Source organism: Pseudophryne corroboree, chromosome 2 (genome assembly GCF_028390025.1).
Source record: "Pseudophryne corroboree isolate aPseCor3 chromosome 2, aPseCor3.hap2, whole genome shotgun sequence".
NCBI classification, from domain to species: Eukaryota; Metazoa; Chordata; class Amphibia; order Anura; family Myobatrachidae; genus Pseudophryne; species Pseudophryne corroboree.
The window spans coordinates 919,987,585-920,486,856 of NC_086445.1; the positions used below are offsets into that span (position 1 = coordinate 919,987,585).

General features: G+C 48.2%; 1 protein-coding gene and 1 non-coding gene across 2 annotated transcripts; one reads left to right on the plus strand and one right to left on the minus strand.

Annotated features, from left to right (window-relative positions):
- Window positions 1-119,838: 119,838 nt before the first annotated feature.
- On the minus strand, window positions 119,839-423,731 carry BAZ1B (bromodomain adjacent to zinc finger domain 1B). Its single transcript, XM_063956151.1, has 19 exons — window positions 423,378-423,731; window positions 377,775-377,891; window positions 345,390-345,534; window positions 344,926-345,127; window positions 344,095-344,213; window positions 343,686-343,883; window positions 263,008-264,682; window positions 256,371-256,509; window positions 245,322-245,437; window positions 232,278-232,389; window positions 216,661-216,759; window positions 176,492-176,669; window positions 176,211-176,396; window positions 141,972-142,119; window positions 141,604-141,751; window positions 141,298-141,416; window positions 136,619-136,758; window positions 122,611-122,714; window positions 119,839-121,204 (listed from the first exon to the last, which is right to left on the minus strand). Exons 1-19 carry the CDS (start codon window positions 423,494-423,496, stop codon window positions 120,874-120,876), a joined length of 4,395 nt encoding a protein of 1,464 aa, XP_063812221.1. The 5' UTR covers window positions 423,497-423,731; the 3' UTR covers window positions 119,839-120,873.
- On the plus strand, window positions 333,195-333,313 carry LOC135052344 (5S ribosomal RNA). Its single transcript, XR_010242225.1, has one exon. It is a non-coding gene; the product is annotated as a 5S ribosomal RNA (ribosomal RNA).
- Window positions 423,732-499,272: the final 75,541 nt, after the last annotated feature.

Here is a 499,272-nt window from a genome sequence, read left to right on the forward strand (position 1 = left end):
ATGTAGTGTTACGCTTTCTACAGTCCTCCTGGTTTGAACCTCTGACGACAACAGAAGATAAGTACCTCACGTGGAAAACAGTGATGTTACTGGCCCTGGCTTCTGCTAAGTGTGTCTCAGAATTGGGGGCCTTGTCGTGCAAAAGTTTGTACTTGGGCCCTCATTCCGAGTTGATCGCTCGCTAGCAGTTTTTAGCAGCCGTGCAAACGCTATGCTACATCCCACTGGGAATGTATTTTAGCTTAGCAGAAGTGCGAACGGTTGTATTGCAGAGCGCGTGCAAAAAAATTTTGTGTAGTTTCAGTGTTGCTCAAAACCTACTCAGCGCTTGCAATCACTTCAGACTATTCAGTTCCGGATTTGACGTCAGAAACCCGCCCAGCCACGCCTGCGTTTTCCCTGGCACGCCTGCGTGTTTCCGCACACTCCCTGAAAACGGTCAATTGACACCCAGAAACGCCCACTTCATGTCAATCACTCTGCGGCAACCAGTGAGACTGAAATGTATCGCTAGACCCTGTGCAAAAGACATCGTTCGTTGTGCCCGTACTTTGCGCGTGCGCATTGCGCCACATACGCATGTGCAGAACTGCCGTTTTTTAGCCTGATCACTATGCTGCAAACAAAATCAGCTAGCGATCAACTAGGAATGACCCCCTTGGTCTTTTACAAGAACAGAGCGGAGCTCAGGACTAGACAGCAGTTCCTGCTGAAGGTGGTCTCTGTGTTTCACTTGAATCAACCTATTGTGATTCCGTCCAGTTCTGACGCTTCTGCTCCTCCGGAGGCATTGGATGCGGTGTGAGCCTTGAAAATCTATGTCAAGAGGACGGCTCGGATCAGAAAGACGTATTCCTTGTTCATGCTGTATGATGCGCAAAAAAAGGATTGCCCTGCTTCAAAGCAGTCCATTGTTCGTTGGATTAGGCTTACTATCCAACAGGCCTATGCGTCGGCAGCCTTACCTGTTCCACAGTCTCTGAAGGCCCACTCTACCAGATCGGTGGGCTCTTCCTGGGCGGCTGCCCATGGAGTCTCGGCCCTACAACTATGCCGAGCTGCTACCTGGGCGGGGAAGAACACCTTTGTGAAGTTCTGCAAGTTTGATACCCCGGCCAAAGAGGATACCCAGTTTGGGCAGGTGGTGCTGCAGATGTCTCTGCACGTTCCCGCCCATTCTGGTAGCTTTGGGACGTCCCCATCGTACTAATTCTGTCCCCAATATCCCTTATGGATGCTAGAGAAAATAGGGTTTTAAATACCTACCGATAAATCCTTTTCTCGTAGTCCATAAGGGATATTGGGCGCCCGCCTCTGTGCGGTGACTTTCTGCAGGTTCTCTGTTATGTGTTCCTGTTCAGCTGTTGCTGTTAATGTTGCCAGGCGTTGCTGGCTAGGTTATATATTGGTGTGCTGGTGTATAAATCTCACCACACTTTTTGTTGTTATGTTCCTTCTCTCAAGTAAGTAATTCTCCTTCGGGCACTGTTTTACTATAACTGATCTGTAGGAGGAGGAATAGAGGGGAGGAGCCAGCACACCCAGTTGAAGAAATTTAAAGTGCACTGGCTCCTTTGGACTCATCTATACCCCATCGTACTAATTCTGTACCCAATATCCCTTATGGACTACGAGAAAAGGATTTACCGGTAGGTATTTAAAATCCTATTTTTCCTTTATTTATATGGCGCCACATGGGATCCGCAGCGCCCAGTTACAGAGTACATAAACAAATAGGCAAAACAAGAAAACAGTGACTTACAGTTCAAGACGATATAGGACAAGTACAGGGTATATAAACATAGCTGCATCAGCAAATGACACTAAACTATCAGGGTGACAGAAAACTGGGGGATTTGGTGCTGTTGAAGGGAATATTGAAAGGAAGATAGGTTAAGCCAGATATGAAAAAGCACATGAGGGAAGAGGGCCCTGCTCGTGAAAGCTTACATTTACAGGGGAGGGGCACACAAACAGGGGTGACACAGATGGGGTCGAAAGTGAGTGTGGGACAGAAGGCTTAGGATGAGAGACAGTTGGGTTTAGTGAGGAAGTGGATTTTGAGAGCCCATTTGAAGTTTTGTAGAGAGGTGTAGAGTCTGAGGGGGAGAGGTAGAGAATTTCAGAAAAAGGGAGCAGCATGTGCAAAATCTTGGAGGTAGGCATGGGAGGAGGTAATCAGTACGCAGGAGTGGTGACGTACATTAGCGGAATGAAGAGGACGGGCAGGAGTATAAAGGGAGATAAGGTCAGAGATGTGAGTGGGTGAGGGCTTTGTAGGTGAGTGTGAGAAGCTTGAAATGGATTCTGAAGGGGAGCCAGTGAAGGGCTTGTAAGAGAGGGGAGGTGCATGCAGTATGTTTGGTGAGGAAGATGAGCCAGACAGCAGCATTGAGGATAGATTGGAGTGGAGAGAGGCATTTATCAGGGATGCCAGATGGGTGAGAAAGCGTCGGATCCTACAAATATTTTTGAGATGATAAAGACAGGTTTGAGAGAGGTGCTGAATGTGTGGTTTAAAGGAGAGGGAGGAGTCAAGGATTACTCCAAGACAGCACACTTGGGGGCTAGAGGAGTTAGTAGTGCCATCAATAGAGAATTAAATTGTGGGAGTTTAGGTAGTCCGAGAGGGTGGGAAGATGATCAGCTCAGCCTTAGACATGTTAAGTTTAAGAAAGCTCTGGGACATCCAGGAAGAGAGAGACATTTGGATACACAAGTGAGGAGAGCAGGGTAGAGGTCAGGGGAGAAAAGGTAGAATTGAGTATCATCAGCATAGAGATGATATTGAAAGTCAAAAGCGCTAATGAGCTCACTTAAAGAGGCCATATCTATAAAGAAAAGAAGCAAACCAAGAACACACCCTTGGGGGACACCTAGAGTTAGTGGAAGTGGGAGGAGGTTGAGTCATGAGAGGAGGCAGAGAAGGAACATTCAGAGAGTTAGGAGGATAGCCAGGAGAGGGCACTATCATGCAGACCAAGGGAGTGAAGGATTTGCAGAAGGAGCAAGTGGTCCACAGTGTCAAAAGCAGCAGAGAGGTCAAGGAGAAGAAGCAGAGAGTAGTGGCCCTTGGATTTAGCAAAAAGGAGGTCATTGCAGAGGGCAGTTTCAGTGGAGTGGAGCGGACGGAAACCAGACTGGAATGGGTCAATCAGTGAGTGGGAAGAAAGAAAGGCAGTAAGGAGGTTGTAGACAAGGAGTTTGGAGGCAAAAGGGAGGAGAGAGATAGGTCTATAGCGGGAGAGAGTGTGTGGATCAAGGGTAGGTTTTCTACGAATAGGGGAGATGAGTGCATGCTTGAAGGCAGAGGGGACAGATGAGAGGGAGAGAGTGAGGAGGTGGGCAAGATGGGAATAGGCAGAAAGAGAGAGGTAGCGGATGAGGCGGGAGGGGATTGGGTCAAGTGGGGAGGTAGAGGGGCATGGCGGATAAGGGCCATGACTTTCTCATGAGATACATGGGAGAAATATGTCAGAGTTGGTAAGAGGGATGGGGAGGGGTGATACGGGAGAGGAGGTGGCTTGTTGCTGATGGTTGGGTTGGATGTGATGTTCTGATGTATGAAGTCAATTTTGGAAGTGATGTAAGGGGCAAAGTCAAGAGTACAGAGTTAGGAGGGAAGACGAGGTGGGGGTGGGCAGAAGAGGGAGTTGAGGGTGACAAAGAGGTGGCGGGGGTTGGCAGACTGGGAGGAGATGAGGTTCTTGAAGTATGACTGTTTAGCGAGGGGAAGTGCAGCACTGAAGAATAGAGCATAGGTTTGAACTGGAGGAAGTCTCCCTTATAGCGTGACTTCCTCCACTGTTGCTCAGCAGTACGTGAGCATTTTCGCAGATATCTGGTGCATTTGGTGTGCCATGGTTGAGGTGTTGATCTGCGAGGGCGAATAATGGGCAGTGGAGCGACAGAGTCAAGAAGGGAAGCATTGTATGGGGAAGTGGCTTGTTCAGGGCATGAGAGAGACAGTATAGGAGAGAGAAACGAGTCGAGCAGGGAGGATAGGTTAGTGGTGTCAATAGCTTCAATGTAACGTTTAGTAATGATAACCATAGGAGGCAAAGATGGAGTAGCAGAGAGAGATACGTTAAAGGAGAGCAGGTGGTGGTCAAAGAGGGGAAATGGGGAGTTGGAGAAATCAGAAATAACACAGCGGTGAGTGAAGACCAGATCCAGGGAGCTCCCATTCACATGAAGTCCACTGGGAGGGACCGAGCAAAGATGTTAGATTAAGGAGTTTAGAGACAGGGGATTTTGTGGGATATCAATTGGGATGTTGAAATCACCTAAGATAATGGAGGGAATGTCAGAAGAGAGGAAGCCAGGAAGCAAAGTTGGAATTTGGAGGCAATGCCAGGGGGACGGTAAATGACAGCTACTCTAACATGGACAGTTGGAAAAGGTGGACAGCATGAACCTCAAATGTAGAGAATGTAAGTCACAGTTCTGGGGGTATGAGTTGGTAGGAGTAACTAGAGGGTAGTAGGACCCCAACACCACCACTGTGGTGACCCCTGGGTCGGGGTAAATGTGAGAATGTGAGGCCCCCAGCAGAGAGAGCAGCAGGAGAAGTGGTGTCAGAGGGGAAAATCCAGGTTTCTGTAACGGCAATGGCTGTCATTTTTCATCTCATCCATGAGTATCCCACCACAGAGACAGTCCAGCCTGTGCTGACCAAAGTGGATAGGGTGCATGCCATTGTCGGAATAGGTGATCAGAGCAGTGAGGCGACTGGGCAGGAACATGGGCAGTAAGTCAGCTGTCTGACCAATCCTCTACTCCAGCGCAGTCCCAAAGGGGGCGTCAGAAGAGGCAATGAGACGTTGGCTGTGATGGTGGTGAGGAAGGCAAGCATGCAGCAAGATGGTGGCCGTGACCTGGTCCCGGTACTCACCCCCCTTCCCCGTCTGGTCCCCACTCGCCTCTTGAGTGGAAGTGGCGGAGGCCCCTGTGGGTGCGAGGAGTCAGTGAAGGGTTCGGGGTTCCTCCGCAGTGTGGTCTCTGCAGATAGCACGGCCAGCATCTCAGGGTTGTCCAGACACCCATATCGGGGGGGAATCTGAGGGTGGCAGCAGGCCGAGACAGTACTCTGGCATGGAACACAGTGCAGCGGTTGTCGGGCAGCAGTGCTCCGGAATTGGAGACATGCAGGGCAGCTGCAGGCGGTGATGCTGTGGCTTTTTCCCCATCAGCGGCGATGGGGAAATGCACTTGATCTTGAATTGTGAAGCCGGGGATGGGTGATCTGTGAGCGTCTGACGATCCCCGGCCACCACCGAAAGACAAGTCCATCTGACTTTCTGAGCAACCATATGAGGGTTCCAAAGAAGTTCGATGGTGTGGCAATGGCTAACTGGTGGTGTGACTTATTGCGCTCTACAGCAGCAGCTGGTGGGTGTCTCAGAAGGAAGCCCATCCACTGCAGCATTAGCATAACTTTGCAGTAAATGCTTCGGACCAGCCGAGTTTTGACTGCATCCCATTGGTGGCTAATAGCGAGAGCAGCTTTTCACTGCATCATAAATTGATAAAGACACAGACCTCATTGTGCACAATGGTGGTGGCGCCAGGATCATTCCGACTTGATCACTCACTAGCAACTTTTTGCAGCGCTGCAATCAGATAGTCGCCGCCTATGGGGGAGTGTATTTTAGCTTTGCAAGTGTGCTAATGCTTTTGCAGCTGATGGAACAAAAAAGTTTTTTGCAGTTTCTGAGTAGCTCTGGACTTACTCAGCCGCTGCGATCACTTCAGTCTTTTTGGTGCCGGAATTGACATCAGACACCCGCCCTGCAAACGCTTGGACATGACTGCGTTTTTCCAAACACTCCCAGAAAACGGTCAGTTGACACCCACAAATGCCCTCTTTCTGTCAATCACCTTGCGATCGGCTGTGTGAATGGATTCTTCATTAAATCCATCGCCCAGCACCGATCCTCTTTGTACCCGTACGACGCGCCTACGCATTGTGGTGCATACGCAGTTTTGACGAGATTTAACCTGATCGCAGCGCTGCAAAAAGTTGCGAGCGATCAACTCGGAATGACCTCCATTGTGTGTTTAAGCGGCACAGCTACTGTGGTTATTGTGTATGTAAAGGACACTAATATGTGGAGCAATGTGAATAAGATTGTGCTACTGGAAGGCATTATTTTGAATTGAGGGTACTATTGTGTGGCCACACCCCTTCCTAGTGAGGCCACACGGGTGATGAGTTCCCCCACCACCCCATGACCACTTTAAGCCCTGTGTATATAACCATGTATTGTTGTATGTTTTATTTGCCATTGGATAGGACTGCTGTGCTCTCAGGGGGTTATTCTGAGTTGATCGCTCGCTCGCTAGCTACTTTGAGCAGCCGAACAAATGCATAGTCGCCGCCCACGGGGGAGTGTATCTTTGCTTTGCAAGTGTGTGAACGCGTGTGCAGCTGAGCGGGGCGAAAAAGTTTTTTGTAGTTTCTGAGTAGCTCTGGACTTACTCAGCCGCTGCGATCACTTCAGTCTTTTTGGTCCCGGAATTTACGTCAGACACTCGCCCTGCAAACGCTTGGACTCGCCTGCGTTTTTGCAAACACTCACAGAAAACGGTCAATTGACACTCACAAACACCCTCTTCCTGTCAATCTCCTTGCACTCGGCTGTGCGAATGGTTTCTTTGTTAAATCCATCGCCCAGTAACGATACGCTTTGTACCCGTACGACGCGCGTGTGCATTGCGGTGCATGTGCATGTGCAGTAGTACTCTGTTCCCTGTGCTATGAAAAACGTCAGCGAGCGATCAACTCGGAATGACCCCTTCAGTCTCTACACAGTATATAGCAGTATCCAGGGAACAGCTTGTGTCTTATCTAATGGCAGTAACTCTTGTCTGATAATACAGTACACAGGCTTAAACAGAAGGATACCAAGATATAGAAATTTTTACGATAATAAATCAATGTCCACTGATGCTGAAAAATACCTCTCTGCCCCATACACTACAATGATAATGCCCAATTTCGGCCATTTGGGACGATATATCGGATGAAATCGGGCATATCGGATGTGTTTTACATCCGATCCATGGTCCCGTGAGCATTGGATCGGATCCCCTAGATTGACTGTGCTGAACTAGTGATATGTCAGACCCCGCAGGCATGGCTGGGATCGCATAAGATACATCGTAAGCAAAAGGACCGCATACGATGTATCTTATGCAATCATGCCGTTCGGGAGGCTGCCGGGCGGTTCAAGGGTGATCGCCTGCGACGTGAGGGTCCGACGTGTCGCAGTGGTGTATGGGGCCCTTAACAGTTACATTGGGAAATTTGATTCTCGGCTCTGTGCTGCTGCGACCCGTCACCCTATATTACAGTAGCCAAACTGCCAATTTCCCTGTATACCTCTGAGAAGTGCATTCCAGGAGACACTCCGTGGCCATTGCTCAGAGTTGAAACACGTCTTCAGGCCCTAAAAAGTAGATTGTTGCCAAGCTGTCTTAAGAAAAAAAAAATTCTAATCAGAAAGGATTATTGTTACTTTTATAATATGTACTGTAGGACTAACTCATAGGGAAATAACCATATTTATTGGATAAAAATTATTTTGTATTGTGGCATTAACTTAACCACACCTAGATTTTACTTATTATAATAGCTGAAAAATAAAGATTTTAGAACGTTATAAGCAGAGAGTGCAATAATCCTCCAGGCATGGGCATAACACATACTGGGGCAGATGTATTAAGCGTGCAGAAGGGATAAAGAAGTGATAAACCAGTGATGAGCACAAGGTGATAACGCACCAGCCAATCAGCTCCTAACTGTCATTTTTCAAAACCGTAATGATTGGCTGTTGCATTATCATGTCGCATTTATCACTGGTTTATCGCTTTTTATCCCTTCTTAAGGTTAATATATCTGCCCCACTGGTACATCCCGATTTGCCTGGACAGTCTCAGTTTTATGGGACTGTCCCATCGTCCAGTGATTATGTCCTGTCCCCCCCCCCCCCCTACTTTGTGAGGGATGCTGGGAGGTATGCAACTACTGTACACTGTGCTAGCACGTTCTTCAACAGATGTGACTTAATAATTAGAAACTGACATGGTGATGCTTCCATCCCAATTAGCAAGCCCTCATTATTGAAGGACAAGCCAAACATGCGAACACCAGACTTCATAGGGATATATTGGACAGGCCTATCAATGCCCATTTATCTTCTCTGGACCCCCATCCCCCACCATTCTAGAACAGAAAGCTTTATACAAGGCTTAATTGCGCATCCACTGCCCCCAGACAACCCCCCCCCCCCCCACACACACACACACACACACACACTTTCCCAATGTAGGCTTAAAAAAGAGAGTGAGGGGTCCCCAGCAAAGTTGTAGACCACTATCTTGGAGTAAGGTTATGCTGCCGGGTGCTCCTGGTCTCCAGAGCAGATTGATTATCATCCCCAGGCTGTATAGCAGCTCAATTGGCTGTTCCTATGGTAGTTAAGCTACTGACTACAGACAAGAGTTAAATAGTCCCTAAAGTGTGTGTGTGCTTTGTCACATTATCAATATAGACATGAGTGACTTCCTCTTAAATAGACTTACATGTATATAAGGTCATACCACTCTACGCAGAACAGCTGCTGTTTGTCTAATAAATCCAGCAGTATTCTCAGGGATAACGGCTGGCTCAGTGAAATCTGCTTCTGTCTCCTCTCCTGGAGTTTATTCAGAAAATTCTTCTGGCAGTGTGCCCAAGCAAACTAAAATGTGGGAGCATTAACAAATGACCAAAAATAATTAAAGAAAAATAAAATCATCCTGCGGAATGGGTCATGTCATCCAGCGCTCATCTCAACATAAATATTCTCACTAAACCAGTGTAGTACGTTTGTAGCAGGAACTCTCGGTTACAGCAGGAGACCATGACTGCATCTTTATGGCCGGGTTCTGCTGCCTCCCGGTAGATCTAGCCTAGTATGCGCACAATGTTCAAATGCAGCAAGAGACTAAATCATGTGAGTGATAGAAATTCTAGTCTAAGCATATGTCTCAGACTGTTTATAGACTGCATAGCACAATGCATGTACTTCCTATTGGCTCCAAATACTGTTGACGTGACATTTTTTTTCCCTAAACTGTTTATTGAAAACATCAGAATCTTAACAACAGTATTATAGTGGTTTTTGGAACCAAAAGCCTTTAAAATAATAAATTGTAATCAAACAGAAAAAGTTAGCAATAGTAACAATGATAACCATGTTTAAGCTTGGGCCTAAACCCACAAGGATAATTTTTACACATGGTAGATTGTTAGGAAACAGAGAAGGAATAAGATAAGTGTAGCAGTGGTGGAGGGTACGGGGGTGGAAGTTTGGGTTGGAACCATGCCGGTGAGTGTTAGGAAACAGATGAGGGATAAGATAAGACAGAGTAGCAGTGGTGGAGGGGTACAGGGGTGGAAGTTTGGGTTGGAACCATGCCGCGAGGCGGTGCACTTGCAGGGGTGCCCTGGGTTGGTGGTCCAGGATCAATTCAAATTATTTATGGTCCATGTGATATGCACAATCAGTGGTTGTGGCTTCCAGTCATAAAATATGTAGACAAACTGAAGTGAATCCTGTCCCTCACCACATAACTCAACCTAAGGATGACATATAAACACAATTTGCTTTTTAATATTTTTTTTCAGAATTTTTCAATAAGAAACTTTTGGCCTAGGGGTGCCGTGAAAAAATTCTGTTACTCCCTGGTGCTGTGACTCAAAAAAGTTTGGGAACCACTGGCTTAGAGGACTGGTGTTCTAGAAGCACTGAGACAGGTTCTAATCTACAGATCGAGCAGAGGTTGATTGTGTAAGGAGGTTCAAGGAGCCCATAGTGTGTGAAATGGCACAGAGGAGTTTCTTAGAATGCTAGTAATACTTTGCAATTGCACACTGCTGGAGTGGTGAAAGGATGAGGATTGTATCAGTAAAGTTGTGCCTGAGAGGTTTACAGAGGCGTTTGAAGAATTCTGGAGTTGGATAAGAGAGCAAAATGTATTTATCATTAAACCAGTAAAATTGGAAGCGAGGGCAACTACTTCATCAAAAAATGGTTTAATGTCATGTCCACGAATTCTCCAACAGGCATTGGTTCTGCCTGTAAAGATGCTACAGAGCTTTAATTGAATGTATACAAAAAACCGTAAGTAGGGGGGTTCGAGTGGTGCCGTCATACAGGGCACATGGTCCTGTGGGATGGCACAGTTGCTGCCCAACATCACCTGCATGTGGCTTGCAAGGTGTCTGGAACGGCACCCTGCTGCAGCGTTACTGCAAAGCTGCCTGGAGCATCCAAGGGACACTCTAGGCAGAGGTCTACTTTTCAGAGCCCCTTCCCCATCATGAGGTTATGAGGGGGGTTCGACACAGGGCGCACTAACACCATTTTATAGTACTGTATGATACCTTCTCTGGTAGGGTTGTTAGTAAACATCCTTCTTGATGTGTACATTAATAGAGGATTACCCAACTCGCTTGTACATGCCAATCCTCTGGATCCAAGAGCTTGCCAAGATCAGATACCAACTTTAGCAGATGAAGATCTTTCTCACCATTTGACATAGGTGGAAGGGCATTGTAGAGCAGGCCTGGCCAACCTGTGGCTCTCCAGATGTTGTGAAACTACACATCCCAGAATGCCCTGCCAGAGTTTTAGCATTCCCTAATAGAAAAACTGTGGCAAAGCATGATGGGACTTGTAGTTTTACAACAGCTGGAGAGCCACAGGTTGGCCAGGCCTGTTGTAGAGCATCAACGTAAGGCTCTTACAGGAGTGGTTATGGAAGTAAAGGTTTTAAACCATAGAGAGCAGTGCACTGGGGAGCTGGTTTACTTGGGTTAAAAAAAATGTATAACCCAAATAAACCAGCGCCCTGTGTCGACCCCACCTCATAACCTCATGATGGGGAAGGGGCCATCAGCTCTAAAAAGTAGAGATCTGCCTGGAGTGTCCCTTGGATGCTCCAGGCAGCTTTGCAGTAGCGCTGCAGCAGGGTGCCATTCCAGACACCTTGCAAGCCGCTTGCAGGTGATGTTGGGCATTTTAGGTGAATCAATGATGGTAACTTGGATGAAGACTTTGCCATGGTTGGACCAGGGGAAAGGCTGGGCTTCAACACTACAAATTTTGCGGCAAGACCGAGTAAAAAAAATAATTAAAAAAATGTGATTGCGTGAGTAAACACCATGGGAATGGGGTTAGGAGGAACAGACGTACTGCTGTGACAAATATATGTGGGCAAACCAGAAATATTAATTATGTGTATTAATGCCACCTTGGAAACGTCATACCCTATATATGTCCCTGCATCCTATTAAAGAGGCTGCTTTCATAGAATTTGATAGAGTTGGGTTTATTTTAAAGTGAATCTAAATCCAAACATGGTCCTGTGCAGTTACTTGTTATCTGCGTGTGCGCGTGCCGGCCAACGTGATCGCATCGATGCAAAAGCCTCTTCTTGATTGATAGGCATAGATGTTCGCGGAGTGGTGACGTGGCGTTGCGGGGGTGGGATGGCTACAACAAGGGGCGGGTTTGCTCCAATTTTGGGCTAAGCACAGGGCAAAGCTGCACAGCATGCTAATGGCAGCCAGCGATGCAGTTGCAATTCAATTGCAATTGCATTGCTGAATAAGTGAAGCCTCCTGTATCCGAAGGCATTAGGGCCACCGCCATTTTCCACTTCGCAACGGGCGCATGTGACATCTTGTAGCAGCCCTGAAAATGGCACCACCCACCTCTGTTTCAGCCATTCCACGAATGAATAGGGCGCTGTGTTCATTATAGTCTAACTACTTCTGCTTACTTGCCAAATGTTACTCCTGCTCCATTTGTGTCATGCACCTAAAATGATGTCATTGCTACTTTTCCTTCCAACGCACCCTGACAAGTGAGTTACAGAAACTTCACAGGCCAAAACTAATATTCTAATTATTATTTTAAAGATTTCTCACATAATGCACTATTATAAACTGCCTCTGACCAATCACATAGTAACATCTCTATTGTTACTTAGCAGTTTCAACATAAAAAAGAAGGTGAATACTGACATTTTACATTTGAGCAATCAGACATTAACATGTCAAAAAGTAATCCATAAAGGAGCGTGTCCCATTACCCCTTCCAAAGAGAGCTCCATAAATATAGTGTGGGCTTTCACCGTTCCGGATGCAGACATGGGGCGCACTTGACTCATGGGCCTGGTAAACCCTGCATCCATAATGGATAAGCCACTATTCCATGGATGTTCGTCCACAGTGATCGCAGGTAGCAAATGTTTAAAGAATTCTCCATGCAATCCCTGCAGTACCAGTGTGAACAGATCAGCCATGCAGTTTTGACCATGCAGACAGCTTTAAGTCCAATATATTGCTTATATAGTTTACATGGACATGTACACCACTGTATGTCGGTATGTTGCAATCATCTTAAAGGTCAGAAGTAGGAGGTCTACTCAATACTTACCATAAAACACTTGTGTGACTCCAATTTCAGGAACATTTCGAAATTACTCTGGGAACAAGCAGTACCCTTAGTGCCATAGTAACATACTGTATCCACATAACACTGTCTGTAGCAGAGACATACATTAGCTGTACCCTCATAGGTTTGACCCTCATAAACAAGAGCAGCCACCATTGTGACAGGCCAAATTATTTTTTTCCCAGGAATGTGCATTTGATTATTGGCACTAGAATAGCTTCCTAAGCACCTGTAAAAAAATAGGATTTTGATAACCTACCGGTAAATCCTTTTCTCCTAGTCCGTAGAGGATGCTGGGGGCGACATCAAGACCATGAGGTATAGACGGGATCCGCAGGAGACATGGGCACTCTAAAGACTTTTCATTGGGTGTGAACTGGCTCCTCCCTCTATGCCCCTCCTCCAGACCTCAGTTGTAGGAACTGTGCCCAGGGAGACTGACATTTCGAGGAAAGGAATTACTTAACTAGTGGTGAGATATCTACCAACTCACACCCTCAACCATGTCGCACACATGGCATTCAACATAACACACGCCAACAAGCATGAACTAATTGCAGCAACATGCTGAAACCAAGATAACACAACTTGTGTAACTGTAATAACTAAACTGCAGGTAAAGTACGCACTGGGACGGACGCCCAGCATCCTCTACGGACTAGGAGAAAAGGATTTACAGGTAGGTTATCAAAATCCTATTTTCTCATACGTCCTAGAGGATGCTGGGGATGACATCAAGATCATGGGGTCTATACTAAAGCTCCAGTACGGGCGGGAGAGTGCGGATGACCCTGCAGCACCGATTGACCAAACTTTAGGTCCTTATCGCCAAGGTGTCAAACTTGTAGAACTTAGCAAATGTGTTTGATCCTGACCATGTAGCTGCTCGGCAAAGTTGTAATGCCGAGACCCCCCGGGCAGCCGCCCAGGATGAGCCCACCTTCCTAGTGGAGTGGGCCTTTACCGACGTCGGTAACGGTAATCCAGCCGTAGTATGAGTTTGCTGAATCGTATTTCTAATCCAACGTGCAATAGTCTGCTTGGAAGCAGGACAGCCAATCTTGTTGTGATCATAGAGGACAAACAGAGCCTCTGTTTCCCGTATACGAGCTGTTCTAGCAACATAGATTTTCAAAGCTCTAACCACATCTAGAGACTTTGAATCAGTGAATGTGTCAGTAACTACTGGCACCACAATAGGTTGGTTTATGTGAAAAGCAGAAACCACCTTTGGAAGAAAATGTTGGCGAGTTCGCAACTCTGCCCTATCTTCATGGAAACTCAGGTAAGGGCTCTTGTGAGACAAGGCCCCCAATTGCGACACCCACCTTACGGATGCCAATGCCAAAAGCATCACCACTTTCCAAGTGAGAAACTTCAACTCTATCTTTTGTAGAGGCTCAAACCAATCCGATTGAAGGAACTGCAACACCATGTTAAGGTTCCATGGTGCCACTGGAGGCACGAATGGAGGCTGGATGTGCAGAACCCCTTTCACAAAGGTCTGAACCTCTGGAAGAGAGGCCAATTGTTTTTGGAAGAACACTGACAAGGACGAAATCTGGACCTTGATTGATCCCAATCGTAGGCCCGTCTCCACACCATCCTGCAAAAAATGGAGAAAACGTCCTAAGTGAAACTCTTCCGTAGGAGCTTTCTTGGATTCACACCAAGACACATATTTTCTCCAAATACGGTGGTAATGTTTTGACATTACTCCCTTTCTGGCCTGAATAAGGGTGGGGATGACCTCCTTAGGAATACCCTTCCTGGCTAGGATACGGTGCTCAACTGCCATGCCGTCAAACGTAGCCGCGGTAAGTCTTGGTACACACAGGGCCCCTGCTGCAGCAGGTCCTCCCGAGGAGGAAGAGGCCGAGGATCTCCTATGAGTAACTGCTGAAGATCTGGGTACCAAGCCCTTCTTGGCCAGTCTGGGGCAATGAAGATTGCTCGAACCCTTGTCTTTCTTAATGATCCTGAGTACTTATGGGATCAGCGGAAGTGGAGGGAAAACATACACTGACGGAAACACCCACTGGGTCACCAGTGCATCCACTGCTACTGCTTGAGGGTCTCTCGACCTGGAACAGTATCTCTGAAGCTTCTTGTTGAGACGCCATCATGTCTATTTGAGGAACTCCCCAAAGACTTGTCACCTCTGCGAAGACTTCTTGGTGGAGGCCCCACTCTCCTGGATGGAGATCGTGTCTGCTGAGGAAGTCTGCTTCCCAGTTGTCTACTCCCAGAATGAATATTGCCGACAGAGCTTGTAGATGTTTTTCTACCCAGCGGAGGATTTTTGTTGCCTCTGCCATTGCCGCTCTGCTTCTCGTTCCGCCGTGCCTGTTTATGTATGCGACTGCTGTTACATTGTCCGCCTGGATCTGCACGGGACGGTCTTGAAGAAGATGTACCGCTTGTTGAAGGCCGTTGTAAGTGGCTCTTAGCTCCAGAACGTTTATGTGAAGGCAGGCTTCCTGTTGTGACCAACGTCCCTGGAAGTTTTCTCCCTGGAGAGACTGCTCCCCAGCCTCGGAGACTTGAATCCGTGGTTACTAGGACCCAGTCCTGAATCCCGCACCTGCGTCCCTCTAGCAGGTGAGAGCTGTGCAAACACCACAGGAGCGAAATCCTGTTTTTTGACGACAGGATTATCTTTCTGTGCATGTGTAGGTGTGACCCCGACCACTTGTCCAACAGGTTCCACTGGAATACTCTGGCATGTAACCTGCCAAACTGTATGGTCTTGTAGGCCGCCACCATTTTCCCCAACAACCGAATGCACTGATGGATCGACACACTTGATGGTTTCAATATCTGTTTTACCATTTTCTGGATTTCCAGAGCCTTTTCCAGTGGAAGAAATACTCTCTGAACTTCTGTGTCCAGAATCATCCCGAGGAAAGACAACCTTGTCGTCGGTTCCAACTGTGACTTTGGGTAATTTATGATCCACCCGTGTTGTTGGAGTATTGACAGGGAGAGGGATATGTTTTGTAATAACTGCTCCCTGGATCTCGCCTTTATCAGGAGGTCGTCCAGATAAGACGAAGGAGGACCATCATTTCTGCCATGAGCTTGGTGAATACCCTCGGCGCCGTGGAGAGACTGAAAGGTAACGTCTGGAATTGGTAATGGCAATCCTGAATCGCGAATTTCAGATAAGCCTGGTGAGGAGGATAAATGGGAACATGCAGGTAAGCATCCTTTATGTCCACCGACACTATGTAGTCCCCCTCCTCCAGACTGGCAATCACCGCCCGAAGTGATTCCATCTTGAACTTGAACCTTTTCAGGAAGAAATTCAGATCTTTTAGATTTAGGATCGGTCTGACCGAGCCGTCCGGCTTCGGAACAACAAAGAGGCTTGAATAAAAACCCCGCGCTTGTTGTGACAATGGTACCAAGACTATAACCTGGTCTTGACATAATTTTTGGATTGCCGCTGTTACTGCTTCTCTCTCTGACGGAGAAGCTGGCAAGGTCGATTTGAAAAATCGGCATGGGGGAACGTCTTCAAACTCTAGTTTGTATCCCTGGGATGCTATTTGCAACACCCAGGGATCCAGGCCAGACAGAATCCAATCCTGGCTGAAGAGTTTGAGACGTGCCCCCACCCGAGCGGCCTCCTGCAAGGGAGTTCCACTGGCATGCTGGGGATTTGGCAGAATTAGGGCTAGACTTCTGCTCTTGGGAACCTGGAGCCGGTGTGGGCTTCTTTCCTCTTCCCCTACCTACAAAGAAGGGGGAACCTCTCGCCTTTTTGTATTTATTGGGCCGAAAGGACTGCATTTGCGGGTGATAGGTCTTTTTTGCCGGTGCAGGCACAGAGGGCAAAAATGTTGACTTACCTGTGGTAGCCGCCGAGACGAACGCATCCAGGCCATCGCCAAATAAGGCCTCACCTTTATATGGGAGAGCCTCCATGTTTCTTTTGGGATCTGCATCCGCGTTCCACTGGCGAATCCATAACGCCCACCTAGCCGATACTGCCATGGTAGCGGCTTGTGAACTCAAGAGTCCAATATCCTTCATTATTTCCAGCATGTAGGCGGCAGCGTCCTTGATATTCCTCAACTTAAGGAGTATCTCATCTTTATCAGTCGTGTCAATATCTGATGACACGCTTTCTGACCATTTTTCAATAGCGTAACTCACCCATGCACAGGCAATAGTGGGCCTGAGCAGTGTACCATTGGTAACATAAATGGATTTCAATGTCGTTTCCATTTTGCGGTCTGCCGGCTCTTTAAGAGAAGCCGTGCCAGGAGCAGGGAGAATTACCTTCTTTGTCAACCTGGAAGGTGCACTGTCTAACACAGGGGGTGACTCCCATTTTTTCCTGTCTTCAACCGGGAAAGGATAAACTATGTGAATCCTTTTGGGAATACAATTTTTTTTATCAGGATTCACCCACATCCCTTCAAACAGAGCATTAAGTTCGTGTGAAGGAGGGAACGTGACTTTGGATTTTTTTCCTTACATAAATAAGCTTTCTCCTGAGGTACAGGAGTGCTTTCTGTAACCTCTAACACGTCCCTTATAGCCACAATCATATATTGTATACTTTTTGCCAATTTATGATCTATCTCTCTGGATTCACTATTGTCGACACAAGAATCAGAATCCGTGTCGGTATCAGTGTTTACAACATTTGCAAATGGTCTCTTATGTGACCCAGAGGGGTCGCCCGCATAAGGAATAACAGCATCCTGAAAAATCACATCTTCCACATATTTTCTCCAGCATACATCCTTAGATTCAGACTTATCTAATCTATGGTTAATCAGATGCATACTGTCACGTAGCTCTTTCACCCATGCAGGCTCTTGGTGTGCCGGTAGCGCCACCACATTACAAGTCTGTGTCCCTAAAATTGCTTCCTCCTTGGAGGAACTCCCTGCCTTAGACATGTCTCACATGTGTACACCACGCTCACAGACACACTGGGACTTATTTTGGGGACAGACCCACAGTAAAATCTGTCAGAGGGACACAGGATAGGAGCAGCCAGTTCACAAACCCAGCGCCAGTATTGCCTGTGAACACAGTATGTCCACAGCCCAAAAGCACTTTTAAATTCAATAGTTTTTATTTGAGTTTTCAAAATTTACATCAACACTTCACACAGAAAACAAACGTAAAACTTCATACATACACAGAATGCATAGAAACAGCTGTACATAGATAAGGCACATAGTATATCCAGCGGGGATAATGTCTCGTAAGTCACGTAGTCACAGAGTAATAGCGTCTGAGAGTAACACACCTCAAACATATCCCTTCCAGTATAAGCATAAGTATAGCAGATCAAGCACAGTACATCTCAATACAACCCAGCAAGGCCGGCCGCGAGGGTATCCACCCCCAAAAATCCAAGAATAAAACAAAGTGAGAGATACAACTCTAGACTTTATTTCTCCTTGAAATATTTAGAATCCATCCACCTGCCCCATATCGTAAACAATTTCCTCTCCACCTTCCTCGCCAGGAACACAAATTTTTCGTGTGCGACAGTTTTGTTGACCAGGGATATCCAAGCCTTAAGTGTCGGGGCCTCACCCGCCAGCCACAGCCGGGCTATACAGACCCTAGCCAGGGCACATAGATTAATAACATATCGCCTGCAAGGTGGATCTAAAGCCTCCTCGTCCACAATCAGCAGTGTACACAGTGCAGGCGTACATATGGAAGAGGGAACACCCGTATCACACACGGTGCGTATAACAGCCGTCCAGAACCGAGACACGCCAGGGCATAACCAAAGTAGATGCCAGAAGTCGGCACCCGCAGCTCCACACTTGGGGCACCGTGAGCTATGGGTCCCCCCAATATGTACTAACCTCACCGGGGTCATATACACTCTATGCAGAATGTATAATTGTATTTGCTGGTACCTAACAGAGGAAGTGGAGATCCGATGGGCTCCCACAGCAGTATTCCATGCATCGTCTGATAACATACCCACGTCTGACTCCCACATACCCCGAAGAGCAGTTAGAGGGTCTGTATGATGCATCTGGAGAATACGACCATATATTTTAGAAACTAGGTGTCTCGAGTCCAGCGTCTGCAACATTAATTTGACCGGGGAATCAACGAGGACCGGAGGGCCATTTGGAAACTGGGCAGCCAAAGCGTGTCTCAACTGAAGGAATCGGAAAAAAAAACCTGAGGGGACATTATGTGCCTGTTGAAGTTGTTGGAATGAGGTAAGGGTCCCATCCCTATATAAGTGTCCTAAAGAGTACACTCCCCAGTTACCCCAAACCTCCCGGACCTGAAGTTGACACAGTTCCGGCAGCCCGTAAGCGTTATCCAGTGGGGTATCAGGATCAACACCGTGACCTCGCATCACAGTGTGCACCAGTTTCCATATCAGGATGGACTGTTTAATCAGTGGCAATGTGGACATTTTGACACTACCACAAAGGAGTAGCTGTAACGGGGAGCCCCCAGGGTAATCATGGTGCAGCATCAGCGAGTGCAAAGCCAGGGCATCGAGGTCGGTAACCCACTCCCAGACATGCGTCAACTGCGCCGCGTAATAGTAAAAACGGAAGTTGGGGAGAGCCAAACCCCCCATTTCCCGTGACCTGGTCAGGGTATCCAGTTTCAACCGTGCCCGCTTACTAGCCCACACCAGGGAGGAAAGCAACCCATTTATTTGTTTAAAAGTCTTCTGCGGAATATAAACGGGAGAGTGCTGCAGGACATATAGAAGTTTGGGCTGGAAGACCATTTTTACCATATTAACCCTTCCCGAGACCGTTAAAGGTAGTTTTCCCCATGCCTTCACCCGACTACGGAGATACGTTATTTGTGGGGTAATATTTAGGGAGGGGAATTTTTGAGGATCATTAGACACCCAAATACCCAGATATTTGAAGGAGTCCACCCACCGCAACGGGAGAGCTACCAACGGGGAATTAGGAACCTCGCCCTGAAGTGGGATAATAAAGGATTTCTCCCAATTAATCAGGAGCCCAGAGTATCGCCCGAACCCAACAATAATTTCTAAAATCCTAGGCATAGACTCAGCATAGCGATCCACAAACAGCAAAACATCATCGGCGTATAAGGCCACCCTGTCCTCACGGGCACCCACCTTAAAGCCAGAGATCCCTGCATCCGCCCTCAGGAGGCACGCAAGGGGTTCAATGGCCATAGCAAACAGGGTAGGGGACAATGGGCAGCCCTGTCGTGTACCTCTAGATAAGGGAAAAGAATGAGATACGAATCCATTAACCGCCACCCTCGCTGAAGGAGAGGAATACATCAATCGAACATATTTAATGAAGTTCGGGCCTATACCGAATCTACGCATAACTTCCCACAGGTAAGCCCACTCCACAGAATCGAAAGCCTTAGCGGAAACAACTATGGAGGAGGTGGGGTCCCTACGGGGGATTTGTAGATGGGTAAACAGTCGTCTAAGGTTAATGGAGGTCGATTTATTGGGCATAAATCCCGTCTGATCTGGGTGTATAATTTGGGAAATTACTGTATTTAATCTGCTATCCAGCACCTTAGCCAAAATTTTTATATCAGTGGGTAGGAGGGATATAGGGCGATAGGACTCAACTCTCCTGAGATCCTTGTCAGGTTTAGGGATAACCACAATCACTGCCTCCGCCATAGACTGGGGGAGAGACTCCTGCGCAAAGATTTGGCCATACAACTCGAGTAGACGGGGGACAAAGAAATCCAGGTGATGCCCATAGATCTCAGAAGGTATACCATCCAAGCCCGAGGCTTTACCACTAGGGGAGGCCTTAATAGCAGCCATAATTTCATCGGATGAGATAGGTGCCTCCAACAGGTCACAAGCCTCGCTGGACAGTATGGGGAAACAAACATTGTCTAAATAATCGCTTAGATGTGACTGAGTACACTCCAGTTTAGATTCATACAGGCGGCTATAATAGGATACAAATTCAGCCGCCAATTGTGGAGTCTGAGTCAGAGATATGCCATCAGAGTTCACAATCTCAACCACCACACTAGTAGGCCTATCACCCCGGGCCAAAGATGCCAGGTACGACCCCGGCCTATCACCAGTAGCGTAAAAAGTATGGGATGAAAAAAGGAGTCTATGCTGAGTCTTCTCCATTAGGTACTCCCTCCATTCCCTCTGAGCCGATAACCAGGCTACCCTAGAGCTATCTAAAGAATCTTGTAGGTATTGCAATTCTGCAGCAACACTCTGGGCCTCCAGCATCGCCTCCCGTCGCTTGTAGAAGGACTTCAAGCTAGATACCCGCTTAATCAAACTCCCCCGCAGAAAGGCCTTAAACGTGTCCCATAGAGTAGAAATAGCCGTGTCGGTACTGTTTAATTCAAAGAATTCCTGCCATGCGGCCACCAGGTCAGAGCCGTCCCCCATGTGAACAAGCCAAAATGGATTAAATTTCCATACAGCTTGGCCCCTAGAGCAGTTAAAGTCTAAAGTAAAGGTCAAAGGGGAGTGATCTGATATACCCCTAGTCTCATATCTAATACTACCAACCCGGGGGACCATGTCGCTCGAGAGGAGGGCCAGGTCAATCCTGGAGAACGAAGAATGGGAGTGAGAGAAACAGGAGTATTGTTTAAGAGACGGGTGTCTCAATCTCCAAGGATCGACCAGGCCCAATCCCGACACCACATTTGCAAAAGTGGACTTCCCAGGACATGCAGCAGACGGAGACATAGAGAGCCTGTCCATCGCCGCATCTAGTACGTTATTGAAATCCCCGAGGCAGATAACTGAAATCCCGGGGGAGGAGGCCATGAACCCAGCAGCCTTCTTAAGAACATCAGGGGAGTAGGGAGGGGGCACATAAACAGCCATAAGGAGGACAGGGACATAGAATAGTCTACATTTCAAAAACACATATCTCCCCCATGGGTCCGTCTGCATAGACTCCAGCACAAAGGGGACGGTCCGCCTAATAAGGACTGAAACTCCACGGGAGGCAGAAGTATGCATGGAGTGGTACGCCCGTCCCACCCATGGCCTTTTCAATGAAAGAATCTTACTCCCCACCAAGTGCGTTTCCATAAGGCAGACAACATCAGCGGCATAATTTTTGAGCTGTCGGAGTACCAGGGACCTCTTAACTTTATCGTTAAGCCCTCGCACATTCCACGTTAACACTCTAATCCCAGCCATATTGCATCAAAAGTAAAATAAATGCAACACCTCGCGGCCAGCCAGTTCCGCCATGCATAAATTCAGTTACCAGACACCAATATTTAAATAGTACAGCAACAAACCATGTCCATTCACAACATACCCTTCCACACAAAAGGTAAATACAACCCAAAACCTTCCCCCACCCCCCTCCCTGTATACCACCCCCAACATGCAGCATACTTGGATCCCAAAACTAAATGCAAGTACCTAAAAAGTCAAATAACAAAACTTCGTAGCACCATTAACCAGTGCAAACACACCGTAGTCGGGGCCAAGAATATAATGACTCTCGGGAAAAATAGAGGTAGTCTCCAGCCACCAACCACCACCCCCCGAAAAAATGGGGGGGAAATCATAGAGATCCACCCCCTAGGTCTATTCATACCCAGAATAAAACATACACGAATATCAAAAGGCCAAACATAGCAAGCCAAAAGTATAACCCCCCTCCCCCGCCCCCCCAAAAATAAAATATAAAAACAGGAGGTAAGGAAGTTCGAAAGCATACCAGAGATATCAGAGTAGGCTGGCGAGTAATCATATACCATGTCTAAACCTTGGGAACAGAACAGCGGAAACAAGTGGACATCGACAGCCATCGACCATCCCCGCATCTTATCGCTTCACAATAAATAGCTGACATATGCTAAGCAATTATAATAAATTCCAAGAAGGTAATAAAATAAAATGAAAAAAAAAAAAAACACAGGAGAAAGTCAGCATCAGGGCTAGGCCGGAGATTCACGGATTTGCAAGGGCACGCCTCGCCGGGAATCGTCTGTCCAGCCATACCATGGCCTCACGAGGAGTTGTGAAAAACTTTGTTTCCCCATCGGCCACCACTCGCAGCTTGGACGGGAAAAGCATGGCATATGGCAGGTCAAGTTCAGGGAGCCTCCTCTTAACCGGCAGGAACTGAGCCCTATCCTTCTGCACATCCACCGCGAAATCCGGGAATACTGATATAGGCGACCCATTCCACTTTAACGGGCCTTTGGTACGAGCCAACCTCAGAACTGTGTCCCGATCACGGAAGTGGAGGAACTTAGCAATAAAGGTGCGGGGTGGAGCCCCTGGAGGCAGCGGGCGCATCGGAACTCTATGGGCCCGTTCAACAGTGAAGTAAGGTGAAAACTCCTCAGATCCAAAGGCATCCTGGAGCCATTTTACGAGAAACTCTTCGGGAGCTGAGCCCTCTTCCTTCTCGGGCAGACCAATGAAACGGACGTTATTGCGCCGCAGACGTCCCTCCATGTCTGTCAGCTTTTTGCGCACATCTGTCATCTGAGATTCCAAAGCGTCAGTGTGACGACCCAGCGGGCCGATAGAATCTTCGACATTGGATATACGGGTCTCAGCCTCCCCCACTCTCTCTCTCACCCTCTGAAGGTCTTGATGAATAATGGAGAGATCAGATTGTACTTGCCCGATTTTATCAGCCAGACGCGCCTCGCTGGCAGTGACCGCATCCAGAACTCTCTGTAGTGCGGCATCCGGAGGATCAGAAGAGGCGGAACTGTACGCAGGGGATGGGGGTGATGCCTCAGGTCTTACATTTTCCCCCCTCCGTTGCTGCGGGCCAGGGTCACGAACAAACTTATCCATTGCTCCCGCAGTCGCGCCAGTCTGGCGACCCTTCACCATTTTGGACAGCACGGTGACAGTCCCTCCAGTTAGCAGGGTATATCAAAGCAAATACAGGCGAAGAGGGGGGCCCACACCACCACCCTATACTCCGACCAGTGGGTGCGAGAGTGTATATATATATATGTATAGATAGACAACAGGGATAATGCAGAGATAATGCAAAGTGTCTGCCTGAGCAGGGATGGAGAGACCGCCACCCCCAGACAACTCTGTAGGACGTATAGGATCAGTCCCCCGGCAACAGGCTCCAGACACAGCAGGGAAGCTCGTGCCGCAATTGACTCGGGCCGGGTTGGCGGGCCAGAGGAGGGAAACAGGCGGAGGGAGGGAAGGGTGTATTCAGCCCAGTGAACTCCCAGTCAGCACAGCCGCGGCTGCAGGAGCTATTCTTCCCCACCCTAAGTAATGTGCTTCCTGTGTACCTGGTTCCAGCGTGGACGGGGACACACAGCAGCAGGGGGTCCAGAGGAAGGTTGCTGGGGCAGGCAGCTAGCAGTGTGCTCCCCTCCGGACTTCACCCACGGCTAGGAGGCAGTACAGTCCCGCGGTCCGTGCACGGGTGTCTCGGCCGGCTGCAGCGGGCGGCGGCGGATAGCGGGAGCCGCACTTCCGGTTCCCCGTATGGCGCGAGTCCGCGGCGACAGAGCGTTGCAGGGAGCCCCACACAGGACTCCCCCGGACACTGCAGGAGATCGACGGAGCGGCAGAGGAGAGCCCGGCGCCCTCTTCATCCAGGTAATCTGCTAGTCGCAGCGAGCGGTGGCGGGGAGGAGAAGCCGGACCTCCGGTTATAGCACGAGGCGGCAGTCCCAGCATATGTCAGGGCCAACCGGCACACAAGGCTCCAGGACCTCCGCAGACAGTGGCAGCAGGCTCAAACCCGTTCCAGGGGGGGCAGGAGATATTCACTCAACGATGGTATCAGACCCAGGGGGGGAATGCAGGATGTATATTCAGGATGAAATGGCTGGAGAGCTGCACAGTGCAAGTGCTACTCCATGCCCGTCCAGGCCACGCCCCCCAAAAGCACTTTTAAATAGTAATATACACTATCAAATGCACCACAATCGCTTTGTGCCCCCCCCCTTTATAGCACCCTGTACTTGTCAGAAGTGGAGGAGAGGACCAGCATGTTCTCTGCAGCCTGAGGAGAGAAAATGGTGCTGAGTAGTGTGCTGGCTGCCTGAGGAAGAAGCTCCGCCCCTCAGTATCCATGACAATATTTATACTGGTGGGGGTAGGGCTGTGCCAGCAGCATCTTATGCCCCCTTTTAGCCAGTTTGAGGTATTTTTCTTGCTGCCCAGGGCGTATACAATGACTAGCAACAGCGAAACTGATAAAAACTTAATTTCTCACTAGATTCCAAAGTGTTGTTTAATTACAGTACATCATCACCGTATCGTTATTAGCAGCAAATGTTACTTAGAGGAGTAGGGGGTGACCATAAGCAGTTCCATTAAACATTACTGGGGGACCATGGGCTCACAGCCGGGGTTTCATACGAGCGTGCTTTTAAAAAATCCAACAGCTCCAGAGTTATTCCCAAATGGAGGGGGTGAGGGCATCAGTATCATTTTCTTAGGTCTCAGATAATTATTTTTAATTCTGATTTTACTTTTTGTAACTTATGCCTAAAACACTTGTGTTTCATCACATTTGTCGATGGGGATGGGTCATTAGGTCGACCACACTTAGGTTGACCACTACTGGTCGACATGGTCAATAGGTCAACATGTACTATGTAGACATAGAAAAGGTCGACATGACTTTTTGACTGTTTTTGGTGGCGTTTTCTTCGTAAAGGGACGGGGAACCCCAATTAGTGCACAGTGTTCCCTCGCATGGTGAGCGAAAAGGTGCCTCGCTCCGCTACCGCTGCGCAAGGCACAGGTTACCATTCCCAATTGTTGTCCATGTGGATCGTAAAGTATGAAAAAGTAAAAAAAATGAAAAAATTTGAAAAACTCATGTCAACCTAGCACATATCGATCATGTCGACCTAATGCATGTCGACCTAATGACCGTATCCCTTTGTCAATGTGGCCAATAACCACCCCCACATACCAGGTAATCTTTAGCATACTTCCTGCCATAGCCAGATTGAGGGGGGGATGCAGCGCATACTGTACCCCGGGGCCGCCCACTGTCAGGGGGCCCCCTGGCCAGAGCACACTGACATCATTAGCTTTTCCTCTTATGCAGCAGCAGCACCAGGCAGTAAGAATGTGAGCAGGACAGTATGCAGTGCAGGCAGAGACACAGGAGTATCAGATTTCATGAACTATCCATGGAGCGTCCCAACCAGAGGAGAGATAGAAGGGTGTCACTTACAGCTCTCTCCACACCTGGGTGGGAGCCCTGTGTAACTTGTTATCTAATGAAGGTCGAGAGAGAGAGAGAGAGAGAGAGAGAGAGACACACACACACACACACACACACAGAAAGAGTCCTCCTGAGTCCTGTCCCTGTGTGTAAGTAGTACAGAGGCTGCTGCTATTTTTGCATGTGACAAGAGAAATTATATATTTTATTTTTCTATGTGTATTTTAAGGTTGTTTAAGATGTCTTTGTTCCACAACAAGAACATTTGATAAAATAGTTGTCTTCAATCAGGTGGAGCCCAGGCACCCCCAAGGCTTAATCCGGCCCTGCTTTTCATGGGTCCATTAATATATCTCACTGGGGTGTGGGCATTCATATAGAGAATGTTCAAGGTACACCATGGGACTACCACATTTTAGCCATGTGTCATTTTAGCCATGTGTGATCCTTGGCCAACCCAATCACATACCAGCATTGCATGAACAAATACGCACTGTGATAATGTAGATAGTAAAGAGCAAGTTCACATACATAGGAGCTGGGAGAAGTTTAATGGACTGACAAGTGCAGCAATATATCCATTATCGCTAATGGAACGTGGACCCTCCATTCTATGGTGAGGTTATCATGCATAAATTGGCAACGTAGGAAAGGAAGATTGCTTTGTGGTTACATAACAAAGGATGTAAGGGATTATTACAATCAACTTGGGACACGGTCTGTGCGACCACCTGGGCATAATGTTGAGCCTGTACATAAGACCGACCACAGGGCCTAACCATATTATGTTTTTGCTGCATTTGCAGAAATAGAGTATTTTCTTCCCTAATTTTATGTAATAGCTTCCGAACAGACCTGCATTTCTCCATGTGGTGAAGGGTAAGCTGCCATCCAGTACTGAGAGTTCAGTCATGTTTTTTTATTATTTATAAAAATAGGGAGGCATATGGGTTTTATTACAATTTAAGACTCAGCAAATGCCATAATTTCCATCAGCAAAATTATGCCCAGAACATGTGTAGGAACTTTATGGTCATGTAGAAACACAAATATGTTTCAGTTAGGAACATTCCTTCCAAAAGAGAACGCCATATATAGTTTCGCCATAAATCCAATCCTTATATCAATGCAGTTGGGCCTCTGACTTGGCCATATGCAGTGACATTGGACAGATTAATTCCGCCATAAGATTTTGGCTGCTGGCGTTTGACAATAATAAATAAACCATGTATGTATATATTTATATAAATTCAAACAGTTACAAAGCATAAAAATACAGACTAGCACATTGGCCTAGTTAATTTCTTGGTGCGCAATCACATCACTGCTCTGAAACTGCCCCTAAAAATTGATCTGTGTTTACAAATTAAATTGTGCATGGAAGAAACAGTATAACATGTCAATATCCAACCTACTACTAGTTTGCTATACTCCTGGCTTAGCTTTAAGTCTTAAATAAGCCATGAGAGAAAGGGCGGTTTCTAATTTGGCCCAAAAATTTAGCAACAGTGAAAAACAGGTTTTTCGCGATTTTTGGAACCTTTTCATTATTTTTTTTATGCTCTGGGAAAAGGTGAAGACATATTTTCACGGCCACGATCACTGAAATAAAATCTCACTTATTGCGGATTTCAAGCAGGCAAAGTTAAATGCACGATAAGCGCTGGCATAGGGGGATAAGCACCGGCTATCAAGGCTAATTGAGTAGTTCCCGGCTAATCCATTATCCACTGTAAATTACCGCAGATAATTGGATATCCTCCTAAAGGTGCATACACACAGTGCGATTTGAACTACCGAGATGGACTTTATAGTCCATAGCGGTAGATAACCTAGTACATATCGCACCGTGTGTATACAGCTTGCGATACTGATGCACGCTTCTGCTGGGTCGGTATCGCTAGTAAAAATGGACTGGGCAAGCAGGTCAATTTTGACTACAAAATGTACAATCTAATTTCTAGCATATACAATTTTGACTATACTAGAAATCCTATATTGAAACCATATGGCAAGGCTGATACCTGTACCTTTAGTGAAGCCAATCTCAATCAGAGATCTAGTCCTGCTTGATGGAAAGCCAGGGTCCTTAACACCCTAAAAGTGAGAGGGTCATAGTTTCTAGGAAATAGTTTCTATTGGAAATAGGTGCACCACACTCTGTAGTAAATCCGTGCTGAAGCTAGTTTTCTTGCTGTAAGTATTGTTTGTACTACTTGGCAAGAGAACCCCTTGGCTCTCAAGAGATGTCTCAAGAGCCACGCTGACAAAGACAGGCGAGCTAAGTCCAAATGTAGGCAGGGACCTTCAGACAGCAGATCTGGCCACAGAGGAAGTGGCAGAGGGTCAGCCATAGAGAGACTGAGGAGGTCCGTGTACCAATGCCGTCTGGGCCAGGCTGGAGCTATCAGTATTACCATGCCCCTTTCCTGTTTGAATTTGCAAATTACTATAAGAGCATAAGAGTATAAGAGCAACTGGCGGGAACACTAGACTGAACTGTGAGAGCTGTACATTGGAAGTTTGTTGGTGTGACGGGAGGCCATGCTGTCCATCTATGGAAGGCCCCACTGTCTACCAGTAGTTGGAATATCTGCAGATGTAGAGCCCTCTCTCCAGAACTAACGTCGTTGCAGCTGAGAAAATTTGCCTCCCAATTTAGGACTCCTGGGATGAATACGGCTGAGATTGCTGGGAGATGGCGCTTTGCCCACCTTAAGATTTATGCTGCCTCCTGCATCGCCATCTGGCTGCGGGTTCCTCCTTGATAGTTCACGTAGGCTACTGCTGTGGCGTTGTCGGACTGAACCTGTACCGTTTTGCTCTGAAGAGTACTTTTTGCCTCCTTGATGGCCCTGAGGATTGCCTGCAGCTCCAAGACATTGATTGGTAATAGACTATCTGAGTGGGTCCACTGTCCTTGGAAGGAGTTGTGACCTATTACCGCCCCCCAGCCTCTGAGGCTTGCGTCTGTCATCAAGAGTATCCAGTCTGATATCCAGAACGGACGCCCATTGTCCAGGAGGGCCTTCTGCAGCCACCAGGTTAGGGAGTTGCTCTGACTGAGGAAATTCTGCTTTAACCACCTTAGAACGCTTAAATACCGATGCTTTCATTATTTTTTTTTTTTTTCAAGAATTAGTTTTTATTGCAATACACCGAATGAGCAAATACAAACAGATATTTAATTATTTTTCCAAAACAGAGAATACATGGGCCGATGCTCAGGAACGATATGACAAATTATACATATCATGCACAAGACATTCAATGCAATTTTTGTATATAAACCTTATTAGGTAAAAACTCGGAACAAAACATCAGACAAATAAAAGAGAAGAAGAAATAATGATGAAGAAAGAAGAAGGGAAAGAGAAAAAGATAAAAATAGTAATTTAATACCTACCGGTAATTCCTTTTCTCGTAGTCCATAGGGGATACTGGGATGGTCTAGTATCATGGGGGTATAGATGGGGTCCATTGGAGCATTGGCACTTTAAATTTCTTCAGTGTGCTGGCTCCTCCCCTCTAAGCCCCTCCCACAGACCCAGTCTAGGAATACTGTGCCCGAAGAGACGGACATACTTTGAGAGGAGGAAAATAAACAAAAAAGTGGTGCGAAACGAACCAGCACACAACACAACACAACAGCAACGATAGACACAACTTGAGAAGAGGGACAGCAACAGCAGACCCAAACAAGAACAACACTTGCAGAAATGAAGCACAGAGGTGGGTGCCCAGTATCCCCTACGGACTACGAGAAAAAGAATAAGGCATTAAATTCCTATTCTCTCTAAAATCCTAGGGGATAGTGGGGTATCATGGGGAAGTCCCAAAGCTCCTAGACTGGGTGGGAGAGTGCTGAGACCCCTGCAAAATTTATTGCCCAAACTGAAGGTCCTTTGCAGTCAAAGTATCAAACCTGTAAAATTTAACAAACGTGTTCGAACCTGACCAAGAAGCAGCTCGGCATAACCGTAAGGCCGAGACACCCCGGGCAGCCGCCCAGGCAGAACTCCCCACCTGCATGGAGTGGGCCTGAACAGACCTCGGCAGCGGCAAAGCTGCCGAAGAGTAAGCCTGTTGGATTATAAGTCTGATCCAACATGCAATTGACTGCTTCGAAGCAGGACGCCAATCTTGGTAGCGTCATAGAGAACAAAAAGTGAATCAGATTTTCTGTGACGAGTAGTCCCCTTGATATAAACCTTCGAAGCCCGAACCATGTCCAGGGACTTTGGCGTAAAAGACGTGTCAGACACCACAGGAACCACTATCGGTTGATTGATGTGAAACACCGACACCACCTTAAGAAAAAATTGCAGCCGAGTCCTGAGCTCCCCCTTATCCTACCGTCCACTAGATAAGGGCTCTTACAAGACAGGGCCCCTAACTCCGAAACACGCCTCGCAGAGGCCAAGGCCAACAGCATGACAATCTTCCACGTCAAATACTTAATGTCCACCCTGTGCAAAGGTTCGAACCAATCAGATTGGAGAAACATCAGAATCAAATTGAGATCCCATGGTGCCGCGGGAGGCACAAAGGGAGGTTGAATGCGAAGGACGCCTTTCAAAAATGTCTGGACTTCCGGGATAATGGCCAACTGTCTCTGGAAAAAAATAGACAAGGCTGATATCTGAACTTTAATGGAGCCTAAGCGTAGGCCCATATCTACACCTGCCTGCAGGAAGAGTGAAAACCGTCCCAGATGAAAGGCCACAGTAGAATACTGCTGAACCTCACACCAAGAGACATACTTCTACCATATGCGGTGGTAATATTTTGACGTGACCATCTTCCTGGCCTGGACCATAGACGAGATAACTTTTACGGGAAGACCTTTTCTGGCTAAAATCTCCCTCTCCCACTTCCATGCCATCAAACGTAGCTACGGTAAGTCTTGATAGACGAATGGCCCCTGCAGTAGAAGATCTTCCTAAAGTGGCAGAGGCCAGGGCTCTTCGAGGGACATGGCCAAGAGGTCCACATACCAGGCCCTGCGAAGCCAATCTGGGGCAAACAGAATTGCCTAAATGTCTTCCCTTTTCAGTCTTTTTAGAACTTGGAGGGAACAAGTAAACCAACTGGCAAACCCACAACGTAGTCAGAGCATCCACCGCTGCGGCCAGCGGATCCCTCGTTCTGGAACAGTAACATTGAGCCAACAAGCCATCATGTCAATCAGCAGGCAGCCCCACCAATGAATCAACAGCTGAAACACCTGCGGGCGAAGGCCCCATTCCCCTGGGTGCAGATTGCATCTGCTGAGGAAGTCTGCTTCCCAATTGTCCACTCCTTGAATGAATAAGGCAGACATGGTCCTGGCATTGCGTTTCGCCCAGAGAAGTATCTTGGACACATCTCGCATTGCAGCCCGGCTTTTGGTTCCTTCTTGACGATTTATGTACGCCACCGCCGTGGCATTGTCCAACTGGACCTGTATGACCTGATGTTGAACGAGAGAAGAGGCTTGGAGTTCCAGAATATTTATCAGAAGAGAAGCCTCCTGAGGCGACCACTGTCCTTGGAACTCAGCCTCCTGGGTCACCGCACACCAACCGCAGAGTCTCGCGTCCGTAGTCAACAGAATCCAAGCTTCAAAACCGAAGTGTTGACCATCCACAGGGAGATCTGCAAGCACCACAAGAGGGAAATCCTTGCTTTTGGTGAATGGCATATCCTCTGGTGCATGTGCGTGTTTTATCCCGACAACTTGTCCAGCAGATCCAGATGGAACGGACGAGCATGGGATCTCCATATCGAACTGCCAAGTAGGAGGCCACAATCTTTTCCAGCAGGCGTATGCACAGATACTTTGGTCGGTTTCAGAATGGAGCAAACCATTGACTAAATTGTCAGAGCTTTGTCCATAGGAAGGAACACCTTGGGCCAAATGTAATAGAGTGAGAGTTTCAAAAAGTGAGAGATTTGGTAAGGTTTTGCAGTTTTTTTTTAAAGTGGCAATCATTTACACAGCAAGATCAACCTGGTTTTGCAGTGTAAATGATTGCCACTTAAAAAAACCCTGAAAAACCTTACCAAATCTCTCACTTTCTGAAACTCTCACTCTATTACATTTGGCCCCTTCTGAGACACCATGTCCAGTATCATCCCCAGGAACTGAAGTTTCTGCGAAGGTACCAATTGGGATTTTTGCAGCTTTAGGATCCACCCGTGATTCCTGAGGAGCCGCGTAGTAAGGGCAATGTTCTCCACCAAACGTGTTCTGGACACTGCTTTTATGTGGAGATCGTCCAAGTACGGAACAATGTTTACTCCCATCACCCGGAGTTGGAGCATCATCTCCGCCATCTCCTTCGTGAAAACCTGCGTTGCTGTGGAGAGACCAAAAGGTCAAGCCCGGAACTGGAAGTGATTGTCTTGCAGGGCAAATCTGAGGTACACCTGATGAGGTGGCCATATAGGGATGTGAAGGTACGTATCCTTGATATATAGGGGTACCAGGAATTCTCCTCCTTCAGGGCAAAAATCACCGCTCTTAGAGACTCCATCTTGAACTTGAACAACCGCAAGTATGAGTTCAGAGATTTGAGGTTCAAGAACGGCTGAACTGAACCGTCCGGTTTCGGTACCACGAACAGGCTGGAATAAAAGCCTTTGTTTTTGAGTAGAGGTGGACCTGGAACAATGACCTGTATTCGCTGCAGGTTTTGAATGGCTGTTTGCAAGGTGACTCTTGACACATGTGAAGCTGGCAAGCTTGACTTGAGAATCTAACCAGAGGGGCCGCCGACGGCAGATAGGTGGACTCACCTGCCATTGCTTGTGAATCCACTTTGGTTCTTCACCAAATAAAGCCTCCCCAGTAAAGGGAAGATTCTCAACACTCCTTTTGGAATCAGCATCCACAGTCCACTGCCGCAGCCATAATGCCCTACGCGCTGACACAGCCATAGCCGTAGAGCGTGCGTTTATCAGGCTAATCTCCTTGATTGCCCCTGAACATGCTGCAGGAGTGTGATAAGCTCATCCTGGGGCATAGTGTCAATACCTTCAATTATATTACCTGTAATCCAACCACAAGTAATTGTGGGTCTCTGAGCCACTCCCACTGCTGTATAAATAGATTTGAGTGTAGTCTCAATTTTACAATCAGCAGGGTCTTTTAAGGAGATAGTTTCTGGTACTGGCAGCATGAGTTTACGCAACAGCCTGGACACTGAAGTATCCACTATAGGAGTGTTTCCCCATACCTTTCTATCCTCAGGGGTAAAGGGAAACGATGTCAGCAACCTTAGGGATCTGCAATTTCTTATCAGGATTAACCCATGATTCCCTAAAAAGCGTGTTTAATTCCTTTGAGACCGGAAATATAGCAGTAGATTTTGGTTTTACATAAAAAAACGGCTCTTCCACTATTTCCGTCTCTTTATCAAGGATATTCAGTATGTCCCGAATAGAATATATAAGGGCTTCCACTCCCTGAGAGAGGGTACCGTCACCCTTGTCGGCTTCCACCTTCCCCTCCTCCAGGTCTAGCATATTGTCATCCGAGTCAGACTGGAGAACATGGGGCAGTGTGCGTTTCTGTGAAATAAACATAGGAGGCTGAGAAGCTGGCCTATGGTCAGAATTTTGCAACATAAAATCAGTCATAGATTTTTTTTAAAATCTTGCCTCTCCTGCCTGGCAGTAGCCAGTTTAGATGATATATCTGTAATCATCCCTTTAATTGAGTCCAGCCACACTGGCTCCTGAGTGCTGCTTCCTTGAGAAGGGGGGCTGCACTGTGCACACAACAGAGATTCCTCCCCGTCCCCCCCCCCCCATCCCCTGGGGAAGGGGAAAACTTTGTGCTGCAGGATTGACATATTACTTTTTTGCATGACGCCATGACATTCTGAACAGCAGAATATATATATACACACACACACACACACACACACACACACACACACACACACACACACACGAACAGGTGAAAACACAGTAATCCAGATAGTCTGTTACGGTGTCTTGCAAAAGTATTCACCGCCCTTGGCTTTTTTCTTATTTTATTTTTTATTTTTTGAAAATAAGTTTTATTGGTTTTTGTATGAAGAATAAAAAAGAAACAGATGCATAAACTTTAGACAACATTTGTGGATCAACATAGGAGGTGCATAAAATTGAGGCAATAGAAAGACATACTAACAGCACAGGTCGTAGTGATCCTATTCATCAAATAACAAAGAAAGGTAATTGAAACTACAATACAGCTACAGAAAGAGCAAATCGTGAAAGGAGGAAAGAGGAAGTAAAAGCAAGAAATAAGAAAGAGGGGAGGGAGGGTGGGTGCGTCAGCCAGACAAAGTTGGTCACCAGATCGAATTCTGCCATCTAATTAGAGAGCGGATCAGATGGTTGTCAATGGCGATTCAGCATTAAAGTGCGTTGTCCATGGCGTCCAAGTGCGTATAAAAGTGACTGATGTGTCATGAAGGGCAGCGGTGATGCGTTCCAGCTTGTATGTGGACCAAATAGCATTAATAGTGGCGGGAAGAGTAGGGGGAGAGGTGGATTTCCAATTTGTTGCTTTTTGGCATTTGGCCGTATTTAAAATGTGCTTAATAAGTTTTTTTTTTTTTTTTTTAATATTACATTTTTTTATTGAGTTTTCAAACACATTACAATTACAAATAAATTGGCAAATGTAATCCAAAAAGGGGGGAGAAGACATGTACATAACAGAACTAATAAAGACAAGGGGAAGGAAAGGTAGGTATCAGGGAGATCATAATACAGCAATGATATCATATTGTAATGAAGGGCAGAAGGTCTGCATCGCGTAACAAGTTAGTGTCCAATATGGACCGGGGAGTGAAGCGCAGAGAGGTCAGGTATGTCGGCTGGTGCACCAGAGATACTGATTTGGCCCGATCTCTCCCTATATAGGGACCATTTATGCCATTTCTTACTAATAGAGGTAGTCTCCGAACAGTGGGTGCCCTCGGCTGTTTCGAAGATATAATGTTGATGTACCCTTTGCACTATCATTGATAAAGTGGGGACGACTGCCGACTTCCATTTGGAGGCTATAGCGGCCTTGGACGCTATGAGAATGTGTCCTAAAAGATACCTATCATGACTAGACATTTCACCGTAATAATAGTGAAAGAGTGCCAACAGGGGGTCAGGTGTAAGGGTTACTCCCAGTATGTGGGAAATGAAAAGGAATACCTCCCTCCAGAGCGACCGAATTGCTGGACATAACCAAAATATATGAAGGATATCTCCCACCATCCCACAGTTCCTCCAACAGCCAGCGGAGACATCTGGCCAAATCTTCTGTAACCTCTCCGGTGTAAAATATACCTTATGGACCAATTTATAATACATTTCACAGTGATTTACACATTTGGAGATTTTGAAGCAAGATTTAAAGATCGCTTTCCATATATCTTCGGTGAAGACCATAGGGAGGTCTTTCTCCCACTTAATCTGAGAGGGGAAAGTCCCATAACGGGATTCAGTCACCAGATGTTGGTACCATCTGGAGATTCCCCCCCTGTTACCGCTAGGCAATAAAAGGGAGATCAGCAATTTAGAGAGACCGATATAGCGGGCTCGGTTGGGAGAGCAGCTTTGGAGCCAATGTCTCAGTTGCAGATACTTATGAAAATCTTGTTTAGGCACCTGAAATTGTTCCTGGAGTAGGGAAAAGGGGACTAAAACACCATCTCGTAGGACATCCTGTAGGGTGGATAGACCCGTGTCCCTCCAACGGTGTAAGTGCAAATCTGGGATCAATAGGGCTATAGTGTGGAGAGATAATTGAGGGGAGGGCAGAGTGCCAGCAGGGAGAGATTTAAGTACCGTTCTCCATATCAACATCGTTGCTTGGACCACGGAGCATTCAGCTACTCCAGCAGGGATTGAGATGGTAGGCAACCAGAACAAGTCTGGCAATGTGAAGGGGGATACAGCATTCTGTTCTAAGGATACCCATGGTTTAGGATTGCTCTGGGAGAACCAATCACTGGCCTGGGCGAGTAAACACGCACTATGGCAGGGGTGGCCAGACTTTTGGAGTCGGTGATCTACTGTGAAAGCTAAAAAGCTTTTGTGATCTACCTAGGAGGAATAATAGCGCGCGCCGCAGGCGCGCGCGCAAAAAAAGGGGCGTGGCATAACAAAAAGTGGGCGTGCTATAACTAAAAATGGGCGTGGTATAACAAAAAAAAAGGGACGTAGCCTTGCTGCGCAGAGTGTAATGACTACCTCACGCAAAATAACACATTGGCCCCCACAGGTAAAAACCTCAAACACATATGCCCCCAGTGCCAGATACACATGCCCCCACAGTGCCAGATATGCCCCCACAGTGCCAGATACACATGCCCCCACAGTGCCATGTGCCCACAGTGCCAGATATGCCCCCACAGTGCCATGTGCCCGCAGAGCCAGATATGCCCAGTGCCACATATGACCCCACAGTGCCAGATATGCCCCCACACTGCCAGATACAGATATGCCCCCACAGTGCCATGTGCCCACAGAGCCAGATATGCCCAGTGCCACATATGACCCCACAGTGCCAGATACAGATATGCCCCCACAGCGCCAGATTACAGATATGCCCCCACAGTGCCAGATATGCCCCCACAGTGCCATGTGCCCGCAGTGCCAGATATTCCCCCAGTGCCACACATGACCCCACAGTGCCAGACATGCCCCCACAGTGTCATGTGCCCGCAGAGACAGATATGCCCCCAGTGCCACACACGACCCCAAAGTGCCAGACATGCCCCCACAGTGCCAGATATGCCCCCAGTGCCAGATATGCCCCCACAGTGCCATGTGCCCGCAGAGCCAGATATTCCCCCAGTGCCACACATGACCCCACAGTGCCAGACATGCCCCCACAGTACCAGATATGCCCCCACAGTGCCATGTGCCCGCAGAGCCAGATATGCCCCCAGTGCCACACATGACCCCACAGTGCCAGACATGCCCCACAGTGCCAGATATGCCCCCAGTGCCAGATATGCCCCCACAGTGCCATGTGCCCGCAGAGCCAGATATTCCCCCAGTGCCACACATGACCCCACAGTGCCAGACATGCCCCCACAGTGCCATGTGCCCGCAGAGCCAGATATGCCCCCAGTGCCACACATGACCCCACAGTGCCAGACATGCCCCACAGTGCCAGATATGCCCCCAGTGCCAGATATGCCCCCACAGTGCCATGTGCCCGCAGAGCCAGATATTCCCCCAGTGCCACACATGACCCCACAGTGCCAGACATGCCCCCACAGTGCCATGTGCCCGCAGAGCCAGATATGCCCCCAGTGCCACACATGACCCCACAGTGCCAGACATGCCCCACAGTGCCAGATATGCCCCCAGTGCCATATATGCCCCCACAGTGCCATGTGCCCGCAGAGCCAGATATTCCCCCAGTGCCACACATGACCCCACAGTGCCACACATGCCCCCACAGTGCCATGTGCCCGCAGAGCCGGATATGCCCCCAGTGCCAAACATGACCCCACAGTGCCAGACATGCCCCACAGTGCCAGATATGCCCCACAGTGCCAGATATGCCCCCACAGTGCCATGTGCCCGCAGAGACAGATATTCCCCCAGTGCCACACATGACCCCACAGTGCCAGACATGCCCCCACAGTGCCATGTGCCCACAGAGCCAGATATGCCCCCAGTGCCACACATGACCCCGCAGTGCCAGACATGCCCCAGTGCCAGATATGCCCCCAGTGCCAGATATGCCCCCACAGTGCTATGTGCCCGCAGAGCCAGATATTCCCCCAGTGCCACACATGACCCCACAGTGCCAGACATGCCCCACAGTGCCAGATATGCCCCCAGTGCCAGATATGCCCCCACAGTGCCATGTGCCCGCAGAGCCAGATATGCCCCCAGTGCCACACATGACCCCACAGTGCCAGACATGCCCCACAGTGCCAGATATGCCCCAACAGTACCAGATATGCCCCCACAGTGCCATGTGTCTGCAGAGCCAGATATTCCCCCAGTGCCAGACATGTATAGATTATAGAACAGCTCACCGTTGGTGTGTGGTGAGCGCAGCGCGCGCCTCTCCTGCCTGCTGCTCCCGTTCTGCCTCCTCAGTCTGACGGCAGCGTGTATGGCTCAAATCAGGTGCCGGTCCGCGAGCTCTCATTGGCTAACGAACCGGCACCTGATTTGAGCTATACACTCGGCCGTCAGACTGTGAGGAGACAGAGCGGGAGCGGAGGGCAGGAGAGGCGCGGCTTCGGGTGGCTGGGCGGCGGATCGCGATCGACTGGTCGCATGTCCGCGATCGACCAGTCGATCGCGATCGACTGTTTGGCCACCACTGCACTATGGTATCTTTCTAAATCTGGGTATGCAACTCCACCGGCACATTTTGGCGCAATTAAAGTGGATTTCGCTATTCTCGGCTTTGAGCCTCCCCAGACGTAGTTGGTTATCAGTCGGTTAAACTTATTGCAAATATCTTTAGGGAGCGTTCTGGGGATGGTTCGGAAAAGATACATCAATTTAGGTAGGAGGACCATCTTTGCGGCTGCCACTCGTCCAACCCAGGAAACCTCCTGCATCATCCAGTCTTTGATAAATAGCTCAAATGCCCGAAAGAGAGGGTCGTAGTAACACCCTATTAAATCCCGCCCCCTAGATATATGAACGCCTAAATATTTAAGTGATCTGAGTTGCCACGTGTACTTGTAATCGTTTTTTAGACGTCTAAGAGTGTTATCAGGCACATTCAGAGGGAGGGCCTCAGTCTTAGAAGTATTCAGCTTGTAGTAGGAGACAGCTGCGTAAGAGTTTAAGAGGGAATGTAAATGTGGCAGTGACGATTCAGGCTCTCTAAGGCATACTAAAATATCGTCGGCAAAGAGACAGATTTTGTGGGGCATTCCCCCTATCACTGGACCAACAATGGAGTCTAACATCCTGATCCGCTCCGCCAGAGGCTCGACAGCCAGCACAAAAATGAGGGGGTGACAGGGGGCAACCCTGACGAGTCCCATTAGTTATATTAAATGTAGAGGAGGTGCAACCATTAGTGAAAACTGAAGCCGAGGGTGAGGAATACAGAGCCAGTATGGAGTCGAGTATTTTGCCCGCAAATCCAAAACAGCCCAGGGTGGCCTTTAGATAGTCCCAGTGGAGTCTATCGAATGCCTTCTCTGCATCCAGAGAAAGGAGCAAGAGAGGTTCGTCTCGGGCCTGGCAGCGTTCAATCAAATTAATTACTCTGCGTGTGTTATCTGACGCTTGCCGGCCCATTACAAAGCCCACCTGGTCTGGGTTTATCAAGCCGGGCAAAAGAGGGGATATCCTATTTGCAACCATCTTAGCAAATAATTTAAGGTCGGTGTTCAGCAGTGCTATCGGACGATAATTCTGGACCGCTGTAGATTTACCCGGTTTAGGGATGGTAACTATTCGGGCTTTCAACATGTCCTTCGGGAAATATGTGGAGTCAGAGGCTTCATTGAAACAGACACTAAAAGCGGGGCAAGAGTTGTTTTATATGTTTTGTAAAAGTTAGATGGGTATTCATCTGGACCGGGGGCCTTATTTACTGGACAGGAATCTATGACTGCTTCGACTTCCTCGAGTACCCAGGGTGAGCTAATGGACTCGCGAGTCTGAGAATCAATAGTGGGGAGCGACAACCCATCTAAGAACCCAGCTATGTCTGCCAAAGTGGGCTGAGGGGTACAAGGGTCTTTTCTAAGGTTATACAGCTGCGAATAATATTCAGCAAACGCATTGGCTATCTCACCCGGATCAGTTACTTTCACTCCCGAGGATGTATGGATTGCATGTATGCATTCTTTTGCTCTGCGTCCCCTCAGTTTACGCGCCAGCAGACGTCCCGCTCTGTTACCAAGCCTATAGTGTTGTTGGTTGAGCCGCTGCAAATTGCGGTGAACTTCCGCTAAGGCAAATGTATTTACCTTTTCGCGGGCGGCAAGTAGTTGCTTAAAGAGGGCTTTATTATCGGGGTTAATTTTATGCGCAGATTCCAGATGGGCAGCCTCCCTATCGGCCGAGGCGTGTCTGTTTCTATATTCACGTTTAAGTCTAGATGCTATCTGGATTGCGGAGCCTCTAACCACGGCTTTCAGAGAACACCAATGGGTGAAAACGGATGTATCCTTGGGGCAATTTGTCTCCAAATGTAGATCTAGGGATTACTGGATGGCCTGGCGAGCCTCAGGGTGGGCAAGAAGGTATGAACCCAGTCTCCAGGGTCCATGTGGGACCACCCTCTTACTGATATCCCAAACTACAACAAGTGGTGAATGGTCTGACCAAGCCATAGGTAATATATCCACTTTACTTATGGCCGCTAGGGTCCATTTATCCGCTAAGGCTAGGTCTATTCTAGAGTATGAACTGTGTACGTGGGAATAAAAAGTGTAATCTCGTTCTGCAGGGTGTTTGGCTCTCCAAATATCATACAACTCATACTCAGCTAGGAGTTGACCAAATCTGCCTGAGGGATCCTGGGATGGACTGCTACGCAAGGTTCGGGTTGGACGGGAACGGTCTATAATGGGATCCAGCACCATGTTGAAGTCTCCAAGGATCAATAGGGCTCCCCTAGTATGCTCCTGGAGCACTCTACAAAAGGTTCTAAGAAATGAGATTTGTTTGGTGTTAGGGGCGTAGCAAGAGACCAGAGTGGTCTCTACATTTTCTAGTTGACCCACTAAGATTAGATATCTCCCGTTAGGGTCTTCATATTTAGAGGACAGAACGAATGGACAGTGTTGTGCTATAAGAAGAGCCACTCCAGCTCTCTTAGTGGGTCCGTTTGCAGTATAGCAAAGGGGGTATCGTGAATTAGTGAAGAGGGGGGGGGGGGGTTGGCTCTGGAAATGTGTTTCCTGTACCGCAACCACCTGTGCCTTAAGCTTCTGAAAATAATTCAAGGCCACTCTTCGCTTTTGGGGAGAATTAAGGCCTTTGGCATTAATGGAAACTATCTTAACCATATTCAGCTTCTGATAGGGCTGGTGATTTTGTTAACTCATTTCTGCGTTTAAGCTGATCTACCTGAGAAGGGGGGGGGGGGGGGGGGGGCAACGTAATAGAAGACATGAGGGAAAACATAATAAAAAAAAAAACTAAATTGATCTCTCTTGAGATCACATCCAGTCGCCATACTGTGGCAGCTGTGTAGGCTAAAGGGGGGGTTAGTGGCACAACTCCCACCTGCCGCCATACTTTTATATAGTAACCTAAAAAACTTACGAACATCTCGATAATATAAGAGCAAATTAATGCACAAATGTGCAATCACAATCTTCAAAGCAAATAAAGCAGAACAGCAACATTCTAACAAGGGAACAGAACATATAAATCTAACATTAGACTCAGTCCAGCGACTCTTTCTGTATATCAAGCACTAAAGCTATACCTACAGGCCCACAATAAAAAATAAAATAAAGAAAAAACTGCTATGTCAGGGTAGGCGTCAGACACTATGCCCATAACGGGAGAGTCACTGGAGTCATAACAGTAGGAACACAGTAGCTATGGAAACAGTCCGACCCAGAGCGGGCATCCTCACTTCACCGAGGACCAGTCCTGCTGAAGTCGACGGGGGGAGGAGTCCGCAGTGGGATCCGCAACGTTCCATGACCTCAGCAATTTCGTTCCTTCATCTATGGAAGAAATAGAGACAGTGGAGCCATCTTGGGAGACCAGCAACTTGGTAGGGAAACCCCAACGATATGGGATGTCTGCCTTCCTGAGGGCCGTAGTGATCGGGTGAAATGACCGCCTTTTGAAGAGGGTGGCAGCAGATAGGTCACCGAAGAGTTGGAGTCCTTGAAGGGCTGAGGATGTGTCAGACGACGGTCTAGACGCTTTCAATAAAGCCTCTTTAATGTGGAAGTAGTGCAGTTTCATTAGGACATCTCTAGGGGCCTCCCCTGGGGCCGCTCTGGCCTTCGGCAACCGATGTATCCGATCAATAAGGAAGTCTGCAGATGGGGACTTAGGTAAGAGAGCTTTAAATAGGGCCACGGCATAATCGTGCAGACTGCTGTGTGACACCGATTCGGGGACTCCACGTAATTTAAGATTGCTGCGACGCGACCTGTCCTCCAAATCCATGACTTTGTCTCGCAAAAGCTTCACCTCCGCCTCCAATGCTACATGAGAGTCCAATAGGCCGTTATGAGACCCCACAACTTCCTCCATTTTAGTTTCCAAATGGTCTGTGCGGCCGCCTAGGTCGTCAATAGATTGTTGACAATTGCCGTTAATGTGGTACGGAACTCAGCCGCCACCTCCTCCTTAAATCGGGATAGAAGTAGCTTCATAGTACCGACCGTAAGGGCCTCTCCATCTCCCACATTGTCCAGACCCGCAGCAGCTCCGGCTGTAGGAAGGGGCACCTCCAATTGGGGAGAATTCTGAGGGACTGCTCCCTTTGTAGAGGTCCCGACGACTTTGGAGCCAGGCATTTTCGGAGACGACTTGAAAAATGACAGCTGTTGCGCAGGTTTTGACGGTTTGTTACGTCTTGTAGGCATATTAAGGCCCCGAGGAGGAAAGGTCAGCGGTTTCAAACACAGGACATGAAAAGATCAGAAGGCTCCACTGTCTCAGGGACTATTGAGACATCACGTAGATAATGGCAGGGGTGGGAGAGTCCTCTTGTATTACATTGGCATAAGCAGGGCTGTCATATCTGTTAATCTAGCCATTCTTTTTGCACACAGAGGAGATACTGGAGAGAGCTCCAGTCTTCACCTTTCAAACGCTCCAGGGAGACTCAGGTTAGGACCACCGATTCTATAGGATCTGGGTCCTCCAGGGGTTATTATAACTTAAGGGGGAATAATTTCCGATATAATCAGGCGTTGGTATAAGGGTGCAGCCTTTCCCCAGGGGAAGGATCCAGATAGAGAGGGGGGTGCGTTGGTAGTGCCGGGGTCCGGGTCCACTGAATTAGCCCCTGCGGCCTTATAATAGTGGGCTTCTACCTTCAGCCTCGGTGTTTAACTCGTCTTGGCAAAAGGTCTCAGGAAGCCGTGCCGGCTTCTCTGTCTGCCCTCGCGTGGCACCCACAGCCGTGGGTGGACTCGTGGGGGGGGGGGGGGGGCGGGGTGTTACAGGCCCTCCAAGTGACCCAGGGCGAGTCGAGAGGGGGGTGGGGATGGGGGTCTACGTTATCTCCTCGGGCCGCTCTCACCTCAGGGCACGGGAGCACGCAGATGATGAGTCCCTGGAGTACTGGAGCGTACCTGCAGGAGTGGATGTAGGTCTTCTGGCTGACAGGGGGGAGGTCGCGGGCGGGTCAGCGGTCCGTTCGTCACTATGCCAGACGGGTGTTCAGGAGGGACCCTCTGGCGGTAGTTAGTGCGATCCTCTCTCCGGGCCAGGGCCGCCAGCCGCGTCCACCCGGGGGCCGCCGGCCGCCTCCTTCGTGCCGCTGCTGTATCTCCTCTCGTCCCCAGCAATCAAGATGGCCGCTGCCCAGGCTCCGGCGCGCGAGGTCCGGCTACACTCCGGTCCCGGAGTAACTCTGTCGGGCGGGAAGGAGCCTCGGGTGTTGTTGACTGCTGTAGCAGCAGTGGCAGGGTTCCGGTGGGCACCGCAGGCATCCCCGGGAGGAAGTTCACACGGCCGGGGATGGTCCGAGAAATTGAGGCCCCGGCTTCAGGGCAAGGAGCAGGCCGCAGTCCGCAGGAGCCAGAAAACCGGCTCCCCGACTCCGCAGCACTGACTCCCCGCTTGCACTACCAGGGTAAAGCTATGAACTGATCTCCCAGATCAAATAATAGCGTATGGAGGTTCTTTTGAAGCAATTAAGTCCCAGATCCCTGGGAGCTCATATACAATGCAGCCTATTCAGTCAGCCTCCAGGCCACGCCCCGTGCTTAATAAGTTTTAATAGATGGCTCGACGTGTCTAGGACTGGGCGCAAAAGTAGAGAGTAAAATGGTGTGTCCGAATTCACCACAGCGGTGATTTCTAATATTAGTTTATGAATTTGACGCCAGTAGCGGCGGGCAATCCCACAGGACCACCAAACATGCAGCATGGTTCCCTTCTGTCCACAAAGTCTCCAACATCTATCAGAACAGGAAGGGTAAATAGCCTGAAGTCTAGACGGCACAAGGTACCATCGGTAATAAATTTTATAAGAATTTTCTTTGATATGAACAGACAAGGAGCTCTTAGCAATTTCCTGTCTGATGACAGCCCACTCTTCGATAGTCAACGTCTCCCTTATATCTCGTTCCCACGCTATTTCATGAGACTCTTTCGCAGGGGAATTGTGTGAGAGCAAGATTTGGTAAATGGCGGACAACAAACCTTTTGCAGAGCGTTGACCACAACCTAAAGATTCAAACGCAGTTTTGGATATAGGGTGGGCAGTTTTATATAGAGTAGAATAAAAGTGACGAATTTGCAGGAATTGATAGAAAGTTGAGTGGGGAAGAGAGAAGCGTGATTGCAGGTCCGCAAACAAGGGAAATGAAGAAAGGGGTGCCAGATCAATCAGGAAAAGGACGTTGTGAGAGGTCCAGTGACTAAAAGCAAGGTGGTTAGTACCTGGGGGGAACATTGTATTGTTCCAGAGAGGAGTCCGCAGCGGGTTGTAGGAGCGAAGACGATAATAGCGGGTGCATTGATCCCAAACCGAAACGCATCGTCGGCAACAAGAGAGACGAGGCCGAGCGGGAGCGAGGCGCGCACCATAACGGGGTTGAAGGAGAATATACATTTATTACATGAGCTTCCAAAAGCGTCCATAATCTCTGTTCAGGAGGTGAGTGCCAGAGAGCACAGGAGGCCAAGTGCGTAGCACGATAATAGTTAATCAAATCCGGCATACCGAGGCTCCCTGAGTTACGATGTTGCTGGAGTAATCGAATCTTGACTCTGGGTTTCTTTCCAGCCCAGATGAAGATAGATAGATCCCTTTGCAGATTCTTCAAGATTTTAGTCGGTATATGGATAGGGAGGGTCTGCCAAAGATATAGCAATCGCGGAAGTATGTTCATTTTGATAGCAGCCATGCGCCCAAGCCAAGATCGGTACGTATAGACGCGGGAAGTTGGCCGTGTATAGTGACGCGTGCGACTTAGTCAGGTAGATACCTAGATACTTAAGTTTAGTGTGTTGCCATTTAAATGGGTAAGAAGACTGTAGGAGGCGTAGATCCCGGGGAGTCACGTGTATATCCAGGATTTCTGTTTTATCAGTGTTGAGTTTGTAATTAGACAGACGACTATAAGTTTGAATCTCCTCAAACAGATGTTGTAAAGATATGAGTGGGTCAGTTAAAGTGAGAATGACGTCATCTGCGTACAACGCTATCTTGAAGTCGTGGTTCCCCACCGCAATGCCCGAGATGTTAGTATTCAGTCTGATTTTGGCCGCCAAAGGCTCCATCACCAGAGTAAATAGCAGTGGGGAAAGTGGGCAGCACTGCCGGGTGCCGTTTCTAATAGAAAGTGACGGGGAAGCCAGACCGTTGACGAGAATGGAAGCAGAGGGATTGTGGTAAAGTGAGGTGACGGCATTATAAAAGGCACCATGCATGCCCATGTTTTGCAAGGTTTGTTGAATAAAGGGCCATGCTACCCTATCAAAGGCTTTTTCTGCATCCAAAGCCACCACCAGGGTCGGAAGAGACTCCCGCTGAGAGAGGTGAATAAGGTTGATAAGTCGGCGAGTATTGTCCGCTGCTTGTCGATTAGGAATAAAACCGACTTGATCCGGATGTACTAAGATCGGCAGGAATGGGGCTAATCTATTCGCAAGAATTTTAGCGAACAATTTAAGGTCTGTATTTAACAATGAAATGGGTCTATAATTTTTCATGTCAAGCGGGTCACGGTCGGGTTTGGGTATAACGATAATGTTAGCCCTGGTGGTGGCTGCATCCAGGGAGCCTAGTTCCAGTAAAGAGTTGAATGAGTGAAGCACGGGGAGAAGAGATTGCGCAATTTTTTTGTAATAGATGGCAGTATAGCCATCGGGACCTGGGGCGGACGAGCGGCGTAACGGAGTTATTGTGACCAGAATTTCCTCGTTGGAGATAGGGGCGTTAAGAGTTTCTAGGTCTGAAGCATAAAGGTTTGGTAAGCGACAGGTGGTGAGGTAGTGTTGAATGTTGGGAAGAATCAATATTAGCAGGCGGAGGTAAGTTGTAGAGTGATTCATAATAATCATGAAATTGCGAAGCCATAATTTTGGAGTCACAAGTCACGGATCCGTCAGAGCATTTCAAGGCGAGTATGCAATTTTGTGTCCTTTTAGCCCGGAGGCGACGAGCTAACAAAGGGTCAGCCCGATCTGATTTTTCATAAAATTTCTGGCGGATCCATAAAAGTGAGTTAACCGTTTTTTTTTGTGAAGATTTGTGACAACTGTCCCTTAAGTGAGAGGATCTTAGTATAAAGTCGCTTTTTCGGGAAACGCTGGTGAAGAAGGGTTAGGGAAGTTAGTTCTGTTTCCAAGTCACGTATACGTTTAGTCTCTATCCAATGTTAGAGGGTTTAAGAAGAAGAGACTCCTGTAGACGCCATGTCCGAGGGGTCGAAAGTGTATGAGGGACAGTAATGTCCAAGATAAGGGCGTAGTGGTCTGACCAAGTAGTGGGGATTATTTGTGCCCCGCGGAGGCTCTGAGTGGAGTCACGGTCAACAAAGATGTAGTCGATGCGGGTGTAAAGGTCGTGCGGGGGTGAATAGTGCGTGAAGCCTCTGGCGGAAGGATACAAAGTCCTCCAGCTATTATACAAGTTGTGAGAAGAGATACAGTTCCGTAGAAGCTTAGACAACTTTGTGTGAGCGGACCTCCCCATAACTGGATGAAACCTATCAAAGTGAGGGTCAAGAGCAACGTTGCAATCCCCCGCAATTATAAGTTTGGAGTTCGGGAATTTAGCAAGCTGGTCAGAGAAGGTCCCAAAAAAAGAACCCTGCTGCATGTTTGGGGCATATACGGACGCCAAAGTGATAGGCTGCTGGTTGAGGGTACCCGAGAGAATTACAAATCTACCATTGTCATCGTGATAAGAATCATGAATGACTATAGGAAGATCCCTGTGAAGCAGTATAGCAGTACCCCTGCGCTTGGCTGACATAGTAGAGTGAAAGGTGTGGGGGTGTTTTTTTTACGGTTTAGGGAAGGGTGGGGGAACTTAAAATGCGTCTCTTGAAGAAAGACTATATCTGGCTTGTGTCTGGCAAAAAAATGGAACGCCATGGAACGCTTTGTCAGGGAGTTAAGGCCATTGACATTCATAGATAATAATTTCAAGGTCATGGAGGGTAATAATCACCCATGTGCAATATAGTGAACAACCATTGATGTGGCCAACCGTAGGGCAAGTGAAGGGACAGAGAAGAATAGAAAAGAAGAGGAGCAAGAAGGAACTCAAAGAACAGGCCCATGCCTAGGAGCGGGTAGGGCCTACAAGAAGAAGGGGTAGTGCCACACAGGCAGCCCCTTCAGTGTGGGGGGGTAACGACAATATAAGAGAATAATAATAAGAAAACCAGAACGTGTATAACAAGAACTAAGACATCCTGCGGTCAAGCGCGAGGGCTTAGAAATAAACAGGTCATAACCTAAAGCGAGCAAATTGACCTCCTGACTTAATTAGGCAAACACATAACTAAATGGTTACAGCGACAGCAACTAGTTGCGGAGCGGGGAGGGGGGAAAAAAAGAAAAAAAGGGGGGGGGGGAAACATTTTTGGGAGAGCAAACAGTCACATAATAACATTTAGTGAATGACAGTAGCGCGTAACAACGGGAAGCGGGTTAGGAGTAGCAATAAGTACAGATATAAAGCCTGGGTCGACCCCATGGTATTGAGTTCAATTTTAGCCTTACCAGTTCAAGGCACGGTAGACATTTTCCCAATGTGTCCAGGCAAGACCAATACCCATACGTCCCCTATATCTAACAGTCCGTAAAACAACATGAGCAATGTGCGTAAGGTGAAATATAAAAGAAAAGGGAGGGGGGGAGGGGAAGCGGGGGGGGTGGCGGTGGAGGGGGGGCAACTGTCCCGTAATCAGCAAAACATAGTTACGTATCTGCAAGCATCAGAGTGCCGTGTTATTTAGTAGACCAATCAGGAGTCGGTGCCGCAGGCCTTGATGGAGATGTGGGAGTAAGTTGATTCCTAAGCTCGTCAGGTAGAGTATCAAAAATGCCAAGAGTCTTGAGGAGGTCGTAGCCTTGAGCAGGGGTTTTAATGGAGTGATGGGATCCATCTTTGGTTACGTGGAGTTGAAAAGGCAATCCCCATTTATATTTAATAGAATTAGTACGGAGGACTCTAGTAATTACAGCAAGGTCTCGACGTTTTTTAAGCATAGAGGGAGCTAGGTCTTGATAAATTTGGAGTTGAGTGCCTGAGTAATCGACAGATTGGAGTTCCCGTGCGGCCGACATGATCTTTTCGTTAGACTTAAAATAATTGAATCGGAGGATAACATCTCGGGGTGGTTGTGACGGAGGAGGCCGAGGGCGGAGCGCTCTATGCGCTCTATCTAGAAGGAACAGGTCTTTCGGAGAACCGGGGAGTAAATTCAGAAACAGGCCTTCCAAAAAACCTGGGAGGGCTTCCAGGGTAACGCTCTCAGGGATGTTACGGATCCTGATATTATTTCTCCTGTTCCGGTTGTCCAAATCCTCCAGGTGGTCCTCATGCACGTCGACATCAGTGCGGAGGTCAATTAACTCCTGTTCAAGCACGGCCTGGTACTGGCACACCTCATCCATCTTACATTCCAACGAATCTGTACGGGTGCTCAGGTCGGTCAGATCCTTTCTAAATTCTGCAAGCGCTGACCTCATTTCGGTTTGAATAGTTTTGGTCACAATAGAGACGATGTCTTGGGTGGTGAGGTGAGCTCTTGGCGATGAAGCATCCTCCGAATCGGACATGCGTTCTGCAGCGGATGAGTTATGAGAAGTAGATCCGGCTTTCTCCCATGCACGGAGAATGCTGGGTTTATTAGCAGCATTTGATTTGCGGGTTTTTTGCGACATAATAGAGCGGGAAAGGCACGAAAGTAGGTATCCAAAGAATCAACTCCGCGTAGGAAATCTCAGAAGTATCCGGAAAATAATTTCAAGAGAGGCCTCGGCTAGGACATTAGCTGACCCTCTAGCGCCAGGTGACCGCAGGATAGGCTAGACTAGGGCAGGCATCAGTGGCGCCATGAAGCGCTCCGCAGAGCACGGGCCACCATCAGTAGAGAATCACGGTGGGGTGGAGTGAGGCGCCTCAGTGTCTCGGGCCGACAAGGAGCCCATGGCAATTGTAAAATGGCCGCAGGGAGACGCCAATGGAGGCAAACGCAGGCCAGTCAAAGGACCACAGCAGTGGCGGGGTGCCACGTGCAGGGACAAGCCGCGTCTCGTTCGTGCACCCTCGCGGGTGTAAGACAGCAGGCAGGTGGGGAGGGTATTTCTTACCTCCTGCGCCCCCACTGCGGTAAATCGGGTACAAGGCGGGGGCCTGAGCACTCACTATCACCCTATGAGGGGGGGGGTCATATAGCTAATACTGCTTTGGGATCACAGCACTTCGGACCCTGGGGACAAGGGGGGTCACAGATGCCGCGACTGTGCCCTGGTATGAGGGAGAGCTACAAGGAAGCCAGAGTGCTGCAATATGGAGCGGCAGCGCAGCACAGGTGTAATCCCCCAGCTCCAGGACTAACAGCCAGCCCCCGGCCCGTCTTACCAATGACCCGCCGCGGGTGCTCCAACAGCCGGAAGCCACGGCCGCGTGGGAGAGCGCACCGGCGTCTGGCGCTGAAAGCCGCTGACAGGCGCTCCGGGCCGCTCGTCTCAGGCCCCAGGGAGAGCCGTGGCAAGATGGCGGCTGCACCAGTGCTGATCCTCGCTGTCCAGGGCTCCGGACGCCGACGTCCCGGGTTGCCGGGTGTTCACTGTTCACAAGGGCAGTCAGACGGAGGTGGGGATCTAGCAAACCCTGCACAGGGCTACGGGAGCGTTGGAGAGCAGCTCAAAGTGTCGGCGCGGCTCCGGGAGTTCACGTCAGGACCCGCGACTACTCCAGGCCCCGGCTTCAATCTGGGGAGAGGGCCGCAACCCGCAGGAGCGCTGAAAAGCACTCCCCGATTCCGCGGTGCTCCCCCAGGGTGATCTAAGCCAACTGGAGGGCAGTGGGGGAGATGATAGGGTGTGGATGGGTGACCACAGGTGTCATATAAAGGGCTTTTTGTAGGGTAATGTGCAGGAGCTCCTGAGCTGCACGTCTGTCTCCTTCAGTAGTCAAGCCACGCCCCCTTTTTCTTATTTTATTACATTACAACCTGTAATTTAATTTTTTTTTTATCTGAATTTTATGTGATGGATCTGCACAAAATAGGTGAAGTGAAATGAGAAAAATTCATATTAAAAAATTATTTTTATAAATAAAAATTTGGAAATTGACATGTGCATATGTATTCACCCCCTTTGCTGTGAAACCCCTCAAAAGTTCTGGCGCAGAGTTCCACAGCAGAGACTGGTGTATCTGTAGATGTGACCACAATAAGCCGTACACTCCATAGAACTGGGCTTTATGGAAGAGTGGCCAGAAAAAAGCCATTATTTAGTCTTAAAAATAAGAAGGCACGTTTTGCGTTTGCCAAAAGGCATGTGGACAACTCCACAAATGTATGGAGGAAGGTGCTCTGGTCAGATGAGACTAAAATTTTACTTTTCGGCCGCTAAGGAATACGCTATGTCTGGCGCAAACCCAACACATCCCATCACCCCAAGAACACCATCCTCACAGTGAAACATGGTGGTGGCAGCATCATGCTCTGGGGATGTTTTTCAGCAGCAGGGACTGGTAAACTGTTTCGAGTCGAGGTTAAGATGGATGGTGCTAAATACAGGGATATTCTTGTGCAAAACCTGTTTGAGTCTGCCTGTGATTTGAGACTGGGACGGAGGTTCACCTTCCAGCAGGACAATTACCCGAAGCATACTGCTAAAGCAACACTCAAATGGTTTAAGGGGAAACCTTTAAATGTGTTGGAATGACCTAGTCAAAGCCCAGATCTCAATCCAATTGAGAATCTGTGGTAAGACTTGAAGATTGCTGTTCACAAGCGGAAACCATCCAACATGAAGGCGCTAGAGCAGTTTTGCCTTGATGAATGAAAAATCCAAGTGGCAAGATGTGGCAAGCCCATAGAGACTTATGCAAAGCGACTTGCAGTTGTAATTGCCGCAAAAGGTGGCTCTACAAAGTACTGACTTTAGGGGATGAATAATTATGCACGTTGAAGTTTTCAGTTATTTTGTCCTATTTGTTATTTGCTTCACAATTAAAAGAAAAAAAAAATCTTCAAAGTTGTAGGCAAAAATCTTCAAAGTGAATGAAATGATGCAAACCTTCAAACAATCCATTTTAATTCCAGGTTGTGAGGCAACATAACATGAAAAATGCAAAGGGGGGTGAATACAAGGCACTGTAGGTTGAGAGTACACCTTGTTTTCACAGCTAAAGCAGTACTTTCCCGGGCAGTAACTAGGAGCCTTATATAAGGGACCTAGAATATTATAAATACATATACTGTACAGTATATCGCTCCACCCCACCACAAAGCCCTTTGGTACCAAACACGTTGCTTCTGAGGGTCCCTAGGAGGAGCAGCTTGGTCTGTGATGCAGGAGGAAATGGAGCTCTGAGCCGCTGGTTCCACTCTCCAGGAAGCCCTGCCCCCTTAATGGCATGTGGTGTTCCCGCATAGATTATACTAGATTCAGAGGGACAACAGCAGCCCCTCAAACTATGGACCCCGAGGAAGAAAAATAAAATGTTATTGAATAAAGCTACATTATTGCCACATAATAGCTGAGGTTTTAATTTCTTCACACCAAGCAGACAGTGCTATGCAATAATATTACACGAGGTGTGCTTATATGCTATTGTGTAAGTTACTATATATAAGTGGATGCGTTGGAAGCAGGAAAAATGGGCAAGAATTAGGATCTGAGCTGCTCTGACAAAGGCCAGATTGTAATGGCTAGATGACTGGGTCAGAGAATCTCCAATACGACAGGTCTTGTGGAGTATTTCCAGTGTGCAGTGGTAGTACCTATCAAAAGTGGTCAAAGAAAGGACAACTGGTGAACGGGTGACAAGGTCATGGGCACCCACTGCTTACTGATGGGGATGATGAGTGATGCTCATGTGGAGCAAACACTAGTCCATCTGGTCCTATCACAAAGAGCTATAGTAGCACAAACTGCTAAAAAGTTAATGATGGCTAAAGGGCCCCATACACTAGAGCGATAATGCCTGATTTCGGCCCGATATATCAGCTGAAAACGGGCATTTTAGAGGTGTTCCCGAACCGATGCGCATTCCCGTGAGCATTGGATCAGATCCTCCAGATTGAATGTGCTGCACATTCAATCTGGTCCGACCTGGGGGCATGGCTTGGGATCGCCGAGATATATCGTATGCAAATGGGCAGCATACAATGTATCTTGGCCGATCCTGACCCCCGGGGGGCTGCCGGGGTAATTGCCTGCAATCACCTCAGACATGAGATCGTTGTAGTGTATGGGGCACTTAAGATAGAAAGGTGTTAGAACACAGTGCATCGTAGCTTGATGTATGGGGCTGCATTGCTGCAGAATAGTCAGAGTTCCCATGCCGACCCCTGTCTACACCAAAAGTGCCTACAATGGTCACAAGAACATCAGAACTAGACCATGAAACAGTGAAACAGTGGAAGATGGCCTGGTCTGATGAAACTAATTTTTATTTTTTTACATCATGTGTATGGGCAGGTGCATTGTGTTGTTTACCTGGGAAAGAGATGGCACTGGGATGCACTCTGGAAAGAAGGCAAGCTGACAGAGGCAGTGTGATGCTCTGGGCAATGTCCTGCTAGGAAACCTTGAGTTCTGGCATTTATGTATATGTTACTTTGACATATACCACCTACCTAAACATAGTGGCAAACCAAGTATACCCCTTCATGGCAATATTATCCCCCGATTGCATTGGCCACTTTCAGCAGCGTAATGCGCTCTGCCACTGCACAATTTGATCAGAAATGGTTTGAGGAACATGACAAAGAGTTCAACATGTTGACTTGGGCTCCAAAATCCCCAGATCTGAATCCTGCTTCTGGCCTGCATTCCAGATGAGTGTCAACTGACGCGTTTCTCCCCCCTATGACACAGCTGTTTCCTCAGAGGTCAGAAGTGACTGAACAGAGTTCTGCAAGGTATAGCAGAACATGGCAGGCCCACTAGATCCACTTTCCAGCATCTGTAGCAGTGAGGGCAACTCTGCTCTGTGTATAACAGTGTGGCTTCAGGAGAAGCAGGGACGCGTCCTAAGCTTGGAGTACCCATACTATACACCAAGACTGAATCCTTTGCTGTACAGGATGTATCCAGGGATATGAACCGCCAATTAACTACTGAGGAGGCAAGGTGTCCCATATTACAGAAGTGACTACAGCAGGCCTGGCCAACCTGTGGCTCTCCAGATGTTGTGAAACTACACATACCAGCATGCCCTGCCACAGCTTTAGCATTCCCTAATAGCAAAACTGTGGCAAGGCATGATGGGACTTGTAGTTTTACAACAGCTGGAGAGCCACAGGTTGGCCAGGCCTGGACTACAGTATATATCTAAACACTTTCTATGCTTTAATCCCCTTTTGCTGACTGAATACTCTTGCTTTGCGCTCCTGCTTACTAACAATCATTGGTATGCATCCTGCATTTACTGATCAAATTTGCATCAGACTGAACTTGTGCTTTTTTTTTTTATACTGTGACTACAGGATGTGTGATTCAGATTGTGTTTGTCTAAGTTCTTAATAATTATCTATATATTAATAAAGTAGTATATATTTACAAACCAGCAGCTAGACCAGAGTGCCTTTATTATTTTTTTTTATTTGTATATACACTTTTTTTTTCACATGGAAAGTAGATCTGATTTGTCCCATTCAATAAAACTAGCAATTTCAATAATCTCTCAAAGAGGAGGCTGCACCATACACACTACTTTATGGTCTCAGACAGTTCAAAAACATCCTAGCATGGGTAGATTATAAATCAAGTCATGATTCATAATGTAATCTGGATGAGGGGTGTAGATATTTATGATGACATAAGGGCTTAGATGGCGTGGAAACCATGAATAAAAGTTATTTGTAAAAAAATAAAATGCTGGTACAATTTAAGAGAGAAGTGTAGAATTCTTATCTGTACTTTCTTCCCACTTCTAACTTCCTATAGTGCTGGAGCATTCAATACTATCTCTGCATTGCCCCTACCATCCTCGAGTAGACACAATTATGCTGGAAGAAGCTGTGAGCCATTAAGACTAGAGATATTGCATGGTGCCCCTTCCTCTCCCATTACTATGAGATACGCCTAACACAGGCAGCAATTGTTGTAGCTCCCCGATCGGTTTCAGACAAGATTGCTTTTATGGGATTTGGGCAGACGGAGCCCTTTTGTCACTGTAGCTGTGATTCGAAGTTGTTCTGCAGAAGGTTGTGTGAGTTTCGTGCCCCAGATTTCTCCACTGGTATCACATTTACACACAAAGAGCAATCAGCTGAGCTGTGAGACTTGGAGGAGACAGCACACATATCACATACATCTCAGCACTTCAGGTGCCCAGAAAAACAGGACACATGATATGAAGGCAGACAGGTCGATTGGTCAGAGTGTATGCAATTACCTACAAAGTTCTTACAACATTGGGCCTAATTCAGAGTTGATCGCAGCAGCAAATTTGTTAGCAGTTGGGCAAAACCATGTGCACTGCAGGGGGGGGGGGGGGGAGGCAGCAGATATAACATGTGCAGAGTGTTAGATTTGGGTGGGGTGTGTTCAAACTGAAATCTAAATTGCAGTGTAAACATAAAGCAGCCACTATTTACCCTGCAAAGCAACAATATAACCCTCAACCAAATCTAACTCTCTCTGCACGTTATATCTGCCACAGCTGCAGTGCACATGGTTTTGCCCAACTGCTAACAAATTTGCTGCTGCGATCAACTCTGAATTACCCCCATAGTTATTAAAATATCATTAGCCATTTATCACAAGCTGATGAAACAGAATCCCAGTTCAATACAATTTAATGCATCAGTGAAACAGAAATAAGTGTTTGCATCAGTAGGAAAAATAAGATTTTACTTACCGATAAATCTATTTCTCGGAGTCCGTAGTGGATGCTGGGGTTCCTGAAAGGACCATGGGGAATAGCGGCTCCGCAGGAGACAGGGCACAAAAAGTAAAGCTTTCCCAGATCAGGTGGTGTGCACTGGCTCCTCCCCCTATGACCCTCCTCCAGACTCCAGTTAGGTACTGTGCCCGGACGAGCGTACACAATAAGGGAGGATTTTGAATCCCGGGTAAGACTCATACCAGCCACACCAATCACACCGTACAACTTGTGATCTAAACCCAGTTAACAGTATGATAACAGCGGAGCCTCTGAAAGATGGCTTCCTTCAACAATAACCCGAATTAGTTAACAATAACTATGTACAATTATTGCAGATAATCCGCACTTGGGATGGGCGCCCAGCATCCACTACGGACTCCGAGAAATAGATTTATCGGTAAGTAAAATCTTATTTTCTCCATCGTCCTAGTGGATGCTGGGGTTCCTGAAAGGACCATGGGGATTATACCAAAGCTCCCAAACGGGCGGGAGAGTGCGGATGACTCTGCAGCACCGAATGAGAGAACTCCAGGTCCTCCTTAGCCAGAGTATCAAATTTGTAAAATTTTACAAACGTGTTCTCCCCTGACCACGTAGCTGCTCGGCAAAGTTGTAATGCCGAGACCCCTCGGGCAGCCGCCCAAGATGAGCCCACCTTCCTTGTGGAGTGGGCCTTCACAGATTTAGGCTGTGGCAGGCCTGCCACAGAATGTGCAAGTTGGATTGTGCTACAGATCCAACGAGCAATCGTCTGCTTAGACGCAGGAGCACCCATCTTGTTGGGTGCATACAATATAAACAACGAGTCAGATTTTCTGACTCCAGCTGTCCTTGCAATATATATTTTTAATGCTCTGACAACGTCCAGTAACTTGGAGTCCTCCAAGTCACTTGTAGCCGCAGGCACTACAATAGGCTGGTTCAGATGAAATGCTGACACCACCTTAGGGAGAAAATGCGGACGAGTCCGCAGTTCTGCCCTGTCCGAATGGAAAATCAGATATGGGCTTTTGTAAGATAAAGCTGCCAGTTCTGACACTCTCCTGGCCGAAGCCAGGGCTAGAAGCATGGTCACTTTCCATGTGAGATATTTCAAATCCACCTTCTTTAGTGGTTCAAACCAATGAGATTTTAGAAAGTCCAAAACCACATTGAGATCCCACGGTGCCACTGGAGGCTGTATATGTAGCACTCCCTTAACAAAGGTCTGGACTTCAGGGACTGAAGCCAATTCTTTTTGAAAGAAAATCGACAGGGCCGAAATTTGAACCTTAATAGATCCCAATTTGAGACCCATAGACAATCCTGATTGCAGGAAATGTAGGAATCGACCCAGTTGAAATTCCTCCGTCGGAGCACTCCGATCTTCGCACCACGCAACATATTTTCGCCAAATTCGGTGATAATGTTGCACGGTTACTTCCTTCCTTGCTTTAATCAAAGTAGGAATGACTTCTTCCGGCATGCCTTTTTCCTTTAGGATCCGGCGTTCAACCGCCATGCCGTCAAACGCAGCCGCGGTAAGTCTTGAAACAGACAGGGACCCTGCTGAAGCAAGTCCCTCCTTAGAGGTAGAGGCCACGGATCTTCCGTGATCATCTCTTGAAGTTCCGGGTACCAAGTCCTTCTTGGCCAATCCGGAACCACTAGTATCGTTCTTACGCCTCTTTGCCGTATAATTCTCAATACTTTTGGTATGAGAGGCAGAGGAGGAAACACATACACCGACTGGTACACCCAAGGCGTTACCAGCGCGTCCACAGCTATTGCCTGCGGATCTCTTGACCTGGCGCAATACCTGTCCAGTTTTTTGTTGAGGCGAGACGCCATCATGTCCACCATTGGTCTTTCCCAACGGGTTACCAGCATGTGGAAGACTTCTGGATGAAGTCCCCACTCTCCCGGGTGAAGATCGTGTCTGCTGAGGAAGTCTGCTTCCCAGTTGTCCACTCCCGGGATGAACACTGCTGACAGTGCTATCACATGATTCTCTGCCCAGCGAAGAATCCTTGCAGCTTCTGCCATTGCACTCCTGCTTCTTGTGCCGCCCTGTCTGTTCACATGGGCGACTGCCGTGATGTTGTCCGACTGGATCAACACCGGTTTTCCCTGAAGCAGAGGTTCTGCCTGGCTTAGAGCATTGTATATTGCTCTTAGTTCCAGAATGTTTATGTGAAGAGACGTTTCCAGGCTCGTCCATACTCCCTGGAAGTTTCTTCCTTGTGTGACTGCTCCCCAGCCTCTCAGGCTGGCGTCCGTGGTCACCAGGATCCAATCCTGTATGCCGAATCTGCGGCCCTCCAATAGATGAGCACTCTGCAACCACCACAGAAGAGACACCCTTGTCCTTGGAGACAGGGTTATCCGCAGGTGCATCTGAAGATGCGACCCTGACCATTTGTCCAACAGATCCCTTTGGAAAATTCTTGCGTGGAATCTGCCGAATGGAATTGCTTCGTAAGAAGCCACCATTTTTCCCAGGACTCTTGTGCATTGATGTACAGACACCTTTCCTGGTTTTAGGAGGTTCCTGACAAGCTCGGATAACTCCTTGGCTTTTTCCTCCGGGAGAAAAACCTTTTTCTGAACCGTGTCCAGAATCATCCCTAGGAACAGCAGACGAGTTGTCGGCATTAACTGGGATTTTGGAATATTCAGAATCCACCCGTGCTGTTTTAGCACTTCTTGAGACAGTGCTAATCCCATCTCTAGCTGTTCTCTGGACCTTGCCCTTATTAGGAGATCGTCCAAGTATGGGATAATTAATATGCCTTTTCTTCGAAGAAGAATCATCATCTCGGCCATTACCTTTGTAAAGACCCGAGGTGCCGTGGACAATCCGAACGGCAGCGTCTGAAACTGATAGTGACAGTTTTGTACAACGAACCTGAGGTACCCCTGGTGTGAGGGGTAAATTGGAACGTGGAGATACGCATCCTTGATGTCCAAGGATACCATAAAGTCCCCCTCTTCCAGGTTCGCTATCACTGCTCTGAGTGACTCCATCTTGAACTTGAACTTCTTTATGTACAGGTTCAAGGACTTCAGATTTAGAATAGGCCTTACCGAGCCATCCGGCTTCGGTACCACAAAAAGAGTGGAATAATACCCCTTCCCTTGTTGTAGAAGAGGTACCTTGACTATCACCTGCTGAGAGTACAGCTTGTGAATGGCTTCCAAAACCGTCTCCCTTTCGGAGGGGGACGTTGGTAAAGCAGACTTCAGGAAACGGCGAGGTGGATCTGTCTCTAATTCCAACCTGTACCCCTGAGATATTATCTGCAGGATCCAGGGATCTACCTGCGAGTGAGCCCACTGCGCGCTGTAATTTTTGAGACGACCACCCACCGTCCCCGAGTCCGCTTGAGAAGCCCCAGCGTCATGCTGAGGCTTTTGTAGAAGCCGGGGAGGGCTTCTGTTCCTGGGAAGGAGCTGCCTGTTGCTGTCTCTTCCCTCGACCTCTGCCTCGTGGCAGATATGAATAGCCCTTTGCTCTCTTATTTTTAAAGGAACGAAAGGGCTGCGGTTGAAAAGTCGGTGCCTTTTTCTGTTGGGGAGTGACTTGAGGTAGAAAGGTGGATTTCCCGGCTGTAGCCGTGGCCACCAAATCTGATAGACCGACTCCAAATAACTCCTCCCCTTTATACGGCAAAACTTCCATATGCCGTTTTGAATCCGCATCGCCTGTCCACTGTCGCGTCCATAAAGCTCTTCTGGCCGAAATGGACATAGCACTTACCCGTGATGCCAGTGTGCAGATATCCCTCTGTGCATCACGCATATAAAGAAATGCATCCTTTATTTGTTCTAACGACAGTAAAATATTGTCCCTGTCCAGGGTATCAATATTTTCAATCAGGGACTCTGACCAAACTACCCCAGCACTGCACATCCAGGCAGTCGCTATAGCTGGTCGTAGTATAACACCTGCATGTGTGTATATACTTTTTTGGATATTTTCCATCCTTCTATCTGATGGATCTTTAAGTGCGGCCGTCTCAGGAGAGGGTAACGCCACTTGTTTAGATAAGCGTGTTAGCGCCTTGTCCACCCTAGGAGGTGTTTCCCAGCGCTCCCTAACCTCTGGCGGGAAAGGGTATAATGCCAATAATTTCTTTGAAATTATCAGCTTTTTATCAGGGGCAACCCACGCTTCATTACACACATCATTTAATTCTTCTGATTCAGGAAAAACTATAGGTAGTTTTTTCACACCCCACATAATACCCTGTTTAGTGGTACCTGTAGTATCAGCTAAATGTAACGCCTCCTTCATTGCCAAAATCATATAACGTGTGGCCCTACTGGAAAATACGGTTGATTCGTCACCGTCACCACTGGAGTCAGTGCCTGTGTCTGGGTCTGTGTCGACCGACTGAGGCAAAGGGCGTTTCACAGCCCCTGACGGTGTTTGAGTCGTCTGGACAGGCACTAATTGATTGTCCGGCCGTCTCATGTCGTCAAACGACTGCTTTAGCGTGTTGACACTATCCCGTAGTTCCATAAATAAAGGCATCCATTCTGGTGTCGACTCCCTAGGGGGTGACATCCTCATATTTGGCAATTGCTCCGCCTCCACACCAATATCGTCCTCATACATGTCGACACACACGTACCGACACACAGCAGACACACAGGGAATGCTCCTAACGAAGACAGGACCCACTAGCCCTTTGGGGAGACAGAGGGAGAGTTTGCCAGCACACACCAAAAGCGCTATATATAACAGGGATAGCCTAATAAGTGCTCCCTTATAGCTGCTTTATATATATCAAAATATCGCCATAAATTTGCCCCCCCTCTCTGTTTTACCCTGTTTCTGTAGTGCAGTGCAGGGGAGAGACCTGGGAGCCGTCCTGACCAGCGGAGCTGTGAGAGGAAATGGCGCCGTGTGCTGAGGAGATAGGCCCCGCCCCTTTTTTGGCGGGCTCGTCTCCCGCTATTTAGTGAATCCAGGCAGGGGTTAAATATCTCCATATAGCCTCTGGGGGCTATATGTGAGGTATTTTTAGCCTTTATATAGGTTACATTTGCCTCCCAGGGCGCCCCCCCCCAGCGCCCTGCACCCTCAGTGACTGCGTGTGAAGTGTGCTGAGAGGAAAATGGCGCACAGCTGCAGTGCTGTGCGCTACCTTTAGAAGACTGCAGGAGTCTTCAGCCGCCGATTCTGGACCTCTTCTGACTTCAGCATCTGCAAGGGGGCCGGCGGCGCGGCTCCGGTGACCATCCAGGCTGTACCTGTGATCGTCCCTCTGGAGCTGATGTCCAGTAGCCAAGAAGCCAATCCATCCTGCACGCAGGTGAGTTCACTTCTTCTCCCCTCAGTCCCTCGTTGCAGTGATCCTGTTGCCAGCAGGACTCACTGTAAAATAAAAAACCTAAGCTAAACTTTTTCTAAGCAGCTCTTTAGGAGAGCCACCTAGATTGCACCCTTCTCGGCCGGGCACAAAAATCTAACTGGAGTCTGGAGGAGGGTCATAGGGGGAGGAGCCAGTGCACACCACCTGATCTGGAAAAGCTTTACTTTTTGTGCCCTGTCTCCTGCGGAGCCGCTATTCCCCATGGTCCTTTCAGGAACCCCAGCATCCACTAGGACGATAGAGAAATACATTATTGGACTGTCTTGCGTACATAGCTAGAACCCCAACTCATCATCTTGATGATTGTGGAGATATTACTATGCATTTCAATAACATGTCAGTAAATGTTTACCATGTCAGTTAAAATATATCAAACCTCTCAAAGCTGTAAGCTTGCATTGGACAGAGTGGTTCAGTTGTTTAGAATCCAGGCAAATTACTATAAAGGTGAAACTCAGAAAATTAGAATATCGTGCAAAAGTTAATTTATTTCAGTAATTCAACTTAAAAGGTGAAACTATTATATAGACTCATTACATGGAAAGTGAGATATTGCAAGCCTTTATTTGTCATAATTTTGATGATTGTGGTTTACAGCTTAAGAAAACCCCAAATCCAGAATCTCAAAAGATTACACGTTACTTAAAATCAATAAAAAATAAATAAAAAAAAAGATTTTAAATACAGAAATGTTGGCCCTCTGAAATGTATAATCATGCATATGTACTCAGTACTTGGTTTGGGCCCCTTTTGCATGAATTACTGCCTCAGTGTGGCGTGGCATGGATTCTGTCAGCCTGTGGCACTGCTGAGGTGTTATGGAAGATCAGGATGCTTCAATGGCGGCCTTCAGTTCTTCTGCATTGTTCGGTCTCATGTCTCATCTTTCTCTTGGCAATGCCCCATAGATTCTCTTTGGGGTTCAGGTCAGGTGAATTTGCCATCCAATCCAGCACAGTAATACCACACTCATTGAACCAGGTTTTGGTACTTTTGGGAGTGTGGGCAGGTGGCAAGTCCTGCTGGAAAATGAAGTCAGCATCTCCATAATATTTTATAATATAATTATAACTATATAAGAGAGCGCAAGGTGCTGAATGGATAAATACAATTTATTAAAATGTTTAAAATTAATACAATCAATAAACAAGATGTTAGCTATTTATGGAGCATAAGATCAGCTGACCATCCCTAGTGATTAATACGAATGTCCCATCTTTTGTGAAGCATGGAGTATCCAATTGATATTAGTGGAAATAATAAAGTTATATTATATCATTATAATTATATTATAAAATACACTGTTTTTAGGTGTTGCAGACACCTTATATGGGAGCTGCAGTTTACGTACTATTTTATTAGTGTGAACACATTTATTGTTTCTAATTCATTATAGCGCCTGTATTGATTTTGCTTCAATAGTAACATCAATTTTAGTTGTTATAGCATCTCCATAAAGCTGGTCTGCTGAAGGAAGCATGAAGTGTTCTAAAATGTCCTGGTAGACGGCTGCGTTGACTCTGGACTTAATAAAGCGCAGTGGACCAAAACCAGCAGATGACATGGCTTCCCAAATCAACACAGACTGGAAACTTCACACTGGACTTCAAGCATCTTGGATTGTGTGCATCTCCATTCTTCCTCCATACTCTGGGACCTTGGTTTCCAAATGAGATGCAAAATTTGCTTTCATCAGAAAATAGGATTTTGGTACTTACCAGATAAAACCTTTTCTTTGAATCCACAGGGGGCACTGGAGTACTCATGGGGATATGGACAGGCGTTAGCAGGGATATGCACATTTAAATATTTAAATTAGTAACCCTCCATACTCCCAAGATGCTTCAGTGTTTTTGAACGCAGGTCCATCATATTTCCGTTTAGGAACTTGTGCAGGCAATGGAAGGAAAACAGATTTCCCCCCCAGTGGCCCGAGAATCCATTTGTCTAATTCAGGACCAAACAAGTGTAAGGCAATGCTTCTATTCCTTGTTTGGACTCTGCCTGCCAAGAATGCAGCCAAAGTGCACGTCGTGCCGCAACTAGTGAAGCTGAAAGGCGAGAACTAACCTGGCCGACATCCATAGAAGCCGTACCTAGATACTCAGCAGATTCACAGATGTAATCAGCCAGTAGTATAAGCTGGTCGACGGACACATCCTGTTGTAGATCCAACTTGAGCTGTGTTGCCCATGCAACTACAGCCTTGTTAACCCCAACTCCAACCAAAGCAGGTCTAATCAACACCCCTACTGCTGTATACATTGACTTTAGCACAGCTTACACTCTGACGGATCTTTAAGCGTGGTAGCAGCTGGTACTGGAATGGTTAACTTCTTAGAAAGTTTTAACACTGAGGAATCCACAGCCGGTGGATTTTCCCATTTGTCCGTCATAGACTCTGGGAGCGGGTAGCTAGATAGAAACGCAGAGACATAGAAAACCATTTATCCGGATTCTTCCATGCTTCTGTTAACTGCTTATTAAGAGAATCTTTTAGCAAACAACACCTCATCATTTGAAAAAGGTTCTTCAGTTTCTGTAAAATTTAGAACCTGGCGTACTGCCCTGATGAGATCATCAACGGCCGGGCTATCAGTAACCTCTCTATCTGACTCCTGGACCACTTCACCTTCCTCATGTTCTTGAGAAATCAGGTCTGGCATTGAATCGTCAGAATGCAACATAGCTGAAACTGGCAAATTATAAGAGAAATGATAACTATTTTTAGGAACTGAGCTAGACTTGGATTTTTCCAAAGTCCTAGACTTGTCCTGAGCCCCTTCTGGTATCTCAGGAGGTATTACCGTCACCTCAGATCTAGGCGCCTCACGCGCCTTTCGTGCAGCAGCCAATTCCGATTGTAAACTGGTCAATACATCCGCCAGCATCGCCCAAGGAGGATCAGGCTGAGGATTCGTATCTGTAGTCGTATTAGCAAGACACACTGTGCATGTGGTAGTTCCATCAGGTAACACACTCTCACAGACCTTGCAGCTAAGCTGCTTTTTTGCTTTCGCATTTGCCTTGCTCATTATGTCACAGACAAAGACAGACAAGTCCCACAACTCAGTAAAATATAACTAAAGTATGTATAAGCCCGAAGTGCAGTACACGTGGGACACAGTACAATCAGTGAAACCTGTGCTGTACATAATTCCTACTAACACCCCTGCGCCACCGGTGGCAGAGTGTAGTAGTACCGGGAACACACTTCCTGCAAGAAAAACCAGGAAGGTTAAAATGGCGTCCAGCCATGTGCCTGTCTATAAAGTATATTCAAGATGACTTATTACAGGACTAACCGATATATATATATATATATATATACACACACACACACACATATATACATACACACCCACAGACATATATAACATGCAACGCAGGCTTAAGAGTCTGATTGTGTAGTTGCCCAGCAGACATTAAAGCTAAGACCCCCTTACACAGGCTTAATAGCCCAACAAGATATAACAAATGAGCGGCGGCAGTGTGAGCTGCCTCACAGCTCATTACCTGCAATCAATGGATGCTATGACGGGGCTTCTCTCTATTAAGCTCTGTCCAGCTCCTTCTGCAGCTCCAGGCTGCAATCAGCTCTCTGCTGATTGTGGTCTATGGCAGTGCTCCTCTCTTAAGCGCCGACAAGCCACCTGCTGCAGCAGCAGCAGCACCAACAATCCCAGACCCAAGCTTCTTTATAAGCTGGGAAGGGATGAAGTGTAAAAACAAAAAATTCTTCAACACAAAAGTAAAAAAATAGAAGTAACTGTGGAGAGCTCTCCACGTGTGCTCTATCCCGACTGAGCACAGAAACACTGGAGCATGGAGGGGGTGGAGGGTTACTAATTTAAATATTTAAATGTGCCTATCCCTGCTAACGCCCATCCATATCCCCAAGAGTACTCCAGTGACCCCTAGTGGATGAAAAAGAAAAGAGGACTTTGGACCGCTGACCAACAAGACCAGTTCTTTTTTTTTCTCGTCAGGAAAAGGCCATTCAAAAGTGTGGGGGAGCTTCACAAGGAGTGGACTGAGCCTGGAGTTAGTGCATCAAGAGCCACCACACACAGACGGATCCTGGACATGGGCTTCAAATGTCGTATTCCTCTTGTCAAGCCGCTCCTGAACAAACGTCAGAAGTGTCTTACCTGGGCTAAAGAAAAAAAAGAATCTAAGGGGCATTGCCAAGAGAAAGATGAGAGAAATGAGCCCGAACAATGCAGAAGAGATGAAGGCCACTATTGAAGCATCCTGGTCTTCCATAACACCTCAGCAGTGCCACAGGCTGATAGAATCGATGCCACGCCGCATTGACACAGTAATTCATGCAAAAGGGGCCCAAACCAAGTACTGAGTACATATGCATGATTATACGTTTCAGAGGGACGACATTTCTGTATTTTTATTGATTTTATGTAAGTTTCTAATTTTCTGAGATTTTGGAGTTGGGGTTTTCTTAAACTGTAAGCCATAATCATAAAAATTATAACAGATAAAGGCTTGAAATAGCTCACTTTGCATGTAATGCGTCTATATAATATATCAGTTTCACTTTTAAGTTGAATTACTGAAATATATACGTTATGGTAAGAACTTACCGTTGATAACGGTATTTCTCCTAAGTCCACAGGATAACAATGGGATATGATGAAGCGACAGCGGATTTACACCAATCGGTCAAACCTTTCCGGCCTCCCAGCATGCAACAGGCCCGTACATATAACCCCCGCCTCCTTGCTCAGGCAAATCATTTGTATTCCAAAACTCAAGGCAGGAGCATCATAGATAGCCCTAATCAGGCGATAAGAACACACATGCATACCCTTCCGTACAAGGAAGAGGTTAGTGAGTAAAAGGATCCTCAAATCAGGTGCATCAGGGTGGGAGTCCTGTGGACTTATGGTAAGAACTTGCCGTTGTTAACGGTATTTCTCCTAACGTATATATTTCTCCAGCAGGGTCCACAGGTTATCCAAAGGATAACAACGGGATTTCCTAAAGCAATTTAGTGGTGGGGACTCTCCTGACTGGGACAGGAGAATCCTTTCCCCGAATTCAGCGTCATGAGAGGCAAAGGTATCCCAGGTATAATGTCTAATGAATGTGTTAATGGAAGACCATGTGGCTGCCTTACATATCTGTTCTGCTGAAGCACCATGTTGTGCTGCTCAAGATGGACCTACCTTACGAGTAGAATGAGCAGAGACATTAGCCTGTACAGGGAGATCAGCCTGAGAATATACTTCTGAAATGATCATCCAAAGCCACCTTGCCAGCGTCTGCTTATCAGCAGACCATCCTCTCTAGTGAAATCTGTAGAGAATGAAGAGAGAATCTGTCTTTCTGATGGCACTGGTACGATCCACATAGATCCTTAATGCACGAACCACGTCCAGAGATGCATCTCCCGCAGAAAGGCCCGGTACCTGGAAAGCCGGGACTACAATTTCTTCATTAAGGTGGATTTAGACACCACCTTCGGAAGATACCCAGATCTAGTTCTGAGAACTGCTTTATCTGGAAAAAAAAATAAAAATCAGAAATGGGGAATGACATGATAATGCCCCTAAATCTGATACTCTTCTAGCTGACACCATAGTCAGTAGAACTTTAGCCGTCAACCATTTAAGAACCACTTTATTAAGTGGTTGAAACGGGTCAACCTGAAGGGCTATCAAGACTAAATTTAAGTCCCAAGGCACTGTAGGAGGAACAAAAGGAGGTGGAATGCGCAGCATTCCCTGGAAAAAAGTACGCACATCCTGTAAATTGGCAATTTTCTTTTGGAACCATACAGTCAATGCCGACACTTGCACTCTCAAGGAAGCCACCTTCAAACCTTTATCCATTCCTGCCTGAAGGAATGCTAAGAACCTGGAAACTCTGAAAGATTTAGGGTCCATTTTCCGTTCACTGCATCATTGAATATAGGTTTGCCATATTCGGTGATAAATGCGAGCTGAGGAAGGTTTTCTTGCTCTGAGCATAGTTTGAATTACCTGTTGTGAAAATCCTCTTGCCTTCAGGATAGAGGTTTCAAGAGTCACGCCGTCAAAGACAGTCGATCCAGATGTCTGTGATAACAAGGACCCTGCATCAGTAGATCTGGACGTTGAGGGAACAGACGTGGAGCATCCATCGACATTCTCTGCAGATCTGTGTACCAATGCCTTCAGGGCCAAGCCGGAGCTATTAGTATCACGGCACCTTTCCTTTGCTTTATCTTTTTCACCATCCTAGGTAATAGGGTGATTGGAGGAAACACAACCAGATAAAAGTCCCATCTCACCAACAGGGCATCCACAAAGATCGTTCTGGGACCCATATGCAAGAACTTTGTTGTTCAGACGGGACACCATGAGATCTCTCTCTGGCAACCCCCACTTGTCTATTAGAGTCTGGGTGTAGAGCCCATTCGCTTGCCTGAATGACATGTCGACTGAGAAAGTCCGCTTCCCAGTTTAGGACTCCCGGAACAAACACTGCAGTCAAGGCTGGATGATGAAGTTCTGCCCACTTTAGTATGTGACTTACCTCCATCATCGCTTTTCGGCTGCGAGTTCCTCCCTAATGGTTGAGGTACACTACTGCTGTTGCATTGTCCGAGCGGATCTGGACTGGTTTTCCCAAAGGAATGTCCTTTGCCTGAATTAGTGCCATGTATATGGCCAGAAGTTCCAATATATTTATTGGCAGGCAACCTTCTTCCTTGGTCCATTGCCCCTGGAAACACAACCTTCCTGACACTGCTTCCCAGCCCTGGAGACTGGCATCTGTCATCAGAATTTCCCAATCCGATATCCAAAAGGGTCTCCCCTTGTCCAGGGGATGTCTGTAGCCACCAGGCTAATGACCTTCTTACTTCTATCGTAAGAACCATAGTCCGTTTTTATCGTCTGATGCAACCCATTCCATTTGGCAAGAATCAGACGCTGCAGAGGCCTCGAGTGGAAATGTGCATACTCCACCATGTCGAATGTTGACACCATCAAACCTAACACACACATTGCTGCGTGAATGGATACCTTTTGACTGTGTAGCAGGTCTTGAATCCTCGACTGAACCTTGGATATCTTGTTCAGAGGTAACATTACTCTGAAAACTTAAATCCAGTACAGCCCCCAAATGAGTCATCCGCTGTGACGAAACCAGAGACGATTTTGCCCAATTTATGAGCCATCCGTGCTTCTGCAGACACGTTATTGTCTGTTGCAGATGACAGAGCAATTCCTGAGACTGTGTCAGGATTAAAAGATCGTCAAGGTATGGAAAAATTCCAATCCCCTGCTGGCGGAGATAAACTGCCATTACCACCATAATCTTGGTAAATACTCTGGGAGCTGTGGCTAACCCAAAAGGTAGGGCCTGGAACTGAAAATGCTATTGGAGGATAGCGAAAACGAGATAGCACTGATGGGACAGTGCTATAGGAACATGTAGGTAAGCATCCTGTATATCCAGGGATACCATTTAATCCCCTGGCTCCATGGCCAAAATGATGGAACAAAGTCTCCATGTGAAACCGAGGTACCCAAATGTATTTGTTCAGCACTTTGAGATTGAGCCGAAATGACTCATATGGCTTCTGAACTAAAAACAGGTTGGAGTAAAAACCCTGTCCTCGTTGTACATGAGGAAATGGAATGACTACTCCTGACTAAAGCAATTTCTGAACTGCCTCTTGCAAAGCCCCGCCCTTCGTCTCTACCCATGACAGGATGGTAAAAAAAAAAACCTTGGAGGAGGGTGCTTCTTGAAGGCAAAAGCAACCTAGAGAAACCGCTTCCTGCACCCAGGCATCTGTTGTAGACTGCTGCCAGATCTGTGCAAACTGAAGTCTGCGCCCCACCCTGGGGTCCCCCAGGTGGAGGCCCGCACCATCAGGCTGATGGCTTATCTGTTTTACCAACTGGTCCTCTGGTAGCCCAATGCTTTTTAGTCCTACCAGACTTGTTGTATTGGGACTGCCTGCTATCACCTTTACCTTTTCCTTGAGACAAACTTTAGGTTAGAAATTGTGGACGGAAACTTTACTTTCTTGGAGTCTGCTTCTGACTCCAAAATATCTGTCAATTCTTTACCAAAAAGAATATCTCCAAAAAAGGGCAAAGATTCCAAAACCTTCTTAGATTCTGAATTAGCTTTCCACATACGTAGTCAAACTGGTCTGCGAGCAGCTATTGTTGAAGCTGATGCCCTGGAGGCAATAGTACCCATATCCAATGCTGCTTCTTCCAAGAACATTGCATCCTGTTTTATATGAGCTATATGGGATTTTTGCTCTCTAGATGCTATAGAAAAATCCCCCTCCAATGCATCAGCCCAGGCATCTACTGCCTTTGCCATCCAAGCTGAAGCCATGGCTGGACTTATGACTGCCCCAGACAGGGAAAAAAAATGTTTTTTAGAAAACCATTCACTCTAATATCCGTGACATAATTTAACGATGTTGAAGGCAAAGGTAATGTAGATTTTTTTGCACTAATCGAATCATATGCGTATCTACTTTAGGAGCCACCTCCCCTTTTAAACAATCCCCAGCTGGAAGAGGATAACTGGAATTCCATTTCTTAGGAATTCTAAACTTATTAGGCATAGCCCAAGCCTCTTCCATGATTTCCGTAAGCTGATCTGACTCTGGAAACTCAGTCTTAACTGTTTTGGGACGTTTAAATACAGGTGCCTTGGTTTTTAACACACGCTCTGCTGAATCCTCTAAGGATAGAATAGCTTTCATTGTTTTAATTAACTCCGCTATATCCACTGAGCTGAGACCTTACTCCTCCGTTTGCCGAAGTAGAATTTATTGAGCTTTCATCTTCTGGTGAAACATCATTTGAATCATGTGTAGCCTGTGAGGATGAAGATTTACTAACCACCGGCTTATCAGACTGTTTCATTTGAGAGGCAGCTGCTGGAAGTGATACTCCACAGGTGGGAAGCTGCATGTAAGGATTAATCGGGTAACCTATCCCCGCTTGGAGGAATTATCCGTTCAGCTATTCTGGATAAAGTCTGTGCAAACATAGCCCAAGGTGGATGAACCTGCACCTGAATCTGCCTTGTATTTTTCAAGAACCCCTTGTGAAAGCTAAAAACGAGATTTATGGTAAGAACTCACCGTTGTTAAATATTTCTGCGAGGTACACTGGGCTCCACAGGGAATGATATTGGAGTGTAGAGTAGGATCTTGATCCGAGGCACCAACAGGCTAAAAGCTTTGACTGTTCCCAGAATGCATAGCGCCGCCTCCTCTATAACCCCGCCTCCGTGCACAGGAGCTCAGTTTTTGTTAACCAGTCCAATGCAGTAGCAGGTAAGAGATGACAACCATTAGTAGCCACACACACCATATTCTCCCGACAGGAGAAAGTGTCAGTGGGTAATGCCATACCAACCCAAAGAAGCTAAGTGTGTCAGGGTGGGCGCCCTGTGGAGCCCAGTGAACCTCGCAGAAAGATTTAACAACGGTAAGTTCTTACCGTAAATCTCGTTTTCTGCTGCAGGGTACACTGGGCTCCACAGGGAATGACATTGGGGATGTCCTAAAGCAGTTCCTCATGGGAGGGGACGCACTGTAGCGGGCACAAGAACCCGGCGTCCAAAGGAAGCATCCTGGGAGGCGAAAGTATCGAAGGCATAGAACCTTATGAACATGTTCACTGAGGACCACGTAGCCGCCTTGCACAATTGTTCAAGGGTCGCACCACGGTGGGCCGCCCAAGAAGGTCCAACAGACCGAATAGAATGGGCCTTGATGGTAGCAGGAGCTGGCCAGCCTGTACATAAGCATGTGCAATCACCATTCTAATCCATCTGGCCAAGGTCTGCTTGTGAGCAGGCCAGCCACGTTTGTGAAAACCAAACAGTACAAAGAGACTCAGACTTCCTAAGGGATGCAGATCTCTTCACATAGATACAGATAGCCCGTACCACATCCAGACCGATCTTTGGAAGACAAGTCAGGAGTGGCAAAGGCCGGAACCATGATCTACTGCTTAAGGTGGAAAGAAGACACCACCTTAGGTAAATACCCGGGACATGCTCTAAGAACCGCCCGGTCACGGTGAAAAATCAGATATGGGGACCTACAAGACAAGGCACCAAGATACTACACCAGCCTAGCAGAGGCAATAGCCAGAAGAAACAATACCTTAAGAGAAAGCCACTTAAGGTCTGCAGATTCAAGAGGCTCAAACGGAGACTCTTGCAACACCTCCAGAACCACAGACAAGTCCCAAGGAGCCAAAGGCGGGACATAAGGAGGTTGAATTCGCAACACACCCTGAGTGAACGTATGAACATCAGGTAAAGTCGCAATTTTTCTCTGGAACCAAAGTGACAAGGCAGAAATATGAACCTTGGAGGCCAGACGAAGGCCCAAGTCCAGGCCCTGTTGTAGAAAGGCCAAAAGTTTGGCCGAACTAAACTTGTAAGCGTCATAATTGTTAGTGGGGCACCAAGCAAAGTAAGAATTCCAGACCCTATGATAAATCCGAGCAGAAGCCGTTTTCCGGGCCTTAAACATAGCTTGAATGACCGCCTCAGAAAATCCTTTGGCCCTCAAGACGGAAGCTTCAAGAGCCACGCCGTCAAAGCCAGCCGGGGCAGATCCTGGTAGACACAAGGGCCCTGAACGAGGAGGTCTGGTCGTTGTGGAAGCAGAAGAGGACGCTCTAACATTAGACCCTGAAGGCCTGAGAACCAGTGCCGTCTGGGCCCCGCTGGGAGCGATCAGAAGTAGGATTCCTTCTTCTTGCTTGAATTTCCTTAATATTTTGGGCAAGAGTGACACCAGAGAGAACACGTAGGGCAGCCGAAAGTTCCATGGAATTGCCAGTGCATCCACGAACGCTGCTTGAGGATCCCTTCTCCTTGCTCCGAGGACCGGAACCTTGTGATTGTGTCGAGACGCCATCAGGTCCACATCTGGGAGACCCCACTTATCCACTAGGAGTTGAAATACTTCTGTATGGAGGCTCCACTCTCCGGCGTGTACGTCCTGACGACCGAGGAAGTCCGCTTCCCAGTTTAGGACCTCCGGGATGAACACTGCCGATATCGCTGGCAGATGGCGTTCTGCCCACTGAAGAATTCTTGAAACGTCCCTCATTGCCATGCAGCTGCGAGTGCCACCTTAATGATTTATGCACGCCACCGTGGTGGCGTTGTCGGATTGTACTTGAACAGGTCTGTTCTGTATTAAATGCTGGGCCAAGTTCAGAGCATTGAACGCCGCCCGCAGTTCCAGAATGTTTATCGAGAGGAGAGACTCCTCGGTCCACTGACCCTGAAGGGAGTGTTGCTCCAACACAGCGCCCCAACCTCTCAGACTGGCATCCGTCGTCAGAAGGACCCAGTTGGAGATGCAGAAAGGACGACCCCTGCTCAATCGTTGGTCCTGAAGCCTCCAGCTCAGTGACAAACGGACCTCCGGAGACTAGGAGATCATGTGAGACCTGACCGAGTGAGGCAGGCCGTCCCACTTGGCAAGAATCAATATCTGTAGAGGGCAGGAATGGAACTGAGCGTACTCCATGTCAAAAGCAGACACCATGAGACCTAGCACTTGCATCGCCGAATGTATCGACACTTGCGGACGAGATAGGCAGCATCGAATCCTGTCCTGAAGTTTCAGGACTTTCTCCTGAGACAAGAACAACCGATGGTTGTGTCTAACAACGCCCCCAGGTGCACTATGCTCTGAGTAGGGACCAGGGAAGATTTCTTTCAGTTGATGAGCCACCCGTGCAGTAACTGGAGCGTCAGATCCAGATGGGATAGGAGAATTTCTGGGGAATTCGCCAGGATCGACAAGTCGTCCGGATACGGCAGGGTCCTGACCCCTTGACGGTGGCGTACAGTCATCATCACTGCCATGACCCTGGTGAAGACTCGCGGAGCCGTGGTCAAACCAAAAGGTAACGCTCGAAACTGGTCATGGAGGTTGCCAACCGCAAATCTCAGGTACTGCTGAGGCGACATTGCAATGGGAATATGCAGGTAAGCATCCTGTATGTCCAGGGAGACCATATAATCCCCAGGTTCCAAGGCCAGAACAATAGAGTGAAGAGTTTCCATACGAAACTTGGAGACCCTCACAAATTTGTTCAAGGACTTGAGGTTGAGAATTGGCTGAGAGGACCCATTCGGTTTCGGGACTAGGAACAGCGGTGAATAGTACCCCTTGCCTCTTTGAGCCAGGGGCACCTGTACTACCCACTCCTATGTCCAGGAGGGACTGTACCACCGAATTTACAGTTTTTGCCTTCACCTGATCCGAAGGGAAGTCTGTCAGGCAAAATCGATGAGGGGGGACGATTCTTGAAGAATACGGCGTAACCTCGAGTGACGACTTCCCGTACCCAGCCATCAGAGGGAGGCCGCCCCGTCATGCAGCAGGCTTGTCAGTTTTGGAAGCAGGCTGACGGGCAGCCCAGGCCCGTTTAAGTTTGGGCTTATTGGCTTTGGAAGTGTGAGCCTGTTTCGGGTACGCCTGACCCTTTGCTTTCCCTGAAGGACGAAAGAAGCGAAAGGAAGTACTCTTAGCCTTCGGTACCGAAGGAGCAGTACTAAGTAGACCAGCTGTTTTAGCAGAGGCTAAGTCAGCCACTATCTTGTTAAAGGTCTTCTCCGAAAAGAATGTGTCCCTTAAAAGGGAGTACCTCCAGGGTTTTCTTAGAGTCCAGATCTACAGACCAGGACCGCAACCTGAGAATCCGGCGAGCCAAAATGGACATCATAGAAGCCTTGGCCGCCAGAATACTGGCATCAGAAGCCGCCTCCTTAATGTAATGAGAAGCTGTGACAATATACGAAAGACATCGTCTAGCATGATCAGAAGCGTTGGAAGGCAGCTCAGCTTCCAACTCCTGAGCCCAAGCTTCAATAGCCTCTGCAGCCCAAGTCGCTGCAATGGTGGGCCGATGCGCAGCACCTGCTTGAGGTGTAAATCACCTTTAAACAACCCTCCACACGCTTATCCATCGGTTCTTTCAGAGATGTGACGGTAGTTACAGGCAGAGCAGAGGATACCACCAGCCGCGCCACTTGCAAATCCACTGGCGGGGGTGTCTCCCAATTTTTACTTAGCTCCGCCGCAAGGGGACAGCAAGCCAATATCTTCTTGTGAGGCGTGAATTTCTTTCCTGGATTTTCCCAGGATTCCTGACGTATGTCAACTAAATGGTCAGAGTGAGGTAAAACTTGTTTAACCACTTTCTGACATTTAAATCTGTCCGGTTTCTTAGGGCCAGTATCAGGCTCTGGGACATCAGTAATCTGAAGAATTATCCTGAGAGCTTCCAACAAGTCAGGAACATCCACCTGAACATCTGTTAAAGATTCCCCATCAGAATTATCAGTATCAGTGTCTGTGGGGTCAGTATACACGCCATCCTCATCAGACGAGGTGTCTGGGACGTTGGTGGATTGTGAGGAAGTAATAGCTCGCTTAGAGGACCCCTTGTTCTTAGGCGGGCGAGATTTCTGTTTAGTCAGTGACTGGTTCAATTGCTGTAACTGAGTGGACAGATCTGCCCATGGCGGATTAACCGTAGGGACCATAAGCGGTTGCACCGGCACAGGAGGTCCAATAGGGGGCATAAGTCTAGTTACCAGCATATTCAATAACGTGGAGAAAGTAGCCCAAGGTGGGTCATTATGTACCCCCGTTGCTACGGTCCCATTGGGGGTAGGGAACCCCCAAACCTGAACCCTCTGCTGCAATGTTTTCCTCAAATGTGTCTGCAGCTTCACCACCATGCAATGTGGGAGCAGCCCCAGCTCCGTCGCCTCTTGTAGCTGACATGTCAGAAAGCTCAATTCAAGGCAACCCAGTACAATATCAGCAGCACAACACCTGACAAAAGCCCCTGTGTAGTACAGAGTTCCAAAGGTATATGGTGACTAAAAATCACAGAGAAAAATACACAAAAAGTATATCTTGTGAAACACCTATATTAAGTAATAATCCTGACACACTTAGCCCCCTCAGGTTACAGAATATAAGGATAGCAATCTGAGTGAGATACACGAAATGGAGGTCACACAGCAGCTATATGCACACACACAGTCACACTGTACAATGCAGAAATTATGACATGCAATAAAACTGCACTGGACTAAATACAAAGTAGTACTAAGAATAGCTATACACAATAGATCTAACAATGCACAGTAAAGACTGGATGTATATTGCAGGGTACTTGTACTATATAACCCTGACTAAATGCACTCAACTAACACGGTCAGCAGACATGTAGAATACTTAAGTGTCCTGTAAAATGCACAGCGCTGACATGCAGGCGGCTTTACAGAGGAGAATTTGCCCAAACAGTCCCAGGATCAGCTCTGCTTGTTATAATGGCGACCAAACGCTGACAGGGAGTGAGGGAAAGAGAGATGCAGCTCCAGGGCGGGAACATTTACTCTAAATGGCGCCCTGGGGCTGGGGGAGGGGCTACAGCTCAAAGCCTTATCCCCCTGCTGGACTTCACCACCGGGTACTATGGGCTACATAATAAAGTTGTTTTTTTTATAAAAACCGACCTGTGCCCTTGCCCTGGTCTAGTGGGGTCCCTAGACTGCCAGTGTCAGCGCCAGCGCGTGGCCCGCCTCCCACCAGCCGCGTCGGATCACGGTTTACAGCGGGTCCCGCCTGTGGGATCCACTTACGTCCTCCCTGAATGCGGCCACGCGATCATGGAGAACTGCAGTGGTGTGTGTGCCTGACAGAAGAAAACCGGAGCCTCCGCTGTAAGTACCCGGCAACCAGGGCGCCGGAGTATACAGCACCGCTGGGGGAGGTGATGGAGCTGCAGCAGATGTCTGACTGACATCTAACACTCAGAGTGTCTCTGCTGCAGCCACTGAAGTCTTCATTTTTCACTTTAAAAAGCTCTTCTCAGGGCTGCTGGTGCAGCCGTCCTGTTGTATGCCTGCACTGCATGGCACAGACTACAAAACTGAGCTCCTGTGCACGGAGGCAGGGTTATAGAGGAGGCGGCGCTATGCATTATGGGAACAGTCAAAGCTTTTAGCCTGTTGGTACCTCGGATCAAGATCCTACTCTACACCCCAATGTCATTCCCTGTGGAGCCCAGTGTACCCCGCAGCAGAAACAATCTCCTGAGAGGATAACACAGCTTTGCAAGACAAACATGATGAGTGTTGGTGTTGCCGTGAGTGTATCTTATTCACCGTTGCCGCTCTTAGACATGATAATCAACACTTCCACAGTATACTACACAATTTGTGACTGTAATCACTTAACTTTTTAAAGCGACATACAACCCGACCCTACCCATGCACCAGCATTGAGGATTGGAATAGAACAAAACTGACAAAATAAAGTCAGCAATCACACTAGCAGTCAGTCACGTTATACATTAGTATAATAAGCAATATGAGCACATCATCAACTACATTTTAAGTATGTAGAACATACAGTGGGGCAAAAAAGTATTTAGACAGCCACCGATTGTGCAAGTTGACCCACTTAAAAAGATTAGAGAGGTCTGTAATTTCCATCATAGGTACACTTCAACTGTGACAGAATCTGCTAAAAAACAGGAAATCACATTGTATGATTTTTAAACAATTTATTTGTATATTATTGTGGAAAATAAATATTTGGACAATCAAAACATTTAACTCAATACTTTGTAATATAACCTCGGTTGGCAATTACAGAGGTCAAACGTTTCCTGTAGTTCTTGACCAGGTTTGCACACACTGTAGCAGGTATTTTGGCCCACTCTTCCATGCAGATCTTCTCTAGATCTGTCATGTTTTGGGGCTGTCGCCGGGCACCACGAACTTTCAACTCCCTCCACAGATTTTCTATTGGGTTGAGGTCTGGAGACTGGCTAGGCCACTCCAGGACCTTGAAATGCTTCTTATGGAGCCACTCCTTAGTTGCCCGGGTGGTGTGTTTGGGGTCATTGTCATGCCGGAAGACTCAGCCACATTCCAACTTCAATGCTCTTACTGAGGGAAGGAGGTTTTTTGCCCAAAATCTCATGAAACATGGCCCCATTCATCCTCTCCTTAATACGTCCTCTCCCCTTTGCAGAAAAGCAACCCCAAAGCATGTTTCCACCCCCATGCTTCACAGTGGGTATGGTGTTCTTGGGATGCCATTTATCATTCTTTTCCCTTCAAACACAGCAAGTGGAGTTTATACCAAAAAGTTTGATTTTGTTCTCATCTGTCCACATTACATTCTCCCAATCCTCCTCTGGATTATCCAGATGGTCACTGGCAAACTTTAGATGGGCCTGTACATGTACTGGTTTAAGCAGGGGGACCTTTTCGGGCACTGCAGGATTTCAATCCATGACGACTAATGGTAACCTTTGTGACTGTGGTCCCAGCTCTCTTGAGGTCATTGACCAGGTGCCCCGTGTAGTTCTGGGCTGATTCCTCACCATTCTCAAAGTTCATTGATATCCCACGAGGGGAGATTTTACATGGAGCCCAAGGTCGAGGGAGATGGTCAGTGTTCTTGTATTTCTTCCATTTTTTAATAATTGCGCCAACAGTTGATCTCTTCTCACCAAGCTGCCTATTGTCGAGTAGCTCATCCCAGCCTTGTGAAGCTCTACAATTTTGTCCCTGGTGTCCGTAGACAGCTCTCTGGTCTTGGCCATGGTGGAGAGGTAGCAGTCGTACTTTTTTGGGTGTGGACAGGTGTCTTTTATACAGATAACCAGTTCAAACAGGTGCCATTAATACAGGTAATGCGTGAAGGATAGAAGAGCTTCTTAGGGCCATATGCAATTGCGGTCGAATTGCCGCAAATGTCGAAAAACGGGGGATTTGACAAAAAAAATATTCGATAATGCAATACAATACTTTAACAAAAAAACGGCAGTTTCAAATTCAACTTTTTGCAATTCGACAGTTGTCAAATTCGACATGTCTGCAATGGTCAAAATGCGGCTTTTCGACAAAAGTATATTCAATTGAAGAATGTCGATTCGACAACAGTGCTTTTCGACAGTCATTTCGTCAATTTCAGTCCGCTTCATTTTGCTGGCGGGATCTAATAAAAATTTTGAAAAACATGTTTTTTTTGTGTTTTTTTTATTGCTAATAGCATATCTATTTATATTAGAAGGGATTATCTACTTGGTTTGTCCATTAGGAGCCACAAGTATTATTTTATATATTTTTTAAAAGAATATATATATATTTTTTTTTTACTGACTAAAATAATATGGAGAGATCAGAGCATATCAAGAAAAAAAAATGCGTGGGGTCCCCCCTCCTAAGCATAACCAGCCTCGGGCTCTTTGAGCCGGTCCTGGTTGTAAAAATATGGGGAAAGAAATGACAGGGGATCCCCCATATTTTTAACAACCAGCACCGGGCTCTGCGTCCGTTGCTGGTTGTTAAAATATGGGGGTCATTTCCCCCCCCCCCCCCCCGTATTTTTACAACCAGGATCGACTCAAAGAGCCCGAGGCTGGTTATGCTTAGGAGGGGGGGACCCCACGCATTTTATTTCCCAGGGTTTTTTAAACAATTTTGTGCCGTCCATGAAGTCGAATCCAGCCCGCACACTATCCGTCAATTGGTCCGTTTTTCGACAGCGGGACTGTCGAATCCGTTTTTTATTGAATGTCGAATTCGGGTCCTGGCGGGAGGGTGTCTGTCGAATTGTGTCAAATTAACCCCATAAAGTAGTAGTAGTAGTAACAGGTCTGCGAGAGCCAGAAATCTTGCTGCTTGGTAGGTGTCCAAATATTTATTTTCCACAAGAATACACAAGTAAATTGTTTAAAAATCATACAAAGTGATTTCCCGTTTTGTTTTTTTCAAATTCTGTCTCTCACAGTCGAAGTGTACCTATGATGGAAATTACAGACCTCTAATCTTTTTAAGTGGGTCAACACTTGCACAATCGGTGGCTGTCCAAATACTTTTTTTGGCCCACTGTATTACTGAATCATGTTTAAACAGATCTATCGTATTTAGACGCATTGCGAAAGAAACAGTAAATATATACATACTCATATGCAATAGGCACTTCTCTAACTAGTCATACTCAAAAAGGTAGTGACTTAGTGTTGTATTACCCGTACTCAGAGTGGGACACAGGGAGACTCACCTCGCTTCCAAAACCGATCAATACGTTAGCGAACGCCGAGTGGATCCAGATGCTACGAGTATACACTGTCGCTCCATGAACCTATAGTGAACACAGACGCTCAGTGAACACAGACGCACCAGTCACACAGCCGCCTATCCTGTGACTGGGTCCCCTTCGTGTACAGCGTCTGAGACGGAAGCAGGAAACAATTCATGGCAGGAGACTCGGAAGAAACTGGTCATGAACCGGGGGGAGGGGCGACCAGGAGAGCATCTGACTCCACACTGCTGACATCAACCCTAGGGATCGCGGCCTCATACTACTCCTGGAGCCTGTGATCCCTAAGGCCTAGCGCTGGTGCACCCGAGGTGACAGCCACATCAGCGACTGTTTGGTAGTCTCCACCCAAAACAGTGCGGCTGTGTCCGTACTCCCCTTCTAAGCGGAACCGATTCCTTACCTTCTCCCCGTGCTCCGTCCACAGCCTGGTAACGTCTGCTGGACCTGCTAGTATATCCGACAGACACCCGCCGAAACATAAACTGTACTCGTGGGTAAGCGTTGTCGCGACCCGGCGGAGAGTTGTTGGAGTGACTCTTTCTAAGGTATAAGACACTGTTTAGAAAGATTGCTCAGAAAAAATAGTAAGACTATAAAAATAAAATAAGAAAGCTTAGGGCTGCTAACCAGCAGCCCTCTGACTATGGTCCAGCTCCTGCCCCACCAAACTAAAAACTGATTTGCCTAAGCCAGGAGGCGGGGATATATGGAAGGGCCCGTTGCATGCTGGGAGGCCGGTAAGCTTTGACAGATTGACGCAAATCCGCTGTCGCTTCATCACATCCCATTGTTATCCTGAGGATAACCTGTGGACCCTGCCGGAGAAATACTTTTCTCTGACGTCCTAGTGGATGCTGGGAACTCCGTAAGGACCATGGTGAATAGACGGGCTCCGCAGGAGACTGGGCACTCTTAAAGAAAGATTAGGTACTATCTGGTGTGCACTGGCTCCTCCCTCTATGCCCCTCCTCCAGACCTCAGTTAGAATCTGTGCCCGGCCAGAGCTGGGTGCTCCTAGTGGGCTCTCCTGAGCTTGCTAGAAAGATCAGGATTTTGGTACTTACCGATAAAACCCTTTCTCCGATTCCACAGGGGCCACTGGAGCGTAGTTACAATGGGGAAATGGGAGCTGGCACTTTAAAATTCTCACACTGTGGCTAGCTCCTCCCCTACTATCTCCGCTCCAAGCCAGTCTACGTAAAACTGTGCCCGAGGAGAGCTGGAATAAACAAACCTTAAGGTAGAGGAGGTTAATAACGCCCTGTAAACCAGGATAACACAAACTAAACCTGGAACAGAACCTAACAAACAGGCTAGCCCGAACTCAACAAGCAGTCACATGGTGATCTGCAAACCGTTAAGCAAAAAACAAGGAGGAACAGCGCTGGGCGGGCGTCCAGTGGCCCCTGTGGAATCGGAGAAAGGGATTTATCGGTAAGTACCAAAATCCTGATTTCTCCTTCATCCACTAGGGGCCACTGGAGCGTAGTTACAATGGGGACGTCCCAGAGCTCCCAAAACGGGTGGGAGAGCGCTGAGTCTTGTAAAACCGCTCGGCCAAACTGTGATGCAGAGGCCGCTAAAGTGTCAAACTTGTAGAATTCGACAAAACGAATGTCGGTCCGACCAAGTAGCCGCCCGACAAAGTATTCCTGGAGACCCCACGGGCAGCCGCCCACGAAGGTCCCACAACGCGCGTAGAGTGCGCTAATATGGAAAACGGAGGCTCCCGAGCAACCGCCAAGAAGACTCTCTGATGTCAGATGTATCCAACGGCCCAGTGTATGCTGGGACCCCAGCTATTTCGTACAGGAGCATCGTACAGAACAAAGAAAAACACTTTGTCGAATAGCCTAAGACCTCTGTAGAGAGAGTCGGCGAGTCCTGACAACATCCAAAGAGGGCCGAAAACACTAGTGTCAGACATATATGAAAAACGGACATCCCCTCTGGAAGAAAAGACCGCTGAGTCTGAAGCTCAGCCGGGGGAGTTGTCAATAGAGTACTCCCTGAAAGAGAGCCCGAACTTACGGCCGCCAGGCTAATCTCTTTTGGAAGAAAACCGAAAGGGCAGAGACCTAAAATTCAGGTCAATATAGGTTGAAGCGCAGCCGAGCGAAACCTCCCAGAGAAACCAAAGATGACGGCTGAATGGTAACTGAAAGAAAGGGAAAACCCCTGTTATCCTCACTATGCCCCATAAAGGTTTCCAAAAGTGGCAAAAGCGAGAAGAGGTACCAGACTTCTGAAATCGGGGCCCAGTAGGCATAACCGAACTAGGGAACTCCTCCCCTCTGAGGTCTCGTGAACAGTCACGCGGTTAAACGAAACCAGTGTAAGATTGAACAAAGAAAAGGACCCTGTTGAAGCAGACAGTCTAGTCTAGGTAGGAGCCAAGGCTCCCCTACTGACAACAGGTGCAGGCTGGATCTTTAAGTCATGCGTGGCCCAACCGGAGCCACCGAGAGGACTAGCGCGCATTCTCCCCTCCTGTGTTACCGAAAGTGAGGTAGAAATAGAGAAGGAGGCAGGATAGACTAACCAGAAACTCCAAGGAGCCCTGAGGGCATTCTCGGCTACTGCCGCCAGAGCTCACGTCCGAGAGTAGTAAAGGGTTAAAGAGTCAGTCAGAACGCCCGGAGGTCGATCCGAAATCTCTGTCAACAGCGGACCAGCTGACAAAACACCGGGGAATGTCCTCTCACCCGGGAGTTTGACCTGGCGGCTTGACCTGGAAAGAAGATTGTTGTCCTCTGCTCAGAGGGGAATGTAGGCGACCACTCATTGCGTCGCAACTTGACTGAAGAAATAGAGTACCTGGTGCCGAGGAAGGAAAAATCCTCTGACGGACCATGTTGAGAAACGTCTACGAGGAGCATAAATTGAATCCGTGTCGACCCAGAAACTCCTGGATCCTCCGGATATTCAGAAGCCACCTAATCTGCAGAGTGAGATACTACAGTAGATTGTCCAATTAGGGAACAAACGTCACTTCCTGCCCTTGAAAAAGAGTTATTCTGAGATCTTCCTGAACACTGTGGGAGCGGAAGAGAAACCGAATGGAAAGGACTGACAGTGAAAATGAGTATCCTGTAATGCGAATCTGAGAAAAGCCCGATGAGGAAAAAAAAAAACCAACGGAAATGAGTAAACAGGCATCCCTGAAGACAAGGGACGCGTAAAACCCCCTTTCTTCTTCAAACTAGCAATCACAGACTGAAAGGATTCTAAGGCCAGAATAGGCGTGGCCGAGCCATCTGGCTTCGGCACGAGAAAAGAAAACAAAGGCCTGAGAACTGTCCCGATTCAAATGATATGTGAAAACAGGGATCAACACCCTTTGCGGTTAGAAGCATATGGAGCAACGCCTGCAGTATGACACTTGTCATCGTAAACCAGCCGACCCATGCCGAGGGACCCCTGAGACGGTTGTACTCCAAAATCTAGTCTGTAACAGCCCAAGCCTTCTCAGTCCTCCCAGTAGGACCACCGACCTGCGCCTACCCTGGGACCCTCCAGGTGGTAGGAAGGTCTGACCTGTAGTGGATGTGTAGGATGACCTAAAATCAGACTGGACCGAGGATGCTGAAACTCTGCTTCAGCCTGTTACCCTGAGATCCCCTGGCGACGGAGATACCGCCCGTGTGGAGTCGAAAGCCTGAAAAGGCACGGAAAGATCTAAAGGAAAGACCAGTAAAGGTCCGTCTTGGAGCTGGGGCAGCAGTAGGGGAAAGAAAAATGGACTTACCCCCAATGGTTCGAGAAATCATGCAGGAAGTTCCTTCCCCTGAACCAGCTGCCCCTTAGGATTTCATGTTCAGCTTTCACTGGTGCAGCCCCAGAGGTCGTCGGGTTAAGATAGCCCAAGCGAAAATGCAGGTTCCGAGTATACAGACGTGGGGACCTCAAAAGAATATAAAGCAGAATCGTGCTAAAGTTGTGTTTGATGGAATTCAATCTGTGTTCAGATGTCCCCGCTATAAGCGTACCGAGTCACAGCGGCTATTTGGCTGATACCACACAAATTCCCCCAAATTACACACAGTATTATCATCAAGTGAAACAAAGGAGTAATAAAGGGGTGACAACACCCGTGTATGTAGTGTATTGCTAATTCAGTAAGCTCTGCTGGTTGCCCAAAATGGCGGGCAGCCTGTGAGTAAAGCCGGGGGAAAAATCAATATGGCAGGGTGAAGATATGTGGGACGTGAACCCAGGTCTGTGTTATTATAATAAATGTCGGTGGAGCTTGTAGTTCTATCTTATTGTAAATATTCAGTGAGCCCAACTGTGCCCTGATAAAGAGCAGTAGTGAGCTGACTCCATATACCATAAAACAGGGGACTCCGTGTTGAATTAGCGGCACTAGCCCCCCTGACAAAGGGGCACTGCTATGGCGCCTAACTTTAAAATCAACTGCGCTAGTTGATTCTATATGCATATATAGATATAATCCGATATAACACTATATATAAAACAAACTATATAAAATATAATATACATACAAGATATATATATATATATATATATATATATATATATATATATATACACACACACACATACATACCCAGCACAACCATATACCTCCATTGATCATATATATATATATATATATATATATATATATATATATATATATATATATATATATATATATATATATATATATATGTGTGCCACAGGAGGAACACATTAAGAAAAGACTACTCACTGCAGTGACAAGAAGATCCTGACACCGACAGCCAGCAGTGGAGTCCTGGTATAAGTTTCCCCTGCAGAGAGGAAATGGCCGCCAGTCCTAACCAAGCCGCAGGTGGCCTCTCCAAGACGGGAGGAAGCCCCGCCCCCCGTTATGTGCACTGCAACCCGGGTGCTTCGTGAGACACAGAAGCCTAGCAATCTCCTTCTTAAGACAGCGGGAAGCGTTCTGCCTCCCCCGCTGATCACACGCGCCGCTGCCGGGGAGCTGAGCCCGCCGAGCAGAGCGGGAGAAAGCTCCGCCCCCTTTTTACTAACTGTGCTCTGTCTGAAGCTCCCGCGCAAACTTAGCGGGGAGCACCTCTCTGACGGTCCTGTGAGCCGCGGCCGGGGACGCTTTGCCCGCCGGGTCGAGCGGGATTAAGCTCCGCCCCCCCTGGTAATGGCGCCTAAATATAAAGGTGCCCTGTAAAATAAAAATCTTTTTTTTTTTTTTAATAATGCAATACACAGCCCCTATATGTAGTGGAGGGGGGGTTAGACCAGGGACCCTGAGTGTGGCCCCCATGTATGGGAGCGTGAATATAAAAGACACAGCACACCTCATCACAGCTTCAGTGTCTGTACTCACCGCTGTTGCAGGATTCCTGATGGAGTGGCCCCAACACGCGCCGCACGCAGCGGTGTCCGACCACTTATACTCACCGCTGCCATGCTGCCGGAATCTTCTGCTGGTGGAGCGGCCCCGACACGCATCGGTGTCCGGCCAACTCAGGAGAGCTCAGTGTCTCCCTCAGCCGGGATCCATACCGAGCCGCACGCAGCTGCGATGGGACCCCGCCGGCAGCTCCCGCGGTGCAGACTGGCAGTGGCAGAGCTGCCAGTCTGTGTGTGTGTGAAAGAAAAATAAAATAATAAAGAAAAAATTCTTCAGCTAAACCCAAGTGAACCAGCTCACCTCGGGCACTAAACTAAGACTGGCTTGGAGGGGAGATAGTAGGGGAGGAGCTAGCCACAGTGAGAGAATTTTAAAGTGCCAGCTCCCAATTACTGCCTACTATTTCCCCATTGTAACTACGCTCCAGTGGCCCCTAGTGGATGAAGGAGAAAGTATTTGTTAGGTTTTTTATTTTCAGTGAGATCTGCTGGCAACAGACTCACTGCTACGTGGGACTGAGGGGAGAGAAGCAAACCTACCTGCTTGCAGCTAGCTTGTGCTTCTTAGGCTACTGGACACCATTAGCTCCAGAGGTTTCGAACACAGGGCCTGACCTTGATCGTCCGTTCCCGGAGCCGCGCCGCCGTCCCCCTTGCAGAGCCAGAAGACAAGTGATGAAATCGGCGGCAGAAGACTCCTGTCTTCATTAAGGTAGCGCACAGCACCGCAGCTGTGCGCCATTGCTCCCACAGCACACCACACACTCCGGTCACTGTAGGGTGCAGGGCGCTGGGGGGCGCCCTGGGCAGCAATAAAAAAACCTTTGGCATAAAAATACACATAATACAGTCTGTGACTGTATGTGTGTAAAACCCCCGCCATTTTTAGTCAGAAACAGGACAGAAGCCCGCCGCTGAGGGGGTGGGGCCTTCTTCCTCAGCACACCAGCACCATTTTCTCTTCACAGCTCCGCTGGAAGGAAGCTCCCCAGGCTCTCCCCTGCAGTATCCTGGTACACAAAGGGTGAAAAGAGAGGGGGGGCACAAATTTAGGCGCAAAAATTGTATATACAGCAGCTACTGGGTAAACACTGAGTTGTAGTGTAATCCCTGGGTTATATAGCGCTGGGGTGTGTGCTGGCATACTCTCTCTCTGTCTCTCCAAAGGGCCTTGTGGGGGAACGGTCTTCAAATAGAGCATCCCCTGTGTGTGTGGTGTGTCGGTACGCGTGTGTCGACATGTCTGAGATAAAATGCTCCTCTAAGGAGGTGATAGAGCGGATGTGTGTGTGAGAGGGTGTCTGTCGACAACGCCGACACCTGTTTGGATATGTGTAAGTGCTAAGGTGAATTTATGGCACAAATGGTTAGGGAACAGACAGGAAATCTACCCATGTCTGTCCCTGTCACAGAGACCTTCAGAGTCTCACAATGCTCACTATCCAAAATAAACACTGGTATCGACACGGAGTTTGACTCCACTGTCGACTACGATAATGCAAAGTTACAGCCAAGATGGCTAGAAGGTATTCAATATATGATATTGAAATAAAAGATGATTTGCATATCACTGATGACTCATCTGTCCCTGACACGAGAGTACACATGTTTAAGGGGAAGAATGCTGAGGTAAATTTCCCTCCTCTCATGAGGAAAAAGAGTGGGAATCTCCAGACAAGAGACGGCAGCTTCCCACAAGAGAATTCTCAGGCTGTATCCTTTCCCCACTAGGGCCAGGATGTGTTGAGAATCTTCCCCTAGGGTGTCCTGTTTGCACAGACGGTAGCACTTGCTATTCTCAGGGATCCTGCAGATAGCGTGCACATTCTAGTATACTACCCAGACCGGCGATTGTGTCGGCATGGGTTTATAGCGCTGTGCCAGCGTGGACAGGTACCTTATCAGCAGAGATTGAGACCCTAACAAATATATTAAAGATGCTGTCTTAAGTGATAGATATATAGTTATAAAGCATGCCCAAAGAGACATGAGTATACTGGGTCATAGAGTCAAAGCTATTTCGATCTCTGCTTGACGTGTCCTGTAGAATATGCATTGGACAGATGATGCAGACTTAAGAGGCATATGGAAGGCTGAGGATTGTGTGGAGAAGGGTTCTCGGGCCTGGTCTCCACAGCTATAGCTGGTAATTCTGCTAGTTTGCCTTATATTCCTGCACAGCCTTAGAAAGCACAACATTATTAAATGCAGCCATTCGAATAAAGAAACAAGAAAGTCTGAGGTGCGTCCTTTCTTGTCAGAGCCGGGATCAACACAGCTAGTTCCCAGGAACAGAAGTCCTCCCCGGCCCCTACAAAAATCCACCTATGCCGCTGGGGCTCCACAGGCGGAGCTAGGCCCGGTGGGGACACGCCTTCGTAAGTTCAGCCACAAGTGGGTTCACTCCCTGTTAGGTCCCTGGGCAATAGATATTGTGTCTCAGGGATACAAGCTGGACTGTGAGAAGATGCCCCCTCACCGACGGCCCTGCGGGCTTCCCCCCAAAAGGGGGAGCCAGTGTTAACTGCAATTCACAAATTGTATCTTTAACAGGTGGTGGTCAAGGGTCCCCTACTTCAACAAGAGGGTGTTATTATTCGACCATGTTGTAATCCCGAAACCAGACGGTTCGGTCAGACCCATATTGAATTAAATATCCCTGAACATATACCTGAGAGTGTTCAAGTTCAAGATGGAATCGCTATGAGCGGTCAGGGCAAGCCTAAAAAGAGGGAGAATTTATCGTGAATCGGGTCATAAGGGATGCATACCTTCATGTCCCCATTTATCCACCTCATTAGGCGTACCTCAGAATTGCGGTACGGGATTGTCATAACCAAGGTAATGGCGGATATGATTGTGCTCCTGCGGAAGCAAGGTGTCACTATTATCACGTACTTGGACGATCTCCTCATACAAGCGAGATCAAGAGAGCAGTTGCTGAACAGCGTATCACTTTCTCTGGAAGTGTAACGGCAACACGGCTGGATTCTATATATTCGAATGTCGCAGTTGGTTCCTACAGCTCATCTGCCTCTCCTAGGCACGATCCTAGACACAGACCAGAAAAGGGTTTATCTCCCGATAGAGAGAGCTCAGGAGCTCATGACACTGGTCAGGAATCTAATAAAACCAAAACAGGTGTCAGTGCATCACTACACTCGAGTCCTGGGAAGGATGGTGGCATCATACGAGGCCATCCCCTTTGGAAGGTCCTCGCATGGAACCTGCCTATGGGACTAACTGGACAAGTGGTCCGGATCACCTCTTCAGATGCATCGGTTAATCACCCTATCCCCCAGAGCCAGGGCGTCTCTCCTGTGGTGGCTGCAGAGTGCTCACCTTCTCGAGGGCCGCAGATTCGGCATTCAGGACTGGATCCTGGTGACCACGGATGCAAGCCTCCGAGGGTGGGGGGCAGTTACACAGGGAAGAAATTTCCAAGGTCTGTGGTCAAGTCAACAGACTAGCCTTCACATCAATATCCTGGAACTAAGGGCCATATACAACGCCCTAAGTCAAGCAGAGATCCTGCTTCGCGACCAACCGGTTCTGATCCAGTCAGACCGCAGTGGTTCGTGTAAACTGCCAAGGCGGCACAAAGAGCAGGGTGGCGAGGGTAGAAGCCACCAGAATTCTTCGCTGGGCGGAGAATCAAGTAAGCGCACTGTCAGCAGTGTTCATTCCGGGAGTGGACAACTGGGAAGCAGACTCCCTCAGCAGGCACGACCTCCACCCGGGAAGGTGGGGACTTCATCAGGAAGTCTTCACGCAGTTTGCAAATTGATGGGAACTGCCTCAGGTGGACTAGATGTTGTCCCACCTCAATAAAAAGCTAAAAAAGGTTTTAAGCCGGGTCAAGGGACCCTCAGGTGATAGCTGTGGTCGCACTAGTAACATCGTGGGTGTTCCAGTCGGTCTATGTATTCCCTCCTCTTCCTCTCATACCCAAGGGCTGAGAATTGTAATAAAAGGAGTGAGACTCGTCCCCAATTTCTCCCTAGGGTGGTATCATCATTTCATTTGAACCAGCCTATTGTGGTGCCTGCGGCTACTAGGGACTTGGAGGATTCCAAGTTGCTGGACGTAGTCCGGGCTTTGAAAATGTATGTTTCCAGAACGGCGGGAGTCAGAAAGTCTGACTCGCTGTTTATTCTGTATGCAGCCAACAAGGTTGGCGCTCCTGCTTCGAAGCAGACTATTGCTCGCTGGATCTATAGCACGATTCAGCGGGTTCACTCTGCGGCTGGATTGCCACATCCAAAATCGGTGAAAGCCCATTCCACAAGGAAGGTGGGCTCTTCTTGGGCGGCTGCCCGAGGGGTCTCAGCTTTACAGCTTTGCCGAGCTGCTACTTGGTCGGGGTCAAACAAGTTTGCTAAGTTCTACAAGTTTGATACCCTGGCAGAGGAGGACCTTGAGTTTGCTCATTCGGTGCTGCAGAGTCATCCGCACTCTCCCGCCCGTTTGGGAGCTTTGGTATAATCCCCATGGTCCTTACGGAGTTCCCAACATCCACTAGGACGTCAGAGAAAATAAGATTTTACTCACCGGTAAATCTATTTCTCGTAGTCCGTAGTGGATGCTGGGAACTCCGTAAGGACCATGGGGAATAGCGGCTCCGCAGGAGACTGGGCACAACTAAAAGAAAGCTTTTAGACTACCTGGTGTGCACTGGCTCCTCCCACTATGAACCTCCTCCAAGCCTCAGTTAGGATACTGTGCCCGGAAGAGCCGACACAATAAGGAAGGATTTTGAATCCCGTGTAAGACTCATACCAGCCACACCAATCACACCGTATAACTTGTGATACTATACCCAGTTAACAGTATGAAATATAACTGAGCCTCTCAACAGATGGCTCAACAATAACCCTTAGGTAGGCAATAACTACATACAAGTATTGCAGACAATCCGCACTTGGGATGGGCGCCCAGCATCCACTACGGACTACGAGAAATAGATTTACCGGTGAGTAAAATCTTATTTTCTCTGACGTCCTAGTGGATGCTGGGAACTCCGTAAGGACCATGGGGATTATACCAAAGCTCCCAAACGGGCGGGAGAGTGCGGATGACTCTGCAGCACCGAATGAGAGAACTCAAGGTCCTCCTCAGCCAGGCTATCAAATTTGTAGAATTTTGCAAACGTGTTTGCCCCTGACCAAGTTGCAGCTCGGCAAAGTTGTAAAGCCGAGACCCCTCGGGCAGCCGCCCAAGATGAGCCCACTTTCCTCGTGGAATGGGCTTTTACTGATTTAGGATGCGGCAATCCAGCCGCAGAATGCTCCAGCTGAATTGTGCTACAAATTCAGCGAGCAATAGTCTGCTTAGAAGCAGGAGCACCTATTTTGTTGGGTGCCTACAGGATAAAAAGCGAGTCAGTTTTCCTGACTCCAGCCGTCCTGGAAATATAAATTTTTCAAGGCCCTGACTACGTCCAGTAACTTGGAATCTTCCAAGTCCCTAGTAGCCGCAGGCACTACAATAGGTTGGTTCAAGTGAAAAGCTGATATCACCTTAGGGAGAAACTGGGGACGAGTCCTCAATTCTGCCCTATCCATATGGAAAATCAGATAAGGGCTTTTACATGACAAAGCCGCCAATTCTGACACGCGCCTGGCCGAAGCCAAGGCCAATAACATGACCACTTTCCACGTGAGATATTTCAAATCCACAGTTTTAAGTGGCTCAAACCAATGTGATTTTAGGAAACTCAACACCACGTTGAGATCCCAAGGTGCCACAGGAGGCACAAAAGAGGGCTGAATATGTAGCACTCCCTTTACAAATGTCTGAACTTCAGGCAGTGAAGCCAGTTCTTTCTGGAAGAAAATCGACAGAGCCGAAATCTGGACCTTAATGGAACCCAAGTTTAGGCCCTAAGTCACTCCTGACTGTAGGAAGTGCAGAAAACGACCCAGCTGAAATTCCTCTGTTGGGGCCTTCCTGGCCTCACACCACGCAACATATTTTCGCCAAATACGGTGATAATGGTTTGCAGTTACTTCTTTCCTGGCTTTTATCAGCGTAGGAATGACTTCCTCCGGAATGCCCTTTTCCTTTAGGAACCGGAATTCAACCGCCATGCCGTCAAACGCAGCCGCGGTAAGTCTTGGAACAGACAGGGCCCCTGCTGTAGCAGATCCTGTCTGAGCGGTAGAGGCCATGGGTCCTCAGATATCATTTCTTGAAGTTCTGGGTACCAAGCTCTTCTTGGCCCATCCTGAACCACGAGTATCGTTCTTACTCCTCGTTTGCTTATTATTCTCAGTACCTTTGGTATGAGAGGCAGAGGAGGGAATACATAAACCGACTGGTACACCCACGGTGTCACTAGAGCGTCCACAGCTATTGCCTGAGGGTCCCTTGACCTGGCGCAATATCTAGTTTTTTGTTTAGGCGGGACGCCATCATGTCCACCTGTGGCCTTTCCCAACGGTTTACCAACAGTTGGAAGACTTCTGGATGAAGTCCCCACTCTCCCGGGTGTAGGTCGTGTCTGCTGAGGAAGTCTGCTTCCCAGTTGTCCACTCCCGGAATGAACACTGCTGACAGTGCTAAGACGTGATTTTCCGCCCATCGGAGAATCCTTGTGGCTTCTGCCATCGCCATCCTGCTTCTTGTGCCGCCCTGTCGATTTACATGGGCGACCGCCGTGATGTTGTCTGATCGGATCAGTACCGGCTGGTTTTGAAGCAGAGGCCTTGCCAGACTTAGGGCATTGTAAATGGCCCTCAGTTCCAGAACATTTATGTGTAGGGACGACTCCTGACTTGACCAAAGTCCTTGGAAATTTCTTCCCTGTGTGACTGCCCCCCAGCCTCGAAGGCTGGCATCCGTGGTTACCAGGACCCAGTCCTGTATGCCGAATCTGCGGCCCTCTTGAAGATGAGCACTCTGCAGCCACCACAGTAGAGATACCCTGGTCCTTGGAGACAGGGTTATCAGCCGATACATCTGAAGATGCGATCCCGACCATTTGTCCAAGAGGTCCCACTGAAAGGTTCTTGCATGGAACCTGCCGAATGGAATTCTGCTTCGTAAGAAGCTATCATTTTTCCCAGGACTCGTGTGCAGTGATGCACCGATACCTGTTTTGGTTTCAGGAGGTCTCTGACTAGAGATGACAGCTCCTTGGCTTTCTCCTGCGGGAGAAATACTTTTTTCTGTTCTGTGTCCAGAACCATCCCCAGGAACCGTAGGCGTGTGGTAGGAACCAGCTGTGACTTTGAAAAGTATAGAATCCATCCGTGCTGTTGTAGCACTTCCCGAGATAGTGCTACTCTGACCAACAACTGCTCCTTGGACCTCGCCTTTATAAGGAGATCGTCCAAGTACGGGATAATTAAAACTCCCTTTTTTCAAAGGAGTATCATCATTTCTGCCATTACATTGGTAAAGACCCTCGGTGCCGTGGACAGTCCAAACGGCAGTGTTTGGAATTGGTAATGGCAATCCTGTACCACAAATCTGAGGTACTCCTGGTGAAGATGGTAAATGGGGACATGTAGGTAAGCATCCTTGATGTCCAGGGATACCATGTAATCCCCCTCCTCCAGGCTTGCAATAACCGCCCTGAGCGATTCCATCTTGAACTTGAATTTTTTTATATATGTGTTCAAGGATTTCAAATTTAACATGGGTCTCACCGAACCGTCCGGTTTCGGTACCACCAACAGTGTGGAATAGTAACCCCGTCCTTGTTGAAGTAGGGGCACCTTGACTATCACCTGCTGGGAATACAGCTTGTGAATTGCCTCTAGCACAGTCTCCCTGCCTGAGGGAGTTGTCGGCAAGGCAGATTTGAGGAAACGGCGGGGGGGAGACGCCTCGAATTCCAGCTTGTACCCCTGAGATACTACATGAAGGATCCAGGGATCCACCTGTGAGCGAGCCCACTGATCGCTGAAATTTTTGAGGCGGCCCCCCACCGTAACTGGCTACGCCTGTGGAGCCCCCGCGTCATGCGGTGGACTCAGAGGAAGCGGGGGAAGAATTTTGATTCTGGGAACTGGCTGACTGGTGCAGCTTTTTCCCTCTTCCCTCGTCTCTGTGCAGAAAAGTAGCGCCTTTGACCCGCTTGCTTTTCTGAAGCCGAAAGGACTGTACCTGATAATACAGTGCTTTCTTAGGCTGTGAGGAAACCTGAGGTAAAAAATTTTCTTCCCAGCTGTTGCTGTGGATACGAGGTCCCAGAGACCATCCCCAAACAATTCCTCACCCTTATAAGGCTCTGTGTGCCTTTTAAAGTCAGCATCACCTGTCCAGTGTCGGGTCTCTAATACCCTCCTGACAGAATGGACATTGCATTAATTCTGGATGCCAGCCGGCAAAATATCCCTCTGTGCATCCCTCATATATAAGACGACGTCTTTAATATATTCGCAAAATAGTATCCCTGTTTGACAGGGTCACAGACCACGCTGCAGCAGCACTATCTGCAGGTCTCAGTCTAGTACCTGAGTGTGTAAATACAGACTTCAGGATAGCCTCCTGCTTTTTATCAGCAGGTACCTTCAAAGTGGCCGTATCCTAAGACGGCAGTGCCACCTTTTTTGACAAACGTGTGAGCGCCTTATCCCCCCTAGGGGATATCTCCCAGCGTAACTTATCCTCTGACGGGAAAGTGTACGCCATCAGTAACTTTTTAGAAATTACAATTTTCTTATCGGGGGAACCCACGCTTTTTCACACTTCATTCACTCATTTGATGGGGGAACAATACACTGCCTGCTTTTTCTCCCCACACATAAAACCCTTTTTTAGTGGTACTTGGGTTAATGTCAGAAATGTGTAACACATTTTTTTATTGCCGGGATCATGTAACGGATGTTCCTAGTGGATTGTGTATATGTCTCAACTTCGTCGACACTGGAGTCAGACTCCGTGTCGACATCCGTGTCTGCCATCTGAGGGAGCGGGCGTTTTTGAGCCCCTGATGGCCTTTGAGACGCCTGGGCAGGCGCGGCTGAGCAGCCGGCTGTCCCATAGCCGTTACGTCATCCAGCCTTTTATGTAAGGAGTTGACACTGTCGTTTATACCTTCCACCTATCCATCCACTCTGGTGTCGGCCCCACAGGGGGCGACATCACATTTATCGGCATCTGCTCTGCCACCACATAAGCCTCAGCATCAAATGTGTCGACACAGCCGTACCGACACACCGCGCACACACAGGGAATGCTCTGACTGAGGACAGGACCCTACACAGCCCTTTGGGGAGACAGAGAGAGTATGCCAGCACACACCAGAGCGCTATATAATTTAGGGATTAACACTATATTGAGTGAATTTTTCCCAATAGCTGCTTGTATATACAATATTGCGCCTAAATTTAGTGCCCCCCCCTCTCTTTTTAACCCTTTGAGCCTGCAAACTACAGGGGAGAGCCTGGGGAGCTGTCTTCCAGCTGTACTGTGAAGAGAAAATGGCGCCAGTGTGCTGAGAGAGATGGCTCCGCCCCTTTTTCGCGGACTTTTCTCCCGCTTTTTTATGGATTCTGGCAGGGGTATTTATCACATATATAGCCTCTGGGGCTATATATTGTGATATATTTGCCAGCCAAGGTGTTTTTATTGCTGCTCAGAGCGCCCCCCCCCAGCGCCCTGCACCCTCAGTGACCGGAGTGTGAAGTGTGTATGAGGAGCAATGGAGCACAGCTGCAGTGCTGTGCGCTACCTTGGTGAAGACTGATGTCTTCTGCCGCCGATTTTCCGGACCTCTTCTTGCTTCTGGCTCTGTAAGGGGGACGGCGGCGCGGCTCCGGGAACGAACACCAAGGCCAGTTCCATGCGGTCGTTCCCTCTGGAGCTAATGGTGTCCAGTAGCCTAAGAAGCCCAAGCTAGCTGCAAGCAGGTAGGTTCGCTTCTTCTCCCCTTAGTCCCTCGATGCAGTGAGCCTGTTGCCAGCAGGTCTCACTGTAAAATAAAAAACCTAAAATAAACTTTCTTTCTAGGAGCTCAGGAGAGCCCCTAGTGTGCATCCAGCTCGGCCGGGCACAGAAATCTAACTGAGGCTTGGAGGAGGGTCATAGTGGGAGGAGCCAGTGCACACCAGGTAGTCTAAAAGCTTTCTTTTAGTTATGCCCAGTCTCCTGCGGAGCCGCTATTCCCCATGGTCCTTACGGAGTTCCCAGCATCCACTAGGACGTCAGAGAAAATAAGATTTTACTCACCAGTAAATCTATTTCTCGTAGTCCGTAGTGGATGCTGGGACTCCGTAAGGACCATGGGGAATAGCGGCTCCGCAGGAGACTGGGCACAACTAAAGAAAGCTTTAGGACTACCTGGTGTGCACTGGCTCCTCCCACTAAGACCCCCCTCCAGACCTCAGTTAGGATACTGTGCCCGGAAGAGCTGACACAATAAGGGAGGATTTTGAATCCCGGGTAAGACTCATACCAGCCACACCAATCACACCGTATAACTCGTGATACTATACCCAGTTAACAGTATGAAATATAACTGAGCCTCTCAACAGATGGCTCAACAATAACCCTTTAGTTAGGCAATAACTATAAACAAGTATTGCAGACAATCCGCACTTGGGATGGGCGCCCAGCATCCACTACGGACTACGAGAAATAGATTTACCGGTGAGTAAAATCTTATTTTCTCTGACGTCCTAAGTGGATGCTGGGACTCCGTAAGGACCATGGGGATTATACCAAAGCTCCCAAACGGGCGGGAGAGTGCGGATGACTCTGCAGCACCGAATGAGCAAACTCTAGGTCCTCCTCAGCCAGGGTACCAAACTTGTAGACTCTTACAAAAATGTTTTAACCCGACCAAGTAACAGCTCGGCAAAGTTGTAAAGCCGAGACTCCTCGGGCAGCCGCCCAAGAAGAGCCCACTTTCCTCGTGGAATGGGCTTTTACAGATTTAGGGTGCGGCAGCCCAGCCGCAGAATGTGCAAGTTGAATCGTGCTACAGATCCAGCGAGCAATAGTCTGCTTGTTGGGTGCATACAGGAGAAATAGCGAGTCAGTTTTCCTGACTCCAGCTGTCCTGGAAACATACTGGACGTAGTCAGGGCCCTGAAAAGTAACTTGGAATCCTCCAAGTCCCAAGTAGCCGCAGGCACCACAATAGGTTGGTTCACATGAAAAACTGATACCACCTTAGGAAGGAATTGGGAACGAGTCCTCAATTCCGCCTTAACCATATAAAAATAAGAATTTACTTACCGATAATTCTATTTCTCGGAGTCCGTAGTGGATGCTGGGGTTCCTGAAAGGACCATGGGGAATAGCGGCTCCGCAGGAGACAGGGCACAAAAGTAAAGCTTTTCCGATCAGGTGGTGTGCACTGGCTCCTCCCCCTATGACCCTCCTCCAGACTCCAGTTAGGTACTGTGCCCGGACGAGCGTACACAATAAGGGAGGAATTTTGAATCCCGGGTAAGACTCATACCAGCCACACCAATCACACCGTACAACTTGTGATCTAAACCCAGTTAACAGTATGATAACAAAAAGAGCCTCTGAAAGACGGCTTCCTACAACAATAACCCGATTTTTGTAACAATAACTATGTACAAGTATTGCAGAATAATCCGCACTTGGGATGGGCGCCCAGCATCCACTACGGACTCCGAGAAATAGAATTATCGGTAAGTAAATTCTTATTTTCTCTATCGTCCTAGTGGATGCTGGGGTTCCTGAAAGGACCATGGGGATTATACCAAAGCTCCCAAACGGGCGGGAGAGTGCGGATGACTCTGCAGCACCGAATGAGAGAACTCCAGGTCCTCTTTTTGCCAGGGTATCAAATTTGTAGAATTTTACAAACGTGTTCTCCCCCGACCACGTAGCTGCTCGGCAGAGTTGTAATGCCGAGACCCCTCGGGCAGCCGCCCAAGATGAGCCCACCTTCCTTGTGGAATGGGCATTTACATATTTTTTGCTGTGGCAAGCCTGCCACAGAATGTGCAAGCTGAATTGTACTACAAATCCAACGAGCAATAGTCTGCTTAGAAGCAGGAGCACCCAGCTTGTTGGGTGCATACAGGATAAACAGCAAGTCAGATTTCCTGACTCCAGCCGACCTGGAAACTATATTTTCAGGGCCCTGACAACATCCAGCAACTTGGAGTCCTCCAAGTCCCTAGTAGCCGCAGGCACCACAATAAGCTGGTTCAGGTGAAACGCTGACACCACCTTAGGGAGAAACTGGGGACGAGTCCACAGCTTTGCTCTGTCCGAATGGACAATCAGATATGGCTTTGTGAGATAAAGCCGCCAATTCTGACACTCGCCTGGCCGAGGCCAGGACCAACAGCATGGTCGCTTTCCATGTGAGATATATCAAATCCACAGATTTGAGTTGTTTAAACCAATGTGATTTTAGGAATCCCAAACTACGTTGAGATCGCCCAGTGCCACTGGAGACATCAAAAGGGGGTTGTATATGCAGTACTCCCTTAACAACTTCTGGACTTCAGGAACTGAAGCCAATTTCTTTCTGGAAGAAAATCGACCGGTCGAAATTTGAACCTTAATGGACCCCAATTTGAGACCCATATACACTCCTGTTTGCAGGAAATGTAGGAATTAACCTAGTTGAAATTCTTCCGTGGAGCCTTCCTGGCCTCACACCATGGAACACATTTTCACCTAAGCTGTGATAATGTTGTGCGGTCACCTCCTTCCTGGCTCTGACCAGGGTAGGGATGACCTCTTCCGGAATGCCTTTTTCCCTTAGGATCCGGCGTTCACCCGTCAACGCGGCTGCGGTAAGTCATGGAACAGACATGATTCTTGCTGAATCAAGATCCTTTCTAGTATCTCTTGAAGTTCCGGGTACCAAGTTCTTCTTGGCCAAACCGGAGCCACGAGTATAGTTCTTACTCCTCTCCTTCCTATCATTCTCCATACACTGGGTATGAAAGGCAGAGGAGGGAACACATACACCGACTGGTACACCCACGGTGTTACCAGAGCGTCCCAGCTATTGCCTGAGGGTCTCTAGACCTGGCGCTTCATGTGGGACGCCATCATAACCACCTTTGGTCTTTCCCAACGGTTTACAAACATGTGGAAACTTCCAGATGAAGTTCCCACTTTTTCGGGTGGAATTCATTCATGCTGAGGAAATCTTCCTAGTTGTCCACTCCCGGAATGAACACTGCTGACAGTGTTATCACATGATTTTTCGCCCAGCGAAGAATCCTTGCCGTCATTGCCCTCCTGCTTCTTGTGCCGCCCCGTCTGTTTACGTGGGCGACTGCCATGATGATGTCCTACTGGATCAGCACCGGTTGACTTTGAAGCAGAGGTCTTCCTAGGCTCAGAGCATCGTAAATTGCCCTTAGCTCCAGTATATTCATGTGGAGAGAAATCTCCAGACTTGACCACACTTCCTTGTAAATTTCTTCCCTGTGTGACTGTTCCCCAGCCTCTCAGGCTGGCATCCGTGGTCACCAGAACACAGTCCTGTATGCTGAATGTGCTGCCCTCTAGAAGATGAGCACTCTGCAGCCCCCACAGAAGAGACACCCTTGTCCTTGGAGACAGGGTTATCCGCTGATGCATCTGAAGATGCGATCCGGACCATTCGTCCAGCAAATCCCCCTGAAAAGTTTTTGCGTGAGATCTGCCGAATGGAATCGCTTCGTAAGAAGCCACCATTTTTCCCAGGACTCCTGTGCATTGATGCACTGATACTTGGCCTGGTTTTAGGAGGTTTCTGACTAGGTCGGATAACTCCCTGGCTTTCCCCTCCAGGAGAAATACCTCTTTCTGGACTATGCCCAGAATCATTCCTAGGAACAGCAGACGTATCATCGGAAAACAGCTGCGATTTTTGGAATATTTAGAATCCACTCGTGCTGTCGTAGAACTACTTTAGATAGTTCTTTTCCGACCTCCAACTGTTCTCTGGAAACTTGCCCCTTTCAGGATATCGTCCAAGTAAGGGATAATTAAGATGCCTTTCTTCTTTTAAGAATCATCTTTTCGGCCATTACCTTGGTAAAGGCCCGGGGTGCCGTGGATAATTCAACGGCAGCGTCTGAAACTGATATTGACAGTTCTGTATCACGAACCAGAGGTACCCTTGTTGAGAAGGGCAAATTTGGACATGGAGGTAATCCTTGATGTCCAGGGACACCATATAGTCCCCTTTTTTCCGGTTCTCTATCACTGCTCTGAGTGACTCCATCTTGATTTGAACCTTTTTATGTAAGTGTTCAAAGATTTCAGATTTAGACTATGTCTCACCAAGCCGTCTGGCTTCAGTACCACAATATAGTGTGGAAGACTAATACCCTTTTCCTTGTTGTAGGAGGGGTACTTTGATTATCACCTGCTGGAAATACAGCTTGTGAATTTTTTCCCAATACTGCCTCCCTGTCGGAGGGAGCCGTTGGTAAAGCAGGCTTCAGGAACCTGCGAGGAAAAAATGTCTCGACTCTCCAATCTGTACCCCTGGGATAATACTTGTACGATCTAGGGGTCAACTTGCGAGTGATCCCACTGCGCGCTGAGACTCTTGAGACTACCCCCCCACCTCACCTGAGTCCGCTTGCACGGCCCCAGCGTCACGCTGAGGACTTGGCAGACGCGGTGGAGGGCTTCTTTTCCTGGGAAGGGGCTGCCTGCTGCAGTCTACTTCCCTTTCCTCTATGTCTGGGCAGATATGACTGGCCTTTTGCCCGCTTGCCCACATGGGAAACGGAAGGATTGAGGCTGAAAAGACAGTGTCTTTTTCTGCTGAGATGTAACTTGGGGTAAAAAGGTTGGATTTCCCAGCTGTAGCCGTGGCCCCCAGGTCCGATGGACCGACCCCAAATAACTCCTTCCCTTTATACGGCAATACTTCCATGTGCCGTATGGGATCTGTATCACCTGACCACTGTCGTGTCCATGACATCTTCTGGGAGATATGGACAACGCACTTATCTTGATGCCAGAGTGCAAATATCCCTCTGTGCATCTCGCATACATATATATAGAATGCATCCTATTAAATGCTCTATATCAATAAAATATTTTTAGTCAGGGAATTCGACCAAGCCAACCCAGCACTGCATCTCCAGGCTGATGGCGATCGCTGGTCGCAGTATAACCACCGTATGTGTGTATATACTTTTTAGGATATTTTTCCAGCTGCCTATCAGCTGGCTCCTTGAGGGCGGCCGTATCTGGAGACGGTAACGCCACTTGATAAGCGTGTGAGCGCCTTATCCACCCTAAGGGGTGTTTCCCAACGCGCCCTAACTTCTGGCGGGAAAGGGTATAACGCCAATATTTGCTATCGGGGTAAACCCACGCATCATCACACACTTCATTTTATTTTATCTGATTCAGGAAAAACTACAGGTAGTTTTTTCACTCCCACATAATACCCTTTTTTGTGGTACTTGTAGTATCAGAAATATGTAACACCTCCTTCATTGCCCTTAACGTGTGGCCCTAATGAGGAATACGTTTGTTTATTCACCGTCGACACTGGATTCAGTGTCCGTGTCTGTGTCGACCGACTGAGGTAAATGTTTTTAAAAACCCCTGACGGTGTTTCTGAGACGCCTGGTACTAATTGTTTGTCGGCCGTCTCATGTCGTCAACCGACCTTGCAGCGTGTTGACATTCTCACGTAATTCCCTAAATAAGCCATCCATTCCGGTGTCGACTCCCTAGAGAGTGACATCACCATTACAGGCAATTTCTCCGCCTCCTCCAACATCGTCCTCATACATGTCGACACACACGTACCGACACACAGCACACACACCTGGAATGCTCTGACAGAGGACAGGACCCCTCTAGCCCTTTGGAGAGACAGAGGGAGAGTTTGCCAGCACACACCAAAAAACGCTATAATTACATAGGGACAACCTTATATAAGTGTTTCTCCCTAATAGCATCTTTATATATATATTTATATCGCCAATTAGTGCCCCCCTCTCTGTTTAAACCCTGTTTCTGTAGTGCAGTGCAGGGGAGAGCCTGGGAGCCTTCTCTCCAGCCTTTCTGTGAGAGAAAAAATGGCGCTGTGTGCTGAGGAGATAGGCCCCGCCCCTTTTCCGGCGGGCTCGTCTCCCGCTCTTTAGTGAAGTTTGGCAGGGGTTAAATATCTCCATATAGCCTCTGGGGGCTATATGTGAGGTATTTTTAGCCAGTATATAGGTTTACATTTGCCTCCCAGGGCGCCCCCCCCCCAGCGCCCTGCACCCTCAGTGACAGCGTGTGAAGTGTGCTGAGAGGAAAATGGCGCACAGCTGCAGTGCTGTGCGCTACCTTTAGAAGACTGTCAGAGTCTTCAGCCGCCGATTCTGGACCTCTTCTAACTTCAGCATCTGCAAGGGGGCCGGCGGCGCGGCTCCGGTGACCATCCAGGCTGTACCTGTGATCGTCCCTCTGGAGCTGATGTCCAGTAGCCAAGAAGCCAATCCATCCTGCACGCAGGTGAGTTCACTTCTTCTCCCCTCAGTCCCTCGTTGCAGTGATCCTGTTGCCAGCAGGACTCACTGTAAAATAAAAAACCTAAGCTAAACTTTCTCTAAGCAGCTCTTTAGGAGAGCCACCTAGAATTGCACCCTTCTCGGCCGGGCACAAAAATCTAACTGGAGTCTGGAGGAGGGTCATAGGGGGAGGAGCCAGTGCACACCACCTGATAGGAAAAGCTTTACTTTTGTGCCCTGTCTCCTGCGGAGCCGCTATTCCCCATGGTCCTTTCAGGAACCCCAGCATCCACTAGGACGATAGAGAAATACAGATAAGGGCTTTTGTATGACAAAGCCGCCAATTCTGATACACGCCTGGCCGACGCCAAGGCCCACAGAAAGACCACTTTCCACGTGAGGTATTATAGCTCAGCGGATTTAAGTGGCTCAACCCAGTGCGACTTCAGGAAATCCAACACCACGTTGAGATCCCACGGTGCCACTGGAGGCACAAACGGGGGCTGACTATGCAGCACTCCCTTAACAAAAGTCTGACTTCAGGCAGTGAAGCCAGTTCAATTTTGGAAGAAAATCGATAGAGCCGAAATCTGGACCTTAATGGAACCCAATTTTAGGCCCATAGTCACCTCTGACTGTAGGAAGTGCAGAAATCGACCTAGCTGAAATTTCTCCTTTGGGGCCTTCCTGGCCTCACAGTACGCAACATATTTCCGCCATATGCGGTGATAATGGTTTGCGTTCACTTCTTTCCTAGCTTTAAATAGCGTAGGGATAACTTCCTCCGGAATTCCCTTTTCCTTCAGGATCCGGCGTTCAACCGCCATGCCGTCAAACGCAGCCGCGGTACGTCTTGGAACAGACAGGCCTCCTGCTGCAGCAGGTCCTGTCTGAGCGGCAGAGGCCATGGGTCCTCTGAGATCATTTCCTGGAGTTCTGGTTACCAAGCTCTTCTTGGCCAACCCGGAACAATGAGTATAGTTCTTACTCCTCTCCTTCTTATTATTCTCATTACCCTGGGTAAGAGAGGCAGAGAAGGGAACACATACACCGACTGGTACACCCACGGTGTTACCAGAGCGTCCACAGCTATCGCCTGAGGGTCCTTGACCTGGCGCAATATCTTTGTAACTTTTAGTTGAGGCGGGACGCCATCATGTCCACCTGTGGCCTTTCGCAACGGTGTACAATCATTTGGAAGACTTCTGGATGAAGTCCCCACTCTCCCGGGTGGAGGTCGTGTCTTCTGAGAAAGTCTGCTTCTCAGTTGTCCACTCCGGGAATGAACACTGCTGACAGTGCTAACACATGATTTTCCGCCCATCGGAGAATCCTTGTGGCTTCTGCCATCGCCATCCTGCTTCTTGTGCCGCCCTGTCGGTTTACATGAGCGACTGCCGTGATGTTGTCTGACTGGATCAGCACCTGCCGGTGTTGAAGCAGGGGTCTAGCCTGACTTAGGGCATTGTACATGGCCCTTAGTTCCAGAATATTTATGTGTAGGGAAGTCTCCTGACTTTTCCATAGCCTTGGAAGTTTCTTCCCTGTGTGACTGCCCCCCAGCCTCGAAGGCTGGCATCCGTGGTCACCAGGACCCAGTCCTGTATGCCGAATCTGCGGCCCCCTAGAAGATGAGCACTCTGCAGCCACCACAACAGCGACACCCTGGCCCTTGGAGACAGGGTTATCCGCCGATGCATCTGAAGATGCGACCCGGACCGCTTGTCCAACAGATCCCACTGGAAAATCCTTGCATGGGACCTGGCGAATGGAATTTCTTCGTAAGAAGCTACCATCTTTCCCAGGGTTCGCGTGCATTGATGCACCGACACCTGTATACGTATTAGGAGGTCTCTGTCTAGAGACGACAACTCCTTGGACTTCTCCTCCGGGAGAAACCCTTTTTATCCTGTTCTGTGTCCAGAACCATACCCAGGAACAGTAGACGCGTCGTAGGAACCAGCTGCGACTTTGGAATATTCAGAATCCAGCCGTGCTGTTGTAGCACTTCCCGAGATAGTGCTACTCCGACGAACAACTGCTCCCTGGACCTCGCCTTTATAAGGAGATCGTCCAAGTACGGGATAATTATTTCGGCCATTACCTTGGTAAATACCTCGGTGCCGGGGACAGACCAACGGCAACGTCTGGAATTGGTAATGACAATCCTGTACCACAATTTTGAGGTACTCCTGGTGAAGAGGGTAAATAGGGACATGCAGGTAAGCATCCTTGATGTCCAGTGATACCATGAAATTCTCCAGGCTTGCAATAATCGCCCTGAGCGATTCCATTTTGAACTTGAACCTTCGTATATAAGTGTTCAAGGCTTTCCATTTTAGAATGGGTCTCACCGAACCGTCTGGTTTCGGTACCACAACATTTTGGAATAGTAACCCCGGCCTTGTTGAAGGAGGGGTACCTTGATTTCACCTGCTGGAAGTACAGCTCGTGAATTGCCGCCAGTACTACCTTTCTCCGAGGGCAGCAGGCAAGGCTGATGTGAGGTAACGGCGAGGGGGAGTCGCCTCGAACTCCAGCCTGTATCCCTGTGATACTATTTGCAGAACCTAGGGATCCACCTGTGGGCAAGCCCACTGGTCCCTGAAGTTCCCGAGACGCGCCCCTACCGCACCTGTCTCCACCTGTGGAGCCCCAGCGTCATGCGGTGGACTCAGAGGAAGCGGGGGAAGATTTTTGATCCTGGGAACTGGCTGCTGGTGCAGCTTTTTCCTTCTTCCCTTGTCTCTGTGCAGAAAGGAAGCGCCTTTGACCCGCTTGCTTTTCTGAAGCCGAAAGGACTGTACCTGAAAATACGGTACTTTCTGAGGCTGTGAGGAAACCTGAGGTAAAAAAATTTCTTCCCAGCTGTTGCTGTGGATACGAGGTCCCAGAGACCATCCCCAAACAATTCCTCACCCTTATAAGGCAGAATCTCCATGTGCCTTTTACAGGCAGCATCACCTGTCCACTGCCGGGTTTCTAATACCCTCCTGGCAGAATGGACATTGCATTAATTCTGGATGCCAGCCGGCAAATATCCCTCTGTGCATCCTTTATATATAAGACAACGTCTTTAATATGCTCTATGTTAGCAAAATATTATCCCTGTCTTAGAGTATTAATATTATCTGACAGGTATCAGACCACGCTGCAGCAGCACTATTTATGCTGAGGCAATTGCAGGTCTCAGTATATAACCTGAGTGTGTATATACAGACTAGAGGATAGCCTCCTGCTTTTTATCAGCAGGCTCCTTCAAGGTGGCCGTATCCTAAGACGGCAGTGCCACCTTTTTTGACAAATGTGTGAGCGCCTTATCCACCCTAAGGGATATCTCCCAACGTGACCTATCCTCTGGCGGGAAAGGGTACGTCATCAGTAACTTTTTAGAAATTACCAGTTTCTTATCGGGGGAACCCACGCTACTTTACACACTTCATTCATTCATCTGATGGGGGAACAAAACACTGGCTGCTTTTTCTCCCCAAAAATAAAACCCCTTTTATGTGGTACTTGGGTTCATGTCAGAAATGCGTAACACATTTTTCATTGCCGAGATCATGTAACGGATGTTCCTAGTGGATTGTGTATATGTCTCAACCTCGCTGACACTGGAGTCAGACTCCGTGTCGACATCTGTGTCTGCCATCTGAGGTAACGGGCGTTTTTTGAGCACCTGATGGCCTTTGAGACGCCTGGGCAGGCGCGGGCTGAGAAGCCGGCTGTCCCACAGCTGTTACGTCATCCAGCCTTTTATGTAAGGAGTTGACATTGTCGGTTAATACCTTCCACCTATCCATCCACTCTGGTGTCGGCCCCACAGGGGGCGACATCCCATTTATCGGCCTCTGCTCCGTCTCCACGTAACCTTCCTCATCCAACATGTCGACACAGCCGTACCGACACACCGCACACACACAGGGAATGCTCTGACTGAGGACAGGACCCCACAAAGTCCTTTGGGGAGACAGAGAGAGAGTATGCCAGCACACACCAGAGCGCTATATAATGCAGGGATTAACACTATAACTGAGTTATTTTTCCCCCAATAGCTGCTTGTATACATATATTGCGCCTAAATTTAGTGCCCCCCCTCTCTTTTTAACCCTTTGAGCCTGAAAACTACAGGGGAGAGCCTGGGTAGCTGTCTTCCAGCTGCACTGTGAAGAAAAAATGGCGCCAGTGTGCTGAGGGAGATAGCCCCGCCCCTTTTTCGGCGGACTTCTCCCGCTTTTTTATGGATCTCTGGCAGGGGTATTTTACACATATATAGCCTATATGACTATATATTGTGTAGATTTGCCAGCCAAGGTGTTTTCTCTTCTCCCGCTTTTTTATGGATTCTGGCAGGGATAATTTATCACATATATAGCCCTGGGACTATATATTGTGATGATTTGCCAGCCAAGGTGTCTTATATTGCCCTCAGGGCGCCCCCCCCCCCAGCGCCCTGCACCCATCAGTGACCGGAGTGTGAGGTGTACATGAGGAGCAATGGCGCACAGCTGCAGTGCTGTGCGCTACCTTGGTGAAGACCGAAGTCTTCTGCCGCCGATTTTCCGGACTCTTCATGCTTCTGGCTCTGTAAGGGGGACGGCGGCGCGGCTCCGGGAACGAACCCCAAGGTCAGGTCCTGCGGTCAATCCCTCTGGAGCTAATGGTGTCCAGTAGCCTAAGAAGCCCAAACTACCACCTGTTAGGTAGGTTCGCTTCTTCTCCCCTTAGTCCCTCGCTGCAGTGAGTCTGTTGCCAGCAGATCTCACTGTAAAATAAAAAACCTAAATATACTTTCTTTCTAGGAGCTCAGGAGAGCCCCTAGTGTGCATCTAGCCCAGCCGGGCACAAGAATCTAACTGAGGTCTGGAGGAGGGTCTTAGTGGGAGGAGCCAGTGCACACCAGGTAGTCCTAAAGCTTTCTTTAGTTGTGCCCAGTCTCCTGCGGAGCCGCTAATCCCCATGGTCCTTACGGAGTCCCAGCATCCACTTAGGACGTCAGAGAAAATAAATTTACTCACCGGTAATTCTATTTCTCGTAGTCCGTAGTGGATGCTGGGCGCCCATCCCAAGTGCGGACTCTCTGCAATACATGTATATAGTTATTGCTTAACTAAAGGGTTATTGTTATGAGCCATCCGTTAAATGAGGCTCAGTTGTTGTTCATACTGTTAACTGGGTATGGTTATCACAAGTTGTACAGTGTGATTGGTGTGGCTGGTATGAGTCTTACCTGGATTCCAAATCCTTTCCTTGTTGTGTCAGCTCTTCCGGGCACAGTTTCCCTAACTGAGGTCTGGAGGAAGGGCATAGAGGGAGGAGCCAGTGCACACCAGATAGTACCTAGCCCGTCTATTCCCCATGGTCCTTACAGAGTTTCCAGCATCCACTACGGACTACGAGAAATAGAATTACCGGTGAGTAAATTCTTATTTTTTTGGCTTTTTTTCCTTACGGCCAAAAAGAAACACTAATCTGTAGCTATTATGAAAGTGTGCGAATCAGACTTAAATAAAAAGTGGCACAAACAAAACTCCAAACAATGGCTGATGCAGATAGCTACAAGTGCGAAAGGTCTGATGTCTGTAGCGGCAGCAGGACATGAAAGACTTAACTGATACTATTTCAGTGGTACTCTATTAGGGTGGCCTTGTTGTCAATCCCATCAAATAGCCTTAAGTTTGTCCCATATAATTAGTATTCCTTAACTGTAGAAGTCCCTCATGTTCCCTGGATCAGATTATATAAATTATTCCTTATTTTACCTTTTCACACTATATTAGAAATGCCACTACCAGATACATGTTAAATGCTTTATGAGAAACAGTACATTGAACTTAACAGTTGTCTTATGCCTCATAAGAGTTTTCTGAGAAATGAAGGAATATTCATGCAAGATGGGGCGCCATGCCATACGACAAAAGTGGCATTAATGCGCAGGTGGTATTAGAGCTTTGTAGAAACAGCACCATATTTTTAACTGGCCTGAAAAAAGTTCCGACATGAATCCAATTGAAAACATTTGGAAGTAAATGAAAGATGCAATCAGTTAAATAGTTTTAAACAAGCGACGGCTGATGCAGGTGTTTGGCATCATGATGAGTTAGCTAAGGAACACATTGGGCATATCATTTGAATACCACCCAATAGCCTTTCTAAAGTGATCCCTGTTATCGTGCATATTATGCCCATAGTAATCACTTTTAGCTGCCTAAAGGATTGGGCACCTAGCAACTACAGGTGTAGCGAGCTGAAATGCAAATATAACGCCCGTCTGCAGAAACTGAACGGGTGTGGAAGGAGGCGGAAAGAGTTGAATACCGCCCCTTTGAGTAAAAACCGTTATCAAAGTCAAGAGTGGCCCAACCAAGTACTAGCAGAGGTACATATTAACCTAAAGCATACAAAAGCTGCTAAAAAAAATAAGTCTATATAACGTACCAAACCCAACGCACGCGCATATATACACATACACAAAATGTGGCGAAACACTTGGGGATAACTGTTTCTGCATTCATACGCAGCGATATATTTCCACTGCAATATGGCTAAACGCTCATTCTGTCCTATTCAGCATCAATAGAGTAAATCATATCCACTTTATGTAAGAGGGAAAAAAAAAAGCAAATATTTAAGGAGGTTATTTAAAAATTAATTTTTCTAAGCAAAGCATAAATGACAGTGACCCCACTCTATGTAAAGGTACTTGCATACATAGTTTCCACATTGTGTATTGCAGCCTCTCAAATTACAGAACGCAACATGAGCAAATGTATTTATCATAACCCATACAAATGAAAACTAATTACCATGCTGGAAAATTTCTGTGTATATTTCTTGCCATTATGCAGGACACTACAGATGTCAGTGGTAAGCAATATTGCGAGGAGTTTGTATGTTCTCCCAATGTTTGCAAGTACTAAATAACGGATAAATATTGGGGGGGGGGGGGGTCTACCAATCCTCAACACTGTGATGAAGTATCCGTATATAGAAAAATGCACTGATGACAAAGTTGGAGTGTAGTCAAAAGACTGACATCCAATATTTGTGCATGTACAATGGGTAAAAACCAAAATAGGATTTTAATACCTACCGGTAAATCCTTCTCGTAGTCCATAAGGGACATCGGGGGAAACTAGTACAATGGGGTATAGACTGGGTCCAAAGGAGCCAGTGCACTTTAAATTTCTTCAACTGGGTGTGATGGCTCCTCCCCTCTATGCCTCCTCCCGCAGGCAGTTATAGGTAAATACGTGCCCGAAAGAGAAAGGACATATACGAGAGAAGGAATAATACAACAAAGGGTGGTGAGATTTACACACCACTAATATAACCAGCAACGGCTGACAACAACAACAACAACAACAGCTGAACAGGTAACTATAGAACAAGAACCTGCAGAAAAAAGTCAATGCACAGAGGAGGGCGCCCAATATCCCTTATGGACTACGAGAAAAAGGATTTACCGTTAGGTATTAAAATCCTATTTTCTCTAGCATCCATAAGGGATATTGTAGGAATCTAATACGATGGAGACGTCTCAAAGCTTCCAGAATGGGCGGGAACGTGCGGGTATCCTCTTTGGCCAGGGTATCAAACTTTATAATTTCAAAAAAGTGTTCTTCCCCGACCAGGTAGCAGCTCGGCATAGTTGCAAGGCCGAGAATCCACGGGCAGCCGCCCAGGAAGAGCCCACTGATCTAGTACAGTTTGCCTTTAGAGACTTAGGAACAGGTAATGCTGCTGACACATAAGCCTGTTGGATAGTAAGCCTAATCCAACAAGCAGGGCAACCCTTCTGTGCATCAGAACACAAACAAGGAATCCTTTTTTCTGATCAGAGCTGTACGCTTGACATAGATCTTTAAGACATGCACAGCATCCAATGCCTCCGGAGGAGCAGAAACATTAGAACTGGACGGAACCACGATAGGTTGATTCAGATGAAACGCAGAGACAACCTTCAGCAGTAACTGCTGTTTAGTCTGGAGCTCCGCTCTCTCTTAGTAAAAGACCAAGTATGGACTTTTACACGATAAAGCCCCTAATTCTGAAACACGTCAAGCAGAAGCCAGGGCCAGTAACATCACAGTCTTCCACGTGAGGTACTTATCTTCTACCGTCAGAGGTTCAAACCAGGATGACTGTTGAAAATTCAACACTACATCCAAATCCCAGGGTGCTGTAGGTGGCACAAAAGGAGGTTATATGTGGAGTACCCCTTGCAAGAAGGTCTGAACTTCTGGCAACACCGCCAGTTTCTTCTGAAAGAAAATGGAGAGCTGTAATCTGGACCTTAATGGAACACAGACGTAAGCCTTTACCCACACCAGCCTGCAGAAAACATAGGAAACGTCCCAAGTGAAACTCTGCAGGCGGATACAAGTGTTCCTCGCACCGAGACATAGATCCTCCAGATATGATAGTGTTTTGACGTCACAGGTTTCCTGGCCTGAACTGTGGTTGCAATAACCTTCTTGGAAAGGCCCTTTTGAGCTAGGATGTTCCGCTCAACATCCATGCCATCAAACGAAGACGCCGTAAGTCTGGGTAGACGAACAGTCCTTGTTGGAGAAGATCTCTTCTGAGTGGTGAAGGCCAAAGGTCTTTGACGGGTATGTCCAGAAGATCCGCATACCACACCCTCAAAGGTCAATCTGGGGCAATTAGTATTGCCTGGACACCTTGATTCCTGACCTGCTTTAGTACCCTTGGGAGCAATAGGATCGGAGGAAACCGGTATACTAGCCGTTACGGCCAAGGCGACGTCAGTGCGTCCACTGCCCTTGCCTGAGGGTCACTTGTCCGTGAGCAATACCAGGGAAGTTTGTTGAGACGAGAAGTCATCTCGTCTATTTGTGGGCAACCCAACAGGTTGATGATCTGCTGGAACACCAGATGGCGAAGTCCCCAATTCCCCGGGTGGAGATCATGACGACTCAGGAAGTCCGCCTCCCAATTGTCCACACCCGGAATGAAGATTAACGACATGGCTCTTGCATTTCTTTCCGCTCAGAGGAGTATCTGACACCTCTCGCATGCAGGCTCTGCTTTTTGTCCCTCCTTGTCGATTGATATACCTCACCGCCGTGGCGTTGTCCGACTGTACCTGGATCGCTTGAACCTTGAGCAGAGGAGATGCCGGAAGTTACAGAAAATTGATTGGAAGGAGGCTTTCGTGGGATGACCACCTGCCCTGGAACTGCGCCCTTTGGGTGACAGCGCCCCATCCTCGCATCCGTCGTGAGGAGGATCCAATCCTGAATCCCAGAAATCCTGCCCTCCAGGAGATTGGACGACTGAAGCCACCACAGGAGGGAAATCCTGGCCTGAGGTGACAGCCGAATCATCCGGAGATGTGATTCGGACCACTTGCTCAGGAGATCCAACTGAAACGTTCTGGCATGGTACCTCCCATACTGGATTGCCTCGTAGGAGGCAACCATCTTCCCCCACAACCTTATGCAGAGATGTACGGACATCAGAGTAGGGTGGAGCACCATGCGGACCATCTCCTGAAGAGTTTTCGCCTTGTCCTCTGGTAGAAAACACCTTCTGTGCCCAAGCATCCAGCAACATCCCCAGGAACAAGAGCCTCTGAGTTGGCTCCAGGTGGGACTACTGTAAGGTGAGGATTCACCCATGGTCGGACAGAAGACTGATGGTGCGGTCTATATGGAACAAAAGTTCCCTGGATCTTGCCTTTATCAGAAGATTATCTAGATAACGCACCACATTGATCCCTTGGATCCGGAGCTGAAGCATCATTTCTGCCATCACCTTCGTAAATACCCTCGGGGCTGTTGACAGGTCGAAGGGTAGTGCCTGGAATTGGAAGTGATCGTCCAGCAGGGCAAACTGCAGGTACGCCTGATGAGGAGGCCAAATCGGAATATAGAGATAGGCGTCCTTGATATCCAAGGACACCATAAATTCCTGTTCCTCCAGGCCCGCAATCACTGCACGCAGGGACGCCATCTTGAACACCTTTAAAGAAGGATTCAAAGATTTCAGATTCTGAATGGGTCTGACTGAACCATCTGGCTTCGGCACCAAAAACACGTTTGAGTAAAACCCCTTGCAGCATTGTGGTAGAAGTACCGGAACAATGACATGGGACTGGACCAATTTCCAGATAGCCTGTAACGTAACTTGCATATCTTCCAAAGCTGGAAAGCTTGATTTGAAAAATTGTTGATGGGGAGTACTGTCAAACTCCAGCTTGTAGCTTTGAGAAACGAGCTCCTTGACCCAGGTATCCTGGCAGGAGGATTCCCAGTCGCGGCTGAAATGAAGCAGTCGAGCTCCCACCTCGAGATCCCCTCGGGATGGGTGGGCACCGTCATGCTGAGGCTATAGTGGAAGCAGAACTGGTGGACTGTTCCCGATTACTGGCACTGGCAGGTTTTCTGGACTTACCTCTGGTACCTATAGTCGCAATGGAGGCACCTCCGGCCTTAGATCGAAATGTGAGAGACCGAAAGGACTGGACAGACGGTCCCGGATAGGAACGTCTCGCCGGCGGGGCCCCAGAGGGGAGAAACGTGGATTTCCCGGAAGTAACCTTGGAAATCCAGGCATCCAACTCAACCCCATAAAGCCATTCCCTAGAAAATGGGAGGAACTCCACATTACGTTTGGAGTCTGCGTCCGCAATCCACTGACGAAACCACAAGGCCCTGCGCGCCGACACCGCCTTGGCAGACGTCCGAGCATTTATGTTCCCCACAGAGGATACGGGTAGTGTCCTGAATGTGTTTCAGGAGGGTAAACATTGTAACTAAGGGCATATCCCCCAAGAGGTCCCCATGAATTTGCATGGTCTAAGAATGAATGACCGGTCTTTGCGAAAGGCCTACTGCAGTGTATATAGATTTTTGAGTAGTCTATCTTTCTATCCCCAGTATCCTTCATAGTAAAAGAACCTGGGGTAAGCAGCACCGCCTTCTTAGATAGGCGAGAAACAGACATCCACCCCAGGGGGTTCCTCCCAAAATGTTCTACCTTGAGGAGCAAACGGGAAAGTGCGCAAAAACTTTGTACAATTGGAATTTTTTGTCTGGATTTTTCCAGGCCTGTTTGAATAAGTCATCTAACTGGAGATTCAGGGGAAGTGACATTGGGCTTGTTTTGTACAAAGAAAAAACTACTGCTGTGAAGAAGCGTCCTCTAGAAGGAGCTGTAACATCCCTTATATCCAAAATGAGGGGTTCAATACCCTAAGTAGAATCGGGATCCCCACTAACTAGGTCTGGGTCATCCCCATCATCTTGGACATCTGTATTAGAGACAGGGCCGTCTTTTCGTATGGGCTCAATGGGCTCTTGCCCAAGGGCCCCATGAGTATAAGGGCCCTAGGTTGATAGCTGAGGGTCCCCTCTTTCCAGGGGTACCAGATTTTTGAAAATCGGCCCTCGGGAACCGGAGATATCTGACTTGAAAGCAGTGGTCCCCATCCAAGCCTGTTAATTGCTCTTCCCAGCCAGATATCTCAGGTTCTGTCTGACCTAGAGTTTTTCTGCAGGTATAAACCTAAAGCTGGGACTCTCCCCTTTCAGTGGACACTGGCAGCTTGTCTCTACTATGCCCAGAACCACAGATATCAGCCTTCCAGCAGCTGGTCCCTGCTCCAGCTCCACACGCCCAATATGCAGTTTTAGATTTTCGTTGGTGAATTGCTCTGGATCCTTAACTCTGATCCCCAAATCCCCAACACCTTCTGCAAGGTGGGACTCTAGTTTTTTTTATCCCATTCAAAGCTAAGAAATATATTTTCAGGAACTTGAGATATCTGCAGTCAAGCTAACTGCCCTCCCACCGGAAAATGATAAATATTAAGCCCACTCCACTATCCACCCCTCCTTTACGTATTAAACACCCCCTACCACCCTGGACGTCATGTACCAGGACTTCTTCATTCAGCCTAATGCCCCCTCCACAGTTTAGCCCCATCTGTGCAGTAAAGTAGTAATTAGCAGAAATTACTGCTCCAGGTCCTACATACTGAGCGGAAGATAAAACACCCCCTACCGCCCGCAGGACATCAAAGCTGCCACTGAGAGCACCCCCCACCCCTACCGCCGGAGGATGGGTAGGGGGCCCAGTGCATTGCTGTGCCCAGGGGCCTACACTGCTGTTAAGACGGCCCTGATTAGAGAGCAGAGCAGGTAAACCACGCTTCTGGGAACCTGTATGACTGGGGAAGAGGTAGGGGGGAGAGAACAGCTTGTTGCAGAGATGAGTCTCCTGCACATTAGCAGTGAGCTGGGATGACATATCTGACATCATAGTTTTAAAAGACCCTAACCAGTGGGGCTCTGGACCCTCTTCCCCAGCTTCTTCAGTAATTTGTGAAGATTGACTACATTGCTCACAGGGAACAGTCATTAGACAACGGAGATAATCTGGTGTGATAGATACTGCACAGATTGTGCTTACCCATATTTCACAGCAAGTACAAACACAGACCGTTATAATGCAAGCTTGCTTGCTTTTCCTACTGTATGAGAGAGGAGACACGCAGAGGGAGAAATACCAGCACACCCGGAGCTGCACAGCCCCAGTGAGACCGTCAGCTCTAATCACAATAACACTAATAAATGCAGTCCTAAGTAGGCTCAGAATAGTATACACAGGGGGTAATTCCAAGTTGATCGCAGCAGGAAATTTTTTAGCAGTTGGGCAATACCATGTGCACTGCAGGTGTGGCAGATATAACATTTGCAGAGAGAGTTAGATTTGGGTGGGTTATTTTTTCTCTAACGTCCTAAGTGGATGCTGGGGACTCCGTCAGGACCATGGGGAATAGCGGCTCCGCAGGAGACAGGGCACAAAAATAAAGCTTTAGGATTAGGTGGTGTGTACTGGCTCCTCCCCCTATGACCCTCCTCCAAGCCTCAGTTAGGTTTTTGTGCCCGTCCGAGCAGGGTGCAATCTAGGTGGCTCTCTTAAAGAGCTGCTTAGAAAAAGTTTTTTAGGTTTTTTATTTTCAGTGAGTCCTGCTGGCAACAGGCTCACTGCATCGAGGGACTTAGGGGAGAGAATTTCAACTCACCTGCGTGCAGGATGGATTGGATTCTTAGGCTACTGGACACCATTAGCTCCAGAGGGAGTCGGAACACAGGTCTCACCCTGGGGTTCGTCCCGGAGCCGCGCCGCCGACCCCCCTTACAGATGCTGAAGATTGAAGGTCCGGAAACAGGCGGCAGAAGGCTCTTCAGTCTTCATGAAGGTAGCGCACAGCACTGCAGCTGTGCGCCATTGTTGTCACACACTTCACACCAAGTGGTCACGGAGGGTGCAGGGCGCTGCTGGGGGCGCCCTGGGCAGCAATATTTTAATACCTTATGGCAAAAGAATACATCACATATAGCCATTAAGGCTATATGTATGTATTTAACCCATGCCAGTTATCTAAAACTACGGGAGGAAAGCCCGCCGAAATAGGGGGCGGGGCTTATTCTCCTCAGCACACAGCGCCATTTTCCTGCTCAGCTCCGCTGTGATGAAGGCTCCCAGGACTCTCCCCTGCACTGCACTACAGAAACAGGGTAAAACAGAGAGGGGGGGCATTTTTTGGCGATATATTGGATATATTTAAGCTGCTATAAGGAACAACACTTATATAAGGTTGTTCCCATATATATTATAGCGCTTGGGTGTGTGCTGGCAAACTCTCCCTCTGTCTCCCCAAAGGGCTAGTGGGGTCCTGTCTTCGATAAGAGCATTCCCTGTGTGTCTGCTGTGTGTCGGTACGTGTGTGTCGACATGTATGAGGACGATGTTGGCGTGGAGGCAGAGCAATTGCCGATAATGGTGATGTCACCCCCCAGGGAGTCGACACCGGAATGGATGGCTTTGTTTATGGAATTACGTGATAATGTCAGCACATTACAAAAATCAGTTGACGACATGAGACGGCCGGCAAACCAGTTAGTACCTGCCCAGGCGTCTCAGACACCGTCAGGGGCTGTAAAGCGCCCTTTACCTCAGTCGGTCGACACAGACCCAGACACTGAATCTAGTGTCGACGGTGATGAAACAAACGTATTTTCAAGTAGGGCCACACGTTATATGATCACGGCAATGAAGGAGGCTTTGCATATCTCTGATGCTGCAAGTACCACAAAAAGGGGTATTATGTGGGGGGTGAAAAAACTACCTGTAGTTTTTCCTGAATCAGAGGAATTAAATGATGTATGTGATGAAGCGTGGGTTAACCCAGATAGAAAAATGCTAATTTCAAAAAAGTTATTAGCATTATACCCTTTCCCGCCAGAGGTTAGGGCGCGCTGGGAAACACCCCCTAGGGTGGATAAGGCGCTCACACGCTTATCAAAACAAGTGGCGTTACCGTCTCCTGATACGGCCGCCCTCAGGGATCCAGCGGATAGGAGACTGGAAACTACCCTAAAAAGTATATACACACATACTGGTGTTATACTGCGACCAGCCATCGCCTCAGCCTGGATGTGCAGTGCTGGGGTCGTCTGGTTGGATTCCCTGACTGAAAATATTGATACCCTGGATAGGGACAGTATTTTATTGACTATAGAGCAATTAAAGGATGCTTTCCTTTATATGCGAGATGCGCAGAGAGATATTTGCACTCTGGCATCGAGAGTAAATGCGATGTCCATATCTGCCAGAAGGAGTTTATGGACGCGACAGTGGTCAGGTGATGCGGATTCCAAACGACATATGGAAGTATTGCCGTATAAAGGGGAGGAATTATTTGGCGTCGGTCTATCGGATCTGGTGGCCACGGCAACTGCCGGAAAATCCACTTTTTTACCTCAGACCCCCTCCCAACAGAAAAAGACACCGTCTTTTCAGCCGCAGTCCTTTCGGTCCTATAAGAACAAGCGGACAAAAGGACAGTCATATCTGCCTCGGGGCAGAGGAAGGGGTAAGAGAGGGCAGCAAGCAGCCCCTGCCCAGGAACAGAAGCCCTCCCAGGGTTCTGCAAAGCCCTCAGCATGAGGCTGGGGCCTTACAAGCGGACTCAGGAGCGGTGGGGGGGTCGACTCAAGAATTTCAGCGCACAGTGGGCTTGCTCACAGGTGGACCCCTGGATTCTGCAGGTAGTATCTCAGGGTTACAGGTTGGAATTCGAGAAGTCTCCCCCTCGCCGGTTCCTAAAGTCTGCTTTGCCAACGTCTCCCTCAGACAGGGCGACGGTATTGGAAGCCATTCACAAGCTGTTTTCTCAGCAGGTGATAGTCAAGGTACCCCTCCTACAACAGGGAAAGGGGTATTACTCCACGCTATTTGTGGTACCGAAGCCGGACGGCTCGGTAAGACCTATTCTAAATCTGAAATCTTTGAACCTGTACATACAAAAATTCAAGTTCAAGATGGAGTCACTCAGAGCAGTGATAGCGAATCTGGAAGAAGGGGACTTTATGGTGTCCCTGGACATAAAGGATGCTTACCTGTATGTCCCAATTTGCCCTTCACATCAAGGGTACCTCAGGTTCGTGGTGCAAAACTGTCATTATCAGTTTCAGACGCTGCCGTTTGGATTGTCCACGGCACCTCGGGTCTTTACCAAGGTAATGGCCGAAATGATGATCCTTCTACGAAGAAGAGGCGTATTAATTATCCCTTACTTGGACGATCTCCTGATAAGGGCAAGGTCCAGAGAACAGTTGGAAGACGGAGTAGCACTAACCCAACTAGTGCTGCAACAACACGGGTGGATTCTGAATTTTCCAAAATCTCAGTTGACCCCGACGACACGTCTGCTGTTCCTGGGAATGATTCTGGACACGGTTCAGAAAAAGGTGTTTCTTCCGGAGGAGAAAGCCAGGGAGTTATCCGAACTTGTCAGGAACCTCCTAAAACCAGGGACAGTGTCTGTGCATCAATGCACAAGAGTCCTGGGAAAGATGGTGGCTTCTTACGAAGCGATTCCATTCGGCAGATTCCACGCACGAACTTTTCAGTGGGATCTGCTGGACAAATGGTCCGGATCGCATCTGCAGATGCATCAGCGAATAACCTTATCGCCACGGACAAGGGTGTCTCTTCTGTGGTGGTTGCAGAGTGCTCATCTGTTAGAGGGCCGCAGATTCGGCATACAGGACTGGGTCCTGGTGACCACGGATGCCAGTCTGAGAGGCTGGGGAGCGGTCACACAAGGAAGAAACTTCCAGGGAGTATGGTCAAGCCTGGAGATGTCTCTTCACATAAATATACTGGAGCTAAGAGCGATTTACAATGCTCTAAGTCTGGCAAAACCCCTGCTTCAGGGTCAGCCGGTGTTGATCCAGTCGGACAACATCACGGCAGTCACCCACGTAAACAGACAGGGCGGCACAAGAAGCAGGACAGCAATGGCAGAAGCTGCAAGGATTCTTCGCTGGGCGGAAGATCATGTGATAGCACTGTCAGCAGTATTCATTCCGGGAGTGGACAACTGGGAAGCAGACTTCCTCAGCAGACACGATCTACACCCGGGAGAGTGGGGACTTCATCCAGAAGTTTTCCACATGATTGTGAACTGTTGGGAAAAACCAATGGTGGATATGATGGCGTCCCGCCTCAACAAAAAACTGGACAGGTATTGCGCCAGGTCAAGAGATCCTCAGGCAATAGCTGTGGACGCTCTGGTAACACCGTGGGTGTTCCAGTCAGTGTATGTGTTCCCTCCTCTGCCTCTCATACCAAAAGTACTGAGAATTATACGGCAAAAGGGAGTAAGAACGATACTAGTGGCTCCGGATTGGCCAAGAAGAACTTGGTACCCGGAACTTCAAGAGATGCTCACGGAGGATCCGTGGCCTCTACCTCTAAGACGGGACCTGCTTCAGCAGGGACCGTGTCTATTCCAAGACTTACCGCGGCTGCGTTTGACGGCATGGCGGTTGAACGCCGAATTCTAAGGGAAAAAGGCATTCCGGAAGAGGTCATTCCTACACTGGTAAAAGCCAGGAAGGAGGTGACTGCACAACATTATCACCGCATTTGGAGAAAATATGTTGCGTGGTGTGAGGCCAGGAAGGCCCCCACAGAGGAATTTCAACTGGGTCGATTCCTACATTTCCTGCAAACAGGATTGTCTATGGGCCTCAAATTGGGGTCCATTAAGGTTCAAATTTCGGCCCTGTCGATTTTCTTCCAGAAAGAATTGGCTTCAGTTCCTGAAGTCCAGACTTTTGTAAAAGGAGTACTACATATACAGCCCCCGGTTGTGCCCCCAGTGGCACCGTGGGATCTTAATGTAATGTAGTCTTGGATTTTCTCAAATCCCATTGGTTTGAGCCGCTCAAATCGGTGGAGTTGAAGTATCTTACATGGAAAGTAACCATGCTACTGGCCCTGGCTTCAGCCAGGAGAGTATCAGAATTGGCGGCCTTATCATATAAGAGCCCATATCTGATTTTCCATACGGACAGGGCAGAACTGCGAACGCGTCCTCATTTTCTGCCTAAGGTGGTGTCAGCGTTTCACCTGAACCAGCCTATTGTGGTGCCTGCGGCTACTAACGAGTTGGAGGATTCCAAGTTGTTGGACGTGGTCCGGGCATTGAAAATATATATTTCAAGAACGGCGGGAGTCAGAAAGTCTGACTCACTGTTTATATTGTATGCACCCAACAAGATGGGTGCTCCTGCTTCTAAGCAGACGATTGCTCGTTGGATTTGTAGCACAATTCAACTTGCACATTCTGTGGCAGGCTTGCCACAACCTAAATCTGTCAAGGCCCATTCCACAAGGAAAGTGGGCTCATCCTGGGCGGCTGCCCGGGGAGTCTCGGCATTACAACTCTGCCGAGCTGCTACTTGGTCAGGGGCAAACACGTTTGCAAAATTCTACAAATTTGATACCCTGGCTGAGGAGGACCTTGAGTTCTCTCATTCGGTGCTGCAGAGTCATCCGCACTCTCCCGCCCGTTTGGGAGCTTTGGTATAATCCCCATGGTCCTGACGGAGTCCCCAGCATCCACTTAGGACGTTAGAGAAAATAAGAATTTACTTACCGATAATTCTATTTCTCGTAGTCCGTAGTGGATGCTGGGCGCCCATCCCAAGTGCGGATTGTCTGCAATACTTGTACATAGTTATTGTTACAAAAAAATCGGGTTGTTATTTGTTGTGAGCCGTCTGTTCAGAGGCTCCTACGTTTGTCATACTGTTAACTGGGTTCAGATCACAAGTTATACGGTGTGATTGGTGTGGCTGGTATGAGTCTTACCCGGGGTTCATAAATCCTTCCTTATTGTGTACGCTCGTCCGGGCACAGTATCCTAACTGAGGCTTGGAGGAGGGTCATAGGGGGAGGAGCCAGTACACACCACCTAATCCTAAAGCTTTATTTTTGTGCCCCGTCTCCTGCGGAGCCGCTATTCCCCATGGTCCTGACGGAGTCCCCAGCATCCACTACGGACTACGAGAAATAGAATTATCGGTAAGTAAATTCTTATTATTTCTGTGCAGGGTAAAAACTGGCTGCTTTATTTTTACCCTGCAAATTATATTGCAGATTGAACACACCACACCCAAATCTAACTCTCTCTGCACATGTTATAGCTGCCTCCCCTGAGTGCACATGGTTTTGCCCAATTGCTAACCGAATTCCTGCTGCGATCAACTTGGAATTACCCCCACAAGCAGCTGTCCCCCCCCCCCCCCCCTTAGCTACACCCTGTACCAGTTTCCAGTGTGTCTGAGGCAGGAAGCGCTGAGTGTGTGCTGCCGATGGCTGCTGTAAGCAGAAAAAGGGACCAAAACGTCGCTGGTCACGCTCTGAGGAAGCTCCGCCCCCTCCAATAGCGCCGGAGCTATACATATTATTTATACTGGCAGAGTCTCCAATAAGCTTAAAACCTCACATAAGTGCCTAGTTAAGCATACTGAGCAGGACCCCCAAGGGAGGGTCCAGTACATCGCGGCAGTGATTTGCCGCACTTTGAACTGGGTGTGTACCCGCCACCGATGTCCCATTCAGGCAGCGTTAGGGGTGTGCGGCGTGCTGCGACAGCCAAGGCACAGCGCCCAGCTGAACAAACAGCCCCTCAAGACGGTGGTCCTGCAGCGGGGAAGCGGCTCTGCACCTCGCAAGGCCAGAGACCCCCCCCCCAAACTCCCACGGCGCAGGTATGCTGTTGCCCAGAGAGCATACCAAAAAAAATAAAGGATTTAAATAAAATTGAAGAAAACTCTGGAGCTGCAGAGATGTGCATCCTCTCCTGAGGGCACATTTTTCTAAACTGCCTGTGGGAGGGGGCATAGAGGGGAGGAGCCAGCACACCCAGTTAATTTTTTTTAAAGTGCACTGGCTCCTTTGGACCCCGTCTATACCCCATCGTACTAGTTTCCCCCAATATCCCTTATGGATACTAGAGAAAACAACACCTTAAATGTCTTATGTTGTGGTGCCTTCCCGATTACTGGAGAAAATTAACTGCTTGAGGACAGCTGGAAAGGCAAGTCATGACCATATTAAACATACCCCAAGGCATTCGGGACAGTTAGTCCTAAACTATAGTAAGACCTATATTTTGGATTTCTACCAAAGAAACTCTTCAAAAGTTATGAAGTGTATTCACACTGAAGTGAACCAATGGAATAGAGGACAGTATTTAAAAAAAAAATTGTAAAAAAATACTAGCGTGTATCCATGAATAAGCAAAAACTACAATGGGGAAAAATGAGAAATCAGACAGACAACAGGTGTATGTGGTTCCTTCTGTTTTAATATTAATAAAGGCAAACACTTGTTTTCATATAAACTGTACTGTACATGTGCCAAACCCAGACAAAGTCTCCCTTTATACAAGATCACAAGCAAACATTGAATACCTAGAAAAGGGAAAAGTCAGTACAAAAAAAAAAAAAAAAAAAAATGCACAAAAAAAATTATTGACTTTTCGGTTTGACCGTCAGATACCTGTGTCGGCAGAAAGGAAGATTTAAAAAAAAAAAAAAAAGAATCCTTCCAAGAGGAAGGGGACCACAAGGTACTCTTCCAATCTATCAGTCCGTGCTGGTAGCGTTTTAAATAGAGGGAGGCAGGCAAAGTTGGGGTGCTGGTGAGTTTCTTTTTAGGGTTTTATCCAGCTTCAGATACTCCTATCTGTGTGTATCTAGGGAACATTTACAAGGAGCAGTTGGCATATAATCTCTAAATACAGAAGGTGTGGGGAGAGCTCAGACGACCCTTTATAAAGTCAACACAAATACAATGCGGTATCCTGCTGCCGAGTGACAATTATAAACTCTGCCAGTGATGTAGCTGTTTAAGATCAATGATTTACAGAACCCAACGCTACTAAAATTACTTCATGTCGTTCTCTGGCTGGACACACCAATAAGTGCCTTCGATAGAAGTGTGCACAGCTTTCACACCAGCAATATATATATATATAAAGGTATGTGGCAGCTCTACCCAAGACCTATGTGACTTAGGACACAAACATTGTTAGGAGACACCGGATTTGAGCAAGAAGACAGATTCTCTTCAACACTACTAGGTGATTGAGCTTCACTTGACTGCAGCACACATCCAAGGGGGGGGGGGGGGGGGGGGTTTAAGGGGGAAAACAAAACCACACCGCCAAATCTTTACTGAGCCTCCCAGACATGATATCATCTCAACAAAACATGTTTGGTCTCTAAAATTGGGGCAAACTTCCAGTTCAGTCCCCACAGCCTCCAATCTACCTCTCTCAAACCCTTTACTTCCACCCAACTCCCTTTACATTCATACACTTATTTCTTCCGTTTACGCCCAGGGCCGTGGTTATCTGGTGACTGCTCCAGGGCCTGGTGCTTACGGTGCTTCCTCTGGTAAGTGTGTCCGGGAAGGTGTTTGCTGAGGAGGTCTCTAACACACTGCTCCGTTTTCTCTAAGCAGGAAATTTGCTGGGCTCCTGGTTCATAGTACTGCTCAGCATTTCCAAATACCAGTTTCAGGTCATTGAGGAATTCTTGCACCGTCTGATAGTTGCCACATGAGCACTTGCTCTGCATGGTCTGGAAGTCCATAGGGGTGGTCACTACTTTCAGATAGCTCTCATCGTCCTCTGTGTTCACTGGCTCCCTGAGTGGCACAATTAAAACTATTCAGTCATTGAACACAACATCTGGTGACGGACAGTGGGATAAACATGACATACATATAACCTCTGCATACATGTTAGATGAAACAATCCTCACGAGGGACCTTATAGATAACCTAGTGAAATTGAATGAATTGTATGTATGTATGTATGTATGTATGTATGTATGTATGTATGTATGTATGTATGTATGTATGTATGTCTGTCTATTAAGTTCCACATGGTTAAAAACAAGATTTAATGTGATTACATCTTCTAGATAGGCATAATGCAGACCTAGAGAGAACTGGCTTACAAATTAAATTTTTTCACGTTCAGATTTTTTGGTGCCGGACAAACTCATTCAGAAGCAAATGTCCATGTCAATGGTCAGACTGCACACAATTTAGCGAAATGGGGGTTTTGTGCTACCGTTATACCCTTTTCCCATAGGCCAATGGAAGGCATTGTACATTTTAGGGGTAGGGTAATGTGTAGGAGCATGGGCACTTTCAGATAAGCCTCCAAATGCACTAGCCCCTCCTCTCCATAGCGCAGAAGTTCAAGTACCAGGAGTATGGGACAAGGTGAACAATTATACTCTAAAAAGAACAGGAGAAAAATACAGAGCAAAATGAAGAGCATCACGTGGCCTCACACTTAACTCAAAGGGAAATACAAAAATCCCATTCCCTCTTTCATCCTATTGGGGATAATTCAATTACCCCTGTAAACATTTTTGCGCACTAAAAACATGACTATCGCAATTCACTGTGGATAAATGAATTCCTCCCTGTGTGGGAGACTAGACATACTGTACCAGAGATGTCTAAATACCCAATGGCAGTGTACTGAATGAAACCCTGGCACTATACTTCTAGGAGCCAAATAAAACAGTGGAGATCCAATTATCGATAGTATTTGGATTGATGAGGGGCAAAATGCTGACTACCAGTTTCCTCATCCTAGGATACATAAAACAGGGTTTTAATTACCTACCGGTAAATCCTTCTCTCTTAGTACATAAGGTATATTGGGGAGACTTCGTACAATGGGGTATAGACAGGGTCCAAAGGAGCCAGTGCACTTTAAATTTCTTCACTAGGTGTGCTGGCTCCTCCCCTCTATGCCCCCCTCCCACAGGCAGTTCTAGGTAAAAGATGTCCTCTCCTGAGGGCACTTTTTTCTAAAACTGCCAGTGGGAGGGCACAGAGGGGAGGAGCTAGCACACCCAGTGAAGAAATTTAAAGTGCACCAGCTCCTTTGGACCCCCTGTCTACACTCCATCGTACTAAGTCTCCCCAATATCCCTAATGGATGCTAGAGAAATTATTCAAAATAAAAACAGTAAGAACAAAGTTCTCCAAAAAAGAAAAGAAAAGGGGGTGGGGGGAGGAGATGGTAGTACCTGAATGGCCAGCTGAAGCGGTACTTTATGAGTTTGCATAAAATGTCTTCGCACTTCTGCAGCTCATGGTTCTGGCGTCGGGGGGCTGGCTTGCTCTGACGTATCTGGAAGGGAAGGAAAACAAAAGTGAACACATCCATGTAGTTTTAGCTACTTCATGCCCCTTCATGACCAAGGCAATTCTAGATTTTCTGTGGTGTGTCAGTTCTGAGAACAGCAATTAACTGCGCTGCCAAATATAGATGTATCACAAGCGTGAACTTAAGTAGGTCTGCTCTAGGGGACAGCCCAATATTGGACTTCCATTGGAAGCACTAAAAAAAAGATTCAGAAAAAAAATCGTAGCCGAGGGCTACACTAAATGTGCAGAGTATGCACTGCTGTGGGGGTTTAAAGGTAAATGCAATGAGACCACAGTGACGGTTAGCCTATTGAAGAAAACCATATCATACCTGCAATGTACGTTCAGCCCCATGAATAACAGAACTAATAAAGCAAAACGGTCTGCTAAACAGTGTATGTTTCCTATTTAGCTAGCTCACATTTATTGCAGACACATAAAAATATGGAAGTTGTCTCTTTTATACAATGGTGAAGCATTAATAATGCCAACTACCCACGTTTATGATAATTCATCAATAGGATTAATAATGGGGAAATCAGGATTTTGGTACTTAACAATAAATCCCTTTCTCCGATTCCACAGGGGCCACTGGAGTGCAGATACAATGGGATATAGTAGGCAGTAACTGGGAGCTGGCACTTTAAATTTATAAACCATGTTACTAGCTCCTCCCCTACTATGTCCCCCCTCCAAGCCAGTCTAGGTAAAACTGTGCCCGAGGAGAGCTGGGAAAGACCAACGTTAAAGTAGAGGAGGTAGCTTAACCCTTTAAAAACAGGATAACACCAAGGAAACCTGGAAACATTAAAAGGGTAACATGAACAAAACGAGCAGTCACACAGTGACCTGCAAACAGATAAGTGAAGTAGGAGGAAAACAGCGCAGGGTGGGCGTCCAGTGGCCTCTGTGGACTCTGAGAAAGGGATTTATAGGCAAGTACCAAAATCCCGATTTCTCCTTCATCCACTAGGGGCCACTGGAGTGCAGATACAATAGGGAGTTCCCAGAGCTCCAAAGATGGGAGGGAGAGCGCTGCAAAACAGCCCGGCCAATCTGACACAGAGGCCGCAAAAGTGTCAAAACCTGTAAGACATGACAAACATATGATGGCCCGACCAAGAGGCATCGCAACAAAGTAGTCACAGAAACCACGCGGGCGGCCGCCCACGAAGGTCCCACAGAGCACGTAGAGTGCGCCGAAATGGAAGACGAAGGCTCTCGAGCAACTGCCAAATAAGCCTGTCTGATGGTCAGACGTATCCAATGGGCCACCGTCTGCTTTGAAACCAGCCATCCAGGACGGGAGCATCGTACAGAATAAGAAATCAGACTTCCGAATAGCCGAAGTCCTCTCCACAGAGTCGAAGCACCCTGACCACATCCAAAGATCTCGAATTCGGTGAATCCGCCGAGAGGGCCGGAACCACAAGTGGCTGATTTATGTGAATTGCGGACACCACCTTCGAGAGAAACGCCATTGGAGCATGAAGCTCAGCCGTAACCTCATGGAATATCAGGGAAGGAGGCAGACACGAGAGAGAGAGAACCCCAAGTTCAGACACCGACTGGCCAGAGCCAGGAGGAAAAAAAAAAACAAAAAAAAAACGCCCAGATATTTCATCTCCACTGACTCCAGAAATTCAAATAACGGAGACTGACAAAAAGTGAGAACCAGTTTGAGGTCCCCTGGTGCCGTTAGAGGGCGAAAGGGAGGATGCATTCAGAGAACTCCCTGCAAGAAAGTCCAAACTTCCGGCAGAAAGGCTAATTTCCTTTGGAAGAAAACCGAAAGAGCAGAGACCTGAACCTCAGGTGAACCTAGTCGAAGCTCTGCCGAGAAAACCACCTGGAGAAAACGAAGGTGGTGGCTTAAAGAAAAACCGAAGGGGAAACCTCTTGTTCACACCAGGCCACATAAAGTCTCCAAAAGTGGTAAAAGTGAGACGAGGTGACTGACTTCCGAGCTCAGACCATAGTAGGTATCCCCGAATGAGGGAACTCCTTCCTTCTTAGGTCTTAACAGCCACGCCGTCAAACGAAGCCTGTGTAAGGCTGTACAAAGAAAAGGACCCTGTTGAAGTAGTTCGACCCAGAGAGGCAGGAGCCAAGGCTCCTCTACTGACAACAGGTGTAGGGCGGAGTTCCAAGTCCTGCGCGGCCAATCCGGAGTCACCAGGACTAGCGCGTATTCTCCCTTTACGCGTTGCAGAAACCGAGGTAGTAACAAGAAAGGAGGAAAGATAAACTACAGAAGTTCCAAGGAGCCGTGAGGGCATCCACGGCTACTGCCGCCAGGGCTCTCGTCCGAGAGCAGTAAAGAGGCAGTTGAAGAGTCAGTCAGAACGCCCTGAGGTCGATCTGAGGACTCCCCCCATCGGCGGACCAGCTGACGAAACACTGGGGATTGAGAAACCACTCACCCGGGTGCCCGACCTCGCGGCTGAGATCGGATACCCGCTTGACCATTCCTGGAAAGAAGAACATTTTCCACTGCCCAGAGGACGTTGTTTGTGACCTCTCACAGCACCGCACTGGTCTGAAGAGAGGAGCTCGTCCTGAGGAAGGAAAAATCCAGACGGACCGTGTTGAGAATCATCCCCAAGAAAAGAAACGTTGCGAGGGGCATAAATGAGACCTGTGCCGAATCAAAAGATCCTGGGTTATCCAGATATTCTGAAGCAACAGGTCTGCAGAGTGGGTCTCCAGCAGTAGATTGTCCAGCTAGGGGGACAATCGTCACTCCCTGCCGTTGAGGTAGGGCCATCCTGACTGCCAGGACCTTCGTGAACACTCTGGGAGCGAAAGAGACCGAACGGAAGGGTCTGAAAGTGGAAATGAGCATCCTGTATCGAGAAAAGCCTGATGAGGAAGCCAAATGGGAACCTGTAAGCAGGCCTCCTTGATGTCTCAGGACGTCGAAACTCGTTTTGCTCCAAACTGGCAATAACAGACTGAAGGGATTCCTCAAAAACGGAATGAGATCCTAAGTTCAAAATAGGCCTGGCCGAGCCGTTCGGCTTCAGTACGGGAAAAGAAAGGCCTGAGAAATAGCCCTGTTTCAGATGATGTGAGGAAACGGGGATCAGCACCCTTGCTGATAGAAGCTTCTGTAACTCCACCTGCTGGACGACCCTCTTGTCGTCGGAAACCGGCAAACCCGTGTTGAAGAAACACTGAGACGGTTGCATTCTAAAATCGAGCATGTAACCTAAGTGGTGAGAAACCTAAGCATACCCAGGCCTCCCTGAAAATCCACAGACAAGCGCCCACCCTGGGGTCCCCCAGGTGGGAGGGAGGCCCGTCATGCGGTGGGTGTGGTGGAGGACCTACCATCAGACTGGGCGGAGGTTGTTGAACCTCGGCCTCTTACTGCGAGATCTCTGGGTGACTGAGGTACCCGCCCCTGGCATGGCCTCAAAACCTGGAAGGGGCAAGAAAGGAAGGACCGGTATAGGTCCGTCGTGGAGCTGGAGCAGTAGTGGAAAGATAAGTGGGCTCACCACCAGTGGCCTGAGAAATCCAGGCAGGAAGATCCTTCCCAACCATGCCCATAAAAGGGCAACGCCTCTGCTGCCCCCTAGGATTCCGTATCCGCCTGCCACTGTCGCAGCCAGAGAGCTCTTCGGGTCAAGATAGCCAAAGCGGAAATTCAGGCTCAGAGGATCCAGACGTCCTTAGAGACCCTAAAAGGATATAAAGCAGATTCGTGAATATTATCTGCCAAAGGTATCAGTTGATCCTGATGCAAACCGCCCTGTAACCCTGAGGACAACTGTTCCCCAACAACCTACCTGCACCGGGCAAAGTAGAGCCCCCACTGCTGCATATTTCTCGCAGACGGCTCAGTCAGCAAGGTTACAGCAGGAACTGGCAGCTTCTTGGACCGATGATACACCGAGGGGTATACCATTGGAGGGGTCTCCTATCGTTTCCCGCTATCTGCGGGGAAGGGATAGGAAGACAAAAATTGTTTGATACCTGAAATTGTGCATCCAGATGTTTCCAGGTCACCGTCAGGAGCACATCCAGCTCATCCGAAACTGGAAAAGTTGAAGTGCCGAACCACGAGGGACGTGAAGTGTCCAATTCTGACTCTTTCACCTGCAGCACCAGATGAACTGCTGCAATAAGCTCCTCGATAATCTGAGACACTGGTTCAGATTCTACAGAAAACCGACGTCATCAGTATGCTGGACTTCTATCGCCTCCTCCAAGAGAGGCCTCTCATCAGCAGTGTCGTGTAACATTGTGGCTAGCAACCTCTGTTTTGAAACCTGGGGAGGAGAAATGACGGACGGGGTCTCTGGTTAATAGCGAGACATTACCTGCGTAAGCTGAGCTGTTCAAACAGGAGCGTCCTGCAGCTACGTTGAGGGCCGAGTAGATGGCTCCGCCGCACAATCCTCACATAACAGGGAATTCTCAGAGTGTCCCGAGTGAACCTCGCAGAACATTTCTGACATGTGAAAACCTTTTGTGCTGCTTTGGAACCTTTTCCAGACATACCAGCATCTTTCACACAGACCCCCACACACACTGCGTTAGTTAAACTAAAAGAAAAAGGGGGGTTAAAGTGTAGCCCTATGTACTCCCTGCACTATAAACATGCAGTGACAGGCACGTTTCACTGTCTGATGCCACACACATTCCCCAAATTACAAACTGTATTAATACCACTGGCGTTGCCAATAGACTGATCTTAGCCCACTACAATAAAAAAAAAGTGTGAAATCGAGGAATCAAAAGGAGGACAGTACCCGCCCTGTATGTAGTGTACTGCTAAATTAGTAAAACTGGTGCAATGCCTGTTCTTGTAAACCCTGCTGGTTGCATAAAATGGCGGCCATGGCTGTGTGAAAAGCCGGGGAAAAACTAGTTTTATGGTAAGAACTTACCTTTGTTAAAACTCTTTCTGCGAGGTACACTGGGCTCCACAAGGAAAGACATAGGGGTGTAGAGTAGGATCTTGATCCGAGGCACCAACAGGCTCAAAAGCTTTGACTGTTCCCAGAATGCACAGCGCCGCATCCTCTATAACCCCGCCTCCCTGCACAGCAGCTCAGTTTTTAGTTAACCAGCCCAATGCAGTAGCAGGAAAAGAGACGACAACGGTTAGTAGCCACATACACCACACTCTCACGACAGGAGAAGTGTCAGCGGCTAATGCCATACCAACCCAAAGAAGCTAAGTGCGTCAGGGTGGGCGCCTTGTGGAGCCCAGTGTACCTCGCAGAAAGAGTTTTAACAAAGGTAAGTTCTTACCATAAAAACTCGTTTTCTGCTGCGGGGTACACTGGGCTCCACAAGGAAAGACATAGGGGATGTCCTAAAGCAGTTCCTTATGGGAGGGGATGCACTGTAGCGGGCACTAGAACCCGGCGTCCAAAGGAAGCATCCTGGGAAGCGGCAGTATCGAAGGCATAGAACCTTATGAACAAGTTCACTGAGGACCACATAGCCGCCTTGCACAATTGTTCAAGGGTCGCACCACGGCGGCCCGCCCAAGGTGGTCCTACAGACAGTAGAATGGGCCGTAATGTTAGCAGGAGCTGACAGACCAGCCCTCACATAAGCATGTGCAATCACCATTCTAATCCATTTGGCCAAAGTTTACTTGTGAGCAGGCCAGCCCCGTTTGTGAAATCCAAACACAAAGAGAGAATCAGATTTCCTAATAGAAGCAGTTCTCTTCACATAGATGCGGAGAGCCCGTACCACATCCAAAGACCGCTCTTTGGGAGACAGATCAGGAGAGACAAGGGCCAGAACCACAATCTCCTGATTAAGGTGGAACGAAGAAACCACCTTAGGCAAATAACCGGGACGAGTCCTAAGAACCGCCCGGTCACGGTGAAATATCAGATATGGTGAACTACAAGACAAGGCACCCAAATCCGACACTCTTCTAGTTGAAGCAATAGCCAGCAGAAACACCACCTTAAGGGAAAGCCACTTAAGATCAGCTGAACCAAGAGGTTCAAACGGAGACTCTGTAACGCCTCCAAAACCACCGACAAGTCCCAAGGAGCCACAGGCGGGACATAGGGAGGTTGGATACGTAACACACCCTGAGTGAAAGTATGCACATCAGGTAAGGTCGCAATCTTTCTCTGAAACCACACCGACGAGGCAGATACTTGAACCTTGAGGGAGGCCAGACGCAGGCCTAAATCCAGGCCCTGCTGAAGAAAGGCCAACAACTTGGCTATACTAAACTTGGAAGCGTCATAATCGTTCGATGCGCACCAAAGTAAGAATGCCAGACCCTATAGTAAATCCGAGCCGAAGCCGGTTTCTGGGCCCGCAAAATAGTTTGAATGACCGCCTCAGAAAACCCTTTAGCCCTCTAGACGGAAGCTTCAAGAGCCACGCCGTCAAAGACAGCCAGGCTAGGTCCTGGTAGACACAGGGGCCATGAACGAGGAGGTCTGGGCGTTGTGTAAGTAGAAATGGACGCTCCGACGAAAGGCCCTGCAGGTCTGAGAACCAGCACCGTCTGGGCCACGCTGGAGCTATGAGAAGCAGAATTCCTCTTTCTTGCTTGAACTTCCAAATTACCCTGGGCAGGAGTGACACCGGAGGGAACACGTACGGCAGCCGAAACCTCCACGGCACCACCAGCGCATCCACGAATGCTGCTTGAGGATCCCTAGTCCTTGCTCCGAAGACCGGAACCTTGTAATTGTGTCGAGACGCCATCAGATCTACGTCTGGAAGGCCCCACTTTTCCACTAGGAGTTGAAACTTCTGTATGGAGGCCCCACTCGCCGGCATGTACGTCTTGACGACTGAGAAAGTCCGCTTCCCAATTCAGGACTCCCGGAATGAATATTGCCGATATGGCCGGTAGATGGCGTTCCGCCCAATGTAGAATCCGTGAGACTTCCTTTATTGCCAAACGGCTTCGAGTGCCGCCTTGATGATTTATGTAAGCCACTGTGGTGGCGTTGTCCTACTGTACTTGAACAGGACGGTTCTGAATTAAATGCTGGGCCAGGTTCAACGCATTGAAGACCACCCGCAATTCCAGAATGTTGATCGAGAGGAGAGATTCCTCCTTGGTCCACCGACCCTGAAGGGAGTGTTGCTCCAGCACCGCTCCCCAACCTCCGAGACTGGCATCTGTCGTCAACAGGACCCAGTCGGATATCCAGAAGGGACGGCCCCTGCACAATCGTTGGTCCTGGAGCCACCAGTGCAGCGACAGACGGACCTCCGGAGTCCATGAGCTCATGTGAGACCTGATCCGGTGAGGCAGGCCATCCCACTTGGCTAGAATCAGCCTCTGGAGGGGGCGAGAAAGAAATTGAGCATACTCCACCATGTTGAATGCTGATACCATGAGGCCCAGCACCTGCATTGCCGAATGTATCGACACTTGCGGACGAGAAAGGAAGCAACAAATCCTGTCCTGAAGCTTCAAGACTTTCTCCTGAGACAAGAACAACCGCTGGTTGTGAGTGTCCAATAGCGCTCCCAGGTGCACCATGCTCTGAGCAGGGACGATTTCTTCCAGTTGATGAGCCACCCGTGGGCTTGTAGAAACCGGACCGTCATATCCAGATGACGCAGGAGAATTTCTGGGGAATTTTATAACAAGTCGTCCACATACGGCAGTATCCTGACCCCATGACGGCGGAGTACCACCGTCATCACCACCATGACTTTGGTGAAGACTCACGGAGCCGTAGTTAAACCAAAAGATAACGCCCGAAACTGGTAATGGAGGTTGCCAATCGCAAACCTCAGGTATTGCTGATGTGACACTGCTATAGGAATATGCAGGTAAGCATCCTGTATGTCCAGGGAGACCATGTAGTCCCCAGGTTCCAAGGCCAGAACTATAGAGCGAAGGGTTTCCATATGGAACTTGGAAACGTTCACAAACCTGTTCAATGCCTTGAGGTTGAGAATGGGACGGGATGACCCATTCGGTTTCGGGACCAGAAACAACGGAGAATAGTACCCCCAGCCCCTCTGAGCAAGAGGCACCCGTACTACGACTCCTGTATCCAGGAGGGACTGTACCGCCGAATGTAGAGTGTTTGCCTTTGCCTGGTCCAACAGGACGTCTGTCCGGCAAAATCGATGAGGGGGTCGGTTTTTGAAGGTTATGGCGTAACCTCGAGTGACGACTTCCCGCACCCAGGCATCTAAAGTGGTCTTCAACCATTCCTGGGTATACCCTAGAAGCCGGCCCCCCACCCTGTGATCCCCCAGGGGGAGGCCCGCCCCGTCATGCGTCAGTCTTATCGATCTTGGAAGCTGGCTGACGGGCAGCCCAGGCTCTTTTGGGCTTCGGCTTACCAGGTTTGGAAGTGCGGGCCTGCTTGCTGTACGCCTGACCTTTTGCTTTACCTGAAGGACGAAAGGGGCGAAAGGAAGTACCTTTAGCCTTCGACACAGAAGGAGCGGTACTTGGCAGACAGGCAGTTTTGGCAGTAGCCAAGTCAGCCACTATCTTATTTAAGTCCTCCCCAAACAGAGTATCTCCCTTGAAAGGGAGTACCTCCAGGGTATTTCTAGAGTCCAGATCCACAGACCAGGATCTCAGCCACAATATCCGGCGAGCCAGGACGGATGTAGTAGAGGCCTTGGCTGCCAGGATACCGGCATCAAAAGCCACCTCTTTGATATAGTGAGAAGCTGTGACAATATATGACAAGCATTGTCTAGCATGGTCAGAAGAGATTTAAACTTCTAACTCTAGGGCCCATGCTTCAATAGCCTCTGCAGCCCATGTCGCTGCAATAGTGGGCCTTTGTGCAGCACCCGTGAGGGTGTAAATAGCTTTTAGACAACCCTCCACACGTTTATCCGTATGCTCTTTCAAAGACGTGACGGTAGTGACAGGTAGAGCTGAGGAAACCACCAACCTAGCCACATGCAAGTCCACTGGAGGAGGCGTTTCCCAATTTTTAGACAGCTCTGGCGCAATGGGATAGCGAGCCAGCATCTTCTTTTGAGGCACAAACTTCTTACCCGGGTTTCCCCAGGGTTCCTGACGCATATCCACTAGGTGGTCAGAGTGAGGTAAAACATGTTTAACCACCTTGTGACGCTTGAACCTATCTGGTTTCTTAGGAGGGTCGGATGGCTCGGGATCATCTGTAATCTGTAAAATTAACTTAGTAGCCTCCAAAAGATCAGGAACATCCACATGTGAACTACCCTCCCCATCAGCAGTATCTGTGTCAGAATCTGTGGGGTCAGTGTAAGCGCCATCTTCATCAGACGAGGTGTCAGTGACAGCAGTGGATTGTGAGGAGATAAGAGCTCGCTTAGAGGACCCCTTGGTCTTAGGCGAGCGTCAGACTTTTTATTAGTCAAGGGACTGGTTCAACTTCTTCAATTGAGCAGATAAAGTATCCGCCCAAGGCGGGTTAGCTGCGGGGACCACATACGGTTGCACCGGCATAGGAGGTCCCTTAGGGGGTGTTAGTTTAGTAACTAGCGTATGTAGAAGCGTGGAGAAAGTAACCCATGGTGGGTCATTATGTACCCCCATTGCTACAGTCCCACTGGGGGGCTAGGAGCCCCCAGAACCAGAGCCCACAGCTGCTGTAGTCTCCTCATAGTGATCTGTTGCGTCAGAAACACCGGCAGTGTGTTCCGCCCCAGGACCATTACCGTCAGAAGCAGACATGATATAACTTGCAGTATCAGGTAACAGTACAATTGGCAGCAGCACAATACCTCTTACCCAAACCCCTGCGCAGTGTAGTCAGCACAAGCAGAGATACAGGAGAGATATGGTGACTAAAATCACAGAGAAAAATACGTATTAAGAGTATATCTTGTGAAAATCCTATATAATTATAAAACCTGACGCACCAAGCCCCCTCAGGTTACAGAATATAGGGATAGCAAGTTGAGTGAGACAAGAAATGGAAACAACTCAGCAAGCTAATGCACACACACAGTCACAGTTATACAATGCAGAGGTTATGACTAATAATAATACTGCACTGGACCAGCTTATATAGCTATGTAGTCAATAGATATAACACTGCACAGTAAGAACTGGATGTATATCACAGGGTACTTGTACCAGAGAACCCTGACTAAATGCACACTTTAACAAACACTGTCTAATTGACATGTAGAATACTTAAGTGTCATGTAAAGTCACAGCGCTGACAACCAGGCGGCTTTACACAGGGAGGATTTGCCCAAGCAGTCCCAGGAACAGTGTAGCCGAGAGAAATGGCGCCCAGACACTGACAGGGAGTGAAGTAGAGACAGATATGCAGCTCCAGGGCGGGAACATTTGCTGGAAATAACGCCCTGGGGCTGGGGGAGGGGCTCCAGGTCTAAGTCTTATCCCCCTGCTGGCAAAACCACCGGGTACTGTGGGCTACTAGTAAAACGATTTTAAGGGAAAACCTGACCTGCACCCATGCCCTGGTGATCTAGTGGGATCGCCTGTACTTCCACAGTGTCCACCGCCAGCGCACGCGGCCCGCCTCCCACTGACTGCACCGGATCGCGATAAAGTACGGGTCCCGCGAGCGGGACCCACTCACCACCTCCCGAAGCGCGACCATGCGATCCCGGAGAGCCCCCGGCGTGTGTGCCTGACGTTAGAAGAAAACCAGAGCCTCCTGCTGTAGTTACCCGGCAACCAGGGCTCGGGAGTGTACAGCGCCGCTGGGGAGAGATGGCGCTTCAGCAGTGAATGTCACTAGACATGTACACACTGCTACAGCCCTTGAAGTTTTCACTTTTCTTCTCAAAAAGCTCTTCTTAGGGCTGCCCAGAGCAGCCCCTCTGTAATGTGCCTGCTATCTGCGGCACCAACTACAAAACTGAGCTCCTGTGCAGGGAGGCGGGGTTATAGAGGAGGCAGCGCTGTGCATTCTGGGAACAGTCAAAGGTTTTGAGCCTGTTGGTGCCTCGGATCAAGATCCTACTCTACACCCCTATGTCTTTCCTTGTGGAGCCCAGTGGAGCCCGCAGCAGAAAATTTTATGTGGCAAGGTGAAGATATGCGGGACTTGAAACTAGGTCAGTACCTGGATGTCCCTGTTATTAGAATAAATTGCGGCAGAAGTGGTGGGGTGCTGGTTTGTAGCTCTAACCACTACTTACTTACCTACCACTGCCGGTATTCTGCTGAGAGTGTGGCCCCGACACGCGCCGCACGCAGCGGTGTCCGCCCATCTCCAGAGAGCCAGCGTCACCTTCAGCCGGGGAACCATCCCAAGTCGCACGCAGCTGCGATAGGACCCCGCCGGCAGCTCCCAAGGTGCAGACTGGCAGAGGCAGAGCTGCCAGTCTGTGAGAGTAAAGAAAAGAATAAATAAAAATCTTCAGAAGAAGTCCCAAGAGTGACCAGCTCCCTTGGGCACAAATTAAAGACTGGCTTGAAGGGGGGACATAGTAGGGGAGGAGCAAGTCACATGGCTATAAATTTAAAGTGCCAGCTCCCAGTTACTGCCTACTATATCCCATTGTATCTGCACTCCAGTGGCCCCTAGTTGATAAAGGAGAAAAAACACATGGAAGAGGCAGACTGAACTGTTTGGCATTGCTATGCTGATAAGAGAAAGGGCTGCAGCTTTCTCTGCTCGAACTGGCAGGGTCACCTCTAACAATGACTGGCACAGATTGGGAACAAGCTGAACAAGCATTATGAAGTCAAAGTAGTTAAGATGATAAGTCATCCATGTACTAAAAGTTACTCCCTGAAATCAGATGCTACAACATATTTGGAATTTCCACATCTACAAAGTCTTCTCATCCAAACATAATGTAACCACTGTGCTATTTTGTAAAGGGTCACTTTCATTTTTTCATTTATTTTTTTAATACATCTTCCATTTAAGAGGCAGCCAGGGATTCAAACTATACAGCTTCTTACAATGAATGACATATGGTCGCAATAGTTTTAACATTTTGTCCATTCAAATGACTTATACCTCCAGTAACTTACAGAAAATACTGTTTCAGCAACATGTATTGGCACAGAAATGTGTGATACATACAAGATGCAGTGCTCTTTGCATCGGATACAAGGGGGTGGTATATTTTGTCAATGTTCATTCGATCATGTAAATGTCAATAAGGTTGTAAATGTGTTGTGTGCTTCTGCCCCTTATGCTGGGTACACACTAGACCAGACCAGGCCAAACCTGTGGCTCTCCAGTTGTTGGGGAACAACTGTCCCAACATGCCCTGCCACAGTTTAGCATTCTCAAATAGCAAAACTGTGGCAGAGCATGCTGGTACTTGTAGTTTCACAACAGCTGGAGAGCCACAGGTTGGACAGGCCTACACTAGACCATATATTGTGTAGAGATGAACAAGGACATCATCCCGATCATTTTTTAGTGTGTACACATATTCCAAAGAAGTCTGCTACAGATATATTGCATCAGCCATGCTGTACAGCAGATGCAATATAATTGGAAGACACATACAGATGTAGCCACGCTCATCTAGAGTGGCTATATTGCAGGCGTACACTTTTGTCGCGGCTAAGCAATTCGCGTGAATAGGGTGGCCCTGTACACTGGCGCAGCTAGGCGCGCCAGTGTACAGGGCCACCCTATTCACGCGAATGGTGTGCATGCGCTTCTATAACACGCGCGAGCAGCTACGGCACCCACCCCGCAGATAAGCGTGGCTACATCTGTAGTTAATGATGTGTATACAATGTAAGAAAACTACATCTCCCATTGTGAAGTGTGTAGGAGACGGCTCTAGGCAGTGAAGTGAGGCAGCTTTGAAGAAAGATCTCAACTGAGATCTGCTCTGCTGGCTGCGGCCAGGAGGAATGGCTGTGCTGCGGTGCAGAGTGTACCCAGGACCTGGACCAGTGGTGAGCATGGCAGGAGAAATGGCTGTAGCTGTGCTGCAGTGCAGAGTGGCTCTGGACCAGTGGTGTGCAGGAGTCTGGATGGGACTTGTCCTGCAGTGGTTGTGAGTGCCCTGCAGTGGTTGTGAGTGAGCAGTATCTTCAGCAGCTTGTGGTTGTGCAGAGACGCCATCATGTCGATGTCCGGCAAGCTCCAGGGGCTGAAAGGCGTCTGGTTGTGTAAGGCCCACTGACCCAGTGGCTTAAAAGCCCACCTCCCAATTTTGGACGCCTAGTATGCAGACTGAGCAGGAAGATGCTGCTGCTGTAGCGTCGGACTGTACCCGGATTGATGTCGGAGTGACAGAGTTAGGAAAGAGCTCTGTACACCACTCAGTGCATCAGAATATTGATTGGTAGCCTGCTCCCTTGAACAGTCTACCAACTTTTAAATGTCTGGTGATTAGTCAACGCTGCTCATCCGAAGGCTTGCATCGGTGGGGAGCAGGACCTAGGACTGGTTCCAAAAGGGGTGGCCCTAAGCCAGGTGGCACTGGCAGAGTCACAAGAGGGAGTGCTGTACTTCGAAAAAGAGTGATAGTTTGTGACCTGAGCAGCAGATAGGACTTGTTCTAGCAGGTACGAATCTTCATCTGCAGGACAGGTGTAGCATACAACACCATGTTGAAGTTCGAGACTAGAGCGCAAAGGCTCTGCATGCAAGAGTGTACTGATACTTGACAGTGACCTAAAAATGAGCGAATTTTGGTCTGTAATGACTGAAGTCTGTCCAAGGGAAGGAATCCTGTAAGGCTACCAAATGTGGCATCCTGAGAGTGTCAAGGTGAATTTTTGTCAGTTGATGTTCCACCCATGAGACTGAAATATGTCCACAGCGAAAAGAGGTGCTGCAGTAGCTTTACCAACACCCAGAATTGGCTACAGATGTTGGTGAATGAGCCTCCTGATGTTAGAGGCTACTAACCTACAACTCCCAGTTGGCACACAGTCAGAGCATGTTTGGTGAGGTTTTGTTTTTTTCTGATCTGATAAAACTTACAGAAATTGAATAAGAAACTACTCACCACCTCCTCTACTTCAGCTCCATTTTCTGGCAGTGCACGCTGTCTGGAGGACCGCTGATTGTTCTTAGCTTTCTGGCGCCCACGTGGACTTGAACTTTTAGGTTTGCTAGCTTTACCCTTAGGTGCTTTGCGAGACCTCACTAAAAGGGAAGGGGGGGGGGGAGAGAGGAGAGAGACTGGTAAGAGAGAGAAAGTTATACAGCCCTCATACCCATAATAGCCTGAGGGAAACTAGAGTTCACATCAGAGAGGTTAATGAAATGTCACAAAGAATTAAAAACAGGAAGGAACATGACATGGTTATCCTTTGTCATCCCTGATCTTTGCTTCTGCAATAGAACCTTTAGCTGCCAGCATCCCTAAATCCTTAAATATTACCGGGGTTCAGGTTGGTTTGAGGAAATTCAAAATATTTTCGCTGACGTCGTCCTGCTCACTCTGTCCTCTATCGCTTTCCAATTTGTTTGATCGCCTTGCATATTTCAATACAGGTTGAGTATCCCTTATCCAAAATGCTTGGGACCAGAGGTATTTTGGATATGGGATTTTTCCATATTTTGGAATAATTGCATACCATAATGAGATATCATGGTGATGGGACCTAAATCTAAGCACAGAATGTATTTATGTTACATATACACCTTATACACAGCCTGAAGGTAATTGTAGCTAATATTTTTTTATAACTTTGGGCATTAAACAAAGTGTGTCTACATTCACACAATTCATTTATGTTTCATATACACCTAATACACACAGCCTGAAGGTCATTTAATACAATATTTTTAATAACTGTGTATTAAACATAGTTTGTGTACATTGAGCCATCAAAAAACAAAGGTTTCACTATCTCACTCACACAAAAAAGTCCGTAATTCGGAATATTCCGTATTTCGGAATATTTGGATATGGGATACTCAACCTGTACTATGTCTGGAAACAAGATCAATAATTCAAATACGTAGAATCTTTCCTTTTAAATGCCTCGTTCTCAACTGGACCTTCTGAAATCTTCATATAACTTCACTTGGAGGACTAATAAAATAAAATCTGGGAGTCTATCACTTGCACTTAAAGTTCGGTCTATAATGCCAACTACCCTAGGATCCTCTCCTCTATTAAGGTGAACCAGTTCAGATGGCAGTTTTATTTTTATCTCCTGGTCTGGTAGAATAGCCGCTATCAAAAGAACTTCTATCACGGCTTCTCTATTACAGACACTGCCAACTGGTGTACCGAACAATGTTCTCGCCTAGCTCCATAAACAGATTCCCAGAACTAGTTTTTTAAATTTACAGGGAGAGACTTCCAAAGGTGGTAGAGGGTTCCCAGACATTTAAGTACAGTTGGTTATACATCTCAGTCAGGCCGTGGCATGGTTTGCTCCTCCTACTGCTCTGAGATGGGTGGAATCAAAAACTACTGCTTGCAAGCTTATTACTCTTCCCTCAATTCTAAGGATCTCCTCGACTGTCTGCTTCCTCTCATTATATAGCCACCTTCACTTGCACTATATGGGATCAATGTACACTAGGTTTAAACTTCTCTTCACTCCACCTCTCAGGCAACCAGTTTACACCTGGTCTCCTTGCGCCTTGGATTGCTAGAGGTATCAGATTTGATGCGGACGTTGTGGAAGGCGAAACTGTACGAGTCTGGGTGACTTGCATAGTAAATTTTCTTTCCCAGATGTGAATGTTTGTACTTGTGTCCAGCTGAAATACTTTGCTCGCATCCCCATACAGTTCAGTAGTTCCTCACCTCATTACAAAAGCTATGTCTGAATAACTCTTGAAAGGATTGATTTAATCACTACATAATATTAGCTGCAATGGGTAAAATCGATCTTGGAGCTCTCCCAGAGGAGGACTCTTGGTACAGAGGGGCAGATGTATTAACCTGGAGAAGGCATAAGGAAGTGATAAACCAGTGATATGTGCAAGGTGATAAAGGCACCAGCCAATCAGATTCTGTTAATTTACATATTGGAGCTGATTGGCTGGTGCCTTTATCACCTTGCACATATCACTGGTTTATCACTTCCTTATGCCTTCTCCAGGTTAATACATCTGCCTCAGAATTTGAGAAAGCGACTCCAAATCAATGAAAATGCCTATAAGGCTTATTTTCATTGGTATATGGTACCCTCCAGATTGAATAAGATATTCTAGTCTGCATCTCTGCCCTGTTGGAGGTGTTGTGGAGAGACCGGCACTATTATTCATATCTTGGGGTCATGCCTAAAGATTGTAGCTTTCTGGGATGTAGTTGGAAGCCCTAGTGAGTAAGGTGACCAATTCCAAGATTGTTACGCATCCATGGTCCTTCCTTCTGGGGCTTCGTATAGTATCTCTGGATACACTAGTCTCCCAGATCTTTAATGAAGCTTGTTGCCTTATAGCTTCTTATTGGAAGAATCTTTACCCTCCCCTCCATTCAAACGGTCATTAATAAGATTTGACATGTAGCCCTATGGAAAAGATTACAGCCTATCTACATAATAAATTACCCAAATTTATTCAACTATGGAGTCCTTAGTTTACCTTAGTCAGCCCCACTCTGCCAGTACTGCTCCTGGGAACATTGAAGATATTTTTTATACACACTCTTCCTTTATACCCCACACTGCCAACTTTACTCCTACACCGTTTCTTTTACTCTTCTTTTTGACTCTGGCAAGTTTCCAACCTTTCCCTTACCCCTTTCTTTTTCTATTTTCTTATATATACACATTCTTTGCATGTTCAATTCTTCGTAGAATATCTAATTACCCGCGGGGCTATGCTATTAGCCACGGTAAGCCAGTACAAGCCACGGTTTTTCATGGATTGCCTTATCTGCCTCAGCACCGGGCATAGGCTCCAGTTCCACCATCACATGACCCCTGCCTTCCCAGGGCACTTGGGGAAGGGGAAGAAAGGTGGCAGTGGGTTAAGTGCCGGCTCCAGGATGCCCTGCATGCAATTCCAGACTGCTGCTGCGGCGGGCGTGAGGCACTGGCTGGAGGGGTCGCTGTGGCAATCAAGGGATTTCATTTCACCTACCTCAGGCAGGCAAAACAAAATCCCCGATAAGTGACGGCTTTTCAGGTCTGCGGCAGAGAAAACACACAGGTTTCACTGAACCTGACTGCGTGTTCACGCACCAGAAAGTTTTTTTGTTTTGTTTTTTATGGCCGATCTAATCGAATACCCCATAAAATTTTGGTGAAACATCAGGAAAAATTGCTAAACTCTCCAGTATTCCTCTCCTGATGTTTCATCGCACCTAACTGGATAACCCCCTTAGTATTTTACATGATTAGTACTATCCTTGCTTTTAGAAGTATTTTGCCTTTGCATTTGTTTTTCTTTGTTTATATTTCTCTATTTGTTAAACTGGAAATTGAAAAACTAAAAATACATCTTTAAAAAAAAAATTCAGGAGAGAACATTAAGTTGAAATCATTTTAAAAATGTATATGGAGTGGGTGAAGCACCTAAATAAAAAAAAATAACCCCGCCCCCAAAAAAAACATAAGGTAAAGAAAGCCTGAAGGGCACATTCAGTGTCGTAAATTGGGAGATGCAAAGCTCCCATAGAATTACAACTGATCGCTGTAGACAACTGCAAAGAAAAAACACAAAAACCATTTGTTCCCACTTCAGCCCCCTCCTGACTTAATGGCTGTGATACAGCTGCTGCCGGTGAGAGATGAGTGGAGTGGAAAACAAAAAGAGGGCCACACAGCAGGATCTCGCAGTTGCTAAGTTAATCAGTGGGAACTTAACCGACACAGGGTAGGAGGCAAACACGTGTCATGTTACTACCACAAGGGCTAAACTTTGAACTTTAACGCCTGCTGCCTCCCTGTAACTGCATTCTCCAGTAAGGCGGCTGTCACTGGCACAGAAATGCTGATCCTGTTCGATCCCCATGCTTTAATCTTTATGTCCCACACTCACACACAAACGTGCCTCTTGTAAATGAAACGACGGCCGACAGCATGCCAAGCTGGCGGTTCCTGTGTGTAAGGGCCAACAATTCCCAATTCTATGAAATCCCATAGGATTGTAAAAGCATAGCACTAGTGTTAACTCCTTGGAACCGGGAAGACCACCACAGTCCCAAGGTAACATTGCATTGGACTGCATGCCTGTCACTCTGTTGAATAAGGAATGGTGCATTCTATAGAAACAGCATGTCTAAGAACTTTTAATTCAAACCTAAAATAAAAATTTTCACAAAAAAACAAGTATGCAGAATTTTAAAACAAACCACCATTCCTATTTAATGCTCTACACCAGAGATCTAGACCAGGCATTCCCAACCACGGTCCTCAAGGCACACCAACAGTGCAGGTTTTAGTGATATCCAGGCTGCAGCACAGAATTTAGATTTCTGAAGAGGAAAATAAAACCTGGCTAAACCTTTAAGTTATTTCATGCAGAAGATGCAACTGTCCCATCCATATTTCTGGAGCTAGGGAATGGTCACATTGCTGAATCAAGTACATTCGTAACGTTTATATCCAACGGACTCTTGGTTTATTTACAGGAGACCTTTCATCTCCACTACTTTGGATGAAAACACTAGCAGCATGTGTACGCGCCACCAAGACTGGAAGGAAACCCTACAGGAGAAAAGTTTGTCAAAAAACATAAAAAATAAATAAATTAAAAAAAAAAATTTTAACTTACATCTGAGCCTTAAATCCTGATCTTCACCGTCTGTGTCCTCATCATACTCCTCATCCTCTTCATCGTCAACATCCTCCTCCTCCTCCTCCTCATCGTTAGAGGATTCTTCAGCATAGTTCCTGCAGGAAACAGGAAGGTATGGCTTATGGCATGAAAGTATCACATTTTGAGATGCCAATTCCCAACAAAATATTAACTAGCTGAGCTGCAATAGAAAGTCTAGAAACTGAAAACATGCCTGTTCACAACAGAAACACATAGAAAAGAGCTCAATATACAGTCTACCTAGAAATGATGTAGCCTTACCTGCCCCGGGAGCTACGCCTGAGTGTTGCTGGTTGACAGGCAGGGCACTGCCATTCCCGATCTGGTATCATTAAGAGAACTGGTCGCAGACAGAAGAGGTGGAATGCCTTGTTACACTCGTCACATAGGATCAACTTGTCATCCTCACCTGAGAGGGGAATATGAAAGTCATAAGTGCTTCCTGCAGCACATGTACATTTCTAGACTTTATTTTACAATTCTTTGAGTCCAGTGTTCTATAGAAACAACTACAAACACATTGTTGTTACGTATTCCCAGTTTACTAAAAACACCTGCATAAACACATCCACACAAACACTGACAAACTGAACATGCTGGAAACAGCCAAAGCCTTTGCTGAATTCTACCTTTCTTCCGACACACTTTGCAGCGGGCATTTTCAGAGGACATGTCCCACTTGATGCAGGCATCCAACATCCCCAGCAGCACATGTACACGTGAAAATGTTTGGGCCTCAAGGATGGCAGTCTTCCATTTCTCCACAGCTGATGCCACCTATAATACAGATGCAAACTTAGGTAAGCCACCCACATGAGGTTCATCAACCATTAGCCTTCCTTCAGGAGCAGTGTTTCAGGCAAAATTACTGGACATTCAATGTGTGATGGCTGATCATATATGGGGAGATGTATCAACCCTTAGAGAAAGTGGAAAAGTTGCCCAGACACATGTCCGCTTCTAAACATTTATCTAGGACAGACTACGATACTAAGTAGTTGGCTAGGGTCTAAGGACAACTTTTCCACTTTATCTCTAAAGTTGGGTACACACTAGACCCCCAGGGAGAGATCATTACTCCATTAGAACAGATAAGCAGGGCAAAAAAAAATAAGAATTTACTTACCGATAATTCTATTTCTCATAGTCCGTAGTGGATGCTGGGAACTCCGTAAGGACCATGGGGAATAGCGGCTCCGCAGGAGACTGGGCACAAATAGAAAGCTTTAGTACTACTTGGTGTGCACTGGCTCCTCCCCCTATGACCCTCCTCCAAGCCTCAGTTAGGATACTGTGCCCAGACGAGCGTACACAATAAGGAAGGATTTTGAATCCCGGGTAAGACTCATACCAGCCACACCAATCACACCGTATAACTTGTGATCTGAACCCAGTTTACAGTATGATAAACAGAGGAGCCTCTAGAAAAGATGGCTCACTACAACAATAACCCGATTTAGTTAACAATAACTATGTACAAGTATTGCAGACAATCCGCACTTGGGATGGGCGCCCAGCATCCACTACGGACTATGAGAAATAGAATTATCAGTAAGTAAATTCTTTTTTTCTCTGACGTCCTAGTGGATGCTGGGAACTCCATAAGGACCATGGGGATTATACCAAAGCTCCCAAACGGGCGGGAGAGTGCGGATGACTCTGCAGCACCGCATGAGAGAACTCCACGTCCTCCTCAGCCAGGGTATCAAATTTGTAGAATTTAGCAAACGTGTTTGCCCCTGACCAAGTAGCTGCTCGGCAAAGTTGTAAAGCCGAGACCCCTCGGGCGGCCGCCCAAGATGAGCCTACTTTCCGTGTGGAATGGGCTTTTACAGATTTTGGCTGTGGCAAGCCTGCCACAGAATGTGCAAGCTGAATTGTACTACAAATCCAACGAGCAATAGTCTGCTTAGAAGCAGGAGCACCCAGCTTGTTGGGTGCATACAGGATAAACAGCGAGTCAGATTGTCTGACTCCAGCCGTCCTGGAAACGTATATTTTCAGGGCCCTGACTACGTCCAGCAACTTGGAGTCCTCCAAGTCCCTAGTAGCCGCAGGTACCACAATAGGCTGATTCAGGTGAAACGCTGAAACTACCTTAGGGAGAAATTGAGGACGAGTCCTCAATTCTGCCCTATCCGTATGAAAAATTAGGTAAGGGCTTTTATAGGATAAAGCCGCCAATTCTGACACGCGCCTGGCTGAAGCCAGGCCAATAGCATTACCACTTTCCATGTGAGATATTATAAGTCCACAGTGGTGAGTGGTTCAAACCAATGTGATTTTAGGAACCCCAAAACCACATTGAGATCCCAAGGTGCCACTGGAGGCACAAAAGGAGGCTGTATATGCAGCATCCCTTTGACAAACGTCTGAACTTCAGGAACTGAAGCCAGTTCTTTTTGGAAGAAGATCGACAGGGCCGAAATTTGAACCTTAATGGACCCTAATTTTAGGCCCATAGACAGTCCTGTTTGCAGGAAATGCAGGAAACGAACCAGTTGAAATTCCTCTGTAGGGGCCTTCCTGGCCTCGCACCACGCAACATATTTACGCCAAATACGGTGATAATGTTGCACGGTTACATCCTTCCTGGCTTTGATCAGGGTAGGGATGACTTCATCCGGAATGCCTTTTTCCTTCAGGATCCGGTGTTCAACCGCCATGCCGTCAAACGCAGCCGCGGTAAGTCTTGGAACAGACAGGGTCCCTGCTGGAGCAGGTCCCTTCGTAGAGGTAGAGGCCACGGGTCCTCCGTGAGCATCTCTTGAAGTTCCGGGTACCAAGTCCTTCTTGGCCAATCCGGAGCCACGAGTATAGTCCTTACTCCTCTCCTTCTTATGATTCTCAGTACCTTGGTTATGAGAGGCAGAGGAGGGAACACATACACTGACTGGTACACCCACGGTGTTACCAGAGCGTCCACAGCTATTGCCTGAGGGTCCCGTGACCTGGCGCAATACCGGTCTAGTTTTTTGTTGAGGCGTGACGCCATCATGTCCACCTTTGGTTTTTCCCAACGGTTCACAATCATGTGGAAGACTTCTGGGTGAAGTCTCCACTCTCCCGGGTGGAGGTCGTGCCTGCTGAGGAAGTCTGCTTCCCAGTTGTCCACTCCCGGAATGAACACTGCTGACAGTGCTATCACATGATTTTCCGCCCAGCGAAGAATCCTTGAAACTTCTGCCATTGCCCTCCTGCTTCTTGTGCCGCCCTGTCTATTTACGTGGGCGACTGCCGTGATGTTGTCTGACTGAATCAGCACCGGCTGACCTTGAAGCAGAGGTCGTGCTAGGCTTAGAGCATTGTAGATGGCCCTTAGCTCCAGGATATTTATGTGAAGTGATGTCTCCAGGCTTGACCACAAGCCCTGGAAATTTCTTCCTTGTGTGACTGCTCCCCAGCCTCTCAGGCTGGCATCCGTGGTCACCAGGACCCAGTCCTGAATGCAGAATCTGCGGCCCTCTAGAAGATGAGCACTCTGCAACCACCACAGAAGAGACACCCTTGTCCTTGGGGACAGGGTTATCCGTTGATGCATCTGAAGATGCGATCCGGACCATTTGTCCAGCAGATCCCACTGGAACGTTCTTGCGTGGAATCTGCCGAATGGAATCGCTTCGTAGGAAGCTACCATCTTTCCCAAGACTCTTGTGCATTGATGCACTGAGACTTGCCCTGGTTTCAGGAGGTTTCTGACCAGTTCGGATAACTCCCTGGCTTTCTCCTCCGGAAGGAACACCTTTTTCTGGACTGTGTCCAGAATCATCCCTAGGAACAGAAGACGTGTTGTCGGAATCAGCTGCGATTTTGGGATATTTAGAATCCAGCCGTGCTGCCGTAGCACTACTTGAGATAGGGCTACTCCGACTACTAACTGTTCTCTGGATCTTGCTCTTATCAGGAGATCGTCCAAGGAAGGGATAATTAAAACGCCTTTTCTTCGAAGAAGAATCATTTCGGCCATTACCTTGGTAAAGACCCGAGGTGCCGTGGATAATCCAAACGGCAGCGTCTGAAACTGATAGTGACAGTTTTGTACCACAAACCTGAGGTACCCTTGATGAGAAGGGTAAATGGGGACATGGAGGTAGGCATCTTTGATGTCCAGAGACACCATATAGTCCCCCTCTTCCAGGTTCGCGATCACTGCCCTGAGTGACTCCATCTTGAATTTGAACCTCTGTATGTAAGTGTTCAAAGACTTCAGATTTAAAATTGGTCTCACCGAGCCGTCCGGCTTCGGTACCACAAACAGCGTGGAATAATACCCCTTCCCTTGTTGCAGGAGGGGTACCTTGATTATCACCTGCTGGGAATACAGCTTGTGAACTGCCTCCAATACTGCCTCCCTGTCGGAGGGAGACGTTGGTACAGCAGACTTCAGGAACCGGCGAGGGGGAGACGTCTCGAACTCCAATTTGTACCCCTGAGATACTACTTGCAGGATCCAGGGGTTCACTTGCGCGTGAGCCCACTGCGCGCTGAAATTCTTGAGACGGGCCCCCACCGTGCCTGAGTCCGCTTGTAAGGCCCCAGCGTCATGCTGAGGACTTGGCAGAAGCGGGGGAGGGCTTTTGTTCCTGGGAAGTGGCTATCTGTTGCAGTCTTTTTCCCCTTCCTCTGCCCCAGGGCAGAAAAGAGGAACCTTTTGCCCGCTTGCCCTTATGGGGACGAAAGGACTGAGCCGGATAAGACGGCGTCTTTTTTGTTGAGAGGCTACCTGGGGTAAAAATGTGGATTTCCCAGCAGTTGCCGTGGCCACCAGGTCCGATAGACCGACCCCAAATAACTCCTCCCCTTTATAAGGCAATATTTCCATATGCCGTTTAGAGTCCGCATCACCTGACCACTGTCGCGTCCATAATCCTCTTCTGGCGGAAATGGACAGCGCACTCACTCTTGAAGCCAGAGTGGAAATATCCCTCTGTGCATCTCGCATATATAGAAATGCATCTTTTAAATGCTCTATAGTCAACAATATACTGTCCCTATCCAGGGTATCAATATTTTCAGTCAGGGAATCCGACCAAGCCACCCCAGCGCTGCACATCCAGGCTGAGGCGATTGCTGGTCGCAGTATAACACCAGTATGTGTGTATATACTTTTAAGGATATTCTCCAGTTTTCTGTCACCTGGTTCCTTGAGGGCGGCCGTATCAGGAGACGGTAACGCCACTTGTTTTGATAAGCGTGTGAGCGCTTTATCCACTCTAGGGGGTGTTTCCCAACGCGCCCTAACCTCTGGCGGGAAAGGGTATAATGCCAATAACTTTAGAAATTATCAGTTTTTTATCGGGGGAAACCCACGCTTCATCACACACCTCATTTAATTCGTCTGATTCAGGAAAAACTACAGGTAGTTTTCACACCCCACATAATACCCTTTTTAGTGGTACTTGCAGTATCAGAAATGTTTAACACCTCTCTCATTGCCGTGATCATGTAACGTGTGGCCCTACTGGAAGTCACGTTTGTCTCCTCACCGTCGACACTGGAGTCAGTATCCGTGTCGACGTCAGTATCCACCACCTGAGGTAACAGCCTTTTTAGAGACCCTGATGGTTTTTGAGACGCCTGGACAGGGACTAGCTGATTAGTCGGCTGTCTCATGTCATCAACCGTCTTTTGTAAGGAGCTGACACTGTCACGTAAATCCTTCCATAAAGCCATCCACTCAGGTGTCGACTCCTTAGGGGGTGACATCTCTATTATAGGCAATTGCCCCGCCTCCACATCATTTTCCTCCTCATACATGTCGACACAAACGTACCGACACACAGCACACGCACAGGGAATGCTCTGATAGAGGACAGGACCCCACTAGCCCTTTGGGGAGACAGAGGGAGAGTATGCCAGCACACACCAGAGCGCTATATATAGATATAGGGACAACCTTATATAAGTGTTTCTCCCTTATAGCTGCTGTATTGTTAATAACCCGCCAATTAGTGCCCCCCTCTCTTTTTTACCCTTTTTCTGTAGTGCAGGACTGCAGGGGAGAGTCAGGGAGACGTCCTTCCAGCGGAGCTGTGAGGGAAAATGGCGCCTGTGTGCTGAAGAGATAGGCTCCGCCCCCTTCTCGGCGGCCTTTCTCCCGCTTTTTGTGAAAATCTGGCAGGGGTTAAAATTCATCCATATAGCCCAGGAGCTATATGTGATGTATTTTTAGCCAGCCAAGGTGTTTCTATTGCTGCTCAGGGCACCCCCCCCTAGCGCCCTGCACCCTCAGTGACCGGAGTGTGAAGTGTGCTGAGAAGCAATGGCGCACAGCTGCAGTGCTGTGCGCTACCTTGTGGAAGACCGGATGTCTTCTGCCGCCGATTTGCCGGACTCTTCTAGCTTCTGGCTCTGTAAGGGGGCCGGCGGCGCGGCTCTGGGACAGAGCTCCAAGGCTGGGCCTGTGAGCGGTCCCTCTGGAGCTAATGGTGTCCAGTAGCCAAGAAGCCCAATCCACTCTGCACGCAGGTGAGTTCGCTTCTTCACCCCTTAGTCCCTCGATGCAGTGAGCCTGTTGCCAGCAGGTCTCACTGAAAATAAAAAATCTAAACTAAAACTTTCACTAAGAAGCTCAGGAGAGCCCCTAGTGTGCACCCTTCTCGTTCGGGCACAAAAATCTAACTAACTGAGGCTTGGAGGAGGGTCATAGGGGGAGGAGCCAGTGCACAACAGGTAGTACTAAAGCTTTCTATTTGTGCCCAGTCTCCTGCGGAGCCGCTATTCCCCATGGTCCTTACGGAGTTCCCAGCATCCACTAGGACGTCAGAGAAATAAGATTTTACACACCGGTAAATCTATTTCTCGTAGTCCGTAGTGGATGCTGGGAACTCCGTAAGGACCATGGGGAATAGCGGCTCCGCAGGAGACTGGGCACAACTAAAGAAAGCTTTAGGACTACCTGGTGTGCACTGGCTCCTCCCACTATGACCCTCCTCCAGACCTCAGTTAGGATACTGTGCCCGGAAGAGCTGACACAATAGGAAAAGGATTTTGAATCCCGGGTAAGACTCATACCAGCCACACCAATCACACCGTATAACTCGTGATATTATACCCAGTTAACAGTATGAAATAAAACTAAGCCTCACTACAGATGGCTCATAACAATAACCCTTTAGTTAGGCAATAACTATATACAAGTATTGCAGACAATCCGCACTTGGGACGGGCGCCCAGCATCCACTACGGACTACGAGAAATAGATTTACCGGTGAGTAAAATCTTATTTTCTCTGGCGTCCTAGTGGATGCTGGGAACTCCGTAAGGACCATGGGGATTATACCAAAGCTCCCAAACGGGCGGGAGAGTGCGGATGAGTCTGCAGTACCGAATGAGCAAACTCAAGGTCCTCCTCAGCCAGGGTATCAAACTTGTAGACTCTTGCAAAAGTGTTTGAACCCGAACAAGTAGCAGCTCGGCAAAGTTGTAAAGCCGAGACCCCTCGGGCAGCCGCCCTCGTGGAATGGGCTTTTACAGATTTAGGGTGCGGCAGTCCAGCCGCAGAATGTGCAAGTTGAATCGTGCTACAGATCCAGCGAGCAATAGTCTGCTTAGAAGCAGGAGCACCGAACTGGTCTGGTGCATACAGGATAATTAGCGAGTCAGTTTTCCTGACTTCAGCCGTCCTGGAAACATATTTTCAGGGCCCTGACTACGTCCAGTAACTTTGAGCCCTCCAAGTCGCAAGTAGCCGCCGGCACCACAATAGGTTGGCTCACATGAAAAGCTGATACCACCTTAGGAAGGAATTGGGAATGAGTCCTCAATTCCGCCCTATCCATATGAAAATTCAGATAAGGGCTTTTGCATGACAAAGCCGCCAATTCTGATACACGCCTGGCCGACGCCAAGGCCAACAGCATGACCACTTTCCACGTGAGGTATTTTAGCTCTACGGATTTAAGTGGCTCAAACCAATGCGACTTCAGGGAATCCAACACCACGTTGAGATCCCACGGTGCCACTGGAGGCACAAACGGGGCTGAATATGCAGCACTCCCTTAACAAAAGTCTGAACTTCAGGCAGAGAAGCCAGTTCTTTTTGGAAGAAAATGTACAGAGCCGAGATCTGTACCTGATAATACGGTGCTTTCTTAGGTTGTGAGGAAACCCAAGGTAAAACATTTTCTTCACAGCTGTTGCTGTGGATACGAGGTCCCAGAGACCATCCCCAACAATTCCTCACCCTTATAAGGCAGAATCTCCATGTGCCTTTTAAAATCATCACCTGTCCACTGCCGGGTCTCTAATACCCTCCTGGCCGAATGGACATTGCGTTAATTCTGGATGCCAGCCGGCAAATATCCCCCTGTGCATCCATCCATCCATCTATCTATATCTATATCTATATCTATATCTATATCTATATATATATATATATATATATATATATATATATATATATATAGATAAAGACGACGTCTTTAATATGCTCTATGGTTATTTCTCTGACGTCCTAGTGGATGCTTGGAACTCCGTAAGGACCATGGGGATTATACCAAAGCTCCCAAACGGGCGGGAGAGTGCGGATGACTCTGCAGCACCGAATGACCAAAGGCAAGGTCCTCCTCAGCCAGGTTATCAAACTTGTAGAACTTAGCAAATGTGTTTGAACCCGACCAAGTAGCAGCTCGGCAAAGCTGTAAAGCCGATACCCCTCGGGCAGCCGCCCAAGAGCCCACCTTCCTTGTGGAATGGGCTTTTACTGATTTAGGATGCGGTAACCCTGCCGCAGAATGAGCTTGCTGAATCGTGTTACAGATCCAGCGCGCAATAGTTTGCTTTGAAGCCGGAGCACCCAGTTTGTTGGGTGCATGCAGGATAAACAGCGAGTCAGTTTTCCTGACTCCAGCCGTCCTGGCTACATAGATTTTCAAAGCCCTGACTACGTCCAGCAACTTGGAAGCCTCCAAGTCCCGAGTAGCCGCAGGCACCACAATAGGTTGGTTCAAATGAAACGCTGATACCACCTTTGGGAGAAATTGGGGACGAGTCCTCAATTCTGCCCTGTCCATATGGAAGATCAGATACGGGCTTTTACATGACAAAGCCGCCAATTCTGACACACGCCTAGCTGAAGCCAAGGCCAACAGCATGACCACCTTCCACGTGAGATACTTAAGCTCCACGGTCTTAAGTGGCTCAAACCAGTGTGATTTCAGGAAATCCAACACAACGTTAAGATCCCAAGGTGCCACTGGAGGCACAAAAGGGGGCTGAATATGCAGCACTCCCTTAACAAACGTCTGAACTTCAGGCAATGAAGCCAGTTCTTTTTGTAAGAAAATAGATAGGGCCGAAATCTGGACCTTTATGGATCCCAATTTTAGGCCCATAGTCACTCCTGATAGTAGGAAGTGCAGGAATCGACCCAGCTGGAATTCCTCTGTAGGGGCCTTCCTGGCCTCACACCAAGCAACATATTTTCGCCATATACGGTGATAATGTTTTGCTGTCACGTCTTTCCTAGCCTTTATCAGCGTAGGAGTAACTTCATCCGGAATGCCCTTTTCCGCTAGGATCCGGCGTTCAACAGCCATGCCGTCAAACGCAGCCGCGGTAAGTCTTGGAACAGACAGGGCCCCTGCTGTAACAGGTCCTGTCTGAGAGGCAGAGGCCATGGGTCCTCTGAGATCATTTCTTGTAGTTCTGGGTACCAAGTTCTTCTTGGCCAATCCGGAACGATGAGTATAGTTCTTACTCCTCTTTCTTACTATCCTCAGTACCTTGGGTATGAGAGGAAGAGGAGGGAACACATAAACCGACTGGTACACCCACGGTGTCACTAGTGCGTCCACAGCTATCGCCTGAGGGTCCCTTGACCTGGCGCAATATTATTTTTTTTTTAGCTTTTTGTTGAGGCGGGACGCCATCATGTCCACCTGTGGCAGTTCCCAACGATTTACAATCTGTGTGAAGACTTCTTGATGAAGTCCCCACTCTCCCGGGTGGAGGTCGCGCCTGCTGAGGAAGTCTGCTTCCCTGTTGTCCACTCCCGGAATGAACACAGCTGACAGTGCTAGCATGTGATTCTCCGCCCATCGAAGAATCCTTGTGGCTTCTGCCATTCTGCTTCTTGTGCCGCCCTGGCGGTTTACATGGGCGACCGCCGTGATGTTGTCTGACTGAATCAGTACAGATTGGTTTTGAAGCAGGGGCTCTGCTTGACTCAGGGCGTTGTAGATGGCCCTTAGTTCCAATATATTTATGTGTAGCGAAGTCTCCAGACTTGACCACTATCCTTGGAAGTTTCTTCCCTGAGTGACTGCCCCCCATCCTCGGAGGCTTGCATCCGTGGTCACCAGGATCCAGTCCTGTATGCCGAACCGGCTTCCCTCGAGAAGATGAGCACTATACAGCCACCACAGCAGACACACCCTGGCCCTTGGGGACAGGGTGATCAACAGATGCATCTGAAGATGCGATCCAGACCATTTGTCCAAAAGATCCCACTGAAAGATCCTTGCATGGAACCTGCCGAAGGGAATTGCTTCGTAAGAAGCCACCATCTTTCCCAGGACTCGCGTACAGTGATGCACAGACACCTGTTTTGGTTTCAGGAGGTCCCTGACCAGAGATGACAATTCCTGGGCCTTCTCCTCCGGGAGAAACACCTTCTTCTGTTCTGTGTCCAGAATCATTCCCAGGAAAAGCAGACGCGTCGTAGGGATCAGCTGCGACTTTGGGATATTCAGAATACAGCCGTGCTGTTGCAACACTTCCTGAGAGAGTGCTACAATGACCAACAACTGCTCTTTGGACCTCGCCTTTATGAGGAGATCGTCCAAGTACGGGATAATTATAACTCCCTTTCTTCGTAGGAGTATCATTTCGGCCATTACCTTCGTAAATATTCTCGGAGCTGTGGAGAGACCAAACGGCAACGTCTGGAATTGGTAATGACAATTCTGTACCACAAACCTGAGGTACTCCTGGTGAGGTGGGAAAATGGGGACATGCAAGTAAGCATCCTTGATGTCCAGCGACACCATAAAATCCCCCTCTTCCAGGCTTGCAATAACCGCCCTGAGCGATTCCATTTTGAACTTCAACTTCTTTATATAAGTGTTCAAGGACTTTAAATTCAGGATGGGTCTCACCGAACCGTCCGGTTTCGGTACCACAAACATTGTGGAATAGTAACCCCTGCCCTGTTGAAGGAGGGGGACCTTGATTATCACCTGCTGGAGGTACAGCTTGTGAATTGCCACCAGTACTACCTCCCTTTCCCTGGGAGCAGCTGGCAAGGCTGATTTGAGGTAACGGCGAGGGGGAGTCGCCTCGAACTCCAGCTTGTATCCCTGAGATACAATTTGTACAGCCCATAGATCCACTTGTGAGCGAACCCACTGGTTGCTGAAGTTTCGGAGACGCGCCCCCACTACACCTGGCTCCGCCTGTGGAGCCCCAACGTCATGCGCTGGACTTAGTGGAAGCAGGGGAGGATTTTTGTTCCTGAGAACTGGCTGCCTGGTGCAGCTTCTTTCCTCTACCCTTGCCTCTGGCCAGAAAGGATGCTCCTCTGACCCGCTTGCCTTTCTGAGGCAGAAAGGACTGCATTTGATAATACGGTGCTTTCTTAGGCTGTGAGGGAACCTGAGGCAAAAAAGTCGACTTCCCAGCAGTTGCTGTGGATAAGAGGTCCGAGAGACCGTCCCCAAATAGTTCCTCACCCTTATAAGGCAAAACCTCCATGTGTTTTTTAGAATCAGTATCACCTGTCCACTGCCGAGTCCATAATACTCTCCTGGCAGAAATGGACATTGCATTAATTCTAGATGCCAGCAGGCAAATGTCCCTCTGTGCATCCCGCATATATAAGACGACGTCTTTTATATGTTCGATGGTTAGCAAAATAGTAACCCTGTCGAGGGAATCAATGTTGTCTGACAGGGTATCAGTCCATGCTGCTGCAGCACTACACATCCAGGCTGAAGCAATAGCAGGTCTCAGTAGAGTACCAGAGTGTGTATACACAGACTTCAGGATAGCTTCCTGCTTTCTATCCGCAGGATCCTTTAGGGCGGCCGTATCCTGAGACGGCAGTGCCACCCTTTTAGATAAGCGTGTTAGCGCCTTGTCCACTCTAGGGGATGTTTCCCAACGTAACATATCCGTTGGCGGGAAAGGGTACGCCATCAGTAACCTCTTAGAAATCACTAGTTTCTTATCAGGGGAACTCCACGCTTCTTCACACAAATCATTTAATTCATCAGATGGGGGAAAAGTCACTGGCTGCTTTTTCTCCCCAAACATAATACCCCTTTTGGTGGTAACCGGGTTAATATCAGAAATGTGCAATACATCTTTCATTGCAGTAATCATGCATCGGATGGCTTTTGTAGACTGTACATTTGTCTCATCCTCATCTACACTGGAATCAGACTCCGTGACGACATCTGTGTCTACCATCAGAGCTAGCGGGCGTTTATGAGCCCCTGACTGCTTCTGAGTCGCCTGGGCAGGCGCGGGCTGAGACCCCGGCTGTCCCAAGGCTGCTGCGTCATCAAACCTTTTATGTAAGGAGTTGACACTGTCTGTTAAGACCTTCCACATATCCATCCAATCAGGTGTCGGCCCCGTCGGGGGCGACACCACATGTATCTGCCCCTGCTCCGCCTCCACGTAACCCTCATCAAACATGTTGACAGCCGTACCGACACCGCGCACACACACAGGGAATGCTCAGACTGAGGACAGGACCCCACAAAGTCCTTTGGGGAGACAGAGTATGCCAGCACACACCACAGCGCTATATAACACAGGGATTTACACTGCTAATAAGTGATTTTCCCAATAGCTGCTTGTTTGTATCGATTTGCGCCTAAATTTATGTGCCCCCCCTCTCTTTTAACCCGTCTTGTACCTGGATACTGCAGGGGAGAGCCTGGGGAGCGTGCTTCCAGCGGAGCTGTGAAGGGAAAATGGCGCTGGTGTGCTGAGGAAGAAGGCCCCGCCCCCTCAGCCGCGGGCTTCTGTCCCGCGTTTTCTTTAAGTTAATGGCGGGGGTTTTTACACATATACAGTTAACTGACTGTATTATGTGTATATTTAGCCAAAAGGGAATATAATTGCTGCCCAGGGCGCGCCCCCCAGCGCCCTGCACCCTACAGTGACCGGAGTGTGTGGTGTGCTGTGGGAGCAATGGCGCACAGCTGCAGTGCTGTGCGCTACCTTAATGAAGGCCGGAGTCTTCTGCCGCCGACTTCATCTCTTCTTCTGTCTTCTGGCTCTGCAAGGGGGACGGCGGCGCGGCTCCGGGAATGGACGATCGAGGTCAGGCCCCGTGTTCGAACCCTCTGGAGCTAATGGTGTCCAGTAGCCTAAGAAGCACAAGCTAGCTGCACGCAGGTAGGTTTGCTTCTCTCCCCTCAGTCCCACGTAGCAGTGAGTCTGTTGCCAGCAGATCTCACTGAAAATAAAAAACCTAACAAACACTTTCTTTCTAGCAAGCTCAGGAGAGCCCACTAGGAGCACCCAGCTCTGGCCGGGCACAGATTCTAACTGAGGTCTGGAGGAGGGGCATAGAGGGAGGAGCCAGTGCACACCAGATAGTACCTAATCTTTCTTTTGAAGTGCCCAGTCTCCTGCGGAGCCCGTCTATTCCCCATGGTCCTTACGGAGTTCCCAGCATGGTCCTTACGGAGTTCCCAGCATCCACTAGGACGTCAGAGAAACGTGGATTTCCCAGCAGTGACTTTGGAAATACATGTATCCAACTCAACCTTAAAGAGCCATTCCCCTGAAAAAGGAAGGGATTCCACACTGCGCTTTGATTCTGCGTCCGCTATCCACCGACACAACCACAAAGCCCTGTGCACCGACGCTGCCATGGTAGAAGTCCTAGCATTAATATACCCCATCTTCTTGAGCGAATCACACAGGACGCGTGTAGTGTCCTGAATGTGCCTTAGGAGGGTCACCGTAGTGACAAGAGGCATAGCCCCGGAGAGGTCCTCCTGAATTTGAGTGGCCCATGAATGAATAGCAACACGCTATGACCGGCCTTTGTGAGACAGCTGCTGCCATGTACACAGATTTGAGAGTAGCCTCTATTTTTCTGTCCCCAGGATCTTTTATAGTAAAGAAGCCCGGAGCAGGCAGCACCACCTTTTTGTACAGTCGAGAGACTGATACATCAACCCGTGGGTGTTCTTACCAGAATTTCCTACCTTCAAGGGAAAGTGCGCAAAAACTTTGACACTTGAATTTTTCCAGGCTAATTTGAATAAGTCACCTAACTCTGCAGAATCAGGAAAAGTGATATTAGGCTTATTTTGAGTAAAGAAAAACGACTGCTGTGACGCAGCGTCCTCTAGAGGGAGCTTTAACACGTACTGTATAGCCAGTATGAGGGATTCAATACCCTGAGCAAAAATCGGAATCCCCACTGAAAAAGGATCCAAGTCCTCCTCATTCTCCTGTATATCCTCATCTGCATCAGAGAGTGGAGCAGGGAAACCACGCTTCTGTGGTGCTACATTTTTGGCTGTGCCCTAGCAGCTAAATCTGCAACAGCATGTTGTACAGAAAACTCAGCTACTACATTTGCAGTTAACTGGGATGAGATATCAGACATCAGTTTTAATTGAGACCCTAGCCAGGAGGGCTCTGGACCCCCTTCCCCAATCCCTTCACTGATCAGTGAATATTGGCTGCATTGTTCACAAGAAACAGAATCGGATGATACTGGAAAGAATCTAGTGTGACATACACTGCACAGCTTTTATTTACCCATGTTTCACAGTAAACACAATAAAATACACAGAGACAGCAATATTTTTCAAGCCTGCCCTTACTGTGAGAGGAGAGAGAGAGAGAGAGAGCGCGAGACACCAGCACACCCCTAGTTGCACTGCACCAGTGAGGCTAACAGCTAATTATATCACAGTAACACTAATAAATTTCTGTCCTGTAGAGGACCCAGATAGTGTACAATTTCTCCCCCTTTGCTGCACCCTATACCCCAGGAGGGTCTCGTATGCCGCGCCCAGCCGCACCTTGAACCGGGGGACCTCTGTGCGCATTTCTTGCAGTTCCGGGTACCAAGTCCTTCTTGGCCAGTCCGGAACAATGAGTATTGTTCTTATTCCTCGCTTTCTTACTATTCTCAGTACTTTTGGTATGAGAGGAAGAGGAGGAAACACATATACCGACTGGTACACCCACAGTGTCACTAGGGCGTCCACAGCTATCGCCTGAGGGTCCCTTGACCTGGCGCAATATCTTTTTAGCTTTTTGTTTAGGCGGGACGCCATCATGTCCACCTGTGGCAGTTCCCATCGGTTTACAATCAGTTGGAAGACTTCTTGATGAAGTTCCCATTCTCCCGGGTGGAGGTCGTGTCTGCTGAGGAAGTCTGCTTCCCAGTTGTCCACTCCCGGAATGAACACTGCTGACAGTGCTTGCACGTGATTCTCCGCCCATCGCAGAATCTTTGTGGCTTCCGCCATTGCCATCCTGCTTCTTGTGCCGCCCTGGCGGTTTACATGAGCGAGTGCCGTGATGTTGTCTGACTGAATCAGCACTGGCCGGTTTTGAAGCAGGGGCTCTGCTTGACTCAGGGCGTTGTAAATGGCCCTTAATTCCAGTATATTCATGTGTAGAGAAGTCTCCAGACTTGACCACAGCCCTTGGAAGTTTCTTCCCCGAGTGACTGCCCCCCATCCTCGAAGGCTTGCATCCGTGGTCACCAGGACCCAGTCCTGAATGCCGAACCTGCGGCCCTCGAGAAGGTGAGCACTCTGCAGCCACCACAGAAGAAACACCCTGGCCCTAGGGGACAGGGTGATCAGCCGATGCATCTGAAGATGCGATCCGGACCACTTGTCCAACAGATCCCACTGAAAAATCCTCGCATGGAACCTGCCGAAGGGAATGGCTTCGTATGAAGCCACCATTTTTCCCAGGACTCGCGTGCAGTGATGCACCGATACCTGTTTTGGTTTCAGGAGGTCCCTGACCAGAGATGCTAATTCCTGGGCTTTCTCCACCGGGAGAAACACCTTCTTCTGTTCTGTGTCCAGAATCATGCCCAGGAAAAGCAGACGCGTCGTAGGAATCAGCTGTGACTTTGGAACATTCAGAATCCAGCCGTGCTGTAGTAACACTTCCTGAGAGAGTGCTACGCTGATCAACAACTGCTCCCTGGACCTCGCCTTTATAAGGAGATCGTCCAAGTACGGGATAATTATAACTCCCTTCTGCCGAAGGAGTATCATCATTTCGGCCATTACCTTGGTAAATATTCTCGGTGCCGTGGACAGGCCAAACGGCAACATCTGGAATTGGTAATGACAGTCCTGTACCACAAATCTGAGGTACTCCTGGTGAGGTGGGTAAATGGGGACATGCAAGTAAGCATCTTTGATGTCCAGCGATACCATAAAATCCCCCTCTTCCAGGCTTGCAATAACCGCTCTGAGCGATTCCATTTTGAACTTGAATTTCTTTATATAAGTGTTCAAGGACTTTAAATTCAGAATGGGTCTCACCGAACCGTCCGGTTTCGGTACCACAAACATTGTGGAATAGTAACCCCATTCCTGTTGAAGGAGGGGGACCCTGACAATAACTTGCTGGAGGTACAGCTTGTGAATTGCCGCCAGCACTACCTCCCTTTCCATGGGGGAAGCTGGCAAGGCTGATTTGAGGTAACGGCGGGGGGGGGGGGGGGGGGGGGAGTCGCCTCGAATTCTAGCTTGTATCCCTGAGATACAATTTGTATAGCCCAGGGATCCACCTGTGAGCGAACCCACTGGCTGCAGAAGTTTCGGAGACGGGCCCCCACCGCACCTGGCTCCGCCTGTGGAGCCCCAACGTCATGCGGTGGACTTAGTGGAAGCAGGGTAGGACTTTTGTTCCTGGGAACTGGCTGCATGGTGCAGCTTCTTACCTCTACCCCTGCCTCTGGCAAGAAAGGATGCGCCCCTGACCCTTTTGCCTTTCTGAGAACGAAAGGACTGCATTTGATAATACGGTGCTTTCTTAGGCTGTGAGGAAACCTGAGGCAAGAAAGACGACTTTCCAGCTGTCGCTGTGGACACGAGGTCTGACAGACCGTCCCCAAACAATTCCTCACCCTTATAAGGCAAAACCTCCATGTGTTTATTAGAATCAGCATCTCCTGTCCATTGCAGAGTCCATAAGACCCTCCTGGCAGAAATGGACATAGCATTAATTCTAGAGCCCAGCAGGCAAATGTCCCTCTGAGCATCCCGCATATATAAGACGACGTCTTTGATATGGCCCAGGGTTAGCAAAACAGTATCCCTGTCGAGGGAATCTATGTCGTCTAACAGAGTATCTGTCCACGCTGCTACAGCACTACACATCCAGGCTGAAGCAATAGCAGGTCTTAGTAGAGTACCAGAGTGTGTATACACTGACTTCAGGATAGCTTCCTGCTTTCTATCAGCAGGCTCCTTAAGGGCGGCCGTATCCTGAGACGGCAGGGCCACCTTTTTAGATAAGCGTGTCAGCGCCATATCCACCCTAGGGGATGTTTCCCAACATAACCTGTCCGTTGGCGGGAAAGGGTACGCCATCAGTAACCTCTTAGAAATCACTAATTTCTTATTAGGGGAACTCCACGCTTCTTCACACAATTCATTTAATTCATCAGATGGGGGAAAAGTCACTGGTTGCTTTTTCTCCCCAAACATATAAACCCTCTTGGTATTAACAGGGTTACTCTCAGAAATGTGTAATACATCTTTCATTGCAATAATCATGTATCGGATGGCCTTGGTCATTTTAGACTGTAAATGTGCCGACACGGAGTCGGACTCCGTGTCGGCATCTGTGTCAACCATCTGAGATAGAGGGCGTTTATGAGCCCCTGACGGTTTCTGAGTCGCCTGGGCAGGCGCGTGCCGAGACCCCGGCTGTCCCAAGGCTGCAGCGTCATCAAACCTTTTATGTAAGGAGTTTACATTGTCATTTAAGACCTTCCACATATCCATCCAATCAGGTGTCGGCCCCGACACCACACTTATCTGCCCTTGCTCCGCCTCCACGTAACCTTCCTCATCAAACATGTCGACACAGCCGTACCGACACACACAGGGAATGCTCAGACTGAGGACAGGACCCCACAAAGTCCTTTGGGGAGACAGAGAGAGAGTATGCCAGCACACACCACAGCGCTATATAACACAGGGATTTTCACTGCTAATAAGTGATTTACCCAATAGCTGCTTTTTTTGTATTATTTGCGCCTAAATTTATGTGCCCCCCCTCTCTTTTTAACCCGTCTTGTACCTGGATACTGCAGGGGAGAGCCTGGGGAGCTGCTTCCAGAGGAGCTGTGAGGAGAAAATGGCGCTGGTGTGCTGAGGAAGAAGGCCCCGCCCCCTCAGTGGCGGGCTTCTGTCCCGCTTTCCATGTAAAAAAAATGGCGGGGTTTTTTACATATATACAGTGCTAGACTGTATATATGTATTTTTTTATGCTAAAGGTACTTCAATTGCAGCCCAGGGCGGGCGGGCGCGCCCCCCCCACCCAACGCCCTGCACCCTGCAGTGACCGGAGTGTGTAAGTGTGCTGGGAGCAATGGCGCACAGCTGCGGTGCTGTGCGCTACCTTAATGAAGACAGGAGTCTTCAGCCGCCGATTTCGTCGTCTTCAAGCTTCTGTTCTTCTGGCTCTGCAAGGGGGACGGCGGCACGGCTCCGGGAACGGACGATCGAGGACAGGTGCCTGTGTTCGAACCCTCTGGAGCTAATGCTGTCCAGTAGCCTAAGAAGCACAAACTAGCTGCAAGCAGGTAGGTTTGCTTTTCTCCCCTTAGTCCCACGTAGCAGTGAGTCTGTTGCCAGCAGAAGCTCACTGAAAATAAAAAACCTAATAAATACTTTCTTTACTATTAAGCTCAGGAGAGCCCACTAGGAGCACCCAGCTCTGGCCGGGCACAGATCCTAACTGAGGTCTGGAGGAGGGGCAGAGGGAGGAGCCAGTGCACACCAGATAGTACCTAATCTTTTCTTTAGAGTGCACAGTCTCCTGCGGAGCCCGTCTATTCACCATGGTCCTTACGGAGTTCCCAGCATCCACTAGGACGTCAGAGAAACAGGTATAATACACATACAACACAGCCTGAAATACAATACAAGCCTGCCCTATTGCATGTGAGAGGAAACACAGGAGAGGACACCAGCGACCCCAACACTGCACAGCCCCAGTGAGGCTGTCAGCGTTTTACATATACAGAACTAACAGTGAGACTGATATTTGTGCGCAATATAGCAGCTCTCCCCCTCTACATGGAGGAGCTGTGTGAGGCTGGTGCTGCTTATGCAGAGGAAGGCGCCAAAATGCCGCTGAGCCCGTTCTTATGTAGCTCAGCACCCCATAATGGCGCCGGAGCTACTGTGTTAATATTTGTACTGGCCATGTCTCTAAGTGTTTGTAGCCTCACATAAATGCTTGGTACAAGTATTTTGCCAGTCTCATGCAGGGGCTACAGCGGGTTCCCCCCTGGAGACACCCATATGCCTCACCTGTGCTTCTGCGGCACAGTGAAACGGGGGACCTCCCTAGTGGGGTCCCCGATGTGTACTCACCGCCGATGATCACCTTCAGGCAGCATTAGGGGTGTGGGGCATGCTGCGACAGCCAAGGCGCCATGCCCTGAACAAACCGCCCCTCAGGACGGTGGTCCTGCAGCGGGGAAGCGGCTCTGCACCTGCCCCCCCTAACTCCCACGTTGCAGGTATGCTGTTGCCCAAACAGCATACCAAAAGAAAATAAGAATTTACTCACCGGTAATTCTATTTCTCGTAGTCCGTAGTGGATGCTGGGAACTCCGTAAGGACCATGGGGAATAGCGAGCTCCGAAGGAGGCTGGGCACTCTAGAAAGATTTCAGACTACCTGGTGTGCACTGGCTCCTCCCACTATGACCCTCCTCCAAGCCTCAGTTAGGATACTGTGCCCGGACGAGCGTACACAATAAGGAAGGATTTTGAATCCCGGGTAAGACTCATACCAGCCACACCAATCACACCGTACAACTCGTGATACTATATCCAGTTTGACAGTATGAAAACAACTGAGCCTCTCAACAGATGGCTCAACAATAACCCGATTTAGTTAACAATAACTATGTACAAGTATTGCAGATAAACCGCACTTGGGATGGGCGCCCAGCATCCACTACGGACTACGAGAAATAGAATTACCGGTGAGTAAATTCTTATTTTCTCTGACGTCCTAGTGGATGCTGGGAACTCCGTAAGGACCATGGGGATTATACCAAAGCTCCCAAACGGGCGGGAGAGTGCGGATGACTCTGCAACACCGAATTAGAGAACTCCAGGTCCTCCTCAGCCAGGGTATCAAATTTATAGAATTTTGCAAACGTGTTTGCCCCTGACCAAGTAGCAGCTCGGCAAAGTTGTAAAGCCGAGACCCCTCGGGCAGCCGCCCAAGATGAGCCCACCTTCCTTGTGGAATGGGCATTGACAGATTTTGGCTGTGGCAGGCCTGCCACAGAATGTGCAAGTTGAATTGTACTACAAATCCAACGAGCAATAGTCTGCTTAGAAGCAGGAGCACCCAGCTTGTTGGGTGCATATAGGATAAACAGCGAGTCAGATTTTCTGACTCCAGCCGTCCTGGAAACATATTTTCAGGGCCCTGACCACGTCGAACAACTTGGAGTCCTCCAAGTCCCTAGTGGCCGCAGGCACCACAATAGGCTGGTTCAAATGAAACGCTGACACCACCTTAGGGAGAAACTGGGGACGAGTCCTCAATTCTGCCCTATCCATATGGAAAATCAGATAAGGGCTTTTATAAGACAAAGCCGCCAATTCTGATACTCGCCTGGCAGAAGCCAAGGCCAATAACATGACAACCTTCCACGTGAGATATTTCAGATCCACGGTTTTTAGTGGTTCAAACCAATGTGATTTTAAGAAACTCAACACCACATTGAGATCCCAAGGTGCCACAGGAGGCACATATGGGGGCTGAATATGCAGCACTCCCTTTACAAATGTCTGAACTTCAGGTACTGAAGCTAGTTCTTTCTGAAAGAAAATCGATAGAGCCGAGATCTGTACCTTAATGGAACCCAGTTTTAGGCCCATATTCACTCCTGCTTACAGGAAATGCAGAAATCGACCTAGTTGAAATTCCTCAGTTGGGGCCTTTTCGGCCTCACACCATGCAACATATTTCCGCCATATGCGGTGATAATGATTTGCTGTAACCTCTTTCCTGGCTTTAATAAGCGTAGGAATGACTTCCTCCGGAATGCCCTTTTCTTTCAGGATCCGGCGTTCAACCGCCATGCCGTCAAACACAGCCGCGGTAAGTCTTGGAACAGACAGGGCCCCTGCTGTAGCAGGTCTTGTCTTAGCGGCAGAGGCCACGGGTCCTCTGAGATCATCTCTTGAAGTTCCGGGTACCATGTTCTTCTTGGCCAATCCGGAACCACGAGAATTGTGTTAACTCCTCCCTTTCTTATTATTCTCAATACCTTTGCTATGAGAGGCAGCGGAGGGAACACATAAACTGACTGGTACACCCACGGTGTCACCAGAGCGTCCACAGCTATCGCTTGAGGGTCTCTTGACCTGGCGCAATACCTCTAGTTTTTTGTTTAGGCGGGACGCCATCCTGTCCACCTGTGGACGACCCCACTGATGTACAATCATTTGGAAGACTTCTGGATGAAGTCCCCACTCTCCCGGGTGGAGGTCGTGTCTGCTGAGGAAGTCTGCTTCCCAGTTGTCCACTCCCGGAATGAACACTGCTGACAGTGCTAGTACATGATTTTCCGCCCATCGGAGAATTCTTGTGGCTTCTGTCATTGCCATCCTGCTTCTTGTGCCGCCCTGTCGATTCACATGGGCGACTGCCGTGATGTTGTCTGACTGGATCAGCACCGGCTGGTGTAGGAGCAGGGATTTTGCTTGACTTAGGGTATTGTAGATGGCCCTTAGTTCCAGAATATTTATGTGAAGGGAAGTCTCCTGACTAGTCCATAGTCCTTGGAAGTTTCTTCCCTTTGTGACTGCCCCCCAGCCTCGCAGGCTGGCATCCGTGGTCACCAGGACCCAGTCCTGAATGCCGAATCTGCGACCCTCCAGAAGATGAGCACTCTGCAGCCACCACAGAAGAGACACCCTGGTTCTTGCAGACAGGGTTATCAAGCGATGCATCTGAAGATGCGATCCGGACCACTTGTCCAACAGGTCCCACTGAAAGATTCTGGCATGGAACCTGCCGAATGGAATTGCTTCGTAAGAAGCTACCATCTTTCCCAGGACCCGCGTGCAGTGATGCACCGATACCTGTTTTGGTTTCAGGTGGTCTCTGACTAGAGAAGACAACTCCCTGGCTTTCTCCTCCGGGAGAAACACTTTTTTCTGGTTTGTGTCCAGAATCATCCCCAGGAACAGTAGACGTGTCGTCGGGACCAGCTGTGACTTTGGGATATTCAGAATCCAGCCGTGCTGGTTCAGCACTTCCTGAGATAGTGCTACTCCCACCAACAACTGTTCTTTGGACCGTGCCTTTATTAGGAGATCGTCCAAGTACGGGATAATTAAAACTCCCTTTCTTCGAAGGAGTATCATCATTTCCGCCATAACCTTGGTAAATACCCTTGGTGCCGTGGAGAGTCCAAACGGCAGCGTCTGGAATTGGTAATGGCAATCCTGTACCACAAATCTGAGGTACTCCTGGTGAGTATGGTAAATGGGGACATGTAGGTAAGCATCCTTGATGTCCAGGGAAACCATGTAATCCCCCTCGTCCAGGCTTGCAATAACCGCCCTGAGCGATTCCATCTTGAACTTGAATTTTTTTATGTACATGTTCAAGGACTTCAAATTTAAAATGGGTCTCACCGAACCGTCCGGCTTCGGTACCACAAATAGTGTGGAATAGTAACCCCGGCCTTGTTGAAGTAGGGGTACCTTGATTATCACCTGCTGAGAATACAGCTTGTGAATTGCCGCTAGCACCGCCTCCCTGTCTGAGGGAGCAATCGGCAAGGCAGATTTTAGGAACCGGTGGGGTGGAGCCGCCTCGAATTCCAGCATGTATCCCTGAGATACTACTTGAAGGATCCAGGGATCCACCTGTGAGCGAGCCCACTGATCGCTGAAATTTCTGAGGCGGGCCCCCACCGTACCTGGCTCCACCTGTGGAGCCCCACCGTCATGCGGCGGACTTGGAAGGGGAAGCGGGGGAGGACTTTTGTTCCTGGGAACCTGCTGTCTGTTGCAGCCTTTTTCCCCTACCTCTGCCTCTAGACAGAAAAGTCCCTCCTTTTCCACGCTTGCTTTTCTGGGTCCGAAAGGACTGAACCTGATAAAATGGCGCCTTCTTAGGCTGTGAGGGAACATGGGGTAAAAATGCTGACTTCCCAGACGTTGCTGTGGAAACTAGGTCGGAGAGACCATCCCCAAATAATTCCTCCCCTTTATAAGGCAAAACTTCCATGTGCCTCTTGGAATCTGCATCTCCCGTCCACTGACGAGTCCATAAGCATCTCCTAGCAGAGATAGACAATGCACTTACTTAAGATGCCAGCCGGCAAATTTCCCTCTGTGCATCTCTCATATATAAGACTGAATCTTTTATATGGTCAATCGTTAGCAGAATAGTGTCTCTGTCTAGTGTGTCAATATTTTCTGACAGTTTATCTGACCATGCAGCGGCAGCACTGCACATCCAAGCTGACGCAATAGCTGGTCTAAGTATAATGCCTGAGTGTGTGTATACAGACTTCAGGATTGCCTCCTGCTTTCTATCAGCAGGCTCCTTAAGGGCGGCCGTATCCTGAGAGGGTAGTGCCACCTTTTTTGACAAACGTGTGAGTGCTTTATCCACCCTAGGTGGTGTTTCCCAACGTGACCTATCCTCTGGCGGGAAAGGGAACGCCATTAGTACCTTCTTAGGAATTACAAATGTTTTATCAGGGAAAAGCCACGCTTCTTCACACACTTCATTTAGTTCATCTGATGGGGGAAAAACTACGGGTAGTTTTTTCTCCCCAAACATAATACCCTTTTTTGTGGTACCTGGATGTAAATCAGAAATGTTTAACACCTCTTTCATTGCCTCAATCATGCAGTGAATGGCCCTGACAGGCATTAGGTTTGACTCATCGTCGTCGACACTGTTATCAGTATCCGTGTCGACATCCGGGTCTGCAAACTGAGGTAGCGGGCGTTTTAGAGCCCCTGACGACCCCTGAGGCACCTGGACAGGCACGAGCTGAGATCCCGGCTGTCCCACATTTGGCATGTCGTCAAATTTCTTATGTAAAGAATCTATACGTGCACTCATTTCTTTCCATAAGTTCATCCACTCGGGTGTCTGCCCCGCAGGGGGTGACGTCCCATCAAAATGCATCTGCTCCGCCTCCACCTCATTATCCTCATCAAACATGTCGACACAGCCGTACCGACACACCCCACACACACAGGGAATGCTCAACAGAGGACAGGACCCACAAAAAGCCCTTTGGGGGGACAGAGTGAGAGTATGCCAGCACACACCAGAGCGCTATATATATACAGGGACTAACTGAGTTATGTCCCTAATAGCTGCTTTTCATATAATATATATGTATATATACTGCCAAATTTAATGCCCCTCCTCTCTTTTCCCTCTTACTGTTACTGTATATTGCAGGGAAGAGCCAGGGAGCTTCCTTCCAGCCGAGCTGTGAGGGAAAAATGGCGCCAGTGTACTGAGGAGATAGGCTCCGTCCCTTTTTCGCGGCCTATTCTCCCGCTTTTTATGGAATTCTGGCAGGGGTATTTACCTCATATATAGCCTCTGGGGCTATATATTGAGGTATTTTAGCCAGCCAAGGTGTTATTATTGCTGCCTCAGGGCGCCCCCCCCCCCAGCGCCCTGCACCCTCAGTGACCGGAGTGTGAAGTGTGAGAGGAGCAATGGTGCACAGCTGCAGTGCTGTGCGCTACCTTGGTGAAGACAGAGTCTTCATGCCGCCGATTTTCCGGACCATCTTCTTGCTTCTGGCTCTGTAAGGGGGACGGCGGCGCGGCTCCGGGACCGAACACCAAGGACTGGGCCTGCGGTCGATCCCTCTGGAGCTAATGGTGTCCAGTAGCCTAAGAAGCCCAATCCGGCTGCAAGCAGGCGAGTTCGCTTCTTCTCCCCTTAGTCCCTCGCTGCAGTGAGCCTGTTGCCAGCAGGTCTCACTGAAAATAAAAAACCTAAGTCTATTCTTTCTAAGAGCTCAGGAGAGCCCCTAGTGTGCATCCAACCTCGGCCGGGCACGAATTCTAACTGAGGCTTGGAGGAGGGTCATAGTGGGAGGAGCCAGTGCACACCAGGTAGTCTGAAATCTTTCTAGAGTGCCCAGCCTCCTTCGGAGCCCGCTATTCCCCATGGTCCTTACGGAGTTCCCAGCATCCACTAGGATGTCAGAGAAATACGTTTAAAAAAAATTGAAGAAAAACTCTGGAGCTTGCAGAGTGTGCATCCTCTCCGGAGGGCACTTTTTTCTAAAACTGACCTGTACGAGGAGGCATATAGGGGAGGAGCCAGCACACCCAGTTGAAGATATTTAAAGTGACCTTTGGACCAGTCTATACCCCATCGTATTAATCTGTCCCCAATAACCCTAATGGATGCTGGAGAAAACTCCCTGGAGCTGCAGAGATGTGCATCCTCTCCTGAGGGCACTTTTTTCTAAACTGCCTGTGGGAGTGGGCATAGAGGGGAGGAGCCAGCACACCCAGTGAAGAATTTAAAATGCACCGGCTCCTTTGGAACCCATCTATAAACCATCGTACTAAATCTCCCCAATATCCCTTATGGATGCTAGAGAAAAATCGAAACACTTTAGAGTGACAGTTTAGTTGCATAATATTCTATGTATAGGTACAGAATGCACTGAAGTTATCAGCATTTAAATCTAGCAGTTATTGACAATTTGGACAGTTTTACATGCTCTTGAAGCAACCCTTTCTCCCTGCCTGGTGGGGTAATACAGTGCACTTTAAACTTTACATAGAGTTCACTGGATGGCACCACTTGTTATTCTACATCCCCACTCTAAAGATTTTAAAATACTTTTGCAGAAAGAAAACTTGCACAAAACCACATCGTAGCATTGCCCATTTATATTGCTGTAGGTTGTACATAGCCTGAAACAAAGCACTTCGTAGTCAAGTGCAAACACTGATGTAAAGTACCATTTCCCCTTAGCCATCAAAAAACACAATTTCAGTTTAATCCAGCTTTTTACTTATCAGCTTCTATTGACAAAAAATGACTGGAACGCTACAGTGGTTAAGGTGAAATGCTCAGACTCTAGATTTATCTTGTCACATTCAGTCTAGTTCAACCATGCAAGCAATGCACATGGACACTGTACTAAGAAAACAGATACTAACGGTGGAAATCACTGTCCCATTGCTTAAATCTTCTGCTGCAGAACGGTAGCACTTTAATGCCAGCTCATTAAAAATCTTGATTCTGCACTTCACAATGTATAACACCCACATGTGACTACCCCTATTTACTAAATGCATATTATCCTAGAAACATAGAATTTGATGGCAGATAAGAACCACTTGGCCCATCTAGTCCCCCTAGTGAAAGATTAAAGTCTAACAATGCAATGGTAGCCATACATTATTATTTTTTATGAAATACCTGTACACCCTCACCCACCGAACAGAAAGTTACAGCAATAATACATTTCACCTTGTAGTACAAGAAGCATCATCAAGACTGATTTATCGGTTTGCTGCCACCATGTGGACATTAAAGGTATGCACATTACATGAGAAATATGTATGCCTCGGACTGCAGCAGGGATAGCCATAAAAGGGGAGCACTCATCCAAACATAAACAATGTTATTTTCACCTTCACAAGGATACTGATGTAAGAATGAAAAAATGTTTGGAACATAATCAAAGGCCTCCTAAAAGTACCATATGCAAGTGGGAGAAAAATCTAATCTGTGCAGGGATAGATGTGACAAGGGGCATTGTGACAAAGACACACCACCTGGTAGCTTTGTAATGACATCATACACATTCAGTACTAGTGATTAAATTTACAGACTGGCAAGTCACTTGAAATAAAAATTACACTGATCGTTTTCTAGATTAAAATATATATATATATATATATATATATATATATATATATATACACACACATATATATATATATATACACACACATATATATATATATATATATATATATATATATATACACACACACATATATATATATATATATATATATATATACACACACACACATATATATATATATATATATATATATACACACACACACATATATATATATATATATATATATATATATATATATATATACACACATATATATACATACAGGTTGAGTATCCCTTATCCAAAATGCTTGGGACCAGAGGAATTTTGGATATGGGATTTTTCCGTATTTTGGAATAATTGCATACCATAATGAGATATTATGGTGATGGGACCTAAATCTAAGCACAGAATGCATTTATGTCACATATACACCTTATACACACAGCCTGAAGGTCATTTTAGCCAATATTTTTTATAACTTTGTGCATTAAACAAAGTGTTTGTACATTCACACAAATCATTTATGTTTCATATACACCTTATATACGCAGCCTGAAGGTCATTTAATACAATATTTTTAATAACTGAGTATTAAACAAAGTTTGTGTACATTGAGCCATCAAAAAACAAAAGTTTCACTATCTCAGTCTCACTCAAAAAAGTCCGTATTTCGGAATATTCCGTATTTCGGAATATTGGGATACTCAACCTGTATGTATATATATATACATATATACATACAATGGGGATAGTTGGCACTCCAAAATAATAAAGCATAGACCGGGGTGCCCTCCTTGAAATAATGCACAGTGTGAGTGTTTGCAGTGTAAAAGCCAAAGCAGTCCAAAAGGCCTTACATCCACAGAAACAGGCGGCACTCCACGGATTTGATATGAAAACAAATTTTTTTATGAAGTGAACAACATGACGAGTCCAACGTTTCAACACCGCGGCGGGTGTTTTTGTCAAGGACTTTTGTTTTCACCATGTGTCCTTGACAAAAACACCCGCCGCGGTGTTGAAACGTTGGCCTCGTCATGTTGTTCACTTCATAAAAAAATTTGTTTTCATATCAAATCCGTGGAGTGCCGCCTGTTTCTGTGGATGTAAGGCCTTTTGGACTGCTTTGGCTTTTACACTGCAAACACTCACACTGTACATATATATACATAGATATATATATATATATACACACACATATACACATAAAATAAGATTTTACTTACCGATAAATCTATTTCTCGGAGTCCGTAGTGGATGCTGGGGTTCCTGAAAGGACCATGGGGAATAGCGGCTCCGCAGGAGACAGGGCACAAAAAGTAAAGCTTTTCCGATCAGGTGGTGTGCACTGGCTCCTCCCCCTATGACCCTCCTCCAGACTCCAGTTAGGTACTGTGCCCGGACGAGCGTACACAATAAGGGAGGATTTTGAATCCCGGGTAAGACTCATACCAGCCACACCAATCACACCGTACAACTTGTGATCTAAACCCAGTTAACAGTATGATAACAGCGGAGCCTCTGAAAGATGGCTTCCTTTAACAATAACCCGAATTAGTTAACAATAACTATGTACAACTCATGCAGATAATCCGCACTTGGGATGGGCGCCCAGCATCCACTACGGACTCCGAGAAATAGATTTATCGGTAAGTAAAATCTTATTTTCTCTATCGTCCTAGTGGATGCTGGGGTTCCTGAAAGGACCATGGGGATTATACCAAAGCTCCCAAACGGGCGGGAGAGTGCGGATGACTCTGCAGCACCGAATGAGAGAACTCCAGGTCCTCCTTAGCCAGAGTATCAAATTTGTAAAATTTTACAAACGTGTTCTCCCCTGACCACGTAGCTGCTCGGCAAAGTTGTAATGCCGAGACCCCTCGGGCAGCCGCCCAAGATGAGCCCACCTTCCTTGTGGAGTGGGCCTTTACAGATTTAGGCTGTGGCAAGCCTGCCACAGAATGTGCAAGTTGGATTGAGCTACAGATCCAACGAGCAATCGTCTGCTTAGACGCAGGAGCACCCATCTTGTTGGGTGCATACAATATAAACAACGAGTCAGATTTTCTGACTCCAGCTGTCCTTGCAATATATATTTTTAATGCTCTGACAACGTCCAGTAACTTGGAGTCCTCCAAGTCACTTGTAGCCGCAGGCACTACAATAGGCTGGTTCAGATGAAATGCTGACACCACCTTAGGGAGAAAATGCGGACGAGTTCGCAGTTCTGCCCTGTCCGAATGGAAAATCAGATATGGGCTTTTGTAAGATAAAGCTGCCAATTCTGACACTCTCCTGGCAGAAGCCAGGGCTAGAAGCATGGTCACTTTCCATGTGAGATATTTCAAATCCACCTTTTTTAGTGGTTCAAACCAATGAGATTTTAGGAAGTCCAAAACCACATTTAGATCCCACGGTGCCACTGGAGGCACCACAGGAGGCTGTATATGCAGCACTCCCTTAACAAAGGTCTGGACTTCAGGGACTGAAGCCAATTCTTTTTGAAAGAAAATCGACAGGGCCGAAATTTGAACCTTAATAGATCCCAATTTGAGACCCATTGACAATCCTGATTGCAGGAAATGTAGGAATCGACCCAGTTGAAATTCCTCCGTCGGAGCACTCCGATCTTCGCACCACGCAACATATTTTCGCCAAATTCGGTGATAATGTTGCACGGTTACTTCCTTCCTTGCTTTAATCAAAGTAGGAATGACTTCTTCCGGCATGCCTCTTTCCTTTAGGATCCGGCGTTCAACCGCCATGCCGTCAAACGCAGCCGCGGTAAGTCTTGAAACAGACAGGGACCCTGCTGAAGCAAGTCCCTCCTTAGAGGTAGAGGCCACGGATCTTCCGTGATCATCTCTTGAAGTTCCGGGTACCAAGTCCTCCTTGGCCAATCCGGAACCACTAGTATCGTTCTTACGCCTCTTTGCCGTATAATTCTCAATACTTTTGGTATGAGAGGCAGAGGAGGAAACACATACACCGACTGGTACACCCAAGGCGTTACCAGCGCGTCCACAGCTATTGCCTGCGGATCTCTTGACCTGGCGCAATACCTGTCCAGTTTTTTGTTGAGGCGAGACGCCATCATGTCCACCATTGGTCTTTCCCAACGGGTTACCAGCATGTGGAAGACTTCTGGATGAAGTCCCCACTCTCCCGGGTGAAGATCGTGTCTGCTGAGGAAGTCTGCTTCCCAGTTGTCCACTCCCGGGATGAACACTGCTGACAGTGCTATCACATGATTCTCTGCCCAGCGAAGAATCCTTGCAGCTTCTGCCATTGCCCTCCTGCTTCTTGTGCCGCCCTGTCTGTTCACATGGGCGACTGCCGTGATGTTGTCCGACTGGATCAATACCGGTTTTCCCTGAAGCAGAGGTTCTGCCTGGTTTAGAGCATTGTATATTGCTCTTAGTTCCAGAATGTTTATGTGAAGAGACGTTTCCAGGCTCGTCCATACTCCCTGGAAGTTTCTTCCTTGTGTGACTGCTCCCCAGCCTCTCAGGCTGGCGTCCGTGGTCACCAGGATCCAATCCTGTATGCCGAATCTGCGGCCCTCCAATAGATGAGCACTCTGCAACCACCACAGAAGAGACACCCTTGTCCTTGGAGACAGGGTTATCCGTAGGTGCATCTGAAGATGCGACCCTGACCATTTGTCCAACAGATCCCTTTGGAAAATTTTTGCGTGGAATCTGCCGAATGGAATCGCTTCGTAAGAAGCCACCATTTTTCCCAGGACTCTTGTGCATTGATGTACAGACACCTTTCCTGGTTTTAGGAGGTTCCTGACAAGCTCGGATAACTCCTTGGCTTTTTCCTCCGGGAGAAAAACCTTTTTCTGAACCGTGTCCAGAATCATCCCTAGGAACAGCAGACGAGTTGTCGGCATTAACTGGGATTTTGGAATATTCAGAATCCACCCGTGCTGTTTTAGCACTTCTTGAGACAGTGCTAATCCCATCTCTAGCTGTTCTCTGGACCTCGCCCTTATTAGGAGATCGTCCAAGTATGGGATAATTAATACGCCTTTTCTTCGAAGAAGAATCATCATCTCGGCCATTACCTTTGTAAAGATCCGAGGTGCCGTGGACAATCCGAACGGCAGCGTCTGAAACTGATAGTGACAGTTTTGTACAACGAACCTGAGGTACCCCTGGTGTGAGGGGTAAATTGGAACGTGGAGATACGCATCCTTGATGTCCAAGGATACCATAAAGTTCCCCTCTTCCAGGTTCGCTATCACTGCTCTGAGTGACTCCATTTTGAACTTGAACTTCTTTATGTACAGGTTCAAGGACTTCAGATTTAGAATAGGCCTTACCGAGCCATCCGGCTTCGGTACCACAAAAAGAGTGGAATAATACCCCTTCCCTTGTTGCAGAAGAGGTACCTTGACTATCACCTGCTGAGAGTACAGCTTGTGAATGGCTTCCAACACCGTCTCCCTTTCGGAGGGGGACGTTGGTAAAGCAGACCTCAGGAAACGGCGAGGTGGATCTGTCTCTAATTCCAACCTGTATCCCTGAGATATTATCTGCAGGATCCAGGGATCTACTTGCGAGTGAGCCCACTGCGCGCTGTAATTTTTGAGACGACCGCCCACCGTCCCCGAGTCCACTTGAGAAGCCCCAGCGTCATGCTGAGGCTTTTGTAGAAGCCGGGGAGGGCTTCTGATCCTGGGAAGGAGCTGCGTGTTGCTGTCTCTTCCCTCGACCTTTGCCTCGTGGCAAATATGAATAGCCCTTTGCTCTCTTATTTTTAAAGGAACGAAAGGGCTGCGGTTGAAAAGTCGGTGCCTTTTTCTGTTGGGGAGTGACTTGAGGTAGAAAGGTGGATTTCCCGGCTGTAGCCGTGGCCACCAAATCTGATAGACCGACTCCAAATAACTCCTCCCCCTTATACGGCAAAACTTCCATATGCCGTTTTGAATCCGCATCGCCTGTCCACTGTCGCGTCCATAAAGCTCTTCTGGCCGAAATGGACATAGCACTTACCCGTGATGCCAGTGTGCATATATCCCTCTGTGCATCACGCATATAAAGAAATGCATCCTTTATTTGTTCTAACGACAGTAGAATATTGTCCCTGTCCAGGGTATCAATATTTTCAATCAGGGATTCTGACCAAACTACCCCCGCACTGCCCATCCAGGCAGTTGCTACAGCTGGTCGTAGTATAACACCTGCATGTGTGTATATACTTTTTTGGATATTTTCCATCCTCCTATCTGATGGATCTTTAAGTGCGGCCGTCTCAGGAGAGGGTAACGCCACTTGTTTAGATAAGCGTGTTAGCGCCTTGTCCACCCTAGGAGGTGTTTCCCAGCGCTCCCTAACCTCTGGCGGGAAAGGGTATAATGCCAATAATTTCTTTGAAATTATCAGCTTTTTATCAGGGGCAACCCACGCTTCATTACACACGTCATTTAGTTCTTCTGATTCAGGAAAAACTATAGGTAGTTTTTTCATACCCCACATAATACCCTGTTTAGTGGTACCTGTAGTATCAGCTAAATGTAACGCCTCCTTCATTGCCAAAATCATATAACGTGTGGCCCTACTGGAAAATACGGTTGATTCGTCACCGTCACCACTGGAGTCATCGCCTGTGTCTGGGTCTGTGTCGACCGACTGAGGCAAAGGGCGTTTCACAGCCCCTGACGGTGTTTGAGTCGCCTGGACAGGCACTAATTGATTGTCCGGCCGTCTCATGTCGTCAAACGACTGCTTTAGCGTGTTGACACTATCCCGTAGTTCCATAAATAAAGGCATCCATTCTGGTGTCGACCCCCTAGGAGGTGACATCCCCATATTTGGCAATTGCTCCGCCTCCACACCAATATCGTCCTCATACATGTCGACACACACGTACCGACACACAGCAGACACACAGGGAATGCTCCTAATGAAGACAGGACCCACTAGCCCTTTGGGGAGACAGAGGGAGAGTTTGCCAGCACACACCAAAAGCGCTATATATATATATCAGGGATAGCCTTATAATAAGTGCTCCCCTATAGCTGCTTTGTTATATAAAAATATCGCCATAAATTTGCCCCCCCTCTCTGTTTTACCCTGTTTCTGTAGTGCAGTGCAGGGGAGAGACCTGGGAGCCGTCCTGACCAGCGGAGCTGTGAGAGGAAATGGCGCCGTGTGCTGAGGAGATAGGCCCCGCCCCTTTTCCGGCGGGCTCGTCTCCCGCTATTTTGAGAAATCAGGCAGGGGTTAAATATCTCCATATAGCCTCTAGGGCTATATGTGAGGTATTTTTAGCCTTTATAGGTACTCATTTTGCCTCCCAGGGCGCCCCCCTCCCAGCGCCCTGCACCCTCAGTGACTGCCGTGTGAAGTGTGCTGAGAGGAAAATGGCGCACAGCTGCAGTGCTGTGCGCTACCTTTAGAAGACTGCAGGAGTCTTCAGCCGCCGATTCTGGACCTCTTCTGTCTTCAGCATCTGCAAGGGGGCCGGCGGCGCGGCTCCGGTGACCATCCAGGCTGTACCTGTGATCGTCCCTCTGGAGCTTGATGTCCAGTAGCCAAGAAGCCAATCCATCCTGCACGCAGGTGAGTTGACTCCTTCTCCCCTCAGTCCCTCGCTGCAGTGATCCTGTTGCCAGCAGGAATCACTGTAACATAAAAAACCTAGCTAAACTTTCTCTAAGCAGCTCTTTAGGAGAGCCACCTAGATTGCACCCTTCTCGGCCGGGCACAAAAATCTAACTGGAGTCTGGAGGAGGGTCATAGGGGGAGGAGCCAGTGCACACCACCTGATCGGAAAAGCTTTACTTTTTGTGCCCTGTCTCCTGCGGAGCCGCTATTCCCCATGGTCCTTTCAGGAACCCCAGCATCCACTAGGACGATAGAGAAATATATATATACATACATACATATACACACATATATATATACATACATATATACACATATATATACATACATATATACATATATATATACATATATATATATACATATATATACACATACATACACATATATATACATATATACATACATACACATATATATATACATACACATATATATACATATACATATATATACATATACACATATATACATATATACATACATATATATATATATATATATATATATACATACACATATATACATACATATATATATATATATATATATACACACACATACATACACATATATATACATACACACACACACACACACACATATTATATATATATATACATACACACACACACACATACATACATATCCATACATATATACATGCATATACACACAGCCAAATAAAGATTCTCTTGTGACCATGAGTACAGTCTCCTGTTTGCATCTCACTAAACTGCAATTAGTCAGAGCAACAATAGCACTGGACAGCTGAAGGTGCGGGGACGAAAACACAAGCAGCAGCATCGGGAACCAGCCGGCAGGACGCGATCCACACGGAGAACTGAAGTCTGTCACATGACTCAAGGTAGTCAGCGTTAGGGAGAGACAGTTAGGTTTCCCCGCTGCAGCCTCAGTACGGACCGCAGCTCCGGCAATTGCAAAGAAACCCACGTACAGGACTTTCACATCAGCACAAAAGTGCTGTAAACATTATTTATTAACTTTTCCTTTTTTTCACAGGTGTTTGCAATTTTATACATATTTATTTTAGCGCTCCCTTCCCTTTGTTTTCATTATTATTTTTTAAAGGGGCAGCTTCATCATTTCTTTCAAGCGCGGGTTATTTATCATACTCATAGCTGAAGGTGAGTGTCATACCTTTGCTTCCTCCGCAATTTTCTTTTCCTCATCCTGTTCCTCTGCTTTGGCTGCTGCCTCCTCCGATTGGGGTTTACGCTTTTTCTGTTTTGGAGCCATAAAACCCTGTAAGAACTTCTTGATGACAGCCGCTTGCAGAAAGATGATACATTCCCCAAAATCCTTTAGATTCTCCAGAGAACGCACCTGTCATAAGATACCAAGAGTGAGCTCTGCCACTAGTCATTCAAGTACTGATATGGTTATGGACAATTGCAAAGAATATACAGCTTTGATTTTACCTTAGCTTCAAATTCTGACGTGTCATCCAGATATCCTAGGCCGCCCTTCTGAAGCCTTGTTGCCACTTCTATTACATCACTGCGCAGAAAGTTCAGCAGCTCCTGGGAACCATCACATGTCTTCAAGCCTAGATTGGACTTGCGAGCAAGGTGAATGGAATGCAAAATGTCCTGATACCTGCGTACACAATGGGCAAACAAAAATCATACATAGGTCTCCTATAACAGAGCACACATAAAACAGTTTCCAGGAGACTGGATACAGGACTTTCCATCACATCATTTTTGCTATACCCATTAGACACTGTGCAGTAGACAAATTAAACAGAGGTAATGATGCAAGTGTCAGATGCTAGATTTCCATAAAATAAGGAGCGTTATGTTAAACTTACCTTTACTAACTTTCTTTAACATCCATAGGGTTTACAGGGGATACAATGGGGTGTAGGCTGTGTATATTACCGGGGACTAAACAGGTAAAGCTTTAACAGATGCCAGGATGCTCCGGTACTTCCCCCACTATACCCCGCAGACAGCCCAGGCTATTCAGTTTTGTCAAGCCCAAGGCAGGAGCAGGATAGGAGAGAGAGGACTCACTCACGCAACAGGGAAGGGAACCGGTGACCAAAAGGAAAAACACAGAAGCAAGATGCGTCATGGTGGGCACCCCGTGGACCCTACGTACTTCGAAGAGTGTGTTAAAAGGTAAATCTACTATAAATCCTTTTCTTCTTCAGGTTCAATAGGGCTCCACAGTGGAGAAAACAGGGATGTCCCAACAAAGCAGTTGTTCAAGGGAGGGGATGCTCCTGTACAGAGAGGGGAATCTGGCGTGCAAATGAAGCATCCAGAGAGGCAAATGTATCAAAAGCATAGAACCTAAGAAAGACAGGGACTAAATACCACATGTAGTGCGCCTTATACAGTTGTTCCCACGGGGGGCTGCCCACAAAAGACCCACAGAGCAAACAGAATGAGGAGAGACTATCTGGCAAAGGGAGGTCAGCCTGTGTGTAAGCCTGATAGCTTGTCATGCAAAGCCATCTGGCAAGAGTCTGTTTGTCAGCTGGCCTGCTCCTCTAAGGGAATATGTAGACGATAAAGAGGGAATTTGATTTTCGGATGGAACTGGTACAATCCACGCAGATCAGAAGGGCACGTACCACATCTATGGAGGCCTCCCCCGCCGAGAGGTCTGGGAATTGGAAAGTCGGTACCACTATTTCTTTGTTAAGGTGGAAACTGGACACCAGCTTGTGAAAGTAGCGACGAATTCAAAGAACAACCACTGTTCTGTCTTTCGGGCCAATGTAATATCCAGAAGACAAAAAAAAAAAAAAAAAAGAAAGCTTTGTCGCTGGCCATTTGAGGTCCATAGATTCCAGGGGTTCAAACAAAAGCTCCTGAAGTGCCTGGAGTATCACTGACAAATCCCGCAGTGCCACTGGAGGTACAAAGGGAGGTTGAACACAGAGGACAAACTGAGGAAAGGTGCAAACATCCGGCAGTGGAGCAATTCTGTGCTGGAACCAGATTGAAAGAGCAGAGATGTGCACTTAAAAGGCTAGGCAGAGTCCGAAATCCAATCCAGCTTGAAGAAATGCAAGGATTCAGGAAACTCTAAAGCCCAGAGAGTCACAGCGTCTAGCAGCGCACCATTTGAAATACGTATGCCGGTAAGATACGGATGAAGGCGGCTTCTGCGCTCTGAGCATGGTCCGGACCAGAGCGAGAGGAAAAAAAATAAGAATTTACTCACCGGTAATTCTATTTCTCATAGTCCGTAGTGGATGCTGGGGACTCCGTAAGGACCATGGGGATTAGCGGCTCCGCAGGAGACTGGGCACAACTACAAAGAAAGCTTTTAGACTACTGGTGTGCACTGGCTCCTCCCACTAAGACCCTCCTCCAGACCTCAGTTAGGATACTGTGCCCGGAAGAGCTGACACAATTAGGAAGGATATTGAATCCCGAGTAAGACTCATACCAGCCACACCAATCACACCGTATAACTCGTGATACAATACCCAGTTAACAGCATAACAACTGAGCCTCTCAACAGATAGCTCAACAATAACCCTTTAGTTAAGCAATAACTATATACAAGTATTGCAGACAATCCGCACTTGGGATGGGCGCCCAGCATCCACTACGGACTATGAGAAATAGAATTACCGGTGAGTAAATTCTTATTTTCTCTAACGTCCGAAGTGGATGCTGGGGACTCCGTAAGGACCATGGGGATTATACCAAAGCTCCCAAACGGGCGGGAGAGTGCAGTTGACTCTGCAGCACCGAATGAGAGAACTCAAGGTCCTCCTCAGCCAGGGTATCAAATTTGTAGAATTTAGCAAACGTGTTTGCCCCTGACCAAGTAGCAGCTCGGCAAAGTTGAAGAGCAGAGACCCCTCGGGCAGCCGCCCAAGAAGAGCCCACTTTCCTTGTGGAATGGGCTTTTACCGATTTAGGATGCGGCAGTCCAGCCGCAGAATGTGCAAGCTGAATCGTACTACAGATCCAGCGAGCAATAGTCTGCTTAGAAGCAGGTGCACCCAACTTGTTGGGCGCATACAGGATAAAAAGCGAGTCAGTCTTCCTGACTCCAGCTGTCCTGGAAACATAAATTTTTAGGGCCCTGACTACATCCAACAACTTGGAAGCCTCCAAGTCATTCGTAGCCGCAGGCACCACGATAGGTTGGTTCAGATGAAAAGCTGATACCACTTTGGGGAGAAACTGGGGACGAGTCCTCAATTCTGCCCTATCCATATGGAAAATCAAATAAGGGCTTTTACATGACAAAGCCGCCAATTCTGAAACCCGCCTGGCCGAAGCCAAGGCCAACAACATGACCACTTTCCACGCGAGATATTTTAAATCCACGGTTTTCAGTGGCTAAAACCAATGTGACTTTAGGAAATCCAACACCACGTTGAGATCCCAAGGTGCCACTGGAGGCACAAAAGGGGGCTGAATATGCAGCACTCCCTTAACAAAAGTCTGAACTTCAGGTAGTGAAGCCAATTCTCTCTGGAAGAAAATCGATAGAGCCGAAATCTGGACCTTAATGGAACCCAATTTAAGGCCCATAGTCACCTCTGACTGTAGGAAGTGCAGGAACCGGCCCAGCTGAAATTCTTCCGTTGGGGCCTTCCTGGCCTCACACCATGCAACATATTTTCGCCATATGCGGTGATAATGTTTCGCGGTTACTTCTTTCCTAGCTTTTATCAGCGTAGGAATGACTTCCTCCGGAATGCCCTTTTCCTTCAGGATCCGGTGTTCAACCGCCATGCCGTCAAACGCAGCCACGGTAAGTCTTGGAACAGACAGGGCCCCTGCTGCAGCAGGTCCTGTCTGAGCGGTAGAGGCCATGGGTCCTCTGACATCATTTCTTGAAGTTACGGATACCACGCTCTTCTTGGCCAATCCGGAACAATGAGTATAGTTCTTACTCCTCTTCTCCTTATTATCCTCAGTACCTTTGGTATGAGAGGAAGAGGAGGGAACACATAAACCGATCGGTACACCCACGGTGTTACCAGAGCGTCCACAGCTATCGCCTGCGGGTCTCTTGACCTGGCGCAATATTTTTCTAGCTTTTTGTTTAGGCGGGAAGCCATCATGTCCACCTGTGGTTTTTCCCACTGGTTTACAATCATTTGAAAGACTTCTGGATGAAGTCCCCACTCTCCCGGGTGGAGGTCGTGCCTGCTGAGGAAGTCTGCTTCCCAGTTGTCCACTCCCGGAATGAACACTGCTGACAGTGCTAACACGTGATTTTCCGCCCATCGGAGAATCCTTGTGGCTTCTGCCATCGCCGTCCTGCTTCTCGTGCCGCCCTGTCGATTTACATGGGCAACTGCCGTGATGTTGTCTGACTGGATCAGTACCGGCTGGTTTTGAAGCAGGGGTTTTGCCTGACTTAGGGCATTGTAAATGGCCCTTAGTTCCAGAATATTTATGTGCAGGGAAGTCTCCTGACTTGACCATAGTCCTTGGAAGTTTCTTCCCTGTGTGACTGCTCCCCAGCCTCGAAGGCTGGCATCCGTGGTCACCAGGACCCAGTCCTGTATGCCGAATCTGCGGCCCTCTTGAAGATGAGCACTCTGCAGCCACCACAGCAGAGACACCCTTGTCCTTGGAGACAGGGTTATCCGATGATGCATCTGAAGATGCGATCCGGACCACTTGTCCAACAGGTCCCACTGAAAGGTTCTTGCATGAAACCTGCCGAATAGAATCGCTTCATAGGAAGCTACCATTTTTCACAGGATCCGCGTGCAGTGATGCACCGACACCTGTTTTGGTTTTAGGAGGCCTCTGACTAGAGATGACAGCTCCTTGGCCTTCTCCTCCGGGAGAAACACTTTTCTCTGTTCTGTGTCCAGAACCATCCCTAGGAACAGCAGGCGTGTCGTAGGGACCAGCTGTGACTTTGGAATGTTTAGAATCCAGCCGTGCTGTTGTAGCACTTCCCAAGATAGTGCTACCCCTACCAACAACTGCTCTCTGGACCTCGCCTTTATCAGGAGATCGTCCAAGTACGGGATAATTAAAACTCCCTTCCTTCGAAGGAGTATCATCATTTCCGCCATTACCTTGGTAAAGACCCTCGGAGCCGTGGAGAGACCGAACGGCAACGTCTGGAATTGGTAATGACAATCTTGTACCACAAACCTGAGGTACTCCTGGTGAGGATGGTAAATGGGGACATGTAGGTAAGCATCCTTGATGTCCAGCGATACCATGTAATCTCCCTCGTCCAGGCTCGCAATAACCGCCCTGAGCGATTCCATCTTGAACTTGAATTTTTTGATATATGCGTTCAAGGATTTCAAATTTAAAATGTGTCTCACCGAACCGTCCGGTTTCGGTACCACAAACATTGTGGAATAGTAACCCCTTCCTTGTTGAAGTAGGGGCACCTTTACTATCACTTGTTGTGAATACAGCTTTTGAATTGCCTGTAACACTGCCTCCCTGCCTGAGGTAGTGGTTGGCAAGGCAGATTTGAGGAAACGGCGGGGGGGAGACGTCTCGAATTCCAGATTGTACCCCTGAGATACTATTTGAAGGATCCAGGGATCCACCCATGAGCGAGCCCACTGCTTGCTGAAATGCTTGAGACGGGCCCCCACCGTACCTGGCTCTGCCTGTGGAGCCCCAGCGTCATGCTGTGGACTTTGAGGAAGCGGGGGAGGACTTTTGCTCCTGGGAACTGGCTGTATGCTGCAGCTTTTTCCCTCTACCTCTGCCTCTGGGCAGAAAGGACGCGCCTTTAACCCGCTTGCCCCTATTGGGCCGAAAGGACTGTACCTGATAATACGGTGCTTTCTTTGGTTGTGAGGGAACATGGGGCAAAAATGTAGACTTCCCAGCTGTTGCTGTGGAAACGAGGTCCGAGAGACCATCCCCGAACAATTCCTCACCCTTATAAGGCAGAACTTCCATGTGTCGTTTGGAATCTGCATCACCTGTCCACTGCCGAGTCCATAACCCTCTCCTGGCAGAAATGGACATTGCATTAATTTTTGGATGCCAGCCGGCAAATATCCCTCTGTGCATCCCTCATGTATAAAAGTGCGTCTTTTATATGCTCTACGTTCAGCAAAATAGTGTCCCTGTCTAGGGTATCTATATTTTCTGACAGGGAATCTGACCACGCAGCAGCAGCGCTGCACATCCAGGCTGAAGCTATAGCCGGTCTCAGTATCACACCTGTGTGTGTATATATAGATTTCAGGATAGCCTCCTGCTTTCTATCAGCAGATTCCTTCAGGGCGGCCGTATCCGGAGACGGTAGTGCCACCTTCTTCGACAAGCGTGTGAGCGCTTTATCCACCCTAGGGGATGTTTCCCAGCGTGACCTATCCTCTGGCGGGAAAGGGTACGCCATTAGTAACCTCTTAGAAATTACCATCTTTTTATCAGGGGAAGCCCACGCTTCTTCACACACTTCATTTAACTCTTCAGATGGAGGAAAAGCTACTGGTAGTTTTTTCTCTCCAAACATTATACCCTTTTTTGTGGTACCGGGGGTAACATCAGAAATGTGCAACACATTTTTCATTGCCTCAATCATGTAACGTGTGGCCCTACTGGAAGTTACATTAGTCTCTTCGTCGTCGACACTGGAGTCAGTATCCGTGTCGACATCTGTGTCAACCATCTGAGGTAGCGGGCGTTTTAGAGCCCCTGATGGTTTTTGAGACGCCTGGGCAGGCACAGGCTGAGAAGCCGGCTGTCCCACATTAGGTATGTCGTCAAACCTTTTATGTAAGGAGTCGATACTATCACGTAATTCCTTCCACAGCACCATCCACTCAGGTGTCGACCCCGCAGGGGGTGACATCACATTTACAGGCATCTGCTCCGCCTCCACATAAGCCTCCTCATCAAACATGTCGACACAGCCGTACCGACACACCGCAAACACACAGGGAATGCTCTGACAGAGGACAGGACCCCACAAAGCCCTTTGGGGAGAAAGAGAGAGAGTATGCCAGCACACACCAGAGCGCTATATAACACTGGGATCCCACTATCAATGAGTGTTTTCCCTATAGCTGCTTTTTTATATATATTACATATATATATATATCTATACTGCGCCTAAATTTAGTGCCCCCCCTCTCTTTTTTACCCTTCTGTAGTTTTCTCAGACTGCAGGGGAGAGCCAGGGAGCTTCCTTCCAGCGGAACTGTGAGGGGAAAATGGCGCCAGTGTGCTGAGGGAGAAGCCCCGCCCCCTTTTCGGCTGACTTTCTCACGCTTTTTCTGTGATACTGGCAGGGGTAATTTTACATCTATATAGCCTCTGGGACTATATATGATGTATATTTTGCCAGCCAAGGTGTTATCTATTGCCCTCAGGGCGCCCCCCCCCCAGCGCCCTGCACCCATCAGTGACCGAAGTATGAGGTGTACATGAGGAGCAATGGCGCACAGCTGCAGTGCTGTGCGCTACCTTGGTGAAGTCTTCTGCCGCAGATTTTCCGGACCTTCTTCGTGCTTCTAGCTCTGTAAGGGGGACGGCGGCGCGGCTCCGGGAACGAACACCAAGGTCGGGTCCTGCGGTCGATCCCTCTGGAGCTAATGGTGTCCAGTAGCCTAAGAAGCCCAAACTACCACCTGTTAGGCAGGTTCGCTTCTTCTCCCCTTAGTCCCTCGCTGCAGTGAGTCTGTTGCCAGCAGATCTCACTGAAAATAAAAAACCTAAATATACTTTCTTTCTGGGTGCTCAGGAGAGCCCCTAGTGTGCATCCAGCTCGGCCGGGCACAAGAATCTAACTGAGGTCTGGAGGAGGGTCTTAGTGGGAGGAGCCAGTGCACACCAGTAGTCTAAAAGCTTTCTTTGTAGTTGTGCCCAGTCTCCTGCGGAGCCGCTAATCCCCATGGTCCTTACGGAGTCCCCAGCATCCACTTCGGACGTTAGAGAAATAGAAATTAAAAAATTAACCTTAGACTGGATGACTCAAGAGCTAAGCTGTCAAAAGAAGCAAACAGCGCCGAAAGAAAAATGACAAAGCAGAAACCTGCACCTTTAGAGTCACTAACCGTAGTCCTCCATCTAATTCAGTCTGTAAAAAGAGGATTTTGGTACTTACCGATAAATCCATCTCTCTGAATCCTCTAGGGGACACTGGAGTCCTATACAGTAGGGGTGTGAAGCTTGCAACCGGAGGTGTGGCACAATCTAAAATTAGCATTGTCTGCACAGCCGGTTCCTCCCCCTTCACAGCCCTCCTCCCTCAGTTTGGAAAATTTGACTGAGAGAATAGGACATGACACTTGAGCACATGGCGAGGAACCGAACAACCTATTCAAACAGCACCCAATAACTTCTAACTTGAAAATCAACGCTGTTTGGACAAACTTTGTAAAATCCATATTAGGCACAGAGCCACAATGTGATTTGATCCTGTGACCTTGTTTGTCAAAGTCCAGGGACTAACTACGTGAGTCACAAGAGTCCTTTGAACAGGAAATGTGAACCCAGCAGACGGACAGCACCAAGGCGGGCGTCCAGTGTCCCCTGGAGGATTCAGAGAAATGGATTTATCGGTAAGTACCAAAATCCTCTTTTCTCTTTCATCCACTAGGGGACACTGTAGTCCTATACAGTAGGGGACGTCCCAAAGTTTTCCCCCAGGGAGGGAGTGCTGTATGTGGCCTGCAAAACCAAACGTCCGAACTTAGAATCTTCGGACGCAAAGGTATCAAACTTGTAAACTTTCGTGAACGTGTGGGCTGAGGACCACGTCGCCGCTCTGCAAGGTTAAGTAGTGGAAAAACCTCTGGCAGCCGCCCCGGAGGCACCCACCGATCGGGTAGTATGAACACCCATTTGAACCGGAACCTGTTTACCACAGGAAATCTAAGCTTGCCGAATGGCAAGTCTAATTCCTCGAGACAGAGACTGCTTAGAAGCCGGCCAAACCTTCTTTGGCCCATATAAAGGACAAACAAATGTCCGACTTCCTGAAAGATGACGTACCGTGTACGTACACCCGCAAAGCTCGAACATGATCAAAGGACACGTCCCATCCGCGAGACAATGGAAAGATGGGACCACAATTTACTGGTTTACATGAAACCCTGAAACAACCTTAGGAAGGAAATCCGCCCTTGTACGGACTTCCGCTCGATCCTCATGAAAAATAATTAAATACAAAGGACTCTTACACGATAAGGCTCCTAACTTAGAAACCCGCCCAGCCGAAGCCAAGGCCAGCAACAACGTTACCTTCCAAGAGAGATATTTCAGGTCTGTTCTCGCTAACTGCTCAAACAGTGGCGATTTCAAAAAAACATTTTTATGTTTTAACACCAAAGTTAGATCCCATGGTGCAGTGGGAGGACGAAAAGGGGGCTTTATCCTTAGAACCCCCTATAAAAAGGGTTGAACCTCTGGCAAGAATGCCAACCGCTGTTGAAAAAGGATGGAAAGAGTCGACACTTGAACCTTCAGAGATCCCAGCCGCAGACCTAACTCTAGGACGGCCTGAAGGAAAAGTAAAAGCCTGGATAAGTGGAAGTTCGTCGAATTCCACCCACGTTCTTGACACCAGTCCAAGTACCTCTTCCAAATCCTGTAGTAGTGTATGGCTTTGACCGGTTTCCTAGCGGCAATCATCGTATGAATGGCCATTCTTGGTGTCCCTCTGTTTTCTAAGATCCGGGTTTCAACAGCCACGTCGTTAAACGCAGCCCGTCCAGGTCTGGGTGTTGAAACGGTCCCTGAGATAGCAGGTTCTCTCCCTGAGGTAACCGTCAAGGATCTTCCGCTAGTAACCCTCGCAGGTCTGAGCACCACTCCTGCGGGGGCCAATCTGGTGCGATTATAATCGCCCACACTCGTTCTCGTTTAACCCTTTTCAGAACCCTGGGTATGAGTTGGAAAAGTGGGAAAATGTAAACCTTCCTGTAACACCAAGGAAGAGTTAATGCGTTCACTCCTTCTGCTGCTGGATCACTTATCCTGGACACACATCTGGGCAGCTGATGTTATTGCCGAGATGCTATTAGGTCGACTTGAGGTAGACCCCATTTCTTCACCACCATGTCGAAAATCCGTGGATGGAGGCACCACTCTCCCGGATGAATGTCCTGGTGATTGAGATAATCTGCTTCCCAGTTCTCCACACCTGGAATGAACACTGCCTAGAGGATGATGTTTCGCCTTTCTGCCCACAAGATGTTTGTGGCTTCCTTTAACGCCATCCCGTTCCTTGTTCCTCTTTGACGGTTTATGTATGCCGTCGTCGTGACATTGTCCGACTGCCTTGTTGACCCATGACTTGGTCTTTGGTTAAGGAAAGCGCATTGTAAACTGCTCTTAGTTCGCAAATGTATATGGGTAGGCTGCTCTCCAGTAGCTTCCATCTGCTCTGAAACTGATGCTCCTATGAGACGGTACCCCAACCTCTGAGACTGGCATCTGTTATCAGGATCCTCTAATCCCAAATGCCGAATCCCTTGCCTGTTGCGAGATTCATGTGCAACGACCACCAAAGTAAGAAGGTGCGTATGCGTGGTGGAAGTCGGATTCTTCGATGTAGAAACCAGTGTGACCCTGCTCACTGAGCAATGAGGTCCATCTGTAATGGTCGGGAATGAAGTCTGCCGTACTGGAGAGCTTCGAAAAACGCCGTCTTCCCGAGAAATGACACACAGGTGTAGAAAAACCGTTTGTGAGCTCAGTACCTAAGCCACTAATCTCTGTAGGTTCTGCACCTTGTTCTCTGGTAGGAATACTCTCAATTGTACCGTGTCCAAGATGAGACCGAGGAACTGAATCCGTTGAGTTGGCATGAGGTTGGATCTTTGGAAATTCACAATCCACCCATGTTGAATGAGAAATGGATGAGATGTCTGAACATCCCTGATCAACTGTTCTCGAGAGGATGCCTTGATTAGCATGTCGTCTAGATAAGGTCTAATCGTGACCCTCAACAGTCCCGATTCTGCAACCATGACTGCCATGATCTTCGGTAAAGATTCTTGGGGCCGATGAGAGACAGAACGGCAATGGCCCTGAATTGGGAGTGATCCGTCAGCAGTGCGAACCACAAGTAAGTCTGGTGAGGGGCCCAGATTGGGATATGCATGTTCTAAGCCTGCAATGATTGACTGGATTGATTCCAGCTAGAATATGTAGACCCTTATAAACCGGTTTAAAACTTTTAAATTGAGTATCGGCCTGACCGTCCCGACTGGTCTTGGCACGACAAAAAGATTGGATTAGAAAACCGTTCCTCTCTGAGAGGCGGGAACCGGAATAATGACCTCTGACCGTAGCAATATTTCAGTTGCTGGCAGTAACGCCTTTGCTTTCTGAGGGCACCGAGGCAATCCCCTTGTAAAAAAACTGACTCTGAGTCTCTGTGGTAAATCCAGTCTGTACCCTAGAGAGATTAGGTCGTTTATCCAAAGTTCTGGTGAGGTGTAGACCCAGATTTCCCGAAAACCTCCCAGACTTTCGCCCATCAAGGGGGATCCCAGGTGAGCCGGGAGACCGCCCTGCCATGGTCTTGTCAGCAGTTTTATCCCGCTTTCTGGCTGCTGCCCGAGAGCGGCCTCTACCTCCGCCCCCACGCACTTGTGTACCGAAACTTCTTCCTCGGGCTCGCAAGGACTGCGATCTAAAGGAATTACACGCTGGTCTCAAATAACCTCTCCTAACTTGTGGAGTGGCTCTAGTATAAGGAGTAGACAGAAAAGTGGACGTCCCTGCTGTAGCTTGCGAAATCCACTTGTTCAACTCTGGACCGAAAAGCATCTCACCCTCCAAGGGAAAGGATTCTACCGCCCCTTGGTGCCAGAGTCTCCACGCCATTCTCTGTCCGTCTAGTCGATATGGCTGATGCAGAGACACGCGATGCTATCCTGCGAATATCTTGAATATGCTCCGCCCATTGGATAATTTCTTCCAAGCCATTTTCCCCCTCAATAGCCTGTACTATACGTTCAGACCATGCTCCCATAGTCTTGTTAACCGAAGCGCAGACAACCGTAGGTTTCTGTGCTGCACCTGCTACAAAAATTGACTTTAAAGCTGTGTCAACCTCTTAAAGTCGTTACATTAGGTAATGGTAAGATTATCCTTTTCGGCAACCGTCCTAGGAAAACATCCACTACCGGCGGAGTCTCCCACTTATCCATTACACCCTTAGGTAGAGGATAAGTTACTGGAAACCCTATTGGGAAAATGTAAAGAGTTTGTCAGGTTGCTTCCAAGCCTCCTCCATTTGAGATTGGAGGGATTTAGGAATGGGAAACGCTGCTGAACGCGGCTTTTGGGATTCGAGCCATTTGAATCTTCTGGCTCCTTTACTTATTCTACCTTACCATGTAGGATCTCCGTCACTGTTTCGATTAAAAAAATCAAGACCTGAGATTGCCGTGTCCTCTTTTGGAAAATCGGCGTCTAGGTTAAATTCAATTAACTCACCTTGCTTTGTATCAATGAGAAGACCATCTTCCACTCCTGCTTACGGTACAAGAGGAAGAGGCCCTTAAACCGCCCTGCACACCTTGGTTACTGCTTGTGCGGTAGGCGTTAACCTGATGAGAAATTCTTCCATCGTTTTTGAGAATCCCACAGCGCTAATTGTTACGTGTGGGATTCCTCATCTCATTGGAGATTCCATCTGCAGGGTTATCTTTCCCTGACCTAGACGGAGCACTGCTCCCAGGTGGAGCGAATCGCACACCCTGGAGCTGCCATTCGCGTGCTCTTTTCGTTACATGCAAACCTAATGGGTTTTTGGAGGTCTTGGTTGGTGTATTAGACATGTTGACTAAAACCCCTTACCAGACTGTGTCGCAGCGCTTTCAGCCTTTAAACTAGGTAGAGAGACTGTGATAGATGGAGGAAACAAAAGATTTATTTCTTTTGTCTTTACACCAGCCGACTTGTAACCGCCACACACCCAACTATAAGTCAGCTACGGTGTTAGAGTTGGCTTCACTTGCCTTTTAGTATTTCTGTAGGCTCTTTGTAATAGAGTACCTTTGAAAATAAATCATAATCCTATTTATATATTTCAGGATCCGCATTATAACATTTCACCAGTAGAGGGCGTTGTCTTACTATTAATGTATAACAGGAGAGAGGTTCACTCCATGCTCCACAGTTTTTCTGGCGCCTGCATCTGAATTTTAAGATGGCCGCCAATTAAAAATTCTGGACACTTCATTTATGAGGGGGAACTACCTCCGGTGAGCCCCCCTGTCTACACTCTTTTTGTCCCTCAATGCAGAAAGGAGCCTTACTTGCCGTAGTGGTCGCCCTGTCTGCGCGCTATGGAGCCCCGTCCCGCGGCTGAGGGAATCACCTCAGCCGCTTCTCACTGCAGCGTCTCTCTGTCTCTCCCCTCCTCCGGCGGCTGAGTCTGCTCAGGCGCGCGGTTACGATCTCCTGCTGGCCAGCGCGCCGGGACTGCTCTCATTGGGTCCCGTAGCGGCGCCTCTCTCTGTCTGGACTGACAGGGAGGGCTGCGCTGCTGAAGGGATCCCGGCCCGCCTCACACTGCGACCGCTGCCTGGACGCCGCTGTGGGGAGCTAATCTTTCTATCCACATTACAGGGGATCAGTCCTCTACACAATGAGGATCTAATAAAGCCCCCTAGGTAAATTAAATAAAGAAATAAGAAAGAAAACATAAAAACCTAATGCTACTTCAACTCCTGCGGGGCCATTTTAAAACAACCAGTACTCACGGTTGGTGCTTTTAAAGAGATGCAGACCCCTTCAGCAGGAATCATGGTCTCCAATCCTGAACTTTGTCCCCCTTTTATTAGGGGGACTCAGCCTTTTCGCCTGGTAAAGCCTGCACCCCCTTTCATTTAGGTGGGATCGGGCATTTACCATCTTTACGTTTAAAACCTGCACCCTCCCTTTAGTTAGGAGGGATTGGGTCAGTATAAAAGAGAAAAAATCAATAAAAATAAACAAATAAATCTTCATGGGAACAAGAGCTCCCTTCTTGTGCTTGTACCTCCTTGGCACAATTTTCCAAACTGAGGGAGGAGGGCTCTGAAGGGGGAGGAACCGGCTGTGCAGACAATGCTAATTTTAGATTGTGCCACACCTCCGGTTGCAAGCTTCACACCCCTAGTCTATAGGATTCCAGTGTCCCCTAGTGGATTAAAGAGAAAATAGCTAAAGATGGAATAACGTAAAAGATGTCGAAACTTGCAAGCTTCACACCAGCCAATATAAGCTCACCCAATGCTGTGATAACGAGCTGCTATAACATGCTTTCTAGCACGTAACATGGTTGGTAGAACAGACTGTGGCATTCCCTCTCGTCAGAAGAGAGCGGTTTCAACAGCCACCCTGTCAAACGCAGTCACGCGAAATCGGGGTAAAGATACAGACCCTGTTGAAAAAAATCTGGGTGTCTCGGAAGCATCCTTGGATCATCTGCGAGTAGACAATGGAGATATGAGAACCACGCTCTCTGAGGCCAATGAGACGCCACTAGGATGACGGTCATGGACTCTCTTGATCAGTTATAGCAACCGACGAAACCGTGAACATGGTGTTAATAGATACACAAGACTGTACAGCCCCGCTATAGTGAGAGCATTCACTGCCACCGCCTTTGGATCTCTTGTTGTGAACACATACTTGCGTGTCTGATGATTTTGGCGAGATGCCAGTATATCCACGTATTGGTAACCACACCGCTGGACTTACATCTGGAATACTTTAGAATGTAAAGTCCACTCCTGTGGATGAACATCCTGACGACTGAGAAAATCTGCTTTACAGTTGTCCTCCCAGAATGGACCCCTGCCCATAATATCACCTGGTGATGCTCGGCCCAATTTAGGAAACAAGCAACTTTTCGCATGGCCATGCGCCCTCGAGTCCTTGTTTTGTTGAGGTATGCGTCTGCCGTCGCGTTGTGTGACCGAACTTGAACAGTCAGACTGTAAGATGTGAACTGCCTGTGGAGAGAGTGTTGTAACGTGGCCTGAGTTCCAGGACATATATTGGACAGAAATCTTACCTGGTCTGAACACAGACCCCGACGCCAACAATGTAGGATACTGCTCCCCCAACAGCCGAGACTTGCGTCCGTGGTTAGAATTCCAGACTCCGAACCCTTTTATCCCCCGCAGTGAGGTTTTGTATTTGGAGCCACTAGATTAGATACTCTGGCTTTTGGAGCCAACCGCACTATCTGATGAATTTGTAGATGAGAGCCCGACTACTCTGCAAGCAATCTAGTTGAAAAGGACGCGAGTGAAATATTCCGACTGGAGTGCTTGGCAAGACGGCACACTTTGTACTAACAGGCGAACCAGGTACGACTTTGCCCAATTTATGAGCCAACCGTGTCTCTGCAAACAGCTGTCTGCCGCAGATGACACTCAAGCAATTCCTGAGATTGTGATAGGATTAGTAAGTCGTCGAGGTATGGAAAAATAGTTATCCCCTGCTGACGGAGATAAGATGCCATTACCACCATAACTTTTGGTGAACTCTCTGGGAGCTGTGTCCAGTCCAAATGGTAGGGCCTGAAACTGAAAATGTTGCTGGAGGATAGCAAACCTGAGATAGCGCTGATGGGACAGTGCTATAGGAACATGAAAGCAAGCATCCTGGATACCCAGGGATACCATCAAATCCTCCACCTCCATGGCCAAAATAATGGAACGTAAAGTCTACATATGAAACAGAGGGACTTGTTCAGCACTTTGAGATGGAGTATGGGATGGAACGACCCATTTGGCTTCTTGGCTTCTGGACAACAAACAGGTAGGAATAAAAACCGTGTCCTCATTGTGCAGGAGGAAATGGAATCATCACTCCTGACTGAAGCAACTTCTGAACTGCCTCTTGCAAGCCCTGGCTTTCATTTCAAATGAAGACAGGCTGGTACAAAAAAAAACCTTTGAGGGGGGTGTTTCTTGAAAGCAAACGCTTGACCATGAAATACTGCTTCTTGAGCCCAGGCATCTGTGGCAGACTGCTGCCAGATCTGTGCAAACTGAACAAGTCAGCCTCCCACCCTGGGGCCCCCTAGGTGGTGGAGGCCCGCACCATCAGCCTGATGGTTTATCTTATGATTTGGAAGCCAGCCCTCTAGTAGCTCAATGCTTTAAGTTTTACCAGACTTGTCAGATTGAGACTCTTTGCCATAACCCTTTCCTTTTGCTTTTTCTAGAGTGCGAAAGGACAGAAAAAGCTGGAAATCTAGGCTTGGATTTGTGTGTAGAAGGAAACTTCACTTTCTTGGAGTCTGCTTCCGACTCCAAAAATAAGAATTTACTTACCGATAATTCTATTTCTCGTAGTCCGTAGTGGATGCTGGGAACTCCGTAAGGACCATGGGGAATAGCGGCTCCGCAGGAGACAGGGCACATCTAAAGAAAGCTTTAGGATCACCTGGTGTGCACTGGCTCCTCCCCCTATGACCCTCCTCCAAGCCTCAGTTAGGATACTGTGCCCGGACGAGCGTACACAATAAGGAAGGATTTTGAATCCCGGGTAAGACTCATACCAGCCACACCAATCACACTGTACAACTTGTGATCTGAACCCAGTTAACAGCATGATAATAGAGAAGCCTCTCGAAAAGATGGCTCACTACAACAATAACCCGAATTTTTTGGTAACAATAATTATGTACCAGTATTGCAGACAATCCGCACTTGGGATGGGCGCCCAGCATCCACTACGGACTACGAGAAATAGAATTATCGGTAAGTAAATTCTTATTTTCTCTGACGTCCTAGTGGATGCTGGGAACTCCGTAAGGACCATGGGGATTATACCAAAGCTCCCAAACGGGGGGGAGAGTGCGGATGACTCTGCAGCCCCCAATGAGAGAACTCCCGGTCCTCCTCAGCCAGGGTGTCAAATTTGTAGAATTTTACAAACGTATTTGCTCCTGACCAAGTAACTGCTCGGCAAAGTTGTAAAGCCGAGACCCCTCGGGCAGCTGCCCAAGATGAGCCCACCTTCCTTGTGGAGTGGGCATTTACAGATTTTTGGCTGTGGCAGGCCTGCCACAGAATGTGCAAGCTGAATTGTACTACAAATCCAACGAGCAATAGTCTGCTTAGAAGCAGGAGCACCCAGCTAGTTGGGTGCATAGAGGATAAACAGCGAGTCAGATTTTCTGACTCCAGCCGTCCTGGAAACATATATTTTCCGGGTCCTGACAACGTCTAGCAACTTGGAGTCCTCCAAGTCCCTAGTAGCCGCAGGCACCACAATAGGTTTGGTTCAGGTGAACGCTGAAACCACCTTAGGGAGAAACTGAGGACGAGTCCTCAATTCCGCCCTGTCCGAATGGAAAATCAGATAAGGGCTTTTACAGGATAAAGCCACCAATTCTGACACGCGCCTGGCCCAGGCCAGAGCCAACAGCATGACCACTTTTTCTGTGAGATATTTTAACTCCACAGATTTAAGTGTGTCAAACCAATGTGACTTTTGGAACCCAAAAACCACCTGGAGATCCCAAAAGTGCCACTAAAGGCACAAAAGGAGGCTGTATATGCAGTACCCCTTTAACAAATGTCTGAACTTCAGGGACTGAAGCTAGTTCTTTTTTGGAAGAAAATTGACAGAGCCGAAATTTGAACCTTAATGGACCCCAATTTCAGGCCCATAGATACTCCTGTTTGCAGGAAATGTAGGAATCGACCCAGTTGAATTTCCTCCGTCGAGCCTTACTGGCCTCGCACCACGCAACATATTTTCGCCAAATGCGGTGATAATGTTTTGCGGTTACATCCTTCCTGGCTTTGATCAGGATAGGGATGACTTCATCCGGAATGCCTTTTTCCTTCAGGATCCGGCGTTCAACCGCCATGCCGTCAACGCAGCCGCGGTAAGTCTTGGAACAGACAAGGTCCTTGCTGGAGCAGGTCCCTTCTTAGAGGTAGAGGCTACGGATCCTCCGTGAGCATCTCTTGAAGTTCCGGTTACCAATTCCTTCTTGGCCAATCCGGAGCCACTAATATAGTGCTTACTCCTCTCCATCTTATCAATCTCAGTACCTTGGGTATGAGAGGCAGAGGAGGGAACCCATACACTGATTGGTACACCCACGGTGTTACCAGAGCATCTACAGCTATTGCCTGAGGGTCCCTTGACGTGGCGCAATACCTGTCGAGTTTTTCCCAACGGTTTATAATCATGTGGAAGACTTCTGGGTGAAGTCCTTACTCTCCCGGGTGGAGGTCGTGCTGAGGAAAACTGCTTCCCAGTTGTCCACTCCCGGAATGAAAACTGCTGACAGTGCTATCACATGGTTTTTCGCCCCGCGAAGAATCCTTGCAGCTTCTGCCATTGCCCTCCTGCTTCTTGTGGCACCCTGTCTGTTTACGTTGGTGACTGCCGTAATGTTGTCCGACTGGATCAACACCGGCTGACCTTGAAGCAGAGGTCTTGCTAAGCTTAGAGCATTGTAAATGGCCCTTAGCTTCAGGACATTTATGTGAAGTGATGTCTCCAGGCTTGACCATAAGCCCTGGATATTCCTTCCCTGTGTGACTGCTCCCCAGCCTCGCAGGCTGGCATCCGTGGCCACCAGGACCCAGTCCCGCATGCCGAATCTGCGGCCCTCTAGAAGATGAGCACTCTGCAACCACCACAGGAGGGATACCCTTGTCCCTGGTGACAGGGTTATCCGCTGAAGCATCTGAAGATGCGACCCGGACCATTTGTCCAGTAGGTTCCACTGGAAAGTCTTGCGTGGAATCTGCCGAATGGGATTGCTTCGTAGGAAGCCACCATTTTTACCCAGAACCCTTGTGCATTGATGCACTGAGACTTGGTTCGGTTTTAGGAGGTTCCTGACTAGCTCGGATAACTCCCTGGCTTTCTCCTCCGGGAGAAACACCTTCTTTCTGGACTGTGTCCAGGATCATCCCTAGGAACAGAAGACAAGTCGTCGGAACCAGCTGCGATTTTGGAATATTGAGAATCCAATCGTGCTGCCGCAACACTACCTGAGGTAGTGCTACACCGATCTCCAACTGTTCCCTGGATCTCACCCTTATCAGGGAATCGTCCAAGTAAAGGATAACTAAAATTCCCTTCCTTCGAAGGATCATCATCATTACGGTCATTACTTCAGTAAAGACCCGGGGTGCCGTGGACCATCCCTACGGCAGCGTCTGAACTGATAGTGACAGTTCTGTACCATAACCTGAGATACCCTTGGTGAGAAGGGTAAATTTTGACATGAAGGTAAGCATCCTTGATGTCCCGAGACATCATGTAGTCCCCTTCTTCCAGGTTTGCAATCACTGCTCTGAGTGACTCAATTTTGAATTTGAACCTCTGTATGTAAGTGTTCAAAGATTTTAGATTTTAAAATCGGTCTCACCGAGCCGTCTGGCTTCGGTACCACAATAGTGTGGAATAATACCCCGTTCCCTGTTGCAGGAGGGGTACCTTAATTATCACCTGCTGGGAATACAGCTTGTGAATGGCTTCCAAAACTGCCTCCCTGTCAGCGGGAGACGTCGGTAAAACAGACTTTTGGAAACGGCGAGGGGAATACGTCTCGAATTCCAATTTGTACCCCTGAAATATTACCTGAAGGATCCAGGGGTCTACTTGCGAGTGAGCCCACTGCGCACTGAAATTCATTGAGAACGGGCCCCCACCGTGCCTGAACTTGTAAAGCCCTAGCGTCATACTGAGAGCTTGGCAGAGGCGGAAAAGGGTTTCTGTTCCTGGGAACTGGCTGATCTCTGCAGCCATTTTCCTCTCCCTCTGTCACGAGCAGAAAAGAGGAACCCTTTTGTCCGCTTGCCAACCAGGACTGCGCCTGATAATACGGCGTCTTATTTTGAGAGGCGACCTGGGGTACATCCCCTTTTTTTTTTTTTTTTAAGGCAATACTTCCAAATGCCGTTTGGAATCCGCATCACCTGACCACTTTACTGGTATAATTGGACAACGCACTTATACTTGATGCCAGTCGGCAAATATTCCGCTGTGCATCATGCATATATAGAAATGCATCTTTTAATTGCTCTATAGGCAATAATATACTGTCCTTATCTAGGATATCAAATTTCCAGTCAGGGAATCCGACCACGCCAACCCAGCACTGCACCTCCAGGCTGAGGCGATTGCTGGTCGCAGTATAACACCAGTATGTGTGTAAATACATTTTAGGATACCCTCCTGCTTTCTATCAGCAGGATCCCTAAGGGCGGCCATCTCCAGAGAGGGTAGAGCCCTTGTTCTTACAAGCGTGTGAGCGCCTTATCCCCCCTAGGGGGTGTTTCCCAACGCACCCTAACCTCTGGCGGGAAAAGGTATACTGCCAATAACTTTTTAGAAATTATCAATTGTTATCGGGGGGAAACCCACGCATCATCACACACCTCATTTTATTTCTCAGATTCAGGAAAACTACAGGAAGTTTTTCCTCACCAAACATAATACCCCTTTTTTTTTTGGTGGTATTTATATTATCAGAAGAGTGTAAACTTTTTCCATTGCCTCAATCATGCAATGTGTGGCCCTATTGGAAATCACGGTTGTCTCTTCACCGTCGACACAGGAGTCAGTATCCGTGTCGGCGTCTGTATCTGAGGTAACGGGCGCTTTAGAGCCCCTGTATGAGACGTCTGGACATGCACAAGCTGAGTAGCCGGCTGTCTCATGTCAACCACTGTCTTTTATACAAAGCTGACACTGTCACGCAATTTCAACAGTACATCCACTCAGGTGTCGACCCCCCAGGGGGTGACAACACTATTACAGACACTCTACTCCGTCTCCTCATCATTTTTCTCCTCATACATGTCGACACAAACGTACCGACACACAGCACACACACAGGGAATGCTCTGATAGAGGACAGGACCCCACTAGCCCTTTGGGGAGACAGAGGGAGAGTTTGCCAGCACACACCAGAGCGCTATATATATACAGGGATAACCTTATATAAGTGTTTTTCCCTTTATAGCTGCTGTATTGTTTATACTGCGCCTAATTTGTGCCCCCCTCTCTTTTTTAACCCCTTTCTGTAGTGTAGTGACTGCAGGGGAGAGCCAGGGAGCTTCCCTCCAACTGAGCTGTGAGGGAAAATGGCGCCAGTGTGCTGAGGAGATAAGGACGCCGAGAAAGGGGCGGAGCCTATCATCCGTTTTCTTGTATGTTTTGGCAGGGGTTAAATGCATCCATATAGCCCAGGAGTTATATGTGATGCATTTATTTTAGCCATAAAAGGTTTTCTATCGATTTATTGCGTCTCAGGGCGCTGCCCCCCCAGCGCCCTGCACCCTCAGTGACCGGAGTGTGAAGTGTGCTGAGAGCAATGGCGCACAGCTGCGGTGCTGTGCGCCTACCTTTATCTGAAGACAGGAAAGTCTTCTGCCGCCGATTTTTCCGGACCTCTTCGCTCTTCTGGCTCTGTAAGGGGGCCGGCGGCGCGGCTCCGGTGACCCATCCAGGCTGAACCTGTGATCGTCCCTCTGGAGCTAATGTCCAGTAGCCTAAGAAGCCCAATCCATTCTGCACGCAGGTGAGTTCGCTTCTTCTCCCCTTAGTCCCTCGATGCAGTGAGCCTGTTGCCAGCAGGTCTCACTGAAAATAATAAACCTAAACTAAAACTTTCACAAAGAGCTCAGGAGAGCCCCTAGTGTGCACCCTTCTCGTCGGGCACAGAAAATCTAACTGAGGCTTGGAGGAGGGTCATAGGGGGAGGAGCCAGTGCACACCAGGTGATCCTAAAGCTTTAGATGTGCCCTGTCTCCTGCGGAGCCGCTATTCCCCATGGTCCTTACGGAGTTCCCAGCATCCACTAGGACGTCAGAGAAATACGGTTTAATTGTTTACTGAAAAGAATATCTCCAGTAAAAGGCAAAGATTCCAGAACCTTAGATTATGAGTCAGCTTTCCATGTACGTAGCCAAACTGCTCTGCAAGCTGCTACTGCTGAGGCCTGAGAGGCAATTGTACCCATATCCAAGGCTGCTCCTTCTATAAAAATAGCTGCCTGTTTGATATGTGCAATATGGGATTTTTGCTCTCTAGATGCCATTGAAAGGTCATCCTCCAAGCCTAAGCCATGGCTGGTCTTATGATTACCCCAGACAAGGAGAAATGGTTGTAAGAAAACCATCTATTTTCCTATCGTGACATTTAATGTTGAAGACAGAGGTAATGTAGATTTCTCTGGCAGGGTCCACAGGTTATCCACAGGATAACAATGGGATATGATGGAACGACAGCGGACTGGCAACAAACGATCACAAGCGTTCAGTCCTCCCAGGATGCAAGAGGCTCGTCCATATATCCCCGCCCACTGGCTTAGGCAAATCAGTTTTTTATTTGGTGCGGCAGAAGCCGGACCATGGTCAGCGGACTGCTGTTTTTGGCAGCTCTAAGCTTTATTATTTAATTTTTATAGTCTTACTATGTTTTTGAGCAATCTTTCTTAACAGCGTCTTATACACATATTGGAAAGAGTCGCTCCAACAATTCTCCGCCTGGACGCAGCAACGCTTACCCATGCGTACAATGATGTCTCAACGGGCGTCTGTGTCGGATATACTAGCAGGTACAGCAGACGTTACCAGGCTGTGGCCGGAGCACGGGGAAAAGGTAAGGCATCGGTTCCACGTAGTCCGGGAATACGGACACAGCCGCACTGTATTGGGAGGAGACTACCAAACAGTAGCTGACGCGCCACCACCACGGGTGCTCCAGCGCTAGGTCTTAGGGATCATAAGGCACCAGGATTAGTTTGAGGCTGCGATCCCTAGGGTTGATGTCAGCGGTGGGGAGTCAGGCGCTCTCCTGGACACCCCTCCATCCAGTTTATGATCAGTTTCCGCGAGTCTCCCACCATGAACTGTTGCCTCACTTCCGTCTCAGACGCTACCACGAGGGGTCTCGGTCGCAGCATAGGCCGCTGCGTCTGTGTTCACTAAGAGCTACCGCGAGGAGAACCGGTCGCAGTACAGGCGTCTGTATGACCGGTGCGTCTGTGTCCACTTAAAGAGTTCCTGGAGCGGCAGTGTACACTAGTAGCGTCTGGATCCACTCAGCATTCACGGACGTATTGATCGATCTTGGAAGTGAGGAGAGTCTCCCTGTATCCCACTCTAGTGATTACAGGTTATATAGTACTAAATTTCTATCTACTTTGTCAGAATGAATAGATCAATTTAAGTGCCTTGCATATGAGTGTGTACATTACTGTGGTTTTCTTTGCATTGCGTCTGAATACTTCTAAGATCTGTATAAAACAGAATTCAGTAATAAGTACTCCCACATACTTTAAAAATGTGTTTGTAGTTGATTATGTGCTCATATGACTAATATATAACATGTGACTGACTGCTAGTGTGATTGCCGACTTTAATATATGTGTTTGTCAGTTGTTTATTCTGGTCCTCAATGCTAGTGCATGGGTAGGGTCAGATTGATATCACTTTAGAAGGTTAAAGTAATTAGTCACAAATTGTGTAGTACAGTGTGAAAGTGCTGATTATTTATCATGTCCAAGAGCGGCAAAGGTGATGAGGGTACACTCACAGTAACACTAACACTCATATCATGTTTGTCTTGCAAAACTATTATCCTCTCAGGATCTGGTACAAAATGGTTTATGAGCAAATTGTTTTGCGTTTCAGCAGATTACAAGGCAGATCCCTGTTCAACGTCAGGTACAGATAGATCCACCTTGGGCGATGTTTGCACAGACCTTGTCCAGTATAGCTGAACAGGTAATTCCTACAGCTTCACTACCAGGAATGGGGTAAACTAATAACCCATACATGCAGCTCCCTACTTACGGTATATCATTTCCCTCACCAGTTTCTCCTAAAAGACAAGCTGATAAACCAAGTGTAAGTAAACTGTCAACTTCACAGGCTACACAGGATGATTCATCGGACGATAAAAGCTCTATATACTCTACTTCGGCATACGAAGAACAAGTAGAAGGTCTCAGCTCAGTGGATATAGCTGAGCTAATTAGAGAAATAAAGGCTATTCTATCCTTAGAGGATTCAGCAGAGCCTGTGTTAAAAACCAAGGCACCTGTATTTAAATGGCCCAAAGCAGGTAAGACTGAGTTTCCAGGGTCAGACCAGCTTACGGAAATCATGGAAGAGGCTTGGGCTACACCCAGTAAAAAAAATATAAAAAATGGGATTCCAATTATCCTTTTCCAGCTGGGGACTGTTTAAAATGGGAAATGACTCCCAAAGTAGATACGCATGTCATTCGATTAGTGCGAAAATCTATATTGCCTTTGCCATCAACGTCATTGGATGATGTCACGTATAGGAGTGTGGATGGTTTTCTGAAAACCATATTCTCTCTGTCTGGGGCAGTCATAAGGCCAGCCATGGCTTCAGTTTGGATGGCAAAAGCAGTTGCTGCCTGGATAGAGGTACTGGAAGACTGTCTTTCAGCACGTTCAAGGGAGCAAGAATCCTATATAGCTCACATAAAACAGGCTGCAATTGTCTTGGAAGAAGCAGCATTAGATATGGCGCCTATCGCCTCCAGGGCATCAGCTTCAACAATAGCTGCTTGCAGAGCACTTTGTTTACGTACGTGGAAAGCTGATTCAGAATCTAAGGTGGTTCTGGAATCTTTGCCTTTTACTGGAAGCATTCTGTTTGGTAATGAATTGACAGAAATTCTGGAGTCAGAAGCAGACTCCAAAAAGGTAAAATTTCCTTCCACATATAACCCCAAACGTAGGGTTCCCGCTTTTTGGCCCTTTGGGTCACAGGGAAAAGCAAAAGGAAAAAGTGACCATATGCAGCCACAATACAATAAATTTGGTAAGGCAAAAAAGCAATGGGCTACCAGAACGCCAGCCTCAAAACCAGAGAATAAGCCATGGGGGATCCCATGGTAGGAGGCAGACTTCTTGCACAGATATGGCAGCAGTCTACAACAGATGCCTGGGTGCAAGAAGTGGTATCTCTGGGATATGTTTTTCCCTTCAAGAAGCATCCTCCTCGAAGGTTCTTCTGCACCAGCCCATCTCGGGTAGAGACGAAGGCCAGGGCTTTGCAAGAAGCAGTTCAGAAATTGCTTCAGGAGTAATCATTCCAGTACCCCTTGCACAACGGGGACAGGGGTTTTACTCCATCCTGTTTTTGGTTCAGAAGCCAAATGGGTCATTCCGGCCAATTCTCAATCTCAAAATGCTGAACAAATACATTTGGGTACCTCAGTTTCACATGGAGACGTTATGCTCCATAGTTTTGGCCATGGAACCAGGGGATTATATAGTATCCCTGGATATACAGGATGCTTACCTACATGTTTCTATAGCACTGTCCCATCAGTGCTATCACAGGTTCGCTATCCTCCAGCAGCATTTTTCAGTTTTAGGCATTACCTTTTGGGTAAGCAACGGCACCCAGAGTGTTTACCAAAATCATGGTGGTTATGGCAGCTTATCTTCGCAAGCAGGGGATAAGAATTTTTCCATACCTCGATGACCTGTTAATTCTAGCACAATCACAGGAAATACTCCTGGACCATCTCCAACAGGCAACATGTCTGCAGAGGCACGGATGGCTCATAAATTGGGCAAAATCGTCTCTATTTCCGTCACAACGGATGACTCACTTGGGGGCTGTACTGGATTCAAGTCTGCAGAAAATATTTTTACCTCTGGACAAGATAGCCAAGGTACAGTCAAGGACTCAGGAGTTGTTATACAGTCAAAGAATATCAATCCATGCAGCGATGCGACTGATGGGTTTGAAGGTGTCAACATTCGACATGGTGGAGTATGCACAATTCCACTCAAGACCTCTGCAGCGTCTGATTCAGGCCAGATGGAATGGAATACATCCAACAATAAAGAAACAGACTATGGTACTTTCACACAAGGTAAGAACGTCATTAGCCTGGTGGCTACAAACATCCCATCTAAACAAAAGGGAGACCCTTCTGGATATCAGATTCGGAGATCCTGACAACCGATGCAAGTCTTCAGGGCTGGGGAGCAGTGTCCGGAAGATTATGGTTCCAGGGACAATGGACCGCAGAAGAAAGTTGCCTGCCAATAAATCTGTTAGAACTTTGGGTCATATACATGGCTAGTGTTCACTCTAGGATTTTTTTAGGGCAGGGTGCTGACTTTGAGGGCGGCACATTTTTGATTCGGGAGGGCACATTTTTGATTCGGGAGGGTATATTTTAATTTAGAAGGTCAAAATGATGTACATACTGTAATATGTATGCAGGTGTCTTAAACTGGCAGCACATTGTATCTTATAAACCATCCTGGGACACCTTCGCTTCAATCTGACAGCACATTTTAAGTTTAAATGTGCCGTCAGATTGAAGCGAAGGTGTCCCAGAATGGTTTATATATCATTAATGTGCTGCCAGTTTATTTCTGAAGTGTCTCAATGGGGTTTATATAGTTTATTAAACTATATAAATCCTATTGAGACACTTCAGAAAAAAACTGGCAGCACGTGTTGCTATATAAACCCTATTGAGACACTTCAGAAAAAACCTGCAGCACATATTGCTATATAAACCCTATTGAGACACTTCAGAATTAAACTGGCAGCACGTGTTGCTATATAAACCCTATTGAGACACTTCAGAAAAAACCTGCAGCACATATTGCTATATAAACCCTATTGAGACACTTCAGAATTAAACTGGCAGCACGTGTTGCTATATAAACCTGATTGAGACACTTCAGAAATAAACTGGCAGCACATCGTATTTTAAATGTGCTGTCAGATTGAAGAGAAGGTGTCCCAGGTTGGTTTATATAACATTCATGTGCTGCCAGTTTATTTCTGAAGTGTCTCAATAGGGTTTATATAGTTCATTAAACTATAAGATTAGTTGAATGCTGCCAGATTAAAACTAAAGGGGCACCAGGCGCCCTATATACAGTAGGATAAATAGCTTAGTGTGGCAGCACTAGTCTTAGATGATGTTTGTGTGTCAATTCAACTTACTGGGGGCTGATGCTGCAGGAGTGATTGCGCTGGTCCCCCCCCCCCCCCACACACACACCGCGGAGCTGGAAGAAATTGCCCGCCACACTGATCCTACCCGGCATCCTCTTTTATTGGGTCATGTACACAGAGGGGGGCTGGGTTTGCCTCGGCGGGAGAGGCAAACCCAGCCCTCCTCATCTCACCAGCAGCCTACACTATTGCCGAGACTCGAGAGCTGTGAGCGCATTAGCGCGACAAGCCTGAGGCAGCGGCAGGGAGGCGTGGCAGCACGGCGGGAGCAGTGGCAACGTAGCGGGGAGGAGTGACAGCGCTGCGAGAGGAGTGGCAGTGCGGCGGGAGGAGTTTCAGTGCGGCCCGGCGCGGCAGTCCTGTCCTTTAGTAATCAGCAGGGCCGGCACAAACGGACAGGGCGCATTCTGACACTCAGAAAAGGGGCAGGGCGCAGCGCCCCGCGAAAGAAGGCTAGAGTGAACACTACATGGCACCGATTCAGGCAAAGGACACTCTTCAAGGAAGACCAGTCCAGATCCGCTCGGACAATGTAACGGCGGTAGCGTACCTCAACCATCGGGGAGGAACGCGCAGTCACATACTAAAATGGGCAGAATGCCATCTTCCAGCATTGTCTGCAGTATTCGTTCCGGGAAGCAGATTTTCTCAGTCGACACGCCATTCAAGCAAGTGAATAGGCTCTACATCCGGAAGTCTTTCAGACTCTAGTAGACAAGTGGGGTTTGCCAGAGATAGATCTCATGGCGTCCCGTCTGAACAACAAAGTACCCGTGTACGGGTCAAGAAGAGCGATCTTTGTGGACGCTCTGTCAGTGGAATGGGATTTTCATCTGGCATATCCGTTTCCGCCGATCATCCTGCTAGCCAGGGTCGTGAGGCAGATAAAAGAAGCAAAGGGTGCAGTGATTCTAATAGTACCGGATTGGCCCAGAAGGCATTGGTACACAGATCTGCAGATAATGTCGATGGATGCTCCAATTCTGCTCCCTCAACGTCCAGATCTACTAATGCAGGGTCCTTGTTACCACAGGCATCTGGATCGATTATCGTTGACAGCGTGGCTCTTGAAACCTCTATCCTGAAGTCAAGAGGATTCTCACAACAGGTAGTTCAAACAATGTTCAGATCAAGGAAACCCTCCTCAGCTCGCATTTATCACTGAATATGGCAGGCCTATATTCATTGGTGCAGTGAAAGAAATGTGGACCCGAAATCTTTTCAAATTTCTAGGGTCTTAGATTTCCTTCAGGCAGGAATGGATAAAGGTTTGAAGGTGGCTTCCTTGAGAGTACAAGTATCAGCATTGACTGTATGGTTCCAAGAGAAAATTGCCAATTTACATGATGTGCGTACTTTCTTCCAGGGAATGCTGCGCATTCAACCTCCCTTTGTTCCTCCTACAGTGCCTTGGGACTTAAATTTAGTCCTGAAAGCCCTTCAAGTTGCTCCATTTGAACCACTTAATAATGGATCTTAAAATGGTTGACAGCTAAAGTTCTCTTTCTACTGACTATGGCATCAGCTAGAAGAGTATCAGACTTAGGAGCGCTGTCTTGTCGTTCTCCTTTTCTGACTTTATCCAGATAAAGCAGTTCTAAGAACTGTATCTGGGTATCTTCCAAAAGGTGGTGTCTAAATTCCGCCTTAATGAACAAATTGTAGTCCCGGCTTTACAGGTATTGGGACTTTCTGCAGGAGATGCGTCACTGGACGTAGTCCGGGCATTAAGGATCTACGTGGATCGTACCAGTGTCATCAGAAAGACAGATTCTCTCTTCATTCTCTACGGATTTCACAAGAGGGGATGGCCTGCTACTAAATCAGGATTTTGGTACTTACCGATAAATCCCTTTCTCCGATTCCACAGGGGACACTGGAGCGCAGTTACAATGGGGAAATAGTAGGCAGTAACTGGGAGCTGGCACTTTAAAACTCAAACACTGTGGCTAGCTCCTCCCCTACTATGTCCCCCCTCCAAGCCAGTCTGCGTAAAACTGTGCCAGAGGAGAGCTGGAATAAACTAACGTTAAAGTAGAGGAGGTTAACGCTGCCATGTAAACCAGGATAACACGAAACCAACTTGGAACCCAACAAAAGGTTAACCTGAAACAAACAAGCAGTCACACAGTGATCTGCGAACAGTTAAGCGAACAAGGAGGAGACCGCACTGGGTGGGCGTCCAGTGTCCCCTGTGGAATCGGAGAAAGGGATTTATCGGTAAGTACCAAAATCCTGATTTCTCCTTCATCCACTAGGGGACACTGGAGCGCAGTTACAATGGGGACATCCCAGAGCTCCCAAAACGGGCGGGAGAGCGCTGAGATTCCTGTAAAACTTCTCTGCCAAACTGTGACGCAGAGGCCGCAAAAGTGTCAAACCTGTAAAATTTGACAAACGTATGTCGGCCCGACCAAGTAGCCGCCCGACATAAGGAAGTCATGGAGACCCCACGGGCAGCCGCCCACGAAGGTCCCACAGAACGCGTAGAGTGCGCTGAAATTGAATCCGGAGGTTCCCGAGAAGCTGCCAAATAAGCCTGTCTGATGGTCAGCCGAATCCATCGTGACAAATTCTGCTTAGAAGCCGGCCAACCACAGCGGGTGGCATCGTATAAAACAAATAAGGAATCGGACTTCCGAATAGCCTTAGTCCTATCCACATAGATCTTGAGCGCTCTGACTACGTCCAATGATCTTGAATCCGGAGAGTCTACCGAGAACGCCAGAACCACAAGTGGCTGATTGATGTGAAAATCGGACACCACCTTAGGTAGAAAAGACATACGAGTATGGAGCTCGGCCCTATCAGCATGAAACACCAGGTAAGGGGGACGACAAGAAAGAGCCCCAAGTTCCGACACCCGTCTAGCCGAAGCGAGAGCCAGGAGAAGAACCACCTTCCAGGTGAGATATTTCATCTCCACTGACTCTAGAGGCTCAAACAACGAGGATTGCAGAAAAGCGAGAACCAGAGTGAGGTCCCATGGTGCTGTTGGGGGGCGAAAGGGAGGCTGTATACATAAAACCCCCTGAAAGAAAGTCTGAACTTCTGGCAGCAAGGCCAACTTATTCTGGGAAAAAAAACGAAAGAGCCGAGAGACCTGCACCTTCAGTGAACCCAGTCTTAAGCCTGCCGAAAAACCCGCCAGCAAAAAACTGAGAAGGCGGGCCAAGCGAAAAACTGAAGGAGAAAACTGTCGACATTCACACCAGGCTACATAAGCCTTCCAAATACGGTAGTAGTGAGACGATGTCACTGACTTTCTAGCCCGAAGCATAGTAGGTATAACTACGAGGAATCCCCTTCTTTTTCAAGATGGCCTTCTCAACAGCCACGCCGTCAAACGTAGCCTGCGTAAGTCTGGATAAAGAAAAAGGACCCTGTTGCAGAAGATTGTCCCGTAGTGGCAGGGGCCAAGGCTCGGCTACTGACAACAGGCGGAGGGTGGAGTACCAAGTTCTGCGCGGCCAATCTGGAGCCACCAGGAGGACCAGAGCGTTTTCTCTCTTGATGTGTTGTAGAACCCGAGGCAAAAGCGGGAAGGGAGGAAAGAGGTAAACGTACCGGAATTCCAAGGAGCCGTGAGGGCATCCATGCCCGCCGCCGGGTCTCTCGTTCGAGCGTAATAAAGAGGCAGCTGATGGTTCAGGCGGGACGCCATGAGATCGATCTGTGGTCTTCCCCACCGGCGGACAAGCTGACAAAACACCTGGGGATGGAGTGACCACTCTCCCGGGTGCATGTCCTGTCGGCTGAGGTAATCGGCTTCCCAATTTTCCACTCCTGGAATGAATATCGCCGAGAAGGACAGCGCATACTCCTCTGCCCAGAGAAGTATGTTGGTGACCTTCCTCATCGCCGCATGGCTGCGAGTGCTGCTGTGACGGTTGATGTACGCTACCGTTGTGGCGTCGTCGGATTGAACCCTGACCGCTCAGCAGGTGATGTGCCTGAAGTAGGGCGTTGTATACCGCCCGTAGTTCGAGAATGTTTATCGGGAGAGCGGATTCGTGAATCGACCAGCGTCCCTGGAACCGATGTTCGAGGGTCACTGCCCCCCAGCCTCGCAGACTTGCGTCCGTGGTGAGAAGAGTCCAATCCCACACTCCGAACCTCCTTCCTTCCAACAGATGTGCCGACTGAAGCCACCAGAGAAGCGACGACCGTGCCTTTGGAGATAGCGTCACCTGCTGATGAAGGAACAGATGAGATCCTGACCACTGATGTAGAAGACACAGCTGAAACGGTCGAGAGTGAAAGCGACCGTATGGAAGAGCTTCGAACGCCGCTACCATCTTTCCCAGAAGGTGAATGCACAGATACACCGACACCCGACGGTGCCGAAGGACAAACCTTACCAGCGTCTGTAAAGACAGGATCTTGTCCTGAGGAAGGAAAACCTTCTGACGGACCGTGTCGAGAATCATTCCCAAAAACAGTAACCGTTGTGAGGGGCATAAGTGAGACTTCTGGAAGTTCAGGATCCACCCGTGCCGAACCAGAAGGTCCTGCGTTATCCGGATATTATGAAGTAAAAGCTCCGCCGAGCGCGCCTTTATGAGCAGATCGTCCAGATAGGGAACAATCGTCACACCCTGCTCCCGAAGTAGGGCCATCATGACCGCCATGACTTTTGTGAACACTCTGGGAGCAGAAGAGAGACCGAACGGAAGGGCCTGGAACTGGAAATGAGCCTCCTGTATCGCGAACCGGAGAAAAGCCTGATGAGGCCAGATGGGAACATGTAAGTATGCATCCTTGATGTCTAAGGACGCCAGAAACTCGTTTTGTTCCAAACCCGCAATAACCGACTGGAGGGACTCCATCTTGAACTTGAATACCCTCAAATACTGATTGAGATCCTTCAAGTTCAGGATTGGCCTGACCGAGCCGTCCGGCTTCAGTACGAGAAACAGGCTTGAGTAATATCCCTGTTTCCGATACTGAGAGGGAACAGGGATCAGTACCCTTGCGGCTAGAAGCTTCTGGACCGCTGCCTGCAAGGCAACTCATTTGTCGGAAACTGGTAAACCCGTGGTGAAAAACCGACGGGGCGGAAGGGTCTGAAAATCGAGCTTGTAACCGCAAGTGATGAGATCCCTGACCCAAGCATCTGGGCAGGACTGTATCCAGACTTCCTTGAAGTCCCACAGACGAGCTCCCACCCTGTGGTCCCCCAGGTGGGAGGGGAGCTCATCATGCGGTGGTAGTGGCGGCGGATTTAACCTCTGACTGGGTTGAGGCTGTGGAACATCTGCCTCTACCCCTGTGGCCACGGGAGGTGGAAGCCCCCCCCCCTGGCCTGGAAACCTGGAAGGAGCCCGAAAGGATCGAAAGGAGGGACCCCTATAGGGCCTGCGATAGGCTGGAGCAGCAGAAGGAAGATAAGTCGACTTACCTCCGGTGGCCTGAGAAATCCAGGCATCCAGACCCTTACCGAACAGGACCTCTCCCGTAAAGGGCAACGCTTCTGCTGCCCGCTTGGACTCCTTATCTGCTTGCCACTGCCAGAGAGCTCTGCGAGCCGAAATTGCTAAAGCGGAAATCCTAGCACCGATGATGCAGATGTCCTTTGAAGCCTCGCAAAGATAGAGGGCTGACTCACGGATGTGTTCCGCCAACTGTATCAGTTGATCCGCGGGCAAATCGTCCCGAATTCCAGAGGACAATTGATCTGCCCAAGCCTCCATCGCCTTGTTGACCCAACAACCTACCTGCGCTGGGCGATGTAATAACCCCGCAGCCGAGTAAATAGTCTTCAAGGTGGATTCCAATTTCCTATCTGATGCCTCTTTAAGCGAAGTTGCTCCCGGAACCGGCAGAACAGTCTTCTTTGACAGATGAGACACCGAAGGATCCACAATCGGAGAGGTCTCATAACGCGTCCTGCTATCTGCGGGAAAAGGATAGGAAGACATTTTTCTTGATACCTGAAACTTCGCGTCTGGATGTTTCCAGGCTGCCGTGATGAGCGCATCTAGCTCCTCCGAAACTGGAAAAGTCACCGGCAAGCATTGGTCGGTGCCAAACCTTGAAGGGCGTAAGGCGTCCTGCTCCGTCTCCTCCACCTGTAACATTGAGCGAATAGCAGTAACAAGAGCCTCAATACCTTGAGCTACTGGTTCAGAGTTCTCGTACACCTGATCGTCATCAGTATCCTGTACATCTACCACTGCCTCATCTAATTGAGGCATATCATCGTCAGAATCCTGCAACAGAGAGGCTAGCAATCTTTTTTGTAGCCTGTGTGAGGGGACTAAAGGACAGGGCTTGGGTAGGGATTACCGCCCTAGAGAGCCCTTCAACTGATTTTGCAAGGGAAATAGCCCATGCTGGTTCAGGCTCCTGCTCCGGGACCGGCTGTCGGACTCGGGCCGCCTCTCTGTCTTCTCTAGAGGCCTTCAGTTCCCTAGTCAGCAGGGACATAACCTCTGTGAGCTGTGATGTCCATGCAGGGGTGCTCTGGGGTTCTGATGAGGGCTGGGTAAATTTTGACCCCCCCATCTCACATAAATGAAGACCTGCTTCTGAGTTGCCTTGGAGCCTTTGCCTGCCATGGCAGGACCAAGCAGTCAAACCCCACACATACACACACAAAGCAATAAGCAAATAGGCAGAAGGGGAGGGAGGGGGTAGAGCAGGGAGCAGCGCAGCCACAGCAGCCCTAAATATCCTGCACTGTACTGTGCAGTGTAAGCAGGCCTAATAAACAAGTACATGTGCCCCCAGTGCCCCCTTTTTGTGCCCACTGTAACCAGCTCACTGCGTGTCCCGTTGGTGTCCGCGCTGCAGCCTCGGGAAATGGCCGCCAGCGCGTGCTAAGCCCGGCGGAGTAGAGCAGTGCTAAGCTCCACCCCCGCCGCAAAGGCGCCAAATTTAAACACTCTGCGATCCAGCGCGATCCCCGTGCCGGCTCTGAGCCGCGATCCGGCTGAAGGAGTGGGGGAAGAGCGAGCCGGGACCCGCGTACAGCGGGGGGGAGGAGAGCGAGCCGGGACCCGCGTACAGCGGGGGGGAGGAGAGCGAGCCGGGACCCGCGTACAGCGGGGGGGAGGAGAGCGAGCCGGGACCCGCGTACAGCGGGGGGGAGGAGAGCGAGCCGGGACCCGCGTACAGCGGGGGGGAGGAGAGCGAGCCGGGACCCGCGTACAGCGGGGGGGAGGAGAGCGAGCCGGGACCCGCGTACAGCGGGGGGGAGGAGAGCGAGCCGGGACCCGCGTACAGCGGGGGGGAGGAGAGCGAGCCGGGACCCGCGTACAGCGGGGGGGAGGAGAGCGAGCCGGGACCCGCGTACAGCGGGGGGGAGGAGAGCGAGCCGGGACCCGCGTACAGCGGGGGGGAGGAGAGCGAGCCGGGACCCGCGTACAGCGGGGGGGAGGAGAGCGAGCCGGGACCCGCGTACAGCGGGGGGGAGGAGAGCGAGCCGGGACCCGCGTACAGCGGGGGGGAGGAGAGCGAGCCGGGACCCGCGTACAGCGGGGGGGGAGGAGAGCGAGCCGGGACCCGCGTACAGCGGGGGGGGAGGAGAGCGAGCCGGGACCCGCGTACAGCGGGGGGGGGAGGAGAGCGAGCCGGGACCCGCGTACAGCGGGGGGGGGAGGAGAGCGAGCCGGGACCCGCGTACAGCGGGGGGGAGGAGAGCGAGCCGGGACCCGCGTACAGCGGGGGGGAGGAGAGCGAGCCGGGACCCGCGTACAGCGGGGGGAGGAGAGCGAGCCGGGACCCGCGCACAGCGGGGGGAGGAGAGCGAGCCGCGGCCGGGACCAGCGCCAAGAGTGGCGGTGGGGGGGGGGGGGGGGGGGAAATCGGCGTGTGTAGGAGCTGCGGCGCCGGGAGCAGTAAAATAAATAATCACAGTTTACACATACAAATAAAAGTGTGCATTCAACACTGCTTTCACTCACCCCTTGGTGAAAAAGCCCCGACACGCGCCGCACGCAGCGGTGTCCGGCCGCACATACTTACCGCTGCCGGAATCTTCTGCCGAAGAAGCGGCCCCGACACGTGCCGCACGCAGCGGTGTCGGGCCGGCTCCGGATAAGCTCCGTGTCTCCTTCAGCCGGGGCCCATCCCAAGCCGCACGCAGCTGCGATGGAACCCCGCCGGCAGCTCCCGCGGTGCAGACTGGCAGTGGCAAAGCTGCCAGTCTGAGTGTAAGGAAAAAAAAATTCTTCAGAGAAACCCAAAGAGTGACCAGCTCCCTCTGAGCACAAAACAAAGACTGGCTTGGAGGGGGGACATAGTAGGGGAGGAGCTAGCCACAGTGTTTGAGTTTTAAAGTGCCAGCTCCCAGTTAATGCCTACTATTTCCCCATTGTAACTGCGCTCCAGTGTCCCCTAGTGGATGAAGGAGAAATAGACGCTGGCAAGATGGCTTCGAATGACTATTTCAGAAGCATATTCTCGAGCTGATCTCCCTGTTCCTGCTAATGTCTCTGCTCACTCTACTCATAAGGTAAGTCCTTCATAGGCAGCACAAAATGGTGCTTCAGCAGAACAAATATTTAAGGCAGCCACATGCTCTTCCATTAACACATTCATTAGACTTTATTCCTTGGATACTTTTGCTTCTCATGACGCAGATTTCGGGCAAAAGGTTCTCCTGTCTAATCAGGAGCGTCCCCACCACTAAATTGCTTTGGGAAATCCCATTGTTATCCTGTGGATAACCTATGGACCCTGGCGAAGAAATATACATTATGGTAAGAACTTACCATTGATAACGGTATTTCTCCTAAGTCCACAGGTTCCACAGGGATCCCACCCTGACGCACCTGATTTGGGGATCTTTCTACTCACTAAACCTCTTCCTTCTTGTACGGAAGGGTGTGCATGCGTGTTCTTCTCGCCTGATTAGGGCTCTACACGATGCTCCTGCCTAAATGCTTTGGAATACAACTGATTTGCCTGAGCCAGTGGGCGGTGATATATGGACGAGTCTGTTGCATCCTGGGAGGACTGAAAGCTTGTGATCGTTTGGTGCCAATCCGCTGTCGCTCCATCATATCCCATTGCTATCATGTGGACTTAGGAGAAAAAAAAACGTTATCAACAGTAAGTTCTTACCATAACGTACATTTTCGCACCAATTGGATGACATGCATATCTACTTTGGGAGCCATCTCTTTTTAAACAGTCCCCAGCCGGAAGAGGATAATTGGAATTCCATTTCTTGGGAATTCTAAACTTCTTACTTTGGGAGCCATCTCTTTTTAAACAGTCCCCAGCCGGATGAGGATAATTGGAATTCCATTTCTTGGGAATTCTAAACTTCTTACTGGGTGTAACCCAAGCCTCTTGCATAATTTCCGTCAGCTGTTCTGGCCCAGGAAACTCAGTCCTAACTATTTTGGGACGTTTAAGGCTAGAATCGCTTTCATAGCACTTATTCGCTCAGCAATGTCCACTGAGCTGAGGCCTTCCTCCTCATCTCTGTATGTAGACCCGGAGTGCGATGAGTGCTCATTCTGACGAGTCCTCATCTGAAACATGTGTAGACTGAAGATGTTGTTTCAGGTCTATGTGATTTACTTACCACCGGCCTTTCAGCCTATTTCTGTTAAAGCCACTGATTCCTGTACTGGATGTGGTAACCCCCAGGTGAAATGTTGCATGTAAGGAGTTAATAGGGTAACTTATCCCTGGTATATGAGCAGGCATTATCCGCTCAGCCACAATGGATTATGTCTGTGCAAAAGTGGCTCATGTGGAGGGGGGGTTTTGGGTTTCAACCTGAACCTGCCTTGGATTATTCAAGAGGCTTTGGTGAAAGCTAAAACAATTTGCACATAATCCATTTTGAACCAGATCCTGGGAGCTTAGACCCAGCTTTGCAAGACAAACATGACATAAGTGTTGGTGCTGCTGTGGAGAGTGTACCCTTGCCTCTCAAACATGATAAATCAATCACACCCCTTTACGGTGTTAACTACACAATTTGTGACTGCAATCACTTTAAAATTTGTTAAAGTGACATACAATTGGATCCCGCCCTGCTTTGCACCAGCATTGAAGATCGGAATACACAGAAACTGACAGAAAAAAAAGTCAGCAATCACACTAGCAATCAGTCACAGGTCATACATTAGTATAATAAGCAATATGAGTACATAATCAACTACAGAAACATTTCAGGTATGTAGGAGAAACATATTACTGCATTACCTTATATAGGAGTTTAAACGTATTCAGTCACACAGTGAAAGAAAAGCGTAGCAATAGTTTACAGACTTGTATGCATCAGGTACTTATCCAACTATTCGTACCAAAAGGTAGAGACTTAGTGCTGTATCACCCGGCTCAGGAGAGTGGGATACAGGGAGACTTCACCCTGCTTCCAGGATCGATAAATACGTTAGTGAACGCTGAGTGGATCAAGACGCTATTAGTGTACACAAACGCCCCGTGAACCTACAGTGAACACAAACGCCCAAGTGAACACCAACGCACCAGTCATACATCTGCCTATGCTGCGACTGGATCCTTTTAGATACAGAATCTCAGACGGAAGCAGGAACTCCGTTCATGGCGGGACACTAAGGAAACTGGTCATGTACCAGGGGGAGGGTTGGCCAAGGGAGTGTCTTACTCCCCCACTGCTGACATCAACCCTAGGGATCGCGACATCATACTACTCCCCCTGGAGCCTATGATCCCCTGAGGCCTAGCGCTGAGCGACTGTTCGAAACAGTGCGGCTGTGTCTCGCGTTTCCCCTAAGCGGAACAGATGCCTTACCTTCTCCCTGTGCTCTTGCCACAGCCTAGTAACGTCTGCTGGACTTTTTAGTACAACCTAAACAGAGCAGTTGGAGCGACTCTAAGGTACGTATAAGACGCTTTTTAGAAAGATCGCTCAAAAACATATAGTAAGACAATAAAAAAAATTAAAAAAAAAAAAGGTTACGGCTGCTAAAAACCAGCAGTCCATTGGCCATGGTTCGGCTCCTGTCGCACCAAATAAAAAAACTGAATTGCCTTAGCCAGGGATATAGAGAGGGGCCCGTTGCATTCTGGGAGGCCGAAAGCTTTGATCGTTTGGTGCCAATCCGCGGTCGCTACCTCATATCCCAATGTTATCCTGTGGATAACCTGTGGACCCCAAGGGGAGAAATGCAGAAGCTGATGAAATGAGTGATCAAATGGAAAGACTTGTTCCAATCTGAAATTAACTCCATTTGGAACCATCAACTGGGAGAGAGCAATTTGATGCACCTCATTAATAAGACTCATTAAAATGACTTAAGCTGGATACACCATTAAAAAATTCTGTCCAACCTTTCTGGTTGGAACGAAAATCTGGTAATGTATGGGCGCAAATGACAATTGCCCATTTGCTCCCAAACATTAAAAACAGCCAAAAATGGTTGTCAATTGTTTAAAGCCATTTGATTTAACCAACTTACCCAAACAACCATTTTGCCCATTTTCCAGGTTCTGGGAGCAAATGGTTGATTGTTATTTGCTCCCATACATCAAGCAATTTTCAATCCAACAGAAAGATTGGACAGAATGTTATAGTGTGTATCCAGCTTTACACTGAAGCAGAAGCAGTGTAGGGAACCAAACAAAACCCTGCCTTAATCTCACCAGGCATCTAGCATAAACTGGTTTGCCCTGTGAAGCTGATCAGGGCACAAGATCCATTTGTCTGGCTCATCCATGTGAACGAGTTTAATTTGATGAACATTGTACATAAGCTCAATAACCTGTTCTTATTTTCAGGTATGTGCGGTTAGCGGAGAGTTGTCAGCTATGACCAGAACACTGGCAGGACTCCCCAGCATATGCAGCAGAAAATCCATCTCAAGCTGCCCTAAAGGTGATCTGGGGTACCAGGGTAAATATCTTACATCATTGTGCCAGCCATCACTCTGGAAGAAGTGCCATTATCGGACATGATAGACAGGGAAGCTACAGAACAAAGTCTAAAACACACTATGATTTGTTTTCACATTTCACAGAAGTTTGTAGTAGAGATCTTCACCTTATACTGTGAAAGGATGACTGGCAAATATTTGTGAATAGCCATTCTAGCCTGACATGTGTCCACATCATAGAAACAGAATATAAAATCCTGATGAGGAAGTATAGACATCCTTCGCCTCTCCGCAAGATATACTTTATACTGGCACTTCTTGGTATTGCAATGGGACACCTGGTACCTTTTTACATATATGGTGGGAGTGCCTTGTAATCTCTGCATTTTTACCATCCAGATTTAGCACTTCACAAAAATAAATCCTTTTTATAGTACAGGTTGAGTATCCCTTATCCAAAATGCTTGGGATCAGAAGTATTTTGGATATCGGAATTTTCCGTATTTTAGAATAATTGCATACCATAATGAGATATCATGGCGATGGGACCTAAGTCTAAGCACAGAATGCATTTATGTTTCATATACACCTTATATACACAGCCTGAAGGTAATTTTAGCCAATATTTTTAATAACTTTGTGCATTAAACAAAGTGTGTGTACATACACATAATTCATTTATGTTTCACATACACCTTATACACACAGCCTGAAGGTCATTAAAAACAATATTTTTAATAACTTTGTGTATTAAACAAAGTTTGTGTACATTGAGCCATCAGAAAACAAAGGTTTCACTATCTCACTTTCACTAAAAAAATTCCGTATATCGGAATATTCCATATTTCGGAATATTTGGATATGGGATACTCAACCTGTATTGCAGCCAAGGCATCTTCATTAAAACTGAAGATCTTCATACCTTCCTACCCTTAACGATTGGTACTATAGAATGGACTACTACAATGCCATGGAAGATTCGTCTTTATGGTGCACCAGTTGGAGCAATTTAATTGTTCCAGGCAAGCATTATTATGCCCAATTCGACTGGGTTTAGCCACATATCTGCTAAACACGTGGTCAGGGCGCCCATACCACAGAGTTTCCTCACATTACTTCTCGTAACCTCAGGAGGCTGCGAGCAGAAAACAGTGATTAGCGTGGTAACACTTTGTAGACACTTACTGCATGTGTCATCATAATTGTACTTAAAATGTTAAAGAAGTGTTTTCCCTATGATGAAAATACATGAGCCCTACGCTGACTTTTAAACAACTTTTTAGGTCCTGATCAGTACATAATAAACCCCAATATGTATTGAAAATCATGCATTACACCAGTGGTTTCCAAACTTTTTTGAATCACGGCGCCCTAGAGTATCAGAATTTTTTTCACAGCACCCCTAGGCCAAAAATTATTTATTGAGAAATTTAGAAAAATATTAAATTAAGTAGATTGTTTATATGTCATCCTTAGGCTCAATTGTGTGGTGAGGGACAATATTTGCTTCTGTTTGTCCCCATATTTTATGACTGACCGCTACTAACACTAGTTTTGCCTTATATATTGACCATAAATAATTTGAATTGGCCCTGGACCACCAATTGCAAGTGTCCCGAGGCACCCCAGGGAGCCACGGCACACAGTTTGGGAACCACTGCATTACACTAAAGCAGAATAAGTAAATGGAGATGTGGCGCCACCTACTGGCAAAAATATTTATTGTATCATTCCTGTACAGCATATTTTGGCCTGTGGAAAGCAAAGAACGTCTAGCCATCAACTCACTGCTGACCCCACCGCAGCTGATGATCAGAGCTGGCATTAAACATCCGTGCTAAATAGATAAACACTAGTCAGCCTGTGCTCTATCATTTACCTTTTCTGCAGACGCTCTTTTAGCTGGCTCTCTCTAATACCCTGTGAATGGAGACAATCCAGCAGCTCATCCAACTCCTTCTGGGTATCACAAAGGAACCTAAGTAAAAATAAACACACAGATCTAGTAGGCAACACCTCAATTTTCAGTTTAGGTCATAAACAATTAACAGTGTTTACGGACATGCCAAATGAAACTTGCGCTTCATTCATGTGACACTATAAAAGGAGATTAAACTAAACAAATAATACATTTCAGCAGTCCGCATTTAATGACAAGTGAGAGGCCAGCGTGACCCAATAATAAAGGCTGTGTTTAGAAGCCTTCTTTCATATATTTCAATGTCCGATATTCAACCCCCATAATGTAAGCTTTTGACATACAAGTATAGAATTTCTGTGCTTGCATTAAATCAAAATCCACTAAAAGTAACAGGCACCATGGGATATTGAGACAGGAACTTGGGCACTTTCAGAAAGTAAAAAATAAAAAAAAAATAAGAATTTACTTACCGATAATTCTATTTCTCGGAGTCCGTAGTGGATGCTGGGGTTCCTGAAAGGACCATGGGGAATAGCGGCTCCGCAGGAGACAGGGCACAAAAAGTAAAGCTTTATGATCAGGTGGTGTGTACTGGCTCCTCCCCCTATGACCCTCCTCCAAGCCTCAGTTAGGATACTGTGCCCGGACGAGCGTACACAATAAGGAAGGATTTATGAATCCCGGGTAAGACTCATACCAGCCACACCAATCACACCGTACAACCTGTGATCTAAACCCAGTTAACAGTATGATAACAGAGGAGCCTCTGAAAGATGGCTCCCTACAACAATAACCCGATTTAGGCAACAATAACTATGTACAATTATTGCAGATAATCCGCACTTGGGATGGGCGCCCAGCATCCACTACGGACTCAGAGAAATAGAATTATCGGTAAGTAAATTCTTATTTTGTCTATCGTCCTAGTGGATGCTGGGGTTCCTGAAAGGACCATGGGGATTATACCAAAGCTCCCAAACTGGCGGGAGAGTGCGGATGACTCTGCAGCACCGAATGAGAGAACTCCAGGTCCTCCTTAGCCAGGGTATCAAATTTGTAGAATTTTACAAACGTGTTCTCCCCCGACCACGTAGCCGCTCGGCAGAGTTGTAATGCCGAGACCCCTCGGGCAGCCGCCCAAGAAGAACCCACCTTCCTTGTGGAGTGGGCATTTACCGATTTTGGCTGTGGCAGGCCTGCCACAGAATGTGCAAGCTGAATCGTACTACAAATCCAGCGCGCAATAGTCTGCTTAGACGCAGGAGCGCCCAACTTGTTGGGAGCATATAGTATAAACAGTGAGTCAGATTTCCTGACTCCAGCTGTCCTTGAAATGTATATTTTTAAAGCTCTGACAACGTCCAACAACTTGGAGTCCTCCAAGTCGCTTGTAGCCGCAGGCACTACAATAGGCTGGTTCAGATGAAATGCTGACACCACCTTAGGGAGAAAATGCGGACGAGTCCGCAGTTCTGCCCTGTCCGAATGGAAAATCAGATATGGGCTTTTGTAAGATAAAGCTGCCAGTTCTGACACTCTCCTGGCCGAAGCCAGGGCTAGTAGCATGGTCACTTTCCATGTGAGATATTTCAAATCCACATTTTTTAGTGGTTCAAACCAATGAGATTTGAGAAAGTCCAAAACAACATTGAGATCCCACGGTGCCACTGGAGGCACCACAGGGGGCTGTATATGCAGTACTCCCTTAACAAAGGTCTGGACTTTAGGAACTGAAGCCAATTCTTTCTGGAAGAAAATCGACAGGGCCGAAATTTGAACCTTAATAGATCCCAATTTGAGACCCATAGACAATCCTGATTGCAGGAAATGTAGGAATCGACCCAGTTGAAATTCCTCCGTCGGAGCACTCCGATCCTCGCACCACGCAACATATTTTCGCCAAATGCGGTGATAATGTTGCGCGGTTACTTCCTTCCTTGCTTTAATCAAGGTAGGAATGACTTCTTCCGGAATGCCTTTTCCCTTTAGGATCCGGCGTTCAACCGCCATGCCGTCAAACGCAGCCGCGGTAAGTCTTGAAACAGACAGGGACCCTGCTGAAGCAGGTCCCTTCTCAGAGGTAGAGGCCACGGATCCTCCGTGATCATCTCTTGAAGTTCCGGGTACCAAGTCCTTCTTGGCCAATCCGGAGCCACTAGTATCGTTCTTACGCCTCTTTGCCGTATAATTCTCAATACTTTTGGTATGAGAGGCAGAGGAGGAAACACATACACCGACTGGTACACCCAAGGCGTTACCAGCGCGTCCACAGCTATTGCCTGCGGATCTCTTGACCTGGCGCAATACCTGTCCAGTTTTTTGTTGAGGCGAGACGCCATCATGTCCACCATTGGTCTTTCCCAACGGGTTACAAGCATGTGGAAAACTTCTGGATGAAGTCCCCACTCTCCCGGGTGAAGGTCGTGTCTGCTGAGGAAGTCTGCTTCCCAGTTGTCCACTCCCGGGATAAACACTGCTGACAGTGCTATCACATGATTCTCCGCCCAGCGAAGAATCCTTGCAGCTTCTGCCATTGCACTCCTGCTTCTTGTGCCGCCCTGTCTGTTTACATGGGCGACTGCCGTGATGTTGTCCGACTGGATCAACACCGGTTTTCCTTGAAGCAGAGGTTCTGCCTGGCTTAGAGCATTGTAGATTGCTCTTAGTTCCAGAATGTTTATGTGAAGAGACGTTTCCAGGCTCGACCACACGTCCTGGAAGTTTCTTCCTTGTGTGACTGCTCCCCAGCCTCTCAGGCTGGCGTCCGTGGTCACCAGGATCCAATCCTGTATGCCGAATCTGCGGCCCTCCAATAGATGAGCACTCTGCAACCACCACAGAAGAGATACCCTTGTCCTTGGAGACAGGGTTATCCGCTGGTGCATCTGAAGATGCGACCCTGACCATTTGTCCAGCAGATCCCTCTGGAAAACTCTTGCGTGGAATCTGCCGAATGGAATTGCTTCGTAAGAAGCCACCATTTTTCCCAGGACTCTTGTGCATTGATGTACAGACACCTTTCCTGGTTTTAGGAGGTTCCTGACAAGTTCGGATAACTCCTTGGCTTTTTCCTCCGGGAGAAAAACCTTTTTCTGAACCGTGTCCAGAATCATCCCTAAGAACAGCAGACGTGTTGTCGGAATTAACTGGGATTTTGGAATATTCAGAATCCACCCGTGCTGCTTTAGCACTTCTTGAGACAGTGCTAGTCCCATCTCTAGCTGTTCTCTGGACCTTGCCCTTATTAGGAGATCGTCCAAGTATGGGATAATTAATACGCCTTTTCTTCGAAGAAGAATCATCATCTCGGCCATTACCTTGGTAAAGACCCGAGGTGCCGTGGACAATCCAAACGGCAGCGTCTGAAACGGATAGTGACAGTTCTGTACGACGAACCTGAGGTACCCCTGGTGTGAGGGGTAAATTGGAACGTGGAGATACGCATCCTTGATGTCCAAGGATACCATAAAGTCCCCTTCTTCCAGGTTCGCTATCACCGCTCTGAGTGACTCCATCTTGAACTTGAACTTTTTTATGTACAGGTTCAAGGATTTCAGATTTAGAATAGGTCTTACCGAGCCATCCGGCTTCGGTACCACAAATAGAGTGGAATAATACCCCTTTCCTTGTTGTAAAAGGGGTACCTTGACTATCACCTGCTGAGAGTACAGCTTGTGAATGGCTTCCAAGACCGTCACCCTGTCGGAGGGGGACGTTGGTAAAGCAGACTTCAGGAAACGGCGAGGTGGAGACGTCTCTAGTTCCAACCTGTAACCCTGAGATATTATCTGCAGGATCCAGGGATCCACCTGCGAGTGAGCCCACTGCGCGCTGAAATTCTTGAGACGACCCCCCACCGCCCCCGAGTCCGCTTGAGAAGCCCCAGCGTCATGCTGAGGCTTTTGTAGAAGCGGGGGAGGGCTTCTGTTCCTGGGAAGGAGCTGCCTGTTGCAGTCTCTTCCCCTTTCCTCTGCCTCGTGGCAGATATGAATATCCCTTTGCTCTCTTGTTATTAAAGGAACGAAAGGGCTGCGGCTGAAAAGTCGGTGTCTTTTTCTGTTGGGGAGTGACTTGAGGTAAAAAGGTGGATTTCCCGGCTGTAGCCGTGGCCACCAAATCCGATAGACCAACACCAAATAACTCCTCCCCTTTATACGGCAAAACTTCCATATGCCGTTTTGAGTCCGCATCACCTGACCACTGTCGCGTCCATAAACTTCTTCTGGCCGAAATGGACATAGCACTTACCCGTGATGCCAGTGTGCAAATATCCCTCTGTGCATCACGCATATAAAGAAACGCATCCTTTATTTGCTCTAAAGACAGTAAAACATTGTCCCTATCCAGGGTATCAATATTTTCAATCAGGGACTCTGACCAAGCTACCCCAGCACTGCACATCCAGGCTGTCGCTATAGCTGGTCGTAGTATAACACCTGTATGTGTGTATATACTTTTTTGGATATTTTCCATCCTCCTATCTGCTGGATCTTTAAGTGCGGCCGTCTCAGGAGAGGGTAACGCCACTTGTTTTGATAAGCGTGTGAGCGCCTTGTCCACCCTAGGAGGTGTTTCCCAGCGCGCCCTAACCTCTGGCGGGAAAGGGTATAAAGCCAATAACTTCTTTGAAATTAGCAGTTTTTTATCGGGGGCAACCCACGCTTCATCACACACCTCATTTAATTCATCTGATTCAGGAAAAACTATAGGTAGTTTTTTCACACCCCACATAATACCCTGTTTTGTGGTACCTGTAGTATCAGCAATATGTAACGCCTCCTTCATTGCCAAAATCATATAACGTGTGGCCCTACTGGAAAATACGGTTGATTCGTCACCGTCGCCACTGGAATCAGTGCCTGTGTCTGGGTCCGTGTCGACCGACTGAGGTAACGGGCGTTTTACAGCCCCTGACGGTGTTTGAGGCGCCTGGACAGGTGCTGATTGATTGTCCGGCCGTCTCATGTCGTCAAACGACTGCTTTAGCGTGTTGACACTATCCCGTAATTCCATAAATAAAGCCATCCATTCTGGTGTCGACTCCCTAGGGGGTGACATCCCCATATTTGGCAATTGCTCCGCCTCCACACCAATATCGTCCTCATACATGTCGACACACACGTACCGACACACAGCAGACACACAGGGAATGCTCTTAAGGAAGACAGGACCCCACTAGCCCTTTGGGGAGACAGAGGGAGAGTTTGCCAGCACACACCAAAAGCGCTATATATGACAGGGATAGCCTTATAATAAGTGCTCCCTATATAGCTGCTTTAATATATATATAATTTTGCCACAATTTTGCCCCCCCTCTCTTGTTTTACCCTGTTTCTGTAGTGCAGTGCAGGGGAGAGCCTGGGAGCCTTCCTGACCAGCGGAGCTGTGTGAGGAAAATGGCGCTGTGTGCTGAGGAGATAGGCCCCGCCCCTTTTTCGGCGGGCTCGTCTCCCGCTCTTTAACGGATTCTGGCAGGGGTTAAATATCTCCATATAGCCCCCAGAGGCTATATGTGAGGTATTTTATGCCAAAAAATAGGTTTACATTGCTTCCCAGGGCGCCCCCCCCCAGCGCACTGCACCCTCAGTGACTGCCGTGTGAAGTGTGCTGAGAGCAATGGCGCACAGCTGCAGTGCTGTGCGCTACCTTAAGAAGACTGAGGAGTCTTCTGCCGCCGATTCTGGACCTTCTTCTCTTTTCAGCATCTGCAAGGGGGCCGGCGGCGAGGCTCCAGTGACCATCCAGGCTGTACCTGTGATCGTCCCTCTGGAGCGAATGTCCAGTAGCCAAAGAAGCCAATCCATCCTGCACGCAGGTGAGTTCACTTCTTCTCCCCTAAGTCCCTCGTTGCAGTGATCCTGTTGCCAGCAGGACTCACTGTAAAATAAAAAACCTAAGCTAAACTTTTCTAAGCAGCTCTTTAGGAGAGCCACCTAGATTGCACCCTTCTCGGACGGGCACAAAAACCTAACTGAGGCTTGGAGGAGGGTCATAGGGGGAGGAGCCAGTACACACCACCTGATCATAAAGCTTTACTTTTTGTGCCCTGTCTCCTGCGGAGCCGCTATTCCCCATGGTCCTTTCAGGAACCCCAGCATCCACTAGGACGATAGAGAAATAAGAATTTACTTACCGATAATTCTATTTCTCATAGTCCGTAGTGGATGCTGGGGACTCCGAAAGGACCATGGGGAATAGCGGCTCCGCAGGAGACTGGGCACAAAGTAAAAGCTTTAGGACTAGCTGGTGTGCACTGGCTCCTCCCCCTATGACCCTCCTCCAAGCCTCAGTTAGGATACTGTGCCCGGACGAGCGTACACAATAAGGAAGGATTTTGAATCCCGGGTAAGACTCATACCAGCCACACCAATCACACCGTACAACTTGTGATCTGAACCCAGTTAACAGCATGATAACAGAAGGAGCCTCTGAAAAGATGGCTCACAACAACAATAACCCGATTTTTGTAACAATAACTATGTACAAGTAATGCAGACAATCCGCACTTGGGATGGGCGCCCAGCATCCACTACGGACTATGAGAAATAGAATTATCGGTAAGTAAATTCTTATTTTCTCTAACGTCCTAGTGGATGCTGGGGACTCCGAAAGGACCATGGGGATTATACCAAAGCTCCCAAACGGGCGGGAGAGTGCGGATGACTCTGCAGCACCGAATGAGAGAACTCCAGGTCCTCCTCAGCCAGGGTATCAAATTTGTAGAATTTAGCAAACGTGTTTGCCCCTGACCAAGTAGCTGCTCGGCAAAGTTGTAAAGCTGAGACCCCTCGGGCAGCCGCCCAAGATGAGCCCACTTTCCGTGTGGAATGGGCTTTTACAGATTTTGGCTGTGGCAGGCCTGCCACAGAATGTGCAAGCTGAATTGTACTACAAATCCAACGAGCAATCGTCTGCTTAGAAGCAGGAGCACCCAGCTTGCTGGGTGCATACAGGATAAACAGCGAATCAGATTTTCTGGAAGCCAGGGCTAACAGCATTACCACTTTCCATGTGAGATATTTTAAGTCCACAGTGGTGAGTGGTTCAAACCAATGTGATTTTAGGAATCCCAAAACTACATTGAGATCCCAAGGTGCCACTGGAGGCACAAAAGGAGGCTGTATATGCAGTACTCCCTTGACAAACGTCTGAACTTCAGGAACAGAAGCCAGTTCTTTTTGGAAGAATATTGACAGGGCCGAAATTTGAACCTTAATGGACCCTAATTTGAGGCCCATAGACAGTCCTGTTTGCAGGAAATGCAGGAAACGACCCAGTTGAAATTCCTCTGTAGGGGCCTTCCTGGCCTCGCACCACGCAACATATTTATGCCAAATACGGTGATAATGTTGTATGGTTACATCCTTCCTGGCTTTGATCAGGGTAGGGATGACTTCATCCGGAATGCCTTTTTCCTTCAGGATCCGGCGTTCAACCGCCATGCCGTCAAACGCAGCCGCGGTAAGTCTTGGAACAGACATGGTCCCTGCTGGAGCAGGTCCTTTCTTAGAGGTAGAGGCCACGGGTCTTCCGTGAGCATCTCTTGAATTTCCGGGTACCAAGTCCTTCTTGGCCAATCCGGAGCCACGAGTATAGTCTTTACTCCTCTCCTTATGATTCTCAGTACTTTTGCTATGAGAGGAAGAGGAGGGAACACATACACTGACTGGTACACCCACGGTGTTACCAGAGCGTCCACAGCTATTGCCTGAGGGTCCCTTGACCTGGCGCAATATCTGTCCAGTTTTTTGTTGAGGCGGGACGCCATCATGTCCACCATTGGTTTTTCCCAATGGTTCACAATCATGTGGAAGACTTCTGGGTGAAGTCCCCACTCCCCCGGGTGAAGATCGTGTCTGCTGAGGAAGTCTGCTTCCCAGTTGTCCACTCCCGGAATGAACACTGCTGACAGTGCTATCACATGATTCTCCGCCCAGCGAAGAATCCTTGCCACTTCCATCATTGCCCTCCTGCTTCTTGTGCCGCCCTGTCTGTTTACGTGGGCGACTGCCGTGATGTTGTCCGACTGGATCAACACCGGCTGACCCTGAAGCAGAGGTCTTGCCTGACTTAGGGCATTGTAAATGGCCCTTAGTTCCAGGATATTAATGTGAAGTGACGTTTCCATGCTTGACCACAAGCCCTGGAAATTTCTTCCCTGTGTGACTGCTCCCCAGCCTCTCAGGCTGGCATCCGTGGTCACCAGGACCCAATCCTGAATGCCGAATCTGCGGCCCTCTAGGAGATGAGCACTCTGTAACCACCACAGGAGAGACACCCTTGTCCTTGGAGACAGGGTTATCCGCTGATGCATTTGAAGATGCGATCCGGACCATTTGTCCAGCAGATCCCACTGAAAAGTTCTTGCGTGGAATCTGCCGAATGGAATCGCTTCGTAAGAAGCCACCATCTTTCCCAGGACCCTTGTGCATTGATGTACTGACACTTGGCCTGGTCTTAGGAGGTTCCTGACTAGGTCGGATAACTCCTTGGCTTTCTCCTCCGGGAGAAACACCTTTTTCTGTACTGTGTCCAGAATCATCCCTAGGAACAGCAGACGTGTCGTCGGAATCAGCTGCGATTTTGGAATATTTAGAATCCATCCGTGCTGTCGTAGTACTACTTGAGATAGTGCTACTCCGACCTCTAACTGTTCTCTGGACCTTGCCCTTATCAGGAGATCGTCCAAGTAAGGGATAATTAAGACGCCTTTTCTTCGAAGAAGAATCATCATTTCGGCCATTACCTTGGTAAAGACCCGGGGTGCCGTGGACAATCCAAACGGCAGCGTCTGAAACGGATAGTGACAGTTCTGTACCACAAACCTGAGGTACCCTTGGTGAGAAGGGCAAATTGGGACATGGAGGTAAGCATCCTTGATGTCCAGAGACACCATATAGTCCCCTTCTTCCAGGTTCGCTATCACTGCTCTGAGTGACTCCATCTTGAACTTAAACCTTTTTATGTAAGTGTTCAAGGATTTCAGATTTAAAATGGGTCTCACCGAGCCGTCCGGCTTCGGTACCACAAACAGCGTGGAATAATACCCCTTTCCCTGTTGTAGGAGGGGTACCTTGATTATCACCTGCTGGGAATACAGCTTGTGAATGGCTTCCAATACCGCCTCCCTGTCGGGGGGAGACGTCGGTAAAGCAGACTTCAGGAACCGGCGAGGGGGAGACGTCTCGAATTCCAATTTGTACCCCTGAGATACTACCTGCAGGATCCAGGGGTCCACTTGAAATTCTTGAGACGGGCCCCCACCTTGCCTGAGTCCGCTTGTAAGGCCCCAGCGTCATGCTGAGGACTTGGCAGAAGCGGGGGAGGGCTTCTGTTCGTGGGAAGAGGCTGTTTGCTGCAGTCTTATTCCCCTTCCTCTGCCCCGGGGCAGATATGAGTGGCCTTTTGCCCGCTTGCCCTTATGGGGACGAAAGGACTGAGCCTGAAAAGACGGTATCTTTTTCTGCTGCGAGGTGACTTGGGGTAAAAAGGTGGATTTTCCAGCCGTTGCCACCAGGTCCGATAGACCGACCCCAAATAACTCCTCCCCTTCATACGGCAATATTTCCATATGCCGTTTGGAATCCGCATCCCCTGACCACTGTCGCGTCCATAATCCTCTTCTGGCAGAAATGGACATCGCACTTACTCTTGATGCCAGAGTGCAAATATCCCTCTGTGCATCTCGCATATATAGAAATGCATCCTTTAAATGCTCTATAGTCAATAATATATTGTCCCTGTCCAGGGTATCAATATTTTCAGTCAGGGAATCCGACCAAGCCACCCCAGCACTGCACATCCAGGCTGAGGCGATTGCTGGTCGCAGTATAATACCAGTATGTGTGTATATACTTTTAAGGATATTTTCCAGCTTCCTATCAGCTGGTTCCTTGAGGGCGGCCGTATCAGGGGACGGTAACGCCACTTGTTTTGATAAGCGTGTGAGCGCCTTATCTACGCTAGGGGGTGTTTCCCAACGCGCCCTAACCTCTGGCGGGAAAGGGTATAATGCCAATAATTTTTTAGAAATTAGCAGTTTTTTATCGGGGGAAACCCACGCTTCATCACACACCTCATTTAATTCATCTGATTCAGGAAAAACTACGGGTAGTTTTTTCACACCCCACATAATACCCTTTTTTGTGGTACTTGTAGTATCAGAAATGTTCAAAACCTCCTTCATTGCAGTGATCATGTAACGTGTGGCCCTACTGGAAAATACGTTTGTTTCCTCACCGTCGACACTGGAGTCAGTGTCCGTGTCAGTGTCTGTATCGACCTGAGGTAACGGGCGTTTTATAGCCCCTGACGGTGTTTGAGACGCCTGTACAGGTATCAACTGATTTGCCGGCTGTCTCATGTCGTCAACAGTCTTTTGTAAAGTGCCGACACTATCACGTAATTCTTTCCATAAGACCATCCAGTCAGGTGTCGACTCCCTAGGGGGTGACATCACTAACACAGGCAATTGCTCCGCCTCCACACCATTTTCCTCCTCATACATGTCGACACAGCGTACCGACACACAGCACACACACAGGGAATGCTCTGATAGAGGACAGGACCCCACTAGCCCTTTGGGGAGACAGAGGGAGAGTTTGCCAGAACACACCAGAGTCGCTAGTAGCCGCAGGTACCACAATAAGCTGGTTCAGGTGAAACGCTGACACCACCTTAGGGAGAAACTGGGGACGAGTCCGCAGCTCTGCCCCGTCCGAATGGACAATCAGATATGGGCTTTTGTGAGACAAAGCCGCCAATTCTGACACTCGCCTGGCCGAGGCCAGGGCCAACATCATGGTCACTTTCCATGTGAGATATTTCAAATCCACAGATTTGAGCGGTTTAAACCAATGTGATTTGAGGAATCCCAGAACTACGTTGAGATCCCACAGTGCCACTGGAGGCACAAAAGGGGGTTGTATATGCAGTACTCCCTTGACAAACTTCTGGACTTCAGGAACTGAAGCCAATTCTTTCTGGAAGAAAATTGACAGGGCCGAAATCTGAGGCCCATAGACACTCCTGTTTGCAGGAAATGCAGGAATCGACCGAGTTGAAATTTCTTCGTGGAGCCTTCCTGGCCTCACACCACGCAACATATTTTCGCCACATGTGGTGATAATGTTGTGCGGTCACATCCTTCCTGGCTTTGACCAGGTTAGGAATGACCTCTTCCGGAATGCCTTTTTCCCTTAGGATCCGGCGTTCAACCGCCATGCCGTCAAACGCAGCCGCGGTAAGTCTTGGAACAGACATGGTACGTGCTGAAGCAAGTCCCTTCTTAGCGGCAGAGGTCATGAGTCCTCTGAGTATCTCTTGAAGTTCCGGGTACCAAGTCCTTCTTGGCCAATCCGGAGCCACGAGTATAGTTCTTACTACTCTACGTCTTATAATTCTCAATACCTTGGGTATGAGAAGCAGAGGAGGGAACACATACACCGACTGGTACGCCCACGGTGTTACCAGAACGTCCACAGCTATTGCCTGAAAGTCTCTTGACCTGGCGCAATACCGGTCCAGTTTTTTGTTCAGGCGGGACGCCATCATGTACACCTTTGGTCTTTCCCAACGGTTCACAATCATGTGGAAAACTTCCCGATGAAGTCCCCACTCTCCCGGGTGGAGGTCGTGCCTGCTGAGGAAGTCTGCTTCCCAGTTGTCCACTCCCGGAATGAATACTGCTGACAGTGCTATCACATGATTTTCCGCCCAGCGAAGAATCCTTGCAGTTTTTGCCATTGCCCTCCTGCTTCTTGTGCCGCCCTGTCTGTTTACGTGGGCGACTGCCGTGATGTTGTCCCACTGGATCAATACCGGCTGACCTTGAAGCAGAGGTCTTGCTAAGCTTAGAGCATTATAAATTGCCCTTAGCTCCAGTATATTTATGTGGAGAAAAGTCTCCAGACTTAATCACACTCCCTGGAAATTTTTTCCCTGTGTGACTGCTCCCCAGCCTCTCAGGCTGGCCTCCGTGGTCACCAGCATCCAATCCTGAATGCCGAATCTGCAGCCCTCTAGAAGATGAGCACTCTGTAACCACCACAGGAGAGACACCCTTGTCCTTGGAGATAGGGTTATCCGCTGATGCATCTGAAGATGCGATCCGGACCATTTGTCCAGCAGATCCCACTGAAAAGTTCTTGGGTGGAATCTGCCGAATGGAATCGCTTCGTAATAAGCCACCATTTTTCCCAGGACTCTTGTGCAATGATGCACTGACACTTTTCCTGGTTTTAGGAGGTTCCTGACTAGCTCGGATAACTCCCTGGCTTTCTCCTCCGGGAGAAACACCTTTTTCTGGACTGTGTCCAGTCCCTAGGAACAGCAGACGTGTCGTCGGAAACAACTGCGGTTTTGGAATATTTAGAATCCACCCGTGCTGTCGTAGAACTACTTGAGATAGTGCTACTCCGACCTCCAACTGTTCTCTGGACCTTGCTCTTATTAGGAGGTCGTCCATTTTCTTCGAAGAAGAATCATTTCGGGCATTACCTTGGTAAAGACCCGGAGTGCCGTGGACAATCCAAACGGCAGCGTCTGAAACTGATAGTGACAGTTCTGTACCACGAACCTGAGATACCCTTGGTGAGAAGGGCAAATTGGGACATGGAGGTAAGCATCCCTGATGTCCCGGGACACCATATAGTCCCCTTCTTCCTGGTTCGCTATCACTGCTCTGAGTGACTCCATCTTGATTTGAACCTTTGTAAGTGTTCAAATATTTCAGATTTAGAATAGGTCTCACCGAGCCTTCTGGTATCAGTACCACAATATAGTGTGGAATAATACCCCTTTCCTTGTTGTAGGAGGGGTGCTTTGATTATCACCTGCTGGGAATACAGCTTGTGAATTGTTTCCAATACTGCCTCCCTGTCGGAGGGAGACGTTGGTAAAGCAGACTTCAGGAACCTGCGAGGGGAAACGTCTCGACTTTCCAATCTGTACCCCTGGGATACTATTTGTAGGATCCAGGGGTCCTGTACGGCCCCAGCGTCATGCTGAGAACTTGGCAGAAGCGGTGGAAGGCTTCTGTTCCTGGGAATGGGCTGCCTGCTGCAGTCTTCTTCCCTTTCCTCTATCCCTGGGCAGATATGCTTATGGGGACGAAAGGACTGAGGCTGAAAAGACGGTGTCTTTTTCTGCATAGATGTGACTTAGGGTAAAAACGGTGGATTTCCCAGCAGTTGCCGTGGCCACCAGGTCCGATGGACCGACCCCCAAATAACTCCTCCCCTTTATACGGCAATACATCTTTGTGCCGTTTGGAATCTGCATCACCTGACCACTGTCGTGTCCATAAACATCTTTTGGCAGATATGGACATCGCACTTACTCTTGATGCCAGAGTGCAAATATCCCTCTGTGCATCTCGCATATATAGAAATGCATTCTTTAAATGCTCTATAGTAAATAAAATACTGTCCCTGTCAAGGGTATCAATATTTTCAGTCAGGGAATCCGACCAAGCCACCCCCGCGCTGCACATCCAGGCTGAGGCGATCGCTGGTCGCAGTATAACACCAGTATGTGTGTATATACTTTTTAGGATATTTTCCAGCCTCCTATCAGCTGGCTCCTTGAGGGCGGCCGTATCTGGAGACGGTACCGCCACTTGTTTTGATAAGCGTGTGAGCGCCTTATCGACCCTAAGGGGTGTTTCCCAACGCGCCCTAACTTCTGGCGGGAAAGGGTATACCGCCAATAATTTTCTATCGGGGGAACCCCGCGCCTCATCACACACTTCATTTAATTTATCTGATTCAGGAAAAACTATAGGTAGTTTTTCCACACCCCACATAATACCCTTTTTTGTGGTACTTGTAGTATCAGAAATATGTAACACCTCCTTCATTGCCCTTAACAAGTAACGTGTGGCCCTAAAGGAAAATACGTTTGTTTCTTCACCGTCGACACTTGAGTCAGTGTCCGTGTCTGTGTCGACCGACTGAGGTAAAATGGGCATTATAACGTCCCTGACGGTGTTTTAGACGCCTGGACAGATACTAATATGTTTGCCGGCCGTCTCATGTCGTCAACCGACTTGCAGCGTGTTGACATTATCACGTAATTCCTTAAATAAGCCATCTATTCCGGTGTCGACTCCCTAGAGAGTGACATCACCATTACAGGCAATTTGCTCCGCCTCCCAACATCGTCCTCATACATGTCGACACACACGTACCGACACACAGCACACACACAGGGAATGCTCTGATAGAGGACAGGACCTACTAGCCCTTTGGGGAGACAGAGGGAGAGTTTGCCAGCACACACCAAAAACGCTATAATTATACAGGGACAACCTTTATATAAGTGCTTTTCCCTTATAGCATTTTAATATATGTAGTCATATCGCCAAATCAGTGCCCCCCCTCTCTGTTTTAACCCTGTTTCTGTAGTGCAGTGCAGGGGAGAGCCTGGGAGCCTTCCCACCAGCATTTCTGTGAGGGAAAATGGCGCTGTATGCTGAGGAGAATAGGCCCCGCCCCCTTTTTGGCGGGCTTCTTCTCCCGTTTTTCTGAGACCTGGCAGGGGTTAAATACATCCATATAGCCCCCAGGGGCTATATGATGTATTTTTAGCCAGAATAAGGTACTATCATTGCTGCCCAGGGCGCCCCCCCCAGCACCCTGCACCCTCAGTGACCGCTGTTATGAAGTGTGCTGACAACAATGGCGCACAGCTGCAGTGCTGTGCGCTACCTTATGAAGACTGAAAAGTCTTCTGCCGCCGGTTTCTGGACCTCTTCACTTTTCGGCATCTGCAAGGGGGTCGGCGGCGCGGCTCCGGGACGAACCCCAGGGTGAGACCTGTGTTCCGACTCCCTCTGGAGCTAATGGTGTCCAGTAGCCTAAGAAGCCAATCCATCCTGCACGCAGGTGAGTTCACTTCTCTCCCCTAAGTCCCTCGATGCAGTGAGCCTGTTGCCAGCAGGACTCACTGAAAATAAAAAACCTAACAAAACTTTTACTCTAAGCAGCTCTTTAGGAGAGCCACCTAGATTGCACCCTTCTCGGCCGGGCACAAAAATCTAACTGAGGCTTGGAGGAGGGTCATAGGGGGAGGAGCCAGTGCACACCACCTGATCCTAAAGCTTTTACTTTTGTGCCCTGTCTCCTGCGGAGCCGCTATTCCCCATGGTCCTGACGGAGTCCCCAGCATCCACTAGGACGTTAGAGAAATAGGCATTTGGTACTCACCGATAATTCCCTTTCTCAGAGGCCATATGGCAGGCCTGGCCAACCTGTGGCTCTCCAGCTGTGAAACTACATGTCCCAGCATGCCCTGTAACAGTTTAGCTATTAGGGAATGCAAGAACTGTGGCAGAGCATGCTGGGATGTGTAGTTTTACAACAGCTGGAGAACTACAGGTTGGCCAGGCCTGCCATAGGGGACACTGAATGAAGACTTCAGGGTCCCCTATGGGCTGCAGGAGAAAATTGAAAAAGAAACCCTCCAAAATCGTCCCTCGGGGTTTTTTCTTAATTGCCAAGCTTCTGCCTCTCTATACTTCATGATTGTCCCACAATGTGTGAGAAAATAAAAAAAAACACAAAGGAGTGACTCACCAAAGGTTCTGCCCCTGTTTAGGTACTGTGCTCTCCACAGGTCTCTCTTCCTTTTGTGGGGAATCCTCCGGTGCACCCACACTACTCTCAGCATCGTCACTCTCCATGGTAGCTGAGTAAGCAGGAGGTAAGAAGTTGCAGTCATTGCTTGGCAGTGAAGGATCATGCAATTACTCTTTCATAAAGAAAATATTTTTAAATGGTTTATATGGAGAGAAAAAAAAATTAAAAGGGTGGTTGGGAGGCAGAGTCACGGGTTCCCTCTTTGCATGACCAGATTAGGGTATGTGTATTTAAAGAACAATACAGTCTTCTGCACGGACAAGTGCAGTGTGTTAGGGGGTGTCTTTAATGAGTTGTAAGTACCTGATCAATAAGAACTGAACACAATTCTAACTGCAGCCATAGTATAGTGGGTGATACTAACTTCAGAGATAGGATGGCTGTCATAAGGTCAGCATGAGTTAGGTCGACATGATCACCAGGTCGACATGCAAAAAGGTCGACATGAGATTGTTTTTTTAATTTCATTTTTCGAGCTTTTTCATACTTAACGATCCACGTGGACTACAATTGGGAACGGTAACCTGTGCCAAGTGCAGCGGTAGCGGAGCAAGGCACCGTGCCTGAAGCATGGCGAGCGAAACGAGCCACGTGAGGGGTCACGGTGCACTAATTGGGTTCCCTGACACTATTCGATGAAAATGACACCAAAGGGGGGGGGGGGGGGGGGGAGAGAGAAAAACACGTCAACCTTTTCCATGTCGACCAAACGTGGTCAACCCAATATATGTTGACCTAATGAACCACACCATCAGACATAACTATAGTTTTACTTATTATGGAATGTCCTGGCTCTTGTCCGCATCAGACTCCAGATAATTTGTTCTATAAATTCATTTGCACGCAAGGGCACACTGTTTAATAGGGGGTTAAACCAAAAATAGGGATTTTTGTTACTTACCATAAAATCTCTTTCTCTGATTCCATCTGGGGGACGCTGCGCTTTTACTTGTGGGTTAGAGTGTGTGGATGGGAGTTTGGCACAGAACCTATCAAAACTAACTCCTCCCCCCTCTAACCCCTCCCATCTCCAGCCTACCACTAGATCACCTCAGTTAACGTTTAGCAAAGCCGGAGGAGATGAGATAGAACCTGACCAAGGAAACCAGACAAAATACGGGAGGGATCGCAGCGTCCCCCAGATGGAATCAGAGAAAGATTTTACGGTAAGTAACAAAAATCCCTATTTCTCTTTCATCCATCTGGGGGACGCTGCGCTGTTACTTGTGGCATTTCCCAAAGCAAGCTAATTAGAGAAGGGAGACATGGACGGCATATCCGTCCGTAAAATCTGACGCCCAACAGAGGCAAACTCCAAACAAAAAGTATGAAAACGGTAAAACTTTGTGAAGGTATGCACGGAAGACCAGGTTGCCGCTCGACATAACTGCTCGACGGAAACTCCACCGCGCACAGCCCAAGAGGCCCCACCAGCTCTAGTCGAATGAGCCCTCAAAGAATCAGGAATAGGTAACGCTGAAGAAACATAAGCCTGTCTAATAGCAGAGGTAACCCAGCGCGCCACTTTATTTTTAGAGGCCGGCCAGCCACGCTTGGGCGCAGCAAACAAAATCAATAAGGTATCCGTACGTCGAATACATTCTGTACGGGACAAATATGTGCGTAAAGCTCTAACAACATCCAATGAGGCCAAATGGCAATCCCCTCCAGAAGATTCTGGAACTAACGCCGGAAGAACAATGTCCTGATTCATATGGAAAGCAGACACAACTTTAGGCAGAAAAGGCTTTGTACGTAAAACCACTCGATTGTCGTGAAAAACCAACAAAGGCGGCCTGCAAAAAGGGCTGCCAACTCAGAAACACGCCTAACGGAGGCAATGGCCAAGAGAAAAACCACTTTAAGAGTAAGAAAGCGTAACTCAACAGAATTTAATGTTTCAAACGGAGGCTTCTGGAGAGCCTGAAGAACCAGATTTAAATCCCACGGTGGAACCGGAGGTACAAAGGGAGACTGAATCCTGAGTACACCCTGAAAGAAGGTCTGAACTTCCGGAATGACAGCCAATCTTTTTTGAAAAAGTACCGACAGTGCTGAAACCTGTCCCTTAAGTGAAGACAAACGAAGTCCCTTAGTCAGACCCTCCTGGAGAAAAGAGAGCAGACGAGGTAATTGGAAGAGGTGCGGGGACAACCCACGCCTTTCACACCAAGCAATGTAAATACGCCATACCCTGTGATAAATACGAGAAGTGATAGGCTTCCTAGCCTGAAGCATAGTTTTTACCACTGGACGAGATAACCCTTTAGCTCTTAAAATGTTGGATTCAAGAACCAAGCCGTCAAAGCCAGACGATCTAAACCCTGATGGTGACAAGGACCTTGTAAGAGGAGATCGGGTCGTAGAGGAAGACGGAATGGTTCTCCGACCACCATGCTGCGAAGAAGAGTGTACCACTGACGTCGAGGCCAGTCCGGTGCTACAAGAATGACTGGTAGACCTTCTCTGCGGATGCGTTGAAGACGCGGTGTCAAGGGAATTGGAGGGAACACATATCAGAGACGAAATTGCCACGGGGCTGTCAATGCATCGATTAGCATTGCTTGAGGGTCTTGAGTGCGAGAGCCGTACTGAAGTAACTTTCGGTTTAGGCGGGATGCCATGAGATCGATGTCAGGTGTTCCCCACTGAGACACCAGGGTCAGAAAGACTTCTTGATGAAGTTCCCATTCCCCCGGATGCATCGTGTGGCGGCTTAAGAAATCTGCTTCCCAGTTGTCTACCCCTGGAATGTGAATTGCGAATATGGTCGGAATCCACTTCTCCGCCCACTGTAGAATGTGTGACTTTCTTCATGGCTCTCCAACTGCGAGTTCCTCCCTGCTTGTTTATGTAAGCTACTGCTGTTGCGTTGTCTGATTGGATGCGTACTAGGTGACCCCTGACACAGTCCTGTATCTGAACCAGAGAGTACCGAATTGCTCTTAACTCTAAAATGTTGATTGGTAGCCTTGATTCCTGAACGCTCCAGAGCCCCTGGAGATGCGGAGACTGAAATACCGCCCCCCAACCGGTGAGGCTGGCGTCCGTGGTGACCATCATCCAATCCCATACCGTGAACGGTGCTCCTTTGGTTAGATTTGGACTGTGAAGCCACCAAAGTAGAGAGACTGTCGAGTCTGAACCGACAGTCGGCATAATTGCAAATCCAGATGCGGACCCATCTGATTCCAAGAGCCCAGAATCTGCGACTGAAGGGCACGAGCATGAATTCTGGCATATGGTACCACCTCGAACGTTGCTACCATTTTGCCCAACACCTGCATACATCTGAGAACAGACCCTCGGCAATTGCAACAGAGAGAATCCTGGACCTGAGATCCTGAATCTTGTCCTGAGGTAGAAAAACCCTCTGCCTCCTTGTGTCGAACAGTAGACCTAGAAACACTATCTCCTGAGAGGGAGTCAGGGAAGATTTTTGGAAATTCACAATCCATCCGAAGGACTGCAGAGTGGTCGTGGTGCGCTGTAAGTGCAGTTGAAGTTCCGGCGAGGAAGCTTTTAGAAGTAGATCGTCCAGGTAAGGAGTAATGTTGATCTCCTGGCCTCTGATGACCGTCACCACGTGACCTAATATTTTTGTAAATACTCGAGGGGCCGTGGAAAGACCGAAGGGAAGAGCCTGAAACTGGAAGTGCCAGGGCCCTAGTGCGAACCTCAACAGACATCGATGACCCGACCAAATTGGAACGTGGAGATAAGCGTCCTTTATGTCGATAGATGCCAAATACTCCTCTGGTTCCATGGCTGCGATAATTGAACGAATCCATTCCATTTTGAACTTCTGGACAGAAAGGTAAGGATTCAGGCACTTTAAATTTAATATGGGTCGAAACGAACCGTCCGGCTTGTTTACTAGAAAAAGACTTGAGTAAAACCCTTGACCGCGTTGAGCTCTGGGAACTGAACGAATTACTCCTTGTTTCAAGAGCGTGGAAGTAGCCTGAGTTATTGCTTGTCGTCTGGAGGGATCCCCAGGAAGAGGAGTGATGAAGAAACGGTTTGGAACAGGTTCTTAGAGATCTAAAATGTAACCTCGGGTTATGACTCCAGACACCCACTGATCCGGATGCGACAGGAGCCACACCTCTTTGAACTGTAGTAACCGCGCTCCCACTACCAAGTATCCCTCCACGGGAGTCCTTGCGTCATGCTGCAGGTTTGTCGGCAGGTTTGACTGCCGCTCTGCGAGGTGCTTGTACGCCCCTACCACGGTACACGCCTCTACGTGGAAATCTTGAAAAGGCCCGAAAGGACTGGAACCCACCTCTACTCTGAGTACGGTAGGACCGAAACCTAGTCGCTCTTGACTTCTGAGGGGCAACTGGAAGAAACGGACTCTTACCACCTGTAGTATCAGAGATAATCTTTTTAAGCTCTGAACCAAAGAGGAACTCTCCTTCAAATGGAACCACTGTCAATGTTTGTTTTGAATCAGAGTCAGCGTTCCAAACACGAAGCCATAGCGCATGCCTTGCTGTAACCACCTGAGCAGATACCCGCGACTGTAGTGAAACAGTCTAGTAATGCCTCACCAACAAAGGTGACAGCCTCGGAGATCTGCTCAGACAGCTGAATAGCCTGATGGGTCATCCGACTGCATGCCAGATACCACCTGGGCCAACCATTCATCAATGGCTTTAAGGACCCAGGCACTAGCAAGTAATGGGCGCAGAGAAATACCTGATAAAGCAAAAATGGATTTAAGAATAGCTTCAAGCTTCCGATCTGTTGGATCCTTTAATGTCACTGAATGTACTGAAGGAATTACCGTAGCCTTCGCCAAATGAGAAATGGGAGCATCCACTTTCGGAGCAGTTTCCCAGAATTTTGTGTCTTCATCTGCAAAAGGATACAAAATTTTTAATTTCTTAGGAGCCTGAAATCGTGAATCTGGCCTAAGCCAAGGTTCCTTCAAAATGTCTGCAAAATGAGTATAAGACGGAAAGACTATTACTCGTCTTTTCTGACGCTTGAAGAAACCTGACGAAGCCTCCGCCGAATCCTGAATATTAAGAGTCTGACGGATGGCCTCAATCAATAATCTGACACCTGAACTTGTAGATCATTCCTCCTCTTCCCAGGCGGAAGTATCCTCCCACTCAGACTCCAGTTCACCCTCCTCCAGAGGAGCAGATACCGGATCCAAGTCCTCTCCTGGGAAGGTGACACCGGCCAACGGATGCTGTCGTTTAGCGGCCGCCGAACTGGAAGCAGACAGCATCTTGTTAATAGACTGTGCCAAGTCTGCAATACTTTTTTCCCATATTCCTTGCCCAAGGTGGCTCCATAGCCGACTGACCAGAATCCACCCCTGACTGTGATTGACGTAAATCAGCAATAGCGTCGGCCATGTTCCTGGCCCATAGAGGGACTGACTGATCTGCTGATAAACTAGGCTGCTCTACTGTAGGTGTCACGGAGAATGCCGTGCAGAGCGAACCAAGATCTGTGCTACCCTTTGACAGCTTTGAACCACACTGAGAACAGGCAAAATATACAGCTGAGCCTGTCTTCCCTTTAGTAGGTTTGTCTGGCTTACTGGCCATTGTTATTTTCTATCAGTGACTTATTAAATAAGGAAAATTCTATATAAGGCTTCCACCCTATACAATATGCTGAAAAATTGTGTACCCCTCCTGTAAATCTCACAGTGTGAGTACTAAAACAACTGTAAAGTAATGTAAAGAGAGCATGTGGGAAACCTTGCCGAGCTATGCAGGATACTTCTTACAATATTAAAAAAAAAAAAAAAAATAAGAATTTATTCACCGGTAATTCTATTTCTCGTAGTCCGTAGTGGATGCTGGGAACTCCGTAAGGACCATGGGGAATAGCGGGCTCCGAAGGAGGCTGGGCACTCTAGAAAGATTTATGACTACCTGGTGTGCACTGGCTCCTCCCACTATGACCCTCCTCCAAGCCTCAGTTAGGACACTGTGCCCGGACGAGCTGACATAATAAGGAAGGATTTTGAATCCCGGGTAAGACTCATACCAGCCACACCAATCACACCGTACAACTCGTGATATTATATCCAGTTTGACAGTATGAAAACAACTGAGCCTCTCAACAGATGGCTCAACAATAACCCTTTAGTTAGCAATAACTATTTACAAGTATTGCAGACAATCCGCACTTGGGATGGGCGCCCAGCATCCACTACGGACTACGAGAAATATAATTACCGGTGAGTAAATTCTTATTTTCTCTGACGTCCTAGTGGATGCTGGGAACTCCGTAAGGACCATGGGGATTATACCAAAGCTCCCAAACGGGCGGGAGAGTGCGGATGACACTGCAGCACCGAATGAGAGAACTCTAGGTCCTCCTCAGCCACGGTATCAAATTTGTAGAATTTTGCAAACGTGTTTGCCCCTGACCAAGTAGCTGCTCGGCAAAGTTGTAAAGCAGAGACCCCTCGGGCAGCCGCCCAAGATGAGCCCACCTTCCTTGTGGAATGGGCATTTACAGATTTTGGCTGTGGCAGGCCTGCCACAGAATGTGCAAGCTGAATTGTACTACAAATCCAGCGAGCAATAGTCTGCTTAGAAGCAGGAGCACCCAGCTTGTTGGGTGCATACAAGATAAACAGCGAGTCAGATTTTCTGACTCCAGCCGTCCTGGAAACATATTTTCAGGGCCCTGACAACGTCTAGCAACTTGGAGTCCTCCAAATCCCTAGTAGCCGCAGGCACCACAATAGGCTGGTTCAGGTGAAACGCTGACACCACCTTAGGGAGAAACTGGGGACGAGTCATCAATTCTGCCCTATCCATATGGAAAATCAGATAAGGGCTTTTACATGATAAAGCCGCCAATTCTGACACTCGCCTGGCTGAAGCCAAGGCCAATAACATGACCACTTTCCACGTGAGATATTTTAGATCCACGGTTTTTAGTGGCTCAAACCAATGTGATTTTAAGAAACTCAACACCACGTTGAGATCCCAAGGTGCCACAGGAGGCACAAACAGGGGCTGAATATGCAGCACTCCTTTCACAAATGTCTGAACTTCAGGTACTGAAGCTAGTTCTTTTTGAAAGAAAATCGACAGAGCCGAGATCTGTACTTTAATGGAGCCTAGTTTTAGGCCCATATTCACTCCTGCTTGCAGGAAATGCAGAAATCGACCCAGCTGAAATTCCTCTGTTGGGGCCTTTTTTGCCTCGCACCATGCAACATATTTCCGCCATATGCGGTGATAATGCTTTGCCGTAACATCTTTCCTGGCTTTAATAAGCGTAGGAATGACTTCTTCCGGAATACCCTTTTCCTTCAGGATCCGGCGTTCAACCGCCATGCCGTCAAACGCAGCCGCGGTAAGTCTTGGAACAGACAGGGCCCCTGCTGTAGCAGGTCCTGTCTGAGCGGTAGAGGCCACGGGTCCTCTGAGAGCATCTCTTGAAGTTCCGGGTACCACGCTCGTCTTGGCCAATCCGGAACCACGAGAATTGTGTTTACTCCTCGCTTTCTTATTATTCTCAATACCTTTGGTATGAGAGGAAGAGGAGGGAACACATAAACCGACTGGTACACCCACGGTGTCACTAGAGCGTCCACAGCTATCGCCTGAGGGTCCCTTGACCTGGCGCAATATCTTTTTAACTTTTTGTTGAGGCGGGACGCCATCATGTCCACCTGTGGTTTTTCCCAACGGTTTACCAGCATCTGGAAAACTTCTGGATGAAGTCCCCACTCTCCCGGGTGGAGGTCGTGTCTGCTGAGGAAGTCTGCTTCTCAGTTGTCCACTCCCGGAATGAACACTGCTGACAGTGCTAGAACATGATTCTCCGCCCATCGGAGAATTCTTGTGGCTTCTGCCATCGCCATCCTGCTTCTTGTGCCTCCCTGTCGATTTACATGGGCGACTGCCGTGATGTTGTCTGACTGGATCAGCACCGGCTGGTGTAGGAGCAGGGATTTTGCTTGACTTAGGGCATTGTAAATGGCCCTTAGTTCCAGAATATTTATGTGAAGGGAAGTCTCCTGACTCGACCATAGTCCTTGGAAGTTTCTTCCCTGTGTGACTGCCCCCCAGCCTCGAAGGCTGGCATCCGTGGTCACCAGGACCCAGTCCTGTATGCCGAACCTGCGGCCCTCTAGAAGATGGGCACTCTGCAGCCACCACAGTAGAGACACCCTGGTTCTTGGAGACAGGGTTATTAAGCGATGCATCTGAAGATGCGATCCGGACCATTGGTCCAACAGGTCCCACTGAAAGATTCTGGCATGGAACCTGCAGAAGGAAATTGCTTCGTAAGAAGCTACCATCTTTCCCAGGACCCGCGTGCAGTGATGCACTGATACCTGTTTTGGTTTCAGGAGGTCTCTGACTAGAGATGACAACTCCCTGGCTTTCTCCTCCGGGAGAAACACTTTTTTCTGGACTGTATCCAGAATCATACCCAGGAACAGTAGCCGTGTCGTCGGAACCAGCTGTGACTTTGGGATATTCAGAATCCAGCCGTGCTGGTGCAGCACTTCCTGAGATAGTGCTACTCCCACCAACAACTGTTCCTTGGACCTCGCCTTTATTAGGAGATCGTCCAAGTACGGGATAATTAAAACTCCCTTTTTTCGAAGGAGTATCATCATTTTCGCCATAACCTTGGTAAATACCCTCAGTGCCGTGGACAGTCCAAACGGCTGCGTCTGGAATTGGTAATGGCAATCCTGTACCACAAATCTGAGGTACTCCTGGTGAGGATGGTAAATGGGGACATGCAAGTAAGCATCCTTGATGTCCAGGGATACCATGTAATCCCCCTCGTCCAGGCTTGCAATAACCGCCCTGAGCGATTCCATCTTGAACTTGAATTTTTTTATGTATGTGTTCAAGGATTTCAAATTTAAAATGGGTCTCACCGAACCGTCCGGTTTCGGCACCACAAATAGTGTGGAATAGTAACCCCGGCCTTGTTGAAGTAGGGGTACCTTGATTATCACCTGCTGGGAATACAGCTTGTGAATTGCCGCTAGCACCGCCTCCCTGTCTGAGGGAGCAATCGGCAAGGCAGATTTTAGGAACCGGTGGGGTGGAGACGCCTCGAATTCCAGTTTGTACCCCTGAGATACTATTTGAAGGATCCAGGGATCCACCTGTGAGCGAGCCCACTGATCGCTGAAATTCTTGAGGCTGCCCCCCACCGTACCTGGCTCCGCCTGTGGAGCCCCACCGTCATGCGGCGGACTTGGAAGAAGAAGTGGGGGAGGACTTTTGCTCCTGGGAACCTGCTGTTTGTTGCAGCCTTTCCCCTACCTCTGCCTCTGGACAGAAAAGACCCGCCTTTTCCACGCTTGTTTTTCTGGGTCCGAAAGGACTGAACCTGATAAAACGGCGCCTTCTTAGGCTGTGAGGGGACATGGGGTAAAAATGCTGACTTCCCAGACGTTGCTGTGGAAACTAGGTCCGAGAGACCATCCCCAAATAATTCCTCACCCTTATATGGCAAAACTTCCATGTGCCTTTTAGAATCTGCATCTCCTGTCCACTGGCGAGTCCATAAGCCTCACCTAGCAGAAATGGACAATGCACTTACTTTAGATGCCAGCCGGCAGATTTCCCTCTGTGCATCTCTCATATACAAGACTGAGTCTTTGATATGGTCTATGGTTAGCAGGATCGTGTCTCTGTCTAATGTGTCAATATTTTCTGACAGGGAATCTGACCACGTAGCGGCAGCACTGCACATCCATGCTGACGCAATAGCTGGCCTAAGTATAATGCCTGAGTGTGTGTATACAGACTTCAGGATCGCCTCCTGCTTTCTATCAGCAGGTTCCTTGAGGGCGGCCGTATCCGGAGACGGTAGTGCCACCTTTTTAGACAAACGTGTGAGCGCTTTATCCACCCTAGGAGGTGTTTCCCAACGTGACCTATCCTCTGGCGGGAAAGGGAACGCCATTAGTACCTTCTTAGGAATTACCAATTTTTTATCAGGGAAAGCCCACGCTTCTTCACACACTTAATTAAATTCATCTGATGGGGGAAAAACTACGGGTAGTTTTTTCTCCCCAAATATAATACCCTTTTTAGTGGTACCTGTATTTATATCAGAAATGTGTAACACCTCTTTCATTGCCTCAATCATGCAGTGAATGGCCTTAGTGGGCATCAGGTTAGACTCATCGTCGTCGACACTGGTGTCAGTATCAGTGTCGACATCTGGGTCTGCGGTCTGAGGTAGCGGGCGTTTTAGAGCCCCTGATTACCTGTGAGATGCCTGGACAGGCACGAGCTGAGAAGTCGGCTGTCCCACATTTGGCATGTCGTCAAATTTCTTATGTAAGGAGTCTATACGTGCACTAATTTCTTTCCATAAGCTCAACCACTCAGGTGTCTGCCCCGCAGGGGGTGACATCCCTTCTAAAGGCATCTGCTCCGTCTCCACATCATTATCCTCATCAAACATGTCGACACAGCCGTACCGACACACCGCACACACACACAGGTAATGCTCCAACAGAGGACAGGACCCACAAAAGCCCTTTGGGGGGACAGAGTGAGAGTATGCCAGCACACACCAGAGCGCTATATAATGCAGGGACTAACTGAGTTATGTCCCCTATAGCTGCTTTTTCTATATAATTGTATACTGCGCCTAAATTTAGTGCCCCCCCCTCTCTTTTTTACCCTTTTCTGTAGTGTAGACTGCAGGGGAGAGCCAGGGAGCTTCCTTCCAGCGGAGCTGTGAGGGAAAATGGCGCCAGTGTGCTGAGGGAGATAGCTTCGCCCCTTTTCCGCGGACTATTCTCCCGCTTTTTTCTATATTCTGGCAGGGGTATTTTCCACATATATAGCCTCTGGGGCTATATATTGTGGTATTTTTGCCAGCCAAGGTGTTATTATTGCTTCTCAGGGCGCCCCCCCCCAGCGCCCTGCACCCTCAGTGACCGGAGTGTGAAGTGTGTGTGAGGAGCAATGGCGCACAGCTGCAGTGCTGTGCGCTACCTTGGTGAAGACTGATGTCTTCTGCCGCCGATTTTCCGGACCTCTTCTTGCTTCTGGCTCTGTAAGGGGGACGGCGGCGCGGCTCCGGGACCGAACACCAAGGCTGGGCCTGCGGTCAATCCCTCTGGAGCTAATGGTGTCCAGTAACCTAAGAAGCCCAAGCTGGCTGCAAGCAGGCAGGTTCGCTTCTTCTCCCCTTAGTCCCTCGCTGCAGTGAGCCTGTTGCCAGCAGGTCTCACTGAAAATAAAAAACCTAATTTCTATACTTTCTTTCTAAAGGCTCAGGAGAGCCCCTAGTGTGCATCCAACCTCGGCCGCGCACAAAATCTAACTGAGGCTTGGAGGAGGGTCATAGTGGGAGGAGCCAGTGCACACCAGGTAGTCATAAATCTTTCTAGAGTGCCCAGCCTCCTTCGGAGCCCGCTATTCCCCATGGTCCTTACGGAGTTCCCAGCATCCACTAGGACGTCAGAGAAACTAGCAATACTTGCTATTATGCTGCTCCCGGTCTGTGAGATATACAGGGTGAGATGCTGTCCGTGTTGTGTGTGTGTGGCGTCAGCGCAGTGTCCCCCGCTTCCACTCTGGCAGCAAGCAATAAGATGGCGCCTGAAGCTGGGACCCGCCCCCACAGAGTGAGGACGGCGGACGCTGCATGGCAGGAGTGCAATGCGGAAAGAAGTCATCTCCCCCTGCGTCCCGCCGCAGTTACCACTCCCCTTCAGTGACCGTAGCGTCATACGTTCCCTTCCCTGAAGGGACCTTCTCTGCGCTGTTACACTAGCGGCGGTGATCTGAGAGATCCCGTGCGCTAGTGCTGCCTGCACCGCGCTATACGTCCCCTTCTGTGAAGGGACCTTAGCGCTCTGTTCAGTGAAACTAGCGGCGGTGATGTGAGTGATCCCGTCCGCTAGAGCGTCTGTGAACACAGTCCCGTCCCCCCCCCTCCCATACATACATATTAGAGGAACAGGGGGGGAGGGGGGAGTAGGATTTCGTCTTACCGTGACAGATCTGTTGCCTCCTCGGATCTGAGTCTGGAATGAGCAAGCCCCAGTGACCTCAGTATGGTGACTCCCCAGAGGCGCAAAAAGGAGTGAGTAAATGCATACTGACTAACCCCACTCCTGTTATACTTGTCACCTGTGGACAGGGACTAAGTATAATTTAAGAAATCTAAAGAAAATAAAACCTAACTAAAATCTATAGATAAGGAAATCTGTGCCTGTACTCCTCAGGCACAAAACTAAAACTGAGGTAATCTAGTGGTAGGCTGGAGATGGGAGGGGTTAGAGGGGGGAGGAGTTAGTTTTGATTGGTTCTGTGCCAAACTCCCATCCACACACTCTAACCCACAAGTAACAGCGCAGCGTCCCCCAGATGGATGAAAGAGAAATACCATTTATCCCACAGTGCAGGGAAGAGTATCAGGCACAGTATTATTAATGTATTGTTTGTGACAGAGATCCTAATGCAGTGGTTCCTAAACTTTTTGAATCACGGCACCCTAGAGTAAAATAATTTTTTCACGCCACCCCTAGGCCAAAAGTTTCTTACTCAGAAATTCCGAAAAAATTAATATACGTAAATTGTGTTTGTCATCGTTAGGTGACAGGATTCACTTCTGTGTCTCCACATATTTTATGATTGGAAACCACCAGCACTAGTTTTGTCTATTACATTGACCGTAAATAATTTGAATTGGTCCTGGACCACTAACCCAGGGCACCCATGCAAGTTACCAGAGGCACCCCAGGGTGAAACAGCAGTTTGATAACCACTGACCTAATGAATACATTTCAAAAAGCTTAATTTTTTTATCAAAATATTCACACAACCATCCGTGTGACACACTGTGCTCAGAGGTTATTACTCATGAATATTAAGTGTTGTACATGAAGTCTCATAATAACTTAAGAGAAAATACTCAAATTCACAAAAGTTAAGAGACTTTACACCATGCCAAGAATACAAGCAGGAAAAACGTCAAAAACCAAATGCTTACTTTCTGCGTCTGGATCTTCATCTTCTTCAGGAAGACTGAAGCTGTAATTAATACTGTCATGCACCCAGCCCTTCTCAATAAACAGCCCAGGAGCACTTTCTGAGAACAGCCAATATCTGCAAAAAGTTTTTCAGGTGAACATTAGAATTTGGGCACATTAGTCTCAAAATACACAGAAATATAATTGTCCCAAGGTTATTAAAACTCATCACATCCTAATCATAAGAGAGCAAAAGTGCTACTGTACAAGACATTTCTTGCAATAGCAGATATACTGAAATGGTAATAGTACACCGATACAATCAATGCAGCCTAGTATCTATAACAAAATCTATCCAGCAAAAATAGGATTTTGGTACTTACCAGGTAAATCCTTTTCTTTGAATCCATAGGGGGCACTGGAGTACTCTTGGGATATGGACGGCTTCCACAGGAACAGGGCACTGAATATTAAAATTTAGAACACTCCACCCCTCCATATCCCAGAGTACCTCAGTGTTTTTTACCGAGCCGAAAAGGAGCTAGAGAGAGGTTGACAATGGAGAATTAGATATAACATAACGGACAACAATGAAGTTGACACATAACGTTACTGACAACTAAACAGTTGACACCATAACCGATAGAACTTAATAATTTGAACCAGTCGGTGAGAGTGTGTTACCATAAGATCCCCTGAACTTACCACAAACCAGGTAAAACTGCTCTGGGAGGGCGTCCAGTGCCCCCTATGGATTCAAAGAAAAGGAAGTACCAAAATCCTATTTTCTTTTTCATCCACTAGGGGTCACTGGAGTACTCTTGGGACGTACCAAAGCTTCCCCCTTGGGCGGGAGAGCTGTTTGGCACCTGTAACACTAGGCGGCCAAAGATAGATGCTGATGCCGCAAACGTATCAAACTTGTAAAAGCGCACAAAAGTGTGCACTGATGACCATGTAGCCGCACGGCAAAGCTGCGTCGTAGAAGCTCCACGACCAGCTGCCCATGAAGTTCCCACAGAACGTGTGGAATGAGCGGTTACTGATGTAGGCGGCTGTAACCTAGCATGAAGGTAAGCCTGACGTATAGTCAGTTTTATCCATCTGGATAAGGTCTGCTTAGACGCTGGCCAACCCATCTTGGCAGCATCATAGAGAACAAACAACGTATCAGTCTTACGAACTGTAGACGTTCGGGATACATAAACGAGTAATGCGCGTACCACATCCAGAGTTCCAGAATGTCCTGTTAACACAGGAACTACTATTGGTTGATTGATGTGAAAAGATGACACTACCTTTGGTAAGAAAGCGGGCTTCGTCCGAAGTTCCGCTCTGTCATCATGAAACACCAAATACAGTGGCTTGCATGACAAGGCACCCAAATCTGAAACACGCCTTGCCGAAGCTAAGGCTAGAAGAAAAATAGTTTTCCAAGTGAGAAACTTTATATCCACTTGCTGTAAGGGTTCAAAATATGAAGACTGTAAGAAATCTAAAACCAGATTCAAGTCCCATGGCGCTGTAGGTGGAATGAATGGAGGCTGTACTCTGAGGACACTTTGCAGAAAAGTGTGTACCGACGGCAATAGAGCCAATCGTCTTTGAAAATAAATGGACAACGCAGATACCTGCACCTTTAGTGTAGATAAACGCAGTCCTCCATCTAACCCCATCTGTAGAAATAACAAAAGATGGGATAACTTGAAAGATGTCGGAAACTTCCGAGCTTCACACCAACCTATCTAGGCACACCAAATTCTGTAATAATGCGCTGCCGTAACTGGCTTCCTAGCTCGTAACATGGTTGGTATAACGGATTCTGGAATGCCCTCTCTTAAGAGTGCGGTCTCAATAGCCACCCCGTCAAACGCAGCCGCACTAAATCGGGGTAAAGGAACGGACCCTGTTGTAACAAGTCCGGACATAGTGGGAGCGGCCAAGGATAGTCTGCGAGTAGTCCGCGGAGATCCGAGAATCAAGCTCTCCGAGGCCAATGAGGCGCCACTAGTATGACTGTGACAGACTCTCTTTTGATCCGTTTTAGCAACAGAGGGCGCAGTGGAAACGGTGGAAACAGATACACTAGGCTGTACGGCCAAGCGATTGTGAGCGCATCCACCGACACTGCCTTTGGATCTCTCGTTATGGACACATACTGGGGCGTTTGGCGATTGTGGCGAGACGCCATCAGGTCCACTTGAGGGTAACCCCACCTCTGGACCAACATGTGAAACACTTCTGGATTTAATGCCCATTCTCCTGGATGAAAATCCAGACGGCTGAGATAATCCGCCTCCCAGTGGTCCACTCCCGGAATAAACACTGCCGACAATATCACCTGGTGGTATTCGGCCCAATTGAGGATTCAAGCTACTTCCCGCATTGCCATGCGGCTTCTCGTTCCTCCTTGTTTGTTGATGTACGCGACTGCCGTTGCGTTGTCTGACTGCACCTTAACAGTCCGAGACATAAGCATGTGTACTGCTTGTCGTAGCGCATTGTAAATTGCGCGGAGTTCCAGGACATTTATAGACCGCAATCTTTCGTGATCCGGCCAGAGACCCTGGAGCTAATAATTTTGAACTACAGCTCCCTAAACTCTGAGACTCGCGTCCGTCGTTAGAATTATCCAATTCCAGCCGCCGAACAGTTTCCCTGCGGTTAAATTGTGTACTTTGAGCCACCAGAGTAGAGATACCCTTGCCCGTGGCGACAACCTCACCCTGTGGTGAATCTGCAGATGCGAGCCCGACCACTGTGCGAGCACATCCAGTTGAAATGGACGTGAGTGAAATCTTCCTAACTGAAGCGCTTCGAAAGCCTCCACCATTGTTCCTAAGAGGCGAATGCACAAATGTACCGAGACTGTGCGTGGCTTGAGCACTAATTGTACCAGATGGCGAATAATCTGTACTTTCTGTTGTGGTAGGTAAATTCTTTGATTTACCATATCAAGAATCATACCTAGGAATTGAAGTCGTTGAGACGGAATTAGATGTGATTTCTTGAAGTTGACAAACCAACCGTGGTGAACCAGTACATTGTACGTTACCAGCGCATGTTGGAGTAGCATCTGTTGAGACGGGGCTTTGATGAGCAGATCGACTAAGTACGGAACTATTAGCTCATCTCAGATCCATGGGAGTGACATCATCACAGACATCCCTTTGGTGAATACCCGAGGCGCTGACGAAAGGCCAAACGGTAGAGCCTGAAACTGGTAATGGTTCTGGCGCATTGCAAAACGCAAGAACCTCTGAGGAGGTTGCCAAATCGGAATGTGTAAGTACGCATCCTTGAGATCTAGTGCAATCATGAATTCCTTTGGCTCTAAACCTGCAATTACTGACCGCAGAGATTCCATCTTGAATCTGTAGTAAGTGATGTACTGATCGAGACCCTTTAAGTTCAATATTGGCCTGACTGAGCCATCCGGCTTCGGTACCACAAACAGACTGGAATAATAACCCTGACCTTGTTGTACCGTGACCTGAATCAAAACTGCTGAATCCAGTAGGGACTGAATGGCAATTTGCAGAACCGCCCTCTTGTCGTCCGAGAGAGGTAGTCCTGTCTTGAAAAACCGCAGTGGCGGAAGACAGTCGAACTCTATTTTGTAACCTCTTAACACTAAATTGCGGATCCACTCATCTGTGGATGTCTGGAACCACGCCAAATGGAACGTCTGAAGGCATGCTCCCACAATTGGAGATCCGAGATGGGCTGGGAGCCCGTCATGCCGCTGGCTTGTCGGTGACCTTAGCGTCTTGACGACTTGTGTTGGTTTGTTGGAAACCACGTCCTCGACCCCGGCTCGTGTTTCTACTAACATCTTAAGAGAATCCGAAACAGGAAAACACATTGGAAATCTGTCGTTTAGTAAATACGACTTCATCATTTGTCAGAGATCCTCCGTTTCTGTAAACTTCAGAGACTGACGCACCGCTCTGATGAGATTATCAATGCCTGGGCTGTTAAAATCATCACTATCTGACTCCACTTCGCCCTCCTCACCCTCATCTCGTGCCGTGAGGTCTGGCATGTAATCGTCAGAATGCAACATAGCCGAAACAGGTAAATCATAAGACATATGAAATTTATCCCATCTACCCAAAATGGATTTGGACCTTTCGCAAGGCTGAGACGCCTCCGGTAGTTCTGGCGGTCTCACCCTAGACTCAGATCTTGCCGCTTCCCGCTCTTGACAAGCGGCGGTCAATTCCGATTGCAACCCAGCCAGTACATTGGCTAGCATTTCCCATGGAGGGTCCGGGGAGGAAACTGGCTTTAAAACCGGAGCAGAAATTGTATTCTTAACTGAATCCACAAAACATACTTTACATGTGGTAGATCCATCCGGTAACACACTGCTACAGGCCTTGTAGTGAAACTGCTTTTTAGTTTTTGCTGGTGCCTTACTCATTATGGAGACAGACAATACAATATACAAAAACATACAATTGCACGTAAAATAGTACTAAGGTGTGTGTGATATATATATCTGGCCAAGTGCAGTACACGTGGCCAGTCCTATGAAATGTGATCCCAAATTCCCACTAACACCCCTGCGCCTCCGGTGGAGTAGAGATGTAGTACTGGAACGTTCTGGAATCACAACAGGAAGACACAGGAAGCATGGTTAAAATGGCCCCCATGCCATGCTTACAGTATAATCACCGTACAGGTCAATCTTTTAAACAGATATATAACCTTAGATAGTGTATCAAAAATCCTATGTATATTATCCATGCAGTCTAGCCTACTGCTGCTGCTTGTCCCCCCTCGTGCAGCTGCTTGCTACTTATAATGGTGCTGGGATCCCCCCCCCCGTATGCTCCGTAGCAATGAGCATGTAAAAGGGCCGGGGCGCGGGTAGAGGCAACCAATGGACGGCCAGCGAGCGGTAGTGTGGGGCGGCCAGCGGGAGCCGGGTAGCGGGACGCGCCGGAGAACAGACTGCGGGTCCCTCGAAGCGGCTTTGAGCAGCGGCGGCGGTGGGCGGGCGCCTGTATGCTTTAAGAAACAGTGTCCCCACACAGCGGGGCGGCAGCGTGAGCTGACCGCCCCGTCCCCCAACATACCTGGACTCCTGTGGTGAGGCTCAGACGGGGCTTCTCTGTAAGCACCGGCCAGCCTTTCTGCAGGATGTCTGCTGTGGCTGTGAGGGTGCTCTTTTGGTGAGGACCGACACGCCACAGCTGCTTGTAGCAGCTTCCACTATCCCTGACCCTGGCCTTTTGGAAGGGGGAAAGGTATGTGGTATGAAAAAAGAAAAAATATTAACAAAAAATAAAAATATTCAAAATAATTGTGGACTAAGCCACACAAGCCTGTTGCTACTTGAGCACAGAAAAAACACTGAGGTACTCTGGGATATGGAGGGGTGGAGTGTTCTAAATTTAAATATTCAGTGCCCTGTTCCTGTGGAAGCCGTCCATATCCCAAGAGTACTTCAGTGACCCCTAGTGGATGAAAAAGAAAATAAGAATTTACTTACCGATAATTCTATTTCTCGTAGTCCGTAGTGGATGCTGGGGACTCCGTCAGGACCATGGGGATTAGCGGCTCCGCAGGAGACAGGGCACAAAAGTAAAAGCTTTAGGATCAGGTGGTGTGCACTGGCTCCTCCCCCTATGACCCTCCTCCAAGCCTCAGTTAGGATACTGTGCCCGGACGAGTGTACACAATAAGGAAGGATTTTGAATCCCGGGTAAGACTCATACCAGCCACACCAATCACACCGTACAACCTGTGATCTGAACCCAGTTAACAGCATGATAACAGCGGAGCCTCTGAAAAGATGGCTCACAACAACAATAACCCGATTTTTGAACAATAACTATGTACAAGTATTGCAGACAATCCGCACTTGGGATGGGCGCCCAGCATCCACTACGGACTACGAGAAATAGAGTTATCGGTAAGTAAACTCTTATTTTCTCTGACGTCCTAAGTGGATGCTGGGGACTCCGTCAGGACCATGGGGATTATACCGAAGCTCCCAAACGGGCGGGAGAGTGCGGATGACTCTGCAGTACCGAGTGAGAGAACTCCAGGTCCTCCTCAGCCAGGGTGTGCCCCTGACCAAGTAGCAGCTCGGCAAAGTTGTAAAGCCGAGACCCCTCGGGCAGCCGCCCAAGATGAGCCCACCTTCCTTGTGGAATGGGCATTTACATATTTTGGCTGTGGCAGGCCTGCCACAGAATGTGCAAGCTGAATTGTACTACACATCCAACTAGCAATCGTCTGCTTAGAAGCAAGAGCACCCAGTTTGTTGGGTGCATACAGGATAACAGCAAGTCAGTTTTCCTGACTCCAGCCGTCCTGGAAACCTATATTTTCAGGGCCCTGACAACATCTAGCAACTTGGAGTCCTCCAAGTCCCTAGTAGCCGCAGGTACCACAATAAGCTGGTTCAGGTGAAACGCTGACACCACCTTAGGGAGAAACTGGGGACGAGTCCGCAGCTCTGCCCTGTCCGAATGGACAATCAGATATGGGCTTTTGTGAGACAAAGCCGCCAAATCTGACACTCGCCTGGCCGAGGCCAGGGCCAACATCATGGTCACTTTCCATGTGAGATATTTCAAATCCACAGATTTGAGCGGTTTAAACCAATGTGATTTGAGGAATCCCAGAACCACGTTGAGATCCCACAGTGCCACTGGAGGCACAAAAGGGGGTTGTATATTTGAACCTTAATGGACCCCAATTTGAGGCCCATAGACACTCCTGTTTGCAGGAAATGCAGGAATCAACAGAGTTGAAATTTCTTCGTGGGGCCTTCCTGGCCTCCCACCACGCAACCAATTTTCGCCACATGTGGTGATAATGTTGTGCGGTCACCTCCTTCCTGGCTTTGACCAGGGTAGGAGTGACCTCTTCCGGAATGCCTTTTTCCCTTAGGATCCGGCGTTCAACCGCCATGCCGTCAAACGCAGCCGCGGTAAGTCTTGGAACAGACATGGTACTTGCTGAAGCAAGTCCCTTCTTAGCGGCAGAGGCCATGAGTCCTCTGTGAGTATCTCTTGAAGTTCCGGGTACCAAGTCCTTCTTGGCCAATCCGGAGCCACGAGTATAGTTCTTACTCCTCTACGTCTTATAATTCTCAGTACCTTAGGTATGAGAAGCAGAGGAGGGAACACATACACCGACTGGTACACCCACGGTGTTACCAGAACGTCCACAGCTATTTGCCTGAGGGTCTCTTGACCTGGCGCAATACCTGTCCAGTTTTTTGTTCAGGCGGGACGCCATCATGTCCACCTTTGGTCTTTCCCAACGGTTCACAATCATGTGGAAGACTTCCCGATGAAGTCCCCACTCTCCCGGGTGGAGGTCGTGCTGAGGAAGTTTGCTTCCCAGTTTTCCACTCCCGGAATGAACACTGCTGACAGTGCCAACACATGATTTTCCGCCCAGCGAAGAATCCTTGCAGTTTCTGCCATTGCCCTCCTGCTTCTTGTGCCGCCCAGTCTGTTTATGTGGGCGACTGCCGTGATGTTGTCCCACTGGATCAATACCGGCTGACCTTGAAGCAGAGGTCTTGCTAAGCTTAGAGCATTGTAATTGCTCTTAGCTCCAGTATATTTATGTGGAGAGAAGTCTCCAGACTTGATCACACTCCCTGGAAATTTTTTCCTTGTGTGACTGGTCCCCAGCCTTCCAGGCTGGCATCCGTGGTCACCAGGACCCAGTCCTGAATGCCGAATCTGTGGCCCTTTAGTAGATGAGCACTCTGCAGCCACCACAGAAGAGACACCCTTGTCCTTGGAGACAGGGTTATCCGCTGATGCATCTGAAGATGCGATCCGGACCCTTTTTCGAGCAGATCCCACTGAAAAGTTCTTGCGTGAAATCTGCCGAATGGAATCGCTTCGTAAGAAGCCACCATTTTTCCCAGGACCCTTGTGCAATGATGCACTGACACTTTTCCTGGTTTTAGGAGGTTCCTGACTAGCTCGGATAACTCCCTGGCTTTCTCCTCCGGGAGAAACACCTTTTTCTGGACTGTGTCCAGAATCATCCCTAGGAACAGCAGACGTGTCGTCGGAGACAGCTGCGATTTTGGAATATTTAGAATCTACCCGTGCTGTCGTAGAACTACTTGAGATAGTGCTACTCCGACCTCCAACTGTTCTCTGGACCTTGCCCTTATCAGGAGATCGTCCAAGTAAGGGATAATTAAGACGCCTTTTCTTTGAAGAAGAATCATCATTTCGGCCATTACCTTGGTAAAGACCCGGGGTGCCGTGGACAATCCAAACGGCAGCGTCTGAAACTGATAGTGACAGTTTGTACCACGAACCTGAGGTACCCTTGGTGAGAAGGGCAAATTGGGACATGGAGGCAAGCATCCTTGATGTCCAGGGACACCATATAGTCCCCTTCTTCCTGGTTCGCTATCACTGCTCTGAGTGACTCCATCTTGATTTGAACCTTTGTATGTAAGTGTTCAAATATTTCAGATTTAGAATAGGTCTCACCGAGCCGTCTGGCTTCAGTACCACAATATTGTGTGGAATAATACCCCTTTCCTTATTGTAGGAGGGGTACTTTGATTATCCCCTGCTGGGAATACAGCTTGTGAATTGTTTCCAATACTGCCTCCCTGTCGGAGGGAGACGTTGGTAAAGCAGACTTCAGGAACCTGCGAGGGGGAGACGTCTCGAATCTCCAATCTGTACCCCTGGGATACTACTTGTAGGATCCAGGGGTCCACTTGCGAGTGAGCCCACTGCGCGCTGAAACTCTTGAGACGACCCCCCACCGCAGCTGAGTCCGCTTGTACGGCCCCAGCGTCATGCTGAGGACTTGGCCAAAGCGGTGGAGGGCTTTTGTTCCTGGGAATGGGCTGCCTGCTGCAGTCTTCTTCCCTTTCCTCTATCCCTGGGCAGATATGACTGGCCTTTTGCCTACTTGCCCTTATGGGGACGAAAGGACAGGCTGAAAAGACGGTGTCTTTTTCTGCTGAGATGTGACTTGGGGTAAAAAAGGTGGATTTTCCAGCTGTTGTCGTGGCCACCAGGTCCGATGGACCGACCCCAAATAACTCCTCCCCTTTATACGGCAATACTTCCATGTGCCGTTTGGAATCTGCATCACCTGACCACTGTCGTGTCCATAAACATCTTCTGGCAGATATGGACATCGCACTTACTCTTGATGCCAGAGTGCAAATATCCCTCTGTGCATCTCGCATATATAGAAATGCATCCTTTAAATGCTCTATAGTCAATAAAATACTGTCCCTGTCAAGGGTATCAATATTTTCAGTCAGGGAATCCGACCAAGCCACCCCAGCGCTGCACATCCAGGCTGAGGCGATCGCTGGTCGCAGTATAACACCAGTATGTGTGTATATACTTTTTAGGATATTTTCCAGCCTCCTATCAGCTGGCTCCTTGAGGGCGGCCGTATCTGGAGACGGTAACGCCACTTGTTTTGACAAGCGTGTGAGCGCCTTATCCACCCTAAGGGGTGTTTCCCAACGCGCCCTAACTTCTGGCGGGAAAGGGTATAACGCCAATAATTTTCTATCGGGGAAAACCCACGCATCATCACACACTTCATTTAATTTATCTGATTCAGGAAAAACTACAGGTAGTTTTTTCACACCCCACATAATACCCTCTTTTGTGGTACTTGTAGTATCAGAAATATGTAACACCTCCTTCATTGCCCTTAACATGTAACGTGTGGCCCAAATGGAAAATACGTTTGTTTCTTCACCGTCGACACTGGAGTCAGTGTCTGTGTCGACCGACTGAGGTAAATGGGCGTTTTAAAGCCCCTGACGGTGTTTGAGACGCCTGGACAGGTACTAATTTGGTTTGCCGGCCGTCTCATGTCGTCAACCGACCTTGCAGCGTGTTGACATTATCACGTAATTCCCTAAATAAGCCATCCATTCCGGTGTCGACTCCCTAGAGAGTGACATCACCATTACAGGCAATTGCTCCGCCTCCTGACCAACATCGTCCTCATACATGTCGACACACACGTACCGACACACAGCACACACACAGGGAATGCTCTGATAGAGGACAGGACCCCACTAGCCCTTTGGGGAGACAGAGGGAGAGTTTGCCAGCACACACCAAAACGCTATAATTATACAGGGACAACCTTTATATAAGTGTTTTTCCCTTATAGCATCTTAATAAATATAATCATATCGCCAAATAAGTGCCCCCCCTCTCTGTTTTAACCCTGTTTCTGTAGTGCAGTGCAGGGGAGAGCTTGGGAGCCTTCCCACCAGCATTTCTGTGAGGGAAAATGGCGCTGTGTGCTGAGGAGAATAGGCCCCGCCCCCTTTTCGGCGGGCTTCTTCTCCCGTTTTTCTGAGACCTGGCAGGGGTTAAATACATCCATATAGCCCCAGGGGCTATATGTGATGTATCTTTTAGCTAGTATAGGTATTTCATTGCTGCCCAGGGCGCCCCCCCCCAGCGCCCTGCACCCTCAGTGACCGCTGGTGTGAAGTGTGCTGACAACAATGGCGCACAGCTGCAGTGCTGTGCGCTACCTCATGAAGACTGAAAAGTCTTCTGCCGCCGGTTTCTGGACCTCTTCACTCTTCGGCATCTGCAAGGGGGTCGGCGGCGCGGCTCTGGGACCGGACTCCATGGCTGGGCCTGTGTTCGATCCCTCTGGAGCTAATGGTCTCCAGTAGCCTAAGAAGCCAATCCATCCTGCACGCAGGCGAGTTCACTTCTTCTCCCCTAAGTCTCTCGTAGCAGTGAGCCTGTTGCCAGCAGGACTCACTGAAAATAAAAAACCTAACAAAACTTTTACTCTAAGCAGCTCTTTAGGAGAGCCACCTAGATTGCACCCTTCTCGGCCGGGCACAAAAATCTAACTGAGGCTTGGAGGAGGGTCATAGGGGGAGGAGCCAGTGCACACCACCTGATCCTAAAGCTTTTACTTTTGTGCCCTGTCTCCTGCGGAGCCGCTAATCCCCATGGTCCTGACGGAGTCCCCAGCATCCACTTAGGACGTCAGAGAAATTATAATTTCTATCAACATTTTGGAACATTCACCTTCATGTCAGACCAATTTATTACCTGTTGTGGTTGCGGTCTGTACCAATTGGATATCTTCTCAATACTTGCTTGGCTTTGGCAATACCTTCATGAAAAGCTTTCTCTGCAGAGGCCTTTTGCTTGCGCAGTCGGTCCTCTTCTGCCTCTTTCTGAAACCTTTCTGCAATGGAAGGAAGGAAAGGTAACAAAACCATTGCCAAACAGGTTCTCAAAGCATACATAACATTGAAGTAAATTCCATGACCTTCTGTATGTTAGACTGTTGGTCCAAACTTACAGCTCCAACAGCTAATTGTACCTTCAAATGAATTCCCTTGTATAAGTGAACGCATTAACGCCTATGCAGCAACCAGGTAGCAAGTAGTTAAGAGGGGCTGAAGCAAAGCCAAGTTGGTTCGCCAGCCATATCTAGCATCATTCCACAATGTACATACTGTGGTGTCAAATACACTCTGCTACAGGCGATAGTCATAAATCCATGTTCACGTATAAGCAAAGTTCAGAGCGTCAACTAAGTTGTGTGTACGCAGAAGTATGCCTTATTTCAGACCGATATACTGCACCCATTATAGGGCTGATGGAAGAGTGAGCAAAAACGCAAAATGTGAACATTTAATTCCACACACTACCAATTTGTGGATAGTTTGCCTTTGAGGAAGTATACTTTGGACAAACAAATCTGAATGATCGCTTTAGGATAGGTCGATACTACAACTTAAGTCTGTGGCTCATTAACTAGCTGTATTGTAGCAATATTACAGAAGGCTACTTGAAGTGTAATGTTGAGGCCTGCATGCAAAACTACTCATTAAATGATATATACAAAATTAGGTCCCCAACTTTTGTGCACAAAATGTTCCTAAAACGGTAATTGAGTGGACATCTTGAAATGATAAATACCCCCAGAAAAAATAAGAATTTACTCACCGGTAATTCTATTTCTCGTAGTCCGTAGTGGATGCTGGGAACTCCGTAAGGACCATGGGGAATAGACGGGCTCCGCAGGAGACTGGGCACTCTTAAAAGAAAGATTAGGTACTATATCTGGTGTGCACTGGCTCCTCCCTCTATGCCCCTCCTCCAGACCTCAGTTAGGGAAACTGTGCCCGGAAGAGCTGACACTACAAGGAAAGGATTTGGAATCCCGGGTAAGACTCATACCAGCCACACCAATCACACCGTACAACTCGTGATAACTATGCCCAATTAACAGTATGAATAACAACTGAGCCTCACTGAACAGATAGCTCAGAACAATAACCCTTTAGTTAAGCAATAACTATATACAAGTATTGCAGACAATCCGCACTTGGGACGGGCGCCCAGCATCCACTACGGACTACGAGAAATAGAATTACCGGTGAGTAAATACTTATTTTCTCTGACGTCCTAGTGGATGCTGGGAACTCCGTAAGGACCATGGGGATTATACCAAAGCTCCCAAACGGGCGGGAGAGTGCGGATGACTCTGCAGCACCGAATGAGCAAACTCAAGGTACTCCTCAGCCAGGGTATCAAACTTGTAGAATTTTGCAAAGGTGTTTGATCCCGAACAGGTAGCAGCTCGGCAAAGTTGTAAAGCCGAGAACCCTCGGGCAGCCGCCCAAGAAGAGCCCACCTTCCTCGTGGAATGGGCTTTTACTGATTTAGGATGTGGCAGTCCAGCCGCAGAATGTGCAAGTTGAATTGTGGAGCAGATCCAGCGAGCAATAGTCTGCTTAGAAGCAGGAGCACCCAGCTTGTTGGGTGCATGCAGGATAAACAGCGAGTCAGTCTTTCTGACTCTAGCCATCCTGGAAACATAGATTTTCAGGGCCCGGACTACGTCTAGCAACTTGGAAGCCTCCAAGTCCCGAGTAGCCGCAGGCACCACAATAGGTTGGTTCAAATGAAACGCTGAGACCACCTTAGGGAGAAATTGGGGACGAGTCCTCAATTCTGCTCTGTCCATATGGAAGATCAGATAGGGGCTTTTACAGGACAAAGCCGCCAATTCTGACACCCGCCTAGCCGAAGCCAAGGCCAAAAGCATGACCACTTTCCACGTGAGATATTTTAATTCCACGGTCTGAAGTGGCTCAAACCAATGTGATTTTAGGAAATCCAACACAACGTTGAGATCCCAAGATGCCACTGGGGGCACAAAAGGGGGCTGAACGTGCAGCACTCCCTTAACAAACGTCTGAACTTCAGGCAGTGAAGCCAGTTCTTTTTGAAAGAAAATAGACAGGGCCGAAATCTGGACTTTAATGGATCCCAATTTTAGGCCCATAGTCACTCCTGACTGTAGGAAGTGCAGAAATCGACCCAGCTGAAATTCTTCTGTGGGGGCCTTCATAGCCTCACACCAAGCAACATATTTTCACCATATGCGGTGATAATGTTTTGCTGTCACATCCTTCCTAGCTTTTATCAGCGTAGGAATGACTTCAACCGGAATGCCCTTTTCCATCAAGATCCGGCGTTCAACCGCCATGCCGTCAAACGCAGCCGCGGTAAGTCTTGGAACAGACAGGGCCCCTGCTGTAGCAGGTCCTGTCTGAGAGGCAGAGGCCAAGGGTCCACTGAGATCATTTCTTGTAGTTCTGGGTACCAAGTTCTTCTTGGCCAATCCGGAACGATGAGTATAGTTCTTACTCCTCTCTTTCTTATTATCCTCAGTACCTTTGGTATGAGAGGAAGAGGAGGGAACACAAACCGACTGGTACACCCACGGTGTCACTAGAGCGTCCACAGCTATCGCCTGAGGGTCCATTGACCTGGCGCAATATCTTTTTAGCTTTTTGTTGAGGCGGGACGCCATCATGTCCACCTGTGGCCTTTCCCAACGATTTACAATCAGCTGGAAGACTTCTGGATGAAGTCCCCACTCTCCCGGGTGGAGGTCGTGCCTGCTGAGGAAGTCTGCTTCCCAGTTGTCCACTCCCGGCATAAACACTGCTGACAGTGCTATCACGTTATTTTCCGCCCATCGGAGAATCCTTGTGGCTTCTGCCATCGCCATCCTGCTTCTTGTGCCGCCCTGTCGGTTTACATGGGCGACCGCCGTGATGTTGTCTGACTGAATCAGCACCGGCTGGTTTTGAAGCAGGGGTCTTGCCTGACTTAGGGCATTGTAAATGGCCCTTAGTTCCAGAATATTTATGTGTAGGGAAGCCTCCTGACTCGACCATTGTCCTTGGAAGTTTCTTCCCTGAGTGACTGGCCCCCCAACCTCGGAGGCTTGCATCCGTGGTCACCAGGACCCAGTCCTGTATGCCGAATCTGCAGCCCTCGAGAAGATGAGCACTCTGCAGCCACCACAGCAGAGACACCCTGGCCCTCGGGGACAGGGTGATCAGCCGATGCATCCGAAGATGCGATCCGGACCACTTGTCTAACAGATCCCACTGAAAGATCATTGCATGGAACCTGCCGAATGGAATTGCCTCGTACAAAGCTACCATCTTTCCCAGGACTCGCGTGCAGTGATGCATCGACACCTGTTTTGGTTTCAGGAGGTCTCTGACCAGAGATGACAACTCCTTGGCCTTCTCCTTCGGGAGAAACACCTTCTTCTGTTCTGTGTCCAGAATCATACCCAGGAACAGCAGACGCGTCGTAGGAACCAGCTGCGACTTTGGAATATTCAGGATCCAGCTGTGCTGTTGTAGCACTTCCTGAGATAGTGCTACTCCGACCAACTGCTCCCTGGACCTCGCCTTTATAAGGAGATCGTCCAAGTACGGGATAATTATAACTCCCTTCTTTCGAAGGAGTATCATCATTTCGGCCATTACTTTGGTAAATACCCTCGGTGCCGTGGACAGACCAAACGGCAACGTCTGGAATTGGTAATGGCAGTCCTGTACCACAAAACGGAGGTACACCTGGTGAGGTGGGTAAATGGGGACATGTAGGTAAGCATCCTTGATGTCCAGTGACACCATAACATCCCCCTCTTTCAGGCTTGCAATAACCGCCCTGAGCGATTCCATTTTGAACTTGAACTTCATTATATAAGTGTTCAAGGATTTCAAATTTAGAATGGGTCTCACCGAACCGTCTGGTTTTGGTACCACAAACATTGTGGAATAGTAACCCCGTCCCTGTTGAAGGAGGGGAACTTTTATTATCACCTGCTGGAGGTACAGCTTGTGAATTGCCGCCAGCACTACCTCCCTGTCCTGGGGAGTAGCTGGCAAGGCTGATTTGAGGTAACGGCGAGGGGGAGACGTCTCGAATTCCAGCTTGTATCCCTGAGATACCACTTGTAGAACCCAGGGATCCACCTGTGAGCAAACCCACCGGTCGCTGAAGTTCCAGAGACGGGCCCCCACCGCACCTGGCTCCACCAGGGGAGCCCCAGCGTCATGCGGTGGATTTAGTGGAAGCAGGGGAGGATTTCTGTTCTTGGGAACTGGCTGTATGGTGCAGCTTTTTCCCTCTACCCCTGCCTCTGGGCAGAAAGGACGCGCCTTTAACCCGCTTGCCTTTCTGGGGCCGAAAGGACTGTACCTGATAATACGGTGCTTTCTTAGGCTGTGAGGGAACCTGAGGTAAAAATATCGACTTCCCAGCTGTTGCTGTGGACACGAGGTCCGAGAGACCATCCCCAAACAATTCCTCACCCTTGTAAGGCAAAACCTCCATGTGCCTTTTAGAATCCGCATCACTTGTCCACTGCCCAGTCCATAATACTCTTCTGGCAGAAATGGACATTGCATTAATTCTAGATGCCAGCCGGCAAATATCCCTCTGTGCATCTCTCATATATAAGACTACGTCTTTAATATGCTCCATGGTTAGCAATATAGTGTCCCTGTCAAGGGAATCAATGTTATCAGACAGGGAATCAGACCACGCTGCTGCAGCACTGCACATCCATGCTGAAGCAATAGCAGGTCTCAGTATAGTACCTGAGTGTGTATATACAGACTTCAGGATAGCCTCCTGCTTTCTATCCGCAGGCTCCTTTAAGGCGGCCGTATCCTGAGACGGCAGTGCCACCTTTTTTGACAAGCGTGTGAGCGCTTTATCCACCCTCGGGGATGTCTCCCAACGTAACCTGTCCTCTGGCGGGAAAGGGTACGCCATCAGTAACTTTTTAGAAATCACTAGTTTCTTATCGGGGGAAGCCCACGCTTCTTCACACACTTCATTCAACTCATCTGATGGGGGAAAAACCACTGGTTGCTTTTTCTCCCCAAACATAATACCCTTTTTAGTGGTACCTGGGTTAATGTCAGAAATGTGCAACACATTTTTCATTGCCGTAATCATGCAACGGATGGCCCTAGTGGAATGCACATTAGTCTCGTCCTCGTCGACACTGGAGTCAGACTCCGTGTCGACATCTGTGTCTGCCATCTGAGGTAGCGGGCGTTTTTGAGCCCCTGATGGCCTTTGAGACGCCTGGGCAGGCACTGGCTGAGAAGCCGGCTGTCCCACAGCTGTTATGTCATCGAACCTTTTATGTAAGGAGTTGACACTGTCGTGTAAAACCTTCCACATATCCATCCACTCTAGTGTCGACCCCGCAGGGGGTGACATCACATTTATCGGCACCTGCTCCGCCTCCACATAAGCCTCCTCATCAAACATGTCGACACAGCCGTACCGACACCACACACACACACACACACGGAATGCTCTGACTGAGGACAGGACCCCACAAAGTCCTTTGGGGAGACAGAGAGAGAGAGTATGCCAGCACACACCACAGCGCTATATAGACAGGGATTTACACTAACAAAAAGTGATTTTCCCTATAGCAGCTATACAAATACAGTTTGCGCCTAAATTTTGTGCCCCCCTCTCTTTTTTACCCTTTGAGCCTGGAAACTGCAGGGGAGAGCCTGGGGAGCGGTCTACCAGCAGAGCTGTGAAAAGGAAATGGCGCCAGTGTGCTGAGGGAGATAGCCCCGTTCCTTTTTCGGCGGGCTTCTCCCGCTCTTATATTAATATTATGGCAGGGGATTTTTGCACATATATAGTTTATTAGACTATATTATGTGCTTTTTGCCAATGTAAGGTACTCTAATTGCAGCCCAGGACGCCGCCGCCCCCCCCCCCAGCGCCCTGCACCCATCAGTGACCGGAATATGTGGTGTGCATAGGGAGCAATGGTGCACAGCTGCAGTGCTGTGCGCTACCTTAATGAAGACCGGAGTCTTCAGCCGCCGATTTCCAGGACGTTCTTCTTGCTTCTGGCTCTGCAAGGGGGACGGCGGCGCGGCTCTGGGACCGGACGACCGAGGCTGGGCCTGTGTTCGATCCCTCTGGAGCTAATGGTGTCCAGTAGCCTAGAAGCCCAAGCTAGCTGCAAGCAGGTAGGTTCGCTTCTCTCCCCTAAGTCCCTCGTAGCAGTGAGTCTGTTGCCAGCAGATCTCACTGAAAATAAAAAACCTAATAAATACTTTCTTTTCTAGAAGCTCAGGAGAGCCCCTAGTGTGCAACCAGCTCGAGCCGGGCACAGATTCTAACTAAGGTCTGGAGGGGGGGCATAGAGGGAAGGAGCCAGTGCACACCAGTAGTCCTAATTCTTTCTTAGAGTGCCCAGTCTCCTGCGGAGCCCATCTATTCCCCATGGTTCTTACGGAGTTCCCAGCATCCACTAGGACGTCAGAGAAATAAAATTGCATGCTGTTGAAGACTAAACATATCAGCGCTCACTCACCTTTTGTAAGTTTGTCGTTTTCCTCCTTCTCTTTTTTGGCTTGAATTGCCTGCAGCCTCCTGCTCTTAACGGCACTGATCATGTCCTCTGGTTCCTGCTCTGCTGGCGGTTGCTCTGTTTTGCTCACTTTGTCCACTTTCTTAGGAGGTGGTTTGGGTTGTGTGCTTTCCTCTTTACCCTTGGCTCCAAGCTCCTTTCTCTTCAGTTTTTCTGCTCGTTTCTTATCATTTTCCTCTTTCAGCATAGCTAACCTCTCCTTCCAGAGCTCACCGGATTGGTGCTGCTTGCCATCCACATGGTCCTGAACAGAATAAGTCATCAGGATACGGTGACAAAGAGCTACAAGGATATGAAGCTTTTCTGCTGTAGTTAGCTCAAAAAACTCAGTAGTTTCCAGCTTCTCCACGAATTCATCTTCCACCTCATCGTCCTGGAACACAGCAGATCCCTCGCTCTCTTCATCCCCTTTATCTGAACAATTGCTTTCCCCAGCTGGCAAGTCAGACTTGCGGAGGCACAGGCGAACCAGCTCTGAGGCAGAGTGCAGGGTAAGTGGTATCTCAGACAGCTTCATGCCTAGTTCCCCATAATCCTCAGCAATTTCATCTTGCAGGAGCGTCTGCAGTAACACGACAAGCACTCTGTTAAGATACAAAAAGCCGCCTTTTTCAGCAGAAAGCGCTTCCATTAGTGAAACAGCAGTCACTGGGTACTGACCATCTGGAAGCAGCAGGTCAGCATAGCAACTGAGAAACTCTACCACCATAGCTACATCACCAAACAATGTATTTGGGAGCCCCTCAGGAGTATCTACTAACTTAAATGCTGGCAAGCTCTTGCCAGTCAACTCTTGATCCTCAAACCTTTTCTGTTTCTCCAGTCGTTGCTGTTTCTCTTTCTCTTTGCGCTCCCGAGCCTTTTCTTTAATGCGAGCTTTTAGCGCTGCCCGCTTCTGCCGCATGTGCTCTTCTTTCTGCTCTTCAGTCATCATAGCCCAGCGCCTGCGTTCCTCAAGCATCTCATAACGTTTCTGCACCAATTCTTTCAGCTCATCGGGCAATCGACCACGGTCTTCATCAGAAAGAAGCCTTGCGACTTTGGAGATCAGGGCAGAGAGGGCGCTTTTACGATCTTCCCGATTCTTGTTCTCACGATAGTAAGAAATCAGATGTAGAGCTGCAGGAGGAAGTCTCTTATGTGGTTTACTAGCAGACTTGGTGGTGGTAGAAGTTTTAGGTGTTCGTGCCACTTTGGTGGTGCTCTTACCCATATCCAATAGTGTCATCTGCTTCAGTTTGGAGTTTTTCAAGCCTTTTTTAGGTGAACTAGACTTACCAGAAACTTTCTGTCCATTAATTACATGGGCCTTCCCACTTTTCTTCCCTGCAGCAGAGCCTTTCTTGAGGCTGGCATGAAGTTTAGAAGGACTCACAATTTTCATTAACTGTGCAAGCTGCTCCTCTGAATATTTCCCTTCAAGCTCTTTTAGCTTTGAAGGGGAACCATGAACTATTTTCTTCAGGTTTACTTGACACCATAAGGTTGGACTAAGGGGGGACTTCTTGCCTTTTAGAGCATTTTTATCTCCATCTGTTTTGGATTTTTTGGACGGCTTCTGGTCAGGTGATCCTAGGCTTTTTCGCTTGGCTGCTGGTGTTGGATTTAAGGACATGTACTAAGTAACAGAAAAAAGAAAAAAAGAAGAAAAGAAGAAAAAAAAAAATCAGGATTTAGGAACACAAGCAAAACAATTCATAACCACAGCAGATTTTTTTGTTTACAAAATACACAAGGGAGGAACAAAAAGTTATCATTTCTACAAGTAAAATCATGACATGATTATTTATAGGGCAGCACAATGTGTAGTGTGATAAGCCAACACATAAGCAAACTAAACAGGCAGAGTGTTAGTGTTGGGGGAAGTAGAGCTACAGCAACTAACTATGGCTTGCAGAATTAGCAATGATAGGTCACAGGTGAAGATTGGGAAGCAAAACAGCAGTGAAGTCTGGGCAACCAGACAAGACCAGAGTAGTCAGTGGGTAAACAGGTGTCAGAGCACATAAGGGCATACAATCTAAGAAAAAGCCGAATTGGGAGTAGGCAGATAAATAAAAAATACTGAGTAAGACCCCTTTTTCTACTGCCGCAATAACCTAAGATATTGCCGGGACTACCCGTGTTACAGATCAGTGGAAGAGGGTCATTGGAAAAACCTGGGTCCAGTGACCTGGGAATTTTACAAAAGTAGCAAACCAGAGTCAGACGTGGGTAACGGTGCAGTCTAAACTGAATACCCGGGTCCCATTAAAAGCGTAAGTAGACCTGGCTCACCGGCATTTGGAAAGGAAGTCAAAAAGGTGCTCCCCCAAAAAAAACAAAAAAAAACAATTTGTTACATTAACAGTCCATTGATCATGGTTCGGCTCCTGCCGCACCAAATAAAAAAACCGAATTGCCTGAGCCAGGAGGAGAGGATATAGTGACGGGCCCGTTGCATTCTGGGAGGCCGAAAGCTTTGATCGTTTGGTGCCAATCTGCTGTCGCTACCTCATATCCCAATGTTATCCTGTAGATAACCTGTGGACCCTGAGGGGAGAAATGCAGAATCTGATGAAATGAGTGATCAAATGGAAAGACTTGTTCCAATCTGAAATTAACTCCACTTGGAACCATCAACTGGGAGAGCACAATTTGATGCACCTCAGCAATAAGACGCCACATGACTTAAGCTGGATACACCATTATAAGATTCTGTCCAATCTTTCTGGTTGGAACGAAAATCTGGTAATGTATGGGAGCAAATGACAATTGTCCATTTGCTCCCAAACACTAAAAACAGACAAAAATGGTTGTCAATTGTTTAAAGCCATTTGATTTAACCAATTTGCGCGTCGCCAACCGCCCGCACACATGCTGCGGCAGGCGGCGGCAATTGACAGCTGAACTAGGCGGGCGTGTGTACACGCCCGCCCAGTTCATTACGTCAGTCCCCGATGGATCGGGCAGTGTGTATGCTCAACACACTGCCCGATCCGTCCATAGATATATCTGCCGACCAATTGATCGGCAGATCTATCTACCAGTGTGTACCCACCTTTAGACCGTTTCATAAACCAAGGTCATACACCATGGCAAGACTGAGTACAGCAACACAAGGTAGTTACACCGCATCAGCAAGGTCTCTCTCAGGCAAAGATTTCAAAGCAGACTGGATTTTCAAGATGTGCTGTTCAAGCTCTTTTGAAGAAGCACATAGAAACGGGACAACGTTTAGGACCGTAGGGCATAGTGGTCAGCCAAGGAAACAGTGCATCAGATGAAAGACACAACACATTCTTACTTCCCTTCAAAATCAGAAGATGTCCAGCAGTGCCATCAGCTCAGAACTAGCTGAGCCAGTGGCACCCAGGTACATACATCGGACAACTCTGACCAGAAGTGATCTCATGGAAGAATTGTGGCCAAAAAGCCATACGTTCGATGTGAAAACAAGGTCTAGCAACTCAACTATGCACGAAGACATAGGAACTGGGGCGCAGAAAAATGTCAGCAGGTGCTCTGGACTGATAAAGCAAAATATTTCAAATTTTGATTCAACAGAAGGCAGTACATTCGCAGAATGGCTGGAGAGCGGTATAGTAATGTGTCTGCAGGCAACTGTGAAGCAAGATGGAGTTTCCTTGCAAGGTTGGGGTTGCATTTCAGCAAGTGGCTAAGGGATTTGGGCAGAATTAATGGCATCCTTAATGCTGAGAAATACAGGCAGATACTTATCCATCATGCAATACCATACTATCTATATGCACACTTTGGGGTCGATTCAATTCCGACAGTTGAATAGCGCCGGGAATTAGCTCCTGGTGCTATTCAGTACAGTGCCAAGTGATACTCAATTGTCGGGAATTCTTCTCTCACCCTCGGGGGATGCAAGAGGAAATCAACAAAAGTGCCACCGCGAGGCTGATTCTGACGGGAATCAGCATCGCGGCGGAGAGCTAAGTCGGAGAATGCCTGTTCTCACGACAAATCAACCTGTTAAGTCCGGGTGAACGGGCATTAGCCAACTTAACTTGAGCTAAATAGCGACGGCAGATAATTCCCGGCGCTATTCAATTGTCGGAGAATTTAATCGACCCCTTTATTCTTTTAATGGGATTTTAAAAAGTTTTAAATTTAGCAAATGAATGTCAGGCTACAAGAATTTTAGAACATCGTTTCTCCTTTGTTTTTCAGGCTGCTTATTATTTCTAATAATTTTAGTGTTCGGCACTACCATGACAACCATTCATATAACGTAATGAGCAGAAAAACTTTTGAATTATAACATCCCATCCCTCCTTTCCCCAATCTGCCGCCACTTATCAAGGTGACTGGCTGTTTTCCAGGCAAAGATTTTGAAAGGGGAAAGGATTTGTAGGAGAAGGGCTTATAGACTGCAATACAAGATAAAAAAAAGTAGTCTTCTTGGGAAAAAAACCCACCCTACTTCAACAGATATTCTAATGTGGGGGTAGAATAAAGACAGATTAGGGAAATGATGCACACCAACAATATCTTGCATAAACATTTACCAATCTGCCACACAATTGGAGGGATTCAAAATGGTTTTCCACACGGCTGTCAGTACATGGAGCAAAAACTGAACAAATCAACCGTGGGCACTCGTTAACCGTGGTAGACATTTCTCGCAGCCAGCTAAGGTGGTGTGCGAAGTCTGGAGTTTAAATGGGTTTCCGAGCTATATGCTGCAAAACCCCATCCATTTGGGAGAATGAAAAGTGATTTGACACCAAATTGGAGCAATGATTGAACTTCTCCCGAATAGGTCTGTTCATAAGATTACATTTAAAATATTCCCTCCAAGATTTAATGACATTTTCAAAGATACCTGCGTCCAACATGCTGTGCGACCACACAATAGGTGGACAACACATCTGCACAATAAATCACATCCATTGTGTAAAATAGTCGATGTGATAAGTTGTTCAATGATGTGTTGTGTGTAGACACAGATGGGCAGGACAATATATCGCCTATCAGTTACCTAGTGTGTCCAACATCAGGGCTTTAAAATACGGAGAGTGCAAATGAATACAGATATTACATCTAAGAAAGTGTAGATGTACAACATTTGTGACCCATGTTCCTAGACCCATCAAAGATTAAACCGAATACCTATACAAAGAATTGCAACCACGTATAAGGAAAGTACCAGAAGAAACAAAAACATCTCTGCCATCCAGAAGCCTCTTGCGTACACGAGGCTAGAAATTGAGACGTCCAATCATTACGGAGACAAAATTTTTGGCTGAAGACTGAAGTTGGAATTTTGAAACAAAAAACCAGGAGAGAAGCAGAAAACGGGATTTTGGTACTTATCGGTAAATCCATTTCTCAAGATTCCACAGGGGACACTGGAGGATCTGTATGGTGGTGGTCAAGTGGAGCTGGGGCACTTTAAATTCTTTAGAATTGTGACTGGCTCCTCCCCTCTATGTCCCCCTACAGACCAGTTTGAAAACTGAGTCAGAGAGGAGACTGTTCAAAACAAGCGACAGGAGAACAAAAAACAAACATTGAACAATAAAACATAACAGTCATTGTCACCAGTCAACCTAACAGGTAAATAACCTTACTGAAAAAACTCCTAACCTGGAGAAGGAAACAAAAAGACGCCCAGCGCTGGGAGGGCATCCAGTGTCCTCTGTGGAATTGGAGAAATGGATTTACCGGTAAGTACAAAATCCCGTTTTCTCCTTCAACCACTAGGGATCACTAGAGGATCTGTATGGTGGGGGCGTCCCAGAACTCTCATCACAGGCGGGAAAGCGCTGACAGTCCTGTAGCACCGCTCAGCCCAACTGAGAAACAGAAGCTGCAAAAGTATCAAAATTTGTAGAATTTGATAAACATGTTTCCCAGACCAAGTTGCTGCTCTACACAACTGTGTCAAAGAAACTCCTCTAGCAACCGCCCAGGAAGAGCCAGCCGAACGAGTTGAATGGGCTGAAACAGAAATCGGTGGAGGAAGAGAGGCTGCGAGATAAGCTTGTCTAATTGTAAATCTGATCCAACGAGCCAAAGTCTGTTTTGAGGCTGGCTCCCCAGGCTTGGCAGAATCAAAGAACAAAAAGAGCAGCAGCTTTGCTTAATACAGCAGTTCTCTCCACATAAATACGCAGGGCCCGCACAACATCCAGGGATTTCGAGGAAGGAGAGTCACCTGAGAGAAACGGGACAATAGGTTGCTTAATGTGGAACGTTGAAACAACCTTAGGTAAGAAAGACCTGTGAGTACAAAGCTCCGCCCTGAAATATTAAATATGGAGGACGGCATGAAAGAGCTCCTTATTCGGAAACCCTTCAAGCCAAAGCCAGGGCCAGTCGTAAAACTACATTCCACGTAAGAAATTTTAGCTCCACCGATTCCAGAGGTTCAAATAGAGAGGATTGTAAAAAGATCAGAACCGTATCCAGATCCCAAGGAGCTGTAGGAAGGACAAACGGTGGCTTAAGGCGTATAAACTCCCTGAACGAAAGTCTGTACTTCAGGCAGCAAAGCAAATTTTCTCTGGAAAAACATCGAAAGGGCAGAGACTTGAACTTTTAGAGACCACAGGCTTAAACTTGCCGAAAAGCCAGCTTGGAGAAAAAGCAGAAGCCAACCTAACTTAAAAGTGATAAAGCTAGATATTTATCTTATATAAAACCCTTTATGAGGTCTAAGAACACTGTACGCTATTTACGTATGGAGTACCGTAAGGGTACGCACGTTGCGTAGCAATCGCTTAGCCGTAGTCGAGACGCTCAAGCGCCACGTTCGCTCACGGCCAAGAGATCACAGGCAGGCACACTATTGGCTGCCGTCTAACGTAATGATTCGCTATAGCGTAGCGGACGCTCGGGACCACGAGGAGATCACCAGCGGAGCGGACGCTCACAATGTTAAACCTTTATATCTAAACCATAAACAATGTAATATGCTGTAAAGCCTTAGTGTAGAGATAGGGTGTAGATGCAACCTAGTGTAACCTTATTAACTTAAAAGCTGTTTGAGCGTCACCGACGCTCTGTGAATACTTAACACTACAAGAAATACACAGATACCTGGGCTTAGGGTCCAACGCCTAATATATATATATTATGAATGATATACTTGCAAAAGAATTAATACAATACAAGTCATACACTACAATATAACATAGACTACCTAACCAGATAACTACACAGGAAATACAATACAATACAATTACGTTTTAAGGGAAAATTAGAGAAAGAGGAGAAGAGAGAGAGAGAGAGAAATGGCTCACAATAACAGTAAGAACAATATGGTTGCGGAGAAACACTTACGCACAAGGGGAACGATCGCATGCGCCTCTGGACATCCAGCTCCCGATTTTCAGCAATGATAACCGTTGAAGAGTGAGCTGGATGTGATCGGCTTGTCTATTTATGCGCCCCACACAATACAATTCAATGGTCCCTACAATCTCATTGTTCATTGGACACAGGAATTCGGCTTCGCATTATAACAAAAGGTCATAGGTTGATTCATACAGGTGGGCTGTGACGATTTCCAACAGCTCAGGTGGGTGGGATACTGGATTTCCCGCCGCATGGCTAAGTAAGAGCAAATAATAGTAAATGGACATAAACTTCTTATGTCCATAACTATTCGCACGAGCGATTAATCCGCTCCAAACCAACACCGGAATATTGCTAATTAAATACTCTTCCGATGGGTACTAAACACCACTGTATGACTCCTGTTAGACCCTTCGTACAATACAAAGAGGGATCCCTCTGTCCAGGAACATGCTATATTAACTAAACTTTCAGAATCTATCAAAGGGACCATGATCTACAAAATACATTATATAGTTAAAATATGTAACGATTGAGTCGCACGCTACGATCACATAAACTCTACCGTAAATACGCATACCGTGCGCCTGCGGGTGCCCGCGACTGTGAGTATGCGCACGCACGGGAGAGCGTACGCATGCGCAGCGCGGACGTGTATGAGGTGCAAATATGGTAGTGTGTATAGAGATATTTTTCTGACTGACAGTCCACCCTTTGGCAGTCAACAATAACTGCCACCTTCTAAAACATTTCAAAAAGAGAAAAATATATGTTCAGGGGTTAATACATTTCCATGGTTGGGTAAGGGAGGAGAGTGGAGAAGGTGTGAAGAGGGTATGACCTAGTGAGATAGTAGAAGCATGTGTGTATGAATCCATGTTTGGGGGGGTCATGTATCATCGTGCCGTACGTGTTGTACATCAAGCTTCGAGGCATTGCGAAGTATACATTTGAATTCCTTCTTATCCCGTGGTACGGGTCTGTGGATGGGCTGTCAAACTTTACCGAGCTCTTTTCGGCTTTTGGTTGTAACAAAATGGGGGAGCACATTTTAGTTGATACATGAATGGGGGAATATGTGATTGCTGATATCTGTGCCTGTATTCCCTATACTATGTGTGTAATTACCTGAAGGTTGTAGAGATGAAGAAAATTACGGTAAATGCAGTGGTATTCTATGTCAGGTAAATGAACATTTGTCGGTTGAAGTCTTGTTCGGTGTCTGTTGAATGCAGTCTTCTTTGTGCTTTTGCCCATAAGGTGCGAGCAAAAGCTTTGTCAATGTCCATAGATTTACAAAAGTGTTGGGCTAGCGTAATTTTAAAATTTCTAGGGAAACTGGGGATCTATGGCAAAGTTCATCAAAAATCTGTGTATCAGGTTGTCAAAGCTTCTTCTTTAATCCATCTGTTGTCTGTATATCGGCTCATCAAATTCCTCGTCCAAGTGGGTCTTTTTACCTTGGAGGAAACGGAAAAACAGGTGAAAGAAACGGACCGTAGAAATCGCATTTTCATCACATCATTGTTTCTACATTTGGGTCATAAATCAAATCCATTGGAATTACAGTTTCCTCACTTCTCAGACTCATTACCCTAGTACGACGATTGCACTTCATTAAAGCCTGACCGCATCTAAATATCAAACCAATTGATATGACAACACCTAAGATACATAGAAGAAACTTCCCAACATCCATTATGACTCCTTGAGCCCAGTCTCCTAAACCAGAGAACCAATTTCGTGGGTTCAACCATGACACCCAACCAGTCAGCTCATTACCTACAGCAGCGAGAGTGAGATTGTGTCTCCTGCGAAATTCCCACTTCAGTTGGAGAATATCGTCCATCTTTTGGTCTATGACCTCGACCGGGTCCTCGGTGCTATTCGTAATATATGTGCAACATTTCACGCCGTATTGTGTTGCCAGTGTGACACAATATCCGCCTGTCACTGCTGTGAGATAATTAAGAACCATTCTATGCTGGACCAGTTCTGTTTTATAAGCTTGAAGTTCTCTTCCAGTATACCTAAACGTGTCATCATACATTTCTGTGATATTGTCTAACAAATTTGCAAGCGCAGATATGTATTTATAATTCAACACTCCTCTGGTGGTGCGAGTGATGTCTAACGCGATTAGAATCTGAATCCCGGTGGATTCATGGATCATGTCAGAGGCCGGATGCTCTGTTCTTTCTATCAGGTGCCGTTTAACTACGTGCTCGTAATGGGTGTGAGTATAAGGAGTTTGGGCAACACGGTGTATGTCTTTCATTTTGTCATGTGATACAGTCATTACTTCAGGCAGTACTTTTCCAATATAACACAATCCTTCAGAGTTTGGGGCAAGCCACTTATACGCCTTTCTCCCGCATATGAAATATGCATCATCGGGGAGAACATATGGGACGGAGTAGGACATAACCATATTACACACCTTCCATGTGAAATCTCCTAACCCTAATTCTTCCATCTGCTTAGTACACGTATCAGGTTGTACGATATGTGCACAGTATCCTGGTGATACCTCTCCAATTCTCGTAATCCTACTTCCTAGGGTATACCTATATCGGAAAGATTTTTCTCTACTGGCTATGTGGCGTATAAGCTCCGTATCTGTCGGCATTCTATCTGCTCTATATGAAAAGGTCATGGTTTGGTTACTCCATGACACTTCCCAATTTCCCGGCTTTCGGGGATTGGAGATGTTAAAACATATTAGGGATCTATCCACATGATATTGGTGGAGCTTCAAACTAGGAGGACTGGAGATATTAAACCTCCTGTCCACCGGTCTCCCACCCTTTAGCTCAAGTACCTCCCCTATCGTTAAAGGAAATGGTACTAGCCCTGATTTGCTATGACCTTGAGGTACTTGAGAGCATACCCAACAATCTGTTTTATTTAACACACTACCCACTAAGGAGTGATAGTCACTCAATGGATGCCGGTCCATATGGATATTAAAACTGGATTGGCATTTCTTAATGCACCCATCCTCCACTACGTTGTCACAGAGCCTACAGATACAGTTTTCTTCAGCTAACAATCCTTCACAATTCCTTCTATTGTCAATGCTATCGGATCGTTTTCTGATACTCGCCTTTACTTGTTGGTTAAGTTGTTCTTGGAAAACTACGCCTCCATCTTTATCATCAGAACTCATTCCAGAACCTCTCTCGACCTCCATGGTACTCTCGCCGGAACAGACTGCTCTGGTCAACAGCATGGTCAACAGGAAAATCCGGATCACAGTCTCTTGGGGCAAGTCCATCTTGTAGGAGGAAACGGAGAAGAATGAGAAGGGGGAAAAAATAATTTGAGGGAGAGGGGATGGGAAGTTGGAGAAAAACAATAAAAGGGAACAGGGGATCGACAACTGCTTTTGGTCTTGTGATTTTCAATGCTCAGGTGCCGCCTCAATCCTCCTGGAACAGACACTCCAGTGATACAACCTCTACCGTCTGTTCCTTATCACGGGACCTCTCTGGATCAGCAACCTTCTTACAGTGGGACGAATGAACCCAAGTCTCTCTCTCAGCAACCTTCAATGCTGTAGTGCTAGTCAATAAGACCTGGTATGGTCCTTCCCATCTGTCAATAAGGCAACCTGAGCGTAGAAAATTCCGTATCATTACATAATCCCCAGGTTCAATGTCATGACAATTACTATCTGGTAAATCAGGAATCACTAACTTCAGATTATCATTTTGATTCCTTAACTGTTTACTCATGTTAATCAAGTATTTTACAGTCACTTCATTGTTACACTTCAAATCATCCTGAGGGTTAATCATAACATGCGGTTGTCGACCAAACAAGATTTCAAAGGGAGACAGATTAGGAGGGGACCTGGGAGTGGTTCTGATGCTGTAGAGTACAATGGGTAAAGCTTCTGGCCATGTCAATCCTGTCTCTGCCATCACTTTACTCAGTTTATTTTTAATAGTGCTGTTCACTCTTTCCACTTTCGCACTCGCCTGTGGACGGTATGGAGTGTGCAGCTTGCTATCAATTCCCATCAACTTACACATTCCTTGAAAGACATCACCTGTAAAATGGGTACCCCTATCACTTTCGATAATTCTAGGGATACCATATCTACATACAAATTCCTGCACAATTTTCTTAGCAGTAAACATAGCGGTATTTGTGGCCGCCGGAAATGCTTCGACCCAATTTGAGAAAACATCTATACAAACAAGTACATATTTCAAATTTCGACAAGGGGGTAATTGTATAAAGTCAATCTGTATTACCTGGAAAGGGCCGCCTGCAGGTGGGATATGAGATGGTTCTGTTGGTATTGCCTTTCCGATGTTCTTTCTCAAACAGGTAAGGCATGACATTGCTCTTTTACTCGCATGAGATGAAAATCCTGGGGCACACCAATATGCTCTTACCAACTTGCACATCCCTTCCTTGCCCAGATGAGTCAGCCCGTGAGCTGCCTCAGCTAAACATGGAAGGTATGCTCTGGGGGCCACTGGTTTACCGTGTCCATCCGTCCAGAGTCCTGAGGACTCCTGGCCATATCCTTTTGCCTTCCAGACTGCCTTTTCCTGTGTGGAACACAAATTTTGCATCTCACACAACTTCTGTGTGTTGATGGTATTAAATACCATCAGTTGTGTGGTGTCTGTCTGTCTGGGGGTACCAGCTGCTAACTTAGCAGCTTCGTCTGCTCGGCTGTTACCAAGTGATACTGGGTCTTGGCTATATGTGTGTGCTTTACATTTGATAACAGCCACTCTGTCGGTTTCCTGTATCGCTGTTAGAAGCCTTTTTATGTGAGCTGCATGCGCTACCGGTGTACCAGCTGCTGTCATGAAGTTTCTGAGGCGCCATAGGGCTCCGAAATCATGGACTACCCCGAATGCGTATCTAGAATCGGTGTAGATATTGGCTGATTTGCCCTTAGCCAATTCACATGCTCTGGTTAGGGCGACCAGTTCAGCAACCTGGGCTGAGTGAGGTGGGCCTAGCGGTTCCGCTTCTATGGTGCCTTGGTCATCTACGACTGCGTATCCAGTACACAAGTCTCCCGAGTCTGACTGTCTATGACAACTACCGTCCGTGTAGAAAGTTAGATCTACATCTTCCAGTGGGTTGTCACTGATGTCAGGCCTTGCGGTAAAATTTTGGGTCAAATATTCCATACAATCATGTGTGTCTTCCTTTGTATTAAATCCTCCTTCCCCACCACTCTCATCCTCCACCCTTTGTGCCTGTCCAGGCACACCTGGGAGATATGTTGCAGGATTTAATGCACTGCATCTCCTTATGGTGATGTTTACGGGGGCCATTAGTGCCAATTCCCATCTTGTAAACCGCGCTGATGAGACGTGCCTGGTTTGGGCAGAATTCAGCAAGGCTGACACTGCATGTGGTGTATGAATTGTGAGGTTGTGACCTAGCACGACATCTTCGCTTTTCGTTACTAGCAATGCTATCGCAGCAACGCTTCGCAAGCATGTGGGGAGGGATCGCGCTACCGTGTCTAGCTGAGCGCTGTAATATGCTACTGGCCTGCTGGCATCACCGTGCTTTTGGGTTAGTACGCCTGCCGCGCAACCAGCACTTTCTGTTCCGTACAGCTCAAAGGGTTTCCCATAGTCTGGCATACCTAATGCTGGTGCCTGCGTTAGGCACTGTTTAAGTCTCTCAAATGCCGTCTCAGACTCGTCTGTATGCGAAATCCGATCAGGTTTGTTTGAGGAGACCATCCACTGCAAAGGTAACGCTAGAATGGAAAATCCTGGGATCCAGTTACGGCAATACCCACACATTCCTAAAAACGTTCTGATCTGTTGCTGGGTTTGTGGCAGAGTCATGTCTCTAATTGCTTGAATTCTATCAGCGGTCAGGTGTCTCAGTCCTTGTGTTAGACAGTGTCCCAAATATTTTACCTTAGTTTGGCATAATTGCAACTTGTCTTTGGAAACCTTGTGTCCTGTGTCTGAAAGATGAAACAGGAGCTGTTTCGTATCCTTCAGGGATGCTTCCAATGAATCAGAACACAGTAGTAGATCATCCACGTACTGTATTAATACTGATCCACTCTCTGGTTGGAAAGACTGTAAACAATCATGCAAAGCCTGGGAAAATATACTTGGACTATCTATGAATCCTTGTGGTAATCGAGTCCATGTGTATTGGACTCCTCTGTATGTGAATGCAAACAAATATTGACTGTCAGGGTGCAGAGGTACCGAAAAGAAAGCGGAGCAGAGGTCAATAACAGTGAAAAATTTCGCAGTGGGAGGGATTTGCATTAGGATGACAGCTGGATTTGGCACTACGGGGAACTGACTCAACTATTTTGTTAATCCCCCTTAGATCCTGCACTAGCCGGTAACCCCTCCCCCCACTCTTTTTCACAGGGAAGATGGGACTATTGGCAGTGCTGGACATTCTTACCAGAATGCCCTGTTGCAGCAAGCGCTCTATTACTGGGTAAACTCCTAACTCCACCTCTGGCTTCAGAGGGTACTGTGGGATTTTTGGAGCTATCCTACCATCTTTTACTTGTACAACTACCGGAGCTACGTTTGCCATTAATCCAGTGTCCTGTCCATCTTTAGTCCAAAGTGACTCTGGTATCTGAGATGTCATTTCTTCTACTTGGGAGGGAGTCCTATTTGTCATAATGGTATGTGACATTAATTTTGATGGGGAGTCTAACATGTCTCGCACTTCCTGAGCGTGATTCTCAGGTATGTCCAAGAATACACCTTCAGGAGTACAATAAATGACGCACCCCATTTTACACAGTAAGTCTCTTCCCAGGAGATTAGTCGGTGCCGATGCAGCCAGCAAAAAGGAATGCTTGGTATGTAAAGGCCCTATTGTAATCTCGGCTGGTTTGCTAACAGGGTAATGCTGGACTACTCCTGTTACTCCCATGGCTGGAATTTTCCTACCAGTGGTTCTCATGCCCACTGTCGAATTTATCACTGATTTGGCCGCCCCCGTATCTACAAGAAAATAAGATTTTACTTACCGATAAATCTATTTCTCGGAGTCCGTAGTGGATGCTGGGGTTCCTGAAAGGACCATGGGGAATAGCGGCTCCGCAGGAGACAGGGCACAAAAAGTAAAGCTTTTCCGATCAGGTGGTGTGCACTGGCTCCTCCCCCTATGACCCTCCTCCAGACTCCAGTTAGGTACTGTGCCCGGACGAGCGTACACAATAAGGGAGGATTTTGAATCCCGGGTAAGACTCATACCAGCCACACCAATCACACCGTACAACTTGTGATCTAAACCCAGTTAACAGTATGATAACAGCGGAGCCTCTGAAAGATGGCTTCCTTCAACAATAACCCGAATTAGTTAACAATAACTATGTACAATTTATGCAGATAATCCGCACTTGGGATGGGCGCCCAGCATCCACTACGGACTCCGAGAAATAGATTTATCGGTAAGTAAAATCTTATTTTCTCTATCGTCCTAGTGGATGCTGGGGTTCCTGAAAGGACCATGGGGATTATACCAAAGCTCCCAAACGGGCGGGAGAGTGCGGATGACTCTGCAGCACCGAATGAGAGAACTCCAGGTCCTCCTTAGCCAGAGTATCAAATTTGTAAAATTTTACAAACGTGTTCTCCCCTGACCACGTAGCTGCTCGGCAAAGTTGTAATGCCGAGACCCCTCGGGCAGCCGCCCAAGATGAGCCCACCTTCCTTGTGGAGCGGGCCTTTACAGATTTAGGCTGTGGCAAGCCTGCCACAGAATGTGCAAGTTGGATTGTGCTACAGATCCAACGAGCAATCGTCTGCTTAGACGCAGGAGCACCCATCTTGTTGGGCGCATACAATATAAACAACGAGTCAGATTTTCTGACTCCAGCTGTCCTTGCAATATATATTTTTAATGCTCTGACAACGTCCAGTAACTTGGAGTCCTCCAAGTCACTTGTAGCCGCAGGCACTACAATAGGCTGGTTCAGATGAAATGCTGACACCACCTTAGGGAGAAAATGCGGACGAGTCCGCAGTTCTGCCCTGTCCGAATGGAAAATCAGATATGGGCTTTTGTAAGATAAAGCTGCCAATTCTGACACTCTCCTGGCAGAAGCCAGGGCTAGAAGCATGGTCACTTTCCATGTGAGATATTTCAAATCCACCTTTTTTAGTGGTTCAAACCAATGAGATTTTAGGAAGTCCAAAACCACATTTAGATCCCACGGTGCCACTGGAGGCACCACAGGAGGCTGTATATGCAGCACTCCCTTAACAAAGGTCTGGACTTCAGGGACTGAAGCCAATTCTTTTTGAAAGAAAATCGACAGGGCCGAAATTTGAACCTTAATAGATCCCAATTTGAGACCCATTGACAATCCTGATTGCAGGAAATGTAGGAATCGACCCAGTTGAAATTCCTCCGTCGGAGCACTCCGATCTTCGCACCACGCAACATATTTTCGCCAAATTCGGTGATAATGTTGCACGGTTACTTCCTTCCTTGCTTTAATCAAAGTAGGAATGACTTCTTCCGGCATGCCTCTTTCCTTTAGGATCCGGCGTTCAACCGCCATGCCGTCAAACGCAGCCGCGGTAAGTCTTGAAACAGACAGGGACCCTGCTGAAGCAAGTCCCTCCTTAGAGGTAGAGGCCACGGATCTTCCGTGATCATCTCTTGAAGTTCCGGGTACCAAGTCCTCCTTGGCCAATCCGGAACCACTAGTATCGTTCTTACGCCTCTTTGCCGTATAATTCTCAATACTTTTGGTATGAGAGGCAGAGGAGGAAACACATACACCGACTGGTACACCCAAGGCGTTACCAGCGCGTCCACAGCTATTGCCTGCGGATCTCTTGACCTGGCGCAATACCTGTCCAGCTTTTTGTTGAGGCGAGACGCCATCATGTCCACCATTGGTCTTTCCCAACGGGTTACCAGCATGTGGAAGACTTCTGGATGAAGTCCCCACTCTCCCGGGTGAAGATCGTGTCTGCTGAGGAAGTCTGCTTCCCAGTTGTCCACTCCCGGGATGAACACTGCTGACAGTGCTATCACATGATTCTCTGCCCAGCGAAGAATCCTTGCAGCTTCTGCCATTGCCCTCCTGCTTCTTGTGCCGCCCTGTCTGTTCACATGGGCGACTGCCGTGATGTTGTCCGACTGGATCAATACCGGTTTTCCCTGAAGCAGAGGTTCTGCCTGGTTTAGAGCATTGTATATTGCTCTTAGTTCCAGAATGTTTATGTGAAGAGACGTTTCCAGGCTCGTCCATACTCCCTGGAAGTTTCTTCCTTGTGTGACTGCTCCCCAGCCTCTCAGGCTGGCGTCCGTGGTCACCAGGATCCAATCCTGTATGCCGAATCTGCGGCCCTCCAATAGATGAGCACTCTGCAACCACCACAGAAGAGACACCCTTGTCCTTGGAGACAGGGTTATCCGTAGGTGCATCTGAAGATGCGACCCTGACCATTTGTCCAACAGATCCCTTTGGAAAATTCTTGCGTGGAATCTGCCGAATGGAATCGCTTCGTAAGAAGCCACCATTTTTCCCAGGACTCTTGTGCATTGATGTACAGACACCTTTCCTGGTTTTAGGAGGTTCCTGACAAGCTCGGATAACTCCTTGGCTTTTTCCTCCGGGAGAAAAACCTTTTTCTGAACCGTGTCCAGAATCATCCCTAGGAACAGCAGACGAGTTGTCGGCATTAACTGGGATTTTGGAATATTCAGAATCCACCCGTGCTGTTTTAGCACTTCTTGAGACAGTGCTAATCCCATCTCTAGCTGTTCTCTGGACCTCGCCCTTATTAGGAGATCGTCCAAGTATGGGATAATTAATACGCCTTTTCTTCGAAGAAGAATCATCATCTCGGCCATTACCTTTGTAAAGATCCGAGGTGCCGTGGACAATCCGAACGGCAGCGTCTGAAACTGATAATGACAGTTTTGTACAACGAACCTGAGGTACCCCTGGTGTGAGGGGTAAATTGGAACGTGGAGATACGCATCCTTGATGTCCAAGGATACCATAAAGTCCCCCTCTTCCAGGTTCGCTATCACTGCTCTGAGTGACTCCATTTTGAACTTGAACTTCTTTATGTACAGGTTCAAGGACTTCAGATTTAGAATAGGCCTTACCGAGCCATCCGGCTTCGGTACCACAAAAAGAGTGGAATAATACCCCTTCCCTTGTTGCAGAAGAGGTACCTTGACTATCACCTGCTGAGAGTACAGCTTGTGAATGGCTTCCAACACCGTCTCCCTTTCGGAGGGGGACGTTGGTAAAGCAGACCTCAGGAAACGGCGAGGTGGATCTGTCTCTAATTCCAACCTGTATCCCTGAGATATTATCTGCAGGATCCAGGGATCTACTTGCGAGTGAGCCCACTGCGCGCTGTAATTTTTGAGACGACCGCCCACCGTCCCCGAGTCCGCTTGAGAAGCCCCAGCGTCATGCTGAGGCTTTTGTAGAAGCCGGGGAGGGCTTCTGATCCTGGGAAGGAGCTGCGTGTTGCTGTCTCTTCCCTCGACCTTTGCCTCGTGGCAAATATGAATAGCCCTTTGCTCTCTTATTTTTAAAGGAACGAAAGGGCTGCGGTTGAAAAGTCGGTGCCTTTTTCTGTTGGGGAGTGACTTGAGGTAGAAAGGTGGATTTCCCGGCTGTAGCCGTGGCCACCAAATCTGATAGACCGACTCCAAATAACTCCTCCCCCTTATACGGCAAAACTTCCATATGCCGTTTTGAATCCGCATCGCCTGTCCACTGTCGCGTCCATAAAGCTCTTCTGGCCGAAATGGACATAGCACTTACCCGTGATGCCAGTGTGCATATATCCCTCTGTGCATCACGCATATAAAGAAATGCATCCTTTATTTGTTCTAACGACAGTAAAATATTGTCCCTGTCCAGGGTATCAATATTTTCAATCAGGGATTCTGACCAAACTACCCCCGCACTGCCCATCCAGGCAGTTGCTACAGCTGGTCGTAGTATAACACCTGCATGTGTGTATATACTTTTTTGGATATTTTCCATCCTCCTATCTGATGGATCTTTAAGTGCGGCCGTCTCAGGAGAGGGTAACGCCACTTGTTTAGATAAGCGTGTTAGCGCCTTGTCCACCCTAGGAGGTGTTTCCCAGCGCTCCCTAACCTCTGGCGGGAAAGGGTATAATGCCAATAATTTCTTTGAAATTATCAGCTTTTTATCAGGGGCAACCCACGCTTCATTACACACGTCATTTAGTTCTTCTGATTCAGGAAAAACTATAGGTAGTTTTTTCATACCCCACATAATACCCTGTTTAGTGGTACCTGTAGTATCAGCTAAATGTAACGCCTCCTTCATTGCCAAAATCATATAACGTGTGGCCCTACTGGAAAATACGGTTGATTCGTCACCGTCACCACTGGAGTCATCGCCTGTGTCTGGGTCTGTGTCGACCGACTGAGGCAAAGGGCGTTTCACAGCCCCTGACGGTGTTTGAGTCGCCTGGACAGGCACTAATTGATTGTCCGGCCGTCTCATGTCGTCAAACGACTGCTTTAGCGTGTTGACACTATCCCGTAGTTCCATAAATAAAGGCATCCATTCTGGTGTCGACCCCCTAGGAGGTGACATCCCCATATTTGGCAATTGCTCCGCCTCCACACCAATATCGTCCTCATACATGTCGACACACACGTACCGACACACAGCAGACACACAGGGAATGCTCCTAATGAAGACAGGACCCACTAGCCCTTTGGGGAGACAGAGGGAGAGTTTGCCAGCACACACCAAAAGCGCTATATATATATCAGGGATAGCCTTATAATAAGTGCTCCCCTATAGCTGCTTTGTTATATAAAAATATCGCCATAAATTTGCCCCCCCTCTCTGTTTTACCCTGTTTCTGTAGTGCAGTGCAGGGGAGAGACCTGGGAGCCGTCCTGACCAGCGGAGCTGTGAGAGGAAATGGCGCCGTGTGCTGAGGAGATAGGCCCCGCCCCTTTTCCGGCGGGCTCGTCTCCCGCTATTTTGAGAAATCAGGCAGGGGTTAAATATCTCCATATAGCCTCTAGGGCTATATGTGAGGTATTTTTAGCCTTTATAGGTACTCATTTGCCTCCCAGGGCGCCCCCCTCCCAGCGCCCTGCACCCTCAGTGACTGCCGTGTGAAGTGTGCTGAGAGGAAAATGGCGCACAGCTGCAGTGCTGTGCGCTACCTTTAGAAGACTGCAGGAGTCTTCAGCCGCCGATTCTGGACCTCTTCTGTCTTCAGCATCTGCAAGGGGGCCGGCGGCGCGGCTCCGGTGACCATCCAGGCTGTACCTGTGATCGTCCCTCTGGAGCTTGATGTCCAGTAGCCAAGAAGCCAATCCATCCTGCACGCAGGTGAGTTGACTCCTTCTCCCCTCAGTCCCTCGCTGCAGTGATCCTGTTGCCAGCAGGAATCACTGTAACATAAAAAAACCTAGCTAAACTTTCTCTAAGCAGCTCTTTAGGAGAGCCACCTAGATTGCACCCTTCTCGGCCGGGCACAAAAATCTAACTGGAGTCTGGAGGAGGGTCATAGGGGGAGGAGCCAGTGCACACCACCTGATCGGAAAAGCTTTACTTTTTGTGCCCTGTCTCCTGCGGAGCCGCTATTCCCCATGGTCCTTTCAGGAACCCCAGCATCCACTAGGACGATAGAGAAAGTTTAATGATTTACCAGCTACATTAATTGCAACTTCGGGTTCACTTCCAAGGCTTGCAATCAATTTTACTGGCTGCAGATTACAGGTATGGCCACACCGCTATTGGGTATGGTGACCTCCCTGAATCCCGCTGGCAGCAACTACTTGTGATGGAGTTAATTGGGAGCTACCAGAGGCTTGCCAGTCTCTGTTCGGGGGATATCTTTTTGTTTCCCCTGCATGTGGCTCATAACTCCGTTTCTGCGGACCCTGATCCCAATGTCGTATGTCGTGTCGTTGTCTAGGGGGTTGATAAGATTTTTGTATATTTCTCGATCTACAGTCTCGTGCAAAGTGTCCCTGTTTGTGACAAGAATAACATGTTACCACATTTGACTTACCCACAGGGTTTGGTGATATTAACACAGGCTGTTTTGTGGTCAAGGCCTATATACTTACTGCCATTAACTTATCACCTTGTTGTTCCCTGTGTCTGGTGATATTCCGGTCGTGATCAATAGCAGCCTCTCTCAAAGTAGCCACAGACAGACCTCGCCAACATGGTTGTGTGGTCTGTACCCTAGTCTTTAATGACTCTTTTAAACCATCCATCAGTACCGATACTGCTACTTCTCGATGGTTTATGTTTGTTTTAATGTCCTCTATGCCTGTGTATTTTGCCATCTCTGATAATGCTCTGTGAAAATACTCTGCAGCTGTTTCTGACTCCTTTTGTTTAATGGAGAATATCTTGTTCCATTTAACTACCGCTGGGAAATACTCCTTTAACTGTAAGCTTATTCTTTTTACATTGTCTTTGTTGTACACTTCTGTAAGAGGTACATCCTGATCTAATCCACAGTCAGCTAAAAAATAAGATTTTACTTACCGATAAATCTATTTCTCGGAGTCCGTAGTGGATGCTGGGGTTCCTGAAAGGACCATGGGGAATAGCGGCTCCGCAGGAGACAGGGCACAAAAAGTAAAGCTTTTTCCGATCAGGTGGTGTGCACTGGCTCCTCCCCCTATGACCCTCCTCCAGACTCCAGTTAGGTACTGTGCCCGGACGAGCGTACACAATAAGGGAGGATTTTGAATCCCGGGTAAGACTCATACCAGCCACACCAATCACACCGTACAACTTGTGATCTAAACCCAGTTAACAGTATGATAACAGCGGAGCCTCTGAAAGATGGCTTCCTTCAACAATAACCCGAATTAGTTAACAATAACTATGTACAATTTATGCAGATAATCCGCACTTGGGATGGGCGCCCAGCATCCACTACGGACTCCGAGAAATAGATTTATCGGTAAGTAAAATCTTATTTTCTCTATCGTCCTAGTGGATGCTGGGGTTCCTGAAAGGACCATGGGGATTATACCAAAGCTCCCAAACGGGCGGGAGAGTGCGGATGACTCTGCAGCACCGAATGAGAGAACTCCAGGTCCTCCTTAGCCAGAGTATCAAATTTGTAAAATTTTACAAACGTGTTCTCCCCTGACCACGTAGCTGCTCGGCAAAGTTGTAATGCCGAGACCCCTCGGGCAGCCGCCCAAGATGAGCCCACCTTCCTTGTGGAGTGGGCCTTTACAGATTTAGGCTGTGGCAGGCCTGCCACAGAATGTGCAAGTTGGATTGTGCTACAGATCCAACGAGCAATCGTCTGCTTAGACGCAGGAGCACCCATCTTGTTGGGTGCATACAATATAAACAACGAGTCAGATTTTCTGACTCCAGCTGTTCTTGCAATATATATTTTTAATGCTCTGACAACGTCCAGTAACTTGGAGTCCTCCAAGTCACTTGTAGCCGCAGGCACTACAATAGGCTGGTTCAGATGAAATGCTGACACCACCTTAGGGAGAAAATGCGGACGAGTCCGCAGTTCTGCCCTGTCCGAATGGAAAATCAGATATGGGCTTTTGTAAGATAAAGCTGCCAATTCTGACACTCTCCTGGCAGAAGCCAGGGCTAGAAGCATGGTCACTTTCCAAGTGAGATACTTCAAATCCACCTTATTTAGTGGTTCAAACCAATGAGATTTTAGAAAATCCAAAACTACATTGAGATCCCACGGTGCCACTGGAGGCACCACAGGGGGCTGTATATGCAGCACACCCTTAACAAAGGTCTGGACTTCAGGGACTGAAGCCAATTCTTTTTGAAAGAAAATCGACAGGGCCGAAATTTGAACCTTAATAGATCCCAATTTGAGACCCATAGACAATCCTGATTGCAGGAAATGTAGGAATCGACCCAGTTGAAATTCCTCCGTCGGAGCACTCCGATCTTCGCACCACGCAACATATTTTCGCCAAATTCGGTGATAATGTTGCACGGTTACTTCTTTCCTTGCTTTAATCAAAGTAGGAATGACTTCTTCCGGCATGCCTTTTTCCATTAGGATCCGGCGTTCAACCGCCATGCCGTCAAACGCAGCCGCGGTAAGTCTTGAAACAGACAGGGACCCTGCTGAAGCAAGTCCCTCCTTAGAGGTAGAGGCCACGGATCTTCCGTGATCATCTCTTGAAGTTCCGGGTACCAAGTCCTTCTTGGCCAATCCGGAACCACTAGTATCGTTCTTACGCCTCTTTGCCGTATAATTCTCAATACTTTTGGTATGAGAGGCAGAGGAGGAAACACATACACCGACTGGTACACCCAAGGCGTTACCAGCGCGTCCACAGCTATTGCCTGCGGATCTCTTGTCCAGTTTTTTGTTGAGGCGAGACGACATCATGTCCACCATTGGTCTTTCCCAACGGGTTACCAGCATGTGGAAGACTTCTGGATGAAGTCCCCACTCTCCCGGGTGAAGATCGTGTCTGCTGAGGAAGTCTGCTTCCCAGTTGTCCACTCCCGGGATGAACACTGCTGACAGTGCTATCACATGATTCTCTGCCCAGCGAAGAATCCTTGCAGCTTCTGCCATTGCACTCCTGCTTCTTGTGCCGCCCTGTCTGTTCACATGGGCGACTGCCGTGATGTTGTCCGACTGGATCAACACCGGTTTTCCCTGAAGCAGAGGTTCTGCCTGGCTTAGAGCATTGTATATTGCTCTTAGTTCCAGAATGTTTATGTGAAGAGACGTTTCCAGGCTTGTCCATACTCCCTGGAAGTTTCTTCCTTGTGTGACTGCTCCCCAGCCTCTTAGGCTGGCGTCCGTGGTCACCAGGATCCAATCCTGTATGCCGAATCTGCGGCCCTCCAATAGATGAGGACTCTGCAACCACCACAGAAGAGACACCCTTGTCCTTGGAGACAGGGTTATCCGTAGGTGCATCTGAAGATGCGACCCTGACCATTTGTCCAACAGATCCCTTTGGAAAATTCTTGCGTGGAATCTGCCGAATGGAATTGCTTCGTAAGAAGCCACCATTTTTCCCAGGACTCTTGTGCATTGATGTACAGACACCTTTCCTGGTTTTAGGAGGTTCCTGACAAGCTCGGATAACTCCTTGGCTTTTTCCTCCGGGAGAAAAACCTTTTTCTGAACCGTGTCCAGAATCATCCCTAGGAACAGCAGACGAGTTGTCGGTATTAACTGGGATTTTGGAATATTCAGAATCCACCCGTGCTGTTTTAGCACCTCTTGAGACAGTGCTAATCCCATCTCTAGCTGTTCTCTGGACCTCGCCCTTATTAGGAGATCGTCCAAGTATGGGATAATTAATACGCCTTTTCTTCGAAGAAGAATCATCATCTCGGCCATTACCTTTGTAAAGATCCGAGGTGCCGTGGACAATCCGAACGGCAGCGTCTGAAACTGATAGTGACAGTTTTGTACAACGAACCTGAGGTACCCCTGGTGTGAGGGGTAAATTGGAACGTGGAGATACGCATCCTTGATGTCCAAGGATACCATAAAGTCCCCCTCTTCCAGGTTCGCTATCACTGCTCTGAGTGACTCCATTTTGAACTTGAACTTCTTTATGTACAGGTTCAAGGACTTCAGATTTAGAATAGGCCTTACCGAGCCATCCGGCTTCGGTACCACAAAAAGAGTGGAATAATACCCCTTCCCTTGTTGTAGAAGAGGTACCTTGACTATCACCTGCTGAGAGTACAGCTTGTGAATGGCTTCCAAAACCGTCTCCCTTTCGGAGGGGGACGTTGGTAACGCAGACTTCAGGAAACGGCGAGGTGGATCTGTCTCTAATTCCAACCTGTACCCTTGAGATATTATCTGCAGGATCCAGGGATCTACCTGCGAGTGAGCCCACTGCGCGCTGTAATTTTTGAGACGACCGCCCACCGTCCCCGAGTCCGCTTGAGAAGCCCCAGCGTCATGCTGAGGCTTTTGTAGAAGCCGGGGAGGGCTTCTGTTCCTGGGAAGGAGCTGCGTGTTGCTGTCTCTTCCCTCTACCTTTGCCTCGTGGCAGATATGAATAGCCCTTTGCTCTCTTATTTTTAAAGGAACGAAAGGGCTGCGGTTGAAAAGTCGGTGCCTTTTTCTGTTGGGGAGTGACTTGAGGTAGAAAGGTGGATTTCCCGGCTGTAGCCGTGGCCACCAAATCTGATAGACCGACTCCAAATAACTCCTCCCCTTTATACGGCAAAACTTCCATATGCCGTTTTGAATCCGCATCGCCTGTCCACTGTCGCGTCCATAAAGCTCTTCTGGCCGAAATGGACATAGCACTTACCCGTGATGCCAGTGTGCAGATATCCCTCTGTGCATCACGCATATAAAGAAATGCATCCTTTATTTGTTCTAACGACAGTAAAATATTGTCCCTGTCCAGGGTATCAATATTTTCAATCAGGGACTCCGACCAAACTACCCCAGCACTGCCCATCCAGGCAGTCGCTACAGCTGGTCGTAGTATAACACCTGCATGTGTGTATATACTTTTCTGGATATTTTCCATCCTCCTATCTGATGGATCTTTAAGTGCGGCCGTCTCAGGAGAGGGTAACGCCACTTGTTTAGATAAGCGTGTTAGCGCCTTGTCCACCCTAGGAGGTGTTTCCCAGCGCTCCCTAACCTCTGGCGGGAAAGGGTATAATGCCAATAATTTCTTTGAAATTATCAGCTTTTTATCAGGGGCAACCCACGCTTCATTACACACGTCATTTAATTCTTCTGATTCAGGAAAAACTATAGGTAGTTTTTTCATACCCCACATAATACCCTGTTTAGTGGTACCTGTAGTATCAGCTAAATGTAACGCCTCCTTCATTGCCAAAATCATATAACGTGTGGCCCTACTGGAAAATACGGTTGATTCGTCACCGTCACCACTGGAGTCATCGCCTGTGTCTGGGTCTGTGTCGACCGACTGAGGCAAAGGGCGTTTCACAGCCCCTGACGGTGTTTGAGTCGCCTGGACAGGCACTAATTGATTGTCCGGCCGCCTCATGTCGTCAAACGACTGCTTTAGCGTGTTGACACTATCCCGTAGTTCCATAAATAAAGGCATCCATTCTGGTGTCGACTCCCTAGGGGGTGACATCCTCATATTTGGCAATTGCTCCGCCTCCACACCAATATCGTCCTCATACATGTCGACACACACGTACCGACACACAGCAGACACACAGGGAATGCTCCTAACGAAGACAGGACCCACTAGCCCTTTGGGGAGACAGAGGGAGAGTTTGCCAGCACACACCAAAAGCGCTATATATATATCAGGGATAGCCTTATAATAAGTGCTCCCTTATAGCTGCTTTGTTATATCAAATATCGCCATAAATGTGCCCCCCCCTCTCTGTTTTACCCTGTTTCTGTAGTGCAGTGCAGGGGAGAGACTTGGGAGCCGTCCTGACCAGCGGAGCTGTGAGAGGAAATGGCGCCGTGTGCTGAGGAGATAGGCCCCGCCCCTTTTCTGGCGGGCTCGTCTCCCGCTATTTAGAAACATTAGGCAGGGGTTAAATATCTCCATATAGCCTCTAGGGCTATATGTGAGGTATTTTTAGCCATTATAGGTAATCATTTGCCTCCCAGGGCGCCCCCCTCCCAGCGCCCTGCACCCTCAGTGACTGCCGTGTGAAGTGTGCTGAGAGGAAAATGGCGCACAGCTGCAGTGCTGTGCGCTACCTTTAGAAGACTGCAGGAGTCTTCAGCCGCCGATTCTGGACCTCTTCTGATTTCAGCATCTGCAAGGGGGCCGGCGGCGTGGCTCCGGTGACCATCCAGGCTGTACCTGTGATCGTCCCTCTGGAGCTTGATGTCCAGTAGCCAAGAAGCCAATCCATCCTGCACGCAGGTGAGTTGACTCCTTCTCCCCTCAGTCCCTCGCTGCAGTGATCCTGTTGCCAGCAGGCATCACTGTAAAATAAAAAACCTAGCTAAACTTTTTCTAAGCAGCTCTTTAGGAGAGCCACCTAGATTGCACCCTTCTCGGCCGGGCACAAAAATCTAACTAACTGGAGTCTGGAGGAGGGTCATAGGGGGAGGAGCCAGTGCACACCACCTGATCGGAAAAAGCTTTACTTTTTGTGCCCTGTCTCCTGCGGAGCCGCTATTCCCCATGGTCCTTTCAGGAACCCCAGCATCCACTAGGACGATAGAGAAATTGAGTTGCGTCAACATTGGAGGGTAAACATGCTCTCAGCAATATCTGCCAGTCTTTGTTGTTGGGCTCTAACGTGTTACCTAGGTCTCTGATGTATTTTTGGCTGGCAACTAAGTCTTTTCTAGGGTCAGGGAATTCAGACACTATGGTCCTTAATTCCATTCGGGAAAATGGGCTATACATGGCAATGTTCCTAACAGGAGTGACTCCTGAAGTGTCTGTTTTCCCATTTGGAACTACTATTACCTTAACAGGATTAACTCTAACAACCTCATTCTGTGTAGATTCTACAAGCTGTGGTGAAATAGTTTCAGCATAGTGTATGGTGCCGTACTTACCCGTTGATACGACCTCACCCATCCCTCCGCTAGGGGCCTTTGTTACTAATCTCGGGGGTGGAGCTGTGCCTACTGTGGTCTCTGCTATGGTGGCTGCTAGAGAGAGCGCTGAAAATGTTGCCGATTCGTCCTCTTAATCACACTCCTGAGGAAAGTTCAAAACGGGGTACAACTTGCACGGGTTAATACTTGCATTGGTTAATTGGTTAACATTATCTTTAACATTTACACAGTTGCTAAGTGTTTGTGTGTTACACCTTAGTGCGTCATTCTCCGCAACCAATTTCTCTCCCGATATGTATGGTGGCGGTGGGGCCGTGGCTATCAGTTTCCTGATCGAGCCAGATCCCGCCGCCTGAGCCAATCCTCTCTGTATGTCACCCTCCTGTTGCCACAACTGCAAATAATCATAATGCTTGATTCGTCTCTTTGCTGATTTAATGAGACATATCCTTCTCCTTAAATTCGTTAACACTTTTGTGCTGAAGCTACCTACTCTTGGGAATTTCTCCCCGTCATGTACTGTCATTCTCTCCCATTCATCACATAAAGCTTGTGTGTGACTTCCGTACTTTTCACACATTACGTACCTTGCCGACCCGACTGGTCGGTTTATGGAATCAACCCGAACCGAGGTTGATCGCCCCCTTCCTGAACAACTGGCCCCCATAATTTGCAGGTGTTACGGACCCTTACAAAAAACCAAGATATTCACGATAGGTTGACGGTAAGGTTTACCGAGCACCTTACTCACTCTGCCCACGCCGACCAATACGACCTGATCACACCGATATGGTGCTGGCGTACTCGACCCAGGGCACCTATTTAACCTTTGTTTACTGGAACATGCGAGGGATATCCGCAGAACACTTACTCTTTCCAGTAAAGGTGAGGTTGTTGGATAATTCCTGAGTGACCAGCGAACTTCCCTTTGTAAAAATAAAAAATTACACAAATCACGTCAGAATGTACAAATAGCGTTTATGACCTTCGTACACAAATAGTACCGGTCAGGTTTACTAATGCACACAATTACGTGCGGTACAATCGTTCAGCACATAAGCAACTAATCTTATGTACGGAGCGACCAGCGGAATCGAAAATTGCGGCTGCGAATTCCTTCAGCAAGAGCTTGTATGGCCTATATGGGTGTTGCACCAACCCTTTTAGGTGTTGTGCCTGTGGACTGTATAGCGGACTTCCTTGTCTGCTGTACCTGAACCTCCTGGTCTGTTATGACCTCCTGGTCTGCTACAGTATGACCTCCTGGTCTGCTATACTCTAATGCTCAAATTTTATGTTTAACCAAGGATGCCTCCCTAGCCACCGTGCATGTCACTTACACGTATGTACCTCACGAGAACTCGATGATTTCTTTTGGTTCAACCTCAAAATTGTATGTAAAAACACTCACTCACCACATGTACACTTTTGTTTCTATTTCTATTTCTGCGCAGAAATTTCTCTTTAGACCAGATGTGTTACAAATTAGGAGAAGGATCTGTTAATTTAAATTTCGAATTTAAAATAGATTTGCGCTACTTATAGCCTGTTGCGCTATTTATCGCCTGTTGCGTTACTTAAAAATCAACACTATCGTGTGACTTGAGTTATGTGGGCGTACCCAGACGCTCCGTTGCGTAATTTACGCTGCATGCGTCGGCCCTTTGCGTACGCGAGTCTCTCCCTTTGTTAGAGACACGTGTACACCAGTCTTTGTCCACCGTAACACAACTAACACGTTTTATCAATGTAGATGATCCTCGATCATCTACCGCACACCACACCAATCTCTCCTTTTACCTTTAGGTAGAGCTGTGTGTATTTCTATACCTTAACTGTATTACCTTTACTCTTTAACTATGAAATAGCGGCAAATCTCTCTTAGTACGTTTATCAATTATACAATGGCAAACAGGAGAGTGATATATGAAAATACACGAATGAAAAGAAATGCAGATATGCGTGCGTGTGTACGCAAGACAGAAATAAACAGTTTTAAAAAGACACTATCGTTTTGTTCTTACCTCCGGTCCCGGATTCCTTCAGCACCCTTTACTAAGTGAAGCAGACGCTTATCCAAACAGCACTACGAGGAATATGACCTCCCGCCTTTTGCTGCTGGATAATGTCTGCTGAAATTACCTAGTGCAGATATGTGAAGGACGGGCGAGCCGCCAATTGATAAAGCTAGATATTTATCTTATATAAAACCCTTTATGAGGTCTAAGAACACTGTACGCTATTTACGTATGGAGTACCGTAAGGGTACGCACGTTGCGTAGCAATCGCTTAGCCGTAGTCGAGACGCTCAAGCGTCACGTTCGCTCACGGCCAAGAGATCACAGGCAGGCACACTATTGGCTGCCGTCTAACGTAATGATTCGCTATAGCATAGCGGACGCTCGGGACCACGAGGAGATCACCAGCGGCGCTGACGCTCACAATGTTAAACCTTTATATCTAAACCATAAACAATGTAATATGCTGTAAAGCCTTAGTGTAGAGATAGGGTGTAGATGCAACCTAGTGTAACCTTATTAACTTAAAAGCTGTTTGAGCGTCACCGACGCTCTGTGAATACTTAACACTACAAGAAATACACAGATACCTGGGCTTAGGGTCCAACGCCTAATATATATATATTATGAATGATATACTTGCAAAAGAATACAATACAAGTCATACACTACAATATAACATAGACTACCTAACCAGATAACTACACAGGAAATACAATACAATACAATTACGTTTTAAGGGAAAATAAGAGAGAAAGAGGAGAAGAGAGAGAGAGAGAGAAATGGCTCACAATAACAGTAAGAACAATATGGTTGCGGAGAAACACGCACAAGGGGAACGATCGCATGCGCCTCTGGACATCCAGCTCCCGATTTTCAGCAATGATAACCGTTGAAGAGTGAGCTGGATGTGATCGGCTTGTCTATTTATGCCCCACACACAATACAATTCAATGGTCCCTACAATCTCATTGTTCATTGGACACAGGAATTCGGCTTCGCATTATAACAAAAGGTCATAGGTTGATTCATACAGGTGGGCTGTGACGATTTCCAACAGCTCAGGTGGGTGGGATACTGGGTTTCCCGCCGCATGGCTAAGTAAGAGCAAATAATAGTAAATGGACATAAACTTCTTATGTCCATAACTATTCGCACGAGCAATTAATCCGCTCCAAACCAACACCGGAATATTGCTAATTAAATACTCTTCCGATGGGTACTAAACACCACTGTATGACTCCTGTTAGACCCTTCGTACAATACAAAGAGGGATCCCTCTGTCCAGGAACATGCTATATTAACTAAACTTTCAGAATCTATCAAAGGGACCATGATCTACAAAATACATTATATAGTTAAAATATGTAACGATTGAGTCGCACGCTACGATCACATAAACTCTACCGTAAATACGCATACCGTGCGCCTGCGGGTGCCCGCGACTGCGAGTATGCGCACGCACGGGAGAGCGTACGCATGCGCAGCGCGGACGTGTATGAGGTGCAAATATGGCAGTGTGTATAGAGATATTTTTCTGACTTTGACAAAAGAAATAGAAAACTGACGCTGCTCACATCATGAGATGTATGCTTTCCAGATGCGGTAATAGTGCTTAAAAATTACCTCTAAGCACTCAGCATGGTAGGAATAACTGGTGATGGAATGCCCTTTTGTCTTAAAATTTCCTTTTCAACAGCCACGCTGTCAAACTTAGCCGCTCTGAGTTTTGATAAACAAAAAGGACCTTGTTACAACAAATCTAGCCTCAGAGGTAGAGGCCACAGATCGTCTGAGTAACTGATATAGGTTGCTGTACCACATCCTTAGAGGCCAGTCTGGAGCTACGAGTAGAACCTTAACGGCCTCTCGTTTGATTCTCTTGAGGAGATGCGGTAACTGGGGGAACGGAGGACACAGGTACACGAAGTGGAAGTTCCAAGGACCATCAAGGCATCCACCACTTCCACCTCAGGATCCCTGGTGCGAGAGCAATACCAAGGAAGCTTGTGGTTTCGTCTGGATGCCATGAGATCTGTGGGAGTCCCCATCAACGCACCAGTTGCTGGAACACTTGAGTATGCAGTTCCCATTCGCCTGGATGCATATAATCGGCCTCCCAGTTCTCCACTCCCGGTATAAAAACACTGCTGAAATTGCAGCAGCATACCTTTCAGCCCATTGTAGGATCTTGTGACGTCCCTCACAGCTGCTCTGCTGTGGGTTCCTCCTTGCCTGTTTATGTATGCCACTGCAGTGGCATTGTCCAACTACACACATATTGCCCGTGTAAGAGAGGACTCACTAATAGTAGTGTTGTAAACTACCCGAAGTTCCAGTATATTGATAGGCAGAGTTCATTCTTGTGGAGTCCAGAGGCCCTGGAGATGACAATCTAGAGTCACTGCTCCCCATCCGCAAAGGCTGGCATCCATCGTGAGAAGCACCAAATCCATGAAAACAAAAGTTCCTGCCTTTGGACAGGTTTGCTGTGTTCAGCCACCAAAGCAATGACAGATGCGTCTTGGGGTGTAGCTGAACTATTCTGCCATATTGTAGCGCTGCAAAGGCAGCTACCCTCTTCCCCAGAAGTCGTATGCACAGATGAATCGAGACTGCGATGTTGCAAGACCAGACGGACCAACTCCTGAATGGACTGAATCTTGTCCGGAGGGAAAAATATTTTCTGAGGTACAGTGTCCATGATCATTCCTAAGAAATGAATTCGCTGTGTCAGTTGTAACGGATACTTCTGGACATTTATGATCCATCAGTGTCTTATGAGAAAAGCTTGGGCTACTACCATATTGTTATACTAACTTTTCCTTCGACTGGGCCTTTAAGAGCAGATCGTCCAAGTAGGGAACAATATTCACTCCTTGAGAACGCAATTGTTCCATCATCACTGCCATTACCTTTGTAAAAACATGCGGTGCCGACGAAAGAGCGAAAGGTAAGGCTTGGAACTGAAAATGTTAATCTGACCACGAACCGGAGAAAACTCTGATGAGGCCAGATTAGTATCTGGAGGTAAGCATCCTTGATGTCAATTGACACCATAAAGTCTTGAATTTGAATATTCTCAAAAACGGATTGAGATTATTCAAATTCAGAATGGGCCTTACCTAGCCGACCGGCTTCGGCACCACGAATAAGCTGGGATAAAATCCCTGTTTTTGTTGGTGGTGAGGTACTGGAACTATGACGCCTATCTCCAGGAGTCTTTGTATTGTCTGGAGAAAGGATTTTTGACAGTCTGAAGAAACTGGCAAACCTGTTGTAAAAAATCTTGGAGGAGGTTTGAGCTGAAAATAGTTTGTAACCCTGGGTAATGAGGTCTCTTACCCAGGCGTCGGTGCACGTTTCTGCCCAAACTTGTTTGAAATTCAGCAAACGCGCTCCCACCCTGGGATTCACCAAGAGGGAGGGAAGCTCCTCATGCGGTGGGTTTAGGGTCCAGCTGCAAGGTTGTTGTGGTTGCAGCGCGACCACATCCTCGGTTACCTCTGAAAGAGGTGGATGCTCCTCTGGCAAGTCCTCTGAACTTTGACGGAACTTGAAAGGACTGGAAATACGGGCCAGAGACAGTCTTCCTGGAAGCTGGAGCTGCGGAAGGAAGATACGTTGACTTACCTCCCATGGCGTTGGATTTCCGAGTATCCAGTTCTTGACCGAACAGGAACTCGCCGTTAAACAGTATGGCCTCTACCGCTTTCTTGGATTCTGCATCTGCTTGCCATTGTCTGACCCAGAGCGCTCTGCGTGCAGAAATAGACAACGCTGATATCCTGGATCCAATGGTTCCTGCATCCTTGACGCTTACCTAAGTACACCGCAGATTCTCTGGTATGTTCTGCCAGAGTAATCACTTGATCTGTAGAGAACCGACTGTAAACCTGCCACCAATTGTTCTGCCCAGGCCTCTATAGCCTTATTTACCCAAAGACCCACCAAGGTAGGGCGAAGATGAACCCTTGGCGCTGAATAGATGGGACTTCAACGTATTTTCTAACCTGCGATCTGCCTGCTCCTTTAAAGGAAGTAACACTAGCTACCGGCAGGATTGTCTTTTTCGACAATTTAGAAAGCGAAGGGTCTACCAGTGGATGGTTCTTCCACTTAACTATTTTCTTCCGGAAACAGATAATTAAAAGTCTGCATGTAACCTGAAATTTTCTATCAAATTGTTTCCACGCTAATGCAAAATTATTATCTATTTCCACAGAAACTGGGAAAGAAATAGCATTCCTTTGTTTCTTTGCAAAAAAGGAAGGCTGAGGTGGAGTCAGATCAGGATCTGTAACCTGTAAAACCTGATGCACTACAGTATAAGTGCGTCTAAACCCTCTGATTCAATTTCTGTCATTCTGAATCAATTCAGCGTCTGAGTCTAGGACAACCTCTTCCTCCTCTAAACGAGGCATATCTTTAGTGTCTGAATCATCAGACAGTAAAATGGCAGGTAATTCTCTTTCTTGAGACTGAGTAAAAAACGAGGTGAGGGACTTCGTCACACCCATAGTTCTCCGTAACCTCTACTAACTTGACTAAACTGAGCAAACTCTGGTTCATGCAGAGAAGGCTGGGGGACCTGGATGCTTCTCTATTCTTACAAGAAGGAGCCAGTTTCGCTGATAAATCAGACATGACCCCAGACAGTTGAACCAACCAAGTAGGTGTGGAATCCTGTAGAACTGCAGGATTGTTCTCATTCTGTTGTGTAAACTTTGCCGAGTACTTCTTATATGCATAAAGCTTCTGTGAAGCTTTAGAAGAAGTGCCTCTGCTGGTGTAAACACACCACACACAAAATAGTAGAGATCACATGGAATAACAGTAGAATTAGAGAAGGGAAAGTATAGATGAGAAGATCAGTCACTGATGCCCTATCAAAACAGGTACAGCACAAACATAAACAAATGGAGTGACTATACACTTCCCTTCTCTATACTCCAAGTATTGTACAATACCAGCCCACCGCTGTCTTTCAAGTCCGCTGCCACGTGAGATAAGCCGCTAGCAGCCTAGTGTAATGGCTCCCCTGCCAGCCGGGAAAGGAGGAGAAGCCGCCCAGAGTGAAGCTTCACCTCCAGTGTCTGGCGCCTAGCGCATTGCCAGCAGTTTTAAAAGTGCTTCACAGAAAACTCCCCGATCAGCGACGGCGTCGTAGTTAAGACGGCTGTATACTTACTGTTCCATAAGGAAAAGGAGGCAATGACTGCTGCGGATCCCTATGTAGACACTGGAGCTCATAGTATAATGTTCCCAGCAGGAATCTGCATGACCCGGAGCTCTGCTAGTCAGAGCTCCGGGCTATACGCACCCCCTGCCGTGCTGACCGGTGTGGGCACAGGCTGTGGGGACGCCATCAGAATCTGCACGCAGCTCTGTAGGGATAAATCCGGGACTGATGTGCCTGTAGCCTGGGACAATGGCTACAGTTTGAAGAAACAGTGATCGCGCTGAGCAAAAAAAAAAAAAATTGTGGGTCCCAGGGACCCCTAACTTTACTGAATTGGGGTCCGACTCCGCTGTTTCTAGGTCCCATCACATATTATGGAGATATATATATATATATATATATATACATACACACACACACACATACCTCTCGCGATAGAGAGCTATGCAAGTTTGGTATTTATTGTATTATGATGCATTTTATACATTTATTGATATTTGTATACGTCGTTTGCTCAGATGGTTATATGTGCATTTCTAGTCATGTTTATTATTTATGTTTTTTCAGGTTCCCCTGGTATGCATATGCCGCTGCATTACCATGGAAACCTGTGCAGCACCGACACTGTGACCTGGCAGGCATCACTTCCTGTATCATGTCACACCAGGGACAGGAAGTGAGCAACAGATGCCAGAGACATATGCTGGGAGGCTGCTAGAGGGTCAGAAGACCTGTAAGTAAAGGTTTATAAGCACTGTTTTTGGTGTGTACTGATGACCGGGGGGGGGGGGGGGGGGGGGGTTTGCACCCCGAAACGTTGACGTAAGGCATGGATTTGTTTCACTAAAGACGGAGTCCGGGAGTGCCTCCTCTGTTAGGGTAGGTAGGCATGTATGTAGCCGGCTGCACAGAATGCTCCCCCAGTAAGAAACACGTGACGTGTCTGAAAGTCACGCCATGCTGACGGCAGTGTAGCACATCTTTTGGATGCGTCACTGTCCTGAGAGTGGGCTGAATTCAATTCTTTTTACCGCGGCCGCCACTAGAGGGCGCCCAACGGTAGCAATTAAATTCTCCTGCAGTTTGGGTGCCCCGGAGGGCACTTTTTTTTTTTGCAACCTCCTGAGGTACGAGTACAAATGTATCCAAACCCGAGGGGGGGAGACTATGGGGGGGGTCACAGGGTATAGCAAGTTGAGGGAGGGGTGATGTGTGCACAGGGTAGGGTGAGGTGGGCACAGAGTAGGATGAGGGGGGTCATAGAGTGGAGGTGGTCAGAGGGGGGTCATAGGGTGGAGGTGGTCAGAGATGGGTGAGGTGGGCACGGGTAATGATGCGTTCAGGGGGCATGGGGAGGGGCGAGGTGTGCACAAGGTAGGGTGAGGGGACATAAGGAGGGGTGAGGTGGGAACAGGGTAGGATGAGGGGGTAATAGTGTCAAAGTCAGAAAAATGTCTCAATGCACGTTGCCATATTTACACCGCACACTGGTCCGCGCTGCGCGTGCGTACGCTCTCCCGTGGAGGCGCATACCCGCAATAGCGTGCACTCGCAGGCGCGGTATGCGTATTTACGGTAGAGTTTATGTAGTCGTAGCGTGCGACTCATTCGTTACAAATGTTCACAATTAATGTAGTTTGTAGATCATGGTCCCCTTGATAGATTCTGAAAGTTTGGTTAAAATAGAAGGTCCCTGGTTAAAGGAATCCCTCTTTGTATTGTACGAAGGGTCTGACAGGAATCATACAGCAGTGTTTGGTACCCATCGGAAGAGTATTTAATTAGTAATATTCCGGTGTTGGTTTGGAGCGTATTAATCGCTCGTGCGAATAGTTATGGACATAAGAAGTTTATGTCCATTTCTATTATTTACACATACTCAGGTATGCGGCGGGAAACCCAGTTTCCCACCCACCTGAGCTGTTGGAAATCGTCACAGCCCACCTGTATGAATCACCCTATGACCTTTTGTTATGATGCAGGGCCGAATTCCTTCGGCCAATGGACAATGGGATTGTAGGACCATGAGATTGCATTGTGTGTGGGGCATAAATAGGCAGGCCGACCACATCCAGCTCTCACTCTCTCATCAACGGTTATCTGCTGATAGCCGGGAGCTGGATATCGAGGCGCAGGCGATCATACCCTTTGTGCGTAAGTTTCTCTCCGTAATCATTGTCTTTCTGTGAGCCAATTTCTCTCCATCTCTCTCTCTCTCTCTCCTCTTTTCTCTTATATCTCCCATAGTATTATAGTATTGTATTGTATTTCATTTAGGTCAGAGTAGTATTGTCTTTTTGTATTTTAGTTCTGTGGTTAGGAAGTCTCTGTTATATTGTAGTGTATCATTTGTACTGTTATCCCCTTTTACAAGTATATTAGATATAATACAGTTAATAGGCCTTGGAACCTAAACCAGTATCTGTGTATTTTCTATAGTGTTAAGTGTTCACTTGAGCGTCAGTGAAGCTCAAACAGCTTTGTAGTTAGTCAGGTTACACAAGGTTGCATTTACACCCTGTACTCACATTAAGGTATTCAGTGTATTTCATTGGTATAAGGTTGTAACATAAAGGTATAGTGTTGTGAGCGTCTGCATCGCTGGTGACCTCCTCGTGGTCTCGAGCGTACGCCACGCTACAGCGAATCATTCCCCTAGACATAACCAATAACGTGTCCTGTGATCACTGGGCCGTGAGCGAACGTGACGCTTGAGCGTCTCGCCTACGGCTGAGCGATCGCTACGCCAATAGCGTACCATTACGGTACTTCTTAAGCAAACAGCGTACAGTGTTCTTAGCTTCATAAAGGGTTGTTATACGACAAAGGAATTTAGCATTGTCAATTGGGGACTCGTCCTATCCTTCTCATATCTGCACTAGGTAGATCAGCAGACATTATCCCTCCAGCAAAGGGTGGGAGGTTGTCTCACAGTGCTGACGGGATAAGCGTCTGCTTCGCTTAGATAAAGAGTGCTGAAGGAATCCGGGAACCGGAAGTAAGAACAAAACGCTTGTGTCTTTTAAAACTGTTTTATTTCTCTTCTGTCTTGTGCGTATACACGCACGCATACATATATCTGCATTTTCTGTTTCATTTTCGTATATCACTATTCCTGTTTGCCAAATTTTATAGTTGATAGAAAGTGCTAAAAAGAGATTTGCTGTTATTTCATAGTAGAGGTGATAGTTAAAGTATAGAACAAACACACGGTTTGTCTGAGATACAAGGCAGTCAGTGTGGATTGCGGTAGATGATCAGGGATCATTTACATTGATAAAAATAGAAATTGTGTTACGGTGGATCTTTATATTGCGTACACGTGTCGCTAACAAAGACTAGCGTACGCAATCCAAAGGCAGACGCACGCAGCGTTCATTACGCAACGTAGCGTCCGGTTACGCCCACGTAGCTCAAGCTGTGATAAAGTGAAGTAACGCAAAAGCGATAATTAACGCACAGCGGTAGATAACGCGACGCGGTAAATAACGCAAATCTATTTTTGGAAAAATCTGAAATTTAGTTTAACAGATCCTGCTCCTAATTGGTAACACTTTTGGCCTAAAGACAATTTCTGCGCAGAAATAGATATAGAAACAAAAGTGTACATGTGTTGAGTGAGTGTGTTTTGTATACAAAAGTTTATATAACTTTAAGGTGGAACCAAAAGGAAAGCCGGGTACTCGTCAAGGGACATACGTGTAAGTGACATATACGGTGGCTAGGGAGGCATCCCTGGTTAAATAATATTTGAGCATTAGAGTATAGCGGACCATAAGGTAACAAGACCAGGAGGTCATAAGGTAACAAGACCAGGAGGTCATAAGGTAACAGACCAGGAGGTCATAAGGTAACAGGTAAAATAGACAAAGAGGTCCGCTATAAAAGCCCAGTGGCACAACGCCTGGGGTGTTGGTGCAGAACCCATATAGGCCATACAAGCTCTTGCTGAAGGAATCGCGGCCGGAAACATCGATTCCATTGATCTTTCAGTACATGACAAGTAGTGCTCGTGTACTGAACGATTGGACCGCACGTAATTGTGTGCAGTAGTTAGTAATCTGACCTAATACCATTAGAGTAAAGTGGTCACAAACGCTATTTGTACATTCTGACGTGATTTGTGTAATTTTTTATTTTTGGAAGGGAAGTTCGCTGGTCACTCAGGAACTATCCAACAACCGATACTTGCTGGGGAACGCGCCCCAGTAAATAAAGGTTCACAGGGGCCCTAGGTTGGGTACAGCAGCTCTGGTTACAGTGATTGCAGTACTGGCCAACGTGGGCGAGAAGTAAGTGGGGTACTTGATAAACCACCACCGCCGGCCTGCCCAAGGACATCTTGGTTTGTTTGTAAGGGTTCGCTGAAAACCTTGAGATAAAGATCCAAGGAGGAATAAGCAACGCCTGCAGATTATGGGGGCCATTTGTTCAGGTAGGGGGCGATCAACCTCGGTTCGGGTTGATTCAGAGAACCGACCAGTTGGGTCGGCACGATATGTAATGTGTGAAAAATACGGTAGTCACACAGAGGTTTTATGTGATGAATGGGAGAGAATGACTGTACAAGACAGGGACAAATTCCCAAGAATAGGTAGCTCCAGTCCAGAAGTGTTACAAAATTTAAGGAGGAGGATATGTCTCGTAAAATCAACAAAGAGACGAATTCAACATCATGATTGTTTACAGTTATGGCACCAGGAAGGTGAGATACAGAGAGGGTTGGCTCTGGCGGCGGGATCTGGGGCAGTCAGGAAGTTGATTGCCACAGCTCCTCCTCCACCATACATTGCAGGAGAGAAGTTGATTGCGGAGAGAAACGCACTGGGTTGTAAAACACAAACTCTTAGTAACACTGTAAATGTTAATGATGTTAACCAAATAACTCATGCAAGTATTAACCCGTGCAAGTTGTACCCTGTTTTGAACCTTCCTCAGGAGTGTGATCAAGAAGAAGATTCGGCAACAATTTCAGCTCTCTCTCTTGCGGCCACCATAGCAGAGACCACAGTAGGCACAGCGACACCCACGAGATTAGTGAAGGCCCCTAGCGGAGGGATAGGGGAGGTCGTGTCAACGGGTAAGTACGGCACCATGCACTACACTGAAACCATTGTACCACAAGTTGTAGAATCTACACAGGAAGAGGCTGTTAGAATTGCTCCTGTAAGGGTAATAGCAGTTCCCAATGGAAAAACAGATGTGTCTGGAGCCACTCCCATAAGGAACATTGCCATGTACACTCCATTTTCCCGAATGGAATTAAGAACAATAGTGTCCGAATTTCCTGACCCCAGGAAGGATTTAGTTGCTAGCCAAAAATACATCAGGGATTTAGGTAACACTGTAGAACCCAACAACAAGGATTGGCAGATACTGCTAAGAGCTTGTTTACCTTCCAATGTTGACGCAACTCAATTTTTAGCTGACTGTGCATTGGATAAAGATGTACCGCTTACAGACGTGTACAACAAGGATAATGTAAAAAGGATAAATTTACAGCTAAAAGAGTATTTCCCAGCCGTTGTTAAATGGAATAAAATATTTTCCATTAAGCAAAAGGAGTCCGAAACGGCAATAGAATATTTTCACCGGGCACTATTAGAAATGGCAAAGTACACTGGTATAGAAGACATTAAGACCAACCCAAACCATCGAGAAGTAGCAGTATCTGTACTGATGGATGGTTTAAAGGAAACATTAAAGACTAGGGTTCAGACCACGCAACCATGCTGGCGAGGTCTGTCAGTGTCCGGCTTGAGAGAGGCTGCTATTGATCACGACAGAAACATCACTAGGCACAGAGAGTCGCAAAGTGATAAGTTGATGTCCGTAAGTATACAGGCGCTGACCACAAGGCAGCCTGCGTATGTACCACCGAATCCTGTGGGTAAGGCAAGTGTAATAACATGTTTTTCTTGTAACAGACCGGGACACTATGCACGAGAATGTAGAACAAAGAAGGTACAAAGATCTTTTCAACCCCCTAGACAACAACACAACACACGACATTGGGAGCATGGTCCACAGAGGCGGAGTTTTGAGCCACATACAGGGGAAACAAAAAGATATCCCCCGAACAGAGATTGGCATGCCTCTGGTAGTTCCCAGCTAACTCCCCCACAAGTAGTTGCTGCCAATGGGATTCAGGGAGGTCAGCATACCCAATAGGGGTGTGGCCATACCTGTAATCTGCAGCCAGTTAAGTTGATTGCCAGTCTTGGAAGCGAACCAGAGATTGCAATCAATGTGGCTGGTAAAACTTTAAACTTTCTTGTAGACACAGGGGCGGCCAAGTCAGTGATAAATTCGACAGTGGGCATGAGAACCACTGGTAGGACAATTCCAGCCATGGGAATAACAGGAGTAGTCCAGCACTACCCTGTTAGCAAACCAGCCGAGATTACAATAGGGCCTTTGCATACCAAGCATTCCTTTTTGCTGGCTGCATCTGCACCAACTAATCTCCTGGGAAGAGACTTACTATGTAAAATGGGTTGCGTCATTTATTGTACTCCTGAAGGTGTATTCTTGGACATTCCTGAGAATCACGCTCAGGAAGTACGAGACATGCTAGACTCCCCATCAAAATTAATGTCACATTCCATTATGACAAATAGGAATCCATCCCAAGTAGAAGAGATGACATCTCAGATACCAGAGTCGCTTTGGACAAAAGATGGACAGGACACTGGATTAATGGCAAACGTAGCTCCAGTAGTTGTGCAAGTAAAAGATGGTAGGATAGCTCCAAAAATCCCACAGTATCCTCTGAAGCCAGAGGTGGAGCTAGGAGTTTTTCCCGTAATAGAGCGCTTGCTACAACAGGGCATTCTAGTAAGAACGTCCAGCACAGCAAATAGTCCCATCTTCCCTGTTAAAAAGAGTGGGGGGAGGGGTTACAGGCTAGTGCAGGATCTAAGGGGGATTAACAAAATAGTTGAGAGTCAGTTCCCCGTAGTGCCTAATCCAGCTGTCATCCTAATGCAAATTCCTCCCACTGCCAAATTTTTCACTGTTATTGACCTCTGCTCCGCTTTCTTTTCGGTACCTCTGCACCCTGACAGCCAATATTTGTTTGCATTCACATACAGAGGAGTCCAATACACGTGGACTCGGTTACCCCAAGGTTTCATAGATAGTCCAAGTATATTTTCTCAGGCTTTGCATGATTGTTTACAGTCTTTCCAACCAGACAGTGGATCAGTATTGATACAGTATGTGGACGATTTATTACTGTGTTCAGATTCACTGGAAGCATCTCTGAAGGATACGAAACAGCTCCTGTTTCATCTTTCAGACACAGGTCACAAGGTTTCCAAAGACAAGCTGCAATTATGCCAAGCTAAGGTAAAATATTTGGGACACTGTCTAACACAAGGACTGAGACACCTGACCGCTGATAGAATCCAAGCCATTAGAGACATGACACTGCCACAAACCCAACAACAGATCAGGACGTTTCTAGGAATGTGTGGGTATTGCCGTAATTGGATCCCAGGGTTTTCCATATTGGCGCTACCTTTGCAGGAAATGGTCTCTTCAAACAAACCTGATCGGATTTCGCATACAGACGAATCTGAAACAGCATTTGAGAGACTCAAACAGTGCCTAACGCAGGCACCAGCACTAGGTATGCCAGACTATGGGAAACCCTTTGAACTATACGGAACAGAAAGTGCTGGGTGCGCAGCAGGTGTACTAACACAAAAACACGGTGACGCCAGCAGGCCAATTGCATACTACAGCGCCCAGCTAGACACGGTAGCGCGATCCCTCCCCACATGCTTGCGTAGCGTTGCGGCGATAGCATTGCTAGTGACAAAAAGCGAAGATGTTGTGCTAGGCCACAACCTCACAATCCATACACCGCATGCGGTATCTGCCTTATTGAATTCTGCCCAAACCAGACACGTCTCATCAGCAAGGTTTACGAGATGGGAATTGGCATTAATGGCCCCAGTAAACATCACCATAAGAAGATGCAGTGCATTAAACCCTGCAACATTTCTCCCAGGTGTGCCTGGTCAGACACAAAGGGTGGAAGGTGAGAGTGATGGGGAAGGAGGATTTAATGCAAAGGAAGATACACATGATTGTATGGAATATTTGACCCAAAATTTTATCGCAAGGCCTGACATCAGTGACAATCCACTGGAAGATGCAGAACTCACGTTCTACACGGACGGTAGTTGTCACAGACAGTCAGACTCGGGAGACTTGTGTACTGGATACGCAGTCGTGGATGACCAAGACACCATAGAAGCGGAACCGCTAGGCCCACCTCACTCAGCCCAGGTTGCTGAACTGGTCGCCCTAACCAGAGCATGTGAATTGGCTAAGGGTAAGTCTGCCAATATCTACACCGATTCTAGATACGCGTTCGGGGTAGTACATGATTTCGGAGCGCTATGGCGTCTCAGAAATTTCATGACGGCAGCTGGTACACCGATAGCGCATGCAGCTCACATAAAAAGGCTTCTAACAGCGATACAGGAACCCGACAGAGTGGCTGTTATCAAATGTAAAGCACATACATATAGCCAAGACCCAGTATCCCTTGGTAACAGCCGAGCAGACGAAGCCGCAAAGCTTGCAGCTGCTACCCCCACACGGACAGACACCACACAGTTGATGGTATTTAATACCATCAACACACAGAAGTTGTGTGAGATGCAGAATGTGTTCCACACAGGAAAGAGCAGTCTGGAAGGCAAAGGGATATGGCCAGGAGTCCTCAGGGCTCTGGACGGATGGACATGGTAAACCAGTGGCCCCCAGGGCATACCTTCCATGTCTGGCTGAAGCAGCTCACGGGCTGACTCATCTAGGCAAGGAGGGGATGTGCAAATTGGTAAGAGCATACTGGTGCGCCCCAGGATTCTCCTCTCATGCGGGTAAAAGAGCAATGTCATGCCTTACCTGTCTGAGAAAGAATATTGGAAAAGCAATACCTACAGAACCATCCCATATCCCACCTGCCGGCGGCCCTTTCCAGGTAATACAAATTGACTTCATTCAATTACCCCCATGTCGAAATTTGAAATATGTACTGGTCTGTATAGATGTTTTCTCGAATTGGGTCGAAGCTTTTCCAGCAGCTACAAATACCGCTATGTTTACAGCTAAGAAAATTGTGCAGGAATTTGTATGTAGATATGGTATCCCTAGAATCATTGAAAGTGATAGGGGTACCCATTTTACCGGTGATGTCTTTCAAGGAATGTGTAAGTTGATGGGAATTGATAGTAAACTGCACACTCCGTACCGTCCACAGGCGAGTGCGAAGGTCGAAAGAGTGAACAGCACTATTAAAAATAAATTGAGTAAAGTAATGACAGAGACAGGATTGACGTGGCCAGACGCTTTACCCATTGTTTTGTATAGCATCAGAACCACTCCCAGGTCCCCCCTTAATCTGTCTCCTTTTGAAATCTTGTTTGGTCGACAACCGCATGTCATGATTAACCCTCAGGATGATTTGAAATGTAACAATGAAGTAACTGTAAAGTACTTGATTAACATGAGTAAGCAGTTGAGGAGTCAAAATGATAATCTGAAGTTGGTGATTCCTGATTTACCAGATAGTAATTGTCATGACATTGAACCTGGGGATTATGTAATGATACAAAATTTTCTACGCTCAGGTTGTCTTATTGATAGATGGGAAGGACCATACCAGGTCTTATTGACTAGCACCACAGCATTGAAGGTTGCTGAGAGAGAGACTTGGGTCCATTCGTCCCACTGCAAAAAGGTTGCTGATCCAGAGAAGTCCCGTGATAAGGAACAGACGGTAGAGGTTGTATCACTGGAGTGTCTGTTCCAGGAGGACTGAGGCGGCACCTGAGCCTTGAAGACAGAAAGCAGTTGTCGACTCCCCTCTCCCTTTTATTGTTTTTCTCCACTTCCCATCCCCTCTTCCTTGAAATTTCTTTTTCCCCCTTCTCATTCTTCTCTATTTTTTCCTCAAAGATGGACTTGCCCCAAGAGACTGTGATCCGGATTTTGATGTTAACCATGATGTTGACCAGAGCAGTCTGTTCCGGCGAGAGTACCATAGAGGTCGAGAGAGGTTCTGGAATGGGTTCCGATTATGATGATGGAGGCGTAGTTTTCCAAGATCAACCAAACCAACAAGCAAAGGCGAGTATCAGAAAACGATCCGATAGAAGAAATTGTGATGGATTGTTAGCTGAAGAAAAATAGGATTTTGGTACTTACCAGGTAAATCCTTTTCTTTGAATCCATAGGGGGCACTGGAGTACTCTTGGGATATGGACGGCTTCCACCGGAAGAAGGCACTGAATAAATTAATTTTGAGACTACTCCTCCCCTCCATATCCTGCAGCACTTCAGTGTTTTTTACTGAGCCGAACAGGATCGATAGAGAGATTGACAAAAGGAGAATTACATATAGTCTCACAGACAACAATAAAGTTGACACAACGTAACAGACAACTAAACAGTTGACACCATAACTGATTAACCCTTGTTAAATTTAAACCAGTCGTGAAAGTGTGTTACCATAAGAACCACTGGACTCCTAAAACAGGTAAACTGCTCTGGGTGGGCGTCCAGTGCCCCCTATGGATTCAAAGAAAAGGATTTACCTGGTAAGTACCAAAATCCTATTTTCTTTTTCATCCACTAGGGGTCACTGGAGTACTCTTGGGATGTACCAAAGTCTCCTCCGTGGCGGGAGAGCTGTTTGGCACTTGTAACACTAAACGGCCAAAGCTAGATGCTGATGCCGCGAACGTATCAAACTTGTAAAAGCGCACAAACGTGTGCACTGACGACCAAGTAGCCGCACGGCAAAGCTGTGTCGTAGAAGCCCCACGACTCGCTGCCCATGACGTCCCCACAGAACGTGTGGAATGAGCTGTTACTGAAGTAGGTGGCTGTAACTTAGCATAAAGGTAAGCCTGACGTATAGTCAGTTTGATCCATCTGGATAAGGTCTGCTTAGAGGCTGGCCAACCCCTCTTAGCTGCGTCATAGAGAACAAACAACGTATCTGTCTTACGCACAGTAGACGTTCGGGAAACATAGATGCGCAATGCGCGAACCACATCCAACGTTCCAGAATCTCCTGTTAACACAGGAACTACTATTGGTTGATTGATGTGAAAAGACGACACTACCTTTGGTAGAAAAACGGGATTCGTCCGAAGTTCCGCTCTGTCATCATGAAAAATTAAATACGGTGACTTGCATGACAAGGCACCCAAATCTGAAACACGCTTAGCCGAAGCTAAGGCTAAAAGAAAAATCGTTTTCCAAGTGAGAAATTTAATATCCACTTGTTGTAAGGGTTCAAAGTAATCGGACTGTAAGAAATCTAAAACCAGATTCAAGTCCCATGGTGCTGTAGGTGGAATGAAAGGAGGCTGTATCCTCTTTACACCCTGTAGAAACGTATGTATTGACTGCAACGAGGCCAATTTCTTTTGAAAATAAATTGACAACGCAGATACCTGCACCTTTAGTGTGGAAAGACGTAGTCCTCCATCTAACCCCATTTGTAAAAATAACAAAAGACGGGATAATTTAAAAGACGATGTCGGAAATTTCCGAGCTTCACACCAACCTATATAAGTACGCCAAATTCTATAATAATGAGCTGCCGTAACCGGCTTCCTAGCTCGTACCATGGTTGGTATAACAGACTCAGGAATGCCCTCTTTCCTTAAGATGGCCTTTTCAACAGCCACCCCGTCAAACGCAGCCGCGCTAAATCGGGGTAAAGGAACGGACCCTGTTGTAACAGGTCCGGACGTAGTGGGAGTGGCCACGGATCGTCTGCGAGTAACCCGAGGAGATCCGAGAACCAAGCCCTCCGAGGCCAATGAGGCGCTATTAGAATGACTGTGACGAACCCTCTCTTGATCCGTTTTAGCACCAACGGGAGCAGCGGAAACGGTGGAAACAGATACACAAGGCTGTATGGCCACGTGGCTGTGAGAGCATCCACCGCCACTGCCCCTGGATCTCTTGTTCTGGACACATATCTTGACACCTGATGATTGTGGCGGGATGCCATTAGATCCACCTGAGGGTAACCCCACTTCTGGATCAACATCTGAAATACTTCTGGATTTAATGCCCACTCTCCTGGATGAAAATCCCGACGACTGAGAAAATCTGCCTCCCAGTTGTCCACTCCAGGAATGAACACTGCCGATAATATCACCTGGTGATATTCGGCCCATCTGAGGATCCGAGCTACTTCCCGCATAGCCATGCGGCTTCTCGTTCCTCCTTGTTTGTTTATGTATGCGACTGCCGTCGCGTTGTCTGACTGCACCTGAACAGTCTGAAAACGAAACATGTACACCGCTTGTCTTAGAGCATTGTAAATCGCCCTGAGTTCCAGAACATTTATGGATAGCGATCTTTCGTGATCCGCCCAGAGGCCCTGGAGCCGATAACTCTGAACTACAGCTCCCCAACCTCTGAGACTTGCGTCTGTTGTCAGAATTATCCAATTCGCAACGCCGAATCGTCTCCCTGCAGATAGATTGTGTATTTTTAACCACCAGAGAAGAGACACCCTGACTTGTGGTGACAACCTCACCCTGTGGTGCAGCTGCAGATGTGATCCCGACCACTGTGCTAACACCTCCAGTTGAAACGGACGTGAGTGAAATCTTCCGAACTGAAGTGCTTCGAAAGCCGCCACCATTGTGCCTAAAAGGCGAATGCACAAATGTACTGAGACTGTGCGTGGCTTGAGCACTAATTGCACCAGATGACGAATGCCCTGTACTTTCTGTTGTGGCAGGAAAACCCTTTGTTTTACTGTATCGAGAATCATCCCTAGGAATTGAAGTCGTTGACACGGAATTAGATGTGATTTCTTTAAACTGACTATCCAACCGTGCTGAACTAGTACATTGTACGTTAGTAAGGCATGTTGGAGAAGCAATTGTTGAGACGGAGCCTTTATGAGTAGATCGTCTAAATACGGAACAATTATTACCCCTAGGGACCTGAGATGAGCTGTCATCACGGACATTACCTTGGTGAATACCCGAGGCGCTGATGAGAGGCCAAACGGTAGAGCCTGAAATTGGTAATGGTCTCGCCTTATCGCAAACCTTAAGAAACTCTGGTGAGGTGGCCAGATCGGAATGTGCAAATACGCATCCTTGAGATCTAGTGCAATCATGAATTCCTGTGGCTCTAACCCTGCAATTACTGACCTGAGAGATTCCATCTTGAATCTGTGGTAAGTGACGTAATGATTGAGACCTTTTAGGTTCAATATTGGCCTGACTGAGCCATCTGGTTTTGGTACCAGAAACAGACTGGAATAATAACCCTGCCCCTGTTCCTGCACAGGGACCGGAATTATCACTGCAGCATTCAGCAGAGACTGAATGGCAACCTGCAGAACTGCTTTCTTGTCGTCCGACACAGGCAGTCCTGTCGTGAAAAATCTTCCTGTCGGAAGATAATCGAACTCTATTTTGTAACCCTCTAATACTAAATTGCGGATCCACCCATCTGTGGACGTCTGCAGCCACGCCCCCTGAAAGCTCTGAAGGCGTGCTCCTACAATTGGAGATCCGAGATGGGCTGGGAGCCCGTCATGCCACTGGTTTGTTAGTGGTCTTGGTGTCTTGACGACGTGCATTGGATTGTCGGGCACTACGTCCCCGACCTCTTCTGCCCGGCGTGACTGCTCCTCCCTGCCCACGAAAGGGCTGAGTTCTAAAGGATTTGAACGCCGGACCAGAATATTTCCGTTTAGGTATAGTTGTAGGCGATGGAAGAAAAACAGACTTCCCTCCAGTAGCCTCAGAAATCCATTTGTCCAATTCAGGACCAAAAAGTTTCTCGCCATCATAAGGCAATGCCTCTATACCTTTTTTAACCTCCGTCTCCGCCTGCCACGAACGCAGCCAAAGTGCTCGTCGTACTGTGACTAGCGATGAGGACAGGCGAGAAGTAAGCTGACAGACGTCAGTAGAAGCTGTACATAGATATTCAGCAGCTTCCCAGATTTGATCCGCGAGAAGTATAAGATGATCCTCTTGCAGAGCCGATTTGAGCTCTTTTATCCATACCATTAAAGCTTTAGTAACCCAAATGCCAACCAACCCAGGTCTTAACAGCACTCCAGTTGCTGTATACATGGACCTTAGTATAGCCTCTATTTTACGATCTGCAGGGTCTTTAAGCGTAGTAGCAGTTGGTACTGGTATGGTTAACTTCCTCGTAAGTTTAGATACGGATGAATCCACCAATGGTGGGTTCTCCCATGTAGCTGTTATGGCCTCTGGAAACGGGTAACTCGATTTAAATCTACGAGGAATAGAAAACCGTTTGTCCGGATTTTTCCGTGACTCCAGTAACATTTTATTAAGAGATTCCGAGATAGGGAAACACATCGGAGATCTCTGTCGTTTAGTAAAGACTACTTCATCATTCGTCAGTGGCTCCTCAGTTTCCGTAAACTCCAGCGACTGACGAACTGCTCTGATGAGATTGTCAATACCTGGGCTGTCAAAGTCGTCACCTTCTGACTGTTGTTCTATTTCGCCCTCCTCATACTCCTGTTCAGTGAGATCTAGTATCCCAGAGACAGGAAAATTAGTAGGAAAAGGAAACTTATCTTTTCCACTCAAGGTGGACTTATGACCAGTTTGAGACTCCCCAGGTAACTCAAATGGTCTCATCTTAAACTCAGATCTTGCCGCCTCTCTTTCTTCACGAGAGGCGGCCAGCTCTGATTGTAAACCAACTAATACATCTGCAAGTAAAGCCCATGGAGGGTCCTGAGATGCTGGCTTTACTTCTGGAATGGAAATCGTATTTATGGCTGTATTAACAACACATGCTGTACATGTGGTGGATGACATGACAAATGTTTCTTAGATTTTGCTGGTGTCTTACTCATTATGAAGACAGACAATACAAACTCCACACAGACAGACTGCACGACTCAGTAATAACACCAAAGTTCCTGGTATATATCTAGGCAAGTGCAGTGCCTGCCAGCAATACGAAAACTGACCCCAAAATTCCCCTAGTACCACTCTTAGCCGAGATGTAAAATAGGAAACCTGGAACAGACAGGAGAACATTAAACATACTAAGCACCAAGTCTTTCCTAAAAGCTTGACACTGCCAAATACTGTTAAAGTCTCCCCCCACTCCCACGACCTCCGTGTACAGCACCGGGTCTGGGCCTGTGGAAGTTTTGCAAAGGGCCGTGTGAGCGGCCTGTCCTGTAGACCCCGGACAACGGAACTCCTCGGCTGCTGCGGGCGGATGGCGGAAGCAGAGAGCGTGCTGCATAGAGCCGTGGAGCGGCCTATGCACACGTGCTCCCGCCCGCCACACACAGCATAGCGGCGTGTCTGTGTAGCCAAGCAGCGCTGCTGCTGCGCAGGGAACAGCGGTCTCTTAGGATGCTGGGAGCCGGAGAGTGAGAGCGCGCCGCATGGACCGTGAAGCGGCCCATGTACACGCGCTCCGGGCAGCGGTGAGTACCCAACAATCCCCAACAGTGGAGTGGCAGCAAGCGCTGACCGCCCCAACCCAACATACCTGGACCGTGACAAAAGTCTATGACGGGGCTTTCATCCAAGCTCCGTCCAGCTTTCCTGCAGGCAGCCTGCAAGTGGAGTGAGGGAGCTCTTTACAGAGAGGTCCGACACTCACGGCTACTCAGCCGCTTCCACTGTCCCTGACCCACGCCTGTTAGAAGGGGGGAAAGGACGTGGAAATTGAAGAAAAAAAAAAACTTAGAAAAAATTCCAATACTTTGTGGACGAGCTCCACTATGCCTTCTAACTGTGTCGAGCACAGAAAAAACACTGAAGTGCTGCAGGATATGGAGGGGAGGAGTAGTCTCAAAATTAATTTATTCAGTGCCTTCTTCCGGTGGAAGCCGTCCATATCCCAAGAGTACTCCAGTGACCCCTAGTGGATGAAAAAGAAATTGTATCTGTAGGCTCTGTGATAATCTGGTTGAAGATGGATGCATAAAGAAATGCCAATCTAGTTTTAATATCCATATGGACCGGCATCCATTGAGTGACTATCACTCTCTAGTGGGTAATGTGTTAAACAAGACCGATTGTTGGGTATGCTCTCAAGTACCTCAGGGTCACAGTAAATCAGGGCTAGTACCATTTCCTTTAACGTTAGGGGAGGTACTTGAGCTAAGTGGTGGGAGACCGGTGGACCGGAGGTTTAACATCTCCAGCCCTCCTAGTTTGAAGCTCCACCAATACCATGTGGATAGGTCCCTCTTATGTTTTAACATCTCCAATCCCAGAAAACCGGGAAATTGGGAAGTGTCATGGAGCAACCTTACCATGACCTTTTCACACAGAGCAGATAGAATGCCTACAGATACAGAGCTCGTACGCCACATAGCCAGTAGAGGAAAATCTTTCCGGTATCGATATACCTTAGGAAATAGGATTACTAGAGTTGGAGAGGTATCACCAGGATACTGTGCACATATCGTACAAACCGATACGTGCATTAGGCAGATGGAAGAATTAGGGTCAGGAGATTTCACCTGGAAGGTTTGTAACATGGTCATGTCCTTCTCCGTCCCATATGTTCTCCCCGATGATGCATATTTCATATGCGGGAGAAAGGCGTACAAGTGGCTTGCCCCAAACTCTGAAGGATTGTGTTATATTGGAAAAGTATTGCCTGAAGTGATGACTGTTACACATGACAAAATGAAGGACATACACCGTGGTGCCCAAGCTCCTTATACTCACACTCATTACGAGCACCGAGTTAAAAGACAACTGTCAGAAAGGTTAGAGCATCCGGCCTCTGATCTTATCCATGAATCCACCGGGATTCAGGTTCTGGTAGCGTTAGATTTCACTCGTACCGCTCGGGGAGTGATGAATTATAAATACATTTCCGCACTCGCCAATTTGTTAGATAATATCACTGAAATGTATGATGACACGTTTAGATACACTGGAAGAGAACTTCAAGCTTACAAAACAGAACTAGTTCAGCATAGGATGGTTCTTAATTATCTTACAGCAGTAACAGGCGGATATTGTGTTACATTGGCAACACAGTACGGCATAAAGTGTTGCACGTATATCACAAATAGCACCGAGGATCCGGTAGAGGTCATAGACCAAAAGATGGATGATATTCTCCAATTGAAGTGGGAATTTCGTCGAAAACACAATCTCACCCTTGCTGCTGTAGGTAATGAGCTGACTAGTTGGGTGTCATGGTTGAACCCGCGAAATTGGTTCTCCGGTTTAGGAGACTGGGCTCAAGGAGTCATAATGGATGTTGGAAAGTTTCTACTATGTATCTTGGGTGTCGTTATATCGATTGGATTGATATTTAGATGCGGGCAGGCTTTAATGAGGTGCAAGCAAAGTACAAAAGTGATGAGCTTGAGGAGCGAGGAAACTGTAATTAACCTGGATTTGATTTATGACCCAATGATAGAAACCAGAATGTGATGAAAATGCGATTATACGGTCCGTTTCTTTCACCTGTTTTTCTGCTTTTCTCCAAGATACAAAGACCCCCTTGGACGAGGAAGTTGACGAGACGCTATACAGACAACAGACAAGCACCAAAGAAGAAGATTTGACAACTTTAAATATGGACACTTGATGAACTTTGCCATGGATCCCCAGTTTCCCTAGTATCTTTAAACTCACGCTAGCCCAACATTTTTGTAAATCTGATGGCACTGACAAAGCTTGTTGCTCATGCCTAAGGAGCAAAACAGCGCAAAGAAGACGACTCTCAACAGATACCGAACACAACTTCAACAACAGATGTACATTTCCCTGACATAGAATATCATTGCATTTTTCGTAAGTGTTCTTTATCTTCATCTCTACAACCCTCAGGTAACGACACACATAGACGATAGGGAATACAGGCACAGATATCAGCAACCACATACCTCCCCCATTCATGTATCATCAACTAAAATGTGCATCCCCATTTTGTTACAACCACAGCCGAAATGAGCTCGGTAGAGTTTGACAGCCCATCCACAGACCTGTACCACAGGATAAGAAGGAATTCAAATGTATACTTCGCAATACCTCGAAGCTAGATTTACCACACGTACGGCACGATGATACATGACCCTCCAAACATGGACTCATACACACATGCTTCTACTTTCTCACTAGGTCATACCCTCTTCACACCTACTCCACTCTTCTCCCCTACCCAACCATGGAAATCAATTAACCCCTGACTTACATTTTTCTCCTTAAATGTTTTGTGGCAGTTATTATTGACTGCCAAAGGGTGGACTGTCAAAGTCAGAAAAATGTCTCAATGCACGTTGCCATATTTACACCGCACACTGGTCCGCGCAGCGCGTGCGTACGCTCTCCCGTGGAGGCGCATACCCGCAATAGCGTGCACTCGCAGGCGCGGTATGCGTATTTACGGTAGAGTTTATGTAGTCGTAGCGTGCGACTCATTCGTTACAAATGTTCACAATTAATGTAGTTTGTAGATCATGGTCCCCTTGATAGATTCTGAAAGTTTGGTTAAAATAGAAGGTCCCTGGTTAAAGGAATCCCTCTTTGTATTGTACGAAGGGTCTGACAGGAATCATACAGCAGTGTTTGGTACCCATCGGAAGAGTATTTAATTAGTAATATTCCGGTGTTGGTTTGGAGCGTATTAATCGCTCGTGCGAATAGTTATGGACATAAGAAGTTTATGTCCATTTCTATTATTTACACATACTCAGGTATGCGGCGGGAAACCCAGTTTCCCACCCACCTGAGCTGTTGGAAATCGTCACAGCCCACCTGTATGAATCACCCTATGACCTTTTGTTATGATGCAGGGCCGAATTCCTTCGGCCAATGGACAATGGGATTGTAGGACCATGAGATTGCATTGTGTGTGGGGCATAAATAGGCAGGCCGACCACATCCAGCTCTCACTCTCTCATCAACGGTTATCTGCTGATAGCCGGGAGCTGGATATCGAGGCGCAGGCGATCATACCCTTTGTGCGTAAGTTTCTCTCCGTAATCATTGTCTTTCTGTGAGCCAATTTCTCTCCATCTCTCTCTCTCTCTCTCTCTCTCCTCTTTTCTCTTATATCTCCCATAGTATTATAGTATTGTATTGTATTTCATTTAGGTCAGAGTAGTATTGTCTTTTTGTATTTTAGTTCTGTGGTTAGGAAGTCTCTGTTATATTGTAGTGTATCATTTGTACTGTTATCCCCTTTTACAAGTATATTAGATATAATACAGTTAATAGGCCTTGGAACCTAAACCAGTATCTGTGTATTTTCTATAGTGTTAAGTGTTCACTTGAGCGTCAGTGACGCTCAAACAGCTTTGTAGTTAGTCAGGTTACACAAGGTTGCATTTACACCCTGTACTCACATTAAGGTATTCAGTGTATTTCATTGGTATAAGGTTGTAACATAAAGGTATAGTGTTGTGAGCGTCTGCATCGCTGGTGACCTCCTCGTGGTCTCGAGCGTACGCCACGCTACAGCGAATCATTCCCCTAGACATAACCAATAACGTGTCCTGTGATCACTGGGCCGTGAGCGAACGTGACGCTTGAGCGTCTCGCCTACGGCTGAGCGATCGCTACGCCAATAGCGTACCATTACGGTACTTCTTAAGCAAACAGCGTACAGTGTTCTTAGCTTCATAAAGGGTTGTTATACGACAAAGGAATTTAGCATTGTCAATAGGGTGGAGGTAGTCACAAGGAGGAGTGAGGTGGGCACAGAAAGGGATGAGTGGGGGGTACACGGAAGGGGTGAAGGGGTCACAGGGAGTGGTATGGTTGGTTATCTGTCAGGTGACCCTGGTGGCCGATGCTCATCAATGTGAATACTGGGAGCCCCCAGGATTAGAGAACACACCCCTTGCCCAGCAATGTACAACAGCATCACTTAACGGTACTCGCCGCTGTGCAGGGCGCAGCCCCGGCGGCGCGGGAGAGAACAGCAGCCGGGACCCCTGGACGCACTATTGTCATACTGCTCCCCCCTCCCATACCCCGTTACCTCTGGGCCCTGACCCTTCCCAGCTGCCTGCAGGATCTCCCTCCTCAGCCCCGTGTACTCGATCAGCTCCTGAGCCAGACTCCGCTTGCAGTGCTGCCCATGCACACCGAACTTCTGCAGCACCTTTTCCAGCTCCCACTCCACAGTCACACACTGCTCCATGTCCGCGGGTGGCAGGGCTTGGGAGTCCAGCTGCCTTCTCTTCGTCAGACGGGAGCAGAAGCAGCTCCTCAGCTGGGGCCAATCCCTCCCCCACCAATATAATTAATCTGTGCACTCCCCAGGTGCCGTTGCCCGCCAGCACTGACACAGCTACTGCAATCGGCTGTACAGGGGTGCCGCTGCTGCACCACTCTGTGGGCAGGGTTAGCTCGATGCTGCTCAAACTGGCATTGGAGCAGCGCGCTGGCAAACGGGAGGTCCTGGGAGGCACCTGGATGGGGATTGGCTGAGGTGAAACTCGGAGCATAGCGCGTCCTGCAGGACCAGCTCATTTTTTAAAAATGAGTCCCATGCTGCGCATACGCGTATTTAGCAATCACTGAAGAAACTGTGCCAGAGTCCCACCAGTAGGCTCCCTCGTTGCAGACAGGGGCAGTAAGCTGCCTGTCTGTCCTCAGCTTGAAATGTAGAAGAATCTCTGGGAGAAGCCCAGAGAGAGGACCGGCTCACTCGCGCACATTTTTCAAACTGGTCTGTAGGGGGGTGGGGGCATAGAGGGGAGGAGACAGTCACAATTCAAAAGAATTTAAAGTGCCCCGGCTCCACTTGACCACCATCTATACCCCACCGTACAGATCCTCCAGTGTCCCCTAGTGGATGAAGGAGAAATTCTCACTGACCAAATACAAAGCCACCAAGTAGTCCAGTGAATAAAACAATGTAGCACAAATAAATTGAGAACCTTATTCTAACTGGCTGAGAAGTTTAAAGCTTTTATATGCCAATCCCAATAATGTTTATTCACTGGCTGATTCCCTAACAAAATTGGACTACCCAATTTAACGGCATATACAAAACGTGCAAAGCAACTCCCATTTACCCAATCACTAGTTATGTTTACACATGACGACCATTAAACTCATTGAAATTGTAAACGTTAAAACTTCCCAGCATCTTTGTAGCATGTCAGACCTTTCAATAATTTTTGCTTTCCTAAAAAGAGGATTTTGGTACTTACCGATAAATCCATTTCTCTGAATCCTCTAGGGAACACTGGAGTTCCTTATACATTAGGGGTGTGAAGCTTGCAACCGGAGGTGTGGCACAATCTAAAATTAGTATTGTCTGCACAGCCGGTTCCTCCCCCTTCACATCACTCCTCCCTCAGTTTTGAAAATGTGACTGAGAGAATAGGACACGAGACTACCGCACCTGGCGAGGAACCGAACTGTACAACAGAAGAAACAGTATCCAAGAACTTCTTTAACCGAAACTAACACGTTTGAATGAACTGTGAACAATAACCCAAACACAGCAGGCTGACAGCACCGAGGTGGGCGTCCAGTGTCCCCTAGAGGATTCAGAGAAATGGATTTATCGGTAAGTACCAAAATCCTCTTCTCTTTCATCCACTAGAGTTCCTTATACATTAGGGGACGTCCCAAAGTTATCCCCCAGGGAGGGAGTGCTGTCTGTTGCCTGTAAAACCAAACGTCCGAACTTTGAATCCTCGGACGCAAAGGTATCAAACTTGTAAAATTTCGCGAACGTGTGGGCCGCTCTGCAAAGTTGAGTCGTGGAAACATCTCCGGCAGCCGCCCAGGAGGCACCCACCGACCGGGTAGTATGAGCACCCGTCTGAACCAGATCCTGTTTACCACAGGAAACAAGCTTGCCGAATGGCAAGTCCGATCCATCTAGACAGACTGCTTAGAAACCGGCCAACCCTTCTTTGGCCCATCATACAGGACAAGTAAATGGTCCGACTTCCAAAAGGATGACGCAATCCAAGGATACATCCCCATCTGCCAGACACTGGAAAGATGGGACCACAATCGGCTGGTTTACATGAAACCCCGAAACAACTTTAGGAAGGAAATCCGCTTTTGTACGGAGTTCCGCCCGATCCTCATGAAAAATCTTACACGATAAGGCTCCTAACTCAGAAACCCGCTTAGCCGATGCCAAGGCAAGCCACAATGTTACCTTCCAAGAGAGATGTTTCAGGTCTGTTCTAGGTAACGGCTCAAAGAGTGTCGATTTCAAAAAAATCTAATACCAAATTGAGATCCCACGGTGCAGTGGGAGGACGAAACGGGGGCTGTATTCTCAGAACCCCCTGCAAAAAGGTCTGAACTTCCGGTAAGGATGCAAACCACTGTTGAAAAAGGATGGAAAGAGCCGACACTTGAACCTTTAGAGATCCCAGGCGCAGACCTAAGTCTAGGCCGGCCTGAAGGAAAAGTAAAAGTCTGGATAAGTGGAAGATTGTCGAATTCCATCCACGTTCCTGACACCAGTCGATGTATTTCTTCCAATTTCTGTAGTAATGTATGGCAGTGAGCGGTTTTCGAGCCGTAGGAATATCTGTTCTAGGTATCCCTCTGTTTCTTAAGATCCTGGTTTCAATAACCACGGCGTTAAACGCAGCCTGTTCAGGTCCGGATGAGGAAACGGGCCTTGAGATAGCAGATCCACTCTGAGGTAACCGCCACGGTTCGTCCGCCAACAACCCTTGTAGATCTGAGTACCAACTCCTGCGTGGCCAATCTGGTGCGATTAGAATCGCCCACACCCGCTCTCGTTTCAACCTCTTCAGAACCCTGGGAAGGAGAGGGAACGGCGGAGATATGTAAACCTTTTCGTAACCCCAAGGAAGTGTCAATGCGTTCACTCCTTCTGCTGCTGAATACCTGGACACATATCTTGGCAGCTGGTGGTTCTGCCGAGACGCCATTAGGTCCACTTGAGGAAGACCCCATCTCCTCACCACCATGTCGAAAATCCGTGGATGCAGGCACCACTCTCCCGGGTGCATGTCCTGTCGACTGAGATATTCTGCTTCCCAGTTCTCCACACCTGGAATGAATACTGCCGAGAGGATGACGTTTCGCCTTTCCGCCCACAACAATATCTTTGTGGCTTCTCTTAATGCCATTCTGCTCCTCAATCCTCCCTGACGGTCTATGTAAGCCGTCGTTGTGACATTGTCCTATTGTACCCTCACGTACTGATTCATGACTAAGTCTTCAGCGAGGAGAAGTGCATTGTAAACTGCTTAGTTCGAGAATGTTGATGGGTAATCTGCTCTCCTGTAACATTCATCGTCCCTGAAACTGATGGTCCTTGAAGACGGCCCCCCAACCTCAGAGGCTGGCGGCCGTTGTCAGGATCCTCCAATTCCGTATCCCGAATCTCTTCCCTGCTGCGAGATTCTTGTGCAACGACCACCAAATCAAGGAGACTCTTACGTGTGGTTGCAGTCGGATCCGTCGATGAAGAAGCCAGTGTGAACCAGCTCCCTGAGCCAGGAGGTTCATCTTGGTCGGGAATGAAGTCTGCCGTACTGGAGAGCTTCGAACGACGCCACCATTTTTCCCGAGAAGTTGTACACAGAGTCGCAGAGACACTGAAGGTGTCTCTAGTACTTGCTCTACCAACTTCTGTATGTCCTTGATCTTGGATTCTGGCAGAAAAATCTTTAACTGCACCGTGTCCAAGATGAGACCCAGGAATTTAATTCGTTGAGTCGGAGTGAGGTTGAATTTCTGGAAGTTCACAATCCATCTGTGTTGAATGAGAAATTGGTGAGACGTCTGAACATCTTTGATCAGCTTCTCTTGAGAGGAGGCCTTGATCAGAAGATCGTCTAGATAGGGTATTATCGTGACTCCCAACATTCTCAACCTCGCAACCATAATTGCCATTATCTTCGTGAAGATCCTTGGGGCTGATGATAGGCCGAATGGTAGAGCTCTGAATTGGTAATGATCCCTCACCAATGCAAACCTTAGGTAAGCTTGGTGGGGAGCCCAAATTGGAATATGCAGGTATGCATCCTTTATGTCCATGGACACCATGAATTCGCCCTGTTCCAAACCTGCAATGACCGACTGGACTGATACCATTTTGAATTTGTATATCTTTAGAAACTGGTTTAAAACTTTTAAATTGAGTATCGGCCTGACCGTTCCGTCTGGCTTTGGCACGACAAAAAGACTGGAATAAAAACCTGTTCCCCTCTGAGAGGCGGGAACTGTAGTAAAGACCTCTGACCGTAATAATTTCTGAATGGCTGTCAGTAGTGCTTCTGCCTTCTGAGGGCATTGAGGCAGACCCATTGTAAAAAAAAAAAAAAAAAAAAAACTGACTGAGGGCTCTGTTGAAAATCCAGTCTGTACCCCTGGGAGATTATGCCGTTGATACAAAGATCTGGACAGGTGACGATCCATATGTCCCGAAAACCTTCCAGACGGGCGCCCACCAAAGGAGATCCCAGGTGAGCCCCCAAGGTTTTGTCAACAGTTTTATCCTGTTGTCTGGCTGCTGCCTGTGCGCGGCCTCTACCTCTGCCTCCACGGACTTGTGTACAAAAACCTCGGCCTCGAAAGGACAGCGATCTAAATGAATTAAACGCCGGTCCTGAATATCTCCTTCTAGCCTGTGGAACGGCTCTCGAATATGGAGTAGGCAGTAAGGTAGATTTCCCTGCTGTAGCCTGCGAAAGACACTTATCCAACTCGGCACCGAAAAGCATCTCCCCCCCCCCCCCAAAGGGGATGGATGCAACTGCCGTCTTCGTGTCAGTCGCCTTGCCATTCTCTGAGCCATAAAATCCGTCTAGCTGATATAGCCGAAGCGGAGATGCACGAAGCTATTCTGCTAGGATATTGGGAGGCCTGACACAAGTATGAAGCAGATTTTCGAATGTGGTCTGCCAGTTGGGTAATCTCTTCTAAGCTACTTTCCTCCTCAATAGCTTGTACAATACGCTCAGACCACGTGCCCATGGCCTTGTTGACCCAAGCACATACGATCGCAGGTCTCTGTGCTGCACCTGCTGCCATGAATATTGATTTCAAAGTGGTGTCCACTTTCCGATCTGACGCATCCTTTAAAGTCGTCACATTAGGTATCGGCAATATGGTCTTCTTCGATAACCTCCCTAGGGAAGCATCCACTACAGGTGGAATCTCCCACTTATCCATAACACCCTTGGGTAGGGGATGAGTCGCTTGAAACTTCTTTGGAAATTGAAAACGTTTGTCCGGCTGTTTCCAAGCCTCCTCCATCTGAGATTGGAGGGATTTAGGAATGGAAAATACAGCAGAACGCGACTTTTGTGATTCGAATAAATCGAATTCTTCTGGTTCTTTTGACGTCTTCCGCCTTGAAGTCTAGGATCTCTTTTACCGCCTCAATCAAAGACTCAATACCCGAGATTGCCGTGTCTACTTCTGGAAAATCAGTGTCCAGGGAAGATTCAATTAACTTACCTTCCTCCGTATCAATGAGGGGATCTCCTTCCTCGTCTGTCTCCGTTATGATAGGAAGAGGTCTTTTAACTGCCTTGTGCACATTTGTTTCTGCATGTGCTCGCGGCGTTAACTTGATGAGAAATTCCTCCATCGTCTTAGTGAATCCCGCAGCCCATTCCGATTGCTGTCTGCGGGATTCCGCCATCTCCCATGAGATTCTATGTGCCAGGTTGTCCCATGACCTAGGCGGAGCACTGCTCCCAGGTGGAGTGTCCTTGTCTAAGCAGGAGTCGCACACCCCGGAGCTGCCAACCCCTGTACTCTTCTTGTTACATTTCTTACAAACATAGCAGGTCTTAGAAGTCTTGGTTGATGCTTTAGACATGCTAATTAAACCCTGTACTAGGGTATTACGCAGCACTTTTACCCCTTAAATTAGGAAGGGAAAGTCGGAGGGATGACGAAAGCGAAGGTATTGGAACCGGCTGGACAAACTTATCCCTTCATATGGAAAAAAGGGGAAATTGACAACTTCCAAAAACAAAAAAAACATTAAATAAAAATGTCACCAGCCGGTTTGCAATCCTCACAGCCCGAACTGTAAATCAGCTTGGATGGTGAGGTTGTCCATGTGCTTCCCAGTATTTTCTTCAGGATCTTTTGTATAGAATTCCTTAGAAAATATAATTCGTAAATAAGTATTATACTTCAGGAGATCCTCCTATAAATCTTTTTACCAGCAGAGGGAGCTAATCCTATATCAATGCTTCACAGAAATACGTATAAGAGAGGGAGGGCTAATCCCTGCCCCTCAGATTGGCGCCTATATGGGAAAAATAAGATGGCCGCCATTGAAAATGCTTCATCACTTCTTTTATATTAAAGTAATGTACCACTGAAGCAACTTCTGCAGCCGTACACGCGGCTGGGGATCTACTCAGCCGCGCCGAATACTAACTCACTTTGACCTTCAGCACGCGCGCTGCGGGACCGCTCTTACCCGTCTTCAGCAGCGCCTCCCCTCCTCAGTGCAGCCGCGTCACTGTCTCCCCGCCGGAGCGCACGCACTACGGGGCCCCTCGCCTGGTCTCACAACGGAGCGTCTATCGCCGAGATAAGAAGTCGCGGGGAGAGCGGGGGAGGGGGGGCAGCAGAGCTACTATCTTCAAAAGGGATCTTTGTCTCCTGAAACACCGCTGGCTTTGTCTCCCTTTTCATAGGGAGTCGCTTCCATTATTAAACAGTTTTCTGTTTCTTCCTGTCGAGAGATGCAGGTCCCTTCAATAGGGATCTTTGTCTCTCACAAATCCGTGGCTTTTGTCTCCCTTTTCATTAGGGTGATGCAGCCCATATCAAGAGGAAAAAAAAAATGAAAAAAAAAAATGTTTTGGTACTTACCGATAAATCCTTTTCTCCTAGTCCGTAGAGGATGCTGGGGACTCCAAAAGGACCATGGGGTATAGACGGGTTCTGCAGGAGCTTGGGCACCCTGAAAAGACTTAATCTGGGTGTGAACTGGCTCCTCCCTCTATGCCCCTCCTCCAGACCTCCATTATAGGAACTGTGCCCAGGAGAGACGGACATTTCGAGGAAAGATTTTTGTTTAAACTAAGGGCTACCAACATACCAGCCCACACCACAAACATACCGTACAACCAGAGTAACATTAAACCAGATAACAGTATGAATTAACAACAGCAACAAGCTGAAACAAGAAATACACAACCCGTGTATAAAATAATTTAACTAGCAAGAAAACACTGCAAGTAACAGTCCACACTGGGATGGGCGCCCAGCATCCTCTACGGACTAGGAGAAAAGGATTTATCGGTAAGTACCAAAATCCTATTTTCTCTTACGTCCTAGAGGATGCTGGGGACTCCAAAAAGGACCATGGGGTTTATACCAAAGGTCCAGAACGGGCGGGAGAGTGCGGACGACTCTGCAGCACCGACTGAGCAAACGCAAGGTCCTCATCAGCCAGGGTATCAAACTTATAGAACTTAGCAAAAAAGTGTTTGAACCCGACCAAGTAGCCGCTCGGCAAAGCTGTAACGCCGAGACGCCTCGGGCAGCCGCCCAAGATGAGCCCACTTTTCTGGTAGAATGGGCTTTTACCGACTTCGGCACCGGTAGTCCGGCCGAAGAATGAGCCTGCTGAATCGTACTACAAATCCAGCGTGCAATAGTCTGTTTTGACGCAGGATGACCAATTTTGTTGGAAGCATACAAGACAAAAAGCGCCTCAGTTTTTCTGGCAACAGCTGTCCTAGTGACGTAGATCTTCAACGCTCTTACAACATCCAGAGATTTTGGAATCGCCACAGCCTCTGTAGCCACCGGGACCACAATAGGTTGGTTAATGTGAAATGAAGAAGCCACCTTCGGTAGAAATTGTTGACGAGTCATTAATTCCGCCCCATCCAAATGAAAAATCAAGTACGGGCTCTTATGAGATAAGGCCGCCAACTCTGACACCCGCCTGGCAGACGCCAGCGCCAACAGCATAACTACCTTCCAAGAGAGAAATTTCAATTCAACCTTACGCAAAGGTTCAAACCAGGAAGACATGAGAAACCGTAAGACCACATCCAGCTTCCATGGAGCTACAGGAGGCAAACGGAGGATTTATATGCATTACTCCTTTCACAAAAGTCTGAACCTCTGGGAGGACAGCTAATTCTTTATGAAAGAAAATAGAAAAAGCAGAAATCTGCACTTTGATGGAACCTAATTTCAGGCCTGCGTCTACACCCGCCTGTAAAAAGTGGAGAAAGCGCCCCAAGTGAAAATCTTCCGCAGGAGCCATTTTAGACTCACACCAGGAAACATACTTTCTCCAAATACAGTGATAATGTTTCGCCGTAACCTCCTTCCTAGCCTTAATGAGAGTTGGAATGACCTCCCTGGGAATACCCTTACGAGCTAAGATCTGGCGCTCAACCTCCATGCCGTCAAACGCAGCCGCGGTAAGTCTGGAAACACGCATGGACCCTGCAACAACAGGCCCTCTTTTAGAGGAAGCGGCCAAGGATCTTCCACCAGTAATTCCTGAAGATCCGGGTACCAGGCCAATCTGGAACGACGAGAATCGCCTGAACCCTTGCTCGTCGAATGATACCCAACACCTTTAGAATGAGAGGAAGTGGAGGGAACACATACACCGACTGGAACACCCACGGAGACACCAGGGCGTCCATTGCACTGGCTTGGGGGTCCCTTGACCTGGAATACCACCTCGGGAGCTTCTTGTTGAGACGAGACGCCATCATGTCGATCAACGGAATTCCCCAACGTTTTGTCACCTCTACAAATACCTCTTGGTGAAGAGCCCACTCTCCAGGATGGAGATCGTGTCTGCTGAGGAAACATGCTTCCCAGTTGTCCACTCCCGGTAGGAAGACTGCTGACAGGGCGCTCACGTGTTGTTCCGCCCAGCGAAGGATTCTTATGGCCTCCGCCATTGCCGCTCTGCTCCTTGTTCCGCCTTGACGGTTTATATGTGCCACCGCTGTGATGTTGTCTGACTGTACCAGGACAGGTCGACCCTGAAGAAGGCTTCTTGCTTGCAGCAGGCCGTTGTAAATGGCTCTTAACTCGAGAACATTTATGTGGAGACAAGCTTCCTGGAGCGACCATTTCCCCTGGAAGTTCCTTCCTTGGGTGACTGCGCCCCAGCCCCGGAGACTTGCATCTGTTGTCAGAAGTACCCAATCCTGGATACCGAACCGGCGTCCCCCTAGGAGGTGAGGACTTTGTAGCCACCACAGGAGAGAAATTCTGGCTCTGGGAGATAGACTTATCTTCCGGTGCATGTGCAGGTGAGACCCAGACCATTTGCTCAGCAAGTCCCACTGAAACACCCGGGCATGAAACCTGCCAAATGGAATGGCTTCGTACGCCGCAACCATTTTCCCCAGAACCCGAGTACAGTGATGGATCGACACACTCGTCGGCCTCAGAAGTTCCCCGACCATCGTCTGCAGTTCCACAGCTTTTTCTTCTGGAATAAATACTTTCTGTAAATCCATGTCCAGAATCATGCCCAGAAAAGGCAGCCAAGTGGTCGGAATCAACTGAGATTTTGGCAAATTGAGTACCCAACCGTGCTGTCGCAGAACCGACAGTGACAAATTTTCTCAGCAACAGTTCCTTGGACCTCGCATTTATCAGGAGATCGTCCAAGTACGGGATAATTGGAACCCCTTGTTTGCGAAGGAGAACCATCATTTCCGCCATGACTTTGGCGAAAATCCTCGGAGCCGTGGAAAGCCCAAACGGCAACGTCTGAAATTGGTAATGAGAATCCTGTATCGCAAACCTGAGGAAGGCCTGATGTGAAGGACATATCGGGACATGTAAGTAGGCATCCTTTATGTCGACTGACGCCATAAAATCCCCCCCTTCCAGGCTGGCAATTACCGCTCGAAGAGATTCCATCTTGAACTTGAAAACTTTCAAGTATGGATTGAGGGATTTTAGAGTTAGAATTGGTCTGACCGAACCGTCCGGTTTCGGCACAACAAAAAGGCTCGAGTAGAACCCCTCCCCCCTTTGGGACGAGGGAACGGGAACAATGACCCTCTGTAGACACAATTTTTGTATCGCTGCCAGCACCACTTCCCTGTCCGGAAGAGCTACTGGTAACGCCGAAATGAAGAACCGGTGAGGGGGTATCTCCCGAAACTCCAGCTTGTATCCCTGAGACACAATCTCTAGGACCCAAGGATCCAGGTCTGATTGAATCCAGACCTGACTGAATATTTGTAGACGGCCCCCCACCGGTCCGGACTCCCCCAGGGAAGCCCCAGCGTCATGCGGTGGACTTGGTGGAAGCAGGGGAGGACTTTTGGTCCTGGGCGCCTGACACTGCAGGTGGTTTCCTTCCCCTTCCTCTACCTTTAGAAGCGAGGAAGGGCGAACCTTTTCCACGCCTGTATTTATTGTGACGAAAGGACTGCATCTGCTGATGTGGTGCCTTTTTCTGTTGTGTAGGAACATAAGGAAGAAAAGAGGACTTACCCGCAGTCGTGGTCGAGACCAGGTCAGCCAAGCCGTCCCCAAACAAGACAGTACCTTTGAAGGGTAACGCTTCCATAGCCCTCTTGGGAGTCGGCATCAGCATTCCATTGATGGATCCACAACGCCCTCCTGGCTGATATTGACATGGCATTGGCTCTTGATCCCAAGAGACAGACATCCATCGCCGCATCCTTCAGGTAATCTGCAGCGTCCTTGATATAACCAAGAGTCAAAAGAACATTATCTTTATCAAGGGTATCCATATCATTAGCTAAATTCTCAGCCCATTTAGCAATAGCACTACTCACCCATACCGACGCCACAGCAGGTCTGAGCAATGCACCCGAATTAGCGAAAATGGACTTCAGAGACTTTCCAGCATGCGTACCGCCGGATCTTTGAGAGCTGCCGTGTCAGGAGACAGAAGCGCTACTTTCTTAGACAAGCGAGATAGGGCTTTGTCAACATTTGGAGACGCCTCCCATTTTTCCCTGTCATCAGAGGGGAACGGATATGCCATGTAAATCCTCTTGGGAATCCTGCCACCTCTTATCCGGCGACTCCCAAGCCTTTTCACAAAGTATTCATTTCATGGGAGGGGGAAACTTCACCTCAGGTTTTTTTCCTTTAAACAAGCAAATCCTTGTTTCCTGTACCGCAGGTTCATCAGAAATGTGTAAAACATCTTTTATAGCCACAATCATGTACTGAATACTCTTAACTAATCGTGGATGTAAAGCAGCCTCAGTGAAATCGACCTCGGAATCAGAGTCCGTGTCGGTATCCGTATCTACCACTTGAGTAAATGGCCGCTTTTGCGACCCAGATGGGGTCTGTACCGGAGACAGCCTCTCCCATGGACTTTTTCCACACCTGTGTCTGACTCAGACTTATCCAACCTCTTCGATAAAGAAGTACAGAAGAATAGAATGGAGAGCGCTGTCAATAGCCGCTGGTGCAGGGGGTGGTAATCCCCAATAAGTGGAAACACAAAAAAACAAAAAACACCTGCGCTCTATTGCTATTAAAAGGGGTATATCCCCCTAGTAGATTAAATAAAAAATTAACTAATAATCAATATGAAGGACGGTAGGTTTAAGTTGAATATATAATCAATTTAATTAGAATAATGTCTAAAAACATAAGATGTCTTTCACATAAAATCACCTCAATAAATGAATTCATAGATCAAAGAACATTCACCAAACCCCTTAGGAGAAATATATCATACCCCAGGCTAGGATTCCCTCCAGAACATAGTCCACACTGACTGATATAATTGCAAGTGAGTGGTAGAGTTCAATAAGTCCCTTTTAAGCACAAAGTGCAAGCTTTTCCATGCAGGTAGGGATGTCTCTAATCTCACCGTAGGTGGTAGTGTCCAGAGGAGAGAGTCCAATTGGTGCCGTCCAGGTAAAATTTAAATGAAGATTCTCCAGTTCCAAATAGGGGATGATTGTGAAATGTCCAGCAATATCGTCTCAACGCGTTTCGCTGGTGTTGACAGCCAGCTTCCTCAGGAGTGAATCACTCCTGAGGAAGCTGGCTGTCAACACCAGCGAAACGCGTTGAGACGATATTGCTGGACATTTCACAATCATCCCCTATTTGGAACTGGAGAATCTTCATTTAAATTTTACCCGGACGGCACCAATTGGACTCTCTCCTCTGGACACTACCACCTACGGTGAGATTAGAGACATCCCTACCTGCATGGAAAAGCTTGCACTTTGTGCTTAAAAGGGACTTATTGAACTCTACCACTCACTTGCAATTATATCAGTCAGTGTGGACTATGTTCTGGAGGGAATCCTAGCCTGGGGTATGATATATTTCTCCTAAGGGGTTTGGTGAATGTTCTTTGATCTAGGAATTCATTTATTGAGGTGATTTTATGTGAAAGACAGCTTATGTTTTTTGACATTATTCTAATTAAATTGATTATATATTAATTCAACTTAAACCTACCGTCCTTCATATTGATTATTAATTAATTTTTTATTTAATCTACTAGGGGGATATACCCTTTTTAATAGCAACAGAGCGCAGGTGTTTTTTGTTCTCTTTGATAAAGAAGCTACATTCGAATTTATCGTACTGAGCAATGCGAGTAAATCAGGTGTCGGCTGCGTCGACAGTCTCAAATCTAGCCCCGCATCCGCTCCCCCAATAACCTCCTCTGGTGAATAACATTCAGCCTCAGACATGCCGACACGTAGTACCGACACAGATACACACAGAACGTCCCAGCTAGGTGACAGGCCCACAATGAAGCCCAGATAGAGGACACAGAGGGAGTATGCCAGCTCACACCCCAGCGCCCATATATCCCGACAAAAAATATATGTACCCAGCGCTGCTTAATTTATAATAAGAAGCACCACACTGCGGCCCACCCTTCTGAATATCTCCCCGTTACTTGAGAGAGGAATGTGGAGGTCCCGGCAGCGTCTCCTTCAGCCGCGTGTTGAAGGAGAAGATGGCGCCTGTGAGCCGCAGGACGAAGCTCGGCCCCCTTCCCGGCGCGCTTCGGCCCGCCAAATTTGAAAATGAAAAAGATGCCGGCGGGGGTTTAAGAAACGGTGCCGAGGCACCGAAAGCCTTCTGCCGGTCCCCGACCTCAATAACATGCTGCCCAGGGCTCCCCCTCCCCCCTGTAACTACCGTTGGTGATGTGTGTGGGAGCATGGAGCACAGCGTCACCGCTGTGCTGTACCTTCCGTTACTGAAGTCTTCTGCCGTCCTGAAGTCTTCTGATCTTCTCATACTCACCCGACTTCTTTCTTCTGGCTTCTGTGAGGGGGTGACAGCGTGGCACCGGGAACAAGCAGCTAGGCGCACCAAGTGATCGAACCCTCTGGAGCTAATGGTGTCCAGTAGCCGAGAAGCAGAGCCCTTAACTAAGAAAAAGTAGGTCTGCTTCTCTCCCCTCACTCCCACGCTGCAGGGAGCCTGTAGCCAGCAGGTCTCCCTGAAAATAAAAAACCTAACAAAAAGTCTTTTCCAGGGAAACTCAGGAGAGCTCCCCTGTGAGTGTCCAGTCAGTCCTGGGCACAAAGTCTAACTGAGGTCTGGAGGAGGGGCATAGAGGGAGGAGCCAGTTCACACCCAGATTAAGTCTTTTCAGTGTGCCCAATCTCCTGCGGATCCAGTCTATACCCCATGGTCCTTTTGGAGTCCCCAGCATCCTCTAGTACGTAAGAGAAATTTTTTTAGTCAGGAGCTCAAAGCTCCATGTGCTACCTCCTAGCACAATTTTCAAAACTGAGGGAGGAGGGATGTGAAGGGGGAGGAACCGGCTGTGCAGACAATACTTATTTTAGATTGTGCCACACCTCCGGTTGCAAGCTTCACACCCCTAATGTATAAGGAACTCCAGTGTCCCCTAGTGGATGAGAGAGAAAATAAGAATTTACTCACCGGTAATTCTATTTCTCGTAGTCCGTAGTGGATGCTGGGAACTCCGTAAGGACCATGGGGAATAGACGGGCTCCGCAGGAGACTGGGCACTCTAAAGAAAAGATTAGGTACTATCTGGTGTGCACTGGCTCCTCCCTCTATGCCCCTCCTCCAGAACTCAGTTAGGGAAACTGTGCCCGGAAGAGCTGACATTACAAGGAAAGGATTTTTGGAATCCAGGGTAAGACTCATACCAGCCACACCAATCACACCGTACAACTTGTGATAAACTTACCCAGTTAACAGTATGAACAACTGAGCCTCACTCAACGGACGGCTCATAACAATAACCCTTATTTAAGCAATAACTATATACACGTATTGCAGAAAGTCCGCACTTGGGACGGGCGACCAGCATCCACTACGGACTACGAGAAATAGAATTACCGGTGAGTAAATTCTTATTTCTCCTTCATCCACTAGGGGCCACTGGAGTGTAGTTACAATGGGGAGATAGTAGGTGGTATTGGTAGCTGGCACTTTAAAAATTCTCACACTGTGGCTAGCTCCTCCCCTACTATCTCCCCTCCAAGCCAGTCTTAGTTAAGTGCCCGAGGTAGCTGGTTCACTTGGGTTTAGCTGAAGAATTTTCTTCTTTTTTCTTTATTATTTTATTTTTCTTACACTCACAGACTGGCAGCTCTGCCACTGCCAGTCTGCACCGTGGGAGCTGCCGGCGGGGTCCCATCGCAGCTGCGTGCGGCTAGGGATGGGCCCCGGCTGAGGGAGACACTGAGCTCTCCTGAGTTGGCGGACACCGCTGCGTGCGGCGCGTGTCGCGGCCACTCCATCCAGCAGAAGATTCCGGCAGCATGGCAGCGGTGAGTATCAAAAAATGGTCGGACACCGCTGCGTGCGGCTTGTGTCGGGACCACCCCACCACAGAAGATTCCGGCTGGACGCCGCTGCGTGCGGCGTGTGTCGGGGCCGATCCACCAAGAACACAGTGGTGAGTGAAGTATACTTTATTTGTGGTGGCTATGTATGTTTTTAGAGCAATGCACTGTTTATTGTTGTACAACCCACTCCAGAAGGGCTCTCTGGGGCTGTAATGTACTTTATTGTATCCTTACCTGTCCTCCTCATGGAGAAACAGACAGGATGATTGGGGGAGGCTGAGTATGTGTTTATACAACCCTGACTGAAAAACGGGTGTGTGTCATTCTGATAACCCTCTGCTCCCCCAGCTCCCCGCACCCCCCGCACAGATCCCCACTCAGCGCGACTCACAGAGCCGGCACAGGGATCCCGCTCGAGCGCAAAGCAATGTTTAAATTTGGCGCCTTGTACGGAGGGGGCGGAGCTAAGTCCCGCTCTGTAGAGCGAGCTCAGCGCTCCCTGCTCCCAGGCGGCGACTCGCGCTCTGTTCAGCGCAACACTCCCCGGCGGCGGCTAGCAGATACAGGGCTCTACTAGCGCTGTATAGCGGGCTCAGCGCTCCCCGGCGGTGACTCGCAGGCCCAGCGGAGGGTACAGCTCGCTTCCCGCTTAGTTTTGCAATAAGGCGCCATAGCCGGGGGGCGGAGCTAACTCCTGCTCTGTACAGCGGGCTCAGCATTCTCCGCTCCCCGGCCACTGTTATAGTGTAATAGGCATTTATGTGAGTTTAATGCACATGGTGCTGAGGAGAATGTGATATAGTCAGAGTGGCTCAGCACTAATCCAGTTACCCACTATATAGATTTTATCGCATAGCCCAGAGGAGTTTCACTCTGGCGGCCATTTCCTCCCTGCACAGACCTGGCTTCATATTTGCAGTGTCTCCTATAGCCCAGTGGGCTAATCTTGCATACTCAGAGACAAATACAAATAAAGTCCCAGGTATATTAACAGTTAACCTGCTTTACTCAGCGGGCTCCCAGGTCTCCCCGTCGCTAGGCAACAGCTCTGGGATTTGTAACTTTTCGATACTTCAGGCTGCTGAAATATAGATACATTCCTCCTGCAGTAGAGTCCTCTACCCAGCATTTTCCTACTTGCAAATCAGGGAACCTGCTCTATTACAGTAGCTGGGACTCAGCTCAATAATAATTAAAAGGATCTACTGTGCAGTATTTATTTACCTACGGTGTGTGTGTATATATACATATATAGTTATGTTTGTGCATGTATATATATAGATATATATATTTAAGTGCGTGTAGGTATGTATATAGATAAATCCATAAAATACCAGATATAGGGGATAAAAGCCTACGGCCACACCACCCTGAACACGCCCGATCTCGTCTGATCTCGGAAACTAAGCAGGGTCAGGCCCGGTTAGTACTTGGATGGGAGACCGCCTGGGAATACCAGGTGCTGTAGGCTACTTCCGCAATGTTTTCTAATAACAACATCTTGCACATAACATTTTCCCCCATCTTTCTCACAGGCTGGTCACCATTTTGAAAAGCCAGCGGAACCTCAGAGAAACATCTGGTGCACCTTAATTAGCGGTACACTAAATACAGGGCGGGGTGTTGCCTTCCCTTTATTATTCCTTGTTGTCACTAGTTACTAATGCTATTTGTAATTGTGGAATGCGTGTAAGGCATCAGACAAATAGCGCTGCGGCTCAGTACGCTAGTAGCGGGTATCTGAACAGGGGTTTGAATCCAAACAAAACTTTAAGGAGAACTCCTATAGCCTAGGGCTAAGACTCCTGTCCCACAGCGCAGCGTTGCTGGTTCAGGTCTCCGCTGCTCCAGAAAGTTTATTTTAATCGTATCGGTCACTACACATTATAGTGCACACCTTACGTAGGGCTCTGTTTATTTAACCCACCTTTTCTCCTTTCGTTTGTCTCTCCTGGGATAGTCGAAGAATTCCCTCTTAGGTGTGAAGTATGCGGCGGAGCCATCTGCTTCGCCCTCCACGCACCTGCACACCCCTGTTTGATCAATGATGCAGGTAATGTCACTATTAACCAGACAATAACTCATCAGGTAAGCCCTTGGACTTTGGTTTCCAAGGTCACAGGATCAAATCACAGCGGGACCAAACACACCTTTCCAAAAAGAAACTTTGCTAACATTCCATGCATTACTGATGTCTGTTTTCTGTGGATCTGAACCAGTGTCTCAGAATATACAGGTACATAATACAGCAGTTCATCTGATACTGCAGGTAAAGGAGGAGGACACGTCAAGTCCATCAGGGTTCCACGCCATTGACGAAAATGACAGCGACTGGTTCAGTTTCGGATGAGCTGGGCAGGCTCCGGTAGGCGGCCGACAGACACCCGAATACACAATATCAGGTATCAAACAAGGTTTGTTTTCCTATCTTTTCCCCGCAGATGGCAGGAGATGGTATCAGAACCTCTCTAGGGTATACACCTCGGTGTATCGCCGGTCCATCAAGCCGCCGTTTTCCTGAGGCAACCTTGCTCAGGGATCCATCGACATATGCGGCAGCATGGTTCTACCGTATCCGGAGCAGGTAGGTTGGGGAACAATTGTCCTCTAGGTTACAGGATGCTTCGCATCAGGATCAATTGATACTTTGATACAGGTCAGAATCACGATTCTGCTTTATGTTCCTTGGAGGTCTCCATGTCTACAGACTCGGACCCTGCATCTTCGCTTGGGCTGTCTTAACCCGACGACCTCTGGGGCTGCGACAGTGACAAGTAAACATGAAATCCTACGGGGCAGATGGTTCTGGGGAAGGAACTTTCTGCAGGATTTCTTGAACCAATGGAGGTAGGTCCACTTTGATTTCTCCTACTACTGCCCCAGCTCCAAGACAGACCTTTACTGGTCTTCCCTTTAGATTTTTTCGTGCCCTTTCAGGTTTTTGACTCCACACGGGTGATATCTTCGTCGCCAGGGGTTCTCAGGGTAAAAAGGCTGAAGCAGAGGTTCAACATCCTCAGTCCAGTCTGATTTTATGTCATCCTATACACCCATTACACCTGCAGGGTCCCAGGGTAGGCGCAGGTCGATGGGAGAAGGCTTGAGCGGTTACAACCGTCTCAGGAGTCCCTCGGCATAGGTCGGCTGATTTACGTTGACAAGAGAGTCATACTGCAGGCTGCGCTCCATAGGTTTCTAACCGCAAAGGGTGTTGATCCCTGTTTTTCACATATCATTTGAATTAGGACAGTTCTCAGGCCTTTGTTTTCTTTTCACGTTCCGAAGCCAAGTGGCTCGGACAGGCCTATTCTGGCCTTACAATCCTTTTAGTCTGTGATTGCTAGTTTAAACAAGAAAGGGAGTTTTATGTGTCCCTTGTCTTCAGAGATGCCTGTTTACTGATTTCCGTTGGACAGGCTTTTCTCAGATTCCCCCTTAACAGGATTCTCATTTTCACTGTAAGTCCTTTACTCTTCTCTCTTCCGCTCCCACAGAGTTTAGGAAGATAACAGAATAACTCTTTTTCAAGGGCAGTGGGTGACGTTGGTTCCCTAATGGGACAATTTACTGCTACTATCCCACTCTGTACATTAGGTGGCTTCTGAATATCCGGAGGATCCACGAGCTTCTGATTCGACACAGATCCAATTTATGCTCCGCATAGACGTTTCTCAACACGGTCCGTCAGAGGTTTTTTTCATTCCTCGGCACCTGAGACTCTATTTCTTCAGTCAAGTTGCGACGTAATGAGTGGTCGCCTCCATTCCTCTCGGAACGGGGGACAACAATCTTGTTTCCAGATCAAGCCACCAGGTCAGACTCCTGGGTGAGGGAACATGCCCCGGAGTTTTGTCAGCTGGTCCGCTGTGGGCGGAGATTTCGGATCGACCTCAGGGCGTTCTGACTGACTCTTTAACCCTTTATTACTCTCGGACGGCAGTAGCCGTGGAGGCCCTCAGGGCTCCGGGGAGTTTTCTGGTTATTCTATCCTGCCTCCTTTTCTATTTCTACTTCATGTTCAGTAACACAGGAGGGGATTATGCGTGCTAGTCCTCTCGGTGGCGCTGGTTGGGCCACGCATGACTTGAAGATACAGATACGCCTGTTGTCAGTAGAGGAGCCTTGGCTCCTACCTCGACTGGACTGTCTACTTCAACAGGCTCCTTTTTTCTCCTTGTTCAATTTTACACTGGTTTCGGTTACCCGTGTGACTGTTCACGAGACCTCAGAAGGGAGGAGTTCCCTAGTTCGGTTAGGCCTACTGGGCTCCGATTTCAGAAGTCTATTACCTCTTCTCGCTTTTGCCACTTTGGGAAAACTTTATGGAACATAATGAAGATAAAAGGGGTTTTTTCCCCCTTCTTCCAGTTACCATTCATCTTTGGTTTCTCTGGGAGGTTTTTTGCTCCGCTGCGCTTCAAACCACACTGACCGGAATTTTAGGTCTCTGCCTTTTTCGCTTTTCTTCCAAATGAGATTAGCCTAGCGGCCGTAAGTTCGGCCTCTTGTTCAGGGAGTACTCTATTGGCAACTCCCCGGGCTGTGCTTCGGCCTCAGCGGTCGTTTCTTCCAGAGGGGAGGTCCATTTTTCATATAAATCTGACACTAGTGGTTTTCAATCCTCTCTGAATGTTGTCAGGGCTCGTCAACTCTCTCTACAGAGGTCTCAGGCTATTCGATGAAGTGTTTTTTCTTCTTTGCTCTGGACGATGCTCCCGTACTAAATAGCCGGGGCCCCAGCATATGCTGGACAGTTGGATACATCTGATCATCAGACAGTCTTCTTGGCGGTTACTAGGGAACCTCCGTTTTCCATTTCAGCGCGCTTTACGCGCATTGTAAGACCTTCGTGGGCAGCCGCCCGCGGGGTCTCCATGAATATTTTGTCGGGCGGCTACTTGGTCAAACCGACATTCGTTTTGTCAAATTCTACAAGTTTGACACTTTTACGGCCTCTGCATCACTGTTTGGCCGAGCAGTTTTTACAGGACTCTCAGCGCTTTCCCACCCGTTTTTTGGGAGCTCTGGGACGTCCCCATTGTAACTACACTCCAGTGGCCCCTAGTGGATGAAGGAGAAATCAGGATTTTGGTACTTACCGATAAATCCCTTTCTCCGATTCCACAGGGGCCACTGGACGCCCGCCCAGCGCTGTTTCTCCTGATTTTTGTTTGATTAACGATTGCAGATCACCATATGACTGCTTGTTGGGTTCAGGCTAGCCTGGTTTTTTGTCAGGTTCTGTTCCAGGTTTAGTTTGTGTTCGCCTGGTTTACAGGGCGTCGTTAACCTCCTCTACCTTACGGTTTGTTTATTACAGCTCTCCTCGGGCACAGTTTAACGTAGACTGGCTTGGAGGGGAGATAGTAGGGGAGGAGCTAGCCACAGTGTGAGAATTTTTAAAGTGCCAGCTACCAATACCACCTACTATCTCCCCATTGTAACTACACTCCAGTGGCCCCTGTGGAATCGGAGAAAGGGATTTATCGGTAAGTACCAAAATCCTGATTTTCTCTGACGTCCTAGTGGATGCTGGGAACTCCGTAAGGACCATGGGGATTATACCAAAGCTCCCAAACGGGCGGGAGAGTGCAGATGACTCTGCAGCACCGAATGAGCAAACACAAGGTCCTCCTCAGCCAGGGTATCAAAATTGTAGAACTTTGCAAAGGTGTTTTTGAACCCGACCAAGTAGCCGCTCGGCAAAGCTGTAAAGCCGAGACCCCCTCAGGCAGCCGCCCAAGAAGAGCCCACCTTCCTTTAGGAATGGGCTTTTACTGATTTTGGATGCGGCAATCCAGCCGCAGAATGAGCCAGCTGAATCGTGCTACAAATCCAGCGAGCAATAATTTGCTTTGAAGCAGGAGCACCCAGCTTGTTGGGTGCATGCAGGATAAACAGCGAGTCAGTCTTCCTGACTCCAGCCGTTCTGGAAACATATTTTCAAAGCCCTGACTACGTCCAGCAACTTGGAGTCCTCCAAGTCCCGAGTAGCCGCAGGCACCACAATAGGTTGGTTCAAATGAAACGATACCACCTTTGGGAGAAATTGGGGACGAGTCCTCAATTCTGCCCTGTCCACATGGAAGATCAGATATGGGCTTTTACATGACAAAGCCGTCAATTCTGACACACGCCTAGCCGATGCTAAGGCCAACAGCATGACCATTTTCCACGTGAGATACTTTAGTTCCACGGTCTTAAGTGGCTCGAACCAGTGGGATTTCAGGAAATCCAACACAACGTTAAGATCCCAGGGTGCCACTGGGGGCACAAAAGGGGGCTGAATATGCAGCACTCCCTTAACAAACGTCTGAACCTCAGGCAGTGAAGCCAGTTCTTTTTGAAAGAAAATGGATAGGGCCGAAATCTGGACCTTTATGGACCCCAATTAGGAAGTGCAGGAATCGACCCAGCTGGAATTCCTCTGTAGGGGCCGTCCTGGCCTCACACCAAGCAACATATTTTCGCCATATACGGTGATAATGCTTTGCTGTCACGTCCTTCCTAGCCTTTATCAGCGTAGGAATAACGTCATCCGGAATGCCTTTTTCCGCTAGGATCCGGCGTTCAACCGCTATGCCGTCAAACGCAGCCGCGGTAAGTCTTGGAACAGACAGGGCCCTTGTTGCAGCAGGTCCTGTCTGAGAGGCAGAGGCCATGGGTCCTCTGTGCGCATTTCTTGCAGTTCCGGGTACCAAGTCCTTCTTGGCCAATCCGGAACAATGAGTATTGTTCTTATTCCTCTCTTTCTTACTATTCTCAGTACCTTGGGTATGAGAGGAAGAGGAGGAAACACATATACCGACTGGTACACCCACGGTGTCACTAGGGCGTCCACAGCTATCGCCTGAGGGTCCCTTGACCTGGCGCAATATCTTTTTAGCTTTTTGTTGAGGCGGGACGCCATCATGTCCACCTGTGACAGTTCCCATCGCTTTGCAATCTGTGTGAAGACTTCTTGATGAAGTCCCCACTCTCCCGGGTGGAGGTCGTGTCAGCTGAGGAAGTCTGCTTCCCAGTTGTCCACTCCCGGAATGAACACTGCCGACAGTGCTTGCACGTGATTCTCCGCCCACCGAAGAATCTTTGTGGCTTCCGCCATTGCCATCCTGCTTCTTGTGCCGCCCTGGCGGTTTACATGGGCGACCGCCGTCATGTTGTCTGACTGAATCAGCACTGGCCGGTTTCGAAGCAGGGGCTCTGCTTGACTCAGGGCGTTGTAAATGGCCCTTAGTTCCAGTATATTTATGTGTAGAGAAGTCTCCAGACTTGACCACAGCCCTTGGAAGTTTCTTCCCTGAGTGACTGCCCCCCATCCTCGGAGGCTTGCATCCGTGGTCACCAGGACCCAGTCCTGTATGCCGAATCTGAGGCCCTCGAGAAGGTGAGCACTCTGCAGCCACCACAGAAGAGACCCCCTGGCCCTTGGGGACAGGCTGATCAGCCGATGCATCTGAAGATGCGATCCGGACCACTTGTCCAACAGATCCCACTGAAAGATCCTTGCATGGAACCTGCCGAAGGGAATGGCTTCGTATGAAGCCACCATCTTTCCCAGGACTCGCGTGCAGTGATGCACCGATACCTGTTTTGGTTTCAGGAGGTCCCTGACCAGAGATGCTAATTCCTGGGCCTTCTCCACCGGGAGAAACACCTTCTTCTGTTCTGTGTCCAGAATCATGCCCAGGAAAAGCAGACGCGTCGTAGGAATCAGCTGCGACTTTGGAACATTCAGAAACCAGCCGTGCTGTTGCAACACTTCCTGAGAGAGTGCTACGCTGATCAACAACTGCTCTCTGGATCTCGCCTTTATGAGGAGATCGTCCAAGTACGGGATAACTATAACTCCCTTCTTCCGAAGGAGTATCATCATTTCGGCCATTACCTTGGTAAATATCCTCGGTGCCGTGGACAGGCCAAACGGCAACGTCTGGAACTGGTAATGACAGTCCTGTACCACAAACCTGAGGTACTCCTGGTGAAGTGGGTAAATGGGGACATGCAAGTAAGCATCCTTGATGTCCAGCGACACCATAAAATCCCCCTCCTCCAGGCTTGCAATAACCGCTCTGAGCGATTCCATTTTGAACTTGAATTTCTTTATGTAAGTGTTCAAGGATTTTAAATTCAGAATGGGTCTCACCGAACCGTCCGGTTTCGGTACCACAAACATTGTGGAATAGTAACCCCTTCCCTATTGAAGGAGGGGGACCCTGATAATCACTTGCTGGAGGTACAGCTTGTGAATTGCCGCCAGTACTACCTCCCTTTCCATAGGAGAAGCTGGCAAGGCTGATTTGAGGTAACGGCGGGGGGGAGTCGCTTCGAATTCCAGCTTGTATCACTGAGATACAATTTGTGCAGCCCAGAGATCCACCTGTGAGCGAACCCATTGGTTGCTGAAGTTTCGGAGACTCGCCCCCACCGCACCTGGCTCCGCCTGTGGAGCCCCAACGTCATGCGGTGGACTTAGTGGAAGCAGGGGAGGACTTTAGTTCCTAGGAACTGGCTGCATGGTGCAGCTTATTACCTGTACCCCTGCCTCTGGCAAGAAAGGATTCGCTCCTGACCCTCTTGCCTTTCTGAGAACCAAAGGACTGCATTTGATAATACGGTGCTTTCTTAGGCTGTGAGGAAACCTGAGGCAAGAAAGTCGACTTTCCAGCTGTCGCTGTGGACACGAGGTCCGATAGACCGTCCCCAAATAATTCCTCACCCTTATAAGGCAAAACCTCCATGTGTTTTTTAGAATCAGCATCTCCTGTCCATTGCAGAGTCCATAAGACCCTCCTGGCAGAAATGGACATAGCATTAATTCTAGAGCCCAGCAGGCAAATGTCCCTCTGAGCATCCCGCATATATAAGACGACGTCTTTGATATGGCCAAGGGTTAGCAAAACAGTATCCCTGTCGAGGGAATCTATGTCGTCTGACAGAGTATCTGTCCATGCTGCTACAGCACTACACATCCAGGCTGAAGCAATAGCAGGTCTCAGTAGAGTACCAGAGTGTGTATACACTGACTTCAGGATCGCTTCCTGCTTTCTATCCGCAGGCTCCTTTAGGGCGGCCGTATCCTGAGACGGCAGGGCCACCTTTTTAGATAAGCGTGTCAGCGCCTTGTCCACCCTAGGGGATGTTTCCCAACGTAACCTTTCGCGGGAAAGGGTACGCCATCAGTAACCTTTTAGAAATCACTAGTTTCTTATCAGGGGAACTCCACGCTTCTTCACATAATTCATTTAATTCATCAGATGGGGGAAAAGTCACTGGCTGCTTTTTCTCCCCATACATATAAACCCTCTTGGTATTAACAGGGTTCATCTCAGAAATGTGTAATACATCTTTCATTGCAATAATCATGTATCGGATGGCCTTGGTCATTTTAGACTGTAAATGTGCCTCATCATCGTCGACACTTGAGTCGGACTCCGTGTCGACATCTGTGTCAACCATCTGAGATAGAGGGCGTTTATGAGCCCCTGACGGTTTCTGATTCGCCTGGGCAGGCGCGGGCTGAGACCCCGGCTGTCCCAAGGCTGCAGCGTCATCAAACCTTTTATGTAAGGAGCTTACATTGTCGTTTAAGACCTTCCACATATCCATCCAATCAGGTGTCGGCCCCGACGCCACACTTATCTGCCCTTGCTCCGCCTCCACGTAACCCTCCTCATCAAACATGTCGACACAGCCGTACCGACAGACCGCACACACACAGGGAATGCTCAGACTGAGGACAGGACCCCACAAAGTCCTTTGGGGAGACAGAGAGAGAGTATGCCAGCACACACCACAGCGCTATATAACACAGGAATTTTCACATATAATAAGTGATTACCCAATAGCTGCCTTATATGTTTTATTTGCGCCTAAATTTATGTGCCCCCCCCCCCTCTCCTTTTTACCCTTCTTGTACCTGGATACTGCAGGGGAGAGCTGCTTCCAGCGGAGCTGTGAAGAGAAAATGGCGCTGGTGTGCTGAGGAAGAAGGCCCCGCCCCCTCAGTGGCGGGCTTCTGTCCCGCCTGTTGTGTAAAAAAATGGCGGGTGTTTTTACATATATACAGTGCCAGCCTGTATATATGTATCTTTATTGCCAAAAGGTACTTCAATTGCTGCCCAGGGCGTTTCTCTCTCCTCCTCCTCCTCCCCCCCCCAGCGCCCTGCACCCTACAGTGACCGGAGTGTGTAAGTGTGCTGGGAGCAATGGCGCACAGCTGCGGTGCTGTGCGCTACCTTAAATGAAGACAGGAGTCTTCTGCCGCCAATTTCGCCGTCTTCAAGCTTCTGTTCTTCTGGCTCTGCGAGGGGGACGGCAGCGCGGCTCCGGGAACGGACGATCGAGGACAGGTGCCTGTGTTCGAACCCTCTGGAGCTAATGGTGTCCAGTAGCCTAAAAAGCACAAGCTAGCTGCAAGCAGGTAGGTTTGCTTCTCTCCCCTTAGTCCCACGTAGCAGTAAGTCTGTTGCCAGCAGATCTCACTGAAAATAAAAAACCTAACAAATACTTTCTTTACTAGTAAGCTCAGGAGAGCCCACTAGGAGCACCCAGCTCTGGCCGGGCACAGATTCTAACTGAGGTCTGGAGGAGGGGCATAGAGGGAGGAGCCAGTGCACACCAGATAGTACCTAATCTTTTCTTTAGAGTGCCCAGTCTCCTGCGGAGCCAGTCTATTCCCCATGGTCCTTACTGAGTTCCCAGCATCCACTAGGACGTCAGAGAAAACATTGTAATTATTATGTTTTTGAACAGTGAAAAACTGATTTATAGGGCAGCATAAGAAAGAGCTAATGACTTCACATACTCCCCGCTGTCAGGATTTCAAATATCATGGTTACGGCGTCTGTGTCATGACCATTGGCATCCCGTCCGCAGGGAGATCATACTGATCCCATGGATAGATTAAAAATGGAGTACCTTATAGATTGCAAATTTACTAACTACATTATCACCTAACAGTGCCCACTACTGAGGGCACCAAACAAACGGATCTGCCTGGACCAGAGTGAAGAAGAAAAAAGTTAACTGTTTGGTGCCCAGACTCCTACTCACAGAAGTAACAAAAGGACCTTTAATATACATATCTTGTAGATTTGTTTCTGCACTAAAAAAGGTTAGCAGTTTAAACTAAAAGAGTAATACATACAAAACAGTCTTCACATAAAGTGTTACACTGCATACCAGGACATAAGCCAGGCCAACCTCTGGCTGTTGTGAAACTACACATCCCAGCATGCAGTGTCACAGTTTTAGCATTCTCTAATAGCTAAACGGTGCCAGAGCTTGCTGGGACTTGTAGTTTCACAGTAGCTGGAGAGCCACAGGATGGTCAGGCCTGGGATAAGCAATAAAGTTTGAGGACTAAACACACTGCTACATTTGCCACAGAGATAACAGCGTATACAATTCACTCATGTCAAGTGACATGTATATGAAGTATGAAAGAACACCTGCAAGGTAAGTTTCCCTACATTAACACATGATTTAACATATGCTTATGTTGTATACCTCAGTAGGTCATGGAATGTGAAACAATGGTTTGTGTGTGTAACCACCATGTTGAACCATTGAAAAACAAAAAATTAACCATTTTCTTATCAAAGCAAAAAGGGACAAATAAAAGTTCACCATCTGTATAAAGCATCATTGTGAAGCCAGGCTCAGTAAGCAATTTTCCTTGAATAGCACAGGACTGTTTAATGCCACTTTGGCTTCTGTATCAAAGTGATAGAGGAGTAGAGTCTTCCATTATTACAATATACAGGATGCAAAATATCACAACAAGCTTTCAGTACTCTCCACTACAGAGTGTAATACTGGAGTTTTTCATGTTTACTTACTTTATGTGGATCCAGTAAAAAGTCACTGAACTTGCTAGGTAGAGAGTACTTTTTAACCAGATCATCCTCAACTACCCAAGGAGCATTCTCTCCTGTACCAATCCGCAAAGCGTTATGGCGAATGAAATAACGCATGATCTCCTTATTGGGAGGACGTTCTGAGCGATACAGACTTTCCACTGGAACCATGCTTATTATCTGAAGGTGGAAACATAGTAAGATTAGCAAGGTACTAGTTAGGTATGGTTTATACTCATTACAAGTAACAGCACTTATGCATGGTCTAAAAAAGCCAACAATTTTATAAAAAATAAAATAAAAAAAATAAAAAATACACAGAGAACCTTTAGTTGTTTGGAGCACCTGTAACGCTTACAAATTCTATGGGTTGGGGGCACATATTGCTCACCTTATCTTCATTCAGCAATTTTACATCATATTTGTGTGGCAGAAATGTAGGTGGAACCCATTTTTTCTCTTTTTTCAGGCTTTCAGGGAGCTTACGTGGAGAACGTCTTGCTCTGTCACCTAAGGGAAAGATGGAATTATTTTCTTATTCCAGATTATAGGTGCTTGATTATGTCTTTGAAATAAAAATCAAACTGTATTAATCACATTCATCTATTCACAGATGGCTAAACGGATAATTTGTCACTATACGGAACTATCCATAAACATTCAAGTCTGAATTCTTGTGCAGGGAACATATCACTTAAAATATGATCATGCAGATAGTACTGTGGTGAGGCACAATATGACACCCATGACATGATGAAAAGGGAAGGAGAAACAGCCTCAGCAGCATGAGAGATGGAAAAGGGGGGGGGGGGGGGGGGGGGTTCAAGCAGAGGTCCTTGACATTTTGTTGGGGTTATACAGTGGAGAAGCCTGAGCAGATGCATTTAATTAAAAAGTGGCCACTCATGAACCCAATTGGAATTGTAAGAAAAAACAGTTAAAAGCCATTAAAAAGAGCCGAAGTCGCCACTATTGCTAAATCCGAAACACTGTTCGCTACACAAAAATCACCACATCCAGTATAGAGCTTCACACAGGGTTGTTAACCAGGCCATAAATGCAGGTAAAACAGGATGTACATATGTATAGTGGCTGTCCAGGGAATCACAATTTACTGGACTGTAGTAAGTTTATGCATGCCAGACAGGTCTTGCTACAAAGAAGCTTCACATGCTTACACAGATTGTGCCATATCAAAGAATGCAAATACTGGAAAGCTTACTTTCTCTTAGTGCACTCAGGGTGTCTCGTCTGCTGCTCTCTTCCTTCAGCTGGATGTCCTGGACTACTTGACTCGAGTTCTCCTTGTCACTGGATGGAGAGTCACATGATCCATCAGGCTTCTTCTCAGCACCAGCCTGCTCTTCTTTCTCCAGGGGATGAATCTGAACTATCTTGGCACGCAAATATTTCTCTGGTCCCACCTGAGACAAGAAACACAAACAAGCAATTGTTAAAAAATATAGTATTTCAAGAAACTTGCTATAGGTGCTAAACTGGGATAATGGTCTTGTCTACAGCAGCAAGTGCATAATATCCACACTAACTTTTTCACTCCACATTACTTCGGTACTAATTAAATTAGGCTACTTTCGTAGGAGCCCTACCCATGCTCTTGCACATTATTATTTCATGTATTACTACTTCATTCTGGTGTCTAAAAATGTAGACCTGTAAAAAGCTTACCTCAAAGTCACACTCTTCACCAACAGAATACTTGGTCATTATCTCCATCCATGATTGGTCCACCAGTTTGTCTAAGGAAATTGTGTTATGGTGTACCATCTCCAACACCTGCTTCTCGTACCATACTGGGAACTCCTCTTTCAACCTGCAACAAAATGATCATATGAAATTATTCAAGATACCAGACCCCTGTTAGCCTTTAAATTCAAGACGAGTGTAAAAATGAGCAGCCTGCTGATTGAACAGGTCGCAAATTTATGTGGGACTGTGCATAAGAATGAGTACACCACACCTAAACACGTTAAATCTTCATCCATTATTTACGGGTAAACACAACTATTAATACATATACATATTTGCCCTCACACAGCGCAAGATGCCTGGCGTGAGTGAGCTGCGAGGTCCCGTGCAACTCTGCTAACATTGGGCATAATTTTATGCCAAAAAAGGAGGATATCTATGTTCTTAGCCGATAAATCCTTTTCTTCGAGATCTATAGGGGACAAAGGCTTAACCATGGGATATAGGTTGACCGGAGGATAGGGCACCAAACCGTTAATTTATAACTCCCAGAAGCCTACATTCCTTCACTCCTATACCCCATCCTCTGGGGGGGGGGGGGGGGGAGAGAGAGAGAGAGAGAGAGAGAGAGAGAGAGAGAGAGAGAGAGAGAGAGAGAGAGAGAGAGAGAGAGAGACAGAGACACACAGACGTTAGGTTTGTCAGGGTGGCCACCATGTATCCTATGATTATCAAAGAAAAGGATCATCAGGTTAGAACATAAATCTACTTTTCTCCATCGTCCCATAGGGGGGACAGTCTTAACCATGGGATTTCCCAAAGCAAATTCCCTAAAGGAGGGGACGTTCGTGAGTTGCAGAGAGAACCTGTCCCCTAAAAGCTGCATCGGCTGAAGCGAGGGTGTCAAAGGAATAAAAGTGAAGAAATGTATGAGCAGAAGACCACTTAACCGCCTTACAAAGCTGCTCTGCCGAGGCACCCTGGCGAGCAGACCAAGAAGTCATCACAGACCTGGTGGAATGAGCAGTTACGAGACAGGGCTGGAAGGTTCACCGTTAACTAAGCGTGGCAATGGTCAAACGGAGCCACCAAGCCAAAGCTTGCTTAGCAGCTGGCCAGCCCTATTTGTAAAAGTCATACAAGATAGACTCCATTTTACGGAGGTCTCTCGTCTTCTCAATATAAATCTGGAGGGCCCGCACCACGTCCAAAGAGGACTTGGCTGCTGCTGTAAAAGCTGGAACTGCTGCCTCCTGGTTAATATGAAAGCGAGAAACCGCCTTGGGAAGGTTGCCGAGACGAGTCCAGAGAACAGACTGGTCCAAGTGAAAAACAAAAAGGGAAGAGCGACTGGACAACTCGCTCAAATCAGACACATGCCAGGCCGATGCCATGACAAGCAGGAAGACCTCCTTCCACATAAGCCAGCGAATGTCCACAGAGTGCAAGGGCTCATAATAGGGTGATTGAAGTGTTTGAATGACCAAAACACAAGCTTCAAGGAGCCACCAAAGGAACAAACGGAGGCTGAACAAGACAGACACCCTGTCAAAGTACGAACCTCAGACATTGGCGCAATCTGTCTCCGAAAGATAACAGAATGGGTGGACACTTGCACTTTCAGGGAAGATAGGCAGAGGCCCAAACTGAAACTCTCCTGCAGAAAGAGGACCAGTGAGAGACTAAACGAGCTGGGGTTAAAACAGGGACGGGGAACCTTCGGCCCTCCAACTGTTGAACTACACATACCAGCATGCCTTGCTACAATTTTGCCATGCTAAAACTGTTGCAAGGCATGCTGGAATGTGTATATTCAACAGCTGGAGGGCCAAAGGTTTCCCATCCCTAGGTTAAAACCTCAAGGGGAACACCAGGAAAAATATGTTCACCAGACTAAATGGTAAATCCTGGCCGAAGGTGGTTTACAGCTCGGAGTTCAAGGATATTGATTGGAAGACTACTCTCCTAAGCTGTCCATAAACCCTGAAAAGACTGACAAGTCACCACCCACGAAAGCTTGTATTGATGGCGAGATGGACCCAACCCTAAAACCAAAAGGGGTGCCCCTTGTGCAGGTGAGACTTCTGGAGCCACGGTTTTCCCAAGGGAAAATGATTGTCTGAGACTTGATGTGCGGATGGGATTTGTTCCATTTAGCCGACACTTCCAGCTGAAGGGGTCAGGAGTGAAACTGGGCATACTCCAACATGTCGAAGGTGGAGACAAGAGAGCCTAGGATCCGCATGCAGTAGTGTATGGAAACTATGGTGATGCAAAAACTTGTTAATCCTTCCCTGTAGGTCTCAAATTTGTCCACAAGGAGGAAACTTTGCTGAAGTATGGAGTCCAGCAACGTCCCTAGATGGGCAGGACAGAGTCAAGGAAGATTTTCACAAATTGATAATCCCCCCATGAGAGTGGAGAAGATCTATGGTGAGACCAAGATAGTTCTGGAGGATATCCAGCGACTGAGCTCGAAGAAGCAGGTTTTCCAGGTAGGGGAAAATCCTTATTCCCCAGTGCTATAGATGAGCTGCCATGACTTTCATGAAGACCCAAGGAGCCGTGGAAAGACCAAAACACAACGCCTGAAATTGGAAATAGCAGTCCCGTATCGGAGGAAGCGCTAGTGATTGAGAGAGACCGGAACATCCAAATAGATGTCCTGAAAGTCCAAGGAAGTCAAAAAGTACCCCATCACCAGGGCAGAAAAGAGAGCACAGAGACTCCATATGAAATCCAGGGACCCGCAACTATCTGCTGAGTGTCTTCAGTTCCTAGTCTGCCAATTCTGAACCCATTCAGCTTCTGAAACAGGTTGACATAAAAACCAGTGCCTCTGTGAGCGAAGGGGCCAGGACAATAACCCCGAGGGTTAGAAGGGAGAGAATGGACTCAACAAGGCTTGTACTTTTTCCAGACCTGTGGGGAAAAAAAAAAAAAAAACTGGACCGGAATGCATACTCAAAAGGTTAGAGCGTAATCCTGGGATCCCGCTCTGCTTACAGGAGTTTGTTGTTGTAGCCATCCAGGTCTCAGGAAAAAACAGAAGCAGGTCTCCCACTTAGGGTACCCCAGGCAGAATGGAATTTGTATTGAAAAAAAAAAAAAAAAAAAGAATTTACTCACCGGTAATTCTATTTCTCGTAGTCCGTAGTGGATGCTGGGAACTCCGTAAGGACCATGGGGAATAGCGGGCTCCGAAGGAGGCTGGGCACTCTAGAAAGATCTTAGACTACCTGGTGTGCACTGGCTCCTCCCACTATGACCCTCCTCCAAGCCTCCGTTAGGATACTGTGCCCGGACGAGCGTACACAATAAGGAAGGATTTTGAATCCCGGGTAAGACTCATACCAGCCACACCAATCACACCGTACAACTCGTGATATGAAACCCAGTTAACAGTATGAAACAATAGAGCCTCTCAACAGATGGCTCAACAATAACCCGATTTAGTTAACAATAACTATGTACAAGTATTGCAGATAAACCGCACTTGGGATGGGCGCCCAGCATCCACTACGGACTACGAGAAATAGAATTACCGGTGAGTAAATTCTTATTTTCTCTGACGTCCTAGTGGATGCTGGGAACTCCGTAAGGACCATGGGGATTATACCAAAGCTCCCAAACGGCCGGGAGAGTGCGGATGACTCTGCAACACCGAATGAGAGAACTCCAGGTCCTCCTCAGCCAGGGTATCAAATTTATATAATTTTGCAAACGTGTTTGCCCCTGACCAAGTAGCAGCTCGGCAAGTCGTAAAGCCGAGACCCCTCGGGCAGCCGCCCAAGATGAGCCCACCTTCCTTGTGGAATGGGCATTGACAGATTTTGGCTGTGGCAGACCTGCCACAGAATGTGCAAGCTGAATTGTACTACAAATCCAACGAGCAATAATCTGCGTAGAAGCAGGAGCACCCAGCTTGTTGGGTGCATATAGGATAAACAGCGAGTCAGATTTTCTGACTCCAGCCGTTCTGGAAACATTTTCAGGGCCCTGACCACGTCTAACAACTTGGAGTCCTCCAAGTCCCTAGTAGCCGTAGGCACCACCATAGGCTGGTTCAGGTGAAACGCTGACACCACCTTAGGGAGAACTGGGGACGAGTCCTCAATTCTGCCCTATCCATATGGAAAATCAGATAAGGGCTTTTACATGATAAAGCCGCCAATTCTGATACTTGCCTGGCCGAAGCCAAGGCCAATAACATGACCACCTTCCACGTGAGATATTTCAGATCCACGGTTTTTAGTGGCTCAAACCAATGTGATTTTAAGAAACTCAACACCACGTTGAGATCCCAAGGTGCCACAGGAGGCACAAACGGGGGCTGACTATGCAGCACTCCTTTTATAAATGTCTGAACTTCAGGTACTGAAGCTAGTTCTTTTTGAAAGAAAATCGACAGAGCCGAGATCTGTACCTTAATGGAACCCAATTTAAGGCCCATAGTCACTCCTGCTTGCAGGAAATGCAGAAATCGACCTAGTTGAAATTCTTCTGTTGGGGCCCTTTCGGCCTCACACCATGCAACATATTTTCGCCATATGCGGTGATAATGAGTTGCTGTAACCTCTTTCCTGGCTTTAGTAAGCGTAGGAATGACTTCCTCCGGAATGCCCTTTTCCTTCAGGATCCGGCGTTCAACCGCCATGCCGTCAAACGCAGCCGCGGTAAGTCTTGGAACAGACAGGGCCCCTGCTGCCGCAGGTCCTGTCTGAGTGGCAGAGGCCATGGGTCCTCTGATATAAATTCTTGAAGTTCTGGGTACCAAGCTCTTCTTGGCCATCCACGAGTATCGTTCTTACTCCTCGCCTTCTTATTATTCTCAGTACCTTTGGTATGAGAGGCAGAGGGGAGAACACATAAACCGACTGGTACACCCACGGTGTTACCAGAGCGTCCACAGCTATCGCCTGAGGGTCCCTTGACCTGGTGCAATATCTTTTATAGCTTTTTGTTTGAGGCGGGACGCCATCATGTCCAACTGTGGCCTTTCCCAATGGTGTACAATCCTATTGGAAGACTTCTGGAGGAAGTCCCCATTCTCCCGGGTGGAGGTCGTGTCTGTTGAGAAGATCTGCTTCCCAGTTGTCCACTCCGGGAATGAACACTGCTGACAGTGCTAACACATGATTTTCCGCCTATCGGAGAATCCTTGTGGCTTCTGCCATCGCCATCCTGCTTCTTGTGCCGCCCTGTTGGTTTACATGGGCGACTGCCGTGATGTTGTCTGATTGGATCAGTACCGGCTGGTTTTGAAGCAGAGGCCTTGCCGGCCTTAGGGCATTGTAAATGGCCCTCAGGTCCAGAATATTTATGTGTAGGGAAATAATCTGACTTGACCAAAGTCCCTGGAAGTTTCTTCCCTGTGTGACTGCCCCCCAGCCTCAAAGGCTGGAATCCATGGTCACTAGGACCTAGTCCTGTGTGCCGAACCTGCGGCCCTCTTGAAGATGGGCACTCTGCAGCCACCACAGTAGAGATACCCTGGTCCTTGGAGACAGGGTTATCAGCCTATGCATCGGAAGATGCGATCCGGACCACTTGTCCAACAGGTCCCTCTGAAAAGTTCTTGTATGGAACCTGCCTAATAGGATTGCTTCGTAGGAAGCTACCATTTTTCCCAGGACTCGCGTGCAATGATGCACCGCTACCTATTTTGGCTTCAGGAGGTCTCTGACTAGAGATGACAACTCCTTGGCTTTCTCCTCCGGGAGAAACACTATTTCTGGTTTATGTCCAGAACCATCCCCAGGAACAGTAGACGTGTCATAGGAACCAGCTGTGACTTTGGACTGTTTAGAATCCAACCATGCTGTTGTAGCACTTTCCAAAATAGTGCTACCCCGACTACCAACTGCTCCTTGGACCTCGCCCTTATAACGAGATTGTCCAAGTACGGGATAATTACAACTCCCTTTTTTCGAAGGAGTATCATCATTTCGGCCATTACCTTGATAAAACACCCTCGGTGCCATGTACAGTCCAAACGGCAGTGTCTGGACTTGGTAATGGTAATCCTGTACCACAAATCTGAGGTACTCCTGGCGAGGATGGTAAATGGGGACATGCAGGTAAGCATCCTTGATGTCCCGGAATACCATGTAATCCCCCTCGTCCAGGCTTGCAATAACCGCCCTGAGCGATTCCATCTTGAACTTGATTTTTTTTTTTTTTTTATGTATGTGTTCAAGGATTTTAAATATAAAATGGGTCACACCGAACCATGCGGTTTCGGTACCCCAACCCTTGTGGAATAGTAACCCCGTCCTTGTTGAAGTAGGGGCACCTTGAGTATTACCTGCTGGGAATACCGCTTATTAATTGCCTCTAGCACAGCCTCCCTGCCCGAGGGAGTTGTCAGCAAGGCATATTTTAGGAAACGGCTGGGGGAAGACATTTCGAATTCCAGCTTGTACCCCTGAAATACTACTTGAAAGAAACAGGGATCCACCTGTGAGCGAGCCCACTAATTGCTGACATTTTTTGAGACGGCCCCCCACCGTACCTGGCTACACCTGTGGAGCACCCGCGTCATGGTGTGGACTCACAGGAGGCGGGGGAAGAATCTTGATTCTGGGAACAGGCTGACTGAAGCTAAACGGAGGCGGGCTGGGTCAGTACCTAGACGGGTGACTACTAGGGAATACCCGGTGAAGTAGGAAGATCTACCTAGGGCAAGAACGCCAACAGCAGTATCACTACTTTACTGATTCCAACTATTTTCCTAATAAGTTCACCAATTTAAGACAGTGGGTAACTACTAGATATCAGCATATAGTGTGTGGGCTCTCTCATTCACTAACCCTACCCTATCCAGGGTTGCATTAATACAAACCAAGTTTGTACAGATCCTTGGCAGACGGAGGTTGCTTGTGATGTAGCCACCCTCCATTATGCAATTATCCAGGCATAATTAAGGATCTGAACATTCCACACATTATCTTGTATACATTCAGTGGTGTTCCTTCCTGATATCATTTTCATACATGGTGATACGTGCAGTATATATTTAGTCTTTAGTTTTCTAATGAGGTGTAGAGTACAAGCTTAAGATGTCATTATCATTTCTCATATGATCATAATTTAAAAGAAAACAATAATAAGAGTGCGCCCAAACTAGTGTCATACTTTTTCTCTTTGTAGATACAGATGTAACAGGCTGACTGGTGCAGCTTTTTCCCTCTACCCTTGTCTCTGTACAGAAAGGAAGCGCCATTTGACCCGCTTGCTTTTCTGAAGCCGAAAGGACTGTACCTTTGCCTGTGAGGAAACCTGAGGTAAAATTATTTCTTCCCAGCAGTTGCTGTGGATACGAGGTCCCAGAGACCATCCCCAAATAATTCCTCACCCTTATAAAGCTCTCTATGCGCTTTTTAAGTCAGCATCACCTGTCCAGTGACAGGTCTCCAATACTCTCCTGACAGAATGGACATTACATTTATTTTGGATGCCAGCCGGCAAAATATCCCTCTGTGCATCCCCCATATATAAAACGACGTCTTTAATATGTTTTTATGTTTGCCAACTAGTATCCCTGTTTGACAGGGTCACCGACCACGCTGCAGCAGCACTATCTGCAGGTCTCAGTCTAGTACCTGAGTGTGTAAATACAGACTTCAGGATAGCCTCCTGTTTTTTATCAACAGGTACCTATTAAAGTGGCCGTATCCTAAGACGGCAGTGCCACCTTTTTTGACAAACGTGAGAGCGCCTTATCCACCCTAGGGGATATCTCCCAGCGTAACTTATCCTCCTGGCGGGAAAGGGTACGCCATCAGTAACTTTTTATAAAATTACCAGTTTCTTAACGGGGGAACCCACGCTTTCACACACTTCATTTATTCATCTGATGGGGGAACAAAACACTGCCTGTTTTTTCTCCCCAAACCTAAAACCCATTTTTAGAGGTGCTTGGGTTAAAGTCAGAAATGTATAACACATTTTTTATTGCCGGGATCAAGTCACGGATCTTCCTAGTGGATTATGTATATGTCTCCACCTTGTCGACACTGGAGTCAGACTCCGTGTCGACATTTGTGTCTGCCATCTGAGAGAGCGGGCGTTTTTGAGCCCCTGATGGCCTTTGAGACGCCTGGGCAGGCGCGGGCTGAGAAGCCGGCTGTCCCACAGCTGTTACGTCATCCACCCTTTTATGTAAGGAGTTGACACTGTCGGTTAATACCTTTCACCTATCCATCCACTCTGGTGTCGGCCCCACAGGGGGCGACATCACATATATCGGCCTCTGTTCCGTCACCATATAAGCCTCCTCATTCAACATGTCGACACAGCCGTACCGACACACCGCAGACACACAGGGAATGCTCTAAACGAGGACAGGACCCACAAAAGCCCTTTGGGGGGACAGAGTGAGAGTATGCCAGCACACACCAGAGCGCTATATAATGCAGGGACTAACTGAGTTATGTCCCCTATAGCAGCTGTTTTTATATATAATGCATACTGCGCCTAAATTTAGTGCCCCCCCTCTCTTTATTAACCCTTTTCTGTAGTGTAGACTGCAGGGGAGAGCTAGGGAGCTTCCCTCCAGCGGAGCTGTGAGGGAAAATGGAGCCAGTGTGCTGAGGAGATAGGCTCCGCCCCTTTTTCGCGGCCTATTCTCACGTTTTTTATGGAATTCTGGCAGGGGTATTTACCTCATATATAGCCCCTGGGGCTATATATTGAGGTATTTTAGCCAGCCAAGGTGTTTTTATTGCTGCCTCAGGGCGCCCCCCCCAGCGCCCTGCACCCTCAGTGACCGGAGTGTGAAGTGTGTGAGAGGAGCAATGGCGCACAGCTGCAGTGCTGTGCGCTACCTTGGAGAAGACAGAGTCTTCATGCCGCTGATTTTCCGGACCATCTTCTTGCTTCTGGCTCTGTAAGGGGGACGGCGGCGCGGCTCCGGGACCGAACATCAAGGCTGGGCCTGCGGTCGATCCCTCTGGAGCTAATGGTGTCCAGTAGCCTAAGAAGCCCAATCCGGCTGCAAGCAGGCGAGTTCGCTTCTTCTCCCCTTAGTCCCTCGCTGCAGTGAGCCTGTTGCCAGCAGGTCTCACTGAAAATAAAAAAAAAATCTATTACTTTCTAAGAGCTCAGGAGAGCCCCTAGTGTGCATCCAACCTCGGCCAGGCACGAAATCTAACTGGGGCTTGGAGGAGGGTCATAGTGGGAGGAGCCAGTGCACACCAGGTAGTCTAAGATCTTTCTAGAGTGCCCAGCCTCCTTCGGAGCCCGCTATTCCCCATGGTCCTTACGGAGTTCCCAGCATCCACTAGGACGTCAGAGAAAAGATTTTAAACCTACCGGTAAGTCTTTCTCCTAGTCTGTAGAGAATGCTGGGGACTCCGTAAGGAACATGGGGTATAGACGGGCTCTGCAGGAGACATGGGCACTATAAAGACTTTAGATGGGTGTGCACTGGCTCCTCCCTCTATGCCCCTCCTCCAGATCTCCGTTAGAGAACTGTGCCCAGAGGAGACTGATAGTACGTGGAAAGGATTTTTGTTAATCTAGGGGCACATAGAAACATAGAATTTGTCGGCAGATAAGAACCACTTGGCCCATCTAGTCTGCCCCTTTTTTTTTATTTTTATTTTAATCTCTAACCTTAATTGATCCTTATTTCTTTGTAAGGATATCCTTATGTCTATCCCATGCATGTTTAAATTGCTCTACTGTCTTAGCCTCTACCACCTCCGATGGGAGGCTATTCCACTTGTCCACTACCCTTTCTGTGAAGTAATTTTTCTGCAAATTTCCCCTGAACCTCCCCCCCTCCAGTCTCAGTGCATGTCCTCGTGTCCTATTTCTTCTCTTCATTTGGAGAATGTTTCCCTCCTGGACTTTGTTAAAACCCTTGATATATTTGAAAGTTTCTATCATGTCCCCCCTTTCCCTTCTCTGCTCCAAACTATACATAGAGATTTCTTAGTCTTTCTGGGTATGTTTTGTGATGTAGGCCATGCACCATTTTAGTTGCCCTTCTTTGTACAGTTTCTAATGTATTAATATCCTTTTGAAGATATGGCCTCCAGAATTGAACACAGTATTCTAGATGAGGCCGTACCAATGACCTATACAGTGTCATTATTACTTTCTTTCTGCTGCTGATTCCTCTCCCAATGCAGCCAAGCATCTGACTAGCCTTCCTCATTGCCTTGTTACATTGCTTACCTGCCTTTAAGTCATCTGAAATAGTGACTCCTAGATCCCTTTCCTCCTCAGTAGTTTCCAGTATAGTGCCATTAATACTATATTTAGCCTTTGGATTTTTGAAACACAAGTGCATGATTTTGCATTTTTTGGCATTAAACTGTAATTGCCACACTCTTGACCATTCCTCTAGTCTACCTAGATCCTCAATCATTTGTTTTACCCCACCTGGTGTGTCTACCCTGTTGCATACCTTTGTGTCATCTGCAAAAAGGCATACTTTCCCTTTAATGCCATTTGCAATATCACCAATAAAGATATTAAAAATAAGAATTTACTCACCGGTAATTCTATTTCTCGTAGTCCGTAGTGGATGCTGGGGACTCCGTAAGGACCATGGGGAATAGACGGCTCCGCAGGAGACTGGGCACATCTAAAGAAAGATTTAGGTCTATCTGGTGTGCACTGGCTCCTCCCCCTATGACCCTCCTCCAAGCCTCAGTTAGGACACTGTGCCCGGAAGAGCTGACACAATAAGGAAGGATTTTGAATCCCGGGTAAGACTCATACCAGCCACACCAATCACACCGTATAACTCGTGATAGGAACCCCGGTTAACAGTATGATAACGGAGCCTCTGAACAGATGGCTCGCAATAACAACCCGATTTGTGTAACAATAACTATTTACAAGTATTGCAGACAATCCGCACTTGGGATGGGCGCCCAGCATCCACTACGGACTACGAGAAATAGAATTACCGGTGAGTAAATTCTTATTTTCTCTGACGTCCTAGTGGATGCTGGGGACTCCGTAAGGACCATGGGGATTATACAAAAGCTCCCAAACGGGCGGGAGAGTGCGGATGACTCTGCAACACCGAATGAGAGAACTCCAGGTCCTCCTCAGCCAGGGTATCAAATTTGTAGAATTTTGCAAACGTGTTTGCCCCTGACCAAGTAGCAGCTCGGCAAAGTTGTAAAACCGAGACCCCTCGGGCAGCCGCCCAAGATGAGCCCACCTTCCTTGTGGAATGGGCTTTTACAGATTTAGGCTGCGGTAGTCCCACCGCAGAATGCGCCAGCTGAATAGTGCTACAAATCCAGCGCGCGATAGTCTGCTTAGAAGCAGGAGCACCCAGTTTGTTGGGTGCATACAGGATAAACAGCGAGTCAGTTTTCCTGACTCCAGCCGTCCTGGAAACATACATTTTCAGGGCCCTGACTACGTCCAGTAACTTGGAATCCTCCAAGTTCCTAGTAGCCGCTGGCACCACAATAGGCTGGTTCAAGTGAAACGCTGATACCACCTTCGGGAGAAACTGAGGACGAGTCCTCAACTCTGCCCTATCCATATGGAAAATCAGATAAGGGCTTTTATAGGACAAAGCCGCCAATTCTGACACACGCTCGGCCGAAGCCAGAGCCAACAGCATGACCACTTTCCACGTGAGATATTTCAAATCCACAGTCTTAAGTGGTTCAAACCAATGTGATTTCAGGAACTCGAAAACCACATTGAGATCCCAAGGTGCCACTGGGGGCACAAAAGGAGGCTGAATACGCAGAACTCCTTTGACAAAAGTCTGAACTTCAGGCAGTGAAGCCAGTTCTTTCTGGAAGAAAATCGACAGGGCCGAAATCTGGACCTTAATGGACCCCAATTTGAGGCCCAACGTCACCCCTGCTTGCAGAAAATGCAGGAATCGACCCAGTTGAAATTCCTCCGTTGGGGCCTTCCTGGCCTCACACCAAGCAACATATTTCCGCCAAATGCGGTGATAATGTTTTGCGGTGACATCCTTCCTGGCTTTGATCAGGGTAGGGATGACTTCCTCCGGAATGCTCTTTTCCTTCAGGATCCGGTGTTCAACCGCCATGCCGTCAAACGTAGCCGCGGTAAGTCTTGGAACAGACAGGGCCCCTGCTGCAGCAGGTCCTGTCTGAGCGGCAGAGGCCAAGGGTCCTCTGAAAGCATCTCTTGAAGTTCCGGGTACCAAGCTCTTCTTGGCCAATCCGGAACCACGAGTATAGTTTTCACTCCTCGCCTTCGTATTATTCTCAGTACCTTGGGAATGAGAGGCAGAGGAGGAAACACATAAACCGACTGGTACACCCACGGTGTTACTAGAGCGTCCACAGCGATCGCCTGAGGGTCCCTTGACCTGGCGCAATATCTTTTTAGCTTTTTGTTGAGGCGGGACGCCATCATGTCCACCTGTGGTCTTTCCCACCGGTTTACCAGCATTTGGAAGACTTCTGGATGAAGTCCCCATTCTCCCGGGTGGAGGTCGTGCCTGCTGAGGAAGTCTGCTTCCCAGTTGTCCACTCCCGGAATGAACACTGCTGTCAGTGCTAACACATGATTTTCCGCCCATCGGAGAATCCTTGTGGCTTCTGCCATTGCCCTCCTGCTTCTTGTGCCGCCCTGTCTGTTTACATGGGCGACCGCCGTGATGTTGTCTGATTGGATCAGTACCGGCTGGTTCTGAAGCAGGGGCCTTGCTTGGCTTAGGGCATTGTAAATGGCCCTTCGCTCTAGAATATTTATGTGAAGCGAAATCTCCTGATTTGACCACAGTCCTTGGAAATTTCTTCCCTGTGTGACTGCGCCCCAGCCCCGAAGGCTGGCATCCGTGGTCACCAGGACCCAGTCCTGTATTCCGAATCCGCGGCCCTCTAGTAGATGAGCCCTCTGCAGCCACCACAGCAGCGACACCCTGGTCCTTGCCGACAGGGTTATCCGCTGTTGCATCTGGAGATGGGAGCCGGACCATTTGTCCAACAGGTCCCACTGGAAAGTCCTTGCGTGGAACCTTCCGAATGGAATTGCTTCGTACGAAGCTACCATTTTTCCCAGGACTCGTGTGCATTGATGTACCGACACCTGTCCCGGTTTTAGGAGGTCTCTGACTAGAGATGACAACTCCTCGGCTTTTTCCACTGGAAGAAACACTTTTTTCTGGTCTGTGTCCAGAATCATTCCCAGGAACAGAAGACGTGTCGTCGGGACCAGCTGTGACTTTGGAATATTGAGAATCCAGCCGTGCTGTTGTAGCACTTCTCGAGAAAGTGCTACCCCCACTACCAACTGTTCCTTGGACCTCGCCTTTATCAGGAGATCGTCCAAGTACGGGATAATTAAAACTCCCTTCTTGAAGGAGTATCATAATTTCGGCCATTACCTTGGTAAAGACCCTCGGTGCCGTGGATAACCCAAACGGCAGCGTCTGGAACCGATAGTGACAGTCCTGTACCACAAATCTGAGGTACTCCTGGTGAGGAGGGTAAATGGGGACATGCAGGTACGCATCCTTGATGTCCAGGGAGACCATGTAATCCCCCTCGTCCAGGCTCGCAATAACCGCCCTGAGCGATTACATCTTGAACTTGAACCTTTTGATATAAGTGTTCAAGGATTTTAAATTTAAGATGGGTCTCACCGAACCGTCCGGTTTCGGTACCACAAACATTGTGGAATAGTAACCCTTCCCTTGCTGAAGGAGGGGTACCTTGACAATCACTTGCTGTGAATACAGTTTTTGGATAGCCACCAACACTGCCTCCGTGGCAGAGGGAGTTGCTGGTAAGGCAGATTTTAGAAAACGGCGGGGGGGTGGGGGGGGGGGGGGGGGGACGTCTCGAATTCCAGCCTGTACCCCTGAGATACTACTTGAAGGGCCCAGTGATCCACCTGTGAGAGCCCTCTGTGTGCTGAAATTTCTGAGACAGGCCCCCACCGCACCCGGATCCGCCTGTGAAGCCCCAGCGTCATGCTGTGGACTTACCGGACGCGGGGGAGGACTTTTGCTCTTGGGAACTGGCTGTATGCTGCAGCTTTTCCCCTCTACCTTTGCCTCTCGGCAGAAAGGATGCGCCTCGAGCCCTCTTGTGTTTATGGGGCCGAAAGGACTGTACTTGATAATACGGTGCCTTCTTTTGCTGTGGGGTAGCCTGTGGCAAAAATGTCGATTTCCCAGCCGTAGCTGTGGAAACGAGGTCTGAAAGACCATCCCCAAACAGTTCCACCCCCTTATAAGGCAAAACTTCCATGTGCCTTTTTGAATCTGCATCACCTGTCCACTGCCGAGTCCATAACCCCCTTCTGGCGGCAATGGACATTGCGCTTATTTTTGATGCCAGCCGGCAAATATCCCTCTGTGCATCACGCATGTATAAGACAGCGTCCTTTATATGCTCTACTGTCAGCAAAATAGTGTCCCTATCCAGGGTATCAATATTATCCGACAGGGAATCTGACCACGCAGCAGCAGCACTGCACATCCATGCTGATGCAATCGCTGGTCGCAGTATAATGCCCGTGTGTGTATATATAGCTTTTAGGGTAGCCTCCTGCTTTCTATCAGCAGGATCCTTTAGGGCGGCCGTATCCGGAGACGGTAGTGCCACCTGTTTTGATAAACGTGTAAGCGCTTTATCTACCCTAGGGGACGTTTCCCAACGTGACCTATCCTCTGGCGGGAAAGGGTACGCTGCCAACCGTTTAGAAATTATCAATTTCTTATCGGGGGAAGTCCAGGCTTCCTCACACACCTCATTTAATTCCTCAGATGCAGGATAAACTACTGGTAGTTTTTTCTCACCGAACATAATACCCTTTTTTGTGGTACCTGGGGTACTATCAGAAATGTGTAATAAATTTTTCATTGCCTCAATCATGTAACGGGTGGACCTATTGGAGGGTACACTAGTCTCATAGTCGTCGACACTGGAGTCGGTATCCGTGTCGACATCTGTGTCTGCCATCTGAGGTAGCGGGCGTTTTAAAGCCCCTGATGACATTTGAGACGCTGGAACAGTCACAAGCTGAGTAGCCGGCTGTCCTATGTCGTCAAACCTTTTATGTAAGGAGCTGACACTGTCACGTAATTCCTTCCATAAGTCCATCCACACAGGTGTCGACCCCTCAGGGGGTGACAACACATTTACAGGCATTTGCTCTGCCTCCACATCATTTTCCTCGTCATACATGTCGACACAGCGGTACCGACACACAGCACACACACAGGGAATGCTCTGACAGAGGACAGGACCCCACAAAGCCCTTTGGGGAGACAGAGGGAGAGTATGCCAGCACACACCAGAGCGCTATATACCACAGGGATATCACCTATAAAGAGTGTTTTCCCTTATAGCTGCATATATATATATTATACTGCGCCTAAATTTGTGCCCCCCCTCTCTTTTTTACCCTTTCTGTAGTGCAGGACTGCAGGGGAGAGCCAGGGAGCGATCCTTCCAGCGGAGCTGTGAGGGAAAATGGCGCCAGTGTGCTGAGGGAGATGGCTCCGCCCCTTTTTCGGTGGGCTCTCTCCCGCTTTTTGTGTTATTCTGGCAGGGGTAATTTACACCTATATAGCCTCTGGGGCTATATATGGTGTCAGTTTTGCCAGCCAAGGTGTTAATATTGCTGCTCAGGGCGCCCCCCCCCCCAGCGCCCTGCACCCATCAGTGACCGAAGTGTGTGGTGTGCATGAGGAGCAATGGCGCACAGCTGCAGTGCTGTGCGCTACCTTGGAGAAGACAGAAGTCTTCAGCCGCCGATTTTCCGGACCTTCTTGCTTCTGGCTCTGTAAGGGGGACGGCGGCGCGCTCCGGGAACGGTCGGGTCCTGTGTGCGATCCCTCTGGAGCTAATGGTGTCCAGTAGCCTAAGAAGCCCAAGCTACCACCACTTAGGTAGGTTCGCTTCTTCTCCCCTTAGTCCCTCGCTGCAGTGAGCCTGTTGCCAACAGGTCTCACTGTAAAATAAAAAACCTAAACTATACTTTCTTCTAGGAGCTCGGGAAAGCCCCTAGTGTGCATCCAGCTCAGCCGGGCACAGAAATCTAACTGAGGCTTGGAGGAGGGTCATAGGGGGAGGAGCCAGTGCACACCAGATAGACCTAAATCTTTCTTTAGATGTGCCCAGTCTCCTGCGGAGCCGTCTATTCCCCATGGTCCTTACGGAGTCCCCAGCATCCACTAGGACGTCAGAGAAAAGCACTGGTCCAAGGCACGATACATACCAGCCCACGCCATCCACACCGTACAACTTGGAACATACAAACCAGTTAACAGTATGAAACAAAGCAGCATCAGCCCAAGACTGATCAAAACTAATATAACCCTTATGTAAGCAATAACTATATACAAGTCTTGCAGAATTTAGTCCGCACTGAGACGGGCACCCAGCATCCTCTACAGACTAGGAGAAAATAAGATTTTACTTACCGATAAATCTATTTCTCGGAGTCCGTAGTGGATGCTGGGGTTCCTGAAAGGACCATGGGGAATAGCGGCTCCGCAGGAGACAGGGCACAAAAAGTAAAGCTTTTCCAGATCAGGTGGTGTGCACTGGCTCCTCCCCCTATGACCCTCCTCCAGACTCCAGTTAGGTACTGTGCCCGGACGAGCGTACACAATAAGGGAGGATTTTGAATCCCGGGTAAGACTCATACCAGCCACACCAATCACACCGTACAACTTGTGATCTAAACCCAGTTAACAGTATGATAACAGCGGAGCCTCTGAAAGATGGCTTCCTTCAACAATAACCCGAATTAGTTAACAATAACTATGTACAATTATTGCAGATAATCCGCACTTGGGATGGGCGCCCAGCATCCACTACGGACTCCGAGAAATAGATTTATCGGTAAGTAAAATCTTATTTTCTCTATCGTCCTAGTGGATGCTGGGGTTCCTGAAAGGACCATGGGGATTATACCAAAGCTCCCAAACGGGCGGGAGAGTGCGGATGACTCTGCAGCACCGAATGAGAGAACTCCAGGTCCTCCTTAGCCAGAGTATCAAATTTGTAAAATTTTACAAACGTGTTCTCCCCTGACCACGTAGCTGCTCGGCAAAGTTGTAATGCCGAGACCCCTCGGGCAGCCGCCCAAGATGAGCCCACCTTCCTTGTGGAGTGGGCCTTTACAGATTTAGGCTGTGGCAGGCCTGCCACAGAATGTGCAAGTTGGATTGTGCTACAGATCCAACGAGCAATCGTCTGCTTAGACGCAGGAGCACCCATCTTGTTGGGTGCATACAATATAAACAACGAGTCAGATTTTCTGACTCCAGCTGTCCTTGCAATATATATTTTTAATGCTCTGACAACGTCCAGTAACTTGGAGTCCTCCAAGTCACTTGTAGCCGCAGGCACAATAGGCTGGTTCAGATTAAATGCTGACACCACCTTAGGGAGAAAATGCGGACGAGTCCGCAGTTCTGCCCTGTCCGAATGGAAAATCAGATATGGGCTTTTGTAAGATAAAGCTGCCAGTTCTGACACTCTCCTGGCCGAAGCCAGGGCTAGAAGCATGGTCACTTTCCATGTGAGATATTTCAAATCCACCTTTTTTAGTGGTTCAAACCAATGAGATTTTAGGAAGTCCAAAACCACATTGAGATCCCACGGTGCCACTGGAGGCACCACAGGAGGCTGTATATGCAGCACTCCCTTAACAAAGGTCTGGACTTCAGGGACTGAAGCCAATTCTTTTTGAAAGAAAATCGACAGGGCCGAAATTTGAACCTTAATAGATCCCAATTTGAGACCCATAGACAATCCTGATTGCAGGAAATGTAGGAATCGACCCAGTTGAAATTCCTCCGTCGGAGCACTCCGATCTTCGCACCACGCAACATATTTTCGCCAAATTCGGTGATAATGTTGCACGGTTACTTCCTTCCTTGCTTTAATCAAAGTAGGAATGACTTCTTCCGGCATGCCTTTTTCCTTTAGGATCCGGCGTTCAACCGCCATGCCGTCAAACGCAGCCGCGGTAAGTCTTGAAACAGACAGGGACCCTGCTGAAGCAAGTCCCTCCTTAGAGGTAGAGGCCACGGATCTTCCGTGATCATCTCTTGAAGTTCCGGGTACCAAGTCCTTCTTGGCCAATCCGGAACCACTAGTATCGTTCTCACGCCTCTTTGCCGTATAATTCTCAATACTTTTGGTATGAGAGGCAGAGGAGGAAACACATACACCGACTGGTACACCCAAGGCGTTACCAGCGCGTCCACAGCTATTGCCTGCGGATCTCTTGACCTGGCGCAATACCTGTCCAGTTTTTTGTTGAGGCGAGACGCCATCATGTCCACCAATGGTCTTTCCCAACGGGTTACCAGCATGTGGAAGACTTCTGGATGAAGTCCCCACTCTCCCGGGTGAAGATCGTGTCTGCTGAGGAAGTCTGCTTCCCAGTTGTCCACTCCCGGGATGAACACTGCTGACAGTGCTATCACATGATTCTCTGCCCAGCGAAGAATCCTTGCAGCTTCTGCCATTGCACTCCTGCTTCTTGTGCCGCCTTGTCTGTTCACATGGGCGACTGCCGTGATGTTGTCCGACTGGATCAACACCGGTTTTCCTTGAAGCAGAGGTTCTGCCTGGCTTAGAGCATTGTATATTGCTCTTAGTTCCAGAATGTTTATGTGAAGAGACGTTTCCAGGCTCGTTTTACCCTGTTTCTGTAGTGCAGTGCAGGGGAGAGACTTGGGAGCCGTCCTGACCAGCAGAGCTGTGTAAGGAAAATGGCGCCGTGTGCTGAGGAGATAGACCCCGCCCCTTTTCTGGCGGGCTCGTCTCCCGCTATTTAGAGAAATCAGGCAGGGGTTAAATATCTCCATATAGCCTCTGGGGGCTATATGTGAGGTATTTTTAGCCTTTATATAGGTTACATTTGCCTCCCAGGGCGCCCCCCTCCCAGCGCCCTGCACCCTCAGTGACTGCCGTGTGAAGTGTGCTGAGAGGAAAATGGCGCACAGCTGCAGTGCTGTGCGCTACCTTTAGAAGACTGCAGGAGTCTTCAGCCGCCGATTCTGGACCTCTTCTGACTTCAGCATCTGCAAGGGGGCCGGCGGCGCGGCTCCGGTGACCATCCAGGCTGTACCTGTGATCGTCTCTCTGGAGCTTGATGTCCAGTAGCCAAGAAGCCAATCCATCCTGCACGCAGGTGAGTTGACTCCTTCTCCCCTCAGTCCCTCGCTGCAGTGATCCTGTCGCCAGCAGGAATCACTGTAAAATAAAAAACCTAGCTAAACTTTTTCTAAGCAGCTCTTTAGGAGAGCCACCTAGATTGCACCCTTCTCGGCCGGGCACAAAAATCTAACTGGAGTCTGGAGGAGGGTCATAGGGGGAGGAGCCAGTGCACACCACCTGATCTGGAAAAGCTTTACTTTTTGTGCCCTGTCTCCTGCGGAGCCGCTATTCCCCATGGTCCTTTCAGGAACCCCAGCATCCACTAGGACGATAGAGAAAAAGATTTACCGGTAGGTTTAAAATCTTATTTTCTTACGTCCTAGAGGATGCTGGGGACTCCGTAAGGACCATGGGGATTATACCAAAGCTCCAGACCAGGCGGGAGAGTGCGGATGACTCTGCAGCACCGATTGAGCAAACATGAGGTCCTCCTCAGCCAAGGTATCAAACTTGTAGAATTTAGCAAAAGTGTTTGAACCCGACCAAGTCGCCGCTTGGCAAAGCTGTAATGCCGAGACGCCTCGGGCAGCCACCCAAGAAGGGCCCACCTTCCCAGTGGAATGGGCAGTTACCGAATTTGGTAACGGCATTCCAGCCGTAGAATGAGCCTGCTGAATCGTGTTACAGATCCAGCGAGGATTAGTCTGTTTAGAAGCAGGAACCCCAAGCTTGTTGGCTGCATACAGGACAAACGGTGCCTCTGTTTTCCTAACCCGAGCCGTCCTGGCTACATAAATTTTTAAGGCCCTGACTACATCAAGGGACTTGGAATCCTCCAAGTCACCCGTAGCCACAGGCACCACGATAGGTTGGTTCATATGAAAAGATGAAACCACCTTAGGCAAAAATTGAGGACGAGTCCTTAATTCTGCTCTATCCACATGGAAAATCAGATAGGGGCTCTTGTGAGACAAAGCCGCCAACTTGGACACCCGCCGTGCAGATGCCAAGGCCAACAACATGACCACCTTTCAAGTGAGAAATTGTAAATCCACTGTTTGAAGAGGCTCAAACCAGTGAGATTTTAGGAACTGTAACACCAGGATAAGGTCCCATGGTGCCACTGGGGGCACAAAAGGAGGCTGGATGACAGCACTCCCTTTATAGAAGTCTGGACTTCTGGGAGAGAAGCCAATTCCTTCTGAAAGTAAATTGATAGGGCCGAAATCTGTACCTTGATGGAGCCTAACTTTAGGCCCATATCCACTCCTGTCTGTAGAAAGTGGTGAAAACTGCCCAGATGGAAATCTTCAGTAGGAACCTTCTTGGCTTCACACCAAGATACATACTTCCTCCAGATGCGGTGATAATGTTTCACCGTCACCTCCTTCCTAGCCTTAATCGGAGTAGGGATGACTGCCTCCGGAATACCTTTCCCCGCTAGGATTTGGTGTTCAACCGCCATGCCGTCAAACGTAACCGCGGTAAGTCTTGGAACACGCAGGGCCCCTGCTGCAACAGGTCCTCCCTGAGAGGAAGAGGCCACGGATCTTCTATGAGCATTTCCTGAAGATCTGAATACCAGGCCCTTCGAGGCCAATCTGGAACAAGTATTGTCTGCACTCTCTCATCTTCTGATTCTCAGTATTTTTGAGAGGGGCGGAAGAGGGAACACAGACCGACTGAAACACCCATGGTGTCACCAGGCCGTCCACCGCTACTGCCTGAGGTTCCCTTGACCTGGCACAATACCTCCGAAGCTTCTTGTTGTGGCGTGACGCCATCATGTCTATTTGTGGAAGTCCCCACTGACTTGTTATCTCTGCAAAAACTTCTTGATGAAGTCCCCACTCTCCTGGATGGAGATCGTGTCTGCTGAGGAAGTCTGCTTCCCAGTTGTCCACTCCCGGAATGCAGACCGCTGACAGAGCGCTTGAGTGATTTTCCGCCCAGCGAAAAATCCTTGTGGCTTCCGCCATTGCCACTCTGCTCCTTGTCCCGCCTTGGCGGTTTACATGAGCCTCAGCTGTGACGTTGTCTGATTGAATCAGAACCAGTAGGTCGCGAAGAAGATTTTCCGCTTGTCGTAGGTCGTTGTATATGGCCCTCAATTTCAGTACGTTGATGTGTAGACAAGCCTCCTGGCTTGACCATAGTCCCTGAAAATTTCTTCCTTGTGTGACTGCTCCCCATCCTTGGAGGCTCGCGTCCGTGGTTACCAGAACCCAGTCTTGAATGCCGAACCTGCGACCCTCTAGAAGGTGAGCACTCTGCAGCCACCACAGGAGAGACACCCTGGCCCTGGGGGACAGGCTTATTTTCTGATGTATTTGTAGATGGGACCCCGACCACTTGTCCAGAAGGTCCCACTGAAACGTCCTCGCATGGAACCTGCCGAAGGGGATGGCCTCGAAGGTCGCCACCATTTTTCCCAGTACTCGAGTGCATTGATGGACTGACACTTTTTTTTTTTTTTTTTTTTTAACAGGTCTCTGACCATGTTCTGGAGTTCCTGGGCTTTTTCCATCGGGAGAAAAACCCTCTTTTGTTCCGTGTCCAGAATCATGCCTAAGAAAGATAGCCGAGTCGTTGGAATCAACTGTGACTTTGGTAGATTTAGAATCCAGCCATGCTGCTGCAGCACTCTCAGGGAGAGCGACACGCTTTTCTGCAATTGATCTCTCTTTTATCAGAAGATCGTCCAAGTACGGGATAATTGTGACTCCCTGCCTGCGCAGGAGCACCATCATTTCCGCCATTACATTGGTGAAAATCCTCGGGGCCGTGGAAAGCCCAAACGGCAACGTCTGAAACTGGTAATGACAGTCCTGTACAGCGAATCTCAGGTATGCCTGATGAGAGGGATATATGGGGACATGAAGGTATGCATCCTTTATGTCCAGTGACACCATAAAATCCCCCCCTTCCAGGCTGGAGATAACTGCCCGGAGCGATTCCATCTTGAATTTGAACTTTTTCAAGTACAGGTTTAGAGATTTTAGATTTAGAATGGGTCTGGCCGACCCATCCGGTTTCAGGACCACAAACAGGGTTGAATAGTACCCCTTCCCCTGTTGAACTAGGTGAACCTTGACAATCACTTGTTGTTGACACAGTTTTTGAATTGCCGCTAAAACTATCCCTTTCTGGGGGAGAAGCTGGTAAAGCAGATTTGAGAAATCGGCGAGGAGGCACGTCTTTAAATTCCTTCTTGTAGCCTGGGGATACAATTTCCATCGCCCAAGGAACCACGTCTGACTGAACCCAGACGTGGCTGAAGAGTCGAAGACGTGCCCCCACCGGCGCGGACTCCCTCAGTGGAGCCCCAGCGTCATGCGGTGGATTTAGTAGAAGCCAGGGTGGACTTCTGCTCCTGGGAACTAGCCGTAGCAGGCATTCTTTTCCCTCTACCCTTACCTCTGGCGAGGAAGGAAGAGCCCCGACCTCTTCTGGACTTATGCGACCGAAAGGACTGCATCTGATATTGTGGTGTTTTCTTTTGCTGTGGGGGAAAATAAGGTAAAAAAAGTAGATTTACCCGCGGCAGCTGTGGAAACCAGGTCCGCGAGACCTTCCCCAAACAAAACCTCACCCTTGTAAGGCAAAACTTCCATATGTCTGAGCTGGCATCACCCGTCTATTGGAGGGTCCACAGGGCTCGCCCAGCAGAAATTGCCATGGCGTTGGCTCTCAAACCTAACAGCCCAACGTCTCTCGAAGCGTCTCTCATATATAAGACTGCGTCTTTAATGTGACTTAAGGTCAATAAAATGCTATCCCTATCTAGGGTATCAGTGTCAGATGACAAGGTAGCTGCCCAAGCTGCTACAGCGCTACAAACCCAAGCCGACGCTATAGCCAGTCTGAGCAAGGCACCCGTATGTGCATAAATTGATTTTCAAGGTAGTTTCCTGTCTGCGATCAGCAGGATCCTTGAGGGCTGCCGTGTCTGGAGACGGTAGCGCCACCTTTTTGGACAAGCGCGTTAAAGCCTTGTCCACCCTGGGCGAGGATTCCCACCGTAACCTGTCCTGTGCAGGGAAAGGATACGCCATAAGAATTCTCTTGGGAATCTGCAGTTTGTCTGGGGTTTCCAAAGCCGTTTCAAATAACACGTTCAGCTCATGAGATGGGGGAATAGTTACCTCAGGTTTCTTTTCCTTAAACATGCATACCCTCATGTCAGGGACAGAGGGGTCATCTGTGATATGCAAAACATCTTTTATTGCAATAATCATATACTGAATACCTTTGGACACCCTTGGGTGTAACCTCACATCATCGTAGTAGACACTGGAGTCAGAATCCGTGTCTGTATCAGTGTCTGCTACATGGGACAGGGGAAGTTTCTGAGACCCTGGAGGGCCCTGTGATACAGCCAAAGCCATGGATTGACTCCCTGTCTTTTCTCTGGACTCTGCTTTGTCCATTCTCTTATGTAATAAAGACACATTTGCATTTAAAACATTCCACATATCCAGCCAATCATGTGTCGGCGTCGCCACCACAATCTGCTCCACCTCCTCCTTAGATGAGCCTTCCGCTTCAGACATGCCGACACACACATACCGACACCCCCAAACACTCAGGGTGGAGGTGTGTGTGTGTGTGTGATAGAGAATATATATATATATATATATATATATATATATATATATATATATATATATATATATATATATATATATATATATATATATATATATATATATATATATATATTTTTTTTTTTTTTTATATTTCTTAAGAGATCAGCAGCACTCCATTCCGTGGCTAACTTGGAAATGATGCCGGTGCCTTCCCGGAAACAACCATGGATTGGATGGCCACAAATAAATAGGATAGTCGGCGGCACTCACGGCTCCCGGTTTAGGGAATAAAAGAAGACACAATGGCTGTGTTGTCAACGTTTCAATGTTATTTAGATGAACATTTTATATATATATATATATATATATATATATATATATATATATATATATATATATATATATATATATATATATATATATATATATATATATATATATATATATATATATATATATATATATATATATATATATATATATAGAGAGAGAGAGAAACAGTCCCCCAATAAGGCCCTTAGAGCGTATGCCAGCACACACCCAGCGCCACCAGACACTGGAATAAAATCCCAGTCAGTACAGCGCTTTTATAAATATACTCACTGCGCCAATTAAATGTGCCCCCCCCCCCCCTCTTTTTTGCCCTCTGTACTTGTGTTCAGCAGGGGAGAGTCCGGGGAGCCAGCTTCTCAGCAGGGTGCTGTGGAGAAAATGGCGCTGGTTAGTGCTGAGGAATCAAGCTCCGCCCCCTTACCGGCAGGCTTCGATCCCGCTCAAATCTTTATACTGGCGGGGGTTTTTGCAATATACTGCCTCCGCAGTATACATCTATGCCAGTGTCCCTAGAGGGTTAATAATTGCTGCCCAGGGCGCCCCCCCTGCGCCCTGCACCCATACTGTGCCGCCAGTGTGTGTGTGTTGGGAGCAATGGCGCGCAGCGTTACCTCATAGAAGATCAGAAGTCTCCTGCCGCCTTTGAAGTCTTCCATCTTCTAATACTCACCCAGCTTCTATCTTCCGGCTCTGTGAGGACGACGGCGGCGGCGTGGCTACGGGACGAACGGCGAGGGTGAGACCTGCGTTCCGACCCTCCGAAGCTAATGGTGTCCAGTAGCCTAAGAAGCAGAGCCTATCATTTAAGTAGGTCTGCTTCTCTCCCCTCAGTCCACGATGCAGGGAGCCTGTTGCCAGCAGTGCTCCCTGAAAATAAAAAACCTAACAGTCTTTTTTCAGGGAAACTCAGTAGAACTCCCCTGCAGTGCACCCAGTCTCCTCTGGGCACAGAATCTAACTGAGCTCTGGAGGAGGGGCATAGAGGGAGGAGCCAGTGCACACCCATCTAAAGTCTTTAGAGTGCCCATGTCTCCTGCGGAGCCCGTCTATACCCCATGGTCCTTACGGAGTCCCCAGCATCCTCTAGGACGCAAGAGAAAAGCTGCAGCACTGGAACACACATACATATATACACCCCCCCCCCACCCCCAGGAAAAGCCCTCAGCCCCCTGTCAGCATCCAGGCGTCGGCATGCTGCCCACCGATGCCATAACTACATCTTTATATATAGACACACACATAAATAAAATCAGCAGTCTCCCTGTGCGTCCTCGTCACATTGTATTTTGACAAAGATGCATTTTCAGCAATAAAGAAGTAAAAAATAAGATTTTACTCACCGGTAAATCTATTTCTCGTAGTCCGTAGTGGATGCTGGGAACTCCGAAAGGACCATGGGGAATAGCGGGCTCCGAAGGAGGCTGGGCACTCTAGAAAGATTTATGACTACCTGGTGTGCACTGGCTCCTCCCACTATGACCCTCCTCCAAGCCTCAGTTAGGACACTGTGCCCGGACGAGCTGACATAATAAGGAAGGATTTTGAATCCCGGGTAAGACTCATACCAGCCACACCAATCACACCGTACAACTCGTGATACTATATCCAGTTTGACAGTATGAAAACAACTGAGCCTCTCAACAGATGGCTCAACAATAACCCTTTAGTTAGCAATAACTATTTACAAGTATTGCAGACAATCCGCACTTGGGATGGGCGCCCAGCATCCACTACGGACTACGAGAAATAGATTTACCGGTGAGTAAAATCTTATTTTCTCTGACGTCCTAGTGGATGCTGGGAACTCCGAAAGGACCATGGGGATTATACCAAAGCTCCCAAACGGGCGGGAGAGTGCGGATGACTCTGCAGCACCGAATGAGAGAACTCAAGGTCCTCCTCAGCCAGGGTATCAAATTTGTAGAATTTTGCAAACGTGTTTGCCCCTGACCAAGTAACAGCTCGGCAAAGTTGTAAAGCCGATACCCCTCGGGCAGCCGCTCAAGATGAGCCCACCTTCCCTGTGGAATGGGCTTTCACTGATTTAGGAAGCGGCAGTCCAGCCGCAGAATGCGCCTGCTGAATCGTGTCACAGATCCAGCGAGCGATAGTCTGCTTAGAAGCAGGAGCACCCAACCGGTTGGGTGCATACAGGACAAATAGCGAGTCAATTTTCCTGACTCTAGCCGTCCTGGAAACATAATTTTTCAAGGCCCTGACTACGTCCAGTAACTTGGAATCCTCCAAGTCCCTAGTAGCCGCAGGCACCACAATAGGTTGGTTCAAGTGAAAAGCTGACACCACCTTTGGGAGAAACTGGGAACGAGTCCTCAATTCTGCCCTATCCATATGGAAAATCAGATAAGGACTTTTATATGACAAAGCCGCCAATTCTGATACACGCCTGGCCGAATCCAAGGCCAATAACATGACCACTTTCAACGTGAGATATTTTAGATCCACGGTTTTTAGTGGTTCAAACCAATGTGATTTTTAAGAAACTCAACACCACGTTGAGATCCCAAGGTGCCACTGGAGGCACAACCGGGGGCTGAATATGCAGCACTCCTTTTACAATGTCTGAACTTCAGGTACTGAAGCTAATTCTTTCTGGAAGAAAATCGACAGAGCCGAGATCTGTATCTTAATGGAGCCTAATTTTAGGCCCATAGACACTCCTGCTTGTAGGAAATGCAGAAATCGACCTAGTTGAAATTCCTCTGTTGGGGCCTTTTTTGGCCTCACACCAAGCAACATATTTCCGCCATATGCGGTGATAATGTTTTGCAGTTACATCTTTCCTGGCTTGAATCAGCGTAGGAAAGACTTCCTCCGGAATGCCCTTTTCCTTTAGGATCCGGCGTTCAACCGCCATGCCATCAAAACGTAGCCGCGGTAAGTCTTGGACCAGACAGGGCCCCTGCTGCAGCAGGTCCTGTCTGAGCGGCAGAGGCCATGGGTCCTCTGATATATTTTCTTGAAGTTCTGGGTACCAGGCTCTTCTTGGCCAATCCGGAACCACGAGTATCGTTCTTACTCCTCGCCTTCTTATTATTCTCAGTACCTTTGGTATGAGAGGCAGAGGGGGGGGAACACATAAACCGACTGGTACACCCACGGTGTTACCAGAGCGTCCACAGCTATCGCCTGAAGGTCCCTTGACCTGGCGCAATATCTTTTATAGCTTTTTGTTGAGGCGGGACGCCTTCATGTCCACCTGTGGCCTTTCCCAATGGTGTACAATCCTTTGGAAGACTTCTGGATGAAGTCCCCACACTCTCGGGTGGAAGTCGTGTCTGCTGAGAAGATCTGCTTCCCAGTTGTCCACTCCGGGAATGAACACTGCTGACAGTGCTAACACATGATTTTCCGCCCATCGGAGAATCCTTGTGGCTTCTGCCATCGCCAACCTGCTTCTTGTGCCGCCCTGTTGGTTTACATGGGCGACTGCCGTGAAGTTGCCTGATTGGATCGGCTGGTTTTGAAGCAGAGGCCTTGCCTGACTCAGGGCATTGTAATAGCCCTCTGTTCCAGAATATTTATGTAGGGAAGTCACCTGACTTGACCAAAGTCCCTGGAAGTTTCTTCCCTGTGTGACTGCCCCCCAGCCTCAAAGGCTGGCAACCATGGTCACTAGGACCTAGTCCTGTATGTCGAACCTGCGGCCCTCTTGAAGATGGGCACTCTGCAGCTACTACAGTAGAGATACCCTGGTCCTTGGAGACAGGGTTATCAGCCTAATGCATCTGAAGATGCGACCCAGACCACTTGTCTAACAGGTCCCCCTGAAAAATTCTTGCATGGAACCTGCCGAATGGGATTGCCTCGTAGGAAGCTACCATTTTTCCCAGGACTCGCGTGCAATGATGCACCGATACCTGTTTTGGCTTCAGGAGGTCTCTGACTAGAGATGACAGCTCCTTGGCTTTCTCCTCCGGGAGAAACACTTATTTCTGGTCTGTGTCCAGAACCATCTCCAGGAACAGTAGACGTGTCGTAGGAACCAGCTGTGACTCTGGACTGTTTAGAATCCAACCGTGCTGTTGTAGCACTTTCCAAAATAGTGCTACCCCCCGACTAGCAACTGCTCCTTGGACCTCGCCCTTATAAGGAGATTGTCCAAGTACGGGATAATTAAAACTCCCCTTTTTCGAAGGAGTATCATCATTCCGGCCATTACCTTGGTAACACCCTCGGTGCCATGTACAGTCCAAACGGCAGAGTCTGGACTTGGTAATGGTAATCCTGTACCACAAATCTGAGGTACTCCTGGCGAGGATAGTAAATAGGGACATGCAGGTAAGCATCCTTGATGTCCCGGGATACCATGTAATTCCCCTCGTCCAGGTTTGCAATAACCGCCCTGAGCGATTCCATCTTGAACTTGAATTTTTTATGTTCAAGGATTTTAAATATAAAAAAGGGTCACACCGAACCATGCGGTTTCGGTACCCCAAACCGTGTGGAATAGTAACCCCGTCCTTGTTGAAGTAGGGGCACCTTAAGTATTACCTGCTGGGAATACAGCTTATTAATTGCCTCTAGCACAGCCTCCCTGCCTGAGGGAGTTGTCGGCAAGGCATATTTGAGGAAACGGCGGGGGGGAAGACATCTCGAATTCCAGCTTGTACCCCTGAAATACTACTTGAATGAAACAGGGATCCTGTGAGCGAGCCCACTGATCGCTGAAATTTTTGAGACGGCACCCCACCGTACCTGGCTACACCTGTGGAGCCCCCGCGTCATGCTGTGGACTCAGAGGAAGCGAGAGAAGAATTATGATTCTGGGAACAGGCTGACTGGTGCAGCTTTTTCCCTCTTCCCTTGTCTCTGTACAGAAAGGAAGCGCCTTTGACCCGCTTGCTTTTCTGAAGCCGAAAGGACTGTACCTGATAATACAGTGCTTTCTTAGTCTGTGAGGAAAACGGAGGTAAAAATATTTCTTCCCAGCTGTTGCTGCGGATACGAGGTCCCAGAGACCATCCCCAAATAATTCCTCACCCTTATAAGGCAGAATCTCTATGCGCCTTTTAAGGTCAGCATCACCTGTCCAGTGACAGGTCTCTAATACCCTCCTGACAGAATGGACATTACATTCATTTTGGATGCCAGCCGGCAAAATATCCCTCTGTGCATCCCTCATATATAAGACGACGTCTTTAATATGTTCTCATGTTAGCAAACTAGTATGTTTGACAGGGTCACCGACCACGCTGCAGCAGCACGCTCTGCAGGTTTCAGTCTAGTACCTGAGTGTGTAAATACAGACTTCAGGATAGCCTCCTGCTTTTTATCAACAGGTACCTTCAAAGTGGCCGTTCCTAAAACGGTAGTGCCACCTATTTTGACAACCGTGTGAGCGCCTTATCCACCCTAGGGGATATCTCCCAGCGTAACTTATCCTCTGGCGGGAAAAGGTACGCCATCAGTAACTTTTTAGAAATTACCAGTTTCTTATCATGGGGAATCCACGCTTTTCACACACTTCATTCATTCATCTGATGGGGGAACAAAACATTGCCTGCTTTTTCTCCCCAAACATAAAAACCCATTTTTAGAGGTTGTCAGAAATGTGTAACACATTTTTTATTGCCGGGATCAAGTCACGGATGTTCCTAGTGGATTGTGTATATGTCTCAACCTTGTCGACACTGGAGTCAGACTCCGTGTCGACATCTGTGTCTGCCATCTGAATGAGCGGGCGTTTTTGAGCCCCTGATGGCCTTTGAGACGCCTGGGCAGGCACGGGCTGAGAAGCCGGCTGTCCCACAGCTGTTACGTCATCCACCCTTTTATGTAAGGAGTTGACACTGTCGGTTAATACCTTTTACCTAACCATCCACTCACTCTGGTGTCGGCCCCACAAGGGGCGACATCACATTTATCGGCATCTGCTCCGTCACTATATAAGCCTCCTCCTCAAACATGTCGACACAGCTGTACCGACACACCGCACACACACAGGGAATGCTCTGACTGAGGACAGGACCCACAAAGCCCTTTGGGGAGACAGAGAGAGTATGCCAGCACACACCAGAGCGCTATATAATGTGGGGATTAACACTATAACTGAGTGAATTTTCCCCCATAGCTGCTTGTATATACAATATTGCGCCTAAATTTAGTGCCCCCCCCCTCTCTTTTTAACCCTTTGAGCCTGAAAACTACAGGGGAGAGCCTGGGGAGCTTTCTTCCAGCTGCACTGTGAAGAGAAAATGGCGCCAGTGTGTCTGAGGGAGATAGCTCCGCCCCTTTTCCGCAGCCTATTCTCCCGCTTTTTTCTGGATTCTGGCAGGGGTATTTACCACATATATAGCCTCTGGGGCTATATATTGTGGTATTTTTGCCAGTCAAGGTGTTTTTATTGCTGCTCAGGGCGCCCCCCCCAAGCACCCTGCACCCTCAGTGACCGGAGTGTGAAGTGTGCCTGAGTAACAATGGCGCAGAGCTGCAGTGCTGTGCGCTACCTTGGTGAAGACTGATGTCTTCTGCCGCCGTTTTTCCGGACCTCTTCTTGCTTCTGGCTCTGTAAGGGGGACGGCGGCGCGGCTCCGGGACCGAACACCAAGGACTGGGCCTGCGGTCGATCCCTCTGGAGCTAATGGTGTCCAGTAGCCTAAGAAGCCCAATCCGGCTGCAAGCAGGCGAGTTCGCTTCTTCTCCCCTTAGTCCCTCGCTGCAGTGAGCCTGTTGCCAGCAGGTCTCACTGAAAATAAAAAACCTAAATCTATACTTTCTTTCTAAGGGCTCAGGAGAGCCCCTAGTGTGCATCCAACCTCGGCCGGGCACAAGATCTAACTGAGGCTTGGAGGAGGGTCATAGTGGGAGGAGCCAGTGCACACCAGGTAGTCAAATCTTTCTAGAGTGCCCAGCCTCCTTCGGAGCCCGCTATTCCCCATGGTCCTTTCGGAGTTCCCAGCATCCACTAGGACGTCAGAGAAATTATACCCATAGCTAGATGATTCTCACACATGCTAGTGTGCCAAGAGGTGATGTTTGCGTGGGTTGGGTTCTAAACGCAGGCGGTCAGGATGCCAACCGTATGAAAACCTAGCCCGTGCCACAGCCTAACCCTCACCGGGGTCGTCTTACCCTAACTGCCCCTTTCCGCAGCCTAAACCAACCCCCCCAAGCATCGCCTACACCGCCCACCCCCAAAGCATAAACAGAACAATCCATAACAAATGGACCAGAATTAAATTGGTTGCTTGAACTATTTTTTGTGTGATGACACCTGCAAGGTAGTCAGAATTCACCATTACTTTATTTTTATTTACTTTCATATGAAGATGGCAGCCATTTTTGTATCATGGCATATGACTTAACACTGTTGCTAGACATCTGGGTTAAATGCAATATGTCCGCTCAGAAAAGTCATAAAAAGCGGGGAAGCCATTATTTTCAGCACACTTCAAGCTACATTTTTGGCATAACTATTTACCTCACTTCCTTATGACTGAAATTTAAGGCCAAAGTTAGTAGTCAAATTTTTTTTTTTTTTTTTTAAATAGTCTATATTTTGGATTGTATTTTAGTGGCAAGGAATACAATTTCATTTTGAGTTATCTATTTTGTCTACTATTTTTTGGTTTGTTTTTATTAGCGCACTTTCAAAATCGCTTGGTTTTCCATTTTTAACCTAAATTGACCTCATATCTCTGGTCCCAAATTTGCAAATTCACAGCCTACAGTACTCAATGGGGTCAATTCTATTCAGCGACAGTTGAATAGCGCCGGGAATTAGCTCCCGACGCTATTCAATTCAGCTCCAGTTAAGTCGGCGATGGCCCGTTCTCGCCGACTAAACAGGTTGAATTGTCAGGAGAACGGGCATTCTCCGACTTAACTCCCCGGCGCGAGGCAGCACTTTTGTCGGGTTTCTTCTCTCATCCCCCAGGGATGAGAAGAATTTCCGACAATTGAGGGTCACTCGACGCTGTATTGTATAGCGCCGGGAGCTAATTCCCGGCGCAATTCAACTGTCGCTGAATAGAATTGACCCCTATGGAGGGGCAACTGTAAAAAAAACAATTTGTCTAAATATTGTGTAAAAGGCCAACAACAATTACTCCGTAGAAAATGAGAAACAGTTGAACAGTTTCAAACTTCCGTCGCTGCTGGATCCACTGGGGCATGTGGTGTATAGAGAAATCATTAGTAACTTGTTACTTCCTCAAAGTTCAGGACCATTGGTCCCTAGTGCACAATCTACAATAAACATTCTGAATATTGACCAAATCAACATGGCCATTCATTATGTGAACAAATGGACTGTCAAAGTGTCAATATCTATTGCAAAATGAAAACTCCATTACTTTTTACCCCTCTCCCAAAAGTGTAATTTTACTTACAGTTCTGCCACTTCCTGTTCTTCATCCCAGGCTTCTTTGTGAGTCAGCTGGTTGCTACCCGTGCTTTTACACGTCCATACCCGTTCTGCATAGTGCTGCATACGTGCTTCATATTCTCTACAAATGATTGGTTAAGGCAAAATTCTGGATTCTAGTAAAACTACAATCTTACAAAGGGATGTATGAGTTAATCCAGGATATTGTTAGCCAGGTCAGATGAGTTAATCTGTTTCACTGGGGTAAACAGTTATATGGGCAGATAATCTGATAATTGTACTGCGAATTTGTGTGACCGATCTCAGAATATCATTAGGAAAGATATGCAGAGTTGTTCATTTCTGGAGCTGCAAATCGTTCGCATCGGGAAATGTATGCGCTGTTGTGGCCAACCAACCGAAAATTCCCCTGTTCCTTTACATGGAGTGAAGTACCCAGATATCATGGCCATAAATACTTTGAGATCTCTCAGTGTATGGCCACAATATCTGCTGTATTAGAGGCTGTAAATTAAAAAGTCTAGCAGGCATCTTTACCTTGTATGCCCAACATAATAAGAATTTACTTACCGATAATTCTATTTCTCGGAGTCCGTAGTGGATGCTGGGGTTCCTGAAAGGACCATGGGGAATAGCGGCTCCGCAGGAGACAGGGCACAAAAAGTAAAGCTTTAGGATCAGGTGGTGTGCACTGGCTCCTCCCCCTATGACCCTCCTCCAAGCCAGTTAGGTACTGTGCCCGGACGAGCGTACACAATAAGGGAGGAATTTTGAATCCCGGGTAAGACTCATACCAGCCACACCAATCACACCGTACAACTTGTGATCTAAACCCAGTTAACAGTATGATAACAGCGGAGCCTCTGAAAAGATGGCTCACAACAATAATAACCCGATTTTTGTAACTATGTACAAGTATTGCAGATAATCCGCACTTGGGATGGGCGCCCAGCATCCACTACGGACTCCGAGAAATAGAATTATCGGTAAGTAAATTCTTATTTTCTCTATCGTCCTAGTGGATGCTGGGGTTCCTGAAAGGACCATGGGGATTATACCAAAGCTCCCAAACGGGCGGGAGAGTGCGGATGACTCTGCAGCACCGAATGAGAGAACTCCAGGTCCTCTTTTGCCAGGATATCAAATTTGTAGAATTTTACAAACGTGTTCTCCCCTGACCACGTAGCTGCTCGGCAGAGTTGTAATGCCGAGACCTCTCGGGCAGCCGCCCAAGATGAGCCCACCTTCCTTGTGGAATGGGCCTTAACCGATTTAGACTGTGGCAGGCCTGCCTCAGAATGTGCAAGTTGAATTGTGTTACAAATCCAACGAGCAATCGACTGCTTAGAAGCAGGCGCACCCAACTTGTTGGGTGCATACAGTATAAACAGCGAGTCAGATTTTCTGACTCCAGCTGTCCTGGAACATATTTTCACGGCCCTGACAACTTCTAGCAACTTGGAGTCCTCCAAGTCCCTAGTAGGTGCAAGGCACCACAATAAGCTGGTTCAGGTGAAACACTGACACCACCTTAGGGAGAGAACTGGGGACGAGTCCGCAGCTCTGCCCTGTCCGAATGGACAAACAGATATGGGCTTTTTTGAGAAAAAACCACCAATTTGACACTCGCCTGGTCCAGGCCAGGGCCAAGAGCATGGTCACTTTTTATGTGAGATGCTTCAAATCCACATATTTGACTGGTTTTAAACCAATGTGATTTGAGGAATCCCAGAACTACGTTGAGATCCCACAGTGCCACTGGAGGCACAAAAAAGGGGTTTGTATATGCAATACTCCCTTGACAAACTTCTGGACTTCAGGAACTGAAGCCAATTCTTTCTGGAAGAAAATTTACAGGGCCGAATTTGAACCTTAATGGACCCCAATTTGAGGCCCATAGACACTCCTGTTTGCAGGAAATGCAGGAAACGACCGAGTTGAAATTTCTTTGTGGGGCCTTCCTGGCCTCACACCACGCAACATATTTTCGCCACACGTGGTGATAATGTTGTGCGGTCACCTCCTTTCTGGCTTTGACCAGGGTAGGAATGACCTCTTCCGGAATGCCTTTTTTCCCTTAGGATCCGGCTTTCCATCGCCATGCCGACAAACGCAGCTGCGGTAAGTCTTGGAACAGACATGGTACTTGCTGAAGCAAGTCCCTTCTTAGCGGCAGAGGCCATAAGACCTCTGTAAGCATCTCTTGAAGTTCCGGGTACCAAGTCCTTCTTGGCCAATCCGGAGCCATGAGTATAGTTCTTACTCCTCTACGTCTTATAATTCTCAGCACCTTAGGTATGAGAAGCAGAGGAGGGAACACATACACCGACTGGTACACCCACGGTGTTACCAGAACGTCCACATCTATTGCCTGAGGGTCTCTTGACCTGGCGCAATACCTGTCCCGTTTTTTGTTCAGACGGGACGCCATCATGTCCACCTTTGGTATTTCCCAACGGTTTACAATCATGTGGAAAAAAACTTCTCAATGAAGTTTCCACTCTCCCGGGTGGAGGTCGTGCTGAGGAAGTCTGCTTCCCAGTTTCCATTCCCGGGATGAAGAACTGCTGACAGTGTTATCACATGATTTTCCGCCCAGCGAAAAGTCCTTGCAGTTTCTGCCATTGCCCTCCTGCTTCTTGTGTCGCCCTGTCTGTTTACGTGGGCGACTGCCGTGATGTTTTTCCCACTGGATCAATACCGGCTGACCTTGAAGCAGAGGTCTTGCTAAGCTTAGAGCATTATAAATTTACCCTTAGCTCCAGTATATTTATGTGGAGAAAAGTCTCCATACTTGATCACACTCCCTGGAAATTTTTCCCTTGTGTGACTGCTCCCCAGCCTCTCAGGCTGGGCTCCGTGGTTACCAGCATCCAATCCTGAATGCCGAATCTGCGGCCCTCTAGAAGATGAGCACTCTATAACCACCACAGGAGAGACACCCTTGTCCTTGGATATTGGGTTATCCGCTGATGCATCTGAAGATGCGATCCGGACCATTTGTCCAGCAGATCCCACTGAAAAGTTCTTACGTGAAATCTGCCGAATGGAATTGCTTCGTAGGAAGCCACCATTTTTACCAGGACCCTTGTGCAATGATGCACTGTTTTTAGGAGGTTCCTGACTTGCTCGGATAACTCCCTGGCTTCCTCTTCCGGGAGAAACACCTTTTTCTGGACTGTGTCCAGAATCATCCCTAGGCACAGCAGACGTGTCGTCGGGATCAGCTGCGATTTTGGAATATTTAGAATCCACCCGTGCTGATTGTAGCAGTATCCGAGATAGTGCTACTCCGACCTCCAACTGTTCCCTGGACTATGCCCCTATCAGGAGATCGTCCAAGTAAGGGATAATTAAGACGCCTTTTCTTCGAAGAAGAATCATCAATTCGGCCATTACCTTGGTAAAGACCCCGGGGTGCCGTGGACAATCCAAACGGCAGCGTCTGAAACTGATAGTGACAGTTCTGCACCACGAACCTGAGGTACCCTTAGTGAGAAGGGCAAATTTGGGACATAGAGGTAAGCATCCCTGATGTCCCGGGACACTATATAGTCCCCTTCTTCCTGGTTCGTTATCACTGCTCTGAGTGACTTCATCTTAATTTGAACCTTTGTAAGTGTTCAAAAAAAAATTTTTAGAATAAGTCTCACCTAGCCTTCTGGCTTCAGTACCACAATATAGTGTGGAATAATACCCCTTTTCTGTAGTAGGAGGGGTAATTTAATTATCACCTGCTGGGATACAGCTTGTGAATTTTTTCCCATACTACCTCCTTGTCGGAGGGAGACTTGGTAAAGCAGACTTCAGGAGCCTGCGAAGGGGAAACGTCTCGACATTCCCATCTGTACCCCCGGGATACTACTTGTAGGATCCAGGGGTCCTGTACGGTCTCAGCGCCATGCTGAGAACTTGTCAGACGCGGTGGAACGCTTCTGTTCCTGGGAATGGGCTGCCTGCTGCAGTCTTCTTCCCTTTCCTCTATCCCTGGGCAGATATGATCTTATAGGGACGAGAGGACTGAGGCTGAAAAGACGGTGTCTTTTTCTGCAGAGATGTGACTTAGGGTAAAAAACGGTGGATTTTCCAGCAGTTGCCGTGACCACCAGGTCCGATGGACCGACCCCAAACAAGTCCTCTTCCTTTATACGGCCATACTGTGCCGTTTGGAATCTGCATCACCTGACCACTGTCGTGTCCATAACATCTTCTGGCAGTTATGGACATCGCGTTTATTCATGATGCCAGAGTGCAAATATCCCTCTGTGCATCTCGCATATATAGAAATGCTCTATAGTCAATAAAATACTGTCCCTGTCAAGGGTATCAATATTTTTAGTCAGGGAATCCGACCAAGCCACCCTAGCTCTGCACATCCAGGCTGAGGCGATCGCTGGCCGCAGTATAACACCAGTATGTGTGTATATACTTTTTATTATATTTTCCAGCCTTGTCAGCTGGTCCTTGAGGACGGCCCTATCTATAGACGGTACCGCCACTTGTTTTGATAAGCGTGTGAGCGCCTTATCCACCTTAAGGGGTGTTTCCCAACGCGCCCTAACTTCTGGCGGGAAAGGGTATACCGCCCATAATTTTCTATCGGGGGGAACCCACGCATCATCACACACTTTATTTAATTTATCTGATTCAGGAAAAACTATGGTAGTTTTTTCACATCCCACATAATACCCTCTTTTGTGGTACTTGTAGTATCAGAAATACGTAACACCTCCTTCATTGCCTTTAACGTGTGGCCCTAATAAGGAATACGTTTGTTTATTCACCGTCGACACTGGATTCAGTGTCCCTGTCTGTGTCTGTGTCGACCGACTAAAGTAAACGGGCGTTTTAAAACCCTTGACGGTGTTTTTGAGACGTCTGGACCGTACTAATTGTTTGTCGGCCGTCTCATGTCGTCAACCGACTTTGCAGCGTGTTGACATTATCACGTCATTTCCTAAATAAGCCATCCATTCCGGTGTCGACTCCCTAGAGAGTGACATCACCATTACAGGCAATTGCTCCGCCTCCTCACCAACATCGTCCTCCTACCTGTCGACACACACGTACCGACACACAGCACACACACAGGGAATGCTCTGATAGAGGACAGGACCCACTAGCCCTTTGGAGAGACAGAGGGAGAGTTTGCCAGCACACACCAAAAACGCTATAATTATATAGGGATAACCTTATATAAGTGTTTTCCCTTATAGCATCTTAATATATATATAAGCATATCGCCAAATTAGTGCCCCCCCTCTCTGTTTTAACCCTGTTTCTGTAGTGCAGTGCAGGGGAGAGCCTGGGAGCCTTCCCTCCAGCCTTTCTGTGAGGGAAAATGGCGCTGTGTGCTGAGGAGATAGGCCCCGCCCCTTTTTCGGCGGCCTCGTCTCCCGCTCTTAACGGATTCTGGCAGGGGTTAAATATCTCCATATAGCCTCCGGAGGCTATATGTGAGGTATTTTTAGCCAAAATAGGTATTCATTTGCCTCCCAGGGCGCCCCCCTCCCAGCGCCCTGCACCCTCAGTGACTGCCGTGTGAAGTGTGCTGAGAGGAAAATGGCGCACAGCTGCAGTGCTGTGCGCTACCTTTAGAAGACTGAGGAGTCTTCTGCCGCCGATTCTGGACCTCTTCTTACTTCAGCATCTGCAAGGGGGCCGGCGGCGCGGCTCCGGTGACCATCCAGGCTGTACCTGTGATCGTCCCTCTGGAGCTGATGTCCAGTAGCCAAGAAGCCAATCCATCCTGCACGCAGGTGAGTTCACTTCTTCTCCCCTAAGTCCCTCGTTGCAGTGATCCTGTTGCCAGCAGGACTCACTGTAAAATAAAAAACCTAAGCTAAACTTTCCTAAGCAGCTCTTTAGGAGAGCCACCTAGATTGCACCCTTCTCGGCCGGGCACAAAAATCTAACTGGCTTGGAGGAGGGTCATAGGGGGAGGAGCCAGTGCACACCACCTGATCCTAAAGCTTTACTTTTTGTGCCCTGTCTCCTGCGGAGCCGCTATTCCCCATGGTCCTTTCAGGAACCCCAGCATCCACTAGGACGATAGAGAAAAGTAATTATCCCTCCTGCTTCCAAAGACAGAAATCATCAACACACGACCTGTTAGGAATACTGCTTGAGATTGAGAGTTTATACCACGACCTGACAATTATTCTAAACTCTAGGAGCCAGGTTGCAAGGATAGGAGCCAGACCGCTGTTGTCATCCCAACCCCCCCCCCCATCCTAAAAAAAAAACCCTGAACCCGCACCCCCTCCCCTCTCTTCCACATTACTGAGAAGCTTCATCCCCACCACATGGCCACACAAATAAGGGCCCCCCAAAAAAGCTAGCCCTCCACAGCAATCCCCCAGGCAAACAATTCCCCCCCCCCCCCCCTCAACATGTGGACACATCACTACTCCCTCTAGAGCAGCATCCATGGCCACTTATAGACCCTCTTATCGGAGCTCTAAGCAGACTGAGTTTAAAGACGGCAGACAGCGCAGGTTGGGATGAACAGGCACAGCAGTCAGCGCAGGCCAGTAACGACACTTAGCCCATGAAGTCCTGTGTATGAAATGGCCGCCGCAATACAGTATAGTCACACCCACAAATCACCGCTGGGGCTTCTGGGGCTGAAGAGGATCTGCTTCCTCCCTCCCTGCATAATCTGGTAGTCAGGCAGCAAAATCTAGGGGCCATGGCGACCTGGATTGTGGGATTTATTGAGCCCTAGTATATATCTTTAGTTGGGTAATTCCGATGCAGCTCTACTTCTTTCTTTTGTGTTTTAAGTGTACAAATAAATACATTCAAAAGACAAAATAGTAGAGGAAGGAAAGGTTAGTAGTGTTCACGCAGGCCAGGAAAGGGGAATTCTGAAAAAGAGTGGCGGCTACGCATGGAGAGACGTAGTCTTAAAGCGAGTCTACCTTTGGGTGTGCGTACAGTAACATCAACTAATCAAAGTATAGCCAGTGTTCTCCCCAGAAAACTGCACCAGCTGGGTGGCATTAAAGAAGCAGCCAGGTGGGGGCAGTGTAGATCTAACAGTACACAGAAAGAAGCAAGACCCTTGCATATATTGCCTGTTGCTGTCTGGACAGATATTTATGTCAAGCAATACACACAGTAACTCACCCCAAGACAGTGCACGTCCACACTCTCCATCTAACCTCTCTTCAAAGTTCCCACCATCCAAATCGCATCCCACCTACAAGACAGTGGATGTATCTCTGGTGGAAGGTATCTGTTACGATGCCTGCCACAGTAACCTAAATGCAGAGTGACTGATTTTGTCAGTCAGACCCCCGGACCAGTATAGTCAGGCGGAATCACTCCAATCATAGCGTGCATCAACTGAAGGCACTAAAACAAGACTAAGAACACTACACATTTCCTGTATCACTTAAATTGCAAATCATACAAGGTCAAAATATTCTCCATAGCCAGGCTTTTAAGGGTCACCCGTGAATTATAAGGCTACTAGTCAGAAATCAAAGGAATCAAACATGGAAGATTTAGAGACTATTGCTCACATCACATGCTGTCTGTAAAGCTGGGCATCAACCATTTGCTCCCAAACACTGGAAAATGGACAAAAACTGTCCGTGATTTGACCAATTTGTATAAAACTACAGGTTTTGTACATTTTCCAGTGTTTGGTAGCAAATGGCCGATTGTCAGTTGCTCTCAATCTGCCACATAATTGTATAGTGCACAGGTTCTCAAACTGTGGGCCAGATGTATTAACCTGGAGAAGGAATAAGGAAGTGATAAACCAGTCATAAATGCAAGGTGATAAACGTACCAGCCAATCAGCTCCAATATGTAAATTAACAGGCGCTGATTGGCTGGCACGTTTATCACCTTGCATTTATGACTGGTTTATCACTGCCTTATGCCTTCTCCAGGTTAATACATCTGCCCCCCTCTGTCCTCAGGACCCCACACAGTGCATGTTTTGCAGGTAGCCCAGCAGGTGCACAGGTGTACTAATAACTCACTAACATTTTAAAAAGTCCACAGGTGGAGTCAATTATTTCACTTGTGATTCTGTGAGGAGACCTGCAAAACATGCACTGTGTGGGGTCCTGAGGACAGAGTTTGAGAACCTGTGGTATAGTGTATGCAAAGCTTGAGACACATGAGCACATACTGAATATGACACTCGTTTGAAACCACTTTTAAACATATATGCAAAAATTAGGGAAAACCCATGAGGGCCAATGAGGTTTATATTATTAAAAGTGCAGGACAACAGAAAATACTGGAACGCGCTAAACAGTCCTCTCACACTGAGGTTCCTAATGCTGTACACAGTGGGCACCAAGATGTTTGTTGCTAATGCCCAAGTCACACACCCACAAGCCCACGGCCTTTGTTCCGGTTCATACTTACAGAAAGATGATATAGCAGGTACCAGCAACAGTCTGGCCTTAGCTGTTAAACTATGTACAACGACAATGTAACAAGTGTACTACAAAGCATACGTCAACATTTTATATATTTCAGAAACATTTCGTTTTGTATTAACAAAAACTTAGAAAACAGCATATAGCAATTGCATTGAGGGGGAGATGCAACTGTCACCAGGGGGCGCACAACAGTACAATTCAATTGTTCTCCATTCGGGAGCCCATTAGCCACTGCAGACATTTCTTCTCGCCACCGGCAAGAAGAAATATGCGAAAGAAAATATGTGCAAAAAGTCTGGTTTGGACGCCCTAACCAGGACTTTAGACGGGTTTAGCGACATATTTGGGCAAGTGAAGAAGTGATTGGCACCCGCACATAGCAACACATGTACTGCTTCGACAGGCGCCCACTGCTTCGGGCGCACGTTAAAACAACTGAACAGCCCCTTACAGCTTAAGGGAAATGCCCAATACCATGCAGATTCTTTTAAATACCTTAATCCTCTGATGTATTTAGGGGCAAAACCAAAGTGGAACTTGTCCATCTCAGACACAATGACGCATTTAATCCAAATGTATATTAAAAATAAATAACAAAAAAAATAAGAATTTACTTACCGATAATTCTATTTCTCGGAGTCCGTAGTGGATGCTGGGGTTCCTGAAAGGACCATGGGGAATAGCGGCTCCGCAGGAGACAGGGCACAAAAAGTAAAGCTTTAGGATCAGGTGGTGTGCACTGGCTCCTCTCCCTATGACCCTCCTCCAAGCCTCAGTTAGGATACTGTGCCCGGACGAGCGTACACAATAAGGAAGGATTTATGAATCCCGGGTAAGACTCATACCAGCCACACCAATCACACTGTACAACCTGTGATCTGAACCCAGTTAACAGTATGATAACAGCGGAGCCTCTGAAAAGATGGCTCACAACAAATAATAACCCGATTTTTGTAACTATGTACAAGTAATGCAGATAATCCGCACTTGGGATGGGCGCCCAGCATCCACTACGGACTACGAGAAATAGAATTATCGGTAAGTAAATTCTTATTTTCTCTATCGTCCTAGTGGATGCTGGGGTTCCTGAAAGGACCATGGGGATTAAACCAAAGCTCCCAAACGGGCGGGAGAGTGCGGATGACTCTGCAGCACCGAATGAGAGAACTCCAGGTCCTCCTTAGCCAGGGTATCAAATTTGTAGGATTTTACAAACGTGTTTGCCCCTGACTAAATAGCCGCTCGGCAAAGTTGTAAAGCCGAGACCCCTCGGGCAGCCGCCCAAGATGAGCCCACCTTCCTTGTGGAATGGGCATTTACATATTTTGGCTGTGGCAGGCCTGCCACAGATTGTGCAAGCTGAATTGTATTACACATCCAACTAGCAAAAGTCTGCTTAGAAGCAAGAGCACCCAGTTTGTTGGGTGCATACAGGATGACAGCAAGTCAGTTTTCCTGACTCCAGCCGTCCTGGAACCTATATTTTCAGGGCCCTGACCACATCTAGCAACTTGGAGTCCTCCAAGTCCCTAGTAGGCGCAAGACACCACAATAAGCTGGTTCAGGTGAAACACTGACACCACCTTAGGGAGAGAACTGGGGACGAGTCCGCAGCTCTGCCCTGTCCGAATGGACAAACAGATATGGGCTTTTTTGAGAAAAAAAAAACACCAATTTGACACTCGCCTGGTCCAGGCCAGGTCCAAGAGCATGTTCACTTTTCATGTGAGATGCTTCAAATCCACAGATGACTGGTTTTAAACCAATGTGTTTTGAGGAATCCCAGAACTACGTTGAGATCCCACAGTGCCACTGGAGGCACAAAAGGGGGTTGTATATGCAATACTCCCTTGACAAACTTCTGGACTTCAGGAACTGAAGCCAATTCTTTCTGGAAGAAAAATCGACAGGGCCGAAATTTGAACCTTAATGGACCCCAATTTGAGGCCCATAGACACTCCTGTTTGCAGGAAATGCAGGAATCGACCGAGTTGAAATTTCTTCGTGGGGCCTTCCTGGCCTCACACCACGCAACATATTTTCGCCACATGTGGTGATAATGTTGTGCGGTCACCTCCTTTCTGGCTTTGACCAGGGTAGGAATGACCTCTTCCTGAATGCCTTTTCCCTTAGGATCCGGCGTTCCACCGCCATGCCGTCAAACGCAGCCGCGGTAAGTCTTGGAACAGACATGGTACTTGCTGAAACAAGTCCCTTCTTAGCGGCAGAGGCCATAAGTCCTCTGTGAGCATCTCTTGAAGTTCCGGGTACCAAGTCCTTCTTGGCCAATCCGGAGCCATGAGTATAGTTCTTACTCCTCTACGTCTTATAATTCTCAGTACCTTAGGTATGAAAAGCAGAGGATGGAACACATACACCGACTGGTACACCCACGGTGTTACCAGAACGTCCACAGCTATTGCCTGAGGGTCTCTTAACCTGGCGCAATACCTGTCCCGTTTTTTGTTCAGACGGGACGCCATCATGTCCACCTTTGGTAATTCCCAACGGTTTACAATCATGTGGAAAACTTCCCCATGAAGTTCCCACTCTGCCGGGTGGAGGTCGTGCCTACTGAGGAAGTCTGCTTCCCAGTTTCCATTCCCGGAATGAAACACTGCTGACAGTGCTATCACATGATTTTCCGCCCAGCGAAAAGTCCTTGCAGTTTTTGCCACTGCCCTCCTGCTTCTTGTGCCGCCCTGTCTATTTACGTGGGCGACTGCAGTGATGTTTTATCCCACTGGATCAATACCGGCTGACCTTGAAGCAGAGGTCTTGCTAAGCTTAGAGCATTGTAAATTGCCCTTAGCTCCAGTATATTTATGTGGAGAAAAATCTCCAGACTTGATCACACTCCCTGGAAATTTTTTCCTTGTGTGACTGCTCCCCAGCCTCTCGGGCTGGCCTCCGTGGTCACCAACATCCAAAACTGAATGCCGAATCTGCGGCCCTCTAGAAGATGAGCACTCTGTAACCACCACAGGAGAGACACCCTTGTCCTTGGATATAGGGTTATCCGCTGATGCATCTGAAGATGCGATCCGGACCATTTGTCCAGCAGATCCCACTGAAAAGTTCTTGCATGAAATCTGCCGACTGGAATTGCTTCGAAGGAAGTCACCATTTTTTTTACCATGGCCCTTGTGCAATGATGCACTGATTTTAGGAGGTTCCTGACTAGCTCGGATAACTCCCTGGCTTTCTCTTCCGGGAGAAACACCTTTTTCTGGACTGTGTCCAGAATCATCCCTAAGCACAGGAGACTTGTTGTCGGGATCAGCTGCGATTTTGGAATATTTAGAATCCACCCCTGCTGTTGTAACAGTATCCGAGATAGTGCTACTCCGACCTCCAACTGTTCCCTGGACTTTGCCCTTATCAGGAGATCGTCCAAGTAAGGGATAATTAAGACGCCTTTTCTTCGAAGAAGAACCATCAGTTCGGCCATTACCTTGGTAAAGACCCGGGGTGCCGTGGACAATCCAAACGGCAGCGTCTGAAACTGATAGTGACAGTTCTGTACCACGAACCTGAGGTACCCTTAGTGATAAGGGCAAATTTGGGACATGGAGGTAAGCATCCCTGATGTCTCGGGACACCATATAGTCCCCTTCTTCCCGGTTCGTTATCACTGCTCTGAGTGACTCCATCTTGATTTGAACCTTTGTAAGTGTTCAAATTTTTTTAGATTTAGAATAGGTCTCACCTAGCCTTCTGGCTTCAGTACCACAATATAGTGTGGAATAATACCCCTTTTCTTGTTGTAGGAGGGGTAATTTAATTATCACCTGCTGGGAATACAGCTCGTGAATTGTTTCCCATACTGCCTCCTTGTCGGAGGGAGACCTTGGTAAAGCAGACTTCAGGAGCCTGCGCAGGGGAAACGTCTCGACATTCCAATCTGTACCCCTGGGATACTACTTGTAGGATCCAGGGGTCCTGTACGGTCTCAGCGTCATGCTGAGAGCTTGTCAGAAGCGGTGGAACGCTTCTGTTCCTGGGAATGGGCTGCCTGCTGCAGTCTTCTTCCCTTTCCTCTATCCCTGGGCAGATATGACTCTTATAGGGACGAAAGGACTGAAGCTGAAAAGACGGTGTCTTTTTCTGCAGAGATGTGACTTAGGGTAAAAACGGTGGATTTTCCAGCAGTTGCCGTGGCCACCAGGTCCGATGGACCGACCCCAAATAACTCCTCTTCCTTTATACGGCAATACACCTTTGTGCCGTTTGGAATCTGCATCACCTGACCACTGTCGTGTCCATAAACATCTTCTGGCAGATATGGACATCGCACTTACTCTTGATGCCAGAGTGCAAATATCCCTCTGTGCATCTCGCATATATAGAAATACATCCTTTAAATGCTCTATAGTCAATAAAATACTGTCCCTGTCAAGGGTATCAACATTTTTAGTCAGGGAATCCGACCAAGCCACCCCAGCTCTGCACATCCAGGCTGAGGCGATCGCTGGTCGCAGTATAACACCAGTATGTGTGTATATACTTTTTATGATATTTTCCAGCCTCCTGTCAGCTGGCTCCTTGAGGACGGCCCTATCTATAGACGGTACCGCCACTTGTTCTGATAAGCGTGTGAGCGCCTTATCCACCCTAAGGGGTGTTTCCCAACGCGCCCTAACTTCTGGCGGGAAAGGGTATACCGCCCATATTTTCTATCGGGGGGAACCCACGCATCATCACACACTTCATTTAATTTATCTGATTCAGGAAAAACTACGGTAGTTTTTTCACATCCCACATAATACCCTCTTTTGTGGTACTTGTAGTATCAGAAATATGTAACACCTCCTTCATTGCCCTTAACGTGTGGCCCTAATAAGGAATACGTTTGTTTATTCACCGTCGACACTGGATTCAGTGTCCCTGTCTGTGTCGACAGACTAAAGTAAACGGGCGTTTTAAAACCCCCGACGGTGTTTTTGAGACGTCTGGACCGGTACTAATTGTTTGTCGGCCGTCTCATGTCGTCAACCGACCTTGGCGCGTGTTGACATTATCACGTAATTCCCTAAATAAGCCATCCATTCCGGTGTCGACTCCCTAGAGAGTGACATCACCATTACAGGCAATTGCTCCGCCTCCTCACCAACATCGTCCTCATACATGTCGACACACACGTACCGACACACAGCACACACACAGGGAATGCTCTGATAGAGGACAGGACCTACTAGCCCTTTGGAGAGACAGAGGGAGAGTTTGCCAGCACACACCAAAAACGCTATAATTTATATAGGGACAACCTTATATAAGTGTTTTCCCTTATAGCATCTTTTTTATATATATCTAACGCCAAATTAGTGCCCCCCCTCTCTGTTTTAACCCTGTTTCTGTAGTGCAGTGCAGGGGAGAGCCTGGGAGCCTTCCCTCCAGCCTTTCTGTGAGGGAAAATGGCGCTGTGTGCTGAGGAGATAGGCCCCGCCCCTTTTTCGGCGGCCTCGTCTCCCGCTCTTAACGGATTCTGGCAGGGGTTAAATATCTCCATATAGCCCCCGGAGGCTATATGTGAGGTATTTTTAGCCAAAAATAGGTTTTCATTGCCTCCCAGGGCGCCCCCCTCCCAGCGCCCTGCACCCTCAGTGACTGCCGTGTGAAGTGTGCTGAGAGGAAATGGCGCACAGCTGCAGTGCTGTGCGCTACCTTAAGAAGACTGAGGAGTCTTCATGCCGCCGATTCTGGACCTTCTTCTTGTTTCAGCATCTGCAAGGGGGCCGGCGGCGAGGCTCCGGTGACCATCCAGGCTGTACCTGTGATCGTCCCTCTGGAGCTAATGTCCAGTAGCCAAAGAAGCCAATCCATCCTGCACGCAGGTGAGTTCACTTCTTCTCCCCTAAGTCCCTCGTTGCAGTGATCCTGTTGCCAGCAGGACTCACTGTAAAATAAAAAACCTAAGCTAAACTTTTCTAAGCAGCTCTTTAGGAGAGCCACCTAGATTGCACCCTTCTCGGCCGGGCACAAAAATCTAACTGAGGCTTGGAGGAGGGTCATAGGGGGAGGAGCCAGTGCACACCACCTGATCCTAAAGCTTTACTTTTTGTGCCCTGTCTCCTGCGGAGCCGCTATTCCCCATGGTACTTTCAGGAACCCCAGCATCCACTAGGACGATAGAGAAAATTAAAAAATTACCAGAATGAAGTCACAGGGGTCAATTCTATTCGGCAACTAAAGAATAGCGCCGGGAATTAGCTCCCGACGCTATTCAATTCAGTTAAAGTTAAGTCGGCGATGTCCCGTTCTCGCCGACTAAACAGGTAGTTTTGTCGGGAGAACGGGCATTCTCCGACTTAACTACCCGGCGCGAGGCTGATTCCCGACAGAATCAACCTCGCGCCGGCCGCGAGGCAGCACTTTTGTCGGGTTTCTTCTCTCATCCCCCGGGGATGAGAGAAGAATTCCCGACAATTGCGGGCAACTAGTAGCAGAATTGAATAGCGTCGGGAGCTAATTCCCGGCGCTATTCTTTAGTTGCCGAATAGAATTGACCCCACAGAGGGGAATACAAATGTTATTGCCCCTGATCGTCTAAAGTGACGGGAGATTGCAGGGGGCGATATACAATTGATGTCCCCTATGGCGCCCATTAGTGTCGGGTTTAGCCATGTAAAGCGGCTGAACCCGACTAAACTAATGAGCACGATCAGGAAAAGTTCCATTTCACTTTTCACACATTTAGAAATTAAATGGGGCAGGGGGCCGGACTCTGGAGACACATTTGCGTGCGGCTATGCCACGTGCGCACCCGAATCTGGGGCATGGTCATGCAAATTAGGGGGCGTGGCTACGACTACGTCATTTTAGTGGGTGGTGCGGCCCACGGATGCTGCTGTAGGGGGCGTCCGTTGCCGGTGGCGTCACTGTTGGGGGCGTGCCCAGCACCTCCGTCGGTGTTGGGCTTCCCCCAGCTCTCTCCCATAGCGTGAATGGATGCCGTGCGCATGCGCACGGCATCTTTATACACTGGGAGGGCAGGAAGAAGGCGGCTGTTCTAGCAGGGCGCCGCAAAAGGGGCAGGGCTGGTTTTGCCTTTTAAAAGACAGGCAGGGCGCAGCGCCCTGCTAAAACAGCCTACAGTGAACACTATATTTCAACTCACCACCCCCGGCGGATGCGAGCTGAAATTTAAACGTCGGCAGCCAAACGGAGCTATATTAGAATGCTCCGTTCTACACCATCTAGGGGCTGCCAGCAAGAAAAAAACATTTGCATTCAGTCCACAGTATTCTTTGAAATCTTCATTTTGTAAACCTTTCAAAAGGTGTAGAGACAGTGAACAACAGGAATACTTAGGACGACAAGACTGCTCAGCTTACAGCTCTATTCAAGCATTGAATTGTACAGTTTATCAACTTCACATCAAGTGAAGCACAAATTGTGCGCACCCACTGCACAACTGTGCTAAATGACAAAAGAGTCTTGGCAACACCAAATGTGGCCAATATAAATGTAGACGTAAACTAAAGGCCCATACACACTGGGCAATTTTGAGCTGAAAGCAGCTCACTTTTGGTGTGTTGAGCTGCTTTCAGTACAAAGCCGCCCAGTGTGTATGCCCCGGTGATGAGCGCTCATGCGCGCCCCCGCTTCATCGCCGGCGGCCACCGTTCATCTGCTGGTATTACCAGTAGATAAACGGCGGGGTGAGCGGCTTTCCATAGCGCCCTGCTATGGAAAGCCGCTCACCCCTGCTGACATCACTGGGCAGGGGGGAAAAGCGCTCAGTGTGTATGCACCGACTGGTTTTCAGCCCAGCGATGTCAGCGATCATCGCTATGCATACACGTTGGGTAAAAACGCCAAGTGTGTACGCACCTTTAAGGCCATCCCCATAAGTTAACCCTGTATGAGCAGCATGTCTTATAAAAAATAAAAATTATATTTGAGCATAACCATTTGCACCATAACACAACTCTGAATTAAAACAAAGGGGTCGATTCAATTCACCGACAGTTGAATAGCGCCGGGCTATTCAATATAGCGCCAAGTGACACTCAATTGTCGGGAATTCTTCTCTCACCCCCGGGGAGATGAGAGAAGAAATCAGACAAAAGTGCTGTCGCGAGGCTGATTCTGTCGAGAATCAGCATCGCGGCGGGGAGTTAAGTCGGAGAATGCCCGTTCTCCCAACAAATCAACCTGTTAAGTCCGGGAGAACGGACCTTCGCCAACTTAACTTGAGCTGAATTGAATAGCGCCAGGAGCTCTACTCAACTGTCGGTGAATTGAAATCGACCCCAAACACTTTAATTTGAGATAATATAAACATATACAGTATAAAAAATAAGATTTTACTCACCGGTAAAGCTATTTCTCGTAGTCCGTAGTGGATGCTGGGAACTCCGAAAGGACCATGGGGAATAGCGGCTCTGCAGGAGACTGGGCACAACTAAAGAAAGCTTTTAGGTCACCTGGTGTGCACTGGCTCCTCCCACTATGACCCTCCTCCAAGCCTCAGTTAGGACACTGTGCCCGGACGAGCTGACATAAGGAAGGATTTTGAATCCCGGGTAAGACTCTTACCAGCCACACCAATCACACCGTATAACTCGTGATACCATACCCAGTTTAACAGTATGAAAACAACTGAGCCTCTCAACAGATGGCTCAACAATAATCCTTTAGTTAACAATAACTATGTACAAGTATTGCAGACAATCCGCACTTGGGACGGGCGCCCAGCATCCACTACGGACTACGAGAAATAGATTTACCGGTGAGTAAAATCTTATTTTCTCTGACGTCCTAGTGGATGCTGGGAACGCCAAAAGGACCATGGGGATTATACCAAAGCTCCCAAACGGGCGGGAGAGTGCGGATGACTCTGCAGCACCGAATGAGAGAACTCCAGGTCCTCCTCAGCCAGGGTATCAAATTTGTAGAATTTTGCAAACGTATTTGCCCCTGACCAAGTAGCAGCTCGGCAAAGTTGTAAAGCCGAGACCCCTCGGGCAGCCGCCCAAGATGAGCCCACCTTCCTTGTGGAATGGGCTTTTACTGATTTAGGATGCGTCAGTCCAGCCGCAGAATGCGCCAGCTGAATTGTGCTACAAATCCAGCGAGCAATAGTCTGCTTAGAAGCAGGAGCACCCAGCTTGTTGGGTGCATACAGGATAAATAGCGAGTCAGTTTTCCTGACTCTAGCCGTCCTGGAAACATAATTTTTCAAGGCCCTGACAACGTCCAGCAACTTGGAATCCTCCAAGTCCCTAGTAGCCGCAGGCACCACAATAGGTTGGTTCAAGTGAAAAGCTGATACCACCTTAGGGAGAAACTGGGGACGAGTCCTCAATTCTGCCCTATCCATATGGAAAATCAGATAAGGGCTTTTACATGACAAAGCCGCCAATTCTGACACACGCCTGGCTGAAGCCAAGGCCAATAACATGACCACTTTCCACGTGATATTTTAGATCCACGGTTTTAAGTGGCTCAAACCAATGTGATTTTAAGAAACTCAACACCACGTTGAGATCCCAAGGTGCCACTGGAGGCACAAAAGGGTGCTGAATATGCAGCACTCCCTTCACAAACGTCTGAACTTCAGGTAGTGAAGCTAGTTCTTTCTGGAAGAAAATCGACAGAGCAGAGATCTGTACCTTAATGGAGCCTAATTTCAGGCCCATAGTCACTCCTGCTTGTAGGAAATGCAGAAATCGACCCAGTTGAAATTCCTCTGTTGGGGCCTTTTTGGCCTCACACCAAGCAACATATTTCCGCCATATGCGGTGATAATGCTTTTCAGTTACCTCTTTCCTGGCTTTAATCAGCGTAGGAATGACTTCCTCCGGAATGCCCTTTTCCTTCAGGATCCGGCGTTCAACCGCCATGCCGTCAAACGCAGCCGCGGTAAGTCTTGGAATAGACAGGGCCCCTGCTGCAGCAGGTCCTGTCTGAGCGGCAGAGGCCATGGGTCCTCTGAGATCATCTCTTGAAGTTCCGGGTACCACGCTCGTCTTGGCCAATCCGGAACCACGAGTATTGTTCTTACTCCTCGTTTTCTTATTATTCTCAGTACCCTTGGTATGAGAGGCAGAGGAGGGAACACAAACTGACTGGTACACCCACGGTGTCACTAGAGCTTCCACAGCTATCGCCTGAGGGTCCCTTGACCTGGCGCAATCTCTCTCTAGTTTTTTGTTTAGGCGGGACGCCATCATGTCCACCTGTGGCCTTTCCCAACGGTTTACCAACAGTTGGAAGACTTCTGGATGAAGTCCCCACTCTCCCGGGTGTAAGTCGTGTCCGCTGAGGAAGTCTGCTTCCCAGTTGTCCACTGCCGGAATGAACACTGCTGACAGTGCCAAGACGTGATTTTCCGCCCATCGGAGAATCCTCGTGGCTTCTGCCATCGCCATCCTGCTTCATGTGCCGCCCTGTCGGTATACATGGGCGACTGCCGTAATGTTGTCTGATTGGATCAGTACCGGCTGGTTTTGAAGCAGAGGCCTTGCCAGACTTAGGGCATTGTAAATGGCCCTCAGTTCCAGAATATTTATGTGTAGGGAAGACTCCTGACCTGACCAAAGTCCTTGGAAATTTCTTCCCTGTGTGACTGCCCCCCAGCCTCGAAGGCTGGCATCCGTGGTTACCAGGACCCAGTCCTGTATGCCGAATCTGCGGCCCTCTTGAAGATGAGCACTCTGCAGCCACCACAGTAGAGATACCCTGGTCCTTGGAGACAGGGTTATCAGCCGATGCATCTGAAGATGCGATCCCGACCACTTGTCCAAGAGGTCCCACTGAAAGGTTCTTGCATGGAACGTGCCGAATGGAATTTTGCTTCGTAAGAAGCTACCATTTTTCCCAGGACTCGTGTGCAGTGATGCACCGATACCTGTTTTGGTTTCAGGAGGTCTCTGACTAGAGATGACAGCTCCTTGGCTTTCTCCTGCGGGAGAAATACTTTTTTCTGGTCTGTGTCCAGAACCATCCCCAGGAACAGTAGGCGTGTGGTAGGAACCAGCTGTGACTTTGGAATGTATAGAATCCATCCGTGCTGTTGTAGCACTTCCCGAGATAGTGCTACTCCGACCAACAACTGCTCCTTGGACCTCGCCTTTATAAGGAGATCGTCCAAGTACGGGATAATTAAAACTCCCTTTTTTCGAAGGAGTATCATCATTTCTGCCATTACCTTGGTAAAGACCCTCGGTGCCGTGGACAGTCCAAACGGCAGTGTTTGGAATTGGTAATGGCAATCCTGTACCACAAATCTGAGGTACTCCTGGTGAGGATGGTAAATGGGGACATGTAGGTAAGCCTCCTTGATGTCCAGGGATACCATGTAATCCCCCTCCTCCAGGCTTGCAATAATCGCCCTGAGCGATTCCATCTTGAACTTGAATTTTTTTATGTATGTGTTCAAGGTTTTCAAATATAAAATGGGTCTCACCGAACCGTCCGGTTTCGGTACCACAAACAGTGTGGAATAGTAACCCCGTCCTTGTTGAAGTAGGGGCACCTTGACTATCACCTGCTGGGAATACAGCTTGTGAATTGCTTCTAGCACAGTCTCCCTGCCTGAGGGAGTTGTCGGCAAGGCAGATTTGAGGAAACTGCGGGGGGGAGACGCCTCGAATTCCAGCTTGTACCCCTGAAATACTACTTGAAGGATCTAGGGATCCACCTGTGAGCGAGCCCACTGATCGCTGAAATTTTTGAGGCGGCCCCCCACCGTACCTGGCTACGCCTGTGGAGCCCCCCCGTCATGCGGTGGACTCAGAGGAAGCGGGGGAAGAATTTTGATTCTGAGAACTTGCTGACTGGTGCAGCTTTTTCCCTCTTCCCTTGTTTTACACGCTTGCATTTCTGAAGCCGAAAGGACTGTACCTGATAATACAGTGCTTTCTGAGGCTGTGAGGAAAACCGAGGTAAAATGTATTTATTTTTATTTTTTTTCTCTTCCCAACTGTTGCTGTGGATACGAGGTCCCAGAGACCATCCCCAAACAATTCCTCACCCTTATAAGGCTCTATGTGCCTTTTAAAGTCAGCATCACCTGTCCAGTGTCGGGTCTCTAATAACCTCCTGACCGAATGGACATTGCATTAATTCTGGATGCCAGCCGGCAAAATATCCCTCTGTGCATCCCTCCTATATAAGACGACGTCTTATGTTCGCCAAATAGTATCCCTGTTTGACAGGGTTACAGACCACGCTGCAGCAGCACTATCTGCAGGTCTCAGTCTAGTACCAGAGTGTATAAATACAGACTTCAGGATAGCCTCCTGCTTTTTATCAGCAGGTACCTTCAAAGTGGCCGTATCCTAAGACGGCAGTGCCACCTTTTTTGACAAACGTGTGAGCGCCTTATCCACCCTAGGGGATATCTCCCAGCGTAACTTATCCTCTGGCGGGGAAAGGGTACGCCATCAGTAACTTTTTAGAAATTACCAGTTTCTTATCGGGGGAACCCACGCTTTTTCACACTTCATTCACTCATTTGATGGGGGAACAAAACACTGCCTGCTTTTTCTCCCCAAACATAAAACCCTTTTTTAGTGGTACTTGGGTTAATGTCAGAAATGTGTAACACATTTTTTATTGCCGGGATCATGTAACGGATGTTCCTAGTGGATTGTGTATATGTCTCAACCTCGTCGACACTGGAATCAGACTCCGTGTCGACATCTGTGTCTGCCATCTGAGGGAGCGGGCGTTTTTGAACCCCTGATGGCCTTTGAGACGCCTGGGCAGGCGCGGGCTGAGAAGCCGGCTGTCCCATAGCTGTTACGTCATCCAGCCTTTTATGTAAGGAGTTGACACTGTCGGTTTATACCTTCCACCTATCCATCCACTCTGGTGTCGGCCCCACAGGGGGCGACATCACATTTATCGGCATCTGCTCTGCCATCACATAAGCCTCCTCATCAAACGTGTCGACACAGCCGTACCGACACACCGCACACACACAGGGAATGCTCTGACTGAGGACAGGACCCCACACAGCCCTTTGGGGAGACAGAGTATGCCAGCACACACCAGAGCGCTATATAATTTAGGGATTAACACTATATTGAGTGAATTTTTCCCAATAGCTGCTTGTATATACAATATTGCGCCTACATTTAGTGCCCCCCCCCTCTCTTTTTAACCCTTTGAGCCTGAAAACTACATGGGAGAGCCTGGGGAGCTGTCTTCCAGTTGCACTGTGAAGAGAAAATGGCGCCAGTGTGCCGAGAGAGATAGCTCCGCCCCTTTTTCGCAGACTTTTCTCCCGCTTTTTTATGGATTCTGGCAGGGGTATTTATCACATATATAGCCTCTGGGGCTATATATTGTGATATATATGCCAGCCAAGGTGTTTTTATTGCTGCTCAGGGCACCCCCCCCAGCGCCCTGCACCCTCAGTGACCGGAGTGTGAAGTGTGCATGAGGAGCAATGGCGCACAGCTGCAGTGCTGTGCGCTACCTTGGTGAAGACTGATGTCTTCTGCCGCCGATTTTCCGAACCTCTTCTTGCCCCCCCTGGCTCTGTAAGGGGGACAGCGGCGCGGCTCCGGGACCGAACACCAAGGCCAGTTCCATGCGGTCGATCCCTCTGGAGCTAATGGTGTCCAGTAGCCTAAGAAGCCCAAGCTAGCTGCAAGCAGGTAGGTTCGCTTCTTCTCCCCTTAGTCCCTCGCTGCAGTGAGCCTGTTGCCAGCAGGTCTCACTGTAAAATAAAAAACCTAATTATATACTTTCTTTCTAGAAGCTCAGGAGAGCCCCTAGTGTGCATCCAACCTCGGCCGGGCACAAAATCTAACTGAGGCTTGGAGGAGGGTCATGGTGGGAGGAGCCAGTGCACACCAGGTGACCTAAAAGCTTTCTTTAGTTGTGCCCAGTCTCCTGCGGAGCCGCTATTCCCCATGGTCCTTTCGGAGTTCCCAGCATCCACTAGGACGTCAGAGAAATAATGAATTGCATACCACAGCAGTTTACTTTACACAACGGTCTGATTCATAACCCAAGCTGCTGTGATGAAAGCAACACAGCAGCTCCAACAAGGAAGTGTGAGTCAGCTGCTTGATTTAGTGTTGCATGTTTGTAATTAAGGAGTCTAACCTGTTTATATACCAGAATATTCAAATCCCCAAACATAGGATGCACATTATATACAGATAACAGATCTAACAGTTTCAGTCACTTGTCTGTCTGCAAATGTATCCAAGCTTCAGGTCCATATAGGATGCTCAAGTGTAGTATCTGACTGAAACTTCAACTCAAGTCACTGACGGAACTTATATGGGACTAACTTGTCTCTATATGCAACCCAATGTCTGCCCACAAGAACACAGAATATTTGTCAGTTTATCAAGCCAACACACCCAAACTGTCTTTGAAGCATAGCCTTAACTATATCTGCCAGATAAATAAAGGTGAATAAATATGAAACTCATTACACAAGCATGACAGAGTAGAAAATACAACAAGGTCTGACTTATGTAACACAATGGGCAATATTCAATTGTTTATCCCTCACGATCTCCCATCTAAAGTGACAGGAGAGAATCCTGAATTGTGCTTATTTACCATGCTACTCATGCCCAGAGGGGTCTGGTTTAGCCGTATAAAGCAACTAAACCTGAGCAAACTAATCGGCGCAAAGCGCAAGCTGAAATGCCAGTGACCGATCATGCCCAAACAATTTAATAGCTCCATTGGGCGCCATCTACAGGCGAGAAAATAAGAATTTACTCACCGGTAATTCTATTTCTCGTAGTCCGTAGTGGATGCTGGGTACTCCGTAAGGACCATGGGGAATAGACGGGCTCCGCAGGAGACTGGGCACTCTAAAAGATTAGGTCCTATCTGGTGTGCACTGGCTCCTCCCTCTATGCCCCTCCTCCAGACCTCAGTTAGGGAAACTGTGCCCGGAAGAGCTGACACTACAAGGAAAGGATTTGGAATCCAGGGTAAGACTCATACCAGCCACACCAATCACACCGTACAACTCGTGATAACTATACCCAGTTAACAGTATGAAAACAACTGAGCCTCACTGAACATGGCTCATAACAATAACCCTTTAGTTAAGCAATAACTATATACAAGTATTGCAGACAATCCGCACTTGGGACGGGCTCCCACCATCCACTATGGACTACAAGAAATAGAATTGCCGGTGAGTAAATTCTTATTTTCTCTGACGTCCTAGTGGATGCTGGGTACTCCGTAAGGACCATGGGGATTATACCAAAGCTCCCAAACGGGCGGGAGAGTGCGGATGACTCTGCAGCACCGAATGAGCAAACTCAAGGTCCTCCTCAGCCAGGGTATCAAACTTGTAGAATTTTGCAAACGTGTTTGATCCCGACCAGGTAGCAGCTCGGCAAAGTTGTAAAGCAGAGACCCCTCGGGCAGCCACCCAAGAAGAGCCCACCTTCCTCGTGGAATGGGCTTTGACTGATTTAGGATGCGGCAGTCCAGCCGCAGAATGTGCAAGTTGAATCGTGCAACAGATCCAGCGAGCAATAGTCTGCTTAGAAGCAGGAGCACCCAGCTTGTTGGGTGCATGCAGGATAAACAGAGAGTCAGTTTTTCTGACTCTAGCCGTCCTGGAAACAGATTTTCAGGGCCCGGACTACGTCCAGCAACTTGGAAGCCTCCAAGTCCCGAGTAGCCGCAGGCACCACAATAGGTTGGTTCAAATGAAACGCTGATACCACCTTAGGGAGAAATTGGGGACGAGTCCTCAATTCTACCCTGTCCATATGGAAGATCAGATAGGGGCTTTTACATGACAAAGCCGCCAATTCTGACACACGCCTAGCCGAAGCCAAAGCCAAAAACATGACCACTTTCCACGTGAGATATTTCAACTCCACGGTCTGAAGTGGCTCAAACCAATGTGATTTTAGGAAATCCAACACAACGTTGAGATCCCAAGGTGCCACAAAAGGGGGCTGAATATGCAGCACTCCCTTAACAAACGTCTGAACTTCAGGCAGTGAAGCCAGTTCTTTTTGAAAGAAAATAGACAGGGCCGAAATCTGGACTTTAATGGATCCCAATTTTAGGCCCATAGTCACTCCTGACTGTAGGAAGTGCAGAAATCGACCCAGCTGAAATTCTTCTGTTGGGGCCTTCATAGCCTCACACCAAGCAACATTTTCGCCATATGCGGTGATAATGTTTTGCTGTCACATCCTTCCTAGCTTTTATCAGCTTAGGAAGGACTTCAACCGGAATGCCCTTTTCCATCAGGATCCGGCGTTCAACCGCCATGCCGTCAAACGCAGCCGCGGTAAGTCTTGGAACAGACAGGGCCCCTGCTGTAGCAGGTCCTGTCTGAGAGGCAGAGGCCAAGGGTCCTCTGAGATCATTTCTTGTAGTTCCGGGTGCCAAGTCCTTCTTGGCCAATCTGGAACGACGAGAATAGTTCTTACTCCTCTCTCTCTTATTATCCTCAGTACCTTTGGTATGAGAGGAAGAGGAGGGAACACATAAACCGACTGGTACACCCACGGTGTCACTAGAGCGTCCACAGCTATCGCCTGAGGGTCCCTTGACCTGGCGCAATATCTTTTTAGCTTTTTGTTGAGGCGGGACGCCATCATGTCCACCTGTGGCCTTTCCTAACGATTTACAATCAGCTGGAAGACTTCTGGATGAAGTCCCCACTCTCCCGGGTGGAGGTCGTGCCTGCTGAGGAAGTCTGCTTGCCAGTTGTCCACTCCCGGAATGAACACTGCTGACAGTGCTATCACGTTATTTTCCGCCCATCGGAGAATCCTTGTGGCTTCTGCCATCGCCATCCTGCTTCTTGTGCCGCCCTGTCGGTTTACATGGGCGACCGCCGTGATGTTTTCTGACTGAATCAGCACCGGCTGGTTTTGAAGCAGGGGTCTTGCCTGACTTAGGGCATTGTAAATGGCCCTTAGTTCCAGAACATTTATGTGTAGGGAAGCTTCCTGACTCGACCATTGTCCTTGGAAGTTTCTTCCCTGAGTGACTGCCCCCCAACCTCGGAGGCTTGCATCCGTGGTCACCAGGACCCAGTCCTGTATGCCGAATCTGCGGCCCTCGAGTAGATGAGCACTCTGCAGCCACCACAGCAGAGACACCCTGGCCCTCGGGGACAGGGTGATCAGCCGATGCATCTGAAGATGCGATCCGGACCACTTGTCTAACAGATCCCACTGAAAGATCCGTGCATGGAATCTGCCGAATGGAATTGCCTCGTAAGAAGCTACCATCTTTCCCAGGACTCGCGTGCAGTGATGCACCGACACCTGTTTTGGTTTTAGGAGGTCTCTGACCAGAGATGACAACTCCTTGGCCTACTCCTCCGGGAGAAACACCTTCTTCTGTTCTGTTTCCAGAATCATACCAAGGAACAGCAGACGCGTCGTAGGAACCAGCTGCGACTTCGGGATATTCAGAATCCAGCCGTGCTGTTGTAGCACTTCCTGAGATAGTGCTACTCCTACCAACAACTGCTCCCTGGACCTCGCCTTTATAAGGAGATCGTCCAAGTACGGGATAATTATAACTCCCTTCTTTCGAAGGAGTATCATCATTTCGGCCATTACTTTGGTAAATACCCTCGGTGCCGTGGACAGACCAAACGGCAACGTCTGGAATTGGTAATGGCAGTCCTGTACCACAAAACGGAGGTACACCTGGTGAGGTGGGTAAATGGGGACATGTAGGTAAGCATCCTTGATGTCCAGTGATACCATGTAATCCCCCTCTTCCAGGCTTGCAATAACCGCCCGGAGCGATTCCATTTTGAACTTGAACTTCCTATATAAGTGTTCAAGGATTTCAAATTTAGAATGGGTCTCACCGAACCGTCTGGTTTCGGTACCACAAACATTGTGGAATAGTAACCCCGTCCCTGTTGAAGGAGGGGAATTTTTATTATCACCTGCTGGAGGTACAGCTTGTGAATTGCCGCCAGTACTACCTCCCTGTCCTGGGGAGTAGCTGGCAAGGCTGATTTGAGGTAACAGCGAGGGGGAGACGTCTCGAATTCCAGCTTGTATCCCTGAGATACCACTTGTAGAACCCAGAGATCCACCAGTGAGCGAACCCACTGGTCGCTGAAATTCCGGAGACGGGCCCCCACCGCACCTGGCTCCACCAGTGGAGCCCCAGCGTCATGCGGTGGACTTAGTGGAAGCAGGGGAGGATTTTTATTCTTGGGAACTGGCTGTATGGTGCAGCTTTTTCCCTCTACCCCTGCCTCTGGGCAGAAAGGACGCGCCTTTAACCCGCTTGCCTTTCTGGGGCCGAAAGGACTGTACCTGATAATACGGTGCTTTCTTAGGCTGTGAGGGAACCTGAGGTAAAAATGTCGACTTCCCAGCTGTTGCTGTGGAAACGAGGTCCGAGAGACCATCCCCAAACAATTCCTCACCCTTGTAAGGCAAAACTTCCATGTGCCTTTTAGAATCCGCATCACCTGTCCACTGCCGAGTCCATAATACTCTCCTGGCAGAAATGGACATTGCATTAATTCTAGATGCCAGCCGGCAAATATCCCTCTGTGCATCTCTCATATATAAGACGACGTCTTTAATATGCTCTATGGTTAGCAAAATCGTATCCCTGTCGAGGGTATCAATATTTTCCGACAGGGTATCGGACCAAGCTGCTGCAGCACTACACATCCAAGCTGAAGCAATTGCAGGTCTCAGTATAGTACCGGAGTGTGTATATACAGACTTCAGGATAGCCTCCTGCTTTCTATCCGCAGGCTCCTTTAAGGTGGCCGTATCCTGAGACGGCAGTGCCACCTTTTTTGACAAGCGTGTGAGCGCCTTATCCACCCTCGGGGATGTCTCCCAACGTAATCTGTCCTCTGGCGGGAAAGGGTACGCCATCAGTAACTTTTTAGAAATCACTAGTTTCTTATCGGGGGAAGCCCACGCTTCTTCACACACTTCATTCAACTCATCTGATTGGGGGAAAACCACTGGTTGCTTTTTCTCCGCAAACATAATACCCTTTTTAGTGTGCAACACATTTTTCATTGCCGTAATCCTGTAACGGATGGCCCTAGTGGAATGTACATTAGTCTCGTCCTCGTCGACACTGGAGTCAGACTCCGTGTCGACATCTGTGTCTGCCATCTGAGGTAGCGGGCGTTTTAGAGCCCGTGATGGCCTTTGAGACGCCTGGGCAGGCACTGGCTGAGAAGCCGGCTGTCCCACAGCTGTTATGTCATCGAACCTTTTATGCAAGGAGTTGACACTGTCGTGTAAAACCTTCCACATATCCATCCACTCTGGTGTCGACCCCGCAGGGGGTGACATCACACTTATCGGCACCTGCTCCGCCTCCACATAAGCCTCAAACATGTCGACACAGCCATACCGACACACCGCACACACACAGGGAATGCTCTGACTGAGGACAGGACCCCACAAAGTCCTTTGGGGAGACAGAGAGAGTATGCCAGCACACACCACAGCGCTATATAATCAGGGATTTACACTAACACAAAGTGATTTTTCCCTATAGCTGCTTTACATATACAGTTTGCTCCTAAATTTAGTGCCCCCCCCTCTCTTTTTTACCCTTTGAGCCTGGAAACTGCAGGGGAGAGCCTGGGGAGCTGTCTTCCAGCGGAGCTGTGAAGAGGAAATGGCGCCAGTGTGCTGAGGGAGATAGCCCCGCCCCCTTCTCAGCGGACTTCTCCCGCTCTTATATTATTATGATGGCAGGGGATTTTTGCACATATATAGTTTTTTAGACTATATTATGTGCTGTTAGCCAATGTAAGGTACTCTAATTGCAGCCCAGGGCGCCCCCCCCCCCAGCGCCCTGCACCCATCAGTGACCGGAGTATGTGGTGTGCATAGGGAGCAATGGCGCACAGCTGCAGTGCTGTGCGCTACCTTAATGAAGACCGGAGTCTTCAGCCGCCGATTTCCAGGACGTTCTTCTTGCTTCTGGCTCTGCAAGGGGGACGGCGGCGCGGCTCAGGGACCGGACGACCGAGGCTGGGCCTGTGTTCGATCCCTCTAGAGCTAATGGTGTCCAGTAGCCTAGAAGCCCAAGCTAGCTGCAAGCAGGTAGGTTTGCTTCTCTCCCCTAAGTCCCTCGAAGCAGTGAGTCTGTTGCCAGCAGATCTCACTGAAAATAAAAAACCTAACAAATACTTTCTTTACTAGAAGCTCAGGAGAGCCCCTAGTGTGCAACCAGCTCGAGCCGGGCACAGATTCTAACTGAGGTCTGGAGGAGGGGCATAGAGGGAGGAGCCAGTGCACACCAGATTGGGCACTCTAAAAGAAAGATTAGGTCCTGTCTCCTGCGGAGCCCGTCTATTCCCCATGGTCCTTACGGAGTACCCAGTATCCACTAGGACGTCAGAGAAAACTATTTAATTTCACCCAATGGGCACAATTCAAAGAGATGAAGAGCGCTGGAAATTAGCACTGCGCTGTATGTAATGGCTCCAGGAGCTAAGTCAGCGAATGCCCTCTCTCCAGGACTTAACAGGGTGTTTTGTCGGGAGAACCGGCATTCTCCGACTTAAGTGCCCGAAGTGACGCTGTTTCCGCTGCGCTAAGGGCAGAAAATAAGAATTTACTCACCGGTAATTCTATTTCTCGTAGTCCGTAGTGGATGCTGGGAACTCCGTAAGGACCATGGGGAATAGCGGGCTCCGAAGGAGGCTGGGCACTCTAGAAAGATTTATGACTACCTGGTGTGCACTGGCTCCTCCCACTATGACCCTCCTCCAAGCCTCAGTTAGGACACTGTGCCCGGACGAGCTGACATAATAAGGAAGGATTTTGAATCCCGGGTAAGACTCATACCAGCCACACCGTACAACTCGTGATACTATATCCAGTTTGACAGTATGAAAACAACTGAGCCTCTCAACAGATGGCTCAACAATAACCCTTTCGTTAGCAATAACTATTTACAAGTATTGCAGACAATCCGCACTTGGGATGGGCGCCCAGCATCCACTACGGACTACGAGAAATAGAATTACCGGTGAGTAAATTCTTATTTTCTCTGACGTCCTAGTGGATGCTGGGAACTCCGTAAGGACCATGGGGATTATACCAAAGCTCCCAAACGGGCGGGAGAGTGCGGATGACTCTGCAGCACCAAATGAGAGAACTCCAGGTCCTCCTCAGCCAGGGTATCAAATTTGTAGAATTTTGCAAACGTGTTTGCCCCTGACCAAGTAGCTGCTCGGCAAAGTTGTAAAGCCGAGACCCCTCGGGCAGCCGCCCAAGATGAGCCCACCTTCCTTGTGGAGTGGGCATTTACAGATTTTGGCTGTGGCAGGCTTGCCACAGAATGTGCAAGCTGAATTGTACTACAAATCCAGCGAGCAATAGTCTGCTTAGAAGCAGGAGCACCCAGCTTGTTGGGTGCATACAGGATAAACAGCGAGTCAGATTTTCTGACTCCAGCCGTCCTGGAAACATATCTTCAGGGCCCTGACAACGTCTAGCAACTTGGAGTCCTCCAAATCCCTAGTAGCCGCAGGTACCACAATAGGCTGGTTCAGGTGAAACGCTGACACCACCTTAGGGAGAAACTGGGGACGAGTCCTCAATTCTGCCCTATCCATATGGAAAATCAGATAAGGGCTTTTACATGATAAAGCCGCCAATTCTGACACTCGCCTGGCTGAAGCCAAGGCCAATAACATGACCACTTTCCACGTGAGATATTTTAGATCCACGGTTTTTAGTGGCTCAAACCAATGTGATTTTAAGAAACAACACCACGTTGAGATCCCAAGGTGCCACAGGAGGCACGAACGGGGGCTGAATATGCAGCACTCCTTTCACAAATGTCTGAACTTCAGGTACTGAAGCTAGTTCTTTTTGAAAGAAAAATCGACAGAGCCGAGATCTGTACTTTAATGGAGCCTAGTTTTAGGTCCATATTCACTCCTGCTTGCAGGAAATGCAGAAATCGACCTAGTTGAAATTCCTCTGTTGGGACCTTTTTGGCCTCGCACCATGCAACATATTTCCGCCATATGCGGTGATAATGATTTGCCGTAACATCTTTCCTGGCTTTAATAAGCGTAGGAATGACTTCTTCCGGAATACCCTTTTCCTTCAGGATCCGGCGTTCAACCGCCATGCCGTCAAACGCAGCCGCGGTAAGTCTTGGAACAGACAGGGCCCCTGCTGTAGCAGGTCCTGTCTGAGCGGCAGAGGCCACGGGTCCTCTGAGATCATCTCTTGAAGTTCCGGGTACCACGCTCGTCTTGGCCAATCCGGAACCACGAGAATTGTGTTTACTCCTCGCTTTCTTATTATTCTCAATACCTTTGGTATGAGAGGCAGAGGAGGGAACACATAAACCGACTGGTACACCCACGGTGTCACTAGAGCGTCCACAGCTATCGCCTGAGGGTCCCTTGACCTGGCGCAATATCTTTTTAACTTTTTGTTGAGGCGGGACGCCATCATGTCCACCTGTGGTTTTTCCCAACGGTTTACCAGCATCTGGAAAACTTCTGGATGAAGTCCCCACTCTCCCGGATGGAGGTCGTGTCTGCTGAGGAAGTCTGCTTCCCAGTTGTCCACTCCCGGAATGAACACTGCTGACAGTGCTAGTACATGATTCTCCGCCCATCGGAGAATTCTTGTGGCTTCTGCCATCGCCATCCTGCTTCTTGTGCCTCCCTGTCGATTTACATGGGCGACTGCCGTGATGTTGTCTGACTGGATCAGCACCGGCTGGTGTAGGAGCAGGGATTTTGCTTGACTTAGGGCATTGTAAATGGCCCTTAGTTCCAGAATATTTATGTGAAGGGAAGTCTCCTGACTCGACCATAGTCCTTGGAAGTTTCTTCCCCGTGTGACTGCCCCCCAGCCTCGAAGGCTGGCATCCGTGGTCACCAGGACCCAGTCCTGTATGCCGAACCTGCGGCCCTCTAGAAGATGGGCACTCTGCAGCCACCACAGTAGAGACACCCTGGTTCTTGGAGACAGGGTTATTAAGCGATGCATCTGAAGATGCGATCCGGACCATTTGTCCAATAGGTCCCACTGAAAGATTCTGGCATGGAACCTGCCGAAGGGAATTGCTTCGTAAGAAGCTACCATCTTTCCCAGGACCCGCGTGCAGTGATGCACCGATACCTGTTTTGGTTTCAGGAGGTCTCTGACTAGAGATGACAACTCCCTGGCTTTCTCCTCCGGGAGAAACACTTTTTTCTGGACTGTATCCAGAATCATACCCAGGAACAGTAGCCGTGTCGTCGGAACCAGCTGTGACTTTGGGATATTCAGAATCCAGCCGTGCTGGTGCAGCACTTCCTGAGATAGTGCTACTCCCACCAACAACTGTTCCTTGGACCTCGCCTTTATTAGGAGATCGTCCAAGTACGGGATAATTAAAACTCCCATTTTTTCGAAGGAGTATCATCATTTCCGCCATAACCTTGGTAAATACCCTTGGTGCCGTGGACAGTCCAAACGGCAGCGTCTGGAATTGGTAATGGCAATCCTGTACCACAAATCTGAGGTACTCCTGGTGAGGATGGTAAATGGGGACATGCAAGTAAGCGTCCTTGATGTCCAGGGATACCATGTAATCCCCCTCGTCCAGGCTTGCAATAACCGCCCTGAGCGATTCCATCTTGAACTTGAATTTTTTTATGTATGTGTTCAAGGATTTCAAATTTAAAATGGGTCTCACCGAACCGTCCGGTTTCGGCACCACAAATAGTGTGGAATAGTAACCCCGGCCTTGTTGAAGTAGGGGTACCTTGATTATCACCTGCTGGGAATACAGCTTGTGAATTGCCGCTAGCACCGCCTCCCTGTCTGAGGGAGCAATCGGCAAGGCAGATTTTAGGAACCGGTGGGGTGGAGACGCCTCGAATTCCAGTTTGTACCCCTGAGATACTATTTGAAGGATCCAGGGATCCACCTGTGAGCGAGCCCACTGATCGCTGAAATTCTTGAGGCAGCCCCCCACCGTACCTGGCTCCGCCTGTGGAGCCCCACCGTCATGCGGCGGACTTGGAAGAAGCGGGGGAGGACTTTTGCTCCTGGGAACCTGCTGTTTGTTGCAGCCTTTTTCCCCTACCTCTGCCTCTGGACAGAAAAGACCCGCCTTTTCCACGCTTGTTTTTCTGGGTCCGAAAGGACTGAACCTGATAAAACGGCGCCTTCTTAGGCTGTGAGGGGACATGGGGTAAAAATGCTGACTTCCCAGACGTTGCTGTGGAAACTAGGTCCGAGAGACCATCCCCAAATAATTCCTCACCCTTATACGGCAAAACTTCCATGTGCCTTTTAGAATCTGCATCTCCTGTCCACTGGCGAGTCCATAAGCCTCTCCTAGCAGAAATGGACAATGCACTTACTTTAGATGCCAGCCGGCAGATTTCCCTCTGTGCATCTCTCATATATAAGACTGAGTCTTTGATATGGTCTATGGTTAGCAGGATCGTGTCTGTCTAGTGTGTCAATATTTTCTGACAGTTTATCTGACCACGCAGCGGCAGCACTGCACATCCATGCTGACGCAATAGCTGGCCTTAGTATAATGCCTGAGTGTGTGTATACAGACTTCAGGATCGCCTCCTGCTTTCTATTAGCAGGTTCCTTGAGGGCGGCCGTATCCGGAGACGGTAGTGCCACCTTTTTAGACAAACGTGTGAGCGCTTTATCCACCCTAGGAGGTGTTTCCCAACGTGACCTATCCTCTGGCGGGAAAGGGAACGCCATTAGTACCTTCTTAGGAATTACCAATTTTTTATCAGGGAAAGCCCACGCTTCTTCACACACTTCATTTAATTCATCTGATGGGGGAAAAACTAGTGTTCACTCTAAGCTTCTTTTGCAGGGCGCTGCGCCCTGCCCCTTTTTTGAGTGACAGAATGCCGCCCTGCCCGTTTGTGCCCGCCCTGCCGCCCTGCTAAGGACTGCTCTTCTCCCCCCGCCGCGCTGTCACTTCTTTCCCCCGCCGCGCTGTCACTTCTTTCCCCTGCCGCGCTGTCACTTCTCCCCCCCGCCGCGCTGGCACTTCTCCCCCCCGCCGCGCTGGCACTTCTCCCCCCCGCCGCGCTGATAGCTCTCAGCTGAAGGCGGAGACAGGGCCAGCGTGCAGTGGGGAGGAGCAGCCAATCAGAGCCTGCGGTGTCTCCCGCCAGTCCTCCGGCATGGTTTGATTCCCCCTCACCATGGCGCTGCGCGCTGACCTGGGCTCCGCCGTCAGCATCAAGAGACCGACCCCGCTGACCCGGCACAGCGCTTTCCTCCGCAACTGTGAGTGCCGCTCTGCATCTGCCCTGTGCCCGTCCTCCCCTTCCTCCTAGTGTTCTCTCCCTGTTACAGTGTGCCTCAGTGTTCTCTCCCTGGTGCAATGTGCCTCAGTGTTCTCTCCCTGGTGCAATGTGCCTCAGTGTTCTCTCCCTGGTGCAATGTGCCTCAGTGTTCTCTCCCTGGTGCAGTGTGCCTCAGTGTTCTCTCCCTAGTGCAGTGTGCCTCAGTGTTCTCTCCCTAGTGCAGTGTGCCTCAGCGTTCTCTCCCTAGTGCAGTGTGCCTCAGTGTTCTCTCCCTGGTGCAGTGTGCCTCAGTGCTCTACCTGCCGCAGTGTGTATAGGAGGTTCTACCTGGTGCAATGTGTATAACGTGCTCTATCTGGCGCAATATGTATAACGTGCTCTACCTGGCGCAGTGTGTATAGGAGGTTCTACCTGGTGCAATGTGTATAACGTGCTCTACCTGGTGCAATGTGTATAACGTGCTCTACCTGGCGCAATGTGTATAACGTGCTCTACCTGGCGCAATATGTATAACGTGCTCTACCTGGCGCAGTGTGTATAGGAGGTTCTACCTAGTGCAATGTGTATAACGTGCTCTATCTGGCGCAATATGTATAACGTGCTCTACCTGGCGCAGTGTGTATAGGAGGTTCTACCTGGTGCAATGTGTATAACGTGCTCTACCTGGCGCAATATGTATAACGTGCTCTACCTGCCGCAGTGTGTATAGGAGGTTCTACCTGGTGCAATGTGTATAACGTGCTCTATCTGGCGCAATATGTATAACGTGCTCTACCTGGCGCAGTGTGTATAGGAGGTTCTACCTGGTGCAATGTGTATAAGCAGCACTATTGTGTGGTATAATGTGATTTGGTACTATTATGTGGTCACGCCCCTTCCCCACGAAACAACTCCCCTAAATTTTTGCTGCACGCCTCCGGCGCGCACTGTCCATGCTTTCACCTATAGGAATGGGAGCACCAAGCATTATAGTATGTACCTGATTTGGCCCTTCTAACTTAAAAATGTGCCCTCACGAATGAAAAATGTGCCCTCACGAATGAAAAATGTGCCCTCCCCGTGATCAGCACCCTGCCCTAAAAAAATCCTAGAGTGAACACTAAAAAACTACGGGTAGTTTTTTCTCCCCAAACATAATACCCTTTTTAGTGGTACCTGTATTTATATCAGAAATGTGTAACACCTCTTTCATTGCCTCAATCATGCAGTGAATGGCCTTAGTGGGCATCAGGTTAGACTCATCGTCGTCGACACTGGTGTCAGTATCAGTGTCGACATCTGGGTCTGCGGTCTGAGGTAGCGGGCGTTTTAGAGCCCCTCATGACCTGTGAGACGCCTGGACAGGCACAAGCTGAGAAGTCGGCTGTCCCACATTTGGCATGTCGTCAAATTTCTTATGTAAGGAGTCTATACGTGCACTCATTTCTTTACATAAGCTCATCCACTCAGGTGTCTGCCCCGCAGGGGGTGACATCCCTTCTAAAGGCATCTGCTCCGTCTCCACATCATTATCCTCATCAAACATGTCGACACAGCCGTACCGACACACCGCACACACACAGGGAATGCTCCAACAGAGGACAGGACCCACAAAAGCCCTTTGGGGGGACAGAGTGAGAGTATGCCAGCACACACCAGAGCGCTATATAATGCAGGGACTAACTGAGTTATGTCCCCTATAGCTGCTTTTTCTATATAAATGTATACTGCGCCTAAATTTAGTGCCCCCCTCTCTTTTTTACCCTTTTCTGTAGTGTAGACTGCAGGGGAGAGCCAGGGAGCTTCCTTCCAGCGGAGCTGTGAGGGAAAAATGGCGCCAGTGTGCTGAAGGAGATAGCTCCGCCCCTTTTCCGCGGACTATTCTCCCGCTTTTTCCTATATTCTGGCAGGGGTATTTTCCACATATATAGCCTCTGGGGCTATATATTGTGGTATTTTTGCCAGCCAAGGTGTTATTATTGCTTCTCAGGGCGCCCCCCCCCCGCAGCGCCCTGCACCCTCAGTGACCGGAGTGTGAAGTGTGTGTGAGGAGCAATGGCGCACAGCTGCAGTGCTGTGCGCTACCTTGGTGAAGACTGATGTCTTCTGCCGCCGATTTTCCGGACCTCTTCTTGCTTCTGGCTCTGTAAGGGGGACGGCGGCGCGGCTCCGGGACCGAACACCAAGGCTGGGCCTGCGGTCGATCCCTCTGGAGCGAATGGTGTCCAGTAGCCTAATAAGCCCAAGCTGGCTGCAAGCAGGCAGGTTCGCTTCTTCTCCCCTTAGTCCCTCGCTGCAGTGAGCCTGTTGCCAGCAGGTCTCACTGAAAATAAAAAACCTAATTTCTATACTTTCTTTCTAAAGGCTCAGGAGAGCCCCTAGTGTGCCTCCAACCTCAGCCGGGCACAAAATCTAACTGAGGCTTGGAGGAGGGTCATAGTGGGAGGAGCCAGTGCACACCAGGTAGTCATAAATCTTTCTAGAGTGCCCAGCCTCCTTCGGAGCCCGCTATTCCCCATGGTCCTTACGGAGTTCCCAGCATCCACTAGGACGTCAGAGAAATAAGCATTGCGCCAGCATTATTGTCAGATTTCTGCTCGCACTCCTCCGGGGTTGCGAGCAGAAATCCCATTGTCTGGTGTCACAGGGTATGTACTGAAAGGCCCTGAGAGCCAAATCCTGGCGCTATTAAAATCTCTCCGAATCAAATCGCGCCCTATGACTGTCTGAATTTGAAAAACTCGCTATTTTTACACACCCTCCCTCCCCCTCCCATGGTCAATCTCTAAAATCAGTCGTGTTCACTCACATGGATCAGTATTTTATATAGTTTCCTAAGATCACCCATTAAATGCAACTGAAGGTGCATACACACTGTGCAATGTTTTCTTCTGATTTTGGCAATATAGTCAAAATCATAACAAAGGTTAACACATACCGCACCGTCTGTACCCAGCTTGCAATACCAATGTGTGCTTCCTTGGGGTCAGTAAAAGCAAGAAAAAATACTGTTCAGGTAAGGCAATTTTGACTATATTGTGTATAATCTAGTTTCTAGTCAATATTGTATATAGTCAAAATCGCAAGTAAAGGGCTCCGGAGAGTTCAAGGGAAATTGCAAAATCGGCACTTAGTCAATATCTCACTGTGTATGCAACTTAAGAAACACACCACAGCTGACAAATAAAAATAAAATAAGATTTTACTCACCGGTAAATCTATTTCTCGTAGTCCGTAGTGGATGCTGTGACTCCGTAAGGACCATGGGGATTAGCGGCTCCGCAGGAGACTGGGCACAACTAAAGAAAGCTTTAGGACAACCTGGTGTGCACTGGCTCCTCCCACTAAGACCCTCCTCCAGACCTCAGTTAGGATACTGTGCCCGGAAGAGCTGACACAATAAGGAAGGATTTTGAATCCCGGGTAAGACTCATACCAGCCACACCAATCACACCGTATAACTCGTGATACTATACCCAGTTAACAGTATGAAATATAACTGAGCCTCTCAACAGATGGCTCAACAATAACCCTTTAGTTAGGCAATAACTATAAACAAGTATTGCAGACAATCCGCACTTGGGATGGGCGCCCAGCATCCACTACGGACTACGAGAAATAGATTTACCGGTGAGTAAAATCTTATTTTCTCTGACGTCCTAAGTGGATGCTGGGACTCCGTAAGGACCATGGGGATTATACCAAAGCTCCCAAACGGGCGGGAGAGTGCGGATGACTCTGCAGCACCGAATGAGCAAACTCTAGGTCCTCCTCAGCCAGGGTATCAAACTTGTAGACTCTTACAAAAATGTTTCAACCCGACCAATTAACAGCTCGGCAAAATTGTAAAGCCGACACCCCTCGGGCAGCCGCCCAAGAAGAGCCCACTTTTCTCGTGGAATGGGCTTTTACAGATTTAGGGTGCGGAAGTCCAGCCGCAGAATGTGCAAGTTGAATCGTGCTACAGATCCAGCGAGCAATCGTCTGCTTAGAAGCAGGAGCACCCAGCTTGTTGGGTGCATACAGGAGAAATAGCGAGTCAGTTTTCCTGACTCCAGCTGTCCTGGAAACACATACTTTTCAGGGCCCTGACTACATCCAGTAACTTGGAATCCTCCAAGTCCCAAGTAGCCGCAGGCACCACAATAGGTTGGTTCACATTAAAAAATACCACCTTAGGAAGGAATTGGGAACGAGTCCTCAATTCCACCTTATCCATATAAAATACCGATAAGGGATTTTGTATGACAAAACCGCCAATTCTGATACACGCCTGGCCGACGCCAAGGCCCACAGACTGACCACTTTCCACGTGAGGTATTATAGCTCCACGGATTTAAGTGGCTCAACCCAATGCGACTTCAGGAAATCCAACACCACGTTGAAATCCCACAGTGCCACTGGAGGCACAAACGGGGGCTGACTATGCAGCACTCCCTTAACAAAAGTCTGAACTTCAGGCAGTGAAGCCAGTTCAATTTTGGAAGAAAATCGATAGAGCCGAAATCTGGACCTTAATGGAACCCAATTTTAGGCCCATAGTCACCTCTGACTGTAGGAAGTGCAGAAATCGACCTAGCTGAAATTTCTCCTTTGGGGCCTTCCTGGCCTCACAGTACGCAACATATTTTCGCCATATGCGGTGATAATGGTTTGCGTTCACTTCTTTCCTAGCTTTAAATAGCGTAGGGATAACTTCCTCCGGAATTCCCTTTTCCTTCAGGATCCGGCGTTCAACCGCCATGCCGTCAACGCAGCCGCGGTACGTCTTGGAACAGACAGGCCCCCTGCTGCAGCAGGTCCTGTGAGCGGCAGAGGCCATGGGTCCTCTGAGATCATTTCTTGGAGTTCTGGTTACCAAGCTCTTCTTGGCCAACCCGGAACAATGAGTATAGTTCTTACTCCTCTCCTTCTTATTATTCTCATTACCCTGGGTAAGAGAGGCAGAGAAGGGAACACATACACCGACTGGTACCCCCACAGCTATCGCCTGAGGGTCCTTGACCTGGCGCATTATCTTTGTAACTTTTAGTTGAGGCGGGACGCCATCATGTCCACCTGTGGCCTTTCCCAACGGTGTACAATCATTTGGAAGACTTCTGGATGAAGTCCCCACTCTCCCGGGTGGAGGTCGTGTCTTCTGAGAAAGTCTGCTTCTCAGTTGTCCACTCCGGGAATGAACACTGCTGACAGTGCTAACACATGATTATCCACCCATCGGAGAATCCTTGTGGCTTCTGCCATCGCCATCCTGCTTCTTGTGCCGCCCTGTCGGTTTACATGAGCGACCGCCGTGATGTTGTCTGACTGGATCAGCACCGGCCGGTGTTGAAGCAGGGTCTAGCCTGACTTAGGGCATTGTAAATGGCCCTCAGTTCCAGAATATTTATGTGTAGGGAAGTCTCCTGACTGTTCCATAGCCTTGGAAGTTCCTTCCCTGTGTGACTGCCCCCCAGCCTCGACGGCTGGCATCCGTGGTCACCAGGACCCAGTCCTGTATGTCGAATCTGCGGCCCCTTAGAAGATGAGCACTCTGCAGCCACCACAACAGCGACACCCTGACCCTTGGAGACAGGGTTATCCGCCGATGCATCTGAAGATGCGACCCGGACCACTTGTCCAACAGATCCCACTGGAAAATCCTTGCATGGGACCTGGCGAATGGAATTTCTTCGTAAGAAGCTACCATCTTTCCCAGGGCTCGCGTGCATTGATGCACCGACACCTGTATACATATTAGGAGGTCTCTGTCCAGAGACACCACTCCTTGGACTTCTCCTCCGGGAGAAACCCTTTTTATCCTGTTCTGTGTCCAGAACCATACCCAGGAACAGTAGACTCGTCGTAGGAACCAGCTGCGACTTTGGAATATTCAGAATCCAGCCGTGCTGTTGTAGCACTTCCCGAGATAGTGCTACTCCGACGAACAACTGCTCCCTGGACCTCGCCTTTATAAAGAGATCGTCCAGGTACGGGATAATTATTTCGGCCATTACCTTGGTAAATACCTCGGTGCCGGGAACAGACCAACGGCAACGTCTGGAATTGGTAATGACAATCCTGTACCACAATATTGAGGTACTCCTGGTGAAGAGGGTAAATAGGGACATGCAGGTAATCATCCTTGATGTCCAGTGATACCATGAAATTCTCCAGGCTTGCAATAATCTCCCTGAGCGATTCCATTTTGAACTTGAACCTTCGTATATAAGTGTTCAAGGCTTTCAATTTTAGAATGGGTCTCACCGAACCGTCTGGTTTCGGTACCACAACATTTTGGAATAGTAACCCCGGCCTTGTTGAAGGAGGGGTACCTTGATTTCACCTGCTGGAAGTACAGCTTGTGAATTGCAGCCAGTACTACCTTTCTCCGAGGGCAGCAGGCAAGGCTGATGTGAGGTAACGGCGAGGGGGAGTCGCCTCGAACTCCAGCCTGTATCCCTGTGATACTGTTTGCAGAACCTAGGGATCCACCTGTGGGCAAGCCCACTGGTCCCTGAAGTTCCCGAGACGCGCCCCTACCGCACCTGTCTCCACCTGTGGAGCCCCAGCGTCATGCGGTGGACTCAGAGGAAGCGGGGGAAGATTTTTGATCCTGGGAACTGGCTGCTGGTGCAGCTTTTTTCCTTCTTCCCTTGTCTCTGTGCAGAAAGGAAGCGCCTTTGACCCGCTTGCTTTTCTGAAGCCGAAAGGACTGTACCTGAAAATACGGTGCTTTCTTAGGCTGTGAGGAAACCTGAGGTAACATTTTTTCTTCCCAGCTGTTGCTGTGGATACGAGGTCCCAGAGACCATCCCCAAACAATTCCTCACCCTTATAAGGCAGAATCTCCATGTGCCTTTTACAGGCAGCATCACCTGTCCACTGCCGGGTTTCTAATACCTTCCTGGCAGAATGGACATTGCATTAATTCTGGATGCCAGCCGGCAAATATCCCTCTGTGCATCCTTTATATATAAGACAACGTCTTTAATATGCTCAATGTTAGCAAAATATTATCCCTGTCTTAGAGTATTAATATTATCTGACAGGGTATCAGACCACGCTGCAGCAGCACTATTTATGCTGAGGCAATTGCAGGTCTCAGTATATAACCTGAGTGTGTATATACAGACTTCAGGATCGCCTCCTGCTTTTTATCAGCAGGTTCCTTCAAGGTGGCCGTATCCTAAGACGGCAGTGCCACCTTTTTTGACAAACGTGTGAGCGCCTTATCCACCCTAAGGGATATCTCCCAACGTGACCTATCCTCTGGCGGGAAAGGGTACGCCATCAGTAACTTTTTAGAAATTACCAGTTTCTTATCGGGGGAACCCACGCTTCTTTACACACTTCATTCATTCATCTGATGGGGGAACAAAACACTGGCTGCTTTTTCTCCCCAAAAATAAAACCCCTTTTATGTGGTACTTTAGTTCATGTCAGAAAATGCGTAACACATTTTTTTATTGCCGAGATCATGTAACGGATGTTCCTAGTGGATTGTGTATATGTCTCAACCTCGTCGACACTGGAGTCAAACTCCGTGTCGACATCTGTGTCTGCCATCTGAGGTAACGGGCGTTTTTTGAGCACCTGATGGCCTTTGAGACGCCTGGGCAGGCGCGGGCTGAGAAGCCGGCTGTCCCACAGCTGTTATGTCATCCAGCCCTTTATGTAAGGAGTTGACACTGTCGGTTAATACCTTCCACCTATCCATCCACTCTGGTGTCGGCCCCACAGGGGGCGACATCTTATTTATCGGCCTCTGCTCCGCCTCCACGTAACCTTCCTCATCCAACATGTCGACACAGCCGTACCGACACCGCACACACACAGGGAATGCTCTGACTGAGGACAGGACCCCACAAAGTCCTTTGGGGAGACAGAGAGAGAGTATGCCAGCACACACCAGAGCGCTATATAATGCAGGGATTAACACTATAACTGAGTGATTTTTCCCCAATAGCTGCTTGTATACATATATTGCGCCTAAATTTAGTGCCCCCCCTCTCTTTTTAACCCTTTGAGCCTGAAAACTACAGGGGAGAGCCTGGGGAGCTGTCTTCCAGCTGCACTGTGAAGAAAAAATGGCGCCAGTTTTCTGAGGGAAAAGCCCCGCCCCTTTTTCGGCTGACTTTCTCACGCTTTTTCTGGAATACTGGCAGGGGTAATTTTACATCTATATAGCCTCTAGGACTATATATGATGTAGATTTGCCAGCCAAGGTATCATATATTGCCCTCAGGGCGCCCCCCCCAGCGCCCTGCACCCATCAGTGACCGGAGTGTGAGGTGTACATGAGGCGCAATGGCGCACAGCTGCAGTGCTGTGCGCTACCTTGGTGAAGACCGAAGTCTTCTGCCGCCGATTTTCCGGACTCTTCATGCTTCTGGCTCTGTAAGGGGGACGGCGGCGCGGCTCCGGGAACGAACACCAAGGTCGGGTCCTGCGGTCGATCCCTCTGGAGCTAATGGTGTCCAGCAGCCTAAGAAGCCCAAACTACCACCTGTTAGGTAGGTTCGCTTCTTCTCCCCTTAGTCCCTCGCTGCAGTGAGTCTGTTGCCAGCAGATCTCACTGTAAAATAAAAAACCTAAATATACTTTCTTTCTAGGAGCTCAGGAGAGCCTCTAGTGTGCATCCAGCTCAGCCGGGCACAAGAATCTAACTGAGGTCTGGAGGAGGGTCTTAGTGGGAGGAGCCAGTGCACACCAGGTAGTCCTAAAGCTTTCTTTAGTTGTGCCCAGTCTCCTGCGGAGCCGCTAATCCCCATGGTCTTTACGGAGTCCCAGCATCCACTTAGGACGTCAGAGAAAAAAAAAACACAAACTTGATAAGCACTTTAAAACTACCACAGATGCACACTGTTTGATATTTTAGTTATCCCAACAATCAGGGGAATTTTTATGCAAGTGAAAGTCACGATATTGCCAGCACATACTAACATACAGATGTAGCCACTCTCATTGTGGCTGTGGCTACGTGCGTCTTTGACACGATGCGCACGCACACCGGCGTGCACTTGTGTCTTACTTGCACCCACGCATATTAACTTTGCATTGAGTGTCAAAAGTTACTGCTGGAGCAGGTGTGAGTAGGCGTGCCGAAAGTGCCCGTGCAATCAGTTCGCACTCACAATGACTACGGCTACATCTGTACTATGCAATTTTTTTTTCAGAAGTTACCAATTTTCTGCCACAGCAGACTAAGGGACTAATTCAGACCTGATTGCTCTTGTGCGAGTTCAAATGACAGAGCATGCGTATGCCCCGCAATGTGCAGGCCAAACAGAAAATTTAACTCGCACGGCGTACGCAAGCACTTTCAGCGAGGGCGACTTAAGTCAGCGCCGGCCCCGATCAGCCCGATTCTATCGCACTGTAGGAGTAAGTCCTGGGCTACGCCGTATTAATAGTGTTCACTCTAAGCTTCTTTCGCGGGGCGCTGCGCCCTGTCCCTTTTTTGAGTGACAGAATGCGCCCTGCCCGTTTGTGCCCGCCCTGCTAAGGACTGCCTTCTCCCCCCGCCGCGCTGTCACTTCTTCCCCCCCGCCGCGCTGATAGCTCTCAGCTAAAGGCGGAGACAGGGTCAGCGTGCAGTGGGGAGGAGCAGCCAATCAGAGCCTGCGGTGTCTCCCGCCAGTCCTCCGGTATGGTTTGATTCCCCCTCACCATGGCGATGCGCGCTGACCTGGGCTCCACCGTCAACATCAAGAGACCGGCCCTGCTGACCCGGCACAGTGCCCTCCTCTGCAACGTTGAGTGCCACTCTGCATGTGCCCTCCCCTCCTAGTGCTCTCTACCTGGCGCAATGTGTATAACGTGCTCTCCCCCTGGCGCATTGTGTATAACGTGCTCTCTCCCTGGCGCAATGTGTATAGCGTGCTCTCTCCCTGGCGCAATGTGTATAGCGTGCTCTCTCCCTGGCGCAATGTGTATAGGAGGTTCTACCTGGTGCAATGTGTATAAGCGGTACTATTGTGTGGTATAATGTGATTTAGTACTATTATGTGGTCACGCCCCTTCCCCCCAAAACAACGCCCCTAAATTTTTGCTGCACGCCTTCGTGCCCTCGCGAATTAAGAATGTGCCCTCCCTGTGATCAGCACCCTGCCCTAAAAAAATCCTAGAGTTAACACTATATTAAGGCACAGATTTATCAAACCTTGGAGTGATAAATGGCAAGTTGATAAAGTACCAATCTATCAGTTCCTATCATTATTCAAACACAGCCTGTAACATGGCAGTTAGGAGCCGATCATGTACTCTAGCACCGTGCAATTTATCACTCTCCAAGGCTTGATAAAAATGGGCTTAAATATGTGCAGATTATAGAGAATGCCCACATACTGCATGATATCATGACCTTTTGGCCAACATCTTTTGCAGAGGCTGACCGATCCAATAATAGTAGCCAAGCGTTTCTAGACCATTTTATTGGCATTTGCTCAAAACGGTCATGCCTACACACTACGTCATAAAACAGATAGATCACCTATGACCCTATAACTTGTGTAGTGTGTAGCTAGCTTAAGGGGACAATTCAATTGTTTGTAGCTCCCATCTAAACTGCACAGAAGCTATTCAGTTTGTTTTACCAATATATTTGCCACTTCATTCATAATTCTACAAATAAATCTTTAGCAGTAACTGTAGTTAGAATGAGCTACGATGTACATTGTGGCTCATCCCAAATAAAACCGTTCCAAAATTGAAATAAAATTTATACTACATACTGCCAACCAGAAAAACCTTTTAATCAAGAATCTGCCAAGATTGCTTACCAGTCCAATATGGAAAGGAAAACTATTTAGGGAAGAAAATAAAATGGGCTCAATTCAACTCAGCGTGGATTGAATAGCTCTGGGAATTAGCTCTTGGTGCTATTCAAATCAGCGCAGATGTGTTGGAGAAGACTAGTTCTTCAGAACAAAATGGTGTGTTGTCACAAGAGCCGGCATTCTCACACTAAAGTGCCCAGCTCAATGCTGTTTCCGCTGAGCTAAGGGCAGAAATCAGCACCAAGGCAGCACTTGTGTCATATTTCTACTCACAACCCACCAGGGGTGCAAGATGAAATCCTCTCGTCGGGTGTCACATCGCACTGAATAGAATAGCAGGAGCTAGTTCTCAGCGCTATTCAATCCACACTGAATAGAACCCAAATGGTGTTCAGGTGTAGATATACAGAATTCAAATATAAGCAGAGGATAAGAGCAACACTGCAACTTATCCTAATATCCACATAGAATACACAAACCCTCAGATTGCATCACTTTCACCCATATAATCATCCCGGTGTTGACTTTGATAGACTAAATGATGCTGTGAAGGTAGAGGACAACACACACCCCATCAGTGTAGTACACTGTGCAAGAATGAGGACCATACACCCATCTCACATCAGGATATTACACCATACAAGAAGAGAGAACACCACATGTCCCATCTCACATCAGGGTATTAAACAAGGCCGAAACATGACCATCTTACATCATATACTATACATGTAGCAAAATCCACAAGTCAGGACATTACACTGCACGTTCCATTTATGTCAGAGTATTATACTGTCCCAGTAACAAGGACCACTGGGTGTACTCTCCCACGTCATATTATACTGTACATAACAAAGACCACACATGTCCTATCTCACATCATGTTATTACACTGTACAATATCACCACTACTCCCTTGCACAGGTCAGAAGATGCTAAAACAAATACCTCCTTAGTTTCAGTACATAGCAGCAGTGGGCAGAAGCCACATTAGCACAGTGCCAGGCGGCCCCTACACCAGGCAGATGCCGGGTAACCAGCCGGAATCAGCATAGGAACAATACTCAACAGACACGGCCAGCCGGCCACCATACAGACCCGGCTCAGGGCACAATGGGCCGCCGCGGCCTCCGCCACCACACACAGGAGTAGTATGGGGGAGGCGGCAGCAGCAGCGGAGGTGTACAGTCCCCGGCCTCACACCGGCACTAGGGGGTAGGAAAGGATACTCCCGGTTCCGGAACGCCTCCTTGGTGTGCTCCACCACGAATACTTCTTCCCCTTCCGCGGGCGACTCTGTCAACGGCTTCACCAGCGAGAAGGGCCTGCGGCCCAGCAGCGGCGCCATCCCTCGGGCAGTGTGATGGGACGCTGCGTAGCTCCGTGAGGCGGCGAACGGCCCGATCCGTACGCGGGGAGTAACGGAGACACCGCCTGACACTTCCCGCCCCCGCCGCTTTCCCGCGCTGACCCCTCACACACCAACAAGAGAAGAAGGGATTGAAAAATGGCGGGAGATTCCTTTCCGCCGCCGGCTCACTCCACCGCACAAACAACCATGAATGCGATGACAGTCAGGCCACGCCTACTGCCCCGCGAAACCGGAGTGCGATTGGTCGTTTCGGCAGCCGGGATTTTCTCTCCGCTCTTCCTATTGGACGTCGCCGCTCTTTCGGCCACGCCCCTTCTTCTTCCCCTCTCCTCAGCAAGGTGAGTTGCAGCGCGCGCAACGGGGTCGCAGATGTCATTAATATTGTATAAGATTGTTTTTTTTTTTATCAACTTTATTGACATGAACAAAAAACGTAAACAGTAATATCCGGGCATTTCCGCGCTTTGTCTTTTCACTTTTTGCCACCCACTCATTAGCTTCTGCCCGCGTACTGCTGCTGCTGTATATAGGCCGCGGCCGTACAGAGCGACTCAGCCACTGTCACTGGGACAATAACAGCGGACAGGGACTGGCATGGCTGCCACAGAGTACACGCTCATAGGCGTATTGTTTGAGTTCTGTCTTTATTTTCCCTCTGCTTTATGTGATCTGATGCCCTACTCTGAGGAATTGCGCATTCCTCCCTCATTTGAACCTTAACACCTGTAAGACTGTAAATGATTTCCCATGGTAAAATATTAAAATTGCTTTTCATTGTACACCCATAGCATTTTAGTTTTATTTAACCAAAAAACATATGTATAGACAATTGGACATTGAGGGGGACATTTACTACTAAGCAGTGATAAGAGCGGAGAAGTGAGCCAGTGGAGAAATTGTTCTAAATCGGAGTGGGAGAAGGGACCTTCTGACGTCACTAGGGGAGGAGACATGTCACCAGGGGGAGGAGCTACAGCCGAACAGGGTACCAGAAAAGTACGCTCGCCATGCTTCGGGCTCGGTGGCTCGCTTTGCTCGCCACCTGATTCTTAAAGGTAATAGTTGGTGGCGTGGATAGTAGAGGAACTATCCTGCTGGCTTAGCTCCTCCCCCTTGTGTCGTGGCTCCTCCCCTTGACGTAAAAGGTCCCTTAGGCCACTTGGATCTAGCATCAACCGTGGAGAAATCAGTACTGAAGTAACATCTATAATTTCTCTAACGTCCTAGTGGATGCTGGGGATTCCGTAAGGACCATGGGGAATAGACGGGCTCCGCAGGAGACATGGGCACTTTAGGAAAGAATTTAGATTCTGGTGTGCTCTGGCTCATCCCTCTATGTCCCTCCTCCAGACCTCAGTTTGAATCTGTGCCTGGACGAGCTGGGCGCTGTTCAGTGAGCTCTCCTGAGCTTGCTGTAAGAAAGTATTTTGTTAGGTTTTTTATTTTCAGGGAGCTCTGCTGGCAACAGACTCCCTGCATCGTGGGACTGAGGGGAGAGAAGCAGCCCTACTCTCTGCAGATAGGTCCTGCTTCTTAGGCTACTGGACACCATTAGCTCCAGAGGGATCATACACAGGATCTCACCCTCGTCGTCCGATCCCAGAGCCGCGCCGCCGCCGTCCTCCTCGCAGAGCCGGAAGACAAGCCGGGTGAGCATATCCTCAGGGACCATGCAGATAGCGTGCACATTCTGGTACACTACTCAGACCGGCGATTGTGTCGGCATGGGTTTATAGCGCTGTAGCAGCGTGGTCAGGTACCTTATCAGCAGAGATTGAGACCCTAGTATGTATATATATATATATATAGATATATATATTAAAGATGCTGTCTTATTTATATATATATATATATATATATATATATATATATATAAAACGTGCCCAAAGAGACATTAGTCTACTGGGTTCTAGAGTCAACGATATGTCGATTTCGGTTTGACATGTCCTGTAGAATATGCAATGGACAGGTGATGCCGACTTAAGAGGTATATGGAAGGCTGAGGATTGTGTGGAGAAGGGATCTCGGACCTGGTCTCCACAGCTATAGCTGGTAATTCTGATCTTTTACCTTATATTCCTGCACAGCCTAGGAAAGCACGACATTATCAAATGCAGCCTTTCGATCACAAAGAAACAAGAAAGTCAGAAGTGCGTCCTTTCTTGCCAGAGGCAGGGGCAGAGAAAAGAAGCTGCACAACACAGCTAGTTTCCAGGAACAGAAGTCCTCCCCGGCCTCTACAAAATCCACCGCATGTCGCTGGGGCTCCACAGGCGGAGCTAGGCCCGGTGGGGGCACGTCTTCGTAATTTGAGCCACAAGTGGGTTCACTCCCTGTTGGATCCCTGGGCAATTGATATTGTGTCTCAGGGATACAAGCTGGACTTTGAGGAGATGCCCCTCACCGACGGCCCTGCTGGCTTCCTCCCACAAGAGGGAAATAGTGTTAACTGCAATTCACAAATTGTATCTTCAACAGGTGGTGGTCAAGGTTCCCCTCCTTCAACACGGAGGGGGTTATTATTCGACCATGTTGTAGTCCCGAAACCGGACGGGTCAGTCAGACCCATATTGAATTTAAAATCCCTGAACCTATACCTGAAAAGGTTCAAGTTCAAGATGGAATCGCTAAGAGCGGTCATCGCAAGCCTGAAAGGGGGAGATTTTATGGTGTCTCTGGACATAAAGGATGCATACCTTCATGTCCCCATTTATCCACCTCATCAGGCGTACCTCAGATTTGCGGTACAGGATTGTCATTACCAATTTCAGACGTTGCCGTTTGGTCTCCCCACGGCTCCGAGAATCTTCACCAAGGTAATGGCGGAAATGCTCCTGCGGAAGCAAGGTGTCACAATTATCCAGTACTTGGACGATCTCCTCATAAAAGCGAGATTAAGAGAGCAGTTGCTGAACAGCGTATCACTTTCTCTGGAAGTGTAACGGCAACACGGCTGGATTCTAAATATTCCAAAGTCGCAGTTGGTTCCTACGGCTCATCTGCCTTTCCTAGGCATGATTCTAGACACAGACCAGAAAAGGGTTTATCTCCCGATAGAGCTCAGGAGCTCATGACACTGGTCAGGAACCTATTAAAACCAAAACAGGTGTCAGTGCATCACTGCACTCGAGTCCTGGGAAGGATGGTGGCATCATAAGAGGCCATTCCCTTCGGCAGGTTCCATGCGAGGACCTTTTCAATGGGACTTACTGGACAAGTGGTCCGGATCACATCTTCAGATGCATCGGTTAATCACCCTATCCCCCAGGGCCAGGGTGTCTCTCCTGTGGTGGCTGCAGAGTGTTCACCTTCTCGAGGGCCGCAGATTCGGCATTCAGGACTGGGTCCTGGTGACCACGGATGCAAGCCTCCGAGGGTGGGGGCAGTCGCACAGGGAAGGAATTTCCAAGGTCTGTGGTCAAGTCAGGAGACTTGCCTTCACATCACCATCCTGGATTTAAGGGCCGTATACAACGCCCTACGTCAAGCGGAGACCCTGCTTCGTGACCAACCGGTTCTGATTCAGTCAGAAGCCACCAGAATTCTTCGCTGGGCGGAGAATCGCGTAAGCGCACTGTCAGCAGTGTTCATCCCGGGAGTGGACAGCTGGGATGCAGACTTCCTCAGCAGGCACGACCTCCACCCGGGAGAGGGGGGACTTCATCAAGAAGTCTTCACGCAGATTGCAAGTCGGTGGGAACTGCCACAGGTGGACGTGATGGCATCTCTCCTCAACAAAAAGCTACAGATATTGCGCCAGGTCATGAGACCCTCAGGCGATAGCTGTGGACGCACTGGTGTCACCGTTGGTGTTCCAATCGGTCTATGTATTTCCTCCTCTTCCTCTCACAAGGTGCTGAGAATCATAAGAAAAAGAGGAGTGAGAACAATACTCATTGTTCCGGATTGGCCAAGAAGGACTTGGTATCTAGTTCTGCAAGAAATGCTCACAGAGGACCCGTGGCCTCTGCCTCTAAGACAGGACTTGTTGCAACAGGGGCCCTGTCTGTTCCAAGTCTTACCGCGGCTGCGTTTGACGGCATGGCGGTTGAACGCCGGATCCTAGCAGAAAAAGGCATTCCGGGTGAGGTCATTCCTACGCTGATATAGGCTAGGAAGGATGTGACGGCTCAACATTATCACCGTATATGGCGAAAATATGTGGCTTGGTGTGAGGCCAGGAATACCCCTACGGAGGAATTCCAGCTAGGCCTTTTCCTTCACTTCCTACAGTCGGGAGTGACTTTGGGCCTTCAATTGGGTTCCATTAAGGTTCAGATTTCGGCCTTATCCATTTTCTTTCAAAAAGAACTGGCTTCTCTGCCTGAAGTTCAGACGTTTGTAAAGGGAGTGCTGCATAGTCAGCCCCCTTTTGTGCCTCCAGTGGCACCTTGGGATCTTAACGTGGTGTTGAGTTTCCTGAAATCACACTGGTTTGAACCACTCAAAACAGGTGGAAGTAAAATATCTCACGTGGAAGGTGGTCATGCTATTAGCCTTGGCTTCGGCTAGGCGTGTGTCAGAATTGGCGGCTATGTCACATAAAAGCCCTTATCTGGTTTTCCATGCGGATAGAGCAGAATTGCGGATCCGCCCACAATTTCTGCCGAAAGTGGTTTCATCCTTTCATATAAACCAACCTATTGTGGTGCCTGTGGCTACTACTGACTTGGAGGATTCCGAGTTACTTGATGTGGTCAGGGCTTTGAAGGTTTATGTTGCCAGAACGGCTAGGGTCAGGAAAACAGAATCTTTGTTTATCCTGTATGCTTCCAACAAGCTTGGGGCGCCTGCTTCAAAGCAAACTATTGCTCGCTGGATCTGTAACACGATTCAGCAGGCTCATTAGGCGTCTGGATTGCCGCTGCCAAAATCAGTTAAGGCCCATTCTTATCACTGACCTGGTCGAAGGGTGTTGTGGACTCGGGGCTTCTTCCGGTGACTGGGAAGAGGAACCGCTACTGGGTCACAATAGAGATGGCCGGATGTAGGTCTTCTTCATACAGGATGAAGACGGTAAGCAGGAAGCACGGAGGAATGCTTGAAGGTCTCCTGAAAAACAAGACTAGTAAAAGTGCTAAGTGCTGAGGTACAGAGGTGCTGGTGTTATTGAGGTACTGAAGGCACTGAGATGCTGGAGGTACTGAGGTTCTGTGGCACTGAGGTGCCGAGGCGCTGAGGTTCTGTGGTGTTGAGGCACCGAGGTACAGAGGTTCTGAGGCACTGAGGTTCTGAGGCGCTGAGGTTCTGAGGCGCCGAGGCACTGAGGGCGCTCAGGCGCCTTGGTGGCACGGAGGTGCGTGATGGCGCTCGGGCGCTTGGAGGCACGGAGGTGCTTGATGGCGCTCGGGCGTTTGGAGGCACGGAGGTGCGTGATGGCGCTCGGGCGCTTGGAGGCACGGAGGTGCGTGATGGTGCTCGGGCGCTTGGAGGCACGGAGGTGTTTGATGGCGCTCGGGCGCTTGGAGGCACGGAGGTGCGTGATGGCACTCGGAGGCACGGAGGTGCTTGATGGCGCTTGGAGGCACGGAGGTGCTTGATGGCGCTCGGGCGCTTGGAGGCGTGGAGGTGCGAGGAAACACTGATACACTGGAGACACGGGTATGCTGGAAGGCACAGCGGAAACAGGAACAAGGGAGCTCTGGAGATCACGGCTTCTGACAGGCAGAATGATGATACACAGGCGCCGGCTCCCTGCTCTGCGTCTGGCTTTGAACCTCCCGCCTTAGTCTGATTGGCGGAGCGGGCAGATGACGTCAGCCCCGCTCCGCCTACCTAATCCAGAACAGCATGGCGGCGCCCTCGCTCCGGGAGCCGCCGGAGAGACCCGCCGACCCGACGCCGGACCCCCGAGGCCGCCGGAGGAGAGAGACGCCAGGCCATCCAGGACACCCGCAGAGGTAAGCGCGGCCGCCGCTGCCCGCGGGGTGTGACAGTACCCCCTCCTCCAGGAGTGGCCCCTGGACACTTTCCGGGTTTAGTTGGATGTCTGGAATGGAAGATCCGAACCAGTCGGGGAGCCATTACCTCAGTAGCATTAATCCAACTTCTCTCTTCAGGACCATAACCTTTCCACTCTACCAAGTACTGTAGTTTTTTATGAAAATAACGAGAGTCAAGAATAGCTTTGATTTCAAATTCTGTCCCAGCTTCAGACACTGTAGTAGTTGGCCTAGGAGATGCTGAGTGGAACCGATTTAGAATGAGGGGGCGGAGGAGAGAGACGTGGAAGGAGTTTGGAATTCGAAGGTGGGAAGGCAACTCCAATTTGCAAACGACCGGGTTCAAGACTTGCCGCACTGAGAAAGGACCAATGAATCTTGGGGCAAATTTCATGGTGGGTACTTTCAAACGAAGATTGCGGGTAGAGAGCCATACCTTGTCACCAACCTTATATTGAGGAGCTGCTCGTCGTTTCCTATCTGCAAAGAATTTATAGCGACCGGAAACCCTCTTAAGATTGGCATGAACTCGGCTCCAAATTTGAGTGAAATGTCGGAGAGTTGAAGCTGCAGCAGGAACTTCTTCTGGAGGACAAATGGGCAACTCCGGAACTTTGGGATGAAATCCATTATTAATAAAGAATGGAGACTCACCAGCAGAAGAATGATAAAGATGGTTGTGGGCAAACTCAGCCCACGGCAACAACTCCACCCAGTTATCTTGAGAAGGGGAAAGGTAAATACGGAGAATTTAAGTGAAAATGGGGGGAACTATACTGAGAGGAGTATAGAGAGGAGAGCAGTAACCCTAACGGGACAGGAAGTATTAATGACCACTTCCGGAAAAACGGAATTCAAACAAATAAAACCCTTATGAATGCATATCCAGAGTGATTTTTCAGTGGATAAGGGTATGTACAGGTTGGGGATACTATAGAATGTTAAAAAGGTTTATAACTGAGTGAAATTGAGGATTGTAAATGTATTAATGAATGTAAGACCGCCCACTTACTTATGATTGGCTAGTAGTAGTATAAATATAGAAGGCCTGACAACCACCAGTACACCTTGAAAAAGACTTTATGTTGAAACGCGTTGGTGGATCAAGCCAGAGACTGATACAGCGTGGAACCTTGAAGGGCAGAACAACTGGACCGTGGAGGAGTTACACCCGGGACTAACCCTTTCATGTGCAACACATGCCTTGTATAGGCCCACTCTGGTACGCAGTTACTCTGTATGGTGGTGGATAACTGAATGATTGTCATCATATGAATTTTTAAAGTTTTAGAATAAATGGAAAAATTGTTTTACGCTATGAGAGGCGTTTTTTCTAATCTCATTTGAGGTATCTTGGACGTCTATGTGAGAAGATATCAGAACGTGAATTATTGTCATCATTATTCCTTGCAAGAATCTGATGGACATTACGCTTTGGTGATATTTATCCCAATTGGGGAGCGCTATTCATATATTTTTTTGTTTCAAATACGGAGAAAAGTCTCTAGATCCTGATTGACGCGTTCAGTTTGCCCATTAGTCTGTGGATGGTAAGCAGAAGAGAATTTGAGCTTAATTTGTAGAGTTGAACAGAGGGCTCTCCAGAATCTTGCTGTAAACTGTACTCCCCGATCTGAGACTATTTCCAGAGGTAACCCGTGCAGGCGGAAATGCTCTTGGATAAATAACAGGGCCAACTTGGAAGCGGAGGGTAATCCGGTCAACGGAACAAAATGTGCCATCTTAGAGAATCGGTCAATGATCACCCAAATGGTGTTATGACCCTTAGAGAGCGGTAATTCAGTAACAAAGTCCATCGAGATATGAGTCCAAGGCCTTTTAGGAATGGATAAAGGATGCAACAACCCCGCAGGCGGCAGACGTGGAGTTTTGTGCTGAGCACATTGAGGACACGAATTGACATACTCTTGAACATCTTTTTTCATAGTGTCCCACCAGTATGATCTTCGCAGAAATTCCCACATTTTCTGAACTCCCGGATGACCAGAAAACTTAGAAGTATGTGCCCACTGCAACAGTTTCGGTCGAAATTTAACTGGTACCGACATTCTTCCAGGAGGAGGACCCAACCTAGTGGGAGCTGCAGAAATAGAGATGGGACTGAGGATTAATGCCTTCCCCATTGTATTCTCCTCATCAGAAGCCATCACTGAACGGGATAGGGCATCCGCCTTGGTATTTAGAGTTCCAGCCCGATACTTGATGATAAAGGAAAATCTGGTAAAGAAGAGCGCCCATCTTGCCTGACGGGGGTTCAAACATTGGTCCGTCTTTAGATACAGTAAATTCTTGTGGTCCGTAAAAATTGTAATTAAGTGTTTAGCACCCTCCAGAAGATACCTCCATTCTTCCAACGCAGATTTAATTGCCAGTAGCTCTTTGTCTCCGATGGTGTAATTTAGTTCAGCAGGGGAGAACTTGCGAGAATGAAACCCACACGGATGCAACTTCCCATCTGAAGCGTACTGCGAGAGTACAGCACCTATGCCTACCGTGGAAGCATCAACCTCCAAAAAGAATGGTTTTAGGAAATCTGGCTGCTGAAGTACGGGAGAAGATATAAAGGCGGTCTTCAACTGTTTGAACGCTGCTACTGCTTCAGAAGGCCAATTGCTTGGGTCAGCCCCTTTCTTAGTCAGAGCCGTAATAGGTGCCACGATGGTAGAGAAACCTCTTATAAATTTCCGATAATAATTTGCGAATCCTAGAAATCGTTGCACTGCTTTTAAGGAAAGAGGTTGAGTCCAATCCCGGATGGCCGAGAGTTTCTCCGGATCCATACGCAATTCAGTTCCAGAAATAATTTAGCCCAAAAATGAAATAGAAGGAACCTCAAAGGTGCACTTGGAGATCTTGCCATAAAGATGATTCTTGCGCAACCGAAGGAGTACTTCCTTAACCTGTAGTCGGTGCTCAGAAAGATTCTTTGAAAAAATCAGAATGTCATCCAAATAGACTACTACATTCAGATACAACATATCCCGAAAGACTTCATTAATGAATCCTTGAAAGACAGCGGGGGCGTTGCTGAGGCCAAATGGCATTACCAGGTACTCATAATGCCCGTCTCTAGTATTGAAAGCCATCTTCCACTCATCTCCTTGTCGAATACGTATTAAGTTTTATGCTCCTCTTAAGTCAAGCTTAGTAAATACTCGAGCTCCACGCACTCTATCGAAAAGCTCTGTGATGAGCGGCAGAGGATACTTGTTTTTAATGGTGACTTCATTTAAACCACGATAGTCAATGCATGGTCTCAGCCCTCCATCTTTTTTCCTTACAAAGAAGAAGCCAGCTCCCGCTGGAGAAGTGGAGGGACGGATCAACCCCTTCTGCAAATTCGACTTAATGTACTCTGACATAGCTTGTGTCTCTGGAACCGACAAAGGATAAGTGCGACCTCGGGGCGGCATTTTCCCAGGAATGAGCTCAATGGGACAGTCCCAAGCCCTATGCGGAGGTAATTTATCAGCCGCCTGTTCCGAGAAGACATCTAAAAATTCTCGATAAGCCTCAGGAACTAACTCCACGTCCAACTTGGCCGATGCACGGAGTGGAACGACAGGAGTAAGACAATTCAATCGTCAGAAAGGACTCCAAGAAATTATTTGTGTCAACCCCCAGTCGACATGAGGGTTGTGTAGCCTGAGCCAGGGAAGACCCAAAACGAGATCATGAGACATTTCCTGAATAACTAGAAACTTCAGTTGTTCACGATGTAAAGCTCCCACTTGTAGCTGAATTGACTCAGACTGACTCGTAATCAAGGCGTTAGGAATTTGAACACCGTTAATGGCTGTAATAGTAATAGGTCGCTCGACCAACTGTAATTTCAAACCCAAACTCTGGGCGCAGGGGAGAGAAATAAAATTCCCCGCAGCACCTGAATCCAAAAGAGCCATAACGGTTTTGACTTCTGTTTTAGTAGACAAAGATACTGAGAGTAAACAGTCCACTTCTGGAGAAGATTGAGAAACCACACCCAGCTTGACTTCCCCGGAACAGGCTAGGATTGCCCGTTTCCCGGGCGAGCTTTGCAAGACTTGAGGAAGTGATCCGCGGCTCCACAGTAGAGGCAAAGTCTGTTCTCACGCCGACGCTGTCGCTCCTCTGGAGACAGTCGAGACCGATTAATCTGCATGGGTTCGTCTGGAGCTGTCGTAACCGATGGTTTAGACGGAGGAGCCCGGAATCTGCACCGATCAGACCGAGAACGTTCGCCAACTCGTTCCTGCATGCGGAGATCCACTTTCACACAGAGCGAGATCAACTGTTCCAAAGAATCTGGCAAATCTCTTGTAATCAATTCGTCTTTAAGACGGTCGGACAGCCCGTTCCAGAAAGCGGCCCGTAAGGCATCATTATCCCAGCGTAATTCGGAAGCTATGGTCTGAAAATGAATCACATACTGACCAACTGAACGAGAGCCTTGTCGAACTCTGAGAAGATCTGAAGAGGCAGCGGCCGTTCTGCCAGGCTCATCAAAGATCCTGCGGAAAGATGAGATGAAATTAGTGTAGCTGGAAACCAAAGGATCAGATCGCTCCCATAAAGGAGACACCCATTCCAGCGCTGAACCCTCAAGCAAGGAAATAATGTATGCTACTTTGGATCGATCCGTGGGAAAGTTGTGTGCGAGGAGTTCAAACTGCACCTCGCACTGGTTAAGAAAACCACGGCAATTCTTCGGGTTGCCGTTGTAGCGAGAGGGAGTGGGAAGCTGAAGGCGTGACCTGGTACCGGACACTGCGTGAGCATTATCAGGAACGACTACCGGAGTGGGTACTGGAGCTGGAACCGGAACTACTGAAGCCAGGGAAACCTGAATTTGATCCAACCTGCCAGATAGTTCTTGGAGATACCGCATCACCTGGTTTTGCGCCGCTTCCTGACTCTGAACACGGGAAACCAGATCTTGGATGGCACTTGCTTCTGGGTTCCGATTCCCCCGGGTCCATGTGGCCTGTGTATACTATCACTGACCTGGTCGAAGGGTGTTGTGGACTCGGGGCTTCTTCCGGTGACTGGGAAGAGGAACCGCTACTGGGTCGCAATAGAGATGGCCGGATGTAGGTCTTCTTCATACAGGATCAAGACGGTAAGCAGGAAGCACGGAGGAATGCTTGAAGGTCTCCTGAAAAACAAGACTAGTAAAAGTGCTAAGTGCTGAGGTACAGAGGTGCTGGTGTTATTGAGGTACTGAAGGCACTGAGATGCTGGAGGTGCTGAGGCACCGAGGTACTGAGGTTCTGTGGCACTGAGGTGCCGAGGTGCTGAGGTTCTGTGGTGTTGAGGCACCGAGGTACAGAGGTTCTGAGGTACTGAGGCGCTGAGGTTCTGAGGCGCCGAGGCACTGAGGGCGCTCAGGCGCCTTGGTGGCACGGAGGTGCGTGATGGCGCTCGGGCGCTTGGAGGCACAGAGGTGCTTGATGGCGCTCGGGCGTTTGGAGGCACGGAGGTGCGTGATGGCGCTCGGGCGCTTGGAGGCACGGAGGTGCGTGATGGCGCTCGGGCGCTTGGAGGCACGGAGGTGCTTGATGGCGCTCGGGCGCTTGGAGGCACGGAGGTGCGTGATGGCGCTCGGAGGCACGGAGGTGCTTGATGGCGCTCGGGCGCTTGGAGGCACGGAGGTGCTTGATGGCGCTCGGGCGCGTGGAGGTGCGAGGAAACACTGAGACACTGGAGACACGGGTATGCTGGAAGGCACAGCGGAAACAGGAACAAGGGAGCTCTGGAGATCACGGCTTCTGACAGGCAGAATGATGATACACAGGCGCCGGCTCCCTGCTCGGCGTCTGGCTTTGAACCTCCCGCCTTAGTCTGATTGGCGGAGCGGGCAGATGACGTCAGCCCCGCTCCGCCTACCTAATCCAGAACAGCATGGCGGCGCCCTCGCTCCGGGAGCCGCCGGAGAGACCCGCCGACCCGACGCCGGACCCCCGAGGCCGCCGAAGGAGAGAGACGCCAGGCCATCCAGGACACCCGCAGAGGTAAGCGCGGCCGCCGCTGCCCGCGGGGTGTGACACATTCCACTAGGAAGGTGGGCTCTTCTTGGGCGGCTGCCCGAGGGGTCTCGGCATTACAGCTGTGCCGAGCGGCTACTTGGTCAGGTTCAAACACTTTTGCAAAGTTCTATATGTTTGATACCCTGGCTGAGGAGGACCTTGTGTTTGCTCAATAGGTGCTGCAGAGTCATCCGCACTCTCCCGCCCGTTTGGGAGCTTTGGTATAATCCCCATGGTCCTTACGGAGTCCCCAGCATCCACTAGGACGTTAGAGAAAATAAGATTTTACTTACCGGTAAATCTATTTCTCGTAGTCCGTAGTGGATGCTGGGCACCCGTCCCAAGTGCGGACTTGTATATAGTTATTGCTGCAATAAGGGCTATGTTATTGTTGCATCAGGGTTGAACTGATGCTCAGTTGTTGTTCATACTGTTGACTGGGTAAGTTTATCACAAATTATACGGTGTGATTGGTGTGGCTGGTATGTATCTTGCCCTGGATTGCAAAAATCCTTTCCTTGTACTGTCAGCTCTTCCGGGCACAGTTTCTCTAACTGAGGTCTGGAGGAGGGGCATAGAGGGAGGAGCCAGAGCACACCAGAATCTAAATTCTTTCTTAAAGTGCCCATGTCTCCTGCGGAGCCCGTCTATTCCCCATGGTCCTTACGGAGTCCCCAGCATCCACTACGGACTACGAGAAATAGATTTACCAGTAAGTAAAATCTTATTTTGCATACTATAAAATAATACAGAGCTGCTGATTGGTTCATGGGGACACTTTTCCACTGGCTCACTTCACCGCTCTTATCACTGCTTAGTAAATGTCCCCTTAAGAAAGAAACCATGGCTTGTTGGCAGACAGCACAAAGGAGCCTCAGCCACAGGCGCTCCACCATTTAATATGGAAAATCTCCATCTGATACCAACCATTAGGATTGGCGATTCCGCATCGATCTTTTGCATTGATGTGGGGTCTCAATGTATACATGCAATCTTGAGGGTCATCATTGGCAGTTGTGGCCTCAGACTGGTTACACCTGCGTGCACGAGGCACGGTGGATGCAACCCGGACGGAAACGCCCAAGGGGGAGGGGGGGTGGATTACACATGACACAAACCAGACCCAACACAAATTATTCTCACCGGATACAGGCTTGTCCCCTTGATCGTCGGGGGTCCCAATGTCGGCACCTGGAATACACTACAAACAACAACCCAGAACGGTACCCTACTCCCAGCCTACCTTCAATGGGGGCCTGACTATGGAAGGCCCGTGGACAGTAGCGAGCATTGCACGACACGATTTGGAACAGTACTCAACAACGTGGGTAATGCACAATAATAACAAACAAGGCGGAACAATGTAGAACACTGCGCGACAATGTATATAATGTACAATAGCAGCGAACAAGGCAGAACAATGTAGAACAGTGCACGACAATGTGTATAATGCACAACAATGGAGACAAATGCCGAATGATTGAGGAATGATGGGGGGCCTAGCGCCCTCTACAGCCCAAGTCTGTGGCCTGTCTGCCCGTGTGTGGGGTAACAATGGGGCCTAGCGACCTCTGCAGCACAGGCCGTGTGTGGGCAGCAATGGGCACGGTAGTACAGTGGGGTTTGGGGTGATGTGAGGGGACAAGGGGAATGGGGGCCTCACTGAGGGCTTATCTGGTCCACCGACCTCCAGTCCCAGCAGCGGGTCGCCCGTAGTGCAGCCTCCGCTGGTCTCACCGAGCTCCTCCTCCTTCGGGGTGCCGCGACTTGTCCTGTCTAGCAGTCCTCTCCTCTCGAAACTCTTGCTCCCGCTGCACATGGGCGTTTAAAAATCCCGTCTAGCGGCCTCCTGGGACGGGTGACGTGGCAGGTCTTCATTGGGCCGCTGCGTCGCCCGGTGAGGACGCGCCAGAGCACGTGGGCTCGCCCGTCACTGCGGGAGCCAGCAGCAGGGACTGGGCACGGCGGTTACCCAGGATACTCGGGTGCCTTAAGTATGGGATGCTCCAACAAGCAGCGGCCTCAAAAACGGGGAAGTCACCCCCACAAAGGTAAACAAAAAACAAATAGAGAGGCTGTGCTATTCCAAAGATGTATCAACAATAATATAAATGTATCAATATACTTTTTAATGTAAAAATATCTAAAATAGCATGGTGAATGCACCATAAACATGCAACAGTAAATACAATGAAAAATAAAAAACATGCAATATTAAACTGTATGTTTGATTCGGTTACCCAAGTGGACAAAAAGAATTGGAGAGTGGAAAGTCCGTTCCTATATGATCCCCCAAGGTGAGTAAAGTGTCCAGTTCAAGCAGTTTAGGAGATAAGCAATGTCCGACTGTAAGGTATATTGTATGGTATATTACCGCTAGAGGTTTGTGATGCTCCAAGGTGTAAATGATCAGCTCCTCATGCAATGCGGTGAAGAAGAAATGGTCGGTTCAACTTGCTATTAGAATCCTCCATAAACAAATGGTAATCTGGATTAGGATGGGGGTGGTTCGGTCTTCCAACGATGTCCAAACTTGGGTCCTGGTGTACCTGACGCGTTTCGCTGCTGTCAGCTAGCAGCTTTTTCAAAGGTGTCCTCAGTTAAGATATATGGGGTTTATATACCCCTAACAATATGGTGGCTGATTAGCCCCTGGTGTGTACTGTTGCATAATTATCTAATAATATATATAATAACAATGTAAAATCAAGATATGAGGCAGACCTCTCTCACACATGATGGGAATATTCAGGTATGATTAGGTTTTGATTAAAATTTAATCGTATATAAATTATATTAAACTTGTAAAGCGAAGGGAAACAGGAAGTGTAAGTGAGTATGCTAACCAATCATTGCTTTTGTTATGGTTAGCATCACTATGGAGACGTCACCCATATAATATAATTGGTTGGGGATAGAAGGAAAAGGTAGCCCAAACTCCTCTCAGCATAGGAAAGTCCGGTCACGTGATGTTGTTTATATCACGTGACCGGGGTTCCGTCTACAGCTGCTTGTATATTATATTAGAGGATGGGACGGGAGCAGCACAGTGGACGCCCAAATATGGAGGTCCGGTCACGTGACCGTGATTTGTCACGTGACCGGAACTTCCATAGTATGCGTCAAGACGTGAGGGACCGTCACGAGATGGGCGCTGTATTAGTTACTTCCGCCCCAAAGCAACGGAGAGTAATCATGAAAGGCGCCCTCCCTAGAACTTCCGCTCGCACTTTGCGGGGGAAGGTTTTCATAGGCGGTAATGATACTTCTGCCCTCATCATTCACCACATAGATTGGCTTAGGCAGACTGGTTACACCTGCGTGCACGAGGCACGGTGGATGCAACCCGGACGGAAACACCCAAGGGGGAGGGGGGGTGGATTACACATGACACAAACCAGACCCAACACAAATTATTCTCACCGGATACAGGCTTGTCCCCTTGATCGTCGGGGGTCCCGATGTCGGCACCTGGAATACACTACAAACAACAACCCAGAACGGTACCCTACTCCCAGCCTACCTTCAATGGGGGCCTGACTATGGAAGGCCCGTGGACAGTAGCGAGCATTGCACGACACGATTTGGAACAGTACTCAACAACGTGGGTAATGCACAATAATAACAAACAAGGCGGAACAATGTAGAACACTGCGCGACAATGTATATAATGTACAATAGCAGCGAACAAGGCAGAACAATGTAGAACAGTGCACGACAATGTGTATAATGCACAACAATGGAGACAAATGCCGAATGATTGAGGAATGATGGGGGGCCTAGCGCCCTCTACAGCCCAAGTCTGTGGCCTGTCTGCCCGTGTGTGGGGTAACAATGGGGCCTAGCGACCTCTGCAGCACAGGCCGTGTGTGGGCAGCAATGGGCACGGTAGTACAGTGGGGTTTGGGGTGATGTGAGGGGACAAGGGGAATGGGGGCCTCACTGAGGGCTTATCTGGTCCACCGACCTCCAGTCCCAGCAGCGGGTCGCCCGTAGTGCAGCCTCCGCTGGTCTCACCGAGCTCCTCCTCCTTCGGGGTGCCGCGACTTGTCCTGTCTAGCAGTCCTCTCCTCTCGAAACTCTTGCTCCCGCTGCACATGGGCGTTTAAAAATCCCGTCTAGCGGCCTCCTGGGACGGGTGACGTGGCAGGTCTTCATTGGGCCGCTGCGTCGCCCGGTGAGGACGCGCCAGAGCACGTGGGCTCGCCCGTCACTGCGGGAGCCAGCAGCAGGGACTGGGCACGGCGGTTACCCAGGATACTCGGGTGCCTTAAGTATGGGATGCTCCAACAAGCAGCGGCCTCAAAAACGGGGAAGTCACCCCCACAAAGGTAAACAAAAAACAAATAGAGAGGCTGTGCTATTCCAAAGATGTATCAACAATAATATAAATGTATCAATATACTTTTTAATGTAAAAATATCTAAAATAGCATGGTGAATGCACCATAAACATGCAACAGTAAATACAATGAAAAATAAAAAACATGCAATATTAAACTGTATGTTTGATTCGGTTACCCAAGTGGACAAAAAGAATTGGAGAGTGGAAAGTCCGTTCCTATATGATCCCCCAAGGTGAGTAAAGTGTCCAGTTCAAGCAGTTTAGGAGATAAGCAATGTCCGACTGTAAGGTATATTGGCCCTCATTCCGAGTTGTTCGCTCGCAAGGCGAATGTAGCAGAGTTACACACGCTAAGCCGCCGCCTACTGGGAGTGAATCTTAGCTTCTTAAAATTGCGACCGACGTAGGCGCAATATTGCGATTACAAACGAGATAGCAGTTTCTGAGTAGCTTCAGACTTACTCTGCCTGTGCGATCAGTTCAGTGCTTTTCGTTCCTGGCTGACGTCATAAACACACCCAGCGTTCGCCCAGGCACTCCCACCGTTTCTCCGGCCACTCCTGCGTTTTTTCCGGAAACGGTAGCGTTTCCTGCCACACGCCCATAAAACGCCGTGCATCCGCCCAGTAACACCCATTTCCTGTCAATCACAATGCGAACGTCGGAGCGATGAAAATGCCGTGAGTAAACTTACTTTCTTCATAGTAAAGTTACTTGGCGCAGTCGCAGTGCGAACATTGCGCATGCGCACTAAGAGAATTCTCACTGCGATGCGATGAAAAACTCCGAACGAACAACTCGGAATGAGGGCCCTTGTATGGTATATTACCGCTAGAGGTTTGTGATGCTCCAAGGTGTAAATGATCAGCTCCTCATGCAATGCGGTGAAGAAGAAATGGTCGGTTCAACTTGCTATTAGAATCCTCCATAAACAAATGGTAATCTGGATTAGGATGGGGGTGGTTCGGTCTTCCAACGATGTCCAAACTTGGGTCCTGGTGTACCTGACGCGTTTCGCTGCTGTCAGCTAGCAGCTTTTTCAAAGGTGTCCTCAGTTAAGATATATGGGGTTTATATACCCCTAACAATATGGTGGCTGATTAGCCCCTGGTGTGTACTGTTGCATAATTATCTAATAATATATATAATAACAATGTAAAATCAAGATATGAGGCAGACCTCTCTCACACATGATGGGAATATTCAAGTATGATTAGGTTTTGATTAAAATTTAATCGTATATAAATTATATTAAACTTGTAAAGCGAAGGGAAACAGGAAGTGTAAGTGAGTATGCTAACCAATCATTGCTTTTGTTATGGTTAGCATCACTATGGAGACGTCACCCATATAATATAATTGGTTTGGGATAGAAGGAAAAGGTAGCCCAAACTCCTCTCAGCATAGGAAAGTCCGGTCACGTGATGTTGTTTATATCACGTGACCGGGGTTCCGTCTACAGCTGCTTGTATATTATATTAGAGGATGGGACGGGAGCAGCACAGTGGACGCCCAAATATGGAGGTCCGGTCACGTAACCGTGATTTGTCACGTGACCGGAACTTCCATAGTATGCGTCAAGACGTGAGGGACCGTCACGAGATGGGCGCTGTATTAGTTACTTCCGCCCCAAAGCAACGGAGAGTAATCATGAAAGGCGCCCTCCCTAGAACTTCCGCTAGCACTTTGCGGGGGAAGGTTTTCATAGGCGGTAATGATACTTCTGCCCTCATCATTCACCACATAGATTGGCTTAGGCAGACTGGTTACACCTGCGTGCACGAGGCACGGTGGATGCAACCCGGACGGAAACACCCAAGGGGGAGGGGGGGTGGATTACACATGACACAAACCAGACCCAACACAAATTATTCTCACCGGATACAGGCTTGTCCCCTTGATCGTCGGGGGTCCCGATGTCGGCACCTGGAATACACTACAAACAACAACCCAGAACGGTACCCTACTCCCAGCCTACCTTCAATGGGGGCCTGACTATGGAAGGCCCGTGGACAGTAGCGAGCATTGCACGACACGATTTGGAACAGTACTCAACAACGTGGGTAATGCACAATAATAACAAACAAGGCGGAACAATGTAGAACACTGCGCGACAATGTATATAATGTACAATAGCAGCGAACAAGGCAGAACAATGTAGAACAGTGCACGACAATGTGTATAATGCACAACAATGGAGACAAATGCCGAATGATTGAGGAATGATGGGGGGCCTAGCGCCCTCTACAGCCCAAGTCTGTGGCCTGTCTGCCCGTGTGTGGGGTAACAATGGGGCCTAGCGACCTCTGCAGCACAGGCCGTGTGTGGGCAGCAATGGGCACGGTAGTACAGTGGGGTTTGGGGTGATGTGAGGGGACAAGGGGAATGGGGGCCTCACTGAGGGCTTATCTGGTCCACCGACCTCCAGTCCCAGCAGCGGGTCGCCCGTAGTGCAGCCTCCGCTGGTCTCACCGAGCTCCTCCTCCTTCGGGGTGCCGCGACTTGTCCTGTCTAGCAGTCCTCTCCTCTCGAAACTCTTGCTCCCGCTGCACATGGGCGTTTAAAAATCCCGTCTAGCGGCCTCCTGGGACGGGTGACGTGGCAGGTCTTCATTGGGCCGCTGCGTCGCCCGGTGAGGACGCGCCAGAGCACGTGGGCTCGCCCGTCACTGCGGGAGCCAGCAGCAGGGACTGGGCACGGCGGTTACCCAGGATACTCGGGTGCCTTAAGTATGGGATGCTCCAACAAGCAGCGGCCTCAAAAACGGGGAAGTCACCCCCACAAAGGTAAACAAAAAACAAATAGAGAGGCTGTGCTATTCCAAAGATGTATCAACAATAATATAAATGTATCAATATACTTTTTAATGTAAAAATATCTAAAATAGCATGGTGAATGCACCATAAACATGCAACAGTAAATACAATGAAAAATAAAAAACATGCAATATTAAACTGTATGTTTGATTCGGTTACCCAAGTGGACAAAAAGAATTGGAGAGTGGAAAGTCCGTTCCTATATGATCCCCCAAGGTGAGTAAAGTGTCCAGTTCAAGCAGTTTAGGAGATAAGCAATGTCCGACTGTAAGGTATATTGTATGGTATATTACCGCTAGAGGTTTGTGATGCTCCAAGGTGTAAATCAGGGGTGTCAAACTCGCGGCCCTCCAGCTGTTGTGAAACTACACATCCCAGCATGCCTTGCCATCTATTTTGTATTAGGGACGGCTGCAACTGTGGCAGGGCATGCTGGAATGTGTAGTTCCAAAACAGCTGGAGGGCCACGAGTTTGACACCCCTGGTGTAAATGATCAGCTCCTCATGCAATGCGGTGAAGAAGAAATGGTCGGTTCAACTTGCTATTAGAATCCTCCATAAACAAATGGTAATCTGGATTAGGATGGGGGTGGTTCGGTCTTCCAACGATGTCCAAACTTGGGTCCTGGTGTACCTGACGCGTTTCGCTGCTGTCAGCTAGCAGCTTTTTCAAAGGTGTCCTCAGTTAAGATATATGGGGTTTATATACCCCTAACAATATGGTGGCTGATTAGCCCCTGGTGTGTACTGTTGCATAATTATCTAATAATATATATAATAACAATGTAAAATCAAGATATGAGGCAGACCTCTCTCACACATGATGGGAATATTCAAGTATGATTAGGTTTTGATTAAAATTTAATCGTATATAAATTATATTAAACTTGTAAAGCGAAGGGAAACAGGAAGTGTAAGTGAGTATGCTAACCAATCATTGCTTTTGTTATGGTTAGCATCACTATGGAGACGTCACCCATATAATATAATTGGTTGGGGATAGAAGGAAAAGGTAGCCCAAACTCCTCTCAGCATAGGAAAGTCCGGTCACGTGATGTTGTTTATATCACGTGACCGGGGTTCCGTCTACAGCTGCTTGTATATTATATTAGAGGATGGAACGGGAGCAGCACAGTGGACGCCCAAATATGGAGGTCCGGTCACGTGACCGTGATTTGTCACGTGACCGGAACTTCCATAGTATGCGTCAAGACGTGAGGGACCGTCACGAGATGGGCGCTGTATTAGTTACTTCCGCCCCAAAGCAACGGAGAGTAATCATGAAAGGCGCCCTCCCTAGAACTTCCGCCCGCACTTTGCGGGGGAAGGCTTTCATAGGCGGTAATGATACTTCTGCCCTCAACATTCACCACATAGATTGGCTTAGGCAGACTGGTTACACCTGCGTGCACGAGGCACGGTGGATGCAACCCGGACGGAAACGCCCAAGGGGGAGGGGGGGTGGATTACACATGACACAAACCAGACCCAACACAAATTATTCTCACCGGATACAGGCTTGTCCCCTTGATCGTCGGGGGTCCCGATATCGGCACCTGGAATACACTACAAACAACAACCCAGAACAGTACCCTACTCCCAGCCTACCTTCAATGGGGGCCTGACTGTTGAAGGCCCGTGGACAGTAGCGAGCAATGCACGACACGATTTGGAACAGTACTCAACAACGTGGGTAATGCACAATAATAGCAAACAAGGCGGAACAATGTAGAACACTGCGCGACAATGTATATAATGTACAATAGCAGCGAACAAGGCAGAACAATGTAGAACAGTGCACGACAATGTGTATAATGCACAACAATGGAGACAAATGCCGAATGATTGAGGAATGATGGGGGGCCTAGCGCCCTCTACAGCCCAAGTCTGTGGCCTGCCTGCCCGTGTGTGGGGTAACAATGGGGCCTAGCGCCCTCTGCAGCACAGACCGTGTGTGGGCAGCAATGGGCACGGTAGTATAGTGGGGTTTGGGGTGATGTGAGGGGACAAGGGGAATGGGGGCCTCACTGAGGGCTTATCTGGTCCACCTACCTCCAGTCCCAGCAGCGGGTCGCCCGTAGTGCAGCCTCCGCTGGTCTCACCGAGCTCCTCCTCCTTCGGGGTGCCGCGACTTGTCCTGTCTAGCATTCCTCTCCTCTCGAAACTCTTGCTCCCGCTGCACACGGGCGTTTAAAAATCCCGTCTAGCGGCCTCCTGGGACGGGTGAAGTGGCAGGTCTTCATTGGGCCGCTGCGTCGCCCGGTGATGACGCGCCAGAGCACGTGGGCTCGCCCGTCACTGCGGGAGCCAGCAGCAGGGACTGGGCACGGCGGGCAGGGGTGGAGCCGACCGCACCGGTGCTCTCACACACAGCAGATGGGGCAGATGTAACGTGTACGGAGATTTAAATTTAGGTTGGTTATATTGTTTCTCTGCAGGGTAAATGCTAGCTGTTTTTGTATGTAGCCCACAAATGTTAGCTTTATTTTTATACAGTATTTTAGATTTGAAGTTTGAACACACCCCAACTAAATCTCTCTGCACATGTTACATCTGCCCCACCTGCAGTGCAGCATGGTTTTGTCCAGTTGTGTGCTTTTTTTCTTTGCTAACAAACCTGAATCAGGCCCTATGGGCCTAATTTAGACCTGTTCGCTCGCTAGGGTTTTTTTGCAGTCCTGCGTTCGAATTGTCGCCGCCCATAGGTGTATTTTTGCTTTGCAAGTGTGCGAACGCATGCGTAAGCAAAGCTGTACAAACAGATTTTGTGCGGTCTCTGAGTAGCCCTGGACTTACTCAGTCGCTGCGAACACTTCGGCCTGTCCGGGACCGGAATTGACATCAGGAACCCTCCCTGCAAACGCATGGATACTCCTGTGTTTTTCCAAACACTCCCAGAAAACGATCAGTTGCCACCCACAAACGGTTTCTTCCTGGCAATCTCCTTGCGAACGCCCGTACGAACGGATCCTTCGCACAAACCCATCGCTGAGCGGCGATCCGCTTTGTTCCCGTGCGAAGCGCCTGCACATTGCGGTGAATACGCATGCGCAGTTTATACCTGATCGCCTGCTGTACGAAAATGCAGCCTAGCGATCAGGTCTGAATTAGGCCCTATGCCCGCTGTGTGAATTGCAGGTCCCAGACGCTGTTTGTAGATAGCAGTCAGTAGGAGTAGATTCACCTGGGTGCTGCAGAGCCATCTTAACAGCAGTGTAGGCCCCTGGGCACAGCAATGCATTGGGGCCCCTACCCATCTTCCAGTGGTAGGGGTGGGGGGGTTGATGTCCCGTGGGTGGTAGGTTGTGTTTTATCTTCTGCTCAGCATGTAGGACCTGGAGCAGTCATTTCTATTAATTACTCCTTTACTGCACAGATGGGGCGGGAAGGAGAACACTAAACTGTAGAAGGGGGCATTGGGCTGAATGAAGCAGCCCCGGTACATGTCTTCCAGGGTGGTAGGGGGTGTTTAATATGCAGGGGAGGGGTGGATAGTGGAGTGGGCTTGATATTCATCGTTTTCAGGTGGGAGGGCAGCTTGCTTGACTGCAGATATTTCAAGTTCTTGGGAATAGATTTCTTAGCTTTGAATGAGATAAAAAAAAAAAAAAACAACTAGAGATTCCCACCTTTCGGGAGATACTGGGAACTTGGAGAACAGAGTTCAGGAGCCAGAGCAATCCACCAACAAAAATATAAAACTGCATATTAGGCGTGTGAAGCTGGAGCAGGGACCAGATGCTGGAAGACTGATATCTCTGGTTCTGGGCATAGTAGCGACAAGGGGGGTCATTCCGAGTCGATCGCTAGCTGCCGTTGTTCGCAGCGCAGCGATCAGGCTAAAAATCGTCACTTCTGCGCATGCGTATGGTGCGCACGCGCGTCGTACTTTCACAAAAGCCGATGCAGTTTCACACAAGGTCTAGCGACGCTTTTCAGTCGTACTGCTGATCGTTCAGTGATTGACAGGAAGTGGGTGTTTCTGGGTGGTAACTGACTGTTTTCGGGGAGTGTGTGTAAAAACGCAGGCGTGCCCGATAAAAACGCAGGAGTGGCTGGGGAAACGGGGGAGTGGCTGGCCGAACGCAGGGCGTGTTTGTGACATCAAAACAGGAACTAAACAGACTAAAGTGATCGCTAGCAAGGAGTAAGTCTCGAGCTACTCTGAAACTGCACAGTCTTTTTTTGTAGCAATGCTGCGATCCTTTCGGTCGCACTTCTGCTAAGCTAAGATACACTCCCAGAGGGCGGCGGCTTAGCGTTTGCACTGCTGCTAAAAGCAGCTAGCGAGCGATCAACTCGGAATGACCCTCAAGATGCCAGTGTCGACCAAAAGGAGAGAGTCACAGATTTTGGAGTATAACCTCAAAGAAATTCTAAGTTAGACAGAACCCGAGATATCTGGCTAGGAAAAGCAATTAACATGCTCGGATGGGGACCACTGCTTTGAAGTCTGATATCTCCGGTTCCCCAGGGTCTGGTACCACTGGAAAGAGGAGACCCTCAGCTATCAGCCTAAGGCCCTTATACTCCTGGGGCCCTTGGGCAAGTGCCCATTGAGCCCATACGAAAAGACGGCCCTGGGTGGTTGTGGAGAGTGCGGAAGTCCTTATTTGGAAAAAATGTATTCTCTCTTACCCTTACACTATCTTTGAGGTAATGTCCACATGTACAGTACTGTGCAGAAATAGGATTTTAATTACCTGCCGGTAAATCCTTTTCTCGTAGTCCGTAGAGGATGCTGGGATACATTTTAGTACCATGGGGTATAGACGGTTCCGCAGGAGCCTTTGGCACTTTAAGACTTTTCTACAGTGTGAACTGGCTCCTCCCTCTATGCCCCTCCCCCAGACCTCAGTATAGGAACTGTGCCCAAGGAGACGGACATTCTCGAGAGAGGAATTACTATTAAACTTGTGGCGAGATTCACATCAGCTCACACCATCCATAAACAACATGTCGGCTAACATGGCCTTTAACATAAGTCATGCCAACCAGATGGCATAACGCAACAGCAACAGCTGTTAACAACTGAACACATGAAACAATGTGCAAAAAGATCAACGTAATCAGCAGGAAAAATTAGCACTGGGCGGGCGCCCAGCATCCTCTACGGACTACGAGAAAAGAATTTACCGGCAGGTAATTAAAATCCTATTTTCTCTTACGTCCTAGAGGATGCTGGGATCCATTTTAGTACCATGGGGATATACCAAAGCTCCCAGTACGGGCAGGAAAGTGCTAATGTTCCTGCAGAACTGACTGACCAAATTGAAGGTCGTCAGCAGCCAAGGTGTCAAACTTATAAAAATTATCAAATGTGTTTGCACCCACCCAAGTAGCAGCTCGGCAGATTTGCAAAGCCGAGACCCCCTGGGCAGCCGCCCAGGACGAACCCACTTTCCTTGTAGAGTGGGCTTTTACCGAAGTCGGTATCGGCAATCCTGCCGTGGAATGAGCGTGCTGAATGGTACCCCTGATCCAGCGCGCTATAGTCTGCTTAGAAGCAGGACCCCCAATTTTGTTGGGGTCATAGAGGACAAACAGAGATTCTGTTTTCCTTATCCGAGCCGTTCTTGCAACAAAAGTCCTCAGCGCTCTGATGACATCCAAGGACCTTGAGACGGCTGAGGTGTCAGAAGCTACTGGCACCACCATTGGTTGGTTGATATGAAAAGAAGACACAACCTTCGGGAGAAAGTGCTGACGTGTCCTCAGTTCAGCCCTATCTTCATGAAATATCAAATAAGTACTCTGTGACAGAGCTCCTAACTCAGACACTCGTCTGCCTGAAGCCAAGGCCAACAGCATGACCACTTTTCAAGTGAGAACTTTAACTCCACCTCTTGCAGTGGATCAAAACAGTCCGATTTAAGTAAATGCAACACCACATTAAGTTCCCATGGCGCCGCAGGAGGCACAAATGGAGGTTGGATGCGCAGAACCCCTTTCACGAACGTCTGGACCTCAGGAAGAGAAGTCAATTGTTTCTGAAAGAAAACGAACAAGGCCGAAATCTGAACCTTGATAGATCCTAATCTCAATCTAGCATCCACACCTGCCTGTAGAAATAGGAGAAGTTGTCCTAATTGAAACTCCACCGCAGGAGACTTCTTGGTTACACACCAAGATACATATTTTCTCCAAATACGATGGTAATGTTTGGACGTTACCCCTTTCCTGGCCAGAATAAGTGTGGGAATGACTTCATTGGGAATACCCTTACGGGCAAGGATTTGGCGCTCAACAGCCATGCCGTCAAACGCAACCGCGGTAAATCCTGATAAATGAATGGCCCCTGCTGAAACAGGTCCTCTCGAAGAGGAAGAGGCCCAGTATCTTCAATTAATAACTTTTGAAGATCTGGATACCAAGCCCTCCTTGGTCAGTCTGGAGCAATGAGTATTGCTCGAACTCCTGTTCTTCTGATGATCTTGAGAACTTTTGGAGTAAGTGGAAGTGGAGGGAACAGATACACCGCCCGAAACACCCACTGGGTCACCAGTACATCTATCGCTATTGCTTGTGGGTCTCTTGACCTGGAACAATATTTCTGAAGCTTCTTGTTGCGGCGTGATGCCATCATATCCACTTGAGGCACACCCCAACAACTTGTTACCTCCGCAAAGACTTCTTGGTGGAGGCCCCATTCTCCACAGACCGACTGAAACACCCATGGTGTCACCAGGCCGTCCACCGCTACTGCCTGAGGTTCCCTTGACCTGGCACAATACCTCCGAAGCTTCTTGTTGTGGCGTGACGCCATCATGTCTATTTGTGGAAGTCCCCACTGACTTGTTATCTCTGCAAAAACTTCTTGATGAAGTCCCCACTCTCCTGGATGGAGATCGTGTCTGCTGAGGAAGTCTGCTTCCCAGTTGTCCACTCCCGGAATGAAAATTGCTGACAGAGCTTTTGCATGTCTTTCTGCCCAGAGGAGTATCTTTGTCACCTCTGCCATTGTTGCTCTGCTTTTTGTTCCACCTCGACGGTTTATGTAAGCTACTGCCGTTACATTGTCTGACTGGATCTGTATGGGACGACCTTGAAGAAGGTGTGCCATTTGATGAAGACTGTTGTACACAGCTCTCAACTCCAGAATGTTTATGTGAAGGCAAGTTTCTTAACTTGACCCTCTTCCTTGGAAGCTTTCGCCTTGCGTGACTGTTCCCCATCCTCGGAGACTTGCATCCGTGGTCACCAGGATCCAGGCCTGAATCCCGAACCTGCGTCCCTCCAAGAGGTGAGAAATTTGTAGCCACCACAGGTGCGAAATTCTGGCTTTCGCTGACAACATTATCCTTTGATGCATGTGGAGATGCGACCCTGACCACTTGTCCAGTAGGTCCCACTGGAAGACCGTGGCATGGAAACGGCCATATTGTAGCGCCTCGTAAGCTGCTATCATTTTCCCCAACAGGCGAATGCAGTGATGAATTGATACTGTTCTTGGTCTCAAACGTTGTTTGACCATGCTCTGGATGTACTGAGCCTTTTCCACCGGTAGAAATACTCTCTGTATCTTGGTGTCCAGTACCATTCCCAAAAATGATAATCTCATTGTCGGCTCAAACTGCGATTTTGGAAAGTTGAGTGCTGTTGAAGCACCTTCGGGGACAATGCTATGTTCTGGAGTAGCTTGTCCCTGGATCTCGCTTTTATGAGGAGATCGTCCAATTATGTAATTATGTTGACTCCTTGTTTGCGAAGGAGAACCATCATCTCCGCCATCACCTTGGTGAATATTCTTGGAGCCGTGAAGAGCACGAACGGTAATGTCTGGAATTAGTAGTGGCAATCCTGAACCGCAAACCTCAGGTATGCTTGATGTGGCGGGTAAATAGGGACATGTAAGTAAGCATCCTTGATGTCCATCGACACCAGGAATTCCTTTTCTTCCAAGCTGGAAATCACCGCTCTCCAGGATTCCATCTTAAATTTGACCCTTTTCAAATAAAGATTCAGAGATTTTAGGTTTAAAATCGGTCTGACCGAGCCATCCGGCTTCAGCACCACAAACAGGCTTGAATAAAAACCTTGGTTTCTTTGTTCAGCAGGAACCAAGGCAATTATTTTGTCTTGACATAATTTGTGTATTGCGTTCAGGACATTTGTGCCGTCCTGAGCAGAAACTGGCAAGGCTGATTTGAAAAAATCGGCATGGGGGAAGGTCTTGAAATTCCAACCTGTAACCTTGGGATACTATCTGTAATATCCAAGGATCCAGGTCTGAGTGAAGCTAGACCTGGCTGAAATATAAAAGACGTGCCCCCACCCGATCGCACTCCCTCAGAGGAGCCCCAGCGTCATGCTGTGGCTTTTGCAGAAGTAGTTGCTGACTTCTGCTCCTGGGAGCTTGACGGTGTTGTAGATTTTCTACCTTTTCCTCTCCCTTTTCCTGTGACAAAAGGGGTACTCTTAGCCTTTTTGTACTTGTTGGGCCGGAAGGACTGCATAGTATGAGAATGATATACTTTTCTTTTCTTTTTTTCTTTTAGCCGGTGTAGCTGCCAACGGCAGAAATGCTGACTTGCCAGATGTAGTAGTTGATATCATGGCATCTAGTTTCTAAAGAGGGCCTCACCATTGTAGGGGAACGCCCAATATTTCTTTTGGATTCAGCATCAGCATTCCATTGGCGGATCCAGAGCGCCCTGCGTCTGAAATCGCCATAGTAGAGGCCCTTGAGCCCAGTAAGCCTATGTCCTTCATAGCCTCAACCAAGTAACGTGCCGAATCTTTGATATGACCTAGAATTTGCAGCATATCATCTTTATCGACCGTGTCAATATTAACAATTAAATTGTCTGCCCACTTTTCCACTGCGTTGCCTACCCACGCAGAAGCAATCGCTGGCCTGAGTAACGTACCCGTAGCAACATAGATGGACTTTAAAGTCGTCTCTAATTTACGGTCAGCGGGTTATTTGAATGAAGCTGACCCTGGGGCAGGTAATGATTTTCTTTGACAACCTAGAGACTGAGGTGTCTATCATTGGGGGTGACTCCCACTTACGCCTATCCTCTTCGGGGAAAGGGTACGCTATCCTTAGACGGAGGAAAAGTCACCACCTGTTTTTTATTTAATTTAAAATAATCTTTTTCCCCAGGTGGAGGTGTTGTGTCAGGAAATTCCAACACCTCTTTTATAGTTGCTATCATACATTGAATGCTCTTAGCCAGTTTGGGATCTACCCCCCCTCAAATCTCCAGTGTCAACTTCAGTGTCGGAATCTGTGTCAGTGTACCTTTGCAAAATTTGGGTCAGAGACCTTTTCTGGGAACCGGAGGGGTCCCCAGTGGGTGACGTGGAGGAATCAGCAAACAGAGCATCCTCCACAGACTGTCTTGCTTTGTCTGTTGTTCAGACTCAGAGAATTTACATATTATTCTGCAGCTTTCACACCCACACAGGCTCAGAACACTCTTGTGCCTCCAAAATGGTTTCCTCTGGGGAAGAACTTTCCCTAGACCTGTTACACACGTGTACAGTCACACCACTCACACACACACAGGGGAGCTATTGGGGACAGATCTACAGTCTGTCAGAGAGACCCAGAGGGGATTGCTAGTCCACACCACGCGCCCTATATGTATTACAAACAATGAATATACATATATACCAAAACAGTGCTTTTTATCCAATGTGAAGCCCGCAGACTTCAATAAATTATGTGCTCCCCTCCCCTTCTATAACACCCTGGTACTTGTGTCAGCGATGTGTGAGAAGCAGCCTGTAGAATCAGCACTCCGGCGTCTCTGTGAGGAGAAAATGGCGCCAAATGAGTGTTACAAGCAATTCTGAGGTGAAGCCCCGCCCCCTGTAATGGTGCGGTTCAGCCACAGTAATATTTATACTGGCGGGAGTAGTGTAAATCAGCGGCTCACATGTATGTACATTTTGCTAGTGAGAGTAAGGATTTATCATGTCCCTCAGAGCGCCCCCCCGCGCGCCCTGCACCCTGTGCTGAGAGACATGTTGCTGCGTAGCGTCCCGTGCTGCGCTGGTACCTTTATGCCGCAATGATGACCGGAGGGCCCCTCTCTGCAGGTCTCCGGTTAATACTCACCAGCCTTCTGACTTCTGGCTCTGTTAGGGGGTGGCAGCAGTAGTGAGCAGCAGCCAGGCAAGGGCTGTGTTCAGTACCCTTCAGGAGCTAATGGTGTCCTGTCAGCGGAAGCAGAGCCATTAAACTAACTGAGAAGTTGGTTCCTACTTCCCCCCCCTAAGTCCCACGAAGCAGGGAAACTGTTGCCAGCAGGTTCCCTGTAAAATAAAAACCTAACAAAGTCTTTTTCAGTCAAACTCAGTAGAGCTTCACTGATGTGCAGCCAGTCTCCCGGGCACATTTTCTAAACTGAGGTCTGGAGGAGGTGCATAGAGGGAGGAGCCAGTTCACACTGTTGAAAAGTCTTAAAGTGCCGAAGGCTCCTGCGGAACAGTCTATACCCCATGGTACTAAAATGGATCCCAGCATACTCTAGGACGTAAGAGAAAGATTTATGCAGTTGTCGAAAAAATGCTGCAAAGTAAGAATGCTTTCAAAAATAGAAGTGTTAATAGTTTTTCAATTAACAAAATGCAAAGTGAATGAACAGAAGAGAAATCTAAAATCAATATTTGGTGTGACCACCCTTTGCCTTCAAAACAGCATCAATTCTTCTAGGTACACTTGCACACAGTTTTTGAAGGAATTTGGCAGGTAGGCTGTTCCAAACATGTTATACCCCTTTCACACCGCACAAATAACCCGGTTTCGACCCGGTATATTGCCGGGTCGACACGGGTCTCAGTGTGGTGTGAAAGGGGCCATGGACGAATTCCCAGGTCACCTGACCCGGTAATTCAACCCGGGTTATAAGAAGGGTTATTCCCGGGTAATTACCGGGTCAGGCGCAGTGTGAACGGGTTACCCAGGTCGATGCGACCCGGTACCCGTTCACTGCATAGGGAGAGGCGGCGAGGAGATTATGTCATCTCGCAGCACCTCCTCCGCTCCCGCCCCTAATGCCGGCTCCGTTACTGCCCCCGGATGGCATCCCGATACGGCATATAGCCGGGTCGGGATTGTGGTGTGCATGGTCCAATGCCAGGTTCCACCCAGGAAGGACCCGTTTCCAATTCCCGGGTGTGACCCAGCCTTGCGATCTGAAAGCGGTATTTGAGAACTAACCACAGATCCTATCCTATGTGGATGTAGGCTTGCTCAGACCCTTCTGTCTCTTTATGTAATCCCAGATATTCAGGTTGGATTGCAGATTATGCTAAAAAGCAGAATCTGCAATCCTTTTTTTCCGCATGCTGACCGTGCCTGCGACCGCAATTTAATTGTGAAGGCCGTCGGTCTGCCGCAATTTTTTCCATCGATGCGGCTGCGTGTAACGCTGCCAACCCGCCCCAGTATTCCACGCGCTGTCCCCCCAACGGTCCGTTGTTGCCTGCCTTGCGAACACCTCTACCTGTCAATCATAGAGGCATTCACAGCCAATGCGGTGCTACTGCATTGGCCGTGCAGGTCGGGACTTGCGCGTGCACACAGGCATGGACCAGGGCAATGGAAACATAGAATTTGATGGCAGATAAGAACCACTTGGCCCATCTAGTCTGCCCATTTTTACACCATATTGTTACCTCAAACCCTGGGGCAGATGTACTAACCTGGACAAGGCATAAGGAAGTGATAAACCAGTTATGTGCAAGGTGATAAACACACCAGCCAATCAGCTCTAATATGTAAATTAATAGTTAGGAGCTGATTGGCTGGTGCGTTTATCATCTTGCACATATCACTGGTTTATCACTTCCTTATGCCTTGTCCAGGTTAATACATCTGCCCCCCTATTTGATCCTTATTTCTTTGTAAGGATATCCTTATGACTATCCCATGCATGTTTAAATTGCTCTACTGTCTAAGCCTCTACCACCTTTGATGGGAGACTATTCCACTTGTTTTCCTCATATTTCCCCTGAACTTCCCTCCCTCCAGTCTCAGTGCATGTCCTTGTGTACTAATACTTCTCTAAATTTGAAGAATGTTTCCCTCTTGGACCATATTAAAACTCTTTGATATATTTGAAAGTTTCTGTCACGTTTCCCCCTTTCCCTTCTCTGCTCCAAACTATACATATGGGGATGTTTTAGTCTTTCCGGCTCAGTGGGGGTCATATGATCACTTCTAGGATACCATTTGCGATACTTCCATACCTCTTCTGCTTTGTATTTTTCAGTTTACTGATATCCTGTGAGCACTGGATTTCGGAGCTTATTGCTGGCTGTATCTTTCTTTGATTTTGGTAAGTATACGGTGCTGCCTATTATTTTACAGACACCTAACCTGGGCCCTCATTCCGAGTTGATCGCTCGCTAGCTGCTTTTAGCAGCAGTGCAAACGCTAAGCCGCCGCCCTCTGGGAGTGTATCTTAGCTTAGCAAAAGTGCGAACGAAAGGTTAGCAGGTCTGCTATAGTTTCATGCAGTTTCAGAGTAGCACCAAACCTACTCCTACCTTGCGATCACTGCAGACAGTTTAGTTCCTGTTTTTACATCACAAACACGCCCTGCGTTCGGACAGCCACTCCCCCGTTTCCCCTGGCACAGCAGCGTTTTTACACACACTCCCTGTGACTGTGAAACGGTCAGTTTCCGCCCAGAAACACCCACTTCCTGTCAATCACTCAACGAGCAGCAGTGCGACTGAAAAGCGTCGCAAGACCTTGTGTAAAACGGCATAGTATTGTGTGAAAGTACGTCGCGCGTGCGCAGTGCGCACCATACGCATGCGCAGAAATGTCGCTTTTTTAACTAATCACCGCGCTGCAACCGAAAGCAGCTAGCAATCAACTCGGAATGACCCCCCCTGGATCTAGACACTGCCATCAATGAACCTTCCGAAGTGGAGGTGGAAACCCCAGCCACCCACCAAGAGCAAAAGAAGAATGCCATCCAAAAAAACAAGCAGTACCACATCCACAGAACTACGGCATGCAGAGGAGGTGCTTCAAAAACCACCAGATAAATTAAATATATTTGGATCGCATATAGCAAGTGAAATGAGAGAAACGGACCCAACAGAACATCTCCACTTCCAACATCTGGTCTGCGATGCTATGATGCATGGCCACGGTTGCAAATTGACCAAGCACTGCGCCATAGACACCACCCCACTACAACAACCTATCCCTCCAGCTTTGTTCCTATCTCTCCGCAACCACCCACCCATCCCACCACTCACAAGTATAATGCACCCACACGATCACATCAGCACCCACCCCCCATATTCCACCGGGACTTCCAGTGGAATGTACTTAACAATGCTGGGTGCACAGAGCACCCTTGAGGGAGACACTAGTTTTTATAATTTAGAAGAAAAAAAAACTTTATGTTTTCAGCTGTTTTAACAAAACAAAAAAACACAAATTGAATGTTTTCATGAAAAAAAAAATGTTTGCACTTGGTTTAAACGTGTTTGTGCAGTGCACGTTTTAATAAAAAAAATCCTTCCACAAGGAAAAAAGGTGTGTTTTGAATTGCACAGTGGGCAGAACCATATTAAGGTGGGCAGCAGTGTTGGGTGGCACAATTAGTAGGCTGCAATAAGATTTAGGGGGCATACATTGGTTGGCAGTAACATATATTATTTGTGGGGGGGCAGCAATAACATTTGAGGGGCATACATTCGTGGGCAGCATATACCATTTGGGAACCAGCAATTAACATTTAGGGGGCATACATTAGTGGGTAGCAGCATATACCATTGGGGGGCAGCAAAAATGTTCTTACCTTAAAGTATTGCCGCCTAAGGACAGTAAAGAAAGCCTTACAGGTCTCCAGGATGATGAGGCCCAAAGCTTGAGGTAAGCAGGTATGGCCCTCCACAACCTAGTATCCTGCCTCTGGATGTAAGGCATCATCAGACTCTGCAACTGATGGGTTGTGTCATCCATGCGCAGGAAGTTGCGGTAGTTGTCAGGATTATTCTTGCGGATCTCCATAAGCAGTGGCATGTGAGAGAGAGAATCCCTCCTTTGTCCAGCATGATTGAACTCTATAGCAAAAGGGACCCATCGCAGGAGAAAGTAGACACACTTTGTTCAGGCAAGCCAAAAACATAGCAGCAACGTAACACTGTTCAGCAGGTATAAACCGAACCAACCTAGCCACAGAGCATAAATGCGATGAGGTAAAATAGCCTCCGCTATTTATACCCTCCTGAAGTCCTGGCCAATCACCCCCTTACCCCCGAGAATTCCTTACCAGTATTTAATTATCTGAAAAACCCTAGTGTCAGACGACTCCTGTACATCCTTTGTCAAATCACCCAGTGTGTACCCAGCTTAACCCAGGCTCTCAGAGCCTATCTTGAAATCTGGCAGATAAAAACTTTGTTGCTATCTAATTAATAAGCCGTATTTTGATGCAAATGGACACAAAGTTAAAAGGCCGATGAGGACATCTGATGAAGGCTTTTTATTTTTATTTTGGAGAGACTGCCCAATCTTTTCATTAGTGCACTAAGGGCCTTATTCAGCATGGATCGCTACATTGCAAAAATCGCAAATTGGGCGATTATCGGCAGACTGCGCATGCGCTGTAAATGTATTGCACATGTGTGAAGATCGAAATGTGGTCATAGCTTCAGTGAAATGGGTGTTAACATGGCATTTGTGGGGAGTGGTTGGAAAAATGCAGGCGGGTCATGGCCATTTTAGGCGAGTATATCTGATGTCGGTTACAATCGCTTGCGATAAAAAACAAGGCGCTGCTGCAATTACATTCCCATTATTATGAGTAGCCCTGGGTCAACAGCAACTGTTGATGCTACTCGGTTTCTACAACTGGATCGCAATTCTGCAGAAGCATACACAGATTTGCAATCGCATCGGTGGGCATCTTTTACCATTCAGGCCGGCTCTTCACATGCGATTTTCAGCAGTAGCAGGTTTGAGATTGCAATTCCAGTCACAATAGCGATCCATCCTGCATAAGGCCCTACGTTAGTGTTTTTTAACCGTTGATTCACCTTACATAGAGGATTTTTTTTTTGTGAGTATTGCTTCACCACACATTTGCTCAAAGGAGCAGGATTTCCTTACATGGGTGGCAGTAATTACTAGCCCATCCATATTATATACTATATTTATCATAAGTCCTAGAGGATGCTGGGGATGCTTCAAGAACCATGGGGTATAGACATGGGCACACTATAAGACTTTGAATGGGTGTGAAGTGGCTCCTCCCCCTATGTCCCTCCTCCAGACTGCAGTTAGATTCTGTGCCCAGTGAGACTGAATGCACACTGAGGAGCTCTCCTGTGTTTCTCAGAAAAGGACTTTATTTAGGTTTGTTATTTTCAGGGAGACCTGCTGGCTACAGGCTCCCTGCATCGTGGGAGTGAGGGGAGAGAAGCAGACCTACTTTTTAAGAGTTCAAGGGCTCTGCTTCTTAGGCTACTGGACACCATTAGCTCCAGAGGGTTCGATCACTACGGTACGCCTAGCTGCTTGTTCCCAGAGCCGCGCCGTCGCCCCCTCACAAAAGCCGGAAGATAGAAGCCGGGTGAGTATGAGAAGGCAGAAGACTTCAGTGACGGCAAAAGAGGTACCGCGCAGTGGCCGAGCTGAGCGCCATGCTCCCACGCTTATCACGGCACTGCAGGGTGCAGGGCGCAGGGGGGGGCGCCCTGGGCAGCATGAGACCTCAGATCAGACTGGTATGTATAGTAACAGTGCTCCGGGCACTAGTTCAGGGAACCCCGCCAGTATAATCAGTATTTTGAGCGGGACTGAAGCGCGCCATGTAGGGGGCGTAGCTTAGCCGCACAGCTCTGACCAGCGCCATCTTCTCTCTCCTCAGAAGCTGCAGCGACGCTGACCCTGTCCTCCGCACTGCTGTACAAGTCACAGGGTGAAAAACAGGGTGGGGCACAGGCAATTTGGTGCTGATTGATTATATAAAAAACGCTAACGGGGCTGGGCAGTCACCTTACTGGCCTCAGTACCGGGATAAGCGCTGGGTGTGAGCTGGCAGATCTCTCTCTGTGTCCCTCTTGCAGGCTTTATTGTGGGTCTGTCTCCTATAGCCCCAGTGTGCTTGTGGCTGTCGGTACGTGTGTGTCGACATGTCTGAGGCGGAATGCTTTTCCCAGGAGGAGGACAGAAAATACTGTGAGAGTGGCTGTGTCGGCACCGCCGACGGACGATTGGGTGAATATGTTGAGTGTTTTAAATGAAAATGTGACAAAATTGACTAAGAGATTTGATAAATCTGAGTTTAAGAACCAAACATGGAGAAAATCCATGGAAGATGCTTTGTCACAGACCCAGACCCCTTCGGGGTCGCAGAAACGTGCATTTGCCCAGATAGTAGATACAGATACCGACACAGACTCTGATTCCAGTGTCGGTTATAGTGATGCCAGATTACATCCAAAACTGGCTAAGAGTATTCGGTATATGATTGTGGCGATAAAGGACGTACTACATATTACTAAGGACCCTGCTGTCCCTGATACAAGGGTCTGTATGTTTAAAGGAAAGAAACCTGAGGTAACGTTTCCTCCCTCTCATGAACTGAACGCTCTTTTTGAAAAGGCTTGGGAAAATCCGGACAAAAAGATTCAGGTTCCCAAAAGAATTCCAGTGGCATATCCGTTCTCCTCTGGGGACAGGGAAAGGTGGGAGTCAATCCCCACGGTAGACAAAGTTTTAGCGCGTCTATCCAAAAAGGTGGCGCTTCCGTCCCCTGACACGGCAGCCCTAAAGGATCCTGCGGATCATAAGCAGGAAAATACACTAAAATCCATTTACGTCACTACAGTGTCGCTACTCAGGCCTGCCGTTGCTGCAGCATGGGTGAGTAGCGCTATTGAAAAGTGGGCAGATAACTTGTCATCTGAGGTAGATTCCCTAGACAGGGATAGTGTACTTTTGTCTCTGGGTCACATCAGGGACGCTGCAGCATATTTAAAAGAAGCTGTAAGGGATATTGGCCTTTTCGGTTCAAGGGCCAATGCCATGGCGGTCTCTGCAAGGAGAGCGTTGTGGTTACATCAATGGAATGCTGATGCTGACTCTAAGAAGGCGATGGAGGCTCTACCGTTTAACGGTAGGGTTTTGTTTGGCGACGGCCTCACTGACCTGGTGTCTACGGCTACCGCGGTTAAGTCTTCCTTTTTACCTTATGTCCCTTCACAGCAGAAGAAATCGCCTCACTATCAGATGCAGTCCTTTCGGCCCAATATATTAAAAAAAAAGGACGTGGGTCCTCCTTCCTTGCTGCAAGGGGGAGAGGTCAGGGAAAAAGGTCACAGGCTGTGGCAAGTTCCCAGGAGCAGAAGTCCTCTCCGGCTTCTACCAAATCCACCGCATGACGCTGGGGCTCCTCTGCGGGAGTCCGCACCAGTGGGGGCACGGACCTGGATCCCTCGGACCTGGATCCCTGGATAGTAGACATTGTAACCCAGGGGTACAAGTTAGAGTTTCAAGACGTGCCCCCTCACCAATTTTTCAAATCGGCCTTGCCAGCTTCTCTTCCAGACAGAGATATAGTAAGCGCTGCGATACTAAAGTTGTGTCAAAATCAAGTGATTGTCACGGTACCCCCGTCCAACAGGGGGAAGGTTTTTATTCGAGCCTGTTCGTGGTCCCGAAGCCGGATGGCTCAGTCAGACCGATTCTAAACCTAAAATCCATCAATTTCTTTCTGAAAAGATTCAAGTTCAAGATGGAGTCTCTACGAGCAGTGATCTCCAGTCTGGAGGAGGGGGATTTTATGGTGTCGGTCGACATAAAAGATGCATACTTACATGTCCCAATATATCCTCCACATCAGGCTTACCTGAGGTTTGCTGTGCAGGATTGTCATTACCAATTTCAGACGTTGCCATTTGGTCTTTCCACGGCTCCGAGGATTTTCACCAAAGTAATGGCGGAAATGATGGTTCTCCTGCGCAAGCAGGGAATCACAATTATCCCGTACTTGGACGAGCTCCTCATAAAGGCGAGGTCCAAGGAGCAATTGTTGAAGAATATTGCCCTTTCACTGACGATTCTGCAACAACATGGTTGGCTTCTAAATTTGCCAAAATCACAGTTGGATCCAACGACACGGCTGTCGTTCCTGGGTATGATTCTGGATACAGAATTGCAGAGAGTTTTTCTTCCAGTGGAAAAAGCTCTGGAAATATAGAACCTGGTAAAACAGATTCTGAAACCGGCAAAGGTGTCAGTTCTTCGCTGCACTCGGTTGCTGGGGAAGATGGTGTCGGCCTACGAGGCCATTCCTTATGGCAGGTTCCATGCCAGGGTGTTTCAGTGGAACCTGCTGGACCAGTGGTCCGGGTCTCACCTGGACATGCACCGGAAAATAATTCTATCTCCCAGGACCAAAATTTCACTTCTGTGGTGGCTGCACAGTTCTCACCTTCTGGAAGGATGCAGGTTCAGGATTCAGGACTGGATCCTGGTGACCACAGATGCAAGCCTCCAAGGCTGGGGAGTAGTCACGCAGGGAAGAAACTTTCAGGGAAAGTGGTCAAGCCAGGAAGCTTGTCTACACATAAACATTCTGGAATTAAGAGCCATATACAATGGCATACTGCAAGCAGAACATCTTCTTCGAGGTCTGCCAGTCTTGATTCAGTCAGACAACGTGACAGCAGTGGCGTACATAAACCGCCAAGGCGGAACGAAGAGCAGAGCGGCGATGGCAGAGGCCACGAAAATTCTTTGCTGGGCGGAAAAGCAGGCTAGCACTCTGTCAGCGGTCTTCATTCCAGGAGTGGACAACTGGGAAGCAGACTTCCTCAGCAGACACGATCTCCATTCAGGAGAGTGGGGTCTTCATCAAGAGGTCTTGCAGAAGTGACAAGTCGTTCCTCAATTGGACATGATGGCGTCCCGCCTCGACAAGAAACTTCAGAGATATTGTTCCAGGTCAAGGGACCCTCAAGCGATAGCGGTGGACGCCCTAGTGACACTGTGGGTGTTTTAGTCGGTCTATGTGTTCCCTCCACTTCCACTCATTCGAAAGGTGATAATAATTATAAGGAGAACAAGGGTTCAGGCGATCCTCATTGTTCTGGATTGGCCAAGAAGGGCCTGGTATCCAGATCTTCAGGAGTTGTTCATAGAAGATCCCTGGCCTCTTCCTCTTCGGGAGGACCTGTTACGACAGGGGCCGTGCGTGTATCAGGACTTACAGTGGATGCGTTTGACAGCGTGGAGGTTGAACGCTAGATCCTAGCCCGAAAGGGTATTCCCAGTGAAGTCATTCCTACAATTCTTCAGGCTAGAAAAGAAGTAACAGCAAAGCATTACCACAGTATTTGGAGAGAATATGTCTCTTGGTGTGAATCCAAGAAGGCTCCTACGGAGGAATTTCACCTGGGGCATTTGCTCCATTTCCTACAAGCAGGTGTGGATGCGTGCCTAAAGTTAGGCTCTATTAAAGTACAGATTTCAGCCTTGTTGGTTTGAACCTTTCCGCAAGGTTGAGTTAAAATTCCTTACTTGGAAAGTGGTCATGTTGTTGGCCTTGGCGTCTGCAAGGCGAGTGTCTGAGTTGGCGGTTTTGTCTCACAAAAGCCCCTACTGTTATGCACACCAGTGCCTGCAGGAAAGTACTGGTGTCAGAACTGTTATGCACTCCAGTGTCTGCAGGAATGTACTGGTGTTTGAACTGTTATGCTAAACAAATGGACTCACAGACAAACTGGGGAATATGACATAATGTACACAGAAGGTAATAGGGTAACAAAATACACACAAAGTGAACAGAGAAGCCCAGAGGCTAAGGAACTGGGTATCTCCCTTGTATTAGAACTGCACAGATGGAAAAAGCAAGATGTTGTGTTTTAATACGTAGAGAACCCGAAATGCTGTTGCTAAGGGCAACAGCAAAACCCTAAAGGGTTACCAACGGGTGTGGCAGTAAACTCCTTGGTCAGAAATGGAATGATAGACACAAGGAGAGTCTCCACAATCCTATTTCTCACTTGCAGTGCACAGGTTTTAGCTTACTGCCACTAAACTGACCCCTGACACCTAGCACAGTGAGACAGGATTAGACAGGCAAGTCTTAGAATACAGCCGCAAACTTGCTAAGTTCACAGAGTAGTAACAGAACCCCAGCAAGCTAAACGACTGACTCCAGTCTTACTGCTAGGTCTGGATTGGCAGAGTGTAATACCAAATCCCCAGGCCTATTTGCAGTAAGCAACAAACAAATACAAAGCTACACAGTACTGGCTAACTTTCATGAACTGACTAACCAACAAAGATTCAGCAGCATCTGCTTACCCTGAAAAGAGGCCTTATAAAGCAGGTGCTGTCCACGCCCCACTCAGACCTCACAGACTGTGAGCACAAAAACCAGCACCGGATCCCCTGCCGTGCACAGAGCCTATAACCACTGCACAGCAAAAGACCCGAACCGGAGTATCAGCTGCGCTCAGGTTACTCCACTAGCACTTGTCTCCCGGTTGCCATGACGACGTGGCAGCACAGGGCAGGAGACCCTAACAGTACCCCCCCTCTGACGAGGGGTCAAAGAACCCCTACCACCGGGTTTATCGGGGAACTGCGAGAAGAAAGAGCGTATCAGTCTGGGGGCATGAAGATCACAACTGCGCACCCACGACCGCTCCTCCGGGCCATACCCCTTCCAGTGCACCAAAAATGACAGCCGACCCCGAACCACCTTGGAGTCAAGAATCCTTTCAACAACAAACTCCCTCTGGCCACGTATCAGAAGAGGGGAAGGTCTTCCACTGGAAGAAGGATTACTAATCGCCCGTTTTAAAAGGGAACAATGAAATGTTTTATTGATACCCAAAGAACGGGGCAGATCTAACTGAAATGCCACCGGATTGATAACCCTGGTGATCTTATAAGGGCCGATGAACCGGGGCCCTAACTTATGAGATGGCTGTCTCAACTTCAAATTCTTGGTAGACAACCAGACGAAGTCTCTTAATTTGAAGCTGCAGGGTCTTTTCCGCTTATCAAAAACCCTTTTGGTCACTAATGACACAGACACAAGGGCTTTCTTCACTTTCCGCCAAATACCTCTAAGGACCGAAACCACAGAGGAACCACCAGGCGTGGAGTCCAGGGGGTCAAAAGAATTGGCCTTAGGATGATGCCCATACACACAAAGGAAGGGAGAGATCCCTGTGGCAGAGTGAGCCGCGTTGTTATAGGCAAACTCCGCCATGGACAGATGAGCAACCCAGTCAGTCTGACACTTGGAGACATAACACCTGAGGAACTGCTCCAAGGACTGGTTCACCCTTTCAGTCTGCCCATTAGACTGCGGATGGTAGCCTGACGACAAGCTGACAGAAATCTGGAGATCGGAACAAAATGCCCTCCAGAATTTGGCCACAAACTGGGATCCGCGGTCAGAGTCCACATCAAGTGGCAACCCGTGGAGACGCACAACATGCAGCATAAATAATTCAGACAGGCGTCTGGCTGATGGCAGCCCAACCAGTGGAACGAAGTGCGCCATCTTCGAAAACCTGTCAACGACAACCCAGATGGCTGTCATCCCCGAGGATTTGGGCAAGTCCACCACAAAATCCATTGAAATGTGGGTCCATGGCTTAGATGGGATAGAGAGTGGATGTAATGGGCCAACAGGAACCCCTCTAGGAGTCTTATTTCGGGCACAGATGTCACATGCCCGAACCCACTGATCCACATCCTTAGCCACCGAGGGCCACCACACCGCCCTAGATAGCAACTCCCGAGTTCTGGCAATACCCGGGTGACCTGCCGACTTCTTGGCATGGAATTCCAGGAACACTCGCTGTCTTAACCTAGGAGGCACAAACAAAAGACCTACCGGAAGGTCTGGAGGAGCCTGCTCCTGTGCTCTAAGGACTAATGATAAGAGGTCCTGGGTAATGCCCACTTTAATACATGATGGGGAAACAATGGGCAACGGCTCCTCGGTGGTCTCCTGGATTGGAGCAAAACTCCGCGAGAGCGCATCAGCCTTGATGTTTTTTGACCCAGGGCGATATGTTATCAAAAAATTAAAGCGAGCAAAAAACAAAGCCCATCGTGCCTGTCTGGCATTGAGACGCTTCGCTGACTCTAAATATGCCAGATTCTTATGGTCAGTGAGAATTGAGACCACAAACTTAGCCCCCTCAAGCCAGTGTCTCCACTCCTCGAGTGCATCCTTAATAGCCAACAATTCCCGGTTACCCACGTCATAATTCATCTCGGCAGGCGAAAATTTACGGGAAAAGTAAGCACAGGGATGAAGGCGATTATCAGACACTCCCATCTGAGAAAGCACTGCCCCAATACCCATCTCAGAGGCATCCACCTCCACCACAAAAGGACGCTCTGGATCTGGGTGTCGCAGCACCTTGGCCGAAACAAATGCCCTTTTGAGACGGGCAAAAGCCGCTTTAGCCTCACAAGACCAGTGAGCAACATCCGCCCCTTTCTTAGTGAGTGCCACCAAGGGCGCCACTATAGACGAAAATCCAGCGATAAATCGTCTATAAAAATTCGCAAAGCCCAGGAAACGCTGAAGCGCCTTCAAACTAGTGGGCTGCACCCAATCCAGGACTGCCTGTACCTTGGAACCCTCCATTTGGAAACCTTCTGGGGAGATAATATATCCTAGAAATGCGATTTGCTGAACTTCAAATTCGCACTTCTCCAGCTTCGCCCCAAGCCGGTGGTCTCTGAGTTTCTGGAGGACTAAGCGTACATGCTTCCGATGTTCCTCCAGGGAATGGGAGAAGATTAGGATGTCATCTAAGTATACAACTAAGAATCTATCCAAATATTCCCTGAGCACATCATTCATGAAATCCTGGAAGACTGCCGGGGCATTACAGAGCCCAAAAGGCATCACCAAATATTCATAATGCCCTGAGTGGGTATTAAAGGCAGTCTTCCATTCATCCCCCTCTCTTATTCGGATTAGATTGTACGCACCGCGTAGGTCAATCTTAGAAAAAATGGTGGCAGTACGAAGCTGGTCAAACAAGACCGAAATGAGAGGCAGTGGGTATGAGTTTTTAATCGTGATACGGTTCAATTCCCTGAAGTCGATGCAGGGTCGCAACGAACCGTCCTTTTTACCCACGAAGAAGAACCCCGACCCAACTGGAGACTGTGAAGGTCTGATAAATCCCTTAGCCAAGTTCTCCTGAATGTACTCTGCCATAGCCTGAGTCTCAGGACGTGACAGGGAGTACAACCTGCTCTTGGGAAGCTTAGCATTTGGCAACAAATCAATGGCACAGTCATAGGGGCGATGGGGAGGTAGTACCTCTGCAACTTTTTTGGAGAACACGTCCGCAAAATCTGCATAACACCCTGGCAATCCTGGCAAACTTAGCTGCGAGAGCCTGACTGGAAGGCTCAAGCAACTCCTGAAACAATCAGTACCCCAACTAAGAATCTCCCCAGAGACCCAGTCAAATTGAGGATTGTGGGCCCTTAACCAGGGTAACCCCAACACCAATGGGGCAAAAGTACAGACAGTCACATAAAAGGACAATTTTTCAGAGTGTGTGGCTCCAATAAACAAAGAAATCTGGCTAGTGCAAGAGGTAATTTTACCTTGGGATAATGGTTCCCCGTTTAACCCACAAATCTCAATTTCCGATGCCAAGGGTACTAAGGGAACAGAGTGTTTCAGGGCGAATTGGCGGTCCATAAAAACCCCGTCGGCCCCACTGTCCACAAAGGCCTCAGTTTTGACAGTTTGACCGAGGATCTTCAAGGTCAACGGAATGATAAAAGTCTTCTTGGGAAATTCTGACTTCTGGCCTGACAGGATATTTCCCATCACCCTCAGGCCCTGAAGTTTTCCGGCTTTTCTGGGCATGATACTACCACATGACCTTTATTCCCACAGTACAAACACAACCCCTGCTGTCTCCTCCGCGTCTTCTCACGCGAGGAGAGGCGGGTAGCCCCAATCTGCATAGGCTCCTCAGAAAATTCCTCAGAGTCTGAGGTTCCCTTGGGAAGGAAGGAAATCTCAGTCTCCCTTTCAAGCCTACGCTCTCTCAGCCGTCTATCCACCCGGATGGATAACTGCATGAGCTGATCCAAGCTATCAGGCAAGGGATATTGTACCAGTTGGTCCTTTATCTGGTTAGAAAGACCTCTTCGGTACTGGTGTCTCAGGGCTGGGTCATTCCACTGGGTATCATGGGCCAACCTCCGAAACTCCGTACAGTAAACCTCAACTGGCCTTCGCCCTTGCTTAAGGATCGAAATCTGAGCCTCGGCTGAGGCCGTCTTGTCAGGGTCATCATACAACATGCCCAGTGCCGTAAAAAAAGCATCAACACTTTTAAGCGACGGACAGTCAGGCTGCAACCCATATGCCCAGACCTGTGGGTCTCCTTGTAGCAAGGAAATCACTATGCCCACCCGCTGAATCTCCGACCCAGAAGACTGAGGCCTAAGCCGGAAGTATAGCTTGCAGCTCTCCTTGAAACAAAAGAACTGCGAGCGATCTCCAGAAAAACGATCCGGGAGATTTACTTTCGGCTCCTTAACCCCTGCAGGTGCTGCTGCTGCGGGAGCTCCGCCAGCAGCCTGGGAGGTGTGCATTTTAATGGACAAATCATTAAATTGTCGAGTCAGGACCTGCACCTGATCGACCACCTGTTGCAACGTATTTTGAGGGGTATGCTCCATATTCCCACAACATTTCAACAGGAGTATTTGGCTGCTGAATATGTTATGCACACCAGTGCCTGCAGGAAAGTACTGGTGTCAGAACTGTTATGCACTCCAGTGTCTGCAGGAATGTACTGGTGTTTGAACTGTTATGCTAAACAAATGGACTCACAGACAAACTGGGGAATATGACATAATGTACACAGAAGGTAATAGGGTAACAAAATACACACAAAGTGAACAGAGAAGCCCAGAGGCTAAGGAACTGGGTATCTCCCTTGTATTAGAACTGCACAGATGGAAAAAGCAAGATGTTGTGTTTTAATACGTAGAGAACCCGAAATGCTGTTGCTAAGGGCAACAGCAAAACCCTAAAGGGTTACCAACGGGTGTGGCAGTAAACTCCTTGGTCAGAGATGGAATGATAGACACAAGGAGAGTCTCCACAATCCTATTTCTCACTTGCAGTGCACAGGTTTTAGCTTACTGCCACTAAACTGACCCCTGACACCTAGCACAGTGAGACAGGATTAGACAGGCAAGTCTTAGAATACAGCCGCAAACTTGCTAAGTTCACAGAGTAGTAACAGAACCCCAGCAAGCTAAACGACTGACTCCAGTCTTACTGCTAGGTCTGGATTGGCAGAGTGTAATACCAAATCCCCAGGCCTATTTGCAGTAAGCAACAAACAAATACAAAGCTACACAGTACTGGCTAACTTTCATGAACTGACTAACCAACAAAGATTCAGCAGCATCTGCTTACCCTGAAAAGAGGCCTTATAAAGCAGGTGCTGTCCACGCCCCACTCAGACCTCACAGACTGTGAGCACAAAAACCAGCACCGGATCCCCTGCCGTGCACAGAGCCTATAACCACTGCACAGCAAAAGACCCGAACCGGAGTATCAGCTGCGCTCAGGTTACTCCACTAGCACTTGTCTCCCGGTTGCCATGACGACGTGGCAGCACAGGGCAGGAGACCCTAACACCTACATGATTTTCCATGCTGATAAAGTGGAGTTGAGAACTCGTCAGCAATTTCTGCCAAAAGTGGTTTCATCATTTCATGTTAACCAGCCAATTGTGGTGCCAGTGGCTACTGACGCCCTGGCGGAGTCGAAGTCTCTCGATGTGGTTAGAGCTTTGAAGATCTATGTCGCTAGAACGGCGCAGATTAGGAAAACAGAGTCTCTGTTTGTCCTGTGGGCTCCCAACAAGGTTGGGGCTCCTGCTTCTAAGCAGACTATTGCACGTTGGATCTGTAATACGATTCAGCAGGCTCATTCTACAGCAGGATTGCAGTTACCGAAATCGGTGAAGGCCCATTCTACCAGAAAGGTGGGCTCATCTTGGGCGGCTGCCCAAGGGGTCTCGGCATTACAGCTTTGCCGAGCTGCTACTTGGTCGGGAGGACCTCTTGTTTGGTCAATCGGTGCTGCAGAGTCATCCGCACTCTCCTGCCCATTCTAGAGCTTTGGTATAAACCCCATGGTTCTTGAAGCATCCCCAGCATCCTCTAGGACGTATGAGAAAAATAGGATTTTAATACCTACCGGTAAATCCTTTTCTCCTAGTCCGTAGAGGATGCTGGGGTCCACTTTAGTACCATGGGGTATACACGGTTCCGCAGGAGCCATGGGCACTTTAAGACTTTTCAAGGGTGTGAACTGGCTCCTCCCTCTATGCCCTTCCTCCAGACCTCAGTTATAGGAACTGTGCCCAGGGAGACAGACATTTCGAGGAAAGGATTTACTTTTATACTAATGGTGAGATTCATACCAGCTCACACCTCAATCATGCCGCACAACATGGCATTCAACATGACACACGCCAACAGGCATGAACCATTTACAGCAACATGCTGAAAACAAATGAAACACAACTTGTGTAACTATAAAGAACAAACTGCAGGTAAAGTACGCACTGGGTCGGGTGCCCAGCATCCTCTACGGACTAGGAGAAAATGATTTACCGGTAGGTATTAAAATCCTATTTTCTCATACGTCCTAGAGGATGCTGGGGTCCACTTCAGTACCATGGGGTTATACCAAAGCTCCAGTACGGGCGGGAGAGTGCGGATGACTCTGCAGTACCGATTGACCGAACTTGAGGTCCTCATCGGCCAAGGTGTCAAACTTATAAAATGTAGCAAATGTGTTTGACCCTGACCAAGTAGCTGCTCGGCAAAGTTGTAAAGCCGAGACGCCCCGGGCAGCCGCCCAGGATGAACCCACTTTCCTAGTAGAATGGGCCTTCACTGACTTCGGTACCGGCAAGCCTGCCGTAGAATGAGCGTGCTGAATTGTCCCTCTGATCCAGCGCGCAATAGTCTGCTTAGAAGCAGGACACCCAATCTTGCTGGGAGCATACAGGACAAACAGAGCCTCTGTTTTCCGTAATCAAGCTGTTCTTGCGACATAAATCTTCAAAGCTCTAACCACATCTAGAGACTGTGACTCAATGAAAGTGTCAGTAGCTACTGGCACCACAATAGGTTGGGTTATGTGGAAGGACGAAACCACCTTTGGAAGAAATTGTTGACGAGTTCTTAACTCTGCCCTATCTTCATGGAAGATCACGTAAGGGCTCTTGTGAGACAAGGCCCCTAACTCAGAGACCAGCCTTGCGGATGCCAAGGCCAAAAGCATCACCACTTTCCAAGTGAGAAACTTCAATTCTATCTCCAGCAGAGGTTCAAACCAATCTGATTGAAGGAACTGCAACCACATTAAGGTCCCATGGTGCCACTGGAGGCACAAATGGAGGCTGGATGTGCAGAACCCCTTTCACGAATGCCTGAACTTCTGGAAAGGAGGCCAATTGTTTTTGAAAGAAAACTGATAAGGCCGAAATCTGGACCTTGATTGACCCCAATCTAAGGCCCGCATCCACACCAGCCTGCAGAAAATGGAGAAAACGTCCCAAGTCAAACTCTTCCATAGGAGCCTTCTTGGATTCACACCAAGACACATTTTCACCAAATACGGTGGTAATGTTTAGACGTTACTCCTTTCCTGGCCTGAATAAGAGTGGGGATGACTTCCTTGGGAATACCCTTTCGGGCTAGGATCCGACGCTCAACAGCCATGCCGTCAAACGTAGCTGCGGTAAGTCTTGATACACGCACGGCCCCTGCTGTAGTAAGTCCTCTCGAGGAGGAAGAGGCCAAGGATCTTCTATGAGCAACTCCTGAATATCTGGATACCAAGCCCTCCTTGGCCAGTCTGGGGTAATGAAGATTGCTCAAACTCTTGTTCTTATTATTATTTTGAGAACTTTTGGAATCAGTGGAAGTGGAGGGATTACATATACCGACCGAAACACTCACTGGGTCACCAGAGCATCCACTGCTATTGCTTGAGGGTCTCTCGACCTGGAACAATATCTCTGAAGCTTCTTGTTTAGACGAGATGCCATCATGTCTACTTGAGGAACTCCCCAAAGACTTGTCAACTCTGCGAAGACTTCTTGGTGGAGGCCCTACTCTCCTGGATGGAGATCGTGTCTACTGAGGAAGTCTGCTTCCCAGTTGTCCACTCTCGGAATGAAAATTGCTGACAGAGCTCTAACATGTCTTTCTGCCCAGAGGAGAATACTTGTCACCTCTGCCATTGCCGCTCTGCTTTTCGTTCCGCCTTGCCTGTTTATGTACGCGACTGCTGTTACATTGTCCGACTGGATCTGCACGGGATCTTGAAGAAGATGTACCACTTGTAGAAGGCCTTTGTAAATGGCTCTCAATTCCAGAACGTTTATGTGAAGGCAGGCTTCCTGACTTGACCATTTTCCTTGGAAGCTTTCCCCCTGTGTGACAGCTCCCCAGCCTCGGAGACTTGCATCCGTGGTTATTAGGACCCAGTCGTGAATCCCAAACCTGCGTCCCTCTAGTAGGTGAGTACTGTGTTGCCACCACAGGAGCGAAATCCTGGCTTTAGGGGACAGGATTATTTTCCAGTGCATGTGTAGGTGGGATCAGGACCACTTGTCCAACAGGTCCCACTGGAATACTCTGGCATGAAATCGGCCAAACTGTATGGCCTCGTAGGCCGCTACTATTTTCCCCAACAACCGAATGCATTGATAGATCAACGCGCTTGTTGGTTTCAATATTTGTTTGACCATTTTCTGGATTTCCAGAGCCTTTTCCACTGGAAGAAATACTCTCCGTACTTCTGTGTCCAGAATCATCCCTAAAAAGGACAATCTTGTCGTCGGTTCCAACTGCGACTTTTGAAAATTCATGATCCAACAGTGTTGTTGGAGTATTGACAGGGAGAGTGCGATGTTCTGCACCAACTGTTCCCTGGATCTCGCTTTTATCAGGAGATCGTCCAGATAAGGAATTATATTGATTTTTTTTTTTTAACATATTTTATTATAGAACTGTATATGCAATACACAAAGATCATGAACGTATCAGATCAAAAACATAGTCAGACAAAAATATACTGTTGGATAATAACATGTCGAAGATGACGTGGCAATTATAGTAAAAGTGAGTGATTACACACAGTCAAAGGAGATTAATGAACAGTACAACCTATAGACATCAGTGTACATACAACAATATTATTTCTAGAAAGGAGGGCGGCCTAGTGTCAAGGTCTCTATATTATACCAGGAAGTAAGGCATATTGCAGCACGGAGAGAATCCCTCCTACTTAAGGAGAAAGTATGTATAAATGGCAACCATATACTGAAGAATCGCTCAGCGCAGCTCTCCTTATTAATAGAGGTTTCCAACCAGTCCATATGAAATAAGTGTTCTATCCTAGGCATAAGTAGGGCCAAAGACAGAGTGCCCGAGGAAACCCACTGTGACAGAATCGTTTTCTTAGCAGCTGCTGCGATTTTAGCCAGTAACAATTTCACACCTTTGGATAGAGTAGAACCTGAGGGCGTTGTGTAAATATCCCACAGCGCCCATTCAGAAGTAACCTGAAATTTTATCTTAAGCGAGTCATTTATAAAGGATTGGACTAGTGACCAGAATGATTGAACCTCTATGCAAGCCCACATGCAGTGCATTAAATCTGCATCTGTTAGTGTACATTTAAAACAATTAGAGTTCGAAGATGCTCCTAATAAAAGACGCAATTTAGGTGTAACATACGCACGGTGTAACAATTTGTAGTGCATTTCTGCATAGGAAGTAGAAATAAGACATTTATTTAATTTAACAAACGAAGTCAAGATGTCTTGTATAGATACATTAGGAAATACCCCTCTCCATTTTGCCAGGCCTGAGGTCAGTGTCCCTAAATTCAGTGGACATTTCACTAGAGAATATATAAATGAAGTTGAATAAATTAATAGGGAGCCCCGGCTGACTATGGTATCAATATTGCATGACTTGTCTTTATCTGTGAGGGTCGATAGAACTTTCTTTATAAAACTGCGAAGCTGAAAATAAACAAAGAGAGGTATAGGGATTTGCGGGTATGATTGTCGAAGTTGTTCAAGTGTACGCAACTGTAAGGTGTCTAAATCTAGAAATTGATAAATCAATTGCAGACCTCCCTTAGACCAAGAGGCAAGGAGATCAGATGATAAACCCCTAGTGAATCCGATTGTCACAACTGAGGGCCTGAGCTGACGGGAGGCAGCCTCAGTTGTAGGGGCTGAGATGTACCGGAACCTGGGAGGTTGTATCAGACCCCTGGACATGTAAGTAACATGAATAATAACTGCCCGAAGGCGTGACCACGACAACTTGGATAAAAGTCAATGATGTTTATTATGACAACTCCGCAACACAGCAGCAGTAAAAGAAAACGCAAAAGTCAGCAAAGAATAAATACAGTTCCTGGGTACTACAGGATGGCAGGAGCCACAGGGCACTGGTAGTGTGAGATAGTTCTTATGATCTTCTAGATGGAAAGTCCTTACCAGGCCCGACTGTAGCAATGGAGATAACCCAGGATTGTGCCAGCTGGTGTTCCAGGAAAAGCTGGGTTGCTGAAGATAAAACAGCTGCTGTGGATACTGGCTGGAACCAGACTGTTGTTAGCACGGAGTGGATACTGGCTGGAACCAGTTAAATAATAAATGAACTTGGGAGCGATGAAATATGAACTGAAATGTAGAACTTGAGAGCGGAGAAATAATAATACCGGTGGAGAGTGGTAAAGTGTAGAAAGGACACCGGCCCTTTAAGGGAAGCTGTACTCTGCTGGAAGCTGAGCTGGAAGCAGGTAATGTTGTAGCTGGAAACAGATGAATCCACAATGGATTGGAGAGTCAGGCTACACCGCAGGTGGAATGCTGGTGCGGGTCTCTATGGTGGAAGTCTTGAGACAGGAGCTGGAACCTGGAAGACAATCACAGGAGAGAGACAAACAGGAACTAGGTTTGACAACCAAAGCACTGACGCCTTCCTTGCTCAGGCACAGTGTATTTATACCTGCAGCAAGGAAGGGATTGGCTAGGCAATTATGCAGATTATCAATACTGAGAACAGATTGGTGGAAATGATCAGCTGACAGAATCCAAGATGGCTGCGCCCATGCAGACACTTGGAGGGAAGTTTGGTTTGTAATCCATGTGGTAATGAAAACAGTAATGGCGGCGCCGGCCACCGGAGACAGGAGGCGCCAGGCTGACAGATGCACATCCAACCACGCGGACACAGCGGAGGCCGCGGCTGACGTAATCGCCACTCAGACACTCTGCATGCAGAAGTTCAGGGACGGCGGCGGAGGCCGCGGGAGACGCCATGCCAGGTGTAATATGGCGTTTACTGTGACAGCGTCCCAGAGTGACAGGAGAGGATACAGGAATGTACACATCAGGATAACAGATGGGATCCGGTCCTGGAGCGCTGAGCCAGCCTTAGGAGGCATCTGATGGGTAAGAAATGGCGTCCAGATACCCGGATCGTGACACCGATGTTATGAGTTATTGGTAAAAAAATTGTTTGGGAGGCTGAGACCCCCATCTTTTTACGGACCAACCTCCAGGCAGTACAAGTGGTAGTTAGTAATACATTTTTGGAAACATAATCAGGGAAAGCAGTAGGTCGCATATGTAATAAGCTAGATAATGGTATCTGGGGGCATAATGCTTGTTCTAAACTTGTGTTAGCATAATTTTCAGTGTCTTTCAACCAATCTATTGACTCCTTTTTAACGAAGGAGGACCATCATCTCCGCCATCACCTTGGTGAATACCCTCGGTGCCGTGGAGAGTCCGAACGGCAACATCTGAAACGGATAATGGCAATCCTGTACTGCGAATCTCAGATAAGCTTGGTGAGGAGGATAAATGGGAACATGCAAGTAAGCATCTTTTATGTCTACTGACACCATGAAGTCCCCCTCTTCCAGACTGGAAATCACTACCCTCAGGGATTCCCTCTTGAACTTGAACCTTTTCAGGTAGAGATTCAGATTTTTCAGGTTTAAAATCGGTCGGACCGAGCTGTCCGGCTTCGGAACTACGAAGAGGCTTGAATAAAAAACCTTCTCCTTACTGTGCCAAAGGTACCAGGACAATGACCTGATCCTGACATAATTTTTGAATTGCCTTTGTTACTGCCTCTCTTCCCGGAAGAAAAGCTGGCAAGGTCGATTTGAAAAATCGGCATGGGGGGATGTCTTGACACTCTAGTTTGTACCCATGGGACACTATTTGTAAGACCCGTTGGTCCAGGCCAGATTGAATCCAGATTTGGCTAAAAAGTTTCAGACGTGCTCCCACCCGAGCGGACTCCCGCAAGGGATCCCCAACGTTATGCTGCAGATTTGGCAGAAGCAGGGATGGACTTCTGCTCCTGCGATCCGGGAGACGCTGTGGATTTCTTTCCTTTTCCCCTTCCCCTACCTGCAAAAAAGGTGGAACCTTTGGCCTTTTTGTATTTGTTGGTCCGAAAGGACTGTATGTGAGAGTGGTGTCTTTTTCGCTGGTGTAGGAGCATAAGGCAAGAATGTCGACTTACCTGCGGTATCCGCCGAGACTAACGCATCCAGCCCATCACCAAACATGGCCTCACCTTTATACGGGAGAGCCTCCATATTTCTTTTGGAATCTGCATCAGCATTCTACTGGCGAATCCACAACGCCCTCCAAGCCGATACGGCCATGGTAGTGGTTCTTGATCCCAAGAAACCAATATATTCCATGGTTTCTAGTACGTACGCAGCAATGTCTTTGATATGACCTAACGTTAGGAGTATCTATTGTGTCAATGTCTAATGACAAGTTTTCTGACCACTTTTCAATAGCACTACTCACCCACTCACAGACAATGGTAGGCCTGAGTAGTGTCCCATTGGCCACATCAATAGATCACCTCACTCACTTGCGGTCTGTCGGCTCCTTAAGTGAAGCCATTCCAGGTGCAGGGAGAAACACCTTTTCTGTTTTATGACAGGGCCCTGTCTAAAATGCGGGGTGACTCCCACCTTTTTTGGAAAAAGGTAAGCTGCCTGAGGTGGAGGGAAAATTACATTACTTCTTTACTAAAGTAAACCCTCTCTTTGTGGTAAAAGAGGGGGCTTCGTAACTTCTAACACCTCCTTTATAGCTAAAACATGTTGTGAATGCTTTTTTGCTAACTTAGGACCTATTCCCCTGGAATCACTAGTGTCGACACAGGAATCAGAGTCCGTGTCGGTATCAGTTTGTACTACTTGTGGATCCAGAAGGTCCCTGTGGATGAAAGGCAGAACTATTAAAAATCACATCTTCAACAGATTATTTTCTCATACAGAAAATGAAAATAATCTGTTGAAGATGTGATTTTTAATAGTTCTGAAAGGTCCCTGTGGATGAAAGGCAGAACTATTAAAAATCACATCTTCAACAGATTATTTTCATTTTCTGTATGAGATTCAGTCCAACCTCTTACTGATATGATTCACACGATCATGTAACCTTTCACCCAGTCAGGCTCTTGGTATCATATTACACCTCTGTGTCCCTAACATGTCTCCACAGAGTTCCCTGCCACAGACATTTCACACACGTGCACAACCATACCACAGACACTCCGGGACTTATAGGGGGACAGACCCACAGTAAAATCTGTCAGAGGGACACGGATAGGATTTGCCAGTTCACAACCCAGCGCCAGTAACACAATGTCTGTGAACACAAAATGCCCACTGACATGTAGCGCTTTTATAATGTTAATCACACAATTATATAGCACCAAATTCACTGTGGCCCCCCCCTGTTTTGCACCCTGATACTTGTTCAGTAGTGGAGGAGGACCAGCGTTGTCTCTGCAGCCTGAGGAGAGAGAGAAAATGGCGCTGAGCAGTGTGCTGGCTGACTGAGGAGGAAGCTCCACTCTTCAATGGTGTGTTTCTCCTCAGCTTTTATGAGGTAATTTTTTATACTGGCGGGGGTAGGACTGTGCCTCAGCAACTTATGCCCCTTATTTATGCCAGTTTCCATAGGTTTCATGCTGCCCAGGGTGCCCCCGCACCCTGCAGTGCCTGTGTATGTGTGGGCAACATGGCACGCTGCGCTCCCGCCAGCCGCGCGGTACCTTTAGCCGTCACTTTCTTGATTGAAGATCTGTCTTCTAACACTCACCTGTCTTCTGACTTCTGGCTCTGTGAGGGGGGTGACGGCGTGCTGTGGGAGTGAGCATCTAGGCACGGCTAGCGTTCAGTTCCCTTCAGGAGCTAATGGTGTCCTGTCAGCCAGAAGCAGAGCCATGAAACTCTTTAGGAAGTTGGTTCCTACTTCTGCCCCCTCAGTTCCACTAAGCAGGGAGACTGTTGCCAGCAGTTCTCCCTGAAAATAAAAAACCTAACATAAGTCTTTTCAGAGAAACTCAGTAGAGCTCCTCTGGAGTGCATCCAGTCTGCCTGGGCACATTTCTAAAACTGAGGTCTGGAGGAGGGGCATAGAGGGAGGAGCCAGTTTACACTCTTGAAAAGTCTTAAAGTGCCCATGGCTCCTGCAGACCCGTCTATACCCCATGGTACTGAAGTGGACCCCAGCATCCTCTAGGACGTATGAGAAAATAGGATTGTAATACCTACTAATAAATCCTTTTCTCTTAGTCCGTAGAGGATACTGGGGACCCCAAAAGGACCATGGGGTATAGACTGGATCCGCAGGAGACATGGGCACTTTAAGACTTTAAATGGGTGTGAACTGGCTCCTCCCTCTATGCCCCTCCTCCAGACCTCAGTTATAGGAACTGTGCCCAGGGAGACGGACATTTAGAGGAAAAGGATTATTGTTAACCAAGGGTGAGATACATACCAGCTCACACCACAACACACCGTACAACATGGCATTTAACTAAAACCAGTTAACAGCATGAACCAAAAAATCAGCAACAGGCTGATCGAAACAAAAACACAACCTTTGTGTAGCAAAAGCAATAACCATGAACAAGTACTGCAGATAGAGTCCGCACTGGGACGGGCGCCCAGCATCCTCTACGGACTAAGAGAAATCCTATTTTCTCCTTCGTCCTAGAGGATGCTGGGGACTCCAAAAGGACCATGGGGTTTATACCAAAGCTCCAGACCGGGCAGGAGAGTGCGGATGACTCTGCAGCACCGATTGAGCAAACATGAGGCTCTCATCAGCCAGGGTATCAAACTTATAGAATTTAGCAAAAGTGTTTGAACCCGACCAAGTAGCTGCTCGACAAAGTTGTAACGCCGAGACACCACGGGCAGCCGCCCAAGAAGAGCCCATCTTCCTGGTAGAATGGGCCTTCACTGATTTCGGTAACGGCAATCCAGCCATAGAATGAGCATGCTGAATCGCATTGCAGATCCAGCGTGCAATAGTCTGCTTAGAAGCAGGAGCCACAATCTTGTTGGAAGCATACAGGACAAACAGAGCCTCCATTTTCCTAATAAGAGCCGTTCTGGCAACATAAATTTTCAAAGCTCTGACCACATCGAGAGACTTTGAATCAGCCAAAGCTTCAGAAGCCACAGGTACCACAATAGGTTGGTTCATGTGAAACGAAGAAACCACCTTGGGTAAAAATTGTTGACAAGTTCTCAACTCTGCTCTATCCTCGTGGAAAATCAAATAGGGGCTTTTGTGAGACAAAGCCGCCAATTCCGACACCCGCCTTGCGGACACCAAGGCCAACAGATTGACCACTTTCCAAGTGAGAAATTTAAACTCAACCGTTTGTAAAGGTTCAAACCAATGTGACATAAGGAACTGTAACACCACAGTAAGATCCCATGGTGCCACTGGGGGCACAAATGGAGGTTGGATGTGCAGCACGTCTTTCACAAAAGTCTGTACTTCTGGGAGCGAGGCCAATTCCCTTTGAAAGAAAATTGATAAGGCCGAAATCTGCACTTTAATGGAGCCTAACTTCAGGCCCGCATCCACACCTGCTTGTAAAAAATGGAGAAACCGACCCAGCTGAAATTCTTCCGTAGGAGCCTTCTTGGATTCACACCAAGACACATATTTTCTCCAAATACGGTGGTAATGCTTCGCTGTTACCTCCTTCCTAGCTTTCAGTAGAGTGGGGATGACCTCACCGGGAATACCCTTTCGCGCTAGGATTTTGCGTTCAACCGCCACACCGTCAAACGCAACCGCGGTAAGTCTTGGAATACGCACGGCCCTTGCTGTAACAGATCCTCTCATAGAGGAAGAGGCCAGGGATCTTCTATGAGTAATTCCTGAAGATCCGGATACCAGGCCCTCCGTGGCCAATCTGGAACGAGTATCACCTGAACCTTTGTTCTTCTTATGATCCGTATCACCTTTGGGATGAGTGGAAGTGGAGGGAATACATAGACCGACTGATACACCCACGGTGTCACTAGGGCGTCCACCGCTACTGCTTGAGGGTCCCTTGACCTGGAACAGTATGTCTGAAGTTTCTTGTTGAGGCGAGACGCCATCATGTCTATTTGAGGAATTCCCCAACGACTTGTCACTTCTGCAAAGACCTCTTGATGAAGACCCCACTCTCCTGGATGGAGATCGTGTCTGCTGAGGAAGTCTGCTTCCCAGTTGTCCACGCCTGGAATGAAGACCGCCGACAGAGCGCTTGCCTGTTTTTCCGCCCAGCGAAGAACTTTTGTGGCCTCCGCCATCGCCGCTCTGGCCTCACCGCCCTGGCGGTATATGTTCGCCACTGCTGTTATGTTGTCCGACTGAATAAGGATGGGCAGGCCGCGAAGAAGATGTTCTGCTTGTAGAAGGCCGTTGTAGATGGCCCTTAATTCCAGAATGTTTATGTGCAGACAAGCCTCCTGGCTTGACCATTTTCCCTGGAAATTTTGTCCCTGTGTGACTGCTCCCCAACCTCGGAGACTTGCATCCGTGGTTACTAGGATCCAATCCTGGATCCCGAACCTGCGTCCCTCTAGAAGGTGAGAACTTTGGAGCCACCACAGGAGAGAAATCCTGGCCTTGGGAGATAGGCTTATCTTCCGGTGCATGTGTAGGTGAGACCCGGACCACTTGTCTAACAGGTCCCACTGAAAAACCCTGTCATGGAACCTGCCAAACGGGGTGGCCCCGCCACCATCTTCCCCAGCACCCGAGTGCATTGATGAATCGACACCCTTGCCGGTTTCAGAATCCCCTTGACCATGTTCTGTATTTCCAGAGCTTTTTCCATCGGGAGAAAAATTCTCTGCAGTTCCGTGTCCAGAATCATGCCCAAGAACGACAGCCGTGTTGTCGGAATCAACTGTGACTTTGGCAAATTTAGGAGCCAACCATGTTGCTGCAGAACAGTCAGGGAGAGCGCAACGTTTTTTAGTAACTTCTCCTTTGACCTCGCCTTTATCAGGAGATCGTCCAAGTACGGGATAATTGTGACACCCTGCTTGCGCAGGAGCACCATCATTTCCGCCATTGCTTTGGTGAAAATCATCGGGGCCGTGGAAAGACCAAACGGCAACGTCTGAAATTGGCAATGACAATCCTGAATAGCAAACCTCAGGTAAGCCTGATGAGGAGGATATATGGGGACATGTAAGTAAGCATCCTTTATGTCGAATGACACCATACAATCCCCCCCTTCCAGACTGGAAATCACTGCTCGGAGAGATTCCATTTTGAATTTGAATCTTTTCAAATATAGATTGAGGGATTTTAAGTTCAAAATCAGTCTGACCGAGCCATCCGGCTTCGGGACCACGAACAGGCTTGAATAAAACCCTTCTCCCCGATGTGACGGGGGTACCGCGACAATGACTTGCTGTTGACACAGCTTTTGTACTGCAGCGCACACCACTTCTCTTTCCGGAAGAGAAGCTGGCAAGGCCGATTTGAAAAATCGGGGGGGGGGGGGGGGGGCACGTCTTGAAACTTCAGTTTGTATTCTTGGGCCACAATTTCCAGCTACCAAGGATCCAGGCCTGAGTGAGCCCAGACCCGACTGAAGAGCTGAAGACGTGCACCCACCGGTGCAGACTCCCGCAGCGAAGCCCCAGCGTCGTGCGGTGGACTTGGCAGAAGCCAGGGGAGGGCTTCTGCTCCTGAGAGCTTGCCACAGCCGGTGATCTTTTTCCCCTTCCCTTACCTCTAGCAGCAAGGAAGGAGGACCCTCATCCTTTTTTGAATTTACTAGACCGAATGGACTGCATCTGATACTGAGGTGTTTTCTTTTGCTGTGGAGGGACAAAAGGTAGAAAAGATGACTTACCCACGGTAGCTGTAGATACCAGGTCCGCGAGTCCCTCACCAAACAAAACACCACCCTTATACGGCAGTGCCTCTATAGCCCTCTTAGAGTCAGCATCACCATTCCATTGATGAGTCTATAATGCTCTCCTAGCCGAGATTGCCATGGCATTGGCCCTTGATCCCAAGAGGCCAATATCTCTTGCAGCCTCCCTTAGATAGACTGCAGCGTCCCTGATATGACCCAGCGTCAAAAGAACGCTATCCCTATCCAGGGTGTCCAAGGGGTATATTTACTAAAATTCGTATTTTTCTGAATTAGGTTAAAGTTCAAACACGAATGACATCGAATGTGTGAATTTGCAACTTTTAGAATTTTGTACGCTTCATTTACTATGCTGTCGCATTCTGCATTTTCGTTTTTTCCGATGTCGATGTCATTCGTATTTTCGGCCAGTGTTTTACGGGAGTGAATAGTAAATTATAATCCAGGGATTTGGCAAAACAATAAAACGCATTACCCGAACCACGCACTGAAAGGGGATCCATGTTTACACATGGATCCCCTTTCCCCGACTGCCGGGACCCCCCGTGACTCCTGTCAAAGAGGGTCCCTTCAGCCAATCAGGGAGCGCCACGTCATGGCACTCTCCTGATTGGCTGTGCACTCCTGAGCTGTCAGTCAGGCAGCGCACGGTAGAGATACAATGTAGCGCACAGGCGCTACATTGTATCCAATGGTGGGAACTTTGTGGTCAGCGGTAGACTACAAGGGTGACCTCACATAACCCACCCCTTCCCACTGATAAACATGCATGGATCTCATGGATCCGTGCATGACTATCAGAACGCGGTAAAAAAAAGCAGGTCTGTTTTAAAACTCCTTTTTTTTACGATTTGTATTTTTTCACGACAGTGTTTGGGAATTTGAATTTTTTGTAAATTACCGAGTTCTATACCTAAACAGCCACGTTTGACCGATGGTGTATTCATTCGTATTTTTTGACTTTCAAAAACATACGAATGCCCTCATCACTGCCGAGATTTCAGTTTAGTAAATTCCTGAGATGACACTTTGATGAAAAAACATCAAATCGGTCAAAACCGGGAGCTTAGTAAATATACCCCCAAGTCAGATAATAAGTTATCTGCCCACTTTTCAATTGCACTACTCACCCATGCTGATGCCACTGCAGGTCTGAGCAGTGTCCCCGTAGTGACATAAATAGATTTCTAGGTAGTTTCCTGCTTACGATCCGCAGGATCCTTTAGGGCCGCCGTGTCAGGGGACGGAAGCGCCACCTTCTTGGACAGCCGTGCTAAAGCCTTGTCCACATTGGTGGTCGACTCCCACTTTTTCCTATCCTCAGAGGGAAACGGATATGCCATAATAATTCTCTTGGGAATCAGCAACTTTTTGTCAGGAATTTCCCAAGCCTTTTTAAAAAGAGTATTCAGTTCATGAGAGGGAGGAAATGTTACCGGAGGTTTCTTTCCTTTAAACATACAGACCCTTGTCTCAGGAACAGCAGGGTCTTCCGTGATATGTAACACTTCTTTTATTGCCACAATCATGTACTGAATGCTCTTAGTCAGTTTAGGATTCAACCTGGCATCACCATAGTCGACACTGGAGTCCGAATCTGTGTCGGTATCTGTGTCTGCTATCTGGGTAAACAAACGTTTTTGTGACCCTGAGCGGGTCTGAGTTTGTGACAAAACATCCTCCATGGATTGTCTCCATGCTTGGTTCTGAGACTCAGATTTGTCTAATCTCTTATGCAACGAAGCCACACTTGCATTTAAGACACTCCACATATCTACCCAATCAGCAGTCGGTGGCGCTGACAGAGTCACTCCCACATTCTGTTCTGCCCCCACACCAGCCTCCTTCTGGGAAGAGCATTCAGCCTCAGACATGTCGACACACGCGTACCGACACCCACTATCACACTGGGCTATAGGGAACAGACCCACAGTAAGGCCCTTCAGAGAGACAGAGAGGGAGTTTGCCAGCTCACACCCAGCGCCTCACCCGGTCTGAAGGAATATACAATGCCCCAGACCTTGCAGCGCTTTTATATATATATTCAACACCAAATATGCTGTGCCCCCCCCCCCATTTTTGCACCCTGTTACTTGTGACAGAAGTGAAGGGCCAGGACCAGCGTCTCTGCAGCTTGCTGTGAAGAGAGAAGATGGCGCTGACAAGAGCTGGCAGGACGAAGCCCCACCCCCTAAATGGCGCGCTTGAGTCCCGCTTATTTTTAAACTGGCGGGGGTTTGTAAACAGTGCCTGGGCACTGTATACCTCTTTGCCAGATCCCAAAAAGAGGTTTTATTGCTGCCCAGGGCGCCCCCCCCCCCCCCCCTGCGCCCGTGTAGTGCCGTTTGTGAGCGGGAGCAATGACGCGCTGCGCGGTACCTCCAAGACTGATGTCTTCTGCCGCCTTCACTGAAGTCTTCTTTGCTTTGGTTACTCACCCGGCTTCTCTCTTCTGGCTCTGTGAGGGGGGCGGCGGCGCGGCTCCGGGAACGAGCAGCTAGGCTATACCAAGTGATCAGACCCTCTGGAGCTAATGGTGTCCAGTAGCCTAAGAAGCAGAGCCTTTAACTCACAAAAGTAGGTCTGCTTCTCTCCCCTCAGTACCACGAAGCAGGGAGCCTGTTGCCAGCAGTGCTCCCTGAAAACAATAAACCTAACAGAAAGTCTTTTCTAGAGAAACTCTGTAGAGCTCCCCTAGTGTGTGTCCAGTCTCTCTGGGCACAGAATCTAACTGAGGTCTGGAGGAGGGGCATAGAGGGAGGAGCCAGTTCACACCCATTTAAAGTCTTAAAGTGCCCATGTCTCCTGCGGATCCCGTCTATACCCCATGGTCCTTTTGGAGTCCCCAGCATCCTCTAGGACGAAGGAGAAATAGGATTTTAATACCTACCGGTAAATCCTTTTCTCTTAGTCCGTAGAGGCTGCTGGGCGCCCGTCCCAGTGCGGGCTGTATCTGCAGTTATTGGTTATAGTTACACATAGGCTGTATTGAGTTCAGTCAGTTTGTGACTGATGTTGATCATGCCATTGCATGCGTTGTTGTTGAATGCCATGTTGTACGGTGTGTTAGTGGTGTGAGCTGGTATGTATCTCACCTTAGTTTAAAATAATTAAATAACGAGTTTTATGGTAAGAACTTACCCTTGTTAAAACTCTTTCTGCGAGGTACACTGGGCTCCACAAGTCTGGACAATGGGGTGTAGAGTAGGATCTGGATCCGAGGCACCAACATGCTCAAAGCTTTGATCTTCTTCCCAAGATGCATAGCGCCGCCTCCTATATCACCCCGCCTCCCAGCACAGGAGCTCAGTTTAGTTAACCAGCCCTATGCAGTAGCAGGAAAAGAGACGACAACGGTTAGTAGCCACATACACCACACTCTCACGACAAGAGAAGTGTCAGCGGCTAATGCCATATCAACCCAAAGAAGCTAAGTGCGTCAGGGTGGGCACCTTGTGGAGCCCAGTGTACCTCGCAGAAAGAGTTTTAACAAGGGTAAGTTCTTACCATAAAACTCGTTTTCTGCTGCGGGGTACACTGGGCTCCACAAGTCTGGACAATGGGGATGTCCTAAAGCAGTTCCTTATGGGAGGGGACGCACTGTAGCGGGCACAAGAACCCGGCGTCCAAAGGAAGCATCCTGGGAAGCGGCAGTATCGAAGGCATAGAACCTTATGAACGTGTTCCCGGAGGACCACGTAGCCGCCTTGCACAATTGATCAAGGGTCGCACCACGTTGGGCCGCCCAAGAAGGTCCAACAGACCGAGTAGAATGGGCCGTAATGTGAACAGGAGCTGACAGACCAGCCTTCACATAAGCATGCGCAATCACCATTCTGATCCACCTGGCCAGGGTCTGCTTGTGAGCAGGCCAGCCACGTTTGTGAAATCCAAACAAAACAAAGAGAGAATCAGACTTTCGAATAGAAGCAGTTCTCTTCACATAGATACGGAGAGCCCGTACCACATCCAAAGACCGCTCTTTGGGAGACAAATCAGGAGAGACAAAAGCTGGAACCACAATCTCCTGATTAAGGTGGAACGAAGAAACCACCTTAGGTAAATATCCGGGACGAGTCCTAAGAACCGCCTGGTCACGGTGAAAAATTAGATATGGGGAACTACAAGACAAGGCACCCAAATCTGACACTCTTCTAGCAGAGGCAATAGCCAGCAAGAACACCACCTTAAGGGAAAGCCACTTAAGGTCAGCTGAACCAAGTGGTTCAAATGGAGGCTCCTGCAACGCCTCCAAAACCACCGACAAGTCCCAAGGAGCCACAGGCGGGACATAGGGAGGTTGGATACGCAACACACCCTGAGTGAAAGTATGAACATCAGGTAAAGTCGCAATTTTTATCTGAAACCACACCGACAAGGCAGAAATATGAACCTCGAGGGAGGCCAGACGCAGGCCTAAATCTAGGCCCTGCTGTAGAAAAGCCAAAAGTTTGGCTGTACTAAACTTGGAAGCGTCATAATGGTTAGATGCGCACCAAAGTAGGAATGCCAGACCCGATGGTAAATCCGAGCAGAGGACGGTTTCCGGGCCCGCAACACAGTTTTAATGACCTCTTCAGAAAAACCCTTAGCTCTTAAGACGGAAGCTTCAAGAGCCACGCTCTGACGATAGGCCTTGCAGGTCTGAGAACCAGTGCCGTCAGGGCCACGCCGGAGCTATGAGAAGCAGATTTCCTTTTTCTTGCTTGAACTTCCGAATTACCCTGGGCAGGAGTGACACCGGAGGGAACACGTACGGCAGCCGAAACCTCCACGGCACTGCCAGCGCATCCACGAATGCTGCTTGAGGATCCCTTGTCCTTGCTCCGAAGACCGGAACCTTGTGATTGTGTCGAGACGCCATTAGATCCACATCTGGAAGACCCCACCTTTCCACGAGGAGTTGAAACACTTCTGGATGGAGGCCCCACTCGCCGGCATGCACGTCCTGACGACTGAGAAAGTCCGCTTCCCAATTCAGGACTCCCGGAATGAATATTGCCGATACTGCCGGTAGATGGCGTTCTGCCCAACGTAGAATCCATGAGGCTTCCTTAATTGCCAAACGGCTTCGAGTGCCGCCTTGATGATTTATGTAAGCCACTGTGGTGGCATTGTCCGACTACTTGAACAGGACGGTTCTGAATTAAATGCTGGGCTAGGTTCAACGCATTGAAGACCGCCCGCAATTCCAAAATATTGATCGAGAGGAGAGATTCCTCCTTGGTCCACCGACCCTGCAAGGAGTGCTGCTCCAGCACCGCGCCCCAGAAGGGACGGCCTCTGCACAATTGTCGGTCCTGGAGCCACCAGAGCTATGACAGACGGACCTCCGGAGTCAAAGAGATCATTTGAGACCTGATCCGGTGAGGCAGGCCATCCCACTTGGCTAGAATCAGCTTCTGGAGGGGGCGAGAATGGAATTCAGCATACTCCACCATGTCGAATGCTAATACCATGAGGCCAAGCACCTGCATTGCCGAATGTATCGACACTTGCGGATGAGAAAGGAAGCAACGAATCCTGTCCTGAAGTTTCAGGACTTTCTCCTTAGACAAGAACAACCTCTGGTTGTGAGTGTCCAACAGCGCGCCCAGATGCACCATGCTCTGAGCAGGGACCAGGGAGGATTTCTTCCAGTTGATGAGCCACCCGTGGGCTTGTAGAAACCGGACCGTCATATCCAGATGACGCAGGAGAAGATTTGGGGAATTTGCCAGGATTAACAAGTCGTACAGATACGGCAGCATCCTGACCCCTTGATGGCGGAGTACCACCGTCATCACCGCCATAACTTTGGTGAAGACTCGCGGAGCCATTGTTAAACCAAAAGGTAACGCCCAAAACTGGTAATGGAGGTTGCCAATAGCGAACCTCAGGTATTGTTGATGTGACACTGCTATAGGAATATGCAGGTAAGCATCCTGTATGTCCAGGGAGACCATGTAGTCCCCAGGTTCCAAGGCCAGAACTATAGAGCGAAGGGTTTCCATACGGAACTTGGAAACCTTCACAAACTTGTTCAGTGCCTTGAGGTTGAGAATGGGCCGGGAGGACCCATTCGGTTTCGGGACTAGAAACAGCGGAGAATAGTACCCCCGGCCCCTCTGAGCAAGAGGCACCTGTACTACGACTCCTGTATCCAGGAGGGTCTGTACCACCGAATGCAGAGTGTTTGCCTTTGGTCCGACGGGACATCTGTCTGGCAAAATCGATGAGGGGGTCGGTTTTTGAAGGCTATGGCGTAACCTCGAGTGACGACTTCCCGTACCCAGGCATCTGAAGTGGTCTTCAACCATTCCTGGGTATACCCTAGAAGCCGGCCCCCCACCTTGGGATCCCCGCCCCGTCATGCGGCAGGCTTATCGGTCTTGGCTGCTGGCTGACGGGCAGCCCAGGCTCTTTTGGGCTTAGGCTTACCAGGTTTGGAAGTGCGGGCCTGCTTATGGTACGCCTGATCTTTTGCTTTACCTGAAGGACGAAAGGGGCGAAAGGACGTGCCTTTGGCCTTCGACACAGAAGGAGCTGTATTAGGCAGACAGGCAGTTTTGGCAGTAGCCAAGTCAGCCACTATCTTATTTAAGTCCTCCCCAAACAGAATATCCCCCTTGAAAGGGAGTCCCTCCAGGGTTTTTCTAGAGTCCAGATCCACAGACCAGAATCTCAGCCACAATATCCTGCGTGCCAGGACTGACGTAGTAGAGGCTTTGGCTGCTAGGATACCGGCATCAGAAGCCACCTCTTTAATATAGCGAGAAGCTGTGACAATATATGACAAGCATTGTCTAGCATGGTCAGAGGAGATTTCAGCTTCTAACTCCAAGGCCCATGCTTCAATAGCCTCTGCCGCCCATGTAGCTGCAATAGGGGGCCTTTGTGCAGCACCCGTGAGGGTGTAAATCGCTTTTAGACAACCCTCCACACGTTTATCTGTAGGCTCTTTTAGAGACGTGATGGTAGTGACAGGTAGAGCTGAGAAAACCACCATCCTAGCCACATGTGAGTCTACTGGAGGAGGCGTTTCCCAATTCTTAGACAGCTCTGGCACGAGGGGATAGCGAGCCAGCATCTTCTTTTGAGGCACAAACTTCATACCCGGGCTTTGCCAGGGTTCCTGACGTATATCCACTAGGTGGTCAGAGTGAGGTAAAACTTGTTTAATCATCTTATGACGCTTGAACCTATCTGGTTTCTTAGGAGGAACGGATGGCTCGGGATCATCCGTAATCTGCAGAATTAATTTAATAGCCTCCAAAAGATCAGGAACATCCACATGTGAACTACCCTCCCCATCAGCCGTATCTGAGTCAGAACCTGTGGGGTCAGTGTATGTGCTGTCTTCATCAGACGAGATGTCAGTGACAGCAGTGGAATGTGAGGAGACGAGCGCTCGCTTAGAGGACTTTTTAGTAGTCAGGGACTGGTTTAACTTCTTTAATTGAGCAGATAAATTGTCCGCCCACGGCGGGTTAGCTGCAGGGACCACATACGGTTGTACCGGCATTGGGGGTCCCATAGGTGGTGTTAGTTTATGAACTAGCGTATGCAGAAGCGTGGAAAAAGCGTCCCACGGAGGGACAGTATGTGCCTCCGTTGCCACAGTCCCACTGGGGGGCAAGGAGCCCCCAGAACCAGAGCCCACAGCTGCTATATTCTCCCCATATGTGCCTGTGGCTTCAGCAACACCAGCAGTGTGTTCCACCCCAGAACCGTTACCCTCAGAAGCAGACATGATATAACTTGCAGTATGAGGTAACACAGAACAATTATTAGCAGCACTATATCCCTAAACCCAAACCCCTGCGCAGTGTAGTCAGCACCAGCAGAGATAAAAGGAGAGATATGGTGACTAAATCACAGAGAAAAATATGTAATACAGTATATCTTTGTGAAAATCCTATATTAAATAACACCTGACGCACCAAGCCCCCTCAGGTTATAGAATATAGGGATAGCAAGTTGAGTGAAAGACACGAGATGGACACCACTCAGCTATCAATGCACACACAAATAGTCACAGTTTGTACAATGCAGAGGTTATTACAGACAATAATACTGCACTGGACTAGCTTACACAGCTATATAACAGTAGATATAACACTACACAGTAAGAAACTGGATGTATATCACAGGGTAATTGTACTATAAACCCCTGACTAAATGCACTCTTTCTTACTAACATTGACTAAAAAGGCAGGTAGAATACTTAAGTGTCATGTAAAGGCACAGCGCTGACAACCAGGCGGCTTTACATAGGAGGATTTGCCCAAGCAGTCCCAAGAACAGTGAGCTGAGGAGTAATGGCGCCGCAGACACTGGCAGGGAGTGAGGAAAAGACAGAGATGCAGCTCCAGGGCAGGAACACTTGCTGGAAATGGTGCCCTGGGGCTGAGGTAGGGGCTTCAGGTCTAAGCCTTATCCCCCTTGCTGGCAAAACCACCGGGTACTGTGGGAGATATTAAAATCGGTTTTAAGAGAAAACCTGACCTGCGCCCATGCCCTGGTGATCTAGTGGGATCGCCTGTATCCACCGCCAGCGCGCGCGGCCCGCCTCCCACTGACCGCGATAAAGACCTCCAGAAGCGTGGCCACGCGACCCTGGAGAGCCCCAGCCGTGTGTGTCTAACATGAAGAAAACCGGAGCCTCCGCTGTAGGTACCCGGCAACCAGGGCTCGGGAGTGTACAGCGCCGCTGGGGAGAGCTGGAGCTGCAGCAGTGAATGTCACAAGACATTTACCACCGCTGCTGCCCTTGAAGTCTTCACTTTTTACCTCATAAAAAGCTTTTCTCAGGGCTGCTTGGAGCAGCCCCTCTGTGCAGCACCAACTGACAAACTAAGCTCCTGTGCTGGGAGGTGGGGTGATATAGGAGGCGGCGCTATGCATCTTGGGAGAAGGTCAAAGCTTTGAGCCTGTTGGTGCCTCGGATCAAGATCCTACTCTACACCCCATTGTCCAGACTTGTGGAGCCCAGTGTACCGCGCAGCAGAAAAATCCTTTTCCTCAAAATGTCCGTCTCCCTGGGCACAGTTCCTATAACTGGAGTCTGGAGGAGGGGCATAGGGGGAGGAGCCAGTTCACACCCATTCAAAGTCTTATAGTGTGCCCATGTCTCCTGCGGATCCCGTCTATACCCCATGGTTCTTGAAGCATCCCCAGCATACTCTACGAACTAAGAGAAAAGGATTTACCGGTAGGTATTAAAATCCTATTATATATATGTATGTGTTTTATTTATTGGGTTTTATGTGCATGTAATTTTATTCATTTTATTATTTTCATTGATTATAAGGATTAAAGGCTTTATTCTGTTCGTATCGCAACCACAGTTTTGAGAAAGGTGCACTCTGCGCATGCACAGGTACCGTCCTGCACGTGTATGAGCAGGTAATGCAATTGGATCGCATTAATTGCTAACGCCTCTGCCTGACTGACAGGCAGAATTGTTCCCGGGGCGGCGACCAAGCGTTTTCGGGGCAGCGTCGGGGAAATGGGGGCATGTCTGCGGCGGTTTAGGGGTGGCTGAGTGTTGTCACACGCAGCCGCTCTGATCTAGAAAATGGCGGTGGGACTCCTGCCATCGCAGTGGGTGGGTCGCATGTTGGGCGGCCTTGCCCTGCGATGGGTGGCCCTAGCCTGCGGTTTCAAGGATTGCAGATTCTGATAAAAAGCAGAATCTGCAATCTAAAGTCTTAAATATCTTCCGTTTATACTTTTTTTGCGCTTATATCTCCTTCGTGATTTTATTCCTATAGATTTTGTCTGGGTTCCAGCTACCCTAAAATTAAGAAACACAAACAAAGAATTGCCACAAAGCGCCTAGGAGAACAATACCCAATGATTGAATAAATTGATAATTGCTCTGCCACATGCGCTGCCACAGAACACTGTGTGCGTGTTCAATAGCAAGACATAAGATGAGGAAAGAAAAATGGCTGCGCAATGTGTAAGAGCATGTATATACTGATTAGGAGCTGACATGTGAAAATATAAAAATGTTTTATTATATAGATAGCATTAGTTTAGCACATAAAAACAATATTATGGTGCAAAAAAACAAAATACAGAACAAAAACACCTTGAACTTATGAATCTATAAGGAAATAATATCCTCCGGTTTTAATGAGGAAGCAAGTCAAATTGCATGTCCATATGTGGATCCACAATCAGATGAGCAGCTGAATAACAGGTATCTATAAACAGAAGCCGAAATGAGAAATCTGAGTGCGGCAATATGCAAAACTGCTGTATGAATGAATACCTCTCCGTGGGCTGGTCCCGACCGAGCGTCCTCGGTCGTATGTTCCTGCAGTGCCCAGTGTTGAATAATGCAGCAGAAGGAGAGGACGTATTTATCCCTGAATAGATGAAGGCAGTTACTCAGCGGCGTGCTGGCGGAGGTCACCGGCGGCAGTTGGTAAAGCCGTGACCGAAGCCGAGGTTTCTCTGTAGCTCACCCAGATGATGGAAATCACCGGCAGCAGATAGAAAAGCCGGGACGGGAGTCCAAGTGTGACGGGCTCAGCATGCGGATGGAAATTACCGGCGGTGGAGGAGGAAGCCGGGGCAGAGGCCGAGGTGTCACAGGCTAAGGGCAGCAGCTTGCTACCTGTATGGTGAATGAAGTCAAGGTGTGCAAGTAGGCGGGGTCCTGACGCGTTTCGTCACAGATGTAGATACACCTTTGATAAAGTCACATGATCTGTGACGAAACGCGTCACCCTCATCTGGGTGAGCTACAGAGAAACCTCGGCTTCCGTCACGGCTTTACCAACTGCCGCCGGTGACCTCCGCCAGCACGCCGCTGAGTAACTTGTCGGCTTTACTGGCTTCAGCAGCGGGATTTTCCTGGTCATCCTGAGTAACCGGAGAGTTATACAGAAGATCTAATACTGCGTCCCCGGATGCCGCAGATTACAGAAGCCGTCAGGAAGCATCTCCATACACAAGACACCTGCCGCAGCTGATGGAGGAACACACAGTCTTACACCATCACTTCGGTCTGCAACAGGTTATGGTTTGTGTTAAATAGAGCACATTACAAGCATCATGAGAAAATCAACCACATCCCTTCACAAAGTGTGGGCTCCCTGGACCTCATGGTTCAAACAACCGCTCCTTAAGCTTTAAGCATATTCTACACCTGATATCAGTTGGCTTCTCCCCCCGCTCCTTAAGCTTTAAGCATATTCTACACCATTTCTCCTCCTTTTTATATTGGAAGAGAGGGCTTATTTTGCACTACCTCAGTAAATTGCACAAAGGGGGTAATTCAGATCTTATCGTAGCAGCAAATTTGATAGCTAATAGACAAAACAATGTGCACTGCACGTGGGGCAGATATAACATTTGCAGAGAGAGTTAGATTTGGGTGGGTTATATTGTTTCTGTGCAGGGTAAACACTGGCTGCTTTATTTTTTTTATTTTTACACTGCAATTTAGATTTCAGTTTGAACACACCCCACCCAAATCTAACTCTCTCTGCACTTGTTACATCTGCCCCCCCCCCCCCCCATCCAGCGCACATGGTTTTGCCCATAAGCCAACAAATGTGCTGCTTCGATCAGATCTGAATTAGGCCCAATGATTTTTCATGTAGGCGGGGACCCAATTTACTGAATCAGGAAGATATTTTTCTCTGGTACTCAAAATAAGTGAGATTAAACTGCACAATTTCACACATATGGTAACAGCAGTATTTTTATATACACACTGGGGATCCTTTAGAGTGGCCCATATTTGCACACTGAATATACAGATGTGTCCTCATACATCTTGCTTCAATACACTGCGCAGCGGCAGATGCCTGGTGTGAGTGAGCTGACAGGTCCAATGCAACTCCGTTAGCGCCAAAACAACCCAACCTTCCTGGCGCTGTGATTAATCAGATGAAGTGCCGAAATTCTCAGGGGTAATTGGTTAAGCCCCTGTCGGGATCTCCCTATACGGGGCACAGCTTGTTACACAGCACGACTATACCGGCCGGCCGGTGAGAGCATCGGAAAACCCTAGTGCTAAGGGTTTACTGGTGAGCGTCTATCCCCAAGTACCCACGGGACTCCAGATAAGGCTAGAATTAAAAGCAATAGCCGGGAGGGGAACGGAGGATTGCCCAGAGAAAAAACAGGCATAGAGACATTGCTACAAGGTAGCTATAACAACAAATTATATGGTGCAGTGAAACAAAGATCGAGTTTTGCATAAGAGTTATGATGTTTATGCAGCCTTATTATATGTGAATGGAAACTCACAGGTGTGAGAGAGCACGGACTTCCATATGTGCATAGGAATGCCTTAATTGCTTAATGAAAATAAGAATTTACTCACCGGTAATTCTATTTCTCGTAGTCCGTAGTGGATGCTGGGTACTCCGTAAGGACCATGGGGTATAGACGGGCTCCGCAGGAGACTGGGCACTCTTAAAAGAAAGATTAGGTACTATATCTGGTGTGCACTGGCTCCTCCCTCTATGCCCCTCCTCCAGACCTCAGTTAGGGAAACTGTGCCCGGAAGAGCTGACATTACTAGGAAAGGATTTGGAATCCAGGGTAAGACTCATACCAGCCACACCAATCACACCGTACAACTCGTGATAACTATACCCAGTTAACAGTATGAACAATAACTGAGCCTCTCTCAACAGATGGCTCATACAATAACCCTTTAGTTAAGCAATAACTATATACATGTATTGCAGAGAGTCCGCACTTGGGACGGGCTCCCAGCATCCACTACGGACTACGAGAAATAGAATTACCGGTGAGCAAATTCTTATTTTCTCTGACGTCCTAGTGGATGCTGGGTACTCCGTAAGGACCATGGGGATTATACCAAAGTTCCCAAACTGGCAGGAGAGTGCGGATGACTCTGCAGCACCGAATGAGCAAACTCAAGGTCCTCCGCAGCCAGGGTATCAAACTTGTAGAATTTTTGCAAAAGTGTTTGAACCCGACCAAGTAGCAGCACGGCAAAGTTGTAAAGCAGAGACCCCTCGGACAGCCGCCCAAGAAGAGCCCACCTTCCTTGTGGAATGGGCTTTTACTAATTTAGGATGCGGCAGTCCAGCCGCAGAATGTGCAAGCTGAATCGTGCTACAGATCCAGCGAGCAATAGTCTGCTTTGAAGCAGGAGCACCCAGCTTGTTGGGTGCATGCAGGATAAATAGCGAGTCAGTTTTTCTGACTCTAGCCGTCCTGGAAACAAAGTTTCAGGGCCCGGACTACGTCCAGCAACTTGGAATCCTCCAAGTCCCTAGTAGCAGCAGGCACCACAATAGGTTGGTTCAAATGAAACGATGATACCACCTTAGGGAGAAATTGGGGACGAGTCCTCCATTCTGCCCTTTCCATATGGAAGATCAGATATGGAATTTTACATGACAAAGCCGCCAATTCTGACACACGCCTAGTCCAAGCTAAGGCCAAAAGCATGACCACTTTCCACGTGAGATATTTTAGCTCCACGGTCTTAAGTGGCTCAAACCAGTGGGATTTTAGGAAATCCAACACAACGTTGAGATCCCAAGGTGCCACTAGAGGCACAAAAGGGGCAGAATATGCAGCACCCTTGTAACAACGTCCGAACTTCAGGCAGTGAAGCCAGTTCTTTTTGAGAGATAAAGGGATAGGGCCGAAATCTTGGCCTTTATGGATCCTAATTTTAGGCCCATAGTCACTCCTGACTGTAGGAAGTGCAGGAATCAACCCCCCTGGAATTCCTCTGTAGGGCCTTCCCGGCCACACACCAAGCAACCTATTTTCGCCATATACAGTGAAAAAGTCTTGCTGTCACGTCTTTCCTAGCCTTTATCAGCGTAGGAATAACTGCATCCGGAATGCCCTTTTCCGCTAGGATCCGGCGTTCAACCGTCATGCCGTCCAACGCAGCCGCTGTAAGTCTTGGATCAGACAGGGTCCCTGTTGCAACATGTCCTGACTGAGAGGCAGAGGCCATGGGTCCTCTGAGAGCATTTCTTGCAGTCCCGGGTACCGAGTCCTTCTTGGCCAATCCGGAGCAAAGAATATTGTTCACACTCCTCCGTTTATTACAATTCTCAGCCCTTGGGTCTGAGAGGAAGAGGAGGGAATATATAGACCGACTGGAACACCCACGGTGTTACTAGTGCGACCACAGCTATCGCCTGAGAGTCCCTTGACCCAGCGTAAAACCTTTTTTTATCTTTTTATTGAGGTGGGATGCCATGTAGTCCACCTGAGGCAGTTTCCATCAATTTGCAAAACTGCGTGAAGACTTCCTGATGAAGTCACCACTTTCCCGGGTGGAGGTCGTGTCCACTCCCGGAATGAACACTGCTGACAGTGCGCTTACTTGATTCTCCGCCCAGCGAAGAATTCTGGTGGCTTCTACCCTCGCCACCCTGCTCCTTGTGCCGCCCTGGCGGTTTACATGAGCCCTTGCGGTCTGACTGGATCAGAACCGGTTGGTCGCGAAGCAGGAACTCCGCTTGACTTAGGGCGTTGTATATGGCCCTTAGTTCCAGGATATTGATGTGAAGGCAAGTCTGTTGGCTTGACCACAAACCTTGGAATTTTCTTCCCTGTGTAACTGCCCCCCACCCTCGGAGGCTTGCATCCGTGGTCACCAGGACCCAGTCCTGAATGCCGAATCTGCGGCCCTCGAGAATATGAGCACTCCGCAGCCACCACAGGAGAGACACCCTGGCCCTGGGGGATAGGGTGATTAACCGATGCATCTGAAGATGTGATCCGGACCACTTTTTCCAGTAAGTTCCAATGTCCTTGCATGGAATCAGCCGAAGGGGATGGCCTCGTATGATGCCATCATCCTTCCCAGGACTCGAGTGCAGTGATGCACTGACACCTGTTTTGGTTTTTAATAAATTCCTGACCGGTGTCATGAGCTCCTGAGCTCTCTCTATCGGGAGATAAACCCTCTTCTGGTCTGTGTCTAGGATCATGCCTAGGCGAGGCAGATGAGCTGTAGGAACCAACTGCGACTTCGGAATATATAGAATCCAGTCGTGTTGCCGTTTCACTTCCAGAGAAGGTGATACGCTGTCCAGCAACTGCTCTCTTGATCTCGCTTTTATGAGGAGATCATCCAAGTATGTGATAATAGTGACACCTTGCTTCCGCAGGAGCACCATCATATCCGCCATTACCTTGGTGAAATTGGTAATGACAATCCCGTACCGCAATTCTGAGGTACGCCTGATGAGGTGGATAAATGGGGACACGAAGGTATGCATCCCTTATGTCCCGATTCATTTCAGGCTTGCAATGACCGCTCTTAGCGATTCCATCTTGAACCTGAACCTTTTCAGGTATATGTTCAGGGATTTTAATACACTACGGGTCTAACCGAACCGTCTGGTTTCGGGATTATAACATGGTCGAATAATAACACCCTCTTGTTGAAGGAGGGGACCCTTGACCACCACCACCTGTTGAAGATACAATTTACGAATTGCAGTTAACACTGGCTCCCTCTCTTGGGGGGAAGCCCGCCGGGTCCTCGGTGAGGGGGCATCTTCTCACAGTCCAGCCTGTATCCCTGCGATACAATTTCTATTGCCCAGGGATCTAACAGGGAGTGAACCCACTTGTGGCTGAACTTACGAAGGCGTGTCCCCACCGGGCCTAGCTCCGCCTGTGGAGCCCCAGCGACACGCGGTGGATTTTTGTAGAGGCCGGGGAGGACTTCTGTTCCTGGGGACTAGCTGTGTTGTACAGCTTCTTTCCTCTGCCCCCGGCTCTGACAAGAAAGGACGCACCTCAGACTTTCTTGTTTCTTTATTCGAAAAGCTGCATTTAATAATGTCGTGCTTTCCTAGGCTGTGCAGGAATATAAGGCAAAATATCAGAATTACCAGCTATAGCTGTGGAGACCAGGCCCGAGAACCTTTCTCCACACAATCCTCAGCCTTCCATATGCCTCTTAAGTCGGCATCATCTGTCCAATGTATATTCTACAGGACACGTCAAGCAGAAATCGACATAGCTTTTGTCTCTAGGACCCAGTATACTCATGTCCCTTTGGGCATGCTTTATAATTATATATCTATCACTTAAGACAGCATACTAGGGTCTCAATCTCTGCTGATAAGGTACCTGTCCACGCTGCCACAGCGCTATAAACCCATGCCGACACAATCGCCGGTCTGGGTAGTATACTAGAATGTGCACACTATCTGCAGGATCCCTGAGAATAGCTAGTGCAAACAGGACACCCAAGGGGAAGATTCTCAACACATCCTGGCCCTAGTGGGGAAAGGATCCAGCCTGAGAATTCTCTTGTGGGAAGCTGCCGTCTCTTGTATGGAGATTCCCGCTCTTTTTCCTCATGAGAGGAGGGAAATTTACCTCAGCATTCTTCCCCTTAACATGTGTACTCTCGTGTCAGGGACAGATGAGTCATCAGTGATATGCAAATCATCTTTTATTCCAATAATCATATATTGAATATCTTTTAGCCCTCTTGGCTGTAACTTTGCATTATCGTAGTCGACAGTGGAGTTAAACTCCGTGTCGATACTTTGTTATTTTGGATAGTGAACATAGAGAGACTCTGAAGGACTCTGTGACATAGGGACAGACCAGGGTAGATTTCCTTTCTGTTCCCTAACCTTTTGTGCAATAATTTTACCTCAGCACTTACACATATCCAAACAGGTGTCGGCGTTGTCGACGGAGACACCCTCCCACACACATATCCGCTCTATCACCTCCTTAGAGGAGCCTTTTACCTCAGACATGTCGACACACACGTACCGACACACCACACACACAGGGGATGCTCTATTTGAAGACAGTTCCCCCACCAGGCCCTTTGAAGAGACAGAGAGAGAGTATGCCAGCACACACCACAGCGCTATATAATACAGGGATGTACACTATACTGAGTGGTTTTTCCCCTATAGCAGCTTATATACACAGTTTTGCGCCTAAATTTATGTGCCCCCCCTCTCTTTTTTACCCTGTGTGTACCAGGATACTGCAGGGGAGAGCCTGGGGAGCTTCCTTCCAGCTGAGCTGTGAAGAGAAAATGGCGCCGGTGTGCTGAGGAAGAAGCCCCGGCCCCCTCAGCGGCGGGCTTCTGTCCTTTTATGTACTTTAATGGCGGGGGTTAATGCACATATACAGTTTATCAGACTGTATTATGTGCTTTTCGCCAAGTAAGGTAATCTAATTGCTGCCCAGGGCGCCCCCCCCCCAGCACCCTGCACCCATCAGTGACCGGAGTGTGTGGTGTGCTAAGGGAGCAATGGCGCACAGCTGCAGTGCTGTGCGCTACCTTAATGAAGACCGGAGTCTTCAGCCGCCGATTTTCAACTTCTCTTCGTTCTTCTGGCTCTGCAAGGGGGACGGCGGCGCGGCCTGGGACCGGACGACCGAGGACTGGGCCTGTGTTCGATCCCTCTGGAGCTAATGGTGTCCAGTAGCCTTAGAAGCCCAAGCTAGCTGCAAGCAGGTAGGTTCGCTTCTCTCCCCTCAGTCCCACGTAGCAGTGAGTCTGTTGCCAGCAGATCTCACTGAAAATAAAAAACCTAACAAATACTTTCTTTTCTAGGAAGCTCAGGAGAGCCCCTAGGGTGCATCCAGCTCTGGCCGGGCACAGATACTAACTGAGGTCTGGAGGAGGGGCATAGAGGGAGGAGCCAGTGCACACCAGATATAGTACCTAATCTTTCTTTTAAGAGTGCCCAGTCTCCTGCGGAGCCCGTCTATACCCCATGGTCCTTACGGAGTACCCAGCATCCACTAGGACGACAGAGAAATATAGAAATACACGGACTGCCTTAACATTGGTCATTTAAAGAGGTTTTATTCCTGAAAGAATACATTTTAATAAGTGAATATATATTCTGAATTGCATTTGTGTACAGCAATTGTTGTTTTTTAGATTTAAGATACTGGCCGGTATCAATGTGATGTATATTGTTTTATATAATTATTAAAAATCATATCAGATTGAGGTAGCGCATTCTCATTTGTTTTTGTAAAAAAACATATTTCTCTTCTGTCCGTTAGCGCCAGGTGTCTTTTTTGCCGAACATACGTCTTACTCGCACTGCTATGCTACATAAATGCAGATATAGCCGTGGTTGCACAGAGAATAGAGTCATCCTATTCACATCGTTACTCGAATAAGATGCATTTTAATGGAAAAAGTCACCCGAAAAGACGCCACGCCACGACTAGAAGGGCTGTTGAACATGCAGGGAGGCTCGACGCGAGTGGACACATCTGTATGTAGGAAGAAACATAGGCAAGGACAGGCTTGCTTATATGTATAGTAAAAAGCATCTAAAACACAGTAGCACTTGCACTAGGTGTAGCAAGTTGT

Bases quoted from the DNA above. Each gene is read 5' to 3' on its own strand.
- BAZ1B (XM_063956151.1), bottom strand. From the start codon at position 423,496: ATGGCGCCGCTGCTGGGCCGCAGGCCCTTCTCGCTGGTGAAGCCGTTG. The intron at 141,417-141,603 runs GTAAGGCTACAT...TGTTTCCTGCAG, and splicing joins AGGCGTAGCTCCCGGGGCAG to GAACTATGCTGAAGAATCCT. The intron at 121,205-122,610 runs GTACTACCATCT...TGTGCCACTCAG, and splicing joins CGCTTCAGCTGGCCATTCAG to GGAGCCAGTGAACACAGAGG.